This window comes from Geotrypetes seraphini, chromosome 2 (assembly GCF_902459505.1).
Source record: "Geotrypetes seraphini chromosome 2, aGeoSer1.1, whole genome shotgun sequence".
Taxonomy (NCBI): Eukaryota; Metazoa; Chordata; class Amphibia; order Gymnophiona; family Dermophiidae; genus Geotrypetes; species Geotrypetes seraphini.
In genome coordinates, this window is record NC_047085.1 from 85,487,057 (window position 1) to 85,994,004 (window position 506,948).

Consider the following 506,948-nt stretch of genomic DNA (forward strand, 5'->3'; position numbering starts at 1 on the left):
CAGGCTTCTAGGGCCGTCTAGGTTTGCCTAAGGCTCTTAGGCGAGCTTAGGCGGTCTTGCGGGCCTCCCTAGGCTCTCGGAGGCGCCTTCAATATAGGTTGGCTTCCTGGGAAGCATTTTTTTAAAAATCGTGCATCCTGATTGGCTGATTAGACAGCTGTAGGACTCCTACAGCTGTCTATAATCGAGACGCACTTTGCAGAATCAGGGCCTTAATGTCTACAACTCATTCAGTCAAACAGCTCACTTTTGTACTATGTTTCAACATTTGCTGTTCAGCTTCAAGTTTGTCTGCCAAAATTGCTGCAACGTTCAGCAGTATATCTATGCAAACATCAGAGCCTTGCAGACAATCAAACTAAACCAGAGACATCCAGTTCAGCTCTTCATTTAAGCCCTGTGAAGCTATTGTATTCATCTCAAATATCCATTTCTGTTCCTTATAGTTTAAAAGCCTTTCTCTATTGTCACCCTCCCACCCACATTGTACCTTGTTGATAACTCCAGCATAAATATGAAAGGGAATGATTATGTTGAATTTAATGAGATATAAGAGGAGCTGTGATATATCTGTTCTTAATTTTAGATTTAGGCTTGTTCATTCTAATACTTATAGGTCTTGTAGTCCTTCCAACGTAGATCTTAATACATAGGTAGGATATAATATAAAGTACAAAACGTGAACTGCAATCAGTTTGATAAAAATCATCAAGTTTTAATGGCAGAAAGCAGAAGTAGATTGCCGGGCCTTTCTTCTGCATGGTATAAATTCAATGTTGTCGCCATTGTTGCATCAAACGTGATCCTCCACTTCCAACACTGCTGGACAATTAATCTATATCTCTATGAGGCATTCTACGAGGGGGTTCTGTAAAGTTCTCAGTACAACCAAGAAGAGAATGATGTGGATATGCTTCAAAATCAATGATCTGAAACAACATCAAAACATAATAGGGCTCCTTTTACAAAGGTGCGCTAAGCATTTTAGCGTGCACTAGCCACGTGCTAAACACTAACATATGCATTTCAGTCTATGGATGCGTTAGCAGTTAGCGCGCATGTATATTTAGGGCTCCTTTTGCAAAGCCGCGATAGTGCCTTAATGCGCGGAATAGCACGCACTAAATTGCTGTGTGTGCTAGCTGCTACCGCCTCCTTTTGAGCAGGCGATAGATTTTCAGCTAGCGCACGCTATAGCATGCACTAATTTGGTGTGTGTGTTAAAAACGCTAGTGCACCTTTGTAAAAGGAGCCCTTAGTGTGTGCTAAACGTGCTCTAAAATGCATAGCGCACCTTAGTAAAACAGGGGGATTTTGTTTCTGCAAACTGGCATTTAACAAAATCAGATAACACTCTTTTCAGCTACAGTGGTAAAAAGACGCTCAGAATTTAGGAAGTTGGTTTGTTGGGCTGAGAACTTTTCAGTACCCCCTCGTACAAGTGGTTTTTCAAGAACTACAGTATCTTTTAAAAATATATTACTGAATGCTACTTTTATCCAATGTTTTAGCCTTTGATCTTGAGTTCTGACTTTAAAACTGTATGCATGATCCATAAATGTATGTTCAGCTGTGCTACAGTATATATAGCAGAATGAGAAATGTGGATATAATTGGTGATTCAAAACTCATTATTATTAATAATAATAATAATAACTTTATTCTTATATACCGCAAATTAAGCAAATTGCAGCCTTCGATGCCTAGACCTAACTTTGTAAGAATTTTGCAAGCTATGGTTCTGAATGGGCGGGGTTAATGTAATTTGTAATATTGTCAGCTTCTTGTGTCCATTCATTGCAAACTGTGCAGAATTCTGCGGTGCACTTATGTATTGTGTTTATTTATTATTCGCTCTATACAAAGCGAAGCACAAATAAACACGCATAATAAATACACCAATTCACATAAAATCATACATAAAACAATCTGAATTGTATGGTTTGACAACATGTGAACATGTTGCAGCTTATCTTACGCGATTGCAATGGTTATCTATTGCCTATCGCGTAACATGTAAGCTGTTGTTAATTCATTCTGCTGTTTACCAGGACTCTTCTCTGTACTTGTGTAATGCTGTGCTGCTCTATTTTTCTTGTGGTCGGCAATGACTTGTGATCTTGTAGTGCCTCCTCTCCAATGATTACGACTGGAACAAACTAGAAAAGCAATCTTTTCTGTGACTGGATTGTATGACTGAAGCAAATTGCCTTTGGAAATTAAAGATAATATGCAGAAATAAAACAAAGTCAAAAGAATTCAAGTGGTACCTTTCTTATTGGACTAACTAGATCGAGCATGGTTAGATTAGCTTTCGAAGGTAGTCCTTCTTCAGATCAGAGAATTAAAAAGCAAACTTATTTGACTGTAATTAAACGCCAGCTGAAGAACCATTTGCATTGTTTAGCTTATGATGTTCCTGATGAATTCGAACTATCTTGATTTTGCTTTTGGGCATTAGTTGGAGGATGAATTACAATGGCTGGATTCTTATTTGCCATGATTGCCTCTGAGATTTGGGGGTTTGAATTGTTATGTCTTTGGGATTGTAATTATTTGTGGTATTTCTTTTTCTTTGTTTTTATTATGCATGTTTTATTGCAATCCACCCTGGATAAGGGCAGGCTATAAAAAATAAATTTAAATTATTGTAGATTATTTTAACATCATGGAGGGGCATTTTCAATAGGACGTCCAAGTCTGAGTTTGGACATTTTGGGAAAAATGTCCAAAAATCCTGTAGAGAAAATAACCATTTTCAAAATAGCAAAAGGTCTCTTATTTCTGAAAATTAACATTTGTATTGTAGCTGTTTTTGACTTTAGTGCCATCTATATTATATTACCATTTTTTGGGGGAAAAAATTATCCAAATAAAAAATGCACACAAACAAACCATTGGGATATACAAGTAGCCAGCATTCTTAGCAAACTGGCCACAGACATCTGAGCAGAGCAGAGGGGCACTCTAGAGGGTACTGCAGTGAACATCACATTAAAAAGTCCCAGGTACACATCTCACCATAACCTGCTTATATTTTATGATGAGCCCTCCAAAACCCACCCAAAATTTATTGTACCCACCTGTACACCACAACAATACCCTTATGCATACAGGTGTCATCTTTTTGTAGATACAGTAGGTTTTGAGTGGGCTTTAGAGGGCTCATCATACAATAGAATCAGATTATGGTGAGATGTGTACCTGAGACTTTTTATGTGACATTTATTGCAGTACCCCTAGAGTGCTCCTCTGCTCTGCTCAGATGTCTGTGTGGCCATCTGAAGCTATAATATAGGTTGGTATGTACTGTTTCTTTCACATCTTTGAGTGGTGGGAGGGGGTCAGTGACCACTGAAGGAGTAAAGGGTGGGTGGGGGGGGGTCATGCCTTAATCCCCCAAGTGGTAATCTGGTCAATTTGAGAACTCTTTGGCCCTTATTCATTTTTAAAACAGGTCTAGCCCCAAACATCTAAATGGTGCCCTGGATGTTTTGTTAAATGTTTTTTCACTGCAAAATGTCCAGATCCTAAGCCCTCCCTAAGCCCACCTAAAATGTGCCTTCAACATGCTCCCTTGGAATTTAGACAAAGAAGGAATGAACAGCCTAGAAAAATGTCTAAAATATGGGTTTTGAAAATAATGTAGTGATTGTGATGTTATAGCAAGAAAAACGTCCAAATGCCACTTTATGCCATTTTTTTATGGTTTTCTCTTTTGAAAATGAGCCCCTTACTGTATTAAGCAGTATATCATATCATTATATCGAATACAGCATTGTGTTTAAATTTTGTGATTATTATATCTTTTTAACTTATTGTAATCTATTTTAATTTTTTTTATTGTAAATCACTTTAACACTTTTACCGTATTAAGCAATATATCAGATCCAATCAAATAAAATTATACGTAGGTTAAGTGAAAAGAATGCAATGAAAAAGCTACTTGATCAATAATTTCACAGAAGACAAATCAAAACATTAACAGGAATATAACATTTGTATTTCAGACACAAGGGCCTAAAACTGGCTTCATCAGGGAATGGTGTCAAAAGCCCACAAATGCTTTAAGAAGAACAGTGGGGAGGGATGAAGAGAGGAGAGATCTGTATTAGTAGCTGGAAACACTGAAGCAGCAGGAAACTGGAAGCCAATAAAAATAGCAGGTATAAAACATAAAGATATGAAATAAGGAGGAGCAAATAGGAAACTAGAGAGAGGAAAATTTTTTAAAAAAACAACTTTGAAATTCAAGTGTACAAATGCTCACTATTCAACAAACTCAGTGACCTAGAAACCACAATAGAGAAAGAGGACATTGATGTGGGTGCAGTAAGTGAAACATGGTTCAGTGATAATCAGGACCAGGAAGTGAACATACGAAGATGTAATCTGTTCAGAAAACATAAAATAGGTAAATCAGAGGGAAGAGTAGCTTTATGTGTTAGAGACACAATAAAGGCCATTGAGATAGCAAGTGAACAAGCAACTATTGATTTGCTATGGATTGTTTTAAAGAGCTCTAAGGAAATTAATATCTATGTAAGTGTAATTTCTATTTAAAAAAAACCCCAAAAAACAAAGAAAAGTAAGGAAAACCTGGAGGAAGAGAAAATTATTCTTTTTTTTTTTTTTTTAAGTTCAAATGTTTTATTGTGATTTTGAAATACAAAACAGAAATAAAATAACATACTTCACGGTGTTCATTTGAAACAAATCAATCCGATATAAGTCATGAACATAAACATATATACGCAAACATATACACGGGTACTACAATATCGAGTAAACATATTGATTCATAAACATATTGATTGAGAGCTGAGTATGATTTTATATTTCAGAGCAGTATTTGACTAATGGAGACCAGAAGGATTCATATTCTAATAAATAAATGCTTCTCTATATGATATATGCCTGACTTTTAAAGGCTTCAGTCCTCCTATGGAACACCACTATATTTAAAATGTGGGCCAAGTTAGCCTGTTGCAAGTCCTCCATCTTGACTTCCAAAGTGAAAATCTGCTCTGTGTAACCTCTTGGGGATATGGGAGAATCCTGCTGCTCTATTGGAGTCAGATGTTTCAAGCTGATCACTTTTAACCCTGGCGTCAACATGGATTAAGGGGGACAACTCTGCCACTTGTTCTCATTAATTCCACTTATCCTACAATGCCACTTAAATAATAGGCAATCCCTCCCTATCACAGCATCTTTCAAAGGTGGGAAGGAAGGGCTAGGATGGAAAAATAGGTAAGTTGGAAGTTGGATAATATTAATGTACTCGGCTCGAGAATCAGACAACATGAAGAATGAAAACAAACGTTTCACTTTAGAAAAGATTAGAACAAAGCTACTCAATTCTACCCCGTCCAGGTCTATAGGCAGATCAGGTTTTCAGGATATACACAATGAATATGCATGAGAGAAATCTGCATGCATTGCTTCCTTGGTATGCAAATCTATCATTCATAGTCATTGTTTATTTACAGAAAATCTGGCCTGCTCTGGACCTCTAAACTGGAATTGAATAACTCTGGGTTAGAGGAGGTATGCTGATTCAAAATCAAATAACAAGGTAACTTGTAAGTCAGCAATAATTTTTCAGAAAACAATATTGTTCCATGAAGTCATTACAGGAATTGGTATACACAGGTCACATCAAAAGGCATGCATAAGAACCTAAGAATAGCCTTACTGGGTCAGACCAATGGTCCATCAAGCCCAGTAGCCCATTCTCACAGTGGCCAATCCAGGTCACTAGTACCTGGCCAAAACCCAAGGAATAGCAATATTCCATGCTACAGTTCCAGGGCAAGCAGTGGCTCCCCCCAAGTCTCTCAATAACAGACTATGGACTTATCCTCCAAAAAGTTGTCCACACCTTTCTTAAAACCAGCTATGCTATCTGCTCTTACCTCAACCTCTGGCAATGCATTCCAGAGCTTAACTATTTTCTGAGTGAAAAAAATATTTCCTCCTATTGGTTTTAAAAGTATTTCCCTGTAATTTATCGACTGTCCCCTAGTCTTTGTAATTTTTGACAGAGTAAAAAATTGATCCACTTGTACCCATTCTATTCCACTCAGGATTTTGTAGACTTCAATCATATCTCCCCTCAGCTGTCTCTTTTCCAAGCTGAAGAGCCCAAACCATTTTAGTCTTTCCTCATACGAGAGGAATTCCATCCCCTTTATCATCTTGGTCACTCTTCTATGAACCTTTTCTAGTGCCACTATATCTTTCTTGAGATAAGGAGACCAGAATTTATTTATTTAACAATTTATATACCACATGAAACTATGCGGTTTATACATTGCTTACATGAATATTATCCTGGTCACCCTTTAGTCGCTGAACATAAGACACTAGCAATAGACAAACGTAAGTTTCCCATCCCCCCCACATTAAATAATACAATATCAATACAGACATTCTCGAACCAAAATTTCAACAATTGAAATGCAGATAAACATTGAATATTAAGATCAAGATAAAATATTTTTAAACACTATAGCTTAAAACTGGAGAAACTACTGAAACATTAGCATAGGAAAGCATTGACAAAAAGCTGTATTTTTAACATTTTCTTAAAAATTAATCTTCCCCGCACAAAATTGCAGAATGCCAGACAAGGCATTCAAAAGTTTCGCACCAGCCACAGACATCATTGATGCTCCAATCCTGACATGCATCATAGACATCTTATCCTCTAGACTCAGGGCTTCTTTTACTAAGGTGCACTAGCGGTTTTAGTGCGTACTACAATATCGCACGCGCTAAACACTAACGCCTCCATAGAGCTTGCGTTAGTATTTTTCATTTAGCACGTGGTTAGCACATGCTAAAAACGCTAGCACATCTTAGTAAAAGGAGCCCTCAATTTCATTGTATTTTCAGATCTTAGGTTTCTTCTGGGTTGGTAAATTTCAAATATCTCTTGTAGTACCCTTGGAGAGACATTGTACAGTATCTGATGAATAATTGCAAGAATCTTAAAATGCACTCTATGCTGAATGGGCAACCAATGCAATTGTTTCAATACAGGAGATATATGTGAACTCCTTGGAACCCCTGTAATCAATCTTGCGGCAGAATTAATTAACATCTGCAATGCCTTCAATTTCTCTTCAGCAACTCCCAAGTAAAGTGAATTACAATAGTCACTCCACTCTACTCAGGATTAGAGCTTGAACCACACTTCAAAAATTGAATGCTGACAACAATGGTTTCAATCTATAAAGTAAAATTGCATATAGCCCAGCCGGATCGTTTTCAAAATTTGCTTTCCCATCATCAGACAGCTATCCAAACATACTCCCAAAATAGTCATCTCCTTTTTTACTGGCAATTTCTCCCCCATCACAACCACATTTTCTATCTCAAAATTGTCTCTTTGACTTTTTACCATCATTATCTCCGTTTTGTTGATATTTAACTTCAAATCATGTTCATCCATCCACCTCACAATCGTTTCCATTTATCTTTGTAAACGCAATTGTGTGGTAGAGACATCATTAATCGGGAAGAAAAACAGAATGTCATCAACGTATATTCTGTATTGCACTCCCATCTCCTGAAACTCCCTCCCCAGAGAAGCCATATATATGTTGAACAAAATTGCAGATAGGGCTGATTCTTGAGGGACCTCTCTCTTAACCTCAACTATTCTAGACACAGTTTCCTTACTCCTCATCCGCAAAGCTCTTTCCTTTAAGTAAGATGTCAACTGTTGCAAAACATCACCTGCTAATCCCAACTGTTTCAACTTCCCCAATAAAGTATCCAAGTTTACAGTGTCAAACACCCCAGAAACATCAAGGGATATCATCAGAAATTTGTTTTGTTTATCAGTCCCCTCTCAAGACCTCCAATACTGAGAGCAGCAGCAACTCCAGATGAGGTCACACCATGGAGCGATACAGGGGCATTATAACATTCTTAGTCTTGTTAATCATCCTTTTTTATAATAATTCCTAGTATTCTGTTTGCTTTTTTGGCCGCCGCCACACATTGGATGGAAGATTTCATCTTATTGTCTATGATAACACCCAGATCCTTTTCTTGGGCGCTAACCCCCAAGGTGGATTCTAGCATCCGGTAATCGTTATTCGGGTTATTCTTCCCAATGTGCATCACTTTGCATTTGTCCACATTAAATTTCATCTGCCACTTGGACACCCAGTCTTCCAGTTTCCTAAGGTCTGCCTGCAATTTTTTACAATCCACATGCATTTTAACAACTTTGAACAGTTTAGTGTCATCTGCAAATTTAATCACCTCACTCATTGGTCCAATTTCCAGATCATTTATAAATAAGTTAAATAGCATTGGTCCCAGTACAGACCCCTGCAACACTCCACTGTTTACTCTCCTCCATTGAGAAAAATGACCTTAAAAAAAAAAATAAATAAAAATCTTTATTGGTTTTCAAAGCATATAAAAAGTGCAACAATTATACATTCAAAAATATGAAATAACAGCACTTACATTCTTGCAAACAACTGAAACAATTACCCTATCCCCTTCCCCCACCCTTCCCTACCTCCCTTCATGGATGTGTGTGGAAACCTAAGGAACTAAGGAATTAATCATTCCGTTTCTTGATGAATGCCTCCAATGGACTCCAAATCTCTTTGAACCTCATACTATTTCCAGATTGTTCTGCTATATCTATAGTACAAACAAAGTGTTTCCCATCAAAAAGAAAAATTCAATCTATCCCAATGTTTCCAATTTCTAGTTATTAATTGCATGGCCACCCCTGTCATAAGAAGAAGTCTATTTTTATTTGTGTCAATTGGACTCTTAAGTTTCAACAATGTCCCAAATAAAACCACGTCATAAGACAATGGAATAGAGACACCTAATACCATATTAATTTTGCCCCAAATTGACTTCAAAAATTGAGTATCAACGGACAATAAAATAAAAGATGATCCAGTGTCCCTACTTCAAGCCAGTGGCGTACCTAGCATATGTGACACCCAGGGCCCTTCATTTTTTTGATACCCCCCATCTATATGAAAATTTTGATTTTTAGTAACAATCCACATATCGCACAACAAGAGTGTACCTAGGAAAAGGCAGCATCTTAAACACTGCAGTGAGCACTAGAACACCAACACATACATTGTAAAACTAAACAAGCCAGATTCCGCACAGCCAATTGATCCTGCAGTCAATGCCAACTGAAAACTATGTTCTTTTCATATACACAGAACAGAGATACACCCTCGCCCAATATGGAATAATCACAAACTAAAAATAGAAATATGTAGACAAAAGTTAAACTGAACCGCCAAGAAACCAAATGCTGCATACAATGCAACACCACAACACCACAAAAACAGTAACACATGTCCTCTAATACTGTGCAAAATATAAAGACAGTAGATGTAAATTTGAAAAAACTGATACATAACAATCACCCCCCTTGGTACGCCACTGGTGCCAGCATCTATTAGACTTTGAATTATCTAACTTTTGTAAATGAACTGGAGTTCAAAATATTCTATATAACAGAAAAAAACAAGTTGGTTTTATAGATGCTGGTGCTGTACATCTTATTCTCCAAGTCCAAATCCGTGGCCATTGCATAGCCAAAATATTCTGCTTTGATTCTAAACTCCAAATGTCTCAAGTTTATTTTAGGTTTTTTTTCTAACTATTCAGATATTAATTTATACCACTTGGCGGCATGATGCCCTTGAAAATCTGTCTGGAAGCATAGACCTGGCAAACTATACTGACTTTTGAATGGCTTGTTTCAATTGCAACCATTTATAACCGTGAGATTTTGATATATCGAATGATTGTTGTAACTGTAATAAAGATACCATTTTCCCATTAAAAATTACATCATCTAGAGTACGTATGCCTGCCTGCAACCACTGTTTCTAGAAGATTTTAGACTCACCAATTTGTATCTTGGAGTTCAACCATAGGGACTGACATTTGGTTTGCTGTATCGGAATAGGAGTTAAGGCATCTATAAATTTTAACGTAATCCAAGTTGAGTGGAAAATAATATTGTCCTTATATATTCTAGGAAGCTTGATACTCAATATATGGCTAAGATGAAGTGGCCTCGATATTCTAGGGAGGTATTGATAAATACTCTGTGATGATATAAATAGTTTAAATCAAATATCACAGCGCTGAATTTATAAATAATTAAATTAAATTAAATAATTAATAGTGTAAAGTGCTCAGACCCTACAACCAAAACTGTTCAGTGTAATCACCAAACCATAGTTGCCGATGGGGCCATCATTGCCTTTACAGTCCCTTTGCGTCCCAATGTTACCATATTACATTCCAATACAGATACCACTGAATAAAGGTAACTTATAATACAGAACTAACATACCTACTCTCGGCTAATTCAAACCTAGAGGACATTTTCTATGTTTCTATGCATGTGGGATCTCTTCATGGAGGAAGTTAGGGGGTGGGTCATTAGTGTGGGCAGACTAGATGGGCCGTGTCCCTTTTCTGCCGTCATTTTCTATGTTTCTAAAGCAAGAACCGCCTATTTTAAATCCCTTCCAAAGGGCTGCCAGATAGATGCAAAACGCATCATCACATCAATTATAAACAAAGGAACAGCCTGTTTGTGTTACAACTGGAACCAATCGATTTCTGCATTTAATCCATTGGGAACTAATGTGTGCCAATTAAATATGAACCTGTGTTCTTTGAGAGAGAAAAAATTGGCAATATCCCCCGAAAAACTTGAAGCCTGGAATAGGACCTTATACCTGAGAGCGTCAATAGTATGAAACTAATGGAGCTGTGATGTGACGCCTACATATGTTACTCAAATGTTCCGTGATACGGATCTTAAGAACATAAGAACATAAAAAGTTGCCTCCACTGGGTCAGACCACAGGTCCATCGCGCCCAGTGGTCTGCTCCCGCGGCAGCCCATCAGGTCCATGACATGTAAAGTGGTTCCTGACCATTTCTATAACCTACCTCTGCTTCTATCTGTACTCTTCAATCCCCTTATCCTTTAGGAACCTATCTAAACCTTCCTTGAACCCCTGTACTGTGCTATGGCCTATCACAACCTCCGAAAGCGCGTTCCATGTGTCCACCACCCTCTGGGTAAAAAAGAACTTCCTAGCATTTGTTCTAAACCTGTCCCCTTTCAATTTCTCCGAGTGACCCCTAGTACTTGTGGTTCCTCACAGTCTGAAAAATCTTTCCCTGTCTACCTTCTCTATGCCCTTCAGGATTTTGAAGGTTTCTATCATGTCTCCTCTAAGTCTCCTCTTCTCTAGGGAGAACAGCCCCAGCATTTTCAACCTGTCAGCGTATGAAAAGTTTTCCATACCTTTTATCAATTTAGTCGCTCTTCTCTGGACCCCCTCAAGTACTGCCATGTCCTTTTTGAGGTACGGCGACCAGTACTGGACACAGTACTCCAGGTGCGGGTGCACCATTGCACGATACAGTGGCATGATGACTTCCTTCGTCCTGGTTGTGATACCCTTTTTAATGATACCCAACATTCTGTTCGCTTTCTTTGAGGCTATCGCACACTGTGCCGATGCTTTCAATGTTGTGTCCACCATCACCCCCAGGTCTCTTTCAGGGTTGCTCACCCCTAGCAATGATCCCCCCATTTTGTAGCTGAACATTGGGTTCTTTTTCCCTACATGCATGATCTTGCATTTCTCTATGTTAAAACTCATTTGCCACTTTTTTGCCCACTCTTCCAGTCTCGTTAGGTCCCTTTGTAGATCTTCGCATCTTACGTGGTTCTAACCCTGCCACAGAGTTTGGTGTCATCAGCAAATTTAATAACCTCACATTTCGTCCCCGTCTCCAGGTCGTTAATAAATATATTGAACAGGAGCGGTCCCAGCACCGATTCCTGTGGAACTCCGCTCGTGACCCATTGCCAGTCTGAGTAATGGCCCTTTACTCCAACCCTCTGTTTCCTGCCTGCCAGCCAGTGTTTGATCCATCGATGGACATCCCCTTGCACCCCGTGGTTCCACAGCTTCTTGAGTAGTCGTTCGTGAGGTACCTTGTCAAAGGCTTTTTGGAAGTCAAGGTAAATGATGTCTATGGATTCCCCTTTATCCATCTGGCTGTTTATTCCCTCAAAGAAGTACAGTAGGTTCGTGAGGCACGATCTTCCCTTGCAGAAGCCGTGCTGGCTCGCCTTCAGTTGTCCATTGTTTTCTTTGTGTTCGCAGATTATGTCCTTAACCAGTGCTTCCATCATCTTTCCCGGGACCGAGATCAAGCTCACTGGCCTGTAGTTTCCCGGGTCGCCTCTTGATCCCTTCTTAAAGATGGGTGTGACGTTTGCTATTTTCCAGTCCTCTGGGATCTCCCCAGTTTTTAAGGATAGGTTACATATTTGGCGAAGTGTTTCCTTTCTTTTGTTTCTCAGTTCTTTTAGTACCCTTGGGTGGATGCCATCTGGACCAGGTGATTTGTTGCTCTTCAGTCTGTCCACCTGTCGGAGGACATCCTCTCGGCTTACCTCTAGTTGGACCAGCTTTTCATCATGGTCTCCGTTTATGATCTCCTCGGGTTCTGGGATATTGGATGTGTCCTCTCTCGTGAAGACTGATGAGAAGAACCTGTTTAACCTGTCAGCTATCTCTTTTTCCTTCTTTACCACTCCCTTCCTGTCTCCATCGTTCAATGGTCCCACTTCCTCCCTGGCTGGTTGTTTCCCCTTCACATACCTGAAGAATGGTTTAACGTTTCGTGCTTCCCCCGCCAGTCTCTCCTCATATTCTCTTTTTGCTTTCCTAACCACTCTGTGACAGTCTTTTTGTTGCCTTTTGTGCTCCTTCTGGTTGTTCTTTGTTGGGTCCTTTTTCCATTTTCTGAAAGATGTTTTCTTGTCCCTTATTGCCTTTTTCACTGCATTTGTTATCCACGCCGGGTTTTTTGTTCGATTCTTTTTGCACCCTTTCCTAAACCTGGGGACGTACAGGTTTTGTGCTTCGTGTACCGCGCCCTTGAGTAGGGCCCAGGCTTCCTTTACGGTCTCCATCTTCCCTGAGCTGCTGCTGAGCTTCTTTCCCACCATTTTCCTCATGGCCTCGTAATTTCCTTTTCTGAAATTGAGTGCTGTCGTTGTGGTTCTTTTCACCTTGGATGTTCCTATTTTTAGCTTGCACTGGATCATGTTGTGATCGCTGTTTCCTAGTGACGCTAGTACTACCACCTCCTTTGTGGGTCCCCCTAGCCCGTTGAGGATTAGATCAAGAGTGGCATTTCCTCGTGTTGGTTCTGTGACCAGCTGTTCCATGAAACAGTCCCTCACCACCTCCAGGAATTTTGTTTCTCTCGTGCAATTTGAGTGTCCAATGCTCCAGTCTATTCCAGGGTAGTTGAAATCCCCCATTACCACCACACTTCCTGACAGTACGGCCAATATAATACTGGCTGCAAGGGCAAACAACACAGTGCCTGTGGTCAGTAGCATACCAAGGGGAGGGCGGGGGGGCCATCCGCCCGGGTGCAAGCCCTGAGGGGGTGCTCCAGGCCTTGGCGTTCAGTCCCCCCCCAAAGGACCGCTCGCCCCCCTGGCCTCCCCGCACCACCTACGAAGCAGCCCGCAGCGGGATCGCGATGCCAGTGATCCCTGCGCTGCTTCGGCGCTGCTTCCTCCACCGTGGTCCCACCCCTCCTCTGACCGCGGCAGAGGAAGCAGCTCCGAAGCAGCACAGGGATCGCTGGCATCGCGATCCTGCTGCAGGCTGCTTCGTAGGTGGTGCGGGGAGGCCAGGGGGGTGAGTGGTCCTTCGGGGTGGGTTGGGGCATCAGGCCTTCAGGGCATCAGGCCTTCAGGGTGGGGCAGGCAGGTAGGCAGGCAGGCCTTCAAGGGGGAGGAGGGGTGACAGGCAGGCAGGCCTTCAAGGGGGGGACAGACAGGCCTTCAAAAGGGGGACAGGCAGGCAAGCCTTAAAGGGAGGACAGGCCTTCAAGGGGGGGCAGGCAGGTAGGCTTTCAAGGGAGGGACAGGCCTTCAAGGGGGGGACAGGCAGGCCTTCAAGGGGGGGACAGGCCTTCGGGGGTGCAGGCCTTCAAGGGGGGGGATAGGCCAAGGGGATCAGGCAGGCAGGCCTTCAAGGGGGGGGACAGGCAGGCAGGCAGGCCTTCAAGGGGGTGCAGGCCTTCGGAGGGGTGCAGGCCTTCAGGGGTGGTATGCAGACCTTTAAAGGGGGGCCTTCAGGGAGGGGGGCCCTGGTGTAGAAATACACGGAGGGAATGGGGGGGTTCAAAGAGACGCGCATATGCCGGACTTTGGGTTGGAAGAAATAATGGGTCTGAAAATAGAGAAGAGGGAGAGAGATGATGGACCATGGTTTTTAGAGAGGGAAGGAACAGAAAGGGAGAGAAGTTAGACACAAGGGATGGTGTGGAGGGGGGATAGAGATACTGGATAGGAGGGTAGTTGGGAAAAGAAAGGGAGAGATGGTGGACCCTGGGGTGGTGGGGAAGGAGGGAGAGATGCTGGATGAAAGGGTAGTTAAGAAAAGATGGATCTGTGGAGGGAGACGATAAAAGGAAAAATGCCAGACCTCCTGGGGAGGGAAGGGAAATGGGGAGGACAGAGATGGCAGATGGATAGTTAGCATGCAGAAAGAAGGAAGAAGGAGACCGTGGCAAGCAAGTTATCAGAAGACAACCAGAGCTTTGGACAAACAAGATTAGAAAAATAACCAGACAACAAAAGGTAGAAAAACTAATTTTATTTTCTGTTTTGTGATTACAATATGTCAGATTTGAAATGTGTATCCTGCCAGAGCTGGTGTTAGACCGCAAACGTGAGCTAGGATTTAACAGAGAGAAGAAAAGTCCTTTTTGTTTCTTTATTTTACTTACACCACAGCGCCAGTGTGGTTAGGAGAAGCCAAAAGGGGGTAAAAAAGCTATAAAATAAACCCACCAGGATGTTTGAAAAAAAAAAACAACAAACACCCAATTGGGCAGGAAAGTTGAATCGAAAAACCAATTCAATATGCTGAATCGAATCGAAATTTTTTTCTTTTTTCTTGAATCGGGCAGCACTAATTTGCGCTACTGTCTTAGACTTTAGGACTTGGGATTGGGGAGAGATGGCATCCTCAGTACTTTATAATGCAAGTGAAACGAGGATTTGGTCAGACTTTTGATGGGTCTGCAGAAGAAAAATATTGTATAGGCCGGGGACATGAGACAGCAGGAAACGGGAACTTTTCTTCCTTCTATTTTTGTGAATGACAAGGCTGAGGATGTCAGAGAGTTCAGTTAAAATATGTGCTTTATAAGAAAATATAATAATGTGTTTTATAAAGTTTAGAAGCATTGCTGGCCTACCCGGTGAGGTGTTCCTAATGGTGGTGGTGGTGGTAGCATGTCAATGTGTTGAGAGGAAGAGGTGGTCTGGGAATTTCTGCTAAGCAAACTCCGGGCCCATTTCCACCCCCCAGTTAGTCCACTCCACTCAACTGGTTCACACACTGAGTGGGTCTTTGGGTGTTGTGCCTGGGTAGTTGTTTTGGAATCTCTTCCAATGGTTTGTCAGTTTCTCCTTGTGATCCAAGGAAGGAAACTTTGTTAACCTTAGCATTGACCTTCAGAATATGTTTGTAACAGCGCTGCTTGTGTGGCATTAGGCTATGTAGTGATCGAGAAAAGAAAAAAACAGACCTTTGCACATTTTTGCACTATATGGTGTGTGTATGAGATTCACATTTCCTGCACAGCTAAGTCCTTGTGAAGTTACCTTGTTCTTTCTGTATTTGACATCTAGTAAGGTCTCTGTTTGGAAGGAAAGATCTAAGCTTAAAAATGAAGTGGCCAGAAGTTATGGTAAAAACAGATAGCGTTGCTGATTTTAAGAAAGGTTTGGACAAATTCATGGAGTAAAAGTCTATAGTCTGTTATTAAGACATGGGGGAAGCGTCTGCTTGCCCTGGATCGGTAGCATGGAATGTTGCTACTCTTTGGGTTTTGACCAGGTACTAGTGACCTGGATTGGTTACCATGAGAATGGGCTACTGGGCATGATGGACCATTGGTCTGACCCAGTTAGGCTATTCTTATGTTATGTTCTCATCTGTAGGGGCCTTTGTTTTCACTTCTTATTTTAATGTATTTTTTTTCTGGGAACTTATCAGTGTTTTTTAGAATGGGAACAAAAATGGAAGAGAATTAATGTGTGTGGAATGGGGGGGTTACTAATTTCTTCAGCTAAATAATGAAATCTACCTCAACCAGACAAAGGAGAACTCACACACCATTCACACACCCTCCAACCAAAATCGTCAAAAGAAAAAAAACTGTTCCTAACACTCGACCCCCAACTCTACAACCTATTGACCTCGACTACAAACTATAAAACCTTCAAAAAAGAAATAAAAACCTTTCTATTCAAAAAACACATAAAACCGAACACAATCAGAACTGTCCCAAGCATCACCTGCGACTACTCCATATGTACTTCTGATGTCATGACAATTCAGACATAAATATGTTATGTTTGGAATAATGGTTACATATATGAGGTTCAATAAAAGAAAATTTTCAGTGCCTGTTTCTATTATGACCATTTATTTTTCACGGTTATTACAAAAAATATTTTTTTACATTGGACGGGGGGGTGGGGGGGGCAAAAATGATGGGCCCCGGGTGCCACATACCCTAGGTACGCCACTGCCTGTGATAAGAAAAAAACACTTACCTCCACTATGAGGAATTACTACAGAATCCTCCTGTAAAACATACAGACACTGACTGCACCTTCCACAAATTGAGTTTGGAGATGCCCTATTAGTGGCCTGATCTGTGTACTTATGTTTCAAAAGTTCTCCCAGATTGCGTGATCTAGAGCAAACAAATTTGGGGCTTTGAGTAAACACTGTATGATACTGAAGTAGTGACCAATGTTTCTGTATATTTTTGATAGAATAACTGTTAATGGTATATGGCAAAACACATGCCAAATTTTCTTTAGATCTTTGAGTTTGCGAGTGTATTAACCAATGACGCTGACAGTGTTTGGCCCTCTTCCAGGATCTTCTAACTATCCTACCTGGGTATCCTCTTTGCCTAAACTTCTGACTCATAACTCTGGCCTAGTTATTGAAATCATTTTCATCTGAGTATATCCTTCTTAACCGAAGAAATTGTCCTGTGGAAATACTGTTCCTCAAAGCTTTAGGGTGAAAGCATGATATTGAAGTAAAGAATTTCTATCAGACGGTTTTCTGTGTAGGCTGGTGGAGATACAAGCTCCTGATTTAAATATGGCAATATCCAAAAAGGAGATTTGTTGTTTATGTGGTGGAAAAGCTGCGAGGTATATACAAAAGTCTCCTTGAATATGTTCATGAATAAACATGCCAAAGTGGGGGCCACTGTTGCTCCCATCGTGATTCCCTTGGTCTGTTAAAATAACCTGTTCTCAAATTTAAAATAATTATTTTCAATCACTATTTCCACTAGATGATTTATCATTGACTGTTTGGCTGCAGAAATTTTAAATTTTTTTGTGTGATTACTGACCAAGGAAATCGCCGCTGACTGGGGGACGTTAGTATATAAAGCCACCACATCTGCTGTAACTATGATAGACTCCTCTGGTACAGTTATATCTGAAAGATCCTCTATGATATGAAGGAAATGAGCAGAGTCTTTGATATAGGATTTGGCCCTAGGGACAAATTCTTTTAAATAACCATCTGTATATTGAGATAATGGCTCCATAACGGAATCGATGCCTACCACTATGGGGTGCTCAGGAGGCCAGTCATTTTCTACCACTGATACCAGCCCCCCATTTAGTTTTTTGTAAAAAGATGATTGAAAATAAATTGGTAACATACTCATTTGTTAACAAACTACAGGCGAGATCATCATTTTTATGGTTTGGACTCTCCCCCACCAAGAAAGATGTAATGGATTCCAATGCTCACATTTCTTTGACCTTCAACAATAAGAATCTTTCATTTACTGAACTTGTATCTTCCAATGCTTTTTGAATCATTATACCTAAGTATTTTATTCCCTCTTCCTTCCAAAGGAAGAACCTCTGATTTGCTCCAATTTATCTTATATCCAGAGAATTTACCAAAATGATCAATCAAATCCAGTAAATGAGGGATGGTGGATTCAGGATTCTTCAAATGAAGCAATCTATCATCTGCATAAGCCAAAACTTTATAATCTCGACCTGCATATGGAATTCTCTGTATCTCCTCTGCCTGCTGGATAGCTAACAATAAGGGTTCCAAAACAATATCAAAAAGCAACGGAGATAAGGGACTTCCTTGTCTAACTCCCCTCTTTAAACAAAACAGTTCCGAGAACGTATTATTAATATATAGTCTGGCTGAGGGGTATCTATACAAGGTTTGAATCATTTGAATAAATCCAGAACCTATCCCAAACCAATCCATTGTTTGGTACATAAAAGTCCATTCTACTCGATCAAAGGCCTTCTCCACATCCAGGGATACAGAGAAAGCCGGATCCTCTATTGTTTTTGCTAAATTAAGCTATGAAGTGTCAAGCTAGTATTATTTGCAGAATGTCTTCGAGCAACAAAACCCGTTTGGTGCATTCCAATAAGAACATAAGAATTGCTGCTGCTGGGCCAGACCAGTGGTTCATCGTGCCCAGCAGTCCGCTCTCGTGGCGGCCCCTAGATCAAAGACCAGTGCCCTGAGACAAGCCCTTAGCTAATCTCAGAGCCAATAGTTTAGCCAAGATTTTTCCATCCACATTAATTAAAGAAATAGGCCTATGGTTTGAAACCAACATGGGATCTCTGTTTGGCTTTGGCAAAACAATTGTTAAAGCTTCTGCCGTAGTACCTGATATCTGACCTTTCATCAGTTGCTATTTATACAATTGAAAAAGATGAGGTAACAATATATTTTGAAAGGATTTGAAAAACTCCACAGTATATCCATCACCACCCGGAGCGGATCCTGCTCTAAGATGCTGATTGGAGTTCCTGAAAAAGATATGGGCACCTCAAGATTTTCTTTTACCTGCTCTGGAATTTTGGGCCCATGAATTGAATTAAAAAAATCTCTACCTTCATTTTCTTTATTTGAATATAGCTCAGAAGAGTATAAAGCTTTATAGTATTTCATAAATTGGTTTAAAACATCAGCTATATGGGTATAAATCTTGCCTTTTGCATCTTTAATGGACACAATCTTTTCTCTTCTCTTTTTAGCTTTAAGATAATTAGCCAACACTCTTCCCCCTTTATTCGAGTTTCCATAATACACTGCCTGCTGACAAAACAAATCTTTCCTAGACAATTGTGAGCAAATCTCATTATATTTATATTTAGCCTTCATTAGGGCAGTTAAAATTTCTGGATTCCATTTCAAAAGCCCATTTTGATTCTAAATCAGAAATTGTTTTTTCCAAAATTGAAAACTCCACTCTAAGTAACTTCATAAGATGTACCGAATAGGATATAATCTGCTCTCTTAAGGTTGCCTTAAAAGCATTTTCACACTGATTTACTTCACTATATTTTTGATTTGATTTAATAGAGTCCTTCCCTGAAGAAGACAATCCTCGAAACTCGAGTCGGGGGGACAAGGACATATTATGGAGGAGTAATAAGTGGTCGTTTTTAGTTCACCATAAGCATGAGTTAATCTATTCACCGCTGAGGATCATTAAAGAGACTACACCATCCGATACAGATAAGTTTTTGTTTCAAAGTTTTATTTTATTTTTCAGTTTCATACACATTGTCTCTCGGATGGTAAAGGGGACAGTGAAAACGATGATGGTCCCCCAATGAACCCCAGTTTGGTGTTATCACTAGTCACGGGTTCAGGGTCTGAGGTTTTCACAACTCTAATTAAATACAACATTATTTCACTTTGAGCTGTGATTACAGAAGATATTAGATTGCCTTAAAAGCATCCCATATAGTTTCCAAGGGGATCTCCTCCGAGGCATTGAGTTGAAAAAACGCCTTCATTTTTATTTGAATTTCCTCTAGAAAGTTTGAGTCCGCAAGCAGTGTATTATTAAACCTCTAAAAAGATCTCTGGGAATCTTCTTTAGTGAAATGATATTCAATCCAAATTCCCACATAATCTATCAAAATGATAGGATCTATATTATGACCTGTGGAATTAAATGATATGAAACAAACAAATAATCAATTTTTGAAAATGATTTATGAACTTGGGAACAAAATGTAAATTCCCAAGCATTAAAATTAAAAATTTTAAGAAATTCAAAGCCCCTTCCTTGTCCAAAACTTTATAAAATCTTAAGAACATAAGAAGTTGCCCCCGCTGAGTCAGACCAGAGGTCCATCTTGCTCAGCGGTCCACTCCCGCAGCGGCCCATCAGGCCTAGTGCCTGAACAGTGATCCCTGATTAATTTTATAACTTACCTCTAATCCCATCCCTATAATCTACCTCTACTCTTATCTGTACCCCTCAATCCCTTTGTCTTCCAAGTACCTATCCAAAGCTTCTTTGAACCCCTGTAGCATGCTCCTGTTTATCCCATCCTCCGGTAGCGCGTTCCATGTATCCACCACCCTCTGTGTGAAAAAGAACTTCCTAGCGTTTGTTCTAAACTTTTCCCCTTTCAATTTCTCTGAGTGCCCCCTTGTACTTGTTGATCCCCTTAATTTGAAAAATCTGTCCCTGTCTATTTTTTCTATGCCCATCATGATCTTGAAGGTTTCTATCATGTCTCCTCTAAGTCTCCGCTTTTCCAGGGAGAAAAGCCCTAGCCTTTTCAGTCTGTCAGTATATGAGAGGTCCTCCATACCCTTTATTAGCTTAGTTGCTCTTCTTTGAACTCTCTCAAGTACCTCCATGTCCTTCTTGAGGTAGGGCGACCAGAATTGAACACAGTACTCCAGGTGCGGGCGCACTATAGCACGATACAGTGGCAGGATGACTTCCTTCTTTCTGGTCGTGATACCCTTCTTAATGATACCCAACATTTTGTTTGCTTTCCTTGAGGCTGTTGCACACTGCGCCAACGCCTTCAATGTTGTGTCTTCCATAAGAATAAGCAAGTTAAAATAAAGGTTTATAGATTTTATCACATAAACCTAGTCTTTCCTTATCCTTCCCTATGTAATTGGATCCAATTGCTGATTGATATACTCCTGCAGTTTTATTGGATTGTTATATTGTTAAAGGTTATCTTCATTACCACCGGATACAGCAGCCCATAATTAACTCCCAACTGCCACAGCTGAGGTCTCATAAGCAGAAACTGTTTCCTTAAGTTACAGTAGCTTTAGCAAAATCAGGCAGAAGATGGATTTTCGTTTCTTGCCATTTCAGCGATTTACTCTGTTTAGCAGTAGATAAAGGGCTCCTTTTACGAAAGTGCGCTAACAGTTTTATCGTATGCACCTGCTTAGCGTGTGCTATAGCACGTGCTAACTGAAAATCTACCGCCTGCTCAAAAGGAGATATTAGCGGCTAGTGCACACGGCAATTTAGTGCGCGCTATTCTGCGCATTAAGGCCCTAGCACACCTTTGTAAAAGGAGCCCAAAATGTCCAAAGCCTGTTGAAACCGAAGCACCCTGAATATCAAGGGCCTGGGACCATTTTGTCTGTTAGAAGCATGAGATGGTATATGATGTGCTCTCTCTATTTCTAATGGATACTTTAGCTTGAGGGAGAGTAATTTAGGTAAGAAATCTAAAAAAGACATGGCATCTTAGCTCTCTACCCCTTCTGGGAGCCCCAATACCCTGATGTTGTTCCTCCTACTTCTGTTATTGGCATCTTCTAACTCTTTTGTTAGACAATCCACAGTTTTGTGATCAGTTTGAAATTTATTCAAACTGCCTTCTACCTCAGAAACCCGGCATTCTAACTGTTTAGTCCTGGGATCACATACTTTCAATTGCTGAGATAGAGTATGAACTTCTTCTTGTACTGTATTTAGCTTAGTTGTATTGTCTTGAAACATTTCTCTTATAGCTTTCAGCTCTAATATCACTTATTCAAACATTTCCGATGTATCTTTAGGGAGAGGCACTTTTGATGGAGTTTGTGGGTCTGGTTTGGCCCGTTCAGCTGTGCCCCCTGCAGCAAACGTTGTCTCCAATCTGGTCTGTCTTCCAGTAGCCATATTTGCTGCAATAGATTTTAAGTGAATTATTTACTTTTAGAGAGAAAATTTGACCTCTTTAGCTGACAAATGAGCTGAATAGTGCTGCTAAGGGAAGAGCTGTAGAATCACCCGTATATCTTGTATTGCAGCCAAGCCACCCCCTCCCCAACAAAAATAACCATTTAACCCTACCCTCTGTAGTTTACATCTTTTGTGAACCTAACTTTTCCTTTCCTTTATTTCTTATGTAGGATTACAGATACTTCACAGGGCACCATATAGTAATAAGATTTTACCAGTAGTGCATATCATGTTCTAATCATAGCACATTTTGATCATAGTAAAAGTCTTCAAGTAGCTTACTAAATATTGATATAGAATTCTCTTTAACTTCAAAAGTATAAAAATCAAGCATTTAACATAAAAGATGATATACCCCGGCTACAACATGAGCCGTGCTTCGCAAATGCTACTTCAGGAAGCCAAGCAATAGCAAGGTAATGCATGTGGGTAACAAAAATCATATGCATGAATACAGGATGTCCGGTACTATACTCGGAGAGAGCCCCCAGGAAAGAGACTTGGGAGTACTTGTAGACAAATCAATGAAACTGTCCGCGCAATGTGTGGCGGCGGCAAAAAGGGCAAACAGAATGCTAGGAATGATTAAGAAGGGGATCAAACAGATCTGAAAAGGTTATTATGCCATTATACCGGGCCATGGTATTCCCCCACCTGGAATACTGCGTCCAACAATGGTCGCCATACATGAAAAAGGACATAGTACTACTCGAAAGGGTCCAGAGAAGAGCGACAAAAATGGTTAAGGGACTGGTGGAGTTGACATACAACAAGAGGCTAGAGAAACTGGGCCTCTTCTCCCTTGAGAAGAGAAGACTGGGAGGGGACATGATCGAAACATTCAAGATATTGAAGGGAATTGACTTAGTAGAGAAAAAGAGATTGTTCATCCTCTCTAAGGTGAAGTGAACGAGAGGGCACTTGCTAAAGTTAGAAGGGAATAGATTCCGTACAAACGTAAGGAAGTTCTTTTTCACCCAGAGAGTGGTAGAAATCTGGAATGCTCTTCTGGAGGCTGTTATAGGGGAAAGCACCCTTCAGGGATTCAAAAAAAGTTGGATAAGTTCCTACTGGAACAGAACATATGCAGATAAGGCTAGACTCAGATAGGGCACTGGTCTTTGACCTAAGGGCCGTCGCATGAGCGGACTGCTGGGCACGATGGACCACTGATCTGACCCAGCATCGGCAAAATCTTATGTTCTTATGTTCTTTTTGTATTTGCAAAATGCCTGTGAAGAAACAAGACAACATAAAAATGTATTCCTAAACACCTATTCTTGATTTATAATACACCCATTGCACAAATCAATTTTAAAAACTTTAAGAACATGACGTTCCAGATGGTCCGAAATCCTTTGAGTGTGACAACTCCAAGCTTGAAAAGTTATCAGGATCAAAGGATTCCGGTGCCATCTAGAACATCATGTTCTTAAAATTATTTTAATGGATTTGTGCAATTTGTGCATTATAAATCAAGTATAGGTGTTTAGGAATACATTTTTACATTGTCACGTTTCTTCACAGGCATTTTGCAAAAACTGCTTGGCTTCTTGAAGTAGCATTTGCGTGGAGTAGAACGGGTACAAGTGGATTGATTTTCATTCTGTCAAAAATTACAAAGATTAAGTTACAGGGAAATACTTTTAAAACCAATAGTTAAGCTCTGGAACACATTGCCAGAGGTTGTGGTAAGAGCAGATAGCGTAGCTGGTTTTAAGAAGGGTTGGACAATTTCCTGGAGAAAAAGTCCATAGTCTGTTATTGAGAAAGACATAAGACAAGCCACTGGATTGGTACCATGGAATGGTGGTACTCTTTGGGTTTTGGCCAGGTACTAGTGATCTGGATTGGCCACATTGAGAATGGGCTACTGGGTTATTTATACTAATTTGGGATTCATATTTGCAAGATTTGCATCCTAAGGGCCATAATGCGATTTTAAGTTGGATCTCTTAATTGGGCTTTTTATTAAGTCAAATGAAGAGAGTATCATTGGGTAGAGTGTACTATTGGGTGGGAAGGGGTGGGTGTGGAGAGGGATGGTAAAGGTTCAAACTCATATAGATAAGTGGGGGTTTATTGATATTGGAATTTGTCTTTTATTATGTTTATTAATAATTGATACATTATTGATGTTCTTTGATGCTGTATTTATTGTATTTGATGTCCTTTGATGCTATATTTATTGTATTTGATGATATTTGCATCAATAAAAACTGTTTGAATCTAAGGCTATTATGTTCTTATGTTCTAACACGGCTCACGTCGAAGCCGGGGTTTATCATCTTTCCCGTTAATAGTTTTGCACATAAGTGCTTGATTTTCATACTTTTGAATTTAAAGAGAAATATACATCAATATTTAGTAAGCTACTTGAAGTCTTTTGCTATGAACAAAATATGCTGATTAGAATGTGATATGCACCACTGGTAAAAACGTGTTACCTTATGGCGCCTTTGAAGTATCCGTCTATAGGCACATAATGTCAAAATTATATTATTAGCTACATGAATATTTGTTTGGCTTTGACTACATCTGTTTGTTTGGCATTAACTTGGGTGTGATTGCATGTGATGATCTTAAGGTGGCCAAACAGGTTGAAAAGGTGATGGTGAAAGCTAGAAAGATGCTAGGTTGCATAGGGATAGGTATGGCCGGTAGGAAAAAGCAGGTATTGCTGTATAAGGCTCTGGTGAGACCTCATTTAGAATATTGTGTACAATTCTGGAGGCCACACCTTCAAAAAGATATAAAAAGGATGAGTCGGTCCAGAGGAAAGCTACTAAAATGGTGTGTGGTCTTCGTGATAAGGCGTTTGGGGACAGACTTAAAGATCTCAGTCTGTATACTTTGGAGGAAAGGGGGCAGAGGGGAGATATGATAGAGTCATTTAAATACCTACATAATATAAATGTGCATGAGTCAAGTCTCTTTCATTTGAAAGGAAATTCTGCAATGAGAGGGCTTAGGATGAAGTTAAGAGGTGATGGGCTCCGGAGTAATCCAAGAAAATACTTTGTTATGAAAAGGGTAGTAGTTGCGTGGAACAGTCTTCTGGAAGAGGTGGTGGAAACAGAGACTATGTCTGAATTCAAGAGGGCCTGGGATAGGAACTTGGGATATATCAGAGAGAGAAAGAGATAATGGTTACTGTGGATGGGCAGACTAGATGGGCCATTTGGCCTTTATAAGCCGTCATGTTTCTATGTTTCTAATATTCAACTTTCTTCAATGTTTCTGCTCTCTTTTCAAATCTATCTATTTTTCCATATCTTCTCTTTCCTTTTCATCTATCCATATGCACCATCTCCTCACTCTCTCTGCCCTTTCCCTCCCCTCCATCTATGTTTACCATCTGCTCCCTCTTTCTTTTCCCCTATTCCCATCTTTTCTTATACATTTTTCTATTTCTTTCTTCCCCATCCCTCCCAGTGCACCATCTCCTCCCTTTCTCTCCCCTTTCTTTCCATCCCTGTGCAGCATCTCCTCCCTCTCTGGTGGTCTGACATCTTTCTCCTCTCCTTCCCACAGTCTGGCATCTCTCTCCCTTCTTTCCATTCCCTCCTCCTCTTTTGTGGTCTGGCATGTCTCTGTCCTTCTCTTCCCTTTCTCCCCCACCTTAGTCTGGAATCTCTCTCTCCTTCTTCTCTTTCCTGGTCTGGCTTTTCTCTCTCCTTTCCTCCCCCCACCTCCTGTAGTCTGATATCTCTCTGCTTTCCTTTCCCCTTCCTATGATCTGGTATCTCTCACCTCTCCTCTCTTTCCCTTCCCTCCTCCTTCCTTCCATTTTTGTGGAGAGGGACCACATCTGCCCTTCTCCAGTCCTCTGGTTCCACTCCTGACTCTAGAGATTCATAAGAACATAAGAACATATAAGAACATAAGAAATGCCATCTCCGGATCAGACCTTCGGTCCATCAAGTCCGGCGATCCGCACACGCGGAGGCCCTGCCAGGTGTACACCTGTCGTAATTTATAGTCCACCATATCCTTACATGCCTCTCTTAAGGAGATATGCATCTAGTTTGCTCTTGAAGCCTAGGACGGTCGATTCCGCAATAATCTCATCTGGGAGGGCATTCCAGGTGTCAACCACTCTCTGAGTGAAGCAGAACTTCCTGACATTAGTCCTGAACCTGTCCCCCCTTAGCTTCATTACATGTCCTCTAGTCCGTGTCAAATTTGACAATGTAAATAATCTTCTCTGCTCTATTTTGTCGATTCCTTTCAGTATTTTGAAGGTCTCGATCATATCCCCACGCAGTCTCCTTTTCTCAAGGGAGAATAATCCTAGTGTTATAAGTCTGTCCTCGTATTCCAGTTTTTCCATACCCTTCACCAGTTTTGTTGCTCGTCTCTGCACCCTCTCCAGCAGTTTTATAGCCTTCTTTAGGTAGGGAGACCAATGTTGGACGCAGTATTCCAAGTGTGGTCTGACCATTGCCCTATAAAGCGGCATTATAACTTTCTCCGATCTACTCGAGATTCCTTTCTTTATCATGCCCAACATTCTATTTGCCTTCTTTGCCGCTGCCGCGCATTGTGCCGACGGCTTCAGGGTCCTATCTATCAGTACACCCAGGTCCTTTTCTTGTTCACTCTTCCCTAGAGTTGCACCTGACATTTTATACTCGTATTCCTTATTCTTATTGCCTAAATGCATTACCTTGCATTTCTCCACATTGAACTTCATCTGCCATTTCTCCGCCCATGTTTCTAACCGACACAAGTCGCTCTGGAGTTTCTCTCTATCCTCATGCGATCTGATCGCCCGGCATAGTTTTGTATCGTCTGCAAACTTGATGATCTCACTGGATGTTCTTTCCTCCAGATCATTGATATAAATATTAAAAAGGATCGGCCCAAGTACCGAGCCCTGGGGTACACCACTAGTCACTTTCTCCCAGTCGGAGTACTTCCCATTTATGCCCACTCTCTGCTTTCGGTTTTCCAGCCATTTGCCTATCCATCTTTGTATATCCCCCTCTATGCCATGGCTTTGTAGTTTCCTGAGAAGTCTTTCGTGTGGAACTTTGTCGAACGCTTTCTGGAAGTCCAAGTATATTATGTCCACCGGCTTCCCACTATCAATTTGCTCGTTCACGGTCTCAAAAAATTGGAGTAAATTCGTCAAACATGATTTCCCTTTCCTGAATCCGTGTTGAATTCATTGAAAAGGTCAGTCAGTGGAGCCTCCAGAACTTCCCTAACTTCCTTCAGCACCCTTGGATGTACACATTCAGCTCCATCACTTTGTCTATCTTTATTTTAGCTAGCTACTCACGAACACAACCCTCTGAAAATCGATCAGGATCTACCACTCCTCCATCTCTATTCATGTTTGTCTTCTATGGTCTCGCTCCCAGTGCTTCAGCCATGAACACAGAGCAGAAATATTTGTTAAGCAATTCGGCCTTTTCTTTATCAGCTTCTACATATTTCTCCCCTTCACCTTTGAGTCTCACAATGCCACGTTTGCACTTCTTCCTATCACTAATATATCTAAAAAATGTCTTGTCTCCCCATTTTAACATTTCAGCTATTTTTTTCTTCCATTTGCATATTTGCTTTCCTGACTACATGACCAGCTGTTTGTGTGTGCAGAGACCCATACAGTATCTTCAAATGAACTTAGAATATTTGGATGAGGTGATTTACCCAAGTAATTAATCCTTTTAAGAAAGGCTCCTGAGGCAGGCCATATTGGTGAAAACATGTGCATGTCGAGCCACCACACAGACTTTTATCTTTCATGAATAAACTGCATACCAACATTACTACCTATCTCCAGTGTGGTGTGTTCGCGGCCGTAGTGTGTTTGACATGCAATTGGTGTCAAATTTTAGGCGTCCACCGATTACAGCGCTATTTGCAGATTCTGGTCAAACAACTGCTGTTGGTTCCATCTATACCGACTATAGTTAAGACAACTATTCGTTCCAGGGTTTTTGCTGTGGCAAGTCCTCAGTTAGGGAACGCCCTTCCAGAAAATGTTTGTCAAATCTCTTCATTTTTACTTTACCATAAATGCTTGAAGGTTTACTTCTTTCATAAGGCATTTTAAAAAAATCTATGATGGGTTTTGACTTTATTAGAATTTGACATTATTGTTATATTATCTATACTAGTCTTTAAGCCCGTTACATTAATGGGTGCTAGAATAGATGTGTGTGTCTGTCTGTCTTTCTTTCTTTCTCTCTCCTTGGCTGATGTCTGTCTGTCTTTTTTTATTTTTCTCTCTCCTTGGATGCTGTCTGTCTGTCTTTTTTTCTTTGTCTCTCTCTCCTTGGACGCTGTCTGTCTTTTTTTCTTTGTCTCTCTCTCCTTGGACACTGGCTGCCTATCTGTCTGTCTTCCTTTCTGTTTGTCTCTCTGGCCCCCTGTCTGTCTGTCATTCTTTCTGTCTTTGTCTCTCCCTGGCCCCCTGCCTGCCTGTATTTCTCTGTTGTGCCATGCCTGCCTGCTCCGTGGCCCCCTTCTATTCCCCCCCCCAGAGCAAAGCATGATTGCTGTCTGCCCCACAGCACACCCCTCCCGCAAAAGCAGCCCCCTTCCCTCTCCCCCTGGCCCCCTGCCTGCCTGTATTTCTCTGTTGTGCCATGCCTGCCTGCTCTGTGGCCCCCTTCTGTTTCCCTCCCTCCCAGAGCAAAGTATGACTGCTGTCTGCCCCCCAGCACACCCCTCCCCCCAAAGCAGCCCCCTTTTCCTCTCACCCTGGCCCCCTGCCTGCCTGTATTGCTCCCAAACTGCCGTTCTTACCCTCCCTCCATCCTGGCTTCCTGGTCTCTTCTGGCTCACCGGCACGAACCGCTGCTGCCGCTGCTGCTCTTCATTCATGTCTGCCCTCCTCTTCAAAGCAGCCTGCTGAGGATCGCCGGCTGGTTGTAGCGGGATCGCGTCAGAGGGAACATGCTACCGAGGTGGACAATGGCCTGCGAGGTTCGCTACAGCTGGCTGGAGATCCTCAGCAGGCTGCTTTGAAGAGGAAGGCAGACACAACGAAGAGCAGCAGCGGGGGCAGCGGGCCTTAGAGTGAGTGAGGGCGGGAGGGGGGATTCACCAGCATGTTCTCCTTTCATCCGTGTTCCTAAATGGAATTCAGCATGGAGGCACACATCACGGATGCAGGGAACACGCCATCCTAAGTGCGCATGCGCGCTTAGGGTTTTATTATAGAGGATGTTTTGAAGAATTTGATCTTTTTTTTTTTAATTTTGTGATTGAGTATTTGGGGGAACTTTAAGAATTGTATGTTAGTATTTTAATATCTACAGGTAAGTACGGGCTCCTTTTATTAAGGCACGCTAACCGATTTAGCATGCACTAAATACTAAGGCATTCATTATATTCTATGGGCACCTTAGCATACAGTGCGTGCTAAATCAGTTAGTGCACCCTAATAAAAGGACCCCATACTTAGGGCCTGTTTTGCAAAGCCACGCTAGTGCCTGCCACGTGGCAACAGCCCTGAAGCTCTTTAAATCTCTATGGGCTTTGGGGCCATTACCGCGCAGCAGCCGCTAGCGCGGCTTTGTAAAACAGGCCCTTAAATATTAAAATGTTTGTTCACCTAGGTTTATGTGTTTTCTTATGTATCCTGCATAGAGTTTTGGTTCTGCGGGATATGAATGTTCTAAATAAATAATTAATTAATGACCCTGGTACTGTAGAAAGATTGTGAGTCCACCGGGACAGATAAAGGTAATGCTGTAAATCGCTTAAATAATTTTGATAGGCAGTATTTAAATACCTAAAATAAATAAATAAAGTGTGCAGTAAGAGTAGTCAAGCATAAATAAGTACAAAACACTACCCAAAAATGTCATGCTACGAGTAAGGTCCATTCTGATAAGAAAGTCTCTCTATGCATGTGGCAACACAATTTGATCTGTTCTGATCTGTAATCTGATCCAATCCATGCATTGTCCCACACCAAGGCTTCTTTCCTTCTGAGAAATTTTGCTACAAAACACAAATGGTTCCCTTCTATTTACAAAATAATGAGTGTCTCTGACACGATCAGTTTGCTTTGTGAATCTGGGCCTTTGTACTTAGTCCCACATACTGTATATCTTAGAAGCTTCTTAGAGCTGCTAAGATCAAATGAATTGTATCTTCTAAAAGGCAGTGAATACCATAAATCATATTAATTGCAAAGCTTAGATTAGGATCTTGTATTCCTGGGAATTTTCTTGTTCTGTGTATATAGGAGTAAAGTCAGATGTGTCTCAAAAAGAAGTGAAGATGCTTGAAGGAAGTGTTTCAGCATGACAAATCAGTCAGAAATAATACTTCCTGGGCAACAAAAAAATATTTTGGGGGAAACAATCCTTGTGCTTGGAATCCCTAAAAATACATACATATGACCTCTATCAATATTAACAGTATTTTATTGATGTCTTCTTGCTTTGTTATCAATTGAACTTCGGTCTACATTCAAAGAAACTAAGGTCCTGATTCTATAAAATCCACCTAAATTTAGACGCCGATATCAGCACCAATTCTATAAAACTTAGGTGCCCATTATAGAATCATGCTTAGACGGTGCTCAGTGTATTAACATTTAGGTGTCCCCGATTTATGTCATATTGGTGCCTAACGACACCTAATTCAGAAAGAGACACCTAATTCGAAAACATGCCCATGATCTGTCCCCTAATCACCTCCATTTTTAGTGTAGGCACTTTGGGATAGGTGCCTACTTTTTGTATAAACATTATTCAAGTTTGGTGCCTAACTTTCAATTAAGTCCATTTAAAGCCAATTGTGAGGTGTTGAGTGCCAGTATCGGCACCGATTAAGTCTATTGATCAATTAAGTGAGGTGCCAAAATTGGTGCCTAACTTTAGATGGCCTTAATAGAATTAGGGCCTGACTATAGCAGTATGGCTACCTTTCATCTGCCAGTTTGGACAGATGTGACATAGAATTATTTTGATTTTAACCTTTTTTCTTAGCAATACTATTGACAGTCCAAACAACTAACTAAAAGAGACCTGTTTGGCAAGAGACTAGTTGTGTGGACAGACTTAAATATTGGGCAAAAGGTGGATTAGGGGAGATTGGTTCAGACATTTACATATTTCTAAAATATAAAGACACAGGAATTGGGCTCCCATCAATGAAAAGAAAATTCTGGAAGGAAGGGTCATGGCACGAAGATAAAAGGGGTCGATTCAGGAATAAACTACGGAAATATTTATTTACAGAAAGGTGGAGGTGATAGAGACCAGAATTCAGGCAAGTATGAGGCAAATACCAAGAATCTCTGAAGAGACTGTGGATCTGAACAACTGGTGTGGCTGAGCAGAGTAGAGGGGCCAGATGGTCTTTTTGTGCTGTCACTTTCTCTGTTTCTGAGTTGATTAGGAGAGGCAAGACCTGGAACAGCAAAGGTAATGCAAGTCAAAATGCATTCCCAGAGTTCATTGTTTCTATGTATAGCATCAGAGACATACCTTTTTAATGTAATAACATTTGTATGGTTCTGTTCATTTGAGGAAAAAAAGATCATTATAAACATGCACTTAAATCAGTCAAAACCAAATACTGCTTGTTTTCCTAAGTCCTACTCCTTTGCTAGCTGGTTTACACCTTGTCAATTCTTCCCCTAGCACACTCTTGAACTGTCGGAGCTCCTTACAACAGAAACAGAAAACTCTCTAGCAGCAGCCTGAAGAGAACGTAACTAAGGCTGCTTCAACTTCCTATGCAACTGGGAATAAGTGTATAAAGGTTGTACTCCCGAGACATCTGCAAGAATCTACTTAATTTTACTGTCTTATCCCGACTTTAGACATCGGTCTGTTTACTCATTACTATAGGAAGCAATTTTATATTTTCCACATATAAAGCCTGTTTTACGTGTATTAAAGGTTTTTAATAAGATTGTATGCTGAATATGTGTAAGTTTTTGTGTACTTAGTTTGGGTGGAGTAAACATTAAGTTTAAGCATTTACGCTCCAGTTATGCGCATAAATGCTTAAAATGGTAGCATATGCTTGAGTATGCGCACACATATGCACACCAGTGACATAGCCATGGTAGGACCTTGGGTGTCTGGGTCCCCCCATACACATGCACACATTTTGGGTTTGGATCCCTCCCCTAAACTGGCAGGGTTGTCCAAACCCTGCTAGCCAAAGGGCTTCGCGGCCTGAACTTCCCCTGGGGGACTTTCCAGTTGCCAACATCAGTGCTCTTCATGCATGCTTTGCACACATGAACTGAGAATGTGTGAGGTATGCTGCTGTTGGCGGCAGGAAAGCATGTTATGAATTCTTTACACCGGGGAAGGTTCAGGCTGCTAAGTTCTTCAGCTGGTGGGAGAGAGAGAAAAGAGAGGAATAGGATGTCCCCTCTGGTCTACCCTGAACCCTCCCCCCACCGCCACTGGCAAAACTATAGTTAGAGGACTTATGCTCAGCTTAGAGCAGCGGTCTCAAACTCAAACTCTTTGCAGGGCCACATTTTGGATTTGCTTGAGGTACAACTTATTATAGTTTATAAATCTTTCCGTAATTGCTTCTGATTATTTCAGCTATACACAGATGCCAGATGATCACCCATTGTAACATCAGAAACACTTTCTCCGTTTGTAAGCACTAAGTCCAGTATAACCCCATCCTGAGTAGGTTCCATTACCAACTGCTGGAACAGTTCGCCTTGTAGAGAATAATAATAATAATAATAATAACTTTATTCTTCTATACCGCCATAGTCAAATGACTTCTAGGCGGTTCACATTGAAAGAAGGCTGGACAATCAGCGAATTACAGAATGCAAGAAGAGAAATGTTACATAAGAAATAGGGGTTACATGAGAAATTACATCAGGTTTGCAAAGGGGAAATATCATAGTGAGTGAAGGTCTGTTTAGGCGATGAATTTGTCAAATAGAACGGTTTTAATTGATTTTCGGAATGCACCGTAGGTCTGCCTGGCTCTGTTTATATAGTTTCCCAGCCAGGATTGCTGTCTGCTTGCTTGGAACATGAAGGTTCTGTCCAGAAAGGATTTGTATTTGCAGCCTGTGATCTTTGGGTATGTAAAGATGTTCCATGATAATAATAAATTTATTCTTATATACCGCCCATCCACAAAGTTCCAGGTGGTAAAACGCCCATCCACAAAGTTCCAGGCAGTTAACATCAAAGAATAACTGTACAATCAGTGAAAGGTACATCAAATTAATAAAAAATGAATGACAAGAAAAGGAATACATAGTTATTTAACAAACTTATCAAAGAAATGTGTTTTTAAAAATTTTCTAAAAACGTTATAAGAATCCATTTGACAAATAAGCGGGCTTAACCAAGAGTTCAGTTTACTTAGTTGAAAGGCAAATTTCCTGTTCAAAAATTTCTTGTAATGACAGTTCTTAACTGAAGGATACATAAACATAAATTTATTACGAGTATTTTTTAATGAGGTATAAAAATTTAATTGAGAGGTTAGATGTTCCAGAGCCAAACCAAACAGAGATTTAAAACAAAGACAATAAGATTTAAAAAGAATATGTGCCTCAAAAGGCAACCAATGCAATTGCTGATAAAATGGGCTAATGTGATCATATTTCTTCAGGCCAAAAATTAGGCGCACTGTCGTATTTTGTTCTAATCGAATATGTTGTAAATTTTTCTTAAATGATGCAAGATAGACAGTATTACAATAGTCAAGGACAGACAGAATTAGAGACTATACCAAAATTCTGAAAGAAACAAAATCAAAGTATCTTTTGATGGTTCTGAGTTTCCAGAGGATCATAAAGCATCTTTTTATCTTGAGGTTAGTATGATCCTCAAATGTTAACTATCTATTGTGGCCCCTAAAATTCTAATGGAAGGGATGATTTCAAAGGTTTGATCATTGATTAAAACCTGTTTGTCTAAAATGGTATCATTAGGGCTGGCAAGAAATATTTTGTTTTATCAGAGTTAAGTTTAAATCTAAACATCCAAAGTTGTATCTCTGCCAAAATTTCGGCAATCTAGACTTTTACGTCCTCGGAAAAAGATGACATAGGCAATAACACACTAATATAATCAGCATAGATATAGAATTTGACTTTAAATTTTTGCAAAAGGTTAGCCAGGGAAATCAAGTATTTATTGAAAAGAGTAGGTGACAATGGGGATCCCTGAGGAATCAATAAAATAACCAACAAATATTCAGAATAAAGCTGCCAATAGTAGAAGGTAACAGGCTGAAAGGCAAGTGACTAACATGGAGAAAAAGGAAACAACCAAGAAACTATATGTTCAGTTATAAACTGCCATACAAAACACATCCCATGGAATGGAGTCAAAAAACTCCATGGAAAAGATTCATAAAGGTACAGTTTAAGATACACAAATTAAACTGCAAAAAAACAGCAAAAAACTGTAAAACCTTGCACTTATCTTTCATTCATCTCCCACAAGCAGTGGAAATAAATATCCGTTGCTCCAATACGGAACCAAACACACTTTTCAAAGAATGAACTCAGTATTCCCTGAGGAATGCCAGATGGGTTACTCCAGGTAAATGAGTATGTCCCAGTAGAATCTACTGGTAAGATCTACTGTGTAAAAATCCTTCTAACCACCTACGGACATTCCCAATAATTCCCATGGTCTCCAGGCAAATCAATAAAAGATCATGGTCAACCAAGTTAAATGCACTACTCAGATCTAGTTGTAGAATCAAGACACTTATACCTAGGCTGAATTGCGTGTAAAGATACTCCAATAAAGATGCAAGAACTGTTTCAGTACTGAAACCAGCACGGAAGCCCGACTGATAATCATGCAAAATATTAAATTTATCAAAATAATTAACCAGTTCAACGTTTACCAAGCCCTCCATAAGTTTCACAAACAAGGGAATGCTAGCCACAGGCCTATAATTAGTTTTACTTCTAGAAGACCCCGCAATAGGAATATCCCAATCAACATCTGGCATATTAAAATCACCTATTAGTATATCTTCCCCTTTTTTAGATATATTCTGAATGCCTAATATTAAATCTCTGTCCACTTCTGTTTGTGAAGAAGACCTGTATATCACATCAATCTATATATATAAAATCAGAGGTATGTATGTGTGTATGTATGTGTGTGTGTATGTGTGTATGTGCCGCGATCACGCAAAAACGGCTTGACCGATTTGAACGAAACTTGGTATGCAGATCCCTCACTACCTGGGGTGATATGTTCTGGGGGTCTCGCGGCCCACCTGCATACGTGGGCGGAGCTACAAACAGAAAATCATATTTCACCCATTCATATCAATGGAAAAAATGTAAAAAGCTGCCATTCTCACAGTTATTCCAACTACCTGGGGTGATATGTTCTGGGGGTCTCGCGGCCCACCTGCACACGTGGGCGGAGCTACAAACAGAACATCTGATTTCACCCATTCATGTCAATGGAAAAAATGTAAAAAGCTGCCATTCTCACAGTATTTAAAAAGCTGCTTGACCGATTTGAACGAAACTTGGTATGCAGATCCCTCACTACCTGGGGTGATATGTTCTGGGGGTCTCGCGGCCCACCTGCACACATGGGCGGAGTTACAAACAGAAAATCAGATTTCACCCAGTCATGTCAATGGAAAAAATGTAAACTGCTGCCATTCTCACAGTAAATCAAAACCGGCTTGACCGATTTGAACGAAACTTGGTATGCAGATCCCTCACTACCTGGGGTGATATGTTCTGGGGGTCTCGCGGCCCTCCTGCACACGTGGGCGGAGCTACAAACATAAAATCAGATTTCACCCATTCATGTCAATGGAAAAAATGTAAAAAGCTGCCATTCTCACAGTAATTCCAACTACCTGTGGTGATATGTTCTGGGGGTCTCGCGGCCCACCTGCACACGTGGGCGGAACTACAAACAGAAAATCATATTTCACCCATTCATGTCAATGGAAAAAATGTAAAAATCTGCCATTCTCACTGTAATTCAAAAACGGCTTGACCGATTTGAACGAAACTTTGTATGCAGGTCCCTCACTACCTGGGGTGATATGTTCTGGGGGTCTCTCGGCCCACAACTCTATGTTGATTGCTCAAGGGTGGGTTCACCCAACAATTTATATGCTCTTGCTCCTGGTGGTGAAACTAAAAATGTTGTTTTTAATCACGTTTTGCGTTAGTTGTATTGTATTCATTTTGTCAAATATTTCACATTATAATTTGAATATTGTACTTTTTATTAAGCTGTAAAACAATAATTTCATTCACCACTATAAAGTATCTTTATTTGAATCCATTTACAGTGTTATTGCTATAATTAAATACCCGTGCAACGCCGGGGCATCAGCTAGTGTAAATATATTTACCATTCCCTCTTTCCAACTTGCTCCACAGTGCCTTTTCCTTGCCCTGTAGTTCTGGCAATTGTGTGGCTTTAACATGATTTTTAACATATAACGTTACTCCCCCTCCTTTTCTTCCTACCCTGTCTTTCCTGAACAGATTATAGCCCGGTATAACTACATCCCAGTCATAGGTCTCTGTAAACCATGACTCCGTGATCACCACTATATTCAACTCATCTTCTTCCATCACACCTTCTAGAGATATTGTAGGTCAGCAATAAGATCTTGAACTGTATGCGATGGCAGATAGGGAGCCAGTGAGATGACTTAAGGACAGGGATGACATGAGCGTAGTTTAAAGTCCTCTTCAGTATATTACCCAGCCTGCTGCCAAAGACACTTCTTCCCTTCTTTAATAGATGCATACCATCCATGCTCAGCAGCCCATGGAAATTCATCCCATGGTCCAGAAAGCCAAAACATTCTCAATGACCCCATCCACGTAGCCATGAATTGTATTGTATTGTATTGTAATTGGATCTAATATCAACATTAGGCTCTGAACACTGAGGCCCCAGACAGCAGCCTGCAGAGATTGAGGGTGGGGAGGAAAGGAAATGAGACTTGACCAGACAGAATAAAACATAATCTGCTTTCCAATCTAGCTTCTCCCCATCTGTCAGTCCTAGGGGCTGATGCAGAGTGGAAAAAGAGGTTCAAGTACTGAAAGTGAAAAAAAAACCCACCCCAATTAATACCACAAACAGAAGCAATGGAGATAAGAAAAAGCAAAGAGATTCTAGATAGATATGGTTTGTAATGGTAATACCTATAGGCAAGTAGAAGAGCAAGAATGGAAATGGATCTATACAAATTTGCACAATAACAACAAATGTATGTGGGGGAGAGAAAGGAGAGACAAACGGGGAAATAGTAAAGGCTAGGAATGATTAGCTTACAATCAGAGATGGAAAAGGTATAATGAGAGATACATAGCAACAGAGAGAGAGATGAAAAAAGCAGAAACTATGCATAGCAGAGACCAAGAAATCTAGTTGATGGAGTTAGTCTCAGGTCAGACATCAGTGCAGGCTAGATTGGCCTTGTGGTCATTATCTGTTTTCTTATTATCTGTTTCTATGTTTCATTGCACACAAAAAACTCCTTTGAGAACCTTCAGGTATTGATCAATGCCTGGGCTACACATTTTGTTTTGGAAAAATCAATAAAACTTCAAATTAAAAAAAGAAAGAGAGAAAATGTTTTTTAGATTACATGTTTAGCCAGTCTCCATCTGACCTATGCCCAGTGGCGTACCTAGCATATGTGGCATCTGGGGCCCATCATTTTTGACCCCCCCCATCTGTATGAAAAACATGATTTTTAGTAACAATCCACACGTCACACAAGAGTGTACCTAGGAAAAGCCAGACTAGTACAGATCAATCCTACATAGTCAATCCTAACAGAAAACCATGTCTTTTCGAACACACAGAACACAGAAAACACCTTCGCCTAATATGTAATCACAAACTAACCCCTCCTCCTTTTACAAAACTGTAGTGTGGTTTGTAGCCATGGTGGTAACAGCTCAGATGCCAACGCTAAAAAACGCTCTACAGTTTTGTAAATGGGGAGATAGAATAAAAATACATAGACAAAGATTAAACTGAAGCACCAAGAAGCTGGACTCTGCATACAATGCAATACCCCAGAAACAGCAATGCATCTCCCCTAAAGCAAAAAAAAAAAATAATAATTTTTTTCTACCTTGTCTTCTCTGGTTTCTGCTTTCTTCATTTTCTTGTCACTCTCTTCCTTTCATCCATGGTCTACCCTCTTACTGCCCCTTCTATATGGCATCTTCTCTCCTTCTATTCACTTTCCAGAAACTTTATGCCTCCCCCTTCCATCTCTCCCACACCCCCATGGTCTGGCATTTCACTCTCCCCTCTCCCTTCCCTCCACTTCCATCAGCATCTGCCCCCTTTCCCACCCTTCTCCACACTTCCATACCACCCTGACCCCCTTTCTCACCCTTCACCATGCTTCCATACCACCCTGACCCCCTTTCTCACCTTTCACCATGCTTCTATACCATCCTGACCCCCTTTCTCACCCTTCACCATGCTTCCATACCACCCTGACCCCCTTTCTCACCCTTCACCACACTTCCATACCACTCTGACCCCTTTTCTCACCCTTCACCATGCTTCCATACCACCCTGACCCCCTTTCTCACCCTTCACCACACTTCCATACCACTCTGACCCCTTTTCTCACCCTTCACCATTCTTCCATACCACCCTGACCCCCTTTTTCACCCTTCACCACACTTCCATACCACTCTGACCCCTTTTCTCACCCTTCACCATGCTTCCATACCACCTTGACCCCCTTTCTCACCCTTCACCACATTTCCATATAACCCTGATCCCCTTTCTCACCTTTCACCATGCTTCCATACCACCCTGACCCCCTTTTTCTCCTTCCACCACCATGCTATGCTTCTTTCTATCTCCATCAAAATCAGCAAGGTCCCGTGACGATTACTTTTGCTGCCGCCGCTTCGGAAAAGGTAAGTGACATAAGAGGGGGGCTGGGCCAGCAGAGGCAAGGTCCCGCGATGACTGCGGCTGCTGGTCCACCCCTCTCCGACGTCACTTACCTCTTCTGAAGCAGCGGCAGCTAAAGTAATCATCGCGGGATCTTTGTGCACTTCAGCACGGCTGCCGACTCTGTTCTGGAATAAATACGGCAGCCACGCTGAGGTGCCATTTTCAGCATCGCGGGAGCTTCCGGACCCGGCCGGCCGTGCACCCTCTTGGAGCGTGCACCTGGGGCAGACCGCCCCCCGCCCTCCCTCTTGGTACACCACTGCCTGTGCCATAAGAACATAAGAGTTGCCATACTGAGACAGACTCCTTTGAGAATACTGACCATTTAATCCTACTCTCTGTTTTCTGTCTTTTAACCAGTTCTTAATCCACAATAAAACATTAGCTTCTATCCCTTGACTTTCTAATTTCTTCAGTAGTTGATGAGGTACTTTATCAAATACCTTCTGAAAATCCATATACACAATATCAAACTTGTTTTTAATCTTTATTAAATTTTCAAGGCTAATACAAAATGCATAACATTGAACATACATTAATAATCAGAATCAGCATTTATAATCCATCAGTAACAACACAAAATGAATTACCCCCCTCCAGTACATTCAATCAAGTAATATAACAAAGGAGATAACTCCCCCCACCCCACCCTCCCACCCTTCCCTGGATGTGTGTATAAATCTAAAGGAAATTAAAGGTAAAAGACAACTATACCGAAGTAACAAAAGTTGTTAATGGACCCCAAACTAATCTGAATAAATTATTATGCCCCAACATGTCAGCGTTTATTTTCTCATACTTATAACACAAACATAAATTTGCCCACCAAAAGGTAAAACTAAACCGATCCCAATTTTTCCAATTGTGGGTAACCATTTGCCTGGTTATGATCATGAATATCAACCATCTTCTTAAAGATCAATGTAGCTTCCATCAGCTGTCTTGTGGGTGTGTAGCTTAGACCATTCTGGGAATGCCACCATCCTTGGTTAGAAACAAGATCTAAAATCACATGATCTCTAAGCTTCTGCATTATGAGAATAGCAGAGACCTCTAGTTGCTCTACTAAAATACTAGACTTTGACTGCTAAATATCTCACAGCTTCTAGAACAATTCTCTTGACCAGTGAAGTAATGGCAAGGGAAGAACATTTTGGGAGAGAAACTATGACTGGTATAAACCCTAGCCCTGTTTGATTTCTTGATTTTTGGCTCATGCTTCCCTAGTTATTGTACTGCAGAATGAGAGGGCAATCTTTGGATTTCATATCCTGGCTCTTGTATCAAGTTTCTGAGGGGATCAAGGACTTTGACTAGCCCAGCCAAAGTGCTAAGAGGACAAAAGAAGTGGTGAGCAGTGCAGAGTTGCTGAGATGTTTGCATTTGCACTCGTAAGCTGGAATGGGGAGTTGGATACCCCACTTCTGAGAAGAAGAAAGAAGTGAAATAATTACAAAGTAATTTGATTTGATCAGATTTTATTAATTTGATATACCGCAATCTACAATTTCTAATAAATTATCACAACCTATACATATGTGAACTCCTGCTTCATACATAACAGTATGGCCTAATCCTAAACCACCAATTCCCCATCCAATACCTCTCAAAACACAAGTTCCACAACTCAGTGGCTCAATCTGATAAAAATCCATTAATTATAGTCATGTTGAAACAACAATGTCTTAAGAAATTTTCAAAACACGAGATTTTCATGACAATTTTCTAACCAAAAATTCCATATAACTAAACTAAACTAAAGCTTAAGGGGTTCATAATCGAAAGAGAAAAACATCCAAAAACCGGCCTAAGTCGGCACTTGGATGAACATAAATGAAAGACGTCCAAGTGCCGATAATCAAACCGGGTTTTGGACGTATTTCTAAATGACCTAGGCCTTCATAGTGCCACTGAACGACCATAGCTAAATGGGGTGTTTAAGGAGGAGTGTAAAGGACGGGATTTGGGCGGGACATGGGCAGGCTTAGACTTAGTCGTACAGCATGTATAACCAAAATACTTAAAGGGTATTAACGTAGAACAAAATCTTTTCCAGAGAAAGGAAAATGGTAAAACCAGAGGACATAATTTGAGGTTGAGGGGTGGTAGATTCAGGGGCAATGTTAGGAAATTCTACTTTACGGAGAGGGTGGTGGATGCCTGGAATGCGCTCCCGAGAGAGGTGGTGGAGAGTAAAACTGTGACTGAGTTCAAAGAAGCGTGGGATGAACACAGAAGATTTAGAATCAGAAAATAATATTAAAGATTGAACTAGGCCAGTTACTGGGCAGACTTGTACGGTCTGTGTCTGTGTATGGCCGTTTGGAGGAGGATGGGCAGGGGAGGGCTTCAATGGCTGGGAGGGTGTAGATGGGCTGGAGTAAGTCTTAACAGAGATTTCGGCAGTTGGAACCCAAGCACAGTACCGGGTAAAGCTTTGGATTCTCGCCCAGAAATAGCTAAGAAGAAAAAAAAAAAAAAATTTTTTAAATTGAATCAGGTTGGGCAGACTGGATGGACCATTCGGGTCTTTATCTGCCGTCATCTACTATGTTACTATGTTTAAAAGTTTTACAATAGAGCCTAGACTGAACTTGAACATTGTGACTTAGACCATTTAAATCATGGTCTAAATCACAAAAAACCACCTAAACTCACCAGATAAGCACTGCAAACACATAATACAGACCCCCACACACTACCCCAGTGATCACCGACACCCCTCAACCCCATAAAAATCGTAATCACACCTGTAAAATTCAGCCTCCAGAACATCATCACCTGGCAGCCTGGCATAGGACAGCCTAGTTGTCCTGCACAGAGGCATCTTAAGTTGTCTTGGGGGTGGGTTAGGGACCCATAGAGAGGAGGCCCCATGCCCATAAGGCCCTGTAATCACTACATTGATACTGAAACATGTGCACTCCCCTATACACCCCCAAAACCCTTTTGAACTGGCATATAAGTGGCTCCTGCAGCCATATGGGCTATTAGGGTGGTAAATAAGTGGGTCTAGGGGATTCTGGAGGTGGTTTGGGGGCCTCACCATGACCTATATGGGAGCTGTAGTGAAACATAGAAACATAGAATAAGACGGCAGAAGAGGGCCGGCGGCCCAACAAGTCTGCCCACTCGAGAACCCACCCTCCCTGATGACATGGCACCCTTTTTGTGAAGTTCACAGCAGTGCCCTGTAAGGTACCCCATTATTTAGGTGCCATGTCTAGGTGTTCAGTCCATCACTTTGCAGACCCCTCCCACGTCCAGCAGGGCTTGTTCTAGGCATTTTTGACTTGGACGAAAAGTTGGATGAAAATGTGGTATAAAGATAGATGATTTCGCGGCTTGGACGATCAGATTGGCAGGATGTATAGTTAGACGATTTTCGAAACGAAAAAAAATTTGGACGTATTTTTCAAAAACGCTATTTTTTACTTTGGACGACTTGGATGAAAACGGACTCAGACATTCCTTTCGATTATGCCCCTCCACCTTTATATACTGGGTCATAACTAGACCAGAATATAAGAAAGCTCATTTCCTGGTCAAAGAGAGCTTGACGAAAGCAAAACTTGGTCGTTGGAGAAGGTCCTTTTGTGTTGAGTGCAATGTCCTCAGAGGAGAGTATTTAATCAGTTTTCTAGAAAGATACACTGGACAACCCTTACTTAAGGCTTTGTAAACAAGACACAATAGTTTGAAAACCACATGTTTTATAACAGGCAACCAGTGCAGCTAGTATAAGATTGGTATAATATGCTCTATTTTATTGGCTCCAGTAATGAGACGGGCTGCTGTATTTTGCACTAACTGCAATATTTCTAAGCTGACATTACCAGAGCCAATCAAAAGAGAACCATGAGGGGCCGCTGAAAAGGTCTCAGCCCAACCAACAAAGTCAGGGCAGTCTCCATCGAGGGCTATACACTTAAGGGCAAATTCTATAAGAAGCGCCCAAAAGTTAGGCGCCTAATTAGGCACTGTTCAGGGCGATTCACGTAACATTGGGTGCTGTTTAGTGAATCGCGCTGAACGGAACCTGTTTTGGAGGCGCCCATTAAATAGGCCAGTTCTAGGCACAATTAAAAGTTAGGCGCCTTAAGAGCAGTGATTCTGCAACAAGGTGCCTAACATGTAGCCACGCCCACGCCTAACATGCAGAGCGCCTATTTTTTTGAAGGCCGCCTAAATTTATAGAGGCGCCTTGTTACAGAATCGCGCTTTCTTGATAGATGCCTAGGTTTCAATCAGTGCTGACTAAAAAGCTTCCTTGAACTTGTTGTTCAATTTAGATAATAATAATAATAACTTTATTTTTGTATACCGCAATACCACAAAACAGTTCAGAGCGGTTTACAGGTTAAGAGACTGTACATTTACAGCGAAGTTACAGCATGTCAGAAAACAATTTAGTGCAATTTATGCAATGAAGGTGCAGAGAATTAGTTAACAAGTGTATGGTATAAACCAGTGACAATTACAAAATGATCCAATCGCTGTTGCAAGGGGGGTGCCAACCGGGGAAGAAGGGGAGGAAGGGTAGGGAGGGATGCGAGGTTGGGATTATTAGTTTGGTAGGGGGGGCGGGGGTTAGAGGAATTTATCAAAGAGGTATGATTTGAGAGATTTCCTGAAGGATTGATAAGTTGGGGCAAGAGAGATGAGCGTGGACAAGCAGTCATTCCATTTGCCACCTTGAAGGAGAGGGTTTTGTCGAAGAATCTTTTGTAGATGCATCCTTTTGGGGAGGAGTAGGCAAACAGATAGGCGCCTCCGAAATAGGTGCCTAACTTTAGGCGCTGGTTACAGAATTTGGGCCTTAGTTCAGTGATTTTCCACTTTTTTTCATTCTGTCAGAAAAATACAGAATGAAAAAAGTGGAAAATCGCTGGACTAAGGGCTCCTTTTACTAAGGTGCGCTAGCGTATTTAGCGTGCGCTGAAGATTAGTGCGCGCAAACCCCACGTTAAATGAAAAATACTAACACAAGCTCTATGGAGGCGTTAGCATTTAGCACGCGCGACATTGTAGCGCGCGCTAAAACCACTAGCACACCTTAGTAAAAGGAACCCTCATGCGTACAGCCCTCGATAGAGTCTGCCCTAACTTTGTTGGCTGGGCTAAGAACTTTTCAGCAGCTCCTCGTACAAGAATCCAATCTGCTGGTAATAAAAGCATGAACCAATTTTATTATTTTTCTTTGGTCGATATTGGCTTCAATTGCCTCAACATAATAGAAGCACATTTTCATAAAATGATTTATTTGTAATTTGAAATTCAAAGCATTATCACACCAAATACCAAGGGTGACCGTTCTGATGCAGTGATAAAGGCTGATCGCATAATTCAGGCAAGATACTTAAGCTGTTTTGTTTATGTGAAAGCCACATAGCTGACAATTTCTCCATGTTCACAATTAGATCATCCAGTCTATTAAGACATGGAGCGTGCTGTTGAATCCAGAAATAACGTCTTGATTTTCTTTCATAAAAATAATAAGCTGAATGTCATCAGCAAAATAAATGGAAATCAATTTCCCAGGTGTCCAAAAGCCTTGCCAATGGCTCAAGATACAGGTTAAAAAGAGTGGGTGAAAGAAGTGATTTCTGAAGGACACCTCACCTAGAGAATTTTTTTGAAAAAAGTTATGGTGCAAACAACTGAATATGCACGATCAGTGAAACAGGAAACAAACCATTCCAATACAGTTGATTTCATGCTGATATCACTGAGACATTGCAACAACTTGAGATGAGATACAGTGCTAAAGGCTGCTGTGAGAACTAATTGTACTTAAAGGACATCAAACCCTTTATCAGCCTGTAGCAGAATCTCATCAGTCATTTTGAATATGATTAGATGATGGATTGCGGAGTGCTGTGATATAAAACACACATACAGGACTCTGTCCTTGCTATTCTCATGTTACTCCATATTATGCAATTTGGCACTGGCTACCAATAGAAGCCCATGTTTTAAGTTGACATGCTTGCTTTTTAAGATATAAAATGATTTAAGTCCATTATACATAATAGAGTTGATTGGCAGACCTATTGTTACTAGATTACATTTTATCCACCAAAGGAACTTTATATTTTACCCAACTTTTAGGAATATGTGATTTAAGAAAATTTTTCAATCCTCTTTTCATTCTTTTGGTCCCTGTTGAGATAAGATCTTTATCTATCTTTGACTGTTATGAGGGCAATTAAAACTTACATATTTAAGAAATTGGTTTTGTGTTAATCTCTTTGTGTTATAAAAGTTGCTCTGTACTGTATTTATATTTCAGCATATTGTTAATTTTCCTAGATATATGAGCTAATGTATTCTTATTGTGATCTGCTTAGAACTAACAGACCATAAAAGTCTACCCAGCACTGGCCTTGCATCCCAGCTGCTGAAATTGTTGAAGCCCACTCCAGCACATGTGAATCTCTCTTTCCATAATTGAGACACAGATTACAGAAGTCTGTCCACTTTACTTCCCAACTACTGGAGTTGCCATCTAAGCATCATTAAGTTTTTGTTTTGATTCCATTATTTTTCCATATCATGATCCTTTGTGTTCATCCTATGCAATTTTTAATTCTGACACTGATTTTGTCTCCACCACCTCCCCCAGAAGGGTATTCCAGGCATCTAATAATAATAATAATTTTATTTTTGTATACCGCAGTACCAGAATAGTACCACCCTCTCTATGAAAAAGTACTTCCTGATATTACTCTTAAGTCTACTAACTTGTAATTTCAATTCATATTCTCAAGTTCTACTGCTTCCTTGTCTGTGGGAAAAAATGTATTGTTATTAATACCTTTAAAATATTTAAACATCTGTATCATATCTCCCCTATGCCTTCTTTCCTCTAAGACAGGGATGCCCAATGTCGGTCCTCGAGGGCCGCAATCCAGTCGGGTTTTCAGGATTTCCCCAATGAATATGCATGAGATCTATGTGCATGCATTGCTTTCAATGCATATTCATTGGGGAAATCCTGAAAACCCGACTGGATTGCGGCCCTCGAGGACCGACATTGGACACCCCTGCTCTAAGGTATACATATTCAGGTTCTTAAGCCTCTTTCTTATATGTCTTTTGGCACAAAGGACATTCCATTTTTCCTACTTTTCTTTGGACCAAGTCAAGTCTTGTTATATCCTTAGTTTGATACAACTTCCAAAACTAAACATAATACACCAAGTGGGGCCTCACCAATGGCTTGTACAAGGGTATTAATACATTAACACCTCTTTTCTTTTGCTGGTTATACCTCTATCTATGCAGCCCAATTCTTCTGGCTACTGCCACTGCCTTGTCATGTTGTTGCACCACCTTGAGATCCAAAGATACCACTATTCCAAGGGCTCTTTCCTGAACTGTGCTTATCAGTCTCTCGCATACATCTCCTTTGGATTTTTACACCCCAAGTGTATCACTCTGCAGTTCTTTGCATTAAATTTTAACTACCAAACCTTGGACCATTTTTCTAATATTGCAGATCCTGTCTCATATTCTAATATTGCAGATCCTGTCTATTCCTTCTGTGGCATCTACTCTGTTGGATATTTTCATGTCATCTACAAAAAGGCAAACCTTTCGGCAATGTTTCTCTCAGTATATTAATAAAATTAGTCCCATTACCAATTCCTGAGGTACTGAAATACTCAGCCTTCCTTTCCTCTGAACAAATTCCATTCACCACCACTCTGTCATCTGTTGAAAGTAGCCAAGTCAAAAAAATCAATCTGATTTTGTGGCAGGATTTTTCTTTGGTGTTGTCTCAGATCTTGTAACCTGTTGGATTCTAGAAAGTTTACTAACCATTCCTTCAGCATCTCCATTAGCTTTTCAACCACTGAAGTAAGGCTGAAATTTCATATTTCTTCCCTAACCCCATTTTTGTGAAGAGAGACTACATCGGCTTTTCTCCAATCACATGAAACCTTCCCTATCTCCAAGAACCCATTAAATAAATCCATAAGGCATCCCTCCGGGGTTTCTCTGAGTTCCCTAAATATTATGAGATGTATGACTTCGTCTACTTTCAATTTTTCAAATTGTTCACAAACACTTTGTTCCGTAAATGGTGCAATATCCACTCCATTCCCATATACACCCTTGGCAGGTGACCAACTGTCCTCCATGGTCCGCCCTCACCTGGAGTACTCCGTCCAGCACTGGTCACCATGCATGAAGAAGGACATGGTACTACTCGAAAGAGTCCAGAGAAGAGCGACTAAAATGGTTAAGGGGCTGGAGGAGTTGCCGTACAGTGAGAGATTGGAGAAACTGGGCCTCTTCTCCCTTGAAAAGAGGAGACTGAGAGGGGACATGATCGAAACATTCAAAATACTGAAGGGAATAGACTTAGCAGATAAAGATAGATTGTTCACCCTCTCCAAGGTAGGGAGAACGAGAGGGCACTCTCTAAAGTTGAAAGGGGATAGATTCCGTACAAACGTAAGGAAGTTCTTATTCACCCAGAGAGTAGTAGAAAACTGGAATGCTCTTCCGGAGTCTGTTATAGGGGAAACACCCTCCAGGGATTCAAGACAAAGTTGGACAAGTTCCTGCTAAACTGGAACATACACAGGTGAGTCTGTACTCATTTAGAGCACTGGTCTTTGACCTGGGGGCCGCTGCGTGGTGGACTGCTGGGCACGATGGACCACTGGTCTGACCCAGCAGCGGCAATTCTTATGTAAGTATTCTTTTGTAAGTATTTGATGAACATGTCTGCTTTTCCATCATTACTTTCTACAAAGCAGGTCTCAGCATCTTAAGTCCTACAATTTCATTTCTAGCCTTCCTCCTTTCTCTTATATACCTGGAAAAAAAAATTGTCACCTCTCTTTACATCTTTGGCCATTTTTTTTCTTCCATTTATGCATTTGCTAGCCATGTTTCCCTCTTCACTTATTTAAATTTTATCTTGTAATCTTTTCTCTTCTTTTGTGTTTCTTGAATACCACATCTGTATTTTTCCTCAGCCACTTGATTGGATAATCATATACGGTAGGTTTCTTTTTTCTCTTTCTTTTGTTTACTTTTCTTACATTAAGATCTGTTGCCATATTAATACATAGAAACATAAAAACATAGAAATTGACGGCAGAAAAGGGCCATAGCCCATCGAGTCTGCCCATACCAATGACCCACTCCCTGATTCTTACTCCCCTATAGATCCCACATGAATATCCCATTTTCTCTTAAAATCTGACACGCTGTTGGCCTCAATCACCTGCTGAGGCAGCTCGTTCCAATGATCGACCACCCTTTCGGTGAAGAAGTACTTCCTAGCATCACTTTGAAATTTCCCTCCCCTGATTTTCAGTGAGTGTCCTCTGGTTACCGTTGGCTCTGTAAGACTGAAGATATCATCTTTCACCTCTATACGCCCCGTGATATATTTAAAGGTCTCATTCATGTCCCCCCTCTCTCTTCGCTCCTCCAGTGAATACATCCGCAGTTTTTTTAACCTTTCTTCATACGTGAGATCCCTGAGCCCCAAGACCATCCTGGTAGCCATTCGCTGAACTGACTCAACTCTCAACACATCTTTCCGGTAGTGTGGTCTCCAGAATTGAACACAATACTTGAGATGAGGTCTCACCATGAATCTGTACAGTGGCATTATGACTTCAGGTTTTCTGCTGACAAAACCCCTACGGATGCAGCCCATCATTTGTCTTGTCTTGGACGAAGCTTTTTCCACATGATTGGCAGCCTTCATATCATTGCTAATGATCACTCCTAAATCACGTTCCTCCGTGGTCCTGGACAAGGTTTCAACATTTAGTGTGTAAGTTCTGTGTGGATTTTTTTTGCCTAGGTGCATTACTAATACCTGTTTCAGCTTGGACCACTGTCCTTCCACTTCACTTATGCCTACTTATCTCATCAGCTCTTTTTTTCAGGTATTCCCCAACTCTACTAAAGTCGGCATGTTTGAAGTCCAGCACATTGAATTTTGTGTATCTGCACTCTGCTTTAGCTCTTATATCAAAATGTATCATGTGATGATCACTGTTGCTTAGGTGGGCACCCACCCAGACATTAGAAACACTTTCTCCATTTGTGAGCACTAGATCCATGGTCACCACTTGTCCCATAGGTTCTGTCGCAATGTGTCTGAGCAGAGCATTTTGGGAGGCAGCCATGATAGAAACATAGAAACATGACAATAGATAAAGGCCAAATGGCCCATCTTGTCTGCTCATCCACAGTAACCATTATCTCTTTCTCTTTCTGAGATATCCCACGTGCCTATCCCAGGCCCTCTTGAATTCAGACACAGTCTCTGTTTCCACCACCTCTTCTGGGAGACTGTTCCACTCTGATCACTCTGTAATTTTACTGATTCTTTAGATAGGACGTTCCAGTCCACATTAGGCAAATAGAAATCTCCCAGCAACACCTCCCCTTTCATAATATAACAAAATCATTTATTTATATACCGCACAAACCTTGCAGTTCGATATGGTGAACTAATAAGAGGACTCAAATTTCAGTGAAATACAAAACAGTAACCAATCTAACAAAATCATTTAACTATCAAAAATTTAATAAACAAATGTTTTCAAAAGACATCTAAATTGCATAGATGAAACTGATGACAAATTCATAGGCAAAAAGCTTGTGTCTAACCGAGTAATCCCTCTCTTTGCTGGGTAAGCAAACAAAGTAGAGTTTCTAGTCACTTACTTAGGAGACCAGAGAATAAAGGGCTCCTTTTACGAAGATGCGTTAGGGCCTTAATGCGTGGAATAGCGCGCACTATATTGCCGTGCATGCTAGCCGCTACCGCCTCCTTTTGAGCAGGCGGTAGATTTTCAGCTAGCGCACGCTATAGCACACGCTAATCCGGTACAAGCGCTAAAACGCTTAGCGCACCTTTGTAAAAGGAGCCCAAAGTATTCTAATAAATAATTAGGTACCTGTCTGATTATGGATATCGTCAATCAGATCGTAGTCCAGCTTTTCCAATGATATTGGAGGGCTGAAGGCAACAACTGTATGGATATAAGTTCCATCTTCACTTTCCAAGACAATCCATATCTCTTTCTATTTTCCCCATGTCCCCAGCATTTCAGCCTCTTTAATATTGTTTTCACATGTAACACCATTCCTCAACCCCTAGAGCCTTCTCTATCCTTCCTAAAAAAGATTATAGCCCAATATAATTGGGAATCATTGAACTATGTCTCTATGATAGCAACAATAGTCAAGTCTGCCATAAACATCAGGGCTTGCAACTCCTGAACCTTTCTATTGAAACTGGATGTGTGTACTCATTGCTTTATTATATTAACGTTATCTTCTCTTCTCCAGGAGAAATAACAGGTGATCCTGGTCCTGAGAAGCAGAAGGGGATACAGACAGTGGCATAGCGAGGGTGGGAGGTGCCCAAGGTGGTAGTGCCCCACCCCATCCTCATCTCCACCCCCATCCCCGCTCCTTTCCAATCCCCCCTGCTGTATGTGTCCCCTCTTCCCTTCCCCCGTACCTCTAGTTGTCGACCACCACAAGCACCAACTTCAACGTGCTCCTCATAACCCTCTGATATCACTTCCTTTGTGCGGCACCCGGAAGTGAGATCAGAAGAACAGCCAGCGTGGTCGTGAGGAGCACATTGAAGTTATTGCTTGCGGCAGTGAACAACTAGATGTACGGGGGGAAGTGAAGGGGGGAGGGAGGGGAGAAGTGGGAAGAGATGGGGGTGGAGAGGAGAGAGGGATGATGGCACCCCCAACATGACACCCGGGGTGGACTGTTGCCCCGTCCCCCCCTTACTATGCCGTTGGATACAGAGGATCTCCCTAGGATCTACAATGAAAAACAGAGTGACAGTGTTGATTATACTTGGGGTGTCCTTGAGTAAAAGAAGTACCAGCTACAAATGAGTGACTGTGAAATGGAAATATCTGAAGAAATATCTGAAGAGATTGTGTTTGATGTTGTTTTTTGCTTTCTGTCTCTGCCTGTATTATTACATTTGCTAAGATTTCTTTTTCTTTTAGATCTTATTTTCCCTTCTCCAGTCATGACAGCAATAGGAAAGTTGTCAACTGAGCAGGCTCAAAAAATATATACTTTTGTGAAAGATATCGCACTACACATTTACAAGGGCGACGTAAGTAAAAAGTTGCCCCTAAGGCAAGAGCCCCCGGTTTCAACAACAAAAATTCTTTCCTACGTTTTTGAGTGTCCCTGGCCAAATCCGGATACATTTGTACTTTTAAACCTAAAAAGGACTTCTGCTTGCACTTAAAGAAACACTTCATAAGCCAATTTTTATCTGGTGCCATTGCTACTGTAAGTAACAAAGATAATTTAAAACCCAATATAGAGATACTAATGAGGTGATTATGTCAACTTGATTTCAGCCAAGTCAACCACTTGAGTTCTTCATTAAATATTTCTTTGATTCCGTTAAGTTTAATCTTGGAAACTACTAATTGAGGACTAGTGCTAGATTAAGCATTTATGGTTGCTTTATTGTATTATTTTGTTTAAAGTATTACTTTATACTTAAAGCTTTCTGTACAAGTTTATGCTTGATTATTTTATTATGAAAATGATAAATAAATAATAAATAAAAATAAATAAGATTTTTTTGTGCCTTTTTGCTTATACTAGGGGGTGTTGAAATGTTCTCAGCCCAACCAAGAAGAGTTTAATCTATGATTTGAAACAATGTCAAAAACATAGAATTTAATTTCTGCAAATTAGCACTTAACAAAATAAGATAACACTCTTTTCAGCTAAAGTAGCAAAATAATGCTCAGAATTTAGGAAGTTGATTTGTTGTTGGTTCTGAGGGAATTGTGTTTTCTTTCATCTCTCCTAACTGCTGCACTTCCTGGGGATTTCTATCAGCTGGTTCAACACAGGAGCACGGAGGGACTCAGATGTGTGATCTACAATCCAAAAATGTAATGTAATGTAATGTAATTTATTTCTTATATACCGCTACATCCGTTAGGTTCTAAGCGGTTTGTAGAAAATATACATTAAGATTATAAATGAGAAGTAAGAAGGTACTTAAAAAAAAAAAAAAAAAAAAGGGGTCATCTAACAAACCATCTAAAATGAACCAGAATTTATGACTGCTGCTGCCCTAATGGCATGGAGAATGCCTCTTATACTCAGCTTTCATCATCCGCTTGCATCCAGCTCCCAGCCCACGACTTCTTCTGGAATCCAATGGGAAGACGATCTACCTCTCTTTCTTCTGTCATCTCAGAGTGGGCTGGTGGAGTTGCACCGTTTGGTTCCAGCCTCTCAGGAGCAGGGAAACTGAAGTGGTGGGATCGCATTTGTGGTACCAGCCTCCCGAGGGAGGGGGTGGAGAGGAAAACGGTGATGGGATTCAAAAAGGTGTGGGAGAAACATAGAGGATCTCTAATTAGAAAACAAATGGTATAAATTAAAGAACTAAAGCTGATATTGGATAGACTTGTACAGTTTGGGCCAGATTCTGTAAAGGACGTCTAAAATAGGTGGTGTTTGGCCGTCCAGCAGGAAAATGTTGAGCACAATTCTATAATGCATTGATGCATTATAATCATGCTCAGTGCCGCCCAGCACCACTTAGCAAGTCTAGATGCGTCTAAATAGTTAGACATCCTTTACAGAATTGCCTTTTAGGTATCACATAGACGTCTATAACGTTTTTGCATCTCATTATTATGACATCATTAAAATGGCAATTTTGGGCTCCTTTTATCAAGCCACGCTAGCGGGGTTAACGCGCGTGATTTTTCATCACGCATTAACCCCCGCGCTGGTCAAAAACTACCACCTGCTCAAGAGGAGGCGGTAGCGGCTAGCTCATCTGGTGGTTTAGCGTGCGTTATTACGCGCGTTAAACCACTAGTGCGGCTTTTGCAAAAGGAGCCCTTTATGCTCCTTTTCATTAAAATTGTATGCAGTGAAATGCTGGCACCACTATTATATTTTATTTATCTTTTAATCCTTTCTTTGCTTCTGTCATAGGGAGAAAAGTGGGATTTGAACGAACCACATCAGGGTGCTATGGCTGTAGCTTTAACTATTGCACCACACACACTCAGATAGGAAAGTGCATGTCATTTACAAAGCCAAGCTTATATCCTCTTGATTTAGAAGGAGTCATTTCTCTAGGATAAATATCAAAACATGTACGTTCAATACCTGTCCAATTCTTTTTTTGGCTTCTATGTTCTTCAAAGTATATGAAAATATATATATATATATATATATCTATCATAATAAAACGCTAAGCGCGCATGCACACTCCTACCTGCGTGTTCCGTGATCCGTAGGTCTGTGGCCAGCAGGAGTGCACATGCACGCTTACAATGGCCCCACACTTGCGGCCCCCAAGGTGATGTTGTGCGGTCTGGCCGGCTCCCTTACACTCCACGCCTGAGGTTTATTTTTAAGTTCAAAGCCACCATGGTGGCTCCTCTCACGAGCTGCACCTGCATCGGAGAAGGCTTCCGATGCAGGCGGGGATCAGGAGAGGAGCCGCCATGGCGGCTTTGAACTTAAAAATAACTCCAGCAATGGACTAAGGGAGCCGGCCAGACCACGGGAAGGGAAGGGTGGAGGGGGAAATGCTGCTGCTGCTGCACAGAGAAGTGGAGGGGGAGGTAATGCTGCTGCGGTTTCTGCACAGGGAAGTGGGGGTGGGAGGGAAATGCTGCTGATGCACAGGGAAGTGGGGTGGGGGATGGAAATGCTGCTGCACAGGGTAATGGAGGGGGAGGGAATGCTGCTGCTGCACGGGGAAGTGAGGGGAGGGAAATGCTGCTGCACAGGGAAATGGAGGGGGAGGGAATGCTGCTGCACAAGGAAATGGAAGGGGAGGGAATGCTGCTGCGGCTGCTGCACAGGGAAGTGGGGAGAGGGAAATGCTGCTGCTGCATAAGGGACAGGGAGAGAGACAGAGAGAAAGAAAGACAGACAGACAGCGGGAGGGAGGGAGAAATAAATAAAGATAGACAGCGATAGGGAGACAGAAAGAAAGGGAGAAAGATACAGGGACAGGGAGAGAGACAAAAAAACAGACAGACAAAGGGGGCCAGGGAGAGAGACAGACAGAAAGAAAGACAGCGAGAGGGAGAGAGACAGAAAGAAAGAACATAAGAACATAAGAATTTGCCTCCGCTGGGTCAGACCAGAGGTCCATCGCGCCCAGCAGTCCGCACCCGCTGCGGCCCATCTTGTTTTTATCTATATTCTTTCCATACTCTTATCTACCCTTATCTGTATCCCTCAATCCTCCTATCCTTCAGGAATCCATCCAATCCCTCTTTGAATCCCCGAAGCGTACTCTGTCCGACCACTTCCTCCGGGAGCGCATTCCATGTGTCCACAACCTCTGTGTGAAGAAGAACCTCCTGGCATTTGTTCTAAACTTCTCCCCTTCTCCCCTTCCAGGCTTAAGACTAGTATATATATAGTATACTAAATCCTGTATTTTTTAGTAAGAGAACTACTTGCAAAAGCAGATCTACTTTTGAGTGAGAGTTGGGCACTAGTTAGGCTTCATTTAGGTGAATGAAACTTAGGCATCAGGCATCTTTGAGGAGTCTGCATATAGGTGAAGTAGTGGACATCTGTTTATAGAATCGTGTCCAGTAATTAGGCATCTAAGTTCCAATTAAGGCTTATTAAAGTCATTAATTGAACTTATTATCCCATTTATTTGGATGCCTAAGTTGATGGATGTCCACATTGTGGACGCCCTAAAGTTAGATGTCCTTTATAGAATTTGGCCCTTTGTGTCCCATATATAGTGATTCGATGTAGGATGGGCAGGAGAGGGCATCAATGGGAACTCTACTAACTTGGAACATGAGAACATCACTGGCTAGACTTTACAGTAGATATCCTGCAAACAACGGGATAGTTGGATAGGCTGGAGTGAGCTTAGATGGCAACTTCAGCAGTTGGAACCTAGGACAATACCAGGCGGACTTTAGTCTATGGCCCAGAAATATCAAAGAAAAGACAAAATAATTTAATCATGTATTTTTAATTAGAATAACTAATAGTCAGACTGGATGGACCTTTCAGGTCTTTATCTGCCATAATTTACTATGTTACTATGACTTTCACAGTATAAAAATCTATTTCTACAAGTTCTGGATTGGATTACCTCTCCTGAAAATCTGGACCCAGTTGGCAATTTATCAGATCCCCTCAAAATCTAACAGGTTTTCCTCTAAGATTTTAGGTAGGTTGGTGGATTTATCAAACACAATCAGCAGACAAACATTCCAGGTTCAAATATAGAGTAATCAGTGAAGAAATATTTTGCTCCCATCTAGTGGTTATTTGTGAAAATGCTAAAGGAAGCTTGTGAACTGCAAGTAATAATAATATGTATGGTGGCAAATTCCAAAGAATTCCAGTTGCAAGCTAGGGAACCAAGTAGCCCAATTCCCTGTTTGAAATTGCCACATTGCTGAAACGTTAAATATAATGTATAGTCAATGTTGGCAGTCCTGGGAGTATAACCTGGGTGAGAAGACTGTGCATATGCAATATTCAAATAGATGGGTAGAAGGGGGTAAGGCAGGGAAGGAATAAAAAGCATATTAGAGCTCTGGACAGTCTCTTTTAAAATTTAGGCAAAGAGGGTTGTTCAATTAACTTTAGATTTGCTATTTGGTTAGAGAGGGCTCATTCAAAAGGAAAGATTCTAGACTTTAAAAAAAAATAACTTTGTTCGGATGGGGGATTTGGTCAAGGAATTGTCTGGATGGGAACATTTGGAAGGAGTGGAAATGCAGTGGGCAAAACTGAAAGGAGTAATTGTAAGAGCGACAAATCTTTTTGTGAGGCAACTAAGTAAAAGGAAAAGAAAAAGAAGGCCGCTTTGGTTCTCATAAGTAGCAGCTGAGAAGGAAAGGAATAAGAGGTTAGCTTGCATAAACTACAAAAGATTGCAGAAAGAGGAAGACAGGCAAAAATATCTGGAAAAGTTAAGAGAGGTTGGTCGTGTTCTCAGGAAAGCAAAGATGGAAATGGAAGAAAAAAATAGCTGAAACAGTAAAACGGGGAGACATTGTAGCATTGTGAGACTCAACGGTGAAGGGGAGAAATATGTAGAAGCTGATAAAGAAAAGGCTGAATTGCTTAACAAATATTTTTGTTCTGTGTTCAGGGCTGAAGCGCCGGGAGCAGGACCACAGAAGACAACCATGAATAGGGATAGAGGAGTGGTAGACCCTGATCGATTTTCAGAGGATTGTGTTCATGAGGAGCTAGCTAAAATAAAAGTAGACAAAGTGATGGGGCCAGATGGTGTACATCTGAGGGTGCTGAAGGAACTTAGGGAAGTTCTGGAAGCTCCTCTGACTGACCTTTTCAATGAATCTCTAGAGTCGAGAGTGGTACTGGAAGACTGGAGAAGGGTGGATATGGTCCCTCTCCTCAAAAGTGGAAGTAAGGAAGAAGTAGGGAATTACAGGCTGGTAAGTCTGACTTCTGTGATAAGCTAATTAATGGAAGCGCTTTTAAAACAGAGAATGGTGAAGTTTCTGGAATCTTGTGGATTACAGGACCAGAGGCAACATGGATTCACTAGAGGTAGATTTTGTCAGACAAACCTGATCACTTTCTTTGACTGGGTGACCAGAAAATTTGATAAAGGGAGTGCAGTAGATATGGTGTATTTAGATTTTAGCAAAGCCTTTGACAGTGTTCCACATAGACATCTAATAAATAAACTGAGTGCTCTCAGGATGGGTCCCAAAGTGATGGGCTGGGACAAGTACTGGTTGAGTGGAAGGTGACAGAAGATAGTAGTCAATGGAGATTGCTCTGAGGAAAGGGATGTTACCAGTAGTGCACCTCAAGGTTCTGTTCTTGGGCCTGTTCTTTTTAACATTTTTATAAATGATATTGCTGCAGGGCTGTCGGGTTAGATTTGCCTCTTTGCAGATGATACCAAAATCTGCAATAGAGTAGTAGATACTCAGGATGGTGTGAATAACATGAAGAAAGACCTAGAGAAGCTTGAATAATGGTCTGAAATTCGGCAGCTAAAATTTAATGCTAAGATATGCCAGGTTTAGGGTTTGAAGAATTTATGTGTATGACAGAAGAGCGGGATTTGTGTGTGATTGTATGTGATGATATTAAGTTGGCCAAACATGTTGAAAAGGTGACAGCAAAAGCTAGAAAGATGCTAGGGTGCAAAGGGAGAGGTATGGCCAGTAGAAAAAGGAGGTATTGATGCCCCTGTAATAGACTCTGATGAGACCTCATTTAGAATACTTTGTACAATTCTAGAGGCCGCACCTTCATAAGATATAAAAAGGATGGAGTCGGTCCAAAGGAAGGCTACTAAAATGGTGTGTGGTCTTTCTCATAAGGCATATGGAGACAGACTTAAAGATCTCAATCTGTATACTGTAACGGGGCTCTTATCCATATCCCCGCGCCATACAGCGCTACTCCGACGTGCTTCTTAAATGTAAGAAGTCCTGCTGGGTCTTTCTCAAAGTATAGAACAAAACAAAACAAAAGTCAATTTTCATAATCATTCAAACCCACTTTATTCAGTGGTACTGGTGTTGTTGCTCTACAGGCAGTCCAGGAACTGAGCAACCCAACACAATCCAATTCAAATAAACAAAAATAGAGTTGAACCGTAAGACAAGGTTCCCACTCTTACCTTCATTCAGGCAGTTCAGGTAAGTAAAGTACAAACATGAAACAAAAACTGAAGTGCAGTTGCCTAAACTTTCATCTAGGTAACAGAACCAATAATCACTTTGCTTCACTCTGTGTCCAAGCCCCACAGACTTCCAGGCTTGTCTCCAGCCAGCTCAAAGAGGAGTTGGTGGGGGAGGGGAGTAAATGAATTCACTAATTATCTTTCTGATTAACAGAATGCCAGTAGAGGCCCCACAAACCCAACCTAGTTGGTAAGTGAATTCTCCCCAATTACTTCCCTCAGATATTCATACCAATCCTGGCAAAAAAACTCCAGTCAGCCTTACTCTAGCTAACTGAATCATAAGCACAAAAAAAAAACGTTTTTTTTTTTTTTTTCCTTCACACAAGCAGAGCCAGCACAAGTCCTGCAAGGGTATTCAAAAACAAACCCTCTTTCTCACCGCTTGTGCCTTTAACTACAGAAGGATTAACCAACCTTCCCACCTCTCAGCCCTGCCACTTAGCTGATGTCCATTTCTGTGTCTTCAGACAGATTGGCAAGTTCTCCAAACTCCATAGGTTCTTCCCCAGGGTCTGTGTCAAGTTCCTGCATTTCCCAATCTGGCAGCTCTGAAGCACTTTGGTGGGGAGAGATCCTTCCACTGGCTGGTCCTGGGCAGACTGCCCTTCTCCTACTCAAAGCAGCTTCTAACATACTCAGGTGAACCTGCCCTGCCTTTTTAGTGGGAGGAGCTTTCAGCTTACTTTGCTTGCTTGGTTTGGGAAGCCTAATTATTCCCTCCAGCTGGGATAAGCCAGGGGAAGGGAGCTCTCTCTGGGGCTGTTGTGGGTTGTCCCAACTTTCCTCTTCTTCTCCCTGGAGCTCAGACCTGACTGAATTAAAGGGCAAGCTAGGTTTTTCCTTAGGCTTGGTCACAATCCTATCCCCATGATTTGCCCTCTGGATCAGTGGACCAGGCTTGACAATAGCCTGTCCTGGTGCAAGCTGCATTTTAGGGATAGGATTGTGACATACCCTCACCTTTAAGGGCTGCCCATCCTGGGATCCCAAATCTCTTTCAGTCACAGTTTGCATTCTCGATAGACTGTCCACATTCGTACTCAACCGCCCTGGCCGATGCAGTACCCGGAACCGGAACGTCTGAAGGGCTAAATACCACCGAGTGAGGCGAGAGTTGTTGTTCCTCATGGTATTCAGCCACTTCAGTGCAGCATGATCGGTTATCAAAGTAAACTCCCGTTCTTGTAAATAATATTCCAGGGTCTGCATCGCCCATTTCGCAGCAAGACACTCCAATTCTACCGTCGCGTAATTACGCTCATTGGGGTGTAGCTTCCGGCTTAAATACAATACCGGGTGTTCTACCCCTAGTACCTCCTGACTCAAGATCGCCCCTAATCCAGTGCCAGAGGCGTCTGTTTGCAGGATCAGAGGTTTGGCTAGATCGATGGACCTCAGGACCGGGTTTGTACACAAAGCCTTCTTGAGGTCCTCTAGTGCCTCTCGGCCCGCCACCTCCCATCTCAGTGTGTCTGGCCTATCTTTCCTCAACATATCAGTGAGGGCTGAAGCCCGGGTGGCGAAGTTGGGTACAAATCGCCTGTAGTACCCGACAAGGCCCAGGAACCCTCGGAGCTGTTTCTTTGAGGTGGGACACGGAAAGTTTCTCACACATTCAACCTTATCGATGAGGGGCCTAATTTGCCCTCTGCCCACCATGTACCCCAGATACTTCACCTGTCTTTGTCCTAGATAACATTTTTTTGGGTTGACAGTGAATCCCGCCACCCGCAATGATTCTAAGATGGCCCTGACATGCCTTAGGTGTTGGCTCCAATCCTGGGAATGTATCACTATGTCATCGAGGTAGGCGTCAGCATAGGCCTGGTGCCCTCTCAGTACCTCCATGACCCCTCTTTGACATGTAGCCGCGGCCCCATGAAGGCCGAACGGCATGCGCCGAAACTGATAGAGGCCCCCAGGGGTGCTGAATGCGGTCTTAGGCCTTGCACTGGATGACAGCGGAATTTGCCAATATCCTTTTGTGAGGTCAATAGTGGAGAGGTATTGGGCCTGTCCTAATTGATCTAAGAGCTCATCCACTCTGGGCATCGGAAACGCATCAAATTGCGATATCTCATTAAGTTGCCGGAAGTCTATACAAAACCTGGGGGTGCCATCGGCCTTGGGAACGATCACAATAGGACTTGACCAAGGGCTCTGGGACGGCTCGATCACCCCCAGGGTTAGCATTTCCTCCACCAAATTCTGCACCAATTCTTTCTTTTTTTCTGCTAACCTATAAGGTTTTACCCTCACTATCTTCCCCGGGGTAGTGAGTATCTCATGGGTCACCACTTTGGTGCATCCCGGTACTGGGGCAAATACATCCTGGAAGTCCCGGACCAGGGTCTCAAGCTGTTTAGCTTGGTCCCCCGACAAACTGGTCCCAATATTGACCCCTTCGGACTGCATTAAATCAGCTATTTGAGGCCCTAAGTCCTCGTCTTGCTTTTGTTCAGCTATTACTGCCAACACCTCTCTTTCCCGCCAGGGCTTCAGAAGATTAACATGGTAAGTCTGTACCCTATTCTTCTCATCTCTGACTCTATAGTCTACCTCATTGAGCTTTTCCACAATCGTGACGGGCCCTTTCCATTCGGCCAGGAATTTGTGGGGGTCCGAGGGTATGAGGACCAACACCCTATCTCCTATTTTAAGTTGACGGGACTTAGCAGTCCGGTCATAATAAAACTTTTGCCTATCTCTACTCCACTCCAAATTGTCCTTCCCTATCCGCGCCACTTGTGCTAGTCTCTTCCTTAACTGAGTCAGGTAGGATATAACATTAGTCTCCTCCTGCTCCTGGGCCCCCCACTGATCTCTAATAATGTCCAGAACTCCGCGGGGGGTTCTCCCATACAGCATCTCGAAGGGACTGACCCCAAGGGAGTCTTGCACTTTTTCTCTGGCCGCAAACAATACTAACGGGATGAACAGGTCCCAGTCTTTCCTATCCGGGCCGGTCACTTTTTTTAACATCTGTTTAAGTGTCTGGTTGAATCGCTCGACCAACCCGTTGGCTTGTGGGTGGTAGGCTGAAGTTTTTATGTGTCTAATTCCGAACCCTGTCCAGAACTTCTCCATTTCTCTTGACAGGAAATTACTCCCCTGGTCAGTAAGTACCTCCTTGGGGAATCCTACAGTACAAAACAGCCCTACCAATTCTCTCATAATAGCCGCCGAGGAAGATTTCCTCAGCGGGAAGGCCCATGGATGCCTAGTGGCCACATCCATGACGACTAGAATAAAGTTATGCCCCCTAGGAGTCCTCTCTAGCGGTCCCACCATATCCATGGCTAACCTTGCTAGCGGTTCCTCTACCCTAGGGACCGACACTAACGGGACCCGTGGGGGTTTCTTGAGGGATAGTTTTTGGCAGATGGGGCAAGACTGACAAAAGCGTGCCACCTCCTGGGAGATGCTCGGCCAAAAAAACCTCCTCAAAACCTGAATTTCGGTGGCCTCTGCCCCTTTGTGACCCGCTAGGGGATGGTCGTGCGCAGATTGCAATATCAACTTGCGAAATCCTTGAGGTACCATTAGTTGTTCCTGGGTCTCTTTCGAGGGTGGCCCTCCCCCCAGCCTATATAACAGTCCCTGCCTTATGCGAAACCGAATCTTCCCCGGGATAGGTACAGAGACTTGCTGCCAAGCTTCCTGGAGCGAGGCGTCGGTCTTTTGTTCGGCCTGAAACGTGGGGAAAGCCTCTCTAATATCCTGGGGAAGCCAGGGTATTTCCTTTAAACTGGTAACCCTCCTTAAGGCCTGACTCCTCTGATGTTTCTGTAGTTTCTTCTGGGCTGAGGTTTGACGAGACTGTCTCGAGGAAGGACTTCCTACCACCTCCCCTCTAAAGGGAAAAATATGGTCTAGCCCTTCCTCCTCCTTAGTCTTCACCGGACCCTGGGAGCGTGTCCCCACCAAGCCTTGTCTGGCCCTTAGGCACTCCCCCAAACCTTCCCAATCTCTACCTAAAATCAGGGAATAGGGAGCTTTGGGCACAATAGCTAGATCTACCCTGTAGACCCTAGCTCCATACACCATAGTCGTTGGCCGGAGAACATACCTGAGACTATCTCCATGCACACACCTAATGACCACCGTTCTTTCCTTCCCACTTATCTTTTCCCCCGGGAACAGGCAGCGATACTGATCAGCCGCCAACATAGATTGGTCTGCACCCGTATCTATTAGAGCCATAACCTGTTTTCCAGCAATTGAAACAGGGAGTTGGTATTCCCTAGGGTTATATTTATCTGGCCCCCATTCGGCTACTGGGTCTTTCCTGGTCCCACAACTTCTTTGGACATGCCCCTTTTCCCCACAGCTCCAACACCGCAGAGGGCTTCTCTTAAGGGTCTTCCTAACGCGGGTGTCTCTTCCCCCCTCCTTAGGCTGCCCTGAGTAAGGAGCGGAATTTACTTCAACCTCGGGAGTGGGCCACAGACTGTCCAACCAGTCACCCTCTACATCGTCTCTAACTCTTGGCCTTGAGTATGGAGCGGAATTTACTTTAACCTCGGGAGTGGGCCACAGACTGTCCAACCAGTCACCCTCTACATCGTCTCTAACCCTTTTCCCCTGGGGTTCGGTCCTTGGAGCAGCGCCCCCCCTGGGCCTCCCTAACCCTAGGTTGGGCTCAGGACCATCCCTGCCTTCAGTTATGTCCAGCAAAGGAAAAAGGCTCTGTCCTACCGCAGAGGAGCTGTTCTGGTCCATTGTCAACCTAGTGGGAGTTTCGACCCACGGTGGTTGTAATAACTGTCTCAGGGACGCGGCCTGGGTGTTCATCACCCTCATCAACTCCTCATGCTGTCGTACTTGCCCTTCTTGCTTATGAGTCCATTCGTCCTGGCTTGCTTTCAGGGCGGCCTGTAGGTCCCTGGACTGGCTTTGCCTGTCTTCGCTCAGGCACGACATCTCCGGCTGTGGCTGGTCCATCTTGGCCCGACACCTGGGAAAAACAAACGGAGAGACCAACCCAAGTGCGGTACCAAAATAACTGGGTAGCCAATCCCCTCACCCCCCCCTGGTTTAGTAGCTTACCAGAGAGCAAGGTGAGTCTCCGCCTTTGGTTTGTAGGCCTCCTTGGCCCTCAGTCGCTTACTGCGTTTCTGTCCTCTTATTCTTGTCTCCCGTTCTCCCGATCCTTCTCGGCCTCCGATTCTCCACGGTCAGACAGGATCACTCTGGTCACTCCAACAGAAACGTCTGGCCACCGGATCCTCCAGGACAGGAACTCAGCTCCTCGCAAACAGGAACCAACACAACAAACTAAAAAAACAAGCTAAAGAAATAAATCAGTCAAAAAGTCCTAAACTTTTTTTTTTTTCCAACTATATCCAAAAAAAATTTTTTTTTTTCCAAAAAAAAAAATTTCACCGTATGTCCAGCAGGAGGCGCACAATCCCACTTCTGACACCACTTGTAACGGGGCTCTTATCCATATCCCCGCGCCATACAGCGCTACTCCGACGTGCTTCTTAAATGTAAGAAGTCCTGCTGGGTCTTTCTCAAAGTATAGAACAAAACAAAACAAAAGTCAATTTTCATAATCATTCAAACCCACTTTATTCAGTGGTACTGGTGTTGTTGCTCTACAGGCAGTCCAGGAACTGAGCAACCCAACACAATCCAATTCAAATAAACAAAAATAGAGTTGAACCGTAAGACAAGGTTCCCACTCTTACCTTCATTCAGGCAGTTCAGGTAAGTAAAGTACAAACATGAAACAAAAACTGAAGTGCAGTTGCCTAAACTTTCATCTAGGTAACAGAACCAATAATCACTTTGCTTCACTCTGTGTCCAAGCCCCACAGACTTCCAGGCTTGTCTCCAGCCAGCTCCAAGAGGAGTTGGTGGGGGAGGGGAGTAAATGAATTCACTAATTATCTTTCTGATTAACAGAATGCCAGTAGAGGCCCCACAAACCCAACCTAGTTGGTAAGTGAATTCTCCCCAATTACTTCCCTCAGATATTCATACCAATCCTGGCAAAAAAACTCCAGTCAGCCTTACTCTAGCTAACTGAATCATAAGCACAAAAAAAAAACGTTTTTTTTTTTTTTTTTTCCTTCACACAAGCAGAGCCAGCACAAGTCCTGCAAGGGTATTCAAAAACAAACCCTCTTTCTCACCGCTTGTGCCTTTAACTACAGAAGGATTAACCAACCTTCCCACCTCTCAGCCCTGCCACTTAGCTGATGTCCATTTCTGTGTCTTCAGACAGATTGGCAAGTTCTCCAAACTCCATAGGTTCTTCCCCAGGGTCTGTGTCAAGTTCCTGCATTTCCCAATCTGGCAGCTCTGAAGCACTTTGGTGGGGAGAGATCCTTCCACTGGCTGGTCCTGGGCAGACTGCCCTTCTCCTACTCAAAGCAGCTTCTAACATACTCAGGTGAACCTGCCCTGCCTTTTTAGTGGGAGGAGCTTTCAGCTTACTTTGCTTGCTTGGTTTGGGAAGCCTAATTATTCCCTCCAGCTGGGATAAGCCAGGGGAAGGGAGCTCTCTCTGGGGCTGTTGTGGGTTGTCCCAACTTTCCTCTTCTTCTCCCTGGAGCTCAGACCTGACTGAATTAAAGGGCAAGCTAGGTTTTTCCTTAGGCTTGGTCACAATCCTATCCCCATGATTTGCCCTCTGGATCAGTGGACCAGGCTTGACAATAGCCTGTCCTGGTGCAAGCTGCATTTTAGGGATAGGATTGTGACAATACTTTGAAGGAAATGCAGGAAAGGGGAGATATGATAGAGACATTTAAATACCTACGTGGAGTAAATGTGCATGGGTCAAGTCTCTTTCATTTGAAAGGAAGCTCTGAAATGAGAAGGCATAGGATGAAGTTAAGAGAAATACTTTTTTACAGAAAGGGTGGTAGATGTATGGAACAGTTTCCCAGAAGAGGTGGTGGAGACAGAGACTTTGTCTGAATTCAAGAAAGCCTGGGATAGGCACGTGGGATCTCTTAGAACAACGGTCTCAAACTCAAACTCTTTGCAGGGCCACATTTTGGATTTGTAGGTACTTTGAGGGCCACAGAAAAAATAGTTAATGTCTTATTAAAGAAATGACAACTTTGCATGAGGTAAAACTCATTATAGTTTATATATCTTTCCTTAATTCTTCTGATAATTTCAGCTATACACAGCTGAAAGTGCTTGTGTGAGGTTACATCAGTGAGGCGGGCAACGTTTCAGAACAATGGTAAAATACCGAGGGCCTCAAAATAGTACCTGACGGGCCACATGTGTCCCCCGGGCTGCAAGTTTGAGACCACTGTCTTAGAGAGAGGAAGATATAATGGTTTCAAGAAATTCCTGCAAACGACTTAATACCGCTAGCTCCTTCCCACTCCCAATACCACTTCCCAATACTAAACTAAACTAAACTAAACTAAACCTTACGTTTATATACCGCATCATCTCCACGGATGTTGTGGAGCTCGGCACGGTTTACAAGAACTTAAAATATAGGAAGAGAAGGAAAAAAAAAAAGGTTTACATGAACTTATATATAGAAGAGAAGAGTAAGGGGGCATAGAATTACATTTTAGTGAAAAACCAGGTTTTCAGTTGCTTGCGGAATAATTGGAGGGAGCCCAGGTTCCGCAGTGGGGTAGTAAGGTCGTTCCAAAGACCTGTGATTCTGAAGAGAAGGGATTTTCCCAGTTTGCCTACATAGCGAATACCGTGTAGAGAGGGGAAGGATAATTTATACCTTTGGGCGGGTCTGATAGAGTCAGGACTTGAGGAGTTATAAGATAGTGGGATTAAGGGAGGAAGGATGCCGTGAATGATCTTAAAAGCCAGGCAGGAGCATTTGAAATGGATTCTGGAAATCACTGGGAGCCAGTGAAGTTTGGCTAGGAGTGGGGAGACATGGTCAGACTTGCGTTTTGCAAAGATCAACTTGGCTGCAGTATTCTGGATTAGCTGGAGTCTTTGAAGACTTTTTTTTGATAGGCTTAAGTAGATGGCATTGCAGTAGTCTAATTTGGAGAGGATGATGGATTGGACAAGGATGGCGAAATGTTGTTGGCGAAAATAGGATCTTACTTTCCTCAGCATGTGGAGACTGAAAAAGCATGATTTAGCCAAGGAGTTGAGGTGGTCATTGAGGGAGAGAGAAGAATTGATAATGATGCCAAGGACCTTGCTTGAGAACTCAAGCTGCAGTGCAGCGCCCGAGGGTAGTGCGAAGAGGGTGGGCAGGTGTTCTAATTTTGGACCGAGCCAGAGTAATATCTTCCCAGTTCCCCAAAGCAACCTCATCCACTCTTTATCTCCTCTAGAAATTACCAGATATCTTCTTGTAATTCGTTTCTGTAATTCTTTTGTAATCCGCCTTGAACCGCAAGGCAATGGCGGAATACAAATCTCTAATGTAATGTTACTGCGGATGAGCAGACTGGATGGGCCATTTGACCTTTATCTGTCATCATGTTTATATGTTTCTAAGCCAGGGCTGAATACAAGTGCTGACTGTTCAAGCATGGTCTATTCAATCTGCCCAAAAAGATAAACTCATAGAGGGCCATAATCAAAAGAAACGTCTAAGTCTGGTATGGACATAGGGCACTGGTAAAATGTCCATTCTCAAAAAGTACGTCTAAACTATTCCGTTTTTTGAAAATTGTCTATCTGTACGTTGTCACAACCCTAGCACTAAGGTTTGGCTTGTGCCAGGGAAGGCTTCTCCTAACCCTGGCGTGGCTTTGACCCGGGCTAACCAATGTGATGGGTTAGACAGAAAGAAAAAAGAAAGTTCCGATTTACCATTTAAAACTCAGGTTACAAAACCCTGGGGAGGAGAGGGATATGGGGAGAACAGCCTGGGGCAGAGGGAGGTGCCTCATACAAAGCAACTGCCTAAGAGTCAGAACACCAGCTTAGGTAATTCGCAGCAACTGGGCCTAATTAGAGTCCCAGGAAAATCCCAGCAACAGCTACAGGCTGCCCTTCCCCCTCACAGAACAGGGCGTGATCGCCTCAGTGCTTTAGAGGCAGCACTGAGAAGGAACAAGTTAGTCCACCCTGGGGCAGCCCAGGAAGAAGGTGCTCAGGACCAGTCTCCTGAACCTCAGAGGAACCAGGACATCGAAATGGTAGATGCAGCCCCTGTTCCTGAAGCCAGCTAGCTAGCCAGCCTGGAGCCCATGGAGTTTTTGGACGCTTCCATGGAACCAGATGCCACAGCAATGGATATGAGTTAAGTGCAGTAACTTTATCTTTTTGGCTGTGCTTAACTTGATGAACTTTTTTTGCTGGTTTTTGTTTTCTTTTGAAACCTGTATGCACCTGTTGGAAGCTTGGTGAGCAGTGCTAGGCTCAAGGCTATAAAGGTGCCAGAATCTGGTAACATTAAAACCAGGTTCATTTTGTTTGTAACATTTTTACCTTTTTGCCTTTTTTATGGCTTATTGTGGACAATGTTATGAACTGTGTGAAGGGATAGTAGTTTGGGGAGAATCCACACAAGATCCTTGGGTGGTATTGTGGGGCCATTTGTGGCAAGTATACTAAAGAAGTGGATTCGGCTACTCCCCTTCCCCACCAACTGCTTATTAAGTTGGTTGGAGCAGGCCTGTTGCAAGCCAGGCTTAATTGAACTCTTGCATACAATTTTTGAAGGTCTAATAGTCTGATTCCTACCCTGCTTAGAATCACAGGATTACTAGGACTGGACTACCAGAGACTGTTGCAGTGCTTACCTGTTAATACCTGCAAGGAAGGTGAGGACTTGGTGTTTTACAGCCCGGATGTTTTTTTTTATGTTTCTTTTTTATTCATGAAGCACATGATCTAAACCCCAGCTTTAAGGGACAAAGCCCTCAATAAATTGAGACTGGTTTATATAAGAACTTTATTGTTCCTGATTTGTTTTATTTTATTGATTAAAAACCAGCAGGACCTCCAGCGTCTCCTGGAGGCACGTTGGGCACAGGCTATTCTGGGCGCTGACTGGGGCCATCGTTCAAGCCGGCACCGGCAGTGCCACAACGTCCAGGTGTTTGATCATCCAGACTGCCACTACGTCTATCTTTATACCACATTCTCGACCAAAAAGTCGTCCTCTTGCAAAGTTTACAATGAATGTCAATGGAAGCATGCGTGAGCTTTAAACTATATATTCTGGTGTTCAAAATAATTTATGGTCTTGCCCCTGTTTATGTGGCCCAGTTATTGGCATTTCTATCAAGGTATAAAATCCTGCAGCTTTGGGGCCAACAACAAAGGATAAGTATCTTGATGTTAATAATCATGTCAGTTTTAATGTCTGTAATGTAATTTACATTGTCTATGTACCACAGAGAATAATGTGATCTGCAGTATATAAAAACATGTGGAGGGGCATAATAAAAAAAAAAAGTTTAAGTCCCCTTTTGGCCTAAGGCCCTAAATGTTGAAAGTAGAAGCAGGGAAAATGTCCATTCTCAAAAAAAAACATCCAGCTGTTTAAACAATCAGACCTCCACTATGTCTACACTTAAGACATATAATAAACCCCCAAAAAAGCCTAAGTCCCAAACGCCCAACACAAGAGCTTTTAGGCAAAGGAGGAGCCAGTCCTTTACCTAAAAGCTGGATTCTGAAACTGGTGTCTGTCAAAAAGAACACCGGTTACAGAATACAACCCCCCCCCCCCCCCCCAGCAACAATCGTGGCAGGAGAGATAGCCAATCTCTCCTGCCACGATCGCAGGAGGGAGCCCAAGCCCTCCTGCTCTGGTGAAACCGCGACCCTCCTGACACGATCGAGGCAGGAGGGAGCCCAAGCCCTCCTGCCCCAGTAAAACCCCTTCCCCCACCCCCACTAAGATACGGACAAGAGGGATCCCAGGCCCTCCTGCCCTTGACGCACCCCCCTCATGATCGCCCCCAAACCCCAAATCGGCCCCCCACCTGCCGACCCCCCATCGACCCCTCACCACCCCCAACCCTCGACACCCCCCCGTATCTCAAAACAGTTGAACGGATGGACGGATCCTGAGCCCGGCTGGCCGGCAGGCCCACTATCCATCAAATGGCAGGCCAAATGGTGGGGCCTGAGGCGGCTGGGCCAACCAGAATCAGACCAGTAGCCTTAGGCCCCTCCTGTGGGCGGGGGCTTAGGCACATGTGCTGGGTTTGACCCATGTACCTAAGACCTCACCCACAGGAGGGGCCTAAGGCTTCTGGGTCGATTACGATTGGCCCAGTTACCTCAGGCCCCACCAGTGGGCAGGGTTTGAGGCACCTGGGCCAATCAGGCCCTAAGGCTTGCCATTCGATGGATGGCGGGCCTGCCAGATGGACGGGCTCAGGACCCATCCATCGGCCAACTGTTTTGAGGTACAGGGGGGTGTCGAGGGTGGGGGGTGGTGTCGAGGGGTTAGTGGGGGGTTGCGAGGTTAGCAGGTGCGGGGCTGATTGAGGGTTCATGGGGGCGATCATGGGGGGCGCCGAGGGCAGGAATGCCTGTGATCCCTCCTGCCCATATCTTAGTAGAAGTGGGGGGGTAGAGGGTTTCGCTGGGGCAGGAGGGCTTGGGCTCCTTCCTGCCCTGATTGTAGTCGGGGGGGGGGGGGGTTTGGGTAGTCGCCAGGGCAGGAGGGCTTGGGCTCCCGCCTGCCCCGATAATAGTCGGGGGAGGTTGTGTCACCGGGGCAGGAGGGCTTGGGCTCCCTCCTGCCCAATCTGATCGGGGGAGGGGTGGATTGCGGCAGGAGAGATGGCTCATCTCTCCTGCAGGGATAGCAACCGCCTACCCTCCCCCCAGAACTGCGACACTTCAGGGTGAGGATCATGGCGGGGGAGATGCCCTGCCATGATTCTCACCCCAAAGTGCCGTGGTTCAGGGGATGGGCGATCATCATCACTGGCCTCAAAAACTATACCAAAATATAAATAAATACCAATATCGGTAGAAATACAAATTATAAAAGGATTGGTATTGTGAATGATGTTCTCTCCGTAGATGTCCCTGGGGGTGATACCAAAGGTGAGAAGAAAAAATATATTTTCCCTAATAAGAAATAACAAATAATGAAAAAATACGATCAACAAAATAGATCAAAAGAAACAGTCAGTACGGGCCCTGTACCCTCGTTTTAACCAATGGCCCCGGGCAGTGTTTATGCAGTGACGAACACTTAGAAATGAATCTAAATAAACTCTGCCCCGTACATCATATTTGTTCTTTTGAAATATAAAACGTATAAATAAATAGAAAATAATTATTTAAATAGAAACACTATCATCCCCAGGAGTAGACATCAGAGAGAAAATCATTTCAAAGAATGTCTCCCTGAAACCTTACTTGCAAAAACACAAAATGTGAATAAATAAGAAATAATCACAATATAAAAAGTGACTCAAAATCGTCAAAACATCAAAAAACAAGTATGTGAAGCTAAGAAATGTCCTCAGTCTGTGTGCCAAAAATATCAATGTGCCTGTCAATGAAAAAACTAAAAAATGTGATACAAAGTAGAAACCAGTGAAAAGCAGTAAAAAGTACTTAGCTTGGCAAATTCAAGACGGGCACTTGAGTGCTCACTTGAGTGAGCAGAATGAATGAGACAAACGAGTGAGATATACGAGTGAGCGGAATGTGTGAGCAAAACAGAGCGAAAAGCTGAATGGACACTTTTGAACAGCTCTTTTGATTTAGACTCAAGTACTACGGCTAACGTACCGACAATTTTACCTTTCAACGAGCACTTTTCATGTGAGCGGGACTGACATAGTAGGGGTATTACAGAGCCATCATTGGCGAATTTTGAACTTTGAACCTCGAACTTTGAATTTCATCCCGTCTTGAATTTGCCGAGCTAAGTACTTTTTACTGCTTTTCACTGGTTTCTACTTTGTATCACATTTTTTAGTTTTTTCATTGACAGGCACATTGATATTTTTGGCACACAGACTGAGGACATTTCTTAGCTTCACATACTTGTTTTTTGATGTTTTGACGATTTTGAGTCACTTTTTATATTGTGATTATTTCTTATTTATTCACATTTTGTGTTTTTGCAAGTAAGGTTTCAGGGAGACATTCTTTGAAATGATTTTCTCTCTGATGTCTACTCCTGGGGATGATAGTGTTTCTATTTAAATAATTATTTTCTATTTATTTATACGTTTTATATTTCAAAAGAACAAATATGATGTACGGGGCAGAGTTTATTTAGATTCATTTCTAAGTGTTCGTCACTGCATAAACACTGCCCGGGGCCATTGGTTAAAACGAGGGTACAGGGCCCGTACTGACTGTTTCTTTTGATCTATTTTGTTGATCGTATTTTTTCATTATTTGTTATTTCTTATTAGGGAAAATATATTTTTTCTTCTCACCTTTGGTATCACCCCCAGGGACATCTACGGAGAGAACATCATTCACAATACCGATCATCATCACGACAGGAGAGATGAGCCATCTCTCCTGCCATGATCGTTGCAGTAGGAGGTAGGAAAGTTGCTGGGGCCACTGAGCTGCTGCGATCAGCTCAGCGACCCCTTTTCGGCACTTATACCTATTTTGACTTGGTCTAAGTCAAAACGTATAAGTGCCAACTAGGCAATCTGCTTAAAACTTTTGGTTATACCTGCTGTACGTCTATGTCTAGGTCGGCCCACCTCCCGCCCTTTCCCCTCCTCTAAAAATGCCTCTTTTCGCTCTGTGCGTTTAGAGGCAGGGGAAAGGCCTAAGCTGATTTTAGATACATCTAAAACCAACTTTGGTTATGGGTACTTGGACGATCAGGCTTTTTGATCGTCCAAGTACCCATTTAGGCCACTTTTTAGATGTTTTTTTGTTTTGATTATGAGCCCCTTAACAATTAAAATATAAAAGGTATTTTTTACTCAGTTTTTTACTATCAAGAAGTCAGAAGTTAGACCTGTTTGCTGACAGACTAAAGTTGATTATGTGAGTTTTCAACAAAAGCTGAAGACTTTCTTATTTTCAAAATCTTTAGAAATTTTATTTTATTTTGGTTTTAACTGTGACATCATAGAAATAACTGAATTTCTATTATTATTTGCATTCAACTAAGTTTCTGGTATCTTGTGAAATATAACTGGTGTATTGTATTATATTTTATTGTATAAGATATTGTAAAAAGAGAGCTTTGTGCCTGAAGAATGATTTCTAGCTGACAAGGTCATAAAGCCTGTGTTATAAATTCAGAAAGGCACCTTCTATGTGCTGGATCAATTATTTGGTAGAGAGGTAAAATCAATATCAAGAGAGTTGTGCCTCCCACCACTTCAGCTCTCTAATGTAATCACATAATTTTCTATTCCCTCTCTTGTCTGTCCTGATATCGGTGCTACTTTGCCCGCCAATTTTGTTCATAGTACTTGTATTTCTATCATTAACTGGCTCCAAGTATATCTGCAACACACCTTTTTTCATGATTCATTGGCAACTTTATCCATCTGGCAGCTTTCACTTTCTTAATGGAAAGATAGCCATAGTGCTGTATATCTGCATTCCATTGTATTAAACACTGATTTAAGAGAAACAGAAGGCATTTATTGGGACTTCTACAGTTATTTAAAAAATGATCATGGCAGGTATAAGTTACATTACATTATAGTCTGATTGCCTGTGATTTATTCAGATCTAATATTTCTCATTATATTTGCCCCATTCCATATTTGCAAAAGTTAATGACTTTATTTACAAATTGGAGTAAGCATCCCTTTGGCAAGGAAACAAAAATAGGTACTAGTGGGGTCTGGGTGGGCTGGGGGGGGGTTGTGTGCATGCTTCTGGGGGGGGGCTGGCAGGAGAGAGTGGGCATTCCTCCTGCTGGTCATCTTCATGGGAGAGGGGGTGGACGGATTTCCTACCGTGGCCACTAAACTGATTGTGGCAGGGAAATTCCTTTTCCGCGATCAGCTCAGCGGTCGCATCTATTTGAAATGTAGACCAGCATTTTGCTGGCCTACATTTCAGGTGCCTATCGCAGCCCTAGGGATTCGCCTAGGGCTGCCTAAGGTCGCCTAAGGCCACTTTTGGATGAAATCATGCCCACACCTAATGAATTGATGAAAATACTTCTAATTTCATATAATGCAATATCATAATTCATATATTTGGTTGCAATAATTTTACCAACTGATTATATGGCTTAAAAGCGCCATCCATTTAAATCTGGACAGGTCAGTACGCGTATTTAGTAAAAAAATGAATCTGAGCAGGCAAATTTTATCTGCTCAGGTTTATTTGAATATTCAGCCACATGGGACCAGGCTTGAAGAATGCAGTCCACAGATGATCTTCAGACAACTTGAAAGAGCTGACCTATTCTGCCAAGACACATCTACATGAACTGCCTCATCCCATTGTGCAAGATTGGTAGATGTTTATTCTAAATAATTTATGTTTTATTGCTGCAGAAGGGGTTCCCACCTAGTACTGAGTCAAGGGGGTATGAAGATTTGATGCAGTCATATGATTGCTTTATACATATTGAACTGCATATTTTAGAAACCAGAATGTGAAAATGTACAAGCGTGATTGATGATTGTTGTACAAGCCACAGTACATATGCTAATCACAGAGAATTACTTTGTTGCCATCTAGTGGTAATTAGTGAAAACTGATGTTATGATTTTTACCCAGCAAATAATAATAATAATAATAACAGTTTATATACCGCAGGACTGTGAAGTTCTATGCGGTTTACAATGATTAAAAGATGGTACAGAATGAGTGAACATAACAGAGTTAAAAGCTAGTGATTAACAGCTCTAGGGATCAGTTATTGTGGAGAAAGAGTTGTGCAGGTCAGCTGCCTAGATACTTCAGGAACAGATATGTTTTTAGGCATTTCCTAAATTCCCCATAAGTAGTAGGCGTAAGCAATTGTTCTAGTTCTTTACCCCATAGTGCTGCCTGATGTGAGAAAAGGTGTTGATGATGTCTTTTGAGTTTACATCCTCTAACTGGAGGGGAATCAAATTTCAAATGTGAGCTTCTCTTATGTCTGTTGGCTGAGAAAGAGAAAAGGTCAGTTATATATTTAGGGGCTTTACCTTAAAGCAAAAATAACCAAACTTAAACTTCACACGTGCCTCCATCGGCAGCCAATGCAGCTGTCGGTAGTAAGGTGTCACATGATCGAACTTCTTCAGTCCGAAAATCAGTTTGCCTGCTGCATTTTGCACCAGTTGTAATCGTTGCATATTCTTTTGGGAAATTGCTAAATAGGCGATATTACAGTGATCAAGTTGACTCAGTACAAGGAATTGTACCAGAATTCTAAATGCTAACATATCAAAATATGCTCTAATGAACCAAAGCTTCCAGAGAGTGAATAAACCCTTTCTGATTAAGGAGCCTACTTGGTCTTTCATGGTTAGGCTCTGTTCTAGTGTTACACTCAATATCTTCATAGTAGACTGAATAGGATAACTAAGCTTATTGATGCATAGTGGGTGTGGCGAAGTTATGAAAAAAATTCTTTTTTCTGAATTAAGTTTCAGTCTCAATTCAGTCATCCATTTCGCCATCAAATTTAGTACTTCTGTTGCCTTGGGAGTAACTTCCAAGAGAGAGTTAGCAAATGATATGATGATCGTAAAGTCATTAACAGCAAATGTCCTGTCAGGGTTTACCGGACACTTTTTAATCTAACAACACAGGTATTTCTGTTACTCAAAATGATTATGTATGCTTGGAATGCATTTGATATACCTAATGTGACCATTTATTTTTTTCATCAAAACGGGACATCTATTAATATTCAGTCCTGCCCTAGCCCCACCCCCAATCCCACCTTAGCCCCGCCCCCCATTTCTTCCATTCATTTTTCATGTACACACAATATCTTATTATTTCATAATGGTAACCATAAAATTTAAAAAAAACCACAAAGCACCTTATATGCAGAGAATAAAATTTGCCTGCTTCTGCTTCAAAGCACTACACGGACTTGCCCCTAAATACATAACTGACCTTTTCTTCTTCTCAGCCAACAGACACAAGAGAAGCTCACATTCCAATTTCGTTTCCCCCCCAGTGAGAGGTTGTAAACTGAAAAAACACCATGAACATCTTAAGCACCTAGCTAGATCCCAAGAAACAAAACAGATTTTATGCTGCTTATCCTAGGAATAAGCAGTGGATTTCATCAAACCATTTCAATAATGGCCTATGGACTTCTCTTTTAGGAAATTATCCAAACCTTTTTTTAAACCCTGCTAAACTAACTAATGAAATCAAAGGACCAAAATTGTATGGTGTGCAAGTATGTATGGGTTCAGCAAGCATGTGGCACAGCTGCATGGGCAGCAGGTGTAGATTGCAGGGGCACTAGACATCTTGTGATAGAGGGAAGAGGCAGTGTACAAGAAACAGTTCTGCATCTCATTACAGACCAATGCTGCTATTGTTCAGATCCAAAGATAAACATCAGGGAAGGTAAAAGGCAAAAGTTGGGGGGAGGTGAACAGGAAAGGAATGAAGGATTAAAAGGATTCTCTTTAATCTGTGGGGAGTGTGTGACACAGTGGTTAGAGCTACAGCCTCAGCACCCTGAGGTTGAGGTATCAAATCCCGTGCTGCTCCTTGTGTCCCTGGGCAAGTCACATAATCCCTCATTGCTCCAGGTACATTAGACAGATTCTGAGCCTGCCAGGGCAGACAGGGAAAAATGCTTCAGTACCTGAATGCAAACCACTTAGATTATAAGTGGCATATAAATACTATAAATATATTCATGACACCACTAAATACTCTGATTCAGTCCATGATCTTACTTGCTACGCAGATGATGTCCACATTCTCACTTTCACAGATTCAGACCATACATTATCTGAATGATAAGTTTATTACTGTTTCCATTTGGTTATTCACAAATAAGATGAAACTAAATCCAAGATAAATTCTACAAAAAGATCTCCATTGCTGGATCACAGGTACCTTTGTTCTCCACCTTAAAAATCATAGGTGCACAAATAGACCCTGCCCTTAACTTTCAGGCCCAAATCTCATTAACCAGGTGTTATTTCTTCAAATTAAGGATGATCAAATCAGTTTATAATTTATTCTTCCAAAAGACACTTCACACAGTACCGTATTTTCACGTAGATAACGCGCACCCGTGTAAAACGCGCACACGGGTATAGCGCATGGAAAACACAAATTTATGTACAGAAATTTTTATATACCGCGCACACCCGTATACTGCGCATGCTGGCCGACTCTCCTTTCGCCTGCCCCGACTCTCCTCTGGCCACCCCGACTCTCCTCTCCCCCTTGAAGTCCTGTCCCCACCCTGAAAGCCTGATGCCCCCCCACGTCCGATTCACCCCCCGCTGGACCGCTCGCACCCCCACCCCGAAGGACCGCTCACACGCACTCCAACCCGTACCCGCACCCCCACCCTGAAGGACCGCTCGCACCCCCACAGCCTCCCGACCCCCCCCATCATGTAGAAGCTCCTACCGGTGTCCTGCTGCTTTCTCTTGGCGGTCCCGGCCCTTCCGTGAGCCCTGCGCCTGCGCTGCTTCCTCTTCCAGCAGTTCGCCCTTTCTCTAACGTCAATCCCTCTTGCCCCGCCGACTCCCCGACTCCCCGACACGATCGGGGCAAGAGGGAACTCAAGCCCTCTTGCCCCAGCCAACCGCGGCACCCCAGACACGATCGGGGCAAGAGGGAGCTCAAGACCTCTTGCCCCAGCCAACCGCGGCACCCCCGACACGATCGGGGTAAGAGGGAGCTCAAGCCCTCTTGCCCCCCTGACACGATCGGGGCAAAAGGGAGCCCAAGCCCTCTTGCCCCGCCGACTCCCCAACTCCCCGACAATATCGGGCCAGGAGGGAGCCCAAACCCTCCTGGCCACGGCGACCCCTACCCCCACCCCGCACTACATTACGGCAGGAGGGATCCCAGGCCCTCCTGCCCTCGACGCAAACCCCCCCTCCCCCCAACGACCGCCCCCCCCAAATAACCTCCGACTGCCCCCCCAGCCGACCCGCGACCCCCCTGGCCGACCCCCACGACACCCCCACCCCTTCCCCGTACCTTTGTGTAGTTGGCCGGACAGACGGGAGCCAAAGCCGCCTGTCCGGCAGGCAGCCAACGACGGAATGAGGCCGGATTGGCCCATCCGTCCCAAAGCTCCGCCTATTGGTGGGGCCTAAGGCGCCTGGGCCAATCAGAATAGGCCAGGGAGCCTTAGATCCCTCCTGGGGGCGGGGCCTGAGGCACATGGGCCCAACCCGACCGTGTGCCCAAGGCCCCGCCCCCAGGAGGGACCTAAGGCTCCCGGGCCTATTCTGATTGGCCCAGGCACCTTAGGCTCCACCAGTAGGTGGAGCTTTGGGACGGATGGGCCAATCCGGCCTCATTCCGTCGTTGGCTGCCTGCCGGACAGGCGGGTTTGGCTCCCGTCTGTCCGGCCAACTACACAAAGGTACGGGGAAGGGGGGGTGGCGGGGTTGTGGGGGTCGGCCAGGAGGGTCGCGGGTCGGCTGGGGGGTGCGGTCGGAGGTTCTTTGGGGGGGCAGTCGTTGGGGGAGGGGGGTTTGCGTCAAGGGCAGGAGGGCCTGGGATCCCTCCTGCCCGTAATGTAGTGCGGGGTGGGGGTAGGGGGTCGCCGTGGCCAGGAGGGTTTGGGCTCTCTCCTGGCTCGATATTGTCGGGGAGTTGGGGAGTCGGCGGGGCAAGAGGGCTTGGGCTCCCTTTTGCCCCGATCGTGTCGGGGGGCAAGAGGGCTTGAGCTCCCTCTTGCCCCGATCGTGTCGGGGGTGCCGTCGTTGGCAGGGGCAAGAGGGTTTGAGATCCCTCTTGCCCCGATCGTGTCGGGGGTGCCGCGGTTGACTGGGGCAAGAGAGCTTGAGCTCCCTCTTGCCCCGATCGTGTTGGGGAGTCGGCGGGGCAAGAGGGCTTGACGTTAGAGAAAGGGCGAACCGCCGGAAGAGGAAGCAGCAGGACACCGGTAGGAGCTTCTACATGATGGGGGGGTCGGGAGGCTGTGGGGGTGCGAGCGGTCCTTTAGGGTGGGGGTGCGGGTGCGGGTGCGGGTGGGAGTGCGTGCGAGCGGTCCTTCGGGGTGGGGGTGCGTCGGGGGGGGAACTATGTAAAAAAAAATTTATATAGCGTGCTCACGTGTATACCACGCAAGGCTATGCACGGTTTGTAAAAACACGTATAACGCGTGCGTTATATGCGTGAAAATACGGTATATTCCTTAGTCCTGACAATAATTTTACTACCCGCGACAACTCTGAAAAATAAGGAACTACTTTTCTGAGTCTGACTTCACCCAGCTGCTCTATGCCTTAGTCCTCTCCCACATGGACTACTGCAATGTGCTATTCAACAGTTCTCACAGCGAAGAAACATACAATGTCTCTAGCATGTACAAAACGTGGCAATAAGACTTCTAAAAAAACCTCCATCCCCGGCTCTATCATCGGCTCACTGGCTGCTCATAGCCAAACATTGTGTCTTCAAGGACCTGATGCTAGCGTTCAAATCCTTGCACAACATGGTGCTGGGCTACATGATGACCAAGCTTCCTCCATACTTGCTGAACAGGTCCCTCCACTCCCAGGATAAAATATGCTTCAAAATGCCCCCTGGTTGTGTCCTTCAACTGCAAACCGCCAAGCAATGTTCCTACTGCCACTTCATACCAAGCCACTGGAATTAACTGCCCCCGCAGATCAGATCCCTTGAAGGACTCCTGCACTATAGGAAAGCCATAAAAACATACTTCTTCACCTATCTCCCTCACCCACAACTGATAGATTACATAGAAATGTATAAAAACTTGAATTAAAAAATCCTTGCATTATAACTATGGCAAATTGTAACCTGTTAAACGTATATTATCTATGTTAACCTGTAACCTGTTCTGAGCTCTTTGGGGAGGAAGGGATAGGAAATGAATTAAATAAATAAATAATGCTATACTCTATGGCAGGGGTGTCCATCCTTTTGGCTTCCCTGGGCTGCATTTTCCGAAAAAAAATTTTCTGGAGCTGCAAAAACGCGCAAATGCTGCAGCAAGAAAGAGGAAGGAGCCAGAAAGATAGTAAACACCAGGGGGAAGCAAAGGAAAGCACTGCATCGCCCTCGACTGGGGCTGCACAAAATACTTCATGGGGCCGCAGGTTGGACACCCCTGCTCTATGGTATTCATGCATTAGACATTAGGGCCCAGATTCTATAAAAGCCACCGTTGTCAGCAGCCACCTTAAAAGTGACCGCCGTTCACCATTTATAGAATCCGTGCTTCGATGATTATAGTTAGTTCAAAACGTTGCAAGACATTTTACCATGTGACACCCCCCTGCTAAGAGAGGTACTCATTGCCACAACACAAAAGAACATTTAAGATTTTGCTCCTTATAAATCAAACCCACCATACTGGCCTTTCTTCATATACCAATTACTGATACCTTATTTTCCTCTACAAAAATAGCCTCTCAACAAAATCATCTAGTCATTCCAAATTTTCACCAGATCATTTCAGACACCATTTACATCTATGATGCTTCAGGATAAAACATTGGCCTTGTTTATTTCTCTTTTTTTTTTTTTTTCCTGACCTCCATATTGGGAGACTTGTTCTAGCTCTATCCCTATCTATTCCCCCTTGCAACTATGCGCTAGCCAAGATATGAACATGTTTAGAGAATACACTCCATAATTTAAAACAGTATCACCTCTACTCGTGTTTACCTCTATGCAAGGTCTTCAGAAGTGCCAGTTGATAGCCAAGTGTTTTCAATGGCTAATTTTCAACTTTTTTGGCACTGGTCTTGTCATAAGACCTGCATTGTTCTATTTTTGTTATTATTATTTTATAAAAAATTTTGTGTTCTGTGTTCATTTCAGATAAATAATCATATAAATAATCTTATACTTTAATATAATTTAATCAGGTATGGCTAGTAGGAAAAGGAGGTATTGTTGCCCCTGTATAAGACTGGTGAGACCTCATGTAGAATATTGTGTACAATTCTGAAGGCCGCACCTTCAAAAAGATATAAAAAGGATGGAGTCGGTCCAGAGGAAGGCTACTAAAATGGTATGTGGTCTTCATCATAAGGCGTATGGGAACAGACTTAAAGATTTCAATCTGTATACTTTGGAGGAAAGGCGGGGGAGGGGAGATATGATAGAGACATTTAAATAACAAAAATATATGAAAAGGTCACTCACCAGCAGTTGACTCAATTTCTCAGATCCTTCATTCAATCAAAAAGGAGACAAAGCCTCAATTACTTTATCACATAACAATCATTGATGATTTTTAAGCTAGCGTTATTTTTGTCATTGGCATAAAAGTCACACCAAAAGGAATGTAGGGATCTAGAGTGATTCAAAAACCACTACCGGTACTATGCACAGTAAAAGAATAGTATACTTTTTTGAATTTTTATTAGTTTTTCCCAAAAAGTACATTATTCTAAAGGCAACTTAAAAAAAATCCATAATTACAAAGGCAATCTTCAAAGCAATAACAGATGAAAGGTAGAAAAAGAGAAACTTAGCTCTAGCACCCGAACACTTGCTGTTATTTTAACCAGCTCTGCCAATAGCAAACAAACTTTTCTTCTTTTCAACGGCGTTCAGGGTTACAGCTCCAATAACAGCGGCAGGCCACAAACTCCTCCTATAAGATCTTGTTTCACCAACAATCCAATGGTTTCTTCAGGGATTTAAAAAGCAACTCCAGCTTCCATATGGACAACACTTAAGCTCACAATACTCAAGATCCCTACATTCCTTTTGGTGTGAGGTTTTTTTGTCAATGACAACAACGCTAGCTTAAAAATCATTAATGATTGCTATGTGATAAAGTAATAGATTGATTGAATGAGGGATCTGAGAAATTGAGTCCACTGCTGGTGAGTGACATTTTCATATATTTTTGTTTTTCTGTCACTACGATTTATTAATTGAGAGACGTTTAAATACCTGTGCATTAGTCAAGTCTCTTTCATTTGAAACTCTGCAATGAGAGGGCATAGGATAAAGTTAAGAGGTGATGGACTCAGGAGTAGTCAAAGGAAATACCGGTACTTTTTTACAGAAAGGGTGGTAGATGCATGGAACAGTCTCCCGGAAGAGGTGGTGGAGACAGAATTACACTCTCTCCCTGCCCCCAACTAGTTCTTGGCGGTATTTCCTAGCTCGGCAAGCCTTTCCCACCCGCTCCTCACACTTAACATGCTGCGACAGTCAACTGCCCTCCCCTGGCCAGGGAATTAGCAGAGTTCTTGTTCAGAAAAGCGAATAGCACCGCATGGAAGCAGTGATTTTCAGAGTGAATGGTAAGTGATAAACTTTTTTATCGGTACAGTAAAAGAAAAAGGAACTTTAATGATGATGTAATTTTGGGGAGCGGAGTCAGCAGCTGAAAAATCACAAATAAGCGAATCCGCAGATACGGAAACCGCAGATATGAAGGGAGAAGTGTATATTCTTCTCCAGCGACAGGAAGCAAATACAGAGAGGCTCTAGTTCATAGAAAGCCACTTCTGCTGATGGCTGTGTTGTTTGTAATGCAGCAACTTCTTATCCATGTCCTTGCCACTGTCCTCCATATCTGCTCCAAGCATGCATGAATTCTGTCACATGTTAATATCAAAAGCAGGACATGCAATGAGGTTGCAAATTATGACATCTTGTAAATAGACTTGTGACAAGATAAGGAAGGGTGGCTCTCAAAACCAAATATGTTTTCAACTTGAAAGGATGGGGTGGGGCATTATCCATCACCATTTTATCTTTTTGAAAAATAAAAAACAAAAAAAATTATCCTATGTCATGCTCAGATCAGCTTGAAAATTTATGAAGCTGTAAATTACCTCCCTGTCAAGCATAAGTGGAGCCTATTAAAAAAAAAAAGCCCTCTAGCCCAAATCAGCAGATTTGCAGTATAGCAGAACACGGACCACATTTCTGCTTCCAACAATCTAGCTATCCTTGGAGATAGGCAGCTGCTCAATATAAGGAAGATGGCAAGCAAGGAGTGGGGATATGATGCCCATAATGGTGAGAGCAAATCTCTTTCTCTTTCAGAGACAGGGCTGTGGTCAACTACTACAGACAAAATCTTTTCTGTACATTTGCTTGAATTCAAAATGTTAAATTGCTAGCTCATGCCTCTGTCCTAAATAGAATCAATGACTGCAAAATTCTCCACAAAGGTCTTAAACTTTCTACGTTAAAGTGATTGCAGTTAATGCCCAGCAATTTGGTCGAGCTCCTTTACAGCAGCCATAGACAGGACCTTGTTACTCCTCTGCTGGATGTGTAACTGGTTTCTGATTTCTTTGCAAATCCTACTGTATAAATGTTACAGTTACTCATAGGGCTTTCTGTTCTGGTATCCCTGAGTGTCTTGCTAAGCTGTTAATTCCTTAGTGGCCTCAGCACTCTGTTTGTTCTCAGCACAGCAACCTGCTTAATTTCCTTTTTCTGTAGTAATCCAACTTGAAATCGTTGTTTTTGCCTTTTGGTTTCCTTCATGTTGAACAGTGGTTAGTGTAGCTGGGTTTTAAAAAGGTTTGGACAAGTTCCTGGAGGAAAAGTCCATAGTCTACTATTGAAATAGAGGGGGAAAGCCATTGCTTACCCTGGAATTGGTAGCATGGAATCTTGACACTATTTGGGATTCTGCCAGGTACTTGTGACCTGGATTGGCCACTGTTGGAAGCAGGAAACCGGGCTAGATAAACAATCGGTCTCTCTTGTGTTCTCTCTTCCACAAAATTTAAGGATGAAGCCCTCTTTTGTGAAGTTCAGAACTGGACTCAGGATATTTTTCTTTATTTAGTCCTCCAGAGACCAGGGCAGTTAATAGCTTTGGAGGCTGAGTATAAACAGTTTTTATATAATTTAGCATTTAATTTTCTGTCTGGCTCTTAGACCTTGCCCTACGTCTCTCTGCCTTCGATTTGCCTTTTTTTAATACATGGATCATGCTCAGCCTCTTCTTTTACTTTTTTAAGTCCCTTTCTTGCCTTCTATGTATTTAATATATCATATAGTTTTATATTGTACATTGCTTTGCTTTGAAAGCTCAAAGGGTGGTTCAAAAAATCTTTCAATAATCTGAGCTAAATTAAGTAAAAGTAATCCAACAAGAGTTGAATAAAGATTAACAAATGTTCAAATGTGAATGTTTTGGGGACTATTAGTCTCCTTCCTAAGGTAATCTGTCTGGGGTAAGCACTTTAATCTTCCTATTTAAGCACTTGTTACTGTGGTACAGATCTTGCATTTACCAAGTTACCGTGATGAGATTATTTTAATTAAGAAAGATTAACACGGGGCTTCCAATTCTATTAGTGGCAATATCTTTGACTAATAGAAACCAGCAACTAAACACACTTCTGCTTGTCATCAAAAACAAAATGGGTAAATACAAGGGTGAATAAAAAAATGAAAGACAATTTTTAAATGATGTGATAACTGGAACAGAGCTAGCGAAATGCAACATATGTACTCGTACTTTGCCTGTTAGATAGTTCATCCATTCCATGCACAGTGCAGCACTAGGCCTTTAGTCATGTAGCAGCTAAGAGGTCAGAAACACGGACGCTCCATTGCAAAATTGCTCCATCAAGGAACAACGTGCAGTAGTGCGTGTTCTTTGGGCAAAGGGAGTGAAACCTGTGGAAATTCACTGTCTGATATTGACTCAGTATGGACATAGTACTATGAACCAACGAAAGGTTTATGTGGGTAAAAAGGTTTAAAGCGGGAAGAACAGATGTAATCAACGAAGGTTGTTCTGGTCGTCCATCAACATCATGCACATTCATAGGGTAGATGCCTTGATTAGAGAAGACCGACGGATAATGGTGTCTCAATTGGCTGCAAATTTGGATATCAGCTATGGATCTGTATTTGCCATAATGCATGATGACTTGGGATACAGGAAATTCTGTGCACAATGGGTTCCCAAACAACAGTGTGTGGAGGTTGTGACCTAGTTCCTGAGACGGTATGAAGAAGATCTGAGTATTCTGGAGAGAATTGTCACCAGCGACGAGACATGGGTGCATCACTGCGACCCAAAGAGCAATAGACAAAGCATGATGAAGTAAAGGAAGTGGTGCTCACCTGGCTTCAGGAGTAGCCAAACTTCTCTGCAGGAATGCACAAGCAAATTGAACGATACAACAAATGCATCATCTTGCATGGAGACTATGTGGAAAGCTGATATGTTCAATTGCTCACAGTTACTCTTATTAAAACTGTTAAATGTATTTTGCCTTTACTTTTTGACTTGCCCTCATATAGATATAGATAGATAGATACCTGTTTTGTTTCTGATGACAAGCAGAGAAGAGTGTTTACTTATGTTAATACCTCTAACTAAGTCACGTTTTTGGTTTTGGCTCAAATAAAAGTACGAGGGTAATTCAAAATGTAAAGGTCACCTTCATGCCCAAAAGAAGGTTAACATGATTTTCATGGAGTAGGACTGCCATTTGAATTTCTTCTTTGCTGGAGAAGATGGATATCTCCACTCCATGCTTTGTCTTTTGCTCTCCAGGTCATAGTGATACACCTATATCTCGTCACCAGTGACATTTCTCTCCAGAATACTCAAATCTTCTTCATACCAACTCAGGAACTGTGTCGCAACCTCCACACGCTGTTGCTTGTGCAGATCAGTAAGCTGTTTGGGAACCCATTGTGCACAAACTTGCCTGTATCCCAAGTCATCATGCATTATGGCACATGCAGATCCAAAGCTGATATCCAAATTTGCAGCCAATTAAGACACTGTTATCTACCAAAATATATATGTAATCCCAAGATGCATGTACAACTTAATTGGCTAAATAACTGTTAACTAGCAACTACTGATGATAATTGACACTAATTAGGATTTGTGTGGGCTTCTGGCTGTTCACTATTCTATATCACATGGTACCTAAATCCCATCATGCGCAACTCAAAAGGGGTTTTGACTAAGGGGTGGGATGGGCATGTCAGGGGCATTCTAAAAAGTTGTTTGTTTTGTTACAAAATAATGGATCAGCACGCCCAACTTGGATGCCAACATTTATACAGGTTTTTTAGCAGGTGCGAGTCTGGCATTCAAAGTTAGGCACGGGAATTGGTGCTAAGCATGATTCTATAAAGTGCTCACATCCTTTATAGAACTACGCACACCACTGATCTTTTCTAATCTAGTATTTCTGAGTTGTGCTATACCTAAACAGGTGCAAGAGGACTTACAATATAAGGAATTACAGAATGTAATTCGAGAGAGGGGAGATATGATGTAAATGCGCATGAGTCGAGTCTCTTTAATTTGTAAGGAAATTCTGCAAGGAGAGGGCATAGGATGAAGTTAAGAAGTGATAGGCTCCGGAGCAATCTAAGGAAATACTTTTTTACAGAAAGGGTGGTAGATGCAAGGAACAGTCTCCCAGAAGAGGTGGTGGAGACAGAGACTGTGCCTGAATTCAAGAAGGCGTGGGATAACATAACATAACATAAAACTTATATACTGCAACTACCTCTTGGTTCAAAAGATAAAAATACTGAACATACACAGTTGATCATAATCAATTATTCGTCATGTGTACCAAACAGAAATGTCTTCAAGCGTTTTTTTTAAAGGCTAGGTAAGCGATGGGATCTCTTAGAGAGAGGAAGAGATAATGGTTACTGCGGATGGGTCATTTGGCCTTTGTCATGTTCCTATGTTTCTATATGCTACATTATAGCAGTTTCAGGAAGGCAGAATTACGAATAGAGAAATAGGGAAGAGAGAATGGTGGTTCTTTGACTATACTATACTCGTTTTTGAGTGTCATTTATAGAAACTGGCCCTATGTGATTTATGCATGCAAGTTAAAGAACAGTGCTTAGGCACACTGCAGCCACATACTTAGCTGCACAAGAACTGGTATTCTATATATTTACACAGCTGAGTGGCACAGAAATGCAGAGACCCAGTTATGGAACTGCCCTTTTACTGCTTCTAGGAATACTCATAAATTTAAACAGATAACTTATCCATTTAAGGCTCTATAGGCAACTCGCTGCTGAGTGTCAGCCCATAATGTCCATTTCAACCCTTCAAACTGTATTTTTCTGAAGTCCTGTGACCATTAAATCATTGTGGAGCCAGTGATCTACTGCAAACCCTGAGTGCATAGGATGGTACATACTTGTGAGATGATTTTAAATGGTTAATTGTGTAAATTTCTCTCTAGGACCTGACCAATGGAGCAAACTATTTCCTCTTGCAAAAGGAAACCATCAGTCGCCTATTGATATCAAAACCAAGGAAGCCAAGTATGACTCCGCTTTGAAGTCTCTGAGTATCAGCTATGACCCAACAACTGCTAAGGTCATTTCTAACAATGGACATTATTTTCAAGTGCAATACGATGACAAGGACAACCAATCAGGTAAGAAATTAATTTTTTTAATTATTTTCTGCTCAGTCCCCAATATGAAAACTGGCCTTTAGAGAGCACAGGACTCAATTCCCTACTACTACTACTACTAGCTGGCTGACTGAATTTCTGTAGTGCAGGAGTGCCCAAAAGGTCAATTGCGATTGACCAGTCGATCGCAAAGGCAACCAAGTCGATCATGACTCGCGTTGCTTTTGCGGGCCCAGAACTTCCTCTCCAACATCAAAATTGATGTCGGGGGGAAGGCTGCTGGCCTGTTGCGGCATCAGGAAACAGGGAAAACTCAGCTGCAACAGCGGTGGCGGTAGTTTGGGAGCTTGTTTCCAGATGAAAGCCCTGGTGGTGGCTTGGGGAGACATAAAGACAGGGGGCAGAACAGGAAGAAGGCAGAGAGGGAGAAAGAATGAAAGGGGGGTAGGGAGACAGAAAGAAAGAAAGGGGGCAGGGAGACAGAAAGAAAGAAAGGGGTCAGGGAGACAGAAAGAAAGAAAGGGGTCAGGGATTCAGAAAGAAAGGGGAGGGGCAGGGATAGAGGAAGGAAAAGGGGGAGGGAATGGAGTGTGTAGGGTTGCAGGGGGCAGGCAGGGAGAGAGGAAGAAAAAGTTGGACTCATGGAAGGACAGAGATGTTGGTTGGGGAATGGAATGAGGTCTGGAGGAGACGAAGCATGCTGGAGGCAGAAAGGAGGGAAGAAATATTGCATGCACAGTCAGAAGAAGGGAGTGCAACCAGAGACTCATGAAATCACCAGCCAACAAAGGTAGGAAAAATTATTTTATTTTCAATTTAGTGATCAAAATGTGTCCATTTTGATAATTTATGTCTATATTTTGCACTATGGCCCCCTTTTACTAAACTGAAGTAGTGGATTTTAGCGCAGGGAGCCTATGAGCATCGAGAGCAGCGTGGGGCATTCAGTGCAGCTCCCTGCGCTAAAAACTGCTATCGCGGTTTAGTAAAATGGGAGGGGGTATATTTATCTAATTTTCTATAGTTGTTACTGAGCTGACATTGCATATTTTAAAGTCATTTGCCTTGACCAAAAAAAAACCCCCGAATATAAATGATAATTAATATTTTCTCTGCGTGCAGTGTGCTTTGTGTTTTTTAAAATTTTATTGTTGGTAGATCATTTTGACTTGGTCATTTTAAAAGTAGCTCGCAAGCCAAAAAAGTGTGGGCACCCCTGCTGTAGTGTTAAGGGCAAGTAAAAACAGATTAGTGGAGAGACAGAAAGTAAGGGAAGCTGCTGCTGGTTGGGAGGGGCAGAATGAATGAGCTACTGCTGGGGTGTGGGTAGAAAAGGATATGATCTGCTACTTTTGGGACCTGGAGGGGTGAGAGGAAGAGAGGTGCTGGATGGGGGAGGGAGATAGAGGTATTGCTGAACCAGGGGGTATGTGTCTGGGGGTGAAGCATGTCTGTGTAGGGCAGGGGTGCCCACACTTTTTGGGCTTGCGAGCTACTTTTAAAATGACCACGTCAAAATGATCTACTAACAATAAAATTTAAAAAAAACACAAAGCACACTGTACACATAGAAAATGTTAATTATCATTCCTATTCCAGGGTTTTTCAAAGAGGTCAAAGCAGATGACTCTATGCACTATCACCTCAGTAACAACCATACAAAAATAGACAAATATACCCCCTCCCTTTTTACTAAACCACGATAGCAGTTTTTAGCGCAGGGAGCTGCGCTGAATGCCCAGCGCTGCCCTCAACGCTCATAAGCTCCCTGCGCTAAAAACCTCTATTGCAGTTTAGTAAAAGGGGACCTTAGTGTAAAATATAGACAGATATAAATTCAGACACATTTTGATCACTAAATTTAAAATAAAATAATTTTTCCTACCTTGTCTGGTGATTTCATGAGTCTTTGGTTGCACTTTCTTCTTCTGACTGTGCATCCAATCTTTCTTCCCTTCTTTTAGCCTGTATGCTTCCTCTCCTCCAGACCTCATTCCCTCCCCCAACTTTTCCTTCCTCTCTCCCTGCCCTTTCTTTCTCTCTGCCTCCCTTTCTTTTTTTCTGTTTCTCTTCTTTCCTTCTGTCTCCCTGCCTGCCCTTTTTCTTTCTTTCTCCCTGCCTTCTCCCAAGCCACTGCCACTGCCATCGGGGACCAGGACCCAAACCGCCACCAATAACAGGCCCGAAAGCAGACGCCGCCCCAAGCTCTCCCTGCTTCAGCCGACCAGCATCGCGATCGACCTATTGGGGGAAATGCTGCCGGGTCCTGCCTTCACGGAAACAGAAAGTAGGCAGGACCCGGCAGCAAGAAGAGGAAATGCTTCACTAACCTGTCTCCCGCCTTAGCCCGTAGCGAACGCTTGCTTCAGGGCTCTCAACATGTGCGTGCCCCCCCCCGGACATAACTTCCGGTTTCGAAGAGAAGAGAAGCCGGCATGCACACGTTAGAGCCCGGAGCATAAGTTCGCTACGGGCTGAAATCTCCAAGTCGGGTTTTTTTTTAATGTTCAGCGGCGGCAGCAGCAGATGACAGCTGGGCGGACCGCCCAGCTAAAAGGCCCTAGAGAGAACACAGAGGAAGGCTGATCGGCCTGATAGATCAGGACGGCAACACGAGTCTATCACGGAGCCCAGGATGGGCTCCGTGATCGACTCGCGTTGCCTTCCTGAGCTACCAGTCGATCGCGATCGACGTATTGGGCACCCCTGGTGTAGGGGATGTCTATGGGCCAAAAAGTGTATGTGGGTGACGTGAGATGTGCATGTTTATTGGATTGGGGATAAAATGTGTGTATAGTGGGGTAGGGGTATATGTTTGACAAGTTATGCATCTGAGTGGGAAGGATATTTGTAAGTCTGTCTCTGGGGTGACATGCATCTTTGGGGGAGGTATTTATTTATTTATTATTTATTTAATTTGATTTATATCCCATTCTCCCCCCCCCCCCCAGCAAGCTCAGAACGGATTACAGGTTAACATACATAAAATAAAGGCAATTGGGTTACAGGTTAACATACATAATATGTAGACAAGTGAGTTAAACTATGTCATGCTTATACAGTAAAGTGTGTTCTTTGTAATTTGACATTCATAGAGGATCTTATTCAATATACATGAAGTAAACATTTCTTTACATGTTTTTTTGGGTTTTTTTTTTTTTTGGGGGGGGTTAATCATATGTGCATTATGTGGGGGGATTAGGTGAAGAGATAGGTTCTAATTGCTGTCCTGAAGTTCAGAAGCCCTTCTAGGGATCTGATCTGTTGAGGCAGTTGATTCCAGTAACTTAGTATGATGGGTTCATAGTATAGAGCTTCTTTGTGATAGCCTAAGGTATATTTAGGCTATATTTCAACTTTTTGTTTTGTAGAAGGGGCTTTAAGTCCTTTCATGGGATGTTTTGGCCACTTATGAACCCATGGAACACTTTTTTGATAATGGATTTACTGTATTTTCACTCATATACCGCGCACCTGTGTAAAACGCGCACACGGGTATAGCGCGCGGGAAACTGTAATTTATGTAAAGAAATTTTTATATACCGCGCACACCCATATACCGCGCATGCCGCCCCGACTCTCCCGTCGCTGTCTGACTTTCCTTTCGCCCGCCCCGACTCTCCTCTGGCCGCCCCGACTCTCCTTTCGCCCGCCCTGACTCTCCTCTGGCCGCCCCAACTCTCCTTTTGCCCACCCGACTCTCTTCTCCCCCTTGAAGTCCTGTCCCCACTTGAAGTCCTGTCCCCACTTGAAGTCCTGTCCCCACCCTGAAAGCCTGATGCCCCCCCCCCGATGTCCGATTCACCCCCCCGCAGGACCGCTCGCACCCCCACCCCGAAGGACCGCTCGCACTCGCACCCACACCCCCACCCGAAGAACCGCTCGCACCCCCACAGCCTCCCCACCCCACCCCATCATGGAGAAGCTGCCTACCGTTGTCCTGCTGCTTCCTCTGCTGGCGGTCCCACCCCTTCTCTGAGCCCTGCGTCTGCGTTGCTTCCTCTTCCGGCTGTCCCGTCCTTTCTCTGACGTCAGAGAAAAGGCGGGACTGCTGGAAGAGGAAGCAGCGCAGACGCAGGGCTCAGAGAAGGGGCGGGACCGCTGGCAGAGGAAGCAGCAGGACAACGGTAGGCAGCTTCTCCATGATGGGGGGGTGGGGAGGCTGTGGGGGTGCGAGTGGTCCTTCGGGGTGGGGGTGGGGGTGCGGGTGCGAGTGCGAGCGGTCCTGCGGGGTGAATCGGACGTCGGGGTGGGGAACTATGTAAAAAAAATTTGTACAATGCGCTCACAAATATAACCCGCATGGTTATACTCGGTTTGTAAAATCGTGTATAATGCACGCGTTATATGCATGAAAATACGGTATATTTTGACTTATGCATGTATAGGGAGTATATATGGGGGCAAAGTAGGTGTAGATAGACATATGTGTTTTGGAGGTGAGGTATATTTGTGCATGTTTTTAGAGGTGAAGGGTATGAGTATAAGGAAGCTTGGGGAAAGTTGAGGATAGGCACATACTTTTTACATACCCAGTGGGGGTACCTAGGGTATGTGACACCCAGGACTGATTATTTTTTAACACCTCACCCCCTATATAAAAAGGAATCAGAGGAGCACCCCCTAGGAACTGTACCTGGGGCGGACAGCCACTGCCTGAGGAAGGGGATTTTGGTCTCCAAAAGTTAGTAAAAAATGTATTAAAACTAGTCCAATATAAAGATTACCTTATTTCCATTTTCTATATATAAATGTTTATCAATACAGCTACAATACTACTTTATTCTAAAGCAAAAAAAAGAAATCTTTTTTATCTACCTTTTGTCACCTCTAGTTTCTGCTTTCCTCATCTTCTCTTTAGTCTCCATTCCATCCAGCATCTGCCCTCTTTCTCTGTCCCTTCCATTTTACTCTTTCTGTCTCCACTCCCTCCCCCATGCTCTGGCATCTCTCTCTTCTCCTTTCCTTCTCTCCTTCCCACCACAACTCACCCCATGGTCTAGCATCTGCTTCCCTCCTTCCCAAAGGTCTGGCATCTCATTCTCCTTCCCTTCTCTCCCCCATGCTCTGGCATCTTTCTCCTCTCCTTGCCTTCGATCTCTCCCTCCCCCCTCTATGCTTTGGAATCTCCTCTCTTTCCTTTTCCTCCCTCCCTTATTTCTCCCTGGTCTGGCATCTGTTTCCTTTCCTTCCCTTCTCCCCCCAATGTTCTTCCTTCCTTCCCCTCCCTCCCTTTTTTCCCCATGATCTGGCATCTCTCTTTCCTTTCATCTCCCTTCCCTGGCCTTCCTTTTCCCTTCCTCCTTCTCACCAATCAGGTGCAGCATTTCTCTCCCCCTTCCCTGTCCTCCTCTCCCTCCCTCCCTCTCTTTGTCACCCCCCCAGTCGGCAGCACAATGTTCAGAACTCGCTGCTCTTGCCAACGTCGGACCTTCCTCTCTGCCATGTCCCACCTACTTCCTGCTTCCGTAAAGGCAGGATCCGGCAGAGAGAAAGGCCCAGTGCTAGCACAGCAATGAATTTTGAATGCTGCCAATGCCGAAAGAAGTTCCTGGAGTTGGACCATGATGTTGGCCCTTGTTTGGAGCACCCTCTTGGGCTGCATCTGGGGCGGGTCATCCCCCCACCCCCCCCTCGGTACACCACTCTACATACCTAGTTGTGCAATTTCATAAAAGTTCCTTTTGTATATAACAGGCTTTACATGGATAAGCTTTATAAATTACCCTACATTGGCCATCTTGAACACTTGTTGATGTATCTTATACTGACTGTTTTACAGTATGTATGTACAGTATATATGTGTTTTGTATTTTTGTATTTTTTAAATTATGTATGTGATGTTGTGATCCACCTTGTATAAAGGTGCAATATGAATAATAAGCTATAAACTATTGATTCTCAAAAAAACACTCAGTACGTCATTTAGGTGCTGTCATCCAAAATGACACTGCTTACCCCCAAGGCTTCCCTTCACCTTTGTGCATGAGGAAATCCTCTTTAAAGGTATCACACAATATTTTGTTCCTACCCCACTTGGAGCACTGATTTCTGTCTTTATTACTCATTAACCTCTTAGTAAATAATCCAGTAATTTGCTGAACCATCTTTTAAATGGACAGACATCTTTTAAAGGGCCAGGTTCAATAAACGGCATGAAAATTTAAGCACCGTGATAATCCACACTAAGCTAGTATTCTGTAAAGGGCACTCTGTGCGGAGAGTCCTTTATAGAATGCTAACTTAGAGGCTGATTCTATAAACTGTGCCTAGAAAAATTGCACTGGCCGCATGTTAATCATGCTTAGGCACCGTTTAGAGAATTGTACCTTTGGGAAAGGTAGGTGCCGGAAATGTAGACCAGGGTTTTCAAGGCCTACATTTCTGGCGCTTACCTTTGATGTGAATCACGCCTGCAAAGGCTCTTTATGGCGCCTAATTACACTTCCGGCATTAGCCATGTCTACAGTGGCATTAGGCATCGTAAAGCACCTTAGTAGGCATGATTCCGATGCTGCTTGTTTTAGCACTGGTAGGCGCCTTGAAATTTGCCTTAAATGCTCTTTTAAACAGTGTTTTGGACTTAACATAGGTGCCAGTAGGGCATCTATCTGCACCGTTTATAGAATATGGGCCCAATTCTATATATGTGGCCTAAAAAAATCAGTGCCAACTAGTGCGGCACTAAGCACGATTCTATAAAAATTATGTGCACTGCATAGAATCATGCTTAGCACTGACTAAGCCCCGCTATGCGTCTATAGGCATCCCAAATTTTAGGCATACCCTATTTATGCCAGGGTTTTCTTCACCTAAATGCTTGCACCTAATTTGTGCACTCATCAGTGTATAAGTCAAAAACATGCGCATAACTTGAAAATATGCCTATAATCTGGCCCTAACCACAAACAATTTTCGGTACACACATTGGACAAGGTGCACACCATTTTGTGCTCTGCGCTTATCAAGCTGTGTACCTAACTTTCAACTAAGTCCAATTAAAATCATTTATGAGTTGCCAATTGCCAATTATCGGCCCATTAATCATGTTGTGCACATACATCGGATCTTCGTACCAATGTACATGAATAACTTTAGGTGCATTATATACTGTACAATTTGGGGGTTTGTGCCTAACTTTGGGTGTGAGCAGTTACTCCTGCCAAAAAATTATGTAAATGTTGGCACCCATCTGATGGCAGTTAGGCACACAATCTAGGCATTCTATAATGTGCCTAATTTTGGGAATGCCCCAGACCTATTTGTGCCCCTTCCAAAGACTTTGGAATTTCACACTATCGGGCCTATTTAACCAGCCAGAAACAGCACTGACTGGTTAAATAGCACGTAATTGGCTAAATGTGAATATTCAGCATGAGATAACCAGTTATCTTCACTGAATATTTGTAACTAGTTTTTTTAGCTCGTTACATTAACGGGTGCTAGAATAGATGTGTAGACTTAGGCATTTCTTTCTTTCTTTTTCTTTCTTTCTTTCTGTCTCTCTCCCTGCCCCCTTTCTTTCTGTCTGTCTTTCTTTCTGTCTCTCTCCCTTCCCCCTGTCTGTCTTTCTTTCTTTCTCTCTCCCTGCCCCCTTTCTTTCTTTCTGTCTCTCTGCCTGTCTGTCTTTCTTTGTGTCTGTAACGGGTGCCGGAATATGTGTGTGTGTGTGTCTGTATTTATTTCTTTCTCTCTCTGTGCTTAGCCTATTTCAGTATTTCTTTATTTTTTTTCACATCTGCGGGAGGAGGAGGAGGCCGGGGCACGTGGGAGGGTGTATATATAGTATATCTGTTCTGCTTTATATTCCTTAAAAAAAAAAAGTCTAATGTTAATAACTCATCCGATCCACTTTTAGGAATCCCTCGCAAAAGGGGAAAGTGGCAAAAGAAAGGGATAGCGTGAAATTGTACAGTATATAATGAAACGAAACAAAAAAATCCGAAGAGGCAGGGATGGCCGAGGATCGACGGTCTCTCCAACAAACCTTTTTTTCATTTTTTTTCATTTTTTAAGAAGACTCCCCCCTCCCCATCGTCCAAAGTGGTGCAAGAGTGCCAGAGTATCCGGCCCAAACCCTGCTTACCTTCCTCGGCGTTTCGTTTCGGTTTCAGCTCTGGGTACGTTTTACATCGCGGCTGTGTTAAACCCCCCTCCCCCCGGTCTCTCTCGCCACGTCCTTCCACTTGGATTGGGGGCTCTGTCGGCTACGCCTCTGCCTGGGTTGGGGGAGGGAGAGAAGGAGGCGTTTCTTACCTCGTCTACGGCTGAACTGGGGAGGAGTGTTGGAGTGCGGCAGGAGGGGGGGGGCTTGGGTTCTTCGCAGCCTGGATCGTCCCGTCCTTCTCGCAGCCTCCCTCCAGTCAATACCTGCAAGCTTTGGGGAACTATCAGAAGGAGGATTCCGCCATATCAACGCTGTCAGGAGAGGGACACACATGGGATGGGAGGCCGGCCCACTTTACAGTAATCTCTGAAGTAGCCGGGCCGCCTGCGACTCTCCTCTTGACGGCTGGGGGGGGAGGGGGACCTGAGGATCGGCGCTGTCTCCAACCCGCCGCCAAGCCAGCCAATGGACATCATCGCCACGCTACAGGCCCGGACGCATCCTAACAGTAAGTAGCAGGCTCGGGAAGGCGACAGAAGGACTCCGCATTCGCTCGCCTGTGGTGACATAGTAAGTGCGCATGCGCACTCTTGCCGGCACATCCCGACAGATCAGATCTCAGGGAACATGCGGTGAGATGCGCATGCGCGCTTAGCATTTTATTATTATAGATTAGCGGCTAGAAGTTAACCAGCTATATCACGTGATATCTGGCAATTTTCAGTGCTGTCCAAACCGAGTAACGGAAAACTCAAGTCTGCTCAAAAAAATAAAAAGTCCAAATATATAGAGAAAACAAACTTATGAAATATAACTAACTTATTCACAAGACCTCTTACACCCAAGGCACTACTTGTGGAATTTAGGAGACATTTAAAGACATATTTGTTCCTGAAACATTTAGGGCTCCTTTTATCAAGAGGAGGCGGTAGTTTTTAGGCCAGCGCAGGGGTTAGCGCGTGATGAAAAGTCACACGCTATCGCGGCTTGATAAAAGGAGCCCTTAGGCAACTAATTGGTATGGATATTGTAATGAACTACCTAGATCATTATAGTATTATTTCTAATTATTTGCTTATCTAATTTTGTCTCTTTAATTGTAATCTTTTAAATTTTTTGTAAACCACATAGAACTTTACAGCCCTGCGGCATATAAATTGATTATTATTATTATTACTTTAATTTCTTTTGTGTCTTTACTTGTCTTTTAGGCAATTGGTCTTTTAGGCAATTGCATATTAAATATTAATTTTTAATTTGGGGTGTATGAGGTCTTGTGAATAAGTTAGTTATATTTCATAAGTTTGTTTTCTCTATATATTTGAATTTTCAGTACTGACCAGCCAGTTTAGCAGCCACATTGGACGACACAAATAGCAGTACTGTTTATGGCCACTATAAACTTAACTAGCCAATGCTAAATATTGACTTATCTGATTAGGATTTTGCCAGTCAAAAAAAAAAAAAAGGGATATTTAAAGTCGGTCACTGGGAATGGCTTGACATTGAATATCTGTATTCAATGCCAACCGTGGGAGTTACCCGGCCTGCCTTCTGTGGTCTGAATATTGACCTGTATGAAATTAGGTGTGCATGTTATATGAGGGGGCAGGACAGGATTAACCTATGGACCAGGTGAGGCTCTGGCTAAAGAGTACCAAATACCTAGGGTTTTGATGTCACCAGCCCATAAGTTAAGTTGCCTTTCGGCTTTCCCCTTTCTCCTCCTCGCTCTCCTGATTCTGCTACACTGTCCCAGCAGGGTGCGGCTTCATGGGCTAGCATCAGCGTCGTACTACTTCCTTCTTCTCTTCCCTGACGCTGGCCTATGAAACCACATTCTGCCAGTCCAGGCAGTAGCATCAGAGGAGAGAGGAGGGAGAATGGAGGAGGGAAGTGGCTAGGGCACCATAATCTCATGAGCCGGTCCTGCGAGTAGAATAGGCACAGGGCTGATCCATATGTATCTCTTAATTACTGACAATTAAATGTTTGTTAACTCCAATAATTGACTGTTAGCACCTAATTAAATAATTAATTTACATGCAGATCTAGGATCTGCGCCCATATTTGAGAGACCTATACGGAACCCACGGGAAAAATAATAGAATCATTTTAGAAATTAGCTTGAGGGAGTAAGTATTTCCTGGATAATGTCTAGTGGCTGGAGTCCAAGCTGAGAGTTCTGCCCTGTTCCCAATTACTATGGAGAACAAGCCTGTCCTCAATAGGAACAGTGTTGTTTTTAAACAAGTGCATTAAAAGAACAGCTTTCAATGCGCTTTTACTTTAACTTAACAAGAAGTCAGGTTTTAGTAACTGTCTGAGGAGCTGATTGCACTTATCAATTATAACATTAAAATGGATGAATCAATCAGCCACCTGGCTAGCAAAGCATGACAGAAATTCTCAGACTGAAAATGAAGTCTGCTTGATTGGTTTTTTTATATTGACTTACCCAACTATGCAATACCGTGAGCATTTGAAGCTAGTATATTAACTAGGGTTTTGAGGCTCCCAGGAGGGGAAAGCTCTAAATTGAAGCTTTCATATACGAGAGGGAACACACAAAGTATCTAATTGTGGCAACATGAAAGGAATTATGACTAAAATTTAGCTTAATGCAGATCTTTCTTGTGTGCGCAGAGTGAGGGGAAATATATGCTTCACTGGCTCCCAGTATACTCCAGAGTCCTCTTTAAATGTGCCTGCTTAGCCTTCAAGATCCTACATGGCGTCCTTCCTCCCGTTATCCCACTCTTTTGGAATTCCTCAAACCCACACTCCACCAGACCCTCCCAAAAACTGAAACTATCATTCCCCTCTATAAAAGGTATATCCCGCACAGGAAAACTTGGAACATTCCTACCCTTTAGAACCACAGAACTCTGGAACAACCTCTCATCCCCGCTCAGAAATTCAAGCTCCTTCCAATCCTTCCGCAAACACTTGAAAACTTGGCTCTTTTCAAAAATCTAATCACCTCCCATTCTCTAATATCCTGTCCCTCTCTATCTTCTTAGTCCTTCTCCTATATCCTTTCATTGTAGTTCCTTTCCTCTTAACTCTGTAAACCGTGCCGAGCTCTGCGCTTGCGGAGATGGCGCGGTATACAAACCTAAGGTTTAATTTAGTTTAGTTTAGTGTGTCTGCTAAATGCCACACACACTCAGTGATCAGGTCCAAAGACTGCAAATCTCAACAAGTCTGAACCTTTACCATTCATATAGCCAAGACTTGGATTTTGATTCATCCCTGACTTTACTCTCACTTACCTGCAGCTATTCATCCTTTTTTCCCCCCACGTTTTCTTGAATTCCAGTACAATCTAGTTTTACCATCTCCATGCTATACCATACACCATAGAAGCCAGCTCTGTGGGCGCTGTGGGTGCTTGAACACTGGCAAGATTGAATAAATTCCTTGACTGTGTCCAGGGAGAGGTACTTTCCATTTGGGTTAACACCCACAATAATTTTGAAAAGTTGACTCCTATGATATACACATAGCCTCCTGAAAAACTCTTGAATTCTCTGTTTGGGGAGATCCAGGAAATGCTTCACAATGGGAGTCATAGACTAGAGGAGAAGCCTAAGAGGGGATTTCAGCTTGGGGGGAGGGGGGCACACTGGCCACTGCTATTGTATATTATTTAAAATACGTTTTGGAGAAACTTCTGAGTATAAGCCCCAACTCATTAATTTTTCTAATAACCCATCTTTGAACTGAAGAATTAATGACACTTCTTGGTATCCAGTCATTAAGAAAATAAGATACACTAGATCTTTTAACTCCACATGGGCATATCAAGCAGCAAAACTTTGGAAAACATTACCAATTAATATTAACCAGAAATTTTATTTTAAGTGTTTCAAAAAAGACATAAAGACCTATCTTTTTCAAGAAATTGTTAATAATTCCTAAAATTGTAATACTATCTAATAATTTGTATCACCATTATTATTTATGTAAACCGCTGTGAACTTCATGAAGGTATTGGCGTTACATAAGAACATAAGAATAGCCTTACTGGGTCAGACCAAAGGTCCATCAAGCCCAGTAGCCCGTTCTCACAGTGGCCAATCCAGGTCCCTAGTACCTGGCCAAAACCCACGAAGTAGCAACATTCCATGCTACCGATCCAGGGCAAGCAGTGGCTCCCCCATGTCTTTCTCAATAACAGACTATGGACTTTTCCTCCAGGAAATTGTCCAAACCCATTCTTAAAACCAGCTAAGGTATCTGCTCTAACTCGGGAAGAAGGCTTCTGGGCGGCAAGCAGCGGCGGCGGACTGGGGGTGGTGGTTTGAATCGGTGCTGGAGGGAGGAAGGAGGAAGGCTGACTTTGGAGCTGCTGGGAGGGAGGGAGGGAGGTAGGCAGGCAGGCTGGCTTCGGGGGAGGGGGTGGGAAAAGGCTGGAAGGCAGTGAGGTGGACATAGGAAGGAGGGAGGAAGGAAGGAGAGAAATAGGCAGAGAAAGGGGGGGTTGTAAGAATTAGAAAGACTAGAGAGAGAAAGGCCTGGACCAAAGGGGAAAGACAGGAGGCATATGCAGGACTATGGGAGGTGCAGACAGAGGGGGAGAGACCCTGAGGAAGAGCAGAGAGAGACAAGATCATACTGGAGGGAGAGAGAGGGAGACCTGGAACAAAGGTACAAAGGAGAACTGACACTGGATCTGGGGGCACTAAGGACATAGGAAGGAGGCACTGGGGGCACTAAGAACATGGGAAGGAAGCACTGGGGACACTAAGGACATGGGAAGGGGCACTAAGGACATAGGAAGGAGGCACTGGGGGCACTAAGGACATAGGAAGGAAGGAGGATGGGAATAGAAAGGGACAATTGTTGGGCCTGAGTGCAGAAAGAAAGAAATGAAAGAAAGGATGCACAGTCAGAAGGAAACGCAACAAGAGACTCATGAAATCACCAGATGGCAAAGGTAGGAAAAATTATTTTATTTTCAATTTAGTGATCAAAATGTGTCATTGTTGAGATTTTGTATCTGCTATCTATATTTTGCACTATATTTGTCTATTTTTCTATAGTTACTGAGGTGACATTGCATATTTTAAAGTCATCTGCCTTGATATCTTTGAAACCCCCCAATATAAATGATAATTAACATTTTCTCTGTATATAGTGTGCTTTGTGGGGATTTTTTAATTTTATGGTTACCATTATGAATTAATAAGACATTATTGTGTACATGAAAAATGAATGGAAGAAATTGGGGGTGAGATTGGGGGCAAGGCTAGGGTGGGATTAGGGGTGGGACTGACAATTAATAGATGTCCTGTTTCGATGAAAAAAAATAAATGGTCACATTGGTCATGGATGAGAGTCTTTGCTGAAAAGTCTTTTACAACTGCTGTCTCTCCCTGGACACTGGTTCCAGAGAAAGGCAGATGGTTTCTTAGGGAGCTGGGCTCTTTGAGACTGAAGGTACACAGTTCTGACAAATGATTTCTTCTTCAATGAGATTCTCAGTCCTGGTATTTTTCCTGGATAGATGTTTTCTACTGCTCCTCTCCCTAGTTATCCAATGCAGGCAGTGTTGGTGTTCTAGTCTCCATTCTAAATCCACCTGGAAATCAGTGTAACAAAGTTGTAGGTTCTGTTACTGCCTCCCCCATTCTTTCTCTCCCCCATATACTGGCTGTGGTGTGGTAGTAAGTCACAAGCTCCCAACTACTTAGTGATGCAGTGCAATGGCGTACCTAGCATACCCGGCCCATCATTTTTTGACGTACCCGGGGCCCATCATTTTTTGACACCCCCATTATATGAAAAATATGATTTTTAGTAACAATCTACATATCGCACAACAAGAGTGTACCTAGGAAAAGGCAGCATCTTAAACACTGCAGTGAGCACTAGAACACCAACACATACATTGTAAAACTAAACAAACCAGATCCTGCACAGTCAATTGATCCTGTACAGTCGATGCTATCAGAAAGCCATGTCGCTTTCATACACACAGACAGATACACCCTCGCCCAATATGGAATAATCACAAACTAAAAATAGAAATATGTAGACAAAAGTTAAACTGAACTGCCAAGAAAAAAGATTCTGCATACAATGCAACACCACAACACCACAAAAACAGTAATACATAAGAACATAAGAACATAAGAAGTTGCCTCCGCTGAGGCAGACCAGAGGTCCATCTCGCCCAGCGGTCCGCTCTCGCGGCGGCCCATCAGGCCCACTGCCTGAACAGTGGGCTCTGACTAATTTTGCAATTTACCTCTAATCCTATCCTTCTATTCTTATCTGTACCCCTCAATCCCTTTGTCCTCCAGGTACCTGTCCAGACCTTCTTTGAAGCCCTGTAGCGTGCTTCTGCTTATCACATCCTCCGGTAGCGCGTTCCATGTATCCACCACCCTCTGGGTGAAAAAGAACTTCCTGGCATTTGTTCTAAACCTTTCCCCTCTCAATTTCACTGAGTGCCCCCTCATACTTGTGGTTCCCCATAGTTTGAAAAATCTGTCCCTGTCCACTTTTTCTATGCCCTTCATGATCTTGAAGGTTTCTATCATGTCTCCTCTAAGTCGTCGCTTTTCCAGCGAGAAAAGCCCCAGCTTTTTCAGTCTGTCAGTATATGAGATGTCCCCCATACCCTTTATTAGCTTAGTTGCTCTTCTCTGGACTCTCTCAAGTACCGCCATGTCCTTCTTGAGGTACGGCGACCAGTACTGGACACAGTACTCCAGGTGCGGGCGCACCATTGCACGATACAGTGGCAGGATGACTTCCTTCGTCCTGGTCGTGATACCTTTCTTAATGATACCCAACATTCTGTTCGCTTTCCTTGAGGCTGTGGCACAATGTTGTGTCTACCATCACTTCCAGGTCTCTTTCAAGGTTGCTCACCCCTAGCGGTGATCCCCCCATCTTGTAAGTGAACATCGGGTTCTTTTTCCCAACATGCATGACCTTGCATTTCCCTATGTTGAAGCTCATTTGCCATTTTTTGGCCCACTCTTCCAGCGTTGTCAGATCTTTTTGGAGGTCTTCGCAGTCCTCCATGGTTTTGACCCTGCTGTATAGTTTAGTGTCATCTGCAAATTTAATAACCTCACATTTTGTTCCCGCCTCCAGGTCGTTAATAAATATATTGAACAGAAGCGGTCCCATGTCCTCTAATAATGTGCAAAATATAAAGACAGTAGATGTAAATTTGAAAAAACTTTTACATAACAATCACCACTTTACAAATTAACAAATAAAAATAAAACAAATAATGAGAAATAAGAAAATACCATTTTATTGGACTAATCCCCGTAAACTCGGTCCTCATCCCCACAAACCACCTGATTCCATCCACACAAGCCTTGAATTGTTTTATATTGAACTTATTATATTAAAGTATAAAAAGAAATAATATTCTGTACAATTGTCAATTTATAAATCAGCGTCTTCTCCCCACTCTCTCTTCCCCATTTCCCTTCAGCGTCCTCAGCCCACTCTCTCTCCACTTTCCTTCAGCGCACGCACATAAAAACAAGCAAGTAATTTTATATCATTTTCATTCTGTTCATTCATAGAAATTAAAGTCTACATAATGCCAGTCATATAAAAAAACATGATTTTACAAAAATAATTCCCTGCACAGTCAATCTTGCAAGGATTACTAGATGAATTTCACCAGCTCCCCTCCCTCCCTCCCCCTTACCTTCGTGGCCAAGTCAAAATGATCTACCAACAATAAAATTTTAAAAACACAAAGCACACTCTACGCAGAGAAAATGTTAATTATCATTTATATTCCGCTGGTTTTCAAAGAGGTCAAGGCAGATGACTTTATGCAATGTCATCTCAGTAACAACTATACAAAAAAAGACAAATATACCCCCTCCCTTTTTACTAAACCGTGATAGCAGTTTTTAGCGCAGGGAGCTGTGCTGAATGCCCCACTCTGCTCTTGACGCTCATAGGCTCCCTGCGCTAAAAACTGCTATTGCGGTTTAGTAAAAGGGGCCCATAGTGCAAAATATAGACAGCATATATAAATTCTCAAAACTGACACATTTTGATCACTAAATTGAAAATAAAATCATTTTTCATACCTTTGTTTGGTAATTTCATCAGTCTCTGGTTGCACTTTATTCTTCTGACTGTGCATCTAATATTTCTTCCCTTCTTTCAGCCTCCTGTATGCTTCCTCTCCTCCAGACCTCATTCCCTCCCCCAACTTTTTCTTTGTTTCATCCTGTCCCTTTCTTTCTTTCTCTCTCCATGCCCCCTTTCTTTCTGTATGTCTTTCTTTCTCTCTCTCTTTCCGTGCCCCCCTTCTTTCTCTCTCCATGTCCCCTTTCTTTCTGTATGTATGTCTTTCTCTCTCTCTCCGTGCCCCATTTCTTTCTTTCTTTCACCCTGCCACCTTCTTTCTTTCTCTCTCCATGCCCCCTTTCTTTCTCTATGTCTGTCTTTCTCTCTCTCCCCATGCCCCATTTTTTTTCTTTCTTTCACCCTGCCCCCTTTCTTTCTTTCTGGATCCCTGTCCCCCCCCTTTCTTTTTTTCTGGCTCCCTGTCCCCCCCCTCTTTCTTTCTTTCTGGCTCCCTGTCTCCCCCCCCTTTCTTTCTATCTCCCTGCCCTCCCCCATGCCACTGCCATTGGAAAACATACTGCTGCCAACACTGCTGGGGAAAGGCTGCCACTGGCCATCAGAAACAGGCCGGCGCCAAATTCGCCCTGCTTCTTTTCCTGAGGGCCGACCAACTCTCGCTGCTTGACGTCAATTCTAACGTCGGAGAGGACGTTCCGGGCCAGCCAGGCAGCGATTGACTGGCCCAGAACGTCCTCTCCGACGTCAGACGTCAGACGGCTAGAGTTGGTCGGCTCATGGGGAAGAGAAGCAGGGAGGGAGAACTTGGCGCCGGCTTCTTTCTGATGACGGCAATAGCAGCCTTTCCCCGGCGGCAGCCTATTCTCCGGTGAGTGGCCAGCTGTGCACCCCCTTGGGCCATGCACCCGGGGCGGACCGCCTTCCCCCCCCTTGGTACGCCACTAATGCAGTGGCCAGGGAGGAAAAAGCCAAAGACAAATACCATCCATTCCAACACCCCACCCCCCAGTTTGGCATTTATACAACTTCAGAGTTTTCCTCCGAAGGAGTTTTCCTGCTGTCACTTAGGCAGCAGAGAACACCTTTGTTCTGGAAACTGAAGGAGTATTCATAGTCAAAAGGTCACACACCCAACTCTACTAGAGGTAATAGAGATCACTACCAAGCCATTTCAAACAAGCAGCATAAAAACTGTTTACTTCTTGGAATCTAGCTAGATAATGGGACCTGGGTTGGCCACTGTTGGAAACAGGATACTTGGCGTTGCCAGAGGTTGTGGTAAAAGCGAATAGTATTGCTGGTTTTAAGAAAGGTTTGGACAAATTCCTGGAGGAAAAGTCCATAGTCTGTTATTAAGACATGGGGGAAGCCTCTGCTTGCCCTGGATCAGTAGCATGGAATTTTGCTACTCCTTGGGTTTTGGCCAGGTACTAGTGACCTGGATTGGCTACCGTGAGAAGGGCTACTGGGCTTGTTGGACCTTCAGTCTGTCCCAGTATGGCAATTCATATGTTCTTATGTATGCCCTCTAAATGGTCATATCTTACTGCGGGTCCCAGTTAAAGAGTGTCCTGGTGGTGAACAAATTTATATATTTGCAAATTACATGAACATTGCACAGCAGAGTAGAACAAATCTAATTTATTTGTCAGAGTATTGCTTTGTCAACTTTCCAGACTGATTATAAAATCTTATTTGTCATTTAGTGTTGAAAGGTGGCCCACTTACTGGAAATTACAGATTGAATCAGTTCCACTTTCACTGGGGTTCCTCTGATGACAATGGCTCCGAGCACACTATCGATGGGGCAAAGCAAGCAGCAGAGGTATGAATTCTTCAAAGGAAAATGGCCAGCCTGTATTTCTTTACAGTAAACTGATACTGCTACATTTTACCCACTAATCTACTTTATTACTCTCTTTTTTTCTTTACATAAAATGATGAAACAATATCATTCCTTCCAAACATCATTTGTCTTGATTACTATGGAGCACGTTAAGAAAAACCAACATGTCTCCTGCCCACCCACCCTTCTCTCCCTCTTCCTATCCCTAAAATGTTTTCATGTTTTCCTTTTATATATATATATATATATATATATATATACTGATATTTGTCTACATTTGCTTTTTTCTGATCTGAAGAAGGTTACCTTTGAAACCTCATCATAAAATGCATTGAGTTAGTCCAATAAAAAAGTTATCACCTTATGTCCTTTGTTTTATTTCTTTATATTACCTAAAAAAAAAAATAGACATCCAAAAGACAACATAAACCGGCATTATTAGTCAAAACGTCCAAGTGGGCATTTTTGAAACTGACTTTCAGATGTCTTTCTGGTCATTTTGTCTCAAGTACATCTAAATCTTAAGGGGTGTGTTAGAGGTCTGTTTTGGACAGGATTAGGGTAGGCTTAGCACTTGGATGTTTTACAGCGATATAATCAAACATTTCATAAAACATCTAGGACACAATTTGGACATTTTGGGTTAGCCTTTTTTTTTTTAATGAATAAGAGCCAAAAAGATACCCAAACTGATGAGATGACCATTGGAGGGATGAAACTATGGTCTCCACGTACTCCCCCAGTGGTCACTGAGCCCCTCCCTCTCCTCAAAGACGTAGATGAAACAGTACCTACTTGCCTGTATGGCAGCTTCAGATATTATGGATAGTCCTAGTAGAGCTGCAAGCAGTTCTCTGAAGTAGCCTGGTGGGCAGTGCAGTGGAATGCAGAGAAGGGGACCCAGGCCCATAGGTCACCCTAACTAAGTGACACCTGCAGACATAATGACTATTGGGATAGTAGACAGATGAGAACAGAAGGTTTTGGGGAAGTTTTGGAGGGCTCATCATATAATGTACGGGGTTTAAGGTAAGATGTGTACCAGGCATCCTTAATGTGAAGTTCACAGCTTTGTCCCCTAGGGTGCCCCACTGCTTTGATGGCATGTCTGCATGGTCAATATATTAAAAATGCTACATGCAAATGGCTTATTTTAGATGTTTTTAATTTGGATTTTTTTTTTTCGATAATGGCCAAAAAAATTAGACATCTAGCTGGACAAAACACCTAGCTGGGACATTTTTGAAAAGAAAAAAAAAAAGATAGACGCCCTGCGGGTTCGAAAATGGGCATGTTCTCCATCTGATTTCTGGATGTTTATCTCAAAATGTCCAAAGTCAGACGTAGATGTCCTATCAAAAATGCCCTTCCACTTTTGTTACATGTAGTTATGATATTACATCACCATTTGTATTCTGCCAAAGCCCTTAGGAGTTCATGACGGATCACAATAAATTAACTACTAGAAACAGACCCAGTTAAACATAGTGCAATGCCATTAAATCCTTAAAATACAATACACACAAATCATAATCAAATTTCAAGACAAAAATCTCTTAAATAAAAATGTTTTTATAAGCTTCTTAATAACCATATAACAAACTTCTGATCTAATGTAGGCCCCCTTTTATCAAGCTGTGCTAGGTTTTTTTTATTGCGAGTTACTGCAGTAAAAGCTCCGACGCTCATAGGAGCATGATGAAAGGGAGCCTTAGACTGTAAATTGCATTGATGTGCTTTTGGTTTGAATGATAGCCTAGCAAATCATAAAATATTTCAGTATGCAAGTAAATCATACTGAGACTTGGTTGTCACTAAGGGGAACATTTATCAACTGAGGAGAGTATTAGAGCCGCAAGTGAGCTCGATCCCCAGGAGATACTCCTGCATAAGGGAAGTGGATCCTGTACCAACTAACACAGAAAAGGTCCCAGGAACCCATTTGTAGAACCTAGAAAGCAGTGAATGAGAGGAATGCAAGAGAGAATCAAGTCTTCTTACCTGGAGATGAAGAGAATAACGGTGTTGTACTGTATATATAACTGTACTTCTATAGAACAAACTATACTTCATAAGAACATAAGAATAACCTTACTGGTTTATCTAGCCCAGTATCCCATATTCATGGAGGCCAATCCAATCCACAACTACGTGGCAAAAACCAAAATAGTAGTGGCATTCCATGCCACTGATCAAGGGCAAGCAGTGGCTTCTCCCATGTCTGTCTCAACAGCAGACTATGAACTTTTCCTCCAGGAACTTGTCCAAACCTTTTTTTAAACCAACTACATTAACCACTCTTATCACATCCTCTGGCATCCTATTTTTTTTAAGTATTACTCTGTAACTTCATCGAGTGTCCCCTAATCTTTGTAAATTTTAATGCAGTAAAAATTTGATCCATTTGTACCCATTCTACACCAGTCAGGATTTTGTAGACTTCAATCATATCTTCCCTCAGCTGTCTCTTTTCCAAGCTGAAGAGCCCAAGCCATTTTAGTCTTTCCTCATACGAGAGGAGGTCCATCCTCTTTATCATCTTGGTTGCTCTTCTTTGAACCTTTTCTAGTGCCACTATATCTTTTTTGAGATAAGGAGACCAGAACTAAATGCAATACTCAAGGTGAGGTCACACCATAGAGCGATACAGAAGCAATCCAACATTCTTAGTTTTGTTTACCATCCCTTTCATAATAATTCCTAGCATCTTGTTTGCTTTTTTGGCTGCCACTGCACATAGGGGAGAAGGTTTCAGATATTGGCCACGATGACACCCACTTATTCAGACTGTGAGACAGCTCAGGTAGTATATGGCATTGTATGTGCTTGTGGGAAGTGGTATGTGGGGCAAACAAAACGCAAAATAAAACATCAGATTGCACAACATTTAAGTAATTTACATTTAAACAAAGTTGATGCGCCCCTAGTAGCACATTGGAATCAATTGCAGCATACGGTGGAGGATTTAAAATTTATAGTGCTGATGACAATTAAATTGTGGCATGGAGGGAACGTATCAGAGATTTTATTGGCTAAAGAACAAAGGTTGATATATCAATGGGATACTAAGGAACCTTGGGGCCTTAATAAGGAAGTTGAGTGGAATCTATTATGATAATGAGTTAATCAATAAAGAGGAGTGAGATGAATTCTGGGTAAGCGCTGTTTGAGGCAAGATGGTGGAAATAGAGTGCACCAGCTGATTGCCTGTTTTGGAAATACACCCGATTTCAGGCTGCAAAGGTAGTTTTTATAAGATTGCTGATGATGATATATTTAAAAAGTGATAAAGAATATGAATGTTATGTAGTAGGAGGAGCTCATAATAATAATAATAAAAAAATCTAAAAAGTGGCCTAAATAGGTACTTGGATGCAGTGGCGTACCTAGGGTATGTGGCACCCGGGGCCCATCATTTTTTGACCCCCCCCCCCATGTAAATTTTTTTTTTATTTTTTTTTGCAATAACCATGAAATAGAATAAATGGTCAGAATAGAAACAGGCAGTGAAAATTTTCTTTTATTGAACCTCATATATGTAACCATTATTCCAAACATAACATAACATAAATTATGTCTAAATTGTCATGACAATAGAAGTACATATGGAGTAGTTGCAGGTGATGCTTGGGACAGTTCTGATTGTGTTAGTTCGTTTTTATGTGTTTTTTGAATAGAAGGGTTTTTATTTATTTTTTGAAAGTTTTGTAGTCTGCGGTCGAAGTCAATAGGTTGTAGAGTTGGAGGTCGAGAGTTGCAGCTCGAATGGCTAGGAGGTTGTTGAACAGTTTTTGGTTGGAGGGTGTGTGAATGGTGCGTGAGTTCTCCTATGTCTAGTTGAGGTGGATTTAATTAGTCGATTGTTCCAATAGGCTGGGCTGTCTCCGTTTATTGCTTTAAATAGTAGGCAGGAAAATTGGAAGCCAATGTGAGTTGTTGTATACCTCTGTGATGTGGTCGAATTTCTTCAGTGAGTAGACCAGTCTTAGGTCTGTGTTTTGTATTGTTTGTTGTTGTTTTATCATGGTTGTGGAATCTTGACTGTTTTTCTTCCATTTTCTTTCTAGTTGTCTGCATTGTCTTTTCAGTAGGAGTAGTTCATTGTCGAACCATTTGTCAGATTTTCTATGGATTCTGGTTTTGGTTTGTACAAAAAAAAGGGAAAATGTAATAGGATTAATACTTTTTAATCCATGTATTTTTTGAAAAATACAGGGAAAACCCATACATTCATATTGGTCTTTCACAGTAATGAATATTACAGTTTCTGTTTTCGAGTCTTAGCTTCAGCAAATTTGTCAATGATTTCATCAAAATTGATCTTCTTTGCATATTCATATTCAATGGACAGTATAGCTAGATTTGTCAATCTATCATTGCTCATAGTTGATCGAAGAACACTTTTTATTAATTTTAATTTTGAAAAGTTTCTTTCACATGAAGCAACAGATACACAAATAGTTAGGAAAATTCTTAAACATAAGGATAAGTTTGGCACAGATTCATAAAAATCCCATTTCACAATAAATTCTAGAAATTGCAAAACTGTCCATGCCTTTGTTTCTTTGGGATTCATTCCAGCAGCTTTTAAATGTCTCCGCAGTCGAAAAATTTCCAGTATGATATCTTCACCAGAAAATTCATCATAAATTTCAGTTATATTTGGTAAAATCTTGCGAAGGTTTTCTTCTTCTGCAAAAATTAGAGAGAATGGCTGAATGATAGCAAACATTGACATTATTTGATCCATTGCTTTAGAACGAGTCTCCAGTTCTTGGTGAAAACGATCAAGACATTCAAACATAGCCCTTGTGGTTTCTTCTGTCAAAGTAAGACCAGCATCTTTTGTTGTTTCTTCAGGCATTCTTCTTCGAAACTTGATTCTTTTTTCTATGCCAATGTCCATGTCCTTACATTTTGTTGTTCCATAGTTAATGGCCTTCTCCACAATTTCTGTGCGCTGGTCTTCAAGGAACAATTTTAAAGCTTGCAGTTTCACTGTACATTGTTCAAGGCTGATCCCAGCTGTTTGCAAATATTTTTGTGTCTGATTAACCTCATGCAAAACTTCACACCAGAAAAAGAGATAACACAGAAAAGAAAAATCACATACAGCAGAGAGCAAAATCTGAGCGGATCCTCTTGTATCCACATTTTCTTTTGAATCACACAGTGCTTCAAGGGTTGAAATTAACTTTTCAAAATTTGTCTTTATGGCATGCACTGCTTCATAATGAGCACTCCATCTTGCCTGGGAAAGTCTTTTCACTGTTATACCTACATTCTGTAGCATTTCCCATCGATGAGTTGAGACTGAAAAGAATGAATACACTTTTTCCAAAGCTCCAAAAAAAGTCACATATGAAGAAACACTTCCAAAAGAGTGAACTCCACAAAGGTTCAGAGAATGATATGCACAAGGCACTAATAAAGCCTTGGGATTAATTTCTTTGATTTTTGCCTGAACACCACCATGAATGCCAGCCATAGTTGCAGCGTTGTCATAGCCTTGACCACGACAGAGGTTTATATCCAGTCCATCACTATCCAGTTGTTTCAAGATCTGTTCCGTGAGTTCAGCAGCAGACTTCCCAGAAATAGGAAAGAAGCCCAAGAATGATTCCTTTATTTCAATGTTATCATCTTCAATATAGACATATCTGATCACTTCACACATTTGATCAGTGTGTGAAACATCAGGAGTGCTATCAAAAAGAATGCCAAAGTATTTTGCTTTTTTAATATCTGCCATAATTTTTTCTTTTCAAATACACAGGGAGAATGTAGCAATTGAGAGTCAGAAAATAGCTGAAATGCAATAGAGAGAACTGACTCGAGCTAATTAAACCTCCAAGAGAAGTACTCATAAAACTGTAACTTTGCTCAGAGGCTTGTAACTCTAAAGAGAGGGAGGAAACCCTCTCTTGAAACAAGAGTTATTATTTCAAATCATAGCAAGGTGTTTTAGTAAAAATGAGTCCAACTCTTGAGGGTAACAAGGCTTGAAAAAATGTTCAATACTTAAATGGAGTATTTTGCAGAATTTTTAAAAGTCCAAAAATAATGATGATTGCATTCAGGAAAATTGTACTTAACTTAAATGCAGAACATACAACTTCCAGGGTCCCGACGTGGCCACGAAACGGGGCCACGTCGGGACCCTGGAAGTTGTATGTTCTGCATTTAAGTTAAGTACAATTTTCCTGAATGCAATCATCATTATTTTTGGACTTTTAAAAATTCTGCAAAATACTCCATTTAAGTATTGAACATTTTTTCAAGCCTTGTTACCCTCAAGAGTTGGACTCATTTTTACTAAAACACCTTGCTATGATTTGAAATAATAACTCTTGTTTCAAGAGAGGGTTTCCTCCCTCTCTTTAGAGTTACAAGCCTCTGAGCAAAGTTACAGTTTTATGAGTACTTCTCTTGGAGGTTTAATTAGCTCGAGTCAGTTCTCTCTATTGCATAATTTTTTCTTTGACATAATTTCCCAGAAGATGAATGAATTCATTTTGAATTTTTGGAGATAAGTATGAACTCAATCTGCTTTCAGAAGGAATAGCATGTTTGATTTTTACAAAATGTTCCTTCAAAATTGGGTCATAATTTGATAGTAATTCTATCAACTCCAAAAAATTTCCTTTGTTTGTTGATAACATATCCTCTCTGTGACCACGGAAAGGAAGGTTTTGTTTAGCCAAAAACATAATTACGTCCAAAACACGATGTAAAATGTCTATCCAGTATTTTCTCTCTTTATCCATTTCCACTTCATGAATTCTATCAATAGTTTTATGGAGTTCCAGTCCCCTTGCCAAGGTCTTCCATTGTTCTAAGCAGAAGAGATGTTGTTCTGATCGCTCATGTTCAGGGACTTTAGGATTTAATTTCCACCAGTTTTTAAAGCCAGTTACAAAGACAGATGTTCCAGCTTTTGTCTCACTATCTGCAAACAATCTGCAGCAAAAACAAAACAAGCAATTTTTTGATTTTGAATAAACCATCCAGGTTCTCAAAACTTTTTCGCCCTTTGGTAAAGATTTATAGAACCATGAGGTTGTTAAGTGTCGACTGAATCCTTTGCTCTTTTTTCCTTCTCGCTGACTAGCAGAGAAAGGCCCATTTTTATTTTGAAAAGGTTCACTTCCCTTCTTAACCAGATTAACTCTCAAGTCATCTGGAACTGGTACCGGCCAAGCAGCGATATCGCAATAAAGTAAAATTTCATGCGCTATTTCTTCAAACTCTTGGTCTTTACTAGCATCCCTTTCTTCTTCACTGTTATTTTTATGCTGTTGGTGTTGACTCTTGCTATCAATTAGATTCTCTTCCTCAGTGTCAGTGCTTATAGATGACGATTCACTGTCTTCTTTCAGTTCAGGGTCATCTGAATCTTGCGTTTCTATTACAGGTATTTCGGATGTGCCAGCTTGCACTTCTTCAGAATCTTCTTCATTACCTTTATGCGATGCTGAAAGCATTACATATTTCAACATAGATCCAGATATTGATTCAATCGCCTCCCCTTTTGCTTTTTTAATTTTTCTTTGTTGAGCTCCACTAGGTCGATGTCGTTTCATGTTAGTACAGAGTCTGTACGTCAGTTGCTGGCTTCACAATAATCCAAATGACTGTGACTCTGCAAGTTCCTGCAGTGGTGTTCAGCAGCACTGTCAAAGAAAGGGGGGAAAATCCATAATGTATGTTAAGAAGAAATCACTTAATTGACAGAGTTGGTTAACATAGTGTATGAGAAGAGATGAAGCAGTGGTGGAGAGTACAAGGATCAAATAGCCTGAACATTGCTAAATGAATTGGTAAAGGCTGAACAGGAATGGGGAGGGGCGGGGGGTGATTAAGTGTTAAAGTTATTAGATGATCAGAGAGGGGAAGAAGTAAAGGAGGAAAAATTAGAGTGAACAGTTGGAGAAGTTGACAAGATCAAGGCAGTGGCCATTCTGGTTAGTAGGGATAGTGGAGCATATCTGGAGACTGAGTAAGAAGGTTAAAACAACAAACTTAAAAGCAACTTAGAATTCTCTTCCATTTTGTTCCCATTATAAAAAAACACTGATAAGTTCCCAGGAAAAAAATACATTAAAATAAGAAGTGAAAACAAAGGCCCCTACAGATGAGAACATAACATAAGAATAGCCTAACTGGGTCACACCAATGGTCCATCATGCCCAGTAGCCCATTCTCATGGTAGCCAATAGTGCTGCCCGATTCAGAGAAAAATATTTCATTCAATTCGATTCACCCAGTTGAATCGATTTTTCGATTCGATTCACTGTTAATGACACCGCTTTTTAAGTTTAAACAAAGTACAACAATAAATTTCACAACAACAATAAATTTCACAAAGTACTTAAAAAAAAAAATCACATTTTTCCATTAAAGCAGTTCTGGAGACATTTGCTTGAACAGTCTTTTTTCCCAGTCCATAAGCAAGCAATATGAAAAAGATTTCCTTAATTATCTACTCAAACATTTTTGCTATTTACTTTCATTGTACCTAGACTATTATTCAGTAGAAAAAATTTAGTTTGTTCAATCAAGCAGAACATTCACTCATAGAAGTCCAATGTCCACACAGGATTTGATTGAACAAACCAAATTTTTTCTACTGAATAATAGTTTAGGTATACTGAATAGCAAAAATGTTAAAGCCACACAGAAAAGCAGTAAAAGTCAATAGGTTCTCCAAGTGGGAACAACCTGATGTCTCAGCACTTGAGGAAAAGACCACATAATAATTGTAGACCGTTCTGAGCTACTGGGAGGACGGGATAAAAATCTAAATAAATAAATAAATAAATAAAATAAATGATTATACTGAAGCAGGGTGTCCTCAGCGTGAGAGGTAAGCGAGAGGAGAGAATTCTCCAGCGCTTTACACAATAAGGCACAGGTTAATCACCCTCTGCCTGCAGTGCACATCATCATAGGACACCTCAGGTGTGCTCAAATTAATCAATGTGATAAATTAAACAGTGATAAACAATTGGTCAATCACAAGAGTGCAAGATCAAACAGGTTGTTCCCACTCAGAGAACCTATTGACTTTACTGCTTTTCTGTGTGAGTAGATAATTAAGCAAATTTCTGATAGCCTACAGAACTGATTCTCACCTTCCATCCCCAGCCCCCAAGACTTACCAGACCCCCCCTGCCGATGTATTTACTTACTGCCTGAACTGGATATTAAATCGTGGGGAAGAGAGGAGAAATGCGGGGAAAGAGCCAGCCAAAACTAGTATTTGTTGCTGCTGAGTGCCGAGGTCTGCTGCACGAGGTCCGCTCGCTCGCCGCTTGACTCTCCCACTCCTTTCGTTTCTTCCGATGTAATTTACTGTTTCGCAAAACCGGAAGTTATATTAGATGGGAAGAGTCCGGCGGCATGAAATAGTCCGAACTCGTCGATTCACCTGATTCGAATTGGTGAACCGATTTGAATCGTGAATCGGGCAGCACTAGTAGCCAATCCAGGTCACTAGTACTTGGTGAAAACCCAAAGAGTAGCAACATTCCATGCTACCAATCCAGGGCAAGCAGACGCTTCCCCCATGTCTTAATAACAGACAATGGACTTTTCCTCCAGGAATTTGTCCAAACCTTTCTTAAAACCAGCTACGCTATCTACTTTTAACATAACTTCTGACCACTTCATTTTTAAGCTTAGATCTTTCCTTTCCAAACAGAAACCTTGCTAGATGTCAAATACAGCACAAGGTAACTTCACACGGACTTAACTGTGCAGGAAATGAATCTCCTCATACACCCACCATATAGTGCAAAAATGTGCAAAGGCCTGTTTTTTTCTTTCGATCACTACATAGCCTAATGCCACACAAGCAGCGCTGTTACAAACATATTCTGAAGGTCAATGCTAAGATTGACAAAGTTTCCTTCCTTGGATCAGAAGGAGATACTGACAAACCACTGGAAGAGATTCTAAAACAACTACCCAGAAATAACACCCAAAGACCCACTCAGTGTGTGAACCAGTTGAGTGGAGTGGACTAACTGGGGGTGGAAATGGGCCCAGAGTTTGCTCAGCAGAATTTCCCAGATCACCTCTTCCTCTCAACACATTGACACGCTGCTGTCACCACCACCAACACTAGGAACACCTCACCGAGTATGCCAGCAATGCTTATAAACTTTATAAAACACATTATTATATTTTCTTATAAAGCATATATTTTAACTGAACTCAGCCTTGCCATTCACAAAAATAGAAAAGTTCCCATTTCAAGCTGTCTCATGTACACTTTTCAAATCTAACATATTGTAATCACAAAACAGAAAATAGAATTATTTTTTCTACCTTTTGTTCTCTGGTCAATATTCAAATCTTGTTGGTCCCAGGCTCTTGTTGTCTTGCTTGCCAGGGTCTCCTTTCTCCGTGCTAACCATCCGTCTGCCATCTCTGTCCTCCCCTTCCGTTTCCCTTCCCTCTCCCGGAGATCTGGCATCTTTCCTTTTTTTTGTCTCCATCCACAGATTCACCTTTTCTCAACTCCCCACCACCCCAGGATCCACCATCTCTCCCTTTCTGTTCCCAACTATCCTCCTATCCAGTATCTCTATCCCCCCTCCACACCATCCCCTGTTTCCAAGTTCTCTCCCTTTCTGTTCCTTCCCTCCCTAAATCCCATTATGCACCGTCTCTCTCCCACTCCTCTGTTTTTAGACCCATTATTTCTAACCCCCAAAGTCTGGCATATGCACATATCTTTGAACCCCCCCTTCCCTCTCTCCCTCTGTATACTTTTACACCAGGACCCCCCTCCCCCGAAGGTCTGTCCCCCCTCCGAAGGGCTACACCCCAACCCTGAAGGCCTGCACCCCCCCCCGAAGGACTTTACCTCCCACCCGAAGGTCTGTCCTCCCCCCGAAGGCCTACACCCCACCCCTGAAGGCCTGCACCCTCCCCGAAGGATTGTACCCCCCACCCGAAGGTCTGTCCCCCCCTGAAGGCCTGCACCCATCCCAAAGGCCTGCACCCTCCCCGAAGGATTGTACCCCCCACCCGAAGGTCTGTCCCCCCCTGAAGGCCTGCACCCATCCCAAAGGCCTGCACCCACCCCGAAGGCCTGCACCCCCCTGAAGGCCTGTACCCCCCCCCCGAAGGTCTGTACCTCTCGAAGGCCTGCACCCCTCCCGAAGGTCTGTCCCCCCTCCGAAGGGCTACACCCCACCCCTGAAGGCCTGCACCCCCCCCCCGAAGGACTTTACCTCCCACCCGAAGGTCTGTCCTCCCCCCGAAGGCCTACACCCCACCCCTGAAGGCCTGCACCCTCCCCGAAGGATTGTACCCCCCACCCGAAGGTCTGTCCCCCCCTGAAGGCCTGCACCCATCCCAAAGGCCTGCACCCTCCCCGAAGGATTGTACACCCCACCCGAAGGTCTGTCCCCCCCTGAAGGCCTGCACCCATCCCAAAGGCCTGCACCCACCCCGAAGGCCTGCACCCCCCTGAAGGCCTGTACCCCCCCCCGAAGGTCTGTACCTCTCGAAGGCCTGCACCCCTCCCGAAGGTCTGTCCCCCCTCCGAAGGGCTACACCCCACCCCTGAAGGCCTGCACCCCCCCCCCCCCGAAGGACTTTACCTCCCACCCGAAGGTCTGTCCTCCCCCCGAAGGCCTACACCCCACCCCTGAAGGCCTGCACCCTCCCCGAAGGATTGTACCCCCCACCCGAAGGTCTGTCCCCCCCTGAAGGCCTGCACCCACCCCAAAGGCCTGCACCCTCCCCGAAGGATTGTACACCCCACCCGAAGGTCTGTCCCCCCCTGAAGGCCTGCACCCATCCCAAAGGCCTGCACCCACCCCGAAGGCCTGCACCCCCCTGAAGGCCTGTACCCCCCCCCCCGAAGGTCTGTACCTCTCGAAGGCCTGCACCCCCCCTGAAGGATTGTACCCCCCACCCGAAGGTCTGTCCCCCTCTGAAGGCCTACACCCCACCCCTGAAGGCCTGCACCCTCCCTGAAGGATTGTAACCCCCACCCGAAGGTCTGTCCCCCCTGAAGGCCTGCACCCATCCCGAAGGCCTGCACCCATCCCGAAGGCCTGCACCCACCCCGAATGCCTGCACCCACCCCGAAGGCCTGCACCCCCTCTCGAAGGCCTGCACCCCCCTGAAGGCCTGCACCCCCCTCCAAAGGTCTGTACCTCCTGAAGGCCTGCACCCTCCTGAAGGCCTGCACCCCCCCTGAAGGCCTGCACCCCCCTGAAGGCCTGCACCCTCCCCGAAGGTCTGTACCTCCTGAAGGCCTGCACCCCCCCTGAAGGCCTGCACCCCCACTGAAGGCCTGCACTCCCCGAAGGTCTGTACCTCCTGAAGGCCTGCACCCCCCTGAAGGCCTGCACCCCCCCTAAAGGCCTGCACCCCCCCTGAAGGCCTGCACCCCCCTGGAGGCCTGCACCCCCCCCGAAGGTCTGTACCTCCTGAAGGCCTGCACCCCCCCTGAAGGCCTGCACCCCTCCGAAGGTCTGTACCTCCTGAAGGCCTGCACCCCCTGAAGGCCTGCACACCCCCCTGAAGGCCTGCACCCCCCCACCCGAAGATCTGTCCCCCCCTGAAAGCCTACACCCCCCTGAAGGTCTTTACCTCCCACCCAAAGGTCTGTCCCCCCCCTTAAGGCCTACACCTCCCTCTTAAGGCCTACACCCCACCCCTTAAGGCCTACACTCCCCATCTAGTACTGTCTAATGCAATTAGGTACGGGTCAGGAGGCTAGAGGGGAAGCAGGACATTGCAGCAATTCCCAACTGACCCTCCCCCCTCGCCCTCTAAAACAGGAGCCGGCTAGCAAGAGGAAGTTGCCGATCCTGCTTTAGGGGGGGAGGGTCAGTTGATGATTCGGGAGGCCGATTTTGGGGTTTTTAAAAAATTGATTCGGGCAGAAAAAAAAAATAACAATAAAACCACCGCCAAGCAGCCCAGCGATACTCACCCTCAGTTCCTGCCTTAATTGCAGTGTCCCACGCGGCTCGGGCTCCCTTTCTTGCTTCCACCCAGCCGGAAACCGGAAGTTGCTGACCAAGCTCCGACGGCGACGGGGGGTGTGGCCGTGGGGGAATGGAAGTTAAGAGAGAGGGCTCAGGCAGGATCACTTCGGGGACTCGCGGAAGCCTTGGAGTCGGGCCATAGCAGGGAAGTTCCCGGGCCATGACTCCAAGGCTCGAGCACCCCTAATGAGCTGGCACCCGGGGCGGCCCGCCCCCCCCTAGGTACGCCACTGCTTGGATGATCAAAAAGCCTGATCGTCCAAGTACCCATAACCAAAGCTGGTTTTAGACGTATCTAAAACCAGCTTAGGCCTCTCCCCTGCCTCTAAACACATAGAGCGAAAAGAGGCGTTTTTAGAGGAGGGGAAAGGGTGGGAGATGGGCAGGAGGTGGGCCAACCTAGACATAGTCGTACAGCAGGTATAACCAAAACCTAAAACAGGCTGCCTAGTCGGCACTTATATGTTTTGACTTAGACCAAGTCAAAACAGGTATAAGTGCTGAATAAGAGGCCGCTGAGCTGATCACAGTTGCCGCGATAAGCTCAGTGGCCCCGGCAACATGCCCACCCCCTACCGCAACCATCACGGCAGGAGAGATGGTTCATCTCCCCTGCTGTGATGGCGATCGGCTACCCCCTAAACTGTGACCCTGCTCGATCTTCTCCCTGAATGCCACCCTGCTCTGCCCCGATCTTCCCCCTGAATGCTGCCCTGCTCTGCCCTGATCTTCCCCAAATCTCTCCTGCTCTTCCCCGGCCTGCAAGCCCATGGTTTTAACCTGGAGGTTTAAAGCGGGTTAAAACCACGGGCTCACAGGGCTAAAAAGAAAAAAAAAGTTAATGTTAAAAAAAAAACACCAGCCCCGGCTTGGAGGGGCATGCGCAGCCCATTTACAGATGGACTGTGCATGCGCGCGGGTTGCAGAACAGCGATCCGTGCAGGCAGATGGGGGTGTTCCTCTGATCGCCCCCATCTGCATATTGGGGCTTCGAGAATTCGTCGGACCTTCTCGGATTGGGCAGGTTAGTGAATCTGACCCTTAGACTTTTTTTATTATTATGCCCCTCATGTTTGAAAATTAAATTAACAGAGTTTTAATAATAGCGGGTGTTGCACCCATCCCGAAGGCCTGCACCCATCCCGAAGGCCTGCACCCACCCCGAATGCCTGCACCCACATTATATTCTATAGACGCGTTAGCATTTAGCGCACACTAAATCAATTAGCACGTGCTAAATCGGCTAGCGCGCCTTAGTAAAAGAGGGGAGAATATGACATCACCAGTGTTAAGAATGAGAGAGAGAATCTACTGGAACAACAAAGTTGTAACAAATATCATCGCTGTAATATATTTCTAACAAATTCACATTGTTATTCATTACATCTGATCATTTCTAAATTATCACACAAAAAAAGTCATATATAAGGTGAAGAAGTACACTAAACTAAACTAAAACTTATGGCTCCTTTTACTAAGCTGCATTAGGGCATTAACGCATGGAATAGCACATGCTGAATTGCCGCGCACGCTAGACCTTAACGCCAGCACTGAGGTGGCATTAGTTCTAGCCGCAAAGTGTACGGTGTAGCGCGCGGTAATATCCTGTGTGCGCTAAAAACGCCCTTAGTTTTATAAACTGGGTCATGAGCCAATTTGGAGCGCAACTCAGTTAACATTAAGAAAAGGAAAAATACAAAAGAACTAGAAGAGAAAATAACTTAGACCAGGATTCACTAACCTGCCAGATCCTGTGAGGTCCGATCAATTCAGAAACCAAAAATATGCAGATGGGGGCAATCGGAGGAACGCCCCCATCTGCCTGCATGGATCGTGCATGCGCGATCCGCGTGCAAGCGCAGACCATAGGACCAACAATCTTTTCTTTTTACTTTTTTGTACTTGCGGCAAGACTTCGGAGAGACTGAACCAAACTCCGCCACTGCCACGTACCCCAACCCGCGTGGCTCCCAGAAAGCTAGTCCCGCTCTTGCCAGCTGCCTCACTAATAATAAAAAGATAAATGAAGCCCATGGTTTTAACCTGCTTAGAGCCCGTGGGTTAAAACCACGGGCTGCACTGCGGGGAAGGGTGGGAGAGTCCAGGCAGGCAGGAAATCATGGAAGTTTGGGACAGGCAGCAGTTTGGGCAGGCAGGAGAAGAGCATTGGAAAAATGAGCAGCAGGAGTTAAGAAGCAGGGTTGACCAGGGCAGCATTCGGGGCAAGCATGCAGGAGAGATTGCAGGGCAGAGAGCAGGGCTTCCAGTCGGAAAGATGTTTTCAACGGTCCCCAGCAGTCGCTTCATCAGGTGATCGGCCAGCCCAGTCAGATCAGAAATTTGGGGGTCCTTTTATCAAGCTGCGGTAGGGGTTTAATGCGCGGAATACCATGCGTTAAACCACCTGCCGCGCTAGTCGCTAATGCCTCCATTGATGAGGCTTGCCACGGGAGTTGCCGCGGCTTGGCTTGGCTTGCTGCAGTAGTTAACGCATGATGAAATGTCCGACGCGCTAACCCCGCTAGCACACCTTGATAAAAGGAGCCCTTGGTATAGTGAATCGGGTCGCTGTCCAATATGCATGCATTTCACCTCATTTGCATGCACGGATTCGAAGCGGATCGCAGGAGAGGTAAGTGAATCAGGCCGGATGGAAATTTGATAGTAAAGGGGTCGCAAACCAATCGGTACACAATCGGTTTGCTTTGTGAATTTAGCCCTTAAGCAGGAGAGGTAGAAGTAGTTAATTTCCAAACTGTTTGGCGAACAGAATTGTCTTCAAAGCCTTCCTGAATGATAAGAAAGGGCCTAAGCTTCTTAATCGAAAGTGGCAAGTTATTCCAGAGGTCTGTCAATTTGTTACTTTTAACACCATCTAGTTTAGAAATACTGGTATTTGAATCTTTTATCAAATCATTCTTTTAAAATTTTTGCCTCTTAACTTATTTTTTCATTTTTAATAAACTACAAAATGCAATCAAAACATAAGTTGGATGATATCTAATCTAATATCCAGAACCAAATATACTTAAACACGTAGTTAATAAGAAATTACTTTCATTCAAATTTGTAACAATAAAAAGGGGAAAAAGGGGAGAGCAGCTTCCAATACTCAGTACAAGAGGTTGCTGAAAAGTTCTCAGCCCAACCAAGAAGAGAATGCCGTGGATACGGTTCAATCAATGATCTGAAACAGCCAAAACATAGAATTTTGGTTGTGCAAATTGGCACTTAATTCAATCACACTCTTTTCAGCTACAGTGGCAAAATAACACTCAGAATTTAGGAAGTTGGTTGGTTGGCTTGAGAACTTTTCAGCACCCTTCTCAAAAGGAACTGTTACGAGAGGGCAAATAGAGCAACCACACTGGCTGCTGCCACCTCAGCTGCTACACTTGGTTTTAAAAGGCAGGAAGGGTGTCCCTGATGATGTCAGATGCCAGCTCACAGTTCTGCCTCCCAATCAGGATTTCCTTCTCTGGTTCACAGCAAAATGCAAGGTAAAATTGCTTCTCTCCTCCACATCCTCAGCTGCTACACTTGGTTTTAAAAGGCAGGAAGGGTGTCCCTGATGACATCAGATGCCGGCTCACAGTTCTGCCTCCCAATCAGGATTTCCTTCTCTGGTCCACAACATAATGCAGGGTATAATCGCATCTCTCCTTCCATAACTTTTTTCTTTTTTATATTCTTGCATTTGTATTATAATATTTCTTATTTTGGAAAGCAGTAACAGAATTGTGACCTAGACCAACCATGTATGTTATATCACAAGTTAGATATGTTTTTACAATGCTGTTTAAATTATATTTTTTTTTTCTTTCCAGTTTCACGTAGTTCATTGGAATTCAGACAAATATGGCAACTGTGCTGAGGCTGTAAATCATCCTGATGGCTGGGCCATTGCTACTTCTTTTCTGAAGGTCAGTGCCACAGCAAGGCTTCCTTATACTCTTTCTCACTTTGGGCTCCTTTTACTAAGAACATAAGAATTGCTGCTGCTGGGTCAGACCAGTGGTCCGTCATGCCCAGCAGTCCGCCAACGCGGCGGTCCTCTGGTCAAAGACCATCGCCCTACGCTGCGTTAGGGCTTTAACGTGCGGAATAGCGCGCGCTAGACGCTAACGCCAGCATTGAGCTGGCGTTAGTTCTAGCCGTGTAGCACAAGGTTAGCACTCGCTAATCTGCTGCGTGCGCTAAAAACGCTAGCGCACCTCAGTAAAAGGAGCCCTTTATTATTAGAAGGCGATTGGTTTCTGTCAGTTATGCCACAGTTATGACGTCTGACAAAATGAACTCTTATCTTTGTTAGCTCATGCCTCAATAAACTGGTTAACCTATAAGGTGCCACCAGCCTCTTTCATTTTTGCTACTCCCAACGAACATTGCTACACCTCTGAATATTACACAGTAATAATAACGCAGCAGATGTCAGCCCACCATCGTCAGCATGTATTTGACCCATCCCCATCTGCCTGGTTGCCTGTGTTTATCTTGCTTTAGTTAAGGATCTCTCTCAGCTGTCACGCCTCACCTTTCTGCCCTTAGCTTAGGAACAGTAGCCAAGCCAGCCTGCTACTAAGACCTGTGGTAACGTGAACAAGGGCGGGCCTGGAGCCCTGATAAACAGGGCCACACAACAGATTTAACAAAAATAATATTTTATTAAAGGTGCTAGGTAAGAAGTCCTGTTCAGTTCATCTCCCCACTTACATCTCAGGATTTGCTAAATCTGTCACTATTCAAGTTGGCAGCCCCTGACTCCTCTTCTTATGAACTTGATGCAGTTGATCCATTGCTCTTTGTGGCTTTGTTGCCTTCCCTTTTGACTCTCTGTCATTTAAAGTACAAACTTTTTCATGGGCAATTATTTCCAAAGCATGGCAAATCAGCCCAAGCAATAGGAATTTCCCAGCACAGCTGATCACTTTCAATCAATAATAACTTTGATATTCCATCCTATCTTCAGCATTACCAACTCATAAAAAAGATTTTTTTTTTCTTTTATCTTTTTTACTATTTTATGTAGAAATTTGTTTGAACCAACAAATGATGGCATAGTTTAAATGAGTATCAGCCTTTATTACTCACTGCTCATCCAAGCTACAGCCTCAGCACCCTGAGGTTATGGATTCAAACCCCGTACTGCTCCTTGTGACCCTGGGCAAGTCACTTAATTTCTCCACTGCCCCAGGTACACTAGATAGATTGTGAGCCCACTGGGACAGATAGGGAAAATGCTTGAGTACCTGATTTGTAACCCGTTCTGAGCTCCTTTGAGAGGGCAGGCTAAAAATTCAAATAAATAAATATCATCATCAATCTTTTAATACTAAATATAATAATTCTTAAAATATTTAACCATATTTTGGGCCCTTTTTACAAAGCTGTGGTAGCAATTGTCCCTTGGCAAATGCACAAAAGCCTATTCAATTCCTATCCCCCCCCCCCCCCCTTTAACTAAACCACAATAGCAGTTATTAGCACAGGGAGCCACGTTGAATGCTCTGCACTGCTCCCGACGCTCGTAGAGTTCCTATGAGCGTCAGGAGCAGCTTTGTAAAAGGGGCTGTAACTGTGGCTTTGTAAAAGGGGTCCTTTATGTCTCAACTTTATGAAAATCAGGGCTCAAATTTTGCACTTAGTTTTGATCAACCAGACCAACCATAAACATGGTCAATATTTTGTCTACATCAGGGAAACAGTCTGAACATGACCAATGTTTCATCTCCGTCAAGGAAGGGGTCAAAATTTGGTGCTTCGTGTATACACTTCTCCCTCCGTATTCGCTGTGATAGGGGATTAACAGACCCGCGAATATAGAAAAACCGTGAATAACTTTTTCATATGTTATTCGCTGTTTTCTATTAAAAACCATCGTGAATATGGTGAAACCGCAAATAACATGGTGGCCTGTTCTTGAAGGAGAGGCAAAACACGATGAAGAAAGTGCTGGGAATCAGCTATTTTCTTTGTAAACACTTGGAATCAGAGATTTCTCTATCCAAGCTGATGCAATTGGGGGGGGGGGAAGAGTCAGCAAGCTAAAAACCGTGAATAATTGAAATCGCGAATGCTGAAACCGCTAATACAGAGGGAGAAGTGTAGTTCAGGCTATAATCCATAAAAGTTGGTGGCAATGTCTAGCTCACCCTTTAAAATCATAATCACATGGCTGGCTCTTGCAACCTGATTGGACAAAAATATAAAAACTCCATTGTTCTCATTTACATTAAAGACCACCATTCTAATTCAGCATTAAGATCACTGGGTTGTATGGAATTTAACTGAAACATCTATCATTGTTCTTTATTATTGATTTAAAGGATGAGTTATGCTGGGAAATAATGTTTCATTTACTAGTCTCATTACTACACCCCAACATTATTTTTTGGGATGTACATTTTTGTGTTCATTTATCTCATTTTGTTATAGCAAACACAATTTCCCTTAGAAGTACATTATCGAAACCTTTATGTTTTTTTTAATTTATAGCCCGCCTTTCCCAAGGTGGGTTACAACATGGTATATACATAATCGGGTTACAACATGGTATATACATAATCAAAACACATACGTAACAAAAATCACAGCATATACACAATAAAAAGGCAAACATCCATGAAATCTCATAGAATAGGTGGCCAGTACCTACATATAAATAAAAAATGCTTCAGCTCCTGTATTTCATCATACAAAAGAGATGTCTTTTTAACAATTTTTTGAAACTGCCTAAACCAGTGGTCTCAAACTCAAACCCTTTGTGGGGCCACATTTTGGATTTGTAGGTACTTGGAGGGCCGCAGAAAAAAATAGTTAATGTCTTATTAAAGAAATGACAATTTTGCATGAGGTAAAACTCTTTATTGTTTATAAAACTTTCCTTTAACAGTTAAAAGGAAATATATATAAACTATAAAGAGTTTTACCTTATGCAAAATTTAAAGTTTAATATCTTTTCTTTCTCAAAACTGACACATTTCAATAACTATATTGAAAATAAAATCATTTTCCCTACCTTTGTTGGCTGGTAACTTTATTTTTCTGTGCTTTTAATTATGTTTCCAGGGCCTTCTTGTCCTTTGACTGTTTTTCTCTCCGTCTTCACTTTCTGCCTTGCATCCATCTTTGGCATTAACTTAATATTCAATTTTTCTGCTTTATTTTCAAAATCTGCGTTTCCATGTCTTACCTTCCCTTCCTATCTCGCTCTTCTTTCGTCCTTCCTTTCTCTCCCTCCCTCCTTCCTTCCTTTCCCTGGTCTGGCATCTGTCTCCTTCCCTCCCCCATGCCCTGGCATCTCTCCCTCCCCCTCTATGGTCTGATATCTCCTTTCTTTCCCTCCCTCCCATGAACTTGTTCCTCTCCTCTCCCTTGTCTTCCTTCCTTCCCTCTCTTTCCCCAATTGGGTGCTGCAGCAACAGAAGCAGCATTTCCCTTCCCCCTTTCCTGTGCAGTAGAAGCATTTCTCTTCCCCTTTCCCTTCCCCTCCCTTTCCTTATGCAGCAGCAGCAGAAGCAGCATTTCCCTCCCCCCTTTCCTGTGCAGGAGAGGCATTTCTTTTCCCCCTTCCCTCCCTCTCCGTTTCCCTGTGCAGCAGCAGCAGCAGCATTTCCCTAGGGTCCTCCTTTCATATGCAGCAGAGCATTTTTCTTTCCCCTCCCCTTCCGTTCCCTTCCTTGTGGAGCAGCAGCGTGTCTGGCCGGCTCCTAGTCGATCATTCCGTTCAAAGCCGCGGGTGGCGGCTCCTTGCGAGATCCACGCCTGCGTCAGAAGCCTCGCTGATGTTGTGACATCAGCGAGGCTTCCGATGCAGGAGTAGATAGCACAAGGAGCCGCCACCTGCGGCTTTGAACGGATCGATCGACTGAGCCGGCCAGACACCCTGCTGCTCCACAAGGGAAGGGGGAAGAGAAATGCTGGTGTGGATGGCACAAGGAGCCACCGGCGGCCGCAGCTTTACAGTTGATCATCGCGTCCAGACCATGGACCGCAAAATAGCACCTGGAGAACCACATGCGGCCTGCAGGCCGCGTGTTTGAGACCACTGGCCTAAACTTATCTGATGCAGAGGTTTAAAGGTGGATATATTCTGGGAGGTCCTTCTGAGTCTACATGCATTGCCATATTTTATAACAGCTAATGCGTATACAGAACGGGCTTGATACTGAGCCGAGAGGTAGCCAGGTTGCCTCCCATGGTCAGCAACAATTCCAGATATTCAGTGCCAGGGTTGCCAGCAAAGGTCAGCGGCAGCAAGGGTCAGAAGCATGGGGGATGTGCTCCTGCTTCTGAAGACCCCTGCTGAACCACCAGGAACAAAAATAGGACCAGGGGGCCTACTTGGACATTGGGGGGAGATGGGGGGACTTGACAGGGGGGTTTGTTGTCATACGATGGGGGGAGGGCAAAGGGGGACATTGCCGGGGGAATTGGGAGGAAGGCATGGTCAGGGCTGTCAGGAATAGAGTTTGGGGTTTTTTTTTTTTAGTTATGTGGGTGCTGGCCCAATATTCAGTATCAGCATCTGTATAAGTTGGGGCTCCTCCCTAGTGCTGCCCCAGCACTGCCCTTGACCTGCCCACTTTTTAATCAGATGGTCTGAAAGAATATTCAGTGGCACTCTCCTGTTAACCGCCACCGAATATCCCCACTTAGGCAGTGGGAAGCAATTTAAGTGGGCAGGAGGGCTTCCTGCCCATTTAAATCATTTTTAATATTTGCCCCCATATCATCTAGACAGTAAGTTGTGCTTTTTTATAAAATCTCTATTTATACAGTTTGTACTGTATATTCTGCTTGATATGTATAGATCCTTTATGAGACAGTGTGATTTTTAAAGTGATTATATCGACAGACTAGCGAGGAATCTTCAATTATCTCCTAGTAGAACCTGTGTTTTGTTAATTTCTGAAAATTTGATGACTCCTGATGCAGGCTGTAGCTGAAACTTAGTCATCAGGTTGTCTTCAGTAAACTGGCTCTCTTTTCAATGAGACTCAACATGTGATTCTTCTGTCTGTTAAGCACATAAGCACATAAGCATTGTCTCTGCCGAGTCAGACCATAGGTCCATCATGCCCAGCAGTCCGCTCCCGCGGCGGCACCCCCCCCCAGGTCAATGACCTGTAGTGATCTATTACTCAAGAGCATTTTGTCTTGTATAGTAACCCTCTAATTGTACCCCTGGATTCCCTTACCCTTCAGGAATTCCTTACCCTTACCCTTCAGAATCCCTTTTTGAAACCCAAAACCGTACTCTGCTCAACCTCCCCCTCTGGAAGCGCATTCCAGGTGTCCACCACCCTCTGGGTGAAGAAGAACTTCCTATCATTTGTTCTGAACCTATCTCCCTTCAATTTTTTTGAGTGCCCTCTAGTTTTTGTTGCCCCCGCCAGTCTGAAGAATCTGTCTCTCTCTACCTTCACTATACCCTTCATGATCTTATAAGTTTCAATCATATCCCCTCTAAGTCTCCGCTTTTCCAGGGAAAAGAGCCCCAGCTTCTCCAGCCCTTACTTCTTTGACCTCCTTCCACTATTATTGTCATTGGATGTTTATTATCAAGGTACTTCTCCTCTTTTTGTTCATAACTACCCAGTTGGATCTGGAATTTTTGAGGCATGTTTGAGAAGGGAATTGTGCTTTCATTTCTGGAGTTCAAGAACACCTCCCTTTGCAAAACAGTTAAATTCTAGAGTAGTGTTTCTTAAACCTGACCTGTCACCTCTGTTATATGCAAATCTGCCTCAAGCATATTCATTAGGGATATCTTGAAAACCCAACTAGCTGGGGGATCCCCCAGGACAAGTTTAAGAACTACTGTTACATAGAAACATGATGACAGATAAAGGCAATTGGCCCATCGAGTCTGCCCATCCCCAGTCACCATTATCTTTTTCTCTCTCCGAGAGATCTCACGTGCCTATCCCAGGCCCTTTTGAATTTAGACACAGTCTGTGCCTCCACCACCTCTTCTGGGAGACTATTCCATGCATCTACCACCCTTTCTGTAAAAAAAGTATTTCCTTAGATTACTTCAGAGCCTATCACCTCTTAACTTAATCCTATGCCCTCTCATTGCAGAGTTTCCTTTCAAATGAAAGAGACTCGACTCATGCGCATTTACATTACAAAGGTATTTTTTTTTTTTTTCGTGTAAATTTTTTTCTTTTATTAAGAAAAGAAGAATACAAAGAAGGAAACCACAATCTGAATACAAAGAACCAGAAACAAAGCAAAACACAAGACAAAAGGGTCTACCGCGTTGTTTCTGCGCGGAGACAAAAGATACTCATCAAAAGCCAAGAACAACCCACCCCCCCAACCCCCCCCACCCCCCCAACCCCCCCCACCCACCCCTCACCCCCCCCAAACACTCCAGTGTCAGAAATTATTTCAGAAGAGCACTTCGGGCACCCGGAGACAAATTGTCCCAGACCGGAGCCCAAATCGCTCGGAATTTCCTCCATTGACCAGGGCCACTTTTCATAGTATCCAAATATTCAAACTTCAACAAAGTAAACAGTTCATTTTTCCACATGGTGAGAGTAGGCACCTCAGCCTGCCTCCATAACAAGAGGATACATTTACGAGATAACAAAAAAGCCTTCTGCAGCAACAGGGAATTACCCCTAGAAAGTCCCAAAGAGGTAAAGTGATAAAAAAGAAAAACCTTCGCTCCAAGGGGAAGTCGTGTCTTTAAGATCGCCTGTAGATGAAGCCCAACAAAAGACCAGAAGGTTTGTATTCTGTCACAGGACCAAAACATATGAAACAAACCAGCAGGGGCAGAACGGCATTTAGGGCATTCAGCATGAGTAGCAATACCAGCCACCAAGGCCTTATATGGGGAAATGTAAAGTCTCAACAAGAATTTATAGTGCTGTTCCTGCAACACCACCGAGCATGTCAGTCTCGGAAGATGTCGCATGAGGAGACGCAAATCCTCACCAGTGATCTGCTCTGAAGAGGCAAGGTCCAGATTCCAAACAACAAAGGTATTTAAACATCTCTATCATATCTCCCCTCTCCCTTCTTTTCTCCAAAGTTCTGGAGGATAGCTCCCTAATCATCACCATGTGAACATGCAGACTTTCAAAATCCAACACAGGTATTTGCCAGACCCACTTTACCTTAAAGAGATCAGTGGTAGGATAAAGTAACTTACCCCAACCTTCTTTCCCCACAGCTGTAGTAATACAAGTTATATCCCCCCTCCCCCCCCCCCTCCCACTGTCTGTGGACATTTCAGTATCGAACCACATGTGCATTTGTTTCATAATAAAGATTAACTGTAGCTGGAATAATTAACAATTCATTCTTCTACATGCTTTTTCGTGTATAGATTGGTGCTGACAACCCTAACTTGCAGAAAATCATTGATGCGTTGGATTCTATTAAAACGAAGGTGAGTATTATGATTATTCCTTAAGCTTGTGAAAGTGTGGAATTGTCAGAGCAAAGAGTCATTAAGGGCTAGATTCACTAAGGGCACGGATAGGATCTGATCCATGAAGGATCCGATCCAATCTGTGTCCGGGGGGGGAACTGATTCATGAATTGCCCTCATGCAAATGAAGGAGATTGGAATCACGCCCCCAACCGAGCACCCGGATCGTTCTGTAGCGATCCCAACACATGCACAGACCATCTGTAGATGGTCTGCGCATGCGTCGAAGAGCAGCGACTTTTTTTAAACTTTAGTCCAGCGAGCCCGTGTTTTTAACCCGCAGGTTAAAACCACGGGCTCGCACTGCGGGGGAAGGCCAGGGCAGCGCTTGGGGCAGAGAGCAGGAGAGTCAGGGGCAGAGCAGTCCGGCAGGAGCAAATTGACAGAGAGTCGGGGCAGGGAGCAGGAGAGGAAATTCGGGACAGAGCAGGCTGGCAGGAGAAAATTGCAGCAGAGAGCAGAAGAGTCGGAGTAGACAGCAGGCAGAAAGCAGGAGATGGCAGTCGGAAAGCAGTGAACGACTGGTCCCCAGTAGTCGCTTGTTTGTGATCGGCCAGCCCAGTCGGTGTTGCAGGGTTTTTGTTAGTGAATCACTGCCTGCCTACATTTCAATGCCGTTCCCCCTCATTTGAATGCACAGATCGGAAGATAATCGGGACAGAAGTTAGTGAATCAGGTCATAGGGAAATCGGGCCGCAAAGGGGGTCACAAACTGATTGGTACACGATTGGTTTGCTTAGTGAATCTAGCCCTGAGTCTTTGGCCCATCTTCAGATATCTTAAAGTTGAAGTGCTAGGGTCCTGTTCCAAATTTAAAAGCTTTAGCATGGGTATCACTGCAGTTAGGTTAAGATGATCTTTGATTTGTAAGAAGGGGGAGGAAGGTCATGGATATAATATAGCGCTTTTTTGTGGTACAATCAAAATGGTTTAAATTTTATCCCATACAGGTACTTTCTCTGTCCCTAGTGGGCTCTAGTGCTGTCCAATTCTCAATTCAAGTCGATTCCTTTTTTTTTTTTAAACAGACTTACAGATTCAGGCCGCACAGCTGGTGGGATCAGGACCAGCACCATTTCCCTCATGCACATCTCTCTCTCGTTCTGTCACTGCTGCTGCTTTCCCGCAAACTGAAACAGATGGGCTGTGGGACCTTCCCGTGTGTACTCTTGGCTGCCAGTCTGCCCTCTCCAACGTCACTTCTTCTTTCGGGGCAGAGCTGACAGCCGTGGATATGTATGGGAAGGTCCCACAGCTGGTCTGTTTGAGTTTGCCGCTGCTGCTTCTTCTTCAGAAAATCAGCGGTGGGAGTGCTATGGGGCAGTTGCCAGTGGATGTGGGGTGGGGGGAGAGAGAGAGGCACCATGTACATCCATTAGTGTTATAGAAATAATTAGTAGATTTAGGAGGCAGGAAAGACCCTTGCTGAGCAGGTTGGGAGGCAGTGGCACTTTTCCAGACAGTGCTGCTGAATACACCCTCTGTCCGCTACAGCAGAGTTTCTCAACTTGGTCCTGGAGTACCCCCTTGCCAGTCAGGTTTTCAGGGTAACCACAATGAATATGCATAAACGTGATTTGCATGCCCTGCCTCTGATATATGCTAGTTTCTTTCATGCATATTCATTGTGGATCTCCTAAAAACCTGACTGGCAAGGGGGCACTCCAGGACCGAGCTGAGAAACGCTGCACTACAGCACTCCCTGGCTAGTGCCAGGGAAGTCCAGTGGTGGTGTCTGGCTAGAGCCAGCAGTTATGTGGCCACCAGTGATATTTAATATTGCTACCCACATAGCTAGCCGAGCGCAGGCGGACACTTTTCATGGTCAGCTCTGCAATTAAGACACTGAATATTGGCTGTATTCATTACCAGGGCCCTGATATGACCCAGCACTGAATATATGGGTTTATTTTAGCTGGCGGCAGTCAATGTTTGAAAAGCTGCTGTTCATCATTGGCTGGATATTGACCCAATGGTCAATGCAGACCTGAATGTGCTGATCTGGATTTTTACAACATATTATATAGAAAGGAAAGTTACGGTACTTATAGTAATCATAAATGCTGGGTTCCCTGAAAGAGTTTTGTCTTGAGTACAGAACAGGAGAAATTCTTTTGAAACATATCCCTCATTGTTAACCAGATTTGAAATAAATCATTTTCTTTTATTATCTAGTAATTATAAATATTATTTCATTAGTAAGACTGAAAGCATTATATTTACCACATTATCAGACATGGAGATAAATATTTATATATTTTTTTTCAAGGGTAAAAAAGCTCAATTTACTGATTTTGACCCGTCTACCCTGTTTCCGGCATCCCACGATTACTGGACTTATCATGGCTCCCAAACTCATCCTCCCTGTCATGAATCCGTTACATGGATTATCTTCAAAGATCCTGTTCCTGTGAGCTCCCAGCAGGTACTGTGTAGTTACTATTTCAAATCTTCCATGACTTTGCTGTCCTGGCTAGAAAAAAACCAGGAATTTCTGGGATACTAATGTGCCTCTAAAACAGGTTAGAACAACATGCCAACTGAAATATACTGTAAATCTGTTAAGAATCTGTAAAAATTTCCAAATAAATTACTATATACTGTACTACTAGGTCAAAGTTCAGGTGAAATTAATATGTGACTGGGAGATTCAAGGATTTCCCCTCATTTAAGCTGCAGTTATACCCCTGGGCAGCAGGGGACGGTAGACAAATCTGGGTGAACTACCTGTCCCAGAATGCACTGAACTTTGGAGCTCAGTGCTGAAACCCAGTAAGAAAGTAATATAGCCCTGCTGAGTCAGAGGGACTCAGGCAGGGAGAAAGATATATGCCTAGCTCAGAGTTACTGAAGGGAGGTCCCTGAGAGAGGAGGTCCTAAAGGAAGAGACTCCCCTGAGAGAAAGAACTTTTCCTTAACAAAGCGCTGAGAGAAGACCTGGGAAAGAATAGAGTGAGAGACTGTCAATTTGAGACAGATATTACTCCTGGAGGAATTGTATGCAAAAAAAAAATGTCAAAATTCTGTGCATCAAAAAACCAAAAGAAAAACAGACAGTGGAAAGCAATGATCTTGATGAGGCGTTTATTATTTTGAAATAAAGGTAGTAGTACTAAAAGAATAAGAATAATGTCCACTTGATGAATAATTGACGTGTGGTGTAATACGGACCCTACACGGTCCTTGTTTCGGCAAAAAGCCTTCTTCAGGGGTCCAAGTCAGTATTCACTCATTGGTATTAAATAAATAAATAAAACCTTGTCCGTGGAGACACTGGAATGAATTAAAGCACTTCTGCGAAGCAGCAGTGAAAAAAAAGTGCTTTATACCAATGAGTGAATGCTGACTTGGACCCCTGAAGAAGGCTTTTTGCCAATACAAGGACCGTGTAGGGTCCGTATTACACCACACGTCAGTTATTCATCAAGGGGACATTATTCTTATTCTTTTTGTACTTCTACCTTTATTTTGTCATAATAAACGCCTCATCAAGTCATTGCTTTCCACAGTCTATTTTTCTTTTGTTTTTTGGAACTGTGGAACATTTGGGCTTTTTGCTTTGTAAAATTCTGTGCACAAAATTAGAAAATTCTACAAATTCATTTGTCAACATTTAAATAATATTTTTCTAATTATATCCATATTCCTAGAACCAAATGGGTTACAAGATCTGAGGCAATATGGCTTTACTAAAGGTAAATCATGCCAAACAAATCTGATTGAATTCTTTGACTGGGTGACCAGAGAATTGGATCAAGGTTGTGTGCTAGATGCAATTTACTTATATTTCTGCAAAGCCTTTGACATGTTTCCACACAAGAGGCTCTTGAATAAACTTCATAGGCAGAATTTAGGACCCCAGTTGGTTAGCTGGATTAGAAACTGGTTAGCGAACAGAAGCCAGAGTGTGGTAGTTAATGGAATTCACTCGGAGGAAGGAAAGGTGAATAGTGGAGTACCACAAGGATCGGAGTTGAGGCTGATTCTGTTCAATACGTTTGTGAGAGACATTGCTGAAGGGTTAGAAGGTAAGGTTTGCCTTTTTGCGGATGATACCAAGATTTGTAACAGAGTAGATACCCCGGAGGGAGTGGAAAACATGAAAAGAGATCGGTATAAGTTAGAAGAATGGTCTAATGCAGTGGTTCCCAACCCTGTCCTGGAGGACCACCAGCCAGTCAAGTTTTTGGGATTGCCCTAATGAATATGCATGAGAGAGATTTGCATATAATGGAGGTGACAGGCATGCAAATCTGCTCCCTGCATATTCATTAGAGCTATCCCGAAAACCTGACTGGCTGGTGGTCCTCCAGGACAGGGTTGGGAACCACTGGTCTAATGTTTGGCAACTAAAATTAAATGTGAAGAAGTGCAGAGTGATACACTTGGGGAGTAGAAATCCGAGGGAACCTTATGTGCTGAGAGGTGAGAGGCTGATATGAGGAGAGGGACCTTGGGGTGAGAGTGTTTGAGGAATGAATCTGAAGGCAACGAAACAGTGTGACACGGCAGTGGCTGTAGCCAGAAGGATACTGGGCTATATAGAAAGAGGTATAGCTAGCAGGAGGTGTTGATGCCCCTGTACAGGTCATTGGTGAGGCCCTACCTGGAGTCACAGGGGCAGTCCTCAGGCAGGGAGGAGAATCAGTTTAGGGAGGTTCAGGGAGGGATCAGTTCAGGGAGGTCCCTGAGAGAGAAGAGAACTCTTGATTTTTCCCTAGACATCAGCTGAGGGCAGAGATGTTGGAAAAGGACTGATGGCTGTACTGCTTGGCTGAGGTAAGCCAAGCTAACTTTCTGTAAAGTGTGAGGCAAACTAAAAAGAATAAAAACTGTTTGTTCATATGAGACTATCTTGTTTCCTAACCTTTCCCCTCCAGCACATGTGCTTCCGTATCACAGGGGTATTTTATACCACATTCACATTCATAACATATGCTAGGAGTTCAAATCCTCTAAATCTCAGTGGAGGAGGGAAGATATCATAGAGTATAATGTAATAATACTATTAGATTATTAGTTCAATAAGATTTGATAATGAACTTGACTACAATATTGTATACTGAACGAAGAGTGTACAGAATAGGGGAGAAGGATACATGTGGGATAATCACATGTTTTGACAAATTAGACTGGCCAATTTGGCTTTTTCCAGAACTTATTTTAGAAAAGTAAAGCATGCAGTGGCCAGCTTCTACACAACACCAGTAATCAAGAAAAATTTTGCTTAAAATTAAGTAACATAATGCAAACAATTTTTTCTCTCTTTTTTTTTTGTAGCTGGCTAAATTTCGTAGTATCCGGGCTTCTGGTGCAAGAGAAAAGGCCCATCCAATCCTGAGTAATCATCGTCCAACCCAACCTTCAAAGGGCAGAAAAGTGAAAGCTTCATTCCATTAACATGACGAAATAGAGAATGGAAGGAAGTATCTGAATCCACAATGATGAACAAAAAGTCAATGCAATCAGGCATACATTTACAAAAGAAACTTTTATTCTTTTGCAAGATTGTTTCAAATATTAATCAGAGATATGTATTTGTCTGATATTGTTTCATATAGTTTCTGATCTGAAGTGACATTTCAACATGAGCTATACTCAAACCAGTGTGGGTCAGGAATAGTGCTGCCCCATTCAGGGAAAAATTTTTTTGATTCGATTTGATTTGGCCCAATGAATTGATTTTTAGATTTGATTCAATTCACTTTTCCTGCCCATTAGGGCGGGGTTTTTTGGGTTTGTTTGTTTTTTTCAAACATCCTGCCAGGTTTATTTTGTAGCCTTTTCACCCACCCCACTCCTTCCCTTTCCAACCTCACGCCAGTGCTGTGGTGTAAACAAAATAAGCAAAAAAGACTTTTGCTCTCTCTGTTAGGTCCTAGCTCATGCCTGCTGTCTAACATCAGCAGCTCTGACAGGATACACATTTTAAATCCGACATATTATAATCACAAAATAGAAAATAAAATTATTTTTTTTCTACCTTTTGTTGTCTAGTCAATTTATTATTCAAATCATGTTGGTATCAGGTTTAAGTTTCTGTTTATCTTCTGTTAACTTGCTCACCAGGGTCTCCTGCCCATTTGACATTTTCATCTTTCTCTGTACCTTTACTTCTACTGCATTATCCAATATTTCTGTTTCTTTCCCACTGTCTACCATCTCTCTCCCTGCCTTGTGTCCTGGATCAAGACTCTCCACTCCTCCCCCCCCCCATGCACCATCTCTCTCTTCTTCCCCTCCATTATCATGTGCAACATTTATTTCTCTCCCTGTGCACCATCTCTTCCTGCCCTCCACCCTATGTCCAACATTTCTCTCTATCTCTTTTCCATGCATGTCCCCCTACCCTCCATCAAATATAGGATTTCTCTCTCACCCCTTTCTTCCTCTTTGTTGCATCTCTCCCTTCCTCTCCTTCACTCCATGTCCAACAATTCTTCCTCTCTCTTCTTTCCTCCATGCACATCAGATTTCTATCCCTTCTATCCCCCTGTGCAATAGCTTTCCATCCCTCCCTCCCATCCCCCTGTGCAGTAGTTTTCCCTCCCTCCTATCCCCTTGTGTAGCACCTCCCTCCCGACCCCCTCCACCATGAGTTCTGACATAGAGGTCTCCCAAAGCAGCAGTGGCGGTGGCTGGCAGGAAGAGGGAATGCTCTGAACAGGCTGCTTCTGGCCTGCCCCACTAGTCATCAATGACACGGCAGAGGGAAGTTCCTGGCGGGACAGGCCAGGAGCAGACTGTTCCGAGCACTGTCTCTTCCCGCCAGCTACCGCTGCTGCTGCTGCTCTAAGAGACCCAGAGGTGTTAGGAATCACCGAATCGGTGAGTCTGCTTTTTTTTTTTTTTTTTAGAAAACAAATCAATTCAAATTGATTCACCGATGTGAATCAGCAAACGGGGCAGCACTAGTCAGGAGGCACTTGTTTTCCAGGAGGAGCATTTCTGCCTCTTGAGACTCTGGTTTTAGGTAACCCATTCATAGTATGGTATTTTGTATCTCTGGCAATTAGTTCCTGTTTCCGGATTGGCCCAGCAGGGAACAGCCCAGAGCAGGCTTGAGTATTTCTGTTCTGTGTCTGAGCTTGTTCCTTGTTGGTTCATTATTCTTATTGTGCTTTCTTAGGGGAGCCCTGCATTTGATTCCTTGCTTCCTGAAGCCTTAGATTTCCAGCTTCTTGTCAAAGTCTTTACTATCAGTAATCTTTGTTTACACTTCTAAGAGGTACAGTGACATTAAAACTCATCTTGAAAAATCTTAATTCTCACTTTGTTCTTGTCTAATGTTCATACCTTGAAAATCCCTAACTACTAGCTGTCTGTGTAGGGATTCTGGATAGATTGACTCAGTCACCTAAATAATAAAAAAAAAAGCCAAAAGGACTCAGTTAAATATAAATGTTTACAGCAGTTTAAACAGAGCTGCCAAATTATCCAGTTCAAAACAAAGAGTTTTTAGCCAGTCCCGGTTTTTACCTTACATCCCAGAGCAATATGGGATTTGTTGCTTCTGATTCAACCCATTGAAATTTGTGCTGCAGGTCCCCATAATGTGTGAGGATGAGGTTGTCAGAAATCAAATACTGCCTCCAGTCTCCCTGCTCTAAAGATTTGTCTTCTACGATGTTCCTAGACCTGTAAGTTCTATGGTTACCATTTGGCTCGAGTCATTGAGTTATTGGGTGAATAAAGTGAACTGAACATTGGATGAGTAACAATTTGTGGTCATCAGTCTGATTTGGACAATTCCACTCTTTATTTTATGTATTTGAGTTTATGGATTTGTTTCTCCTGTTGTATTCATTGTTTAGAAGACAAACATCATACCAGAAACCCCAAATTTTAGAAATTAGAAAAAGGTCCATTCATATGAGAGTTCTGTGAAGGTGTGTGTTTTATTTTTAATTGCACTGCCAGTTATCCCCAGTGGCCATCCTCGGAGTGCTAATCTATGATTAGTCCTGGGTAATGTTAATCTGAGTGGCTGCTAATAATTTTAACTTATACCATTCACTCTCTCTGTACAAAGCTTATGTTAATAAGGTGTGCTATCACACATGTTATTTTTCCACAGGTTCCATTATATGCAACTAGTCTTTAAGCCCGTTACATTAACGGGTGCTAGAGATTCCTCTTCCTGTATAAAGTTGCTTTTTTTTTTGGGGGGGGGGTCATTTTAGACTTCCTCCCCCTCCCTTTCCCCTTCCCGTCCCACCTTTCGCTTTTTCAACCCCCTTGCATTTCCCTTTGCACGGTCTCCCTCGTGCTGTGATCTTGCTTCATCCGCTCCTTCTCCTGCGCGGGCCACCGGAGCAGAGAAGACGGGGCGGAGGGGGCTGCCGGCCGAGGCCGGCGGAGAGGAGCTAGGCGGCTGGAGGAGCAGCAGCAGCCACTGCCGATCGCAGCCTCCGTCCCGCCTTCGCCTACCTGGATTTGCTTTTATTCTTATAGTTTTCTTCACCGATCCTTTTGTTTCTTGCATTGCATTGGGAAGGTGGAGAGCGGCCTGCAAGGTTCGCTACAGCAGCTGGCGAACCTCAGCAGGCCACTTTGAAGAGGACCGGCAGCGGGAGGGAGGCACACGCACCTCCAGCTAGCACAGGTACCGTGAGGACTGGCACAGAAGCACACCTCACGCCACCAGGACTCAAGACTTTTGACAGCGCATGCGCGCTCTAGGGTTTTATTATTATAGATGGGATCTACTTATCACAGGGATGTGTTAATGGTGTTAGCTTGCGGTAATGTAGCAGTGTATATGTTAGTAACTCTAGCTGTTCTCAGGCCTTCCATTTGTACACCCATTGTTGACTGCTAGGAACATCCACTTCAGAAGACACTGCTCATGCACTATGTCACAAAAAGCCAAGCTTAACTATAGTATAGTACGGTGGTCTCAAACTCGTGGCCCAAGGGCCACATGTAGCCCCGCCAGGTATTGTTTGGAGGCCCTCGGTATGTTTATCATAATCACAAAAGTAAAATAAAACAGTTTCTTGATCATATGTCTCTTTAGCTATAAATTACAATATTATTATTAGGACTTGGCCAAAAGGAAAGATTTATAAACTATAAAGAGTTTTACTTCATGCAAAATTATCATTTCTTTAATAAGACATTAACTATTTTTTTCTGAGGCCCTCCAAGTACCTACAAATCCAAAATGTGGCCCTGCAAAAGGTTTGAGTTTGAGACCACTGGTATAGTACTAGCAAATATTACAGTTTATAGTCTTTGACCAGTTTTTGGAACAATTATGTATGTCTCTACTAGTGAAATTCATGACATTCGGTATTATGGTTATAGTTATAACATGGTTCATTTACTTATATTTCACCTTTCTCTAGGCAAAGTATAAATTCACTCACACAGTCTACAGCATATATAACAATCAAAATAAAGCAAACATACAAAGAGTAAAATTTACAAAACCCCACAATATTGTACATTTAAATATAAAATTTGGAATAAAACATGTACAAACAACAGATCTCCATAAAACATTCTGAGGAAATTCTCTAACCGGTGCCTAAACCTAGATGCCAGTAGACGCCCTACCACACCTAAGTTAATTAGCAAACACCATTTTGAAATGGCAAATAGCTTTACATTTTTAAGTCATCAGAATTGCACCTCTGGAGTTGCCTACTGGCGCCTAATGTCACTATGGACGTGGTTAATGCCAGAAGTGGCATTAGGCTCCGTAAAGTGCCTGCATAAGCACAATTCACCACAAAGATAGGTGCCGGAAACGTAGGCCTAGACAACCCTGGCCTCCTTTTCCAATGCCTATCTTTCTCGGAGGTGCAATTCTCTATATGGCACTATCACGTGATTGACATGTGATTGGTGGCTGCTTTGTATGTGGCCACTTGTATCGGCACCATATAGAGAATCTGGGCCTCTGTGCTGCCATATTAAGGCTAGCCCTCCTTATAAGTCCATGTGAACCCCATAAGCCAGATGAAAGAAACGACTCTTAAGTTGTTTCTTAAATTAAGAAGTGTCAGATTGTTTTTTAATCTCAACCAGCAATTTTATATGGATTCTATTCTGTAACAGACAGTAGACTTCTGCACTATAATTTAATTTAATTTAATTTAATAATAGCATAGCTTATATGCTTAGGTGCAATCAGCTATGTGCAATAGAGCTAGTATAAATGCTCAGGCCTAGATTTGGGAGAAATATGCCTAACTTATTGTATTATATAAGTTATGCATGTAAGTGTGAGTCCCGCCCACACTCTGCCCAAACTCCTCCCATGTGAACACCCACCTGTAAAATACACACTATTGAAGAAATGAATATATTTGCAGAATAGTGTATAGCCAGATTTTTAGTATTTGCATATGTATGTGCATACATATGCACATATATGTCAACATTCTAGACATTTGCATATGTATTTGCTGCCTAATTGTTAGTGCCTTCAGTACATTTATAGGGCGTATCATATATTCTCATGTTATTTCTTGTTCTATACTTCTTTTGATTTAATCTGCGCTTTCTAGCCCTGGACAATGGTACTTTCAAAAGAACCAAGAGAAAGCTAACAAAAGCCAGAACACTCCTCTGCAACCTCAAAACGAACGTGATTGTGTTTTTCAAATCAGTTGGAGCTCTGGTAGGGGTTGGGGTTGCCTCAGTGGAAGAAGGCTCTCACATGCCGGTTCCTTAGAGGCTGAGGTGGACGACAGTTGGACAGCAAGCAGCAGGCCGGCTCGCCCTTAGCAGAACACAAGAGACTGCGGAATGTAGCAAGCTGTCGATAAAAACAGAAATTCAGTACGAGTATCATGGAAACCTTTAACTGAATTCAACAGCATAACAAAACCGTTAGGTAGATATCACTTTTAAACCAACAGGATATTATCTTTATGCTTTTTGCTATGGTGCATCTTGCTGGCATCTTAGTAAACAGTAAAACTGTGGATACATAAAGCCCCTGATTATATATATATATATATATACTAGTGTTTAAGCCCGTTGCATTAACGGGTGCTAGAATAGATTAGTCTTATCCAGTATGGCTATTCTTCTTATGTCTTACCCCCTCTATTCAGGCTCCCATTTCCCCTTTTACCTTCCCTATTTCCACCTTTTTTCACCAATTTAAAATCTGTCCCCTTTCTCTGTCCTTCACCTCCATAGAACTCCCTCTTCATTTCCCCTTCACTTATTCTTCCAGCTCCTATCTTCAGCCCCTTTCTCTCATATGCCCCCTTTTATAGCCCTCTTCTCCCATCTCCTCTTCATCCCCAGCTCCCTTCTCTCACACATTCCTTTATAGCCCCCAAACCCAATCCCCTTCTCATACCTACTCTTCCAGCCCTCAGTTCTAGGCCCAGTCTCAGAGGAGCCTCCGCCGCATCTTTGAACTTGCAATACATTAAGGGAGCAGTGGTGCGCGAGTGTGTTCTTACAGGGAATGATGGCGGCGGCGGCTATTAGAAGAGGAAAAAGTTGCTGAGTAGGTAATATCTGTACCTGTTAACAGCAGCAGGGCTCGCTCAGTCTCTCGCCCCAGCATGATCTGTTTGAGCTTCAGCACGGACCTAACAGGCCGAGCCCCCAGCAGTGTAACTTCCTGGTGGCACCTCTCACGATCGCCGCCTTCTCCGACGCAGGAGCGGCTCGTGAGAGGAGCCGCTGCAGCGTCCTTGAAGTTTTAAAAAAAAACTTCGGCTCAGCTCCGTGCTCGGCCGCCGCGGCCTGCAGCCACCGCAGCCTACAGCCGCCGACAGCCGCCACGGCCGACATCGCCTCTCTCGCCTTAACCGCAGCCGGCAATGCTGGTGGGGATGGAGGGTTTTGTAAGGTTCAGCGACGGCGGTGGTGCTGTGGGGGTTTGAAAAGCCGTTGGTTGTGAAGTATGCCGCCTGCATACTTCATGGCCGATGGCTTTTCAAGACTTTAAAAACTTAGCTGCTCCTACTGTTTGCCATGGCGGGAGAGAGAGATTTGCGCGTATGCGCACTCCTACCTGAGATGCCCTACAGCTCACGGAAAACGGACGCACGCGATAGGGGTGCGCATGCGCGGCCTAGCGTTTTATTATATTAGATATATATATATATATAAAAGTACCCAAAACTGCACACAATGTTGGTCGCATTCCAAAAATTTACGCATGCAACTTAGTTGAATGACATGCTAACTAGTGCAGATAATTGACATTTTATCAAGTAATTATTGGCATTATTTAGAATCAAGGGTTATGCGTGTAAATCTAGGCCGGGGAACCTCGCTTATGTGTGAGTCAAAAAAGGGGGTGTAGAAATGGGTATGCAATGGGTGGATTGGAGTGTTCCTTGAGATTATACACACAATTAAAGAATTAAGGTCTCTGCACAGTTAGGCACAGGCATTTGTACCACATTTTCATGGTCGCAAATGGATGTGCCTAAATTTAGTCGCGATTCCCGGGCGTAAGCACTATTTTATAAACTGCACCCAACTTTAAGCATGGCTTATAGAATACACTTTATTTGGCACCAGTTTGCCATCTATAGAATTTAGCCCACAGTGCTTGTCATCACGGAAGGATGTCAATGCATTGTGCATTTTAAATTATTTTCAACAAGAAAGCATAGAGGGCCATTTTCAATAAGACATCCAAATCCAACTTTGGACATTTCCCATAAGACGTCCAAATATCGGGCAGAAGAAATGGCCATTTCTTTTTTCAAAAATGGCCCAGCTAGAGGTTTTGCCCAGCTAGATGTCTAATCTTTTTGCCAGAGGAGGTGGTTAAAACGATTAGTAGGTTTAAGAAAGGTTTGGACAAGTTCCTAGAGAAAAAGTCCATAGTCTGCTATTGAGACCGACTTGGGGAATGCCACTGCTTGCCCTGGATCTGTAGCATGCTTTCTGCCATGGAAACAAGAAACTGAGCTAGATGGACCATTGATCTGACCCAGTATGGCTGTTCTTATCAGGATTTGCCAGTGCCAGTATTAAAGTATTAAAGGGGCTCCTCTTGATACATCAAAACAGTTCTATTTCACTGTTTAGTGAGTAGTTGAATACGGAAATAATGACTTTTTTTGCATTTGAAACAGTGTGATTTTGAGCTGAATAAAGGGTACTAAAGTTGAAAACATGCTGTGTTTTTGCCTTCTTAGTCTGTGATAGAGAATGACATGGTGACAAGGTTTGTTCCCATCCCCGCCTTGTCCCCGCAGGCTCTGCCTCTACCTCTGCCCCATCCCCATGGACTCTGTCCCCCATCCACGCAGGATCTGTCTCTGTCCCCACCCTGTCCCCACGGGCTCTGTCTCCGTAGACTCTGTCCCCATTTCCACAAGCTTCAAACGCTATTTATTTTATATTTAAATCTTTTTATTAAAGTATAAAAAGGGACAATATTCTCCACAACTGTTTATAAATCACAAATAGAGCCTTCCATTTTGTTCTGGTTTTGGTGCAACCTTCCCAAAGATTCAGTTGCCTATGTTTTTACATCATCCGGAAAAGTAATTGAATTGTCCTTCAGATATGGATGTAGAAGAGAACCTAAACTGTGGAGGATGAACAGGAAAATAAGTGTCTATTAAATGCTGGAAATGTTCCTTGATGCCAGCAATGATGGATGAATCTGTTGCAGTAACAGTAAGATGCTTGAGCAGTTGGGCACATGATGGAAGGACGTTGCAGACAAGACTCTTGTTGCCACATCAAAGGCAGACAGAGCACAAATGATGCCATTTAACAGTAATTCATTTAAATCCAAAAGTTGTCTAGATGTTTTAAGTTTTTACATATTGATACTTGTCTCAAGTTTTTAGATAGTGACACAGGGACAAAGTTTGTCCCTGTCTCCAAGGACTGTGTCCCTGTCCCCCATCCCTGCCTCATCCCCATGGACTCTGTCCATGTCCCTGCAGGCCCTGTGCCCTTCCCCTCCCCATAGGCTTTATCCCCGTCCCTGTCCTGTAGTTAACTGTGGATACTCATCTCCATGTCATTTTCTAGTCTGTACCTGTTCAGAGCTGGCAGTTATAGGCTGCCTGAGGACAATCCAGATGACACTTTCAAGAAGTGGTGGAACTGTAAGGGAACCGTGATAGGTCCAGTAATCTAAAGACTCAGGAAACAGAGAGGAGGGATCGAAATTTGTGAAAGCAACTTGTGATCCCTGAAAAAGAAAGAGAATGGTTTTTATAAATTAGCAACCTTCCAAAAGCCAAACAAAATCATTGATGGGATAAACTCTGGGTCCTTTATGAATCACATATACACTAGACCCAATGTACAATGAGCTAAACTCATTTATTCCTATCCTTTTTCCAGCCATAACTGGGTGTTAAGGGATAGGCAATCACTGTCTACCACAATGCCTATGACCTTTTTCTTGGCAGAATACTGTAGAGATTTGCCTTCATTTTCTGCATCTCAAGTACCCTTGTGGTACCACATTCAGCTACTAGGAAACCCTAAGCTTGCTTAGTTTTCAAAACTTCAGGGTTGGCTTTTGCTGGAGAGAAGACATCATGGCAGTGATAATAATGAGCACTGTCAGGTGTTAACATGATTTGAGTAATAATACTGTTTTCCATTTTAGTACTTACAATGCGCTAGTTCAGCTCCAGTTCAGGAAGCCAGAAAAACCCTAAAACTGCCTCAGTAGTGGCTTTAATCCCATTGCTTAGAGATAAAGGATTGAGGCCATGAAAGAACTTAAAAAATATTTTATCTATCTCATGTCAGCAAAGTAGACAAATATGTTACTGTCTCTTACACACTGTCTTGCACACTCACGCTCTCTTTACCTTTGTTTTAATGACATCCAAAACATTAATAACTTTCTGCAGAGGAGAGTTGTGTTCACCAGCCTGCAAATGCAAGCAGACACGGCCACATGTCAGCTTTTTGATATTCTTTCTTCCAGCCCTTGAAGGCCACAAATAGGTCAGGTTTTCAAGATATTTGTAATGAATAAGCATGATACAGAGTTACAATCAGTCGAGGTAGTATGCAAGCAGTTCCTGATCTATTTGTGACCCTTAAGGACTCTCAGTAAATACTATTTATTTATGTCATTTGAAATGACAGCTCATCTCTAATAGCTATCAGAAAGTTAATGCACTTTAGAGGAAAATGAGCTTAGAAGTTCATTAGCCTTCTTATTTAAATAATTAACATGTGCTTAATTTGAATCATATAGCAGCAATATTCTTTTCTAGCGCACTATCAACCCTTGGCACAGAAAGCAGGAGATTGTGTAAGTCTAAGAGTCCCTGGGATGGGGGAGGTGGGGTGTAAGTGAAAGGAAAGAGATATTCTGTGCAGCTCCAGAATGATCCCCTTCCTCTCCGAACACTATTCCTGTTCCTCTACCTCACCCTTCCCAAAAAGTGGACCCTTTCTCCCAGGTCCCATATTAGAAAAGAAGGCCTATATTAGAAAAGAAGGCCTATCAAATGGCCTATCCATGCCTCACCTTCACAAGCACGCCTACTATAGCTAAGCCATCTGGTTGCTGTGCAGCGTCAACAAAACAGGGGTATTTTTCAGAATTCCAGTGAACCACATGCAACTGAAAAAGAAGACATGCTTACTGAAATTGAGCAAGGATACATGCACTTGCTCATAGAGTAATAGCCCCAAATTTCTGTACTTTTAGGGCAGGGGTAGGGAACTCTGGTCCTCGAGAGCCGTATTCCAGTCGGGTTTTCTGGATTTCCCCAATGAATATATATTGAAAGCAGTGCATGCAAATAGATCTCATGCATATTCATTGGGGAAATCCTGAAAACCTGACTGGAATACGGCTCTCGAGGACCGGAATTCCCTACCCCTGTTTTAGGGGGTACATTTATAAAAGAAACAGAAAAAGGCTTCAGTAAAATTATTTGGCTGCATACATGGGTAAAAGTGGGCCCATTGAATGGCATAGTAAGAGGGGGCAGTCTGCCCCAGACGCCATCATGGTGGGGGCGCTGGCATCCCTCCTCCTCTCCACCCCCACCTTCCCCGTACCTCTACTTGCTCACCGCCGCAAGCAACAATGGCAATATACTCCTCGCGACTGTGTCACTTCTGGGTGCCGCACATAGGAAGTGACATCAGAAGGAGAGCTGATGCGGCCGCGAGAAGCACATTGAAGCTGTTGTTTGCGGCGGTGAACAACTAGAGGTATGGAGAAGGGAAAGGGGGTGCAGGCATGGTGGTGGTGGAGCTGGAGAAGGAGGGGGGCAGAAACAAGGACATTTCAGGGATTTTGCACTATGGAGCACTAGAGAAATTCAAGCTGGTATGTGTTCATTGCTGCAGTACAGATTATGCAGAAAGTCTTACTTCTGCTGCAAATTCCAGTCCATCCACAGTGTGCTCGGAGCCGTAGTCATCGGTGGGGCCCCAGTGGAAGTGAAGCTGCCGTAGTCTATAGCTTCCTTTCAGTGGTCCAGCTCTCAACACTGTAAGCCAGTAAATCAAACATTATGAGGATCAAGTACATTTCTCCCTCCGTATTCACGGTTTCAGCAATCGCGGTTTCGATTATTCGAGGTTTTTAGCTTGCTGGCTCCTCCCCCCAAATTACATCAGCTTGCATAGAGAAATCGCTGATTCCAAGTGTTTACAAAGAAAATTGCTGATTCCCAGCACTTTCTTCACCGTGTTTTGCCTCTCAATCAGGAACAGGCCAGGTCTCCCATCATGTTATTCGTGGTTTCAAGATGGTTTTTAATAGAAAACAGCGAATAACAAATGAAAAAGTTATTTGCGGTTTTTCTGTATTCACGGGTCTGTTAATCCCCTATCACAGCGAATACGGAGGGAGACGTGTATAGCCTAGTGCTCCATTTAGCAACTGCCTGAGCCAATGGAAAGATGACACTATGCAGAGCGTCTTTCATAAATGTAAATTCAGAAACGGACAGATCCGATTCATTTCGGATAATACATTCATGTCCTCAGGAATAGGTTGAGCCAGTGCTTCCAAAAATCAGGACTGTCCTTGATATCCTTGAGTCATCTGGTAATGTTAACATTCATGAACCTATCTGGAAGACCCTCAGGCAGTGGGGTTTTCAGGGTATCCACAATGAATATGCATGAGATAGATCTGTATGCAGTGCTTCCACTTTGCATAGATTTTTCTCTTGCATATTCAGGAATGGTATTCTGAACCTGCAACTGGCTGGGGTACCCCATGACTGGTTTAGGAACCATTGGTATATATCATTTTTTCACATTACATTAGGCCTTAGAGGTTTTCTCCATTGTACATATAAAGCTTTAGTATTTATATTTAGCAAATGACTAAGGCAGGGGGGAGGTTATCAATAAGGGCTACTGTTAAGATATGTTATTTTGCTGTTAACCCCAATTATTAATAATCAAGTTTCATTACATATAATAAAACTGTGCTAAAGAATAGCATGTTAGTGATTAAATAATACATCTTAATGGAGCCCTTATTGATATCTTTCCCCTTAATGTGAAGAGTTTCAGTCTCTGGTGAACAAAGCTGATATTGTGATATCATAATCTCTCATTCAACCAATGCCTAAGAGCACGCCTCATCAGTGATGTCACAAAGGCTTGATTGCCTTTTATTTGGCTCACTTTTATTACATATAACAGTGATTTCAATTTCTAGAGACATTTCTTTATTCTTAAGGGGGAAGTTGTCAACATGGGCTAACGTTAAAATGTTTTAATTTACTATTAATTCCATTAGAAACTAGGGCCCTCTTTTACTAAGGGCTCCTTTTACTAAGGTGCGCTAGCGTTTTTAGTGCACACAGCAGATTAGTGCATGCTAACCCCGCGCCACGCGGATGGAACTAACGCCAGCTCATTGCTGGCGTTAGCATCTAGTGCGCGCGGCATTGTAGCACGTGCTATTCTGCACGTTAATGCCCTAACGCAGCTTAGTAAAAGAAGCCCTAAGGTGCGCTAACTGATTAGTGCGCGCTAATCAATTTAGCGCACGCTAAACGCTAATGCGTGCATGTTAGTCTACGAATGCATTAGCATTTAGCGTGCGCTAATTTGATTAGTGTGTGCTAATTGGTTAGCGCACCTTAATAAAAGAGGGGGCAGGTCTCTGCCTAAAATGGGGTCTGTGCTATAATAGCATGAGTTAGTAGTAAAATACAGCAACCTGTCTTAATAGCCTATACTGATAATTTCCCCCCCACAAAAAAAAAAAAAAAAAAATTAGGACTTTCCAGACCTTTCCTGGTGAAACTGTAGTCATTTCGATTTTGAGGTTATTTATCCACAATGAATTTGCCTACAGAATATTTGCATACTTTGGAGATCAATTATATGTAAATCTTATATGCATATTCATTGTGGTTATCCTGAAAGCCTGAGTGGCTTTAGGGTTCCCAGAGCAGGTTTGAGAAGCCTTGTGTCCTGTGGTCAAGCCTAGCCTGAACTCCAACAACATATGTAAGAACACTGGAAAAGAAATTGAAAACATTATTTGGATATTTAGACCCAGAAAATGTCAGCAGGATCTTAAGGTGCTGTATAGCTGAATTTGTTTTTATTTTGCATTTCCTACTGCAGTACTCAAGTGGTATCATCTTCCAGAGGGAATTGGGGTTTATAATTAGGGCTTCTGATTTTGGGTTTTAACCAATAAACACTGATGTGAAAGGAAAAACCCCAATGCCAAAAAATGAAAATATGTGTTTTGGGGTAAACTCTAGAAAACCCCCACTTAGGCCTAGATTCTCAAAACTTAACATTGCCTTTAATGTGGTTGCCTAAGCCTGCTCCAGCTGGTTTTGGTGCATGTATTTTAGCGGTGAATTTTCAAAACGGCTTACCATAGTCTTTTTTGAACTGTTTTTAGTCCATATTTCATGTTACCTTTTAGTAATAAGTTTTTGTATTATTTTCAGACCTTTTGCAAGTTTCAAGTTTTATTGGGATTTGTTATCTACGCAATATCATATATTTCAATGCGTATAACAATTGTTTTTAAAATAACAATTAACAAATTGGGGAGGACAAAACAAGATAATATAGACAAATTTTGGCATTCTACTACAAACTGGTACAAAAGGCAAAAGGGGTGAACTACAAATTTTTTAAGAAAAGAAAAAGAAACATTTAAGGAAAAAGAAACACATATGGAAAGGTCATGGAAAACATATATGGTAGGATCTCAAATCCAAGATATAAAGTGAAATAAAGAGTATTTTGGCGACCTATACATAACACTCATTAAAAACTGGGATTTAATATTTGTAGGTAATATTTTCTATTTATTGAAAGCCACTGATGCAGCAATCTGGCAATAACATGGTCATATTAGGCAACACTGCTTGATACCTGAGAGTTTTAAAGAGTTATTAAAGACTGTTTTCTTGAAGGTCTGCTGTTCTTTTGTCTTCCATCATGGACATTGTAGACCATTTGGCTTGTTGCCTTTTGAGCCTAAATGCAAATGAAATGAAACTATTCTATAAAAAGTGCACACGAAAACGGTGGGCTCCGTCTCTGGCAGCGTTAAGACCCAGTTAAAAGCCCACCTCTTCGAGAGTGGCTTTCAACTCCTAACTCCTTTCACCTTGGGTTCTGCATCACCCAACCCTATATGTCATATCTGTCTGTCCAAGTTACACTGCAAGCTCTTCTGAGCAGGGACTGTCTATAAATGTCAAAACGTACAGTGCTGCATACGCCTTTCAGCGCTATATAAGGGATAAGTAGTAGTAGTAATAGTTGGAACATGTCCCTTCCATGTTAATGCCCTTTTTGCATTTGCATGCTGTTTCAAGAATAGGATTTGAGTTCCCATTAAGTGACTTGCCACCCAATCATTGCATATGACCATGCATAGAATATGCTTGTACTTGCACTCATAAAGTGTCTTATTAATGACTCAAAGTTGTCAAAATTGGCACTGATCTTGAAAAATGCTTAAAGGGTCATTAGTAAGACACTTTGGGCTCCTTTTACGAAGGTGCGCTAGCGTTTTTAGCGCACGCACCGGATTAGCGCGCGCTAAAGCATGCGCCAGCCGAAAAACTACCGCCTGCTCAAGAGGAGGCAGTAGCGCCTAGTGCATGCGGCGTTTTAGCGCGCACTGTTCCGTGCGTTAAGGCCCTAACATGCCTTCGTAAAAGGAGCCCTTCATGAATACAAGTACAAACATATTCTCTGCGTGGTCATACGCAATGATTGGGTGGCAAGTTCCTTAACGGGGACTCGTTTCCCAGGAACTTTGGCCCAAATTCTGTAACCGGCGCCTAAGGTTAGGCACCTATTTTGGAGGCGCCCAACTAGATAGGCGCCTATCTAAATTGATGAACAAGCTCAATTAAGCTTTTTAATCAGCAATAATTGAAACTTAGGTGCCTATCGAGAAAGAGTGTTTCTGCAATAAGGGACCTCTAAAAATTTAGGTGGTCTTAAAACAAAAAAATAGGAGCTATGCACATTAGGCGTGTGCGTGGCTATGTGTTAGGTGCCTTGTTGCAGAATTGCTGCTCTTAAGCGTGCTTAAGCGCTCATATAGCCGCCTAACTTTTAGTTGTGCCTAGAGCTGGCCTATTTATTGGGCACCTCCAAAACAGGTGCCGCTCAGCATGATTCATTAAACAGCACCCCATTTTTCTTGAATTGCGCTGAACAGCGCCTAACTTTTGGGCGCTTCTTATAGACATTTGCCCTTTTATGTCTCTGAGCATATGATGAAGATAATAATCATAACTATGTATGAATCTAAAACTAAGTTTTATAGACAGGGTCATCAAACCAAAATGGAGCTCGACTCGGTTAACAGTAAATGGTAACATAATACAGAGGAACAAAAGCAGGAAATCTAAATTAAAAATGCTTAGCAAACAGGAAAGTCTTCAGAGCTTTCCGGAATAAAACGAAAGGTCCTAAACTTCTTAAAGCAAATGGTAAATTATTCCAAAGCTCTGTCAGGAAGTTTTTTTTTTTTTCTCTTTCCCCTCCCTTTGTTTTTTTCCCTAATATATGTTTTTTCCTCCATTAAGAGAAAAATTTGTAACTTTATCCCCCTTTTCCCTCTTGTCATGTTTGTTTTAACATTATGTATAGAGATCTTTTCTGTTTTATGTAATTATTTAACAAATATTTATTTTGCTGTTATTAATGTATTACTAATATGATTGTATGTTCTCTTATAATTTGTTTTTTAATTGTACATCGCTTAGAATGTTTTAAATAGGCGATTCATCAAAAATAAAGTGAACTTGAACTTGAACTATTTATTTATTTTGCAACTATTGGATTATATTCCCTCAGCTTTGAAGATTGTTCCCTAACCAAGTATTGTTTCTAGAATTACATTACATTACATTAGTGATTTCTATTCCGCCAATACCTTGCGGTTCAAGGCAGATAACAAAAGAAGTTATGTGGCCATTTTCAGAGGAATTGGAGAGTAGAGCGAGATGCTACAGAGAATTAGGATGAGTCTTACGGTGTTAGTTTGTCTTCAAGGATGTCTTGAATAGGATGGTTTTTATTTCTTTTCTAAATGATTTATAGTCTGGAGTCGTTCTCAGTAAATTGGAAAATTGGTCGTCTAGTTTTGCTGCTTGAGTGGCTAGAAGGCCATCGTACAGTTTTTTTCGTTTGATGCCTCTGATTGGGGGTTGAGGTCTCCTGTGTCTGGTTGAGGTAGTTAGGCGGTTGTTTAGGTAGGCTGGGCTGTCTCCGTTTATGGTTTTAAATAGTAGGCAGCAGAATTTGAATTGTACTCTTGCTTGTATTGGGAGCCCGTGTGAATCTAGGTACGCCGCCGTGATGTGGTCGTGTTTCCTCAGTGAATAGATAAGTCTTAGCGCTGTGTTTTGAACTGTTTGTAGTTGTTTTATCATGGTTGAGGCGGAGCAAGGGAGATAGAGTATGTTGCAGTAGTCTAGAATACCAAGGAATAGGAGCATAAGTCTTAGATTTTGTCAGTATAGCAAATTGAACTGAACTGTTATGTGCACAACATCAAATTGGTGCCAATTAGTATTTATGAATGACAATTATTGATATTTATTAACATAGTAACATAGTAGATGACGGCAGATAAAGACCCGAATAGTCCATCCAGTCTGCCCAACCTGATTCAATTTCAATTTTTTCAATTTTTTCTTCTTAGCTATTTCTGGGCAAGAATCCAAAGCTCTATCCGGTACTGTGCTTGGGTTCCAACTGCCGAAATCTCCATTAAAACCTACTCCAGCCCATCTCCACCCTTCCAGCCATTGAAGCCCTCCCCAGCCCATCCTCCACCAAACGGCCATATACAGACACAGACCGTGCAAGTCTGCAATTGGCTAATTATGTTGCACACATAACTGGCCCTACTCTATAACTGTGTGTTCAATTTTTTCTAACTTTCAGCATCATTTATAGAATTTGGAGGTTTATGTAGTTTATAGCACCTATTAGCTATTCTCGAACACTATCCAGTAAGTTGTGTCTGAGATCATCATCAGCGTATTGTGTTAGGCTAGCACAAATAAACACATCGATACACAAAGGATTAGGTTACACAGGAAACATAATTTATTAAACATGTCCAAACAAAATTTGCAATAAACCTTTATCAATTACATTTTCCATTTTCTTTAAGTTTCCATTACAATATTTTCCATAAGCCTAATGTAAGAAAACTTTTCAAAATCCATATCAGATCAGAGACATTAAGTTAATGGCATATCATAAATTTGCTTACAGATAAGCACAAACTTGCACTAGAAAGGAAAGCAAGATAGCATAGATGTATCTCATTTTCATCTTTCATGAAAATTTCAAAGTTCAGCTGTAGATAAAGACAACAGTACATAACTGTGAAGTTACTTAAATGTCTTCTTGGAACTTGTTCTTCACCTAGGATAGCAAATGTGAAATGCCATAAGCATCTGATGTCACCATCATTATGTGTAGTCTGCGTGGTTTGCTCTTTTTCTTGTAAGAAAAATGAAAAGATCATGACATCATATGTCTGCAGCATTCCACATTTGTCACCCAGTTAAAAAAGAACTTTTTGGAGCAATATGCCTCCAGGAGGACATTGCATCCGCTCAAGCAAGAACCAGGGTATGTAATTCACTCAAGAAATGAGAAAGAAAAGGAAAAGAAAAGAAAAGGTAATAATCAATGCTCCAAAAATATTCTCGCTCATATAGTATTAGCGTGAATTCAAAAGCAAAACTATTGCATTTCAAAAATACTCAATGTAAACTGCTATGCTTCACATATGCTCAGAGACATGAAGCTCTGTGGGGAGTAGCCCCATCGCGGAGCTTACCCCTTCAATCGTTGCATATGACTGTTTCATTTCTTCCTTGCTTATGATGAACTTTCACTTTAAATCCACTGTGCTCAGTAACCAAGAGAAATAAGAATAAGAATTAGCAACTTATCTCAAAAGCAATTCGGGGGTCCCGACATGGCCCCGTTTCGATCTCTTCCTCAGGGACCTCGAAAAAAGGAGTTATTACTGAAGTTCTATCAGAATTGGTTGTACAATAGAATAATTCTGAATGGCAATAGGCCTATAAAACTGTTGATGTAAGGCTCTTGGTGCACCTTCTCTTTGGCCGTCTTTGATGTTGAGTCTCAAACCTTAGAGTAATTCAGTGTTCTCGGTAACATTTTCTGATTCTAACAGTTTTTCTGATTTTTGATCTAAAAGAATCAGAAAATGTTACTGAGAACGCTGAATTATTCTGAGATGGAACATCGGAGACAGCCAAGGAGGAGGTGCACCAGGAGCCTTACACCAACAGCTTTATAGGCCTGTTGCCATTCAGAATTATTCCATCGTACAACCAATTTTGATAGCACTTCAGTAATCACCCAAGCACTTGAAAAGTATTAACGTGGGACAAAATATTTTCCAGAGAAAGGAAAATGGTAAAACCAGAGGGCATGATTTGAGGCTGAGGGGTGGTAGACTCAAGTGCAAGGTAAGGAAATTCTTCTTTACGGAGAGGGTGGTGGATGCCTGGAATGCGCTCCCGAGAGAGGTGGTGGAGAGGAAAATGGTGCCAGAGTTCAAAAAAGTGTGGGATGAACACAGAGGATCTAGAAGCAGAAAATAATAGTAAATATTGAAGAACTAAGGCCAGTACTGGGCAGACTTGTATGGTCTGTGTCTGTATATGGCCTTTTGGTTGAGGATGGGGTGGGGAGGGCTTCGATGGCTGGGATGGTGTAGATGGGCTGGAGTGAGCTTTGCTGGACTTCAGTAGTTGGAACCTAAGCACAGTACCAGGCAGATATATGGATTCTTGCCCAGAAATAGCTAAGAAGAAAAATTTTTTAAATTGAATCAGGTTGGGCAGACTGGATGGACCATTCAGGTCTTTATCTGACATCATCTACTATGTTACTATGTTTAACCCCCTTTTTTGGGTGCAGTCCAACAGCACCTTATTCGGCCTTAATAAATGAAACTTCAGAGACTATTTTGAAGGCGGTGTAACAGTAATTTCCCTGACGCAGCAGTGTTACTAGCCGCAAAACGCTGTCAGCATCGGTGAAGAGAGCATGGAGAGAGTGTAGCCTGCTTAAAAGTGACCAGGGAGCACTGGATGTTTGCTTTGTCAGCAAGTATAATTTGAACAGCAGTCTGAAACAATACGTGTGTTAAATGTTCGCTGGCCAAGAAAAGGCTTTGAAATGAAAAAGAAAGCTTGTTTAGGTATTTTCACAATATGTCAGTGACTGAGGGAGCTCAGAGAATTTTTCCATATCACTCCTGGTGAAAATCTGAAGCTTTTCCTCCTCTCTGGTTTAGCTCCTAGATTACTAAAATAGGCTGTCAAGTTTAAATAACTTATAATTTAAGGGTGTATAGTGTGGCATATAGTAGGTTCTACTTTGGAGCAGGGTCTTTTTGACTTTTAGTTCACCACCATATATCAAATTGAAATGAATTAATTTTTTTTTAAAAATATTTTTATACCACTTATAGCCTACGTGGTTTACATTCAGGTACTCAAGCATGGCTCCAATGGAAGGAGCTGATATGTCACAGGTTTCCAGCCAGGCAAAATTAACACAAACACATCAAAGGACCAATTTTTCTAATCTGACAGGGCTGTGTACATTAAGCACAGCTACAGAAAAATAACTGTCTTAACTAAAGCAGTACTATGTTTGCATGCCTTCTATTTTCATTGTGTTTCCTAAAACAAACATTGAAATAGTAACTGACAAACATCCTAGCGGCATGGGGGCTTTTATCTAAAGACAAGTTAAAAGATAAGTTTAATCTATTATGAGCACTTTATATTTATTGATGAAAATATTTAAAGTAACATGTTTCAAGGCTATTAAGTTGAGCTGGTGAGGAAGCTTGCGGCCTCTAAAAACTAGGTGATTTTTCCTGTCAATTAAGCAGATTCTGAGGCTCTATTTATTGAGTGAGATGATCATATCTAACACTATGGGAGTGTGTTTAAGAGGGGTTTGGGCTATATGTGTTATTTTTGAAGTATTTGCCTGCCCCAGAATTTTGATATAACCCCTTGTAGAGTTGATTTAAAAAATGAGAAACATTTATCAATTAAAAAAGTAATTAATCCTACAAATCGCGTAATAGCCTTGCAGTTTTTAGGCTATACAACATGAGAAACATCAAGGTTGTGAAAAAAATTGCATAAACCCATTCTACTGACTCTATAGTACATGAAACTTTCAAAAATAAAAGTTGCCCAAACATTTATCTCTGTTACCTTTTCACTCAGCGAGTTTTCAAATTATATTCTCCTACATATACAAAGAAATGATACTGTGGTATATGACAGATCTAGATCAGCCATAAAAAGATATAACCAGACTTCACTCAATATGGACAAGAGTGAGAGGCAGAAAAAAGGAAGTTTATTATAATCTATACAGAACAAACCTGATCTGTCTTCTGTATCATCACACTCGATGCTGAAGGCATATCCACAGTTCAGGATTACTTTGGGCGAGGTTAAGTCATAGCTGAAGCTCAAAGGCCGGAGAAAAGGATCATATTTGACTTCACTGGATTTGATAGCAATGGGGGACTGTCGATCTCCATTAGCAAGAGGAAAAAGCTCATGCCAAACTTCAGGTCCTAGATTACAGAATTTTTTAAAAAAAGTATTAAAAGAAAATGTATTTCCTGAGTTCACTTCTGAAACTAGCATTTAATTTAAGATACTAAATAGTCTCATGTTTACTTAGCTTTAATAGTTTACCTAGCAGAAAAATAAGACAAATAAATCCAAACCTGTGGCCAAGACTGGATTTTAGGAATAGCCAACATAGACACATGCCTAGGGCATGAAATTCTGAAGACACCCAAAGCTAGAACCTTGGCCTTCCTCTTCAATTTCTGGGGGCCTAGGTTTCTTCCTCAATGGTCCTCTGCCCATTTTTTAATGTATGAATATCTTCTCTGTTGGGAATGATGGAACAATGGTAATGATGAGTTTAATGAAGGATATATTTGTGAATGTGTTTTTATTGTATGTTTGTTTGTTGTTGTTGTTTTAATCTGTCTAGGCTTTAGGTGGGCTATAAAGTAAATATTTTACATAAATGAATGCAAATAAAAATCCATGCCTGCTTGCAATTCAGATTATGAGTAGCACTATGTTTTGTGGCATAGAGATATAGGGTTGGATCTTTTATTTCCTGAGGCTTGGAGAGGAAGAGAAAATGACCATTGCCACTATCATAGGCCCTGCAGTGACAGAACTGTACCTCAGAGATAGAGCTCCTCCAAACTCAGACATGTTAGTTGGAGAACATAAGAATAGTCTTACTGGATCATACCAATGGTCCATCAAGCCCAGCAGTCCGTTCTCACGGTGACCAATCCAGGTCACTAGTATCTGGCCAAAATCCAAAGAGTGGCAACATTCCATGCTACTGATCCAGGGCAAGCAGTGGCTTTCCCCATGTCTTTCTGAATTACAGACTATGGACTTTTCCTCCAAGAGATTGTCCAAACCCTTCTTAAAACCAGCCATAACATAAGAATAGCCTTACTGGGTCAGACCAGCGGTCCATCAAGTCTAGTAGCATGAAGGGAGTTCATAGATGGAAAAAGAGAAAACAGATAACTGTCTACTAAAAAACAGATGAATCAATATTTATTTATTTTATTTAAAACATTTAAATCCTGCATATCACATAAATCTATACGGGTTACAATATACAGTATACACAAATGAATTATTGGACAAACAACATCACACCACTCTCCAATCAAAAAGTAAAACCTTTATGATAACAGTCTACATTTCAAAATATACCATGTTTCCCCGAAAATAAGACCTATCCTGAAAATAAGCCCTAGCATGATTTTCGTGGTAGGTCTTAATATAAGCCCTACCCCCGAAAATAAGTCCAAGTCGCCGGTGGCAGCAGCACTCCTCCCGCGACCCTTCCATCTCTTTCACCCATCTGAACCCTGACCGCGAGATCAAAATACAGTACCTTATAACAAACTGCATCGTCAGTACCACAGGCCCCATCGCGGCTGTCTCGCGCCCGGGCATTCCTCTGCCGCGTTGCTGATGACATCATTGGCCAAAACCCAAGGAGTAGCAATATTCCATGCTACCAATACAGGGCAAGCAGTGGCTTCTCCTATGTATTTCTCAATAAAGACTATAAGAACATAAGAATAGGTGCCTCCTACCCTCGCTATGTCACTAGTCTTAGTGCTGTGATTTTTCCTGAATCTCATTTGTAAAGGGAAAAGGATATTGAAGCGTTGTAAGTAGTATTTGAGTTATGTGACATATCCTTCTGTCATTTTGATGAATAGGGGGATGGAAGCTACTGACTGATAATAATTGCATGAGATATTTGCATATCTACTGCTTCCATTGTATACAAGTCTCATATCCTGAAAACCTGATCCATTGGTGGCTTCTGAGGCCTGGGAATGAAAAACAAGGCACTAAGGCCCCAATTCTGCAGATATAATGAAGCAATCATAGGGGTCCTTAAGAGTCCTTACAGGTCTTTAAGAGTTCCATTAGCACACAGTGTGGAGATAGTGGAAGCACTTAGGCGGGAATTCTAATCGGTGCCAGTATCAGCGGCCGCCTAAGATGCAGCCACCAATAGCATGTCAATCACGAACTGGTGCTGATGATAGAATTTCGCAAGCTATGCCCATGCTGGCATTAGTCATCCTTACGCATCCCTAAGCACTTCTGTAAGCATGACACTGGTGCCATAAATTAAGGCACTATTCACACCTCCATTTTTTTTTTTTTTAAAACATGCTTCTGGATTGGTTGGTTAGCCGGCAGTAGGGCGCCCTAGCACCGGCTAACCTTCAGCATATCTTCATGAATTTCCTTCTTAGGGTCTAATTCTATAAACAGTGCAATATATTAGGTCTTGATAGGCATCCTGCCACCACCTAACTTAATTGATTTAATTGGCTTTAATTGGATATGGTAATTGACACCCCATTAATAACAATTAAAATCTCATTTTAAAAAAAAGTAGGTACGCACCTACTAGAGTCGATGTCGTAATTGCATCTATACAAAGCCGCCTAATGGCACCTAAAGTCAAAGTAGGCATGGTTAGGGGCGGAAATGACCTTAGGGGCCTTTAAATGTGAGTCTCAAAAGATCTTAGACATCTCCAATGTAGGCCAGTAAAACTCTGGCTTATATTGCAGCTGCCTAAGCTTTGTAGTAGAGACCGCTAGCAGCAATTCTTTAAACAGCGTCTAAGTGTGATTGAAACTTGGCTGGCACCATCTTTTGTAGGTGGCTGCCGATTTAGGCGCTATTTATAAAATCTGGCCCTTAATGTCTCCTATTTAAGAGGCAGTATGTGGTTCCACAGTAACCATACATTAGTCAGTTAGGATGCGGTATTTTGCAATGCACTAAACAAAATATACCTTTTGATGCCAATGCTCCACCCATCACTTAAACTGGTTGAAGCATAGGTATATTCTTAGATGGGTTTGATCTCATTCAATAGTATCGCTCCACTAAATCAAACCAAATTCTTACTTGTAAAACAGTTTTTCAAGTTCAGTAGTGCATTACCTCTATTGCATATCTTATATAGAGGAATAACATACATAATAGCCGTACTTAAATCTTATGGAGCTTATTCGCCGCTATGCTTCCTCATTGGCTCATATATTAATTATTTAGGTACTCAAGCATTTTTCCCCAACTGTCCTGGCGGGCTCCCACTCTATCTAATGTACCTGGGGCAATGGGGGATTAGGTGATTTGCCCAGGGTCACAAGGAGCAGCATGGGATTTGAACCTACAACCTCAGGGTGCTAAGACTGTGGTTCTAAACACTGCACCACACAATCAAAGCAGCTTACATATTATATGCAGGTCCTTATTATGTACCTGGGGTAATGGAGAGTTAAGTGACCTTCCTAGAATCACAAGTAGCTGCAGTGGGAATTGACCCAGTTCCCCAGATTCTCAGGCCGCTCCGTTAACCACTAGGCTACTTCTCAAAGTGGCTTTGATATCCATCAAGCACTGAAGAATAGTAGTTTTTGTTTAACTCATTTTCCTATTTTAATTTCTCAAGAAAGTTAGATCTGTTCTCACCGTTGTGATCCTGGTATCCCCAGCTTTGCCTTGCCATGTTTCTCTCCCGCAGAGAGATGACGGTTGTGGGATATAGACAGAGGAAAAGCCTGTGGACAGAACAGCTCAGTCTGTTGCAGGCTGCAACGCAATGCAGTTGGGAAAAGCTCCTGCCTCCTGTGGCTTTTCAACAAATGATCAGAGGGTTCTTGCAAACTTACAGTATATGTGACTCGTCTGTGGGAAGAAAAAGACTCTCAATTCGAGCAAGCACAATAAAGAAAATTCTAAGCAACGGGAAGACGATTATCAGTTTATTGCACTCCTGTGTGGGGATGGGTAGGGTGTCACTTTCAGCTTTACATACTGCCTGCAATTTATTTCTGTGTTCAGCATGTGACTGAAGAAAAGGTTATCCATAATTGAATGGAGGAAGCAAAGATTAAAAAATTACTGGTTGTCAAATATCAGTTAAAATTTTAAAGATTCGTTTATAGCATTCTTTAGAATAAGAAACTGTTGCCACAATGTTTTAATTAATGTAATTCTTAAGCAGTGAGATGACAAATATCCTTGGGCGCAAGATGGAGTAAAAGTCTTATCTGCTAAATGCAGAACTGAGCAGTAAACTGTGGAACGCCCGTGTGAAGGGCCAATTTCACCTTAATGTCAAGGTCTGTTTTCTGATAAAACTCCACTGTTCAATGCTCAGATCTATAAAATTATATGGTAAACTGATAAATTGTGATAACTTAACATTTACAGAAAAAAACTTGAGATGTACAGCTGAGGAGTCATGTGTTTGTAATTTTGATGTTGCTGTTTGGGTTGTTATAATTTTATTTTGGTTAATGTAATAATGCTTTTTATGTGCGTTCTATTTGCTATGATTGTTTTCTGTAACTTACCTTACAAAAGATAAGCAAGTAGTAAGACGTTAATAATAACATCAGTCATCACTTAGGTTTAATAGATTTCCTTTTGTGAGGGAGGGAGTGGCAGAGGGAGGGAGTGGCATAGTGGCAGGTGTCCCTGAGGATGCTCCCTCACTGATATTGAAGATGGCGCTAGTCCATTGAGTCAGAGGGGCAAGACTCAGGCAGGGAGGTGGTTAAATGCCCTGAGAAAGAACAGAGAGGCCTCAAGGCAAGAGGTTTCCAGGAGTGAGACACCCCCCCCCCCCAAATACAGAGGTCTGGAGGAAGGCTGTGAGAGAAGGAATCAACCCAAGAATCTTGCTATGCAATAGTACCTGGCAGAGATTCAGGGAAACAGAGTGGGCCCTCAAGCTTAGATATCAAGAGTCTATTGGGAAAGACAACGAAGGTAGGACGTTTCTGCAATTACTTTGAAGACTCATATGTTGCGTGTCCAGCCTTAAAGCAAGCCTGTGCTGGACTATGTTTGGTTGGAAGTTGGAACAGTAACATTGTATTTGGGGTGTGGCTAAAAGTCAGCCCTAAGTCGGCTTCCTTAAGGGTCGACAAATAGCACTGCACTGAGCTGTGATGCAACAGGCTTTTGTATAATAGAATACAGCAGTGTTCTTCAACCACCGGTCCGTGGACCAATGCCGGTCCACAGAAATTTCCTGCCGGTCCACAGGGCCGGCATGTGCATCAGGCCCAAAACAGTGTTCTTCAACCGCTGGTCCACGGTGTGATCGATGCGGCGTTATCTTCGAGCCAGCTCCCTCTTCCTCACTGATTCAGTGCACAAAGCCATGGGCAGTGGCTCCTATGCGCGTCCTGCGCCTGGACCGGAAGCCTTGGCTTTCAGATGAGGCACGGGACGCACAAGGAGCCGCTGCCTATAGCTTTGTGCACTGCATCAGTGAGGAAGAGAGAACTGGCCTGAAGATAACACCAGGGGAGACATAAAATGGCCAGGCGGGAGCAGGCCAGAAGGAAAGGCATAGCATGGAGGGAGGAAGACAACAAAGGTAGGGGGGAATGATTTTATTTTTGAATTTAGTGATTGAATTATGTCAATTTTGAGAATTTACATCTGCTGTCAGTGTGCTTTGTGTAATTTAATTTTGTGGTTAACCATTATGTGTTGTTAATAAGATTATATTGTGTGTATCTATGAAAAATGAATGGAAAAAATAGTGTTACAATTAGTACTATTATGGAGGCGGGGACTGGGGTGGAGATTGGGTAGAGATGGGTGGGGTCTGGCCCATGATTTAGCTCAGTGTTCTTCAACTGCCGGTCCACAAAATAATTTTTTTATTTCTGACGGTCCATAGGTGTAAAAAGGTTGAAGAACACTGGAATACAGCAATATAAAGTTCTTCTGATTACTCGTACCCCTTGTCTACCTGTGTCTGTGAGCACTCCCTGCCTTTCCATGGAGTGACGTTATCATACCTTTATAATATAACAGTGGGAAAAATGGTGCAATAAGAGTAAAATAATATGTAGACAGATTCTGACTGCACGATCTATCCAGTCTGCTTGTTTTTCATGCCTGCAACCAGTACCCCACACTCCTACCCAGTTTCTGAATTCACCTTCTCTTTCCTACAAATCCATGTGCTTATTTCATGGTTTCTTGAATGTGTATCCTATTTCAATCTCTACCGTCTCCATTAGGAGAATGTTCCATGTACCTATAATCCGTTCTGAACTCTTTGGGAAGAACGGGATAGAAAACGAAATAAATAAATAAATAAATATCTGCATCTCTTTCTCTATAAAATAATTTTGTTCTCATTCCTCAGTCTAGTCCCCTTGATAAGATGATTGTCCTGAATCTAGATGCTTGTCATAAGAATAGTCATGCTAGGCCATACCAAAGGTTCCTATGAGAGTCGAGAGCAGCGCAGAGCATTCAGCATGCCGTCCTCAGCTAAAAACATTTTTGCAGTTTTGTAAAAAAAAAAAAAAAAAGGGGGGGGTTATATTTTTCCAATTAGGTTGGTCATTGTCTCTCTTTACCACTTCTTCTTGATAGTTGTCTCCTAAGTACTTTTCCAGGATTTTATTTACATTCTTTGTTTCTTCCTGCTCCCCATCTTCTTCCCTTTCTCCCCATATCTATTTATGTCATTTTTCTTTTGTTTCATCTTCTTTTTCTATTTCTCTCATCTGCCTTATTATCACCCTATAGCTAGATTTCATTCCTCCTTGTTCCTTCTCTAGTCTTCAGTCTCTATCTTTTAAGCTTTACCTATGTACCAACTTTCCATTTCCTACTCATTTTCCTAGTCTTCACATTCCCTAGCCTCCTATCCCTCTTCATTTTTCACTCAATTTCTAGTCTCCCATTTCAACGCTCTCTATTTATTCTCTCCCCAGCCTCATATACCTTCCTCTTCCTCTCATCCTATCAGCCCCAGTTCTAGCTCCTTCCCTAACATATCATCTAATCCCTTTCATATGTTTTCTCTATCCAGGCGACCATTCCCCCTTTTACTTGTTCAATTTCTACCCTTACACCTCCTTCAAAGACCAGTCTCTTTCCTTTGTCTCTCATGTTGTTGAAATCCTGTCCCTTTCAACTGCTCTCCAATCCCTCCAGATCCTTCAAACTCTCCCCCACCTCATTTTTCTGCTCTTGGTCTAACATCCCTAGTCATAGCCTTTCTCAATCATCTAGACTCCATTGTTCTCCCTAATCTTGGTTTGGTTTCTTAAACCCCTAGTCCTCACTTTTCCATTGCACATAATTAATGAGTCCTCCATTACAATCCAACCCAAGCTGTTATTTAGCCAGTTTTCTTCTGGTCTCCTACCCCATCCTAGGGTCTCCGCCTATTTCAAAATCCCTTCTCTCCCACATCCTCCTGGCTCTTTTTACTTTTCCTAGGCAGCAGTGTATCCATTGCTCCTACCTTTTTTCACCATACCTGTTTCTCTTCTTCTATAGCATCTTCCGCTGCATATGCTTTTGCTGCCTTCCACTGCTTCCATATCAGACCAGTCTCAGCATCAGCCTCCAGTCCCTTCCTCACAATCCTCAGCCCCATCAGCCTTCTGTTTCCTTCTCCCAGTTCCCAACTCTCAACCTCTGCATCAAGCAACAGCCTTCAGTCACCCAGCTCCAGTTCCAAACATCAGTCCCAACCCTCAACCCCTATAGTTCCTAGGTGTCCCAGCATCAGTCTTCAACCTCCAGCATCAGTCTTCAGCCTTTCTCTCAACCCAGCATCAGCCTGTGGCTCCCTTTTCTTAGTCTCCATCCCCATCTTTAACCTCCAGATCTCTTATCTCAATGCCCAGTTTCAATCCTAGCATCAGCCTCTAGCTCCCTTCCACTCAGCCCTCAGCCTCAGCACTAGTCTCTAGCCTCCAGTCTCTGCAGTTCTCACTTGTCCACAATATCACCATTTGGGGCGGTGTGCCCCGGCGTGCTGTTTGATATCACTCTGCAGGCTATCACAGTGCTTTTTTCCTATATTTTTTGTTCATACGCAGGAGTGTTGTTTTTGAAGAAGTGGAGTTTTTTGCCAGATGAAGCAGAACTGAGGCTTTTTCTCCACTTCTTTTTTTTTTTGTCTTTTTCCTACTGTTCTATGTTGTGTTGTGTGGATGATGAATGAGTATGATTAAGGCCTTTTAGTGTTGCAGAGGGTGTATCTATTTCCGTGTAGGGTTCTGATTTGAGTTGAATATTTGAGTTAAACTGACCCTGGTCCCTAGGTGTAGTGTTTAGTGGTAATAAATAAATACCCAGGCAACGCTAGGTAATCAGCTAGTCATCTATAAAAGGTGCCAATATATTCAGTGACTACAAATCACATCCACCAATATATAGACATAGATGTCAAAAAACAGAGGCAGCAAGTACCCCATAGGTATAACGTAGGTAAGTTCTTCTTCACCCAGAGAGTGGTAGAAATATGGAACGCTATTTCAGAGGCTGTTATAGGGGAAAGCACCCTTCAGGGATTCAGGTTTCAGGTTTATTTAAAAATTTGATATACCACCTTATCAAAATTCAAAGCGGTTTTACATAATATAAAAACAAAAAATAAAAAGGGCATGAGTTAAAAGCAAATTACAATTAATATTACAAACAATCAAATGCACAGACAAACATTAACATACCGATACAAAATGGAGAAGGATCAAAACAAAAGAGAGGGGAACAAAATATAAATAGTCTGGTACTTTGTAAAATAGGTTAAAATGATTAAAAATGGCAAGGAACAAGTTTCCATTGCCGTCCTTAAAAGGACTGTTATATTCCAAATGAGTCTTTAAAAAGAAAGGCCTTCAAGCTACTTTTAAATTTATCATGATGAAATTTCTCTTATATAATTTGGTGTTGAGTTCCAGATGGTAGGGGCCGTAACAGAGAAGATATTAGTGTGCATAGTGTTAATGTGTCTTAAAGAGGGAATGGATAGCAGGTTTTGATTAGATGAATGTAATGTACGATGGAGGGTGTGGGGAATTAATAACCTGTTGATGAAATCAGGTTGGCCGGAAGTTATAGTCTTATATGTCAGTAACATTATTTTATAGGAAATTCGATGATCTATGGGAAGCCAATGATTGTCGATCAAAAGAGGTGTGATATGATCAAATTTTTGAGCTTTTCAAATAATTTTAATGGCAGTATTTTGAATAATTTGAAGACGTTTTATTTCTTTCTTAGTGATTACTTTATATAATGCATTGCTGTAGTCTAAACATGAAATGACAAGCGAATGAATAAGAGTTGGATAAGTTCCTGCTGGAACAGAACATACGCAGATAAGGCTAGACTCAAATAGGGCACTGGTCTTTGACCTAAGGGCTGCCAAGTGAGCGGACTGCTGGGCACGATGGACCATAGGTCTGATCCAGCAGTGGCAAATCTTATGTTCTTATATTCTTAATTGAGTTGACATCCTATTCCACTGTAAGTAGAAAGATCTCCCAGACAGAGATGATGTAAATCATTGGTCAAAAGGTAAGTAACAATTCTCTTTCTGCTAGCAAGCAGGGCTTAAGTCATGCATGCCAAAATTCAGAGCCTATACATCATAAAATGTGAGAATTGCAAACTTAACACAGACAAATTGGCAGCACAGCTTAACCAAATGCACCATCTCTTTCCTATGGAAAACCAGTTCAAGAACAGAGGAAGACCATAGCTGTACAGTGGTGCTCCTTTTAAGCAACACCTACTACTATTAATTATTTCTATATTGCTACCAGATGTACGCAGCTCTGTACAGAGTCACAAAGAAGAAAATAGTCCCTGCTCGAAAGAGTTTACAATCTAAACAGACAAGACAGACAAACAGGATGTCATGGATACAGTTAAGGGGAACGGTTAATCAGTGGCTGGGATTGTGGGCAGAAGAGTAGGGTTATGGATTGAAGGCTACATCAAAAAGGTGAGTTTTCAGTCTGTTTTTAAACAAGGGAAGAGGCTTGGCGGACAAAATCTGGTAATTTATTCCAGGCACAGGGGGCAGCTAGATGAAAGAAACAAAGTCTTGGAATTGGCAGTGGAGGAGAAGGATACAGCTAAGAGCAGCTTATCTGAGGAATTGAGTTCTCTAGGAGGTGTATAAGGAGAGAGAGGAGAGATATTGAGGGGCAGCAAAATGAACACATTAGTAGGTCAGCAATAGGAGCTTGAACTGTATGTGATGGCGTTTAGGGAGCCATGACCCTAAAGTCAGCTGGAGCAGGCTCCTCTTTGACCAGCATATTTGGCATATTTAAAATTTGGCACTCTAGGCAGCTACTTATTCATATACTGATTCAACATTTTTATCCAGTGTGTCATCATTAGATTGTATGCTCTTTTGAGTAGGGATTGTCTCTTGCGTGTTTAATGTACAGTACAGTGCTGCATGTGTCTAGTAGCGCTATAGAAATAGTAAATAGCGGTAGTAGTAGTAAATTTATACTTGTGGCTTGGAAATACAAGTTTATGGCCTGAATTTTAGAATGAATATCCACAATAATAGTGGCAAAAACAGAAATCTCTTTGAGGCAACTACTGATTAAATCCTGTCCAGAGTAATACTGGAAAGCTTTATCAAAGGGGGGGGGGGGTTCTTCCAAAACTCGTAGCCAGAGCAGGCAATTCATCTGGCTCTAGGGCTGCAGAAGCTCTTGTACACAGCTTTCCTCCTCTTCCTGGCTCCTCATAGTATCTGCCAATGTCTCCTCCATTGAAAGAACTTACTGCTTTGGTGTACTCAGTGAATCAGCTGACTCAACTGAAACACTTGCAAGCCCCCTACAAGGCATGATACATTTCCTTCTAAGCTGCTATTCCACCCACTGTACCCCTAGATTATCATCACCCCATGCTATAAAAGAGAGTCTGACTACTGAGCTCAGATACAGTGCATTACTGTCCAGAGGGGAGGGAATTCCCATTTTTTCTCTCATAGATCTGTCCCTGCGATTGTGTTGGATTTTGAATGAAGCAGTTCAGGAAGTTTCGTACCAACTAATGAAATGGTAGGGTCCCACTGACTCACCCCTTCCTCATTTCCATAAGAAATTCAAGAGCGACAGAAAAAAAGCTGAAAAAAAAAGAGAATCTTTCAGAACTACCTCTCTAGGCTGCAATCTTGGAATTTCATCATAAACTTTATTTAGATTTTTTTTTCCTCTTCTTAAAGATTTTTCCCTGGACCAGAGGTATAAGTTCAAAACTGCAAGCAAATGCCCTTGAAAGCTTTTACCATCTTTCTTGCCTAAAACTTAAACCTGGCTCCAAATTTCTCATTAAAGAAATGGCTAGCGCTAGATTACAGTTCACATTTAGTACAATTTTAGAAATGTATTTCATATATAAAGGATATATTTATTTCTTGCATTCATCTTAAGGTTTGCGTATATGGTAAAAATGATTTTTCCAAGCATCCTTTTCAGAGCTTTCAATCTAGTTTGTGCATAATTTATCCTTTGTTCTGGTATATTCAGACAATTATGGTAAGGGTAAATTAGATGCACATCTCCCTTGAGAAGCATACAGTGATATGGGGACTAAAACTATGCAGTGTAGACCTGGCGGGGCCTCCGCGTGTGCTGATCACCGGACTTGATGAACCCAGGGTCTGATCCGGAGATGGCAATTCTTCTGTTCTTATTAAAAGTCAGGCGTGTATAGGCTCTACTTCACATTCGATATATCTTATTGTGGTCATTGGCTTAATTATTTATTTTGAGGCCTCGCTTTCATGCCCCCATCAGTTTGCTTATATGAGAGCTCCTTTCTATTCCTTCTAATAAAGATCCATTTGGGATATAAAGTGAAAAACAATTTTTATAGGTCTTTTATATATATATATGTATAAACCCAGATAAAGCACCGATCAACTTCTCATTTCTCTCTGAGCACTTCTTTGAAGAACTTTAGGGCTCCTTTTATGAAGCTGTGTTAAGGCATTAACGCACAGAATAGCATGCACTACATTGCCGCGCGCACTAGATGCTAACGCCAGCATTGAGCTGGCATTAGTTCTAGCCACGTAGTGTGCGGTAATATCCTGCGTGCACTAAAAACGCTAGCGCACCTTAGTAAAAGGAGCCCTTAGTGTTAATCAGTAATGATGTAATGTGCTATACGGGGAAGAGCTATGTGTCACATCAAAATCTTAACTTTCCATTTCTAAGATATTTCCATGCTTCAGGTTTTCATCTGATGAAATAGAAACTGTACACATCAACCAGGGATAAAGTAAAATGAACAAGTATTTATTGAAATACTAGTCACTATTGTATATCCAGTCTGTGTCAAGGATCCAACATTTAAGCCTGTCTCAGGGGTGCAAATGACATCCAACAGGTGGCGCACTTGTGTTAGATTGCTAAATAAACAGAAGCCATAAAATCACACACACACAAAAAAAAAAATATATATATATATATATATATCAATAATAATATAACCCTAGAGCACGCATGCGCTCTTGAAACTCCGTGATTCCTGGTGCCGTGAGATGTGCCTCCGTGCAAAATTCGATTTTCGAACACAGAGGCAGGCCAGAACACGGAGTAACTCCTCCCTCGCTGTCACTCACTGCCAAAGGAGGTGGATCCTCTGCGAACTCCAGCTGTCTCCCTCTCGTGCGCTCGCGCTCCTCTCCTCCTCCCGCCTCTCGATTCTGGAACACCATGACGGCGTGGCTGCGGCTGCTGGGCCGGCAGCGGCAGCCACCTTCACTCACTGAGAGAGCTGGGACATGGGGAGCCATGACGGGGGGGGGTAGGAGGAGGAGGGAGGCGCCCATTGGTCAGGCCAAAGGAACCGGGTGTCGGGCAGCAACTTCCAGCGGCCGCAACACTCTAAACACGCTGCTTCGTGGCCTCCTACTGCCCTGATTTGCTCTGGGGGAGGGGTGTGCTGAGAGCCAGACAGCTTTGCTTGGGGGGAAGACAGAAGGGGGGCCAAGGAGAGACAGTCAGGGAGGAACTGGAGGGAAGAGGGAAAGGGGGCTGCTTTGGGGGAGGGGTGTGCTGGGAGGCAGACAGCTTTGCTTGGGGGGAAAGACAGAAGGGGGGTCACAGAGAGACAATCAGGGAGGAACTGGAGGGGGAGAGAGAAAGGAGGCTGCTTTGGGGGGAGGGGTGTGTTGGGAGGCAGACAGCTTTGCTTGGGGGAGGGGAGACAGAAGGGGGCCACGGAGAGAGAGTCATGGAGGAACTGGAGGGGGGAGAGGGAAAGGGGGCTGCTTTCTAGCAGCCATTAATGTAACGGGCTTAAACACTAGTGTTTGCAAAACATTTGATTAAATTTTAACTTGATAAACAAGCAATGTCTTGCAATACAAGTACATATAGGGCTCCTTTTACTAAGCTGCATTAAGGCATTAATGTGCGGAATAGCGCACGCTACAGTACCATTGAGCTGGTGTTAGTTCTAGCCGCGTAGTGCGGGGTTAGCGTGCGCTAATCTGCTGCGTGTGCTAAAAATGCTACCACACCTTAATAAAAGGAGCCCATAGTATACACACATCGCAACTGAGATGATGGTTCTTCTCTCTCTGCAAGTGTAGTGACTATTCTAAATGAACAAAGTCTTGCAATATGAATACATACAGTATACATGCGTCACATCATCACAACTGAGTCAATGGTTCTTCTCTCTCTGACGCTGCAGGAGTGTAGTGACTATTCTAAATGAGCAAGGTCTTGCAATACAAGTACGTATAGTATTTTGTCTTAAAATTTTTGAGTTGTGGAATGAATTGTCTGAGTTTCCATTATTTCCTATGGGGAAATTCGCTTTGATATACGAGTACTTTGGATTACAAGCATGCTTCTGGAACGAATTATGCTCGCAAACCAATGTTTTACTGTATCTGGTTTAAAAACGTATGAATTAAAGTCCTTAAAAAATACACAGGAACCACCCTCCACTGGAACATACAGCAGTACAAATGCTTCATCATAGAGTTTGTACTGTTGTATTTTCTGGTGGAGGGTGGTTCCTGCATATTTTTTAAGGGCTTTAATTCATACATTTTTACTTTATCCCTGGTTGATGTGTACAGTTCCATCTCCACTCATGCAGTTTCTATCGCTTCCTCATGGAATTTATTTCCTTGTATTTTGCTATACATTTTTTCTGATGAAAACATATATGTTGAAATTTGAGGAAGCCAAGGTATATGGTTGTACAGTGTGACCTTGTGCAGGTACCACCAATCATGACATTTAAACCTGGTTGTCAGTGTTTGAATAATTTGTGGATATTCAAAACCACTATCTAGGGAGTGACACTAAATATAAAGTAGACTGTAGTCACTACCCAAATAATTGCTTGATTACCTGTAATGTGGGTTCTTTTGTGGACAGCAGGAGAGCCAAATTATGTGATCCTGTGTTGCCATGTGCCAGATAGTGAAACTGTCCCACAACCCAACTGTGTGGGATCTCCTGAGCATGCACAGAGATTTTCAACTCAGTGAATATCCTAGAGGCCTGAGAGTGAGGCTAGCAGGAGCAATTATAGGGCTTCATTTTCCTGCTATCCATGAAGAATCCATTGTACAGGTAAGCAACTACAGTAACTTTCTTCATGGATAAGCAGGGGGAATTGAGCCAAATAATTACGTGACTCCAAAGCTGAGGTCTTCACTCATTTTTAAGCTGGGGCCACTTTGGATTCAAATGAGCTAAAGGAGAGTCGCTAAATATTTTCCCTTGGGGTGGGGCAACCCTACAGTCCCCCTTTAGGCTTCATTGGGGACTATTCTCAAGGTTGTGACCATTTCCAAATGAATTATCTTGTCTGTTGTGAAATGCCTTGCCCTTTAAGCATATGCTCTTACATCCATTTGATTTCCCCTTTCTGTTCTGAGCCTGGGTAGAGAGGCAGAACAGCAGAAAAAAGATATCCAAAGCAAAGGCAGTGAGGGCCACCAAGGAGGTCTCCAGGGGCCACCATTTCATTGAAGAACATAGTGCTAGACTGTTCTTACAGAGATCCACTGAAGAAAAAAACAGAAAAGGATAGCAGTCCTTTAGGCAAAAAAATTCAGAAATACTGATTGTCTGGTAATACTGTCTTTATGAGAAGGTACATCCAATAAGTAAAACCTGATAAAGGGTATGAGTAGGTGACCATATCACTGCCTTGTAAATGCCCAAAAGTGAGGTGAATCCCTGTTGCAAACTTGGAATGTAATTTATGCAGAGATTTATTTATTCAATTTTCTATACCGTTCTCCCAGGGGAGCTCAGAATGGTTTACATGAATTTTATTCAGGTACTTCAAGAATTTTCCCTATCTGTCCTGGAGGGCTCACAATCTATCTAATGCACCAGGGGCAATGGAAGGATTAAGAGACTTGCCCAGGGTCACAAGGAGCAGCACGTGGGTTTAACCCACAACCATAGGGTGCTGAGGCTGTAGTTTTAACCACTGTGACACACTCTCCCCTCAATGACCTGGACAAGATTCTCCACCGTGCCTAGAAGAAAAATAAGTAGAGTCTGCCACCCAATGAGAGAGAGTCTATAACCCTAGGTTGTTAGGGTTATAGAAGACAAAAAAGCTAAAAGTCTTCCCAGTAAGGTTGTATAACATGAAATAGCAGAGCAGAGCAGGTTTGCAGACCAATATATGGAGAGTAGCTTCTGCTGGTTGAGAATATGGTTTCAGAAAGAAAACAGGCAGGACAGTGGTCCGATTAAGGTGGAAATCTGAGACCGCCTTGAGTAAGAAGACAAGATGTGTTCACAAGCGTAATGCAATTGGGGAAAAATTGAGTGCAAAGATAATGATGAACAAGAGCTTATAATTAACTCATTTGCTTGACTGAGGTGATAGTGATGCCAAAGAAAACATTCCAGGTGAGGTGTTGTAATGATGCTTGAACTAAAGGTTCAAATGGGCCTTTAGTTTATTGCACCAGAACAATATTGAGGTCCCATTGTGGAGGTGGGAGCTGAAGAGAAAGCCTTTTCATGAACATGGAAATTAAAGGATGGTGATAGCTAGAAATAGATGATAAATGAAGTTGTATTGAATTTGTGTGTAAGTCAGAATCTAACAGGTTGAAAAGAAAATCTAGCAAAATAGGAATCAAGTAGTAGAATTATGAGAGTGCACTTGTATAGTCATAGTATAGCTGCTGCCGCTGCTTGCTTCTGGGCAGGAGGGAGGGGGGCTCATGACCACTGCTGATGCTTCCTGGCTTGAGAGAGGCTCTGGACTGCTGCCACTGCTCCAAGACTGGAGGGAGGGGAGGGGGATTCGTGGCTCAGGACCACTGCTGCTTTGGGGATGATTTTCTTTTCTTTGCCGGTTGGGTGAGAGTACCGGTTGCTTGAATACTGGTTAATCAGGATTCTACTGTAGAACTCAACATAAGTTACGGTTACCAGAAATCTGGGAAAACACTATGTTCTCTTTTTAGATTATAGGAGTCTGTCTGGGTTTAGTTGACTCTTCCAACTTCCCTATCTACCTCCTATCCCCCCCCCCCCCCCCCGCCAATGTAATGCAATCTTTGGGCAGCTGGCAGCAACAATGAGCCTGCTGCAACTGACCTGCTCTGGAAGCCACCTCTCTGCAGGTCCCAGGGTACAGAGGATGGTAAGGGGGACCAAGGAAATGGGTGAAAGGGGGGCAGGGTTACTTAACCTAAAGTAATTAAATACAACTCAATATATATAGGAGGGTTCTTCAAAAAGTTTCCATACTTTCATATTTTCTTGGAAATGTTGGGGCAGAAGTGATAAGAAGGTGTGTTAGGATGTTGGGAAAAATGTATCACAAAACAGGATGATTATGTGGAAAACTGATGTGATTTACTTTTGATATATTTAATAAAAAGGGTTTAAAAAATAAAAGTGTGGAAACATTTTGAAGATCCCTCTTACATCTATACAATTTTACAAAAAATACTCAAACATATCTACATGTAGAAAATGTCTGGAAAATCCTTTTTCAAAATCCCTAACTAAAATAAAGCAACCTATGGAAAGGTCTCATATTTCAGATTCAAAGGCAGTGTGACAGTAAGGGCTCCTTTTACAAAGGAGCACTAGCGGTTTTAGCACATGCTAGTGCTAGCCCCTACCAACGCCTTTTAAGCAGGCGGTAATTTTTCGGCTAGCCGCGCTAATCTTGTGCGTGCGCTAAAAACGCTAGCACCTTAGTAAAAGGAGCCTTAAGTGTAGAAAGAAGGTAAAATCCTTGATCATGTACAAGCCCACGCATGCGTGCATAAAGAGTACAATTAGGACACAAGCAAGAGAGTCCTCTCCTAAGGATTTCCGAGGACGCCCTTCCTCCAAGCATCTCCCGGACAACAGCAACACCGGGAGATCAACATTGTCGAAGCATTAAGGTTTCTAAATGAGAAGAGAAGGAAATCAGAAGAAGCGGACACGACAATCCTCTACCCCTACAATCTCGTATCTCTTCCTCTGGTCTCTTACGTCTCTCCCCTCACCTCCCCCTTCAAACTTGTCTTTATTATCGCCGGCAATCGTAGCAGTTCAAACAGCGACCACTCCCCCTGATGCGGTATCCGCCCCCTATGACGCAAAAGCTTTGTTTCTGTGGCCACTCTTCCGGAAACAGGAAGTCGCGTCAGAGGGGGCGGGACGCCAAAGGTATGCTCGGGAGTTGGCTGCATGTGGCGTGTATGAATTGCTGCTACCCTCAAGTACAAGTTGAAAGGTAGGACCTTAGAGTGGGTAGCTTGAGAACGAGGGACAGACGCCGGACCGGGGGAGGGGGGGGGGGGGAGTAAAAGGAGAATTCCTCGCGTTCTGAGACTTGTATGAAGAAGGGCGCTTGGCGAAGAAAAGAGTTGTAGAATGAAAGATCTCGTTAACGTGAAAACACTTCCTCTTAGCACAAATGGATATTGCTTGGCTGTTGCTTATTTCAAGAGAGACAAGATTAAAGCAAACCTTGGCAGTCTTGCTTTTTTTTCTGTGTAGATCTGAACTGGTGCCATTGAGTACCAAAACAACCAGGAATTTAGTTCCTGGCTAAGGTGGTGGGAGACACGTTTAAGAGGAGTCCCGCTGACCGGACGTATAAAAACAAAGAACAGTGAAAAGAAGCTAAAGCTTCCAAGAGAGAAATGTGATTCGGGTTATTCTTCCCAATGTGCATCACTTGTCTACATTAAATTTCATCTGCTGTTTGGACGCTCATTGTTCCAATTTTTTAAGATCTTCCTTCAGTTTTTCAGTCTACATGATCACGGAGTATACCTCAAGATTTCCAGACGATCAATATAAACCCAGAGGAGAGTTAAAAGTAGTACAGAGAAGCTGTAGGAAAATCTTCTTAATATTGCAGGTCCCTAGCTGGGGCTATTACAGCACCCAGGTTGAAAAACACCGCTCTGGTATATACTGTACATTGGTGGCCCGCAAACTTTCTTGATTTGCAGCACACTAAACATAGTGGCCACGGCGTGAAGCATCCGGAAGTGCGTGGACATCACCGTGGCCACACATATGCACGAAGGCCTTACAGATGGGCCCTGAGACACCAGTGAGGCGTGCCAGCAGGGAAGAGAGAAGGAGAGGTGCCAGCTGATTTCCTACAGGACACCTCTCCTCCTCCCCAGGGTGCTGCGGCACACCTGAAATCTCAGGAGGCACACAGTTTACGATACACTGCTGAATACAATCAGGTCTTCAGTCTTTTCTAATACTCATACCATTTTTGTCTCCTTTCCCTCCAAAATTGAACAGTATTCAAAGTGGGGCTTCATTGACAACTTATACAGGGCATTAACACTTGTTCTTTACTCCAAATCTTTAAGGTCTACCAATAAGTCAGATTTTCTGGCTATATCTAATGAAAATGCATGAGAGAGATTTTTATACCTTCTACTCCTACAGTATGCATATCTCTCTTGTATATTTATTGTATCATTTACTAGAAAATCACTGCTTGTGTGTAGAAACTTTCCACCCAAAAAACCACATCTACTCATTCAAAATTATGTTTTGAAAAAATATGATGTGCTCAGACCCATAACCAAAATACCACAGGGTAGGCAAGGGTTACCATGGGACCATCATAGCCACATCAATGTCCCAACTGCCTATACCTTGTCACACTTTTACAATCTTTTTATCACAATTTATTTTATATATATACATACACACACACAGTATGTACTGTATCTTTATAGTGTGACAGGCTTCACAGCTTGCCTTGCCACCTGGACATTAACACCTTTTTAACAAGCAACATACAAACACTCAAGGACTCTCCCTGACTCAAGTTTCACAGTTTTTGGCTTCTTCAGGAGGGGATATTGGGGATATCCTGAAAACCTGGTTTATTGGTGGTCTTGAGTTCTGAGAGTGAATAGCATTGCCCTGCAGCATCTCCAGTCCTTTTACTTAACACTTTCACACCTCACATTCCTCTCCCAATTGCTTCACTTGTTTAGCCTCCTATTCTGGCATATTCCTCATATGCCAGAATAGGAGGCTAAACAGTGACAATGTGGAACTTCAGGCTATATCTTCCTTCTTTTCTGTTGGGGCTGATGTTACACTTTGAACTGCATGAGACACTGTAAATCAGCTTGGTATGGTTCAAATCAGTGGTCTCAAACTCAAACCCTTTGCAGGGCCACAGTTTGGATTTGTAGGTATTTGGAGGGCCTCAGAAAAAATAGTTAATGTCTTATTAAAGAAATGACAATTTTGCATGAATTAAAACTCTTTATAGTTTATAAATCTTTCCTTTTGGCTAAGTCTAAATAATAATATTGTAATTTATAGCTATAGAGACATATGATCAAGAAACTGTTTTATTTTACTTTTGTGATTATGATAAACATACTGAGGGCCTCAAAATAGTACCTGGTGGGCCCCGGGCCACGAGTTTGAGACCACTGGTTCAAATGAAGTCTTTTGCCACTGGTGATCATCTAGCCCTCAGTCTTGAGGTAGCTCTGCAAGGAATGCTGAGAGAAGGGCCAGGTTTTGTGTCTCTTTTTGTAATAGATAGGGACTCAAAGAATGAGATAGGGAGAAGAAAGTGGCAAGCATCAAGCAAATTGAACCACTGTCATGTGGGAAAATTTTTTTCTAAGTGATCAGATAACTAGTGTCAGTATTTTATTCACTGTTATTTATAAATCTGATTTGAACAGGTATGTGATTATTTCTGCAAATCCTAACTTTCTTTACTTGTATAAATAGGCAATGGCTAAAAACAAATCAAAAGGACAGAAGCAAAAAAATGTATTCCATGTTGCCAGCAAGAAGCCAAAACCCAAAAATAAAGCCAAGCCAGTTTTGACAAACCTTAAAAAGGTCAGTTCCAGAAGTTTTTTTAAACGCTATATTATTTCCTTTGTCTTTCAGAAATATGTTGATCACTTTCTTAATCTATTGATCACTTTCTTAAACTGAGGACTGGAGTTACAGCTCCCAGTTGTATGGAATTTACATTTTGTATTTTGCAGTTGCTGGGTTTCTTCTAATGGCAGTTTCACAGGTATCTCTGTATATATTGAATATGAGTGAACTTTAGGAAAGCTTCCAGAAGAGAAGGTGGAGGGACATTTGGAGCCTTATTCCTGGCACTGCATATATAACATTTGTTATATTTTCCAACTGTGCCATAAAGCTCTTTGAGCCATCCCAAAGATGCACTTTCCTCACGAGAATGAAAGAGCATTGAAGGAATTGGGGGAATATACATTATGTTTATTGTCTTTTATTCCGCCTTAACCTTACAGTTCTAGGCGGATTACAATAAGAGACAAAACTGGACATTTCCAGGACTTACAGATTTATAAGCATAACTAATAACTCTTCCAGTGCAAAAGGTGTGTCATTCTGGACAACAGCCCTTAGCCGTGAGCCTCTGCAGAAGAAATCTACTCTGGATTTTTTTGTAACCCTCATACTTCACTGAGAGCTCTACTGCCATCTACACTTTTTCCCTTGTTCATGTGAGCCAGAAGGAGTGTTTGTCTGCTCTGCTTTTTATTTTATTTGAGTTATATTTGGATTTTCTTCGGTCTTTTGGTGTTTGGAGCTTCCCTGTTTGTAGGTCCAGCTGTACCTGCATGGAGAAGAAGCAGACAGTGATCTACAGCTGACAGGCCAATCCCCTGTGGTAGCCAGCCTGCAGAAGCATTTTTGGAGCTCAGGGCTGTCCCTAGTAAGCTTTGCTTGGCAGGGGTTTGACCATAGGCTGTCAGGCATCCAAAGGCTCAGCAGTGTCTTGCAAGGTGCCAGCTGTGTCATCGCCTCTCCCTTTGGGGGTGGGGGTGGGGGGGGGGTGGGGGCTCAGTCGGACGCCGTGTCCAACTGGCAGCCCAAAGATCAGTTTTGGATGAGGCAGTGATTTCTTCTCTCTTTCAAGCTATTGTTCAGAGCTAAGGCAGGCTGCAGCACATTGCCAACAAAGGTCACAGTGAGTAATCCTTTTGCATTTCTTCCTATCTCTGATATATCTAAAAAATGTCTGGTTTCCCCGTTTTACCGTGTCAGCTGTTTTTTTTCCTTCCATTTGCATCTTTGTTTTCTTGACTACACGACCAGCCTCTCTTAACTTTTCCAGATATCTTCCGGATGTCTTCATCTTTCTGCAATCTTTTGTAGCTTATAATAATAATAATAATAACAACAGTTTATATACCGCAGGACCGTGAAGTTCTATGCGGTTTACAATGATTAAAGAGGTTACAGGTTGAGTGGAATAAACAAAGTTCAAAATTAGTGATTAACAGTACTAGAGATCATTTGTTGAGGACTAAGGTTGTATAGGTCGGTTACCTAAGTATTTCAGGAACAGATGTATTTTTAGGTGCTTCCTGAATTCCCTATAAGTAGTAGGCACGAGCAGTTGTTCTAGATCTTTACCCCATAATGCTGCTTGATGTGAGAAGAGATGTTAGTGATGACTTTTAAATTTACAACCTCTAACAGGTGGAGAAACAAAGTTCAGATGTGAGGTTTTCCTAAATCTGTTGATTGTGAAGGAGAAAAGGTCTGATATATTTAGGGGCTAAGCCGTAAAGTACCTTGAAGCAAACTTGAATTTCACACATGCTTCCATCGGCAGCCAGTGTAGAAGTCGATGGGAAGGTGTCACGTGATCAAACTTCAGTCCACAAAGTAGCCTAACCGCTGCATTTTGTACCAGTTGCAGTCGCCGCATATTTTTCTGGGAGAGTGCCAAGTAGGCGATGTTACAATAATCGAGTTGACTCAGTATGAGGGATTGTACCAGAATTCTAAATGATGAGACATCGAAGTAAGCTCCGATGGATCAAAGTTTCCAGAGGGTGAGAAAGATCTTTCTAATCGGGGAGTCTACCTGGTCTTTCATGGTCAGGCTCTGGTCCAGTGCTACTCCCAATATCTTCATAGTGGGTTGAATGGGATAACTAAGGTTATTGATGCACAATGATGCTTTAGTGTCAAGTGGGCGTGGCGAAGCTATAAAAAATTTTGTTTTCTCTGAATTTAGCTTTAGTCTGAATTCAGTCATCCATTGCTCCATCCGATTTAGTACTTCTGTTGCTTTGGGGGTAACATAGTAACATAGTAGATGACGGCAGATAAAGACCCGAATGGTCCTTCCAGTCTGCCCAACCTGATTCAATTTAAATTTTTTTTTTTTTTTTCCTTCTTAGCTATTTCTGGGCAAGAATCCAAAGCTTTACCCGGTACTATGCTTGGGTTCCACCTGCCGAAATCTCTGTTAAGACTTACTCCAGCCCATCTACACCCTCCCTGCCATTGAAGCCCTCCCCTGCCCATCCTCCACCAAACGGCCATACACAGACACAGACCATGCAAGTCTGCCCAGTAACTGGCCTTAGTTCAATATTTAATATTATTTTCTGATTCTAAATCTTCTGTGTTCATCCCACGCTTCTTTGAACTCAGTCACAGTTTTACTCTCCACCACCTCTCTCAGGAGCGCATTCCAGGCATCCACTACCCTCTCCGTAAAGTAGAATTTCCTAACATTGCCCCTGAATCTACCACCCCTCAACCTCAAATTATGTCCTCTGGTTTTACCATTTTCCTTTCTCTGGAAAAGATTTTGTTCTACGTTAATACCCTTTAAGTATTTGAACGTCTGAATCATATCTCCCCTGTCTCTCCTTTCCTCTAGGGTATACATATTCAGGGCTTCCAGTCTCTCCTCATACGTCTTCTGGCGCAAGCCTCCTATCATTTTCGTCGCCCTCCTCTGGACCGCCTCAAGTCTTCTTACGTCTTTCGCCAGATACGGTCTCCAAAACTGAACACAATACTCCAAGTGGGGCCTCACCAATGACCTGTACAGGGGCATCAACACCTTCTTCCTTCTACTGACTACGCCTCTCTTTATACAGCCCAGAATCCTTCTGGCAGCAGCCACTGCCTTGTCACACTGTTTTTTCGCCTTTAGATCTTCGGACACTATCACCCCAAGGTCCCTCTCCCTGTCCGTGCATATCAGCTTCTCTCCTCCCAGCATATACGGTTCCTTCCTATTATTAATCCCCAAATGCATTACTCTGCATTTCTTTGCATTGAATTTTAGTTGCCAGGCATTAGACCATTCATCTAACTTTTGCAGATCCTTTTTCATATTCTCCACTCCCTCTTCGGTGTCTACTCTGTTACAAATCTTGGTATCATCTGCAAAAAGGCACACTTTTCCTTCTAACCCTTCAGCAATGTCACTTACATACATATTGAACAGGATTGGCCCCAGCACCGAACCCTGAGGGACTCCACTAGTCACCTTTCCTTCCTTTGAGCGACTTCCATTAACCACCACCCTCTGGCGTCTGTCCGACAGCCAGTTTCTGACCCAGTTCACCACTTTGGGTCCTAACTTCAGCCCTTCAAGTTTGTTCAACAGCCTCCTATGAGGAACTGTATCAAAGGCTTTGCTGAAATCCAAGTAAATTACATCTAGCATATGTCCTCGATCCAGCTCTCTGGTTACCCAATCAAAAAATTCAATCAGGTTCGTTTGGCACGATTTACCTTTTGTAAAGCCATGTTGCCTCGGATCCTGTAACCCCTTAGATTCAAGGAAAAACACTATCCTTTCTTTCAGCAACACTTCCATTATTTTTCCAACAACTGAAGTATTTTTCCAACTTCTGAGAAAGAGGTAGTGAATGGGATAATTATCATGAAGTCATCAGCGTAGCTAAATAGTTTTATCCCCAGCTGGGACAATTGCGCACCCAATGAGGACATGTAAACATTGAAGAGCAAAGGAGTTAATGGTGATTCCTGTGGCACGCCAGATGGATTGCTCCACGTATCAGAGAAATCGTAATTAAAACGGACTTGGTAGGTGCGTGATATAAGGAAACCTTGAAACCTGTTTAATACCTCTCCTCTGATTCCAATTGCGTCTAGGCATTGTAATAGTTTCCCATGGTCCACCAAGTCAAAGGCAGAGCTCATGTCAAATTGCATGATCAGAGTGTTGAGGCCCTTACTAAACAAGTAGCACAAATTGTCCAGGATAGCCGCAATTACTGTCTCAGTGCTAAACAGAGGCCTAAAACCAGATTGAGTTTTGTGCAAAAGAGAGAACTGGTCGAGATATTCCATCAGTTGGGTGTGTACCAATCCTTCCATGATTTTTACAATAAATGGAATGGGTGCTACTGGTCTGTAATTGGTTACTGATGTTCATGATCCTTTACGATTTTTTGGAATTGGGGTTATTATAATATGACCATTATTAGTGAGGAATTTTCCATTGTTTAGGTTATTGGTTAGGTAATTCAATAGAGATAGTTTAAAGTCTAATGGAGCTGCTTTCATAATTTCTGGGGGATACGAGTCCAGGACACAGTATGATTTAGAGTATTTGCTATAAAACTTGATATAGTTATTCCATTCTAAATTGTGCTAACCTCTTATTTCTTACCTTCTCAGCTACTGTTTTTGAGAACCAAAGTGGCCTTCTTTTCCTCTTACTTTTACTTACTCGCCTCACAAAAAGGTCTGTCACCCTTACCATAAATCTTTTCAATTTTGCCCACTGCATTTCTACTCCTTCCAGACTTTCTCATCCAGACAACAATTCCTTGACGTAATCCCCCTTCCAAACAGTAATTTTTTAAAAGTCTAGAACCTTTACTTTTGAATGAGCCCTCTCTATAACCATCTTAATATTAAACTGTACCATGCTGGCATATTTGTTACTCTGTTGATTGTTCATAGTTCTTGTGTTACTTGGTTTGAGCAGAACAGATTTATGAGTTGGGGAAGCTTTCCCAGTTCCCTACTTCACCTAATTTCGGAAGAGCTCTTGCTTGGGGACTAACTGAGCGACAGTAGAGCTCTCAGTGAAGTTAGGAGCATTACAGAAAAAATCTGGAGTGGATTCATTCTGCATAGACTCATGGCCATGGGGAGATAACCTGCTTGTCCAGAATGACACACCTGTCTACTGGAAAAGATTTTAGCAAGGTAAGAACCTAATCTCTTTTTAGGTTAACACAATTTAACATATTTCTGGAACATCATTGTTTTGATCTTCCTCCAGAAAATTCTATAATCTGGTTTATTAAGTAATAATTTACACTGGCTTTTTACAAAGCTGCGGTAGAGGTTTCTACCGGGCTGGCAAGGTAAATACTCTGACGCACATAGGAATTCTATGCAGTAGAAACCTCTACCGCAGCTTTGTAAAAGGAGCCCTTAATAACATCTACTTCCAGTTTAGTAGCTTGAAATGTCAATAAACCCTCTTAAGACAGGGGTGGTCAACTCCGGTCCTCGAGGGCCGGAATCCAGTCGGTTTTTCAGGATTTCTTGAATGAATTTGCATGCACTGCTTTCAATGCATATTCATTGGGGAAATCCTGAAAACCCGACTGGATTCTGGCCCTTGAGGACTGGAGTTGCCCACCCCTACTCTAAGATCTTTTCCCTTAATTTGGGGGAGAGGGGTGTAGATAAAAGGATTCTGAACTCTTCTTGATGTAGGACCCCCCCCCCACTCTGGTCAAAACTACTTGAGCATTCAAATAGATAGGAGCAGATCCATATAAAACTTCATGTAATAAAGGCAATGTACCTTAAAATAAACATGGATATGTGATCATATTTATTCAGAGAGACAATCAATCTTAAGGCCATATTTTGTACGGCCTGTAATTGTTTTATCATAGATGTTGAGCATGGTAAATACCGGATGTTTACATGCAGAGAGTACAATACCGGCTGGTACGTGGTCACTGATCGGAGTCTCATGCTAAACCGCAAAATACAGGATGTTACAATAATCCATTTCAGACTCGTTAAAGAATCAATTGGTGCTGGAAAATAAAACACCTGTTCCAGAAGCGAAAACACTTTTGCCAAAAATAGAGGGGGGGGATTATAAAACTGGAGTGAGGGCCAGTTCATTGTAGTGACAGGACAGTGAAGGCTGACTGGTGGGAATGGGGATGGAGACTGGTTGGGGTTTGAATAGAGAAGAATGGTTGGGGGGGGATAATGTGCTGGAAGCCATGGATAGAAAATGTGTTGGGGAGGAGGTATGAACTTAAGAGTGTTGGAGCATAAATTGTTTAGTTGCACAAGTCTAAATGTACATAAGCAGCTATGCTGACCACATTAGAAGGGCAATTCTTTGTGCCCATTGTGCTGTTTTTCATCAGACAAATTGAATAGAAAAAGTAAAATCTTGACTTTCAGATTGAGATTTTGCTGCCAAGTTACCCCTTGGAAAAATAGTCTTATCTTTAAAGATTTTAGGTGTGATTTTTAGATTCTGATTGAGCATGATTGAACAGTTTAAAGTTTTAATTTAAAAAGTTATTTTTTAAACTATTCCTACTTTGTTGAATCTAAAAATATTTTCTATTTGGCAGACTCTTGTTTTGATATATTTGGACTCTTGCAATGTTCTGGACATAGGCTGTTCTCCTAAACCAGTTTTATCACAAACTGTGCGCTGTGGCAGATTCCAGGTGTGCTGCGAAATGCTGGTGAGGAGGAGAGGCGCTGGCTGACTGCTTACAAGACATGCCTCTCGCAGCGAGAGGCACCTCCTGTAGTCAGTCGGCGCCTCTCCTCCTCACCTTTGTCTTGCGGCAGATTCCAGGTGTGTTGTGAGATGCCAGCAAGGAGGAGAGGGGCAGTAAGAGGCACATCCTGTAGTCAGTCAGCCTGCGCCTTTCCTTCTTGCTGGCACCTCTGTTCCTTCTCCTCACCTCTCCTTCTGCAGCATCCCTCCCCCCACTGGTGGCAATGGGAGGTTCAGGGCCGTGGCCGAAGGGCATCCGTGCATGCACAGATGTCAGCATGATGACATCACATATGCGCATGATGTCATCCTGTCGATGTTCGCACATTTTGGATGCCTCCAGCCGAAGCTATGAGGTTAGTGTGCTGCTGCTTAAAAAGTTTGTGACACGCTATCGTAAACAAAGGAAAACATCACAGCACTGCAGAACACAGCATCATGACTAGTCTGTAGGGCTAAGAAATGTGGCAGATTAGCCCTGCTTTTTAATCGGTGACGGGACAAAAGCGCTTAATCAGTTGGTTGCACATTGAAGCTTGCTCAATATATAAACTTTGTACATTTGTTTATTTTATTGATTTACTAGAAATTATTTCTCTGGGGGGGTTGAAAGTTCTCAGCCCAACTAAGAAGGGAATGAGATGTAGCCATGAAACTTACAAGTTATTCCACATATTCACCCCTAAGTTCAACACACTTGGCACATTGTGTCTGAAGCTTCTGTAACCCTTCCAAAAAATAATCTTGATGTCTGGTCATTGAAATACTGCTCTGTTGCTGCAGTCACCTCCAAATCACTCAAATTCTCACCCTTTCAAACTCTTTAAAGTTTGGAAGCAGAAAATAGTCAGATGGAGCAAGATCTGGTGAGTAGGATGGATGGTCTATGCACTGAAACTCCAACTGTGTCAAAACATCCATCATTTTGCCAGCTTTATGAGCAAGTGCATTGTTTTGCAAAAAGAGAACTCTTTTCCGCAGCCTTCCTCTCCTTTCAGCTACAATAGTATTCTATATTAACTGTTTGGCCTCTTTGAAGATAGTCATTACAACACCTTCCTGATCTCAAAACACTGTGACCATGACCTTTCCTGCTCACTGTTGGGTCTTGAATTTCCTTGTCCTTGGAAAACTTGAGTCCGCCATTGTTTTGTCTCAGGATCATAGTGGTGTAACCATGTTTCATCAACAGTAACTAGTCCCAAAAGGTTGGCACCAGCTCATTGAAAATGCTGCAAAATCAATTTGGAAGTGTCCCGTCAGCATTCAAACATTTGGGCACCCACTTAGCTGACAGCTCCTGCGTACTCAACTGCTCGTGGATTATACCCCAACACATTCCTTAGATATCTGTAGTAGAGAATGACACGGTGATTGTTTCTCGCGGGTAATCTGCCAAAACAGGGAGAAAAAAATGGTAGCCGTGGTTACGGGGACAAGGCCATTCACTGCCCCATGGAGTGGTGAATGGCTTTGTCCCCGTACTAAAGTATTTGCCACGTTGCTTCCCTTCCCAGCCCTCCTCGCGATTGCGTGCGCACTCGTTCCCTCCTGCCAGCGGCAAGAAAACCCCACAATAAACATCCAAGCATCTTGTCCCTTTGTCTAGCCACCTCCCTCCCTTCCCCTCACCTTCATGGGCGCTTTTCAGAATTTTCTCTTCTTTCTGAGGTGTCCAATTATGGTAAACCATTTTTGCAAGTCCCGCGCTTGACATCCCCAAACTTCTCCTCTGACGCACTTCTGTTTGCGTCAGAGGAGAAGCTTTGGGGCAGTCAAGTGCGGGATTTGCGAGAATGGTTTACCACATCGGGACAACTCAGAAAGAAGAGAAAATTCTAAAGAGCACCCGCGAAGGCAAGGGGAAGGGAGGTAGGTGGCCTGACGAAGGGAAGAGGTTGAGTGGCGCTGAAGGGAAGTGGAGGGAGAGGGGAGCAGATGCTGGTTGGAAGAGGAGAGTGAGAGAGGAACAGACGCTGAAAGAGGAGAGAGGGAGCAGATGCTAGAAGAGAGTGGGGAGAAGAGAAAAGGGAGCAGACACTGGATGGGAGAGGTTAGAGGAGCTGAATCTGGAAGGAAGTGGAGAGGGGAGAGCGCACATACTAGATGAAAGAAGGGGATAAATAAAAAGAGCACATGCTGGATTGGGGTAAGAGGATAGATTTAGTGAGATACTGGAAGAGGTGACAAGCTGTAGGTAGACACAGTGAAAGGGAAATTAAGGACTGGAAAGTAACTAGACAAGAGGTAGAAGACAAATTGAGAAGGAAAAGGGAGAGGAGGGAGAGAGATACCAGAGCATTGGGGGAGGAGACAGATACCAGATCTGAAGGGAGGAAAGGAGGAGAGAGATGCTAAAAACCACCTGAGGGAGGGAGGGAGTGATGGAAGGGAAGAAGACGGATGCCAGACCATGTTAGGAGCGGAGGGGAGAAAATGGGTGCCAGACTAATGGAGGCGGGAGAGAGATGGAAGGGAGTGACAGACAGTATTTCTGGTAGAGGCACAGAAATAGAGCAGATGCCATAAGGAAGAGGCAGAGAGAAGGCAGACAGTGGATGGAAGGCAGAGAATGACGAGAAGATGAGGAAAGCAGAAACCAGACAACAAAGGTTGAGAAAAATTTCTATTTTTTTGCTTTAGGATAAAGTAGCATTGTAGCTGTGTTCAGTATAAAACTATTCGAGGCTTGTGTGGATGGGATCAGATGGTTTGCGGGGCAGGGATAAGGACTGAGCTCATTGGGGCTGAGGCGGGGACAAATTTTTTTCCCATGTCATTCTCTAATCTGTTTTGTCTCAGCAATTGTTTTAGCTGATATTTGTTGGTCTGCCAAAATCAGGTCATGGACATGGTCAACAATTTCAGGAGTTGACACTGTTTGAGGCCTCTCAGACCTGGCTGTATCTTCGGTCTCAATCTCCACGATGAAAGTTTGCACACCATATCTTCACTGTGGAATATGATGGGCATTTGCCACTCATTATTTGCATCATGGATTTTCTTTTGAATTTTCTTTTGCAGGAATAGGAACTTCATGATGGCTTAGAGTTCCACACTTGAAAATTCCACACTTTTCGTTGACATGGTTCAATCAATGATCTGAAACAATGTCAAACCATAGCATTACAATTCTGCAAACTGGCACTTTGCAGAATAAAATAACACTCTCTTTCAGCTACAATGGCAAAATAACGCTCAGAATTTAGGGAAGTTAGCTGGGCCGAGCACTTTTCAACACCCCTTCGTATAAATGTTGGGTTTTATTTCTTAATTTTTCTTCTCTGAGGGGGGATTAAATGTAATCTTTTCTTCTTCAGTACCTTACTTAGCTGCCTTTTGGTAAAATTTGCTTCCAGTGGACATCAAGCATGAGATTAACTGTATGCAATTTAGAAGTTAAAAATGTATTTGTTTCAGAAATTTGTAACTAATTTACTTTTATGTCAGTTTTATTTATTTTTTATTGTATTTCCTAAAGTTGTACTAGACTTTTATTTGTGAGCTGCCTTGACCAGATTTATTGGGTAAAATGATTAATAAGAACTGATTGGATTGGATTGGATTATACCAGGGATCTCAAAGTCCCTCCTTGAGGGCCACAATCCAGTTGGGTTTTCAGAATTTCCCCAATGAATATGCATTGAAAGCAGTGCATGCACATAGAACTTATGCATATTCATTGGGGAAATCCTGAAAACCCGAATGGATTGCGGCCCTCAAGGAGGGACTTTGAGACCCCTGGATTATACTGACCTATTGGCTAGATCAGGCCACCAGGAGAAGAAGTATGGTGAGCTGAAAAAAAGATCTTCATAGCCCATAGTTTGTGGACCCGTTAACTAAATACCTTGTGATCTTTCTGTGCCATCGTTTCATGTTAGTCACAGGGGTGCAAAAAAACCCTTTGAAAATATGGCTTCAAAACAAGTTTTAGGAGCTAAGACAAAGTTGGGGTGTTTTTGTCTTCTCCCCCACTTCTACTCTTTCTAGCCTCTTTTAGATTCATTTTCCTTCTTATACCTCTGTGGGACAGGCAAGGCAATTTTTGCTTATGGCAGTTCTTTTCAGGACTAAGGGCTCCTTTTACGAAGGTGAGCTAGCATTTTTAGCGCACACACCGGATTAGCGCGCGCTAGCCAAAAAACTACTGCCTGCTCAAAAGGAGGCGGTAGTGGCGAGCATGCGCGCTATTCTGTGTGTTAAAGTCCTAGCGCGCCTTCGTAAAAGGAGCCCTAAGTTTTCCATAGCGGTAGCATACAGCTCTGTCAGAGCACATCTCTTCTTAGGTCTAGCCTTCCCACCATAGTTTAGTTGTTGGTTCTTAAACTAAGGTAGTAGCAGGCACACAGCAGACCTTTAGGCACTAGTAAAGGTACTAGGACAAGCAGGTGCCTGGGTTGTTTCTGCCCTTGGTTATATATTTATATAAAAGTTCTACAATTTATTAGCTTTAGTTTTATGTATCCTAATAAAAGCCTTGATACATGTTTACATATTTTAGATAATGAACTAAAATACTGGATAGGCAATATGACTATGTCTGCATTTATTTGCATTCCCTACAAACCACATACTAGGACTGTGCTTGCTTTTTTACAGATAAATTTGGTAAATGATGAGCATGTTAGACGAGTTAATAAAGCTTTCGCAAAAGTGCAGGACAAAGTCACAAACCTCTCACGAAAATTGTCATCTGAATCTCAGCTGAGGCACCAGGTAATCATTTCTTTTTAAAATGGTGTGTGAAACATAGAATAGAAATCAGCTAATTGGAAAGAACATAGGATGAAGGCAAAGTAACCATTTGGACTCTTGGACAGCAGCAGTCAGCTAATTCCCATGATTCAACATTAGCCATCAGTTAAGTAGCAAAAGTGATTTAAATGAACAGAAATGCTTGGTAGACACATTTCTAAGTAGTATTATGTACTTCTGGCTTTCTTGTTGCACACACATTCCTTTCCTTCACCTAAATGCAATTCTCTTCTCTGCTTCTTCCCAAATCTTTATGAGGGCCTAATATCTTCACTTGCAGTTTTTCTTATATTCTGTATATAGCATATGTTGGCAGATAAAGACCTGCAGGGTCCATCCGTCTTCCCAAAATGGTTGTCAGAGTTGAATCTGGCACTCTGTACAGGTTCTACTTGTTCATGATTAAATACTGGTATACTTAGGGGGCCATTTTCAAAGCATTTAGCCACACAAAGTACCATTGTGGTACTTTGTGTGGCTAAGTGCTTTGAAAATAAGCCCCATAATCTCTGTCTCTTCCTGCCAATTTTGAGGCACAGAGTGTAGAAATCTGTCTGTGCTGGTTCTACTTCCCCAACTACTGGAGTTGCTGTCGAAACCCACTCCAGCCTTGATCTTGATTTGTTTTTGCGATTTATAAGACTCAGACCATAGAAGTCTGCCCAGCATTGGTCTTAATTTTCCAACTTCTGAAGTTGCCGTCAATGTTCACTCCAGTTATGAGGTCATTTAAGATTGGCTTTAATTGAATTCCATCCTTTTTCGATAGGGTTATTCCATATCAAGTGGACCATGAGTCCAAGCTCAGCCTTCTCCAAACTGAACAAAATTTTATGTTGATGTTCATTAGGGTCTCAAACAAAACCATGCAAACATTTTTGGCTGGATCTCTGTTGGTTCAGAATAGAGCAGTGGTCTCAAACACATGGCCCTCAAGGGACTATTTTGCGGCCCGCGATCTGTCCTTGCCTAAAGCAGGAGTCCCCAATCTGCTTCCCTTCCCACTGCCCTCCCCCAAGCCACCGCAATCGGGGAACAGGCCAGCGCCCGAGGTCTTAGCTCTCCCAACATATCTTCCCCAGCTCGGAGCCGACCAATTTTCGCCACCCAACGTCAATTCTAATGTCGGGGAGGAAGTTCCGGGCCAGTCAGTCGCTCGATTGTGGCAGCGGCAGCTTGTTCCCCGATTGCGGCGGTGGCGGCCTTTTACCTGATTGCAGCGGTGGCGGCCTGTTCCCCAATGGTGGTGGCTTGGGGGAGGGCAGGGAGAAGTAAAGAAAGAAAGGGGGGACAGAGACAGAAAAAAAGAAGGGAAACGGGACACAGACAGAAAGGGGCATGGAGAGAGGAAGGGCGGGCATGAAGAAAGAAAAAAAGAAAGAAAGAAATGGGGCACGGAGAGAGAGAGAAAGACAGACATATAGAAAGATTGGGGGCATGGATAGAGAGAGAAAGAAAGAAAGAAGGGGCAGGGTGAAAGAAATAAAAAGTTGGGGGAGGGAAGGATACAGATGCCAGACCAGGGGAAAGGGAGGGAGAGAAAGGAAAGAAAGAGATGCCAGACCATGGAAATAGGACGGAAGAAGAGAGAGATAGGAAGGGAAGGTAAGACATGGAAACGTAGATTATCCCAGGACAAGCAGGCAGCATATTCTTTACGCATGGGTGACGTCACCGACGGAGCCCACGGTACGGACCTTTTTACTAGAAAGTTCTAGTTGGCCGCACCGCGCGTGCGCGAGTGCCTTCCCGCCCGACGGAGGAGAGCGTGGTCCCCAGTTTATTCGTTTCCGCGGAGCGAAGAAGACGTGCGTTTTTCAACTCCGATTGAAATCCTCTTTTTGCCTTCCCGCTCGCGTTCTTTTTTCGTTTATTTACCTTCGGGTTCTTTTTTATTTCATTTCCAAAAAAAAAAAAAAAAAAAAATATTTTCTTTTTGTTTCGTTTTTTGTCTTTGCCCCGGCGGGGCCTGTTGTCACGATCCAGGCCTCGGGGTTTGATTTTGCGGAGGCCGTGTTTCCATTCATGCCCCCCAAGCCCGGTTTTAAGAAGTGCCAGCGGTGTGCACGCCCGATCTCCCTCACTGACCCACACAATTGGTGTTTACAGTGTTTGGGACCGGAGCATCGGGCGGACTCGTGCACCCGCTGTGCCACTCTTAAAAAACGCACTTTGAAGAATCGCCAAATCCAGCAAAGTCTGCTGTTCGGCACCGGCCCGACTATGGACTCGACTTCTTCAACTGCGGCACCATCGAAGTCGGCACCGACCACCTCGACACCGCCTGACATTACATCGGCGCCACCGGCGCCAGGTAAGCCGGCTAAGAAGCCTTCCACCCTTGAGCGCCCTCCCACCTCGGTGGCGACACCGGCTCTTTCGGCTCCACGCCGAACTAAAAAGCGCTCCGCTCCGATATCGGTGAGTGCCTCGTCATCGGCCTCCTTATCGCCGGAGCGTAGAGCGGCACCCATGGAACCAAAGCAGAAAAAAGTGGTTCCGGTGCCACCCCTGGATGACCGCATTGCGGCCATCCTCCAGGATAAGTTGCAGGAACAACTCCAAACGCAACTTAAACAGCTCTTGCCCTCTATCCTGGCACCGCTGCTTTCGGTACCAGACCGGCCCGAGCCCCACACCGTCCAACCGGTATCCACGCCATCGGTACCTATGGACCCCTCCATGCCCATTCTCTCGGCACCGCATATCCATGCCCATGCCGAGGCCGTCGCTCTGACGACATCCGATCCTCCTCGGGACCGAGCGGAACACCGGTCTTCCCGCGAACCTGACCGGCACCGTTCTTCCCGGGACCGAGACAGACACAGGTCTTCATCCCCTGGTACCGTCTCGGTACGCTCAGGCAAGTCTCGGTCTAAAGCTCATCATACCGAGCCTTCCACTCCAGTCTCTCGGCACGCACACACCGATGTCAGAGACCCGGACCTCTGGGAGGAATCTCCCCTCGGTACCGAGGAGGATGCATCGTCGTCGGACGAAGAGCCCTCGGCCCCCGATACCACATCTAAACCTGAGCAATCTTCTTTTTCAAAATTCCTCAGGGAGTTATCGGGGGCCTTATCTTTGCCTCTGGAATCTGATTCCAAGAAATCACAAGCTTTCCTGGAGGCATTAGATTTCGATCAACCCCCTAAGGAGTTCCTGAAGTTACCCGTGCATGACATCCTACGGGAAACTTTTTATAAAAATTGGGAAAATCCATTAACTGTCCCTGGGGCACCCCGTAAACTGGATAGCCTTTACAGGGTTATTCCAATCCCGGGATTTGATAAACCCCAGCTGCCCCATGAATCTCTCCTGGTTGAGTCCACTTTAAAAAAGACTCAAGGCTCCAGTGTATATGCCTCTACCCCTCCTGGCAGGGAGGGCAAAACTATGGACAAGTTTGGCAAGCGGCTCTACCAGAATGCCATGCTTGCCAACAGGGCAAACAATTACTCTTTCCACTTTTCATTCTACCTGAAACATCTGGTAATGCAACTCTCCGCCATGCAAAAGTACATGCCGGAGCACAAGGTCCCACTATTCCAGCAGCACATCTCCAGCCTGCTTCAACTTAGAAAATTTATGGTACGCTCCATCTATGACTCCTTTGAGCTCACCTCTCGTGCATCTGCCATCGCTGTGGCCATGCGCCGCCTGGCCTGGCTCAGGGTCTCTGATCTGGATGTCAACCATCAGGACCGACTAGCCAACGCCCCATGTATGGGAGACGAATTGTTCGGAGAGTCTCTGGATACCACCACACAAAAACTCTCCGCCCATGAGACCAGATGGGATACTCTCATTAAACCAAAGAAGAAGGCCCCTCCTGCTCGGCCTTACAAACCACAGTCTTCTTACCAGCGCAGGTTCTCCGCTAGGCCGCTTAACCCGCCTTCACAGCAACCTAGGCGGGCTCGCCAACAACACCACAACCAGGCTCGTGCACAGTCTAATCAACCTGCCAAGCCTCTTCCTCCTGCCAAACCTTCTCAGCCCTTTTGACTCCTCTCTCCAGGGCTTAGCCAGTCTTCCACCCTCATTGCCTCTCCCTCAACCAATCGGGGGCAGGCTCCACATTTTTCTCAGCCGTTGGGAGGTCATCACATCGGACCAGTGGGTCCTCAACATCATCCGCCACGGCTACTCTCTCAACTTCCAGACTCTTCCACCAGACAATCCTCCCGTAGAGTCTGCTTCTCTTTCAACTCAAACCCCCCTCCTCCTGAGGGAGGTCCAATCCCTCCTTCTCCTCAATGCCATCGAAGAAGTACCTCTGGAACAAAGGGGCCGGGGATTCTACTCCCGTTACTTTCTGGTTCCAAAAAAGACAGGAGACCTACGTCCCATTCTCGATCTCAGGGACCTCAACAAATGTCTTGTCAAGGAGAAGTTCAGAATGCTCTCCCTTGCCACGCTTTACCCTCATCTCTCTCAGAACGACTGGCTATGTTCCCTGGACCTCAAAGAGGCCTACACTCACATACCAATCAATCCAGCTTCCCGTCGCTACCTAAGATTCCAGGTGCACCATCGCCATTATCAGTACAAAGTGCTACCTTTTGGCCTCGCTTCATCACCCAGGGTGTTCACCAAATGCCTCATTGTGGCGGCGGCCTTCCTCAGGTCTCACAACCTCCAGGTGTTTCCCTACTTGGACGATTGGTTGGTGAAAGCACCTACGTCTCCGCTTGTGCTACAAGCCACTCATCAGACCATCTCTCTCCTCCACCTCCTGGGGTTCGAGATCAACTACCCCAAGTCGCATCTGCTTCCCACGCAGCGCCTTCAGTTCATTGGAGCAGTTCTCGACACCACACTAATGAGGGCGTTTCTCCCCTCCGACCGTCAGCGGAACCTGCTCCGCCTGTGTCGTCAGGTGCTCCTTCATCACTCCATTTCTGCCAGACAGATGATGGTCCTCCTGGGCCACATGGCCTCGACGGTGCATGTGCTTCCCCTGGCACGACTCCACCTCAGGACACCTCAATGGACTCTGGCCAACCAATGGTCGCAGACCTCGAATCTTCTTTCTCATCCCATCTCTGTGACATCGTCTCTTCAGCAATCTCTACAATGGTGGTTGAACTCCTCAAATCTTTCCAGGGGCCTTCTTTTTCATCTGCCCCCGCATTCCATGACCATCACCACGGATGCCTCCCCTTATGCATGGGGAGCTCACCTGGGAGACCTACGCACCCAAGGTCTTTGGACCCCGCAGGAGCGTCTTCATCACATCAATTTCCTGGAACTACGAGCCATGTTCTATGCTCTCAAGGCCTTCCAGCACCTTCTTTGCCCTCAGGTTCTGCTCCTGTGCACGGACAACCAAGTTGCCATGTACTACATCAACAAACAGGGCGGCACCGGATCTCGCCTCCTTTGTCAGGAGGCTCTTCGCATTTGGACCTGGGCCACGGCCCGCAGTCTCTTCCTCAAGGCTGTCTACATCCAGGGCGAACAGAACTCCCTGGCCGACAATCTCAGCCGCATCCTTCAACCTCACGAGTGGACTTTGGACCCTCCCACGCTTCACTCCATCTTTGCTCGCTGGGGCACTCCGCAGGTGGACCTATTCGCAGCTCCTCACAACCATCAGCTGCCCCAGTTCTGCTCCAGACTCTTCTCTCCTCATCGTCTGGCCCCGGATGCATTCCTTCTCGACTGGACGGATCGGTTCCTCTATGCCTTTCCTCCTCTACCTCTGATGTTGCGGACTTTATCCAAACTCCGCAGGGACGGAGCCACCATGATCCTCATAGCTCCCCGGTGGCCTCGTCAACACTGGTTCTCCCTCCTGCTTCAGCTCAGCTCCAGGGATCCCATTCCTCTGCCTGTGTTTCCTACTCTACTTACACAGCAACATCAGTCTCTACTACATCCCAATCTGTCTTCGCTCCACCTGACAGCTTGGTTTCTCTCGGGCTGACCTCTTCAGGAAATCTGTCTCAGCCTGTCCGTCTCATTTTGGACGCCTCCAGGAAACCGACCACCCTCCAATGTTACCATCAGAAGTGGACCAGGTTCTCCTCTTGGTGCCTCCGTCATCATCACAATCCCACCTCTTTAGCGGTGGAAACTGTTCTGGACTACTTGCTCTCCCTGTCCAACGCAGGCCTCAAGTCTACCTCTATCAGAGTCCATCTCAGTGCCATCACGGCTTTTCATGAACCTGTCTTAGGAAAACCTCTCACGGCTCACCCTCTGGTTTCCCGATTCATGAGGGGCCTCTTCAACATCAAACCACCTCTGAAGCCTCCTCCGGTCGTCTGGGACCTGAATGTGGTTTTATCTGCCCTCATGAAACCTCCCTTTGAGCCGCTTGCCACAACTTCGCTCAAATTTCTGACATGGAAGGTTCTTTTCCTCATTGCCATCACCTCTGCCAGGAGGGTTAGTGAGCTTCATGCACTGGTTGCCGATCCACCGTTCACTATTTTTCACCATGACAAGGTGGTTCTGCGCACCCATCCAAAGTTCCTTCCAAAGGTGGTCTCAGCTTTTCACCTCAACCAGTCCATTGTGTTGCCTGTTTTCTTTCCGAAACCTCATTCACATCCCGGAGAACAGGCATTGCACAGTCTTGACTGCAAGCGTGCCCTGGCTTACTATCTTGATCGTACAAGGGCTCACCGCTTGTCCCCTCAGCTCTTCCTGACCTTCGACCCAAATCGTTTGGGTCGACCGGTCTCTAAACGGACGCTATCCAACTGGCTTGCAGCTTGCATCGCGTTCTGTTACGCTCGGGCCGGTCTGTCACTAGACGGCGCTGTCACGGCCCACAGGGTAAGAGCTATGGCCGCTTCTGTTGCTTTCCTCCGTTCCACACCCATTGAGGAAATCTGCAAGGCGGCCACCTGGTCCTCAGTTCACACATTCACTACTCACTACTGTCTGGATGCTTTCTCCAGACGGGATGGGCACTTCGGCCAATCTGTACTTCAGAATTTATTTTCCTAATGGCCAACCATCCCTCCTCCCTCTTTGTTAGCTTGGAGGTCACCCATGCGTAAAGAATATGCTGCCTGCTTGTCCTGGGATAAAGCACAGTTACTTACCGTAACAGGTGTTATCCAGGGACAGCAGGCAGATATTCTTACGTCCCACCCTCCTCCCCGGGTTGGCTTCTTAGCTGGCTTATACTAACTGGGGACCACGCTCTCCTCCGTCGGGCGGGAAGGCACTCGCGCACGCGCGGTGCGGCCAACTAGAACTTTCTAGTAAAAAGGTCCGTACCGTGGGCTCCGTCGGTGACGTCACCCATGCGTAAAGAATATCTGCCTGCTGTCCCTGGATAACACCTGTTACGGTAAGTAACTGTGCTTTTTGAAAAGAAAGCAGAAAAATTGAACATTTAAGTTAATGCCAAAGATGGATGCAAGGCAGAAAGTGAAGACGGAGAGAAAAACAGTCAAAGGACAAGAAGGCCCTGGAAAAATAGTTGAAAGCACAGAAAAATAAAGTCACCAGACAACAAAGGTAGGGAAAATGATTTTATTTTCAATATAGTGATTGAAATGTGCCAGTTTTGAGAAAGAAAAGATATTAAACTTTAAATGTGAGGGCTGCAGAAAAAATAGTTAATGTCTTATTAAAGAAATGACAATTTTGCATAAGGTAAAACTCTTTATAGTTTATATATCTTTCCTTTTAACTGTTAAAGGAAAGTTTTATAAACTATAAAGAGTTTTACCTCATGCAAAATTGTCATTTCTTTAATAAAACATTAACTATTTTTTTCTGCGGCCCTCCAAGTACCTACAAATTCAATATGTGGCCCCGCAAAGGGTTTGAGTTTGAGACCACTGGAATAGAGGCTATCTACAAAGTGCTATGCTCCACATTACACAGATCAGCTACTTTGTTCAGATGCTGCAGCCTAATAAAACCTGTCAGAGGACTAAAAAATTTTAGATTAGTACAACCAGGGCTGTGGAGTTGGTAGATAAATCCTTCAAATCCAAGTCTTCAGTTTCTGGTACCCACAACTCTGACTCCAGGTACCCAAAATTGTCTCCAACTCCTTGACTCTGACTCCACAGCCCTGAGTACAACCCCTGGTACTAAGTTCTTGTGCAAAGTTTGGAACCTAACATGAGCTTGTCTCCCTTTTTATGGGCCAGCAAGCTATGTGAAAAATGGTACAATAAGAAATTTAAGGCCTACTTTGATGACTCCTCTGCTCCTGACCTATATTTTAATTCAGGACACAACTGGACCAGTAGTTGTGGTCGGCAGTACATTTATTCATAAGCCACAGTGGCAACCATTTATGGGATTCGCCACCTGCTGGAAGCAAAGATATAACAACATAAATATTTGATGCCACTTTCTTATGCAAATCTTTGCCAATTTTGGGGTGCAGATCTATCTATTATTTTTTTCTTATGTCATTTCAAAGAGCTTCTTTTTGGGTACAAAAGTCACCTGGTTTCATCATGGACACAGCCTTGCTTTGGTCAGAATTAGAGAATGACACTGGGACAAATTTTTCCCCATCCCCACAGGAACTCATTTTCCCATCCTGGTGAGTTCTTTTCCTGTCCCTGCCCCATTCCTGCAAACTCTGTCTTTAATATCATAAGTGTTCGAGGCTTGTGCAGTTAAGGCAGAGCTTACAAGAATGGGATGGGGCGTGGAAAAAGACGTGCATCATTTGCATCCATGGATACACTGTTATACAGAACCATCTTCAGTGCCCTATTCTGTAACATGCAAATGATTTAGAGAGGTGACATTTTACAGTGCAGTTAAACTTGTTGTGCTTACCATGCTTTTAGCTTATGACATCTTGTTTTGCCATGTACTTTTATAAATGACCCCTCGAAATGGAAGTTAGTTGTGCTGTGTTATTGCTGTGTTATTTACTGAATGCAAGACCAGACATGCAAAAGTATCATCTTTGCAAGGAACTGTGATGTCACATCAAAATGTCATGTTAGCAGTATGTGTTGAGGTAGATATTTTGGGAACATGCCCTTACCTGTGAACACCATTGTGCCATTTATGGAACTTCTTTGGCACAAGCCATGGAAAATCACCCTGTGATGGAATTGGAGGAACATATAAAACATTTAGCTGGCCATGCTAGTTTACAACACCTCTTCAAGACCCAAATTTTGACAACAAAGGGTCTGTTTGACTTTTGCGACAAAAGTGTCCCTGGTATCAAATTTTTCTTTATTCCAAAGGAGGACATTGAATCTATCAGGCCTGTTCTGGATGAGAGGTTTAGCAAAGGTCATACAGTTGCTGGGACAAGAGAAAATGAATTAAAGCACATTGATGCAACTAAATTATGCATTAGCAAAATTTCAAATGACATCACCCTATTCATTGCAGGTGTTTTGGTTGGTATTTAGCTTGCATCTATGCAGTTGTTGGTGGATTGGCCATGTATGTGAGATCTCAATTGAGGAACATGTCTTGGTCAACGTTTTGCACCTTATTGGCCACATTGTAGAGACACCTGTTGGGTTCCAGAAGAGCATATTATTGCTACCCTTGATATACTCACAACAACTTCATCAGGCACTTTGTCAACTATTGATAAGATGTTCAAAAGCATTTGCAAGTCAGGAAAAGAAATTAAGTGCATTTTTGTAAAATCTGCAGTTTAAACAATTTTGTTATGCTGTGCCTTTTCTTGTGCTTAAAGCTTGACAACCCATGGCTGGTGCCTTTTCTGGCTATCAGGAGCCGTCCCTAGGCGATGGGGATGCCAATTGTACTAAATTGATAATGTCTTAGCAACCACTGACCAATGAATCGTAATTAATGTACCATTGTTTTACAACAACTTTAATGATTAATTTATGAAAATATTCTGAGCAGAGATATGTTATAAGCTTAAAGCATGGTAAGCACAAAAAGCTTAGCTGCATTGTAAAACATAATGGCTCTAGCTCATTTGTGTTTTACACAATAGGGTGCCAAAGATGGCTCTGTGTGTCTAAGTCCAATTTTGGACGTCTGAGAAATGCACCCAAAAATTAGGAGGCAACAACGTCCATTTTCTAAACTGCTAGATGTCTTTTTAAAAAATTATTATTATTGTCTATCTACTTGTAGATGTTTTGGCCTTTAGGACATTAAACTTTTCAGCTATTTTCAAAAGGAAAAACATTCAAGTCCAAAAGCAAGCCATTTAGACAGAGGTGAGGCTACCATTTATACTACACTGGCCACACAGCCATGCCAGCAGGACAGTGGAACACCTTAGGGAAGACTGTTGTGAACTTCACATAACCTGTGTCAGGTGTACATTTCACCCTCCCCCCGAGTAGCTCGTATGACTGCGGTTTTGGTGGGATCTACTTTCCACCGTAAATGTAGTAGGTAGGGTGGGATATGTGCCTGGTCACTCTTTCTAAGGTTCACTACACCGCTCAGCAAGCTACTCCAGATACCTGCTCTGCTAGGATTTCCTATATGAAGTGCTGCTGTTGGGTTGAGTCATTGACCACTAGGTGACATAATCCCTCATCTGGTCAGTTTGGGTATATTTATGGCACTTAGACGCTTTTAAATTGGATGTCTTGGAAAATGTTTGATTATCACTGAAAGCATCCAAGCGCTAATCCCAGCCATAACATGTCTCCAACTTGCCCTCTTGAACTTTGGACACACAGCAGACAAAAAGGCAAGCAGGAAGTCATTTTCGAATTGGCACTTTTGGCGATTTAAAACATCCAAGTGCCGATTTATGCCATTTTTTTTGGACATCTTTCTTTTTTGAAATTTAGCCTCATCGTGGATCTCTGCATGGAAATATTTGATGCATGTCTTTGGGACCTTAATTCTGACCAAAGTAAGGCTGGGTCCAAGATGAAACAGGGTGGCTTTTGCAGAAAAAAGATGCTCTTTCAAATGACATAAAAATGAAAAAATTAACAAATACACAATAGAGATATTTTCATCCAAAAATGGTGAAAATTTGCACAACAAAGTTACATCACATCTTTGTCATTATATCTTTGCTTCCACTTGGGGCTTGTAATTCCATTTTCATAGGTCACCCTTTACGTGTTACCCACTGAAACGCTGAGGGGGGAAAAAGTACTCACTGCAGGTACGGGGACAAGGCCATCCACTGCCCCGTGGAGTGGTGAATGGCCTTGTCCCTGCTGTTAAGGGAGAGAACGCACGCAGCCCCTTCCCACCTACTCGAAGCTATCTATCTCCCTCCCCCTTACCTTCGCGATGCGTTTTAAGTAACTTCTTCACAAAACCATCGGAGCCTGCAAGCATCTCCTCTGATGCAACTTCCGGTTGCGTCAGAAGAGAAGCTTCTGCCCACACATGCACGCTACTGCTTGCATTCTCTGACGGCTTTGAAGAAGTTACTCAAAACGCACCGCGAAGGTAAAGGGGAGGGAGATAGATAGATTTGGGGAGGTGGCAGCAAGGGGTGCCGAAAGACAGTGAGGTGGTGAGAGAGAAGGGTGGTGGAGGAAAGGAGCAGATGCTGAAGGGGGGTAGGGAGAAGATGCTGGAAGGGAAGAAGACAGAGATGCCAGACTATGGGGGAGCGGAGGGAAGATTGGTGCCAGACCAATGGGGTTGGGGGTGAAGGGAGAGGCACATTAACATCAAATGGAAGACGCAGAGAAGACAGACAGTGAATGGAAGGAATTGAATGAGAAGATAAGGGAAGCAGAAACCAGATGACAAAGGTAGAAAAAAAAATTGTATTTATTTATTTTGCTTTAGGATAAAGTAGTATATTAGTTGTGTTTATTAAAAACTTTGTAAACAAAGCCCTGTCAGCTGAACATCTTTCTCTAGTTCAGCAGCCAGAACTTTGATTTATAAGAAGGAAATAAGCTAAATATTGCAGTACTGAGGCTTGTATGGATGCTGCGTGGATAGTAGTCACAGGGACGGGGCAAATTCCCCCCCCCCCCCCCGTGTCAGATTAATCCTCCAGGCATGTGCTCTTATCCTTTTGGCCATTTCTCCAGCGCCTGGGCTTAAGAGCAAGCTGTTCTCATCTGCCTCTTTCCCCTATTGAGAAGGCTTTCCTTTTTTCACCAAAGATTCCAATATCCTTCCTGCATTGCACCTTGCATCTATCCAGGCAGCAGGCAGACATCAGTTTTCCACTAAAGTTTAACTTCCACCACAGCAATAATTGAGAATCTATGTCTCGAGTCACTCCTTCACCCTGGGAATTTGTCATCCAGTTCAAAAGCATCCAGCTGCAAAGATGCATCCTGCTTGCGCAGAACTCTTACATAACATAGTAGATATGGTTCATCTAGTCTGCCTAGCAAGATAAACTCAAAGTATGATATGATATTGTCCTAAATCTGATTGTGAATGTCAATCTGTAACCTGTTCTGAGCTCCTGGGAGAATGGGATATAAATCAAAACAAATAAAAAAATAAATGCATACTTGATCTTGATTTGCCATTGCCATTTTCAGGATCCAGGCTTGTTTTTCCAGTTATCAGTTTCACTTTTTTGTAACAACCAGTTGAAAATTAAGAAAGCAATTATCTTTTGAATGTTGGCTTGGTTTAGCTGGCTGTTCAAACAATGCTTAGATTTTTCTTCTTGATGGGATGAAAATCTTTAAAGAACCAAGCAGAAAAATCTGGGGAAAAATGTGAAGAGCTAAAGTGGTGGTAGTGAACTTATAAGATGAAGCTCTTTGTCAAGTGAAAAACTGATTACCGTATTTTCACCCATATACTGTGCACCCGTGTAAAACGCACACGCGTATACTGCGCATGCTAAAACCTCCTCCCGCCTACTCCGAACCGGCATCCTCCTCCCCGCTTGCTTACCCGCGTTTTACAACTTTTTTTTTTCAATCTGATCTGGCATCCCCCCTACGAACCGGTGTCACCCCTCCCTCCCCCGCGATCCTACATCCCCCCCCAGCACCGCAAAACATCTCTTACCCAATTGGGCACCGGCACCAGCACCAATGCACAGGATGTGCCAGTGCCAGTGCCCGAAGATCCTCCCTCGTTGGTTTGGGCTGGGCGGGAGAGATTCTCCTTCTTCCTGCGCCGGGCTGGACTCCGGAGAGAGCGAGACCAGAAGGCTTTGAGCATGCGCAAATGCTCAAAGCCTAGTCCAGCCCGGCACAGGAAGAAGGAGGATCTCTCCCACCCAGCCCAAACCAACGAGGGAGGATCTTCTGGCACTGGCACGTCCTGTGCATTGGTGCTGGTGTCTGTGCCCAATCGGGTAAGAGATGTTTTGCGGTGCTGGGGGGGGGGGAATGTAGGATCGCGGGGGAGGGGGGTGACGCGAATGGGGGGGGGAGGATGCCGATCGGATTGAAAAAAAAAAGTTGTAAAACACGCTCACACGTATAACGCGCACGGTTTGTAAAATCGTTTATAACGCATGCGTGAAAATACGGTAATAGACCAATGGCTAGAGGAAGTTTAGGTATATGCTTTAAAGCCTTTCTTGAAAGCTCTAAGTTTTATGTCATACCAAGTACAGATCACAGGATTAGCTATGTCTAATTCTATGTTATCAAAGAATAAAAAATCTCTCCCCCAAACAACCTTGAAATTTTTGTTTAGGGTACTCTTTTAACCTTTCTTTAGCTATTGGCTTTGGTGCTGATTGTTTCCTGTAATTGTGTCTTTGCTCATTTCCTCTAGCCCATCACTCACGTCTTTTCTCTTTTCCTTAATTTCCTCTACTATTCCATATTTCATAGAATGTTTAATGGTTTTACCTAAACTGAAACCTTAATTGCAGTCCCTTGGATTGAAAATCTACCTCTCTCTCTTATTACTACATTTTTATATGTACAGGTGGAAGTTTATAAATGAAAACTTTAACAGAATAGAAAAACGTATTATTGTGGCAAAAGTATTCAGTAGAAAGACTTGCTATTTGTTTCCTGGTGGAAATTCTAAACAGCTTCTCAGGTTTAAATTTTAGTAACTACAACCTCTGTTCAGTAAATTCATGAAATTTAACTCTGTTGTTTTTTTCTCTCTTAGAATCCAAAGCAGCCTGAAGGTGAACCACCAAACATCGATGAAGCCACAAATTTGTTTTCTCAGTTGTGAACATGAAAAAACTACAATTTGAGGAGCAAAATGACCACACACATAAGTGACTGCAAAAAAAAAAAGCAACATCTTACCACCACCAATTGTTGATTAAGTCAAGCCATGGATCTTAATTAAGCAGGCTTTATTCAAAACTCTCCCCTCCCCCATAAATGAATGTATATCAGAAAAAAGAATACTTAGTTAATATTTTATTCAGGTTTAATAAAAAGAAATCTGGTGAAATTTACAAGATGATGGTACATCTTACTATAAACTACACAAGCAGTAACCTTTCCTAAAATAAATATAGGAAAGTGAAAAGTCTGAAGTCAGCAAAATATGAGGCACTTAAAGTGCTAAAACAGAAGGCACTTGACAATGTATGCACTGAAACATCTATCCTAACACATCCTTTATTTTGCCTTTAAAAGTGGCAGTGATACAATTACATTAGCAGTGGACTAAAAGGAGATAACTAGCTTTGTGGCAGTGAAGTTTTAGAAGATTAAAAATTTAATCAGTTACAGTATGGAGCAATTGTCAAGTGACAGAATGCAGCCTGGATCATATTAAATACATCATACAAAGTACTATGAAGCATTTTCCATCTATTTGTTTATTTCCATCCCACTAGAATATTCACACAAGGCAAATGGGACTTCAGCTTGCTATGATTTTAAGTCATACCAACATATATGGTATTGTTATGGTTATGTGCGCAAATGGTGTATCTATGTAAAAGTACACTGGTATAGTGCATCCACACAGTGCATACGGAGTATGTATGCTTTGTGAAGAAAAAAAAAATCCATGTATAATGCATGAAAATATGGTAGGGGACATACCTTTGCTTCTTTCCAGCCTCAGCTAGTAGCACCATATTTCTTGTTCACTGAAATATACAGCAGTAATGTCTTTAAAAAGACAACCAACACTTTTCTCATAATTTAAAGCCTCAGTGGTAAAAGGATACCCTCGAGCAGCAGGGGACCCCAAAAAAACTTGTGTTCAAGTTTACCCTTTCAAAAAAAATGAAAAGCTCACACCTACTATGTTTAACCGAAAATAAGACCTACCCCAAAAATAAGCCCTAGCAGGATTTTCGGGGTAGGTATTTTTTTATTTATAATTTTTCACAATAACTTCCAAGCATAATAGGGGTAGGTCTTAATATAAACCCTATCCCTAAAATAAGGCCTAGTACTGGGATTCGCTGGCAGTTTCCCTTCCCTCCTTTGTGCAGCAGAACCTTTGAGTGAGTACCCATCGTGTAGCTGAATCCCTAGCCTTCCCTCCCTCCTATCGGAATCCCACCGCGTGCCTTACTTACCTCCCTAAGCAGCGTTGGGCCAGCAGCACTCTAAACGGGCTGCTTCGGCCTTGTCTGCCCATAAATTCACTGCCGCATTACTGATGATGTCATCAGTAACGCAGCAGTGAATTCATGGGTGTAAAAGGCCGAAATGGCTTGTTTAGAGTGCTGCTGGCCCGATGCTGCTTTGGGAGGTAAGTAAGGCTCATGGTGGGGTTCTGATGGGAGAAAGGATGGTATTGTGCTCGCTCAAGGGTTCTGCTGCACGAAAGAGAGGGAGGGAGAGATGATCATGTGCATACCCCAAAAATAAGACCTAATGCCTTTTTTGGGCTTAAAATTAATATCAGACATCATCTTATTTTTGGGGAAACACGGTATAAAGCATACAAGTGAAACAAGAACAGGTACAAGGAAAGTGGACGTTTCAGGTTACCAGAGCCCTTTTGGTAAGGGATGGTACCAAGTACTGCTGCCCAATTCAGGGAAAACATTTTTGATTCGATTTGGCCTACTGAATTAATTTTTAAATTCACTTTTCCCACCTAATTGGGTGTTTTTCCAAAATATTTCTGGCAGGTCGAAAATGTTCTGGCGGGTTTATTTTGTAGCCTCTTCACCCACCCCAGCCCCATGCCGGTGCTGCTGTGTAAGCAAAAAATACTTCTTTGTTAAGGCATAGCTCATGCTGTCTAACACCAGCTCTGGTAGGACACACATTTCAAATTTGACATATTGTAATCACAAAACAGAAATTAAATTATTTTTTCTACCTTTTGTTGTCTGGTCATTTTATTATTCAAATCATGTTGGTCCCAGACTCTGGTTTCTGTTTGTCTTCTGTTAACTAAGTGCCAGGGTCTCCTGCCCATTTGACATTTTCTTCTTTTTCGATGCTCTCCATCCATTTTCCATCTCTGTACCTTCCCTTCCACTTGTTTCTTTCCTACTGTCTACCCTCCCTCTCTCCGTGCGTTGTGCCCTGGGTCAAACCTTTCTAGTCCCCTCCATCATCATATGCACCATCTCTCCCTGTCCATCCTATCTCCACCAATTCTTCCTCTCTCCTTCCCCCATGTGGAGCAGCTTTCCTTCTAATGCCCCTGTGCAGCACCTCCCAACTGACCTCATCCCCAACCCCCTTTGTGCCTCCTAAAGTAGTAGCAGCAGCGGAGGTGGTGACCAGCTTCCCTCTACCGCATCATCAGTGATGTCATTGGTAACACAGCAGAGGGAAGCCAGGCCAGGAGAAGCCTGTACTGCCTCTACCAAACCGGACACTGCTGCTGCTACTTTAGGAGGCCCGGAGGTATGTCAGGAATCAAAGAGTCCAATTTTTATTGGAAAGTGAAATCAATTCAAAATCAGTGGGGCAGCACTATTACCAAGAAAATATGAATGCAAAGCAGAGAGGGAAAATATGCCACAGCCATACAGTTTCCAGAACAGTATAAAAACAAATTATGGTGTGTTTCAGCAACATAAGCTAGTTCTCAGCAATTGTCCTGTGAACAGTATTAGTTTTTACTGAAATGGAGAAGTAGCACAGTTGTCTTATTAATCCACATTACTTGCACAGAAATAATGATTAAATAAAAACACAAGATGTGACCTTGGTAATGGACTAACTTTATACATTTAAAATCTTCAGTAGCAGACACCCTTTTTCAGTGGACTTAAATTAGATCCAGAAAGCTAGCCATCCACATTGCACTTTTTTTAAAAAATCTATTAGTGCAAAGTAAATAATAGAAGAAGAAAAAAAGACATTCCAGAAAATAAAATAGTAATACATTTTAGATGATGCAACAGTCATTTAAAATAGGAAAATAAAATGTTGATACTAATCTATTGGCCAAGTTGGGTTACTACTACTGTGAATTAGTATATTTATTCAGACTTTTTTTTTCCACTATCCTCTCCCCCCAAAAGAAGTTGGCACAAACATTCCACACAGCTAATGGTTGTGAAATTGACCAATGGGGGAGCATTGAGGTTTCTTTTTGTTTAATTTGAACTGAAGTTAACTGTGTGACCCATTACTCCTGCATGGTATGATATGCTTGTTTAGCAAAATTTTCTATTTTTGATTGGCTATACATTTTGTTACCCTACTTTTTGTAGTATTCATAGATTTGGGGTAAAATACCACACACTAACATAGTAACATAGTAACATAGTAGATGACGGCAGATAAAGACCCGAATGGTCCATCCAGTCTGCCCAACCTGATTCAATTTAAAATTTTTTTTTTTTTTTTTTCTTAGCTATTTCTGGGCGAGAATCCAAAGCTTTACCCGGTACTGTGCTTGGGTTCCAACTGCCGAAATCTCTGTTAAGACTTACTCCAGCCCATCTACACCCTCCCAGCCATTGAAGCCCTCCCCTGCCCATCCTCCTCCAAACGGCCATACACAGACACAGACCGTACAAGTCTGCCCAGTAACTGGCCTAGTTCAATCTTTAATATTATTTTCTGATTCTAAATCAATAATCAATAATGCACCTTAGTAATTACAGCCCTCAGTCTTGAAGGCACACTTGGTTTTCTGGATTGCCACAATGATTAAATTTGAGATTGTCAGTGCACTATATCCAAATTATTGTGCATATTCAGAGGACACCCTCAAAAAGGATCCATCAGGGTGTTACTCCATGTTGGAGTTGGGGACTACTACTTTATATTATAGACCTAAGGTGGTGCAGTCAACATGCTAGATGATAATCTAGCAATCTGAATTTCTCTTCATGCCACTGCTCTCCTGAAAAGAGACAATCTGCCAAGCTGTGTAATAGGGGATTTATTTTTATGTATGAGTATTAAATAATCTAAGAGATAGATTGCATAGTTTTTGTATTACTTTGAACAACCCAAAATTACATTTTAAATTAGCCTCTACCTCCATTCTGCTGTGATAATGGAACTCCTAGTGCAATAGGTATGTTATTATGGACAGTATGGTAATTCCATGCCCATGAGCTGTGGAGAACAATGTCACTCCAGGTTTACAACTCCACTTTCTTTTCCAAAGGGTTTTACTACCCCCCTTCAGTTTTTCCTTTTGCTTGCAAACAGAAGTCAGTGGTGTTCTGTATATTACTTTATTATTTTCAGTGCTTTTTGAAAATTTTTTGTGTGACTTTCAGGGCACCAGAGCTCCCCAATGCAAGGGAAAGCTTTGCCTGTGTGAAGAAGCAGACTTGGAGACCTGTTTGACCAGTCTATCAGGGTCCTTATCCGTACCTGGTTAGCTTGCCTAATGATGCACAGGGGCATGAGTGCAAACTGTTAGGCTCCCCCAAGAGGCTCAGCTGGGCTCTTCAGGGGGCCAGCTACGATTTTGACTCCCCCTTCACATGTGGTTCCAGAGGGTTGAGGATAAGTCTGACTGGCAGCCCAAAGATCTCAGCGTTTGGAGGACTGGCTTATAGAAGCAAGGTCTCTCATCTCAGATTCAGCTATTGAGTTAGTGCTGAGGCAGGCTGCAGCACTTTCAGAGCACATTGCACCGTAAGTAAAGTTGTTACAGGCTATGGGCAAAAGGAGGGAGAATCTAAAAACACTTTTTTAAAGCTTTCTGCCATTTCATATAGAGCCCTCCACTAAAATCCTGTTTTTAGGGTTTGCATTTTTTAACTTTCAATTAAAGTGTTTGAGCCATTTTGGGGCACCAAAATGGTGGCACAGCACCTGTTAGATTTTCTGATTCAACCCCCCCCCCCCACACACACACACACAGTTCTTCAGATCACCTAATTTTGCCTCAAAAATGGCAGGGATGGAGTCTTTGGGTTTCTTTACGCCTAATTCATGCCAGATTTGTTCTAGACAGATGCCAACAGAGTGCCCTTGTGCTATACTGCTCAAGTTTCAAGTTTATTTAAATTTTGATATACCTATTATCCCAGGACAAGCAGGCATGATATTCTCACATGTGGGTGACGTCATCTACGGAGCCCCAGCGCGGACAGCTTTTCAAGCAAACTTGATTGAAGTTTCAAGTTTGCTACACTGCACCACGCATGTGCATGCCTTCCTGCCCACTAGAGGGCGCATCCCCACCTCGTGGTCCTCAGTTCAGTTTTTTCCGCGGAGCCAGAAGCCCTGTGGAAATCGTGCTCTTAGCAATTTGCCTTCTGACACTGCGGCAGAGTGTATTCGCTCAGTCGCTGTGCTCCCGGTGTGATCGGTTGCTCTCGATTACCGATCCACACCGGTGGTGCTTGATTTGTCTTGGTCCTGAGCATCCTACGGACACCTGTGATAGGTGCTCGACCTTTCAGTCTAGAGCGCTCCGCTGCCGCCGTGCCCGAATGGCGGAGCTCTTCGCTGTGGACCCCGCGGCGGGGAAGGCCTCGACGTCGGCCTCGGCCCCGGCCTTGACCTCGGCCTCGGGTCCCTCGACCTCACCGCGCGCTTCGACTTCGTCCAAGCCTGCTACCTCGACGAAGCCTGCCCAGGGTAAGTCCTCGCTTCCGTCCTCGACTCCAGGGTCTGCGAAGAAGCCATCCTCGGGCTCCTCGACGGCGGGTGGGTCGTCCTCGGCCCCGCCCCGAGTGCCGAAGTCGGGTACCCCGAGGGAATACTCGAGACCGAGGTCTTCCTCCAGGGAGCACCCTACGGCCCCGGACCTACCCGCCATGATGGGGGTTCCGGCCTTCCAGGACTTGCTCCGAGCGCTGATTGCCTCGGAGCTGTCCGGGGCCCTCACGCACCTGCAGCAGGCTTCGGCCTCGACTGCCCCGGTGTCGACGGCCTCGGTCTCTGTGCCCTCGGCTTCGGCCCCCGGGATGCTCCCGGCCTCGACCCGACCTTGCCCTCGACCTCGGCCTCAGTCGACCAACCTGAGAAGAGCGTGCGGCCTCGGGACAAGGTGCGTCGGGTTAGGAGGATCTCTTCCACTTTGTCTTCGTCGAGGTCCTCCCTGTGTCTGTAATAACACGAGGATTTCTTTTCATAGATTCCATTGGTTTTTCATGATTAGCTATACTGTGCTGAAAACCAGGTCGAAAGTGTGGTTGTAGTATTTTGGTCTTTCGAGGGGCTTGTGTTGGATTTGTTATTTAGTATATTATCACAATTATAGAATATTTTTGTTCCCTAGTAGTAGAAAAATTTGTTTGTATTAGTCTGATTTCTGAGGATTGTTTGTTTTATTATGTTTTTATAATATTATGTATGTAAATCATGTAAACTGTTTAGTTTTAAACAGTATAGAAATTTCTAAAATAAATAAATAAAACTTCCCATTGGTGCGCAATTCAAACTGTCCTGGAACTTTTTGAACAGACCTTGTATTTAAAGTGCTTGTTTACATTTAACCTACGAGTGATTTGTTCCAAGTTTTGATTAATTTCTTGAATTTCAAGGGTTTTTTTTGAGAGTTTAGGGGATATAGGAGTTGTATATCATCTGCATATGCAAAGATTAAAACATACTGATTGTGCTAATTTAATAACAGTGCAAGGAAAAGGTAAAATAAAAATTAGTGATAGAATAGAATCTTGAGGTACTCCAAACATTTGCATATAGGATCTTGATGTAGATTTATCTAATGTTACTTAGTAAGATTGATCAGAGAAATAAGAAAAAAACCAGTCCAGAATCGCTCCAGAAATCCCTATAGTTTTCAGCATATGAAGTAAGAGGGCATGGTAAATTGTATCAAAGGCTGCTGTTAAATCAAGAAAGATTAATATAACAGATTTCCTGTGAAGCAGGTGCAGGGGAGGCAGGAGCATCGGGCTCTAAGGTTGAGGAACTTTTTTTTTGGGGGGGGAGGGGATGTTTCCTGTGAAAAAAATCCCTTAAAGAGCCCTGGACCAGAGGTGTACCCAAGCATAAGAGAGGGGAAGCCACAAAGCCCAAGAGACATAAGGTAGAGTTACCTAAAGGGGACTCAGACATGCCTAGTACAGGCTTTTCTCCTGAATTTGTTAATTTGATGTGGAGAGCCTATTAGGATAGCCAGGATCCTCATAGGTGGTCAGATGGTGAGCGAGGGATCGCATAAGGGGGCTTGGCTCCTAGGGTGCATCAGGGTCATTGGCAGAAACTGTCGTGGACCCTGGGGCTCTTACTGACAGGGACTCTGGAAGACAAGGGATCAGGCTTTATATCCTCACTGTCAGGGCTGTAAGCAAGAGCAAGTACACAAAGCAGTGGGGGAACTCAACCAAGGGAAGGATCCCACAGTATGCTGGCTGTTCAAGCCTTCGGAGCTATTAGAGCTCTTTACTGATGCCCTGTGGGAGTTAAGACTCCAGCAGGCCCCTTTCACTTGTGTTCTATCCTGAGAAGAATGCAAGCACAACCCACATCTTTTCCCTGGCATGTCGATACGAGTGTTTTAGTGACAGAGTACTGGGATGCCGAGTAGATAACAGCATGGTGACAAATTTATTACTGCTCCCATCCCTGCAGATAACCATAGGAAACAATTCTGTGTCATTTCTTTGGTGTCTCTCAACTAGTGCTGCCCGATTCACGATTCAGATCGATTCACCAATTCACTTCGGGTGAATCGATTTGGTTTGGCAAAAAAAAAAAAAAAAAAAAAAAATTGAACTCACCGATTCAAGTCAGCCACAAAACCTGTTCATGCTTTCCCTCTGCCGCTGCCACCTGCTGGAGTTGTTCCCATCTAAAGTACAGCATTGGAACATAAGAATTGCCACTGCTGGGTTAGACCAGTGGTCCATCGTGCCTAGCAGTCCGCTCTTGTGGTGGACCCTAGGTCAAAGACCAGTGCCTTAACTGAGACCAGCCCTACCTGCGTACGTTTTGGTTCAGCAGGAACTTGTCTAACTTTGTCTTAAATCCCTAGAGGGTGTTTTCCCCTATAACAGCCTCCGGAAGAGTGGTGGCAGAGGCTACTGTTCTGGGTTTCAAACGCAAGTTGGATGCACACCTTCTTGCAAAACATATTGAGGGATACGGGAAATCCGGGTCTTCAACAAGGAGCACCTAAATGGGCCTCCGCGTGTGCGGATCGCCGGACTAGATGGACCTTGGTCTGTTCCGGTGAAGGCGTTTCTTATGTTCCAGTTTTCCACCACTCTCTAGGTGAAGAACTTCCTTAAGTTCTTATGGAATCTATCCCCTTTTATCTTTAGAGAGTGCCCTCTCGTTTACCCTACTTTGGAGAGGGTGAACAACCTGTCTTTATCTACTAACGTCTATTCTGTTCATTATCTTGAATGTTTCGATCATGTCCCCTCTCAGTCTCCTCTTTTCAAGGGAGAAGAGGCCTACTTCTCTAACCTCTCGTTGTACGGCAACTTCTACAGCCCCTTAACCATTTCAGTCGCTCTTCTCTGGACCCTTTCTAATAGTACCGTGTCCTTCTTCATGTATGGCAACCAGTGCTAGACGTTGTATTCCAAGTGGGCCGGTACAGGGGCATAATAACCTTCTCCGATCTATTCATGATCCCCTTCTTAATCATTCCTAGCAATTAGTTTGCCCTTTTCGCCGCCGCCGCACATTGCGTGGATGGCTTCATCAACTTGTTAACCAGTACTCCCAAGTCTCTTTCCTGGGGGATCTCTTAGAGTACCGCACCAGACATCCTGTATTCATGTATAAGATTTTTGTTACAGACATGCATCACCTTACACTTATCCACGTTAAACCTCATTTGCCATGTCGCGGCCCATTTCTCGAGCGTGTTTATGTCCCGTTGCAGGTCTTCGCAATACTTCCGTGTCTTAACTACTCTGAATTGCTTCATATGATCTGCAAATTTAATCACCTCGCTCGTCGTACCAATTTCCAGGTCGCTTATAAATATGTTGAAGAGCACGGGTACAAGCACCGAACCCTGCGGCACTCCACTCACGACGCTTTTCCAGTCCGAGTATTGTCCATTTACCCCCAACTCTTTCCTGTCTGCCAATCAGTTTTTTATCCAAATGAGTACTTCACCCTCGATTCCATGGCTAGCAATTTTTCGAAGTAGTCGACCATGCAGGACTTTGTTGAATGCCTTCTGAATATCCAGATATACAATGTCAACCAGCTCGCCCTTTTTACTCCCTCGAAGAAGTGCAGCAAGTTCGTCAAGCAAGATCTTCCCTTGCTGAAGCTGTGCTGGCTGGTCCTCATCAGATTGTGTCCATCAAGGTGATCAATGATGCAGTTCTTTATCAGCGCCTCTAACATCTTTCCCGGTACCGGGTCAGACTCACTGGTCTGAAATTTCCGGGATCTCCCCTCGAACCTTTCTTGAAGATCGGCATAACATTCGCCACTTTCCAGTCTTCCGGAATTCTTCCCGATTTGATCGATAGATTGGCTATTAGTTGAAGCAGTTCAGCTATAGCCCCTTTCAGTTCTTTGATTACCCTCGGATGGATGCCATCTGGTCCCGGAGGTTTATCATTTTTAAGTCCATCAATCTGCCTGCATACCTCTTCCAGACTAACCGTCAACCTTGTCAGTTTCCCGTCTTCATTTCCTGTGTATAGCCTGTCGGCTTCCGGTATGTTGTGTAAATCCTCTTCGGTAAATACAGATGCAAAAAATGTGTTCAGTTTGTCTGCGATGGCTTTGTCCTCCTTTATCACTCCCTTTATTCCATGATCATCCAACGGCCCCACCGCTTCCTTTGCGGTAATATGAGAAAATAGCATCATCATGTTAGAAGCAATGGAACGAATATAGTGTCAACACTGACTTATCAACAAACTTGCAGCTTGAGCAGAAGGATGACCAACAATGTAAAAAAAAAAACCAACAACAAACATTTCTGTACATACCTAAGAATCTTTCTTTTTTTCTTTTTATTAAAGCTTGTGATTAATAAAAAACAAAAAACTGAGAATGGTGAAGTTTCTGGAATCTTATGGATTACAGGACCAGAGGCAACATAGATTCACTAGAGGTAGGTCTTGTCAGACAAATCTGATCAATTTTTTTGACTGGGTGACCAGAGAATTGGATAAAGATAGTGTGCTAGATGTGGTGTATTTAGATTTTTAGCAAAGCCTTTAACAGTATTCCACACAGACATCTAATAAATAAACTGAGTGCCATCGGGATGGGTCCCAAAGTGACGGGCTGGGTCAAGAACTGGTTGAGTGGAAGGCGACAGAGGGTAGTGATCAATGGAGATCGCACTGAGAAAAGGATGTTACCTGTGGTGTGACTCTTGATTCTATTCTTGGACCTGTTCTTTTTAACATTTTTATAAACAATATTGCTGCACGGCTGTCAGGTAGGATTTGCCTCTTTGCGGATGATACCAAAATTTGCGATAGAGTAGACACCCGGGATGGTGCGAATAACATGAAGAAAGATCTGGCGAAGCTTGAAGAATGGTCTGAAATTTGGTAGCTAAAATTTAATGCTAAAGAAATGCAAGGTCTTGAATTTGGGGTGCAAAAACCCAAGGGAACGGTACATTTTGGAGGGTGAAGAACTTAAGTGCATGACAGAAGAGTGGGACTTCGGTGTGATTGTATGAGGTGCTACCCAAAGTTCAGGGAATTCAATTGTTAAACAAAAATTGCTTACCGAAACTCCTAGTTTCCATCATCTCTTTCGAAGTAGTTCCCTCGAGAATGTATACAGCGATCCCAGTGTTTTTCCCATGAGTCCATGCATCTATGGAAGTCATCTTGGGTGAGTGCCTTGAGGACCCCCCTACAATTCTGCCTGGATCTCTTCAATCGTGTTAAAACGGCACACTTTCAGTTGTAATTTTGTTTTGGGTAACAGGAAAAAAATCACAGGGGGCAAGGTCAGGCGAATAGGGAGGGTGCATAATTACTGTAATGTTTTTGGAAGTAAGGAATTGTCAAACAAGTGATATGTGAGTGGGTGCGTTGTCATGGTGGAGCAAACAATTTTTTATTTTTCCACTTGTCTAGGTGTTTGCGCCGAATGCTCTCACTCAACCACTTTAAAACCTCACAGTATGACTGTCCTACTATCTCACAAACATTGTGGATAGTTTGCCTACGATCTGCAAGGATAGTCTCACGAACTTTGGCCATGTTTTTCGGTGTTTTACTTGTTGACGGTCGTCCAGAATGGTCATCGTCGTGGAAAAAATGTTCATCCATCCTTGAAGCGTTTGTACCAAAGCAAAATCTATCTCCAAAGGCTTCCTGGAGCATACGATGCGTTTCTGCAGCAGTTTTTTAAAGTTTGAAACAAAATTTGATGCAGATTCTTTGCTCAGTAAAATCAGTCATATCGAAATCCACCAAGTCACTAACACACAACCTTACAAAATCGCACAACATGACAACTCAACTGCAAGCCCGTTGGCACACCGATTCACAAAACATACTGCTAGACACCTCTAGCGGCGGAAGGACATACTATATCCATTTACAAATGCTGTTCATATTCCCCAAACTTCTGGGTAGCACCTCGTATATATCTAGAGCTGGGGAATTTTCTCTGGCAGCTGGAAAAGAACATAATCAATGAAAAAAACAAAAAACAAGATCAATATCAAATTTGAATGGGATGAGACTCTCAGTCCTCCATTTGTGTTAGTACTGGTTGCACATAGACAAGTAGGTTGTTCATTCCGCCTACATTTTTTATGTTGATTATTAATATTTATTATATTTGTCATAGAGCAGAACAGAATTAATTTGTTGGGGAGGTTCCATACCCCTCCTTCATATTAGTTACAGTGGTAATGGATTGCTTTAGTAGAAAATGAAGGTGGCAGTACAGTCCACTAGGGAAGGAGACAGGACTGAAAGATGTGATTGACATCCTTCTGCAAAAAGCGTGCTGGAAAAGGGAGATAACCTAATGTCCGGAATCCTTTGCTTTTCTGCTACAAAGAAAATTAAACAGTTAAAATACTGGGTCAAAGCTGATCTATTTGTAAAAAATATATGTAAAATAATATTTACAAAATCTTTTATCAAAAATTCTTAAAGGTTTTTTTGTATGTTTGTGTTAATTGGGCCACTGTTAAGTCTCTAATTATGAGACAGTTTGCAGTAACTATCTCACCTATGACATACTTTTTTCTTTATGCAAACTGTGGGCTCCTTTTACTAAGTTGTGCTAGCATTTTTAGCGCACGCAGGAAGTTACCGCGCACTACGCTTCTAAAACTAACACCAGCTCAATGCTGGCGTTAAGGTCTAGCACGCGTGGCAATGTAGGGCACGCTATTCCGCGCGTTAAAGCCCTAGCGCACCTTAATAAAAGGAGCCCTGTGTGAATATTTTTCCATATACAGTGTTCCCCTGGTCATTCGTGGTTCGCTGTTCCGGTCATTTGTGGATTTTCTGACCACGAATGACTGGGCAGGAGAGGACAACTGCAGCGGCAGGAGAGAGCAGCCTGAGTGCCGGTGAGTAAAGGAAATCGCTCGCGGTATGCTCCGCCTGCCTCTTCCTGCACTAAAGTCGGGCCTCACCAATCAGGAGCTGCATGTCAAAGCAGCTTCTGATTGGCGAGGCCTGACTTTAGTGCAGGAAGAAGCAGGCGTAGCATACCGTGAGTTATTTCCTTCACTCGCTGGCACTATGGCTGCTTTCTTCTGCCTCTCCAGGTACCCTCTCCTATCTCCCCCGCTAAAAACCATATTTGTGGTTTTTCTGCATTTGCGGGGGTTCCTGGAACGGAACCCCCATGAATATCGGGGGAGTACTGTACACGGTATAGCTGAAGCACATCAAGCCCTGTGCTTGGCATAGTTTGATGTTATCATATATATATTCTGGTAAGACCACTTGGTATATATATATTCTGGTAAGATAACAACTTTCCAAAAATTAATACCATTGTTCACAATTGTAGAAGAGAGGCGGCTAGAATTAAACTGCTGACAACTGAATTAGCCTCAAGCCCATCATGATTATCCATCCAGTGTATGTTATCCTGTCTTTTAGATTTTAAAATAATGAAAAATAGTCCTAAAAAGATGCTTCTAGGGAAAGAGTAATCTTATAAACAAAGGTAATACACACAAAATACGTATATAACACTGTACAGCTGAAATACCCAAATCATTTGGAAGAATTTCTTCATGAATGACAGAAACTCATCAGTAGATGCCGTCTTGCATTCAGTTCAAGGCACCATATTCCTCATATAGTGGGAAATGCCAGAAAAGCTACATTCTTTCTCCATCCCATCAGAGATCAGTGTCAGGTATTTTAGAAAGGGTAATCGTAAGGAAAAAAAAGTATGAAATCCTATCGGTGAACTAGGAATTACACACTTACTATATATTTAAATACTTAAGTTACAAAGAAGTCTAGTGCATTAGAGGTAGATAAGACTGTCCAAATGCATGTACAGAATCTAATAATTTAGTATCTGCACATCAAAAAGATCACAGATTCCTTCACTGTCATCCAGATTAAAGTTGTACTCATCTTCTGGTGTAGGTGATAACCTCAGAAGAGGAAAAACTATAAAAAACAAAACAAATTCATTATCATGCATGTACATCTGTTAAGAGCAGTATCTTCATTTATCAATGGACTTATAAGAGAATCACAACTTAAAACATACTATAGATAAATGCAAAGATTTTTCATTCTACAATGATGCATTTTGTGAACTTCCTAAAATGATTTATTGTAGCACAATTTTTTTTTTTTACTGAAAACATGGATTATATAGCCTAATCTAAATTCGGATTATATGCAACAAAAAGATTCAACAGCAAGTATCCCTTTATGAAAAAAGTATATGAACCCTTTTATTCAATAATTGGTGGCACTTCCTTGAGCAGCAATTAAAAACAACCTGATTTAATACACAATTTTAAAATCTCTCAAAATGCTCTTGAAGAATTTAGCCCATTCTTTCACACACAATTGTTTCAACTCTGATATTTAGAATAAAATATAAAAAGTGCTATATAGGACGAGGTCAAAGATTCATCAATTTCAGCATCCCGGCTCTATTAGTGGCCAATTCTAGTCACAAACATCCAGAGGAATACAAGTACAGTGGTATCTTGGAATCCGAACGCCCTAGAAATCGAACAACTTGGAATCCAAAAATTTTTTTTAAATTAAATTTTGCCCCAGAATCCTAACGCTGCTTTGGAATCTGAACATACGGGAACTGCAAGCATTGTTCAGCCCAAAGCTTTCTGCGTCCGCCTGGGAGAGAAGCTTTGGGCTGAGCACTGCTTGCAGTTGCCGATCTTGCTGCCTCTGTCGGCTAGGCACCCGATCTTGCTGCCTCTGAGTTTGTGGGACCAAGGAACAGATTAATCCATTATTTTCAATGGGAAAAATTGTCTTGGAACTCGAACGTTTTGAACTTGAACGGGGTTCTGGAACAGATTAAGTTTAGATTCCAAGGTACCACTGTAGATACATTTTTTAGTGTTCATACCTACAGGTAAATTATAACTTTTCCAGGACTGCTGGGCTAATAGTTTATAGATTTTCCTACAGGAACTTGTCTAAGCCCTGTTTAAAGCCAGCTAAATTAAATGCCTGGGATGCTATTGAACTACAAAAAATATATACCAACTCAACTCCTAAAGAGATTTTTTGAAAATCATTTCATGATATACCGCAACTACTGAATTTAATATAAGGAGGAAAAAAGCCTCAGAACCCTGTCTTCAGACAGATGAAACCTTGCTGAAAGACTAGAAAGGGTAAGTACCTCACTGGCTTATTAAAAAACCTTAAACAGCGTTGATAAATGCTTGTTAAATTTTGAATGAAGTGATATAAACATTAAAGTCCATTAAATTGTGGTAAAGGTACACAGCCCAGCAAACAACATTTCAACAGACTTATAAATACAGCTACAGCAACTTATCTTTTGAAACAGCTGTGCTGGGCCGCCGTTCAAAGCTGAATCAGGGGGGCCGGAGTTAGGACGTGAACTTCTGCAAAAAATAAATCAAAATTAGCCAGAATGCCACTTTCACTACAGAGAGCAAACCAATATAAATTACTGCAAATCGGCATCAAACTGAATACTCAACCAGCTGCAAAGATAAGGGCAGTGCAGTCGATTGAGCATTCAGTTTGATGCCGATTTACAGTAAGTTATACTGGTCTGTACTCTGTAGTGAAAGTGGCATTCTGGCTTATTTTGATTTATTTTTTGCAGAAGATCACATCCTACCTCCTGCCCCCCTGATTCAGCTTTGAGCGGCGGCCTAGCATAGCTGTTTCAAAAGATAAGTTGCTATAGCTGTATTTATAAGTCTGTTGAAAAAGTGTTTGCTGGGCTGTGTACCTACACCACAATTTAATGGACTTTAATGTTTATCACTTCATTCAAAATTTAACAAGCATTTATCAACGCTGTTTAAGGAGGATTTTTTTTTTTTATAAGCCACTGAGGTTTCTTACCCTTTCCAGACTTTCAGCAAGATTTCATCTGTCTGAAGACGGGGTTCTGAAGCTTTTTTCCTCCTTATATTAAATTCAGTAGTTGCAGTATTTCATGAAATGATTTTCAAAAAATCTTTTTAGAGTTGAGTTGGTATATATTTTTTTGTACTGAAGAAAACCCACTCTCCTGCATTTGGTCTATGAACTACCCCATAGGATACTGGTAGCTCCCTCCTCCACCTGCATAGCCAGTACAGGACCCCAACTTACTAATTCACAGGTTAGCCCTATCATCTTCTGTGTTTCTTTATTCTGACAATGCCTCACACAGCCATGGTATTTCTGCTGTCTTAAGTTGCTCTCAAAATTGGATTGGTGTCCTATGTACAGTGGAACCTTGGTTTACGAGCATAATTTGTTCCAGAAGCATGCTCGTAAACCAAAATACTCGTATATCAAAGCGAGTTTCCCCATAGGAAATAATGGAAACTCGCTTTGATATGTTCCCCCTCCCCCCCGAGGCCAGTGGCGCTGCTCCCACCCCCACTCGCAAAGGCCCTCCCGCTCGAATCGGCACCCCCCGCCTGACCAACTTTAACTCCCCCCCCCCTGTCTGGCACCAGCATGAGAACAGGCATTGCTCCACCCCCCCGCTCAAATCGGCACCCCCCCCCCCCCGCGAGAACAGTCACCCCCCGCCTGACTAACTTTAACTCACCCCCCCCCCATCTGGCACCGGCATGCAGCCCACAGGATGTGCCGGTGCCGCTTGAAGCTCTTCCTGCCTCTGCCGGCTTTGAGCATGTATCTGCGCATGCTCAAGCCCTTCTAATTCTCTCTCTCGCTGAGATTCTCCCAGAATTGCCTGGAGATTAAAACTAAGAAACTATAAAAACCTCACCAAGGAAAAACGCAAAAACTTCTATGCCCAAAAAATTGGAAATGTTTCAATTAACAGTAGAAGCCTTTTTAAACTGGTCACCGACCTCTACAATCTCGAGACACTCACTGACAACCATGAAGAATCCACATTAACCGCCAACTCCCTAGCAGATTTCTTTAACTCCAAATTACAAAAACTAAGATCATCGATAACTGCCCCGGTCAAGCCCCATGGGTACTTTCCAATTCTCCTTGACACCGACATAACTAATTCTGACCTAGGGTCCAGAACGGACCTAAGCTGGAACCATTTCACAACCATCGACTGGCAAACTTTTAGCAAATACTACAATAAATATACTAATTCCTTCTGCAGACTGGATTCCTGCTCCCCAAACATCATGAAAACTGCACCATTAAACTTCAAAGCCAATATGTTGGCATGGGTAAATCACCTACTATCTACAGGAAATTTCCCGGCAGAACTCCTATAATAAAAAACACAAAAGAACCATCTAATTACAGACCTATCGCGAGCATCCTGCTAATCACCAAAATAGCAGAAGGGGTGGTAAATGCCGAACTCACTACATACCTGGAAAAATTCAATATCTTAAATGACAATCAATCGGGCTTCCGTTCGGACCACAGCACCGAAACCATTATAGCCTCCCTACACGATCACCTATACTTACTCTTTAGCCAAGGCTCTAGTGCCCTGATCTTGCAACTTGACCTGAGCAGTGCATTCGACCTAGTCGACCACTCTATTCTCCTAGACTGCCTCGCATACATCGGCATCTCTGGCCAGGTCCTCAACTGGTTCCACGGGTTCCTGAGAAATAGATCATATAGGGTGTTCAAAAATGACTCTTTCTCTTATAGCTGGGACAACTCCTGTGGGGTTCCACAGGGCTCCCCCCTGTCCCCCACCCTGTTTAACGTCTATCTCGCCTCCCTGGGAAACCTCCTGCAAAACATCAAGCTCAAATTCTTCATCTACGCAGATGACATTACAATTGTCATCCCGATAACCAGTTTCACACCAGAGCTGCTCAACTTCCTGTCAAGCTTGCTTAATCAGATAGAACTCTGGATGTTATCCTATAGATTAAAATTAAACCCTGACAAAACTAAATTCTTCCTAGCTACCCCCAACGACAAAATCAAAGATACCACAATACAAGTGAAGGGATCAGTTTTCCCCCTCGAACAAACCTTAAAAGTACTGGGAGTCACGCTAGACAAAACCTATCCCTCGAGAAACACACCAACCTAACAGTCAGAAAATGCATCTCGGTGCTCTGGAAACTCCGCACCATAAAAAAATACTTTGATGACACCTCTTTCCGCCTGCTAGTACAATCCTCCATTCTCAGCATCCTGGACTACTGCAATATCATTTACCTGGGCTCCATGAAAAAAACCACCAGGAGACAAACTGATTCAGAACACCTCCGTCCGCCTTACATTTGGCCTGAACAAATGGGAACACATCACCCCCTTCTACCACAAACTACATTGGTTACCATTTGAATCCAGAATCCTATTCAAATTCGCTTGCTTCTGCTACAAAACAGTTTTTGGTATATCTCCAAATTACCTCAACCCTCACTTCTATTTAAATTGCAACAATAAGAACTCCCGCAGAATTTATCTGTTCACCTTCCCCTCCCTAAAACTATGTTATCTCAAAAGGTTCTTCGACAAAACCTTCGCCTTCCAGACAACCAAACTGAACCCATGGCTAGCCCCAATTGCACTCGATGCCCCCACCTACCTCCACTTCAGAAAACAACTCAAAACCCACCTATTCCCCGAACAGAACCCTAATACCCCTCTTCTACCTCCCTCACCTCATCCATCATTGAACTGAATTCCATCCACTCCTTCTTATTGTACATTCCTAACCTGTTAACTTAAATGACCTGTACTTTCCTTTCCTGATAACTTCAATGACTTCATTGTTTGTAACTTTGATTAATTGATGTGAACTGCCTAGAACTCCCTGGGTATGGCGGTATACAAAATAAAGTTATTATTATTATAACATGCCTCCAACATGCACCCCCCCCCCCTTGAACTTTGGATGCACAGTGGCAAAGAAGCCTTGATAAACATCCAGAAAGTTTGTTTCAAAATTGGCACTTGGGTGACCTGGCAAGTAGGTCATCCAAGTGCCGGTTTATGCCACTTTTTGAAAATGAGCCTCATAGTATGTACAATACAACTTCTTGTATCCTGCAAATTTCAACAGGGAATCTTTTTGGCTCACAGCAAGAGGATTTTGCATTTGTGACTCAAGGTTAGAGATAAGCAAGTTTAATGTTGATAGCTCAGGTTTATAAGGAGAGACTAGGTTAAGTATATTAGCAATTATATTGTAGATACCCAGAGAGTGCCTTAATTTCAAATAGTGGAAAAAAAAATACCTCAGGCAGGCAGGCATAAAACTGGGGCTGTACTATCGCCCACCTGGTACGCAAGAAGAAGTCGGACACGACTTGGAAGCGGAATTGAGACAGGAATGCAGGACTGGAAGTGTAACAGTGATGGGGGACTTCAACTACCCGGGAATAGACTGGAGTACGGGTCACTCCAACTGCACTAGGGAAACAGGATTTGTAGAAGCTGTGAGGGACTGCTTCATGGAGCAACTAGTCAAAGAACCGACGCGAGGGGGTGCTACTCTTGAGTTCATCCTAAACGGATTAGGGGGGCCTGCAAGAGGGGTAGAAGTGGGAGGACCACTAGGCAACAGTGATCACAACGCGATCAGATTCACATTAGAAAGGGGGACACCCATAGTAATGAGGACCGCAACAACTGCGCTCAACTTCAAGAAAGGGAACTATGTTGCTATGAGGGAAATGGTGGGGCGGAAGCTCAGAAACATCTTTAGGATGGAGACTGTGGGAAGCGCCTGGACCCTATTCAGGGACACCCTGCAGGAAGCACAAAGAATGTACGTCCCCCAGTTTCAGGAAAGGCTGCAAGAACAAGCGATCAAAGGACCCGGTTTGGATGTCAACTGAAGTAAAGAGGGCAATAAATGACAAAAAAGTATCCTTCCGGAGATGGAAAAAGGACCCAACGGAGGAAAATCACCAGGCGCACAGGAAATGCCAAAAGGAATGCCACCAAGAGGTTAGAAAAGCGAAAGGGGAATACGAAGAGGGGCTGGCCAGGGAGGCGAAAAACTTCAAGGCATTCTTCAGTTACGTAAAGGGGAAGCGACCAGCGAGAGAGGAGGTGGGGCCGTTGGACGATGGGGATAGGAAGGGAGTGATTAAGGAGGATAAAGAGGTAGCTGAGAGGTTGAACACGTTCTTCTCGTCGGTTTTCACGAGCGAAGACACATCTAATATACCGGACTCAGAGGAGCTCATGAGTGGGGAACAGGCCGAAAAATTGGAGCACATAGAGGTAAGTAAGGAGGATGTCCTCAAACAGATAGACAGGTTAAAATGCGGTAAATCACCGGGCCCGGACGGGATCCACAGGAACTAAGACAAGAAATAGCGGGCACAATCCAGCATGTTTGCAACCTATCCTTGAAAACTGGTGAGGTACCAGAGGACTGGAAATTGGCGAATGTCACACCTATCTTCAAGAAGGGATCGAGGGGTGACCCCGGGAACTACAGGCCGGTGAGCCTGACTTCAATTATAGGGAAGATGGTGGAAGCTATGATCAAGGACTGCATTTGTGAGCACATCGAGAGAAATGGCCTACTGAGAACAAGCCAGCACGGATTCTGTAAGGGAAGGTCGTGCCTAACAAACCTTCTGTACTTCTTTGAGGGAATAAGCAGTCGGGTGGACAATGGGGAACCCATAGACATCTTTTACCTCGATTTTCAAAAGGCTTTCGACAAGGTGCCACATGAAAGGCTGCTTAGGAAGCTGTGGAACCACGGGGTGGGAGGGGATGTGCACAGATGGATCAAGCACTGGTTGTTGGGTAGACTGCAGAGGGTCGGAGTGAAGGGCCAATATTCTGACTGGCGGGGAGTCACGAGCAGTGTGCCACAGGGATCAGTGCTGGGGCCGTTACTCTTCAACATATTTATCAATGACATGGAAAAGGAGGCAAAGTGCGAGGTTATAAAATTTGCAGACGATACCAAACTGTGCGGTAGAGTTAGGTTCAGGGAGGAGTGTGAGGACCTGCAAAGGGACCTGGACAAGCTGGAAGACTGGGCAAACAAATGGCAAATGCGCTTTAACGTGGAAAAATGCAAGGTCATGCATATAGGGAAAAAGAACCCATTGTTCAACTACAAATTGGGGGGGGCATTGTTGGGAGACAGCAGACTTGAGAGAGACTTGGGTGTGCTGGTGATGCATCACTGAAGCCATCTGCACAGTGCGCAGCAGCCTCGAAAAAAGCCAACAGGATGCTGGGCATCATAAAGAGGGGCATAACAACCAGGACGCGGGAAGTCATCATGCCATTGTTTCGAGCAATGGTGCGTCCACATCTGGAATACTGCGTTCAGTATTGGTCGCCACACCTCAAGAAGGACATGGCAGTACTTGAGAGAGTCCAAAGGAGAGCAAAGAAACTGGTAAAAGGGCTGGAACACTGCCCATACGCCGAGAGGTTGGATAGGCTGGGGCTCTTCTCTCTGGAAAAAAGGAGGCTCAGGGGAGATATGATAGAGACCTTCAAGATCATGAGGGGCATAGAGAGGGTGGATAGGGACAGATTCTTCAGACTGAAGGGGACAACAAGTACGAGGGGGCATTCGGAGAAACTGAAGGGAGATAGGTTCAAAACAAATGCAAGGAAGTTTTTTTTCACCCAAAGGGTCGTGGACACTTGGAATGCGCTACCGGAGGAAGTGATCAGGCAGAGTACGGTACAGGGATTCAAACAGGGATTGGACGGATTCCTGAGGGATAAAGGTATCGTGGGATACTGAGAGAGGTGCTGGGATGTAACACAGGTATAGAAAGCTAACCAGGTAATAAGTATAGAAACCCAACAGGTCGTGCATGTGCAAGACCGGAGGGTTAGGACTACGATGGGAAGATAGGACTTCAATGAGAAACCAAGGTGGCAAGGGAGCCCCTTCTGGTGATTCAGACAGGTCGTGACCTGTTTGGCCGCCGCAGGAGCGGACTGCCGGGCAGGATGGACCTATGGTCTGACCCGGCAGAGGCACTGCTTAGGTTCTTATGTTCTCAGATACCTTGCTCTAAACAGTTTCAATTTCATGAGTCTACTTATAAATGTTATGGAGCTCACTGCAGTCATTGGTCAAAAAAACTCCACTTACATAAAACATTCTGTTACAGTCTCAGGACCAAGTACAAAAATATATCTTAAAGTACAGTTTTCATAGATACAAGCCCAACTTCATAAAGAGTGCACAAAACCTTAGTACTTAGCTTAAAGAGCAAAGTCCAACTAAAGTCCACATAGCACCCCTCCAAAAAAGCAGCACTTATGAGAAAAGCAAAGTCCAGCTGTATTTGACTTGCATTTCCAAAAAACATCCAACAGCAGCCTTATTTCACATCTAGCTTTATCAAGGGCTGCAATATCAGCTCTTCATCAAGAGATTCTTCAAACTCTTCAAGAGATTGCATCACATAACTCAAACACAAAAAGAACTGGGCTTACCTTTCCCCGCAACCATATTTAAATGCCTCATCATTAAGATGATGTCAAACTCATACCTCTAAATAAACTCATACCTCTAAATATTGCAAAAAAACAGATCCTACCAGCGCATTTTCTCTGCAGACTTTCTCATATTGTTGTAACCTCCATCTCTTAGCCTAATGCGCAACAGTATCCTTTTTTTTACAATACAGGCATATCAAAAAAGCAGCCTCTCTATAAAACCTCCTTCCAAAATCAGTCAAGTTTCAAGTTTATTAGCATTTGATGAATCACTTATACAATATTTCTAAGCGATGTACAAGTTAAAAACCGCCAGGTGGTGGTCTCACATATATATTATACAAATTAATCATAAAACAAACAATTGACATTTAAATGATGGGGATAGAGACAAATAAGAGTACATAGGAAAGGAGGGAAAAGTTACAATCTCTTTATCTGTTGAAATTAACATAAAAGGAAAAACACAATAGGGAATAAAACGGATTGGAAAATATGAAAGTCTTAACTAAATGTAAAAGGATTGATATGAGACGTGCTATGTATCAAAGGCGTCTTGAAACAAAAAGGTTTTTAAAATTTTCTTAAAAGATAGAAGGTCTTTTTCAATTCTGATATAGTTTGGTATGGAGTTCCATAGTGTAGGGGCCATAACTGAAAATATATCATTTCTTCTTGTGCCGATAATTTTCAATGAGGGAATTGATAAAAGATTTGAAGAGGATGAACGCAATGAATGTGAGGTGTTATATGGAATAATCATTTTTGATATAAATTGTGGTTCATTGAAAGTTAATGTTTTATATACTAGAAATATAATTTTAAATGTAATTCGGTGGGAAATGGGAAGCCAATGTGATGTAATCATTAAAGGTGTGACATGGTTGTATTTTTTTGCTTTATGAATTAATTTTATTGCAGTATTTTGAATTATATGAAGTCGTCTTTTTTCTTTCTGAGTTATATTGATTAAGAGTGAATTGCAGTAGTCAATTTTGGAAATGATCAGAGAATGGACCAGAATATTAACCGACTTAGATTCTAAGAATGTTGAAATTGAACGGATAAGGCGTAATCTGTAAAAGCATGATTTTTTTTTTTTTTTTTTTTTTGATATTTTAATATTTTATTCAACAAAATGAAAACAGTACACAGGCAGCATGCCAACAGCAAAAGTACATTGCCCATAGAAAACAACATAACCCCCCCACCCCCAACCGAGTGATACAACATAAGTCTGAAACAAAGGAAGATGAAAATGAGGATAGCTCAAAGAAAACCCCGCCAGGAGCCATAACGAGACCACTGACGATGAAACGTACCACAGGAGTCATTATTTAAAGCAGTCAATTTAGACATCAAGTAAATTTGATCAATCTTATTTAACAATTCAGTACGAGAAGGCAAAGAAGCACGCTTCCAATATGTAGCCACAGTAAGTCTAGCCGCCGTAGCAACTAGGGCCACAAAATGATTCTGATCCACATCCAAGCTCCCCGAAGGATAGTTAAGTAAAAATACTTCCATACGCAATAGAATGGGTAGGTGTAACACATCAATCATCAGTTGTTGAACCATCTTCCAAAAAGGTACAATCATAACACAATCCCACCAAATATGCCCAAAAGTGCCCAGACTCCCACAGTTACGCCAGCAGTGCCCATCTCCACAATGATAGAAACGGTGCACCTTTTCCGGCGTAAGGTACCACTGAAATAGCATCTTATACCCCTGCTCAACCAAGGGGGATGCTAAAGAAACTCTCAGCAATGTACCATAAAGGCGGTCCCATTGTTGATAATCAAAGGTCTTCCCCAACAAGATTTCCCAACGATGTTCGTATGTACGAGCCTGAGGCCTAGTGTATAGAAGAGCTTTATAAAGGCGTGATATAAGGCCCACCCCAAATCCCATCCTAAAAACTTGAAGAAAAGCAGAGTCTGCCCCTTCCCACTCAGGGATCACCCTCTTCACCATAAAATCCCGAAGTTGGACATAGGCGAAAAAATCTGTTGAGGGGAGATCATATATAGATTGCAAGGCAGCAAAGGGTACCAGATGACCACCCACTATCAACTGACCCAGGACCCGAAGACCCTCCATTTCCCAACGCCGAAAAATCACAGTATCCCTAGCAGGCGGAAAATCAGGGGCAAATCTAATGGGTGTAGCATAAAAATAGCGCTGACGCGGGAACCAAGCTCGTCGAACCCGGCTCCACGCCTGCAAGATACACGCCATCCCATAAGATGTCCCAGTCTGCAAATCCCGAAGGATATCAAAAGACAGCCAAGGCAATGCTGCCAAAGGGTAGGTTGGCTGCAGAGCCTGCTCCAGAGAAACCCAGCGTTGGGAGGGATATGCCCAATGAAACAACCCTTGCAGTTGGGACGCATAATAGTATGTAGAAAAATCAGGGACACCCATTCCCCCATGTAACCTGTCCCAATACATACGTTCCCTCCGTACCCTAGGGGGCTTACGTGTCCAGATATAAGCAAAGGCCCGCTGTTGTAGCCTAAGTAAGAACCGCTTAGGAATTGAGAGAGGCAGGCAGGAAAACAAATATAAAAAACGAGGCAGCACATTCATACGCAAAGCACTAATCCTACCCATCCAAGACAACCTCAATCCCTCCCAGCGATCCAGATCAGCAAACACAGTTCGCAGCAACGGAGGGTAATTCAATTCAAAAAGGTCAGATAGTCTACGAGATATACGCACACCAAGGTACTTAATGGATTTAGTCGCCCATCGAAACGAAAATTTAGCACGTAGGTCCATTACCAACAAGTCCGGAAGGGAAATATTAAGCAATTCAGACTTTTCAATGTTAATTTTAAAGCCAGCCACCACACCAAACATAGTCAAAACACGAAGCACCTCCGTCAAAGAATGGCGTGGGTGGGTCAAGGTAAACAAAATATCATCAGCATACAGTAAGATCTTATGTTCTTCGTCACCCACCACAATCCCCTGAATATCAGCATTCGCACGTATAGCAGCTGCTAATGGCTCCATAACCAACGCAAAGATCAGCGGTGACAGAGGGCACCCTTGCCTAGTTCCTCTACGGATCATAAAATTGGCAGTATATCTTCCATTAACCCTTAAACAAGCCTCCGGAGCAGCATATAATAAGGTCACCCAATGTAGAAAAGCACCCGAAATGCCCATCTTCTTTAAAGCTGCTAGCATAAACGGCCAATAAACCCTATCAAAGGCTTTTTCAGCGTCAACTGATAACAAGACAGCTGGAACAGAATCTTGATGAGCCACTCCAATAAGATCTAACACTCTTCGAATATTATCACCAGGTTGCCTCCCTGAAATAAAACCACATTGATCACCATGAACTAGGAAGGGCAAAAAACGTTGCAACCGGACTGCCAAAATACGGGTAAACAGCTTATAATCAACTCCTAACAACGAAATAGGGCGGTAGGACCCACAAAGGAGGGGATCTCTCCCGGGTTTAAGAAGAAGAGAGACCGCAGCCTGACGAAACGAGTACGGCAAACAATCCCCCTCCAAAAAAGAATTAAACAATCTAGTCAAAGGAGCGACTATATGGGCCTCCATTTTCTTATAAAACAGGGGCGAAAAACCATCAACACCCGGTGCTTTAGAAGCAGCTAAATGATGTATAGCCGCCACCACCTCAGCGGGTTGAATAGGGGAAGAGAGCCACTCCGCATCAACTTCCGCCAGACAAGGCAAGGTGACGTTAGATAGAAAGGCATCTATCTCCCCCTCCGTGGCTTCAATCTCCGGAGAGTACAGAGTCCGATAGAAGGATAAAAAAGCCTGATGAATGGCCCCGTCATCTGCACAAAGCTGTCCCGACCCATTACGAATCCGAGTAATGGAATGCTGCGCCTGAGTTTGCTTGATCTGTGTAGCTAACAAGCGACCCGCCCTACCACCCCATTCAAAAAACCGTTGTTTCCGTCTCTGTAGGGCCCAAGCCATGCCCTCTAAATCAAGCTCCTGTAAATCCCTCCGGCACTCCGTCAGCGCTACACCCCCAGCCACCGACGGAGCTCTCTTATGAGCATTCTCCAGGCGTCGAAGGCGGGACACCAGCTCTAATCTACGAGCAACTCGACATTGGTTACGATACGACCCTCTCGAAATACAACAACCCCGAAGGGTGGCTTTAAAGCTTTCCCATAGTATCGCAACATCAATGCCTGCCACATCGTTAAAAACAAAAAACTCCTTAACATCAGCCTCTAACAAGGTCAAGGTACTGGGATCTTTCAACAAAGAATCATTCATACGCCACAAACGACGACCACCTCTTACCAGTCCAACTTGTAACTCCAACGTCAAGGGAGCATGGTCGGACCACACCCGGGGTTCAATACTGGAGGCCAGGGCACGAGGCAAAGCAGCACGAGGCAGCATCCACATATCAATTCTAGTATAGGAATCATGTTTTGATGAATAAAAGGTGTAGTCCCGCGCGCCAGGGTGTAAATAACGCCATACATCTATCAGATCCTGCCGACGCAGAAAGCGCAGAAAAGCCCTTCTATCGCTCCTAGCATAGCGGATGGAAGAATTGGAATTATCCTCCTGAGGATAGCAGGTAAGATTAAAGTCTCCACCTACAAGGAGAGTACCCTCTACATGATCCAACAGCACACGTTCTAACAACGTAAAGAAGGCCCCCTGACCAACGTTCGGAGCATAGACATTCAATAAACTATATAAGGTGCCATCCAACTCAGCTTTGACCAGAATGTAGCGGCCCTCAACATCCCGCACCACCTCTCTCAACGCCACCTGGACACGTTTATGGATTAAAATACCCACCCCCTGAGTCTTTTTCCGAATTTTATTAGAGGAAAGGAAAACATGAGGATAGCTATTGTGAGTAAGCAATTTCTCATAGTGAGATTGAAAATGGGTCTCCTGAATAAATCCAACAGCACTATTCAGGCGGCTCAATTCCTTAAATAACAAGCGTCGCTTTTGTGGAGAATTTAAACCATGTACATTATAAGACAGCAAAGTAAACTTATCCATTTGCATAAGAGAAGCAAAAGCACTTCAGCCCCCAACCCATACCATGTTCCAAAGCAGCCAAGTCAGCCAACCCCTCCATCCGCAACCTTAAGAAAAACAATAAGCAAACATACTCCCATACAGCCACACAAAAGAGCACTCGGTCACAACCCTTCCCAACCCCAACACCCCGCCCCCCTCCCCCCAACCCCCCAACAACACCCCACATGGTCCAGCTACCGAAGCACCTGGTAACCACGGTGCAGGAAGTGTAGAGAAACAGCTCACAAAGGGACCCCCGGAACAAGCCCTGAAAACAGCCTTCGCGACAGAAGCCTCACTGCAAAGATAGTAAGAGATACACACAGCACAAAAGTTCAGGAACACATCCCCCAAATACAAATGTTCAATGGGATGAAGACGTGGCCACTTCCAAAGGGCGACGGGATGCAGTCGACCTAGCCACTCTCTGCCATCCCAGTCCTCTTCCTGATTTGGGTATAGGTGACCTCTGAGGCAGTGGAGCCATTTCCGAAGCTGTCATCAAACCTGCTTCCACCATTCGAGATTGTACATCAGCCACAGATACTGCAGAGTAGTTCTTGCCTGCATGTGTAAAAGCCAGTCCAATAGGATAAATCCATCTATATCTAACACTGCGCTCCTGCAGTATACGGGTACAGTCTCTATATGTGCGACGGCGGGCCAGGGTTGCTGGAGCCACATCAGGGTAAACATCAATTTCCGCTTCTTCCCATTTAACAGCTCCCCCAGAACGCCTCACCGCCCTAAGCACATGTTCCTTATCCATATAGCGATGGAAACAGGCCACAACATCACGAGGGCGGTTCACATCTCGAGGGCCAGGGATGCGATGAGCCCTATCAAGCAATGGCTTTCCCACTTCCACAGGTAAGCCAGCAGTCTCTAGTGCCTGAATACAGATATGGTCAATCACCTCCATACAGCGAGAATCGGAGACAGTGTCCGGCACACCCCGAAAGCGAAGGTTGCATCTCCTGGAGCGATTCTCCAAGTCCTCCAGCTTTAGGGTGCTCACTTCAGCTCTTTCCTCCAGCGTTGCAATCTTGCCTTTCAGCTGGGCCAATTCAGAGCTGTGAGCCTCCACTGTAACCTCAGTTTCTCCCACTCTACTTCCGATCTCACCCACCTCACGTTTCAGTTCAGCCACAACTGTGTGTATATCAGCCCGAACCGCTGCAATTTCTGTTTTTAGGTCTTGAAACCAGCCGCGCATCTCCTGCTGAAATGTCGGCAACTCTGCCTCCGACAGCGATACCTCCGCAGCTGCAGCCGGGTCGGGCGCCATTTTGGAGCTAGCTTTAGTCGGCCCATGCGGGAGCGGCGAGGAGAATACCTTGATGTCCATTTGTTTCTTTCGAGTTGCCATCAGAGTGCAGCAGACAGCTTTACAAGTGTGCTGAAAGAAAGAAGAGGTGCAGGCACGCAAAATCGCGCGAAGGCAGCGAAAAACAGCACCGGGGTCCGCGGAGCTATCGCTCTAGGCTGCCATGAGCCACGATGACGTCACTTCCCTTTCCTGTAAAAGCATGATTTGACTATTTCACTGATATGTTTGTGTAACGATAAGTCTACATCAACAATTACACCAAGGATTTTTAAATTAGGTACTGATTCTAGAGGGGTATTGTCGAGGATGAATGGTGAAATTGGTGTTAGGTTTCTTTTCCAAGTGAAAAACATGGTTTTTGATTTTTGAATGTTTAGTGCTAACTTATTACTGTTTAACCAATTTTTTATTAATTCCAGTTTTTCGTTAATGGCTTTTATTTCTTTAGCTTTTTCCGGGTTAAAGGGATGTAGAAGTTGAATATCGTCTGCATAGGAAAAAGATGTGAAACCTAGCGATTGAGAAATGGTAAGCTAGTATACTCAATTAGCTGTGTTTAAAAACACAAATCCTTTATTTTGCAGACTCTCATATTATCGTAGTCTCCCCTACTCCTCAGCAAACCATGCAACAGCACTGCTTTTTAAAACACAAACAGCACATCTTTGCAAACTTTCTCATATTGATATAACCACCATCATCTCTCAAACCAACGTGCAGCAGCATTCTTTCTTAAAGACAAAGGAACACACAAAAAAACAGCCTGTTTACAAAATTGTTTTCCCCAACACAGGCATCTTTTATACTAGATTCACTGTAAAACACACATTTCTCTCTGTAGACTTTCTCATGGATTTGTGAGTTCCATAATTTTTCAGCACATGGGGGAAGCCACTCCTTGCCCTGGATCAGTAGCATGGAATGCTGTTGCTACTCCTTGGGTTTTGGCCAGGTACTAGGGACCTGGACTGGCCACCTTGAGAACGGGCTACTGGGCTTGATGGACCATTGGTCTGACCCAGTAAGGCTAGTCTTATGTTCTTATACTCCTTTTTTCAACTCAGCATGCAGTAACGCTCTTTAAAGACACAGATACATAAAAAAATGAAGCCACTTTACAAAACTTCAGCATGAATTTTTTTACAAAATACTAGTATACTTAGTAAAAAGTACTCAGGAAATTAAGACAACTTCAAAATATCAGACGTTACACAACTAACATTTAATTAGATGCTAATTGGCTTTAACCACCAACAATTGTTGCTAAATTACTGCTAATTATTTCTAATTAGCAATTAGAAAACAAATAACCATAGTGGGTATTCTATAAACTGAGTGTGCAATTTCCATATTTGTACAACTGTGGACCCGAAGAGGCATGGGTAGGTCAGAAGCATGCCTATGTGTTATGTGCACATGTCAGGTGCCTATAGCCTGGTGTAAGCATTTACACCAGACATTTGGCTGGCATAAGTGTTCTCACCTTTAATTAGGCACAGAACCGCAGACTTACACTAGTATTCTGTAATGGCAGCTCCATGCAGAACTGCTGTTATAAAGTGTGCTTAGCGCATATCATCCCGATGCCTAAATTTTGGTATTCTTTTGAGATTTTACCACTATGTATATTATGGATACCATGTGGCTCAACACCCTCAGTGTGTGCCCAGCTGATACTTGCTGACTCTTGAGTATATATTCACAATGGATATTATGGTGGTGATCCTTTGTTGTGAAAGATAGATAATATGTAGAAATAAAACAAAAACAAAGGAAAAAATATAATACCTTTTCTAGAATATCTTAATGTAGTTTGATTAGCTTTCTGAGGTAAATCTTTCTTCCTCAGATCAGAAATAAGCAAATGTTGGAAAAATCAGTATATATAAGGGAAAAATGAAAGTATTTCAGTAGTAGTTGGAGACAAAGAGGTGACAAAGCAGTTTCAATTCCTTTGTAGTGGGAAAGAAAATACCAAAGGAAGCAAACACAAAAAAAGTGCAAGTGAGATGTCCGATCAGTGCACAGGAACAATCTTTTGCATAGGTCCCAATGGGGATCTCAGTTTTGGCAATACACAATTGCCTTCCTCAGGAGTCAAAGAGTACATAAATTTAATTCCATATCATCAAAACGTATTACCAAATCAGTAGTCAAAGTGTTATTAAAAACTTGGTCGTAAGTACAATCTTAAAAGATGTGCACAGCCAAACAAAGGTTTGAAACTTGTGGAAGACGCAGTAGCGTGTGTAGCAGAGAAATGCACAAACTAAGGTCTTTGTTATGTAGGAGACGGAGGTGAAAACACAGTTTAAGTTTCTTTGTACTGGGAAAGAAAACCAAGGTCTTTTTCAGTCCTGTCCACTGGGTTTCAAAATATTACATTCTTGGATTGTCTTAATTTCCTTTTAGTATTCTCGCCATAAAATCATTCAGGCAGTGATCAGTTTTTCCAAAGTGCATTCCAACAGAGGTGGCACTGTAATTTTTAATATGATTATCTGTGTAAGTTACATAAGAACATAAGAATAGCCTTACTGGGTCAGACCAAAGGTCCATCAAGCCCAGTAGCCCGTTCTCACAGTGGCCAATCCAGGTCCCTAGTACCTGGCAAAAACCCAAGGAGTAGAAACAACATTCCATGCTACCGATCCAGGGCAAGCAGTGGCTTCTCCTAGTCTCTCAATAACAGACTATATATAGAGACTTTTCCTCCAAGAAATTGTCCAAATCTCTCTTAAAACCAGCTTTGCTATCTGCTCTTACCACAACTTTTGGCAATGTGTTCCACAGTTCAACTATTCTTGTGCAAAAATATTTCCTCCTATTGGTTTTAAAAGTATTTCCCTGTAACTTTATCAAGTGTTCCCTACTCTTTGTAATTTTTGACGGAGTGGAAAAAAAAAAATTTTTGATCCACTTGTACTCATTCTACTCCGCTCAGGATTTTGTACACTTCAATCATATCTCCTCAGTCGTCTCTTTTCCAAGCAGAAGAGCCCTAACCTTTTTAGTCTTTCCTCATACAAGAGGAGCTCCATCCCCTTTATCATCTTGGTCGCTCTTCTTTGAACCTTTTCTAGTGCCACTATATCTTTCATGAGATAAGGAGACCAGAATTGAATGTAATACTCCAGATGAGGTCGCACCATGGAGCAATACAGGGGCATTATAACATTCTTAGTCTTGTTAACCATCCCTGTTTGCTTTTTTGTCCGCTGCCACACATTGGGCGGAAGGTTTCATCGTATTGTCTACGATGACACCCAGGTCCTTTTCTTGTGTGTCCTTCTTTGCACTTTTTGAATTAAATGATGAGCATGTGAAGGATCCCCTTATGTTGAATGTTTTTCTCATATGAGTGAAAGAATGACACATGCTAAAGAAATATCTAGCAGGACTCCTATGAATTCCAATTCCTGTGTTAAGCTTAAATGAGACTTGGGATAATTTATGATGAACTCTAGTAATTCCAACACCTGAATGGTTAAGTGCACTGATCCATTCTCTCCTTCTCACGAAGGCACTCTGATTCTTCTTCCTCAGATTCCCAGGAGCACTCTAAATCAGCCTCAAAAATACTCTAGAAGAGATTTCTAGTTTCTGCCTGTCTTAGTCTACTGACCCTCAGGATCAGGTTTTGACTGGGCACATTGAAACACCAAGGATCCCTGGATGTGCATGTGATGCTTCTTTCCCTGATGCACTGGAAATCAGACAAGATTTCTTCTGTAAGCAGTGCATGAGTCTTTGGTCTACTACTTTGACAGTTGATGTTGAGTGACAAAGCACTCCATCCATTCCTTGAACTTCATGTGTTATTCATAGGAGGCTGCCAATGACAAAAGGTGTAGATATAATAGTAAGAGTAGCTATGGTGTAACGGATCAGGGTCTCAGCTCTAATGCCATGAAAGAGAAGCAATCTTCACATCAATGACTTTAACAGGACCCCAGTGACTTTGGTGCTCTTGATGTCATGCTTTGAAGTGGTGAGATAAAGCATCTCATCTTCTGCCCGATATTCTACATTAAAATATCTTGGCACCATTGATGAGGCATGAATTGGATGGTAACTGATCCCAGTAGCCTCTATTGGATGTTAAGAATGATTAAGGCACTCAGTGTTGATGTGTCCCCGGTGCCTGATGCAGCCCAGGACTCATGGAAACCAATGTTTCCAATACTGATGTTCTGGTTTTACCTGCACTAAAATATGGTGCTTCTTTTCACAACCATGAATCCCTCTTGAGCACAGAATACATTAAAGGGATCGGGATCATGATCAGGCTCTAAGCATTGCTGGCACCAATTACATCTATAATCAGTATGGTCCTGCTACACCTGGAGAATGTCTCAAAGTTGTTAAGAACCTTCTTTGGGGACATATTGTCAGAAAAATAGCCACAACAAAAATCAAATCATTCAATGATGAAAAAGTACCCAAATGGATGCTTGAGGCCTACATAGCCTACCACCAAGCTGCCATCTGAAGGAGAATAAGTAGGAAGACCTTCATGAGAATGAAGGTGAATACCCCCATGAGACCCCAGAGATACTGTGTTGCTGAATTGAAGTTACCCAAGCCTTATGAGCAATGCAAAAAGTGCATATTTTCATATCAGCACAAATAATACTTCTGCAAGAGGCCTTCATCTCTGCCCTAGAAGCTAGCAAACACCTGCTGACTGACTGCATTAGATGTTCTGGGACTTTCCAAGAAAGTGATTGGGTCACAAGAAAACCAAACCACATGAATCTAGATCAAAATGACTTACCAGAAGTCATATTAATCACAAGTGAAAAGAGCTGACAGATCTACAATCAAGCCTAGGAGGGAGGGGGGCCCACTCTCAGGAATTATTGATCTTAGTATTAAGAATGCATTGTCAGGAGAATAGAAAAGTCATATTTGGCACAAGGTGACATCATGCTTCAATATGACTCAATGACCAATATGTATACCATCCAATCAACATAAATGACAAATGTGACAATCCAATAGAAATTAAGTATGTGATTTGTAACCAAGTAATATTCTTGACTTTAGGCTACTAAACTAGGGTATAAATTGTATACCTGGTGACTTAAGCTTCAGAATGGATTGGGCAACACATGACATACTGGTACTCTGTGTAAGCTCCTCCGTTAGCCTAATTTGCTGATACTATATTCTATTTGGATACTATTTTTGATGTAAGCTGTCTTCTATTTATTACTATTAAACATATATTATATACAGCAATTGGGTTATCGGTGTGAGGTCATTATTATTACTCTGAAGAGGCTTAGCAGCAGCCTCTTCACATCAAAAAGGAAATTTTAAATGATCAAAAGCCCTATTGCAAAGGGTACCATACAATAGTGACACACAAACTTTGAGCAGAAATAGAAAAAAAAAAAAAAAAAAAAGCACTGAAAACAGCCACAAGGAAAAACATCTGATCGGCTTTGCGGAAAGTAAAAGACTAACAGGTGGGAACAGATGTGCATGTGCAGTTGTATACTCTCAAAAACCTCTTTATCTTCAGTATTGCAGAAGATTTTCTGCACAGGATCTGACATCACCATTGGTTTATGTTTTGGCACAAAAACCAGCCTGAAATTCATGCATCCTTAGCTGAAACAAACTCTTCATCCCCGCCCCCACTGTGCCACTCCCTTTATCAATATATTTACATTTTTCACATAAAGTTATGAAAAATTAGAAAGTCGGTATTTGCCATCTAACAGGAGAGAAGGGTTGAAAACATACCATTAGAAGACATTAGTTCATCAATGAGGTCATCACTAATAAGCCCTATGAAAAAAAACCCAAAATATATATTTGTAAGAATTATTTTTTTCAACTTTTAAATTTTCTACAGCTGCTAGTATAGTATAGATTATATTTCTTCGGACGTGCATATTATGCCAGACCTGACTGAGAATTTCCAGAGTAAAATGAACAAAAATACAGTTGTTGCAGTTCTCTCATATTTGACTGATTATTAAAAATGAAAGACATTATTCATACTCTTATTTTTATTTAAAAAAGGAAATAAGCTAGCTAAAAGTAAACTGTGGCCACAGCCACTAATTTCCTGTAGTGGATATTTCAAGCTTCTGTGGTAGTTTTCTGAATTCTGCAGCAATTTTTTGCATATTTGCATATTGAACAACTATTTATCTTGATAATCTTCTTTCTAGTAGAAAGACATACACGTCTTAAATAGTGGGTTGTGTGCCCATACAGCAATGTTACTTACCGTAACAGTTGTTATCCAGGGACAGCAGGCAGCTATTCTCACTAGTGGGTGATGTCATCCGACAGAGCCCCGATACGGACATCTTGAAAGCATGTCTTGCTTGAAGAAACTTAGAAGTTTCGAGATGCCCGCACCGCGCATGCGCCAGTGCCTTCCCGCCCGATGTACCGGGCGTGTCTCCTCAGTTCAGGTAGCTAGCCTGAGAAGCCAACCCAGGGGAGGTGGGTGGGACATGAGAATAGCTGCCTGCTGTCCCTGGATAACAACTGTTACGGTAAGTAACATTGCTTTATCCCAGGACAAGCAGGCAGGTATTCTCACTAGTGTGTGACCTCCAAGCTAACCCCAATGGGATGGTGGGAGAGTTGGCAACTTAAGAAAACAAATTTTGTAATACAGTTTGGCCAAACTGTCCATCCCGTCTGGAGAAAGTATCCAGACAATAATGAGAGGTGAAGGTATGAACCGAGGACCAAGTGGCAGCCTTACAAATCTCCTCAATCGGTGTCGATCTGAGGAAGGCTACAGAGGCTGCCATTGCTCTGACCTTGTGGGCTGTGACCTTACAGGGAAGGGATAATCCAGCCTGGGCATAGCAGGAAGAGATACAATCCGCCATCCAGTTAGAGATGGTGCGCTTCGATACAGGTCGTCCCAACTTGCTTGGATCAAAGGAGACGAAAAGTTGAGGTGCAGTTCTGTGTGGCTTTGTGCGATCCAAGTAGAAAGCCAGAGCACGTTTACAGTCCAGAGTGTGCAAAGCAGATTCTCCAGGATGAGAATGAGGCTTTGGAAAAAACACTGGAAGCACGATGGATTGATTGATGTGAAATTCAGAGACCACTTTAGGTAAGAATTTTGGATGAGTACGGAGAACCACCTTGTCATGATGGAATACAGTGAAGGGTGGATCTGCCACTAGGGCCTGAAGCTCACTGACTCGGCGAGCTGACGTGAGGGCCACCAGGAAAACCACCTTCCAGGTGAGATACTTAAGAGGAGCCGTTTTGAGAGGTTCAAACGGAGGCTTCATAAGATGAGACAGGACAACATTGAGATCCCAAACCACAGGAGGAGGTTTGATAGGAGGATTGACATGAAAAAGTCCTTTCATAAATTTGGAAACCACAGGATGAGCAGACAAAGGTTTCCCCTGTAGAGGCTGATGGAAAGCCCCAATAGCACTCAGGTGGACTCGTATAGAAGTAGACTTGAGACCAGACTGGGACAGGTGTAGAAGATAGTCCAATACAGACGATAGAGAAGCTTTCTGAGGTTCTGTAGCATTGGAAATACACCAGGTCGAGAATCTCGTCCATTTTTGGGAATAGCATTGTCGAGTAGCAGGCTTCCTGGAAGCCTCCAAGACCTCCCTCACAGCCTGAGAGAACTGGTGAGGGGTTATGTTGAAAGGAACCAAGCTGTCAGGTGGAGAGACTGCAGGTTGGGATGAAGCAGTGAACCTTGATGTTGAGTAAGCAGTGAAGGAAACACTGGAAGAAGTATTGGTTCCCTGCTGCTGAGTTGAAGTAGAAGGGAGAACCAAGGTTGTCTCGGCCACCGAGGAGCAATCAGGATCATGGTGGCACGGTCTGATCTTAACTTGACCAGAGTCTTCTGAATGAGAGGAAAGGGAGGAAACGCATAAAGGAAGCGATTCCCCCACTCCAGTAGAAAGGCGTCTGCCTCGAGGCGGAGAGGAGTGTAGATCCTGGAGCAAAACTGAGGCAGCTTGAAGTTGTGGGGGGCTGCAAAGAGGTCTATCTGAGGTGTCCCCCATTGTGCAAATATCTGATGAAGGGGTTTGGAATTGAGCGTCCATTCGTGAGGTTGGAGAAGACGGCTCAATTTGTCTGCCAAGACATTGTTCTTCCCCTGAATGTAGACAGCCCTGAGGAAGGTGTTGTGGCGGATCGCCCAATCCCAGACTCGAAGAGCTTCCTGGCAAAGGGAGGCCGAGCCCGTGCCTCCTTGCTTGTTCACATAATACATGGCGACCTGATTGTCGGTGCGAATTAGGACCACCATGTCGTGAAGGAGATGTTGAAAAGCCTGAAGAGCATTGAAGATGGCTCTGAGCTCCAGAAGATTGATTTGATGGAGTCGTTCCGCACTGGTCCAGAACCCCTGAGTGCGAAGACCATCCCCAAGCATAGTTCGATGAATCGGTCGTGAGAACCTTCTGGTGGGGAGGAGAGTGAAACAGCAAACCTCTGGATAGAATCGAAGAGGTCATCCACCAAAGAAGAGACTGCCGTAGAGCAGGAGTGACTACAATGTGTCGGGACAATGGGTCGGAGACCTGAGTCCACTGAGATGCCAAGGTCCATTGAGGGATTCTGAGATGTAGTCTGGCAAAAGGCGTCACATGAACTGTGGATGCCATGTGACCCAAGAGGACCATCATGTGTCTCGCTGAGATGGACGGGCGAGAAGACACCGACTGGCAGAGTAGAAGAAGAGCATCCATGCGCTGAGGAGGGAGGAACGCTCGAAGTTGGATGGTATCCAGGACCGCCCCGATGAAGGGGAGAGTCTGGGTGGGCTGAAGATGTGACTTGGGAAAGTTGATCTCGAAGCCCAAGCTCTGCAGAAAACAAATCGTGGTCAAGGTCGCCGAAATGATCTCTGGGGCCGACGGGGCCTTGATGAGCCAGTCGTCGAGGTATGGAAACACCTGAAGACCCATGTTCCGGAGTGCAGCGGCCACCACCACCAGACACTTCGTGAAGACTCTGGGCGAAGAGGAAAGGCCAAATGGAAGCACTCGATACTGCAGATGTAGATGTCCCACCCGAAATCTGAGGAACTTGCGGGAGGCCGGATGAATCGGGATGTGAGTGTAGGCCTCCTTGAGGTCCAGAGAGCATAACCAATCGTTCTGCTCGAGTAGGGGGTAGAGAGAGGCAAGGGTCAGCATGCGGAACCGCTCCTTGACCAAAAACTTGTTGAGGACTCGAAAGTCCAAAATGGGACGCAGATCGCCCGTCTTCTTCGGAACCAAGAAATACCGGGAGTAGAACCCCCGGTTTTGCTGATCTACTGGCACCAGCTCGACGGCTCGAAGCCGAAGCAGAGCCTGCGCCTCCTGTAGAAGAAGAGCGGTCTGCATCGAGTTGGAAGGATACTCTCTTGGAGGGTGGTCCGGGGGGACCCGTTGGAAATGAAGAGAGTATCCCTCTCTTACGATGGTAAGGACCCAAAGGTCCGAGGTGATCGACTCCCATTGATGATAAAAATGGTGGAGTCGACCCCCGATGGGAAAAACAAGGGAAGACAGAACGTCGGTTATGCTCCCTGGAAGAGAGTCAAAAGGGCTGAGTGGCCTTGGGTGCAGCCGGCATCTGAGGCTTCTGCTGAGACTTCTGTGGAGGCTGCCTCTTCGCAGGCTGTCTCGCTAGGGGAGCCTGTCTTGGTTGATAACGCCTCTGGTAGATTTGAGGCGGTCTAGATGGACGAGACTGTTGAGGCTTAGGCTTAGGACGCAGAATGGATTGAAAAGACTTCTCGTGGTCCGAAAGCTTTTTAGTGACAGTCTCGATAGACTCATCGAATAGATCCGCTCCCGCACAAGGCACATTAGCCAATCTGTCTTGGAGGTTTGGATCCATATCAATAGTGCGAAGCCAGGCCAGGCGACGCATGGCGACTGAGCAGGCCGCAGCACGTGCCGAGAGCTCGAAGGCATCGTATGAGGATTGCATCAGCTGCAGCCGCAACTGGGACAGGGTTGCCACCACCTCCTCAAACTGGAAACGAGCTTCAGCATCGATGAAAGGGACGAACTTGCGGAGGACCGGCAAGAAGAAATCCAAATAAGAAGAGAAGAAGAAATTGTAATTGAGCACTCGAGTCGCCATCATCGAATTTTGGTAAACTCGTCTACCAAACTTGTCCATCGTTCTCCCCTCCCTGCCCGGAGGCACAGAAGCGTAGACCTGGGAAGGGTGAGAACGCTTGAGAGAAGACTCGACCAGCAGAGACTGATGAGAAAGTTGAGCTCCCTCAAACCCCTTGTGGTGAACGATGCGGTATCGAGCATCCAGCTTGCTGGGAACCGCAGGGATAGAATACGGTGTCTCAAAACAGCGCATGAAAGTCTGGTCCAGCAATTTATGCAAAGGAAGCCGAAGAGTCTCCGCCGGAGGGTGAGGCAAATGCATCGTATCCAAATACTCTTTAGAATATTTAGATCCAGTATCCAAAGTCACATCTAAGTCATCCGCCATCTGTCGGAGAAAAGATGAGAAAGACAATTGGTCCGCCAAGGCCGGCCGCCGAGACGGACTAGACGAAGTGGAAGCCTCCGGGTCTAGGGAGAGCTGAGACCGGCATGGAGAATAAGAGGTAGATGGTTCCTCATACTCTGGTCCCTCCGGTTGGGAAACATCGGACGATGAGTATCCCAAACGTTGCATCTTTTTCTGTGGGGACACTTCCGAATGACGTGAGGAGTGTCGAGATGAATGACGAGAACGATGCCCCTCCCGGTGCCGGGATGGGGAGCGAGAACTTCTGTGCATCGCACGATCCCCCGAAGCCTCTAAGGAATGGATGGGGCTCGAAGCGGTGGATCGCAGAGGTGGCAAGGACGCGGACTCACGCAGCGCCACCCAAGTCTGGTATGGAGTGCGGAAGAACTCTTCCTGCGATGCAGTATGCCCAGGACTCCGAATATCAGGGACCGTCCCAGCGCCCTGTTGCCTTGGAGGAGTAATGGGCTCTAAAGGTGGCATATCAGGAAGGGAAGCCCTCCTGGAGGCATCCGCCGCCCTCCGCCGATCCCCCTCGTCGAGCAGCGAGATCGAACGGCGAGGGGGAGGGGGAGGGGGCGGACCGCCCTCAGGGACCGGTGCTCGGACTTCACCCTGAATGTTGGCGATAAGCCGGGGTCCCATAGTTTGCATAAGCTCGACAAACTGAGCTTCCAGCAGGGATCGAAGCGAAGCCGATATGGAGGGATCCGCACCGAAAGGGGGTCCTCCTGCACGGTCTTCGCGCTCCTTCGCGGCCAAGTGCTTCTGCTTAGTAGCTTTGGGCACCTTGATGACCACGGGAGGGACAGTGGAAGGCGGTACCTGAACCGAAGAGACCGAGGCAGGCGCCGCAGCGGAACTGGAAGCCGCAGCTGGTGTAAACGATGCTGGCTTCACGATGCCGGATGCGGAAGTCGTCGATGCAGGTTTCGAGCGAATCGGTGAAACCTCAGCAGATGTAGAAGCAGACAGATCCTTGGCAGTCTCCATCTTGAACATCGACTCCCAAAGTAAGCAACGCCGCTTAAACGAGCGCGCAGTGAGCATGGAACAAGACCTGCATGATTTCGGAACGTGGTCCGGACCAAGACACTGAAGGCAGCGTCGATGCGGGTCCGTCAACGAAATCGCACGCTGGCACTTGCTGCACTTTTTAAAACCGGTGATTGGCCGTGACATAGGCCGGAAAATCGACGCTGCAATGTCGAAAGAGGTAGGCCGCAGCCACGAGGCCGGGCCGGCCGAACCGCCGGAAGAAATAATTTTGAACTTTTTTTTTTTTTTTTTTAAATAAAGTAAAGTAAAGTGAATTCAAAGAAATAAACCAAAACGCGGGTCAAAGAAGGCAAAGAAAAACTGAAATTCAGTCAGCGCAGATTGAAGATAACTTCTCAGCTCCGCGGAAAGAAAAGAACTGAGGAGACACGCCCGGTACATCGGGCGGGAAGGCACTGGCGCATGCGCGGTGCGGGCATCTCGAAACTTCTAAGTTTCTTCAAGCAAGACATGCTTTCAAGATGTCCGTATCGGGGCTCTGTCGGATGACATCACCCACTAGTGAGAATACCTGCCTGCTTGTCCTGGGATAATCGCAAGTCTGTAAAGGGCATCATCTTTATTTTTCGGCAGCTCCTCTTCTGACACTGCTTTATGCTCCTCAGTTCATACCAAAGCAATTGAGAAAGCAATATAAAGAAAGAGGAGGGGTATGGGAAACTCCCTGTCCAGCCCAAATCTGTTTGGACCATAAAGAAAATTGATTAGGGGGAAAAAGATTGGGACTTATATACTGCCTTTTTGTGGTTTTACAACCACACAAAGTGGTTTTCATAAAGGCACATCAGGCATTTTTCTTATCTGTCCTGTGGGCTCACAATCTATCTAATGTACCTAGGGCAGTGAAGCATTAAGTGACTTGCCCAGGGGGCTGAACCCACCTCAGGGTGCTGAGGCTGTAGCTCTAACCACTCTGCCACACACCTCCTGATTAGAAAAAAATGAAACCATACCATAGCACAATAAACATTAACATTGAAATAATAACCACACCCCCAAGTCTTTGTGGAATTATCCCTCCTGCAGAGGCATCCATCTAAAATTGCTGAGCTGTCCAGGATATTCAATACTTTGCGAACCCCAGAGCAGCAGCAAATCAAACATAGGCCCATTACATCTAGGTCTGAGACTGTAAGCAGGCAACATGAAAATCTGACAAGGAAGAATTGTCAAGACTTGTATGCCTTTCTACTAGTAAGCTGTCTCTCGAGTCTGGAGTAGGATAAAGGAGCCTGCTGACAAAACAGAAGCCATTCTGGAAAACAATGACTTCTGTTGCCCGTAGTACAATTTTGAATGGGTAATTCAACCCAGGACAGAGAAAAATGCTTCAGTACCTGAATGTAAACCACCTAGATTATAAGTCGTATATAAATACTAAAAATAAATAAATTCCCAGAGGGGAATTTTGTGTTATTTGTACATGAATGACAGCTATTTGAGGATTGATTCTCTTGGGACCCCTTGGGGGGGGGTAAGGTTAAAGTTATTGTTTTGACTGTTTTGTTTTCCAAATTAGCATAAAAATGGAATAATATTGGATTTTTGTTAATGTATTGTTCTCAAGCTTAAAAAAATTTGACTATAAATTGCTCAAGTTGTCTTCATCATATCAGGCTATTTTGCCTGGAATTCACCGCCTTCCTCAATTAAGAGGCCCTTTTCAAGGCTGTGGTTTAACACATGCTTATTGCAGCAAAAAGTGGTATATTGTGATGGGAATTGTGAAGTATTTTAACTGCAGTAGATTGTATGAGCTACATATGTTTGAGGGAATAGAGGAGAAGTCCTGTGTAGGGAGAGCTGTAATAGTCAAAGTGGGTCATGACAAGGGTCAGAAGAACAGTATGAATACGCAGGAGAGAAAAAAAGAAGAGTAAATGCAGTATATGGTGAAGAAAGAAGAGCAGACACTAGAGTTCATTGGTGGTTTGAATAAAAGCTTAGTATTGAAGATGACACCCAGAATTTTGAAGAAGTCTTGAATGGGAGGGTATGACCATCATAAGCACAAGGGTGCAGCGAGTTGAATAAATATCTGAAAGTCAGAAGGACGGCTAAAGTCTGTCTGAAAAATGTCCACAGTTTACAGTTCTACCTGTAGTGTTCCAACTATCCCTCCACTACATCAAAGAGCCTGCATTCCCTGCCTCCAGTGTTATTAGTGGCACCAGCAAGCCTGATAACTTCCTGAATATACTGTTTTCACAGTTCCACCAACCAAATCCTTGCAAAAAAGGATCCCATGGCTTTGTCTATTTTCAGTTTTTCAAGTTGTTCATAAATATTTTCTTTTATAAATGTTGCAATATCTACTCCATTCCCACATATATCTTTGTCAGCTGACCATGGTCCTTCTTCCATGAAAAAAGAAAGAAATGCTTGTTTCTCATCATGTTTCACATAAGAAATGGAACTCACTTGGAGGAAAAAAAGGCGAATAGTGGAATGACTCAGGGATCGACACTGGGGTCAATTTTATTCAATAAATATTTGTGAGGAAAATAGCTGGAGGGATAGAGGAAAAAGTTTGCTTTCTTGCAGATAATGTGAAGATTTGCAATAAAGTGTATATTCCAGATGGAACAGACCACATTAGAAACTGACCACAAAAATTCAAAGAATAATCTAATATTTGCACTTCTTTGCATTAAATTTTAAATTCCAGAGTGAATGTACTTGAGATGTAGAAATAAAGGTGTTGTAAGTGATAGGGGGCAAGATGTTGATATGCATGGACTGGGAGCGGGACCTTAAGATGATAATGTCTGAAAATCTTAGGACAGCAAAAACAATATGAGAAGGTAGTGGCCAAATCAGAAGGATGCTAGGCTACATAGAGATACTTGAAAAGTCACAAAAATAAGCAACAGAAATGGGATGCGGTATTGAGTAACAGCATCTGAAACTTTTGCCTTACGTTTGCAGTGTTATTTACTAAGTTTGAACTACTGCCTGCACATGGTTCCTGAGGATGGAGTTCTGTGCCTTGAAACCAAGCCTGGTTGAACTTAACAACTTGCATTATGTATCATGAACAGCCACCAGAGACCAGTAGAATCCTCCTCTAAATTCCATCCAGGAACTGGATTGGGGCGAGGAGGAGCTTACTTCCTTGATTGGAGGAGTACGTGGTTTCCCTTTGTATTTATCCCTAGGGATTTATTCTGCTCCTCTGGATTCTGTCATGCAATTTCCTGTGGAGGATGATGCTAGTTTTTAGTTTCTAGACCCCACCTTCACCCTTTTCCCCAACCCCTGGGTTTTCCAATGTGACAGGACTTAGACCCTATCGAAATAATCCACTGCCTCTTTACCTAAAGGAATGTAATCAAGAAGGCAGTTGTGTAGATGGCTCTTTTGCATTTGGGAAGTAGCCATAGGTGGAGCTGATGTTGTCAGGTCAATAAACTAAGAAACTTAGGATGGAAAATTATCTTTTGCCTCTTTCTGACAAACTCAAAAGGGAGAACAGGCCTCCTGAGATTGATTCCTGGTTATTGGCCTAGCTGCTGGATTTCTGTGGAGGTGAGGGAAAACAGGGTTTTTGTTGATACTTGTACTGTATTTTTTGTGATTTATAAAATGACAGCTATAGAGAACATGGTTTCTTTTTATACTTTACGCGGATGGGATCAGACTGAGCTTGCGGGGACATGGACAAACTTTGTGTTATTCTCTATTTAGACAGAGCTAGGAAGGAGCCAGATATCATTGCATACAACAATATCAATGACACAAGGAAATGCAGGAGGGAGATTCTAGAGGCTAAATTTAAGTTTTTAGATAACTGAAATTCAAGAGACCTTGGAGCAACTCTGGAGGTTAAAATGACAAAGAGACAGGAGTGGAAGATGGATGCAAGTAGACGTAGAGACCTGGAACAAAAGGTGGCAACAGAAGGGATGGGAGACAAAAGGACTGGAAGGATGAAAGAGAAAAATGGATTGAAGGGTTATGCTAACTGTAAAATGTAAGAAAAGCGATAGAGTTGTGAAAAATGTCAAGTTACGAGAAATGAGAGTTGATAAAGATGATGCAACATGAAGAGAAGAGGAGAAAGCTTGCCTCTGTTTGTGTGAGGAGGAGAAACCTGGTCACTATTCCACTATCCATTAGATTTTAAACTGAATTTGTTGAATTATCTGACTGATAATTTAAAGAATGGTCATATTATAATAACTCCAATCCCCAAAAAACCCAGAATCATTAGCATTAATCACTAATTATAGACCAGTAGCATCCATTCCATTTTTTGTAAAAATTATGGAAGGACTGGTCCATTCTCAACTAATGGAATATCTTGATCAATTTTCTCTCTTGCATGAATCTCAATCTGGTTTTAGACCTTTATTTAGTACAGAGACAGTAATTGCGGCTATTTTGGACAATTTACATTCTTTGTTTAGTAAAGGTCTTAATGCCTTGATCATGCAATTTGATATAAGTTCTGCATTTGATTTAGTGGACCATGGTAAATTGCTGCAATGTTTGGATGCTATTGGTATTAGAGGAGAGATGTTAGAATGGTTTTGGGGCTGTCTCGTCTCGCACCTATCAAGTTCGTTTAAATAATGATCTTTCAGGTATTTGGAATAATTAATCTGGCATTTCGCATAATTAATCTGGCATTTCGCAAGGTTCACCATTGTCCCCATTGCTCTTTAACGTTTATATGTCATCATCAATTGTCCCAGTTGGGGATAAAGCTATTTAGTTATGCAGATGATTTTACCATCATTATTCCATTTGCTATTTCTCTTTCTGAAGTTATTCCTAAAGCAACAGAAGTATTAGGTCTAATGGAGCGATGGATGACTGATTTCAGACTGAAGCTTAACTCAGAAAAAACACAGACTGAAGCTTAACTCAGAAAAAACAAAGTTTTTTGTTACTTCACCGCGCCCATTTAGCACAGTTACTTACCGTAACAGGTGTTATCCAGGGACAGCAGGCAGATATTCTTAACACATGGGTGACGTCACCGACGGAGCCCTCGGTACGGACCTTTTAACTAGAAGTTTCTAGTTGGCCGCACCGCGCGTGCGCGAGTGCCTTCCCGCCCGACGGAGGAGTGCGTGGTCCCCAGTTAGGATAAGCCAGCTAAGAAGCCAACCCGGGGAGGTGGGTGGGACTTAAGAATATCTGCCTGCTGTCCCTGGATAACACCTGTTACGGTAAGTAACTGTGCTTTATCCCAGGACAAGCAGGCAGCATATTCTTAACACATGGGTGACCTCCAAGCTAACAAAGAGGGAGGAGGGATGGTTGGCCATTAGGAAAATAAATTTTGTAACACAGATTGGCCGAAGTGTCCATCCCGTCTGGAGAATGCATCCAGACAGTAGTGAGTAGTGAACGTGTGAACTGAGGACCAAGTGGCCGCCTTGCAGATTTCCTCGATGGGCGTGGAACGGAGGAAAGCCACAGAAGCAGCCATAGCTCGGACTCTGTGGGCCGTGACAGATCCTTCCAGAGAGAGACCGGCCCGAGCATAACAGAAGGCAATACAGGCAGCAAGCCAATTTGAAAGTGTCCGTTTGGAGACAGGACGGCCCAAACGGTTGGGATCGAAAGACAAAAAGAGCTGAGGGGATGTTCGGTGAGCTCTGGTACGATCAAGGTAGTAAGCAAGGGCACGCTTACAATCCAGCGTGTGCAACGCCTGTTCTCCAGGATGCGAGTGAGGCTTAGGGAAGAAGACGGGAAGCACAATGGACTGGTTGAGGTGAAAAGCTGAGACCACCTTGGGAAGGAATTTAGGGTGGGTACGCAGAACAACCTTGTCATGGTGAAAAACAGTGAACGGTGGGTCGGCAACCAGTGCATGCAGTTCGCTAACCCTCCTGGCAGAGGTGATGGCAATTAGGAAAAGCACCTTCCAGGTAAGAAGCCTGAATGAAGTTGTGGCAAGAGGCTCAAACGGAGGTTTCATAAGGGCAGAGAGAACCACATTCAGGTCCCAGACGACGGGAGGAGGCTTGAGAGGCGGTTTGATGTTGAAGAGCCCTCTCATAAATCTTGAAACCAGAGGATGAGCCGTGAGGGGTTTTCCGAGAATAGGCTCGTGAAACGCAGTGATGGCACTGAGGTGGACTCTGATGGAAGTGGTTTTGAGGCCAGCGTTGGACAGCGAGAGCAAATAGTCCAAGACAGTTTCCACCGCCAAAGAGGTGGGTTCTTGATGATGCCGGAGACACCACGAGGAGAATCTGGTCCACTTCTGATGGTAACATTGAAGAGTGGCCGGTTTCCTGGAGGCGTCCAAAATGAGGCGGACCGGTTGAGATAGATTCTCCGGAGAGGTCAGCCCGAGAGAAACCAAGCTGTCAGGTGGAGGGAAGACAGGTTGGGATGTAGTAGAGACTGATTCTGCTGTGTAAGTAGAGTAGGAAACACAGGAAGAGGAATGGGCTCCCTGGAGCTGAGTTGAAGCAGAAGGGAGAACCAGTGTTGACGAGGCCACCGAGGGGCGATGAGGATCATGGTGGCATTGTCCTTGCGGAGTTTGGACAAGGTCCGCAACATCAAAGGAAGTGGAGGGAAGGCATAGAGGAACCGATCCCTCCAGTCGAGCAGGAATGCATCCGGGGCCAGACGGTGAGGAGAGAAGAGTCTGGAACAGAATTGGGGCAGCTGATGGTTGTGAGGTGCTGCAAAGAGGTCCACCTGCGGAGTGCCCCATCGAGCAAAGATGGAGAGTAGAGTCGGAGGGTCCAACGTCCACTCGTGAGGTTGAAGGATGCGGCTGAGATTGTCGGCCAGAGAGTTCTGTTCGCCCTGGATATAGACCGCCCTGAGAAAGAGATTGCGGTCCGTGGCCCAGGTCCAGATGCGCAGAGCCTCCAGACAAAGGGGGCGAGATCCGGTGCCGCCCTGCTTGTTTATGTAGTACATGGCGACTTGATTGTCTGTGCACAGGAGGAGGACTTGAGGACAGAGAAGATGCTGGAAAGCCTTGAGGGCGTAGAATATGGCTCTGAGTTCCAGGAAATTGATGTGATGACGACGCTCCTGTGGGGTCCAAAGTCCCTGGGTGCGTAGATCTCCCAGGTGAGCTCCCCACGCGTAGGGGGACGCATCTGTGGTGATGATCATAGAGTGGGGGGGCAGATGGAAAAGTAGACCCCTGGAAAGATTTGAGGAGTTCAACCACCATTGGAGAGATTGCTGAAGAGATGATGTCACAGAGATGGGATGAGAAAGAAGATCCGTAGTCTGTGACCACTGGTTGGCGAGCGTCCACTGAGGTGTACGAAGGTGGAGACGAGCCAGAGGAAGGACATGCACTGTCGAGGCCATGTGACCCAGGAGGACCATCATCTGTCGAGCAGGAATGGAGGGATGCATGAGTACCTGACGGCAGAGATGGAGCAGGGTCTGCTTGCGATCGGAGGGGAGAAAAGCCCTCATTAGCGTGGTGTCCAGAACTGCTCCAATGAATTGAAGTCGCTGGGTGGGAAGCAGATGCGACTTGGGGTAGTTGATCTCGAACCCCAGGAGGTGGAGGAGAGAGATGGTGTGATGAGTAGCCTGTAGCACAAGTGGAGACGTAGGTGCTTTCACCAACCAATCGTCCAAATAGGGGAACACCTGGAGGTTGTGAGACCTGAGGAAGGCCGCTACCACTATAAGGCACTTGGTGAAGACCCTGGGTGAGGAGGCGAGGCCGAACGGTAGCACCTTGTACTGATAGTGGTGGTGCAGTACCTGGAATCGCAGGTAGCGGCGAGAATGTTGATTGATGGAGATGTGAGTGTAGGCCTCTTTGAGGTCCAGGGAACATAGCCAGTCGTGTTGAGAAAGAAGAGGATAGAGCGTGGCAAGGGAGAGCATTCTGAACTTCTCCTTGACCAGACACTTGTTGAGGTCCCTGAGATCGAGAATGGGACGGAGGTCTCCCGTCTTTTTGGGTACCAGGAAGTAGCGGGAGTAGAATCCCTGCCCCCTTTGATCTGGAGGTACTTCTTCGATGGCATTGAGAAGGAGGAGGGATTGAACCTCCCTCAGGAGGAGGGGGGTTTGAGATGAGTTTGAAGCAGACTCTACGGGAAGGTTGTCCGGAGGCAGAGTCTGGAAGTTGAGAGAGTAGCCGTGGCGGATGATGTTGAGGACCCACTGGTCCGACGTGATGACTTCCCAACGGCTTGAGAAAATGGTGAGACGACCCCCGATAGGCTGTGGAAGAGGCAGCGAGGGTGGATGACTGGCTATGCCCTGGAGAGAAGAGTCAAAAGGGCTGAGATTGTTTAGCAGGCTGAGGAGGCTTGGAGGGTTGGGTGGCCTGAGACCGAGCCTGGGCATGGTGCTGCTGTTGACGGGGTCGCCGAGATTGTTGGGGAGGCGGATTGAGTGGCCTGGCTGAGAACCTCCGCTGGTAGGATGATTGAGGCCGATAGGGTCGAGCAGGCGGAGCCTTCTTTTTCGGCTTGATTAGGGTGTCCCACCTAGTCTCATGGGCGGAGAGTTTCTGGGTGGTGGAATCCAGTGACTCTCCAAAAAGCTCATCCCCGAGACAGGGGGCGTTGGCCAGGCGGTCCTGGTGGTTGATGTCCAGGTCGGAGACTCTGAGCCAGGCCAAGCGACGCATGGCTACAGCCATGGCAGAGGCCCGAGAGGTGAGCTCGAAGGAGTCGTAGATCGAGCGGACCATATACTTGCGCATTTGGAGAAGGCCAGATATGTGCTGCTGGAATAGCGGGACCTTGCGCTCAGGAAGGTACTTCTGGAGGGCAGACAGCTGTTGGACCAAGTGTTTGAGATAAAAGGAAAAATGGAAGGAATAGTTGTTTGCCCTGTTGGCAAGCATGGCATTTTGGTAAAGCCTCTTGCCAAACTTGTCCATGGTCTTACCTTCTCTGCCAGGAGGGGTAGAGGCATAGACACTGGAGCCCTGAGTCTTTTTTAAGGTGGATTCCACCAGAAGGGACTCATGGGGCAATTGAGATTTGTCGAATCCTGGAATAGGGATGACACGGTAAAGGTTGTCCAGTTTACGGGGAGCTCCCGGTACCGTGAGGGGATTTTCCAAATTTTTGTAGAATGTCTCCCGTAAGATGTCATGTACGGGAAGTTTGAGGAACTCTTTAGGAGGTTGCTCAAAGTCTAAGGCTTCTAAAAAGGCTTGGGACTTTTTGGAGTCAGATTCAAGGGGAAGTGACAGAGCAGCAGACATTTCCCTCAGAAATTTAGAAAAAGAGGACTGCTCAGGTTTAGAGGAGGCATCAGGCGCCGATGGTTCCTCATCAGATGAGGAGGGATCCTCCTCGGTACCGAGAGGAGTCTCCTCCCATAAATCCGGATCCCTGACTTCTGGTGCGTGTCGGGACACCGGGGTGGAGGGTGCGGTGTGGTGAGTTTTGGACAAAGATTTACCAGAGCGCACCGAAACGGCACCAGGGGAGGACGATCGGCGTCGTTCTCGGTCCCGAGAAGAGTGCCGTACCGCCTGGTGCCGAGCAGGATCCACTGTGGTTCGAGAATGAACCACAGGATCATCAGGAAGTTGTTGTGCCGAAAGGATCGGCATCGAGGTGTTTACCGGTACCGAAGGAGTGGACACCGGGGGCTCGGTGCGGGGCTCGGGCCGGTCTGGTACCGGAAGGAGCGGTGCCAGGATAGAGGGTAGCAGTTGTTCAAGCTGTTTCTTCAACTGCTCCTGAAGCTGAGTTTGTAGGATGGCCGAGATACGGTCATCCAGGGGTGGCATCGGAACCGCTTTCTTTTTCTTCGGTTCCTTGGATGCCGCTCCACGCCCCGGCGATGAGGAGGCCGATGACGAGGCACTCACCGTTATCGGGGCGGAGCGTTTACGGGACCGGTGCGATGCCGGTATGGACGGTGTCGTCACCGTAGCTGGAGGGCGCTCGAGGGAAGAGGAAGGCTTCTTAGCCGGCTTACCTGGCGCCAGTGGCGCCGATGCGGGATCGGTCGGTGTCGAGCTGGACGGTGCCGATTTCTGCGGTACCGCCGCTGAGGGTGATGAATCCATCGCCGACTCGGAGCCGAAGAGCAGGGTTTGCTGGATTCTTCGGTTTTTAAGAGTACGTTTTTGTAAAGTGGCACAGCGGGTGCAGGAGTCTGCCCGATGCTCCGGACCCAGGCACTGCAAACACCAATTGTGTGGGTCAGAAACGGAGATCGGGCGTGCACACCGCTGGCACTTCTTAAAACCGACCTGCGGGGGCATGAAGGGGAAGATAGCCTCCGCAAAATCGAAGTCCGAGGCCTGTATAATGGCAACAGGCCCCGCCGGGGCAAAAACGAAAGAAACAATAAAAATCAAAGTTTTTTTTTTTTTTTTTTTTGTAATTGAAAGAAAAAGGAAACCCGGAGGTAGAGGAAGAAAAAAAATATAACAAAAGCGCGAGCGGGAAGGCAAAAAGTGATTTCAACGGCCGTTGAAAAAATACACGCGTCTTCTTCGCTCCGCGGAAACGAAGAAACTGGGGACCACGCACTCCTCCGTCGGGCGGGAAGGCACTCGCGCACGCGCGGTGCGGCCAACTAGAAACTTCTAGTTAAAAGGTCCGTACCGAGGGCTCCGTCGGTGACGTCACCCATGTGTTAAGAATATGCTGCCTGCTTGTCCTGGGATAAGATACTAAAACATCATTGCGTATAAATAAATTCAGCTATCCTATTCAATCTACCATTAAAATTTTGGCAATAATACTGGACCAGGGCTTGACTATGAAGAACCAGGTGGACTCTTTGGTCAGAAAGGATTTCTCTACTCTTTGGAAGCTTCGGTCTGTTAGGGCGTATTTTGATGTTTCATCATTTAGAGTTTTGGTACAGTCTCTTATACTGAGCCAACCTGATTACTACTATATTGCCTATTTGGCAATTTCCCAGAAGAATATGCAACAATTGCAAATAGTACAAAATGCAGCGGTCAGGCTGATTTTTTAGTTGAAGAAATACGAGTACTGCATTGGCTGCCAATGGAGGCACAGGTGAAATTTAAGTTTGGTTGCTTCTGTTTTAAGGCTTTGTTTGATTTAGCTCCCAAATATATAATTGAGCTTTTCTCTTTTGCAACCAACAGACATAAGAGAAACTCACATCTGAATTTTGTTTTTCCACCTGTTAGAGGATGTAAACTTTAAAAACATCATCAAAATCTTTTTTCATATCAAGCAGCGTTATAGGGTAAGGATTTAGAACAATTGCTTTTGCTTACTGACACTTCTGGGGAATTTAGAAGACATCTAAAAACATATCTGTTTTCGAAGTATTTAGGCAGCAAATTCGTAAAAAATTTTATTATGCACTATTTTGATCATTTTAGTGTCTCTAATTATTGGCTTTTAACTTTTTTAGTTCTATTCAACTTCTTTTACTAGGGTTTTTTTTTTTTTTAACTATTGCAAACCCCATAGAACTTTATGCCTTGCAGTATATAAACTGATTATTATTATTATCATTGTCAAAACATACATACCATAAGAATATTTATCTCTCACATTTAGGGGTGTGTGGCCAAGATGGCGGTGAGTGGTGAGTGTTAGTCTGGAGCATTTTCCTCTTCGCAAGACATCCTCTGATGATGACTCACACTAAGTGCAAAGGTGCGGTCTGGTTGGGACCCTCACCGGTGGATAATAATAACAATTTTTTATATACCGTCATTGCGCCAGTTGATACTGGACTTCACCACCAGGACCACTATGATTTCCAGAGAGCGAGGCTCGCTAGCGGTGGCGCCTGGGGATATGGCAGCCACGCTGGAACTGGAAGTTCTTCTGTCGCCTCCAGATCCAAATGCTCCTCCGTATCCCGCGAGCGAGATGCCCAACTTGCAAAGTGAACCCGATGCCGAAGTGGCTGCAGGGAAGGCCTTTGATGAGGGAGGTCAAGTAGACATAGAACTCGCAGAGAAGGTTAAATCAGCTGGGGTGGCAGGTTCTGCCACAAACCAGATAGAGGTAACTCTGATGGATGTCTGGAAAATGCTCCATAAAATGGACGGAACAGTTCAAAAGTCTGCCCAAGAAACAACGGACTTGGTAAGGAAAGTAGATACTCTGTCTAAGATTGTTGAAGACTCTAAGTTGGATAATGAGATTAAATTTACTGGATTAAATGAGGACATAAATACTTTAAAATCAGCAGTAGATGCTTTGGTTAAGGATAAACTACTGGTGCACAGAAAAATAGAGCAAATAGAAAATTTCAACAGAAGGCTCAATCTTAGACTGTTAAATTTCCCGAGGTCCTCAGAAATTTCAGCAGTGGAACTATTCAGAAAATACTTAATACAAAATCTTGGCTATGTTCCCGAGGTTATACCTCCTTTAAATAAAATTTATTACTTGCCTGATTCTAAAAAGTCAGAGAGCAAACCAGGAACTGAGAATCAAATACAACATACGATGGACTTAGGAAATATCTCAGAAATTTTGGAATCAACAATTATCTACAATTGAAGACAGGGCTACTCTGCTTATCTCCTTCATTTTTCAGCAAGATTTGAATTCTGTTTTAAAATTATACTTCCGAAAATCACAAATTTTCATTTTTGGGCAACGAATATAGATATTCCTCAATGTGAACAAAGAAAACTCAGGAAAGAAGGAAACTTTTCCTTGTAATGAGGCAAGAAACCAAAGATATTGGAGCGACTTTTCAATTGATGTACCCTTGTAAATGCCTTATTAAATATGCAGGAAATAAATATACTTTTTTTGTTCCTGACCATTTGCGGTCTTTTCTGGACTTAAAGAAGATCTCCAGAGGATAATTGGAAGTAACAGTTGATAATAGGTCACCGTTAAGCCTTTAGTATTATTTTATGTTTCTTCTAAATAAATTTAGTCCCTTGTATGTGACCACTCCCTCCACAGATTGTTGATGTCTAGGAAGGATATAATTTGTTTTCTTATGTCTTATTAATCTTGAGATAGTTAATTAATAATTGTTTACCTTTCCATTTTTCCTATCCAAGTTGTAATACTTGTATGTTAATTCAAATTACATTACATTACATTAGGGATTTCTATTCCGCCATTACCTTGCAGTTCAAGGCGGATTACAAAAGAATTATCAAGGAAGTATTACAACAAGAACTTACAAAAAAAAAAAGAATTTTGGATAATTTTAAGAGAGAGTAAGAAATGAGTATGGTTATTTGTTTGGGGTAGTTGGCTTTAGTGAGAGGTGGTGTTTGAAACTTGTGGTATTATTTTTTTTTCCAGGGCTTTCTTGAAGAGTATGGTCTTTTTTTTTATAATAAAGAATATTTATCTTCTGAGGCTGTAGTAGATTTTGAGAAACCAAAGCAATATATACAGACTATATAGATTCCAAGCAATATATACAGACTACATTGATATTTAAGCACATTTTAAAAAACATTTCCATTTTTTCTTTCAAAAGTATTGTTTTCAGCCAGCATTTTACATCTGTACCCAAGACACTTGCAGGGATCAGAAAGTAAATCACGATACTGGACACTGATAGGATACCACTACTACAGAGCATTTAAGTATTCAGAAGACAATTTCAGTTAATTAAAAGGAGCTATTTTGTTTAATTTTATTGGATTTATACAGTGCCTGGGTAGTTAAAGAAATGTACTGTAGTATTTTTTTTCTACCACATCTACCAGAACATATCGAGCTCTATTTAAAACACATAATTATTAATAAGAACCACACTCAGAAAGAACTAAAATAAAGATTATTTCTTACCTACTGGTTCTTCAATGTTTCCTATATCCAATGAGTTTGTCTTAGTAGTATTGGCATCTAGTGGAAGAACTGATGAATGATCTCTCAAGGAAGTCTGAGTTATATCTGTAGCAAGAACATCACATGCCTCTAGATCTGCTGGGCATGAGTAACAGGTTGCTGAAGATGTATTCTGTTGCAAAACAGAGTCTACAAAGGAAAATACCTCCAGGTTATAGAAATACTTCCTGCAAACTAGAAGCAATATAAACACTATCTATTGTAGGTCTCTTGCAGGTAGGAGTGCGCATGCGTGCCTAGCTGTGCCAGTGGCCTAGCTGCTCTCTACCTCGCGCAGTCCGGAGTTTATTTTAAAAGAACATGCCATGACGGCTCCAATGGTATCAGCGCCCGCCCCGTGGATTTTAGCCACCGTCGACGCGTTGCGTGCTCTGGTCGGCATTCGCCTCGCCCCCGCGAAGAGAACCACCTCTGCAGCGACTGTGAAGCGTGCCGGGCACCTGGTAGCGGAGAGGGCTGGGCTTACTTCCTCAAAGGGGTGGGGGGTGGCGCCGTCTCCCACTCACCCACGGTTTCCCTTGAGAGAGCGTCTCCTGAAGCTCTTCGTTCCGTGTGGGAATTCCAGGTGCCCCCGAGCAACGGCTGTGTCCAGCGCAAGCCTTTAACCGCCGCAGCCAGCACGGGAGAGGCGCGAGCGCAGCCCTGCCCACCCCAGCACCGCGAGGGACCTTCCGCCCCTCTGCTCGCGCTGCGTGAGGTGATGGACGGCGTGGCTTTCGCAGCAGCGGCTCAGGTAACTGGAACGCGAATGGTCTCTCGATGCCTGATCCATGGTGAGGCCCTCGGGCTGGGCCAGAGACCTTTCAAGGATGCCATTTCTTATGGGGTTGCTGCATTTGCTCTGGCTCAGGGTACGAAGGACTCGGGGATCCGATTGTTTTTTTTATTTTTATTACATTAGCAATAATGACAAGTTAAGCACACAGGGCTTGCTTTTCCAAGAAAAAAATAAAAGGAAAATACATTAATGAAATACAAGTTCTTCCAGCAGACCACAATAAACGTAAGGGAGGAGAATAAAAAAAGATGAGCGGGGGTATGATTTTTTTTGTTGTTGTTCTTATATATTTGTAAACAGTTGTTTTATTGTAAATTACCTTGAAACTATGGTAGAAGACAGCATATTAAATTATCATCCCACAGAAAACTTAATTGGGGTCTACACAAGGCCAGGCATAAGGTGCTACTCATGGACCCAGCACCTGGAAAGCTGTCACTCCTTGGCTACTGTACAGGAAAGTGGAGAGGGGGAGATAAATGTTGCATAGGGGGCAGGAAGAGAGACAGATAGAAAGAAACAAAAATAGTAGGAGGGAGGGAGACAGAAAGAAAAGAAGAAAGACACAAGGGCAGGGAGAGAGACAGAAAGAAAGACAGACAGACATATATTCTAGCACCCGTTAATGTAACGGGCTTAAAGACTAGTAAAGTATAAAGCTTCTACATTATGATTTACAAAGCTACAATAGATGGCAAGGAAATAAGTTATATCTAAGAAAATATTCTATAAAAATTAAAATCAGGTCTTGCAATATTAACCAATCTAAAAATATACAAAATGCCCCAACAGCAAGTTCCTGCTCAGTTGGCATAGAGCAGTGTCTCTCAAACATTTTTAGCTCTAGGCACAATAAATGGAGCAAATAATTGAAGAACGAAAGCAAAAATCCAACTAGTCTGCAGTGAGCAACAATGAAAGCAAAACAAAGAAAACTGCAGACAGAAGTACAAGATACAGGCTAAGTTTATTGAAACAATTATTGGTTGCAATTAGTGTCGCCAACATTTTACAAACCAGTGGACCCGACATGGTCCGTGTTTCGGTTAACATGCCTAATTTGAAAGGTATTAGATTGAACCACAACAAAAAACTTATGTCTGATTCAAAATAAATCTATCTCTGGAACAAAGTATCTGTGGGGTAATTGCAAATGAGCAATTATAAAATTATTATAAAATTGCAAAACTAACAAAAAATTAAATTTGAGATGTATTTAAAAGTTCTTTAAGCTATGGATATAATTGTAACAACGATGAAACTAAAGTAGATAGTAGATAGATTTACTAATCAATACGATGGATATGCTTATTTTGGGTGCAAAATAACTCAAAACACAGCTCAATAGCCAACAGGCAAACATGCATTTCATCATCCACCATCTGCAGTCATTTTTTTAAATATTTATTTATTCAATTTTCTATACCATTCTTCCAAGGGAGCTCAGAACGGTTTACATGAATTTATTCAGGTACTCAAGCATTTTCCCCTGTCTGTCCCAGCAGGCTTACAATCTACCTAATGTACCTGGGGCAATGGAGGGATTAAGTGACTTGCCCAGGGTCCAAGGAGCAGCGTGGGTTTGAACCCACAACCTCAGGGTGCTGAGGATGTAGCTTTAACCACTGCGCCACACTCTCCCTCCTTTAATTTCTGTCAGAGTTGAAAATCCAAGTTCGCAAAGATAAGAAGATTCAAACGATAACAGACTTGATTGCTTTGTTGAGCACAGTTACTTACCGTAACAGGTGTTATCCAGGGACAGCAGGCAGATATTCTTAACGCATGGGTGACGTCACCGACGGAGCCCCGGTACGGACACTTTTAACTAGAAAGTTCTAGTTGGCCGCACCGCGCATGCGCGGGTGCCTTCCCGCTCGACGGAGGAGAGCATGGTCCCCAGTTAAGATAAGCCAGCTAAGAAGCCAACCCGGGGAGGAGGGTGGGTCGTAAGAATATCTGCCTGCTGTCCCTGGATAACACCTGTTACGGTAAGTAACTGTGCTTTATTCCAGGACAAGCAGGCAGCATATTCTTAACGCATGGGTGACCTCCAAGCTAACAGAGAGGGAGGAGGGATGGTTGGCCATTAGGAAAACAAATTTTGTAACACAGATTGGCCGAAGTGCCCATCCCGTCTGGAGAAGGCATCCAGACAGTAGTGAGAAGTGAATGTGTGAACTGAGGACCAAGTGGCAGCTTTGCAGATCTCCTCGATGGGCGTGGAGCGGAGGAAAGCCACAGAAGCAGCCATAGCTCTGACTCTGTGGGCCATGACAGCACCTTCCAGTGAGAGACCGGCCCGAGCATAACAGAACGCAATGCAGGCAGCAAGCCAGTTAGAAAGCGTCCGTTTAGAGACAGAGCGACCTAGACGGTTAGGGTCGAAGGACAAAAAGAGCTGAGGGGACGAGCGGTGAGCCCTGGTACGGTCAAGGTAGTATGCAAGGGCACGCTTACAGTCCAGCGTGTGTAATGCCTGTTCCCCAGGATGAGAATGGGGCTTAGGGAAAAATGACAGGTAACACAATGGATTGGTTGAGGTGGAAGTCCGAGACCACCTTGGGAAGAAATTTAGGATGGGTATGCAGAACTACCTTGTCATGGTGAAAAAACCGTGAAAGGTGGGTCAGCGATCAGTGCTATGTAGCTCACTAACCCTCCTGGCAGAGGTGATGGCAATGAGGAAAAGTCACCTTCCATGTCAGAAATTTGAGTGAAGTTGTGGCAAGAGGCTCAAATGGAGGTTTCATGAGGGCTGAGAGAACCACGTTCAGGTCCCAGACGACTGGAGGAGGCTTCAGCGGTGGTTTGACATTGAAGAGGCCTCTCATGAACCGGGAAACCAGGGGATGAGCCGTGAGAGGTTTTCCGAGGATAGGCTCATGAAACGCAGTGATGGCACTGAGGTGGACTCTGATTGAGGTAGATTTGAGGCCAGCGTCGGAGAGAGAAAGCAAATAGTCCAGTATAGTTTCTACCGCCAATGAGGCGGGATCGTGATGATAAAGTAGACACCAAGAGGAGAACCGGGTCCATTTCTGATGGTAATATTGGAGGGTGGCCGGTTTCCTGGAGGCATCCAAAATACGACGGACAGGCTGAGACAGGTTCTCTGGAGAGGTCAGCCCGAGAGAAACCAAGCTGTCAGGTGGAGCGAGGACAGATTGGGATGCAGTAGAGACTGATGCTGCTGTGTAAGTAGAGTAGGAAACACAGGAAGAGGAATGGGCTCCCTGGAGCTGAGCTGGAGCAAGAGGGAGAACCAGTGTTGGCGAGGCCACCGAGGAGCGATGAGAATCATGGTGGCTCTGTCCCTGTGGAGTTTGAACAATGTCCGCAACATCAGAGGTAGTGGAGGAAAGGCATAGAGGAACCAGATCCGTCCAGTCGAGCAGGAATGCATCCGGGGCCAGACGGTGAGGAGAGAAGAGTCTGGAACAGAACTGGGGCAGCTGATGGTTGTGAGGAGCTGCAAAGAGGTCCACTTGTGGAGTGCCCCAGCGCGCAAAGATGGAGCAGAGTGTGGGAGGATCCAGAGTCCACTCGTGAGGTTGAAGGATGCGGCTGAGATTGTCAGCCAGGGAGTTCTGTTCGCCCTGGATATATACAGCCTTGAGGAAGAGACTGTGGGCCGTGGCCCAGGACCAGATGCGGATGGCCTCCTGACAGAGGAGGGGAGATTCCGGTGCCGCCTTGCTTGTTTATGTAGTACATGGCGACCTGGTTGTCTGTGCACAGAAGAAGGACCTGAGGGTAGAGAAGGTGCTGGAAGGCTTTGAGAGCATAGAACATGGCTCTGAGTTCCAGGAAATTGACGTGATGTAGACGCTCCTGAGGGGTCCAGAGACCCTGAGTGCGAAGATCTCCCAGGTGAGCTCCCCACGCATAGGGGGAGGCATCCGTGGTGATGATCATGGAGTGAGGGGGCAGATGAAAGAGTAGACCCCTGGAAAGATTTGAGGAATTCAACCACCATTGAAGAGATTGCTGAAGAGACGATGTCACAGAGATGGGATGAGAAAGAGGATCCGAGGTCTGTGACCATTGGTTGGCTAGAGTCCACTGAGGTGTCCTGAGGTGGAGTCGTGCCAGAGGAAGTACATGGACCGTCGAGGCCATGTGGCCTAGGAGGACCATCATCTGCCAAGCTGGGATGGAGTGATGAAGGAGCACCTGACGACAGAGATGGAGCAGGGTCCGTTGTCGGTCGGCGGGAAGAAACGCCCTCATCAGAGTGGTGTCCAGAACTGCTCCAATGAATTGAAGTCGCTGTGTGGGAAGCAGATGCGACTTGGGGTAGTTGATCTCGAACCCCAGGAGATGGAGGAAAGAGATGGTGTGTTGTGTGGCTTGCAGCACAAGCGGAGACGTAGGAGCTTTCACCAACCAATCGTCCAAGTACGGGAACACCTGGAGGTTGTGAGACCTGAGGAAGGCCGCCACCACAATAAGGCACTTGGTGAACACCCTGGGTGATGATACGAGGCCAAAGGGTAGCACTTTGTACTGATAGTGGCGGTGCTGTACCTGAAATCGGAGGTAGCGACGTGAAGTCAGATGGATTGGAATGAGAGTGTAGGCCTCTTTGAGGTCTAGGGAACATAGCCAGTCGTGTTGAGAGAGAAGCGGGTAAAGTGTGGCAAGGGAGAGCATTCTGAACTTTTCCTTGACCAGACACTTGTTGAGGTTCCGGAGATCGAGGATGGGACGGAGGTCTCCTGTCTTCTTGGGAACCAGGAAGTAGCGGGAGTAGAATCCCCAACCCCTTTGGTCTGGGGGTACCTCTTCGATGGCATTGAGAAGAAGGAGGGATTGGACCTCCCTCAGGAGGAGGGGGGATTGAGAGGAGTGAGAAACAGACTCTATGGGAGGATTGTCCGGTGGAAGAGTCTGGAAATTGAGAGAGTAGCCGTGGCGAATGATGTTGAGGACCCACAGGTCTGATGTGATGGCCTCCCAACGGTTGAGGAAGAGTTGAAGACGTCCTCCTATCGGCTGAGGAAGAGGCAAGGATGGTGGGAGACTGGCTATGCCCTGGAGAAAAGAGTCAAAAGGGCTGAGATGGTTTTGACTGCGGGAGAGGCTTGGTCGGTGGGTGAGACTGTGAACGTGCCGAAGTCTGGTGCTGCTGACTGAGGCCGGCGAGACTGTTGTTGTTGAGGCGGGTTGAGAGGTCTGGCCGAGAACCTGCGTTGATAGGAAGACTGCTGTTTGTAGGGGCGAGCAGGAGGAGTTTTCTTCTTAGGTTTGATCAGGGTATCCCACCTGGTCTCGTGTGCCGAGAGTTTCTGGGTAGTTGAGTCCAGGGACTCCCCAAAGAGTTCATCACCAAGACAAAGTGCGTTGGCTAGGCGGTCTTGGTGATTAATATCGAGGTCAGAAACTCTCAGCCAGGCCAAGCGCCTCATGGCAACAGCCATGACAGATGCTCGAGAGTTCAGCTCAAAAGAGTCATAAATGGAGCGCACTGGAAAGTTGGAGCAAACTGGAAAGTTGTTGTTGAAAAACCGGGACCTTGCATTCAGGGATGTACTTTTGGAAGGAGGAGAGTTGTTGCACCAAATGCTTCATATAGAAGGAGAAGTGGAAGTGGTGTAATTATTAGCTCTGTTGGCAAGCATGGAATTCTGATAAAGGCGCTTGCCAAATTTATCCATCGTTTTGCCCTCTCTGCCAGGAGGAGTAGAGGCATAAACACTGGAGCCCTGGGTTTTCTTTAAAGTGGACTCCACTAGAAGGGATTCATGGGGTAGTTGAGGTTTGTCGAACCCCGGGATAGGAATGACCCTATATAAACTATCCAGTTTTTGAGGTGCACCCGGTACCGTGAGAGGGTTTTCCCAATTTTTGTAAAAAGTTTCCCGTAAGATGTCGGTGGACAGGTAACTTTAAAAATTCTTTGGGGGGTTGTTCGAAGTCCAGGGCGTCAAGGAAAGCCTGGGACTTCTTAGAGTCGGACTCCAAAGGGATAGACAGAGCTGCCGACATTTCTCGTAGAAATTTTGTGAATGAGGACTGTTCAGGTTTGGAACTGGTATCGACCATCGATGGTTCCTCGTCCGTTGATGAAGTCTCATCATCGGTACCGGGTGGGGATTCTTCCCATAAGTCCGGGTCCCTGACGTCGGTATGCGCGGGACGGGACGGTGGTGCGGATGGCTCAGTATGGCGAGTCTTAGAGAGGGATTTGCCAGAGCGCATCGAGACGGTACCGGGGGAGGAAGATCGGTGCCGGTCCTGGTCTCGGGGGGAACTGGTGTCGGTCTCGATGTCGGGGAGGGTCGGCATCAGAGCGTGGTTGCACCGGAGGATGAAGTGGTTCAGCCGCGAGTACCGGCATGGAGGTGTTCAACGGTACCGATGGTGTCGACACCGGTGGTGTGGTGCGAGGCTCGGGCCTGGTCCAGGCACCGAAAGGAGTGGGGCCAACAGTGTGGGCAACAAGTGCTGGAGTTGTTGTTGTAGTTGCACCTGCAGTTGGGTTTGGAGTATGGCCGCAATGCGGTCATCCAGAGGGGGCACCGGTACCGCTTTTTTCTTTTTCGGTACCATAGGTGCCGCTCCATGCCCCGGCGATGTGGAGGCCGATGACGAGGCACTCACCGAAATCGGGGCGGAGCGTTTGCGGGGTCGGCGTGATGCCGGGAGGACCGGCGTCGCCGGTGTGGCAGGAGGGCGCTCAAGGGAAGTGGAAGGCTTCTTAGCCGGCTTACCTGGTGCCAGTGACCCCGAGGAAGGATCAGGCGGTGTCGAAGTAGTCGGTGCCGACTTTTGCGATGCCATTGACGGCGCGGCTGATTCCATGGCAGATCCGGTACCGAAAAAAATATTTTGTTGGATCTGTCTATTTTTTAATGTACGTTTTTTAAGAGTAGCACAGCGGGTGCAGGTGTCAGCCCGATGCTCTGGACCCAGGCACTGTAGGCACCAATTGTGCGGGTCAGTGAGAGAGATCCGGGCGTGCACACCTGCTGGCACTTCTTAAAGCCCGGCTGAGGGGGCATGAAGGGAAACACGGCCTCCGCAAAATCAAAACCGGAGGCCTGTATGGTGACAACAGGCCCCGCCGGGGCCGGTTCGAAAAATAAAGAGAAAACAAAGTTTTTTTTGGAATTTAAAACAAAAAAGAAACCCGAAGGTAAAAGAAGAAAAAGGAAGACAAAAACGCGAGCGGGAAGGCAAAATCCAATATTTCAACGGCCGTTGAAAAATACATGCGTCTTCTTCGCTCCGCGGAAACAAAGAAACTAGGGACCACGCTCTCCTCCGTCGAGCGGGAAGGCACCCGCGCATGCGCAGTGCGGCCAACTAGAACTTTCTAGTTAAAAGTGTCCGTACCGGGGCTCCGTCGGTGACGTCACCCATGCGTTAAGAATATGCTGCCTGCTTGTCCTGGGATAACACAAGTTAGGATAACTACTGCATTAAAAAAAAAAAAAAAAAAGGTAAAAATTACTTGCCGCTAGTTTTTAAGGACCAATCACGTCAAAGAATGATGCTTGTCTGGTCAGTTATATCCTTGTGCACACAGATGCAACGTACATGTCATTTATCCTAGTGCATACAGCTTAACTTGTCCTTTGGAGATTTCACTCTGCTGCGTTACTGATGACATCATCAGTTACGTGGCAGAGTGAAATCCCTGACGGACAAGGCCAAGCAGTCTATTTAGAGTGCTGCCGGAAGGTAAGGCTTGCTCGGTCAGTGGGGAGGGAAGGCGAGTTGAAGAGTAGCCAGCGAATCCTGGGACTAGGGCTTATTTTGGGGGGTAGGGCTTATATTAAGACCTACTCTGGAAATGAAGCTAAGTCTTATTTTCGAGGAAACACGGCAGTTTCCTCTTCTTGGCCAATTCCTTGACCAGATCAGGCACAAATAGCTTGTTTCCTTCTAAAAGAATTGGCGAGTGCAGTTTAGCGTATTGCATTTATCGCCAGGAACTTGAAGTCCGCAGCACAGTTACTGTAACTGATCTTGGATTTTGTTGAGACTTTTGTTGTGGAACTCTATATGCACTGTCAAATTCGAAGCAGCTTGTCTTTCAAATTGAGGACTTGAGGTAACAATGCCGACAAAGATATCAATTAAATCATAAGCTTCACGTCCCTCCAGTAGGCTGAGCATATGAAAATTATTATGGCATGCTGTATTAGCGCCTTTTAATGCACATTCTAGTTGTGTAGTGCGTGAGGCTATCTGAGCAGCTGCTTGATTGAGTCTTCTGAAGCTTTAGATCTGTTATCCACAACATCTATACGGTTTTTAACATTAAAGAATTCCTCTTTCAGGTTCATTATATCATCTTTTTTCCTGTAATGTCCTGCTTGGGATCCATAAGCAGGTCACGTATGTTACACAGCTCTTCCAAAATGGAAGCTAAAAAGTCCTCTTCAGTTTTGTTGAAAGCTTTTAGCGATGAAGAGGGATCTACAATCTTTTTTTTTTTTTACCAGGTTTACTCACGGCCATATCGCACACTAGTGTAGATCTGGAACAGTTGTTACCAGATGAGATAATTTCTTGAGACTTTATCGAGTATTTTACCGGAACAAGCTCCCTAAGCTTCCATAATAACAGTGCTCACCAGCGCCCCTCCCCCCCCCCACACTTTCTACATTAAGATCTGAGACTTTAGTCACCTTTCCCCAGAAGTGGTCACATATGTCCTTTCAGCCAAACATAGATTGCTTTAGATTGCAAATAATTGTAAAATAAAATTTACTTGTAAAGCAGTTAATACAGAACTCACCAGAGGATGTATCAGCAGCAAGGATATCTTCAGAAGGTGTGTGCTTCTGACTAGTTGTCAACTTCTGTGGAGCTGCTGGTTGAGATGGAGACTGGCTTAAGTCATCAGGTGGGGGGACTTGAAACACCACTGGCATGGAGGAATTTGAGTCTTTATTAATCAGGAGCACATGGATGGGTCCTGAATGGCTCTTCAGAGTAATCTGGTATTTCTTTTGTCCATTTTGGCCCTGGAGATAGGCATGAAAAATACGAAACATTTATAGTTTCCTGAAACTTGGTTATATACATGTAACTTTGTAAGTCTATGTGCTCTGAAAATGAGCACCTTAATCTCCATCAAGACCCTCTCATCTAGACCAAGTCAAGTACTATGAAAGGTTATCAAATAGGAGCTGATGAGCTTAAATCCCTAATCTGTTCAAACATGATAATGCTAGACTCTTCAGTGATGATCTCCGAGTTACAAAAAAACAAAACAAAACCCAAAAACCCGAAAACGGAGTTAGTTGTAGTGTTTTCCATTGATACTTATGTGGTGTTTTGAGTAATTTGTTTATTCATGCTGAGATGGTGCTCTGGCTAAAGTTGAAAGGGGATAGATTCAGTACAAACGTAAGGAAGTTCTTCTTCAACCAGAGTGGTAGAAAACTGGAACACTCTTCTGGAGTCTCTTATAGGGGAAAACACCCTCCAGGGATTCAAGACAAAGTTGGACAAGTTCCTGCTAAACTGGAACATACGCAGGTGAGGCTGGATTCATTTAGAGCACTGGTCTTTGACCTGGGGGACGCCGCGTGAGCGGACTGCTGGGCATGATGGACCACTGGTCTGATCCAGCAGCGGCAATTCTTATGTTCTTATGTGTTCCAGGGATGCCACAGTTACATGCATTTCTACTACTTTCCAGGTATACTAGATAGAAAAGTGCCCATTGGGACAGTTAAGGAAAACACCTGAATGGAGTAAGGGGCAAATTCTATAAACAGCATCCCAACTGTAGGCGATGGTAAGTGTCCTACCGCTGTATAACCAGCTAATAGTGACGTACGTTAAAAAAAACAAAAAACAAAAACACACCCAGAGGAAGGAAACTTACATTGTAGGCATTTTTGCGAGCCTAGAGAGATGCGTAGGGCTGCCTAAGCTCACCCAAGGCTAGGCATGGACATGGTTTCAACCAGAAGCGGCCTTAGGCGAGCTTAAATGGCCTTAGGCATCTTCCTAGGGCCATGATGTGCCTGAAATGTAGGCCAGCAAAATGCTGGTCTACATTTCAAATAGACACGGCCGTTAAGCTGATCGCAGAAAGTGAATCTCCCTGCCACAATCAGTTTTGCGGCCGTGGCAGGGAACCCATCCCCCCCACACAAAGTTGGCTGGCAGGAGGGATGCCCACTCCCTCCTGCTGGAATCCCTGATGCCCCCATCCAAATGTCTGTGGCAGGAGGAGTGCCCAATTCCTACTGCCACCCCCCAAGACATCCCCGGGCAGGCGATGCCCATTCCCTCCTACTGCGGGCCTAATCATCCTACGAACCCCTCCCCCTCCCCTCAAGATCCTCCTGGCATCCCCCAATTCCCTTGTACTTTCTCTGATGGCCGGAAAGAGGGATACTCACTCCTTCCTGCCGGCAGGCCCACCTCCACAGAAGGTTGGGCCTTCCCCTTCGGGGCCTAAGGCTCTGATTGGCCCGTGCCTAAGGCCTCAGGCCTCTCTTCCAGTGCATTCTGGGATACACTAGGAGTGGTCTAAGATTCTGATTGGCCAGATTCCTGTTACCAGCATGCATGCAAAGTGAAGCATCATGTGGTACCTATTAAGCTGCAGAAGCTTTTTACCATGGGCTCTGTTGGTCACATTATCCATGTTGGGAGGACTTGCTATCCTGTTTGTCCTTGGATAATATAACATTCACTGTTGCTGTTTAGAAAGACAATGGCAGAAAACCCCCTCCACCAATCACAAACAGGCATGGTAAACAGCAATAAAATCCTACAAACGCCACATAGCCGAAGCCAAGAAATGTTACTTTGTCTCAGAAATAGACAATCTTACCTTTGACATCTAGAAACTGTTCCAACTAATGCGCACAACTACTTCCACCCTCACCCCTCCTCCCCAAAGACCAGGTTTAGCAGTCACCAATACCCAACCCAATGCCCAAGAGTTAGTAAACTATTTCCAAAACAAAAAAAGTGTACAAGCAGAAATTAGCAAAATATCAAGCACTATATACCTGAAGATCCAATCTGACTCCATTGCCAATGATCCCTGGCACAGTAGACCAAATCTAGAGCATTTTTGAACCTCTTACCCCAGATGAAGTGCTCCCCAACTAAACAAACTATACCAAAATCATCATATTAAACAAATGCCAAACTCGCCTATACTCCCGCATTCCCAATGAACTCACTCATTGGTTGACCTCATTGATGAACAACTTTTTACATGGGCTGCCTACCCATATGGGTCACATTGCTTACACCCATCCTAAAAAGTCAAGGAGCTGACCTAGCCTCACCCTCCAACTTCAGACCCATAGCTGGAATATCTCTACTCACCAAAACTTCTTGAAACACTGGTTTGTATGAAACACAGCCTACCTAGACAAATTATCCTGCCTATTTCCCTCTCAATATGGTTTCAGGCCTCAACAGCACAGAATTACTACTACTCACACTAACCACCAAATTCAAACAGATGCTCCAATCAATCCTCCTACAGTTTGATATATCAGCTGCGTTTGACTCTGTCAATCATAAACTCTTGCTGAATAAACTCAATGAACTAGGTCTGACTGGAACTGTTCTCGACCGGTTCAATGAGTTCCTGACAAACAGAATACTGTGTATGGAACGATAGCACCGTCTCCCAAATCTGGAAAGAAGTCTGGAGTACCTTAGGGGTCCTCACTCTCACCAGTGCTCTTCAACATTTTTATGAGCACCCTAGGCAACCTCACCTTCACCGATGGCAAATGTCTACTATCCTATGCAGATTTTATATTCCTCTTAATTACACTTTATGCGATACTAGAGACAATCTTCAAAAAAAGTTTCCAAAGGCATTGAAACAATCTACTCATGGGCACTCACCAACACACTAAATACCACCAAAACCAAGTTTATTTGGTTCCACACTGACACAGTCAACATCTATGGTCCTAACCCTACCCTCTGGTGCGACACTAAATGTTGAGAAAACCTCCAAGGTGCTTGGAATCCTGCTCGACTCCACATTTTCCTACGAACCACAAATATCCAATCTCTGGAAAAACTTTCTACAGCTTAGAGCAACTAAGATTGATAAAATCTTACTTCTATAGCAACCACTTTGCAATTCTGGTTCAGATGCTAATCCTATAGCAAAAAATACTCTGATACTGTGAAAAACACTAGTAATAAACAAAACACTTTCACAAAGATGGAATACGATGATGGTATAACGGTAATAAAGCACAAGCAAAAGATCAGTCTTGACGGAGGAAAAAGCTTCAGACAGGGGCTCGCCCACCTCCACAATGGTGGAATATCGGTGTTCGAGGGGTCACTTCACTGGCTCAAAAACCTCCTGTTAAAGATGGTCCAAGCAATGTGCTATGTTGATAATTGCTTTGAAAAATTGAGTGAAATAGAAGAAAAACAACTTATCTTTCTTTCTTAAGGATCGGTACACCAACGAATGCCAGCGTTTCACTATTAAGCTGCCTCAGGGTGTAACATGTCCGATCGCACTGCAAAACACAGAACACTTAAATCATAATTAAAACATATAAAACCGGTATTTATCTTTTGAGTTTTCATAGAACTACATCATAGGACCGGCAACATACCTCTCATTCGGACGCCAACCACGTCTCAAAGATCCAAAGATGGCGGCATAACAAACAAACCAGATTAAATCCTCCCAGTGCAGTGACGTAAGCATACGTCAGCACCGGAAGTGACAGATCGGCTAAAAAATGCAGATAGTAACCTGTCACTTCCGGTGCTGACGTATGCTTACGTCACTGCACCAGAAGGATTTAATCTGGTTTGTTTGTTATGCTGCCATCTTTGGATCTTTGAGGACGCGGTCGGCATCCGAATGAGAGGTATGTTGCCGGTCCTATGATGTAGTTCTATGAAAACTCAAAAGATAAATACCGGTTTTATATGTTTTAATTCTGATTTGAGTGTTCTGTGTTTTGCAGTGCGATTGGACGTTACACCCTGAGGCAGCTTAATAGTGAAACGCTGGCCATCGTTGGTATACCGATCCTTAAGAAAGAAAGATAAGTTGTTTTTCTTCTATTTCACTCAATTTTTCAAAGCAATTATCAACATAGCACATTGCTTGGACCATCTTTAACAGGAGGTTTTTGAGCCAGTGAAGTGACCGCTCAAACACTGATATTCCACCATTGTGGAGGTGGGCGGGCCCCTGTCTGAAGCTTTTTCCTCCGTCAAGACTGGTCTTTTGCTTGTGCTTTATTACCGTTATACCATCATCATATTCCATCAGATGCTAATCCTAACACAACTCGACTATTGCAATTTTCTCTAAGTGGGCATAGCCTCCTCCCAAATGTACAGATTCCAATTGATCCAGAACACTGCAATCGGGCTGATTTTCATCTTAAAGTATGACCTCGTCTTTGCATACTATCACATGATTCACTGGCTGCCTATAAATACCCAAATGTTGTTTAAACTTTCCTGCATTGTACACCATGCACTAAATACCAACTCACTGGAACAGTAACCTACCTGTTCACCTCACAGTTCATCTCAATAAAATGATCATTCCCTCATCCAAGGGAGTGAAATATTCAATACAAGTGAATATTTTACATACGTTTCTACAAGAACCTGGAACACCCTTCAAACATCCATAAGAACAGAACTAACTACCTCATCTTCAGGAAAAAATTGAAAATTTACCTATTTGATAAATTCCTTTCAGCTCTGTGACTCTGTACCCTTTCCTTGACAATGCAACATCCTCCACAGAGGTGAACTCGAGAGCAGGTCGGGCTAGTGTAAAATGGGGCTGGGAGGCCCACGTGCTCACCCAAAGAGAGAGTGAATGTGTGTGTGTCAATAGGTCAGCAGGCTTTCCTGCCGCGAAGAATGGCAATTGGCTGGGCCGCAGCCACGAGGGGTGCTGAAAGGGAGGGCTTATAATCTGGGACCTCAGAGTACAGAATGACACTGGGACAAATTTTTCCCCATCTCCTCGAGAACTCATTTACCAGTCCCGTCCCCACAGATTCTTTTTCCTGTCCTAACCTCATTCCTCCAAGCACTTTAAAACCATAAGTGTTTGAGGCTTGTGCAGTTAAGGCAGAGCTTACAGGAATGGGGCAGGGACAGCAACAAGACTCACAGGGACGGGATGAGGAAATTGAATTCCTACGGGGACAGGGAAAAATTTGTCTCCGTGTCATTCTCTACCTCAGAGGACTCAGAGCTTACCTGGTCCTCAGAGGGGGCTTTTTGGCGGTGTCAGATCACATGTCTGGCTTACCAGGCATGGTGGTGAGACGATCCTCGACGGCGGATGAAGAGCCGGCTGAGCTGTCCGTGGTCACCAAGGACTCCTTTGATGAAGACAAGGAGCGGGTGAGTTCAGGACTGTTGAAGGAGCGATCGCTACCACTGCAGCATTCTCAAGCCGCAGCCTTGTCAGCGATCATGCTGGAAGTAACCGGTGTTGCAGAGAGGTGGGAAGGGCAGGGCAAGGCAGCCCAACGCAGTGCCAACCCTAGAGCCTGGACAGGATCATTTCCAGAAGGTTCGGGGCCATCCGGAAGGGAGGAAGGAGGAGGCAGGGCAAGGAACAGGAGGCAGTGCTGGCGAGAGGCCTGTGATAGCTGGGAATGCTACTGCAAAGCATTCCAGGTTGGGGACATGGGTTCTGGGGATCTCTGGAGGGCAAGAGATTAGGAGTCGCCAGCCGGTGTGATGCAAGGGCAGCCCTTGGATCCTCCAGGTTATTGGCCTGTGGGGCAGTGGGGACCTGTATGGAGGCCGATACCTTGGTCTATCACAGTACTTCCGTTCCCCTGTGTGGAACCCTCTCCTGGTTAGGGAAGAGTCTGCGATGGCCAGTTTGCAGCAGGGTCATCAAGCAGCGGGGTACAAGGAGCTGGAGGTGGCCCCAGGGATTAACTCCTGCTGGTGCTGTGCAGGTTGTTGCCCCTTGTCTGGATCTTTCCCTGCAGGAATCTGTAACGTCGGAAGTGCGGCTCGGTAGCTGGAAGAGGCTTCAGCGGCAGGTCCCTCTTGGAACATCGCAGAGTCCATGGCACAGAGGAGAGCGGGAGTGAGAGTCAGCCATGGTGGGACAGAGGACGTCAAGCATGGTGGCTGCTGGTGATGGCATTACTGGAGGACCAGTGGAAAGAGCGTCCGCTGCAGGAGGTGCATTAGGTGCTGCTGCGGGGTCAAAGAGCGGTCGGATGGGGAAGCACAAGCATAAAGGTAGTGACTATTAGTCTTCCTCTTCTTTAACTTCATCATCCACTACTTCCTCCTCTTCTTCGTGGTCTGGAGGGATGGTGACGGAAGGGCCATCAATACAGGAGGGTCATGACAGAAGCGTGCTGGTGTTGGTTGTGCTGACTGAGCTCTGGGAAAAGCTTCCTAGGGCTCTGCGATGCAAAATTCAGAAGTGGGCCTGTATTTATATTTTATTTTTGGATTGTTAGAGGGCAGGGCACATCACAAGAGTAAGAAAGACAGGAAGAAGGGGGCTTGGTCAAAATCCAAACCTGTTTCCCGCAATATTGTTTGCTTGATGTGGTCATTTATGCGCCTTGCAAGTGTATGGGGACAGGAGCGCCTGCAAGATTATGGCCTGCTTTTGGCCTACGTGGATTCCATCAGTCACGTATCATCGTTTCGGTGATAGGGCTTGGCTCAACCACAACGAGGAATTTTAGGACAAAATGGAGGAGAATCTGCACATGTCGTGGGGCACACTGGTTATCAACCTGTGGCTCACACATATGGCCTCAAAAACGGGGAGTGGGGGTGGTTTGGTCGGGGGCGGGCCAATGAGGCCGTCGACCTCTGGCACGGGTGGTGGCCACTCCTTTGTGCACAGACAGCATCGGAGGGAGGGGGGCTGTCTATTGGAAGTTATAAGGTGACCCAATTCCCTTCTCGGATTGCAAATTCCATCATACCTGTTCTCAGTGTGGACAGAACCACTCGGCGCTCAATTGTCTTAAGAATGGGGCAGGAGGGCCCCCAGGTCATCAAAGTGAGGCGGTGGCAGTAGGGGTGCCCACTCCGATTAGGGTGGCTGCCCTTTGGCCATGGCTTCATCTGTACGGCAATGCCCAGGTGGCAGCTGTTTTGGAGCAGGGTTTTAGGGAGGATTTTGTGATTCCATTTCAGGGACCGATAGGCAACGTTTAGGTTCCAATGCATCATCGGTGGTTTGCCTGCGGGTAGTGGTCTGGGTAAAATTGCGAGAAGAGCTTCTTAAGGGGCGCATAGCAGGGCCTTTTCAAACACGCCTCTTCTCAGCAATGATGGTCTCCCCTCTAGCGGTGATCCCCAAGAAGGAATCGGGGAAGTTCCGGTTCATTTGCAATCTTTCCCGGCCAGCGGGAAATCAGTGAATGATGGCATCTCATGGGATCTTTGCGTGGTACACTACACATCCTTTGACTGTGTTCTTCGACTCATTCTGAGGGCAAAATAAGGGACGCTCCTGACCAAGGTGGATATTCAGTCAGTGTTTCGACTGTTGCCAGTTCATCCCATGTCTTACCCACTGTTGGGTTTTCAGTTTGAAGGGGAGTATTATGACAATTGCCTGCCAATGGGTTGCTCCATTTCGTGCGCTTACTTCAAACTCTTCAGTTTTTTTACACTGGGTCATGGTCCATATCGCCCACCTAGATTCTGTGGTACACTATTTGGACAATTTCTGTTCATCGGAACGGTGGGTTCAGAGGAGTACCAGTCGCTGAAGACGGCATTCAAAAAGTTGGCTTCCAACTTCGGGTCCCCCATGGGGTGGAGAAATCAGAGAGACTAGCTTTCCTAGTGATTGAGATGGATATGGATGCCATGGAGGTCAGACTCCCAGTGGGCAAGGTACAAGCAGCAGCTGCTGGGCCATATTTCGCAGTCATCGTGGAAAAAAAACCCAAAAAACAAAAACCAAAGAACAACCTACCTTGAAAGTCGTTGCTGGGGTCCCTAAACTTCGCCTGCCATGTGCTTCCCATGGGCCGAGCATTCTTTAAGCAGCTTGCGGCAGCCGCATCAGGGGTGCCAGATAGGAGGCACTTTGTGAGAATCTCAGCGGGTATTTGGGATGATTTGCAGATGTGGGCATATTCTCTCAGAGATTTCAATGGTATATTTCTGATCCAGCAGCTGGAGGTATTTAATTTCAAGCTGGAATTGCTATCAGATGCAGCTGGAGGTGTGGGTTTCAGCCTTTATTGACAGGGAGATTGGTGCACAGCCCTGTGGCAGGAAGCCTGGAGACAGCGGGGGGGGGGGGTCATGCAGAATGTACCTTGCTTGAGCTAATCCCATTGGTCTTGGTGTGCAAACTGTGGCCGGAGCGCATAGTTTTCTAGTGCGACAACATGGGGGTCATGGGGAGTGTGTAGCGCAGTGGTTAGAGCTACAGCCTCAGCATCCTGAGGTTGTGGGTTTAAATCCCAAGCTGCTCCTTGTGACCCTGGGCAAGTCACTTAATCCCCCCATTGCCCCAGGTACATTAGATAAGAGTGTGAGCCCACCAGGACAGATAGAGAAAATGCTTCACCTGAATGCAAACCACTTAGGCTATAAGTGGTATATAAATACTAAAAATAAATAAATGGAGGTGGTGAATAGGCAGGTGGTGCGTTGCTTGCATGACAACGCATTGAGACTTAGTGTTGCACTGTTTGCAGCTCAATTTGTTAATCAGGGCGAGTCACAAGCAGGGCGTACAGATTATCATCACTGATGCTCTGTCCCTATTTTAATTTTCACAGTTTGATTGACTGGCGCCTGGAGCACGAATGAAGGATTGCGGATGCCAGAGCATTTATGGAACCTGGTCGTGAAGGGCTCTAGGAGATGTTGAGGCTTTCTGTCCACCTGGAATTGCTACAGTGTGGCTTCCGGAGTTTGCTCTCCTTCCATAGCCAGAGGGGCTGGGCTCCTGGGCCTGTGATGGCCAACTTCATCCTGGAGTCTCACCACTTGGGGTTATCCTGGAACGTGGTGACAGAGCATCTGGTGGGGTTCACCTTCTTCTTCAAGGCATTGGGGTGGAGCTGCTTGTCATTCATTTTTCTAGTGTGCAGAATGTTGGCAGCCATGTGGCAGATTACGGATCCTCAGCTGCTGATCATTCATGAGCTCTTGGTCCAGCTGCTTCATGCCTTGCCACGGGTGACTGGGTCGTGGTTTGAGGAGTGGCTATTCAAGGCTGCATTTTCCTTGGCATTCTTTGGGGCCCTATGTGTAGGAGAACTTCTGGTACATCCCGCCAACGCACAGGGCACATGGGACTTATTTCTGCAGCACATTCAGTTGGGGAAGCACACCGTGTGGCTGCATATAGTGAGATCAAAGACGGACCAGCTGGGGAGGGGTCAGATGGTAGTGATGTATCGGATCGATGGTGGTGTCGTGACCGGTAGCGTTGCTGGGCAAATTCATGGCTGTCCGCCCTCCAACTGGGTTGGCTCTCAATCCATGCAGATGGTGCTTCCCATATGCAATGTCAGTTTTTGGTTGTACTAAGGATGGTCTTGTGCCAGTGCGGTGAGGAGCCATCTCGGTTCAGTACTCACTCATTTCGTTTTGGGGCAGCCGCGAGCCCATTTGTGGGAAGTGTGCCTGTAGAGGTATTAGACAGTTGGGGTTTTTTTGAGGCCTACAGGGGTTATATTCGCCTGAAGAGGGGGGGGGGGGGTGTCGGGCAGGACGTGGGACAGTGTGCGGAACCAGGGGCACCTGCAGTCCCCATGGGTTGTCAGCAGGGACACCTGCAGTCCCCATGGGTTGGTGGGGGGTGGAGGGGCTCTCTCATCCGATGCATGCTGTCACCATGACCACCTAACTCTGACTCACCGTCCGAGGCCATGGACTGAACAATCGACTTTGCCTTGCAGATGCTGTCTGGTGTACTTGCTCGGTCTTGATTGTGGGACATTCCTTTGTCAACTGAGCTGGTCAGGCAGCACCTGGGTCTGCCGCACCTGGGTATTCGAGTTTCCTGGTGGGGCCAGAGGGGCATGCACTGGTATCTGTTGCCCCTGTTAGTGGATTTGCACCATTGCCCATGAAGTCCAGACGTGCTATTGCTGCATCTTGGGGGAGGGGGGGAGCAACGACATGGATGGGGGAAACAGCTCATTGGCACAATCAAAGACGATCTCTGTGTGGTCTTATCTTGGTTCCCCAGGATGACACTGGCATGATAGGATATCGTTCCCTGACCTCACCAGCTCATGTCGTGGAGATGGACTAGGGGGCTAAACAAAATGAACCAGCAGGTGGGGTGGTGGGTGCAGTCTCAGGAAAGGATGCAGATCAGGCATGAGTGGGTGGCTGTAGCCTGTTCCGGGCCTATCCAGATCCTGTTACATAATATAATGCTTTCCCTCTTGCAACAGTATAACCTTCCTCTTCAATGTGATGTAATCATTTCCCCATGATGTTGCATGGGCTTATCTTGTAAATTACCTTGAACCTGTACTGGATAAGAAATCCTGATTAGATTAGATAATATACTAATTTAATCTCTCTCGGTCTAGTCAGTTTCATAAATACACCAGTTCTATTCATTATCTTTATTTCCTAAACCTACCCCAATCAGTTGATAACTTTTTCCCAAAGGAAAGCAAACAATGATTATTACATACCAGTTCAGGAATTGGTACTTGTAGTTCTGTACCAGATGGTGCTTGGATTGCTAGAAGTGTATCTCCTAGTGAAGAATTAAGTTATCTTTTTGTTTACATCTGTTAGAAAGTAGTTCATACATTACTAAAAAACCATCAGCCCTATATTATATCCATACAGTGGTACCTTGGAATCCGAACTTAATCCGTTCCAGAACGCCGTTCGAGTTCCAAAATGTTCCAAGATAATTTTTCCCATTGAAAATAATAGAAACTGGATTAATCCATTCCTTGGTTCCACAAACTCAGATTGTCAAATAAATTTAACAGTAAACACACTGGATTTGTTTTGTAATTCTTTATTCATAACACTCTCAGCTATTAACCAATGATAATACAGTACAGTAAAGTAAGGTTCAGTACAGTAATGTAAAGTAACCAATGATAACAAATCATGATGGGCCACCGCGGTAGCAGACCGCTGGGCAGGATGGACCTATGGTCTGCCTCAGCGGAGGCAACTTCTTATGTTCTTATGATGTGGAACCTGGAACAGGAGGGAGATTATTGTTTGGAAGGCAAGTCACTTTCCAGATTAGTATCGGGTGGTTCAAGTTGCAATTGAATGTGAAAGCATGTGTTACCAGGCAGGTGTCTGCATTCTGCTCCTTTTTAAGCTTTTTGCCAAGGTACCACTTGTAGAGGGCTTGGGGGGTCACCTTCCATGTTGGCATTAGGTGGTTCTGGTGTCTGCATTTTGGTGGTGTCTTTTGCAAACCAATGTTCCAAAGTGGTCTGATGATGGCGACCTTTTTGAACTTTTCTAAAATGCTCAATGTTATCATTGAATAAGTTAACACACCTGTCGGGGTGCCACTTCTCTGCGACTGCCTGTGTTTTTGACCACATGCTGAGCAGATCCTTGATTTCAGCAGTGGGTATGGGATCTGCATCTCTCTCTTCCTCCCCTGAAAAAAATTCTTCTGCTACTTCTATCTGGTTGAGGTGCTGAAGCTTCTCCGTTGTCAGCTCTATCCTGTGATTATCCACTAACTCGTTGACATCCTCTTCGCTGACTTCCAAACCCATGGATTTGCCCAGAGATACAATGTCAGGAACAACGTTCCTTTCAGCAACACATTCTGGCCGAGATTTTTCCAGGCAGAGATCAACTTCCTCAAAGACACTAACCTGGTTCATAGGCTTCTTAAAAAACCGCACCTACCAAGTCCACAGTAATGGCACCTTCTCCCAACCCTGGAACAACCCCTGCGTAGTCCCACAAGGCTCCCCTCTCTCTCTTTCTCTGTTCAACATGTACATGGCACCATTGGCTCATATGCTATCTGACTCAAAACTAAAATTATACATTTATGCAGATGACATTACAATCATCATCCCCATAACCTCACTGACACAAGAGACTGAACAACTCACTTCTTCTGTTCTCACTAAGGTAGAACAATGGACCACTCAATTCAAACTAAAACTAAATCCAGAAAAAAACAAGCTTTTCTTGGCAAGTCCCAACCACAAGCTAACGAATACCTCTCTGAAATTAAATGGGCTTACCTATCCAATCAATTCCACCATCAAAATCCTAGGAGTCACCCTGGATCGATGCCTAACGTTCGAAGACCATACCAATGCCCAGATTAAAAAAATGTTTTTGCACTCTCTGGAAACTGCGTACCATCAAACACTATTTTGACTTCCTCTCCTTCCGATTACTGGTTCAGTCACTTATTTTAAGCACCTTAGACTACTGTAATATCATATACTTGGAATCCTTTAAGAAAACCATAAAACGTCTGAGAATCATACAGAATACTGCTGTCTGTCTCATCTATGGTCTAAAAAAGTCGGACCACGTTAGCCCGTTTTACAGAAAACTTCACTGGTTACCAATCGAGGCAAGGGTCATCTTCAAGTTTGCCTGCCTATGCTTCAAAACCATAATTGGCTCATCCCCGATCTACCTTTCACACCATTTTATATTTCCAGGCACCTCCCGCACACGTAATACCTATCTGTTTGCCTTCCCCTCCTGAAAGGCTGTATCTACAAGAGATTCCTTGATAGAACATTGTTATTCCAAGCTGGCAAATGGAATAAATGTCTAACCACCCTCATTTCAAATACGCCTTCCTACCAAGCCTTCAGGAAATCAATCAAAACCTATCTCTTTGACAAATTTCTCTGACTCCTCCCTGCCTTGTTGTATCTCTGATATACTTATTGCATAACTGACCTATTTCCAGCCATACCTAACCATTCTCGACTCACTAATGGAATCGAATCACCCCACCAATGTAATTGACATTATTCTCTGTAACTTTGCTGTATATGTACAGTCTCTTCCTCTGTAAACTGCTATGAACTGTTTCTGGTATTGCGGTATACAAAATAAAGTTATTATTATTCCCTCCATGCTTTCTCAATTATTCTTAGACAATGGAGGATATTGTAGTGATCCTTCCAGAACTCTGAGAATCAGTTCCGTTTCATTTGTAACTTCAAAATATCTCGAACATAGCCTTGATGTACAATTTTTTGAAGTTCGAGATCACCTGCTGGTCCATGGGTTGTATAAGAGGAGTGGTATTGGGGGGGAGGGCAAAAATTTTATCTTGATGAAGCTATATTCGCCCAAGTTATCCTCCAACTCTGGTGAATGTGCAGGAGCATTGTCGAGGACAAGGAGAGCCTTTATCAGGAGGTTTTTCTCCTGCAGGTAAGCCTTTACACAAGGAGCAAACTCCTCATGTGTCCACTCAGTGAAGAACTGCCTGGTAACCCATGCTTTCACATTCAATCTCCACATAACATTAAGTTTGCTCTTAATGATGTTATTCTTCTTAAAGACCCATGGGTTTTCTGAATGGTATATGAGAAGAGGGTTTGATCTTGCAGTCCCCACTAGCATTACAACACACCAACAGAGTAAGGCGGTCTTTCATTGGCTTATGGCCTGGTACAGACTTTTCTTCCTTTGAGCTGTATGTTCGCCTGGGCATCTTTTTCCTAAGAGAGGCCAGTTTCGTCACAATTGAACACTTGGTTCAAAACATAGCCCTCACTGATCAAACTCCTTAAACTCCTTTACAAAAACTTTTCAGCTGCTTCAAAATTAGAACTGGCTGCCTCCCCATGCATAACACTATGGATCCCAGTCCTTTTCTTAAAGTTCTCGAACCACCCTCTACTGGCTTTAAACTCCTCCTTTTCATCAGTAGTATCAGGGAGGCCTTACACTAGATCATCATGAAGAACCTTGGCTTTCTCACAAATGATTGTCTCAGAAATCACATCACTAGCAAGCTGTCTTTCATTAATCCAAATAGAGCAGTTTTTCCATCTGTTCCATACTTTTTGATTTCCTAGAGGTCAGTGTAGTAACTCTTTTGGCCACATCAGCTGCTTTGATAGCTTCTTTATTTTTCAAAATCGTATACACAGTCGATTTAGGCATCCCAAATATAGTAGCGAGATCAACCACATGTGTACTGCTTTCATGCTTAGCAATAAGCTCTTTCTTAACTTCAATCATAGCTTTAACAGCTTTCCTTTTGCTCTTTATTTTCCGCTGGAAACATGGCTAATATAGATGGCCTGAGGGCTGTGCAGGAACAATGTGCTGTGGCAGAGGCAGCAAGATCATGTCCCACGTGGCAGAGGCAGCAAGATCGGGCCCACGTGGCAGAGGCAGCAAGATCCGAATGTACGGGAACTGCAAGCATTGCTCAGCACAAAGCTTCCCTCCCAGGTGGAAACAAGAAGCTGCATCAGAGGGGAAGCTTTAGGCTGAGCAATGCTTACAGTTCCCGTACATTCAGATTCCAAAGCAGCATTCGGATACCGGGGCAAAATTTAATTTAAAAAAAAAAAAAAAAAAATCGGATTCCAAGTTGTTCGAGTCTGGGGCGTTCAGATTCTGAGATACCACTGTATTAGAAAAATAGCTTCTACACACAACTCAGCCAACATATTTCAGTAGCAGAATTTAGCTGCCTCCTCTATTTGATATTCATGAAATTTAATAATGTAAAAGCATACACTCTCCAACAGTGATCAGTCTTTTTTTATATGGCTCTACATATTGTTCCTGAAAGCAGTAGTAGATGCAGAGTATGTTGGTGACTTACAATCTGAGCAGGGATTTCATTTGCAAAGAAAGATAACCCTTTATTTATGGTAAGACACTCATGAGGTAGGGGTTGCAATTTATTCATAGTTGGATCATATACTATTACGCCCCCTCCCATGAGAATTGGAGTATTCTGTTAAGTGAGCAATACATTATGAATACAGAAATACAGAATGAAAAAACTGCTTTATTGCCAATGTTGGAAGCATATCCATGTATATTATATAAAAACTAGTCTTTAAGCCCATTACATTAACAGGTGCTAAAATAGATGGGTGTGCCTTTCTTTCTTTCTTTCTCTCTCTCTCTCCTTGGCCGCTTTCTGTCTGTCTGTCTTTCTTTCTGTTTCTCTTTCCTCGGCTGTCCACCCCCATCCCTTGCCAGCTCCCCCTGTCCAGCAGTAGTCCTTCTCCCTTCCTTTTACCTCCCTCCTGTCTAGCAGTACCTGTTCCCTGCTCCCCCTGTCCAGCAGTAGGCCTCCCTTCCTGTTACCTCCTCCCATCCAGCAGCACCTCTTCCTTGCTCCCCCTGTCCAGCAGTAGGCCTCCCTTCCTGTTACCTCCCCCCTGTCCAGCAGCACCTATTCCTTGCTCCCTCTGACCAGCAGTAGACCTCCCTTCCTGTTACTTCCCCCCCTTGTCCAGCAGCACCTCTTCCTTGCTCCTCCTGTCCAGCAGGCCTCTCTTCCTGTTACCTTCCCCCCGACGAGTTCCTGCTGCTGCTGCCGCCAGTGCTGCTGCTCCTCTTCCTCCGCCACCCGTAGCCTCACGGCAATTCTCCGGTCCCACTCCCCTCAGAGTTCCTGCTCCTGACGTCGCTGCTGCTGTTCCTCCTCCTCTGCCACCCATCACCTCGCAACAATTCTCCGGTCTTGCTCCTGCCACCAGTGCCATTGCTTCTCCTCTGCCGCCATCTGTCGGCCCACACCGTCCCTCTGTGCTCCGGAGGCCCCAGGCATTTCCTCCCAAGCTAATAAAACCCTAAGCTCGCATGCACACTTCTACTTGCCAGGAAGCTAAGGATCACGCAGGTAGGAGTGCGCATGCATGCTTAGGGTTTTATTAGTGATAAACATCTTATGTTCAAGAGTGAAGTGAGCTATGACATAACGACCTGTACAGTTTACCCACACCTGATAATCATGTAGCCCTTTATGAATTAATATTAACACTCCTACTTTCTGATGCACTGTTGGGACATTAATGATGTCTGTCAACCACAATTTTTTAAAATTTCTCATGTTTTGGGTAGGACAAGTAGTCTCTTGTAGAAAAGATAGGTCATCCTTATGGCAACATATTGCCTGAAGAATTGTTTTGTCTCTTAAATGAGGATGTTAAAACTAGAGAATGAAACGGTGACAAATTTTCCCCTGTCCCCGCAGGAACTCAATTTCCCTGTCCCGTCCCCAATGAGTTTTGTTTCCAAGTTTTTCCAAGTTTATTTACAATTTGATATACTGACCATCAAACAAATATCTGGATGGTTTACAATTGCTAAAATTAGAGTTTTAAAAAATGCATTGATAAAAATAAAAATAGGTGAACATAAAAACCAGACGAAGACAAAAGGTATGAACAAAGTAGGTACAATAGGCACTGGGGGAGAGGAAGATTCAAAATTACATCAAAGTCAAAATAAAAATAAAAGGGAGGTAGGAAAGGCGAGAACAAAAAGGAGAGGGGATGGGTAAAGTAAACTTAAAAGCGGTTGTTTTGAACAATTAAAAATTGGAAGAAAAAGGATCTTATCTAGAATTTTGTTATGCATCTTGAAATAAAAAAGTTTTTAGTTTGGTTTTGAATTTATCGAGTAAGTTTTCCAATCAAAGACGAGATGGGATTGCATTCCAGAGGGAGGGGGCTGTGACGGAGAAGATAACATCTTGAATGTAGAAAAGATATTTGAGAGATGGAACAGCCAGTAGGTTAAGATCAGCGGATCTCAGAGCTCGAGGAGAAGCATAAGGAATGAGATATTTATCAAGAAAAGATGGGGAATGGGTGAGTTTAATCTTAAATACCAAGAGGAGAATTTTGTCTCATTCAAGCACAAGCCTTGAACACTTATAATTTTAAAGTGTTGGAGGCTTGTGCAGATGAGGACAGACCTTATAGGAATGGGGCAGGGACAGAAAAAGAACTTGCCGAGATGGGAAAGGAAAATGAATTCCAGTGGGGACAGAGAAAAATTTGTCCCAGTGTCATTCTCTAGGTACATCATTAACATTCCAAGAAATCAACTTAACCAACATCTCAACCAAGATCACAAAAATTGCCAGTTAAAAAACCCAAAAACTCCTACACAAAGGGGGAGGTGGCTGTCCTAGCCAGCAACCCCTACCTGAAACAAAGAAGATAAAAAATAAGATAACAAGGAGTCAATCTCCTCCCCTTCCCTCAACAGAATACAAACACTACTGAAAAAACCCTAACACAAACAGTACCAGAGACACCACAGATATCCAGGAAATGTGTTGGGTATATAAATCACAAGCAGCTGGGTATGCAGAAGCTGTCAACCAAGTGGGTGTCCAAATCTTTGAATGCTGACTAGAAACGATGTCAAGTGAACATGTCCCGTTGATTCTGCAGCATTTTCAGCGAGCTGGAGCCAACTTTTTGGAATGACTAATTACCGTGATGAAACATGGCTACACCACTATTATATCAAGACAAAACTGTCCATGCAATGGCAGCACTCAGGTTCTCCAAGGCCAAGGAAAGTCAAGACCCAAAGATCAGCAGGAAAGTGTTTTGTTATCAGGAAGGTGTTGTAATTATCTTTCAAAGGACCAAACAGTTAATGCAGAATCCTACTGTAACTTGCTATGCCGATTAAAGGAGGCATTGAAAGAAAAAAAGAAAGGGAAGCTCCAGAAATGAGTTCTCTTTTTTGCAAGACAATGTACCTGCTCATAAGGCTGGCAAAACATTGGATGTTTTGGGGTGTTAGTGCATAGACCATCCATTCTACTCCCCAGATCTTGCTCTATTTTCTGTTTCCAAACCTTAAAAAAAAAAAGTTGGGGACAATTTTTGAGCAATTCGGAGGAGTCTGCAGCACAGGAATAGTATTTCAGTGAGCAGAGTATATTTTGGAAGGTTTACAGAAAATTCAGACATGATGTGCCAAGTGTGAACTTAGGGGTGAATATGTGGAATAACTTGCAAGTTTCATGGTTCCATGCCATTCTCTTCTTGTTTGAGCTAAGATCTTTTTAGCATCCCTTTGTACCTAAGATGGTTGCTTCAGGTGCTCGCTTAGATGCTGTCGATTTCTCTCTTCTTTTTACCGATGGTAAAAGGAAATTGAAGAACCAGGTTTTCCCAGATGAATCTGCAACTGTTTTCTCCATATCTGGGCTGATGGATGCCATTGTTGAGCACAGTTCTACGGGCTGAGACCAGAGGGAGCTTCAGCTGAGGGTGCCATGGAGGCAGAAACATGCTTGTCCCCTATTGAAGGCGTCACCTTGTCTCCAGAACAGCAGAATCCACCAATACAGACTATCAACAGAGGCAACTTTGGTTGCCTTGCTGAGAGATGTTTTATCCTTGGACTAGAACTGTTAGGGAGGAGAAAAACCCGCAATTCTAAAGGAACAAGGAGAGTCATCTAAATTATTGATGGAAGTTTTGAAGTGGTAACCTAGACTAGTGTTATTTGCCTTAACCATAGAATCAGGTACTCCGTTTTTAACGGGTTCTAGAACAGAGATTTCCCCACTGCCAAGACTGAATGTCTTAATTTAGAAACTATTTAGATACAATTCTCTTTTCCCGCTGTACTCTGAAAATTTAGAGACTAAAAATAGAATTTAAACTTTGGAAAGTAAAATTGTTTATTATGGTACCAGACCGAATACTTTGAAAGTTAAAGCTCAAACTTGGATAAAGGACAGTGGGAATTTGTGTTTTAAAGTGGAAAATTTGGAGAATGCTTTCAGAAGGCATAACCTCAAAACTAAAATTTTCCTTGTGCATTTTCTGTTACTGCTTGAGATATGTTTAGAAGATACTTAACTGAGATTTTGAAGGTTCCAGAAACCTCTTATCCTCCTCTCTCAAAAATCTGTTATTTGCCTGAAAGAAGAAGGAAAAAGTCCTAAACAGCAGGCTTCGTCTGCAAGTAGTTTGTACTAAATTTCCTAGAGAGATCGGATACAGAGGCACTAGGTTCTAGCTACTCTTTTTGTTCAATTTGCTATTGATTCTGACACAGAATGGATGCTTAAATTTTTCTTTTAAGCATAGAGATTAAGACACATAAATTAAGAATGTATCCAGATGTACAAGATCAACTCAGACAAGGAGAAAACTATTTCTGTTATTGAGACCTTAGGTTGTGCAGTTGGAAGCTACTTTTGTTCCAAGATATCCATGTAAATGTATTGTTACTTATCAGGGAATATGATAAAGAGATTAGGTTCTTACCTTGATAATATCTTTTCCAGTAAATAGGAATGGTATGCTGAACCTTAGGGTACTCTGTCCATTCTTGTGAGCATAATGCAGAAAAATGTCAATCACGGCTTTTGAAACCCTATAGGAGTCTGCTGTCCCCTACAGTTCATTCCAAAGCATGCAAGAGCTCTAGAGTAAATGACAGGAGAAGGAGGGACAAAGGGAACTCCAAGAAACCAAGGTTCTAATTTGCTCATATAACGTTATAACAGTCAGTAATGAAACTGTAATGTACAAATGAACAAACATTACAATTGCACAGTAAAGACAGATCAAATAGAAACATGATGGCAGATAAAGGTCAAATGGCCCATCCAGTCTGCCCATCCGCAGTAACCAGTCTCTCTTCCTCTCTCTAAGAGATCCCACGTCATCTTGAATTCAGATACAGTCTCCGTCTCCACCACCTCTTCCGAGAGACTGTTCCTACTGGCCAAACCTCTCCATATGCACCCTAGCATCCTTCTAGCTTTCGCCGTCACCTTTTCAACCTGTTTGGCCACCTTAAGACCATCACATACAATCACACCCAAGTCCCACTCTTTTGTCATGCACATAAGTTCTTCACTCCTAAACCACTGGTCTCAAACTCAAACCCTTTGAAGGCCACATTTTGGATTTGTAGGTACTTTGAGGGCCGCAGAAAAAATAAAGTCTTATTAAAGATATGACAATTTTGCATGAGGTAAAACTCTTATAGTTTATAAATATTTCCTTTAACTGTTAAAGGAAAGATTTATAAACTATGAAGAGTTTTACCTCATGCAAAATTATCATTTCTTTAATAAGACATTACCTATTTTATCTGCAGCCCTCCAAATACCCTATTTTTTTTCTGCGGCCCTCACAGTTAAAGTTTAACATCTTTCCTTTCTCAGAATTGACACTTTCCAATCACTATATTAAAAATAAAATCATTTTCCCTAACTTTGTTGTCTGGTGACTATTTTTCTGTGCTTTTAACTGCGTTTCCAGGGCCTTCTTTTCCATTGACTGTTTTTCTCTCCGTCTTCACTTTCTGCCTTGCATCCATCTTTGGCATTAACAACATTAAATTTTTCCATTTTTCTGCTTTCTTCTCAAAATCTATGTTTCCATGTCTTCCCTTCCCTTCCTCTTTCTCCTTCCCTCCCTATTTCCATGGTCTGACATCTCTCTCCTTTCCTCCTTCACCCTCCCCAGTGTAACATTTCTCTTTCCCTTCCTCCTTTCTACCCTCTGCAGTCCATCTCCCTTGCCTTCCTCCTTTCTGACCTCCCTCCCAGTCCAATATTTCTTCCTCCTTTCCACCAATCCAATATTTTTTCTCTCTTCCTCCTGCATGTTTCTCCTCTGATCCTCATTCCTGCAACCAAACATCTCTCTCGCTCTCCCGCCATGAGTCCAACTTTTCACACTCTCCCTCTCCCCCTTCCCCAGTGTAACATTTCTCCTTTTCTCCTTCCCATCCAACTTGCCCTCTCCATGAGTCCAAAATTTTCTGCCTCCTGAACACTTTCTCTCTATCCTTGCTTCTTCCCTCAGTGGCATCCCTCCTTCCCACCCCCCAATCCAACATGCTTTCTCCCCATGCATCATCTCACTCTCCCCTCCAATGTGTAGCACCTTTCCTTTCCCTCCCTTTCTGCCAGGTCCAGCAGCACCTCTTCTCCCTTCCTTTTACCTCCCCACTGTCCAGCAGTACCCCTTCTCCCTTCCTTTTACCTCCCCACTGTCCAGCAGTACCCCTTCTCCCTTCATTGCTCCCCTTGTCCAGCAGTACCCCTTCTCCCTTCCCTTCCTCCCTGTCCAGCAATACCTGTATTTTGCAGCCACGGTCTTGTATGCGATCTCACGCAGGAAGAGAGGCTCTGGCACTGCCGTCATCTGACTTGCAACTTCTTGCAGCTGTCGCGTATGCCGGGATTCCTGCCTTTGTGTATCTGCTGGATACAAGACAGGAGTTCCGGCATATAATGATGGCAACAGGAAGTTTCAAGTCAGCTGATGCCTCTCTTCCTACCCAGTGTGCGAGATAATACTGGCGTCAGCTGACTTGAAACTTCCTGCTGCTGTTGCATATGCCGGGACTCCTGCCTTCGTGTATCTGGCAGATACATGAAGGCAGGAATCCCGGCATATGTGATGGCAGCAGGAAGTTGCAAGTCAGCAGACGCCAGCGCCTCTCTTCCTGCCCAGAGTGCGAGATTGGGTACAACACCGCGGACCGCAAAATAAAACCTGGAGGGCCGCGAGTTTGAGACCGCTGCCCTAAACTTACTGTTCCTTTGGGTTTTGGCAGCCCACATGCATAACCTTGCATTTCTTAGAATTAAATTTTAGCTGCCAAATTTCAGACCATTCAAGCTTCGCTAGGTCTTTCTTCAGGTTTTTCACACCATCCTGGGTGTCTACTGCAGATTTTGGTATCATCCGCAAAGAGACAAATCTTACCCGACAGCTCTTCAGCAATATCGTTTATAAAAATGTTAAAAAGAACAGGCCCAAGAATAGAACCTTCAGGCACACCACTGGTAATATCCCTTTCCTCAGAGCGAACCCATTGATCACTATCCTCTATTGCCTTCCACTCAACCAGTTCTTGACCCAGCTCGTCACTTTGGGACCCATCCTGAGGGCACTCAGTTTATTTATTAGACGTCTGTGTGGAACACTGTCAAAGGCTTTGCTAAAATCTAAATACACCACATCTAGTGCATTCCCTCTATCCAATTCTTTGATTACCCAGTCAAAGAAATTGATCAGGTTTGCCTGACAAGACCTACCTCTAGTGAATACATGTTGCCTCTGGTCCTGTAATCCATAGGATTCCAGGAACTTCACCATTCTCTGTTTTAAAAGCATTTACATTAATTTGCTTATCACACAAGTCAGATTTACCGACCTGTAATTCCCTACTTCTTCCTTACTTCCAATTTTGTGAAGAGGAACTACATCCACCCTTCTCTAGTCCCACTCCCTATTCTAGAGACTCATCGAAAAGGTCAGTGGAGCCACAAGAACTTCCTTAAGTTCCTTCAGCACCTTCGGATGTACACCATCCGGCCCCATTGCTTTGTCTACCTTTATTTTGGCTAGATCCTCATAAACACAACCCTCTGAAAATTCGATCGGTGTCTACTACTCCTCCATCTCTATTCATGTTTGTCTTCTGTGGTCCCACTCCTGGCACTTCAGCCAGAAAAGAAATATTTGTTAAGCAATTCAGCCTTTTCTTTATCAGCTTCTACATATTTTTCCCCTTCACCTTTGAGTCTCACTATGCCAATTTTGCACTTCTTCCTATCACTGATATATCTAAAAAATGTCTTGTCTTCCCATTTTACTGTGTCAGCTATTTTTTCTTCCATTAGTATCTTTGATTTCCTGACTATACGACCAGCCTCTCTAACTTTTCCAGATATTTTTGCCTGTCTTAATCTTTCTGTGAACTTTTGCAGTTTATGAAAGCTAACCTATTATTCCTTACCTTCTCATCTACTACTTTTGAGAACCAAAGCGGCTTTCTTTTCCTCTTACTTTTACTTTCTTGCCTCACAAAAAGGTTTGTCGTCCTTACAATTACTCCTTTCAGTTTTACCCACTGCATTTCCACTCCTTCTAGACGTTCTCAAGTTGAATATCGGTAGAGCTCAATTATCTCTTGAGATTCTATTTACAAACTGATTCTGAACCCATAGTCACACTGGCAGAGAAGTCTTAACTATGGAGAGGATCATGACGCATAAGGCAGAAACAGGCGCATCAGAAATTATCAGGCTGGGGGGGGGGGGCATCAGCTTACCGTTCCTATCCACTGGAAAAGATTATCAATGTAAGAACCTAATCTTTTTCTAGTACAAAAGGAATTGTATGCTGAACCTTAGGGATGTACCCAAGCAGTCCCTGAAGTCCTGGGTGTGAGAGAAGACTGCTTTCAGTACTGAGAATCCAAAAGCGGAATTTTCATGCACTGCCACATCCACTCTATAGAATTTAACAAAAGTGTGTAGGGAAGACTATGTCAAAGATCTACATGATCTCCTCTGGAGGTATCACCCTCAATTCTGCCCAAGAGGAGGCTAATCCTCATCAATTGTGCTTGCAACACCGGCAGTTTTTTTGCCACAGAAAATATAGGTGGAGGAGACTGCTGTCTGTATCCATCAGGAAATGGCAGTCTTAGAGGCTGGTCTGCCTTTGGTTGATTCTTTGGTTAGTACATAGAGATGGTCCAATAGATGAAACTCAGTCACTTACAGGTAATGCAAGAGAACTCTGCAGGATGTCCAACAGCTTTAAAGTCTCATCTTTCTTCTTAGAAACCGTAGGTTGAAAGGCTGGTAGCCTGACTTCCTGGTTGCTGTGAAATACTGAAACAACCTTTGGCAAAAAGGAAGGTATTATAAATGCAAGAGCACTCCCATTTCTTTGATCCTCAGAAATGTTTCCCACATTACAAAGCTTGCAATTCTGAGACTCTTCTGACCGAGGTAATTGCAACTAGGAGCAATGCTTTGATCATTAAGATCCATGAGAAAAGCTTCCTCCAAAGGCGCATATGGGGCTCTCCAAAGACCCTCAACATGATGTTGAGATTCCAGGAAAGAAGGGATCTCAGATTAGGAGCCTGAGCCTCAGGGCTTCTTTGAAGAATCTAATAATATCTGGGTGAAGTTTGAGAATTTAGGAAAAACACATTGGGAAAATCAAAGATGGCAACAGCTGGTGAATTTTAGTGCTATAGAACGGCTCAAAATCACCTCAGGGCTGACCAAAAACTTAAAAAAAAACACCGCAGGATTTTAAGGGAGGGGGGACCAAGGCCCTAGCAGTAGAAACAGTTTAAAACAGCCTTTGAAGATCCCCCCTTGCCTCCATTTTCTCAAAGGCTGTCATAGCCTTACTCACAGACCATTTGCTGGAGAAATGGTGGTGCTGCTGCCTGCTTCATCTCCTCTCAGGTGTAGCTGTTCTAGGAGAGACCCTCTGCTTCCAATCACTCAGCCACTTTGATGGAACCTTTGGGCTGCCAGTTGGACCTTCACAGACCGACCCTCAACACCCCCAAACCTCTCACAAAAAAGGGGGGGGAAGGGAAATGAAACTCAGTCAGCACCGTAAACACCCTGAAGGAGCGCTATTAGTGCCTAAACAAGTCATAGGGGTGAGCAAACACCAGAGAAACAGACCCTGTGCAGGCTGAAACAGGTCCCCAAAGGATATAGCTGCAAATTTAAATCTGCTCCTCTTTAAGCAGGAATAGTAGTTCTTTATCAAAAGGTATCTCTGATTTCACAAAAAAGACCATCTAGAGCAAAAAAACACAAAACTAACAAAATTAAAAAGAAACAAACCAAGCAGGTCTGAAGACACCTTTCATGCTTGCCTTCAAAAAGAGAAACTGAAGGGGGCCGCAGACTCCTGCGAGGAGCACTTCAAGCAGTTGAGGAGGAGATCAGAGGCTGATAACTTCATGACAGAGAGGAACACTGATGAAGAAGTCAAGGAGGTGGAGAACTTCATGAACAAGATGAAAATTGAAGAAGTCAGGAGTTAGAGAAGTTCATCGATGAGGCTATGGAACATCACCAACCACAGAGGAACTGCCAAGATACACCCAGAGAGTGAGGACTACCTGGAGGACAATCACAAGAAAGGACTAGATGACATAGCAGCAGGACCTGGAACCAGGAAGACTAGTCCAGTGCAAGCCAATGCCAGGAGAAGGAAAAATAGAAGTGCACCGAGGACACGGACCTGCAGCTAGAGAGATTGGACATACACCGAGGACACGGATCTGTGGCTAGAGAGATATGAGAAGATAGAGAAGACAACAATCGTCGTGGGGGACTCCATCATCTGACAAGTCAAAACCACATAAGCAGGAAGAAGAAAGGATCGACTAGTGACCTGCCTACCAGGAGCCAAGGTGGAGGATATAGTGAGCCGCAGCGACAGGATCATCAACAGTGCAGAAGGGGAAGATATGGCGGTGGTGATCCACTTTGGGACAATTGACATGAGCAACAGAACTACAGCAGGGAAAGAATGAAAGACCAGTTCCGGATTCTAGGATGCCGATGGTAGCATTCTCGGAGATCTTGCCAGTACACAGGGCCGACGGGAAGAGGCAGACGGAACTGCAAGCAGTCAACGCATGGATAAGACGCTGGTGTGAGGAAGAAGCATTCCACTTTGTGTGCAACTGGACGACGTTCTGGGGGAAGAGCAAGCTATTGAGGGCATGGAGAACATTTCATATGCTGAGAGGCTGGGGCTCTTTTCCCTGGAAAAGCGGAGACTTAAAGGGGATATGATAGAAACTTACAAGATTATGAAGGGTATAGAGAAGGTAGCGAGGGACAGATTCTTCAGAGTAGCAGGGGCAACAAAAACTAGAGGGCACTCATAAAAATTGAAGGGAGACAGATTCAGAACAAATGCTAGGAAGTTCTTCTTCACTCAGAGGGTGGTGGACACCTGGAATTTGCTTCCAGAAGAGGTGGTAGAGCAGAGTACGATTTTGGGTTTCAAAATGGGATTGGACGAGTTCCTAAAGGAAAAGGGGATTGAAGGGTACAATTAGAGGGTTACTATACAGTACAAAATGCTTTAGAGCATTAGATCACTTACAGGTCATTGACCTGGGGGGCCACCGCGGGAACGGACTGCTGGGCATGATGGACCTGTGGTCTGACTAGGCAGAGGCGATGCTTATGTTCTTATGTAGGAAGGATGGACTCCACCTCAGCGGAGATGGAACAAGACTACTCGCAAGCAACATCAAACAAGAAATTGAGAAGTTTTTAAACTAAGAAGGGGAAAACTGACAGTTGATGGTTTGGGAAATGGTATACCCAGAGGATACCAGGCAAGAAGATTGCAGGGAAGACTCACCGGATCAAAGGCAAGATAGAAATCTCAATGGATCGAAAGGGACAGAAGCGAGGGAGACAGAAGGAGAAAGAAAGTGCAAGAAAGTAAACAGGCCGCAAACTTAAGTGTATGTACACAAACGCAAAGAGCCTAAGGAATAAAATGGGGGAATTGGAAGCTATGGCACAAAAAGATAACCTAGACATCATCGGCATCACGGAAACATGGTGGAATGAGGACAATGTCTGGGACACTTTGCTACCGGGATACAAGCTATACTGCAGAGACAGAGTAGGACAAAAAGGTGGGGGTATTGCCCTATACATAAGAGGGAATTGAGACTACCAGACAGAACACGTCGGAAACAAACAATAAGGTAGAGTCTCTATGGGCCAAAATACCGGGAACAAATGGAACAGATACGAAGATCAGCATCTACTACCGACCTCCAGGGCAGTCCAAAGAGACTGATGGAGAAATGACGGACGAGATTAAACACAAATGAAAGGCAAGGGAGGCAACACAGTTATCATGGGTGACTCCAATTATCCGGGGATAGATTGGAACCTAGGCAACTCCAGCTGCAGTAAGGAGACCAAGTTCCTGGATACTGTAGGCGATTGCTTCCTGGAACAACTTGTCATGGAAAATACTAGAGGAAATGCAATTCTAAACTTAATTCTAAATGGACTATGAGGACAGGCACACGATGTAGAAGGAACAACATGATTCACTTCAACCTAGACACAGGAACAAAAAAATCGATCCAGAACAACGGCCACGGCACAGAACTTCTGAAAAGAGATGACAGTCATGGTGAGGAAGAAGATAAGCACTGTAAATACGCTAGAGCAAGCATGGTCCCTTTTTAAGGGCACAGTCACAGAGGTGCAAAATCTATATATGCCGCTTATCAACAAGGGTTCCAAAAGGAAGAAGAACAAGGAACCAGCATGGCTCAGTGTAGCAGTGAAGGAAGCAATCAGAGACGAGAAGACTTCGTTTAAGGAATGGAAAAGGACAAAAATGGACAAAAACTGGAATAAGCACAAACATCAACGCAGGTGCCATAAAGGTGGTAAAAGGGGCCAAAAGAGACTACGAGAAAAAAATAGCCAAGGAGGTGAAAAACTTCAAGCCATTCTTTCGATATATTAAGGGGAAAAGACCTGTGAAGGAAGCGGTGGACCATTGGATGACCATGGAATAAAGGGAGTACTAAAGGAGGCCAAAGCCATCGCTGACAAACTGAACACATATTTTGCGTCTGTATTTACCGAAGAGAATATACACAACATACCGGAACCCATCAGGCTATATAATGGAAATGAAGACGGGAAACCGACAGGGTTGACGGTCAGTCTAGAAGAGGTATGCAGGTAGATCTATAGGCTTAAGAGCGATAAATCTCTGGGACCGGATGGCATCCATCCGAGGGTCATCAAGGAATTGAAAAGGACTATAGCTGAACTGCTTCAACTAATAGCCAATCTGTCGATCAAATCGGGAAAGATTCCAGAAGACTGAAGGTGGCGAATATTATGCTGATCTTAAAAAAAAAAAAAAAAAGGTTTGAGGGGAGATCCGGGAAACTACAGACTGGTGAATCTGACTGTCGGTACCGGGAAAGATGGTAGAGGCACTGATAAAGGACCGCATCATTGAGCACCTTGAAGGGCACAATCTGATGAGGACCAGCCAGCATGGCTTCAGCAAAGGAAGATCTTGCTTGACAAACTTACTGCACTTCTTTGAAGGAGTAAATGGGCAGATAGACAAGGGTGACCCAGTCGACATTGTATATCTAGATTTTCAGAAGGCATCCGACAATGTCCTGCATGAACATCTACTTCAAAAAATTGTGAGCCATGGAATCGAGGGTGATATACTAACGTGGATTAAAGACTGGCTGGCAGATGGGAAACAGAGAGTGGGGGTGAATGGACAATACTCGGGCTGGAATAGCGTCACGAGTGGAGTGCCACAGGATTCGGTGCTCGGGCCTGTGCTCTTCAACATATTTATAAATGACCTAGAAATTGGTACAATGAGCGAGGTGATTAAGTTTGCAGATCATACAAAGCTATTCAAAGTAGTGAAGATGCAGAAGGACTACGAAGACCTGCAATGGGACATAAATACACTTGAGGAATAGGCCGCAAAATGGCAAATAAGGTTCAATGTGGATAAGTGCAAGGTGATGCATGTCGGTAACAAAAATCATATGCACGAATAAAGGATATTCGGTGCTATACTCGGAGAGAGCCCCCAGGAAAGACACTTGGGAATACTTGTAGACAAGTCAATGAAACTGTCCATGCAATGTGTGGCGGTGGCGAAAAAAGCAAACAGAATGCTAGGAATGATTAAGAAGGGGATCACAAACAGATCTGAAAAGGTTATCATGCCGTTATACTGGGCCATGGTAAGCCCCCACCTGGAATACTGCGTCCAACACTAGTTGCTGAACATGAAAAAGGACATAGTACTACTCGAAAGGGTCCAGAGAAGAGCGACAAAAATGGTTAAGGGACTGGATGAGTTGTCGTACAATGAGAGGCTAGAGAAACTGAGCCTCTTTTCCCTTGAAAAGAGGAGACAGAGAGAGACATGATCGAAACATTCAAGATATTGAAGGGAATTGACTTGGTAGAGAAAGGGAGATTGTTCACTCTCTCCAAGGTGAAGAGAACGAGAGGGCGCTCGCTAAAGTTAGAAGGGAATAGATTCCATACAAACGTAAGGCATGCTCTTCCGGAGACTGTTATAGGGGAAATCACCCTTCAGGGATTCAAGAAAAGGTTGGATAAGTTCCTACTGGAACAGAACATATGCAGGTAAGGCTAGACTCAAATAGGGCACTGGTCTTTGACCTAAGGGCCGCTGCGTGAGCGGACTGCTGGGCACGATGGACCACTGGTCTGACCCAGCAGCGGCAAATCTTATGTTGTTATGTTTCTAAAGCTGTGATTGACATCTTTCTGCAGTATGCCCATAAGAATGCACAGAGTACCCTAAGTTTCAGAATACTATTCCTATTGCACCAAAAATGCTTTTTATTTCATGAAGAAGTCAAGTAACTTCAATTACTCCATGAGGGTTACTTTTTTTTCCGTTGAAGAATTGCTGGATTTTCTTTAAGCACCACCTTTTTTTCCTGGTAAATTATATCTTGGTTTTCATTTATTTCTGCTTTTATTTTTTTTTCCCCCCTAGTAGTTCCTTCCTAATAATTGTGGACTAATTATTACAATGTATGATTAAACAATATTAAGGAAAATTTCAATTAGAAAAGAACATTTGGCTTTGTTATATATCCTCTGTTTTCCTAATTACATTGTTAAATTTCTTAGTGACTGATCATCATGTAAAATAAAAATTTATAAATTAAAAAAAAAAAAAAAAAATAGGGTGATGTTTAATAATAATAATAATTTTATTTTTATATACCGCCATACCGAAAAAGTTCTAGGCGGTTCACAACAAGATGAGCTACTACATGGGATACAGATAAAATACAAATTAGAATAATGGACTTAAAAACAGATTAAAGACAGAAAGCATTTACAATATAATGCAGAAAATACCGGCATGGCAGGGAAAGAAGTAAATCTATATCCACATAGCACAACCTCAAGAATATAGGATAACAAGTCCAAGTGTTACTCTTAAGGGAGAAAAGACCTCAGTGTCTAATAGGGAAAATCAAAGCAACCCATATAGACAGGCTAGTTGCAAATATCACTTGCAGCCAGCAGACACATCCTCGGTCAAAAACTCCCAAAAAGTTGAGGACACAATTTCACAGTGAATTTCAACAGTCTTAATTCTAAGTCTCAAAAAGTTTTCAAAAAAACACTTATCTGAAAATTGTTGTCTTCTCAATCAAATTGCAAACACAAGAACTTGATCCTGGAGCTTGGAAGCAGGAGAAAATCACTCCATAGGAGACAAACTCAGAGCATAGCAGCTACTAAATATCACCACTAGCATAATCCAACAGGGTTCCCTGTTTCGCTGGTGCGCTTCTTCAGGGATTTGCTGGAAAAAAACCACAAAAACAGAGCTTAAAAAAAAAAACAAAAAAAAACTCTAAAAGGACAGGAAAACATATATTCCACTGCAGCTCAACTCACAGCATCGATTCACCCGCTTCAATTTCTGTCAAGAAAATGGCCCCCCGGCATTCTAACTGATATAGGACTCCTCCTGGCACCACACCCACATGATGACATCAGCATCATGCATATTCACTCCAAAACAAAAGTCAGAGTGAAAAAATTCAAAACAAAAGCATTAGAAAAAGGATTTCCATTCCACACTCCAATTCAAACCAATGGGAGTACAGGATTGAAGAACAAATATCCAGCGTTGTTCTCTCTTAAGTAACAGTTGTTTAAAATCCCCACCTCGAATGGAAGGAAACACACACTCCAAAACCCAGCAGCGTAATTCTTCAAATGAATGATTGTAATCCATGCAATGTTGCACCATCGGAGCTTCAGTGCGTTCTCTCAAAAGACATGACCGGTGCTCTATGAGCCGAGTCTTAAAGGCTCTCGAGGTCTGTCCCACATATAATTTATTACATGGACATCTAATGATATATACAATGCCACTGCTAGTACAGTTAGTGGAATAGTATAGTTGATAACATTTCAAATCTGCTGGATTGGTGAAAGATGAACTCTCTTCCATAACACTGCATACGGAGCAATGACCACACTTAGTATGTCCTCTTACCGTATTCATATTCCTCTGTGCACTTACAGCTTCTATAGCTACCCTGCTTGTGGGACACAATTCATCTTGAATAGATTTATTGCGTGCAAAAGAAAACATCATAGTGCACTCCCGAAAACAAGGATGCACTGATAGACATTTCCAATATTTCTTCAAACTATGGCCATAGATGCTAGCCTGCTGAGAATAAGGCAACACACATGTGATTCTTTGATCTTCATCTCTAGATTTAGAATATTCCAAAAGACGTTCTCTGGGATTATAGAGTGCTCTTCTATAAGCATTGTTGACACATTGTTCAGGGATACCCTCTACTGTGCAATTTCTGTTTCAATCTAACTGACTGTAACTTATATTCCTCCTTAGTGGAACAGATCCGACGATATCTTAAAAATTGAGAACAAGGAGAGCTTGCCTTGTTCTCAATTTTTAAGATATCGTCAGATCTGTTCCACTAAGGAGAGCTTGCCTTGTTCTCAATTTTTAAGATATCGTCAGATCTGTTCCACTAAGGAGAGCTTGCCTTGTTCTCAATTTTTAAGATATCGTCGGATCTGTTCCACTAAGGAGGAATATAAGTTACAGTCAGTTAGATTGAAACAGAAATTGCACAGTAGAGGGTATCCTGAACAATGTGTCAACAATGCTTATAGAAGAGCACTCTATAATCCAAGAGAACGTCTTTTGGAATATTCTAAATCTAGAGATGAAGATCAAAGAATCACATGTGTGTTGCCTTATTCTCAGCAGGCTAGCATCTATGGCCATAGTTTGAAGAAATATTGGAAATGTCTATCAGTGCATCCTTGTTTTCGGGAGTGCACTATAATGTTTTCTTTTGCACGCAATAAATCTATTCAAGATGAATTGTGTCCCACAAGCAGGGTAGCTTTAGAAGCTGTAAGTGCACAGAGGAATATGAATACGGTAAGAGGACATACTAAGTGTGGTCATTGCTCCGTATGCAGTGTTATGGAAGAGAGTTCATCTTTCACCAATCCAGCAGATTTGAAATGTTATCAACTATACTATTCCACTAACTGTACTAGCAGTGGCATTGTATATATCATTAGATGTCCATGTAATAAATTATATGTGGGACAGACCTCGAGAGCCTTTAAGACTCGGCTCATAGAGCACCGGTCATGTCTTTTGAGAGAACGCACTGAAGCTCCGATGGTGCAACATTGCATGGATTACAATCATTCATTTGAAGAATTACGCTGCTGGGTTTTGGAGTGTGTGTTTCCTTCCATTCGAGGTGGGGATTTTAAACAACTGTTACTTAAGAGAGAACAACGCTGGATATTTGTTCTTCAATCCTGTACTCCCATTGGTTTGAATTGGAGTGTGGAATGGAAATCCTTTTTCTAATGCTTTTGTTTTGAATTTTTTCACTCTGACTTTTGTTTTGGAGTGAATATGCATGATGCTGATGTCATCATGTGGGTGTGGTGCCAGGAGGAGTCCTATATCAGTTAGAATGCCGGGGGGCCATTTTCTTGACAGAAATTGAAGCGGGTGAATCGATGCTGTGAGTTGAGCTGCAGTGGAATATATGTTTTCCTGTCCTTTTAGAGTTTTTTTTTGTTTTTTTTTTTAAGCTCTGTTTTTGTGGTTTTTTTCCAGCAAATCCCTGAAGAAGCGCACCAGCGAAACAGGGAACCCTGTTGGATTATGCTAGTGGTGATATTTAGTAGCTGCTATGCTCTGAGTTTGTCTCCTATGGAGTGATTTTCTCCTGCTTCCAAGCTCCAGGATCAAGTTCTTGTGTTTGCAATTTGATTGAGAAGACAACAATTTTCAGATAAGTGTTTTTTTGAAAACTTTTTGAGACTTAGAATTAAGACTGTTGAAATTCACTGTGAAATTGTGTCCTCAACTTTTTGGGAGTTTTTGACCGAGGATGTGTCTGCTGGCTGCAAGTGATATTTGCAACTAGCCTGTCTATATGGGTTGCTTTGATTTTCCCTATTAGACACTGAGGTCTTTTCTCCCTTAAGAGTAACACTTGGACTTGTTATCCTATATTCTTGAGGTTGTGCTATGTGGATATAGATTTATTTAACAGCCTCTCTTGGTTCTATTTATTTTTTAGGGAAAGAAGTAATACATAGAACAGATAAAATACATCGAGTTGAATATAAGAAACTTGATTGAAAAAATTAAGCAGAATGCATTAAGATACCAGTCTTTTAAAGAGTTGAGTCTAACAATTTTCTAAAATCAAGATAGAAGAGACCTCCAACATAATTTTTCCAAGCCATACATTCAATTTAGTGGCTTGAAATGAGAGGGTTCTCTCAAGGAATTTCTTATAATGACAGGATTTTATGGAGGGATATGAAAACAAGTGCACTCTACATGTGGTCTTTTTGGCGTGACTCAAAGAAAAATGACTCTTTGCACTTCCACTAAGGATGGCACTGTTTATCCCTATAGATTTGTAGTTAGGGTTCAAAACTGGATTCTCAACTATGTCCCCCGACACTTAAAATGTTTTACACTAATATCAATGTAATAAACCTCTTCCAACACACACTCATAATATACTTAATATGTTATTTAAACGAATATGACCTCAGGCACACCTCCTCCACTCTCGATTATTAATTAAATCTTACGATGAATTTCATACTCAACTTAAATTCATCATGCTCTCACGCCAATAAGTTTGAATAAGGTGGAGGACACAATGGCTCTGTGGGATCCTTGATAAAGCAAATCTTTTGCAAAACATGTCGGATCATCTAGTCCCAGTTGAGCATGAAATTCATCATAAGATTTAATTAATAATTTTATATAAAAAAAACTTCTATAAAAATAAAGTTAAAAAATTAAAAAAATCAAAAACAAACACAAAATATGATAAAAGAATGTAGGCCAATGAGGATAACGATACACCAACATTCCCACCGGATAAAAACTATTATCGAGGGTGGAGGAGGTGTGCCTGAGGCCACATTCTTTTATATAACATATTAAGTATATTATGAGTGTGTGTTGAAAGAGGTTAATTACACTGGTATTAGTGTAAAACATTTTAAGTGTTGGGAGACATAGCTGAAATTCAAAGAAAAATGAGACACAAGATAATCTGGTAACAAACCCAGAACTGATTTATAACAAATACAAGAAAATTTGAACAGAATTCTCGACTCTATCAGCAACAAATGGAGTTTCAAATAAAAAGGAGTGATATACTCCCAATTTTTTAAACCAAAAATGAGGCAAAAAGCAGTATTCTGAATCACTCAATTTTTTGAAAATTTTCTTGTAAGCACCTAGATATGTTACAATAATCGAGAATACTTAAGATAGAAGACTGTACCAGTAAACTAAAGGAAGTTTCATCAAAATACTTCTTAATGGTATGAAGCTTCCAAAGCACAGAGATACATTTTTTAAACAATAAATCCATATGTGTTCCAATGTGAGATGTTTATCCAGAGTCACACCCAATATTTTTATGGACTGTTTTATATTATAGTCCAACTCATTCATGTGTATTGTTGTTTCTTTAATCTTATCGTTGGGAGTTGCTAAAAAAATTTAGTTTTTTCCGCATTTAATTTCAGTTTATAAGCAGTCATTCAAAGTTCAATCTGACTTAAAATAATCGCTAAAAAATTTATGAACTCCGGTGACAGACAAGTTAATGGGATGACTATAGTCATGTCATCTGCATAAATGTAGATGTTTAGGGAGAGGTTAAGCAATATATTCAAAAAGGAGTGAGGCTTAGGTGGGAGTTGGCAGAGAATCAGCATATCCTCAATTCTGATTGGCTGGCAACTGAAAGTAAGTATAGGCACCTGTCAAAAGTATGCAAATTAGATTTGAGGAAGGCTATGGAACCTTACTACGTTGGAGTCCAAAATATTAGAATTCATGTTGGAAAAAGTTGTTTTTTTTAAATTCTAGAATGGTTGATTTATCTACAGTGTATTGAATGGTTATGACTCAAATTACCTTCTATTCAACTAGCATATTATATAAAAGAAAAATTAAACTTACCCTTAAAGCAATTACATATGTCTTCATGAGTTACATATGAAAATGTAGGCATATTAAGGAAAAAAACTTAAGTTCTTCATAAGACAAATTAAATACATAACAAAAGCCAAAATTAAATGATTAGGGTTGCACATTAATTTGCAATTAACGTGTTATCAATCATGATTAAAAAATAATTGTGATTAATTCATCACATGCAACCCACCTTTTGCCTTCCTCCCACCCTGTGCATGGTCCAACAACTCTCCCAATGTCCCCCACCCTGTACCTAGGGTACCTTTGCAGCCAGTCTTTGGCCCTGCTGTACCAGCAGCTACCTTACTCAAATGCAGCCTGAACCTAGCCTTTCCCTCTAACCTGGAATGTCACTTCTGATGCAACTTCCTGTTTTCAGAAGCAAAGGCTAGGTATGAGGAAAAGGCCTAGTATAGACTGCTGGTGCAAGGCTGAAAACTGAATATATAAAGTACACTGGCTGCAGGGGGTAGGGGGATAGAGCAAGCAAGAAAGCTGTAGTCCGGTCCTGGAAAGGGAGAGATAGCGGACCATGTGTGTTGGGATGGAGAGAGAGGGAGGGAATTGAGAGTAGGGCTGGGGGCAGGAGAAATAAGAAGAGATGCCCCTGAGGGAGAGAAGGATGGAGTGAGAGATGTGGAGGGAAAACAGATGTTGGGCTCAGAGGAGGAAAAGTAGAGAGAGATAAGGAACCTGGGTGCAAAAGGAAGATGTTGGGGGGTGGGGGTGCTTGAAGACCTGGGTACCCTACCTTAGGCTCAGGCACCCTCCAAAGCTGCAGTACCTGTTCAATGGCTAGTGGGTTAGTTGAAGCCCCATTAGTTGAAGAAATCCACTGCGTAAGTTGCCTCTTTCCTGATCATACTGCCTCAGGAGCAAAGTCAGCAGCATGCCTCCAAGCACCAATGCTTGGGAAGTACCAGCATCGGCAGCTGGAGGCACCACGCCAACTTCCTCGATCCTGAGACAGCACAATGAGGAAGGAGGCACTGGATTAATTCAATTTTTGCTTTCACATGAGTGACAGTGGATTTCCTTGCCTGGCAGGGCTTCAGCATCTGCATCAGTAAAGATATGATACCTAATGTGGGAAGGAGAAAGAGGAAATGCATGACCCCCAGTCCACTCCATGCCCCTCCTCCATGGACTCTGGCTACATCTTGCCTTTAATCACGAGATTAAAGTTTTTAATCACACAATTTAAAATCAAAATGCTGAACTATTAATACACCACTTTTGTTAATGTTGTGAATCACACTAGAATCTTATATAGATATGCTGTCACACAAATATATACACACTTCCATAGGTATTCTAGAGAAAAACAGGGGTCTCAAGTGCTCACAGCCAGAAGCCTGAGTTTAAAGCTAATGACTGATGCAGTGAGCTATCATCGGTCCCGTTTATGTTCTCTATACCAATGATTTGTGGTTATTTGTATTTTCTTCTACTTCTATTTTGTTAGATTTTTATTTTTTTATCCTTTTCAATATATACAAATCAGTTCGTTTGCCATTCTATTCGGAATTACTTAGCTTTTCTCCCTCTTTGGCTACGGAAGATCTCCGTTTCGCTCCCATACATTAACCAGGGGCTTCGTCAGGAAAGCGCCAAAGGCCACTACAGAAAAAGCAAAATAACTTTTATCTTAATTTATGTTCCTTTAAAAGGTTAGACACAATGCTAACATCATCACATATAATTGTAACTACTTGTGTTTAACAAGGCTACAAGGCATAACTCATGGGGACTTTATCGTATCTTAAAGTCTTCTCTGTATTATTTATATTACTATTTAGTTTTTAGTTTTTTGTAAGTCATATTGTTATATTCTATAGTTTTTATTTTGTTTTGTTTTATTTTATATTTTATTCACTTTTAGTGAACCACCAAATACTAATTACTACCTTAGCTCTAATCGGAGCTAACTGAAGACAGCGTAAGCGCAACTGGTGGACACAATTTATTACAAGTACAGATTGTCCAAACATACCTCTTAGTATCCCCAGCGCTGTAAAGCTATATTAGTTGTTAAGGTGTAGAGTCTGCTTCCTATCAGGACTCCCACAACGTGAAGAGCGGAGAATAAACTAAACCCTGAGAATCCCGACTTTAAATCTGGGGAAAGAGTCTGACATCACATCCGGCGAAAAACTACCCGGGATCAGTCAAACCAATCCCCCACACCTACTCGTGACATCATTTTATGCTAATTCGCAGTACTAAATATGAAAGCTCAGGCTTCTGGCTGTGAGCACTTGAGACCCCTGTTTTTCTCTAGAATACCTATGGAAGTGTGTATATATTTGTGTGACAGCATATCTATATAAGATTCTAGTACTATTAATACAGTCATTGTTCTTCCTATTCTGGGAACCATTTCCCAAATTTTAATCTTAAATACTGTATACATATATTTGTTCTAAATATTCAACATTTTTCATTAGCCTCCTGAAAAATAAAATTAGCAGAAACTTGAAACAGTTGACCAAAGTAGATACATTTACTAGGGTACCAATGTTGTAAAAGAAAGAAGCATGTATTAATTATTGGAGAATAGCCTACATGATCATATATGCTTGCATCTGAATATTCACTAGTTTAGCAAAGCTATCAACATACCTAACTAGCTACTTTCTTGGTTTTCTTTCATTATACTTTAAAGGACCTACTTTTATAACAGTTCACCTATGCAAAAAGTCCAAAAATGCACCTTTATGTTAAGCCTGTTTATAAAGGCAGGCAAAAGCAAAAAACACTGTGGAGAAGATGTCCAAGATGAAGGCTTTATTTATAAAGGCAACATGGGTGCCTATATGCCTTTATAAAATAGATCCAGCCCTAGCAGCGCATAAATTAAGATCTAGTTAATAATCATGCAGAAAGATACTATGTTGTTCACATTTCATTGCATATCTGGCTTGGTTAATGAGTTAGAGCAGTGGTCTCCAACCCTATCTATATAAAGGGCCACAAAGTAGACATGAGAAAGCTTTGGGTGCCACCAAAAGGATTTTAGGCTTACAAAAGCAACTTTAAATACCAATTCTGATTCTACAAACATACCACCATACAACAGTGCAACATCATGCAGATAAGAGCAAGCAATGAGGATGCATACAGCCCAGTCACTATATTCCATTGGTGCCTGTCAGCCCACCTTGGTGCAAAGTACCACAGATCTTTTCTCTAATTTTCAAACCTATCAAGCCAACATTAAAATTGGAAGTGTAATGCCACTTTGCTTATATTTTGGGGGCCAAGCTTGCACAGCGGTGTACCATTGGGAGCTTTTGCCAGTACTCAGGTAGAGAAAAGGCCCAGTGAAGCACCACAAGGTCATATGTGACTGCATGGTCACACTGATGTGTATGCATATGCACAGAGAGAGAGGCGAGTCAACCAACATTTGCATGCACATCAATGTAATTATGCAGACACTCGAGACCAAGTGGAGCTTCACAGGTCCTTTTTTCTACGACAGTAGCGGTGGGAGTCTCAGGTTATGAGAGTTGCAAAAATGGACTGCGGGGGCCACATGCGACCCTGGGGCTGTGTGTTGGAGTCCACTAACATACTGTATCTGTAGGTAACTCATTTTGAACTTGGATCTGAAAAGATGATCAGGCAAATGTTCATCTGTGTGCCCCTTTTCTCCCTCCCACCCTGGTCTGCTGAAGGCAATCTGCCCCCTTTTTAAGGGATGAGATGGCACCCAACTCTCAAGACACCCAAAGGGAGAGCATCTTCATTCATGACACTAGCCAGGCAATTGCTCTGAGGGAAAAGTGCAACTTATAGTCCTAAGCTCATCTAGAACAACAAAACATTGCAATCACTAGTTATACCAAGCCGAAACCATAGCTGTGAAATTTTTCATGTAGCATAGATCTCTAATATAAAAAAAATACTGACCCTGGCTCTGCACACTGGACATCATGGTGTGAATTGTAAGCATATATTCTGCATTTTTCAGAAGTCTTCCTCAATTATCAATAAGTGCAGAACTACCGGTAGGTTATTTCCCCACAGAATGTACCCCCCAAAAATTGCCCGATTCTAGTTTTAGTTCATAATAGCAACTCAAACCCTCTCCAGTAATTCAAAACTGTACAAAATCATTCAGGACTAGAATTTGCACCACATGAACCCTATGCAGAAAAGAGCGCCAACATACACATTGCAATGGGCTTTAGATATTAATCAGAAGAAACAGAAGAACTGTACTCCATATCAACACAAGTCCTTTATAACATTGATACATCTAAACAAGCTTGATTACTACTTATCCCTACACAAACACTCAATGTCAGTTGTCTTCATTAATTTTTAAGCTGGGGCAACTTTGGATGCTAATGAGCTGAAGGAGAGCCACCAAACATCTTCTTATGTGGAGCCATGATACTGCTGACCAGTGTGTGTCAATGACATCCATCCCCACAGCCAACCTTAAAACTTCATTGGGGCATGTCCTCAATGGTTGTGAGCATTTCCAAATGCATTCTATTTTGTCTATTCAGAAATGCAATGTCCTTCAAGCATGCACTTTGCCTCTCTACTCAGGCTCAGGACAAAGAGGAAAGTAGATAGGAGGAGGAATAGCAGAAAAAATAAATAAATAAATAAGAAAAGGCCACGAAAGTGGTCTCTAGGGGCCACCATTGCCCCCCCCCCCCCCCCCAGGCCTTGCATGTGCAATAAAGAACACTGCAACAGAGTATACTTTTTCAAGGAGGTTACTTTTATATTTTTGAAAGCTATGCAACAATTTCATTCACTTGTAACAATCTCTGCTGTAATGCCTTACCTAGGAACAGCCCTGATGCAGTATGTGGAAAATGTTACCTGTGCTTTCTCTTGCCAGCCTACTGTGTTTAGGGAGCAGCCTCATTGCTTCATAAGTCTTGTTAGGTCAGAGGGTCAAAATGTTTGGGACCACAGCCCATTTGTACACAAATTCTCTTCAAATTCTACTGCCTACTATTTAAAGCCATAAATGGAGACAGCCCAGAATACTGGAATAATCGGCTAAATCAATCCTCCTCAACCAGACACAGGAGAACCCACACACCATTCACGTACCCGCCGACAAAAAACGTCAAATGAAAGAAACTAAGAATTTGAAGAGAATTTGTGTACAAATGGGCTGTGGTCCCAAACATTTTGACCCTCTGACCTAACAAGACTTATGAAGCAATGAGGCTGCTCCCTAAACACTGTAGGCTGGCAAGAGAAAGCACAGGTAACATTTTCCACATACTGCATCAGGGCTGTTCCTAGGTAAGGCATTACAGCAGAGATTGTTACAAGTGAATGAAATTGTTGCATAGCTTTCAAAAATATAAAAAGTAACCTCCTAGCTACTAGAGCTGCAAAACTGGACCACCAACTCTCCAACCTACTAATCACGACCACAGACTTCAAAACCTTCAAAAAAGAAACTAAAACCCTACTATTCAAAAAATACATTAAACTAAACTAGCACAACCAATTGCGCACCACCTGCAACACTCCCTGATCCTTTCATCTTAGTAAATTTCCAGACTACTTCTTATGTATCTCCAATTGACCTAATACCTCATATGTAATATGTAATAATGTAATCTGCCTTGAACCGCAAGGTAATGGCGGAATAGAAATCTCCCTTTTAGAACTTCATGCTTAGGCAGAAGCTTGAAAATGGCTATGATCACTGATTTCAGACATTTTAATGTCATTGCACTATATATATACACAGTACATTTCAAAGGAAAAAATATCATGGCTTGATATGATTATCCAATCCAAAATTGGCTAACACTCTTAATTCCCTATGGTGAGAATGTTTGGACTTGATTAGATATGAATAAAGAAAAAATTACCGTATTTGCCGGCGTATAAGACGACTTTTCAGTACCTTAAAATCCTCCCCAAAGTCGGGGGTCGTCTTATACGCCGGGTACTGTTTACATGCCCTTACTTTACATTAGAGAGCTGCACGGGGACGCCCCCTAGGGCCACGGGGATCCCGTGGGGACGCCCCCTAGGGTCACGGGGATCCCATGGGGACGCCCCCTAGGGTCGCGGGGCTCCTGCGGGGCTGGATGTACTCAGTCTTCTGGATGTACGCGGCTCTTCTTCTCCCTACCTTCTCTGCTTGCAGCACAGAGCCGAACGGAAGTCTTCCCGACGTCAGCGCTGACGTCGGAGGGGAGGGAGGGCTTAAACAAAGCTTAAACAAAGCCCTCCCTCCCTCCGATGTCAGCGCTGACGTCGGGAAGACTTCCGCTCGGCTCTGTGCTGCAGGCAGGGCAGATAAGGAGAAGGAGAGTAGCCTCGCGGTTCGAGTGGCTACCAAGGGAGAGGGGCAGCCCGCCCCGCCCCGGTTGCAGTACAGCCGGCCAGGTTCCCTTACTTTTGTGGCACTTCCCCGACCGACCGATAACAGCCCGGGTCCGACAATCCTCCCTGCCCTGTAGCCGTGAATCTAAATTACCTTCTTACAGCAGCTGTAAGAAGGTAATTTAGATTCGCGGTTAAGGGCAGGGAGGTTTGTCGGACCGGGGCTGTTGTCGGTCGGTCGGGGAAGTGCCACAAAAGTAAGGGGACCTGGCCGGCTGTGCTGCACCCGGGGGGGGGAGAAGGACACAAAGGAAATGAGGAAGAGAGAGTAGGGAGAAGACGCTGGCAGGGAAGAAGACAGATGCCAGACTATGGGGGGAGCAGAGAGAAGAAGATGGGTGCCACACCAATTTGGAAGGGGGAAGAAAGGGAGAGGCACAGTAACAGAGCAAATGGAAGATGCAGAAGGAAGAGAGATAGTGGATGGAAGGAATTGAATGAGAACATGAGGAAAGCAGAAACCAGGCAACAAAGGTAGGAAAATAATTCTATTTCTTTTTTTTTTTTTTTGCTTCAGGATAAAGTAGTATATTAGTTGTGTTGATAAAAATTTATAAACATTAGAGGCTCTGGTAGAAACCCATTTACAAAGTATGTATTCTTCCCAATTAATATTTTCAAATTAATAAAGTCTTTTTGCTTATTTGTAAATGGGTTTCTACCAGAGCCTTTAATTCAGTAGCATAATTAAATTAAATAACTATTTCTGAAGTTTATAGGGACGGGCGGGGACGGAGGGGATTCCTCGCGGGGACGGGTGGGGATGGAGGGGATTCCTCGCAGGGATGGGTGGGGACGGAGGGATTCCTCACGGGGACGGGTGGGTTTCCTCGTGGGGACGGGTGGGATTTCTGTCCCCGCGCAACTCTCTACTTTACATGCCTTAACATCTCCTTCCTTACCTCCTTACGGTGCTTACGGTACTAGTAAACCTGCCGGGACATCAGCGGGGCCATGGCGGGACATCAGTGTGACAAGGGTGCCAGCTCCTTCATCCTGCGCAGCGGGAAGCAGCGGCGCTCTGGTCCCACCCCTTTTCTCTTTACTATGTCTCTCGCACATGCGGCCGTGTGTGGAGTCTAGCCCTTAAGGAAGTTGCGGGGGCGAACAGGAGGCTTTTGAAGGCTTTTAAAGGGAAACTGTCATGCCAGAAAACTTGCTAGGGACTTGCCCGGCACTTGCTCTCTCCCTCTATGTGTTATCTTCCTTCTATCATTGACAGTTTCAGTTTGGTTAACAGTTTAGAAAACAAATAGCATGGCAGCTCCCATGGGTTTATTGTTCTATTCAGCTTTAGTGAATTAATTAAAATTGTTGAAATAAATTCTGATGTTCTTTTAAGTTTTATTTGTTGTGCAGAAGGTGTGCGGAAGAAGGGGTAGTCTTATACGGCGAGTATATAACAAACTCTATATTTTAACTGTAAAAGTTGGGGGGTCGTCTTATACGCCGGCAAATACGGTAATATAATGGACATCATTATGGGCCCATCAAACGATATAAACGAGGGACTATGGGCTCAGGCAGTCTCATAGATGACCAGCACCAGACAATAAGTCTAAATAAGAACTGCCATTTAGTCCAATTTTATGAAATTGATTAGTCAAAACACTGCATATAAGTCTAAAATAAACAAACATTCAGACCATTCGAGAAAAAGAATAAGAAAAATAAAGGCTTAATAAACTCCCAAAATCAATAATGTTCATCAAAAATTTGAAAGTGCAATGTGCGCACATAAAAATTCATGCTATGATTGTTCAGTGAAAAGTGCTATGCTTAGCTGAATCACTAATAATAAAACCCTAAGCGCGCATGCGCAGTCCTACCTGCGTGATCCCTGCCTCCGTGATCTGTAGCTCCGTGGCCAAGAAATGTTAAAGCGTGCGGCGCATGCGTGTTCGGCGTGTGAGCACGTTCGGAGCGTGCACGCATGGCAGTTTCCTGTATCCTGCGGCGGATACTATGCACCGGTTGCCCTTTCCACTGTATACAACACAACGTGATAAAAAAAAAGAAAAAGGTAGGTGGGAGAAGGGGCACGATAAACATACAGGCAGAAATAGAGACACACACACTGAAAGACAGGTAGGTGGAGTGAAAGACACACACAGAAGGACAGGAGGTCAAGGAGAGAGATAGAAAGAAAAAGAAAAAAAAAAAAAAAGACAGCAGCCAAGGAGAGAGAGAGACAGAAAGGAAGAAAGAAAGACAGCGGCCAAGGAGAGAGAGACAGAAAGAAAGACACACAGACCTATTCTAGCACCCGTTAATATAAAGGGCTTAAATACTAGTCCCATTAGAATTTCATAATATCCCTCAGTAATTAATTTTCAAAATTCATTAGAAACACTAGAAAAGTTCATTAAGAGATTTATAAACAGAATAAAAGTTCATTGAAATAATTCATTAAATGATTTTTATCAATGTGAGGTACTATGATTGTAACACTGTGCTTCTTTGATGCAGCATCAAAGATCATACTGTGACTAAGCACTGTCAAAGTGGAATATGGTAGAAGCGAAAAAAAGAAAAGAGAAAAAAAAAATTCCCATTGTAAATCTGAACTTTCACAATAAATGGTCTATAGACAACCTGATATGTTCCAGCCAAAAACAATAATATGATGCTTCATTTACTTTAACAAAACCTACTCCATATTCATACAGTCTCTGAAAACTTGCAGTGAACATATTAACGGTTTCTAAAATATACAAAATGGAATACTGCATTAGCAGGACCATAACATTTAATTCAGGCTAAACATTTTCTTTTAGAGAGAGAGAAAAAAAGGATATTGATTGTTGACAGAGTCATCCATAACATTTTTGATGCTTTGCTGAAGCCAATTTTTTTGCTGATCGAGCTGTTTTTCCTTTAATTCCAGCTCTTCAATTTCTGCTTTAAGATGTCTCAGTCTTTCTATGACCTCCTTAGTATTACAACCAGCACCTACACCTCTAAAAGAAAAACAAAAATCGTTTGTTGGGTCAAAAAACAAACAAACAAACCAAATTTACTTACCTGTAGCAGGTGTTCTCCGAGAAAAACCAAGCCAAAATATTCTCACAGCCAGGTAACATAGGTAATTTGACAAAGCTCAGCACAGAGCTGGCTAGCATAAAATATGCAGAAGCTTCTAGCAGCTCTGTATCTCACATGTGCAGATGCCTTCCCACCTGACACATGAGCACAGGTCCATCAGTCTAATATAGCTAAAAGAGTTCAACTCCAAGGGAAGGTGGGAGAGTATCTTATGGAATATTTTATTATCACAAATTCTAAACATCCTAGGAAAACTCATTCATTGTTTTCTTGCCCTTCTGTGAAAGGATGTAAATACAAGAAATTTCAGGAACGACTTCTTTTCAGGCAGCTTCATGGACTAGGGATTTAACTTATATATTTACACTCCCAACTTCATATCAACAATTTTGGCGTGCCTTAAAAATGTATCTTTTCAGGGAACACTTTGGAAGTTAGAAATTGGATGTCTATTCATTTGTATTATTAGTCTTTGTGAACCACATAGAATTTAATGGTATTTGCGGTATACAAGTGAGTTTTATGTTATGTATGTTATGTTATGTGAGAATTTCAAGGCCAGCAAGCTGAACACACACCTGCTACAGGTAACATCACACTCTCCAAGGACAAGCAGGCACCCTTTTCTCACAGCTGGGAATCCCTAACTACCAGGCTCACTGAAAACAATAAGGTTAAGACAATAGGGACTTGAAACATTGAGTCATATTAGTAATTTACTTTAGAAATAAATCAAATCTAACAGAAATCTAACAGCCTGGAACAGAACAGAACAGAAAAATGGGCCCAGGAGGATAGAGTTGGATTCTAGACACCAAACAAATTTTACAGGATTGTCTGACTGAACCCAGATGTCACGTTGGGAATTCTGTTCAAGAGAGTAATGAGATGTGAATGTGTGGACAGATGACCATGTACCAGCTTTAACTATCTCCTCTATAGAGGCTGATTTTAAGTAGGCTCCGACATTATAAACCTTGACATCACCCACAAGAGTCGGCCATGCTGCTAGCCAACTGGCGATTGTGTTTGTGGTTATGGCTGCCTCCAATCGATTTGGGTCAAAAAAACAAAAAAACTGAATGGATTATATGACAGTGGTCTTCATTGCAAGGCTCGCAAGCCAATGGCAGCCCTCCAAGACCTCTGGGGTAACCTGTAGAGCCTGTCCAGAATATCATCCCCCTCCCCCCTGCGTGAATAATTTAACTTGAGGCTTTTTCTCCACCCTTCTGGTAAATGTGGATCTCCTAGGTAAAACCCACTACTGTTGAATAACATTTTGAAAACTAATAAAATGTAAACATCTCTTATATACTAAACTAAAACTTAGTTCAACCGAAAGGAGTTCAACACAGTTAACAATAGCAAAAACATAATACAAAAACACCAAAAAAGGAAATAAGCTAAAATTGTTAGTTTTCAAAATGTTTAGCAAACAAGAGAGTTTTCAGGGCTTTCTGGAATAAAACAAAAAGGGTCTAAACTTATTAGTGCAAGCAGTAAATTATTCCAGAGCTCTCCTCTCTCCCACCTTTCCTCCAAAGTATACAGATTGAAATCTTTAAGTCTGTCCCCATACACCTTATGACAAAGGCCACGCACCATTTTAGTAGACTTCTCTACACCGACTCCATCTTTATCTCTTTTTGAAGGTGCAGCCTCCAGAATTGTACACAATATTCTAAATGAGGTCTCACCAAAGTCTTATACAGGGGCATCAATATTTCCTTTTTCCTACTGGCCATACCTCTCTATGCACCCTAGCATCCTTCTAGCTTTCACCATCACCTTTTCAACCTGTTTGGCCACCTTAAGACCCTCACATACAATCACACTCAAGCCGCTCTTCTGTCAAATTCTTCACGCCCTAAACTGTTCCATTCCCTCAGGGTTTTTCAGGCCAAATGCATGACCTTGCATTTCTTAGCATTCAATTTTAGCTGCCAAATTTCAGACCATTCTCCAACCTTCGCCAGGTCTTTTTCATGTTATTCACACCATCCTGGGTGTCTACTGCAGATCTTGGTATAATCGACAGCCTTTCAGCAATATCATTTATAAAAATGTTAAAAAGAACAGGCCCAAGAACAGAACCTTGAGGCACACCACTGGTAACATCCCTTTCCTCAGAGTGATCTACACTGATCACTACCCTCCATCGCCTTCCACTCAACCAGTTTTTGACCCAGCTTGTCACTTTGGGATCCATCCCGAGGGCACTCAGTTTATTTATTAGATGTTTGTGTTGAACACTGTCAAAGGCTTTGCTAAAATCTAAATGTACCACATGTAGAGCACTCCCTCTTATCCAATTCTCTGGTCACCCAGTCAAAGAAATTGATCAGATTTGTCTGACAAGACTTACCTCTGGTGAATCCATATTGTCTCTGGTCCTGTAATCCACAGGATTCCAGAAACTTCATCATTCTCTGTTTTAAAGTGTTTCCATTAATTTGTTTACCACAGAAGTCAGACATACCGGCCTGTAATTTTCTACTTCTTCCTTACTTCCAATTTTGTGGAGAGGGACCACATCCGCCTTTCTCCAGTCCTCCGGTACCACTCCCGACTCTTAGAGACTCATTGAAAAGGTCAGTCAGCCAGAGCCACCAGAACTTCCCTAAGTTCCTTCAGCACCCCTTGGATGTACACCATTCAGCACCATCGCTTTGTTTACTTTTATTTTAGCTCCTCACGAACACAACCCTCTGAAAATCATTCAGGGTCTACCACTTCTCCATCCCTATTCACATGTGTCTTCTGCGGTCCCAATCCCAACGCTTCAACCGTGAACACAGAACAGAAATATTTGTTAAGCAATTCAGCCTTTTCTTTATCAGCTTCTACATATTTCTTCCTTTTGAGTCTCACAATGCCACTTTTGCACTTCTTCCTATAACTAATATCTAAAAAACAAAAAATGTTTTGTGTCCCTGTTTTACTATGTCAGCTATTTTTACTTCCATTTTCATCTTTGCTTTCCTGACTCACAACCAGCCTTCTCAAACTTTTCCAGATATTTTTGCTTGTCTTCCACTCTGTGATCTTTTGTGGTTTATAAAAGTCAACTTTTTTCCTTACCTTCTCAGCTACTACTTTTGAGAACCAAATCGGCCTTCTTTTCCTCTTAGTTTTACTTGCATCACAAAAAGGTTTGTCGCTCTTGCAATTACTCCTTTCATTTTTGCACACTGCATTTCCACTCCTTCCAGACATTCATACCCAGACAACAATTATTTGATGTAATCCCCCATCTGAACAAAGTTAGTTGGGTTTTTTTTTAGTCTAGAACCTTTGCTTTGAATGAGCCCTCTCTATATCCATCTTAATATTAACCCGTACCATGTAGTCATCACTGGATGCCAGATTATCACCTACTAACATCAGAAACACTTTCCCCGTTTTTAAGTCCAGTATGACCCCATCCCATGTGGGTTCCATTACAAACTGCTGGAACAGTTCTTCTTGAAAAAGAATCCAGGACCTCCCTACTTCTAGAAGACCCTGCAATAGGGACACCCCGATCAACATCCAGTATGTTAAAATCACCTAAACTAAACTAAACCTTAAGTTTATATACCGCATCATCTCCACGAATGTTGTGGAGCTTGGCACGGTTTACAAGAACTTAAAATATAGGAAGAGAAGGAAAAAAAAGGTTTACCTGAACTTATATATAGAAGAGAAGAGTAAGGGGGGACAGAATTACATTTTAGTGAAAAGCCAGGTTTTCAGTTGCTTGCGGAATAATTGGAGGGAGCCCAGGTTCCGCAGCGGGGTAGTAAGGTCGTTCCAAAGACCTGTGATTCTGAAGAGAAGGGATTTTCCCAGTTTGCCTGCATAGCGAATACCGTGTAGAAAGGGGAAGGATAATTTATACTTTTGGGCGGGTCTGGTAGAATCAGGACTCGAGGAGTTATAAGATAGTGGGATTAAAGGAGGAAGGATGCCGTAAATGATCTTAAAAGCCAGGCAGGAGCATTTGAAATGGATTAAAGAAATCACTGGGAGCCAGTGAAGTTTGGCTAGGAGTGGGGAGACATGGTCAGACTTGCGTTTTGCAAAGATCAACTTGGCTTCAGTATTCTGGACTAGCTGGAGTCTTTGAAGACTTTTTTTGATAGGCTTAAGTAGATGGCATTGCAGTAGCCTAATTTGGAGAGGATGATGAATTGGACAAGGACGGCAAAATGTTGTTGGCGAAAATAGGATCTTATTTTCCTCAGCATGTGGAAGCTGAAAAAGCATGATTTAGCCAAGGAGTTGAGGTGGTCATTGAGGGAGAGAGAAGAATCGATAATGATGCCAAGGACCTTTCTTGAGAACTCAAGCTGCAGTGCAGCGCCTGAGGGTAGTGCGAAGAGGGTGGGCAGGTGTTCTAATTTTGGGCTGAGCCAGAGTAATTTTGTTTTTGATTCATTCAATTTCATCTGTACCGAGAAGGACCAGGAATGGAGTCTCAATATGCAAGCTGTAATGTTCTCGTGGAGGTTGGTGAGATTCTGGTCTGTCTCAAGGAAGACAAGGATGTCATCAGCGTATGTGTAGAATGTTTCAAGGGGGGATAATTGGAGGAGTTTCACCTATTAGTAAAACTTCCCCTTTTTTAGATATATTCTGAATGTCTACTATTAAATCTCCATTACATTATGCTCATGTTGTCAGTGTTGGAAAATTGTTAGGATATGAACTCATTTTGTTTTACTATATGTTATATCTGCACTACATGAAAATTTAAGGCAGGGACATGTCAGCCTGTGCAAGCTCTTTGGTGAACAAGTTTTTGTTTGAAGTGCTTGAAATGTTTAACATTTGTACTTATTTTGAAATATACAGTATATAGGGGGTTTTTCACTCCAGACTAATCTGGACAATAAATATGACAATTAAGATGTAGGTCCATCTAATTTGTATACTTACAGGATTAAAAAAGGTAAGAATAGGCATGAAACAATAGATAAGGTATTTAAAAAAAATCTGAGGCCAAGAAAGCATATATATTGAGTGTTAATGCAAATGAAAAAAAATGCAAATATTGTATAAACAGAAATGCTCATGTCATAGATAAGATATGTAATATGAACAAGCTCAAGTCACCCAGATCTACTGCAAACATTCTACTGCCTCTTTTACAAACCCGTGCTAGCGGCTGCCGTGTGGCAACAACCCCAAAGACCTTTAAATCTCTATGGGCTTCGGGGCCGTTAGCGTGGCTTTGTAAAAGAGGCCCTAGGTATTAGAGCAGTAACATGAATTCCCTCTCTCCTGAATGTTGTGAACATGACCAATTCCTTCATCTGGTTGTCTGCAATGCAATGCTACTAAGCCATTAGGTCAGAAAATACACACATCTTCTTAAGATTGCACAAGTGCCCAGCTCACCACATCTTCTTAACATCAAATACAAGTGCCCAGCTCACCACTTATTATTGCCAGACAATCCTAAAACTGAGGGGGACATGAAGGAAAGAACAAAGAAGCCAGATATGCTCTTATGAAATTTAAATAAGCTTACTTCCATTGGACACTGTTTTTTGACTTTTTTTCAATTAATTCAATTCCTTCCAAAACATTGGTGATGTCATAAATCCTCCTTTTTTGTCTCACTGCAAGAGTATCAGCAGCCTGAAAAATATGAAACATGTGATAATTTGTATAAAAACATGTTAGTCAATGTTAGATGCCTTTGATGAACCAAAAAATTGAACACTCAAATACTATTACTACTTCCATCTTATTATGGAGTGGAAGTATAGAATACAACATAATGGATGAATTTGGCTTACTTTATACTGTCAGTCCCACTGTCATACCGTGGTACAAGCTTATCGTAGTGATAGGGTGGATCGAATTGGTGGAGACGTAGCATTTTATGTTAAGGTAGACCTTCAATCGAACGGACTGAAAATTCTACAAGAGCAGAAACACACCTTGAAATCCCTATGGGTAGAAATTAGTGCCAACAGGTAAAAGAACACCTCACCTTGGGGTATAGACTAGCAAGCAAAAAAGACAAGCGAGGTATCTTTTCAACCAATGATATAATCTTTATTGAGAAGAAAATAATAGACCCAACAAATCGGATCCCTGTTTCAGCATATGGGAACGCCTTCCTCAGGGGACACGTGTTTGCTGAAAGTCACAAAGGATTGAAAACGCCGAAACAGGGATCCTTGTTGGGACTTATTTTCTTCTCAATAAAGATTATACCATTGGTTGAAAAGACACCTGCCTTGCCTTTTTTGCTTGCTAGAAATTAGTGCTGCCTGATTCAGGAAAAAAAAAATTTCTATTCGATTCAGCCTATTGAATCGATTTTTCGATTTGATTTTCCCACCCATTGGGTGTTTTTTTCAAACATCCTGGTGGGTTTATTTTATAGCCTCTTCACCCTCTTTGCCCTCTCCTACCCACACTAGCGCTGTGGTGTAAACAAAATAAACAAAAAAGACTTTTCCTCTCTCTATTAAATTCTAGCTCACGTTTGCTGTCTAATACCAACTCTCTGATCAACTTCTCTCTCTTTCTGTTCCTTCCCTCCCTAAATTCCACAACTCCAGCCAATCTGCATCTGTAGCCATTGAAAACTATGATCAAACTTGATTCTTGCTACTAAGGTCTCCAAGGGAATCTCTGATTCCAGCCTGAGAACTTCTTACTGCAGTAGCTGGGTAGGGAAGTTTAGGAGCCACTTAAGAGTCTCCCCCTCCCTTTCAATCAAGTTTTTATTCAGAAAAGGTATACATCAATGAACAATACATCATTTATTTATACACCCATTCCTTAACCTATCTACTGTAAAAGATTTTTGCCGACTCTTTGGATTCTTTAACAGACCAATTTTCCTTTCCTGCCCCACTCCATTCTTGCCATTAGGGTAAAGTGAGGCTCTGATTTTGGTGCATCTAGTACTATTTTGTAGGTTGTGTGGAGTCTGCTTTGGTGGTGCCTCGTGGTGGAAATCAAATGAAGGGCAGCTACAGCCTTCCTTCTAGCTCGATTGTTTTCGGTTCGCATCCTCTGGTCAATGCGCGAGTGACGCTTTCGGTTCAGCTTTTGGAAAGACAGGAAGTGTCCGTAGCTTTTGTTTTGCCTGAAAAAGAGGAGACAGACCCGCGCTTCCTGTGAGCATTTGAAAAGGGCCCTCAGCGTGACCTGAACATGAGTCTCTCTGACGTATGGGACTGTTTTCAGGTTTGGTTGCTTTGAATGCTGATTTAATGACCAATAAACTAATAGCTATAAAACATGTGTTAAAATAACATATGTGCAGACTTTGTTCAGTCTATTTGTAGAAGGCAGGGTGGTGGGAGGGGGCTGGAGAAACTGCATGGAGGGAGGGGGGCTGAAGAAACAGGGATTGGTCACCGAATCGACGAGGCTGATTTTTTTTTAAAAATGAATCGATTCGAATTGATTCACCCAAAGTGAATCGGTGAATCGGGCAGTACTAGTAGAAATTCCATGTGTAAGGGTGAAAAGGATAGTGATAGGAATGCATTGCCGTCTGCCTGACCAGGATGAACGGACAGATGTTGAAATGTTATCAGAAATTAGGGAGGCTAACAAACTGGGTAATAATAATAAATGGGTGATTTCAACTACCACTTAATACACAAAATATTTTATCCCCATCTGCTAAGGTGGAAAACAGGCAGCAAACAAACCATGGTGGAGAAAGACCTCACACTTGTCAAGAAGCTCATCAAAACTGCAAATAATGCAAAGCGAATAAGCCCTTAGTTGATCATAGGTCATAAACTCCACCAATAAGCCTGTAGTAATCCAAGTTTCCATCATCATAGGTCATAAACTCCACCAATAAGCCTGTAGTAATCCAAGTTTCCATCATCATAGGTCATAAACTCCACCAATAAGCCTGTAGTAATCCAAGTTTCCATCATCATAGGTCATAAACTCCACCAATAAGCCTGTAGTAATCCAAGTTTCCATCCAACAGCAGGAACCACAAAAAGTAGAAAAGTTCATCAATTAAATAAGATATAAAGCAATGATCTAGGAAGGCAACTACTGCATATAACTCCAGTCCTTATGATGTATATATCCAAATCAGCTAGGCAAATGCAACATCTAAATACATGGCATAATTTCAAGAATTTAGCTCACATAGAAGATCAGATCCAAAGCTGAAGAAACAATCAAAAGGGGCCGTTTGTCAAATTCAGTTATTGTTGTCCATTCCACAGATGTCGAGCCCATAATGAGTACTTGTAATCCCTATGGGATTACCCGTTTCGCTTGCACATCTTCAGGGGGGGTAAACAAAAACCAAAGTAGCATATTTGCTTGAGATATGCTATTTTGTTTCACCCCTGAAGAAGACACCTGACCTGCACCTCGCTCCACTCCTGCTTCCCACTAGTCTCATCCTTAAACCACTCCCTCCCCCCCAGCACAACTTCTCTCTCCAGCACTCTATCTGGACCACTCCAAAGTCAGGTATGGCTCCAAGTCTCCCCCGTCCCCAGTATCTTTTCTGGTGCTGCAATTTCAAAACTTTGGGTAGCCGGCAGCATTAGCAACAGGATCCTGCTAACATTAGCCTGACCCATAAGTCTTCACTCTGCAGCACTTTCTGTTCCTGTGTAGGTAGGAACAGAAAGGCTTCTGGGACAGGCCCACGGCAGCAGGATCCTGTTGCTAATGCTGCTGGCTTCCCAAAACTTTATGAAACTGCAGCATCGGGAGGGAGGTACTAGGGTAAGGGGAGACAACTCTAGGATGGGGGCTGGACTGGAGAAAGTCCAAAACCCAGATAAACTCCCTCCAATCCAGGAAATCATATGGACACCAAGACAGTTCTCTAAAAAGTAGACATGTACAGGTAAATCCAGACGTCTGGTAACCCTATCCTTGGGACAAGAATTAATTTCAAATTTTAATTTTATTCTTATGTATTATGCACCATTGTTGAATTATGTTTTATCAGGTATGTGTGACTCACAAATGGAAGATTAGATTAGAAAATGTATTCTCCACCCAGGCAAATCCAGATGAGTTTTTAATCACTCCTTCCAGCAAGCAGGGGAAAAGACATCTTGCCTTCACTATATAAGCCTGTATAGCAGTAAAATATTTCTGATTCCCCAACTTCTCTATTGCCACATCTCCCCAAGAGCATCTGACTTCTACCACCTTGTCAGAACTCACTTTGGTCCTTATAAGCATTATGTTATTTTAGCACTGACTGGACCCTTAGGGATAGGTTTCTAGACTGCTCTGGAAGAATTCAAAGCAAGAAATTATCAGCATAATTAAACCTTCTCCTCCCCATTTCAATGATTTTCAGGAGAAATCTAGGTGAAGCAACATGTGTGTCATTTCAGGAATGTTCCCCACAGAAGGAGATATTCAGCAAATCTATGCTGAAAGACAGAAGAGAACATGCACAAAAAAGCGAGGATTTGCAGCAAACCAAATAACAGAGCCTTCTCTGCTTCTGTCAGCAGAGGGTTAAAGGCTTGACTACAGATCTGTTTAAACTAGACTACCATAAAAGCATACAGTGAAAGAAAATTACACCCAGGGTTGCCAAAGAATAATCCAAATCATAGTTACCAGATGCCATGGTCCACCTTAAGAGTTAGCGCCCAAGAAAAAGATCTGGGTATCATTGAAGACAATACAATGATACCTTCCGCCCAATGTGTGGCAGTGGCCAAAAAAGCAAACAAAATGCTAGGAATTATTTAAAAAAGGGATAGTTAACAAGGCTAAGAATGTTATAATGCCTCTCTATTGCTCCATAGTGTGACCTCACCTGGAGTATTGCGTTCAATTCTGGTCACCTTATCTCAAGATATAGCAAAAAACTAGAAAAGTTTCAAAGGAGAGCAACCAAGATGATAAAGGGGATGGAACTCCTCTCGTATGAGGAAAGACTAAAAAGGTTAGGGCTCTTTACCTTGGAAAAGAGACAGCTAAGGGGAAATAAGACTGAAGTCTACAAAATCCTAAGTGGTGTAGAATGGGTACAAGTGGATCAATGTTTTACTCCATGAAAAATTACAAAAACTAGAGGACACTTGAAGTTATAAGAAAATAATTTTAAACCAATAGAAGGAAATATATTTTTACTCTGAGAATTGTTAAGCTCTGGAGAATGTTGCCAGAGGTTGTGGCAAGAGAAGTTAAAGTAGCTACCTTTAAGAAAAGGTTTGGGCAATTTCCTGGAGAACAGTCCATAATCTGTTATTGAGACAGACATGGGGGAAGCCACTGCTTGACCTGGATCTGTAGCATGGAATGTTGCTACTATTTGGGATTTTGCCAGGTACTAGTGACATGATTGTCCATAGTGAAGATAAGCTACTGGGCTAAATGGACCATTGGTCTGACTCAATAAGGCTAGTCTTATGTTCTTAAATCAGAAGGCTTATAAGAACAATATGATGCACATTCCCCTCCTCTCATGCTTCCCTTTTATGCTCCTTTTCTCTCTATGGGCTCCTTTTACTAAACTGCGTTAGTGGTTTTAGCATGCGCGTGCTAGATGCTAACACCTCCATTGAGCTGGCGTTAGTTTTTGGCGTGGAGCACAGAGTTAGCGTGCGCTAATAATGCTAACGCACCTTAGTAAAAGGAACCCTATATTGTAGCTCATTCCCCCCTTTTCCTTCTGTGGACATACATCTCTTCTGTTTGTTTCATGTACTAATCTACCCTCGTAATGTTTTTCCCACTAATTTAGTTATTTTATTTTAAATTTTAATGTACCTTACATACTATTTTAATTGATGTACACTGCCTGAAAGTCTGATTAGGCAGTATAAAATTTTTAAAAATAAACTTGAAACTTGATTAAACTGATGGGAACTCACGTGCCCTGTTTCCATATAAACATATACCAGCTGGATATCAAAAGTGAAAAATTTACTCTTGCCTGATAATTTCTATTCCTTAAATTCTGGCAGACTAGTCCAGACAAATGAGCTATAATCTCCTTACTAGCAGATGCAGGCAGATGAAAAAAAACCCTGAAGATTAACAGAATTATCTGTATAACAGGTGAGACAACCAGGACCCAAAAAGTTAACAGCAGAAACCTGGGTGGGTTTGATTTAAATTACATTTTAAATCACTAGAAAAAATAAATAAATTTTGAAATGCTGGGACACTTGTATGCAGGAGGGAAGGGTTCCATTGAGAGCACACAAGATATTCTGACATTATTACTAAGCACTAGATTTCTTGGAAGCTGCCACACTTCAGATGGTTCCCACAGTGGGACCTTCCAAAATGCCACATCTTGTTTAATCATCATCTCAGAACAACTGTTGGACATATTTAGTTTTCTTTTACCCTCAATTGTTATTTTTTGCAAAAATATTAAATGTTTAGCCTCTGTGTTGGTGCTATCCCGTCAAAAATGGGAAGTGACTTCAGAGAGGGGTGTGATTGGCATCAGCATTGGCAGAATGTATAGCAGTACGACTTTATGGAAGGTCCCATAGCATCTCTCCACTTTAGGGCAGCTGCTGTATATCACAGAAAATAGTAGCAGAGGAAACAGGGCAGAAAACAGGTGTGATATGCTTGTCAGAACGGAGGAGGGGGGGTGTACTGGGATGCCAGACACAGGCTGCTGAGTCAGATGATGAATTAAGATGGGGAAGATAATAGCATATAGAGGGAGAATGACAAACTAATATTTCTAAATAGGACCTAGCTAATTTTAAAGCTATGTTATCTTTTATTTAACCAAGGCAATATTATGTCAAACATTTAAAATGTTTAAACTTAAAAAGCTGCATCATAGAAAGCGAAACGAATTGAAAAATCGATTCAGTTGGCTAAATCGAATCGAAATTTTTTTTCCTGAATCGGACAGCACTAGTATACACCATTGCAGTGTTTTCCCTAGAAATTTTTTCCAGCCGGGTGGCACAAAAAAGTAGCCGGGTGGGATGGGGAAAATTTAAAGGGTGGGATGGGGAAAATTTTACTAAGGTGTGCTAGCCATTTTAATGCACGTTAAATGCTAAACGTGTCCATTATAGTTTATGGATATGTTAGCGTTTAGTGTGCGCTAAAATGGCTAGCGCGTCTTAGTTAAAAGATCCCTAAATGTGCACTATTTTTATTAGTTAATTGTTATTAATTATTTTCCAATGCTCAATATGACTTTCTTTTTTAAGGTTTGACACTTAGGCAGTGTTCCAGTAGCATTTAAGCCACCCTTGATAAAAAGTAATGCAGCTCCTCTTATTCCAAATAACTAATGACCAGTATCAAACCTTCCATTTCTTTCAAAACTATCGTACTTGAGAATGTGGTATTCAACCAACTTCAAACTCATGCTGAATCAGTTAATGCTTTGCATCCCCGGCAATCTGTGTTTTAAAACATAGCACAGAGACAATAGTTTCTGCCTTAGGGCTCCCTATACAAAACTGCGATAGCAATTCTGCCACAGCAAAAGCACTGAAGCCCATAGGAATTGGATGGACTTTGGTGCATTTGCCATGGGAGAATCACTACTGTGGCTTTGTAAAAGGGACCCTTACTGAGTGAACTCGATACTAGTCATCTAGAGACCAATGTTTCCCAACTTCTTCATTTTTCATGTACACACAATATAATCTTATTAATTCATAATGGTTACCACAAAATTTAAAAAAAAAAAACCCCACAAAACATACTGTATGCAGAGAAAATGTTAATTATTTATATTTGTTTTATTTTTCAAAGTGGTCAAGGCAGATGACTTTAAAATATGCAATGTCACCTCAGTAACAACTATAGAAAAGTAGACAAATATAGTGCAAAATATAGACAACAGATTATAAATTCTCAAAACTGACACATTTCGATCACTAAATTGAAAATAAAATCTGTCTTTCTTCTGCTTACAACAAACCGCCCCATCCCATGTCCAGCATTTGTTCTCCTTTCTTCCAGGTGTTTCTCTACCTCTCTCTCTCTCTCTCCCTTCCTCCCTCCCTGGTACAGAATCTTTCCACCTCTCTGCAATCTCTCTCCCTCTTCCCTCTATACACCCCCAAGTCCAAAATCTGCCCCCCTCTCTTCTGCCTCCCCTTTGTTTCTGGTTTTTCCCTCTCTCTATCTTCCTTCTGCTAACATTTTGAGTCCTCCCACCTTTGATCCAGGTCTTTCTGTCTCTCGCTCTCTTTGTCTTCCCCCTCCCCAGGGCCTGGCATCTCTCTCTCCTCGGTTCAGGGTGTTTCTCCTCTCCACCCTCTCTAGTCCAGCATCTGCCCTGTCTTCCCTCTCCCTTTTGATTCAAGTCTGCTTTCCCGCCACTCCTCAAGGTCCTTTTCTGTCCCCGCCCCCAGTGTCCAGATCCAGGGTCTCTATGAGTTTTCCATTTGGTAGCTTTTGACTGATTTGCTCAGCATATTGGGGGGTGCTATACTCACAATCACAGTAGTCTCTCTTATACACCAGTAAATGCAAAAGGGTTAATCACTTGCCCCAATCCCGTTTCACAATGTATCAGGTAGAATTGTGCTTTTTTGTCAAATCCAGTTTAATGGTTGGAAGATGAACATTCCTTACATAGCCATCTTCCTGGTGCATTTCCCGTTCTCTACTTTGGGATTCATAACTGTTAATGCAGAAGCTAATTGTGCCCTCCAGAATGCTGAATCCTAATGATATTACTGAAACTTGAAAATCTGTTTTGCTGGGCTTCTTCTGTTTAAAGTAAACCTGCCTGATATAACTTTGATATTGCAGCCTGCCACCCACCAGGGCATTCACCTCTGCTGCTTCCCCGCCCCTACTCCTTCCCCTGATGTTGCAGCTGCTGCCCACTGGGGCCCTCGCAATGGGCGGGACCTTACCTCCGCTGCTTACCCTCCCCTTCTCCTTCACCCGACGGTGAATAGTGTTCCAGGCCGCGCGCCAACCCTCTTTCCCGCCCCTACTCCACCGTGAGCAGGGAGGGGTAATTTGCATAGCATTCGAGACTGTGCACCACAAACGCTATGTAAATTACTCCTCCCTGTTTATGGTGAAGGAGTAGAAGCGGGGAAGAGGGTTGGCGCGTGGCCTGGAACGCTATGCAAATTACCCCTCCCTGCTCACGGTGAAGGAGTAGGGGCAGGAAAGAGGATTGGCGCGCGGATTCGATGCTGGTGGTGGGATTAGCAGGGCTGCTTGTAGATCTGTGGATGCAAGATGACAGCCGGGCGCTCCCCTAAATTAGCTGGGCGGAGCACCCAGCTAAAACACGCTAGGGAGAACACTGCCTCTGTGTAAAGTTTGGAAAATCAAACTATTTTTTGAAAGCTAAGTGATCTGAGAATTAAAAGTCTAAACTTTAAGAGCAATCTCTTGTCTTGGAATTCTGAGACGTTCTGTGGTGCAGAGCTGTTTCCAGTTAGTATTCCTGATATACCGGCAGACTCTGAGGGACCATGAGGTAATTAATGAAGAGTTTCATTATTTCTGAATCAAATATATTTGGATATTCAGATATAGCCGAGGTGTGTGTGTTGAAATTCTATGAGCTGATTTCATATCAGAAACATTTTAGGGGGGGGGGGTCTTCTGAGAGGGTCAGCTTAGGGATAAAAGTTATCTGTTCTTTTGTACATGTAATTAGAAATACATGGCCTTAGCATAAGAAGACACCGACTGTATTCATCTAGGGAGGTTAGGGTTATACTTAACGTAACCATTTATTTTTTTCCTCAAAACGGGACAAGTATTCTTGCTTAAAGCTCCGCCCCAGACCCTGACATTCTTACTTAGAAAAGTTTCTCATGCATGGTTCAGCAAGTCTATCAGGAAAGGATTAATAGCAGATCATCCACTTGGAACATGGGTGTTTACAATGGCCATAAGCACGACTTAAAAAATTCACCTACACAGTATTTCGCTATAAAATACAAAAGAGCTCTGGCCCACATGATCAAGGCTAGGTCAGAGCTGCAGTTTTATATCGAAACGGACGGTGTCACTATTTTAACTCTACCTAGAAACAGGTCAACAAACGGGAGGGGCTGAAATGCTGCTGACCTCGATCTTTTAGTGTCTTTTAGCAGGTTTAGGGAATTAAAGCTAAATAAACAGCCTCCAACTCTTCCATGGGCGCCAACAGCCCCTTCCTCACTCGCACACGCAAACAAAGCAACTGGATCTGCTTCACTCATGCGCCACCACAGCGAACGTTTGATGCGGCTTATTCACTTCACCCCTTCGCTTCCGCTTTGGTTTAAGGAGGTAAGGCGCAGGCTCTGGGGAGGAGGAGAAAGGGCAAGAATAAACCTTGGGCCTCTGATGAACGCTGGAGCCAGACTCACCTTATAATGCGCCATGCTAGACTCCGCAGCTCTGGCCGATGGTCTCGCTCTTTCACACCCAGCCCTTCGTCTGGCAATGCTGCGTGGCGTAATCGGGAGCCCCCAAATTCCATCGCCATGGAAATGAGCATGAACTTCCGCTCCCCTGCCCTGTCCACTGAGTGCCGAGCAGAGCACCAAAGCGCGCTCCTTCTCATTGACGCTCAGCGGCACAAGAAACCAGCTGCCTTTCTCAAAAATTGGGACATTTTGACGTCCCGAAGCTCTGCTTCGGGACAATGGGAAAGGCTGACTGAAAACAGGTTGGTCCAGTTCAAAACGGGACATATGTTCACATTATGCATCCTTTCATTTGTTGATATATTATACTAGCCCAATATTGTTCTTGACGCTGTCAATATAATATATATTGCAAATCCCACAGCGGCATTAAGTGATCTTTCAAGTTTATAAATAATCTATATATATATATATAAAATCGGAGGTATGTATGTGTGTATGTATGTATGTGTGTATGTATGTATGTGCCGCGATCACGCAAAAACGGCTTGACCGATTTGAACGAAACTTGGTATGCAGATCCCTCACTACCTGGGGTGATATGTTCTGGGGGTCTCGCGGCCCACCTGCACATGTGGGCGGAGCTACAACCAGAAAATCAGATTTCATCCATTCATGTCAATGGAAAAAATGTAAAAAGCTGCCATTCTCACAGTAATTCCAACTACCTGGGGTGATATGTTCTGGGGGTCTCGCGGCCCACCTGCACACATGGGCGGAGCTACAAACAGAACATCAGATTTCACCCATTCATGTCAATGGAAAAAATGTAAAAAGCTGCCATTCTCACAGTAATTCAAAAACGGCTTGACCGATTACAACGAAACTTGGTATGCTGATCCCTCACTACCTGGGGTGATATGTTCTGGGGGTCTCGCGGCCCACCTGCACACATGGGCGGAGCTACTAACATAAAATCAGATTTCACCCATTCATGTCAATGGAAAAAATGTAAAAAACTGCCATTCTCACAGTAATTCCAACTACCTGGGGTGATATGTTCTGGGGGTCTCACGGCCCACCTGCACACGTGGGCGGAGCTACAAACAGAACATCAGATTTCACCCATTCATGTCAATGCTAAAATTGTAAAATGCTGCCATTCTCACAGTACTTCAAAAACGGCTTGACCGAATTGAACGAAACTTGGTATGCAGATCCCTCACTACCTGGGGTGATATGTTCTGGGGGTCTCGCGGCCCACCTGTACACATGGGCGGAGCTACAAACAGAAACTGAGATTTCACCCATTCATGTCAATGGAAAGGATGTAAAAAGCTGCCATTCTCACAGTAATTCCAACTATAAAACACTTTCTATGACACTATAACCACTAGAGACATCCTTTCTATTCTACCACGGACACCATACATATAGAGTTTGTATGTTCTAACTGTGTTTGTAACTGTTTCCTTCATGCACCCCAGTTCATAATGTTATTACATTACATGAGTACTCACATATGCTGAACTAGGAACACAGGTTCCATTCTGAACCGGGAAAAAACTGCATGGAGTTTCTTTTCAACCTGAGTTTCCACATATTGAGTTGTTTAAATCAATACTGAAACTTTTGGATGCCACTTATTCCAACAGATCTTCCTTTTCAGTTTAAGAGATTGCAAATTCCAGTGAGACTTGCATTCTCTATCACAATCAACAAATCACAGGGACAGACTATTACATACTGTGGAGTGGATTTAAGATCCCCCTGTTTTTCCCATGGACAACTATGTTGCTTGCTCAAGGGTGGGTTCACCCAAGAATTTATATGTTCTTGCTCCTGGAGATGAAACTAAAAATGTTGTTTATAATCAAGTTTTGTGTTAGTTGTATTGTATTCATTTTGTCAAATATTTCACATTATAATTTGAATATTGTACTTTTTATAAAGCTGTTAAAAAATAATTTCATTCACCACTATAAAGTATCTTTATTTGAATCCATTTACAGTATTATTGCTATAATTAAATACCCGTGCAACGCCGGGGCATCAGCTAGTGAGTAAAATAAATAAATAAATACATTATTCTACTCATTATTTATAAACTTCAAAGATCACTTAATGCCACTGTGGGATTTGCAATATATCCTTTCATTTGTTTACATATTTCATTCATTCAATTTTCTATACCATTTTCCTAGGGGAGAATAACAGTTTATATGAATTTATTCAGATACTCAAGCATTTGTCCTTGTCTGTCCTAGCGGAGCTCACAATCTATCTAATGTACCTGGGGCAAGGGGAGAATTAAGTGACTTGCCCAGAGTCACAAGTAGCAGTGTGGGTTTGAACCCACAACCTCAGGGTGCTGAGGCTGTAGCTTTAATCACCGAACTACACTCTCCCATCTTAAGAGGAGCTACTGGTTTAGAAAGATGGCAGGACAACAGCTCAGCTGACCCAATGCAAGAAAGTGGAAATATTGGTGAAAACAGGTTTTTAAAAAATATTTTATTTTTGTGTGCGCACAGATATACACTTTTTGTATTTTATTGAACTTTAAGACTGGTCAAATACTTATCTGTGGTTTTGGATATTCTAGAACAAAATTCGTATTAAACTGAAAGGCATTACATTTGTTTGAGGTTTGAATATTATCATTAACTATAATTGTGTAATCAATGCAAATTTGATCACACATGAATGGTAAATTAGCCTATTTGTTTAAATTCAAATTTAATTTACCTTGTTTAATCATCTCATAACAACTGTTGGACATATTTTTCTTTTACCCTCAATTGGTTTTGTTTTTTTTGTTTGTTTGTTTGTTTTTTGCAACAATGTTAAAATATTTAGCCTCTGTGTTGGTGTGAATTGAAGGGGAAACCTATTGAAACATTTAACCTGATTATAATATCTCAAACAATTGTAACAATTGTGGTGTAATTGCACCACATCATCACTAGGGGATCTTACACCACCCCAAAGTTGTTACACCTGCTCTAGTTACCTGACCACCCACCTACCCCACGAGACAACCAAGCCTTTCTTCTCACTGCATCCAGCACCTTATGTTACTAAGTCCACAGGCGCTGAGCTCTGGTCTGAGTGCTTCTCCTCTGTAGGCTGCACAAAAGGCACTGGGCCGTTTCCCCGGCGCCGTCGCACTCACCGCCTTCAGGTCCAGCACGCCGTTCTTGGCCTCCTGCAGCAGAGACACAAACTTAGTGGTGAGCAGCCCCAAGCTCTTTTCGTGGCGGCTGGAGTTCACCGCTTCCGCCATAGCTTCCGCCAACGGCCCCTCCTGTACCGCTCGCGGGTCTGCAGCAAGCGGGCTCCCGGTGGCGCGCGAGAAACCACGGAAAAGCCGCCAATAAGCATAAACCTGCTCGACCGCGGCACCGCAGGCGGTTTAAATAGCAGGAAGTGACGTTGAGGCTCGCCGTTGCCTGGCGATGGGAAGAGACTGTACTGTAGGCGATCGAAGTTTGGCGGTAAAAGTCGGATCACCGGATACTGTTCTTAACACCTCGAGTGCCGCTGTTTTTTGACTGCCTCAGTCTCAACTGTTGCTTTCAAGTAACCGCTTAACGTCGCGCCAAATTCTCAATCTCTACCAGGTCCCGCCCCTCCAGGAACAGAAAGCGAGTCTAGGGTGGTGGGGAACCCTGGGGGGGAACCCGGCCGATACTGATTGTTTATTACCTGGAGTACGCTGCCAGCTAAGCAAGAAGTATGGAAAATCAAAAGGAAAATATTAGCTCTGTCTTAGTCTTTTATTTGTCCAATGTATATTAACTAGTGGACGAAGGGCAGCACAGTACAGAAATGGTATACTTACTGAAAGAAACAGATGTTCTCTTACTGTCCTCATTCTGTAATGAGGCAGGTGCATTTGTGATGACATCAATCGTAATTAAAATGAAGCTACTCTAGCTATTAAATAATGTGAAAAGATAGCTTTTATACTAATATATTTGCTAACACGTTTTGTATATTTTGGTGTTCATTATTTCAAGTTGCAACTACATATAGAGACAATGGGGGGGGGGGAGGGAGAGAAAAAGTATTAACAAATTGCTTGAGAAGTAGAAGGGAGGGGGGATAAGACATTCTTTGTAACTATGTGGGAATGCATTGTTTCAAGCAGTACCAGAACATGCTGCTTCAGCACTACAGAATGCAGGCTTTGTTAAAATAACTAGTTGAAGGACATAAGAATGTAACTGGAAGATTGAGCACCTGAAGGAAGGACTGTGCATGAAAGATAACCAGAGGGAAAAAAGTAAATAAGGCTTGGATCACTTAGAGCAGTCTTCTTCAACCTTTTTACACCTATGGACTGGCGGAAATAAAATAATTATTTTGTGGACCAGCAAACTACTAAGACTGAAATTTAAAAAACCTGTTTCCACCCTGTCTCTGCAAGCTCAGTCCCCACAAACCATCTCATCCCATCTGCACAAGCCTTAGTTATGATTTTATATTGAATGTATTTTATTAAAGTATAAAAAGAAACAATATGCTGTACAATTGTCATTTTATAAATACAAATAATACAGAACAAGGATCAACAAAACCCCCGTCTCCCCTTCCCTTCACTTATATCCCCTCTACTATCAAGAAAACTGAATAAGCCAAATTATTACAGAATGCTACACAGAAATATCATGCTAACAGAATTCTGCAGTCACACATGACAGGAATAGTGTTAGAGGAGTGCAACTACGGGAGGACAGAGATGGAAGATAGATGGTTAACAAAGAGAAAGAAGAAAACAACAAATGGGAAGGAGACCCTGGCAACTAGGTGTCAGTTCACAGAAAATTCCTGCCAGTCCGCGCAGGGCCAGCGAGATCATGGGGAGCCTCCTACAGTGACTTTCTCCCCTCCCAGCAGTTCTCAGTACTTGCCAGCGCAGCGATTCACTTCGGCAGCCTTGGGACTTTTGCCGAGTCGCTGCCCACCTCTGATGATGCAACTTCCTCTTTCCTCAGAGGTGGCGTGACCCATCAAAGGACCCAAGGCTGCCTTAGTGAATCGCTGTGCTGGCAAGTACCGAGAGCTGCTGGGAGGGGGAGAAAGCCACTGTTGGAGGCTGGGAAGGTGCTGGACAAGGGAAAATAAAGGGACAGCTGCTACTGGATCTGGAGGGAGGGAGAAGCAGAGATGCTGCTGGGCGGGGAGGAGGGAAAGGAGGCTGAGAAGCTGCTGGACAAGGGAAAATAAAGGGACAGCTGCTACTGGACCTGGAGGGAGAGAGAAGGAGAGATGCTGCTGGAAGGGGAGAAGGGGAAGGGAAGAGAGTTACTGCTGGACAGGGGGAGGAGGGAAGGGAGAAGGAAAAAAGGAAGGAAACAGCTGGCAGGGAGATTAGAGGAGGGGAAGGGGTCAGGGTGGAATGGAGAGATCAGATGAGCAAAAGAGGAGAGACAGCCTGAGAGGTTGGCATGAGAACAGAGAGGTATAGATAACAGGATATGGAGATACCCCTTTCACAAGGCAGCCACACAGGATGTATGTGAGCAGCTCAAACCACTCATCCAGGCTCACACCTGCAGGAACCCCTTATCTGTCCACCTTAAGGTCCACACCAGGAGCTTTCATGCTGTTCTAGCAGCCAACACAGGACTCACTCAGCCAGCCATCTCCAACTGCCTCACCCAATTCCTACAAGCCTTCCTCACCCACACCCTGGATTACATCAGCTTCATCAACCCCCAGGCCCTACAGAACACCATGAATGAGTACAACGCCATACCCTCGGTCATAGCATAGGCATCATCGACTGTACACATGTTGCACTCAGTACCACCACCTCCACCCCCTGGTAGACAAGGCCACCTACAGAAACAGGAAAACATTCCACTCTATAAACATGCAAGTTGTGTATGACCAAGTTTCCAAGTTGTATTAGGGTTTAATATCCTGCCTATCATAAAATGTCTAAGTGGCTTACAATAAAAAGTCAAATGACACCCAGGGGAGATACCAGGATGTGTGTGTGCCTGGTACCCTGGCTCTACCCTTGATGCCTATATCCTACAGCACTCTGGAATCTACAGGAGAGTGACCCGAGGGGAGTTAGCTGCTAGGCAAACACCACAAGGACATACCAACCCTACATCTCTAGCCTCCCTACCACCCCCACTCCATCCCTGCCAACTGGCCCCAATCTCCTCCTTCCCCAGGTCAACAAGAACTGACATTTCCTCCCCAGCTCTACCCATGATGCCTACATCCTACAGCACTCTGGAATCTACAGGAGAGGGACGAGGGGAGTTCACCTGCAGCTAGCTGCTAGGTCCTTGCATTTCTAGGCACCCCCCTCCTTTAACTACTTTTTCTCTCTAACCTACCCTTCCAGACCTAGTCACACACCCTGCTCTGTGTAACTGTACTGTCTCACTCTGTCTGTATTCTGTGCTTGCAGCTGATAGTATCTGTGTGTGTCTGCAGCCTGAGAGGTTGGCACAAGAACAGGGAGGGTCCCATAGGAGATTCTTCACTCATGCTTCCTAGACTTCACAGACCAGCAATGTATAGAGATATCCCTCTCACAGGGCAATCACACAGGATCTATGTGAGCTACTCAAACCCTCACCTCCCTGTGAACCTTTTAGGAAGGAAGAACCCATACGTTTATTTTGGATGGGAACAACTTATTCTGCTCTTAGATAGGGGGATGTAATGCCTTAGTGGGATACCTAGTAATTCCGTGTGAAGGGATAAGTGGCGTGGAAGTTCCACATGTTAAGTCCCCACTTTTAATTGATTCTGTAGGGACACATACCAGCTTTCATTCCTGCTAAGCCCTCACCTCCCTGTGAACCTTTTAAGAAGAGATTTTTTGAAGGAAAGAGCAAGATTGACAGATTTGCTGGACCGGGAATTGGACTTGGACTGACTAGAGGTTGGGAGGGTTTCTGTTCTTAAAAACTTGTTATTACCTTGTTCTGAAGGGGTGGAAGCAGGCCTGGATTAAAGGGTAGGCCCAGTAGGCACATGCCTAGGGCCCACTGAAGGAGGGCAAAGAGAGCAGCAGCCCTGGGAGTCTCCCTTCACCTCCCCCAATTTTTTTTTTCTTCAAACGGCGATGTTCTGGTTCTCTTCTTTTCGTAAGGCTTTGAAGACTTTTGTTTACTAAACACTTTGGTAATTAATTCTTTTTGAGATCCATTTACCGTATTTTCGCGGATATAACGCGCACCCGTGTAAAACGCGCACACGGGTATAGCGCGCAGAAATCACGATGATATGTACAAAAACTTTTGTATACCGCGCTCACGGGTATACCGCGCATGATGCCCGACGCTCCTTTTGCCCGCCCTGACTTTCCGTGCGCTGTCCCGACTCTCCGTTCACCCCCCCTGACTTCCGTGCACTGCCCTGACTTTCCGTGCGCTGTCCCGACTCTCCGTTCACCCCCCCTGACTTCCGTGCACTGCCCTGACTTTCCGTGCGCTGTCCCGACTCTCCGTTCACCCCCCCCTGACTTTCCGTGCACTGTCCCCCCTTGGTCTGTCCCCATCCTGAAAGCCTGATGCCCCCCCCGACGTCCGATACATCCCCCCCCCGGCAGGACCACTCGCACCCCCACCCCGAAGGACCGCCGACTCCCCAACAATATCGGGCCAGGAGGGAGCCCAAACCCTCCTGGCCACGGCGACCCCCTAACCCCACCCCGCACTACATTACGGGCAGGAGGGATCCCAGGCCCTCCTGCCCTCGACGCAAACCCCCTCCCCCCAACGACCGCCCCCCCCCAAGAACCTCCGCCCATCCCCCAGCCGACCCGCAACCCCCCTCGCCGACCCCCACGACACCCCCACCCGCCTTCCCCGTACCTTTGTGTAGTTGGGCCAGAAGGGAGCCCAAACCCTCCTGGCCACGGCGACCCCCTAACCCCACCCCGCACTACATTACGGGCAGGAGGGATCCTAGGCCCTCCTGCCCTTGACGCAAACCCCCCTCCCCCCCCCCCAACGACCGCCCCCCCAGCCGACCCGCGACCCCCCTGGCCGACCCCCACGACCCCCCCACCCCCCTTCCCCATACCTTTGGTAGTTGGCCGGACAGACGGGAGCCAAACCCGCCTGTCCGGCAGGCAGCCAACGAAGGAATGAGGCCGGATTGGCCCATCCGTCCTAAAGCTCCGCCTACTGGTGGGGCCTAAGGCGCGTGGGCCAATCAGAATAGGCCCTGGAGCCTTAGGTCCCACCTGGGGGCGCGGCCTGAGGCACATGGTCCCCAATACGCAGCCATAAAGGAATTGGCCGAATGCAAAGATATTGTAATACAGGTGGCAGACAAGGGAGGGGCTATTGTCATTCAAGATCGACGTTGCTACGAATTAGAAGCAATGAGACAATTGGGGGATGTTTCATCATATACCCCCTTGATCGCAAACCCGGGGGATAATTTAGCTAAGAAGATTTTCGATTTTGTTACCAATGCTTATGAGAAACAAATCATTACCAAAAAAGAATATAAGTTCTTGTTGAACAGATTTCCTAGGACACCTACAATACGGTTTGTACCGAAGATACATAAAAATCTTCAGAACCCACCGGGGAGGCCCATAGTCAACACGAGAGAAAGTATACTAGAGCCCCTTTCAAAATTCTTGGACATTTTTTTAAAGCCGGCAGCTACACAGGTACGTTCGTACCTCAAGGACTCCTCCCATTTTCTCAGGAAACTTGGAGAGGTGGTCAACCTTCCCTCCAATTGTTATATGGTCACATTGGATATAGTGTCCCTATATACGAGAATCCCCCAGAGTGGGGCGATGGATACCATCAAAGGAGTGTTGGGAGTGAGACAAGGAACCCCGAGAATTACCACAGACTTTTTAATGTCCTTAGCAGGGTGGGTTATTGAAGACAATTATTTTGTATACGATAAAATCTACTACAAACAGACCCAGGGTGTGGCGATGGGGTCCACATTTGCCCCTTCGGTGGCAACCTTATATGTGGGACGATTTGAAGAGCAATTCATATACCCATCCACACACTTTATTGCCAATATAAGATTATGGCTTAGGTTCCTAGATGACATTTTCATTTTGTGGACTGGATCTGAGGAGGATCTGAAGAGTTTTATCCAGTGGATCAATACGATCGATCATAACCTACAATTCACAGCCATGTATAATTTGTCACACATTGAATTTTTGGACATCACCGTATATAGGGTGGGAGACACTTTTGAGACAACCTTATATAGAAAACCAGTGGCGAGAAACAATCTATTGCACTTTGCCAGCTTCCATCCTTATAAACTTAAGACTAGCCTACCTATTAGCCAGTTCCTGAGAGCCAGGAGGGTGTGCTCCGAACTCACTGAATTTCAGCGGGTGGCTAAAGATGTTGGCCAGAGATTCAGGGTTCGGGGTTACCCGGAGAAATGTATACATCAGGCATATGTGAGGGCTCGCCACTCCCACCGGGAAGTACTTTTGAACGATGTGGAGAGGGGACCCCAACAAACTAGGGGGGAGCCAAGTTTAGTATGCGTTTTACCATATTCGGATGTGGTTATGACCATGGTGAAAATCATTAAACAACATTGGCCTATATTAAAAGATCTCAGGGGTTTGGATGACCTCCCCCTGTTTACATACACCAAGGGCACCACCATTGGTCAGCTTTTGAAACGAAACAACCCGATTCAAAATTCTGTGGGCTCCCATACCCCCTGCCACCAGTGCCAATGGTGTGACAAGACCATTGAGGGTAGTGAGTGGAGCGACCCACGTACAGGTAGAACGATTCAGGCTAAAACGTATTCTTCGTGTAAAACAACTTGGGTTATTTATATCATCGTTTGCCCATGTTCTTTAGTGTACGTGGGCCGTACCAAGCGAGCTATACATGTCAGATTAAACGAACATAAATCTAGAATACTCACGGGAAATCTGACAGCTCCCCTAGTCCACCATTGGCAGCTGAAACAACCTGAAGTGTCCCACATTAGGTGGAGGGTGATCGAAAAGTTAAATACCCAAGGGATGGAGGGGGATTTAGAGGCTAAATTGAATTACCTTGAACAGAGGTGGATCTACCGCCTGAACACGGTGATGCCATATGGGTTAAACCTAGAATTGGAATGGCCATCCCTTCTGTGATCTCTCCTTAGGTGTGTTCTGATATATCCCCCCCGATAATTTCATAGGAGGCAGAAAATTTATGATTAACATTTGATATAACGTCCCTCCGGGATTAGTGGTGGTGTAAGGGAACGGGCGTTTGTCCGTCCCCCGTCACACCTCATTTCCGGTTTTGGGAGGATTTAAAGACGATGTTAAACACGCCGCGGCCATTTCCAAAAAAAACTTGTACTGGGTGGTCATGTCGTGAACTATTGGCAGAAATAAGGTAGGCAAGCATGGGTATTATTTATTGTGTGCTTGTGGTTTATTATGCTTATACTTAGTGTTTTTCCTACTGTAATAAGATTTTTATTGTCTTACTGTAGGGATAGTAGCCCTGAGGAAACACCCCCGAAGGGTGAAACATGTTGGCTCATTAATCCCTTACTAGTCATCTACCACCAGCCAGCTAAGTATTCTAATATTCAAAAACTTCTTTAAAATATTTATGGTTTTAAGGTTAAAACAACTAAAAACTAAAAATAAACAAAAAAGACACACACTAAATGTTTTGACCCTATGACGATTAGGTGCATAAAACCAGTAGATATGATATGTTGATCTTCTGGTGGCATCTCTGAGGGCAAATAAACTTGTTGAAAAGCTCTTTCTTGTGCACAGGGAAGCAAGGGTGAAAAAAACGTTATCACCTGGGTTATCCTTGATTGATATCTGATCCTTGTGAAGAAATTTCATTGTATTATACACGGCCAGATACAACAATCTAATTCTGCAATAACATTTAATGTGGTGCCTAATTATTCATGATCATTTTCATATTAATAGCCAATGCAAAATGCGGTGGAAAATGGGTGAAGACCATAGTGAAGGTTATTACCATGTGTTAACTTAAAACAGCAGATAATACGGTACATAACAGTTAACCCCTGAATAACTAACTACAGTGTTTCCCCGAAAATAAGACACTGACATATTAATTTTGAGCCCAAAAAAACGCACTAGGTCTTATTTTTGGGGAAACAATGCCCAATCACAAACCCACAGCAACTTTCTAATAATAATTTTCAGAGTGCTAGCAAATTTTTCCATTTTCATAATGTACAAAATATGATAATTTCACCAGATTTAAGCCGGTACTTTTTCAACTCGTATCAGTTTACCTGTATCGATCAGTAATATATTAAAATCATCTTAAATGATTTTTTTTGTATCAATTCTTTTAATTGGAATGGCAATTTAACAATAGTAATAGTAATTTGATGCAATGTTTGGCTCCTGGCACTATCTCACTTTTGCCAATAATAATGTCAATGCTGGGAAAGCCAAACCCTCCCTCCCCACGCCGACTGCGAGACTGACATACCATTATGGTACCTTCAACAGCAGCGTCACGGCAGTAATTAAACGGGCTGCTTCAGGCCTGCTCCCACCAGGGTGTTCCGAGTGCCGCTTTGCTGATGACATCCTCAGTGATGCAGCAGGGGGGGAAGCACTGCTGCCGGCGAATCCAGCATAATTAGGGCTTATTTTTTGGGTAGGGCTTATATTAAGACCTACCCTGAAATAATGCTAGGACTTATTTTCGGGGTAGTTCTTATTTTCGGGGAAACACGGTAATTGCATCACATTATCTGGAATGCAGTTAATACATGGTAAAATTAAACATTTTCTTTGCATTAACTGTATGGGATGATGCTGGAAATATTTCCAACAATTAATGCAGAGATTTTGTAGTTACCACCTATTCATTTTGGTAATTACCGTGAGGCAACAGAATAACCTTATATTTTAGAATCCCTATTTGGGTAAAAAATGCTGCTGAAAAAACCTGGATAGCGTTAAATGGATAACTTAAAGAGAGGTATTCAGGCTGACCAGATTACGCTGGTTTAAGTACAATTGCACTATCAACACCTCACAGAAGTTAGATTTTGTCTGAGCAATCTAGATAGCCACACAAATCCTTTCAGTAACACTCTTGTTACACGGAGAAGCTCAAAAACCTTCATAAATGCCAAATACTACACAATGGAACACAAAATGCTCCCTGCAGGAAACATTTTAAGCAAATATGACTTAATGATCTCCATCGGTTCTTCACTCAATAGAAACAAATTGTAGAGATTTTTATTTCTAAGCCCTTTAGGGCAGTGTTTCTCAACCCTGTCCTGGGAGACTGCCAGCCAGTAGGGTTTTCAGGATATCCCTAATGAATATGCATATTAACACCACCAACACCTCTGACATAAAAGACATAAATAATAAATTGGATAACATAAACGAATGGCTATACACTAATAAACTTTCTCTTAACATTGACAAATCTTGTGCACTCCTACTCCCTACTAAAAAATCTGAATCACTACCAGGAACTATCTCTATCAAATCCATCCCACTACATATGGAAACTAAAATTAAACTACTTGGCGTCATCATTGATAGAGATCTCTCCTTTCACGAACATATTAGTTCCGTAGTAAAGGTCTGCTTCTATAAACTTCGCATCATTAGATCATTAATTTCCATTCTAAACACTGATTCTATTACTATATTGACCCACTCTTTAGTAATTTCTCATCTAGACTACTGCAATTCGCTCCTTAACGGCCTTCCGCAAAAGGAATTACGACGCCTTCAACTAATACAAAATACTGCAATAAAACTTATCTATAAAAAAAACAAATATGATCATGTCACTCCTCTCTTAAAGGAAGCCCACTGGCTTCCAATTTCTCATCGTATCACTTATAAAATTATTCTACTCACTTTCAAAATCAAACTCTTACATCAACCTACATTCCTCGATAAACTTCTTATACCTCAAAGTGCCACTCACACATTAAGATCATCCGACCAAAAACTTCTCTATATTCCATCCCTTAAAGATTTCTATTATACTCGCAAAACAAACTTCGCTATAACAGCCCCTACCTTATGGAACTCACTGCCACAACATCTTCGTGACGAACAACAACTAGTCAAATTCAAGATCAATCTAAAAACTTTCTTATTTCGAGATGCTTTTAATCAAACCTAAAAGCATCCTTTCTCTCTTCTTTCGACCAGCAAGCTTCCATTATTTTAATGTTCCCCTCCCTTTTGTTCAATCCTCCCCCCCACCCTCTCCTTCTCACCTATACAATGTAACTTTTTTCTCTTTCCACACTTACTGCCCTCACATTCTAGTACGTCAAGTCTTTGTCATTTATGTTTAACTTTAGACATCTTTTTGCACATACTATTACACTCAATTCTTTTTTTAAACTTTATTGTTAACCGGCCAGATAATTGCTTGATGGTCGGGATATTAAAAATCAATAAACTTGGAAACTTGGAAACTATATTTGCATGCCTGTCTCCTCCATTATATGCAAATTTCTCTCATGAAAGTAGATTTAAACAGTATCCGCTTCCACATATCTTCCTTAAACTGACCATGTAGTAAGCATGTAAGTTATGCACAAATCAGAAAAGGTTTGAAATGGCCAGTGTGAAATCTATGCACAGATTGTGCATGATGTCACTACATAAATTATTGTTTGTAGAGTCCATAAACATGCGATCCATGGAATCATGTTTTGCAGGCTTCACCCTGTACATTATTCTTCAAGCCCTCCAAATAGTGAATCAGTATGAACATTTTTTTTTTTTTGCCTCAGTTTTTCAAAACTCCATTAGAGGTCTTGCTGTATGTCACTTAGAGCATTTGTAAGTCTCCTTATTTTTTCCTCCATGGTCTTTTTGCTCTTTGCTGTTTCTTGAAGAAGCTGGCGCATTTCTTCTTCAACTTGATAAACCTGTGTACAGAAATAGATTTATTATTATGAAGTCAAATAAAATTAACATCTCATCATTTATATAAAAATGCACTAAGTGATTACTGAAATTCCCATTTATTACACTTCATGGATCTAATATAAGTTATGTTTGGGAGCTAATGAATACAAGCATGCTATTTTTTTTGTCCAGCAGCAATATGTTAAAATCTATTTGCTTGTGCAATCTAGTGTACATGCTTTTAAAACATATAAATTAGCTTGCGACAGCTCTAGTGCAAAAACTAAGCTAATCAGGAAATGCAACAGACTATGCAGATGCACTAACTGACAACCTCATGTACTGTATATACCTAATAATTTGACCTACTTGTATATCATTAATCTGGACTTTTTACCTGGCCCTCAAACCAATTGGGCATTAACAAACCCCCCTCCCCCCCAAGGAACTATAGGAGGCTAAGCCAGTGGCTCCTGCCATCGCACGTGCCATGTGGCACATGTAATATGAATGATCCTCAGACGATCATCCATCGTAAACTTGGCATGAATCCAATGTATCCTGGCCTGAGGAGTCCATCACACCTATTTTAAAGCAAAATTAAGGTGTTTTGAGGTAGACAGGTTTTTATTTTCAATTCAGGAAATCCAAGATGGCTGCCATGGCAACAATTTTAGCGCCAAAAACGGTTCGGAGGAGCTATACTGGGGATTAAAAATTGGAAATTTTAGGATTTTAGAGGTAGGGGGAACCTAACCCCAGAACCTTAAAATTGATTTTTAAAGACCCCTATGATTTTGTTTTCCAGGCTGTCAGCCTGTTATTCAATGTGCCATGCTGTGTGCTGGGAGCTGCAAGTGTGGAAACTGCAAACTTCTTACAGGGAGAACTTCTGTCTTAACAAGCCTGGAATTGGACTACTTATGTCTTGTTTGGACTGCCTCCCCAGCCCAATGAAATGGCTGGAGACCTCAACCCAGCAGGAGGAAAGCAGTTGGCCCCAATCCTGGAAAAACCACCATGGAACCACTCAGCCTGCGCTCAAGACCACTGCAGACGAACCTGGGGCAAGCCTTGCTCCCAAGGGAACAGTCCCGAGCCCCCAAACTGTTAGTGCAGGCTGTCCAAGTGGGTGCACTGAAAAGCAGCCTGCCCCTTGGAAGCAGAGCCTCAACCTCTGTCTGCATGCTCCCACAGCTGTCTCAAAAGAGGGATCCTCTGCAGCACCGAAAAGCACTGCAAATGATTAGCAAAAAAAGACCAAATTTAAATGAAAATAAACACAAACACAAACAGAATAGACAAGCTTCTACCATCTCGCTTGTAGAGACAACTGAGGAATTGGAGGACAGCCCAGAAGGATGGGAGGTGGAGCAAAAGTATGCTAATGAAGCTCCCCACAAGAATTCTTGCAAGAAGGGTTTGACTACCTACATGTTCAAGAATGGAGTCTGTTGCACTAGGAAAGTCATTTTCTAGATGTAAAGTCTTTTTATCCCAGGACAAGCAGGCAGCATATTCTCACTGATGGATGATGTCACCGATGGAGCCCCGTACGGACACTTCAAGAACTTGAAAAAGTTCTTGACGCCCGCACCGCGCATGCCTTCGCCCAACGTAGGCGCGCGGTCCCTCAGTTTCTTAGTTTCCACGGAGCTAAGAAGTCGCGTTTCAACAGCCGTTGAAAAATTTTTCATTCGCTGACATCCCGCTTTCGCGGTTTACTGACTTTTTGTCAGTTTCTTCTTTTATTTCTTTCTTCAGTTCATACTACATTAAAAAAAACCCAAAAAACAACAATTAAATTTTATTTTTTCGTTACCGTTGTCGGTTTTGCCTTGTGGAGTCTTAAAGATCGCCATTTTCTTTTCTCCCCTCTGCATGGCTCTTGTCCCGGGCTGGTTTTTCCTGCCCAATCTTCTTCCACGCGGTTGTTTTGTGCTGAACTTGTCTTCACTGATATTCTTTTGTTATTTTAGCAATGTTGGGCTCTTGGCCTTGCTGGTTTTTTCTTCCCTTGCTTTTTTCCTCTTCAGCGCATTTTCATGTGTATTCTCCAGAAGCAGTTTCCCGTTGACGCCGCCAGGAATCTGGCACCAGTCAACGCCGGTGATCCGGTATCCAGCGTACTTCCGGCACTGATTCTCCAGTCCGCACCATCGGTGATCTTCTTTTGGTAAGTTGATTTTCTCCTTTGGGCTTCAGGTCATTGTAACAGTGAGTCTAATCCTGCCGACTTTGGTCATTGTAGCAGTGAGTCAAGTCCTGCCAATCTTTTTTCAGCCCTCTATCTGGCTCCGCTTCGATGTCAATGACTGTCTTGATATGAGCATGTTCATCTTGGAAGCGTGGAGCGACATCGATGGTACCGGTCATCGACCAAGGGTACCGGTGTTCTTTTCTTCCTGCTCTAGAACGACACCAATGGTACCGGTCATGGGCCCTGGGTGCCGGTGCTTTTTTTTCTTTCTATTCTGGACCGTCACAATGGGTACCGGTCATGGACCAACAGTACAGGTGTCCTTTTCTCTCTGCTTGGCAATGACACCATGGGTATTGGTCATGTACCCCCGGTACCTGTGTCCTTTTCTCTCTCCTTGGCAATGACACCATTGGTACTGGTCATGGACCAATGGTATCAGTGTCCTTTTCTCTCTCCTTGGCAATAACACCAAAGGTACCAGTCATGGATAATGGTACCAGTGTTTTTTTTTCTCTCTGCTTGGGAATGATACCATCGGTACCGGTCAGAGGGACCAACGGTACCGGTGTCCTTTTCTCTCTCCTTGGCAATGACACCATCGGTACCGGGTCATGGACCAACAGTGCCAGTGTCCTTTCCCGTCTGCTCTGGTGGTGCTGTGTGCCTTCATACCGGCTTTTTTCATATTGGGAGTGTTGACCCTTGGTACCAGTGTTGTATCCATTGGTACCAGTTCTTCCTTTTAACAGTGTTCTCTTTCATGCCCACGATTTTGGTCAGCATCAACATGTTTTCACTGTTCCTGTGGGTGATGTTGACGTTTCTAATGGGTATCAACCTCCCTGCTCGATGTCGACTTCTCTATCGACGCCATTTTATTGTCATCAGTTCTGATCGATGTCGCAGTCCAGGTCGGACTTTCTTATCGACATCGACATGTTCAGTTGTGCTCCGGTTGTTTGGGTTCTCAGCCCTGTCGACACCATCTCCTCTAGTGCTGTTTTTTGATTCCAGGGACATTTTCATGTGAGTCTTCTCTGCTTTTGTTGACTCCTATCCCGTGACACCAGTTGTCCTTGCAGTTACCGGTGTCGGTGTTGTATTGATTCCTTCATGGTCTTGGTTTTGACTGATTGAGAGGCTTGGGGTGTCTTTTGGAACTACGCCCCATCTCTCTCTGAAGTGGTGGGTGCTTCTTCATCACATGTGCTTTATTCCCCTGAGTGGGGTTCGCAAAGCCTTCATATTTGCATGACATGTTATTTTTTTACAGATCCATTAGTGAATTTTCTTTAACTGCATTCCTTTGGGAGTTGACTTTGTGAAGTTATTTCTTTTCCTACGGAATGTCTTTTCCTTCCTTGTACTTATCTCAAGGGTCCTTTACTTCCCTTCCTTGATCTCTGTGGGGACTTTTTTGACATGCCCTTTGAAGCGGTTAACATGTATCATTGTTTCCCCCCCTGGTGGAGTTCATCCTTACAGTTAGTATGTAAGCTTCTGTCTTTCTGGGCACAATGGACAAGGCTGGGGACCAGTTAGCCAAATGGGCTTACTAGATTCTTTTTCTGCCTGAATGGTTTTTCTTGGCCTACATTTGTATACACATTCCATGTAGCCGCTTTTCAATTTCAGTACCTCTTTTTGCAGATCTGTTTTTGACATCATTTACCTTGACTTTCAAAAAGCCTTCGACAAGGTACCGCACGAAAGACTGCTTAAAAAGCTGTGGAAACATGGGGTGCAAGGGGAGGTCCACCGATGGATCAAAAACTGGCTGGCAGACAGGAAACAGAGGGTTGGAGTAAAGGGCCATTACTCAGACTGGTATTGGGTCACGAGCGGAGTTCCGCAGGGGTCGGTGCTGGGACCGCTCCTGTTCAATATATTTATAAATGACCTGGAGGCGGGAACAAATTGTGAAGTTATTAAATTTGCGGATGACACCAAACTCTACCGCAGGGTTGAAACTATGGAAGACTGCGAAGATCTGCAAAGGGACCTAACAACGCTAGAAGAATGGGCCAAAAAATGGCAAATGAACTTTAACGTAGGGAAATGCAAGGTCATGCATGTAGGGAAAAAGAACCCGATGTTCAGCTACAAAATGGGGGGATCACTGCTAGGGGTAAGTAACCTTGAAAGAGACCTGGGAGTGATAGTAGACACATCTTTGAAGGCGTCGGCACAGTGCGCCACAGCCTCAAGAAAAGCAAACAGAATGTTGGGTATCATTAAGAAGGGTATCACGACCAGGACAAAGGAGGTCATCCTGCCACTGTATCGTGCAATGGTGCGACCTCTTCTGGAGTACTGTGTCCAGTACTGGTCGCCGTACCTCAAGAAGGACATGGCGGTACTTGAGGGAGTCCAGAGAAGAGCAACTAAACTAATAAGGGGTATGGAAAACCTCTCATATACTGACAGACTGAAAAAGCTGGGGCTGTTCTCCCTGGAAAAGCGGAGACTTAGAGGAGACATGATAGAAACCTTCAAGATCCTGAAGGGTATAGAAAAGGTAGACAGGGACAGATTTTTCAGATTATGGGGAACCACAAGTACAAGGGGGCACTCGGAGAAATTAAAAGGGGACAGGTTTAAAACAAATGTCAGAAAGTTCTTTTTCACCCAGAGGGTGGTGGATACATAGAACGTGCTTCCGGAGGCTGTGATAGGCCAGAGCGAGTTACAAGACTTCAAAGAAGGTTTGGATAGGTTCCTAGAGGATAAAGGGATTGAGGGGTACAGATAGGAGTAGCGGTAGGTTAAAGGGATAGTCTGGGACCATTGTTCAGGCAATGGGCCTGATGGGCCACCGCAGGAGCGGACCGCTGGGCGAGATGGACCTCTGGTCTGCCTCAGCGGAGGCAACTTCTTATGTTCTTATGGTCTGCATCTGAGTGTTTCTTTTTATCATTACTCAACAGGACAGGTTATTGCATAAGTCTGCTTTGGGGAGGTGTACCTGGGTCTGTGCTGGAACATGTTTCCTCTCCATTATGGACCTAGTGAGTCTCTCTGGCTGCATCTGTGTAGCAGTTTTCCCTTTCACGGTGGCTGTCTTATCAGTTTTTCATGTACTCCTATGAGCCTAGCCTCTCTGAGTTCTCTTCATGTGGAGGCTTTCTCCACTTAATCTTTTCACCCTGTTCTCGGACTCTGTTTTCTTTTGAGAGTCTACGTGGGATCTTAGGCAGTCCTTCCTATTTTTCTCCTGCTAATTCTCCTTGCATGGTTCTCTTCGTTTACTGGTCTTTCTCTTAATTGTCAAGGCCACTGAATGATGGTGTTTTTTCTGGATCTCAGACCTCATGGCTCTGCTTCCTGATTTTCCGGGCAACCACTACAAGCTCCAATTCATACGGCTTTCGAGCTGTGTTCTTCAACCATTCTCCTTACCAGTTTTGGTTTGTTTCCTCCCAGATTCAGGGGGTGTCTGCTTGTGCTGGCCACATCAATTTGATTACAGGGCCTTCTTGTTTTTCCATTCCTGAACATCCGGTTTTTTACCCGGTTGTTTTTTTCCCGAGAGATGGTTCAGACGTTTTTCTCACCCATCTCATTTTCTTTACCGTTTCATTTTCCATACCCGTTTTCCTGTCTGTGTTTTTTTGGGGTACTTTTTGACTCCACTCTTCTGAGAGTGTTTCTTTTTCAGACTGTTTCAATCTTCCACATGTTGTTTCTTTTGAATGACAGCCATTCTCCTGTTTCTGTTATGCCACAGGTCAGACTACATTCTTTTACTCCTCAGTGGTCTTTTGTTTTCCAGTGGTACCAGACGAGGGCTTGTCTCTCAAGCTTGTATATCTTTGACCTCCTCTGGTCTCTATGGAGGTTCCCTTTTTTATTTCTTACCTCCTTGCATGGTCTTCATGCTTACTGCATCTATTTTCTGTCTGGGGGGTTCATATGGGCATTCTACAGCCTCAGGGTCTTTCGACTGCCAGGCATCAGATTTTTTCCCATTTTTACCCTAATTTTTCTTCTGATATTTTCAGATCTCATGATTTTCATCATCTACTCTGTCCTTAAGTCCTCCTTCCTTGCACAGTCAATTCAGGGGTTTTACACTACATGTAATTGAACAAGGAGTCTAGGGCCCTCTCCTGTTATGTCAGGAGGCCCTGTTTTTGTGACCTTGGAAACGATTGGACATCTGCTCTTACTGCTATTCATGGGGAGTTGAAATTTTAGCAGCCACTTTCAGCAGGATTCTTTAATCCTTTTACTCCAGGATTTTTCATTGTCTGGCAACAGTTATTTTTCTCCTGGACTAGGCGAGCATGGTTTTATATACATTCCCTTCGCTTCTTCTCCTGTTGAGCTTTTTCATCAAGCTCACGAGAGCTGTTACCACTATGAGGCATGGTGACCCAGTCAACATGTGTTCTCCCTTCTTCGTTCACTCAAATTTTGGGAGCCCTCTCTTCTTCTCATTTTACTGCTCAGTTCACTCCAACTCATAAATCTTGATTTCTTCCAAACTTTGTTGGTTTTTTTCTTTGGGCTGCATCCGTTTCATTTACATCTTTCTCAGCCCGTTTGTTGATTTCTGCCAGGACACCAGCCACTCGCCTTTGTTGATATCAAAAGTGGTTTCATTTTCTTTCCTGGTGTTTTTTTCTCTGCTTGTTTCCACCTTCCCCACCGGTGGTATTTTTTTGGGTTTGATTCTAGTCTCGAGTCTATAGCTCTCAGACTTCTTTTTAATGCTATTGCATTTTTTCCCTTGATCTGTCGAGGGGCATCCTCTTTCTGATTTCTTCTCTGGTTCCCAGGCTCATGACAGGGGATTTTTCATGTGTGTAACCATACCTCATTCCTTCTTCTGTCATCTGGACTATTCCTGTGGTTCTTTCCTGGTTATTGATGCTACCATTTGTCACAATGGAGTCAGCTCCACTTGCTTTTATTACCTGGAAAATAGTTTTTCCTTATGTCTCTCACCTCTTCCAGGGGGATCGGTGAGTTTCATGCCCTGCTAGCAGCTTCATCCTTATCAGTCTTTCATCAAGCCAAGGTGATTCTGTGTTCATGTCCACAGTATCTTCTCCTATTTTCATTTTGCTCAGTTAGTTCTTCTGTCTGTGTTGTTTCCTTCACCTCGTTTTTCCTACGAGGATCTTGGCTTTAAATGTTTTGTCCTATTAGCGTATTTTTGTCCTCCTTGTTATGCAGGTCAGAGCTGCAGTGATTTTATCCCAACCTTTTCTTTTGATTCAACTCGGTTTGGATATCCTATATTCATGGGAACGATTTTCATTTGGCTGATTGCCTCCCTCTCATTTTTCTTTACTCAGACTGGCCTGGCACAGGGATATCGTGTCCCAGTCCCTAAGTTCGAGTTCTGGCAGCTTTTCTTGTTTTCCTTATAATTACATTACTGCGGATCTCTGTACAGCTGCCACCTGGTCCTTAGTTCATTCCTTCACTTCTCACTATTGTCTGTTTTTTTCTCCAGACGGGATGGGCGCTTCGGCCATTATGTTTTCCAATTGTATTTCCTTGGCCAACTCTCTCACCATCCCCTCTCTGTTAGCTTTGAGGTCACCCATCAGTGAGAATATGCTGCCTGCTTGTCCTGGGATAAAGCACAGTTACTTACCGTAATAGGTGTTATCCAGGGTCAGCAGGCAGATATTTTCACAACCCAACCACCTCCACAGGTTGGCTTCTTAGCTGGCTTATCTTAACTGATGGACCACACGCCTACGTCGGGCGGGAAGGCACTCGCCCATGCGCGGCGTGGGCGTCAAGAACTTTTTCAAGTTCTTGAAGTGTCCGTACCGGGGCTCCATCAGTGACGTCACCTATCAGTGAGAATATCTGCCTGCTGTCCCTGAATAACACCTATTACGGTAAGTAACTTTGCTTTTTTTACATGCAGAAATAGTTCTATAAAATTACCCCTTAAACAAAATAAATTTCATTTTCAAGCATTTATATTCCATCTAGATTCCAGCAAATATGGAATGTGTCATACTGTTTTAAAACAGTGAGTCCTTGTTGATATATTATTCTTAACTTCAGTACATGACCACTGTATTTCCACCCATATTGCTGCTGAAGAAGCCTAGAAGGCAAACTGTGTGGTTCTTGGCATACTTACCTTGCAACATCTTCCATCTTTCTCTCTTAACTACAAATATGCAGCAGGTAGTCACAATATTCAGTGAAAAGTAAAATATTGCTTTTTAAAAAGATATGAGACAATAAGGTATCAATGATATCAAGTTTATTGGACTGCATGTAGGTGGGCAGGCGTTTGTGTGTTGGTGGGGGGGCTGTCCCAAAATCTCCAGCCTGGAACTGGTAAACCAGGCACCTTTGCTAATGGCTCACTAAAATTGTTGAGAACCCTTGAATCTATATATCATCAACTTCTCCTGAACAGAAGGCCCTTTAATCTATTGTGAACCACAGAAGGGAGAAGGAATGTATAGAGCAGGGAGTAAAGCATATTTCTTTGTTTACAATTGTGGGTATTTTCTGCTTGCCATGGCAACCAAACAATTCCACATTCCTTTGCCAACATTCCATGAAGTTCAAAAAGTCTGTTAAGAATAAAGCAGCTGATATTAGGTCTGCCATCAAAGAAGTAAATACTTTGGGTACTGTACTTAGACAATGAATGCTGAAAGGTATAGAAAGCTAGGCATTATGTGAAGATCAGTATTTACAGTGAACAATTTGTTTTCAGATATGCCTGGCAATCTACATGATACAGCAGAAAAAAAAATCCATTACCTTTTCATTTGCAGTTTCAATTTCTTTTTGTTTGTCATTTGCTAGATGTAGCAGTTCTGCTTGGTGAGCTGCTAGCACAGACTCCAGCTGTCTTCGAAATGCATCATCCACAGAATGAAGTTTTTCTACTGCAATCCTAAACATAAAGTGTATTTTCAAACTACAAATATGCATCCTTAGATTACCTTTGAGTATGTTATAGTTTAATCAACTGTACATTGTAATTTGCTGTATATTGTATTCTAAGTATTTTTAAGAATCTGTATATTGTAACTCTCTGATTGTCTGCTTATTGTAACTCTCCGATTGTCTGCATATTGTAATTTGCTGATTGTCCAGCTCTCTTCAATGTGAACCGCCTAGAAGTCTCATGACTATGGCGGTATAGAAGAATAAAGTTATTATTATTATTAATTGTTAGATAACAAGCAGATGACCAAGGGAAACCAGTTCAAGTTCCACTACTGCTCCTTGTGATCTTGGACAAGTAACTCAACCTTCCACTGTTGTGTACAAACTTACATTATGAGCCATTCATGGACAGGAAAGCACAGTTACTTACCGTAACAGTTATCCAGGGACAGCAGGCAGATATTTTCACACATGGGCGATGTCACTGACGGAGCCCCGCAGCGGACAGTCTCGAAAGCAGACTTGCTTGAAGATCTTTATAAGAGCTTACGAGTGCTGCACCGCGCATGCGTGTGTGCCTTCCCGCCCGAACTAGGGGGCGTGTCTCCTGTGAGGATCCTCAGTTCAGATACCTAGCCAAGAAGCCAATCAGGGGAGGTGGGAGGGTTGTGAGAATATCTGCCTGCTGTCCCTGGATAACAACTGTTACGGTAAGTAACTGTGCTTTATCCCAGGACAAGCAGGCAGCATATTCTCACACATGGGTGACCTCCAAGCTAAGCATAAAGGGATGGAGGGAGAGTTGGCAATTCAAGAAAAAAGATTTTGCAAAACAGATTGGCCAAAATGGCCATCCCTTCTGGAGAAAGTATCCATACAGTAATGAGAGGTGAACGTATGAACCGAGGACCAAATGGCAGCCTTGCAGATTTCCTCAATTGGAGTTGATCTGAGGAAAGCTACAGATGCCGCCATAGCTCGAACTTTATGGCCCATGACTCGACCCTGCAGAGGAAGACCAGCCTGAGCATAGCAGAAAGAGATGCAAGCAGCCATCCAGTTGGAGATGGTTCGCTTCGAGATAGGACGTCCCAACTTATTTGGATCAAAGGAGACGAAAAGTTGAGGAGTTGTTCTGTGAGGTTGAGTGCGTTGTAAGTAGAAAGCCAAGGCATGTTTACAGCCCAAAGTATGAAGCGCCACTTCTCCAGGATGAGAATGAGGATTTGGGAAAAATACTTGCAGAACAATAGATTGATTGAGATGAAAATCTGAAACAACCTTAGGTAAGAATTTTGGATCAGTACGGAGGACCACCTTGTCATGGTGGAACACTGTGAAAGGCGGGTCCGCAACCAAAGCTTGCAACTCAGTAACTCGTCGAGCAGATATGAGGGCAATCAGGAATACTGCTTTCAAAGTGAGATACTTGAGGTGAGCCTTATCAATTGGTTCAAATGGAGGCTTCATCAGTTGAACTAAAACAACACTGAGATCCCAGACCACTGGAGACAGTCTAAGTGGTGGATGAACATTGAAGAGACCTTTCATAAATCGGGAAACCATCAGATGTGCAGAGAGAGGTTTTCCATCAAGAGGCTAATGAAAAGCAGCAATCGCAATGAGATGGACTCAAATAGATGTAGACTAAAGTCCAGATTGCAATAAGTGAAATAAGTAATCCAAAACAGAAGCCAAGGAGGTAGACTGTGGCTGTAAGTGACGGGTGGAACACCAGGCAGAAAATCTAGTCCACTTCTGGCCGTAACACTGCCGAGTTGACGGCTTTCTGGAAGCTACCAAAATATCTTGTACAGGCTGAGAGAACTGTAAAGAATCATTTAGGTTGAAAGTAACCAAGCTGTTAAGTGTAGAGAGTGCAGGTTAGGATGGAGTAAGGAACCCTAACTCTGAGTAAGCAGAGAGGGAAAAACTGGTAGAAGTAGAGGCTTCCTGGTGCTGAGTTGAAGTAGAAGGGAGTACCACGGTTGTCTGGGCCACCGAGGAGCTATCAGAATCATGGTGGCATGTGCTGACTTGAGGTTGACAAGAGTCCTGAGAATCAGCGGAAACGAAGGGAAGGCATAAAGAAACTGATCCCTCCAGTCTAGGAGAAAAGCATCTGCCTCAAGACGCTGCGGAGAGTATATCCGGGAGCAAAATAGAGGCAGCTTGTAATTGAGGGGGGAAGAAAAGAGATCTATCTGCGGGGTCCCCCAGTGAGCAAAAACTTAACGAAGTGTTGGAGAATTGATTGTTCTCTCGTGAGGTTGTAGAAGGCGACTCAATTTGTCCGCCAGACAGTTGTGTTGACCCTGAATGTAGACAGCTCTGAGAAAGATGTTGCGATGAATCGCCCAAGTCCATATCCTCAGAGCCTCTTGACACAGGGAATAAGAACCCATTCCTCCCTGTTTGTTGATATAATACATGGCCACTTGGTTGTCCGTCCGCATGAGAACCACAGTGTCGTGAAGAAGGTGTTGAAAAGCTTTGAGAGCATTGAAAATCGCTCTGAGTTCCAACAGATTGATATGATAACGACAGTCCCGCGAAGTCCACAGACCCTGTGTGCGAAGACCGTTGACATGGACTCCCCAAGCGTAAGTGGAGGAGTCCGTGGTTAGTACTTTCTGATGAGGCAGAGTGTGGAACAGCAAACCTCTGGAAAGATTGAAAGAGAGCATCCACCAATGGAGAGACTGCTTGAACAAAGGAGTTACTGTAATCTGTTGAGAAGGCGGGTCCATCATCTGTTGCCACTGGGAGGCCAGGGTCCACTGAGGAATACGAAGGTGAAGTCTGGCAAACGGAGTCACGTGAACTGTAGAAGCCATGTGGCCGAGTAGAATCATTTGCCTTGCAGAAACAAAGGGAAGATGATACACCTGATGACAAAGGCGAATGAGGGTATCTCGACGTGATGGAGGTAGAAACGCTCTGAGTCGGACAGTATCCAGGGTGGCCCCAATGAATTGGAGAGATTGAGATGGGATCAACTGGGATTTTGGAAAGTTGATTTCGAACCCCAGACTTTGGAGGAATAGGATAGTCTGTTGGGTCGCTGCAATAACCTCTTGTTGAGAGGGGGCTTTGATTAGCCAGTCATCGAGGTATGGAAAAACTTGACCTTGAGTGCGGAGAGCTGCAGCCACGACCACCAGACATTTTGTGAAGACTCTGGGGGAAGAGGCAAGTCCGAAAGGAAGGACTCTGTACTGGAGGTGAAGATCTCCCACCTGGAATCTGAGATATTTTTGAGAGGCCGGATGAATGGGGATATGAATATAAGCCTCTGAGATCCAGCGAGCACATCCAATCTCCCTGATCCATCAAGGAATACAAGGTCGGCAAAGAGAGCATCCGAAATTTCTCCTTGACCAGAAATTTGTTGAGAGCTCTGAGGTCCAGAATGGGTCGCAAATCCCCCGTCTTCTTGGGAACTAGAAAGTACCGGGAATAGAACCCGGAGTTCCATTGAGACAGAGGAATATCCTCGACAGCTCGCAGGCGAAGGAGAGCTCAAGCTTCGTGAAGAAGAGGAAGTTGCGACAGATTGGAAAGACACTCTCTTGGAGGGTGATCTGGAGGTACCTGAAGCAAATGAAGAGAGTATCCCTCTCGCAGGATGGTAAGAACCCAGAAATCTGATGTGATTAGCTCCCACTGGTGATAAAAAGTGGAAAGGCGACCCCCGATGGGCAGAGAAGAAGTCTGAGGAAGAGAGATTGGAATGCTCAATCTGGGAATGTCAAAAAGACTGAGCTGGCTTGGTGGCAGCAGGAGTTTGTGACTTCTGTGGACGTTGCTGCTGTTGAGGATGGTGAGGTGGAGGCCTTGAAAAAGCAGGAGTCATTTTCTGAGGGTAACGATGTGGAGCTTGTTTATATGCCCTAGCTGGTGGAGTCTTGGGCTTAGGTCTAACGAGAGAAGCAAAAGAGCGCTCATGTTCTGAGAGACGCTTAGTATCTGCCTCAATAGAATCGTCAAATAACTCATTTCCTTGACATGGTAAGTTTGCCAAACGATCCTGGAGGTTGGGATCCATGTCGACAATGCGTAGCCAGGCCAATCTACGCATGGCTACAGCAAAAGCACAGACTCGAGATGATAGTTTGAAAGCATCATAAGAGGCTTGCAGCATAAAAAGTCTCAATTGAGAAAGAGACTTGAGGATTTGTTTGAACTCCAAAAGGCGTGTCTTGGAAACATCCGGATAAAAGGATGGCAGCAGGTTCAAGAAATGGTTGAAATAATTGGTGAAAATGTAATTATAATTAAGAACTCGATTGGCCATCATAGAGTTTTGGTATAAACGACGACCAAATTTGTCCATTGTACGACCCTCTCTACCTGGAGGGACAGCAGCATATATCTTGGAGGGATGGGCTTTTTCAAAGAAGATTCCACCACCAAAGATTGATGAGAAAGTTGGGATTTTTCAAAACCCTTACAGGGAACAGTGCGGTAACATGATTCCAACTTCGATGGAATAGCAATGATGGAATAAGGAGTTTCCATATTTCGAATAAAAGTTTGTTTAAGCACTGGAGTCATAGGTAATCTCAAAGACTCTTTAGGCGGGTGAGAAAGTTTCATATCTGCCAAATATTCTGGAGTATATTTGGAGTCTGAATGAAGATCTAGTTTGAGAACCTGTCCCATATCAAATACAAACTTGGCAAAAGAAGTGGACTTGGCATCTGGAGAAGGACTTCGAGATCGTGGAGCCACAGAGTAGGAGGGGGAAGCCTCCCTAGAGTATTGAGACAATGGTTCAGACTCAAGACGTACAGTAAGGGAAGAACCAGCACTGTCCACGTGAGGGGGGAGTCAAAGAATGTCTACGCTTCAGACTCCTCAGTGGTGATGTTCCTGGAGTGCGAGGCACAGAATGTGTTGAAGCAGGAGGAGAAGAGTCTCGGAAAACTGACTTCGAAGGAGGAGTCCTCGATCTGGATGGACTTCGAGTCGAGGCAGGTTGTTGACGAGACTTATGCTTCGAGGTGGAAGAGCGAGGAATAGAAGCCTCGGTATCCCGAGAAGAGTATGCAGAGGACTCTCGGCGAAGCTTAGAAGCAAGGTGTCATGAATGCCTTGAGCGATGTTTTGAGCGAGGTAACACTGGAGGCTCAGGCGAGGAATCACTGGAAGACAGCTGCTTCGATGTACGAGACCTGCCTCAAGACACGAGGACTGGGGGATCCGGTTGGGTCTCAGGCTGGTCCACCCGAGGCAGAGTCGAGGCCGGAACTAGTTGAGCCACTATGGAAGATATTTGAGTGGTCAAGATGGACTTTAACATGTCCTCCAGCATCGGCACCGAGACAGATGAATCTTGTCTCGTAGGTGCAGCAGTGCGCTCCAAAGAGGGCGACCTCGAAGGTGAGTATTCCCTTGACTTGGAGGCGCGCTTGGAAGGAGGACACAAGGAGGTCTCTGGTGACTTCTTAGGTACGGCACCTGAAAGGGAAGCAGGAGACTTACCCATCAAGGACGGTTTCACCGGAGGTACTGTCGAGACCTTCGAGCCCAAAGAGGACGAGGTCGAAGTCTTTGCAGGAACAGAAGTCAGAGTCGAGGACGAGGCCTTCGAGACCGAGGCTCCAACCAAAGCCGAGGTCGAGGCCTTCGAGACCGGGACTGCTATCGACGTCTGAGTCAAGGCCTTCGAGATCAGGGCTACCGTCGGGGTCGAGGTCGAGGCCTTGTCCAAAGGTTGCTCCATGTCGAAAAGTTGGAGGAATTGAGCACACCAACAACGAAAAGCCTGAGGTTGAAGACTGAGACAACAGACACAATCTTCAGGCAAATGAGTCGGACCCAAACACTTTAAACAACGGTAGTGAGGGTCAGTGATAGAAATCACCCAATTACACTGACAACAGCGTTTAAACCCGGTAAGAGGCCGGGACATAGAAAATATAAAGTCCGTGTTGAATCGATGTGAGCGGTTGGGCCGACCAGACAAAAAGGAGACAAAAGAAATATATTTTTTTTTTTTGGTTTGAAACAAAAGGAGAATAATAATAAGAAACACAGCGACCAAACTTAAAAGAAATAAGAATCAGCAACGGTGAAAAGAAGGCAAATTGCTGCAGAGCTGAAGAAAAACAACTTCTCGGCTCCGCGGAAAACTTTGAACTGAGGATCCTCACAGGAGACGTGCCCCCTAGGTCGGGCGGGAAGGCACGCGCACATGTGCGGTTCAGCACTCGGAAGCTCTTATAAAGATCTTCAAGCAAGTTTGCTTTCGAGGCTGTCCACTGCCGGGCTCTGTCGGTGATGTCACCCATGTGTGAGAATATGCTGCCTGCTTGTCCTGGGATAAAATATCTACTGTGCTATACCTAAATGCAACTCGTCTTGAGCTACAACTGAAACAATATGAGCTAAATCTAAAATCCCATCTCTTCATCCCTTCAATTCCTCGCAGTTTATTTATTCATTCATTCATATTTTATATTCTACTTACAATTAATTCCCAAGCAGATCACAACCACAAAATACACTACACAGTCTACAATAAGCATACATTCTCCAGCAATATTTCTCCTCTGTTCAAACTTATTTTAAATAAAAATCTCATCCCTTCAAACCCCATTCAGCAATTCATTAAAACACTTGTTTGAAGAACAATGCTTCACTTTCTTTTGAAACCTCAAGTAATGTATCTGTAATTCAAAATCTAGTGGTAATCACAATACAACACAGACAAGATTCTAACAAAACCCACAACAGCCGAAGCAATATCAGCAGACAGGTTCTGGACAGACTTCCCTAAAACCCAATGGACCGAATTGGACAGGCTATACAAAAAATATTGCAAATCAGCATGTGATCTGAATAACTGCCCACCATACCTACTAGCAACAGCTTCCACCAACTTCAAAGCTTGCTACACATTATGGCTGCAAACCACACTCAGGGAAGGCCAGTTCCCACCAGACCTCGGAGAAATTATAATCACGCCAATACTGAAAGATCCCAAAGGTCTAACAAACAGCCCATCAAACTACAGACCAATCGCTTCTATCCCAACATACGTCAAAATAATAGAAGGACTAGTCGCACAACAACTGTCCATGTACCTCGAATCCCACAACATCTTACACCCATCCCAATCCGGATTCAGAACCAACTACAGTACTGAAACTCTACTGGTATCTCTACTAGACATAGCTCGAAGTCACCTCAGCCAAGGAAACAAACTGCTAATCATCCAATTTGATTTATCAGCTGCATTCGATCTTGTGGACCACTACATACTCCTCCAAAAACTAGACGCAATAGGAATTTCAGGTAAAGTTCATAACTGGTTCAAAGGCTTCCTCAAAAATAGAACATACAGAGTCAAATCCAAAGACATTCTATCTGAACCATGGTCCAATCCATGTGGAGTACCACAAGGCTCTCCCCTCTCTCCCACACTTTTCAACCTATTCATATCTTCCCTAGGCACCACCCTAGACGCCCAAAATATTACTTCTCTCAGCTACACGGACGACATTACCATCCTCCTTCCATTCGACATACATAACCCAATCTCCACAGAACGCCTGAAAACTACATTGGAAACAGTGGATAAATGGATGATAGATCACAAGCTGAAGCTAAACTCTGACAAAACCAAATTCTTATTACTAGAGAAAGACAAAACACCATCCCTAACAGAACTGGAAGTAAACTCAATCAAGTACCCTATACAGAACTCCCTCAAAATCCTTGGAATACACTTAGACAGATGCTGTACAATGCAAACACAAATCCAAAAAATCACCCAAAAAGCATTCTTCACAATGCGAAATTTAAGAAAAATCAGAAAATTCTTTAAAAAAGACCAATTCAGGATCATTGTCCAATCCCTGGTACTAAGTATCGTCGACTATTGCAACAGCCTCTACTTACCCTGCCCGACCAACACAATAAAAAAACTACAGACCATCCAGAACACAGCCCTCAGACTCATATATTCACTCAGCAAATACGACCACATTACCAATGCATACCTAGAATCTCACTGGCTACCAATAAAAGCAAGAACACAATTCAAACTCTACTGTCTCATTTTCAAAGTTATCCATGGCACGGCACCCAGTTACCTAAATAACCGTTTTCACTACTACCACCCACCAAGAAAAAGGAGAACACAGAACCTCTTCACCTATCCACCACTCAACGGTACTTGTCGTAAGAAATATACCACAGGGCTAGGACATAACATTAAAAGACAAATGACAACTGTCAATTTTACATATTTATTTAATTCGTTTTCTATCCCATTATCCCCAAAGAGTTCAGAATGGGTTACAGGTTAAACATACATAATTTCAGTACAAGTTTACGTTACAAGTTTTTATCCTAACTTGATACATACTAGGGTCTAATATTAATATACATAATATACAGTTTACCAGTTACAATTTGCCATAGTTCTCCTTACAGTGCAAAGTTTTCAGTACAAGTTTTATCCTAATTTGATACACAGATAGTTTACAGGTTAGATTAGCTGTAATTGCAATGCAAGATTTTACAATACAAGTTTTCCTTACGTGACACATACTGGTTCTGGTACCAATATACATTTCTTTGTAGTCCATCTATCAAGAGCAGAGGTTTAGGTGAAGAGGTACATTTTTATTGCTTTTCTAAAGCTGAGGAGTCCTTCAAGGGATCTGATCTGTGGGGGCAGTCAATTCCAGTGGCTCAGTATGAAGGGCATAACCAGAGGGCGTTTTGAGGCATATTTTGTCCTGGGAGCGGAGGGACTGGTTCACCATGTACAGAGGAGGCTTAGCCATCATGTAGCCTGGTGCCATGTTGTGCAAAGATTTAATTGCTTGCATAAGGCCCTTGACACAATGTTTGGTTACGGGTAGCCAGTAAGATAATGCTAGAGTATGGGAGACAAGGTTGCGGGCACGGATGTTTTTTAGAAGCCTGATCATCGCATTTTGAACATGCTGGAGATGTCAAACATTCTTCACCGTGAGACTGTTGAATAGCACATTACAGTAATCCATGCAGGAGAGTGCTAAGGCAGAGATTAGTTGGGCAAAGTCAGACTCTTAAAAGTAGTTCCTTATTTTTCGGAGTTGTTGCAGGTAGTAAAATGAGGAAACTATCACCTGAGAGATATTCCTAGGCTGCACACTTGGTCTTTTGCAGTTATAATAGTCAAGTCCCAGTGCAGCAAGGGACAGGTGCGATCATAGCGTTTTTTGAGGAGCCAAATGAGTTCCATCTTGGAGGAGTTTAATTGTAATTTGTTGACGGACATCTAGTTTCTGATAGGCAGGTTAAGAATTTAACAATTTGGGCATCACGGGCTTCTCCTAGCGGTAGATACAGTTGGATGTCATCCGCGAAGGAGTGAATCTGCATTTGATATTTATGGGCTACAAGTCTAACATAGAGACTGAATAATAGGGGGGATAGCAGAGCTTACAGTTTCGGTTTCGATAGCACGTCATTGAGAAGAACACTTTGAGATCTGTTATTCAGGAAAGAGAAGAACCATTGTAGCGCAACATCTCAGATTCTGATTTCAGAGGACCACTCAATGAGGAAAGGATGGGTCAATAGTGTTGAAGGCCACTGCTACACCTTGGGTTTTGGCCAGGTATTAGTGACCTGGATTGGCCACCGTGAGAACAGGCTACTGGGCTTGATGGACCATTGGTCTGATCCAGTAAGGCTATTCTTATGTTATGTTCTGTTCTTATGTACTGTGGGTCAAGTGAATGAACACAGTTGAGAGATAATATTATACATGACTTTTCACATATAAATGAATTTTCAAGTATACTATTGCCAAAGCAGATCTGAAACACTTAAAACATTGTAGATCTACCATACGGATCCTCATTATGGTTCAACACCATGAATTATCCAATCTCATCAGAGCCAGACGAATGGCTCCGAGCTCAAACCGATTGATGGATCACTTCCTCTGAGAGGGTGTCCAACACCCACGAACAGAACAATGATTGCAATGAGCTCCCCAGCCCTGAAGGCTGTCATCACCATGATCCAAGAAACAATATGGAGTGGTACACCCCTACAGAGTGAATGCAAGCAAGGCCACCAATCCATGCTTACTCGGGCCTCCAGAGTCCATAGCAGACAAGTCTACAAGGCATCTCAGTGTGGCGCCCAGTGAGAGAGTAAGGCATGCTGAAGAGGATGTAAGTGTTCCCTTGTCAAAGGAACCACATCCAGTGTTGCAACCATGGATCCTAGAACCTGAAGATAATCCCACGCTGAAGGAGCTGACCGCTCCAGAAGAGAAGAAATCTGGGCACACAGACTCTGTCTGCAAACTTCTGGCAAATAGACACGGTTCACAGCCGTATCGAAGAGGACTCCTAGGTATTCCAGTGACTGTGTGGGCATCAGATGGCTCTTCATGAAGTTGACAATCCAGCCCAGGTCTTCCAGCACCTGGAGCACCTGCTCCATTGTGTGTTGTCCCTCGACCAATGAGAGAGGTCTGATCAGCCAGTCGACTAAGTAAGGATGAACCTGTAGGCCCATCTTGTTCAGTTAAGCCGCCACTACCACAATCACCTTGGTGAAGGTCCAAGGCACTGTCGCCAGCCCAAAGGGCAGGGCCAAGAACTGGTAATGCTGTTCCAGAACATGAAACCACAGAAATTTGCGGTGGGCTGGAAAAATGGGAAGTGCAAGTACACCTCTGTGAGGTCTGGCGGCCCTGCCCCGCCCCGCCGTGCCGCCGGACCAATCAGCAAGCAAGGCTTTCATCTGTGTACGTGCTGAGCTCACTGCTCAGCATGGCTATTTCCCGCCGCAACGCCGGACTTGTAAGCTGCACGCCTGAAAAAGAAATCATCCTGGTCGGTGTCATGCTCCGGAGCTTCTACAGCCTTCCTATCTCCCTCTCCCTTCTACCTGCTTCCGGCCACACCCCCTGCTCCGCGGCTCTCTTCGGCAACTCAGCAGCAACGATCGACACAAGCTTCTGACGTCGGGGCCTACCCTCTGCGAGTCCCGCTTGTTTCAACTTCCTTTTTCCACAAAGGCGGGACTCATAGAGGGAAGGCCTCGATGTCAGCAGCTTGTCTTGATCACCGCTGCTGACGAATTGCTGAAGATAGCCGCGGAGCAGGGGGGTGTTGCCAGGTGCAGGTAGAAGGGAGAGGGCCAGATGCAGGACTCGTGGGTGAGGGAGGAGAAGAGAGAGAGAAAGAGAGAGGGGAGGGAAAAAAGGAAATATTTCATACTGGGCTGGGCCTGAGTGGAGGGAGGGTGGAAAGATTCTGGCTACCGGGTGCAGTAACAAAGGAAAAGGGGGGAAAGCTGAAAATGGAGATAGTGACACAAAGAAGAGAAAGAGTAAGCAGGACCTACTGAATAAGGATAGAGATACAGAGGGGACATGAAGAGGAGGTGAAATAGAGACATATAAGTAATGCTGAAAAAGTGTGTGGGGGGGAGATAAAGACATTGAAAGGGCAAATGATGAACATGGGGTTAAGACAAGGACAGAGACAAATGAAGATTCTGAAAAAGTGGTGAGATAGGGATATAGGTGAGATGGACACAAAGAAGGGTGATGCTGGAAAATAGGTGGAATGGTAATTCTGACAAACACAGAAGGGAAATGCTGGATCAAGGAGAGATGGGGCTCAGGCTGGATGGAATGAGGAGAAATGCCTTGTTGGCCCGGAACTTCCTCTCCTACGTCAGAATTGACGTCAGGGAGCGGAATGCTGGTCAGCGTGACGCTTCTGCAGGGAAAGCTTGGGACAGCGGTGGCTTGGGGGCTATTCCCCGATGGCAGTGGCAGCAAACTGAGTGGCTTTGGGGAGGGCACGGAGAAAGAAAGAAAGGGGGCAGATAGGGAGACAGAAAGAAGGGAGAACAGGGAGACAGAAAGAAAAAGTTGGGGGAGAGAATGAGGTCTGGAGGAGAGGAAACATACAGGAGGCTGAAAGAAAGGAAGAAAGATTGGATGCACAGTCAGAAGAAGAAAGTGCAACCAGAGACTCATGAAATCACCAAACAGCAAAGGTAGGAAAAATGATTTTATTTTCAATTTAGTGATCAAAATGTGTCTGTTTTGAGAATTTATATCTGCTGTCTATATTTTGCACTATGGCTCCCTTTTACTAAACCGCAATATCGTTTTTTAGCGCAGGGAGCCTATGAGCATTGAGAGCAGCGCGAGGCATTCAGCGTAACTCCTTGTGCTAAAACCTACTATTGTGGTTTAGTAAAAAGGGAGGGGGTGTATTTGTCTATTTTTGTATTTTGTTACCGAGGTGACATTGCATAGTCATCTGCCGTGACCTCTTTGAAAAAACCCGGAATATGAATAATTAACATTTTCTCTGCCTTTCATTGTGCTTTGTGTTTTTTTTTAATTTTATTGTTGGTAGATCATTTTGACTTAGTCATTATAAAGTAGCTCGCAAGCCCATAAAGTGTGGGCACCCCTGCTCTTACTCTGGGGCACCAGACCTCCCTCACGGCACACACACGGCAAATGGAAGAAAGAGGAGAATTTTTGGTCGTAGGGAGGAAGGTACAGAATGTGAAAGGGAAGAAAAAGATGAGAGTGAGAAATGTGGCAAGGGAACAATGGGACAGATTGAAAGGGATGCAAGAGGGAGGAATATTGGACAGTGGTGAAGGGAATGGAGGGAGAGATGTAGCATAGTGTTGGAGAGGGGTGATAGAAGGAGAAATGTTGGGCATGGGGCTGGTGGGCAGGCACGAAAGATGAGAAAGAGATAAATGCTGGACCATGGTAGGGGGAACCAATGGACAGCAACAGAAGAATTAACAGAAGATGGGAAAGCGGAAAAAAGAAACTGGGACCAACTTTATGGAAAAATAAGTCTCCAGACAACGAAGGTAAAAAACGGAATTTATTGACTAAAATATGTTAGCTTTGGGAAATGTATATGGCAGATGTCTTTGTTTTGTGTTCAAAAGAAAAGGAAATGCATTTCTGGTTTTATTTCTACAGTGTTGAAGTACTTGTTGACCCTTGCTGTGACTGGTGGGGATCCCCAAGCACTGCCAGCAGAGGACCTCCTCTAGAGATGGCCAGAACTCCCCTCCACCAAGCGCAGCAGTCGCTGGCAGCATCCATGAGCCACTGAGGTGTCAGCATCTGTGACTCAGGGACGCTACTGCTGCCTGCCAAGCTTGGCAAAAGGGACCCCCGGCCAACTGCAAAGGAAGTCCTCAGCTGACAGTTTGTGGGTTCTCATCAGCTGAGTATTTATATTTACATTAGAGGTTCTGGTAGAAACCCATTTACAAAGTATGTATTCTTCCCAATTAATATTTCCAAATTAATAAAGTCTCTTTGCTTATTTGTAAATGGGTCTCTACCAGAGCCTTTAATTCAGTAGCATAATTAAATAAAATAACTATTTCTGAAGTTTATAGGGAAGGATGGTGACGGAGGGGATTCCTCGCGGGGACGGGTGGGGACGGAGGGGATTCCTCGCGGGGACGGGTGGGGACGGAGGGATTCCTCACGGGGATGGGTGGGGACAGAGGGATTCCTCACGGGGACGGGTGGGATTTCTGTCCCCGCGCAACTCTCTAGCCTGGATCCCCCAGTCTGGGATGCACTGTATCAGCAAACAAGGGATAAGAAAGGTAAAGATCAGCATCCGGATCCCCAGATCAGGATCAAGCAGCGCAACAGCCACAGCAGGATGAGGCTAGGACGTGCCCACTAACAGATACCATGGAGGTGGATTAAGGCTTCACAGGGGAAGACCACTTGTTTTGAAACTCTAACCACAAAAATCTCATGAATTTAGAAAAGGTGTCCAGCTCCTGGGGCATAGATCATTCTTAGATGACTTAAATTTGTGTTTCTTAAGGCTGGGGAGGATCTGTAGCCTGGATGACTGAAGAACCAGCTGAGCTGAGCCCTGAAAACAATGCTGGCTACCCCACCGGGCTAACTGAGCCTTTGATCAACTGCTTCCACAGGGGGGGGGGAGACTAAACTGGGTGCTTTAGCCCCCCTCAGCTGCGTCATGCAGCACAAGGACGCTCTAAAAGCGCTAAATTTGTGCAATCCTGGCAAGAATCCACATGAGGAGAGTCCTCCATCACAGCAGTTAACTAAATTTTAAGGAAGTAGGGAGCTGAAGAAAAAAAAAGATTGCTAAAAATCCAAGATGGCCACCAGCACAAAATTCATGCCAAAATCGCAATATTTATCACACTTCCCAAACTCTAAAAATGATGATTTTAGGATTTTTCAGGAGGGGGAAACACAGGAGAACATCCAGAAACACTCAATACCTTACTTTTCCAACCTCCCCCGATGTCTCACACAGGGTGTCAGCTTCTGTACTCATTGTGACCTGACAGGATCCATGCTGCAAACCTGCTTTCAGCTTTCTCACAGTAGCTGAATGAGAATTTTATTGCCACAATGCTGGGAATACTTCCACAAAGCTAATCTTCGTGCTACCAGTCAGACTCCTCTATCTGACTATAGCTCAACCCCTGCGGACCACCAGATATGTGCAGAGGTGCGAAGACACCTGCAAGACACCACCTAAGGGTGACTAACAGCCTGCCCTTGACCTCTGCTTAACAGTAGGTGAGACCATTATAGGGACAGTTCTGAACTCCAGAGAAAACTATGTGGGCTGGCCAACAGGTACCAAAAAAGGGATTGGCCTGTCAGCTACAGACTGGCGTCTGTGAATTCTCAAGCAGGCAGAGCTCTAAATTCACTTCAAGCATGAAATTACCCAAAAGGGGATGAAATTACATCGAATTAAAATAATAAAATGGGGAGAGCAGAACACATATAACTGCAGTCATGAGGGCAGAAGGAAAAAACTGTAGAAGGCACTAAACTGCACAGTGAAGTATACCAGAGGCAGAATGAAAAATCCAGAGTGGATTCCTTCTACAGCATGCGGGTATGGGGAAATAACCCAGCTGTCTAGAATATCTCACCCATTGCACTGGGAAAACTAGCCACAGACTTCCCAGACAGATTATGGTCTGGTGTATCAGGATTCAAAGAAATGAGCAGGTAAAAACAAATTTCACCTTGTTTTTCATCCTCCTAGAACAGTCCAGTCAAGTGGACTGGAGGTTTAGGGGATGGAGCTATCACCCCCTGTACACATCATGTTTGAAGGTGACAGTCCCCTTGATAATGGGAGCAGCAATGCCAAAGAACATATACTGCCCATAGTCTTTTCCAATACCACTTTAGCGCTTTCTTGAAGGTGTCACCCATTCTACCATCAAAGGAAGCTTAAAACTGCAGATGCCTGAAAAGAATCACAGATAACACACAAGCAAAACCAATTGCTTTGCTCTACCTCCCTATTGCTCACAAGTGGGCAACCATAAAAGGCCCAAGAAATGAAAAACAAAAAAACAAACTTTATGCACCTGCCCCTCACCAAAGTGATGTGTTTACAAAAGATTCCTGGACAAAACCCTCTCTTTTCAAGCTGGCAAATGGAATGATTGCCTTACCACCCTCATCTCTCTTGCCCCATCCTACCTATCCTTCAGAAAATCTCTCAAAGCTTACCTCTTTGATAAATTTCTCTAACCCCATCCTTCCTTCCTTTCCTCTCCTTCCTCACCTATATACCTCTTCTTCCCCGGATCTTACTATCCTCATCCTGCACTCCCTTGTAACTATATATATTCCTTTCTCTCCTCTCTTCATCCTTCCAAAGTATTTTAGATCAATGTAGTCTTGTTAGAATGTTTATTTCTTATTTTTCCTCTATCTCTATTTTTCACTTCTTTGTTATTCTCCAGGTACTTTAGTTAGATTGTGAGCCTTCGGGACAGTAAGGGAATTTCTAAGTACCTATCTTACTTTTTAATTTTAATTGTTACTGTTACTGGTTACTTTACCCTGGTTAATCTGACTCTGCATCTTCGCTGTAAATGTACAGTCTCTTCTCCTGTAAACCACTCTGAACTGTTTTATGGTATTGCGGTATACAAAAATAAAGTTATTATTATTATTATTGAATGAAAAGAACCTGTAATTTAAGACCAGGAGAGTAGGCTTAGGCAAATACTACTGTAGCCACCGTACTTACTGAGCACAAGGCTCTATAGCCTTTCTCTCTCTATAATATGTTCAGTGTATCACAGACTAACTTGTTTTCTATCTGCTATGCTGGCTTCTGATGTGATCTAAACTGCAATATGCTGTGCTGAAATGTTACTTTGCAAGACTGGCCTTGATCCTGGCACTGATAATCCAGACATATCAGGTCTAGTTTGGAGTTAAACCGATAGTACTGGATAAGTTTAAATGGTAGTAGCAGCCATGTTTTTGTGAATTTCAATGTCGATCTAAATTCATGATAGTCCCCCAGCCCTGAATCAGTTTGAAATAGTAAAAAGCTAGCCATCATTAGGTAGTGGGACTTTGGCAACTGGATTTAAGTCATGATTATAATTACATGCTTTTGCACAGTTAAGTGTTGAATTTTCAAACAAAATATCTTCAAAATTATTATGCATTGAAGAATTTAAGTTTAACTGTTCATTATGAGAAATTGTTAGAAGGGTTTTTATGCCTATGCAGAGGCACTTTTTGAGCTTGTAAGAACAAGAGTTCCGAGCTGTGTCCTGAGGCTTTTTGTTTCCCACTGTGAAGAATCTTACACATTTAGAGTTTTGTCTTGGTTGTGATTTAATTGGATTGATAAATTTATGTAACCCCAGACTGCTTTGAACCTAGGAATCAGAGGACTATTAGGATGTCAAAAACATTCTTGTGGTCTGCCATAGCTACAATAAGGCATGGATCAATTACCTATCATGATGGTATCATGATTTGAAGGCCACTCATGCTCAGAACTTCCATAAGATGCACCTACAAAAGGCACAATCCAGCTATATCACAAGAAGAAGATTATCACCACCTGCCTGCCATGCCATGCGTCTGTGTGAAAGACTAGAATGCTATCCTGTAGGAGGTGGAGACATGAAAATGGTAATGGAATTCAAAAATGTGTGGGAAAAACATAAAGGAATCCTGTATGGAAAGAGAATGGCTTATATGGCAACTCCAGTAATTGGGAAGCAAAGCCAGTGCTGGGCAGACTACTATGGTCTGTGCCCTGATTATGGCTGGACATATTTAGATGGGCTGGAGTGGGGCTTTGAAGACGCTTCATTGGAGAACAAGGCCAGTGATGGTCTTTGCTATTGTCTGTACCCTGAAAATAGCATAGACAAAGATCAAGTATACAAATGTAATATCATATCACACTTTATACTACAAGTTTATCTTGTTGGGCAGACTGGAGGATCATATAAAGATATTAGGTTCTTACCTTGCTAATATCTTTTCTAGGAATTCTGGATGAGCGGGTTATATCCCAGTGCTCGTAAGCCTTGCAGAAGGAATCCACTCTGGATTTTTTTCTGAATCCTTCCTACTTCACAGAGGGCTCTGCTGCCCCCCTAGAGTTAGTTCCCAAGCAGGCAAACGCCTTTTCTAGAACACATGTGAAGCAGGGGTATGGGGAAACTCCCCAAAGAATAAGTCTGCCTGCTCTGAAATTTTAACAAACTTGTTAACCATTGAACAATCAAACAGCAAAACAGTAATGCCAAACAGAAAATTAATGGAGCTCAAATAATACCTCAAACTATCCCAGCATTAGACTACTCTTCATACACAAAGTCTGACTGGTATCCAACCTGTAGGTTTGGATAAGAACATTCAGAGTGAGACAGTAGGCAGGTGCAGGAAATAAATGACACACCTATATACTAGAAAAGATATTAGCAAGGTAAGAACCTAGTCTCTTTTTCTTTTGCAATAAGTATGTCATTCTGGACAAGTGGGATGTACAAAAGCAGTCCCAGAAAATCTAGGGTGGGACCCAAACATGGAGGACCCAAAGGCAAAGTCCTTCCTTGCTGCCATATCCACTCTGTAAAACTTGGCAAATGTATGTAGAGTGGACCAAGTTGCCACCCTACAAATCACCTTAGGGGAGACTGTCCAAGGTTTGGCCCATGACAAAATGGCCCTACAGATCTATCTGGAAACCATGGCAGCCATTGAAATAGCAGCTCTTCATGTGGCAGGAGCGTAGGAAGATGCTCCTGCCACGGTTCACTGCTGAACCACCAGGGATTTTAAGGTACCATTTTGGGGAGGTTGGAGGGAGGTGAGAATTTTTAGAGTTGGCTGGGACAAAAGGTATGAGGGATCCCTCCAATCCCTGTTCACCAGGGATTTTAAGATACCATTTTGGGAGGCGGGAGGGAGGTGAGAATTGTTAAGTCAGCCGTAACAGGAGGCGAGAGGGATCCCTCCTGCCCCAGGCTCACCGCTAGACCACCAGGTCTTATGGCAGACTCAGTGGAGTCCTGCAACATGTCCAGGAGTGGGGTGGGGTTGCTGACCCAAATATAAACCGAGACACCATTTTGGGGCCATTTTTTATTTAAGTATTTATATACCACTAATAGCCTAAGTGGTTTGCATTCAGGTACTTGAACATTTTTCCCTATCTGTCCCGGTGGGCTCACTCTAATGTACTTGGGGCAACGGGGGATTAAGTGACTTGCCCCCACCCACAAATGCAGCAGGGACTTTTCAAGGATAGGATAGGAATCCTTACATATGAGTGATGTCATCTGATAGAGCCCTTGTGAGAGGTTCTCTAGCACTTTTACAGAACTTTTTGAGAACATCTCAGTACTTGCATGCCTATTGCTGCCTACCACATCCTCAAGTTACTTGCGCTATATCAAAACTGGAATTACCTTGTCCGGAAAGATGAGGAATTCTCACAAAGCTGGCAGGCATTCTGCGGTGTTCCCCAAGGACACCCCCCCCCCCCCTTCCTCTATACTCTACAATCTATTCATGAGCTTTGTCGGCAATATTAATGTCAATAAGAGCCTATTATCATACACAGACGACATACTCCTCCTCATCGCAACTGAGCGCGAGTGACTTCAATGACACCTCTCAGAGAATTACCAACAGCATAGACAAGATACGAATGTGGGCTATGCTCAAAAAGCTCAAACTGAACACAGCAAAAACCAACGTACTGTGGTTTCATAGTTCTCTACAAACATTCCCACAGCTATTACCCTGCCCTCAGGAACCAAACTAGATATCAACAAAACCTCCAAAATATTTGGAGTCATATTGGACTCAACCCTCTCCTACGAGTTCCAGATCTCCGACTTACGAAGAAAACCCTTCTATAGCATGAGATAACTCAGACTGATCAGACCTTTCTTCCATAGTCATCACTTCGCAATACTGACACAAATGCTAGTACTGTCTTAACTGGACTACTACAATTCCCTTTATGCAAGTATAAACACCACCCTCAACCGCAAACTACAACTGATTCAAAACACAGCAATACGGCTAATCTTCAAACTGAAAAAATTTGACTCCATAATGCCCTATTTCAACAGACTTCACTGACTACCAACTCTGCATATATTAAATTCAAAACATCATGTATAATATACTACATCTTATATGCAAGCTCAGCTGAAGCTCATAACCCTTTTCATCAATTCTTGATCCCATTCAACCAGAAACATCAAGAAACTTCTTCTGATCCTTCCGTCTCCTAAAGAAATTAAGCGCATATTTAACACAATTATCACCTACATCGGCACAAAGACCTGAAACAGCCTCCCGATAACCATCAAAAGGAACCCTGTTATCCCAAGACAATACCCTACATTGAAATCAGTAGCTGTTATAACTCAAAGAACATCATATCTTCATCCAATGTAAATCTTCTGTCTCTCTCCAATTCTTCCCTCAAGAATACTCTCCCTCTACTCCTCCTGTTTACTGTCTCCTTACTCCTTAATTCTTCTATCTTTTTTGCCTATCACTTGAACTGTATGTCGCCTTAAGCCTAATTGGGCATAGAGTGATTCAAATTGTAGATTAGATTAGATTAGAACTGGGATCTCAAGTCTGTGGAGGCTGTCACACCCTCTCTAAAGGCATGAAGGATAAGAGGTCCTCACAACAAAGATGCCTAGATGACACTGGTTATTCTGAAGCCTCAATGCCATGCTTTAATGAGGGATGATTTAGAGGCATGTCAGCTTCCGTCAGACAAATGGTATTGTTCTTTCTCAGCATTTTCAACTTTCTTGGATAAGAATTATACAATTTCCAATAGCCTTTATTGATATTCAGTGTCAAGAGCGATCAAGACACTCTTGATATCAATGCATCTGATGCAGCTTTAAGACCCATTGAGGTCCAATGTTTCTGATGCCAGTATCGACAGACTGGTCTTATCTGCACCATATGCTTTTCTCCAAAACTCTTCTTTAATATCTGAGGACACAGAAGACATTGAAAGGGATCATAGTTGGGCCCCATGCACTGAAGGCAACAGTTATGGGTATCCATATCTCTTGAAGTTACTGAGCAAATTTTTTGAAGACATCATCCAGAATAACAGCCCCAGCTAAATCAAATGACCCAATGTTAAAAACAAACCCAGATGGGAGTCCAAGGCCCAAAAGACCTGATTTGAGCTAATGAGGCTAGATATTTAGATAATGGTCAGAAAAACCTACTTAAGGAAGCTACTGAAGAAAATAAAACATACAGAAGCAACTGGACTTAATGCAGGAAGTAATTTTGAATAGAGTTGAAGTAATCAGCACTGAGGCAAATAATATGCAATACTCAAACATGTCCATTTGGTTTGGTGGAAGACAAAATGATTGAAAAGATTCTGCATGACAACAGCAGGCAGGAATAGGCATGCATGCAAACAAGACATTCTCAGACATTCTGGAAAAGTTCCTGTGCAGGCTCAGTTAAAAAATATCATCCATACAAGCCACCCGAAATAAAGACAATGTTAATGGTCAGCTGCTATCTTTGATATATTACCTCAGATTGTCTGCACAATTTGGCATATATAATTCTTTGTAACATGTTTAACTCTAAACAGAATTCTATGTGGCAATATGTTGCTTGTAACCCACTTAGACCTCTAATTAATGAGGATTTAGTGGGATATAAAAGATTGCACATAACATATGCGGAGTTAGTTATCCTGTTTGACCTTGGAGAAAAATAGAATGCAGCTGCCGTCAACAACTATATATGTAGTAACACAATTCAACTGCTTTACGTTTAGTTAATAGTTTGATTTAGGATTGCATTTTTGCAGGTCTAAATTAAACTGTTTAGCTATATAGCAGCTGAATAGTCAAACCACTCAGGATCTGCCCAGCACTATCTGGATAGTGTTGTTGAAAATCCACTGATAGTGGACTTATGTTTAGTCAGTGGCGTACCTAGGGTATGTGGCACCCGGGGCCCATCATTTTTTGACACCCTCCCCATCTATATGAAAAATATGATTTTTAGTAACAATCCACATATCGCACAACAAGAGTGTACCTAGGAAAAGGCAGTATCTTAAACACTGCAGTGAGCACTAGAACACCAACGCATACACTGTAAAACTAAACAAGCCAGATCTCGCACAGTCTACTGATCCTGTAGTCAATGCCAACTGAAAACTATGTTCTTTTCATAAACACAGAACAGAGATACACCCTCGCCCAATAAGGAATAATCACAAACTAAAAATAGAAATATGTAGACAAAAGTTAAACTGAACCGCCAAGAAACCAGACCCTGGAAACAATGCAACACCACAAAAACAGTAACACATGTCCTCTAATACAGTGCAAAATATGACAGTAGATATAAATTTGAAAAAACTGATACATAACAATCACCACTTTACAAATTAACAAATAAAAATAAAACAAATAATGAGAAATAAAAAAATACCATTTTATTGGACTAATCCCCGTAAGCTCGGTCCCCATCCCCGCAAACCACCTAATTCCATCCACACAAGCCTTGAATTGTTTATATTAAAGTATAAAAAGGAACAATATTCTGTACAATTGTCAATTTATAAATCAGCGTCTTCTCCCCACTCTCTCTTCCCCATTTCCCTTCAGCGTCCTCAGCCAACTCTCTCTCCACTTTCCTTCAATGCACGCACATAAAAACAAGCAAATTAAAGTCTAAATAATGCCAGTCACATAACAAAACATGATTTTACAAAAATAATTCCCTGCACAGTCAAGCCTGCAAGGATTACTAGATGTCTTTCAGCAGCTCCCCTCCCTCCCTCCCTCCCTCCCTCTTACCTTTGAGGCCAAGTCAAAATGATCTACCAACAATAAAATTTTAAAAACACAAAGCACACTCTACGCCACAGATGTCAAAGTCGGTCCTCGAGGGCCACAATCCAGTCGGGCTTTCAGGATTTCCCCAATGAATATGCATTGAAAGCAGTGAATGCAAATAGATCTCATGCATATTCATTGGGGAAATCTTGAAAACCCGACTGGATTGCGGCCTTTGAGGACCGACTTCGACACCCCTGCTCTACGCAGAGAAAATATTAATTATCATTTATATTCTGCGGGTTTTCAAAGAGGTCAAGGCAGATGACTTTATGCAATGTCACCTCAGTAACAACTATACAAAAATAGACAAATATTCCCCCTCCCTTTTTACTAAACCGCGATAGCGTTTTTTAGCGCAGGGAGCTGCGCTGAATGCCCCAAGCTGCTCTCGACGCTCATAGGCTCCCTGCGCTAAAAAACGCTATTGCGGTTTAGTAAAAGGGGGCCATAGTGCAAAATATAGACAGCATATATAAATTCTCAAAACATTTTAATCACTAAATTGAAAATAAAATCATTTTTCCTACCTTTGGTAATTTCATCAGTCTCTGGTTGCACTTTATTCTTCTGACTGTGCATCCAATATTTCTTCCCTTCTTTCAGCCTCCTGTATGCTTCCTCTCCTCCAGACCTCATTCCCTCCCCAAACTTTTTCTTTGTTTCACCCTGCCCCCTTTCTTTCTCTCTCTCTCATACCCCTTTCTTTCTGTATGTCTGTCTTTCTTTCTCTCTCCGTGCCCCATTTCTTTCTTTGTTTCACCCTGCCCCCTTCTTTCTTTCTCTCTCTCTCCATACCCCTTTCTTTCTGTCTGTCTTTCTCTCTATCTCTCTCCGTGCCCCATTTATCTTTGTTTCACCCTGCCCCTTTTCTTTCTTTCTGGCTCCCTGTCCCCCCCCTTTCTTTCTTTCTCCCTGCCCTCCCCTCCCCCATGCCACCACCATTGGGAAAATGCTGCCACTGCCGCCATTGGGAACGGGCCAGCGCCAAATTCGCCCTGCTTCTCTTCCCTGCAGGGCCGACCATCTCTCGCTGCCCGACGTCAATTCTAATGTCGGAGAGAACATTCTGGGCTAGCCAGGCAGCGATTGGCTGGCCCAGAATGTCCTCTCCGACGTCAGAATTGACGCGGGCAGCGAGAGTTGGTCGGCCCCATAGGGAAAAGCAGGGAGAACTCGGCGCTGGCCTGTTCCCAATGGCAGCGGTGGCACTCAAGTGGCTAAAGAGCCGCAGTTTGCCGGCCTAGAGAGAACACTGGAGAGTGGCCAGCTGTGCACCCCCTTGGGGCGTAAACCATGTGTGGACCGCCCCCCCACCATCCCCACCTTGGTATGCCACTGTCTGTACCAAAAATTTTCCATTCTTCCATTCCTGTGTACACAATCATGTCTTTCCCTCTCTTCCTCTCTCCCAAGTCCATGCCTTCTGTGTCCAAAAACGCACTCCCTCCCACACCTCTTTCCCTCCCTTCCTCCATCCTCTCTCCCAAGTTCATGCCTTGTGTCCAAAAATGCACTCCCTCCCCCCTTTTGTGTTCCGCGTTTGCCTCCTAGCCCTCATCTTAACTACTTTCTCAGCCAAATACAACTCGAGCCGCGAGGCTCGTCTTCTGCTACCTGCCCTGCCGCGCACACATAGCCGACCAGAAGTCTTAATCCGATGTCAGCGCTGACGTCGGAGGGAGGGCTTAAGCAAAGCCTGCCCTCCAACGTCAGCGCTGACATCGGGGAAGACTTCCGGTCAGCTATGTGTGCGCGGCAGGGCAGTTAGGAGCAGAAGACGAGCCTCGCGGCTCGAGTTATATTTAACCCCGCGGGTGCCCTGTCGTTCCCGTTCAGCTCTCTCTTGTGCACCCCCTTGGGGCGTGCACCCGGGGCGGACCTCCCCCCCGGCCCCCCCGCTCCCCCTAGGTACGCCACTGTGTTTAGTGATCATTGCTAAAGATATGTTTGTTTGAAAATTGGGCCTGTAATATAGTCTTACAGTTCTTTCTTCTATCACCTTACTTTTGAGCTTGAAGGCTTCTGTCTCTCTCTTCAATCAACTTCTTTTCCTTAGCATCAAAATTTTGTTTCATTTGCTTGACTTGCGTTTCAAGTTGGGTTAGCAGACCTGCTTTATCTTGCCATTTTTTATTCATTGTACTGAAAAAGATAAGATTTGAAGTCAGTCAACTTCCCAGATGAATCTGCACACAACTCGCATATAACATACAATAATAAATATGGTTTATCACCTGTAAGCTTTTTTAATATCTTCAAGTTCAGAATCCTTTTCTTCCAGCTGTTGCTTGAGCTCCTCCTTTCTCGCACTGTGCCTTTCTAATTTTAACTCTAGCGCTTCCACCTGTGCAGCTCTTTCATCAAGTTGTTCTTGAAAGACTTTTCGAATTTCAAGAATTTCATCACGATGTTTTCTTATTTGCTCATCTCTCTCTTGAAGACCCTAGGCATGATGATATTTAGTTTTTGACAATTTTTTTTCATAAGAACATAAGAATTGCCATTGCTGGGTCAGACAAGTGGTCCATCCTGCCCGGCAGTCCGCCCATGCGGCGGCCCCCAGGTCAAATACCAGTGCTCTAAATGAGTCCAGCCTCACCTGCGTACATCCCAGTTCAATATTATGATTTCATTCCATGACATATGGGGGGTAAGACTCAAAACCTTTGGAGGAAAGGCAGGAGAGGGGAGATATGACAGCGATATTTAAATACCTATGTGGCATAAATGCATTTGAGGCCATTTTTTCAATTGAAAGGAAACCAGAATGAGAAGGCATGGGATGAAGTTAAGAGGCAATAGACTCAGGAATAATCTAAGGAAATACTTTTTTACAGAAAGGGTGGTAGATGCATGGAATAGTCTCTCGACAGACCAAGAATGTATGAATTAAAAAAAAAAGTGTTAAGACAGGCACATGGGATCTCTTAGGAAGAGGAGGAGATGGTGGATGCTATGGATGGGCAGACTGGATGGGCCATCTGGCCTTTATCAACCATCATGTTTCTATGTACTACACATGTCCATCAACTGCATTCTCTTCCCCCTTCTTTATTAGGTAGTTCATGTGGAATATTTCTGTGTACTAGTTGCTAAAGCAACAGTTAAATGTTAGTATATATTAATTGCTGCAATAGGAGTATCTGATAATATTAGTTTCAATTTAGTGAAAACAAAAAATCTTTCAGAACTATAGTATAACTCAATGGTGGTTCGATGGCGCTTAAATGTTATTTGTTTTGTTGTCCCATTAAACAAACAAACAAAAAAACAACTTACTTCCTTTAATTTTCTGATGGTTTCTGTTTGGTCTTCCACAACTTTGGTTTTAATTTTTAAGGCGTCATTATTATATTCCATTTGTTTTTTCAGAGTCTCATTCTCTGCAGTTAGAACCTCAATTTTAGCCTCTAGCTTTCCCCGATCTTGCGCTAATGAAACTCCTGAGAAAGAAGTATACAGTAATGTTATAAAACCTCTCAAAACTAGCAATTGCCAGATGTACATTGTTTTGTAGCAGAAATGACAATATAAGCAAATTTAAAATAAGCACAGTATTGAGAAAGCTTGTGAATCCCCTAGGGAAGTCTGTATTTTAGCAGTTTATAATCTAATGTTTTGAACATAATCTAAACCTTAATAAGAGAGAACAATGACTCCATGTGGTAACAAGAGCAAGAGTGTTATACATAGACAGGGTTTGCAAGCAAAAAAAAACACTTTTATTGCTATGATTCAGCATCTGCACACCTATTACTTTCCAGCTTTAATCAAGGACAAGTAATGTCTTTATCATATATCACTGTCAATGCTCTTGTCTTGGGGCAGGTTCCTAGACTAACCCAACACTTACTTAGGTTTTAAGTGGAATAGAAAAATTTAAAATAAAAAAACAAACAGAGGCTACTAATGATGTCTTAGATCAGGGGTGACAAACTCAGGCCCGTGGACCAAATTTGGCCCAAGATTTGGTTCTCTGTTCCTTCCCTCCCTCTATCCTGGCTTCCCGGTCTCACCTTCAAAGCAGGTTGCAGAGGATTGCCGGTCAGCTGTAGCAATCTTAGGGGGCTGCCGTCGGCCTTTGCAGCATGTTCCCTCTGCTGCAATCTCGCCCCTGACGTCAAGAGGATGGGCGGGATCGTGGCAGAGGGAACGTTCTGCAGAGGCCGACGGCAGCCTGTTTGGATTGCTACAGCACTAGTGATCCTCTGCAGGCTGCCCTAATTAGCTGAAGGTGAGACCGGGAGGCCAGGGAGAAGCCGGAGGACGCTACACAGAAGGAGGGAACATGCAGGCCTTTGGGGGGTCCCTGGTGTAGAAGATATACTGAGGGAGGGAGTAAGGGGTGGGGGTGCAAAGAGAGATGCATATGACGGACTGAGGGGGGAGGGAGGAAAAGAAATAATGGGTCTAAAAACAGAGGAGAGGGAGAGAGATGGTAGACAAAGGGATTTAGGGAGAGAAGTTGGACTCAAGGGATGGTGTAAAGGGGGGTTAGAGATACTGGATAGGAGGGTAGTTGGGAACAGAAAGCGAGAGATGGTGGACACTGGAGTGCTGGGGAAGGAGGGAGAGATGGGGTATGAAAGGGTAATTGAGGAAAGGAGAGTTGGTGGATCTGGGGATTGTGGGGTCCATCGCTGCAGCTGTGGGGATGGAGACGAAAAAAAGGAAAGATGCCAGACCTCCGGGGGAGGGAAGGGAAACAGAAGGGGAGGACAGAGATGGAAGATGGATGGTTAGCATGGAGAAAGAAGAAAACGACAAATGGGCAGGAGACCCTGGCAAGCGAGTTATCAGAAGACAACCAGAGCCTGGGACCAACATGATTTAAATAATGACCAGACAACAAAAGGTAGAAAAAATAATTTTATTTTCTGTTTGTGATTACAATATATTCAAAAACAGCAAGGGAATTTACTTATCCAAGGTGATGCTTATAAATAACTCTTTTACTGGTCACCTTTCTTCTTTACTTCAAACACTAATTTCAACACAAAGCTGATGTGGTTAAGTGAACACTCAGACCTGCAGCTGAGATCTGGCCCCCGCAGGATTAAATAATGATATCGAATGGTTTCAATTATAATTTTTCATTCATGACGTAAGGAGTGATGACGTCGTAGTTAGTAAAAGGGGAGTGTATTTAAAGCGTGGCCTGCTGGGAAGTTCCCTTCGTCAGCAGCGTGTTTGTGTGCATATGGAGTGTTTGTGCCGGTAAGTCGTAGAGAAAGTGTGTGCATTGAGTATTTCAAAATGTTTAGTTTATTGAGAAAGTAAGCTGTTTGGTTCAGTGTTGACTTGAGTCGTCTTGCAATTTTAGTACCCCTCCTGAAGAAGCCAGCTGGTGAAACCTAGGTTGGGGGGTCGGTAATGAGAATAACGGAGGAGCCCGGAGCAGTTATGTTTATCATCCACACCATTCAAAGTTAAGTTGTTGTTAAATTTATTATTTTATTTTATTTAAGTTTGATTTGATGTTATTTAGTCTTTGTTTGTTTGGTAGAGGAGACTGTGAACAACTATGATGGTCTCCTTAACAGCTGCTCCGTGATTTTTTTCACCGGACCTCAGCTGCGGGTCTGAGTGTTCACTTAACCACATCAGCTTTGTGTTGAAATTAGTGTTTGAAGTAAAGAAGAAAGGTGATCAGTAAAAAAGTGTGATTACAATATGTCAGATTTGAAATGTATATCCTGCCAGAGCTGGTGTTGGACAGCAAGCATGAATTAGGACCTAAAAGAGAGAGGAAAAGTCTTTTTTATTTATTTTGTTTACATCACATAGCCGGCGTGGGATTGGAGAGGTTGTAACCCTATACTTCTACTAAGACTAAGGGATCCTTTTATTAAGGTGCACATTTAGCGTGTGCTAAATCAGTTAGCGTACCTTAATAAAATGACCCTAAGTATCTTAATAAAAAATTTGACCCGTGACTTAGCCTATGTTTTAGATTCAAGTTTATTAAAATTTGATGAAACGTTAATCATAAATTCTAAGCATTTAACAATTAAAAAATTAAGATGGGGAACAATTAACATACTTGTTAATGACAAGATGTAACATGCATGAAAACATGTGATTGAGTTTGACACCCCTGTCTTAGATCCTGTCTGCGCACATATAAAAAAAAAAAAAAAAAAAAATCACATACTCTGAATATAATCCAAGTTATCTCCTCCTATCTTTGTCGTCTTCCTTATAAGTACATCTAATCCTTGAAGGTTAAGAATTAAACACAAGTTCCTACCCCAGTGAAACTAAACTATGGCTACTTCACTAGCACCTCCCTCGGGTACTATAGCCTCAGTTGCCACTCCCTTGGTAACCTCTTGCCTTAGGACCTCCCCCCTTGAAGACTTCTTGATTCAGGGTCTCTCTCTGTTCTACCTCAGAGCATATAATCACCTCTCTGTCTGAGTCTCACCCCTCAGACGTAGCAGGGATAATTCCACCTACCTTTAGGTGGCTCAGTTTCAGTGAAGAAGTGATCCCATGGGAACCAGACCATGTACCACCACCTAAACTCCCTCACACTCCACAATAAGTATTCTACTGCAAAGGCAAACAATCTATACTGTTACAATTTGACATCTCTTTAGCACTTGATGTAGTGGACCACTCTCTCCTACTTCTCAAATTAAATGAACTTGGGAGTACAGGGTGTAAGTACTACAATAGTTCTCACAATTCTTAAAAAATAGAACATATGAAGTTTAGAAATATGACAAGAGATCCAAACAATGGAAGGGCTAGTTGCGGGGTTCCTTAAGGCCCACCACTACCACATGCACTTTTAACATCTACTTAAAAGCACTGGGAAATAATCTGCCCTTGACCCGGGATCACATCTTCTCATATGCAGATATCTTCATTCTCTGTATGGTGATAGAATCCTTCAATAGCACCCTTCAGTACTTGAAAAATACTATCGATGACCTAAGTACAAGGACGATGAGAAACTTCCTCAAATTAAACAAATCTAAAATAAGAATATTATGGTTCAGAGACTATAAATCACTACCTAGCATAGAAATAGAGCTGTCCGTAGGTGAGAGTCAAAAGATACAAAATTCCTCCAAAGTACTAGGAGTTACACTAAACTCGAATTTAACCTTTAACACACACATCACCTCTCTGGTGAAAAAAAATTCTTCTTTAAGATGAGAGAACTGAGGACAATAAGACCAGTCCTGACTGAGACTAGTTTCAGGACAGTAGCACAATATGCCCTAATACTATACCTAGGCTATTGCAACTCACTATATTGTGGCATTACAGAAAAAGAACGCAAGAGACAACTATTCTAAATCACAGCTGCAAAACTAATTATCAAAAAGAGCCGATACGAGAAGGCAAACCCACTATTAGAACAACTGCACTGGCTGCTGATGAAAAAGAGAATCCAGTTCAAGATAGCCTGAATGGGTCACAAAGAGATCTATGGAGAAAACTTAGAGGGACTAACTTCTGATATCAATGTCTCACACTCCTTCAAAACACTACAAACTATCCTTCCCATCACCTCATCAAGTACAGCAGAAAAAGACATTTGAGGCTACCTTTGAATACCAAAGACCTCTCATTTGGAACAAATTGTCATCACACCTAAGACAACCCACCACCTACCTTGAATTCTGAAAGAAACTAAAAACATCTCTCTTCTCTCTTTAGCTGTGTTCTTATCCTTCACCCCTTCCTCTAAAACAACTTTCCTTTTAACAATGTAACTTCAAGAACCTGATCTATGCGGTTTACAATACGATTTAGATTCCTTGCAGAAAACTGTGATATGTAAGGCACTGTATTTTACTGCAGTGGTCCCCAACCCTATCCTGGAGGACCACCAGGCCAATCAGGTTTTCAGGCTAGCCCTAATGAATATGCATGAGAGAGATTTGCATATAATGGAAGTGACAGACATGCAAATCTGCTCCATGCATATTCATCATCCCTGTTCAACCTTCTCCAAATTGAATATAATTTTGTGTGGACAAAAATTATGCAAAATGTTTGACTGGATCTCTATTGATTCAAGACTTACAGGCAGCTGAATGGAGGTTACCTACACACAGCTTTGCAGTGTCTACTGCTTAACAGAGCCCTGAAGAAACGGTTTGTCATATTGTGAAACAATGGCCACTGTTGGCTGAAAATGAACACAGGCTGAAGCAAGTTAAATGGTAAAGCATCGAGAAAACTGATCCGGAATGGAACTTCATTAAGATAAGCACTTTTCTATTGTTGTTACATGCTTAAGATTTAAAGGAGGTTTTTTACGGCCAGTGATAGAAGTATGCAGGGCAGCTAGTGTATTTGTCACATCTCCCTCCCACATAGGCATGGGGCATCGTTGATCCCCATGGCTTCCGAGTCCTTTTACCTCCTTGAAAAAGAGAAAACGGAGAAAAAAAAGTAAAAAAAATATATAAAAAGAAATGTTTATTCTCGTTGGGAAACTGTAAGGCTTTAAACTCAGCACTTCGACTGGAGTGTGGATTGTATTTGTGTACTCCAGTTCTTCCTAGTTATTTAAGGTCACCTTTAGAGTGTCATGTTTCGCATAACACAAAACAGTCACTTTAATCCAGGCACTGCAGAACAACAAAATCTGTCAGGGGACTGAAAATTTTTTGGATTAGTACAACCCCTGGTACTAAGGGCTTCTTTTATTAAGCTGCGATAGCGTTTTTAGCACACGCATTTTAGCGCATGTTAAACCCACGCTATGCGGCTAGAACTAACACCAGATCAATGCTAGCGTTAGCGTCTAATGCGCGCTATTCCGCGCATTAATGCCCTATCGCAGCTTAGTAAAAGGAGCCCTAAGTTCCTGTGCAAAGTTTGGAACCTAACACGAGCTTGCCTCCTTATTTATGGGTCATCAAATTATGTGAAAAATGTTACAATAAGAAAATTTAAGGCTTACTTTGACTCCTCATTGCTTCTGACCTATATTTTGATTCAGGGCATAACTGGGTCAGTAGTCATGGCCCATGATGTACGTCTAGGATTTGAACTAGAAGGCTTTGCAGCCAACTTGAAGCAAAGATAATGACAAAGACATGACATCACTTTTTAATGCAAAATTTCAGGGTGCAAATATATTGTGTTCTTTTAATTTTTTTGTGTGTCATTTGAAAGAGCATCTTTTTGCTGCAAAAGCTATGCTGTTTCATTTTGGACCCAGCCTTGCTTTGGTCAGAATTAAGATCTCAAAGACATGCATCATTTGTATGCTTCGATACACTATGTTATACAGAGCCATCTTTGTCACTCTATTGTGTAAATGAGTTAGAGATGTGCTATTTTACAATGCAGCTAAGCTTGTTGTGCTTACTATACTTTAAGTTTATGACACATCTTTGCTATGAGGTATTTTCATAAATTAGTCAAAGTTGTTGCAGAACTGTGGTACATTAATTACCTTGCGTTGGCCAGTGGTGACTGAGCCACTGCCAATTCAGCAAAATTTGCAACTCCATTGTCTAGGGGCCACTCCTGATAGCCAGGCAAGGTACCAGCTACAGGTTGTCAAACTTTATTTAAGCACAAGACAAGAAAAGGCACAGCTTAACAGAATTGATTAAACTGGAGATTTGAGGAGGGGAAATGGGGTGTATTGAAGGTTCTGGCAATTAGTCAAAGATAGGATAATTGGCTCAGATGGGGAGAAGGAGTGGTGTGACATTTTTGGGGTTCATAAGTGTACAGGGATTTGGAGTACCTTTCCACCCTCATTAATCTCACTTGCCCTATGTAGAGAAGGAAGGGGAGGGAGGTTGGTTGATGTTACTCTTTTATTGTATATGTTGTTCTATTATTGTATATGATGCATTATTATTTGTACTGTGCACCTTTGGGGTGTACTGGTGTTGTATTTGCATCAATAAAAATTGTTTGAACCTAATATCCCAAACTGGGGGCCTCATTTGTAGGTTATTAACCATGAAGACAGTATTTAGAACTACTTAAAATAAGACAGCTTAGGTCTTAAAAAGGCAGAGCTTGACAAAGATGGCAGACTTCGGGGAGACGCCGTTGCGGTGGATCTCAGAATTTTTTATCACTTACCAGATGGTAAAAAGGAAAACGAAGGTCCGGGTGTTCCTGGACGAAACTGTGCTGCAGATGGACATCTTCATCAAGCTCATGAACACCACAACCGTGAACTTCCTCGGCTGGAGAACAAGCGCAAGCTGAGGCGCAGGAGTTTTCTTTCGAGAGTGCTACTCTGTCCCCGGATGAGCGCAGTCCACTGGCCTGCTCTGCAGCAGCGGAAGAGGCGTCAACCCGGGACATGCTCTTGCCGGTTATGCAGAATGGGGGATCTGGCTCTGGTTTTGGTTTAAGGCAGGAGGAGCTGTTTGATTTGTCATCACAGCAATCGGTGGGGGAAGCACAGCCAGCTCATGAAATTTCTACGGTAGCTACTGTGGATACAGGTACTTTGTTTGCAACAGGGGTTCCTAGAACTGAGTTTTCTCCCCTACAGAGACCTGAGGCAATCAATTTGGAATCAATTTAGAACTGCAAGTCTCACTAGGGAACCAAATACAGCAACTTTCCACTCAGTATACTAAGGTACTTTCAGAAAAATAGGAACTTAAAAATAAAGTAACAACTTTGGAAAACAAATCTGATTATTTGGAAATTCGGATGAAAACTTTGGAAGCAGAAGCTTTAACTTGGGTTAAAAGACAGTGCAAGCTTACATTTCAAACAAGAAATGTTGGAAAATTCCATAAGGAGATGTAATCTGCAGATCATTAATTTCCCAAAAGTTTTCCCAATAACTGCCATAATTATGTTTAAAAGATATATGAATGAGATTCTGAAGGTGCCAGAAACCTCTTATCTACCTCTCTCTAAGATATTACCTTCCAAAGAGAGTTAAGAGTCAAAATCCAAACCAGCAGAATTTATCTGCTGATAGTTTGGATTTAACTAATTTCCTTGCGAAGTCGGAAACTGAGATTCAAGTTTCCGCTACATTGATGGTACAGTTTGCTATTGATTCTGATAGAGAATGGATGTTAAAGCTGTTTTTTAAATATAAAGATGTTCCATTTTTGACTAATACCATCAGAATGTTTCCTGATGTATCTCACTTTACCCAGAAAAGACAAAAACAGTTCCTTATTTTGAGACCACAGGTTACTCAGTTGGGGGCAACTTTTGTTTTCGATTCCCCTGTAAATGTGTATTGATTTATAAGGAGGAAAGATACATCTTCTTTGAGCCACAGAAGTTATCTAAATTTATCTCCACTAAGGGCTCTTTTTACTAAGCTGCGATAGCGGTTTTAGCACACGCTTAGCGTGTGCTAAATTACCCCGCGCTAGATGCTAACGCCAGCATTGTGCTGGCGTTAGTTCTAGTCACGTAGCGAGGGTTTTGCGCGTGCGGCAATTCTGCATGCGCTAAAAACCTTATCGCAGCTTAGTAAAAGGAGCCCCAAGAGTAATTCTTGATTAAATATGGTTATGGCTGGCTCTCAAATAGCTCAGAAAGAATAGTTTAAGAGAAATTAGACCACATCTTGATTTTCCTTTCTTTTATTTGTTTAAAAATTTCAGCCTATCATCAGCTCCGCTTCCATTTAAATGGGGGACTAACTATACTTTGTAATATTTTGTTTAAATTCCTAAATCTTGATTCTGTGTTTGATTGTGGTTACATTGTATTTTTTCTTTTGACTTGAAATTTGAAAATTGTCAAATGTTAAAATCAATAAATAAAGAATTATAAAATAAGACAGCTTACATAAATTTCAAAAGGAAAACAATTGTTATTTCTACAGATATGACTTCTTATCTAAATCTACTGAAGGAAACAAAGGGGTCCCTTTTATTAAGATGCGCTAAGGAAATGGGTTTGTTAGTTGTTACATTTTAACACATAAGTTTTGCGCGTGCTAAGTCCATTTCTAGTGCATCTCTAAAATAGAGCTTGGATTTTATTCTTTCAGGTCCCATGCTAATTTTGCACTTAGCATGCAAGGCCTGCAAAAATATTAACACAGGAGCACTTACTGCTATTTAGGAGGCACAAAGTGTGAATGTGCTAGCTGGATTCCATTTCCATTCCCTGCCCACAAAACCCTCCCTCCTGAATAAAAAAAAAAAAAATAGTACAGGCTGACATGCAAATAACCACAAAATACTTTAACACCGTAAATCTTTTTTCCTGCATTAAGTGCATATTTGTGCTTAACACAGTTTAGTAAAATGGCCCCTAAATTAAGACTTTTTTGAGGTTAGAAAAACAATTTTCATAGTATTCTGGATGACCCATAATGCAGCAAGTCTCTCAAATAAACTTCTTTTCTCCTGTGGTGATATGTTACTCAGATTTTTTTTTTAATTAGTTTGTATGCTGAACAGATTTTCATGATTTGACAATTCCATAAAGTAAGTTTGAATTTTACCTTGCTGTGCCAGTTCTTGCCCCCATATTTTTCTTTCTGCTTTTAACCCATCTATTACTGACTCCTGAGCTGTTAATTGTGAAATAAGTTTTGATTTTTCTTGCTTAAAAAGCTCAATTTGAACAGTTTTACACTTGTCTTCTTCAACTACCCTTTCGAGGGTTCGGATTCGACTCTGGATAAAAATAACAAAAAGAGAAAGACAGTTTGTGAAACATTTGGGGCTTAACTCACCCAAGGTGAAACTATGTTATACCAGTTCATTTTCTTTTATTAAGTCCTGCCATGCCAGTCCAGACAAACAGGTTACTATCCCTTCCCGATCAACACAGTGAGGTAGAAAGCTGAACAATTCCAGTGACATCATCAGTATAAGGGACAGGTGCTAGCTGGACTTATCTAGTATGCCACTGTGAAAGCAGTTAAAAAGTCCTTCGCACAGAACCCCCCCCCCCCCCTCTTGAACTACTGCAATGCATCTGCTCCTCTTCCCCTCATTCCTTTTTTTTTTTTTTTTTTTAATTTAAGCAGAATCTGTGTCATGAAAACAAACTAGATATGAGGAAAATCTTCAAATCTTCAGGTGTCTTCCAAGGCAGATCTTGAGACTGGTATGGCAGGACTTAAGGAAAGAAAATTAACAGGAATACCATAATTTTATGTTTTTTCATCTCTGCCATACCAGTCCATACAAATGGGACACCACCATGCTCTTACATGGATCTTGTAAGAGGAGAATCAGGTGACTGCTTTAGGTGAATCTCTTCATAAAGGTGGTTAATAAAGCCCAATAAATAAATCAATCCAACAAGTAAAAAGAGTTTGTAACCTCCAAATGGTGTAAAACAGCTCTGCAAACATTGTTTATGGAGCATTCTCTTTTCTCAAGGCCCTTGACTGCCCCCCAGGAACTGCAGCAGGCAGCACACTAAAGCATAAGCCACAAACTTGACACGCTTACAACTCCGTCAGCAAGGTCAAAGCACCAATATTCTCTCAGCAGCTACTCCACCTTTTTTCCTGTGTGGATCTTTCAGCACTGTACCACCTTCCACCAAGAATATGGTCTATTTTATGACTGGCATGATGAGGACATCCACAGTCAGTCAGCTGGCACAAGATCCTTCATAGGCATCATCAGGAAGCCTCCTCCTTACCCTGAGATCCCCTCTATGATCAGGGTGGACTCCAGGACCCACCATTCATCATACACCATTTGCGACAGCACTCTGTGGAAGGGGCATTATTTAGGAGATCCCCCACCAATCTTCCAAAACAGGATCCTTATCTAGAATTTCAATTGGCAAAAGGGCATGATCACCAATGCCACAGTTACAGACTCAATCTGTGGCCCCAGCTCTTCCCAGCAAGAGGCAGAGAGTCACAAAGTCCTCTTTTTCCTTTCAGGAGAGTTATTTTCCTTTTGGAGAGTCCCCTGAGGCTGACAGCCCCTTTCCCCAGTCTTCCCTAAGGTCCCATATATCCTTCTCAGAGAGATTTACTGAGAAGAGGCCACACAATGTCTCTGTCTCAAAAAGGGTCCCACCCCTGCCCCTGTAGGGGAGGGAGTGTTCTTCCCTCAGGGTCAAATGCATGCAGTGCAAAATGGTGCAGCACCAGTTAACCCTTGGAACCTTGGAATGCCTTTTCTGAAACTCTCACTGATGTCCCTGCATCCCCCTGCACACCAGACCAAGTGAGGCTAGGCAGCACCTCCCTTCCCACCTTGGGGAGGGAATTTCTCTTTTTGTGCTATAACCATGAGAAATGAGGTCAATATGGCCACCATTCCTGCCCAAAAATGGTCTAACAGACAGTGTGGTTAGCTCAGGGAGAAGCCCCGATTCAACTCAGTACCCCCTTTCCATAAGCTCAGAAGCTCCACTGCAGTCCTGGAGCCACAGTTAGAATACATTGAGCCAACATCTGTACTGAGTTGTTGGCTCCTGTAGGAGCTATCCTACCAGCTGCTTGACTTTAGGAAACACAACCAAGCACAGCCTCATCCATACTCAGGTCCAGGACCCTCCTCTGTGATTCAGGCACTTCCCTCACAGTCACTAGTTCCTCAGCATGATATTGCATCATAACTTTCTTGCCCAGGGTGCCAGAACTCTTTGAATGCCTCCAGCATGGAACCAAGGTTTCCAGAATTGCCACCGGAGGTGACATAAAGGAGATATTTCTGAAGATGTTCAGGTCAAGAGGTCAAAACAAGGAGCGGAGAGAATATCTCCAAAGATAAGCCCTCTGACCAAAGGGCATAAAGAAGGCATCTTTGGAGATCCTCAGGGATCTGATCCTAAAGGCTTTCTGATCTGTGTGCCTTGTTCCTTGGGTTTGATCCACAAGCCTGGTCCCGGAGGTTTGTTGCCAGATGCCTGAACCAGTAGACAGAACTAAGTTGCAACCATTCCAGTGTCCCTATCTTAGCAGCTCATTACCTCCCTGCTAGACTCCCCCTCCTGAACTTGACTGTGCTGGACATTGCTCCAGAAGCTGGGAATCACTTTAGAGCTCCTTACACTTGGAAGACCTATCCTGCACCGACAGGTTGTATCTAGCTCTGTTGTACTTTGGGTACGATATCAGGAAGCAGAACTTAATAGCCTATAGGGGAATCGTGTGTCTACTCTTTAAGTGATTTATGCAATAATGGGTTTATTGTGTATTTCCTAAGCATCCTAGCTTGTTGTGCTTAAGTCTCATATTTTAATTATACTGTTTGACCACTTCAGTTGCTGCTTATTATAGGAATAAAATATCTTATTTTCTAATACATGGCCTTGTTCATTGCTTGTTGGTACTGAACTGTGCAGGGTTAGATCTTGGATATTATGGGGAACGTAAACAGTCCCAAGTCCTACTTATAATACCACTACACATATTCTGTTCCCTGTGTACTGGTTCCCCTGGGGGCCAGAAGCCCTGTGAGTATTCCCTGCACAAGTGACCCCTTGTCAATATACTTACAGATTGATCTCTGGATGGAGAGAATAAGTGGGTCCTAAACAAAAATTCATATATGGGGCCATACTACAGACCACCTCTTATGTCTTTTATCAATCCTACCCCCAACCCCAAGTCAGTGTCACTCTTTTTCTACCCTCTTAGGCTATCACACTTCACGAGAACTGACTTCAGCCAATCGGAGGAGCAGCACCGGACCAGGCAGGAACACGAACAACACACACCTGCCTTCTGCACCACTCTGCCCAAACTGAAGAAGAGCCGTCCGACGAGGTTGACAGGCAGGAGTGCGGGAAGCTCCAACAAATTTTTAAAAAGGTACTGGGGGGGCTGTGCTGCCTATAGGGGGGGAACCTGTGCTGCCTACGGGAGGGGGGTATTCACTCCATAAGATACACCCTTATTTCCACCCCCTTGGAGGTAGAAAAAGTGTGTCTTATGGAGCGAAAAATACTGTAATTAATCACTCTTAAGCCATGGTATGTTGTGTATGACCTCAATCTCTTAAATGTACTGCTAATGCTCATCGTCATATTTTCATTGTGCCAAAAAGGATTTCCTTCTGGAGTTTTCTTTCAACCTTTTGGCCCTGCACTGCGCAAGAGCACTAACGGTTACTCACTGCTGTCTCCAGCTTTCATTCAGTTGTTATCCATCAGGTCATTTTGTTCTGACATGTGTTTGGACCACTGAGGAAGGAGTGTTTCTTCGAAACACGGACCGTGTTGAGTCCGGTCTTATCAGTCCTTTTGGAAACAAACTGTTTATGTGTTTTATGATTGTTTAATAAAGTCTTGGCGTCCTGTACATCATCACTGCAGTCTCTGCTCTTTTTGTTCTTTTGGAGTTCATAACATGTGTAGCCAACTAAAAGGAATTTTCAAGTACACCTTGATAATCAACCCTATAGCACCCAACACAATGTAAACTTTTCTGTATCTTTCTATCACATGCACACACACACTTTTGGTACTATGTTGCTGCCTGCTGCTCATTTGCTCCTTTATTGAATACTCCCTCCATCTATCTCTGAGCTTTCAAGGTTTCAAGGTTTTATTAAAATTTGATTGGATCACTTGTCCAATTTCTAAGCGAGTTTACAATATAAAAATAAAAGGAAAAAAACAGAGCATGAACATAATAAAAATGCCATTAACAATACCATTAACACATACAGAAAGAAAACAGTTACAAAGAAACCTCAACTAATACTTGGCATATTAAAAGGGGTCAAATGAGATAGACAAACGGGAGACAAAATCATGTAAAGATCTTGCAGTTACTGCCAATTCATTTCCTCAGCCTGCAGCAGCCTCCCTCACACTTTCTATCCCTTCTCAGCAGCCCCCCCCCACCTCACATCCAGACCACTTATTGGTTCCACTTACTCTCTCCAGACTCAGTCCAGTGCTTAATCCAGAGATCAGTCTCCCTATTTCACTTGACAGCACAGTAACTTCCACAGGTTTAAACCCTCTCTTCCTGGGGGTTGAATCCTACCCCCTGTCTCTGCTACTCGTGACACTTCAAGCAGGCAGGGCAGACTCACTAGTTGGGAAAAGGATTGGAAAGCTATATAGGTCCAAACTGTGAAAAATACCCAGACACTTTAGCCAGGTCAGTAGCTTCCAGAATTGTTTTGAAAGCTAGTCAAAAATGCATTAAGTTAGAGAGGAAGTGACGTCATCGTGGCTGATGGCAGCCTAGAGCGATAGCTCCGCGGACCCCCGGGCTAAATTTGGCGATCTTCGCGCGATCTCGAGTGCCTGCACTGTCTGCCTTCCTCAACTTGTCTGTGAAACTACACTGCTGCGTCTCGATGGCGACGCGGAAAAAACAGACAGATATTAAAACGTTCTCCTCCCCGATCCCGAATGGGCCTCCTAAATCTGGTCCGAAAATGGCGCCCGATCCGACCGCGGCTGCGGAGGGCCCACCTGATGCTGCAACGTTGCCGAATCTGCAACTGGAAATGCGTGGCTGGTTCCAGGAATTAAAAACTGAGATTACAGCAGTTCGAGCTGATATACATGCAGTAGTTGCAGAGCTCAAACGAGAGGTGGGTGACCTCGGGAGTCGGGTGGGGGAGACGGAAGCTGTAGTGGAGACACATGGCTCTGAATTGACACAGCTGAGAAACAAAATTGCAGCGCTGGAGGAAAAAGCTGATGTGAGCACCCTAAAACTGGAGGATCTGGAGAACCGCTCCAGACGGTGCAACCTTCGCTTTCGGGGAGTGCCTGACACTGTTTCTGACCCACGATGTATGGAGGTGATTGATCATATATGCATACAGGCACTGGAGACTGCTGGCTTGCCTGTGGAGGTGGGTAAACCCTTGCTGGATAGGGCACACCGCATTCCTGGCCCGCGTGATATGAACCGCCCCCGAGATGTTGTGGCTTGTTTCCATCGCTATATGGATAAGGAACATGTGCTTCGGGCGGTGAGGCGCTCTGGGGGAACCGTCAAATGGGAAGAAGCAGAAATTGATGTCTATCCTGATGTGGCTCCAGCAACCCTGGCCCGCCGTCGCACGTATAGAGACTGTACCCGTATATTACAGGAGCGCAGTGTTCGATATAGATGGATCTATCCCATCGGACTGGCTTTTACACATGCAGGCAAGACCTACACTGCAATAACTGTGGCGGATGTTCAGGCTCGAATGGTGGAAGCAAGTTTGATGGCAGCCTCAGAAATGGCTCCCCTTCCTCAGAGGTCACCTGTGTCCAAACCAGGAAGAGGGCTGGGATGGCAGAGAGTGGCTAGATCAGCTACAGCTCGTCGCCCTTTGGAGGCGGCTACATCCTCACTCACTTGAACATTTGTATTTGTGCACTGTGATTTAGAAATTTTATGCTGTGACTGTTTTTTCTTCTCTTTGCTGAGCGGCATCTGTCGCGAAGATTGTTTATAGGGCTTGTTCTGGGGGTCCCTTTGTGAGCTGTTTCTCTACACTTCCTGTACCATGGTTACCAGGTGCTTTGGTGGCTGGACCATGTGGGGTATTGTTGGGGGGTTGGGGGGAGGGGGGGGTGTTGGTGCTGGGAAAAGTGGTGACCGAGTGCTTTCTTGTATGATTGTATGGAAGACTGTTTGTATAATGTTTCTCTTAAGGTTACGATTGCAGGGGTTGGTTGATTTGGCTGCTTTGGAACTAATGGTCGATTGGGTAATGATGTGCTTTTTCTTTTCTGGTACAAATGGATAAACTCACTTTGCTATCTTATAATGTACATGGACTGAATTCTCCACAAAAACGACGCTTGTTATTTAAAGAAATGAGCCGCCTGAATAGTGCGGTTGGATTTATTCAGGAGACCCATTTTCAATCTCATTATGAGAAATTGCTTACACACCACAACTATCCACACGTTTTCCTTTCTTCTAATAAGGTCCGGAAAAAGACCCAGGGGGTGGGTATCTTAATACATAAACGTGTCCAGGTGGTATTGAGAGAGGTGGTGCGGGATGTTGAGGGCCGCTACATATTGGTCAAGGCTGAGCTGGATGGAACCTTGTATAGTTTGCTGAATGTCTATGCCCCCAACGCTGGTCAGGGGGCCTTCTTTACACTGCTAGAACGTGTACTGTTGGATCATGTAGAAGGTACTCTCCTTGTGGGTGGAGATTTTAACCTTACTTGCTATCCTCAGGAGGATAATTCAAATTCTTCCATCCGCTACGCTAGAGGCGACAGAAGAGCTTTGCTGCGCTTCCTGCGTAGGCATGATTTGATAGATGTGTGGCGTTATTTACATCCAGGCACGCGAGATTACACATTTTATTCATCGAAACATAATTCATATACTAGAATTGATATGTGGATGCTACCTCGTATTGCTTTGCCTCGAGCCCTGGCCTCCAGTATTGAGCCCCGGGTGTGGTCAGATCATGCTCCTTTGACTCTGGAGTTACAGATTGGACAGGTTAGAGGCGGCCGTCGCATGTGGCGTATGAATGACTCTTTGTTAAAAGATCCCAATACCTTGACTCTTTTAGAGACTGATGTCGAGGAATTTTTTGTATTCAACGACATAGCAGGCATTGATGTTACAATTCTTTGGGAAAGTTTTAAAGCTACCCTTAGGGGTTGTTGTATCTCGAGGGGGTCGTACAGAAATCAATGTCGAGTGGCACGCAGATTAGAACTAGTGTCTCGCCTTCGACGCCTAGAGAATGCTCACAAGAGAGCCCCGTCGGTGGCTGGGGGGGTTGCGTTGACGGAGTGCCGGAGAGATTTACAAGAACTTGATTTAGAGGGCATGGCTTGGGCCCTGCAGAGGCGGAAACAACAGTTTTTTGAATGGGGTGGTAGGGCAGGCCGCTTGTTAGCCGCACAGATCAAGCAAATTCAAGCACAACACTCCATAACCCGGATTCGTAATGATTCGGGTCAGCTTTGTGTGGATGATGGGGACATCCATCAGGCTTTTTTATCCTTCTATCAGACTCTGTACACTCCGGAAATTGAATCCACGGAGGGGGAGATTGCTGCTTTTCTATCTAGCGTCACCTTGCCTTGTTTGGCGGAAGTTGATGCGGAGTGGCTCTCTTCCCCTATTCAACCCGCTGAGGTGGTGGCGGCTATACGTCATTTGGCTGCTTCCAAGGCACCGGGTGTTGATGGCTTTTCCCCCCTGTTTTACAAGAAAATGGAGGCCCATATAGTCAATCCTCTGACTAGATTGTTTAATTCTTTTCTGGAGGGGGATTGTCTGCCGTATTCGTTTCGTCAGGCAGCGGTCTCCCTTCTTCTTAAACCTGGGAAAGATCCCCTCCTTTGTGGGTCTTACCGCCCTATTTCATTGTTAGGAGTTGATTATAAGCTGTTTACTCGTATTTTGGCAGTTCGGTTGCAACGTTTTCTGCCTTACCTAGTCCATGGAGATCAATGTGGCTTTATTTCAGGGAGGCAACCTGGTGATAATATCCGAAGAGTGTTAGATCTTATTGGAGTGGCCCATCAAAATTCTGTTCCGGCAGTCCTGTTATCAGTTGACGCTGAAAAAGCCTTTGATAGGGTTTATTGGCCGTTTATGTTAGCGGCCTTGAAGAAAATGGGCATTTCGGGTGCTTTTCTACACTGGGTGACTTTACTATATGCTGCCCCGGAGGCTTGTTTAAGAGTTAATGGAAGATATACTGCTAACTTTATGATCTGTAGAGGAACTAGGCAAGGGTGCCCTTTGTCACCACTGATTTTCGCGCTGGTCATGGAACCTTTAGCAGCCTCTATACGTGCGAATGCTGACATTCAGGGAATTGTGGTGGGTGGTGAAGAGCATAAGATTTTATTGTATGCTGATGATATTTTGTTTACCTTGACCCACCCACATCGTTCTTTGACGGAGGCGCTTCGTGTTTTGACTACATTTGGTGTGGTGGCTGGCTTTAAAATTAACATCGAAAAATCTGAATTGCTTAACGTTTCCCTTCCGGACTTGTTGGTGACGGACTTACGTGCTAGGTTCTCGTTTCGATGGGCGGCTAAATCCATTAAATACCTTGGTGTGCGTATATCTAGAAGACTTACTGACCTTTTTGAATTGAATTACCCTCCGTTGCTAAGAACTGTATTTGCTGATCTGGATCGATGGGAAGGATTGAGATTGTCTTGGATGGGTAGGATTAGTGCTTTGCGTATGAATGTGCTGCCTCGTTTTTTGTATCTGTTCTCCTGCCTACCTCTCTCAATTCCTAAACGGTTCTTGCTTAGGCTACAAAGGCGGGCCTTTGCTTATATCTGGACACGTAAACCCCCTAGGGTGCGGAGGGAGCGTATGTACTGGGACAGACTACATGGGGGAATGGGTGTTCCTGATTTTTCTACATATTACTATGCATCCCAACTGCAGGGACTGTTTCATTGGGCATATCCCTCCCAGCGCTGGGTCTCATTAGAACAGGCCTTACAGCCTACTTACCCTTTGGCAGCAGTGCCCTGGCTGTCTTTTGATATCCTTCGGGATCTGCAGACTGAGACATCTTATGGGATGGAATGTACTTTGCATGCATGGAGCCGGGTTAGACGAGCTTGGTTCCCACGTCAGCGCTATTTTTATGCTACTCCCATTAGATTTGCCCCTGATTTTCTGCCTGCTAAAGATACTGGGATTTTTCGGCGTTGGGAAATGGAGGGTCTTAGGGTCCTAGGTCAGCTGGTAGTGGGTGGACAACTGGTACCCTTTGCTGCCTTACAATCTATATATGATCTCCCCTCGACTGATTTTTTCGCCTATGTCCAACTTCGAGATTTTATGGTGAAGAGGGTGATCCCGGAGTGGGAAGGGGCAGACTCTGCTTTCTTACAAGTTTTTAGGATGGGATCTGGGGTGGGCCTTATTTCCCGTCTCTATAGGGCTCTTTTATACACTCGACCACAGGCTCACACATATGAACATCGTTGGGAACTCTTGCTGGGGAGGGCTTTGGATTATCGACAATGGGACTGTCTTTATGGTACACTGCTGAGAGTCTCCTTGGCATCTCCCTTAGTGGAGCAGGGGTATAAGATGCTATTTCAGTGGTACCTCACGCCAGAAAAGGTGCATCGTTTCTATCACTGTGGGAACGGGCACTGTTGGCGCAATTGTGGGTGTCTGGGCTCCTTTGGGCATGTGTGGTGGGATTGTATTAAGATTGTACCTTTTTGGAAGATGGTTCAACGATTGCTGATTGATGTGTTACGCTTACCCATCCTATTGCGTATGGAAACATTTTTACTTAACTATCCTTTGGGAAGTTTGGATGTGGATCAGAATCATTTTGTGGCCCTGGTTACTACGGCAGCCAGACTTTTAGTGGCTACATATTGGAAACGGGACTCTTTGCCTTCTCGTACTGAACTGTTACATAAGGTTGACCAAATTTATTTGATGTCCAAATTGACTGCTTTAAATAATGATTCCTGTGGAACGTTTCATCGACAGTGGTCTCGTTATAGCTCCTGGCGAGGTCTACTTTGAAACTCTTCATATTTTTCTTTTGCATCTTCCTTTGTTTTAGGCTTATATTGTATCACTCGGCGGGGGGGGTGGGGGGGGTTCTGTTGTTTCATATGGGCATTGTACTTTTGCTGTTGGCATACTGCCTGTGTACTGTTTTCATTTTGTTTAATAAAAAATTTTAAACTTCAAAAAAAAAAAAAAAAAATGCATTAAGTTAGTCCAATAAAAAAGGTATCATTTTAATTTTTCCCCCTATTTATTACCTTTAAAGTAGACCAACATGGCAACCACACTATTTTGTCCAAGACATTAACTGAAAATATGTACAACCCTAAAAATGATCAGTATATTTGACAGGACTCCCTTAAAAATGTGGGTCCCAAACATGTGCCTAGTTTGTCTAGGTCTTAATCCAGCCCTGTCTATGGAGGAGAAGCTTAGCGGTTAGAAAATTGGGTTGTATACCTGGAAGCTAGAGATTAATCCCTTCTTCCAGTAGAACTCCTTTTGAACTCAGGCAACTCATTTTACCTTCCATTGCCTCAGGAACAAATAAATTGTAAGCCAATTTTGAGAAGGGAAGCAACTCAGATATGTGAATATAAGATGTAGTATGTATTGAAAACCATCTCAGAAAATGCTAACTCTGTATTGTAACACCTTTAGAAGCTCATGTAAACTGCTCTGAACTGACTCCCCAATCATTAATAGCGGTATAGAAGCTAACAAACAATTACCTTGATATTAGATTTGGAAAGTTAGTAACAAATCTAAATTCCAAACTCAAATCCATCCTGCCATCCTTTTGATGGTGTGGTAAGAAAAAACACAATAGTGGGGAGATGTTGGGAAAACAAGCAGCAGCTTGAGCTGGTTTTCTTCTACAATGCTGAACACTGAACAGATGGGTGAAGTAGCCCTTACAAACATAATGATCATGGAAGTGCCACCACTGCCACATCTCTTCCTGCAGTAGTAGACGCCACCACTGCCTCTTGCTAAGTCAAAGAAGGAGAGAGGAAGGAAAGGCAAGCTGTTTACTAGAGAGAGAGCTTGGATGAGTGATGGTAACAGGCAGGAGGAAGCAAACCGCATAACTGGAACCATACTGCAGGAAGACCCAAGGCTACATTCCTATAAAGATTCATAGAGCTATGTTGCAGGAGAATGCATATGCTGGAACAGCAGCGCTTGGTGCTGGTAAATGTAGGAGGGAGAGAGCAGTCTAATGGAGAACATAAGAGTGCTCTGATAGGGAAGGAGGTGGGTATGGGTAGCCTATTGGAAAAGAAGCAAATGATGGGCTCAGGTACTTGGGAGGGGAGGACCTGGTTCTTAAGAAGATTCTTGTCACAGAATTAGCTAATGTGGTCCTGAGATGTCATTGGCACTAATGCGACTATTCATCCATAAAAGGTTCCCTGCTACTGACTAACGGGTCAGCTAAACTAACAAAGGGAAATGATTCAGAAGTTTATACCTTTAAATCTGATGTCATTTCCTGTTTTGACTTTGTTACTGCAGAAAGTTTTGCTTTTTGCTCTTTTACCATGGCAGTCAGTTCTTGAATTAAACTTGCCGACTGCTTTTCCTTTCGTTGAGACAAAGCAAGGGAATCCTTGTATTCTGCTAATTCAGCTGTCACATTTTCAAATCCATCCTTAACCTAGAGAGTCAAATATACAAAAAGAAAATCTTCTTCATAAAAATGATTTATTCGTTTTTTTTTTAAACTGCTACACTCTATATGTAACTGAAGAATAGGAAATGCCCAGTAAAAGAAATTTTCTTCTACAATAATACCAGATCAATTGCCTTGTTTCTTTATAAAAGAAACAAGAAATCACAAAGTCTATAAGCATTTTTATTAAATTGTGAGACAAATAAATTCATAGACAAAAAAAAAAAAAATAATGCAAAATACCACTTATAATGGAAATTTACTGGGCCATTTGTATCATGAATAATGTTCTACAGCAGTTTTTGTAGAAAATATTACATAACATTAGTATTTATGGATTGTTAATATGCCCCAGAAGGAATTCAATGCAATTTACAATTTAGAAGAGCCTGGCCATGTCCAAGGATTACAATATTTCATTATGGTTCATGTCACAGATAACTTGGTTTGTGTTCATGTAGGCGTATGATTATGGTATATGGATTGGAGAGAAGAGTGACTATATCTGGTGTTGTAGTCTTGATATTATGGGTTTTGGTACGACTGTCACTTCCCCGTTTTGTAGGGAGCTTGGTCATCTAACAAGATAGGCAAGCTGATTTGGTTTTGTTTGGTTTCTGGTAGTCATAGCCTATTTTCCAAACAGATAGGCCTTTACAAACGTTTTGGGGGTGTTCCTTAATTGTGCTGGTAAAGGATTCCACCATTTTGCTGCCAGGTATGAGAAAGTTGTAGAGTGAATAATTTACTTCTACTTTTTTAAAAATATTATTTATTTATAAGTTTCCAAATTACATATCAAGTAAACACTTGTACAGAAAGTTGGTTAAACAGAACATTTCTCTCAAAGTATAAAACCTTTATACCTTGATAATCCTTAAAAGAAGATACACAAGAAAATAATAATTTCAGCTAACACAGCTCAAGTCCTCAACTTAAGATCCAAGATTTCACATAAGCTAAACACAGGGCTCCTTTTATCAAGCCACGCTAGGCGGGGTTAACGCACATGACTTTTCATCACGCACTAACCCCCGCACTGGCCTAAAAACTACCACCTGCTCGAGAGGAGGCGGTAGCGGCTAGCGTGGCCAGCGGTTTAACGCGTGCTATTACACGCGTTAAACCGCTAGCGCGGCTTGATAAAAGGAGCCCATAGTGCTGAGGTAGGAGTAACTTATTTAACTTCTGGAGCAATTGTTGTTCTGCCATCTATTCGGGACAAAGCCAAGAAAGCAGTTAACTGATAAGGTTCAAAGAAAACATATTTAACTGAGCGGTGGCATATAATACACTTATAAGGGTAGTTCAAATAGAATGTTGCCCCTAACCGAATGGCCCCTGGTCTCAAAAGATGAAATTCTCAGCAACGTTTCTGAGTTTCTCTTGAGAGGTCAGGATACATTTGAATTTTAAGTCCTAGGAACTCTTTCTGTTTATTCCTGAAGAAAAGCCTCAATAACCATGTTTTATCAATCAAGAGAGCTACAGTTAATATCAATGTGGAAGGTATGACTATGTGCTTATCAGATGTTTCCAAAATTTCCGATACATTTACATTACATTAGGGATTTCTATTCCGCCATTACCTTGCAGTTCAAGGTGGATTACAAAAGAATTATCCAAGATGTATTACAACAAGAACTTACAAAAAAAAAAAAAAATTGGTCATTTTCAAAAGGAGTAAGAAATGGGTAAGGTTATTTGTTTGGGGTAGTTGGCTTTAGTGAGAGGTGGAGTTTGAGACTTGCGGTATTATTTCTTTTTTCAGAGTTTTCTTGAAGAGTATGGTCTTTATTTCTTTTCTAAAAGTCTTGTAGTCAAGGGATGCCATTAGTAGATTGGCGATTTGGTTGTCTAGTTTGGTTGCTTGAGTGGCCAGGAGGCCATCATATAGTTTTTTCCATTTGACCTCCTTAATTAGGGGATATGAGAATGGGGTGTGAGTTTTCCTATGTCTGGTTGCGGTGTTGTGGATGAGGCGGTTATTCAGGTAGTTTGGACTGTCTCCGTATAAAGTCTTAAATAGTAGGCAGTAGAATTTAAATTGTATTCTTGCTGGGATCAGAAGCCAGTGCAATTGTGATATGCTTCTGTAATGTGATCATGTTTTTTTAATGAGTAGATGAGTCTTAGTGCTGTGTTTTGGAAAGTTTGTAGTTGTTTTGTTATGGTTGTAGGGCATGGGAGGTAGAGGATATTACAGGAGTCAAGTAGGCCTAGTATTAAGGACTGAACTATGAGATGGAATTGAGTTTTCTCGAAGAATTTCCGAACTTGTCTTAAGTTTCTCATGACTAAGAATGACTTTTGTATTGTTTTATTGATTTGCGGTTGCATGGTACAGCATCTATCGATAGTTATTCCTAGCAGTTTTAGGGTGGTTCGTATGGGATAGTTGATTGCGTTGATTTCAATGTTGGTTATGGTTGGTATTTTGTTGTTTTCTAGGAGGATGAATTTTGTTTTATCTGGGTTCAATTTCAGTTTGTGATCTTTCATCCAGGTTGCTATTGATTTTAGTGTTTGGTATATTGTGTTCGTCATGGAGAGTTCAGGTTGATCGAAGGGTATGAGAATGGTAATGTCACCGGCATAGCTGTAGGAGGTTATGCCTTGTTTGTCCAGATGAGAGCTGAGGGAGACTGTATAGAGATTGAAGAGAGTCGGGGATAGAGGGGATCCTTGGGGAACTCCGCAGGGGTTTGACCAAGGTTCAGATTTTTGTTTGTCTGATTTTACTCTATAGGTTCTTGATTTAAGGAATCCTTCAAACCATGTGTATACTTTATCTGTGATACCTATTGTATCCAGGATTTGTAGTAGAATGTTATGGTCCACCAAGTCGAATGCAGCGGTAAGGTCTAGTTGTATGAGCATCATTTTTTTTCCTGTGCTGAGATGTTGTCTGGCTGTGTCCAAGAGAGATCCTAGTAGTGTTTCCGTGCTGAAGTTGTTTCTGAAGCCAGATTGTGTGGGATGGAGTATGTTATGGTTTCTAGGTATTTGGAGAGGAATTTGGCAACTAGTCCTTCTATTATTTTGACGTAGAGTGGAATAGAGGCAATGGGTCTGTAGTTGGCCGTTTGGTCTATCGGTCCTTTGGGGTCTTTGAGGATCGGGGTGATGATGATTTCGCTGAGGTTGGTAGGGTAGTGGCCGTTTATTAGCGAGATTTGTATCCAGTTTAGAAGAAGAGCGCAGAATTTTGTGCTGGATGTTTTTAGGAGATATGGTGGACAGTTGTTGAGATCACAGGATGCATGGCTGTATTTTTTGTAGTATTTGTTGAATTCAGGCCATTGTATGTTGGGGAATTGAGACCATATTCTATCTGCTGCAGTAGAATCTCTATCTATGGGGAGAATTGTGAATTCGTTAGGTTGGGTAGAGATGTCATTGAGGGTAGCTCTTGCATTGGTAATTATATTTTGGAAGTGTTCTGCTAATAGAGTGGCTGGGGGGGGTAGTATTGTTAGTGGTAAGGTAGGGTTTGGTGTCTGTTAGGGTTTTTAGAATTTGGAATAGTTTTTTGGTGTCTTGGGTTTCAGTGCCTATTAGGTTGGTGTAGTGTGCTTTTCTCTTGTCCTTTAATTGTGATTTGTATTTAGAGCTAAACCGCCAGCCGCGCTAGCCGCTACCACCTCCTCTTGAGCAGGCGGTAGTTTTTCGGCTAGCGCGAGGATAGCGCGTGATTAAACGTTGTGTGCGTTAAAGCCGCTACCGCGGCTTCGTAAAAGGAGCCCTTAGCATTGCTTGATCAGGTTTTTTCTAAAATTGAGGCTCATTTTTATTTGGAAGATAATAGACTTGAGAAAATGGAGGTAATGTTTCTTCAGGAAATTGTAGGATTTATACCAGGTATCTCCTAGGCATCTCCCTAGGAGTTACCATTGTCAGTCTTGGAAAATTAATAAGTCTCAAGTTATTATTTTGTGAAGTATTCTCAAGCGCTTCCAATTTCCTCCTAAGATTAACGTTATCCTTGACTAAGGCCTCTTGCAATTGTTTAGAAGCTAAAACGTCTTGGTCAAGCTTTTGGACAAAAGTTTTTTAAACAGTCATATCTTCTTTTAAGTCTTTAAGCTCTTTAGTGTGTTGAATCAACTTATTCTCTATATAATGGAAATTGGGGCTAATAGTTTTAGCAAAATTAGCCACTAAATCCCAAAGAGACTCCAGAGTCACCTGGGTGGGCTTCTCCCATATAGGAAATTTTTGTTGGGTGTAGAAATGCTCACCCTCCAGGAAAGTTCTCTGGGTTTGCTCCATCTGGGTTGTTCCACCTCCGCTTGTTGAACAGGCCCTCGATTCTTCTACAGACACTCCCTGTGCAGGGATTTCTGCCTCCACGCTCTCCACAACGCTGTAAACTTCCTCAGGAGTAAGGTCCACCCCCAACTCCGGGGTTACCTCACCCCTTGGAGAACTGGTGATCCGAGGCTGAAGAGGTGGTGATCGTACGTCTGGGCTCAAGGTGGTATCTGGCCCAGGAGGCGCAACCTCGATCTCACTCAACCCCGGTACCCTCAGCGGGCTGACTTCAGACATCGGGTTAGTAACTCCCTGCACCAACCGCAACAGGTCTTCAATGTTGCTGAGAGTCGGCACCAGAGAGCGCTGCAAGGCGCCCGAAACGCTCTTGCCTCTCCTCTTCGGCATGGTAAAGGAATCAGACCACAAGGCCTCCGTGAAAGGAAAAAAAAAAGACAGAAGAACAGACTAGTAAAGTGCATACTTCTCAGCACGTCTTAGCGGCAGCCATCTTGGATCCTACTGATCTCCTCAGTTTACTTCTACCTTTGCTTACTAAGACTCCAAACTTTGGAAAAATTTACCTGACCATATAATGTTAACAAGGTAATTATAAGATTTTTAATGAGTTTTTGAAAACTTATTTAATAATGGGGGCGTGGCTTGGAGCACGCATAATGGTCGCATAGCAACAGAGCTCCCTGAACTCAGACAACTAAAGGAAACACTAACATGCATGCTCTGCTACATAACCCCAGGTAACTGGAACACAATATTTGAAGAATTTATATATCGAAACTCACTAACGACAACCTACAACTTAATCCTAGGAGACCTCAACCTCCACCTCGAAAACCAATCCTGCAAACAAGTAGAAATCTTACTATCATACGTCGAGGCCTTAACATACAAAATCTTAGACCATCAAGCCACACTTGAAAAAGGACATCGCAGCCCAACAACCCACACAACCAGAGATCCAAATGTCAAACGGAAAATGGAACCATTCCCTCTGGTCAGATCACTACACTTACTCCTTCAAAATCAACTGGACCAATAACAAAAGCACACCAATTACTCAAAAAATAACTTACAACTCACAAATACATCAATCCCACCATATTCTAGACAAAAGCAGACACCATAATCCAAGACTACACTCCCAAAGACTTCATCTCACAATGGAGCCATCTAAATACAGCAACCCTGGATGAGCTAGCCCCAGAACAACCCAAATCCAGAATCCATAGAAAATCAGACAAATGGTTTGACAACGAACTACTCCTACTAAAAAGGCAATGCAGACAACTAGAAAGAAAATGGAGACAAAGCAGCCAAGAATCCACAAAAACAGCATGGAGAATACTGAACTAAAAATACAAACAAAAACTGAAAGAAAAAATAAAGACATACTACACAAAGCAAATAGGACTCCAAGACACAAAAAAGCTATTCCAGCTACTAAAAGATCTCACAGACACCACACCCTACCTAACTCCTCCCTCAGCCAACCCATCCCATGTGCCTAAGGCCCCACCCATAGGAGGGGCTTAAGGCAACTGGGCCAATTCTGGTTGGCCCAGGCACCTAAGGTCCTTCCTATGGGTGGGGCCTTAGGCCCGCCATTCCGAGGATGGCGGGCTTGCCGGCCAGACGGACTTGGGACCCGGCTGGCCGGCCAATGTTCAGGTAAGTTAGGCAGGGTGTCCGGGGTTAGGGGGGGCTCGAGTAGTGGGGGGTGTCCAGGGTTAGGAGGGCCCAGCTAGTGGGGGGCATTCGGGAGGGTCGCAGAGGAGTGCACTGTGGGCAGTAGGGCCTGGGATCCCTCCTGCCCATATTAGAGGGGGGTGGGGGTGTCAGGGGTGCGCCATGGGCAGGAGGGCCTGGGATTCCTCCTGCCTGTATTCGAGGGGGGGGGTGGGGGTGACGTCTTCGGCAGAAGAGATTGGACATCTCTCCTGCCGTTATTCGCAGCAGTTCGGGTAGGGGGGATCGCGATTGCGGCAGGGGGTGGACAGATTGCCGGGGCTACTGAGCTGATTGTGGCAACCACGATCAGCTCCGCAGCCCCTATTCGAAACTTATACCTGTTTTGACTTGGTCTAAGTCAAAACGTATAAGTTCTGACTTGGCAACCTCATTAAACTTTTGGTTATACTTGCTGTACGACTAAGTCTAGGTCGGCCCACCTCCCGCCCTTTCCCCTCCTCCAAAAATGCCTCTTTTCACTCTAGGCATTCAGAGGCAGGGGAAAGGCCTAAGCTGGTTTTAGATATGTCTAAAACCAGCTTTGATTATCGGTACTTGGACAATCTGTGGCTGTTCTGTATAAGGATGCTTCTGAGGCATAGACAAGGCAATCGGTCTACGTTTAAAACTTTAACGAACAGGAAAAAAATTGATCATGTGACTACTCTTCTTAAAGAAGCTCCTTGGCTTCCAATTGTTCACAGAATCTCCTACAAAATAGCAATATTAACATGCAAAATATTAACTAAGGCTCCATCATTCCTAGAAAGGTACTTTATTCTATATACTCCTACTAGAAGTTCGAGATCAGAGGACAAAAATCTTCTAGTAATTCCATCGCTTAGTATAATAATTACAAGACAAGATACGATCTTTGCGGTTACATCCTTACCATCATTTATTAAGGAAGAAAAATCACTAAGTAAATTTAAAGGACTATTAAAATGCTGGTTGTACAAGGATGCTTTTGAGACCTAATCCTTGAAGTCTCTTTTGATCCCATTCTCTAATAGCCTCCAAAGCAGCTAGACTGGACAGACAAATCACCACTCTGTTATCTTCAACTACAAACTACAAAACCTTCAAGAGAGATATTAAAACCATACTCTTCAAAAAACACATAAAACCTTTCAAGCACGACCAATCCCAACCCAACATCCAACACTCTCTATACCCTTAGTACTCTCTAATATTCTTCTATCTACCAAACGCTATCTAAAACCCCATAATTCGCCCTTTTCTTATCTCCTAAAGACCTCTTCTTCCCGTTGATAACTCTTTATCCAACATTTTATTACCTTACAAATTTTATATCATTGCTTATTCTATTCCTTCAAATTTTGAATGTAATTCTTATTTTAGTTTGGATGTAATCCGCCTTGAACCACAAGGCAATGGCGGAATAGAAATCACTAATGTAATGTAATGTAATTCTTTGCATAAACTCACATATCCTCTGTCTTAGGCTCCGAGAAACTGAATTTTTTTAAAAAAAGCTCTTAATTCTCTTTTCAATTTTTATCAATACTTCTAAAAAATTTTTACCCTCCTTTTGTACTTTCATGTGTCCTTTACTATGCTTATAGTAGTTCTCCCTACTTCCCTTATGTATCAGTACATTATGGGGTTCATAATAAATTTTAAAAAAACGTCTAAAAAGTGTCCTAAATGGCTACTTGGACGATCAAATAGCCTGATCGTCCAAGTACCCATAACCAAAGCTGGTTTTTAGACGTATCTAAAACCAGCTTAGGCCTTTCCCCTGCCTCTAGACGCACAGAGAGAAAAGAGGTGTGTTTAGAGGAGGGGAAAGGGCGGGTGGTGGGCCGACCTACACATTCAACACATTCAACACATATAACCAAAACATCTGACAGGTTGCCTAGTTGGCACTTATACCTTTTTGACTTAGACAAAGTCTAATCAGGTGTAAGTACCGAAAAAGGGGCCGCTGAGCTGATGGCCGCTGGCGCGATCAGTTCAGCGGCCCAGCAACCTACCCGGGTCGGCTGGGGGGGGGGGGGCTGTGTCGAGGGCAAGAGGGCCTGAGATCCCTCCTGCCCATATTGTAGTGGGGGGTGGGGGTAGAAGGTCACCGGGCCAGGAGGGCTTGAGCTCCCTCCTGGCCCAATTCAGTCGGGAGGGTCGCCAGGGCCAAGAGGACTTGGGTTCCCTCCTGGCCTGCTCGTTCTCGGCAGGGGGGGGGGGGCACGATCGCCGGGGCAAGAGGGCTTGAGCTCCCTCTTGCTCCGATGTCATCAGGGGGGGGGGTGTCGCGGTTCGACGGGGCAAGAGGGCTTGAGCTCCCTCTTGCCTCGATGAGCTCCCTCTTGCCCCAATGTTGTCGGGGGGGGGGGGGGGGATTTCACGGTTCGACACGGCAGGAGGGCTTGGGCACTCTCCAGCCTGGATCATTGTTGGGGGGGGGGGGGAATCTGTAACTGGTGTTGTTTTTGACAGACCTCCTTCGCCTAAAAGCCCTTGTGTTGGTCGTTTGGGGTTTAGGCGTTTTTTTTGGTTCATTATGGGCAAAAAGTGTAGATGTCGTGGGGGTGTACTTGTAGACGTAGTGGTGATCTGGGCATTTAGTAGAGGCAGGCCATAATCAAAACAAGGACGTTTGTTTTGGTTATGGACACTTTCCCTATTTGACATTGCGTGCACATCAAATTTTAATAAAACTTGAAACTTGTGTCTCCGAGGGCTGATCCTGCAAGCTACAGACTTCTGCAGCACAAGTCTGTGTCTTCTCCCAGGCAGATGTTCCAACAAGTGGGAACCTCTGGGCACCAAGCTTCTAACCGAACATTAAGAAAATTATATGAAAATAATAAAACCACAGAGCAGAGTAAAAACACTTCTGAGCAACATGCTTGCAGAAGCAGCTCCCTGGGAAGGAGGTGGATTTCTGCAAGCAACTTGCAGGTTTAGATGCATAACCCTAGTGTTCAGGACTACTAGACATATTGCATTAGAAATGTAGTTATATAAAGTGTAAATGCGTCAAAGCATATTATATGCATCTTTAAAGAGAAATGTCTAAGTCCTGCTTGAAGCAATTACGAGAGCTTTGGGTTCTAAGTTGAAGGGGGCTGTAGGTTCTAAAGTTCTGGTCCTTGCACTAAGAAATTAGAACATCTAGTATGTAGTTGAATAATTTCTCTATGCATTGGAGTGATTAATCAATTGTGTTCTGCAGATTTCAGTGTCCTAGTGGGGAGGTAGGGAGTAAGTTGATGTGATATGTAGGCTGGTTTCTGTAATTCTTTGAAATAGGCAACTAAGTTAAGATTCCTACCCCTACTTCATGTTACAGCTTAGTTTGCTGCTGTGACATTACAGCCAAGCTCCTCACTATGCTAATGCTATGCCTAGAATACTGTGGCTTAGTTAAAAGACTAATTACTTTACTCCAGTAATATTTAAAAATAGCAAAATGCTTATCTTATCTTTTTTATTTATTTATTTTTAAAGCCAAATAGTGCCAATAAAGTGATTGGATTAGAATAAGCAGTTATTTTTATGTTTATAAATTTGAGGTGTTATTGGGAGGGATTTATTTCATTTTTTGGGAAGTTATTTAGAAGCTTTTATAAAATAAGTCCAGCATATGCATCTATATGCCTTCACAGCCTCAGTGACTTGTTTTAAAATCAATCTCTTAGATATTAATGTGTTATCTAAGAAGAGTGGTCATTAAAACTAAACAAAGATATGCTTCAAATAAATACATTTTTTCAAGAAATAACTTTTGAGTCCTTTATAAATGCACAGAACACATTGATACAATTTTATAAATATCTAGAAAGCAGACAAAAAAAATGCAACAAGGCACAAATTACCTCTTTAAATCTTTTAGCTTCAATAGTCAAAGCTACGCGAAATTCATCTTCTAATTCTGTATATTGTTGATTCAAAATATTAATTTTGTCTTGAAATTCTTTAATATGCTGAATATGCCTCTGCTCTTCTTTTGCAATTTCTTTGGCTAGTGCTTCTTGGAATTCAGACCCATATAACACAACTCTAGCTTCAAGTTCTTTCCTAGAGTTATTGTTCAGAGATGTATGAAAAAATAAATAAAAAGCAATTGTCAACAACAAGCCATAGAGGACATTTATCATAAAGTAAACTTTCTGAACAAGGAAGAATATTTATTCCCTGCAAGATTAAAATTTTCACTTTATACAAATGTAATATTAACATCAGAGTGTATAGCTATAAAATAATTCATCGAAAGATTAGGTTCTTACCTTTGCTAATCTTCTTTCTTGAAAATCTACACTGTATTCCTGGACAAGTGGGTTAGGAATGCTCATTTACATAAGTTTTTAGACCCTTCCCTCAGGACTGCTCTTGGGTATCCAGTTCATGCAAAAGCAGATAGTCACACCTGTAGAGAACATAGACAAAAGGGAGGCATACGGGAAAACTCCCTGACAATTCAGTCTAATCTGATCATAACATGAAATATCCTAACAATCAGAAACAACTGAAACAGGTTATTAAACAGTATAAATCTAAATAAACTATGCTATAAGGAGACAGCCTGCACTAACAGAGGGGGGGCACTACAACTAGGGACCCCCAAGGTAAAGTGCATAACATATCTGGATGGTACTCTTAGAAAGGCTGATCAGGAAACCATAAGTCCAGCTTACCAGTACTTATTAAGGCAGACAGTAGGCAAAGAGGCAACTCCCAGGGCAGTTTCCAAAAATAGACCGTGGATTTACAAGAAAGAAGATTAGTAATGGTAAGAGCTTAATCTTTTGTTCTTGTACAATTCGCTCTATTCCTGGACAAGTGGGAAATAACAAAGCAGTCCCACAGAATCAGGATAAGACTGATGAGCCTGCTGCCAAAACAGAGGAACCAAAAGTAGCATTCTGCTTGGCCATTACATCGATACTGTAAAACTTGGTAAAAGTATGCAAATCTCCTCCAGTGAGATCGCCAAGAAGAGGAAACACCTCTAGTAGAATGAGCCCTGACAGAAATTGAGTTTTTTTCCCAGCCGCAGTGTAAGCAGATGAAATAGCCATATGGCTCCATCTCGAAATAGTGGCTTTCGAGGCTGACCAACCTTTACAGACAGGACAAACCAGTATGAACAGATGGTCGGAGACCTGAAATTCGTTTGTGACCTACAAGTACTGCATGAAAACCCTGCACACACCTGGTCCTGCTCCCTCAAACCGGAGAAAAGAAAGGTATGAAGTCAAACCTCCTGGTTGATGTGGAAACTAGAGACCTCCTTCAGCAGAAAGGAGAGAATGTTGCACAGATACATGCTGGAATCCATAATACTAAGAAAAGGATCCCGGCAGGATAAAGCCTGAAGCTTGGAAACCCTTCGGGCAGAAGTAATGGCCACCAGGAAGACTTGACAGTGAGATCCATTAAGGAGGCTTGCTGCAAAGACTCATATGGCAAATGAGCCAGAGACCAGAGCACAAGATTGAGTTTCCAAGTTGGACAGGATAGCCACAGCAGGGGCCGAAACCTCAGAGTGTCCCTGAGAAACTGGATAATGTCCTGGTGAGTGGCCAAAGAACCTCTCAGAAAGGACCTAAACAAGAAAGACTGGCAATCTGAACCCTCACAGAGCCGATGGCCTGCCCCTTTCTTAGTCCATCCGGAAGGAATTCTAGTATTAGCAGTACCGATGGCACAGATGGATCCTCGTACTTCTGGACACACCACGATTGATAACATCTCCAAGCCTTTGCATAGGCCACCACAGTTGAGTTCCTTTTGCTGTGCAAGAAAGTAGCTATCATGCCCAAAGAATAGTCTCTGCAGACTAAGGCTACATGTTCAATAGCCAGGCCATAAGACCAAAACAGTCCGGATCCTGAAGTGCAATGTGGCCCTGCGTGAGAAGAGGAGGATGGCATGGAAGTCTTGAGTCCTTGGTCCAGTTGCAGATGAACCAGGTCAGCGTATTATGGACACCTCCGTCAGTTGGGCGCCACAAGAATCACCTGACCCCTGTGCACCGCAATCCGTCTCAACAGACGGCATAGAGTCATAGAGGGAAGACATAAAGAAGACCCTCCAGAGGCCAGTGTCTACGTCTTCGCTGCCTGGTTCATGAGGGCAGCTGAAGAACCAATCTGCTTTCTTGTTGACTGCCGATGCCATGAGGTCGAACGTCGGCCGATCCCATCATTCCACTATGCAGCCGAACGCTCTCTGGGTCAGGGACTATTCCCCGGGATCCAGAGTCTAATGGTTGAAGTAATCCACCTGGATGTTGTCCACTCCTACCAAATGCACAACTGAAAGCACCACGAGGTGGTTTTCTGCCCAACGAAAAGAGAAGCTGAGCCTGCTTTCGCAGAGATGAACTCCTGGTGCCTCCCTGGCAATTGATGTAAACCACTGCCGTGGCATTGTCTAAGACAATGCTCATAGTGGAGGATCTCGCGTGGCAGGAGGAAGCAGCGGCTTCTAGGCAGGGAGCCGGGAGAGGAACAGAGCGGCTGTGAGGAGCGGGTAGCGGCGAGAGTTAGCTCCGCCCACCCGCGTCACCGGCCGCGACACCAGCTACATCAGCGCCCGGATTCCCCCTTAAGAGGGGGGGTGCCAACGGCGCGCGGCCGTTCGGCGCACAGCGAAGGCGAGCGGCAAAGGCGCTCGCCTTAGCGAGATCGCCTTTGCGAAGGAGCCTTGGAAGGAGCCCAGGCAGCGAATCCTAAACTTCTAAACTTCTAACTAAAAAAAACAACAAAAAAAAACAAAAAACCCTTTTTCTTCTGTTCCCATTCTTCTCTTCTCTCTCTATTCTTTCAGCTAGCTGCAAGCCGAGCTAACTCACACTCAGCTAACCCTTTCAGATACCCTCAGCTCTTAACTTCTTATTCTCTCAGACACCCAAATCTTTCATAATCTCGCACTAGCACTCAGTAGGATTTTTCTAACTCTCTTTTCTTTTTCTAATTTATTGACAGGCAGACCTAATTCACAAATGGCAGGGAGGACTAGAAGCGCCAAGGCTACAATCAAATCCAGCATTCCAGCCACCATGGGGACCCTGGAGGAGATCACGGACGGCGTACGAAGGGAGGAAGACTCAGGACGGTGGACAGAGGTCTCCGTGCAGACCGAATCCACTCCCCGACACTACACTACAGTCTCCACGCAGACAGAGGAGGCTGCTCAGCTGGATGGAGCCCTCATGCAGGAACTGTGGAGCCTCAGGGAGGAGGTGGTTCGCCTAAGAAGCATCCGAGAGGATGAAGCCTATATCGACGGAGTCGTTCAGGAGTTGTCCCAAATTACAGAACAGACCCACGACAAGTCCATTCTCGAGACACCCAAATCATCAGCTTTGAAGCCAACATTTGGGATACAAGAAATGGCTGGCAGCAATGACACCTGGCAGTTGGTGACCTCTTCCACAGGTAAACATAGAAGATCCCCCCCCTTTTCAATCTCTTCATCCTCTTCTTTTTCTTCCCAACAGGCCAACCCTACATCAACCCCTCAACTCGTCCTGAAGAATAGATTCCAGATTCTTCAGGAAGAAGCTGCCGACAAGGTACAGGAGCAGGCTCAGCACGAAGAACTCGAAGAACAGGAGCAGGCCCAACACGCAACCCCATCTGCGGACCGACGTCCCCCTCCACAACGGAAGAAGCGCAGAGTTATAGTCATTGGGGACTCTATGCTGAGGGGCACCGAGGGACCAATCTGCAGACCGGATGCACACTCAAGAGAGGTTTGCTGTCTGCCTGGAGCCAAAATACGGGACGTCACCACCAGCCTGGGGAAACTACTTACACCTCATGATCATTTTCCTATGCTTCTTATCCATATAGGTACGAATGACACTGCCAGGAACACCCCAGAGACCATCACCAGAGACTTCGGAGCCTTGGGTGAGAGGCTGAAGCAGACAAGTGCGCAGGTAGTCTTCTCATCAATCCTCCCAGTTAGAGGCAAGGGAAGAGCCAGAGAGGAATGCATCCTGAGAACGAACGAATGGCTACAGGGATGGTGTCGGGATATGAACTTTGGATTCCTGGATCATAGAGAGGCGCTGCAGGGACTACAGGGACCAGACGGACTCCATTTGACCAGCAGAGGTAAGAACATCTTCGGACACCGACTAGCCCGCCTGCTTCGCAGGGCTTTAAACTAGGTAAGTTGGGGGAGGGGACCTACTCATATACTGGTATGGAAAGGAACTATCCTGATGGGACGAGTCGACACTCTGTTTCCGAGGTAAGGACCCAATTTGCAAACAGTTCACTAGGAGCCACACAGACTCAGTCAGGAATAGCCTTACAGGGACTTAGCAAACACAAACACAAAGTGTGGAGGGCCATGTATGTTAATGCACACAGTTTAGGCAATAAAATTCTAGAACTGGAAACTGAAATAAGGGATGCCAACCTGGACGTGGTGGCAATATCCGAGACTTGGTTCACGGACGCACATGGGTGGGATATGGCTATACCGGGGTACAATCTACTTCGTCAGGACAGAGAGGGCAGGTTAGAAGGAGGGGTAGCACTATACATTAAAGAGGACATCAAAACCACCAGGATCACTGATGTCAAGTATACCGGGGAGTCCCTCTGGGTAAACCTGGCAAGAGGTGGCAAAAAATGCCTGTATCTTGGTGTGGTATACAGACCTCCAAGACAACCGGAAGATATGGACGCAGAATTAATTGAAGACATAGAGAATATAACTCTACGGGGCGACACTGTACTGCTAGGGGACTTCAACATGCCTGATGCAGACTGGAACACATTTTCAGCAACAACCAGCAGCAGCAGGAGGCTTTTGACCTCCATAAAAGGAGTACATCTCAGACAGATGGTAACGGAGCCCACTAGGGCCCAGGCGATCCTAGACCTGGTACTCACCAATGGGGAAAGCATCTCAGAGGTCTCGGTGGGAGATACGCTAGCCTCCAGCGACCATAACATGGTATGGTTCAACCTTGGGAAAGGATCACCTAAATCAATTACAAAAACAAAGGTGCTCAAGTTCCGGGGCACCGACTTCGCACGCATGGGAGATTTCGTTCATCAGACGCTGCAGGACCAAGCAGAGACCGGCAATGTGGAAACTATGTGGTCGTACCTGAAATCATCCATATACGAAGCAACTAATCGCTACATAAAATTGGTAGATAAACGGCAAAGAAACAACAAACCCCAATGGTTCACTGAAGAGATCTCGCAACTCATTAAGGAGAAGAAAAAAGCATTTCTTTCCTACAAACGTACGCAGAGAAGAGAAACTAAAGTAGAATATAAGACCAGATCTGCAGCGGTCAAAACAGCAGTTAGGGAGGCCAAACTTCGAGTGGAAGAAACTCTGGCAAAAAACATTAAAAAAGGGGACAAATCCTTCTTTAGGTATATCAGTGATAGGAAAAGGAACACAGACGGTATAGTACGCCTTAGACAACCGGACGGAAACTACGTGGTGGCGGATTCAGAAAAAGCAGAACTACTAAATGAATATTTCTGCTCAGTCTTCACCTGTGAAGCACCGGGACACGGACCACAGTTGATGATAAAACAAGACATGGATGACCCGTTTCAGAATTTTGAGTTCACACCTGGGGATGTCTACAACGAACTGGCAAGGCTAAAGGTAAACAAGGCCATGGGACCGGACAATTTACACCCAAGAGTGCTCAGAGAATTGAGAGATGTTCTGGCGGAACCGTTGGCAGTGCTCTTCAATCTCTCACTAAGTACGGGGAAAGTTCCGTTGGACTGGAAAACAGCCAACGTCGTTCCTTTACATAAAAGGGTTGCAAGGCTGAGGCTGCGAACTATAGACCGGTAAGCCTCACCTCAATAGTGTGTAAACTCATGGAAACACTAATTAAGTATAAATTAGATATGTTCCTGAACGAGGAAGATCTCCGGGATCCCAGCCAACATGGATTCACCAAGGGTAGGTCATGCCAGTCCAATCTAATCAGCTTCTTTGACTGGGTAACAAGAAGACTGGACTCAGGAGAGTCCTTGGACGTCGTGTACCTGGACTTCAGCAAAGCGTACACCGCAGGCTGCTGAACAAGATGAAATCAATGGGATTAGGAGAGACTCTAACTGCATGGGTTAAAAATTGGCTTAGTGGCAGACTTCAGAGGGTGGTGGTTAACGGTACCCTCTCTAAAATGTCGGAGGTGACTAGCGGAGTGCCACAGGGTTCAGTCCTGGGCCCACTTCTCTTCAACATATTCATTGGGGATCTGACTCAAGGGCTTCAAGGTAAGGTAACCTTATTCGCTGATGACGCCAAACTATGCAATATAGTAAACAGCTATAATCTACAGGATGCTATGGAGCAGGACCTGCATACTTTGGAAAGTTGGTCCTTGATCTGGCAGCTGGGCTTCAACGCAAAGAAATGTAAGGTCATGCATCTCGGTAACGGAAATCCTTGCAGAACTTACACCCTGAATGGAGAAACTTTAACCAGGACTACGGCAGAACGAGACTTAGGAGTAATCAGTGCTGACATGAAAGCAGCTACTCAAGTGGAGAAGGCTTCATCTAAAGCACGGCAGATGATATGTTGTATCAAGAGAAGCTTCGTCAACAGGAAACCTGAAGTCATGATGCCATTGTACAGAGCCATGGTGGGACCTCATCTGGAATACTGTGTGCAATTCTTACATTACCGTAAGGATGTGCTCAGAATTGAATCGGTTCAGCGGATGGCCACCAGGATGGTCTCGGGGCTAAAGGGTCTCCCGTACGAAGAAAGACTGAGTAAATTGCAGCTCTACACTCTCGAAGAGCGTAGGGAGAGGGGAGACATGATTGAGACATTTAAGTACATCACGGGACGGGTCGAGGTGGAAGATGATATCTTTCTTCTCAAGGGACCCTCGACCACAAGAGGACATCCGCTCAAGCTCAGGGGAGGGAAGTTTCGTGGAGACGCCAGGAAGTACTTCTTCACAGAGAGAGTGATTGAGCAGTGGAACAAGCTTCCAGTGCAGGTGGTCGAGGCACGCAGCATCCCAGACTTCAAGAACAAATGGGATACCTATGTGGGATCCCTACGAGGTCATGCCAAGGGATGAGTCACTAGGACTTGAATGAGCGGGTCAGTAGAGTGACAGTATAATTACAATTATACTTTAGGGGATCAGTAGACTAAAGAGGGTGGGTAAATAGTGTGGGCAGACTTGATGGGCTATAGCCCTTATCTGCCGTCATCTTTCTATGTTTCTATGAGGAGAGCCAGCCAAATCGCCCAACGTATCAAGCGATTGATTGACCACTTTATCTCAGAGGGGGACCACCAGCCCTGAACCAGATTCTCCAGACAAAGAGCACTCCAACTGAAAAGACTAGCATCCATTGCCTAGATCATCTATTCAGAGATCCAGAGGTGAAGACCCTTGGACAGGGAAAGAGGACACAACCACCAGGCTAGACTGTTCCAAGATTCCACCATCCAGGAGAGCCGGGTATGCAATAGATTCTGCTGTGGGCTCCAGCAAGAAATAAGCGTGTCCTACAGCGGGTGCAGATGGACCCTAGCCCAAGGAACTACATCTATGGTCGCAACCATGGAACCCAGGACCTGAAGAGATTGCCAGTCATTCGGAACCGCAGCTTCCAGAAAGACCCGGATCAAGCGGCGAAGCTTCTAGGGTAAAATATAAAGGAATACCTTGTTCTGTCCTGTGATGACACAAACCCCCAGGTATTCCAAGTCCTGCGTCAGCTCAATATGACTCTTCCAAAAGTTTATCACCCAGCCTAGGCGTTAAAGCAGCTGAACAACTTGGTGACCCATCTGACGCCCCTTGGACTCCGACTGAGTCCTTATTACCCTGTCATCCAGATATGGGTGGACCTGAATTCCGAGTGTTCGCAGGTGGGCTGCCATTACCACCATCACATTAGTGAAGATCCTGAGCGCTGTCGCCAACCTGAAGGGTAAGGCCGCAAATTGGTAATGCTGCTGCAGAACGTGGAACCTCAGGGTATCTCTTGTGTTCCGGAAAGATGGGAATATGGAAACAGTCCTCCATCCAATCCAGGGAAGCTAAGAATTTCCCTGAAGCCACCAAGGCAATCGCCGATCGTACCGTTTCCATCCTGAAACAAAGAATTTTGAGGGCTGCACCGACTGATTTGAGGTCTAGGATCAGTCTCCAGTCTTCAGAGCCTATCTTTGGCACGATGAAATATATCGAGAATCTGCACAAGTCGAGGAGTCTAGAAAGAGCTCTGATAGGGGCAGATATAACTCGAATTTGTAGCCATCCCGAAGAATAACCAAGACCCAGCAGTCAGAGGTGATGGCCAGTCATTCTGCCAAAAAGGCAGAGAGCCGCCCCCCAATCTGAGGAAGAGCAGCCAAGGACTTACATCAGAACTGTTTCTTAGGGGTAGAAACTGAGCGGTTTCCCGTTGACTGTTGGTGCCGGGAACCGGAGAACCACTGTTTGGCTGACTGGAAAGAATGCTGTCCTGAGGGGCACAAGATGTAGAAGTAGAAGGGACGCTGGGAAACAGTGATCACAATATGATCCTCTTCGATCTGGACGCAAAGGAGAAACATCGGTCCACAACAACAGCCACGGCACTGAACTTCTGAAAAGGGAATAACGAAGGGATGAGACTCATGGTAGGGAAGAAGATTAAGAAGAGGATAAACACTGTAAAATTGCTAGAGCAAGCTTGGTCCCTTTTTAAGGACACAGTCACCAAAGCACAACATCTATATATACTACACATCAACAAGGGATCAGCAGGAAAAAGAACAAAAAACTGGCGTGGCTCACTGTAGAGGTGAAGGAAGTGATCAGAGACCAGAAAACTTTGTTTAAGAAATGAAAAAGGTAAAAAATGGACGAAAACTGGAACAAGCACAAACAACATCAACGCAGGTAAAAGGGGCCAAAAGAGACTACGAGGAAAAAATAGCCAAGGAGGCGAAGAACTTCAAGCCATTCTTTCGATATATTAAGGGAGAACGACCTGCGAAGGAAGCGGTGGGACCGTTGGATGACCATGGAATAAAGGGAGCGCTAAAGAAGGACAAAGTAATCACCGCCAAACTGAACATATTTTTTGCGTCTGTATTTACCGAAGAAGATTTACATAGCATACCAGAACCCATCAAGCTATATACTGGAAACGAAGACGGAAAGCTGACAGGATTGACGGTCAGTCTAGAGGAGGTGTGTAGGCAGATTGATAGGCTTAAGAGCGATAAATCCCCGGGACCGTATAGCATCCATCCGAGGGTCAAGGAACTGAAAGGGACCATAGCTGAACTGCCTCAACTAATAGCCAATCTGTCGATCAAATCAGGAAAGATTCCAGAGGACTGGAAGGTGGCAAATGTTACTTCGATCTTCAAGAAAGGTTCGATGGGAGATCCAGGAAACTACAGACCGGCGAGTCTGACCTTGGTACAGGGAAAGATGGTAGAGTCGCTGATAAAGGACCACATCATTGATCACCTTGACGGACACGGTCTGATGAGGGCCAATCAGCATGGTTTTAGCAAAGGCAGATCATGTTTGACGAACTTGCAGCATTCTTTGAAGGAGTAAACAGACAGATAGACAAGGGCGACCCTGTCGACACTGTATATCTGGATTTTCAGAAAGCGTTTGACAAGGTCCTACATGAATTACTACTTCAGAAAATTGCAGGCCATGGAATCAAAGGTGAAATACTCACATGGATTAAAAACTAGCTGGAACATAGGAAACAGAGAGTGGGGATAAATGGACAATATTCGGACTGGAAGAGCATCACCAGTGGGGTGCCGCAGGGCTCGGTGCTTGGACCCGTGCTCTTCAATATCTTTATAAACGATCTGGATATTGGTACGACGAGTGAGGTGATTAAATTTGTAGACGATATGAAGTTATTCAGAGTAGTGAAGACAGAGGGGGATTGCGAAGATCTGCAACGTGATATAATCAGGCTTGAGGAATGAGCATCAACATGGATAAGTGTAAAGTGATGAATGTAGGTAACAAAAATCTCATGCACAAATACAGGATGTATGGGGCGGTACTTGGAGAGACTTCCAAGGTAAGAGACTTGGGAGTTATGATCGACAAGTCAATGAAACCGTCCACGCAATGTGCTGTGGCGGTGAAAAGGGCGAACAGAATGCTAGGAATGATAAAGAAGGGGATCACGAACAGATCGGAGAAGGTTATCATGCCGCAGTATCGGGCCATGGTGCCCCCTCACCTGGAGTACTGCGTCCAGCACTGGTCGCCGTACATGAAGAAGGACACGGTACTACTCGAAAGGGTGCAGAGAAGAGCGACTAAGATGGTTAAGGGGCTGGAGGAGTTTCTGTACAGTGAAATATTAGAGAAACTGAGCCTTTACTCCCTCAAACAGAGGAGATTGAGAGGGGACATGATTGAAATATTCAAGGTACTGAAGGGAATAGACTTAGTAGATAAAGACAGGTTGTTACCCTCTCCAAGATAGGGAGAACGAGAGGGCACTCTTTAAAATTGAAAGGGGATAGATTCCATACGAACATTGTAAAATTATGTCCTACCTGTTAATTTTCTTTCCTTTAGAAGTAGCAGATGAATCCAGAGACCAATGGGATACCTCACATCTACCAGCAGGTGGAGATAGAGAAATTGATTAACAGGTGTACTTATTTGCTGGCACTCCTCTTGTCTCATCAGTATAGCTCCTTGCCCAAGCACATTCAATCATCAATAGGTATAGCATGTAAAAAACTTCTTTCCCAGAACACATCGCAACCAGCAATGATACAGAATATCATCATTAAGAACACCCAATCACTAAAAGTCGCACCCGAAAAAACCGACGACCAAATACCAGAAAGGGTGGGGCTCTGGATTCATCTGCTACTTCTAAAGGAAAGAAAATTAACAGGTAGGACATAATTTTACATTCCTTAGCAAAGCAGCAGATGAATCCAGAGACCAATGGGATGTAGCAAAGCAATCCTTAATCTGGGTGGGGAGCAAATGTCGCCTTCGCAACGACCGAAGCATCAAAAAACCCCTACCGCATGTGCCCGCACATCCATGCAGAGCCGTGGAGAGAAGGTACTCTCGGAAGACCAGTTAACCTTGAGACAAATCACCTCCAAGGTACAACCTCTGGGCCGAGCCCACGAAGCAGCCATCGCCCCAGCGGAATGGTCATGAAGTTCAATCGCCACCCGCTCCCCTGCCAGCAGGCAAGTATAAAGAATGTCCTCCTGGACCATTGAGCGAGGTAGGCATCGGACGCCGCCATACGCCTGAGGCGTCCCTTGAAGAATCCCAAAAAGGAGATATAAACCACTAACAGTTGTAAGAAACCGAGCTCGCGGAGAACGCTACATACGTTTCAAAAAATGCAGTGAATAAAAGTACTGCCTCCACTATCTCCTCCCAGGAAGAAGGAAGGAAAAGCGAGCATGATGTAAAAGAAAGGATGACACCCCCCTAGAAAGAAATAGTGGTACCATCCGAACTGACACCCCATATGACGGAAATAAGGAATAGGAATCCCCGTTGAATAAGGCCTGCAACATCGCAACTGCAAAACTGAAGCCATGGCCACAAGGAATCCCATGGTCAACCGCACGGCTCCCTAGAGTCCCAAAGGACAAGGCTAAAATGAAGCTATCAGGAACATAGAAGAAGTACGTGAATGAATTACCCCAAACCGGGCTTTCTAAGAGGCGCATGAATATTCCGCCTTCTGTTTAGGAACTGAACTACAGGAAGCTGAGAAGTCATCGAAGGGCCCTATACCTAGTTCCTGTCACAAGCCAAGAATGGCAGATGAAGCTGAAGGGAATTGAACGCTATGCCATCGGCAATATACCTGTGCTAAAAAGGAACTCAGGAAGGGTGCAACTTTTGAGAAGTATTCAAGAAAGGAAAAACCTCCAAAAGGAAGCAGAAGCCACAGGATAAGACGTCTGTAGCGCCTGGATAAGAGAAGAAATAACCTGCTTCTCATTACCCTCACACGCCAGTGAAGACTCGCTCAAAAGTTAGGTCGTAATACCAAAGTAGTATGAATATCCATGTTGACCTCAAGCAAGGAGAGCAAAGCCGGAGATAAAAGGAAACTTCTTAGTCCAGCTGTCTAAAGGCTCATCAGATCCACATAGCAAGGATGGCGCAACCAAGCCAGAGATTATACAAATACTGTGCCCCGAAAGCAAGCTTGAGATGGCAAATCCAAGCTCTCATCAGCCAGGGGAAAACATTGAAAAAGAGAAACCAGAGGTGAGAAAGAGGCCACACTGTTACCCCCTCTAACTCCCGCTTCCTGTGCCCGCCTAAGAAGCTAGGAAGCCTGGAATTGTGAGATGAGGCCATGAGGTCAAGTTCCAGGAGATCTCACTTCCACAAAAAAATAAATGTCAAACACGAGCGAACTGTCCCAAGTGCAGTGAGTCAGAAATAAATAATCAAGGTGGCGAACCACGCGACTGCACAGCCGTAGTTTCCACAGAATTTACAACCCACAGAACTCAGGACATCAACCAAACCCTGCAGTTCCAAGATAATTGCAAAAACAAAAACTCACTAAGAAATATAAACCACAGTTGAAATACACAAAAAGAAATACTCACAACCTTGTCAGCAGGGCTGGCAGACGCCGGCAGACACCGGCCGAGCCACACAGGAAGGGCCCATGCATAAGGTAGGTCTCTTTCATTTTTTTTTTTTTTTTTTTATAAGGGAAAGAAGAAAAAAATTAGAGACCAAATTAAACCCTCTATCATTGGAGGGAGGGTGAGGCAGGGACAAGGGGGGGCCCAAGTGTAACCTCTAAAGTCAGCACCATTTAGCCAGACACCCCTATCTCACTGAAGAGAAAAATCTCAACAGGAGAAATAGAATGGCAGTCTCACTGAAGAGAAAACCTCAAAGGAGGCAATAAAGTTCTAGTCACAGCCAGAATCCAGGAGCTAGTTGAATAGCGACTTCCACCTGCTTGGAGATAGAGAATACTGATGAGACAAGAGGAGTGCCAGCAAATAAGTACACCTGTTAATCAGTTTCTCTATCTCCACCTGCTGGTAGATGTGAGGTATCCCATTGGTCTCTGGATTCATCTGCTGCTTTGCTAAGGAAAAGGAAGTTCTTCTTCACCTAGAGAGTGATAGAAAACTGAAACGCTGTTCCGTAGTCTGTCATAGGGGAAAACACCTTCCAGGGATTCAAGACAAAGTTGGACAAGTTCCTGCTGAACCGGAACGTACGCAGGTAGGGCTAGTCTCAGTTAGGGCGCTATTCTTTGACCAGAGGGCCACCGTGTGAGCAGACTGCTGGGCATGATGAATCACTGGTCTGACCCAGTAGCGGCAATTCTTATGTTCATAGTACTGATGGGAATGTCTGAAGGGATGAAAGCTAGGTTGCCCCAGACCTCTAGAGGACCGGGGCCTGCTGTCTGGCAAGCATTTTAGTTTAGGGGCATGAACACTAGCCATGAGGTCATCTAGACTTATCAAACAGCAATGGTTTTCTGAAAGATAGCCTACTCAGGGTCACCATAGAGACCGTGCAAGTCTGCCCAGTAACTGGCCTAGTTCAATATTGTAACCAGGACTGTGGTCTGAGCGAGACTCAACAGCGCCCCTCAGTGGTTACAAAAACAATAGCACTAGCGTGTGACCCGGACTGGAGTCACCCTGCAGGCTTGGACTGACACCATCAAAAGAAACAAAAATCACAATCCTCTCAAAAGGTTCCAAATCAGAATGCTTCAGTTTTATTCCTTCCCAAGCATCAAAGTCAGGATAATTATGAGTTCCACAGAACAGGTAAGTAGAACATCCAACTTCAAACAGTTCAAATTCAAAAGTAAGAGTAATAAACAGTTCAAACATAAAGTTCCAAAGTGTTTTTTCTTTTTCACACCTCTGAGGTTTGTGCTCACCTCAGTATTCAAATCAGCCTGCTCCTAAGCAGGATATTCAGTTCATCACAAAAAAAACAATAGGGTTTAAGGCACTGGATACCCTATTTTCAGTGCTTCAAAGTGAAGCCTCTGGCAGCCTTTCACTGCACTGCCAGGCAATGGAGAGTGCCTTAGGTTTGCTTTCAATTAGCTATCATATAGCCTACAAAATTGCCCTCCCAGGTAACAGCAAACCTCTCCCAAATCAGACACTATCAGCTTCACAAAAAAGGCAAAAACAGCAAAAGAAAAGAAAAGCAAAATCCCAAAAGGTTCAGCTTCAATAAACAGTCTCTCAAACAAAGCAAGCTGAAAACACACTCACAGTTTCTGCCAATTAGGATCTGCAGCTGGTGGAAAGACCAACCTCCATGGCTTCCTCAGTAGGACTCACTTCTTCAGGCAGGTTGTCAAGTTCCATTGGAAGTTCAGTGTCAGAAAGAACTTCCTCCAGCAATTCACCAGCCTCCTGTACCTCCATGGGTGAGGCTGTATCGTCCCTGCTTGACCCGAGGAGACTCTCAGGGAAGAAAGGTCTGAACCTTCTCCCTAGCCTACCTCCCTGCTTGTGCTCAGGTGCTGGCTTTTGTACTGCAGGGGCACGCCCTACTCTACCTGAGTCAGCAGACCTGCCTGTGGCTCTTGGGCTCCTCCTGTGGCGACCTAGATAAGGCTCTTCCAGGAGATCCTGGGAGATTTCAGGCTCCCCCTGGTGGTTAACCTGCAAATCATCCCTATTTTTCCTAACACAACCCTTGTCCATTCCCTTCCGGGTTTTACTCTGTGTCTTAGGAGGAACTTTAACTGGATGGACCATTCGGGTCTTTATCTGCCATCATCTACTATGTTAATTCACTGGACCACTGCTGGATCCACAACATCATACCTGCTGTAATGGAGTATGCAAAGAGCTTGCTCAGCACTCTGAAGAAATCATAAAGGGCATCCGCAACATAATCTACGCCTGGAATTAGAAAGGAAAGATCCCCGATTACTATAGTGTTGAGCCCGATTACTATAGTGCCGAGCTCTACAATTGCGGAGAAGATGCGGTATACAAACCTAAGGTTTAGTTTAGTTTAGTTTAGGATCATGGCAGAGCTTAGGAATGACAAGTTCTGGCCACAAAGGAAATGGTTGCCACCACTTTCAGCACGGCAGCTGCAGAGTCGGAGTCATTTGAGGACAAAATCAACTCTATGGTCCTGCGTAGAGAATGACATGGTGGCTGTTACTCGTGGCTAGCCACAGGTAACCCGCCGAAACGGTGAGGGAGGAAAAAGTGCTCACCTGTATTTTATTTTATTTTTTTTGCTTTAGGATAAAGTAGTATATTAATTGTGTCGATAAAAATTTATAAACAAAGCCCTGCCAGCTGAACATCTCTTTCTCTAGTTCAGCAGCCAGAACTTTGATTTATAAGGAAGGAATAAGCGAAATATTGCAGTACTGAGGCTTGTATGGTTGTTGCGGGGATAGTAGTCTCGGGGATGGGGGCGGGGACAGTGGTCACGGGGACGGGGCAGTGACAGTGGTCACGGGGACGGGGCAATGACAGTGGTCACGGGGCCAGGGCGGTGATGGGGACAAATTTTTTCCCTGTGTCATTCTCTAGTCCTGCGCTTCCTTCAGCACCACCACTCTACCCCCTATCACTAGGGAGAGAAGTGCGTTTGGTGACCTGTTCCACTGAAGAATTCATTTGGGGGGACACAAAACATTGGTTAAAGGAGTCTGCCATCAGCTAGAGCTTGGACATGGCTCTAGCGACTCTCAAAGGACCTTCCGGCATCTCCCAGTAGTCTGTGAGCATCTTGACTATGTCAAGATGATCAAGAAAAGATGACAACTGAGGCTTTGTGCTACTCAGAGAGCATTCTGCTACATCTGATTGCTCAACCTCCAACTTCAACTCCTGAAGAGATTCAGAAATTAGATTGACCAAAGGGACTGTGCTTCCTTCCTCCTTTCCAACTTATGGGAAGACTGGTGTATTTTTTGGCAACTATTTAAACAAGATTTAAACAAAATTATTTGCCTTTTTTAGGTTTTTAGATTTAATTTTTGTGCTTTTTATTGTCTCTTTTTTCTTTTGCTTTCCTATCTTACATGGCGTTCCTTTCTTGTTTTTTAAAAATATATTTTGTACACCATGCATTTGAATAAACGAAGTGCGGTTAAAACTTTTAATAAACAAACTTCTGAAAAAGGTACTGGGAGGGATGTTTGGGGGGCATCCCTCCTGCCTTTTTATTGGGGGGGGGGAAGGGGGAGAGTTGGGGGGCCCTCATTGGCAGGAGGGAGTGGGCATCCCTCCTGCCAATTTTCTCTCACACGGGGGCATCACCATGGCAGGAGGGAGGGGCCTCCCTCCTGCTAATTTTTTCTTATGGGGTAAGGGGGGAGTTGCCATGGCAGGAGGGAGTGGGGATCCCTCTTACCGATTTTCACTGGTCTGGAAGGGGGGAAGGAAGTCGGTTCCTGATGTAGGTTCATCAGTGAAATGTCAAGGAGGGCTGTCAACAGTGGGGGTGGGTGGCTTTTTTTTCTGTTTTTTAATGGGGCAGATTGTGTGCGTATGGGGAGCATCTGTGCTCATTAAATTAAAAAAAAGTTTCCTGCCCCAAAGAGCTGAGTGGCAGTAGCTTCTTTGGGGCTTCCCCTGCATCTCAGCTATTCAGGCTTCCCCTGCCGGCTCTGCGATTGTGTGAGAGTGTCTCTCACAGCGATCAATCAGATGGGAGTGTCTGGGATTACGATGAACCTCTGTGCAAATCATTTGCATGCCAAATTTTTAGAGCATCAATAGCTCTTTTAGAATCGTCCAAGAATCGGATGGCAGCGGACTCACGCGGTCTTACCAATCCTGTTTAGTGTATCTACCTCTTTGCCACAAGGCCAGAACGGGACCACTGTGCAAGATCGCATGCTCATTTCATCAGCCAAATTTATTTCAGTCCCAGCTGTTCACATGTTAGTAAGGGGTGAAGTCTACAGTGTGTCCTTTACAAAACAGTATTTCTGTGTGGTAAACTGCAGGAAATTGGCACCAACTCTGTTATACTATGTACACAGAACTCTCACACCATGATAATATCAAGACTGGATTACTGGTAAAGCACAGTTACTTACCGTAACAGGTGTTATCCAGGGACAGCAGGTAGCTATTCTCAACATGTGGGTGATGTCATCCACGGAGCCCTGATGCGGACAACTTCGCAAGCTGATTTGCTTGCAGAACTTAGAAAGTTTGCGACTGCCACACCGAGCATGCGCGAGTTCCTTCCTGCTCACGGAAGGGCGTGCATCTCCTCAGTTCAGATAGCTAGCAGAGAAGCCAACCCGGGGATAGGTGGGTTGTGAAAATACCTGCCTGCTGTCCCTGGATAACACCTGTTACGGTAAGTAACTGTGCTTTATCCCAGGACAAGCAGGCAGCCTATTCTCAACATATGGGTGACATTTAAGCTAACTAGTATGGGATGGAGGGAGAGGTGGCAATTCAGGAGAATAAATTTTGTAACACTGCCTGGTCAAAATGGCCATCCCGTCTGGAAAAAGTATCCAGACAATAATGAGAGGTGAATGTATGAACTGAGGACCAAGTGGCAGCTTTGCAGATGTCCTCAATAGGAGTAGATCTAAGGAAAGCTACTGATGCCACCATGGCTCTGACTTTGTGGGCTGTGACTCGACTCTGTAGATGCAGTCCAGCCTGAGCATAGCAGAAAGAGAAGCAAGCTGCTAACCAGTTGGAGATGATGCGCTTGGAAATCAGATGTCCCAACTTGTTTGGATCGAAGGAGACAAAAAGTTGAGGAGCAGATCTATGTGATTGAGTGTGTTGCAAGTAGAAAGCCAAAGCACGCTTACAGTCCAGAGTATGAAGAGCTGCTTTTCCAGGATGAGAATGAGACTTTGGAAAAAACACTGGAAGTACAATTGGTTGAGATGAAATTCTGAAACCACTTTAGGTAAGAATTTAGGATGAGTATGGAGGAAAACCTTGTCATGATGGAATACTGTGAAAGGTGGGTCTACTACTAAAGCTTGTAGCTCGCTGACCCTGCGAGCGGACGTAAGAGCAATGAAAAAAACCACTTTCCAAATGAGATATTTAAGATGAGTCAAATCCATTGGTTCGAAAGGAGACTTCATCAATTTAGCAAGAACAACATTGAAATCCCAAACTACTGGAGGTTTGAAAGGTGGTTTGACATTTAAAAGACTTTTCATAAATCTGGAAACCACAGGATGAGCAGAAAGGGGTTTCCCTTCGATAGGCTGATGAAAAGCAGTAATTGCACTGAGGTGAACTTGAATGGATGTAGATTTGAGGACTGAGATAAATGGAACAGGCAATCCAAAACTGGAGGTAGATTGAGGCTCCTTGTGATGAATTGTGCACCAAGCAGAAAATCTAGTCCATTTCTGATTAGAGCATTGTCTATTGGTAGGCTTCCTAGAAGCCTCTAAATGTCTTGTACAGATTGTGAAAACTGTAGAGTGGCAGTTAAGTTGAGAGGTACCAAGCTGTCAGGTGTAGAGACTGCAGGTTGGGATGAAGCAGAGTCCTCTGACTCTGTTTAAGCACAGATGGAAATACTGATAGAAGTAGAGGCTCCCTGGTGCTGAGTTGAAGTAGAAGGGAGTACCAGGGTTGTCTGGGCCACCAAGGAGCTATCAGAATCATGGTGGCATGTTCCTGTTTGAGTTTGACAAGAGTCTTGAGAATCACAGGAAATGGAGGGAAAACATAGAGAAACTGATTCATCCATTCCAGAAGGAAAGCATCTGCCTCGAGGCGATGAGGAGAGTGTATATCCTGGAACACAACTGAGGCAGTTTGTTGTTGTGGGGAGATGCAAAGAGATCTATCTGAGGAGTTCTCCACTGAGAAAAAATGTGTTGAAGAGGCGAGGAATTGAGTGTCCATTCGTGAGGTTGCAGAAAATGACTCAATTTGTCCACCAGACAGTTTTTCTCTCCTTGAATGCTTTCAGGAAGGTGTTGTGATGGATTGCCCAGTTCCACACCTTGTGAGCTTCCTGACAAAGAGGGAGAGATCCTCCTTGCTTGTTGATGTAGTACATGGTTTCTTGGTTGTCTGTCCGAATGAGGACTACCTGGTCATGAAGAAGATGCTGAAAAGCTTTGAGAGCATTAAAAATCGCTCAGAGTTCCAACAGATTGATGTGATACTGACGATCCAAGGTGGACCAGTGGCCTTGAGTACAGAGACCATCGAGATGAGCCCCCCAAGCGTAGGTCGAGGAATCTGTCATGAGGACCTTCTGATGAGGGGGATGTTTGAAACAGTAAACCTCTGGAGAGACTGGAAGAGAGCATCCACTAGTGGAGAGACTGTCTCAATGAAGGAGTTACTGTAATATGTTGAGAGAGTGGATTGTAAGCCTGCGCCCACTGAGATGCCAGGGTCCACTGAGGAATTCTGAGGTGAAGTCTGGCAAAAGGAGTCACGTGAACTGTTGAGGTCATGAGACCTAGGAGAGCCATCATGTGTCTTGCTGAAATTGTAGCCAAGGAAGACACTTTGTGGCAGAGATGAATGAGAGCATCCTGACGTTGTTGAGGAAGGAATGCTCTGAGTCGGTCAGTGTCCAGGACAGCTCCGATGAACTATAAAGTCTGAGAGGGCTGCAGCTGGGATTTGGGAAGGCTGATTTCGAACCCCAAACTTTGTAGGAACCATGTAGTCCATAGGGTCGCTTCAATAACACCTTTACATTCTGAATCTTTGATGAGCCAGTCATCCAGGTAGAGGAATACCTGGAGCCCATGGTTCCGCAGAGCTACTGCTACTACAACTAGGCACTTGGTGAACACTCTTGGAGACGAAGCCAGGCCTAAAGGCATCACTCTGTACTGAGAATGCAGATTTCCCACCCACAATCAAGGAACTATCGAGAGGCTGGATGAATGGGAATGTGACTGTAAGCCTCTCTGAGATCTAGAGAACATAAACAATCGTTCTGATCTAGAAGGGGGTATAATGATGCCAGACCACAGCATCTGAAATTTCTCTCTGACAAGAAATTTGTTGAGGGCTCTGAGATCCAAAATGGGTCGCAGATCGCCCGTCTTCTTCGGAACTAGGAAGTAACGGGAGTAAAAACCCCTGCTCTGCTGTTCCAGGGGAACTTCCTCGATGGCACGGAGATGTAGCAGAACTTGAGCTTCCTGAAGAAGGGCGGTCTGGGATGGATTGGAAGGAGGCAGATCTGGAGGAACCTGGATGAAATGAAGAGAGTATCCTTCCCTGATGGACAGCACTCAGAGGTCTGATGTAATGACCTCCCAGCGTTGGTAAAAAAGATGGAGACGATCTCCAATGGGAAGGGGAGAGGACAGAAGCAGAACGATGGAGGTTATGCTCTGTATTAGATGGTCAAAAAGGCTGAGAGGCCTTAGGCGCAGCAGGAGTTTGAGGTTTCTGCTGCCTCTGTTGCTGTTGCTGTGGTTGATTTTTAGGAGGCGCTCTGGTATAAGGAGCTGTCCTCTGTGGGAAACGCCTCTAGTAAGATGGCAGAGGCCTGAAGCTCTTAGAGGTGGAAGACTTAGGCTTAGGACGAATGATGGAAGCAAATGACTTCTCATGTTCAGACAACTTCTTAGTGGCCTCCTCGATGGAGTCATCAAACAAGTCATTGCCTTAACAAGGAATGTTGGCGAGGCAATCCTGTAGATTAGGATCCATTTCAACAGTGCGAAGCCAGGCAAGCTGGCGCATGGCCATTGAGAAGGCGGTGACCCTCGAGGAAAGCTCAAATGCATCATAGGAAGATTGAAGAAGATGCATGCAGAGTTGATTCAGAGTAGTAATGGTATTCTGAAAACCTGTAAGATGGTTTGAGGAACATACTTGAAATATGCAGGCAGTGTGCCAACCAAATGCTTGAAATAAGAAATGAAAATAAAATTGTAATTCAAAACCCTCGTTGCCATCAGAGAATTCTGATACAAACGGCGACCAAACTTGTCCATGGTCCTGCCCTCTCTTCCAGGAGGGACAGTGGCATAAACCTTGGAAGGGTTTTTCCTTTTCAAAGAGGACTCGAGAAGGGATTGATGTGATAATTGAGACTTCTCGAAACCCTTGCAATGGACCATTCTGTAACGGGATTCCAGCTTGCTTGGAACAGCAGAAATGGAAAAGGTGTTTCAAGGTTCCTCTTGAAAGTTTGAGAAAGAAGTCTATTAATGGATATTTTAAGAAACTCCGCAGGAGGTCGAGACATACCCATCTCTTCTAAATACTTAGTAGTGTATTTGTAATCAGAGTCCAAATTAATCTTGAGTTCCTTACTCATTTGACGTAGAAAAGAAGAGAAGGATTTCTGTTCCAAGGTAGGCTGACCTCGAGGGGAAGGTGACCTCGAAGTGCCTCAAAGAGCAGAGAAAGAGGGCAAAGCTTCCCTGGAGTACCCACACCTGAGACCTGAATATGCAGGTATAGACGACTCACTGGGAGAAGAATCCCTCGCAGGAGAAGCAGATGGAGGTGGCGTCCTCGACTTCAGAGTAGAAAGCCTCGAATGGCCTCGAGGTGTAGAGAGATGAGGCATGTCTCGAGAAGAGGATCTGTGCCTCAATGGATGTCTTGACTGTTGTGGAGAACTGTGCCTCAAACCAGGCAGGTCTAGCTGAAAAGAAAGTCGAGGAGTCTTTGCCCTATGCCTCGGGAAGGGCGATGCCTTATGCAAGGAACGAGGGCTAGAGGCTGGAAATCGAGATTGAGAGACTACAAGAGATTGAACTCCTGATGTCGAGGCATCTCGAGGCACTTGGCAAGGACTCGGCTCCTTGAATAGCGTGCTTATGCTCCAGACGAGAAACTCGCAAAGAATCGACTCCTTACATACAGAGTATGGAATCCTCTCGAGGCACTCCCAAGGTCTCGACTCCTTGTACAGAGTGAGGAGATTCAGCTCGAGGCTTAGCCAAGGACTCAACTCCAGGTGTTACTGCTGAGTGCTCAGGCTGGACTGCAGGAAGCAGAGTTGAGGAAGGAGTATTTTGGCAAGGATATTGCCCAACTGACAATCCAAAATGGTCTGTATCAGAGCCTCAAACATGACTCTGAGACTGGAGGATCTGGTACTTTTGGTGCAGCAAGGGTCTCCAAGGAAGAAGAGGAAGAACGACTCTTCGACTTGGAGACATGCTTCTTAGGCAGCTTGATAACCACTGCTGGCACCTGACCTGAGGGAGGCAGCGAGGCAAGCATCTCGTCAGGAGAAGACTTAGCAGATTTACTCGAGGACGAGGTCCCATCGAACGAGGCAGGCTTGATCAAAGACGAGGTCAAGGCAGAAGGCAGAACCCTGGTAAGAAGTTTGATCGGTTGCGAGGTAGAGGTCGAGACCGGGGAAGGGGATCCATACCGCCAAAGAGTTTCTCTACCTGAACTTGACGACGCTTGCGGGCTTGAGGTTGAAGGGTAGCACAGCGAGTACACGAATCCAGATGATGGTCAGGTCTCAAACACTGAATACACCACCTATGTGGGTGAGTGAGGGAGATCGCACGCTAGCAACGGCTACACTTCTTGAAGCCTGTGACCGTACTGGACATAAACGGAAAGATGGCCTCAGCAAATCGAAAACCACTGACAGAGGCCGCAAAGCAGACCCCACCATGACAAAAAAAATATAATTAAAGTCTTTTTATTTTATTTTTTTTTAAGAAATGAAAAACTCGCAAAAAACACAGCGACCCTGAAAAATAACAAAACACGAGCCGCGGTGAGAGAAGGCATGAAGTTTAGAACTAAGACTAGCACAGAGCGTCGAAAACAAGACTTCTCGGCTCCGCAGAAAACTGAGGAGACGTGCACCCTTGCATGGGCGGGAAGGCACTCGTGCATGCGCGGTGCGGCAGTCGCAAACTTTCTAAGTTCTGCAAGCAAATCGGCTTGCGAAGCTGTTCGCATCAGGGCTCCGTGGATGGCGTCACCCGTATGTTGAGAATAGGCTGCCTGCTTGTCCTGGGATAATGCACTCTAAGGTCTGCACCAGCTCCAATTGATTCAGAATGTTGCAGCAAGACTACAAGAAGGTTATAAGTGACATGAACCACATCGCACCAGTTTTGCAAAAACTTCACTGGTTACCAGTACAATATAGGGTGAAATTTTAAAATCATTGTCTGATCCTCAAGGCCCTCAAAAGAAATAGTCCAGTGTACTTAAAGAACAGGATCTCCTTCTACACAACTCCAAGGTCACTAAGGACCTCCCAGGGGATATCCCTGACCACATCCTATCCAAAGGACATCACATGATGTGACAACCCCCAGCAAGCCTTCTCCAGAGTGGCTCCCACACTCTAGAATGCAATCCCCGAAAGGCTTCACTTAACATAAAACTATCTCTACTTCAAGAAGTACGAGAAAGCTTGGCTCTTTCACCAATCCTTTAATCCTTTAATAAAAGAACTAACTTGCTTGACATTCACACATAGGAGCAACACTGGCTGCACATACTATATCAAGGCATGTTTATCCACTCCTACCCTAGTTGAGAATTATCAAGCACCATTTTGACTACATGAAACTTCTTTAAAACTTCTTTAAATTAGTTCCCTTATTTTCTTACTCCTGTTATTCTATCTTATCTATATGCTCCATGTTTGCTTACACCCTATGCAATTAAAATGTTGTACCATATATTATGTCAATATAATGTAGCATACTATACCATACTTTGATTGTAATTTGAATATTTTTACTGCTGTATTTGTCTATTGCTTATGTTTGACTTATTCTTGCTGTACACCACCTTGAGTGAATTCCTTCATAAAGATGGTAAATACATCCTAATAAATAAATAAATTTTCTCCAGGACTCTGTCCTGGTGGACAGTACTATCCAATCAAAAGTGATTAATTTGACTGTATCACTCATTCATAGGGTGTACAACCCTGTTCATTCTTGCTTTTTGAGGTAAAACATTGCCACATGAGTTTCCATTTTTATCAACATACATTTGCTGGACAACCAATCTCTGAAAGTTTCTAAAGCTTTTCATACTGTATTCAATTTTATGAAATTTATCTGATGATAAGTCTCTTCTGGTAGGAATGCGAACCCCAAGTATAGAATGTCAGAATGTACTGGGGATGGAGAGTCAGTGGGTGGGAAAACTAAAATGAGAGTCTTAGAGATCCTGGAAAAGTCCCTCTGGCTTGAGGGATCTAACTCAGACTGTAATTTAGGGGGCTCAGATCTGGTTACCTCAATGTTTATCCTGTTTTTCCAGAATTAGAAATTTAATTTCTAGGCCAGAGATGCAATAAAGCAAATTCACATTTATGGAGAGAGAGTAAAGTGTTTTATTTATTTATTTTAAAAATTTCTATACCGTCTAAGTCCTAGGTGGTTTACAATATATCCACGTACATAATACTTGAAAGCAGTACAAAAGAGAGACAAACATCAGAATTTAAATTCACAGTTAATCTTCAATCAGGACTAGTCAGACCCTATAAAAAAGCATTAACAAACAATTGTATTTTGAGGAGTTTTCTGAAAGTTCCTGTCAGCATATTTCCTTAACTGCCCTACCAGCAAATTCCATAATTTCACCCCAGCACAACAAAAGGTCATTGCCCTAGTTTCTACATATTTCGGATTAATATTGGCCTTTAACAGAGCAGAATTTTCAGAGCACAACAATCTTTTGGGCTGATAAATGGTCATCTTTACTCTTGAAATATTAATAACAGATCATCACAAACTTATATTGTACTCTAAATGCCAATGGCAGCCAGTTGATGTTGCTGTAATCAATCTGGCTGCAGCATTTTGTATCACTTGCAATGCCAACTTATTCCTGAATGTGGTCCACCCTGGCCCAGGAAACTGAAGTTATGAATCCCTCCCCTGACCCTCCATACCCAAGAGTTCAACGTTCAGGAACATGCTGGCACAGCACCACAGACTTGCGTGTAATACCTGTGTGCTTGCTCTCTTGATGTAAACAGTTCTTGAAGCTGCTGTACTTTCTCTTTATGTTGCTTAACAGATATTCGGAGTAAATCTGCTTCTTTCTGAGCAGCTGAGGCTTTTAGCTCAGCATCTTGGATTCGTTTCAACTGTATAGAAAAAAGAAAACACTCTTGCGTAACATGTATTTATGACTGAAATCAAATTACAGATTCATGCAGGAAGCCACAAAAATAATACTAAATAAAGCACAAATTAAAAAAAAAAAATGAAATGAATGTCAACAATACTGAAATTCCACATTGCAAACAATCTGTTCCAGACTTTTGCAAACCACTGTAAGTATTGCCTTTATAAAGTAGGCACAACCTATGTCTTTCCTGCCAAGGCATCCCATCATAAAATTATCTTCCATGTGTAAAAACACAAATATGGGCCTAGTGAAATGTAAGGTGCATCAGGCAACCCTAGTAAACAGAAAAAGTAATGAGAGCTGCAGAGCCATTGCAGCACAGGAACTTTGTATATGAGCAGAAAAGACCTTTAGGCCTTTCCAGAAAACTCTCTAAGAACCTGTCTCTTCAGTGCCAACTGCAGTAATCTACCTGAGACTCAGTAAATCTATTTGTCTTCAAAGAAACAAAATTTACCAATTATAAAGCTCTTCTGGAGAGACATATATATACCCAAAGAAAAACAGTTACAAGGAGAACCCCAATGACCTTTCTAGAGATTTCAATAGACAAGACCCACTATATTCTCATATGCCTTTTTTTAATAATTATGATACCTCTGTGGCTTGTTGCTGTACTCTTTGAGTATCCATTTTTGATAAGGTTTCTTCCAGACCTCTTAGAGCCTTTTGCTGCTCCTCCTCTTTACTTTTCACCCGAGTCAGCTCATTACCAAGTCTTTCGGATTCATCTCTCAAATGATTCACAAGACTTTCAAGTTTCACTTTAGCATTCCTTTCTTTCACAATCAACTCTTTTAGCCTGAGCATTAGAAAAATATTGAATTCTATTTAAAAAAATGTTTGGTGGTTTCATTTTTGAGTTCATATAAGACTAGCTTTTAAACAAGTTATCTTTTCCAATACATGGCAGAATTAACATAAAATGGCTAGAGAATTGACATTTTTCTCCCTATAGCTCAGTTTTATATTAAAGTCTAAGCCCATAAATAGATTACAAAACTATGAACAAGCTTGTTTGTTTTCATTTGCTTTTTAAATCTTGCAAACAAATGCTAAACAGATCAATTTTCAAAGGGTTTGGGGAAAAAAATGGTAAGTACAGTATATGTTTTCTGCAAGACAATCACTGAAAATAAAAACATATAGTTTCATTAACTTCTTTTTATAGTGCAGGCAGTGAGATAGTCTTAAGCTTTCTTATACTTTCCTCTGTGACAGGAAGAAGCCAGAAACTGACAAAAAGACCCAGTTTCAGTCTGAGCCATGCCCTGTCACCGAGAAGAAACCATTGTAGAAAGCTGCAGCAGAGGTGTAGTGCTTAATCATGGTTTGGCAACAAAAAGCAGAGGTCTCCCATGAAGATCAAGTGCAAGTGAGCACGAGCATTGAGAGTGGTTTAAGCTCCATCAGTGTTGCCATTTCTTTGAGAGCTTTTTTTTATATTTTTGACTGTTTGTGATTCTTACTTTGTATTTATGCACTATGATATACCCACCCTGTTAGCAGATGGTTCTTCTTGAAAATGGTCTTTTAAAAATAAGCAAAAAGGAAAAACCCTCCTAAATTGTATAGCCAATATAAACCTAACCAAGATACTACTGAAAAATTGGCTAAACCTCCTTAAACCTGAGACGGAAAGTCTGACAATGTAATTATTCCCTGGAAGAACAATGGGGTTAGAATAAAGGACATCAGTATGAGCCCACCATGAATCATGTAAACCTCTGGCTCAGGCTAAATCTCAAAGGTGACTAGCACCAGACATACGTCTAAATGAGAGTTGCCTCATACATCATGTAGTCCATAATCATCCCCCGTGAACAAAATAGTTATGCTTCCAAATGAAAAATTGCAGACTTAACACTCAGGAGAAAGGGGGAATAAAGGCATCACAAACAAATAACCCTTAAAAGACTAAACCAACACAATAAATAATTAATAATAAATAGGTGAAGTGTGTGAAATGCGATTGATAATTTACACATGCATGGTTCTAAATTTTAATAAATACATACATTGACTTTAATAAATTAGTGCATAACATCTAATTAACAATTCTTACTGAATAAATATCAAATATATTAAAGGTATATAAGAACAATGTATGAAAAGAATGTGCAAATGCGCAAAGACCCTAAAATGGATAGGTTAAATACTATAAAAAGATTGTATACTTATAAAAAGTGCCAGTGCAAAGGTTCCTATCTCTAACAGCAGCAAAATCTAACAAAGAAACTTAGGACATCAAATGAATATACCGACATTTAATAAAGTGCAAATGCTAAGGTGCCAAAAGTGCAAACACTAAAATGCAAGTAATACCACTCATATGAACAAAGCTGCTATGAATAATAGAGCACCAACACTACAAAATGCTTCCGGGGTCCCGGAATATTTCAAACCCCAAACACATACACACACAACACCACTCAAACCATATAAATATCACCACTCAAACCATATAAATATCACCACCGCTCCATTTCGCGTCTTCATCAGGAGCGGGATACAAATAAATTAATAACCAAGTGAAAAAGCCGACAACGAATTTCTCAGCTTGTCGGTCAGAAGTCAAAAAGAATTATACAGCGTGTGCGAATCAAACAACACTGGAAGTAAAAAAAGCAACATGGCGTCTACAGGATTTAAGAACGCCTTGGGGAATCAGCCGTGACAACGCCCTAAGACTGCGTGATGACGCAAGACAACGGCAGCACGCAGGGGGGCAAACATGATCAAGAATTAAGAGTATGTATATATGAAAAAAATAACTAAATAAAGAAAAAATATGAAGGATGAAAATTGTAAAAAATAAAGAAAGAATTTAGAAAAAACTTTTTTGTATATATGTGAAAAGCCCATGTAAGCAAATGACCCATGTAAGGAAATGACCACCAGATCCTAAAATTAACTGGTAAAACATTTATCCACATTTTCATTCAAGCCTATAGGAGAATATGATCGAAGATAAAATATCCAAAAATTCTCACGATTTAGCAGGTAAGTGTGTCTGTCCCCTTCAAATGTGGTGGAAATCTGTTCCAGAATACACCAGCGCAATTGAGAAAAACTATGTTGAAGGGACATATTGTGAGACACCATGGGGGCTGAGTTTTTACCAGTTTCTGGCCTACTGTCAACATCTGTTGGTGTTAGGGACAACTTTTCAGCTCCAATACCCTTGTTTGTTAAGATAAACCAATGTAAGCTAAGTTTTGTTTACTTTCAACAGTTTTATTGATGACTACACAGTATTACAACAATAAAGTATGTTACAACTCTGGTCATCATAGTTTTGTATCTTATTGACATTCCCCTCCCCACTCCTCTCTTTAATAGTTCAACAATTTGTAATGTGAGCACAATGCAAACAGAGCCGCAAACATAAGAGAATCCAACAAATTGAACAATGTGTAAGAAAAGTGTGAATAATTTACTTAACTATATCCTCTGGTGCTCAGATCACTGAACAGAAGATGACTGCTGAAACAACTGTTATGTGGAAGAATGGTTAGTTGAATCTCTGGGTGTTGCAGCAGGTAGAGAACATTTATACTGTTCAATTTTGCCAAAAGCTCCGTCTATATGAGCATCAAAAAGGTTAGTCCTTTAGAAGAAAGGTTAGCAAATCAGTCTTGAATTAAAGTAGGAAGATCTGATTCTGTTAAGCTAAGCAATGCATTGTGGCTATAGTTATGGCATGTGACTATAATTATGGCAGATTTCGAAAAGACATGAGATGCTGCATGGGGGAGGGAAGAAGGGATGGAGAGATGCACCACTGGTCTAAACATCTCTCTCCCCCAACCCACAACAAGACTGTGGGGAGAAAGAGAGAGATAGAGATAGTAAATAATGAGAGGGAGAGAGAGAGGAGGGAAGAAAGAGGGAGACATGATGAACATTGAGTTGAAGGAGAGATGCACAAGAGATGGAAGGAGGGGAAAAGAGGGAGATATTGGATACAGGGGCAGAAGGGCATGAGGGACAGATGCCTGAAAATGGGTGGGAGGGAAGAGAAGGAGAAATGCTGGCTTACTGGGAAGGGGACACAAGAGGAGACAGAAAAGACAAGAATATGCTGGAAAGGACAAGATAACAGGCTATGAGAGTGGGGAGGGAAGATAGAGGAAGCAGAACTTGGGCTAGAAGGGTGGAGAGAGAGGGTCACTGGGAATGGTGGAAACATGTAGGAGAGGCCAAGGAAGGGGGGGTAAGGTAAAGATATAAATGATCGTGATCCCAGTGGGTAGAAATATGGTAATGAAGTTAGAAGGGAATGAAGGCTGGGGAAGAAGTGAGATGGGGAATGGGAGAGCTAGTGCATCAAACTTGATAAGCATGTGAAAAATAAAAAGAAGGGATAGAAAGAGGGTGAAATTTGAGTGGACAGGCAGAAAAGAAAAAAATCTAAAATGGAAAGATTATATATCAGAGACAAGTGTAGTAAAGAAATAGAACGAGAGAAGATAAAATGGACAGAAGCTGCTTAAAAGAGAATTAGCAGAAGACAGACAGGAAAGCAGAAAAGAAAAACTGAAACCAATATGATGGAAGAATAAAATGAGCAGACAACAAAAGTATAAAAAGCATTATATTTGAATGTTTTAAATGGGATATATTAGCTTTGGAAAGTGTGCATAGCAGATGTGCTTTTATTGTATTCAGTAAGAAAGAAAATACATTTTTTTCTATTTCTCCAGTGTTGAAGTACATGCCAAGGTTCCCAGTTCAATTTTTGTCTACATATTTTTATTTCTAATTTCTTATGCCTTGTTCTGTATTTGGTGGAGATCTGTCAATATGATTTTAATGCACTAGAACATTAACTAAAGAGGGTCTTAAAGCATTTATTAGATATTCAGGCTAGCAGACCTCAGAAGTACCCTACTGTATGTCTATAATCTTCAAAGAACATACAGGTCAATTGGCACCCATGGTCATCATAGGCCTCTATAACATTTTTTTAGTTTTTAAAGAGGTCTAAAATACTCGAGCCTGATAGAGTGGACTAATATGATTTTAATGGCAGGTGGGGAGATTGGAAGGGAGGCAGAGGAGGGGGAATTTTAGGGAGGATAGGTCTTTATTTTCTGCCCTGGGCCTCAGCATGCTAACACCAGCCCTGACCCTTGCTAAAGCTGGTGAGAATCCCAAGACCCATCACTGAGGACCTCTCAGAGGTGGCCAGAGCAGACAAGGGAAGCATCCTTGAGCCACTGACAACTAAGTGTATATAGGGTGCCAGCATTGGTGGCCCAAGGAGTGCTGCTGTCTGTCAAGCTTGGTAAAAAAGGGAATTCTGGCCATCTTTGGAGGAAGTCTTCAGCTCACAGAGCTCGGGGATACTCGTCAGCTTAAGTATTTCTATTTTGAGTTGAAGGTGCTGGGAAGAGTGAGGGCAGAGAGGAAACTTTGTACCCACCCACTTTCGGCTCAGGCCCATCCAAAACTGGCTATCTGGCTACGCCACTGTTCCAGCCCCTTTTCTGTTTCTCCTACCCCTATCCATCATAGTTTCACTTCCTTTTGGACTACAAATTCTTTATCTTTATTGGAAGCTTCTATATCGCTACTAATGACTAGGGAGCCAATTCAGAGTGATTTTCAAAGTAATTTGAAAAATTATTACAGCTTGCAATTCCTCTCTTTTCAAACGGACTTCCTAGGACATCAAGCCGCTAAGTGGTATAAATTAATATCTGAACTTATGGAGGGCGTGGCTTGGACGCGCATGAGGAAGGTCGGCTAATAAGTGAGCTCCAAGAAAAAGACCTTGAAAGTCTGCAAAAAGTCTAAAAGAATTTTAAAAAAAATAAGAAAAAAAAAGCCTGGATTAAATAAAGAAGATAAGATAAAAGATGGCAACAGGAAAACAAAACAAGAATGACTTTGCGCTGGCTGGTAGCAGCAAAAGAGCAAAACCGGAACAGGAGACAGGTTCAAAAATGACAGATATAGAAGTAATAAAAGAACTAAAGGAAATAAAGGAAATGCTATCAGTTTTAACAAAAAAAGTTACGAATATATCAGAGGACGTTTCAACGCTAAACAAAAAAATGGATCTCCTGGAATTAAAGTCAAATAATCTAGAAGAAAGAATGATGCTTGTAGAAGAAGAAGCAAGTTACAGTCGAACAGAAAGAAAAAAAATAGAAATACTTACTAAAGAAATTGAAGATTATTCTAATCGAGAAAGAAGAAGTAATGTCCGTTTGATTGGATTACCAGAAGGAGCAGAAAAGGGAAATCCGGTAGTCTTTATTGAAAATCTGTTACCCAAACTACTTCCGATAAAAACAAAATATCCCATAGAGGTAGAAAGAGCACATAGAGTGCCTATGAAGAGAGGAGAAAATCAACACGGACCAAGACCATTTATATTCAAACTATTGCGCCACCAACAGGTCTTAGAAATACTTCAACTAGCAAAGCAAAATAAAGGTCTTAAATATCAAGATGCTTATATCCACTTTGTTCCTGATTTTGCTAAAAACACAGCGATAAAAAGGAAAAAGTTGCTGGAATTGAGGCCAAAACTAAGAGAATTAGGTACAAAGTTTGGATTAATGTATCCTGCAAACATGAAGGTTACCATCGGAAATAAAACTTTTACATTTGATGATGCTGAGAAACTAGAGAAATTTATTCAAACTCAAGAAATACCTATGTCATCCTAATTTTGAATAATATGTCTTTAATTTATTAATTAGAAATGTTGGGAAAAATATTATACTATATATATCATCATATATTAATTATATAGAGAAAAATAACTTTAAAGAATTTACTATATTTCAAAATGCAACGATTTAGAATGTTTTTAATTAGCTTCAAATATATTCTTTTCAACGTCTCTCTTACAATAGAATTAGAATGTAACAGACATTCTAAAATGCAAAAAAAAAAAAATTTTAAAAGGCTTAATGCAATTATATGTTTGTAAGTTTAACAGGAAATAATTATAATTATAATATAAAATATGAAAAGAAAGAAAGTTAACATAAATTTAAATGAATGTAATATAGAAAAGATAATATAACTAAAAGCCTGCTTTGAAATTTATTACAGACAGAATAGATTGGTGGGAATATCAGAGATAAAAAAAAAAAAATTGAGGGGGATGGTTTTTCGGGTGAGGTTTTTCTTTTCCTGTGGTGAGACTGCTGCGGGGTCGCACACCGGACACATATATATACTTGTTTGAATTGTATTCCCTCTTCTCTCTTCAAAATGACTTAAAAATCTAAAAACTTACAATCCCGAAGGTCTATGCGTGAGGAACACAGGAAATGGATTTTTTTCATACCGGAAACACAACATGAACATATAATATAAAATATAAGAAGAAAAAAGAAGAAAAAGAAATCAGAAAATGGATTACAAGAACTTTGGAAGATCGTAAAGAACTATTCAATATAATCTCCTTAGGAAAAGAAGAAGAAAGAAGACAAGGAAAAAGAAGAAAATAAAAATGAGAAGAGATAAAGAGAGAATCAGATAAGTGGAGAAACGATGTATGTGCCTGGTGTGTGATTTTAGCGGTGTTCTCTCATGGGGGGGAGATTCTTTACTTGTGAAACTATTGTTCCTATATCATTATGTTCCCATATTAATGATATTACTATAATAAAATATAAGATGAGAGGAAAAAGTTTTTTTGGGATATAATAAAAGATAAATACTATATTTATTTATTTATTAATGAATTAATGGTAATAAATATAGAATTTTAAAATATCCTAAGAAATGTATATGAAACTGACTGAATTCATAGATATATAATATATGAATTATTTACATTTTAATATTATTTAAATATTTAATGACTTAAACTGTATTTGGAAAGCTAAAGGGTCTTCTTGGAGTGTGTTATGGCTGATCTTGATATGCGTGTTGCCAAGTATACACTATTTTTGCTAAATGGGGAGGGAAGGGAGGGGGGTAGGAAAAGGGAGATGAAATTAATTAAAGAAAATCTTAAAAGTAAGGGTTTAATAATAAATAAAAGAATAAATATTAAACATGTGTGGATATCTGATCAAAAATATATTTATAGAATTTTACTTCAAATATTACTTATTAATTTAAATGGCTCTTAAAATTTATTCTCTTAATGTCAATGGTCTTAACCATCCAATCAAATGAAAGAAAATACTAGATTTTCTTCATAAGCAAAAAGCTGATATTTATTTCATACAAGAGACATACTTGTCAGGTATTGAATCTAATAAACTAAAAGAAGGTTGGGTGTCCAAATGTTTTTTTGCACCGGCTGTTGGAAAAAAAGCAGGAGTAGCTATTCTCATAAATAAAAAATGTATAGCAGATTTTAAGTTAATAAAATTTGATCCATTAGGAAGATGGGTACATATTAAAATGGATCTGAGGAATACAACCCTGGACTTATTTAATTTATATGCTCCTAATTCAAATCAAATGGAGTTTTTCAAAAATATTCAGCAGATATTACTACCACTGGCTGCTAATAATTTAATAGTAGCTGGAGATTTCAATACTGTAATGGATCCTATTCTGGATAAAAAACCAAGTAAAATTATGAAATCATTAGGATTAGATAATTTGATACAAACTTGTGATTTAGTAGATATATGGCGTATCCTTCATTTTAATGATCAAGAATATTCTTTCTGTTCTCAGGTCCATAAATCCTTTTCAAGAATTGATTATATATTCGTTTCTAATAACATAGCACAAAAAGTGATGAAAGCAATTATTGATCCTATTATTATATCAGATCATGCTGGTGTGTGGATTGATCTGCAGAATGATATATCAGTTTATTCTAAACCAATTTGGAGATTTGATAATGCTTTACTTGCAGACATAAAATTTATAGAAAATATTAAAGAAAAAATGCATGAATTCTTTCAATTCAATAATTCGGATAACATAAACATTGAAATTTTATGGGACGCTTATAAAGCAACAATGAGAGGGAATATCATATCATATTCTGCATATATGAAAAAACAACTTAAAAAACAATTTATACAATTGGAACAAGAATTTAAATTATTAGGACAAAAATTAATTATTAAATGGGAACATGATACATTGCAGAAATTATTAAAAACAAAAGTTAAATATAATGAGATTTCTTCTCAATTTGTAAGGAAAGATATGTTCTGTCAGCAAGTACAGTATTATGGAAATTCAAATAAAAATGGAAGATTATTAGCAAATTTTATTAAAGCAAAAAAAAGAAAATCTAAGATTATTGCAATTAAGGATAAACGGGGCAATACACACACTAGTAATGAAGATATTATAAAACAGTTTCTTGATTTTTATAAGGATTTATATACTTCTGATACTTATAAAAATAAAGAACAAGATGGTATAGAATTTTTAAAGGCATTTATTGGACCAAATATTCCGGATCATATAAAAGGAAGTTTAGAAGAACATATATCTTTAAAAGAAGTAGAATCAGCATTGAAAGCTCTTAGAGTTGGATCCGCTCCAGGTGGAGATGGATATACTGTTGAATTTTTCAAAACATTTCAAAATATTTTATTACCTTATCTATTAAATTTATATCAATATCAAATAAATAATGGAAATATATCAGGAACTATGGCTGATTCTGTTATAATTGTCTTACCAAAACCAAACAGGGATGCGACATTGATAACAAATTATAGGCCTATATCTTTGATGAATGTAGATGCTAAATTAATTGCTAAAGTGCTAGCTATAAGATTAGCAAAAGCTCTTCCTTTTATTATTGATATACACCAAACAGGATTTGTTGCTAAAAGACACTCTTCACATAACACTAGATTAGCATTTCATTCTCTAAATTTAGCAAAAAATTTGAATGATCCAGCTTTTCTAATATCATTAGATGCAGAAAAAGCATTTGATAGAGTAGAATGGAAGTTTATGTATCAAGCTCTAGAATGGTTTGGTATAGGACCTGGTTTTATTAAAATGATTCAAACATTATATAGCTCCCCTGGAGCAAGATTAAATATAAACAATAACTTATCTGATAAATTTAACTTGCTAAGGGGAGTTAGACAAGGTTGTCCTTTATCTCCCTTACTTTTTGATATCGTTCTAGAACCCTTATTAATTGCAATAAATCAAACTAAGGGAATAAAGGGAATCACATTTTCTAATTGGGAATTTAAATTATCTGCATATGCAGATGATATATTATTATATTTAAGAGAACCAGAAGACACCATTCCACATCTATTTAATTTAATAGAAAAGTTTGGAAAGTTTTCTGGATATAAAATCAATTGGGAAAAATCTGAAGTTCTTCCAATCAGAATAGGCCCGGGAGCCTTAGGTCCCTCCTGGGGGCAGGGCCTTGGGCACATGGTCGGGTTGGGCCCATGTGCCTCAGGCCCCGGCCCCAGGAGGGACCTAAGGCTCCCGGGCCTATTTTGATTGGCCCAGGCGCCTTAGGCCCCCACCAGTAGGCGGAGCTTTGGGACGGATGGGCCAATCCAGCCTCATTCCTTCGTTGGCTGCCTGCCGGACAGGCGGGTTTGGCTCCCGTCTGTCCGGCCAACTACACAAAGGTACGGGGAAGGGGGGTGGGGGTGTCGTGGGGGTCGGCCAGGGGGGTCGCGGGGCGGCTGGGGGGGCGGTCGGAGGTTCTTGGGGGGGGCGGTCGTTGGGGGGAGGAGGGTTTGTGTCGAGGGCAGGAGGACCTGGGATCCCTCCTGCCCGTAATGTAGTGCGGGGTGGGGGTAGGGGTTCAACGTGGCCAGGAGGGTTTGAGCTCCCTCCTGGCCCGAACAACTAGCGGGGGGGGGGGGGGTCGCCAGGGCCAGGAGGACTTGGGCTCCCTCCTGGCCCGAACAACTAGCGGGGGGGGGGTCGCCAGGGCCAGGAGGACTTGGGCTCCCTCCTGGCCCGAACAACTAGCAGGGGGGGAGGTCACCAGAGCCAAGAGGGCTTGGGCTCCCTCCTGGCCCGATATTGTCGGGGAGTTGGGGAGTCGGCGGGGCAAGAGGGCTTGGGCTCCTTTTTGCCCCGATCGTGTCGGGGAGTAGGGGGGCAAGAGGGCTTGAGCTCCCTCTTGCCCCGATCGTGTCGGGGAGTCGGCGGGGCAAGAGGGCTTGACATCAGAGAAAGGGCGGGACCGCCGGAAGAAGCAGCGCAGGCGCAGGGCTCACAGAAGGTCCAGGACCGCCAAGAGGAAGCAGCAGGACACCGGTAGGAGCTTCTACATGATGGGGGGGGGGTCGGGAGGCTGTGGGGGTGCGAGCGGTCCTTCAGGGTGGGGGAGCGAGTGCGTGCGAGCGGTCCTTCGGGGTGGGGATGCGGGTGCGTGCGAGCGGTCCTTCGGGGTGGGGGTGCGAACGGTCCTGCGGGGGGGTGAATTGGAGGTCGGGGGGGAACTATGTAAAAAAAATTTTGTTTTGTAAAATCATGTATAACGCGCGCGTTATATGCGTGAAAATACGGTACTCCTTTCTCACCTACAACCAAAACACCAGCTTCACACCACTTGTAGGCCCTTTCCAAGCCTACCTTAGAAATATTGATAGTCTAGTGCTCTACTCAGGGCAGGAGATTCTCTAGTCACTCCTGCCCAAGCCAGCTCCACGTTCAAAATGGCTGCTGTGCTCATCACTGGAGATCCCAGCAATCATTTTCAGATTGGGGATGTCACAAACAGGAGCAAATGGAGAGAGTTCCTGCACTTGCCAGTCCCAATCTCAAAATGGATGCCACCACCTCCAGAAGCCACTATGATGAGGAGAGTGGGACTGTGTGACCCTAGTTTCAGTTTAGGTCAATACTATGTGATGAATTTTGGCTGCACATTCAATTTGGGCCAAAACCAAAAGTCCCTATTTTGGTCACTCTACTGCCTTCTGCCCATTCATATAAACTTCAAGCCCCAAACAATCTGCAATGGCTTATACAGTAAGCATATTTCCTAGTGCTTTCAAATTTTATTTTACCTGTCTGTTGTGTGCACAGCCAAGCTATTAATATCTTTCTCTTCTTTTGCTTTGCCTTGCAATTCTTTGATATGTTCAGTCAATTTCTTTACAATCTGTTCAGCCTTCCACCTCTTTTCTCTTTCCTGATCTAGTTCTTGAACTAGAACCTGGAAGAACAATACAGAGTAAACAAAATTAGATATTTCAATTAAAAATTAAGGACATAAACAGATTCCTTTAAATCGGTACTCCTAGTCCTAGGCTATAACCCATTAATAAAGCAAAGCTGTGCAAGTGCCTATTGACCCATTTTCTTTCCTAGCCCTGTTAAACCTGACGGGAGTAAAAAGTTCAGAAAAACTCTTTAAAAATTGCAGCTGATTAAAAAAACTGCAGTGAGGCTGATATATGGTTCGAGGAGATACAAGTGTTACTATATTTTATATGAAACTTTATTGACTACCTATAGAGAAATGTATATAGTTTTAAACTATTTGTTTCATTCATCATATTATACAGGCCGAGGCTTCCGATCATCTCGCTTTGTTCTTTTCACATTTGCATTATTTATCTAATAGACTGAGTAGCACATTTTTATTGCAGTTTCACCCTTTTAGAGGTATAAGTTTTAAACGTCAATTTAACTCCTCATTTATATGCTGCTATTGTTTGGAATAATTTACCTAAGCAAATAAGGACATAAATTAGTTATTGGAGATTTTATAAAATGCTTAAAACATTTTTATATGATAGATTGTAAAGTTAGTATTTTTATCTAAAAAATTGTAAGGATATATTTTTATCCAAAGAATTGTAGCTCCCCATAGAATTATTATGTCTTCTTTCTGATGTAAATTGCCATGAACTAATGATATTAGAATGATTCAGAAATCTTGTATTAGATTAGATTTAAAAAATGCCCTGGTATTACAGGGCTAATATTCAAAAACCTGGAGCACAAATAACATATGTTCACAAAAACAAAAAGGCAGTGAGAGTCAGATTCTATAAATGGCACCTATAGGTTCCAAGAAGCACATGTGTCAATTACAAGCTAGATGCTGTATAGAGAATTGTGCCTAGCGGCGCCTAAAGTAAACTTAGATGCACCCTATTTATGTCAGGGTTTTCTTGGCCTAAATAAGTGCACCTAAGTCTAAACACACCCATGATCTGTCCCCTAACCATGCCTACTTTCTGGTAGGCGCTCACCATCTAATGAATTATATTTTAATTGCAATTTTCATTATTGTCGCCAATTTAAACCTTTTTAAATAAGTCAGGCATGCCAATCTAGGCATCTAACCTTAAGCATCTTTTTATAGAATCAGGGCCCCAGTGCTTAATATCAGCAGAGTTCATAAACTTATAAAAATGCCCAGAAATGCTCAAAGCCCTGCATCTACACATGAAAACTACATTTTATACACATAAAGGCATGCGCCCCTTCAAAAGGTAGAAAATTCAAATATCAGTGTTTGTGCAGCTAATTTCCAAAGTTAACCATACAAAGACTTTGAATGTCATCACCCATATTTTCAGATTACAATGAAATAAAAAAATTAAGTGAATACAATATTTTTGTCTCATGGTTTCATATTTTACCCCGAAAGTTATATGACCCTTCACTGGACTTGGATAATGACGCAATGACCTTTTACATAATAGAGCACTCTTGGTGCCTCCCTGCTGACTGACATAAGCTACTGAAATTACATTGTCTGAGAAAGCATGTACCATCTTGTCATGCAGTAAGCTGCCGAGCACCTGCAGCACCAGGTGAATGGCTTTCAGTTCCAACCGGTTGATTGACCACTTTGTCTGGGCAGGAGACCATCGTCCCTGCACCAGGACACCCTTGCAATGAGCTCCCCAGCCATAAAGACTGGCACCGATCATCAGGATCACCCACGTGGAGATGTAGAGCGGCACTCTCCGGGATAGAGAGTGTGACTCCAGGAAACCAGGTCAGACTGTGCAGCACCTCTGGCATCCGAGGTAGGGGGCATCTGAAAACACATCCATCTGTGCTGACCAGTAGGATAAGAGCACATCCTGGAGAGGGCGTAAATGTGCCCTCACCCAGGAGACCATGTCTATTGTTGCTACCATTGACCCCACCAATTGCTAGTAATTCCAAGCTCTTGGTGCTGGCCTGTCCCAAAACTCCCTGACTCGTGAGCTTTGATCTAAGGACTTCAGGGAGAAAAACTTTGTTGTCCTTTATGTTGAAAAGGAATCCCAGATACTCCAGGAACTGTGTCGGCTCCAGGTGGTTCTTTCGAAAGTTTATAACCCAGCCCAAGCTCTGCAGCAGTTGGACCACAAAGCCTACTGCCATCCTTTCCTCAGATTGTCCAGGTATGGATGCACTTGTATACCCTCCTTGTGGAAGTGTGCTGCAACTATAACCATCACCTTGGTGAATGTGTGTGGCGTCATGGCAAGTCCAAATGGAAGATACGAGAACTGAAGTGGTATTCCAGAATGTGAAACCTCAAGAACTTCTGTGATCCAGGAAAATGGGGATATGCAGATAGGACTCCATCAACTCCAGCGGGACAAAAAATTCCCCCGGTGTCATGGAGGCAATGACCAATCTTACCATTTCCATTCAGAAATGTAGTATATTGAGAGCCGCACGGACCAATTTCAGATCTAGGATCCAGTCTTCCGAGTCTTGCTTGGGATGAAAAGTATATGAAGTATCTGCCTGAGCTTCTATGGCTGCTAGATCTAGTAGTTTCTTTACTGTTGCTCGGTCTTGGACCTCCTTTGGCTTCCCCGCTGGAGAATACAGAAAGAGGTCTGGAAGGGGATAAAAGAACTTGAGCTCTTACCCCTTCTGAATAATTTCCAATATCCAGTAGTGTGATGTGATCTTCACCCATGCTTTCCAGTAAGCCAACAACCTCCCTCCTATCCTTGAAATACAGCTCCTATTGAAGATATGTGAATACCATGGGCGTGCCCAGCTGTTATTAATAATTAAAACTTGAAAATAAAAGCATGCAAGGTGATACAAGGTGATTAACTTTGAAATTATTGGGGGTAAATGAGACAGGTGAATTGTGGAACTGTCTGTAAAAGTTTATTTTAAATTGGCTATGATAGAATCATAGAATCAAACTTAATAAAAATATTAAAGTTTTGTAAGCTGAACTTCTCAGAAAGAAAAAAACAGCCCAGAATTAGAGAGGAAAAACATGCTGACATGCACAAAGTTAAGACAAAGAAAAAGCTTGTGTTAAGAACTTTTAGGAAATGGAAAAGGCGAGGTATAGTTTTCCCAGTAAACAGGCCTTTAAAGAGAGAACCAAAAAGGAAGTCTGTTTCTCACACATTAACACACACAAGCTAATTAGCAAAGTTCATAAAGAAGTTATGAGGATAGAAAAAGTGAAATACTGCCACCTACTGGGTTTAAAATTGGGCTTAACATTGACAAATTTAGGATTTAATTGTATACGTACATAATGTATTCCTGGGTAGGAAGTCATGTGATAAACTGTGCCATTGTATTCTAACATATGGTAATTATTACAATGTCACATACAGTTTAAATGTCTTTGTCTTGTATTTCACCATTGGAGAGGAAGGAAAATGGATAACATGCATGCCTCTCCACAGACATGAAAGGCATTAATAAATATGAATTTGCAAGACTTCTATGTCTGTTTTTATTTGAATTTACAGAATGGGATTCCTTGCCCAATTGTATTGGGAGAGGGAGCCCATTCTGATAATTCTTTTAGCCCCTCTTTTCAAGTCTTCCAGCCTGGCTTGAACACTCCTGACCTGACATCAGAACTGTTTCTTGGGGGCCTCTGTGGGGCGAGATCCGGAGGACTGAGGACACTTAACACCCTTAAATCTCTGTCTTGAGCCTTGAAAAGATCTCTGGACCAAAGGGCCAACCAAGTAACATAACATAAAAATCAATTTCTGTACCGCATTTCCGTTTATTTAATTTTTATAAACCACATAGAACTTAACAGTTGAATAAAATATTTCAGTTCCCTAAAAATTTAGAAAACAAATATGTTTTCAATTGTTTCTTAAAATACTGATAAGAAGTAGAGGTCAATATCATTATCTTAAGGTCCTTATCCCAAGAAGCTTTTTGATAGGAAAAAGGACATTGATGGTACTTTTTAAATTGGCAGCCTTTAACTGATGGGATAATGAAAAAAGTGTGTGAACTTCGGGAACACGTTCAATGAGCAAAAATGAACGAATCTATAAGATAGTTGGGTAGTAGACTAGTTGAGACTCTATAACAAATACATCTGAACTTAAATTTCACACGAGCCTCAACAGGCAGCCAGTGCAGCTCATGGACAAAAGGAATAACATGGTCAAACTTTTTCAAAGCAAAAATAAGTTGAACAGCTGCATTCTGATTGATACGCAATCTAGAAATATTTTTTTGAGTAACTAAAAAATAAACAATATTGCAATAGTCCAACTGACTTAGCACCAAAGATTGTACCAGCAATTTAAAAGATGAAGCGTCGAAATATGCTCTTAAAGTGTGCTATTTCCACAATTTATGGAAACCCTTTTGCACTAGAGTATCGACTTGATTTCTCATAATTAAGTTCTGGTCCAAGATTACTCCCAGAATCTTAATAGTAGATTGAATCAGTTAGGTTGTAGCGAAAGTACCAAGAACCATGAAAATTAGCTCAACCTGACCCCCTAGAGGCCCTTGGTCTGTTGTCAAGTAAAGACTTTGGCTTTTGATCCTGCATGATAGGCCTAAGATTGTCCACGCTTCTAGTCAAATGCGCTGTTACAGAAACTGATAATTGTTGCCCACAGGCAATATATGCTAATGAAATGGTCCTACAGATCTATCTAGAAATTGTGACTTTGGAAGCCAGTGTGCTGCATCTAGCCTGACTAATGAGCACATACAGATAGTCAGATATCCTGACCTCATTGATGAACTCAAAATATCTTAGAAGCACTCTTCTTATATCCAACTTTTTCAGAATCCAGTCCTTTTTCTTAGAACCTGTGGACTGGAACACCAGCAATCTGATTTTTTGATTGACATGGAAGCTGAAACAACATGTGGCAAAAAAAGATGGAACAGCAGACAAAGAAACTCTGGCCTCTGTGAATTTGAGGAAAAGCTCTCTACAAAGTAAAGCCTGTAACTCCAAGACTCTTCTTGCTGAGGGAATGACTAAGAAAAAAACATCTTGAGTGTCAAATCCATCAAGGACACTTCCTTCAGAGGCTCATATGGAGCCTGACTGCGACCTTGCAACCCGTGAAGGGAACAGGTGTTTTAGCAGGAGTCTGAGTCACAGTGTCTTCTTTAGGAATCTATTTCTGGATGAGACATCAACAAAGCCTTTCAGTCTCAAGCCCTGAAACAAGCAAATCTCACCATGTGGACTCTGAAGAATGCCATTATAAGTCCCTTGTCAAGGCTAGCCTTGAGGAAGGCTAACACCACCGAGATCAGAGCAGAGAAAGGCTTCACCTGCTCCTTAATGCATCAGTTCTGGAAAGTGTCCCATCCCTTTACATAAGCAAAAATCATCACAGGCTTTTGGCTCTGAGCCGAGAAGCAATGTCTACTTCTGAGTATCCCTTGAGTGCTAAACTATGCACTGAAAAGCCGTGCTGTAAGAGCAAAGTGGTCCTGATCTTCTATGACTATTAGTCCCTGAGAAAGAAAGTCTGACTGTACTCTCAGTCTAAAACTTGCGCCTGTCTGAAGACGAACTAGGTCTGCATGGCCAATCTGTGTGGCCAATCTGGAGAAATGAGAATGACTGCTCCCTGATGGCATGTAATCTTCTGGAGAACCTGGCCTATCATGGGCCATGGAGGGAACACATACAAGAGCTTGCTCTTAGGCCACGCTAGGACCAGAGCATCCAGACCTATGCTTCCAGGCTTAGATCATCGACTGAAGAATCAGTCCGCTTTCTTCTTTCTTGCTTTTGCCAATAGGTCAAACATTGGGTCAACAAAACAGCCTTGGAAGCCTTGGAAGGCTGCTGCAGACAGCGTCCATTTGCCCAGGTCCAGTGTCTGTCTGCTGAGGAAATCGACTTGAACATTGTCCACGTCCACTTCAGGAGCATCCCGATGCTATCAGGATGCCATTGATATCAGGATGCCAGGGAAATGAAGAAGACTGGGCTCTCACTCCTCTCATTATAGAGCAGGGCCAAGGGCCACCACTGTATTTTATGCACATGCACCTGCATATCTATCATATCTCTCTTCTCCTGCCTTTCCTCCATATACATATTGAGATCTTTAAGTCTATATCCCTTTACACCTTACAACGAAGACCCTCAACCACTATAGTAGCCTTCCTCTGGACCAGTGGTCTCAAACTCAAACCCTTTGCAGGGCCACATTTTGGATTTGTAGGTACTTGGAGGGCCTCAGAAAAAAATAGTTAATGTCTTATTAAATAAATGACAATTTTGCATGAGGTAAAACTCTATATAGTTTATAAATGTTTCCTTTTGGCTAAGTCTTAATAATATTATTGTCATTTATAGCTAAAGAGACATATGATCAAGAAACTGTTTTATTTTACTTTTGTGATTATGATAAAAAATACCGAGGGCCTCAAAATAGTATCTGGCGGACCGCATGTAATCCCCGGGCCGCGAGTTTGAGACCACTGCTCTGGACTGATTCCATCCTGTTTATATCTTTTTGAAGGTGCAATCTCCAGAATTGTACACAGTATTCTAAATGAGGTCTCACCAGTGGCTTATACACTTATATCTCCTTTTTCCTACTAGTCATACCTCTCCCTATGCACCCTATCATCCTTCTAGCTTTCACCATCACCTTTTTGACTTGTTTGGTCATACTATCACTCCCAAGCCCCACTCCTCTTTCGTGCACAGAAGTTCTTCACCCCCCTAAAAACTGTACCGTTTCCTTGGCTTTTTGCATCCCAAATGCAAGACCTTACATTTCTTAGCTGCCAAATGTCAGACCATTCTTCAAGCTTTGCGAGGTCCTTCCTCGTGTTATTCACACCATCAGGGATGTCTACTCTATTGCAGGTTTTGGTATCAACTGCAAAGAGGAACATCTTACCTGACAGACCTTCAGCAATATCGCTTACAAAAATGTTAAAAACGAACAACAACATCTGTTTCCTCAGAGAGATCTCCATTGACCATTACCCTCTGTCGCCTTCCACTCAACCGTTTCCTGACTCAGTCTGTCATTTTATGTTCAGGGTGGAAGCCATCAAGCCCATTTTCGGAAGACCCCAATATCAAACAATTAGGTCTCATGCCTTTCTGACAACGACCATTCTCCTAGGTCCAAAGTCTGTTGGCTGAGATAGTCAGCTTGAACATTCTCCATGGAAAACTCTCTGCACCAAGGAGCCTCCGTAATATTGTTGAGACTGCCGACAGCCTTTTACATTACCTCAACTGGCTTTCCTGGGAGCACGCAATCTGCATGATACAGGAGAAGAACAGTGAGAGAAGTCCATCACTACCAATTTTAAACAAAATTGAGGGGGTTTTGAGGCAGATAAGAGGCTTTTAAGGAAAAATTAGAATAATCCAAGATGGATGCCACAACAGCAATTTCACACCAAACATGACTGGGAGAGCTACCCTGAAACTCAAAAAATTCAGGAGAGAGGTTTTTGGAGATAGGGGATCCTATTTCTGGCCCTAGAAACCCTCAAATTCAGACCCCCCCCCAATCCTGATTGTCTCCATAGACTATAATGGGCTGTACTCACTGTGCCATGCTGGTGCCTGCCTGTCAGTTCTCACTGCAGCTGCAAAGAGCTGGAAAAGACTTTCTACCTCTGATCTGATCCAGAGTCTACAAACAACTTGATCTTCGGGCTGCCAGTCGGACTAAGTCATAGTGAAACCACCAAAACCCCCAGAAAGTACTCATGCCACAACAGGGGGAGTGAAAATGCAGCTGGCACTCTTGAAGTCCAAACGTGCCTTTACTGGTGCCAAACAGACTGCGCTCAAGCCCCTGCTAAATTAGGAGGCGAGCTATCTTCTAGGCTGCATCTTCTCCCAGGCGGAACTGCCCCAAAGGGGTTCTCCTGACACCAAAGCTTCAAAGAACCGCCCCCCCCACCTCAGAAAAAACACAGTGAACTACGCCACACTACCCCAGCCCTCCCCCCCCCCACACACACACAAAATTAAGCAGAGCAGATCAGAAACCACCTTCTAAATTCGCTTGCAGGAGGAAAACTGAAGGTGGCAATATAAACTACTGGGGAAGGAGGCTGAGTTGAAAGTGTATGACATCCTTCTGCAATCAATTTGCAACCAGGAATCACTACAAATTACATTTGGATTTTCAGTGGCTACAGATACATTTTCTGCCACTGAAAATTTGCATCAATTTAAAACAATTTGTGAGTCAAAAAGGTATTAAGTTCATCTAATACAAAAGGTATCTTTTTTTGGTTTGCTCCGATTCTATTTATTTGCCATTTAAAGTTATGTAGTGGCTTCACTGCTTAAAATCAAATCCTTGCCAAATTTTTGCACTATCACATGATTATCACTGCCAATGAAAACAGCTATTTCCATTACTCTCAAAGTATTTTAAAACTAATACCCTGTAAGTGGACTCATCAGAAGCAGTTGAAGATAATACTTTGTTTCTTATAAATGCTGCATTCTGTTTTCTAGATGACACTTTTACACCTTCTGTGTCTGCTTTCCCAGAAGACAGACTGCTATGAACCTCCTCTTCCTTTTCAGAGCTCAGATGGTTTATTTTTCTTGTTGCACTCTGCTCCTGGCCACTAAAAAAAAAATCAATTCATTGAGAAACATGCAGTCAACAGAGTAAATCAAAACTGTTTTGATGCATAGCTACTGAGTGCTATGAATCTTTTTTTCTTTTCATCAAAATTAAAAGGAAAACATTTAATGCTGCACACTGATGATACCTGTCAGGTCCTTTTCCTTTTGCTGGCTGTTTAGCACAGTTCCTGTAAGATGTGTTTTTTCGACAGCTGGGAATCTTAGTTCGTTTAGTTAAACTCCTGTGATTTTCTTTTCCACTTTCAAAATCACTCTCAGACATCACATCTATGTCTCTCTTTGCTTTTAGCATGCTTGGAGGAGTGCAAGTTCTAGACGAAGTAGAGGACTGTAAAATGAAATTAGGCATTTAAAAACATCACAACTGAGCTACTATTCATGTAAGCTGTTCAACTATTTGCATTAATCATTTTAGTTTATGCCATATATATTTGCTCATCCTTGTGCATCTACCTCAATCTTGCAGGAATGATTTAAGAATTTATTTGAATTATTATCCACCTTTCCACAAAGGCTGAAGGTAAAGAAAAGATAATATTCCTCATTGAATTTAATGTTATTTGTTAACAAAAAACAAAAACATTTTATTTATTCAAAAGACTATATTTCCTGAAGGTCAGTCACTTATCCTTGTAAAAAATATTGCAGACATTCCCTCACAGTTGATCGGTGGGAAGGTATAATTGTAAGGGATGGGACTTCTTGTAATTCTATTAACGAGGAATGGAGACAGTCAGAAGTTCAATCTGTTGTGAGATACCTATTCTCCCTTTCTCCATTGGAAAATTCCTTTTTATCTTGTTTCTGGTTGTCAGATTTTAGTGGTAATTATTGAAATGTAAGCTATACTAATATCATATGATGAGCAGGGTAAGGGAGATGGGAGAACAGAAAAAGATTTGAGGTTGAATATCAAACACAAGAAAATGAGCTTTTGTATGGTTTGTAGTACAATTTATTTTATTTTTAAATAAAACAAAATGATGCACCACATTTGGAATAGGGGGGTAGGGAGAAGAAAATGGGGAAAAACTTTTTGATGACTTGTTACTTGTTGAAAGTAAATGTTTCATGCATGTGTTATTGGAAATTTGTTGAGTTTGGTTTTGTAGTATTCTGTCATCAATTAAAACAATTAAAAAACTTAAAAATCTTGCAGACATATTCTGAAATATCTACATTCTCTTGAAAGATGATGCAGCAAAGCCCACATGCAGAACATTTCCATAATCTAATAGTCCAGTGGTACCCAGCCCTGATCCTGGAATCATACCAGACAGTTAGGATATCCACAATGAATATTCATGAAAGATCTTCATTCAGTGGAGGCAACACACACAAATCTCTCTCATATTCCTTGTGGCCATCCTGAGAACTGGCTGGCTGGGATTCCTCCAGGACCAGGTTTGGGAAATCACTGAAATAGTCTAATTTTTTATTTTTAGTATTTATATAACTAGGGTTTGTACCAAAATACATATCACACCTTATAGCATACACTTTGAAATAGCCTAGGTTCCCCATGTAGTCCAAATAAGCACTAAAAATCCTAATACAACCCTTAATTGGAATAGGGATGTCAAGAATCATTGGGTTAAAAAAAATAAAAATAAAAAAAATTAGTCCAGCATCCCTAAAACCCCAAAATTCAGGTTTTTGCAGATTAAGGACCAACCCACTATGTTGTAACTAGATTGAGATTTGCAATGCTTACTTAAATCAAGCAATATCTCGATCCAGACCAGTACTAACTGTCATCAAAAACAGTATACATATCAACCACATATGTAAAAGAATGAATAATTTCTCCAAAAGATTACATATAGATGTAAAACAGCAAGACAGCTTAAAGAATTTGCAAGCTTGCTAAAATATACTGTATATGTTATATCTCTTAATAGAAATATTTAAACCAATTCTAGTTCAAAGTCCTACTTTGGGATCATAATTTCTGAAAGTAGCAAGAATAGAAACATTGAAGAATTGAGGGCAGTATCCAGCTCTCTCAACCTTTTGGCTGATATACTCAGAACAAGGCTGGTTGGGGCTACAGATATAAATGATACTTAGAACAACTCAAGTAATGGCAGCTAGCCTAGATTTCCAGCATATATCCGAGTTGGAAAAAAGAAGCTTTGATGCTTCTCTAGAGCTGGAAGTGGTACCGGAGGACTGGAGAATAGTGGATTTGGTCCCTCTCTACTAAAGTAGAAGTAAGGAAGAAGGGAACTACAGGCCATTTAAGTCTGATTTCTGTGGTAAATTAATAGAAATGCTTTTAAAACAGAGAATAGTGAAGTTTCTGGAATCAAATGGATTACAGGATTGGAGGCAATATGGTTTCATTAGAGGCAGGTCTTGTCAGACAAACTGATCAATTTTTTTGACTGGGTGACCTGAGAGTTGGATAGAGGAAGAGCGCTAGATGTGGTGCATTTAGATTTTAGCAAAGCCTTTGACAGTATTCCACGGGTGTCTAATAAATAAACTGAGTGCCCTCGGTATGGGCCCCAAAGTGATAGACTGGGTTAGGAACTGACTGAGTGGAAGACAACAAAAGGTAGGAAAGGGATGTTATCGCTCTGAGTTCCAACAGATTGATGTGACACTGATGAACCGTACTGGTCCAGTGGCTTTGAGTACGGAGACCATCGAGATGAGCCCCCCAAGCGTAGGTCGAGGAATCTGTTGTGAGGACCTTCTGATGAGGGGGCATTTGAAACAGCAAGCCTCTAGAGAGATTGGAAGAGAGCATCCACCAGCTGAGAGACTATCTCAACATAGGAGTGACTGTAATGTGTTGAGAGAGTGGGTCGAAAGCCTTCGTCCACTGAGATGTCAGGGTCCACTGAGGAATTCTGGCAAAAAGAGTCACGTGTACTGTGGAGGCCATGTGACCTAGTAGTACCATCATGTGTCTCGCTGAGATTGAAGAGCGGGAAAACACTGCATGACAGAGTTGAAGAAGAGCCTCCAGACATTGTTGCGGAAGGAATGCTCTGAGTTGGATAGTGTCCAGAACAGCTCCGATGAACTGTAGATTCTGAGAGGGCTGAAGTTGGGATTTGGGAAAGTTGATTTCGAACCCCAAGCTTTGTAGGAACCACGTAGTCCGTTGGGTCGCTACAATAACCCCTAAAATTAATAAATTATGCCCTATTGGAAACCATAGGAGGGACCTATCTAGACACTACCAGGTCTACCCACTGCACTCATACAAAGACCCACTCATTCACTTAACACACAAAAACAAGGAGAAAAGTGGAGAAAAGGCCTCAGTTCATCTTCATATGGCAAAAAACTCCACTAATAAACAACCATTAAGCAAAGTCCAAAATGTATCGGTTCACTCAGCAGTGAGAAACACTATAGTAGCCCTCGTAGGAACCACCTCAAAAAAATTCTAGCACGCCAAATTACAAAACTTCAAAAAATTTGAGTAAAGCAAGCAGCACATATACGAGTCTCAAACACAGTCAATGGTAAGCAGGAATAAACAAACACTTAGCTGCAGACGGTGTCTAGGTTGTCTTCCATGCATCCAAAAAGTGCAAGCCTGCCTGGCCCCACATCCACTCTTTCCCGACGGGGAAACCTCCGTTTCGCCGAGTTGCGTCTGGGGAATGATTCTAGCCTACTCCACCAGCAACTGTAGAGGCTCTCCAAGTGCTCCAACTGCTTACATCCACACATATAGAAGCTGAGGCGTGGGATTCTCCAGCAACCAGTGTCTTCAAAATGGAGTACAGACTCCTCCCCCTTCCAGTCAGACCAATCCCCAGCCAGCTTCAACCAAAGAACGCTGCCCACTCAATTTGGGAATTCAGCCCAGCTGGATGGACGGTTTGTAGATTGTAGATCCATCTTTGTTCCCTCTGACATAGCTGACGTCTCCAGTCACCACGTCTCATGGAACAGGGGAGATGATCAATCGCCACACACCGCAGTGAACTAAAAGCATGTTGGGCTTCAAGGCAGTGCACCACCAGGGGTTCTTCCACTCTCTTAGTATGTATACATGACTTGTGCTCCTTTTTGCTTATGGAAGGAACAGGAATTTATGTGACATCTTGAGCCCTAATAGGTTACCTGCAGTGGACAAGGAGAGTGTTCAGAATGGTGAACGGGGACACCACAGTTATGGTGGATGCTCTGTGTGCTCTCTGATGTTAAATATCACTGAATTTGTGCATCCAGTTTCAGGACAAAGGTTTAGACTGAAGAGCAACACTTCCTGCATTACAGAGGGGGTTATTTACATCATCATATGCCCCTGTCCTTTGTTATATGTGGGACAGACCTCACGGAAATTGAGGGTCAGATTACTGGAGCACATCATAAGATGACTGGAGAAGATGCAATCTGAGTGACAGAGTAGCAGTGACTTGGTTATGTTAATCCAGGTTATGTTAATCCAGGTTATGTTAATCCAGGTTCTTCAGAAAACCTGGAAGAAGATCAATAAGGAATTTGATATAGACGGCGTCCAAACTTGTCCAGAGTCTTACCCTCCCTTCCAGAAGGAACTATAGCATAGACCTTAGAAGGATGGGTTCTTGTCAAAAGGGACTCCAGAAGGAGGGATTGGTGAAATAATTGTGAATTCACAAACCCTTTGCAATGCAGAGATCTATACCTCGAGACCAATTTGCCTAGGACAGCAGATACAGCATAAGGAGTTTCCAGATAACGTTTGAAAGCTTGAGAAAAAAGCTTGTTAAGAGGAAGCTTAAGTGACACTGCATGAGGCTGAGGTAGATGCATGACCTCAAAATACTCCTTAGAGTACTTAAAATCAGATTATCAGCCATCTGATGAAGGAAGGAGGAGAAAGACAGCTGATTCGCCAAGGCCTTGCCTCGAGAAGGGCTCGATGACCTCAAGGTGGCTCGAGTGGAGAATGAAGGTGAAGCCTCTCTGGAGAAGTGACAATCCAAAGAATACGGAGAATTGAAGGAGGCAATGAAAGCAGCTGATTCCTCAGGGCCCAGAAGCGGAGACCTGGAGCGAGGAGTTGGGGGCCTCAAAGAACTGGAAGGTCGTGAATGAGGCCCAGACGAAGAAGGCTGCTCTTTAGAAGATCTGCGCTTCAATGGATGTCTCGATGAAGGCCTCGATCGGCAACGAGAGTGGTGCCTGGAAGCAGGTCTCGAGGATTGAGGAAACGTCGCCCTATGTATGGAAAACAGGTAACGCTGCTGAAGAATGGATAGGGCTTGAAGCTGTAGATTGAAACTCAGTGGTTTGGATTGAGAAATCTCGAAGCACTCCCAAAGACTCTGCTCCTTGTATGGAGTGTGCGGATTCCTGTCGAGACACTCGCAAAGAATCTACTCCTTGCATAGAGTGTGAAGGTTCCAATCAAGACACTCGCAAAGAATCTACTCCTTGCAGAGAGTGTGAAGGTTACAATCGAGACACTCGCAAAGAATTTACTCCTTGCATCGAGTGTGTAGATGCCAGACTAGACACTCACAAAGACTCTGCTCCTTGCATAGAGTGTGAAGCTTCAGCTCGAGTCACAAGCAGGGACTCGACCTCACAGGAGACTGCTGATTGCCTAGGCTGGATTACAGGAGGTACTGTCGAGGCAGAACCATATTTGCTCAGTAACTGAACAAATTGTTGCCCCAACATGGTCTGGAGAGAAGCCTGCAAAGGTGGATCTGTGTCTGAAACTGGACCACTTGTTGAGGCTAAAGGCTCCAAGGTGACAGTGGAGAGGAGGACCACCGCAGGAACCTTCTACTTAGGTACAGTGTTCTCCCTAGGGCCTTTCGCTGGGCGGTCCGCCCGGGTAATTTAGATGACCGCCCAGCTAAATTCTGCTGCCTCCGCTGCTGCTCAACATTAAAAAAAAAAAGCCGGCTTGAAGATTTCACCTTAGCCCGTAGCGAACTTATGCTCCGGGGATTTAATGTGTGTGTGCCGGCTTCCCTTCTCTTCCCTCCGAAACCGGAAGTTATGTCCGGGGGGGGGGGGGGAGGGAAGAGAAGGGAAGCCGGCACGCACATGTTAGATCCCCGAAGCATAAATTCGCTACGGGATAAGGCGGGAGACAGGTCAGTGAAGTTTTCCATTTGCTCTTCTTGCTGCCGGGTCCTGCCTACTTTCAGTTTCTGCGAAGGCAGGACCCGGCAGCATTTCCCCCAATCGATTGTGATCTTGGGCCGATCAGCCTTCTTCTCCGACAGCAGAATTGACATCGGGGAGAGGAATGCTGGTCGGCCCAAAGTAGGGAGAGGTTGGTGGGGGCGGCGGCCAGCGGCTTTGGGGCCTGTTCCCCGATGGCAGTAACATTGGCAGTGGCTTGGGGGAGGGCAAGGAAAAAGAAAGTAAGAGGGCAGGAAGAGAAACAGAAAAAAAGAAAGGGGGCATGAAGAGAGAAAGAAAGAAAGGGCAGGAAGAGAGGAAGAAAAAGTTGGGGGGAGGGGAATGAGGTCAGGAGGAGAGGAAGCATACAGGCTGAAAGAAGGGAAGAAAGATTGGATGCACAGTCAGAAGAAGAAAGTGCAACCAGAGACTCATGAAATCACCAGACAATAAGGTAGGAAAAATGAGTTTATTTTAAATTTACTGATCAAAATGTGTCTGAATTTATATCTGCTGTCTATATTTTACACTATGGTCCTCTTTTACTAAACCGCAATACCGTTTTTTAGCGCAGGGAGCCTATGAGCGTCAAGAGCAACGCTGGGCATTCAGCGCAGCAAACTGCTATCGTGGTTTAGTAAAAAGGGAGGGGGTATATTTGTCTATTTTTGTATGGCTGTTAGTGAGGTGACAGTGCATAGAGTCATCTGCTTTGACCTCTTTGAGAAAACCCCGGAATAGGAAGGATTATTAACATTTTCTCTGCGTACAGTGTGCTTTGTGGTTTTTTAAAAAAAATTTTATTGTTAGTAGATCATTTTGACTTGGTCATTTTAAAAGTAGCTCGCAAGCCCAAAAAATAGCCAATGGTAGACTTCAGAGGGTGGTGGTTAAAGGTACCCTCTCTAAAACGTCAGAAGTGACAAGTGGAGTACCGCTCCTTTTCAACTTATTCATAGGGGACCTGACTCAGGGGCTTTAACACTATTCGCTGACGACGCCAAACTATTTAACATAGTGAGCGGCTCCGATTTACACGATAGTATGACGCAGGACCTGTTTTTGTTGGAACGTTGGTCATCTACCTGACAGCTGGGCTTCAACGCCAAGAAATGCAAGGTATCCATATTCAAGTTTCATCACGGTGCTCTGGTTTTGGCTCCAGTATTTGTCACTTCCGTTCACCAGGTCTGGCTATCCGTTACCGTCTCATATTTTAAAGACTCACTCGTTATAATTAGCGGTGATTCACACGTCTCTTCGTAATGGACATGTCCGATTTTAGCATTTGGATCTTAGTACTATGGTTTTGGACTTTTCTGGTTTCCTTTCTATAGTATGCTTTTCGTCTGGAGTCTTTTGAGTTTAGAATTACATTTTATGACGTATTTTTGTGGTTATAATTGTATGACATGTCTAAATTGGTCAATTTATCCATTCTTTCTATTATTTTTTGGCCCCTCATACAGTGGCAGACCGCCCCGGGTGCCAGCCCTAGGGGAGTACACAGCCGGCTGGATCCAGAACCTTCCAAGCTGCTCTAAATGGCACCTGTACCTCAGCATGGCTGCCGTACTTATTCTGAAGCAGAGTCAGCAGCCGCACTGAGGTGCAGGAAGGTCCCACGATGACTGCATTTGCCGCCTCTGCCTCCGGAATTGCGGAACCTTGCTGCAATTCCCTGTGTCTGCCGGCCCACCCCCTCCAACGTCACTTACATCTTGCAGAGGCAGAGGCAACAGAAGCAGTCATCATGGGACCTTGCTGGTTTGGAGGGAGAGAGGAGTATAGAAGGGAAGTGGAGGGAGAAAAAGGAGGTCAGGGTGGTAAGGAAGGGTGGTGGAGGGAGAGAAAGGGGGCAGATGCTGATGGAATTGGTATGCAGGGAAAGGAGAGAGAGACATAAGGGGGAAGGATACTGGATGGAATTGGGTTGGAGGGAAAGAATGGGGGCTGATGCTGATGGAAGTGGGGGGAAGGGAGAGGAGAGAGTGAAATGCCAGACCATGGGGGTGTGGGAGAGGGAAGGGAAGAAGAGGAGAAAGATGCCAGACCATTGAAGGAGGGAAGGGAAGAAGATGGATGCCAGAATAATAGGGGTGTAGGGAGAGATGGAAGGGGAATACAAGGAGAAAAGATGCCATATAGAAGGGGCAGAGAGAGGGTAGACAGTGGATGAAAGGAAGAGAGTGTCAAGACTATGAGGAAAGCAGAAACCAGAGAAGACAATGTAGAAAAAAATTATATTTATTTAATTTTTTGCTTTAGGGGAGATGCATCGCTGTTTCTGTGGTGTTGCATTGTATACAGAATCCAGCTTCTTGGTAGTTCAATTTAACCTTTGTCTACGTTTTTCCATTTTATCTCCCCTTTTACAAAACTGTAGAGCGTTTTTTTTAGCACTGGCCATGGTGGTAATTGCTCAGAATTCTATGAGAGTCTGAACTGTTACCACCATAGCTAAAAACCACATTACAGTTTTGTAAAAGGGAGAGTGGTTAGTTTGTGATTACATATTCCATACTAGGCGAAGGTGTGTTCGAAAGACATGGTTTTCAGTTAGGATTGACTGTGTAGGATTGATCTGTACTAGTATGGCTTGTTTAGTTTTACAATGGGTGTATTGATGTACTGCTCACTGCAATATGTAAGATGCTGCCTTTTCCTAGGCACACTCTTGTGTGATGTGTGGATTGTTACTAAAAATCATGTTTTTCATACAGATGTGGGGGGTATCATAAAATGATGGGCCTCGGGTGTCACATATGCTAGTTATGCCATTGCCTTCATAGTTTATATCTAATCCACAAGCCTGCTTTTAGGACCTACAGGGTATGTATCCCTCTGATTCATGACAATTTCACTTCTCATGTTATCTTATCCATTCTTTTTATTATACAACTGCCCAGATAAGCATCATTCTTTGATGTGATTGGACCTTGAAAATTAGGGCATCAGTGTTCTCCCCAGAAATTTTTTCCAGCCATGAAAAACATTTGCTGCATTTAGTGTGCCACAAAAAACATTTGCTCCGTTTAGTGTGCTGGAGTTAAAAAAGTTTGAGAGATGCTGCTCTATACCATTTGAAAGAGGGCAAATATCTAATTATTCTAGAATTGGATATTTCTTAAATTTAATATATATATTATGGAACAAGTGTCAAACCTTAAGAAAGGCAGTCATATTGAGCATTGGAAAATAACTAATAATAATTAACTAATACAAATAGTACACATTTAGGGCTCCTTTTACTAAGCTGCGATAGCGGTTTTACCGCGCGCTTAGCTCGCGTAGAATTGCCGCACATGCTAGACGGTTAGTTCTAGCCGTGTAGTGTGGCAATTCTGCACGCACTAAAAACGCTATTGCAGCTTAGTAAAAGGAGCCCTTAATTTTCCCCACCACCAAATTTCCCCGTCCTGCCCCACCCGGCTACTTTTTTCATGCCACCCGGCTGGAAAAAATTTCTGGGGAGAACACTGAGGTATCTGACCTGAGGGGAGCTCAGGGGAAGATAAAGCAGATGTACTCGAGGCTAAAGACGATCCAAACGAGGACGGTCTGATGAGGCTCGAGGTCGCAGTAGTGGAAGCAGGAGGACACTGGAAGACGGGACCAAGATAGCACTCGAGGTCGAGGGTGTCACAGAAGAGTTCAAGCTGAAGAATGTTTCCACTAAAAAATCAACGATATTGAAGGGCTCGAGTTTGAAGAGTAGCACAGCGCTCGCATGACTTTGGATGATGGGCAGGCCCAAGGCACTGGAGGCACCAGCGGAGTGGGTCCATGAGAGAAATCGGACGCTGGCAGTGGCTACACTTGTGGAAGCCCGTGATTGGCCGGGACATAGGAGGGAAGATAGCCACTGTGAAGTTGAAGTCCTAAGGCTGCGGCCCCGCGGCCTGGAACACCAGTCAGTAACTGAAGAAAAAAATTAAAATAAGTCTTCTTTTTTTTTTAAAGAAAATAAAGTAACACAGCGATTCACGACTAAAAAGAACACAAACCGCGGTGAGAGAAAGCACGAAGCGAACGAAGTTCAACGCAGAGTGTCAAAGTACAGACTTCTCGGCTCCGCAGAAAACTGAGAACTGAGGAGACTCGCCCTGTGCTGGGCGGGAAGGCACTCGCGCATGCGCGGTGCGGCTGACTCGAAACTTCTAAAGTTTTCTACAAGCAAGTATGCTTGCGAGGCTGTCCGCATCGGGGCTCCGTGGATGATGTCACCCATATGTGAGAATAGGCTGCCTGCTTGTTCTGGGATAATGGAGCATATGTCTACTAGAAAGAAGATTATTGAGGTAAGAACCTAGGCCCGGATACACTAACGATCACCACCAAACTAGTTGAACTGATTTAGCGGCGGATGTAATTTAAAAAATGATGTCCACAATAGCTCCCTGCGGGCTTTTCTTTGCGTTCGTTGAAGTTACCTACTCTGCCATGCAAACAAACACATTAGTATTAAAATGAGGTGGATAGATGCCCTAACATTGCATAATCTAGCGACTACACACGACCTGAAATTACTGGCAGGTTTACCATAATCAGCCACAACACCCCCCTCCCCACCACCACCACCACAAAAAAAAAATAGAGGCCCACGCTCTGTCCCCCTCCCCCCCCCGGCAAAGATCTTGGTCACCCAGACATCTCCCCCAGCATGAAGATCGCAGTCACCCCTCCCCCCACCCTCATACACAAAGATCCCAGCCACTCGAACCACATACACACTCCCCCTCACACACACACACACACACACACACACACAAAGATCATCAGTAGGAGAGATGCCCACTCCCTCTTGCCTCGGCCACCCGGACCCCTGGTTCCTCCCACACCCCTGCCCCACACCTTATAGGAAGAAAACAGCAGGAGGAATGCCCAGTTCCTTCTGTTGGCAGGACTGTCCCCCCTTTCCAGGTGAATTCTGAGATGCACTGGGCATTTGAACCAATCAAGGCCTTAGGCCCCTCCCCATGTATCCCAGGATGCACCAGGAAGGGGAAGGCCCACCATTTTGAAGAAGTGGGCCTGCCAGGAGTAGGGACTAGGCATCCCTCCTGCTGTTTTCTTCCTATAAGGTATGGTGCAGGTTAGGGGGCATGGGTGGCGCTGGAGAGGTCATGTGGCCAAGGTAGGAGGGAGTGGGCATCCCTCCTGTCGATTTTTTATTTTTTTTTTTAAGTATGGGGCTGAGAGGGGTATTGGTTCCAAGGGGGGCCACCTGGCAGCAGGAGGGAGTAGGCATCCCTTCTGCTGCTCTGTAATTTTGAAGGTGGGGGGTCTGGGTGGCTGAGGCATGAGGAAGTGGGCTTTCCTCCTGCCAATTTTTTTTTTCTTTTAAGTTCAGGGCTGTTGTCGGGAGGGGGGCAGTCATTGTGGGGGGCGGCATGACTTTTTAAAATGAGGGAGATACCTTACGTATGTAACACATGTACAATATCTGTGCCCATTTAAAAAAAAAGTCTTCCTGCCTCAAACAGCTGAACGGCAGGAGGCTACTTCAGGGTTTCCCCTAAAATAAAAGAATTGTGGAAAGTTGATATCCAAGATGGCTTTATTAAAACAAATAAATAAATCCACATAAAAATATCTAGGAATTGGTTACTGGACAAAAAACAGAGGGTTGGGTTAAATGGCCTTTTTTTTTTTCAATGGAGGAGGGTGATTGGTGGAGTGCTACAGGGATCTGTACTGGGACCAGTGCTATTTAATGTTTCTAAACGATCTGGAAATTGGAATGACAAGTGAGGTGATGAAATCTGCAGATGTACAACATCAAAAGAGAAAAATGTATTATATGTGTTTTGAAACTACGCATATGTTTTTCCTAAGAACATCTTCAAAATAGATGTGATCTAGTGATTCTGACTTGACATGAGCTTAGATCAGTCACATCTAAATCCAGCATGAAGCCAAATAATTTCAAATAATTATATTTTTATAAACGTGAGAAAAAAGTGATTACCTTGTATAGTAGCTGGGCAATCTGATCCTCTAATTTTCTGATCCTCATTTCCCGGTACAAGTTGTTAGCATCATCATGGTTAATGCTTTCTGGCTCTGAAGAAGAAACTGGGTCTATGCTAGAACTGCTTTGCGCTGTTATAATTGTACGCTGACGATACTGTGACAACACTTTGTCGATGTGAGGTGTAACCAATGGTAAAAGAGCAGAATTCAACTGCAACAAGCACAACTCATATGTCATATTCAAAACAATGAAAACAAGGCAGGTAATTCAGCTGGATGTTAAAGTAAAAAAATAAAGATTCCTCTACTTACATGTACTTATTATTATTATTAAGCTAATTAAATAGAGGTCTGGCTATGATGATCCTTGGCACAATCTCATGCAAAATAAGCCTTGTAAAGCAGGAATATTCAAATAGGTAAGTTCACATACTGAGGATTTTCGCCGTCTGGCGTGAACAGCGCAGAATAAATAGCAGGGCGTGAAAGACCTTTCTAAGTCTGGACAGAGTGGGTTTTAAGCGAACATAATAAATCCATATCAGGATAATTAACAAACAATCAGGAAATTATATATAGAGAAGGGCATAATATTATGCTATTTATAGGATTTTCGCCGTCTGGCGTGAACAGCGCAGAATAAATAGCAGGGCGTGAAAGACCTTTCTAAGTCTGGACAGAGTGGGTTTTAAGCGAACATAATAAATCCATATCAGGATAATTAACAAACAATCAGGAAATTATATATAGAGAAGGGCATAATATTATGCTATTTATATAAATATTGCTGGATAAGCAAAATTATCATTGGCTCTGCATATATAGAATATTTATGGAGGAGAGGTGAAGGTAAAAATTGTAAGTGTTCTTTCTTTGTCTAAGTTTGATGCCTAAAACCTTCATGGCTCTTAGACTGGCAGTGGTAAGGAACAGATATAGGATATCATATTCTTGAGCAAGGCAGTATATATCTAAAGATATGTACTATAAATGTATAGGAGAAATATGGATGCATGAGTTTGGGGCCCCACACAGTGTATATTTAAATCACTTCTTCAAAATAATAGTGCTCCACACTCTTATCACCAAAAACACAGATGGACTGCTGCTTAAGCCACACTTCTTACATAAAGTTGAATGAAAGAGATTTATAATTTTATGACCACATTATACAGTTTCAGTTTCGGTCTGGGCCACAGTAGAAAGCCCTTTACCTTCCAGGAAAAAACCCAATTGGGCCGGTTCAAAAAAGATATACTTATTTTCTTGATAGGAAATAAAACACTTACAAGGAAACCTTAACTGAAAACTTGCCCCTAAAGAAACCACTCTTGTACGGTATGTAAGAAATTCTTTCCTGCGAGATTGAGTCCATTTAGATACATCTGGAAATATATTCACCTTTTCACCTAAATAGGAGACCTGTTTCATTTTAAAGTATAATTTCAGTAACATTTCTTTATCTTGTAGAAACACAAGCATGACTACCAATGTAGCACGGCCTTGCACCTCTATCACAAATGATTCCAATAGTACAGAAACATCTAACTCAGTCTTTTCCCCTTGAATATCCTCTGCAATCTTTTTTAAATAATAAATTTTTTGTACAGGGGGTAAGTTAGAGTCTGGAACTTTCAGCACCGTTACCAAAAATTTTTTAAACAGTTCTAAAGGAGAAAAATATTTAGCAATAGGAAAATTTAAAAATCTCAAGTTTAAGTTCCTTTGTTGATTTTCCAAATTTTCAATTTTTCTCATTAATAACATTGTCAGATGTTTGTTTAACAAGCATAGTCTTCGTTTCATTTGTTGTTTTCTCCAATTTAGATATTTCTTCCTTCTGAAGTTGAGCAGAGGTCTCCAAATGGGTTATCTTGGCATATAAATTTAAAGTATTTATAATAAAGTTAGTACATACCGCATGTAGGTTTTCTATCGCGGTCCAAATCGAATCCAAAGTCACCGCTGCCGGTTTCACAAGTGGCTTGAGGGGGGAAAGATCAGCCTGTTGGAAAGTGGCTCCTTCTACGCGGGTCAACCCGCGAGTTCCCTCGCCCTCACCACCACTCGTTCTCAGCGGGAGAAAATTCCCCACCTGCATCGGCTCCAGAGCTTGAGTCGATGACAACGTGCTGACATCCGGGTTGACACGATGTATGTTCGAGCTTATTTTCCTTTTATTATATATTTAGTTTTTGATCCTTGATTCCCACAAGGAGGTTTATTAAGCTTTTTTCTCCCCCCCCCAAAAAAAAAAAAAGAGAGAGATTTATAATGGATCTCAAGCGCTCACTGTTGCACTGCCACTAGAACAAGTCCCGGCGTACAACATACATGTGAACTATCATCGGTCCTTTACACTCTTTATTCTTAACATCCTATTAAATTCTTTTTTATCTCATCTTCTTTTAATCTCTATATTTACTGAAATTATCATAATGATCACCTCACATTATTATTATAATAGTACTTAACTAAGTGATGACAGACCCCTTAATGTGCAGGCGAATCTAAAAAAGTTTGGAGATCCTGAACATGCTACTTAACATAGTACAACAAACTGTGTTAAATCCAATAAGATTGTTCCTGAAGAAGTTCTGTTATTCGTAACAGGGAGCGAAACGGAGATCTTCCGTCGTGACATGGAGATTATTATGTGGCATGGAGATTATGATGAGACATGGAGATATGATGAGGCAGTAAAACTTTGTTTAAGTTAAGTACCATTATAATAATAATTATGATAATTTAAGTAAATATAGAGATTAAAAGAAGATGACATAAAAAAGAATTTAATAGGATATTAAGAATAAAGAGTGTAAAGGACCGATGATAGTTCACATGTATCTTGTACACCGGGACTTGTTCTAGTGGCAGTGCAACAGTGAGCGCTTGAGATCCATTATAAATCTCTTTCATTCAACTTCATGTAAGAAGTGTGGCTTAAGCAGCAGTCCATGTGTGTATATTTAAACATGAAATTACAAATAAATAGCATAATATGTAGATTTGGGAAAATCCAGATACAACTCATTAACAGCAGAATACAACCTCATCCTAGGAGACCTAAACATACACCTTGAAGACCAAGCATCCAAACCAGCAGAAAACTGTCTATCATTTCTCAATGCCTTATTCTTCCAAATCCTAAACCCACAAACCACGCATGAAAAAGGACACCAACTTGACATTGCAGCCTTCATGACCCATCAAACACCTAATGGAACCTGGTCCCCATCCCTCTGGTCAGACCACTACATACACACATTCAACATCAACTGGACCAAGAACGAAACCATACCTAAACCCCAAAAAATAACTTACACCTCACGCAAACACATCGACCCCCCAAAAAAATTCTGGACAAAAATAGATGAAACAATCCAGGACTGTGACCCCAAGGACTTCATCTCACAGTGGAACAATCTGACTACCAACATCCTTGATGAACTAGCCCCACTACAAACCAAAACTAGAATCAGCAGAAGATCAGATCAATGGTTTGACAATGAACTACTCCTACTTAAAAGACAATGCAGACGACTAGAAAGAAAATGGAGAAAAACTAATCTAGATCACACGAAAACCGCCTGGAAAAAAACTAACAAACAATACAAATTCTACTAAAGGACAAGAGAAAAACACATTACACTAATCTAATGGGCACAGAAACCCAAGATACCAAAAAACTATTCCAAATATTAAAAGACCTAACAGACACCAAACCCTACATGACCACTAACAATACCCCACCCCCCTCATTCACACTCTTAGCAGAACAAAATTACAAATACCAGAGCCACCCTCAATTGTACCCCATCCCACCTAAACGAACTCACAATTCTTCCCACAGATAAAGAATCAACTGCAGCTGACAGAACATGGTCTCAATTCCCCAACATACAATGATCTGAATTCAATGAACTCTACAAAAAGTACAGCCACGCATCCTGTGACCTTAACCACTGCCCATCATATCTCCTTACAACCTCCAGCACAAAATTCCGTACTCTACTTCTGCAATGGATACAAACCATGCTCACTGACGGCCTTTTCCCAACTGACCTCAGCGAAATCATCATCACCCCAATCCAAAAAGATCCAAATGGACCAACAGACCAACCATCCAACTACAGACCCATTGCCTCAATACCTCTATATGTCAAACTGACAGAAGGACTAATAGCCAAACTTCACCAACTATCTAGATGACCATAATATACTTCACCCCACGCAATCTGGCTTCAGATCCAACTTCAGCACAGAGACATTACTAGGCTCCCTCATTGACACAGCCAGACAACACCTCAGCACAGGAAAAAAAATGCTTCTCATAAAACTAGACCTTACCGCAGCATTTGACCTGGTAGACCATAACATCCTATTGCAAATTTTGGATGCAATAGACATCTCAGATAAAGTATACTCTTGGTTTGAAGGCTTCCTAAAATCCAGAACATACAGAGTAAAATCAGATAAAGAAAAATCTGAACCTTGGTCCAACCCTTGCGGCATACCACAAGGATCCCCACTATCCCCTACTCTCTTCAACCTATACACTGTATCTCACAGAACATACCTAGATAATATAGGCATCACCACCTACAGTTATGCGGATGACATTACCATTCTCATACCTTTTGATCAACCAAAGACCGCCATGACAAACACACTACACCGAACACTAGAAACAGTAGCAACCTGGATGAAAGATCACAAACTGAAACTCAACACAGACAAAACTAAATTCATCCTCCTCGAAAACAAAGTCCCAACCATAACCAATATAGAAATTAACACAATCAACTATCCCATTCAAACTACCATAAAACTACTAGGAATGACTATAGACCGATGCTGCACCATGCAACCGCAAATAAATAAAATACAGAAATCCTTCGCAGTGATGAGAAACCTAAGACAAGTCAGGAAATTCTTCGAAAAAACTCAATTCCAGCTTATAGTACAATCCCTAATCCTAAATCTACTAGATTACTGCAACATCCTCTACCTCCCCTGCCCTGCTACAATGACTAAACAACTACAAGCAATCCAAAATACAGCTCTGAGCCTCATCTACTCATTGAGAAAACACGACCATATTACAGAAGCATACATCAACTCACATTGGCTACCAATCCAAGAAAGAATACTATTTAAATTCTACTGTATGTTATTTAAAGCCTTTAACGGAGACAGCCCAACCTACCTGAACAACCGCCTCATCCAAACCACCTCAATCAGACATAGAAAAACACACATCCCATTCACACACCCCTCGATCAAAGAAGTAAAACAGAAAAAACTATACGATGGCCTCCTGGCCACTCAAGCAGCTAAACTAGACAACCAAATCTCCAATCTACTGATAACGACACCAGACTACAAGACATTCAGAAAAGAAATAAAAACTATACTCTTCAAGAAATTCCTGAAACAGCCCTAACTTCAAGTTTACCGTCCTTCTGCCCTCCCTCTTCCCACCACACAGAAACTACATAACCTACTCTTTGCCTCTCTAGAAAGGACAAATGTTCTTTCATTGTAACCCTCCGTTTTTTATCTCTTTTGTAATCCGCCTTGAACCGCAAGGTAATGGCGGAATAGAAATCTCTAATGTAATGTAATGTAACTTGTAGAAATTGACCTATGACCTTTAAGTTAAAGCAAGGGATGGGTTACCATGGAAACTAGCTGTGGAATGTGAAAGAGCAGGAGTCTCCCTGCCCAGAGTATTGTAACTTTCTTTAATTTTATCATACTGAATTAGATTTTAGGAAGGATATAAGGGATATAAGAAATGTCTTTAGATTAAAGTATCTGACATCTCAGGTTATTTTTTACTCAAAAACAGCAAGACAAGGAGGGGCTTGCTTGGTGTGGGTTTTTTGTGTCTGTGTGAATCTGTCAGCTTTTCCAGCATGAGTAAAACTTAGGGTTTCTTTTACAAAGGCGCGCTAAGGCCATAACATGTGGAATAGTGCGCGCTAAAATGCCACGTGCGCTAGCCGCTACCGCCTCCTTTTGAGCAGGTGGTAGATTTTTGGCTAGCACGCACTATAGTGCGTGCTAATCCAGTGCATGTGGTAAAACCCGTAGCGCACCTTTGCAAAAGGAGCCCTTAGTCAGACAAGAGCCAATGATTCATTCTTTAAGGCTATAAGAAGGGTGCTGGTTAAAAGGATACATTCTTTGTTTAAGGGTACAATTATTGTTTACCTACAATAAATAAGTTTTGTATTGCTTTAGTAAAATTTAAACTTAAGTGGTGTTAAGGAGTTCTTTTAAAAATATATACATTATAATCTTATTTTATATAAATTGCTGTAAACAAATATATAATTGTGTAAAACTTTTCTTTAAGCTTGTTACCTATAAAAGCCAAAAGGAATTCCTTTGTTCAAATAAGTCCAACCTTTAACAGTGACATGTTAACTGACCATTGGAATATTCAAATGATGTATTATTGGTCATTGCGAGAGTACATAAACAGGCACCAGCTTTTGATCAGGGGGGAACCTCTCTTTCTGTCTTGGGAGAGACTGGACCCCCCCCACTCTCACACACAGAATGTTTTGCAGAGTTGGTAACGAATGTAATGCAATTTAATCGTAATTCTAATTGTAACCTCAAGTTTAATTGGATATAAATTGAATAAATATTATTTTGATTAAATTACATGTCTATGTATGAGTTACTAGCATGATATACCTTGTATGTTGGGACGTGATGTGAATCCGCGGACTCAACACACAGTGTTGAGTTAATGCTGGCAGGCTTATCTCTGAAGGACTCGGGGGAAAGATTATCAAAACTTAATAGTAAAATCCGACGGGCTGCTACTGAGGTCGCTATTGTAATGATTTTAAAAAGGCGAGTCATTCTCAAAAGACCCTACATGCAAATGAGGTTCATGGATGTTCACATAAGCTCACTAAATTTACATGAGATGAATCGCTGGTGGTAGCAAACACATGGGCAGAATACACCTGCATATTAAAAAAACAAATCAAAGACTGGCAGGAGAGATGCTCACTCTCTCCTACTTTGCTCACACAACCTCCGGACAACCCCCTCCCCCCCGCCCCCAGCAAAAGAGATACCCACTCCCTCCCGCCATGTCACACAATCCACCGACATTACTACCCCCACCTGCAGCAAGAAAGATGCCCACTACCTCCCGGCGCATCGCACAGTTCCCCAAACACTATTATCTTCCCCCACAGCAGGAGGGATGCCCACTACTTCCTCACCCTGCCCCTCTCTACCATATTGAAGAAGTCCGGCCAGAGAGACGCCTACCTGCTCCAGCTGGTAGGCCCACCTCTTACAAAATGGCAGGTCTGCCCCTTCCCAGTGTATCCTGGGATGTGCCAGTGAGGGGCCTATGGCTCTGATTGGCCCAGGCTCTTAAGGTCCTTCCTAGGTAGGCCGTTTGGATAATCCGCCTCTAAAATACATGCATGCTAAAACGTCTGGAACTGGTTTAATGAGCACATTAAAGGCACGTTTAGGAACTAAAGGCACGTTTAAGTTTTGAGAATCTGAGTGTCAGTGGAGAGATCTGTGTATCAGGGATCTCTATAAAGTGTGGATATGTACTGTATGTTTGTGTATATGGGGTGAGGGTATAGAGCAGGGATCTCAAAGTCCCTCCTTGAGGGCCGCAATCCAGTCAGGTTTTCAGGATTTCCCCAATGAATATGCATTGAAAGCAGTACATGCACATAGATCTCATGCATATTCATTGGGAAAATCCTGAAAACCCAAATGGATTGCGGCCCTCAAGGAGGAACTTTGAGACCTCTGGTATAGAGGGTGCATGATGTAGGTATGTGAACATATTAACAGCAGAAAAGTGTGGGGTTATATGTATGTACCAGTATGTGCATAATGGTCCGGTGAGTGAGAAGGGGGTACCTGGGTACATTTAATATGTAGATAAGAGACTATTAGCGTGTGCATGTGTCAGGGGTGTTCAGGGGCATATACTTCTACATCTCTTTCCCTCCCCTTTACTCTATTACATTCCATTCTCCTCCTCCTCACCAGTTGGGAGTGAAAACTTCTAGAAGCATAGCCTGACCAAGTCAGCAGGGATCTGAGGGCTGCTTCAGGTTAACAGGGAAATCAGTTTAACTAGAGTCCATATGCAAACCTTGAATTGCAGGTTCAATCAATATCAACGTCCACAGCATTCTGCCCTGAATGCACTGAATGGACTGAATGGACTTCTCCCATTCATGCGACAACTTAAGATGGAGAGTGATCGACAGTATTCAGTTAGGGTGGGAGGGAGGGGATACTGAATATTTACTCAATTAAAAGGAACAAAGGTGGATATTTGAGTTACAAACTGTGCACCCTAATGACCTCAATGTAAAAATTGAACAGAGGTCATTGTAACTACTCCTGGCCAACCCTTTGTTTTTGCCTCGTTGTTTATTCCTCCTGACCCTTTTTGGAGGTCACGACACAAGGTTTTAGTTTTGTTTTTAGCATTGGCTTAGACACCGGCACCATTCTTCAGCTTGTGAAAGACTAGTGAAGATGTATGTAGCATACTGAATGTGAGTGAATTCAGCAGTTCTTTTTCAGATATGTGTGGTTTGGGGAAAGTTTTGAATTTTTGTGAACATTTTGAAGTTTAGTAGATAATGTTACATCAAAACTAAGGGTCAGATTCTCAAAACTCATCGTGCCTGACAGTCGCTAAACCGCCCGATTCTCAGAACAGCTCACCGTAGTCTTTTATGAGTTTTCTAGCAATCTTCGACTTTGCCATGCAAATGTAGTACAACGAGGTCATTACTAGTAAAATGATAGTAAAATGGGCTCATTAATATTTAAATGAGCACTCCAGGTTATTCTCTATTGTCGTTGGGTGATTCTCCAAACTAAGCGTCGGCTTTTAACAACAAAAAATTACCGGCTGGTCCAAGGGTGCCAATACTGTGAAAAGCACATTTCAGGCACATGTATTTAGCTGTGGCTCATGATTAAAATTTTAAAAACTACACTAACATAAATTATAGTAGCAAAAGAATGGGGGGAAAAAAAAAAATCTCAAAAGCACACATCTCGAGTGCATGTTATTAAAGACGTGTCTTATATGCACTTAATGAAAGCCAACGACTGCACCTCCCTTCCCCTCCCCTCCATCCAATAACACTGGATCGCCTATGACTGACACAACTACTTAATGTTTGCTGGTAGTTCTCCAACCCCTCCTATCCACCCATGCCATTCATGGACGCGCATTTGCACATTTACGCCTCTTTCTATGGACTACTCTGCACATGCGCTGATCACTATCACCAGTGACTGATCTCATGTAAATTTGGTGACCCTCTGCAAACCTCATTTTCATGCATGGTTCTTTGAGAATCACTCATCTTTTTTGAATCGTTAGATTTACGGCCGCTATAGCAACCAGTCAGATTTTACCAGCGATATTAGAGAATCCAGTCCCAAAGGATATTTTTGTATATTTATAGTAGACCACTTCTGTGATGCAGGAACTGAAACACTGGCCGTGTCAGCAGTGGGTCGAAACAATATAATCTATAAGTTAAGTACTTTATAAAAAATAAAAGATTTTAATGGTTAAGATAAGCGGAAATGTTATAAAGAAAAAATTGAAAAAGTTAAAAATTTGGAGACTGATGATGACAAGGATGGCAAAAGGATTTTTGATATACTCATCTATATAGTCCATGACAGAGGGCCTCCTTATAGTAGAAACTGCTGGTTTATGACAAAAGTTTTCTAGTATTATTTGTCAGGTTACAAGGAAGCAGGTCTTCAGCTACGGCTGCAAGCTCGTTCACATTTTCAGGTGGGGGGGTATGTTCTCCCAACCACTCAGATGCTCCTGCTACCACCACTATCCTGAAATTTCTAATGTTACTGACTCTATTGCTTCCTGTTTCCTCCTCACTCTCTCTTCTTAGCCTTGATTTTGTCTGAACATACACAAACAAAACCAATGTGTATAGACTGATAGATAAGCAGATGGCCACACATGGATGGACTCTGACAAGAGTTACAACAGGCCTAAAAATGAACAAATGAAGTATAGATTTCAGAAAGAGGCATTTTAAAAACAGGGAGTACAGCCACAATGGAAGTGTGTATCCTTTATTTACAGAAGTATAAAACTATACATACCTTTCCTTCATCCATCACATTTTTTCCAGGGTCCAAAGACTCCAAATGTTGCAAAAAAATTTCTAGAGATAAGTCTGAATTTTCTTCAGGTACACTTTCAGGTTGACCGAATATACTCATCTCATCTAGCACCATTAGCTGGGGTATAGCATGAAGAACAGTTTCTCTATAATCTTAAAAAACAAATATAGTATTCACATGTTTGTTCTTTGTTTTTATTCATCAACATTTTGCAAATTTTCAACCATGGCAAAATGGATGATGGCAATGGGGCTTTGGTTGGATAAGCTAACAATGACACACTGCGGCCTGCTCAAAACATACTGGTAGACAGATCTTCACTCAGTCAAACACATATGATCACACTTCATTTCAGAAAAACAGCTGCAAAACCAGGAGTTCAAATGCTTCATTTTAGAACTCTGTGAGGGAGTCCACAGGACTACTCCCCCTGCTGGATACTCCCTCACTGTTAAAGCTACTTTAATATAAGTAGCTCCTTCTTAGGGGGGAAAGTGACTTGAGAAGGAGGAGTCAGGAAGGCAGGAACCAGGAAGTATAAGAGGCAGAGCCAGAGCTAGGTTTAGGAAGCCCAGAGGAGAGAAAGTTAGAGGCGATTCCTGTGTGCGCCTTGAGTACAATGACTAGACACTCTTGCTTCAACCTTTCCTTTGCTGAATACCTGTGAGAGTCTCATCCGATATCGGGCTGAAGCCAGATCTTGTTACCTGTCTCAAGAAAGACTTCTATAGACTGTGTTTGAGGCATGGCAGTCACAAGTCATAAGCTACCTCAGGGCAAAACTGTTCTTTATATATCTATCCCTGTGAAGTAACAGGGTGCAGGGTTTTCTTTTAAGGGAAGATTAGGTTCTTACTTCGATAATCTTCTTTCTAGTAGAAGGGTACAGTAGTCTTGACAAGTGGATTTCTTCCCTTCACTCACAAAGATTGCAGAAAGCATCATCTACATTTTTCAACTCTGCCTCCTTGTGTCACTGGGTAGTGCCTCAGTTCCTTAGTATGTACCAAAGAAATGGACAAAGAGAAACAACAAGGAAGGTAAGGGGAACTTCCTGACCATTCATGTCTTTTCTGCTCTGCAACAATATTAATCAATTAGACCAATGGACACATAGCATAAACAAGTTATGCAATTCCTATAGCCTCTCCCACAGATTTCGCTATACAGGCAGTCCCCCGTTTAAGAACTTACGTCAGACTAGTACTTATGAGCTGGGATCCTGCCTCTCCCTTCCTGTGCCAATGTGCCCCCTCTTCCTCCCTTCTTGTCCAAATGCAACCTTCCTCCTCCCTTCCATGTCCCAACGCATCCCTTGTCATCTTTCCCTCTGTTATGCATCCCAAATTCACACCTTCCTCCCTCTCACAGGTATTTACCTCCCCTGGCCGGCTCCCTCCTCCCAGCCGCATTTCTCTTCGCAAAGCTGCAAGCAGCGGCTCCTGCATGCCGCTCGGGGAGGATAGAAAGATGCTACACGGGGGGATGGGAGGGATAGAAGCTGCAAGGGATGGGAGGAAGGGATAGAAAGATACTGCACAAGGGGATGAGTGAGAGGGGAGGAAAAATGCTGCACATGAGGGGGAGAGAAAGAAAATAGGAAGAATTGGGGTGGAGGAGAGGAAGGGAGAGATGATCATTGTACACGAAAAAAAATAAGACATCCCTGAAAATAAGACCTAGTGCCTTTTTTGGGCCCAAAATTAATATAAGATAGTGTCTTATTTTCGGAAAAACACAGTATTATTTTCCAGTGCTCAATATGACTTTCCTTTTTTATGGGTTGACACTTAGGCAGTGTTCCAGTAGCATTTAAGCCAACCTTGTAAAAAAGTAATTCAGATCCTCTTATGCCGAATAACTATTGGCCAATATCAAACCTTCCATTTTTTTCAAAACTACCATACTTGAGAGAGTGGTATTTAACCAACTTCAAACTCATGTTGAATTAGTTAATGCTTTGCAACCCCAGCAATGTAGTTTATGTTTAAGGCATAGCACAGAGACAGTAGTTCCTGCCTTAGGGTTCCTTATACAAAGCTGCAAAAGCATTTCTGCCACAGCAAATGCACTGAAGCCCATAGGAATTGAATGGACTTTGGTGTGTTTGCCATGGAAGAATTGCTACTGTAGCTTTGTAAAAGGGGCCCTTACTGATTGAACTCCATAGTCACCTAGACCAGTGTTTCTCCACTTCTTCAAGCCAAGTACCCCCTAAGTCTAACAAATACCAGCCAAGTACTCCAGCCCAAGCTCCATCCCTACCTCCATTATAATAGTACTAATTGTAATGCAATTCCTCCCATTCATTTTTCATGTACACACAACATAATCTTATTAATTCACAATGGTAACCACAAAATTAAAAAAAAACAAAGCACACTCTAAGCAGAGAAAATGATAATTATCATTTATATTTGTTTTATTTTTCAAAGAGGTCAAGGCAGATAACTAAAATATGCAATGTCACCTCAGTAACAACTATAGAAAAATAGACAAATATAGTGCAAAATATAGATAGTAGATTATAAATTCTCAAAACTGACACATTTTGATCACTAAATTGAAAATAAAATCATTTTTCCTTTGTTGTCTTGTGATTTAATTAGTTTCTGGTTGGACTTCCTTCTGACTGTGCATCCAACATTTCGTTCTTTCTGCCTCCTGCATGCTTCCTCTCCTCAGGACTTCATTCCCTTCCCCAACCAACATCTCTCTCTCCCTCCATGAATCTAACTTTTCTTCCTCTCTCACCCTCCTCTCACCATCAACTGGCCTCAAAATAACACAAAACCCAAGCCACAAAAAACAACCTTCAAATCTAGACAGAAAATTGAGCCTGCCACATTCTGGGATAAAGTAGACCCTATAATCGCCCCCATCGACCCAACTGACTTCGTAAATCACTGGCGCATCCTAAGTGAAACAACCTTGAATGAGCTAGCCCCTGAAAAAACCAAACATAGAACCTGCAGATCCTCAGACAAGTGGTTCGACTCCGAACTCCTCCTACAAAAAAGGCATTGCAGACAACTTGAAAGATCTTGGAGAAAAAAGAAAAATGATCAAACCAAATCCGCTTGGAGAACCCAAATCAAACTATACAACATCAAACTTAAAGAAAAGCGCAAAACATACTACTCTAAACTAATTGGCACAAACACCTCTGACACAAAAACACTCTTCAACTTAGTAAAAAAACTTACGGACACAAACCCATTCCTTGCCACTCAAGGCAATAAACCACCAACAGCTTCTCAACTAGCAGACCATTTCAAACACAAGATCACTACAATCAGAAATACCTTCAACAACTCAACCACCAAACTCTACGAGATAATAACCCCCACAACGGAAGAAGCCATATCTGCAGACAGAACATGGACCACATTCCCAACCCTACAATGGTCTGATTTGAACCGACTATACAAAAAATACAGCCACACCTCATGCGACTTGAACTACTGCCCATCGTATCTGCTTACAAATGCCTCCCTTAAATTCAAAACCAACCTCATGCAATGGATTCAAAGCACTCTCATAGAAGGTCAATTCCCACAAGATCTTGGAGAGATCATAATCACACCCCTACTGAAAGATCAAAAAGGCCCTATAGACGCTCCTACCAACTACAGACCTATCGCTTCGATCCCATTATATGTCAAACTGATTGAAGGACTTGTGGCTCAATACCTCACCAACTACCTATTTGACCATAATATACTTCACTCCTCTCAATCAGGATTTAGATCTCACCACAGCACGGAAACACTACTAGCAACACTACTAGACATAGCCCGACAACACCTCAGTAAAGGACACAGGATCCTAATTATCCAACTAGATCTTTCCGCCGCCTTCGATCTAGTCGATCACACCATATTACTCCAGATACTTGACGCAATCGGGATCTCAGGGGTGGTTTACAATTGGTTCCAAGGATTCCTTAAAACAAGAACGTACAGAGTTAAGTCAAACAACATGAAATCTAACCCATGGTCAAATCCATGCGGAGTCCCGCAGGGGTCACCACTATCGCCCATTCTATTCAATCTCTTCATCTCCTCCCTCGGCACCACTTTAGACAACCTAAATGTAACATTATTCAGCTACGCAGATGACATAACTATTCTCCTCCCCTTCGAAATCCAAGACCACACCTCAACAGGACACCTGGAAATAATTCTGGATGAAGTAGAAAAATGGATGACAAACCTCAAACTGAAACTAAACTCGGAAAAAACCAAATTCCTAATGCTTGAAACGGACAAAAACCCATCCATAACAGACCTAGAAATTAAAGCAACCAAATACCCAATCCAGACCTCACTCAGAATCTTGGGAGTGCTGATAGACAGATGCTGCACTATGCAGACCCAAATCAACAAAACTACCCAAAAAGCATTCTTCACAATGCGCAACTTAAGAAAAATAAGGAAATTCTTTGACAAAGAACACTACAGGATCATTGTACAATCCCTGGTACTAGGTCTCGTGGACTACTGCAATATCCTTTATCTACCATGCCCCACAAACATGATCAAAAAACTTCAAACTGTTCAGAACACAGCCCTTAGACTAATTTACTCACTCGGAAAATTTGACCACATCACCAATGCCTACCTAGACTCACACTGGCTACCGATTCGAGCCAGAATTCAATTCAAACTATACTGTCTACTCTTCAAAGTAATTAACGGTACTGCACCCACCTACCTAAATGACCGCCTAAACCGTAACCTTCCAACCCGAACAAGAAGAACACTGACATCATTCACATACCCACCACTCAAGGGTACTCATCGCAAAAAGCTTTATGATAGCCTCCTGGCAACACATGCTGCAAAACTCGAACCTTCCATCACCAGATTGTTAACCACAACATCAGACCTCAAGACATTCCGTAAAGAAATCAAAACACTGCTGTTCAAAAAGCATATACAATCTACCTAACCTCCCTCACCCCATCCCCCAAGAAACCAAAACACTGCCGTCCAAAACATCTTCCGATGTTATTAAGTCTTTACTATCATTCTGTTATTAAGTCTCTATCCTCAAACTGTATTCTCTATTGTCATGTACCATCCTGGAAATGTCCAGTTCTCTTCTTATGTAATCCGCTTTGAACCGCAAGGTACAAGCGGAATAAAAATCACTAATGTAATGTAATGTAATGTTATGATCTTGCATCTCTCTGTTCTTCCTCAGGGTCGTCTTCCCCCCCCACCCGCATTTTCTGTCTGAATCTCCCATAGTCCATAATCTGCCTCATGTCATAGAAAGATGATGGCAGATGAAGACCAAATGGCCCATCCAGTCTGCCCCTTTGGTCCAGGCCTCTCTCCGTTGCTTACAAGTGTCCCCCTCATGTCCAGCATTTCTCCTTTCTTCCAGGTCTTTCTCTGCCTCTCTCTCTCCTTCCTTCCTCCCTCCTTGGTCCAGAATCTTTCCACCTCTCTGCAGTCTTTCTCTCTTCCCTCTATACAACCCCAAGTTCAACATCTGCCCCCCCCTCTCTTCTGCTTCCCCTCTGTTTCAGGTTTCTCCCTCTATCTTCCTTCTGCTAACATTTCGCGTCTTCCCACCTTTGTTTCAGGTCTTTCTGTATCTCTCACTGTCTTCCACCTCCCCAAGGCCTGACATATGCATATCTCTCTCCTCGGTTCAGGGTGTTTCCCCTCTCTGCAGTCTCTTTCTCTCCCTCTATACCTCTCTGCTCCAGCATATGCCCTGTCTTCCCCCTCCCTTTTGGTTTAAGTCCGCTTTCCCGCCTTTCCTCAAGGTCCTTTTCTGTCTCTCTCTCTCTCTCTCCTCCTCCTCTCTTCCCCCCCAACCCCCCATGTTCAGATCCAGCATATCTGAAAAGTTTTTTTTAAGTTACCAATGAATTCATATGCCTTTTCCCCTGAAATATCAACCATAACCCCCCCCCCCCCAACTCATTCACATTCTTCTTTTTGAAACTCCCTGAGCATGGAAGCATAACCAATCGTACCACAAAACCACCCTATACTTAGCAACAGATGCTCCTCTTAACTCAATTCCTGCGACGTAGCGTCCAACTTCTTTTTGATTTGAGTCAGGGTTGCCAGATGGCAAAAAAAATTTCCAGCCCAACTTGTGTCAGAGTAGCCCAAACAATTACCACTGAAAACACCTCTAATTTATCAAACAAATATGTCATACAAATTCAAACTGTTTATTTATACACTGCACATATCTCAAACAGTCCATAATGGTGTACAAAAGACCAAAACTCAAATACAAAACATAGGCTATTCTTTTGTTTTTATGCAATTCAAAAAGACATAGGGTATACACACAGCATCCCCCATTTGGGAAAAGAATAAAGTACTGTATAATATACTTCCAATCAAAGCAAAACATAACTCACTCCCCACCACCACCACATACACCCCCCCCCCCAAAAAAAAAGGAGCTCATGGGTTAGGGGAAAAGAGATTATCTGCACAGAGTAAGAGGATAACTTACATGGATCGGCAGGTTCAACTCTAGAGAACTTTACAAAACCCACCGAACCACTGAGGCTGTCCCGCAGGATTAAATAAAGGGGGTGGCTGACAGTTTCATGCCATAGCTCCTCCTCCTCCTGTCAATTACCTTCCCCAATTTTCTTCCATTCGACCCCTTTACATACAAAATAATAAAAAGGAGGGGGGAGGGGGAGAGAATGAAATAAATGCAGGATCGGTCTTAGAGTCAGTGGCCCATCAATCTGCCTTAGGAGGCCTGCATTCCGTCTTCAGCTCATCTCCCTCTCCCATACAACTTTCTATTTTTAGCTTCCCTAAGCGGCAAATTTTGACTTTTTTTTTTTTTTTTTTTTTTTAATAACACTGGTGGTAGATGGGGGGAAAAAAAGACTGAGAAAAATCTCTCCTGGCGAGGCAGCCGGTAACAATGGGATCTGAATTGCCAGCGCATTCTCTCATTATACGAAGGCAGTCACCGCTCAGGGAAGGCAACAGAGACTGTACAGCCGGCGGCAGCGTGCGCGCAAACACACACACACACACAGACACTTACACACCGCCTCTCACACTGATGAAAGCTACTAGTAAAAAAAACAGAAACCACTGGTTCACCTTCAAACCTCCTCCCTCACTCTCCAGGCTCCTACCCCAGCTGCTGGCCGTCCATCCCAGGACCTCTCCGCTCCATTGGTTGTAAATGAACTGCTTCCAGTCAGCGACGGTCTGTCTGAAGGTTTTGCTCTCCTCTTTGGTCATGGCGGGCTCGCTAGTGTTGGTGTTCTTCCCTTACTGACGGCGGAACGGCTCTTTCTCACAGTCAAAGCTCCTGGCGCGGCACCACAATTTTCATTGGTCAGCTAAGGCACAATGGACCAATTACAAACGACCTCAAGAGTTCTAAGGTCATTTGTGATTGGCCCATTGTGCTGCAGCTGAACCAATGAAAAAAAAAAAAACCACTCAGCAATAGGAGGTTCGGAACTGGAACCGGCCCAAAATAGCCCATTTGCTGAAAAGTAGCCCAAAAACGCAGAGAGATTCGTGAACTCCTGTAATGAGAACCGCTGTAGCCAGTACTGTCCCATCGACTAGATTTTGAAGGATAGTTGTGGTTTCACTATTTAGCAAGTGCTGTTCCAGACTGTCTGTCTGAAATTTATAGCCGGGTGCTCACTTAAATTAGCCGGGTGAAGCACCCAGCTAAAAGTCACTAGGAACAACACTGAATGAACCATATTTTTCGCTCCATCAAGACACACTTTTTTTTCTACCCAAAAGTGGGTGGAAATGTAGGTGCATCTTATGCAGCGAAGATACAAATTTTTACACACACACATACGCACACCTCGTACCTTTTAAAAACATCCTCTCCCTCCTACCGTCAAACCGGTACCTGAGCTCACTCACCACTAAATCCCGCAGCCTTCCTTCTTCGGTCCCCCCGACCGCATCTGACACAACTTCTCTCCCTCACAAGTGTCCCATAAGTGCCAGAAACATGAAGCTGCATCAAAAGAGGGCGGGACTTGTTGCGGGCGATCTCCAGTAGGAAACCAGAGCTGAGCGACAGGAGCAGTTCCTACGACACTCACGTACGAGCCTCTCTGTGAGTGCCTACATACCTAGAGTCTGTCTCCTATTCTCTTCATTAAAACATTCAGCGCAGCTGCTCTTGCTGTGTCTGCGCTAATGCACCTAATGCCCTCGCTGACATGTGCATAGGCCGGCAGCATGAATTTCTGTATACCATAGTGAGTAAATCTAATGCTATTGGAGGAATTTCTGTGTATGATAGTGAGTAAATCTAATGCTATTTGAGGTGGACATAATATGTCATTTGTTTTATTTTGACTCTAGAAAAAGTGAATAAAATAAGGAAGATTATTGAACAGACTGGCAAACAGGAGAACACCTCGCCTTAGAGCAGGGGTGTCAAAGACCCTCCTCGAGGGCCGCAATCCAGTCAGGTTTTAAGGATTTCCGCAATGAATATGCATGAGATCTATTAGCATACAATGAAAGCAGTGCATGCAAATAGATCTCATGCATATTCATTGGAGAAATCCTGAAAACCTGACTGGATTGTGGCCCTCAAGGAGGAACTTTGACACCTCTGCCTTAGAGTATAGGTAGATAATAAGAAGATACGGGAGGAGGGGGTGTTTTAAAGAGGTGCAGGGGGATTTTAAAAAGGTACTGGATTTAGAGGAGGAAAACTAGAAAAAAACATTCTGCACCCTGTCCCCCCTCCCTGCCAGACTCGGTACCCTGTCCCCACTCTGGTGGTCTAATGGTAGGCCGGGACAGGGTACAGAACCTGGCAGAGGGACAGGGTGCAGAATGTTTTTTTCTAGTTTTCCTCCTCTAAATCTAGGGTGTGTCTTATGGTTAGGTGCTTCTTATGGAGCAAAAAATATGGTATATTGTCTGAGAAAACCCTGACCGCTTTGCCTTCCAGAGACTTTACAAAGCCTGCAGCGCTAGCCAAATGGATCTCAGCTCCAATTTGTTTATGGATCAGTTTCTCCAAGAGGATAGTCAGTGGCCCTGAACTGGACAACCCTGAACTGGACAACCCTCGCCATGACCTCCCCAGCCATATAGACTGACATCTGTCATCAGGATCACTCAAGAGGAAATGCAGAAAGGTAAGCCCTTGGACAGCATTTCCACCACCAGTGCAGATTTTGATGCGTTTCCACCATCCAGGGCAACTGCCTCTGGAGTGGATCTATTCGTGGAGACCAGTTGGATAGTCGTTTACTCTGAAGAGGACATAGTTGAGCTTTTGCCCAAGGACCCATGTCTATGGTTACTACAATGGACCTCAGCAACTGCCGGTCATGCCAATCCATAAGAGCTAAACTTGCCAGGATCTCCAAAATTTGGCATCTTAGCTTCAGTTTGCAATCTTCTGGAAGGAGAACATGGCCTTTTCCCTGCTGAAAAGGATCCATGAGTTGGACCGGGTCCAGGTGACTCTTCCAGAAACTAAAAATTCAACCCAGGTTATGCAATAGCTGGACAACTTGTGCCACTGCCTGGCGACCTTTGGCTTTGGAAGGGACTTCATTAATCAATTGTTCAAGTAAGTTTCAAGTTTATTTAAAATTTGTTTAATCGCCCTATCATATATTCAGGGTGAACATGAATCCCTGCTTTGCACAGGTGTGCTGCAACTACCACCATCACCTTTGTAATGGTGCGAGATGCCACTGCTAACTGGAAATGCCTCTCCAGTACATGAAACCTGAAAATAGCGTTCTGTGCTTCAGGAAAGTGGCACTGGGGAAATATCACTGAATGCACGGTCTTCATTTGGAATCTGGGCATCTGTAGTGCCGTACAGACTTCAGACACAAGATGGACCTTCAATTATCCAAGTCTTTCTTGGGCATGATAAAGTGCATCTTCTCAAGCTCGATTCTGCATGCAGTACCGACTTCACAGCATAGATCTCCAGAAGTCATTTTACCATAGCTCTGCCCTTGACTGCCTTCTCCGGTCTTCCTGCTGGAGAAACTACAAAGAAGTCTCAAAGACGGTGAAACAACTCAAGCTTGTAGCTTTCTTGAATGATGTCCAGCATCCATTTGTCTGAACAGATCCACGCCCAGGCTCCTTGTATTCTGACAGTCTTCCTCTTATTCATGGAAGCTCGGACTCTTACCTGACATCATTGGGACTTCTTAGTAATAATTACTGAGCGTCTTCCCAACATATGATAATGTAAACAATATGATCTGTATCACAATTGCTGGTGAAATTTAAAGAATATTTTTTTCTGTTTTCAGATGAATGAAAGTAGAAAATGTCAAGCAGTGATGACATACAGAACATGAATTGCAGGGAGAATGGCCAGTATATGGTGGATCTAAAATCCTTATAATGGGCAAAGCTGAAGGGTCAAGTTTTAGGCGAAGATTCTCTCATACCTAGCTGCTTGTGGATTATATGCTCAACACATTCCCTGGATATCTGTAGTGTCTCAACAATTGTTTTAGCCTAGTGCTCTTCAGCCGCCGGTCCACGGTGCGATCGATGCGGCGTTGTCTTCGGGCTGGCTCCCTCTTCCTCAGTGCTGCAGTGCACAGAACCGTGGGCAGAGGCTCCTACACGCATCCTGCGCCTGAACCGGAAGCCTTCTATCTGACGTCGCAACGTCAGAGGGAAGGCTTCCAAATGAGGCACGGGACATGTGAGGAGCCACTGCCCATAGCTTTGTGCACTGCAGCACTGAGGAAGAGGGAGCCGGCCCGAAGATAACACTGGGGGCGGCATGAAACAGCCAGAAGGCAAGGCACAGCATGGAGGGAGAGAGACAACAAAGGTAGGGGGAAGAAATGCATTTGTTTCTTTTCATCTGGGGTTGTACTGCTTGCAGAGTCTTGCATCTTAGAGTTTGTTTGTATATATTAGTACTTTTAGTTTTTGGTCCCGTATTTGCATGGGATTATCTGTGTTCTGGTAGGAATGAATATTGAGAAGCATACAGGTTTGTGTAGTTTAATTTTGTGGTTAACCATTTTGTGTTGTTAATACGATTATATTGTGTGTGTATATATATATGAAAAATGAAGTTACAATTAGTACTATTATGAGGGCGGGGTCTGAGGCGGAGATAGGCGGGGCATGGCCCATGACTTAGCCCAGATTTTTTCAACTGCTGGTCTGCAGACCGGTGCCGGTCCACAAAATAATTATTTTATTTCCGCCGGTCCATAGGTGTCAAAAGATTGAAGAACACTGTTTTAGCCGATATTCAGGTCATGGACCTGGTCAACAATTTTTGAAGTTCACACCATTTGAGGCCTCTCGGATCTGTATAGCCTTTTTATAAGAGCTAGCAGTTGTTTTATAAGAAAGAAGTGTAGGCTGAGTTTAATGGCAACGCCATTTACGTTTGAGCTATTGTATCCGCCTTTTCAAAAGCAAAAGATATTTTGTAAACCATAGATTTCTAACTGTAGATATGCAAGATCGTTTATAAGGTAGTTGTGTTAATGTTTGTTTGATTTTATTTGTCTTACTGAATTATGTGTGTAATGATATGTAAACCGTTTAGGTTTAAATGGTAAATAAGTTTATAAAATAAATAAAGATAACTTAAGATTTCCATTCCACATAGAAAACACAATCTTGAAGTGGAAAAATCTTAAATAAATCAAAGTCTAACTGAGAATAACTTAAGAGTAGTAGGAATAATAACTTTTAAATCCCTATAAGTAGATTGCTTATGAGTGGAAGATATCAAAAAACCAGATGATGTTAAAGAAAAAATTATGAGAGAAAGATCACTCCATGGCAAAGGATAAATCTTAATGTTATGATTAGAATGATAAGACTAAGCAGACAGAATTTGATCAATAGTATGGCCATCTCTTTGAATAGATTTAGGGCTCCTTTTATCAAGGCGAGCTACGGAGGTTAGCGCATCGGACATTTCATCACGCGCTAACCCCCGCGGCAAGCCTAAAAACTAACGCCTCATCAATAGTCTTCCACTACAGGTGATTGAAGCCAGCAGCGTGCCTGATTTTAAGGCCAAATGGGATCGGCACATGGGATCTATTCACAGGGCAAAGGTAGGGGAGGGACATTAAGGTGGGCAGACTGGATGGGCCGTGGGCCCTTATCTGCCGTCTATTTCTATGTTTCTATGTTAGCAACTAGCGCGGCAGGCGATTGAACGCGCGGTAACCGCCTACCGCACCTTAATAAAAGGAGCCCTTACTAATGTGTGTAGTCAAGTCAAAATCAGAAACAAAGGTAAGAAAGTCTCGTTATAAATGATGCTGAATTGTCAAATTGAATATTAAAATTGCCTAAAATTATAGGATGTAAAGTATTTAAGCATATATCTGTAATAGCTTTTTGCAGATATTTAAGAGAATGAGAAGATACAAGAGATGGGCAATAAAATGAGAAAAACATCAGATGGAGGATAAGTAGCAAGCCTAAACTGAAGTGTTTCAATTAATGTGTTTGAAAAAGTGGAAAAAAAACAATATTTAAAAGAAAGTGAATAAAGAATTGCCACACCACCTCCTTTACGGGAAGACCTGGAGGTGTTGCTTGATTTAAATAAGCATCATAATCTGTTAACCATGTTTCAGTTAAGCTGCAACGGTCTAGTTTATAATTTAGAATGGAGGTCCTTCATGAGAGAAAATTTGTTATATATTGAACTGCAGTTTAACAAAGCTACAGAAATAGAAAAGGAATCTGGAAGGGGAGAAACCGAATGGGAAGAGTACAAAGGAATATTAGACATCTTACCTGTTCTCGAAGAGGAAATGGAGAATTTGGTAATTTGGCAAGGAACTGGAAAGGGCTGACAAAAATGCATGAGAAGAAAAAAAAAAGGAAATTAATAAGCATTTTCCTAAACTGAAAGGTTGAAATTAATGAAAAAAGCAGCATAATGGGGTGTGCACAAAGAAGTACACTATGCAGCAGGACTTGCTCCTTAAGTGCACTCTTTCGGCATGCACTGACAGTGTGTTGCTAAAGTCTTGAATTTTATAGTGGAATACCTAAAATGTCATTTCCTGTGCATCGGGACAATCAAAATCTGAAATACAGCTGATGTATAACATGAAAATGAGAAATCCAATTGGTTAAATGGCAACATATGGATAGTTTGATGATAAGAAAGGGGGGGGGGGGCATGTGAAGTAGAAAGAGGGAAGAGGTAACAAAGGAGTGAAAATAGATTTATGTCATGACATGAAATTGTGAAATAAAGGCGACATCATAGCAGTAGATTGTTAGTAGCTTTGAAAGATGAACAAAATAATGAAAAATATATGGTCCACCAGGATGGTTAAAGGATGGAGGAACAGCTGGAAAACTGCAGCAGTCCAGAGAACAGGTGCAGAACTGAAGACTAAAAGCAAATGTGGAAGAGTTGGACTGCCCACCTTAGGGCTCCTTTTACAAAGGTGTGCTAAGCACACGCTAAAATGCCATATGCACTAGCCGCTACCACCTCCTTTTAAGCAGGTGGTATATTTTCCGCTAGCGCACACTATAGCACATGCTAATCCTGTGCATGCGCTAAACACGCTAGCACACCTTTGTAAAAGGAGCCCTTAGTCCTTCAAATTCGATGAGTTCTACTTACTATTTATTTATTTAATTTGTTTTCTGTCCTGGTCTCCCCAAAGAGCTCAGAACCGCTTAATACTATTGTACTAGTAAAATTCTAAATTCTAACTGAAATTGCCACAGTTGTTTATAAAATCAGTAGCAAAATCTGAAAAAAAAAATAGCAAGGTACTGGAGACCTTCTACATAATAGGTTAAGCCCACCGAATGTAAAAGCTGTTAAAAAAATGTATTTCTTGTGCTCAAAGGCCACCATAAGCCCATTCACGATTTACTTATAGACCTCCTCCTAAAATAGCAAAATATTTCTTCCTAATTCTAGATAATACAAAAATACCAGTTAATGAAAATATAATCCTGCACTCTCATCTAGTGTTCCAAAGGTCTCATTTATTCAAGTTTCACCTACAAAAAAGAAAAGTAGTAAACACTATGACTATAAACATTCTGGTTTTAGGTAGAAACATAAAAAACCACAACCAATCAGAGAAAAGTCCATGAGGAAGTCTGGTTATGCAAGCTGCCGACTGTGCATGCGAGAAAACTTGGTGTTGGTCAAAATTCCAAAGCAGGACAAAGAAAAATACATATAAAATATATGTATATTTCTTTTTTTCTTTTTTAAGTTCAATTTGTTTATTGGAATAAGGAAAAATGAAAGGAACAAAGAATATCATACAACCTTCTATACACTGTTTTTGTTGTATATATGTATATTTCTATTTATTTTTTTTTTTTTTTAGATATGCCACTTTAAAAAAAGTCCTGACGTTAAGATCCCAGCTTTAAACAGACATTGGACTCCAAACCATATTTCAATATTTTTCTTCTCGCAGGTTTAATAATCTGCTTTATAAAGTCACCCCAAAGTTGTTACACCTGAATTAGTTAGGGACCACCTTACCCCACAAGACAACCAAGTATTTTTCCGCTACTACTATTTTTCTACTACTGTGAATAACCACCGGCGCTGAGCTCAGGTCTCCTCGATAAGCTGTACCTGCTTAAGATCGATATAAAGGCACAAAAGTCAGCGGTGGAGAGCCGTTCCTGGCCTCCTGCAGCAGACACACAAACTTGGTGGTAAACAGCCCCAAGTTAATTTCGTAGCTCATTACCTCCGCCGGTGGCCCGTCCAGTGCCGCTCGCGGGTCTGTAGCAAGCAGGATCCCGGTAACGCGCGCGAGAAGTCAGGGAAAAGCCGCCACCAATAAGCATAAAACCTGCCCGACCGCAGGCAGTTTAACTAGTAGGAAGTGACGTTGAGGCTCGCCGTTGCCTGCAGACGGGAAGAAACTGTCGAGGCTTTGGGCTGCATCCGGGTAAAAGTCGGATCTCCGGATCCTGTACTTAGAAGGCCTCGAGAGCCGTTGGTTTGACTGCCTCAACCTCAACCGCTACTGTGAAGTAGCCGCCTACCGTCTCGCCAAGTGTTCAGTGGCTACTAGGTCCCGCCCCCACAGGAACAGAGCGCGCTGTCACGAGCAGGGGGGGAACCCGGCAGATACTGACTTTTTACTACTGTACAAGAACATTGCCCTATCTGCTAAGCAACAAAGCATGAAAATCAAAAGAAAAATATTGTATCTCTCTTGTCTTCACAGGGCCAGTTTTAGACATCCTGAGGGCAGAAATGTCCTGTTTTTCTGTCTTGTCTGTTTAGATTGTAAGCTCTTCGAGCAGGGACTGTCATTATCTTGATTCTCTGCTACAGCGCTGCGTACATCTGATAGGCTCTAGAAATTAAGACGATAGTCCAGTCCCTTCTCCCTGTCCCCCCTCCACAATCTCCCCACCTGCTTTTACTACCACATATAATACAGCTTTAAATGGCTTCTTCATAACAAAGCCCAGACAGACCTTTACCAAATACAGAACAAGAAATCACAAATAGAAATTGAACTGGGAGCCCCAAGAAATTATACTCAGCAAGTATCACAACAATGGAGAAATAAAAACAGATATGCACTTAAGAAGAACATAAGAATAGGCTTACTGTGTCAGACCAATGGTCCATCAAGCTCAGTAGCCTGTTCTCAAGGTGGCCAATCCAGGTCACTAGTACCTGGCCAAAACCCAAAGAGTAGCAACTTTCCATGCTACCGATCCAGGGCAAGCAAAGGCTTCCCTCATGTCTTAATAACAGACTATGGACTTTTCCTCCAGGAATTTGACCAAACCTTTCTTAAAACCAGCTACGCTATCTGCTTTTATCACAACCTCTGGCAACACGTTCCAGAGCTTAACTATACTCTGAGTGAAAAAATATTTCTTCCTATTGGTTTTATAATCTAATCTAATTTCCATCTTATATACTGAATCATTCCAGGATTCGAGCCGGTTAACAAAGTTTAAAAGAATATAATATAAAACAATAATGAAGGTAATAGAAAAATTTTCAATAAATTAAATCAGTCCTCAATTAAGAATCTCTGAAAGAGATAGGTTTTCAGATTTTTGCTAAAAAGTGATAGAGATAATGACGTTTTGATAATCAAGGGAAGATCATTCCAAACTTTTACCAAGCAAAAGGCTAAGGAATGTGAGAATTTACCTGGGGTTTTAATCCCTTTAACAGAAGGGAAAAGCAATTTAAATTTATGTGTATTCCTGTTAGTGTGAAACCGAAGAGACTTAAATGATAGAGATAATAAAGGCGAAAAAATTCCATGTAAAATTTTAAAAATTACATTGGCACATTTAAATTGAACTCGCCAGTAAATAGGAAGCCAATGAAGTAACCTCAACAATGGAGAGGCATGATCATATTTATGTCTTCCAAAAATTAATTTGGCCGCAGTGTTCTGAATAAGTTGTAGCCTCTTCAGATTAAATTTGGTTAATCTGATATACAGGGAATTTGCATAATCCAGATGTGCCAAAATAATCGCTTGAACCAAAACCGCAAAATGATTTTGATGAAAAAAACCTCGAACTCTCCTCAACATTCATAAACTTGGAGCCAGGGCTTTGTATTGTCTGTCTTTATTATGTTGTTCATCCTGTTATACAACTCTGAGGCAACAGCCAAGACTGATCTAAAATTCCTTTCCGGAAACTGGGTTATCTGGAAGCTCAGCTCTGTGTTCTAGTAACAGAAGCATTTTGCTCTGTGATGCACTATAAGAAACAGGACTTGAGAACAACAATAAAGAGAACAGGAACTTCAATGGAAATACTGATATAGCGGAACTCGAAAAGGTTCAAAGAAGAGAGACCAAGATGATAAAGGGGATGGAACTCCTCTTGTATGAGGAAAGACTAAGGGCTCCTTTTACAAAGCCACGCTAGGGCCTTAACACACGGAATAGCGCTCGCTAAATTGCCACACAGGCTAGCCACTACCGCCTCCTTTGGAGCAGGCAGTAGATTTCCAGCTAGCACGCACTATAGCGCGCGCTAATCCAGTGCGGGTGTTAAAACCCTAGCGCGACTTTGTAAAAAGAGCCCTAAAAAGATTAGGACTCTTCAGCGTGGAAAAGAGATGGCTGAGGAGGAGATATGAGTGAAGTCTACAAAATCCTGAGTGGAGTAGAACGAGTACAAGTGGATTGATTTTTCACTCCGTCAAAAATGACAGACTAGGAGACACTCGATAAAGTTACAGGGAAATACTTTTAAAACCAATAGGAGGAAATATTTTTTCACTCAGAGAATAGTTAAGCTCTGGAACGCGTTGCCAGAGGTTGTGGTAAGAGCAGTTAGCATAGCTGGTTTTAAGAAGGGTTTGGACAATTTCCTGGAGGAAAAGTCCATAGTCTGTTATTGAGAAAGACATGGGGGAAACCACTGCGTGCCCTGGATCAGTAGCATGGAATGTTGCTATGCTTTGAGCTTTGCCCAGGTACCAGTGACTTGGACTGGCCACTATGTGAACAGGCTACTGGCCTTGATGAACCGTTGATCTGACCCAGTAAGGCTATTCTTATGTTCTTATGATTGTGAGGTGCTGAATGCCAATAATGGCACTGATTAAGCCTATTAATCGCTTAAATTAGGTGACAATATTGGCACCAAACTTTAGGTGGATTTTATAAAATAAGAGCCTTTGTTTCTTAATATTGAGTAGTGTTATTACATAGTAAAATAGTAAATGGCGGCAGATAAAGACCTGAACGGTCCTTCCAGTCTATCCATTAGTTATACCCAATAATTTATTGAATTACATATGCTTTTATTGAACCTGCTTAGTTAAAAGCAGACTAGAAATGTGAAAAAGAAATAAAATAATAAATGTTATGGACGGGCCGGCTGGACAGGCCTTGTGGTCTTTATCTGCTTTCATTTTTTCTGTGTTTCTATGTGTTTACATGCACAGACTTACTATGAAAAAGAAGGTCCCGTTGTTAGATTATCTCAATCTGCTGGATGTTGATTTGGACACTGCAGCTGCACTATCATCTAGAACAGTATTTCCCAACTTTTCAATCAAGTACCCCCTAAGTTGAACAAATCTCAGATGAGTACCCCTGAACTCTGACCAGCAGAGATTTTGAGATGGACTAACTTGGCAACATACATAACAAATAGAGGTTACTACAGCTGGCATATAGACCAAGGCAGTGGTGTACTAAGGGGGGGTGTAGGTCCGCCCCAGGTGCAGCCTTAGGGGGGGTGCACAGCCTGCCAGATCCGGAAAACTCTACCGGGCCGATCAGCCTGCCTCTCCCCGACATCAATTCTGCCGTCGGAGAGGAAGTTTGGCCCAGCCAATCGCTGCCTAGCTGGGCGGAATTTCCTCTCCGACGGCAGAATTGACGTCGGGGAGAGGAAGGCTGGTCGGCCCCACGCAGGGAAGACGAGCTTAGGGTGGCGGCGGCTTTAGAAGGGCAAACAAATGTGTCACTGAAAAAAAAAAGGAGGCCAGAACTGGGTCACTGAAGGCAGCATGTTTACTTCATTCATGCTGCCGGTGGCCGGAAGAGTTGCAGCAGTGCTGCTGGGAAGAACAATGAGCAAGCACCGGATCCTGCCCGGGGGGGGGAGGAATAGCATGGGGAGGGTAAGAGAGATGCTGGAACGTCGGGATGGGGAGAAAAGATGCCAGACATCCAAGGGAAGCAAGGGAAGGGGCTGATAGAGATGCCAGACCACGGGAGGGAGGAAGGAAAGGGGGGAAGAAAGATTGGATGCACAGTCAGAAGAAGAAAGTGCAACCAGAGACTCATGAAATCACCAGACAACAAGGTAGAAAAAATGATTTTATTTTAAATTTAGTGATCAAAATGTGTCTGAATTTATATCTGCTCTCTTTATTTTGCACTATGGCCCCCCTTTTACTAAACCACAATAGCGATTTTTAGCACAGGGAGCCTATGAGCATCGAGAGCAGCCCTGGGCATTCAGCGCAGCTCCCTGCGCTAAAAACTGCTATTGTGCTTTAGTAAAAAGGGAGGGGGGTATTTGTCTATTTTTGTATGGTTGTTACTGAGATGACAGTGCATAGAGTTATCTGCCTTGACCTCTTTGAAAAAACCCCAGAATAGGAATGATAATTAACATTTTCTCAGCGTACAGTTTGCTTTGTGTTTTGTTTTGTTTTTATTTTATTGTTGATAGGTCATTTTGACTTGGTCATTTTTAATGTAGCTCGCAAGCCCAAAAAGTGTGGGCACCCCTGAGCTAGAGCATTGAAGTTGTGTGTTTAGGCCGTAAAGGTCATCTCTGATGCAACCAGAAGTTGCATCAGAGACAACCTTTACAGCAGCCATATGAACTACAACGCTCCGGCTGCTGTAAGAAGCAGTTTAGACATCGCCGGCCACAGGGCAGGGAGGTTTGTCGGACCAGGCCTGTTTTCCGGGCCGGGGGGGGGGGAGAAAGCGCCACGAAGGTAAGGGGCAGGGAGGGTGAAAGGAAGAAAAGGTGGGGTGGAGAGGAAACAGGGTAAAACAGAGGGGGGAGAAGGACGCTGAAAGCACATGGGGAAGACAGAGGGGGGAGAAGTACGCTGAAAGCACATGGGGAAGACAGAGTGTGAAGAAAATGCTGAATGGAAATGGGGAACAGAGAGTGGGGAGAAGATGCTTAAGGGAAATGAGGAACAAAGAGGGGGAGAAGATGCTGCAGGAAAATGGGGAAGAGAGAGTGGGGAGAAGACGCTGAAGGGAAATGGGGAAGAGAGAGTTGGGAGAAGACGCTGGCAGGGAAGAAGACAAAGATACCAGACTATGGGAGGAGCGGAGGGAAGAAGATGGGTGCCAGACCAATTTGGAAGGAAGGAGAAAGGGAGAGGCACAGTAACAGAGCAAATGGAAGATGCAGAGAGAAGAGGGACAGTGGATGGAAGGAAGAGAGTAACAAGAAGATGAGGAAAGCAGAAACCAGAGAAGACAAAGGTAGAACAAAAATTTTCTATTTATTTATTGCTTTAGGAGACCTGTGTCACTGTTTCTGTGGTGTTGCATTGTATACAGAGTCCAGCTTCTTGCTGGTTCAATTTAACCTTTGTCTATGTATTTCTATTTTATCCCCCCTTTTACAAAACTGTGAAGCGTTTTTTAGCGCCAGCTGTGGTGGTAGCAGCTCTGATGCTCAGAATTCTATGAGTGTTGGAGCTTTTACCACTGTAGCTAAAATTTACACTACAGTTTTGTAAAAGGTGGAGGGGTTAGTTTGTGATGACATATTCCATACTAGGCGAAGGTGTTTTCTGTGTTCTGTGTGTTCGAAAGACATGGTTTTCTGTTAGGATTGATGGTGTAGGATTGATCTGTACTAGTCTGGCTTGTTTAGTTTTACAATGGATGTATTGATGTAATGCTCACTGCAGTATGTAAGATGCTGCCTTTTCCTAGATACTCATGTGTGACATGTGGCTTGTTACTATAAATCATGTTTTTTGTACAGATGGGGGGGTGCCAAAAAATGATGGGCCCCAGGTGTCACATATGTTAGGTACGCCACTGGACCAAGGCACAGTTGGCATGATATGTTATATTTTCCTCTCATATAAACTGGCCCTTTGACAGGTGGTGTGCTAGTTCTACAAACTGAATAATAATGAACAATGAGACTTTGAGAGGGCCTATTTATAAAAACAGGAGAAAAGAAAGTTTTCCACAAAAGTTGCCCATAGTGACCAATTAGGTTTCATCTTTTCCCTGTGAAAATTTGAAGTACTTTTTGTTTTTAATTTCCTGGACAAACCATCCTGGAAATTGTTCTCTTTTCACTCGCTTGTAATCTGGAACCTCAAAAAGCTCTTTCAGCTTTATTCTGTGGTAGTCGACTGTTCCCACCAAAGTAATTCTAGTCCCCTCAGTAGAGTACTTTATAGTTCGCTCAAAAACACAGGAAGGGATGAGAGTGCCCTCTAGCAAGAAGGAATACCCAGGCCCATCCTATATTTCATCACCTTTAACACACTAGTAAGTTAGTTGTAGGTTCCAGATTGTTCTTTGAGAAGGACAAGGCGGTGCCCTGCTACATATGCATGATATAACTTAGAATATGCTTGATCAATTTGGGATCTACAGCTGTGAGTTTAATGGAAACAGCTCTGGCTTCATGCTACAAGAAAAGTTTTAAACAACAACACAGACCATTCTAAAGCAAAAGTTTAACCTAAAGAAGAATTCCCATGCTTTTCCCAGAGTTAGTGTTTTCTGAGACACAGACATATTTATACCATAATCAATCACCTACGTATATGCACACATTTATTCTATAGTCCATAGTCTGTTATTGAGAAAGACATGGGGGAAGCCACTGCTTGCCCTGGATCAGTAGCATGGAATGTTGCTACTCCTTGGGTTTTGGCCAGGTACTAGGGACCTGGATTGGCGACCGTGCAAATGGGCTACTGGGCTTTATGGACCATTGATCTGACCCAGTAAGGCTATTCCTATGTTCTTTTGCCTTAATCCTTGTTTAAGCAGAACTGTTGCTCTATAGACTCCTGTTTTTCTTGCCTATGGAGAGTGCCTTTTCTGAGAGGAAATGGATATTCAACTTCCCAAAGAGCTTACCCACAAAGAGATGTCTGCTTTAGCTGGATCTGGAGTAGTGGTGCATCTTCAGCATGGCCCTTCGGATGTGTGCCTGTAGCTTCATACAATGGTTTCTTTAGCTTTTGAAAAGGATGCCAGTGCCCACTAGTGATGCCAGAGGGGTAGGTTCATTCAGGTGCGGATCGCACACTGCTTTCCTCTGTCAAACAACCACTGTAGCCAGGGTCAGATTTACATATATGTTAGACAAGTTAAAGTTTAGAACCTCATTACAAGGGGTCTCATTATTATTGTATATTCCTTTAATAATAATAATAAATACAAATGTTTGTATGTAATGTAGCATATTATGCATACACTTTCACAAGTATAGAAAACAATTAAACCTAAAATTTACTTCCTATGTAATAGGGGGCAGGAGCTCTTAAATACCCCCCTCTCTTTATATAAAGCCACGTTAGATTTTTTTTATTGTTGGCCATGACGGTATTAGCTCCGACTCTCATAGAATTCCTATGAGGGTCGGAGCTAATACTGCTGTGTCCGGCGATAAAAAAGCCTAACGTGGCATCATAAAAGGGGGGATAGATTTGGCTCTGGATGCACCAAAGACCAGGCCTCACATTCTCACCAGGACTGCTCACCTCTGATCTCTTCTCCAAAGCTTAGCTTTGAAATTTAACGGTTGAAGAATTTTTTTGCTAACTTCTGTAGTTCCATGAGTTTATTAGTAATCCCTGTGTACTGCTCTTTTGAAACATGTGGAAGTGCTGGCAACTAGAGACAAGCAGAAAGAGCAAGAATGAAACGATAAATATCTGTTTAGTTTCTTGATTTCTTTTTATAAAAGAAAGAAAAGCCTTTTCCGCTTTGCAGTCTTGTCAGAGCTTTACCAATTACTTCTGTATGCTAGCGCAGTCACCACTGGGTTATGATTACATTTCCTGATAACTGTAAAATGAAATCCTTCAAAATGATGGAAATGGAAGCCGAAGGCTGAACATTTGTATAGGACCAGTGATGTAAGCTGTTAGTCCATTAGTGACAGAAGATTAGGAATCCAGTGGAAATGAATTTATAAGCCTACAAGTGAATTTCAAATTTCAAACAGCCCAAAGACAAATATGAATCACTCATCAGCCAAAGTCAGAGCAGGGGCAAGGGCACCCTTTTAATCTGGTATTAATTCAGACTTAAGCCTACTGTATTTGATAAGTCTGATACATCAGGACAGAAGCTGCAAAGCACACGTGATAAGAAATACACTAGGCAGGGAGATCTAGAAAACTCTTTGTTAAGGCGGAAATATTGCACAGAAAATTTAAGAAGATACAAAGCATAGCTGTCATCCTACTGCTATGGATTTCATTTTTGTTTCTTAGAATAGTGTCTCCAAAGGGATTTGTTATGCACAATCACTGTAGATCCCATGTAATGCAGCTCAATACAATGTAGGATTGCTTATAACGTGGCCCAAAATACTAGGACTAGGGGCATGCAATGAAGCTACTGAGTAGTAAATTTAAAGCAAACTGGAGAAAATACAGTATTTCTTCACTTAGGAGTTCATTTTCAAAAACAATAAGGGGTAAATTCTCTATTACTGCGTTTAACTTAGGCGTGCTTTGGACGTCCGATGTAAGTGAATAATTACGGAGTTAAGGGTCTTAATTAATGTTAATTGGGAAATAAACGACACATAGACGTCCCTAAGAGGTAGTTGACGGACTGACGTCTACAGAAAGCATAGTCCCGTCTCCAGCTCTGGAGGTGGGCGTTCCGTGGGCGTGCCAAATGGAGACGCTAGATAGGCGCTACCTGAGCGAACGCCTGCGTCTAAATATCGTGTATTATGTAGACGTAAGAAACCCTGGTCTAACGTGGAATTCAATGCCATTTCAACTTTCGTAATTGCGGCTCTTTGTTAGATGCAAGGCAGACGTTCGCTGTGTTTTTCATCAATAATTCCAATAGTGAGTTTGAATAGGTAATTTTCATCTTTTCTCTGTCCTAATAAATATAATGTTAATGGAACACATTATATTGCATGGATAACAAACCACATTTCTGCCCGAACAATAATATAATTTACACATGGCTTTTACAACCCCCTTTTTTTTCTCAACAAACAGCACTGTAATCGGCTCTCTTTTGAAAGCAAAGAAAAACCAGCACACATTATCAGCACTTAAAAAGAGAATAAACAGATACACACCTTAACATTCAAGCTTCCCTCATTGCAAAATAGAGGTCTTCAGTTGCACAAAACTGACCTCATTAATCTGCACCTTCAAAGTAGTATGCCACAATTAAAAGATGTGCTGGGTGTAGAACTCACAACCTCTGGATGTTAGGAGCACAGGTTGGCTCCTAACACATAGCGCTACAGCTGCTTCTACTTAGGTCCATCTCACCACCCTTTCATATCATACTTGACTGAGCTGTCTATGCTTCATTAGCTATCATATCAGGATGAACTCAAATAAGTTTAAGCAAAGGAATGCCTAAAGATTTGGAAGGTTTTCAAGTAGAAAACAAATATCAAATATGTATTAAAGAATTGCAGCACAAATGATGCTGATCGGTAAGGGCAAAAAAAACACCACTTTTCCGGTATGATGCCTAAACGGAACAGATTACTTACAGTCATATACCCATTAGTACAGTGCTTAGAATGAAGATTAGCATGTGAGAAAAATGGAGCTCCACCTCACATGCATTCAAGCACACTTGGGAATATGGGTTTGGGGCTCAGTGAAAGCAGCGCTTTTAACCATTGAGCTACCACTCTTTTGTCTCAGCCTACTATGACATTATAGCTAAACTCCTTTTCCCTTAGAACTTCACTAAGATATGATATGACAAGGGAGCCAGAGACATTGGAGCAAAAGGTGCTGTAGCTCAGTGAGAAAAGGCACTCTCTACCAATCCTCCGTGCTTTGTGGGTTCAAATCCCAGCCTGTATTTTACTTGTGGCATATCTGCCTTCCAGGTGCACCTTGATGATGCTTTCCACTTCTTATAGGAGTTGAATATAACATTACTGTACAACTTTGCTGTGTAGCAGAAAAATAAACTTTTCCCCCTTCCCTGCTAAGAATTTGAGTTCAACTCATCTTATATTTCTCCTTTAAAACATGGCATACTTTGTTAGTTTTTATCATGGTAAAGTATACATTTCTGAAATGGTGAAAAAACAATAATATACAACTGCAGTGTTTTTTCTCCTAGCAGAATTAACTGCCTATAAGAAGCGGTATAAGCAAATCCAAACTGCTATGAGCACAAGAAAGCATTTCTAGGTCAACATGGTAATGCTCCTGTTCCGACCTCTGAAGCTCCCCGGTTCGACTCCCACCTTTGCTCATTTTAATAAGTCCTAGTTTTTTCCTATTAGCTCTTATAACAGGGTCTACATGGTGGACTTTGCCATTTGTAAGGTGCACATTTCCCTTTCCAGGCAAACCTATTTTCAACTTACCATGGCTCGGACATCCTAAGCAGTGATGAGAGCACATTAACCAGGCGATCCACAAATGTCATCTTGCTGTCAGAGGAAAGGTTTCCTCTCATCACTGCTTAGGATGTCTGAGCCATGGTAAGTTGAAAATAGGTTTGCCTGGAAAGGGAAATGTGCACCTTACAAATGGCAAAGTCCACTATGTAGACCCTGTTATAAGAGCAAATAGGAAAAAACTAGGACCTTATTAAAATGAGCAAAGGTGGGAGTCAAACCAGAGAGTTTCAGAGGTCAGAGCTTGGAATAGGAGCATTACCGTGTTGACCTAGAAATGCTTTCTTGTGCTTATAGCAGTTTGGATTTGCTTATACCACTAGGAGACAAAATACTGCAGTTGTATATTATTGTTTCTTCACCATTTCAGAAATGTATACTTTACCATGATAAAAACTAACAAAGTATGCCATGTTTAAAAGGAGAAATATAAGATGAGTTGAACTCAAATTCTTAGCATGGAAGGGGGAAAAGTTTATTTTTCTGCTACACAGCAAAGTTGTACAGTAATGTTATATTCAACTCCTATAAGAAGTGGAAAGCATCATCAAAGTGCACCTGGAAGGTAGATATGCCACAAGTAAAATACAGGCTGGGATTTGAACCCTCAAAGCCCGGAAGATTGGTAGAGAGTGCCTTTCCTCACTGAGCTACAGCAACTTTTGCTCCAATGTCTCTGGCTCCCTTGTCATATCATATCTTAGTGAAGTGCTAAGGGAAAAGGAGTTTAGCTATAATGTCATAGTAGGCTGAGACAAAAGAGTGGTAGCTCAATGGTTAAAAGCGCTGCTTTCACTGAGCCCCAAACCCATATTCCCAAGTGTGCTTGAATGCATGTGAGGTGGAGCTTCATTTTTCTCACACACTAATCTTCATTCTAAGCACTGTACTAATGGATATATGACTGTAAGTAATCTGTTCCGTTTAGGCGTCATACCGGAAAAGTGGTGTTTTTTTGCCCTTACCGATCAGCGTCATTTGTGCTGCAATTCTTTAATACATATTTGATATTTGTTTTCTACTTGAAAACCTTCCAAATCTTTAGGCATTCCTTTGCTTAAACTTATTTGAGTTCATCCTGATATGATAGCTAATGAAGCATAGACAGCTCAATCAAGTATGATATGAAAGGGTGGTGAGATGAACCTAAGTAGAAGCAGCTGTAGCTCTATGTGTTAGGAGCCTGCCTGTGCTCCTAACATCCAGAGGTTGTGAGTTCTACACCCAGCACATCTTTTAATTGTGGCATACTACTTTGAAGGTGCAGATTGATGAGGTCACAATGAGGTCAGTTTTGTGCAACTGAAGACCCCCATTTTGCAATGAGGGAAGCTTGAATGTTAAGGTGTGTATCTGTTTATTCTCTTTTTAAGTGCTGATAATGTGTGCTGGTTTTTCTTTGCTTCAAAAGAGAGCCGATTGCAGTGCTGTTTGTTGAGAAGAAAAAGGGGGTTGTAAAAGCCATGTGTAAATTATTTTATTGTTTGGGCAGAAATGTGGTTTGTTATCCACATTTTTCTAATGTCCAACCCAGACCATGCTCACACGCTAATCTTCATTCTAAGCACCTTCACTTTTGTTTCCTTGCATCCTGACAGTTCTCAGAAGTGGTGGAATTTGCTGTTTCTCCTCAGCATTCTGCAGCCACAGGTGCATGAGATACTTTCATTTGCTCCTAACTGCAAGCCATTCTAGTAGGAATGTGTTTCTTTTGATGCAATATAGGCATTGGCCAACAGCTATGAGTTAAATCAAACTTCAGAGGGCTTGGACAGGTGTTGAAGAATGATCCAGTTAGGGGGGGGGATGTTTTTGGTGGGGGGAGGGTGTTCAGCATGAGAGAGAACAGGTTGCATTAAATATTAGACAATGGGCTGCACATAATAAAAGCTGAAGCAAAATATTGATATGTAAAGGCAAGGCTAAAGAGTTACCAGGTGTCCTGGCTGAAAAATGAATATAAACTATTTGCTAACCTTACTCAAGACTTGAACCCCCTGATGTATGGAAGATGAAAAAGCAATGCCTTAAGGCATAGAGCTATAGAGGTAACTTTGTTTAGAACATAGAGCTTCGTATCAAAGCTTAGAGATGTGAAAGAAATGACTACAACGTCACTACAGCTGTATATGGCAAAACGACATCCAATGCACATCCAATTAGATTTGAATCCTAACGGTTCCTATGATGTCAGCCGCTAATTAGGCGTGCTTAGTATATAGAAAGCTTTGGCACAGCCATTTTTCCTATGTAAGACCCCCTCATGTGAGTTGGTGTTTGTGGTGTTCCGTTTCCTCAATGATGAAACTTTGTGCTATGACTTGGCTGTTCTCCTTTATACTCCCTTCTACCTTTGACACTCCTCCCCACCCCCATTATCTGTATTTCTTTAGTTTATGGATTTTTCTGGGTGTTGGTGTGAGGGATTGTTGAGGACTTAGGTTTTGTGTTAAGTGTGGAGGGGAGTCAATTGTTAGGGAAAAGAAGGGGCCAGGCCAGGTTACACACAGATGCCCACACCCACCACTCTCCCTGCTTTCATAATGTCATGGTCTGCCCCACCTCCATTTTCCATATCTGCAACTCTCCATGCAAGAAATTGGATTTCCGTTTTGAAGCCATGTTGCAAGGTGTAGCCATCTTTTCAGGCTACTTATAGAACACGTTCAAGCACACTCCCCATAGAACACCCAATGAGGTGTGATGGGCGTGGTTAGGAAGCGGGCCAAGGAACAGCACCCGAACGGCGCCCAATAGGCATAGAGAAAGTTTTCCCACCCTGCTGACGTCAGACGCTACATAGGCGTGCATGGGTATAAGAAGGTCCAGGTGAGCAGTGTTTCTTTTCTATTCTGTCCTATTGCTTATGCAGATGTTTGAGACTTTACTCTGTCTTAGTCTTTTACATTTTTTTTCCTATCTCTGCCTCCCATTTCTCTCTATTCCACAGAGCCATTAACAAGCTACATGTCATTCTAATATGTTGTTTTATCTTTTCTAGAAGCAGCTCAGATAGTAAGTCCAGGTGAGAATGATATTTTGTAAGCTACTTAGGTGTCCTTATGATAGAACTAAAGAAACCAACCAGAAAAACTGACTTCTCTTTATGGGCTTTCATTGTGTGCTATTGTTTATAATAGTTATTTTATTTCTGATATCTCTTACTCTCCATTCCACAGGGCTGACAAAAATGACTGAGAAGACTGATAAAGACCATGCTGGTAGAAATTTTGCTGGGAGAAATATGGATATGTAAGTAAAATGGATGTGTTCATACATCTGAGAGGGTTTACTCATAGAGCTAAAGTTAATTCTTTGTAGAATCAAATTACAGGCAAGTTAAAATTAGGTGAGGAATGGTTCTGTGTACTAACTCATTGATAAGAATAGGTTGGGTGTGTTGGGGGGGGGGGGGGAAACACTGCCATTCAGTGGACATCCAATCAGTGTACATGGTTCAGGTGGAAAACTCCTAATGAGTGGCTAATGGCTGCCATTTTTAATAAGGAGTCTAAAGGTATGTTAGCAGCTCTGTTACTTCTAGGTGTGTGTTCTGCCACAACTTCAGTGTTTAATTTTGGAGACATAGGTCTTTGTTAACAGTTTCTCTCTATTCTTCATTTCAGGTTAACTCTGCTCATCACCTATGTGTTTGCCAGAGAGAGACCAGACGAGCAGCTCAGCACACCAGCTTGCACCTAGCCAAATAGTTGTAGGTGAGAATGATATATGGTAACCTTTATTTGCTTACTTTACTATTCTTCACTTGAGTCACTCTTCTGATGAGTGAAATAAATGTTTCACACTTCTATTGTTCTCTTCACACAGGTATCCTTGATGACTTTCAGGAACAATAGTAAATTGATAATGTTGGCCTCATAGAACACCATGGCACGCATTCCTGCTGTTATATGCACACAAACTTTTTGTTTTCAGTTAGTCTATTCCCTCACATGAGTTCTAAACAGTAGCAGTGGAGGATTACAGGTGATATTAACCCACACCATCAGCGAGTTAAGGCTATTGCTTTAACAACTATACCACAGTGACATCTAAGCAGCTCAACATAAATGAGGTTAACACTTTGCTTCAGGGAAGGGAGGACAGATATGGACCTTGGGGGTTGAACCCCCTGTTTGTGAACCTTGTGTAAACCAGCTTCTTCTCTTTTCAGTTTTCAGGCAACTGTAGTTGTTCCTGCAGTATTGTCAGATGGGGTTTTGTATTACTGAGAGCAGTGCAGCTGTGAGCATCTTTGTGGTTTCCACACCTGCTTAACCAAAATAGTGCAGCTCAAGAACCAGGAGGATAGATTGAGGTATCTGGCCTTTACTTCCATCACCTTCCGTGAAAGGAAGAAAAACCCACATGTCTCATTTGGATTCTCCTGGGGTGGAGCCAACTCTTACTAGCAGTAACCCTATTCCTCAACAACAAATCTACCACAGTGACTTATATTCTCTTCCTTATGTAGCCATTTACTTTGGAACTGGGACTGGCTTACTTTGCACATCATAGCTGAGATGTCGTCATCTACCTACAGTTGCATATACCCTTGCATTCACTTGCTGCTTTCCTAGATTCTGCAATGATTTGACATCAGAGTGGCTAGCAGGTAATAGAATGAATGACAGACCCCAATAAAGATTGTCAAACTTTCTATATGTCACCTTGTTGTTATATTGAAAAGGGCCCATTCAGCAGTCCCTCCTGAACCCCTATCTACCTTGGACTCTGTCCACTAAACTGCTGATGCTACAAGATTAAAACCACACAGGAAAGTTTAAACAATTTTTTTATTCAAATATAAAACTTTTTTTTAAATTTAAACTTTTGAACAAAATAACTATTTACATAACACATAATGCAGGGAAAGAGGGTGGGTGCCCCCCCAAGAGCAGCTTGAGCTACCTCAGGCGAGGGGGGCGGAAGAGGTGCAGTTATTGAGAGGGTGTATGGCTACTGGCACCATGCCCTCTTTCGGCTACCAGCCGCAAGAGGGCATGTTCCATCCTCTCAACACACCCTCTCAATACCTGCACCTCTTCCAAGAGGGCAGAGTAGGGCTCTATCTCCCTGACCACCCCCTCCTGAGGCTGGTCGGGCTGCTCCTGGGGGGGAACAGCAAGGAAAGGGGGTGGGATGGGAACAGGAAGGGCAGGAGAGTGAGGGGAAGGGCTATGGGTGGGGGAAGGGGAAGGTCCAACAGGGGATGGTGGTGGTGGTCCTGGAGGTAGTGGTGGGGCAGGCGGTGGGGGTCCAGGGGGCAGTGGTGGGGCAGGCGGTGGGGGTCCAGGGGACAGTGGTGGGGCAGGCGGTGGAGGTCCACGGGGCAGTGGTGGAGCAGGCGGTGTGGGTGGTCCTGAGGGCTGCCAGGCCTCCTCCTCTTCTTCCTCCCTCTCCTCTTCCTCCTCCTCCTCCGCTGAGGACCAGGGTGGGGCTCCCTCCATTAGTTGCGGGGCCTCCTGAGGGGGTGCCTGCGCTGCTGCTTGACAAGAGAGAAATAGGATACAGTCAGATATGTCCACAACACTTTTGAATATGACATTCTTTACTACGTTATTTTCTTCAAATGCTAATAACAGGATGCAAACCACCTACTCCACTGTAAACATCAAAATGTAGCGTAAGTAAGTGAGGCAAGTAGAACACCATAACGCCATTGTGACATGATATCACAATAGCAACTTTACTGCAGATTTTATGATTAAGAATGGTTTACAGCTACTCAAGCATTTTCATCTATTTATTCTGGTAGGCTGATCACAAAGAAACACAAGCTGGACTCATTACTCACCGGCTTCAGCGCGCAATTCCTCCCTCACCCCCTCAAGGAAGGCTCGCTCCTGGCGCCTCAGCAGCCGCCCCCTTTTCCTGAGATCCTCAACCTGGATAATAGAGAGAGAGAGAAAGAACAGAGAGGGAGGGATATGATGAGTGCCATCTAGCACTGTGGCATAACATGTTTACTTAAGTATTGACCTCTATAAGCACATAAAAATGGAGTATGCTGCCCTCCAAGAGCCCCTATCCGCTTTGCTGCCTGCCTCCACCCCCTTCTGCCACATGTTTTACATGAATGTATTCACGTACTCCAGCATTTTCCCCTTTCTGTGCTGGAGGCATCGCTATTTCTCTACTGTACCTGGGACAGCGGGGGGGGGGGGGCGTGTGAGGTGACATGGCCAGCATCACAAGGAGGAGTGTGGGATTGAACTCACAACCCCAGGGTGCTGAGGCTGTAGCCTATCAGCACTGCCCCACATTACAGCATGTCCTGGTGAGCTTACAATCATGCAGCAGGGGCAATAAAATAGTTTGGTCAGAAGGAGCAGCGTGGCTTGAAACCCCTGACGTCAGGGTACTGACGCTGTCACTTTAAACGTCATGCCACTATCTCCCTAGACCAGCAGATTGATACAGGAAAGTTGAAGGTATTTGAAATGACATAGCAGCACTTTAATATATTTGTTTTCCTTTGGCAAAGTTGATTTCAAGATGTTTCTATTACAAATGCGATGTTCATGACCCAAAAATTAGTTGTGTGCATGTTGTGAATGGAATAGATGCCTTATAGGAGCTGAATTTGTCATTTAAAATCCTACTACTGCTTCTTTGGGATGTGCTTTAATTTCAGTATTCAATGTAAAAGATTTATTATGCACAATTGTAGTTTTTAAAAGGAATCAAGATTTACCCACAATAACATGACCAATTTGATTGAGACAGGTTTCCATCATCATTACTTTTTACATGATTACTTGTGAAAGCCTCACTTCCCGGGGACATGAGGCTCTTCTATTATACCGCCGGGTTAGGCGGGTCCAGGATTGCCTGAACTGCAGGTATGTCCTGCGATGTCCTGGCATAACAAAATAATGGTGCTCATGCTGTAAAAACAATCTGGCCTGGAGATTGGTGTCCTCAGTGGTGAAGTTGGGCAGTCTTCTGGCAGCCATTTTATGAGAAATAACTGCGTATGAAGAACAGGCGATTCTATGACATCACAATGCAAAAAAACGCGATGATGTTTTTGTGCCGCTTAGGCGTGCTTGCAGCGGCCGCTCCGCGCTACATCAACACTGTTGATTACATCCTAAATCACGCCGATATCGCTGTTATACAAAAAAGTATAGCAGATCGCTTAGAAGCTTACCATGTAAACCTAATGAAACTTCACCTCCCCCAAACACAATGACAAGTTATAAATTAAATAAATGAAGATTGGGAAGTGAGGTTCACATATTTTAGCTTAGCTATGCATGTTTGGGTGGGTGGAAAAAAAAAAGAATATTATGTATTTGGTAACCTTAGTCAGGACTTGAACCCCTGACCTTTGGAAGATACATGCAGTGCTTTTAAGCACTGAGCTATGTTGGGGACTTGGGAATGGGAGTCTCCAGAAATGGCTTTAGGTACAAGCTTTGACAAGGGGTAATCATTGCAAGTATCTACAGGTGTATTTGATTTGAGAACACCCAATGAACGTCCAAAACGATTTCAAAATTCTAACGGCTTCTATGATGTCAGACGCTACTTTATGGTTAGGGTTAGGGCTAGAGTTAAGTAGCTCAGTAGCTCAGTGAGTAAACGCGCTGTACCAATCATCCATAGGTTGTGAGTTCAACTCCCGGCTTGTCTTTTACTTGATTATAACATTAGGGGTTTATGCTGCAGAAGTGTTGTTGAGGTGTTGCAGGAGTGTCTAGGATGACAGAGAATAGTCACTTGCATTTTCAACAATGCATTTGAATTTCTTAAGATGAAACCTTAGTGAGCCGGGGGAGGAAGGTCACCGCAGCCTCGCGCCTCAGATGAAAAGGTTAATTTTTTAGGGACTGTGTAAGCTGATCTGGGACAGTCTTCAGCGACTCGGAGCCCTCCTCCCGGCTGGGCAGAAGGAGGAGGCTTTGGCGGTGGTGGTTTTGTTGGTGAGTGAGGGCGGGAGGGGGGAGTCGCCTGGCTGTTGCATCTGCACTCCTGCTGGCCACAGACCTACTGATCACAGAGCAGAGATCACAGAAGCACGCAGGTATGTGCGCATGCGCGGCTAGGGTTTTATTATATAGGATATATACCTATGGCATCTCATTTTCATCACAAACACATTAGCGAGACTATACACAATACATTACAAAGTTGAGCTTGGGTTTGATAAAATAAACAGCATAATTTTGACTCTGTATTAAATTTATTGAACCATACTTAAGAATATGGGTGTTGCATCCGTGACAACGGTGCTTTACACCATTGAGCTACCAGTCTTTTGCCTCAACTGACTGTGTTATGATAGCTAAGTAGAGTATACTTTAGCACATCACTAAGGTATGCTATGACAGGGGAACCAGAGACACAGGTGTAGGTCAGTGAGTAAAAGCACTATATCGATCATCTGTAGGTTGTGAGTTCAACTCCTGGCTTGTCTTTTACTTGTGGCATATCTACCTTCCAGGTGCACCTTGATGATGTCACAATGAGGTCAGCATTGTGCTGCTTGCTACTTCCTCTTCCTGTGAACTAGAAGCCACATTCAGGTCTAATCTGTGTTTTGATTCTGTTTCTAAGTTGGGCCAGTGTAAGTTATGGGATTTACCTTTGTTCTGAAGAATGAGCTGATTGTTGCAATGTTTTAAGACCAGGAGAGTGTTCTTTCGAGCAAGATATCACTTCTAAACTATCCTCTCTGAAATAATGTCTCTGGGAAATCGAGAGAAAGCTTATTGGATGACTTTCCTGCCAGTCTTTGTGGAACTTAAACGAAGTTTATATGGTGTTCAAAGTCCTATCCTTTCCACTTCTAATAGGAGGTGAGTATGACATTTCTGTACAGCTTTCTGTGTAGCATACATCTACAGGTTCCCACCTTCCATACTGATAATGTAAGTTCAACACCCACTCGGTATGTTTCATCTTCTAGTTCTCCTTTGAAACATAACATATTTTTTTTCCTTGTATTAATGGTAAACTGTACAATTCTGATATCCTAGAGGAAAAAGATACAACACAGCAGTGTTCTCTGTCTGCCATTCCCTACCTCACTGATATTGCTAGATCAACTAATATATAGTTTACAAAATGGTATACTGTGTTTTGTTATCTTTTTCATCATCCTATACTTACAATGCTGAATGAGTGATAATAAAGAGTATAAATAAAGTATAATCTAAAAAAAAAAAAAAAACCGTACTCACGTCTATCACAGGTCCATTGGAGACGTCTTAATGACGTTTCAGAAACCTGCGTCTATCTTGCGCAAAGAGGTTGTAGGGACGTCTACCGTACGCCTAAGTACCGTTTGATTGACACTTGCGTTTGCCGGACGTCTAAAGCACGCCTATGTTAGACGTACTAATAGAGAATTTACCCCTAAATGTCCAAAAACACAGCACATGGACGTCTTACTAGTCAAAACGTTCAAGTGGGTATTCTCAAAAAAGACTTTCTAAATGTCTTTCTGGCTGTTATGTCTCCAGTGCATCTAAATCTTAAAGGGGGCATGTTAGAGGTGTGTTTTGGGTGGGCTTAGGACTTGAATGCTCTGCAGGAATAATCAAACCTTTAAAAAACATCCAGGATTTTTTATAGACATTTGGAGCTAGACCTGTTTTAAAAGCATCTAAATGCTAAAAGGGTGCACAAACTGACCATATGACCACTGGAGGGATTAAGGCATGACCCCCCCTCTTACTCCCAATGGTCACCGACCCCCCATCCCACCAACCAAAGATGTGAAAAAAATCAATACTGTCCAACCTGTATGTCAGATTCACATGGCTCAAATACATCGGCACCGCAGATCAGAGGGGCACTCTAAGTATTACTGCAGTAAATGTCATATTAAAAGTATCAGGTACAGATATCACTAGAACTTGCTTAAATTGTATGATGAGCCCTCCAAGACCTGTAGGCATAAGGACTACTATGGTGTACAGGTGGGTACAGTAAGTTTTGAGTGGGTTTTGGAGGGCTTACCATACAATATAAGCAAGTTATAGTGATATCTGTACTTGATACTTTTAATATGACATTATATGACATGTATTGCAGTAATCCTTAGAGTGCCCCTTTGCTGTACTCAAGAATGCTGTACTCAAGAATGTCTGTGAACAGTTTGCTATGAATGTTGGCTACATGGACATCAGAAAAACTTGTTTTTGTGAGTTTTTCATTTGGACGTCTTTATATTCGAGAATGGCCAAAAAAGATAGACATACTAAGGGCCCAAACATCTAGATCATTTATTTTCAAACAAAAAAGATAGACGTCTTGCAGTTTTAAAAATGAACATTTTCTCTACTGGATTTCTGGATGTCTTTCCCAAAACATCCAAATTCAGACTTAGACATCCTATTGAAAATGCCCCTCCCCCCATGTGTAATTAAACTCTGAAATTTGTTGTCAAAGTGTGTGGTAAAAGCAGTTAGCTTAGCATGGTTTAAAAAAGGTTTGGTTAATTTCCTAAAGTAAAAGTCCATAAGTCATTATTAAGATGGACTTGGGAAAAACAACTGCTTACTTTTTAGGATGAGCAGCATGAAATTTGTTTTACTCTTTGGGTTCTTGCCAGGTACTTGCAATCTAGGTTGGCTGCTTTTTTAAATAAGATACTGAGTTTGATGGACCTTTGATCTGTTCCAGTCTGGCAATGCTTAGGTTCTTAAGGGTTGGACCTAATTTCTATTTTATTTCTCCTATTACATATTACATTATAGACCTGATGTAACACAGATTCACTTATAAAGTAGGTAACCCAATGTCAACGTTAAATAGGGTCTATAGTATACCATGCAGGAATGATCTTCACTCAAACTAGCATATGTTGGGTATGATTTCAGTCTCTCAAATGTATTACTTGCACTCTTCTTAATACTTGCATTATACCA

The 506,948-nt window shown here is 43.1% G+C and overlaps 5 protein-coding genes across 15 annotated transcripts; 2 read left to right on the forward strand and 3 right to left on the reverse strand.

Annotated features, from left to right (window-relative positions):
- The first annotated feature begins 80,992 nt into the window (after nucleotides 1–80,992).
- On the forward strand, nucleotides 80,993–136,593 carry LOC117355187 (carbonic anhydrase 1-like). 2 transcript variants are annotated; one of them, XM_033933349.1, is made up of 7 exons: nucleotides 80,993–81,128; nucleotides 86,043–86,240; nucleotides 104,115–104,233; nucleotides 121,098–121,193; nucleotides 128,618–128,680; nucleotides 130,992–131,147; nucleotides 134,003–136,593. In XM_033933349.1, exons 1-7 carry the CDS (start codon nucleotides 81,101–81,103, stop codon nucleotides 134,120–134,122), a joined length of 780 nt encoding a protein of 259 aa, XP_033789240.1. In that variant the 5' UTR covers nucleotides 80,993–81,100; the 3' UTR covers nucleotides 134,123–136,593. The 2 variants fall into 2 exon arrangements, with proteins under 2 accessions (XP_033789240.1, XP_033789239.1); XM_033933348.1 differs by lacking the exon at nucleotides 80,993–81,128 and adding an exon at nucleotides 81,676–81,852.
- A 1,227-nt stretch (nucleotides 136,594–137,820) lies between these two features.
- On the reverse strand, nucleotides 137,821–158,494 carry LOC117355606 (carbonic anhydrase 13-like). Of its 3 annotated transcripts, XM_033934408.1 has the most exons (7): nucleotides 158,269–158,494; nucleotides 154,584–154,781; nucleotides 145,028–145,146; nucleotides 144,171–144,266; nucleotides 143,500–143,562; nucleotides 142,710–142,865; nucleotides 137,821–139,490 (listed from the first exon to the last, which is right to left on the reverse strand). In XM_033934408.1, exons 1-7 carry the CDS (start codon nucleotides 158,303–158,305, stop codon nucleotides 139,371–139,373), a joined length of 789 nt encoding a protein of 262 aa, XP_033790299.1. In that variant the 5' UTR covers nucleotides 158,306–158,494; the 3' UTR covers nucleotides 137,821–139,370. The 3 variants fall into 3 exon arrangements, with proteins under 3 accessions (XP_033790299.1, XP_033790300.1, XP_033790301.1); XM_033934409.1 differs by lacking the exon at nucleotides 143,500–143,562; XM_033934410.1 differs by lacking the exons at nucleotides 137,821–139,490; nucleotides 142,710–142,865; nucleotides 143,500–143,562; nucleotides 144,171–144,266; nucleotides 145,028–145,146 and adding an exon at nucleotides 149,871–150,590.
- Nucleotides 158,495–159,549: 1,055 nt separating this feature from the next.
- Nucleotides 159,550–202,545, forward strand: RBIS (ribosomal biogenesis factor). 3 transcript variants are annotated; one of them, XM_033934731.1, is made up of 4 exons: nucleotides 159,550–159,573; nucleotides 174,852–174,965; nucleotides 186,271–186,387; nucleotides 200,407–202,545. In XM_033934731.1, the coding sequence occupies exons 2-4, from the start codon at nucleotides 174,855–174,857 to the stop codon at nucleotides 200,473–200,475; spliced, it is 297 nt and encodes a 98-aa protein (XP_033790622.1). In that variant the 5' UTR covers nucleotides 159,550–159,573; nucleotides 174,852–174,854; the 3' UTR covers nucleotides 200,476–202,545. The 3 variants fall into 3 exon arrangements, with proteins under 3 accessions (XP_033790622.1, XP_033790620.1, XP_033790621.1); XM_033934729.1 differs by lacking the exon at nucleotides 159,550–159,573 and adding an exon at nucleotides 172,192–172,347; XM_033934730.1 differs by lacking the exon at nucleotides 159,550–159,573 and adding an exon at nucleotides 172,258–172,280.
- An 11,129-nt stretch (nucleotides 202,546–213,674) lies between these two features.
- E2F5 (E2F transcription factor 5) lies at nucleotides 213,675–327,186 on the reverse strand. Its single transcript, XM_033929392.1, has 9 exons — nucleotides 326,810–327,186; nucleotides 313,860–313,969; nucleotides 308,095–308,256; nucleotides 298,901–298,944; nucleotides 274,691–274,755; nucleotides 263,815–264,043; nucleotides 254,225–254,413; nucleotides 234,726–234,770; nucleotides 213,675–214,168 (listed from the first exon to the last, which is right to left on the reverse strand). Exons 1-9 carry the CDS (start codon nucleotides 326,918–326,920, stop codon nucleotides 214,059–214,061), a joined length of 1,065 nt encoding a protein of 354 aa, XP_033785283.1. The 5' UTR covers nucleotides 326,921–327,186; the 3' UTR covers nucleotides 213,675–214,058.
- A 10,207-nt stretch (nucleotides 327,187–337,393) lies between these two features.
- LRRCC1 (leucine rich repeat and coiled-coil centrosomal protein 1) lies at nucleotides 337,394–486,030 on the reverse strand. Of its 6 annotated transcripts, none has more exons than XM_033934344.1 (17): nucleotides 485,718–486,027; nucleotides 483,769–483,823; nucleotides 470,975–471,147; nucleotides 460,800–461,015; nucleotides 448,861–449,063; nucleotides 448,524–448,713; nucleotides 439,935–440,083; nucleotides 428,575–428,779; nucleotides 427,794–427,933; nucleotides 402,732–402,933; nucleotides 392,686–392,871; nucleotides 381,283–381,457; nucleotides 372,132–372,295; nucleotides 371,087–371,295; nucleotides 370,857–370,994; nucleotides 346,485–346,620; nucleotides 337,394–337,551 (listed from the first exon to the last, which is right to left on the reverse strand). In XM_033934344.1, the coding sequence occupies exons 3-17, from the start codon at nucleotides 471,107–471,109 to the stop codon at nucleotides 337,429–337,431; spliced, it is 2,571 nt and encodes an 856-aa protein (XP_033790235.1). In that variant the 5' UTR covers nucleotides 471,110–471,147; nucleotides 483,769–483,823; nucleotides 485,718–486,027; the 3' UTR covers nucleotides 337,394–337,428. The 6 variants fall into 6 exon arrangements, with proteins under 6 accessions (XP_033790235.1, XP_033790236.1, XP_033790233.1 ...); XM_033934345.1 differs by lacking the exon at nucleotides 485,718–486,027 and adding an exon at nucleotides 485,504–485,526; XM_033934342.1 differs by lacking the exon at nucleotides 483,769–483,823 and having other exon boundaries at nucleotides 485,718–486,028.
- Nucleotides 486,031–506,948: the final 20,918 nt, after the last annotated feature.

Excerpts from the sequence above, each read along its gene's own strand:
- LRRCC1 (XM_033934342.1), bottom strand. The coding sequence starts at position 485,817 with ATGCTTATTGGTGGCGGCTTTTCCCTGACTTCTCGCGCGCGTTACCGG. Across the intron at positions 448,714-448,860 it reads AAAGGAAAAGGACCTGACAG|TGGCCAGGAGCAGAGTGCAA; the intron begins GTATCATCAGTG and ends TTTTTTTTTTAG. Across the intron at positions 372,296-381,282 it reads GCAAGAACTGGCACAGCAAG|GAGTTTCATTAGCGCAAGAT; the intron begins GTAAAATTCAAA and ends CTTCTTTCTCAG.
- LOC117355187 (XM_033933348.1), top strand. The coding sequence starts at position 81,816 with ATGGCAAGCAAGGAGTGGGGATATGATGCCCATAATG. Across the intron at positions 86,241-104,114 it reads TGACAAGGACAACCAATCAG|TGTTGAAAGGTGGCCCACTT; the intron begins GTAAGAAATTAA and ends TTTGTCATTTAG. Across the intron at positions 128,681-130,991 it reads TGGATTCTATTAAAACGAAG|GGTAAAAAAGCTCAATTTAC; the intron begins GTGAGTATTATG and ends TTTTTTTTCAAG.
- RBIS (XM_033934731.1), top strand. The coding sequence starts at position 174,855 with ATGGCTAAAAACAAATCAAAAGGACAGAAGCAAAAAAATGTATTCCAT. Across the intron at positions 174,966-186,270 it reads TTTTGACAAACCTTAAAAAG|ATAAATTTGGTAAATGATGA; the intron begins GTCAGTTCCAGA and ends GCTTTTTTACAG. Across the intron at positions 186,388-200,406 it reads AATCTCAGCTGAGGCACCAG|AATCCAAAGCAGCCTGAAGG; the intron begins GTAATCATTTCT and ends TTTCTCTCTTAG.
- E2F5 (XM_033929392.1), bottom strand. The coding sequence starts at position 326,920 with ATGGCGGAAGCGGTGAACTCCAGCCGCCACGAAAAGAGCTTGGGGCTG. Across the intron at positions 264,044-274,690 it reads AAGTACCAATTCCTGAACTG|GGCCAAAATGGACAAAAGAA; the intron begins GTATGTAATAAT and ends GCCTATCTCCAG. Across the intron at positions 254,414-263,814 it reads TGCTGCTGATACATCCTCTG|ACTCTGTTTTGCAACAGAAT; the intron begins GTGAGTTCTGTA and ends TTTCCTTTGTAG.
- LOC117355606 (XM_033934408.1), bottom strand. The coding sequence starts at position 158,305 with ATGGCAAGGCAAAGCTGGGGATACCAGGATCACAACG. Across the intron at positions 143,563-144,170 it reads TAGTAGGCGTGCTTGTGAAG|GCTGGTGAACACAACTCTCC; the intron begins GTGAGGCATGGA and ends TTGCATTTGCAG. Across the intron at positions 142,866-143,499 it reads TGGATGTCATTAAAACAAAG|GGATCACAAGTTGCTTTCAC; the intron begins GTAAAGAGAGCG and ends TTTCTTTTTCAG.